This window comes from Lepidochelys kempii, chromosome 12 (assembly GCF_965140265.1).
Source record: "Lepidochelys kempii isolate rLepKem1 chromosome 12, rLepKem1.hap2, whole genome shotgun sequence".
Taxonomy (NCBI): Eukaryota; Metazoa; Chordata; order Testudines; family Cheloniidae; genus Lepidochelys; species Lepidochelys kempii.
This window is the reverse complement of record NC_133267.1, coordinates 962248-1530812: the sequence shown is the minus strand read 5'-3', so window position 1 is coordinate 1530812 and position 568565 is coordinate 962248. Positions and strand designations below refer to the sequence as shown.

Sequence of the window (568565 nt, the reverse complement as noted above, 5' to 3'; positions counted from 1 at the left end):
CTCTGAGGGTGAGATTTACCTGAATTTAGCTTCCTACTGTATTAGGCATAAACTTGTGTGTTTTATTTTATTTTGCTTGGTAATTCACTTTGTTCTGTCTGTTGTTACTTGGAACTACTTAAATCCTACTTTTTGTTTTTAATAAAATCACTTTTTACTTATCAATTAACCTAGAGTAAATATTAATACCTGGGCGGGGTGGGGGTGGCAAACAGCTGTGAATAGCTCTTTATCAGTGTTATAGAGGGCTAACAATTTATGGGTTTACCCTGTATAAGCTTTATACAGAGTAAAATGGATTTATTTGGGGTTTGGACCCCATTGGGAGCTGGGTACCTGAGTGCTGGAGACAGCAGCACTTCTTAAGCTGTTTTCAGTTAAGTCTACAGCTTGTGCGGGACATGGTTCAGACTTGGATCTGTTTGCATCAGGCAAGCATGTCTGGCTCAAACAAGGCAAGGTACTGAAGTCCCAAGCTGGCAGGGAAAACCGGCTCAGAGGTAGTCTAGACAACACAGGTGGCAGCCAAAAGGGGTTTCTGTAATCCAATCTGTCACACAAACAATGAGCAAACTACCTACTCCCAAGTAAGTTGGGCAGTGTCCTTTTCCCCCTCAGGATCTTAAGTCCAGCAACCCAAAAGTCCCTTTAACATGCTTGTCCCTTCTCCACACCCATTCAAAGTTGTTGTCCTTGGCCAGTACAGCCCCAGAGTTCAGAGATTCATCCACAGAGTTCACCTCCCATCGTGTGGAAGGCAGGGGGTGGGCAAGGAGGCACCTTACACGCTGCACTCCTCGAGCACTCGCTCGTCACCCCCAACGGCTGATTGCCACACCTCTGCGGAGTTCTGCTCTGGCCCTCTCCACCAGCCTCCCAGCTGGCTGCTTGCCACGCCTCTCCCCAACACGAACCCTAACCTCTCCACCAGCCACCCACTCATCAAGATGACTTCAGGCCCCACCCGCACACTTAACACAGCTCTCCGTGATTTTGGCTGTTAGTGGGGGAGCCTCGCTGCTGGTGCACACTGGGCAGTCTCTTGCAATAGAGAAAGTAGGTCTAATGCTTAGAAGTAGGTATTATTGATTTCAGCTCTGCAGTATGTAACAAGACTCTCAATTGAATCTAAATTAGCTCTTTTATTATACTATGGCAAGGGGGGGGACTCAAATGCTGTCTAGTACCCTTAAATAGGACCCCACCCTCTCTCAGTTCATTGGGCTTTGGAACCCATGTCCCCTGCCTAGAGAGTGCTGTTCAGTTGAGGGTGATTCACAAGTCATACCCTCCACTGGGGTATGCCAGGTACAGTTCTGCTGCCCTAAGTTCACAAAACAAAGATAGCAACTCTTTATTACTCCTGTCCCAATAACAAGGAGACTGGGCATCCAACACCAGGCACAAGTGATCATTCCGTCAAGCAGTCCTATCATGCTGAGCACCTAGGCAGGGTGGGTGTGTCCATGAAAATGAGATCTGCTTCTGAAGTCTTTTTCCACAGCTGGATGTCAGGGGAGAGCTCATACAGATTGCTTACACTTAGAATCTGAATGATAACACAAGAATCCCAGAACAGAGAGACAAAGCAGGCTTCTCCCTACAACAGGACTCCAATTACACACTTTCCCACAGAGCATCCTGCCTGCATGTAGGAGAAGGAAAACTCCATAGAATTTAAAACAATAGACCACTGGTTTTCAAACTGTGGGTCATGACCCGGCACTGGGTGGTGGTGGCTCTGGTCAGCACTGCTGACTGGGCTATTGAAAGTCCCATTGGCTGTGCTGCCGGGCTAAGTTAGGCTAGTCCCTAACTGTTTTGACACCGCGCTACACCCCGGAAGCGGCCAGCAGCAGGCCCAGCTCCTAGGCAGGGGGACCATGGGGCTCTGTGCACTGCCCTGACCCCAAGTACTGGCTCAGCACTCAGGAGCTGTAGGGGGTGGTGCCTGTGGGTGAGAGCCACACAGAGTCACTTGCGTGCCTCCGCCTAGGAGCCAGACTGCTGCTGTCCACGGTGCCAGGACAGGCAGGAAGCCTGCCTCTGCACCCTGGCTGTGCCACTGACTGGGAGTGGCCTGAGGTAAGCCCGTGCCCCAATCCCCTACCTGAGCTCCCCCCAAACCCACAGCCCTCTCATGCACCCCAAACACCTTATCCTCAGCCCCACCCCAGAGCCTGCAACCCCAGTTCAGAACCCTGACCCCATCCCATACCTTGAGCCCCTCATTCCTGGCCCCACCCCACAGCCTTCACACCCCATACCTCTGCCCCAGCCCTGAGCTCCTCCCACACCCCAAACCACTCATCCCCAGCTCTGTGGGGTCACGGGCATCAACAATTTTCTTCAACTGGGTTGCCAGAAATAGAAGTTTGAAAACCACTGTGATAAGACCACAGCTTTCAATACACCACATTAGAGAGAATCAGATCTTTTTTTGACATGAAAACAGATTCTGGAACATGACAGAAAGCATCAGGGGAAGCATCTGTTTGCTACACTGCCCTGAGCCAGCTCTATTATACCCTGCCTGAGCATCTAAGTTCCATATAGCCCCTGAAAGCTGCTGTCCCACCCCTTAAGGGAGAAAGTGCAGATTCCTTCTAAAGAGACTCCTTCACGAGCAGGGGCTGCAGGGAAGGAGCGATGATCTTTCCTAAAAGTCATGTCTATTGAGATAATACAGCAAGACAGGAAGGAGTCCATGGGAAGAACAGAGAGCTGGAGATGCTCCCCTCTCTATGGGTGGCAGGCATTATCTGTGGAACAGCTCCTCAGCCTGGGTGAGGAGCCCATTTCCCCAATCCCTGCAGAGAAGCCTGGGTGGGTGGGAGGTCATGATTCAGCCCATGTGGTTTTGTTAAGGAAATCTCCTCTGAAAGCATTTGTACTTCAGGTGCCAAAGAGGACACTGCTAAACCCCACAGTCTGGTAAGGCAGACTGTGACCTTATTAGTGTAATATATCTCATTGAAAGGTGACATAGAGCCAGAAAGAGTTAATTAACTCACAGACTGACCTGACCCATGGCTGAACTTTAAAGACTTGTTAGGAAGAGATGTAAATGAATAGAGCTTTGAAATGCAAGCATCCCCTACAGCCTCCTGAGAAAATGAGATCCTAGCTGCCTGGTTCTTGCCACACTCTTCAACCAGTGCAAGCAGGTCTGCTGGACTCCCAGCTCCTGGAAGAAGGCCATGACGGTGCTGGTATACAAGAAGGGCGAGTGGGACGACCCCAGCAACTGGAAGCCCATCTCCCTCTGCTCCACGGTGTACAAACTGTATGCCAGCTGTCTGGCGTCGAGGATCATGGAGTGGTCAGTGACCTGGGGAGCCATCAGCTCCATCCAGAAAGACTTCATGTCCTGCGAGGGCTGCTACAAACACAACTTCATCCTCCAAACCACCATCCAAACAGCCAGAAGGGCATGGAAGCAGTGTGTGGTAGCGTGGCTCAACCTGGCTAACACCTTTGGGTCCATGTCCCACCACCACATCTTTACCACGCTCCAGGAGTTTGAGATGCCATAGAACTTCCTTCGTGTGATCCAAGAGCTGTACAAGGGGTGCAGCACCACCATCCACTCAGTCGAAGGGGAGACTGCTGAGATCCCGATCCGAAGCGGAGTAAAGCAGGGCTGTCCTCCCAGCACCATCATCTTTAACCTCGCCATGGAGCCGTTGCTATGAGCGATCTCCAACAGCACAGATGGTTTAAACGTCCATGGTGAGAGGGTGAGCATCCTGGCTTACGCAGATGACCTGGTCCTGACCACAGACGACCCAGAGAGCCTCCAACATGTGCTAGATGCCACCAGTCAAGCTGCCAACTGGATGGGGCTCCACTTCAATGCAAAGAAGTGCGCAACTCTCCACATTGACGGTAGCAAAAGGGACCTGGTGCAGGCGACGGAGTTCCAGATCTAGAGGGGAAGGCATACCAGCACCTTGGCACGCCGATGGAATTCCGTGTCCTGCAGACACCCAAGGACACCATCCAAGAGATCTTGCAGGATGCTACCAAGATCGACACCTCCCTGCTGGCATCATGGCAGAAGATAAATGCCCTGAACACCTTCCTGATCCCCCACATCTCATTCGTCCTAAGAAGATCCGCCGTGGTGCAGGTGCCCCTCAACAAGGCAGACAAGATCGTCTGGCAGCTGATGAAGAAGTGGCTGTTGCTTTACCAGACAGCCAGCAATGAGCTGGTCTACATTGCTCACAGGCATGGCGGCACCAAAATCCCCCGCATGGGCGACCTGTGTGACATCGCGGTGATCACCCACGCCTTCCGCCTGCTGACGTGTCCCAACTCCATGGTAAGAACATGGCGGCAAATGCCCTCCATGACGCGACAAAGAAGCGGATCGGCAGAGCCCCCTCCAACCAAGACATTGCCACCTTCCTGAGCGGTTCCCTGGATGGCGAATTTGGATGGGACAGGCGTCACATTGCTTCACTGTGGTCCCGCCCTCGCAATGCCACACATCGCCTGGGGAAGCGCATCGGCTGTCACTGGGAGTTGTGCGAGGAGCACCAAGTGCTGGGAGTCCTGGTGCCACAGATCAGATCCGACAACACCATCATCACCCTGAGCCCCGGATCATGCTGGAGAGGACCCTGAAGGCAGCCAGCCATTCACTGTATGTGGAAACCCTGAAGCATAAACCGGACCAGGGTAAAGCCTTCGAGTTGACCAGCAAGTGGGACGTCAGCAACCACTTCCTCACTGGGAGCGGCTTCACCCATTTCACTGACTGACGGTTCATCCACCTTGCCCAGCTCAACTGCGTCCCGCTCAACGGAGCCGTCCGCCACAGGAACCGAGACAAGCATTGTAGGAAGTGCGGCTACTCCAACGAGACCCTGCCCTGTGTATCTGCAAGCCCCACTCCAGAGCCTGGCAGCTGCGTCACAATGCCATCCAGAACTGCCTGGTGAAAGCCATAGCACCATGCCTGGGGGAGGTCTCTGTGAACTGCGCCATCCCCGGTACTGACAGCCAGCTGCGACCTGACGTTGTCATCACCGACAAGGCTCAGAAAAAGATCATCCTCGTCAACGGCATGGTCTCCTTTGAGAACAGGACCCAGCCTTTCGCGAAGCCCGAGCTCGTAAGCTGGAAAAGTATGCCCCCCTGGCCTGAGAGCGAAGGACTATGGGGTGCAGATGGATGCTGTCATAAAAATAAAGGGAAGGGTAACCACCTTTCTGTATACAGTGCTATAAAATCCCTCCTGGCCAGAGGCAAAACCCTTTCACCTGTAAAGGGTTAAGAAGCTAAGATAACCTCACTGGCACCTGACCAAAATGACCAATGAGGAGACAAGATACTTTCAAATCGGGAGCGGGGGAAACAAAGGGTCTGTCTGTCTGTCTGATGCTTTTGCCGGAAACAGATCAGGAATGCAGTTTCAGAACTTCTGTTAGTTAGTAAGTAATCTAGCTAGATATGCGTTAGATTCTGTTTTCTTTAAATGGCTGAGTAAGCTGTGCTGAATGGAATGTATATTCCTGCTTTTGTGTCTTTTTGTAACTTAAGGTTTTGCCTAGAGGGATTCTCTATGTTTTGAATCTGATTACCCTGGAAGGTATTTACCATCCTGATTTTACAGAGGTGATTTTTTTACTTCTATTAAAATTCTTCTTTTAAGAACCTGATTGCTTTTTCATTGTTCTTAAGATCCAAGCGTTTGAGTTTGTGTTCATCTATGCAAATTGGTGAGGATTTTGATCAAGCCTTCGCCAGGACAGGGGGTGTGTAGGGTTTGGGGGGATATTTTGGGGGAAGACATCTCCAAGTGGGCTCTTTCCCTGTGCTTTGTTTAACATGCTTGGTGGTGGCAGCATACGGTTCAAGGACAAGGTAAAGTTTGTACCTTGAGGAAGTTTTTAACCTAAGCTGGTAAGAATAAGCTTAGGGGGTCTTTCATCTGTATCCTAGAGTTCAGAGTGGGGAAGGAACCTTGACAGATGCCCTGATCGTCGGAGCCCTGGGAGCCTGGGACCCCTGAAACAAGTGCGTGCAGGATCGGTGTGTGGTACCGCTCATGCGGCGCCTCATCCGATGGTCCAGGGACATCTAAACCGAACACATCACCGGCCACTGAGAGTACCAGGAGGTGTGAGCCAGAGCGACATCATGCTTTGACTTTGAGAAAGGGATCGAGAAGACTTTGTCCGTTGGACCATATGAACTGGAACCATAAACTCACTGAACGTTAAATCTCACCAAATGAGGGTCAATCCATCATAACAGTATCCACTCATACTCCACACCTGAATGTAGCCATTATATGAACAACATATCCTCATAGCTCAATGTCTGTACTTTGCCCCATCAACCTTTTACCCCCAATCAGGGATATTGCAGCTTATGTATTCCTTATGCCACCCGATCTTAAACTGAACTTTGCACCCCTTGATAATCTGTGCATTATTCCATGATAACCAGAAACTTCTATGCTTAAACTCTGTACTGTTCACTTTTTTTAAACATCATCTTAATAAAATGTTTATATCTCATTGAAAGGTGACATAGGGCCAGAAAGAGTTATTAACTCACAGACTGACCTGACCCATGGCCGAACTTTGAAGACCTGTTAGGAAGATATGTAAATGAATAGAGCTTTGAAATGCAAGCCTGCATTGTTAGAGATAGAAGGGTAGCTGTTTGCTCAGGTCTTGTGATGTAAGCAAGCAAGTCTTGTCTATTGCCATGGCTTTGATTCAAAGATCAAAAAAGGAGTATTAACATTTAGGAAGACACTTGAGTAAAATAGTATTATTGTCTATATGTCTTGTTGAAGGTTGTAATAACCGGTGTCTGAACTGTTTAATGGATAAATTACCCTGGGCTAATTGCCATGATGTTTGGGAGAAGGAAAGTGAAACCTATTGTTTTCTCAGGCCAAAAGGCTGCTGGAAATGTATAAAAACCCAGGGACATGATCCTTCTTCATCTCAGATCTGTCTGGGTTTCAAGAGGGAGAAACCTTAAACCACAAGGATTGAGATCCCCAGTCATCCCTGAATATGAACTTTGGACCATAACCTGTGGACTATTTCTAAAAGGACTTCTGGCAACTACAAACTCATCTCTGCTACGTATCTGAACCTCAAGAATTGAATTTGCCTGTATATTGATCTTTTAACCAACACTCTCTTTTCTTTTTTTAATAAATTTTAGTTTACTTAATAAGAATTGGCTATAAGCATGTATTTTGGGTAAGATCTAAGTTATCATTTGACCTGGATCTGGGGCTTGGTCCTTGCGATCAGGAGAACCTTTTTTCTTTTACTGGGGTATTGGTTTTCATAACCAGTCTTCTGTGTTTGGCTGTGTCGCAGGGCTTCCCCCTGCTTCCCTGTAAGGTGATTGGGGGCATGGCTGAAACCCTTTACAGGGAGCCCAGCTACAGGCCCTAACAAGGGTAGGCTCAGGGTGATCTGCTAAGCCAAGTGGAACCAGCTGGGTTGAGGACTGGGCAGGCATATAAACCCAGGGAGGAGCTCAGTGAGGAGAGGCTAGCCAGGCAGGAAGGTAGAAGGGTTGTGGCTCTATCCCTGCTGGCTGACACAAGCCTCAAAGGCCAGAGGACCCAGTGAGGTGTTGGGGGGGGGGGGGGAATTGGGACTGTACAATCACTGTAAATAAAGAAACATTTGTGAAGCACCTGCAAGAGGTGTCTAAGACCCTTTCTTTTGCCAGCTCAAGCGCAGGGTGCAGGGACAAACCATCCCGATGAGTCGAAAGAATAGTAAATATGGCAGGCGACCAACTTGGCTTAATGGTGAAATCCTAGCGGATCTTAAACATAAAAAAGAAGCTTACAAGAAGTGGAAGGTTGGACATATGACCAGGGAAGAGTATAAAAATATTGCTCGGGCATGTAGGAATGTTATCAGGAGGGCCAAATCGCACCTGGAGCTGCAGCTAGCCAGAGATGTCAAGAGTAACAAGAAGGGTTTCTTCAGGTATGTTGGCAACAAGAAGAAAGCCAAGGAATGTGTGGGCCCCTTACTGAATGAGGGAGGCAACCTAGTGACAGAGGATGTGGAAAAAGCTAATGTACTCAATGCTTTTTTTGCCTCTGTTTTCACTAACAAGGTCAGCTCCCAGACTGCTGCGCTGGGCATCACAAAATGCGGAAGAGATGGCCAGCCCTCTGTGGAGATAGAGGCGGTTAGGGACTATTTAGAAAAGCTGGACGTGCACAAGTCCATGGGGCCGGACGAGTTGCATCCGAGAGTGCTGAAGGAATTGGCGGCTGTGATTGCAGAGCCACTGGCCATTATCTTTGAAAACTCGTGGCGAACCGGGGAAGTCCCGGATGACTGGAAAAAGGCTAATGTAGTGCCAATCTTTAAAAAAGGGAAGAAGGAAGATCCTGGGAACTACAGGCCAGTCAGCCTCACCTCAGTCCCTGGAAAAATCATGGAGCAGGTCCTCAAAGAATCAATCCTGAAGCACTTGCATGAGAGGAAAGTGATCAGGAACAGCCAGCATGGATTCACCAAGGGAAGGTCATGCCTGACTAATCTAATCGCCTTTTATGATGAGATTACTGGTTCTGTGGATGAAGGGAAAGCAGTGGATGTATTGTTTCTTGACTTTAGCAAAGCTTTTGACACGGTCTCCCATAGTATTCTTGTCAGCAAGTTAAGGAAGTATGGGCTGGATGAATGCACCATAAGGTGGGTAGAAAGCTGGCTAAATTGTCGGGCTCAACGGGTAGTGATCAATGGCTCCATGTCTAGTTGGCAGCCGGTATCAAGTGGAGTGCCCCAGGGGTCGGTCCTGGGGCCGGTTTTATTCAATATCTTCATAAATGATCTGGAGGATGGTGTGGATTGCACTCTCAGCAAATTTGCGGATGATACTAAACTGGGAGGAGTGGTAGATACGCTGGAGGGGAGGGATAGGATACAGAAGGACCTAGACCAATTGGAAGATTGGGCCAAAAGGAATCTGATGAGGTTCAATAAGGATAAGTGCAGGGTCCTGCACTTAGGACGGAAGAACCCAATACACAGCTACAGACTAGGGACCGAATGGCTAGGCAGCAGTTCTGCGGAAAAGGACCTAGGGGTGACAGTGGACGAGAAGCTGGATATGAGTCAGCAGTGTGCCCTTGTTGCCAAGAAGGCCAATGGCATTTTGGGATGTATAAGTAGGGGCATAGTGAGCAGATCGAGGGACGTGATCGTTCCCCTCTATTCGACATTGGTGAGGCCTCATCTGGAGTACTGTGTCCAGTTTTGGGCCCCACACTTCAAGAAGGATGTGGATAAATTGGAGAGAGTCCAGCGAAGGGCAACAAAAATGATTAGGGGACTGGAACACATGAGTTATGAGGAGAGGCTGAGGGAGCTGGGATTGTTTAGCCTGCAGAAGAGAAGAATGAGGGGGGATTTGATAGCTGCTTTCAACTACCTGAAAGGGGGTTCCAAAGAGGATGGCTCTAGACTGTTCTCAATGGTAGCAGATGACAGAACGAGGAGTAATGGTCTCAAGTTGCAGTGGGGGAGGTTTAGATTGGATATTAGGAAAAACTTTTTCACTAAGAGGGTGGTGAAACACTGGAATGCGTTACCTAGGGAGGTGGTAGAATCTCCTTCCTTAGAGGTTTTTAAGGTCAGGCTTGACAAAGCCCTGGCTGGGATGATTTAACTGGGAATTGGTCCTGCTTTGAGCAGGGGGTTGGACTAGATGACCTTCTGGGGTCCCTTCCAACCCTGATATTCTATGATTCTATGATTCTATGACAAGGGGGAAGAACCCTGTGACACCTTGTGACAGGCTGGTTTGGTTTGCTTTGGTGTGCAAAGGAACCCCAGCCTGGGGCTGTGACTGCCCTGCTCTGAGCAGTTTGTCCTGAATTGGTACTCTCACTTGGCTCCCACCAAGGGCAGCATCGTTACACACACATCAAAAACATGTTCCCAGAACAGCTTGCTGCAAGAGGCATCTTTTGGAGATACCCAAGGAGCCGGGGGCAGGACAGGAACCCCTCTCCTGAAGTATTTAAGGAGCAGCTAGGCAGCTGCTAGGCAACTGCCCTGCAGTGCGAGTCCAAGTCAGCGGCCAGAGTTCTTCCTCCTGTTGCACGAGCCTTAGTATGACACACATGGTCATATACAATCACATAACACACTCCCAGCAAAAAGGAAGGTCACACGGCTCCGGAGATCTGCCAGCTCTGTTGCAGACGCCATGTGATTTAAACGAGTCAGTCTATCAAATGGGGATAATCCTTTCTTTTTCTCCTCCCCTCCGTCTGTCTCTCATCCAACTGGACTGCAGGATCTTCCAGGCAGGATCTGACTCAGTGTCTGTAAACAATGTGCAGCACCTGGCCCCATAGGGATTTAGGTGCCACTGGGACACACACACTGTAGAGTAGAGTTCAAAAACTCATCACAAGAACTATACAGTTGTGAGGTCAAGCTCTCAAGAGTCAGGAATTCAAGTTGTCTGTGCATCCATGGAAGGCCTCTCATTACATGATATCAAATAGGGAAAGAAGAAGTGAAAAATGACTTAGGGCCTGGCTACACCTGTAGATGTAGAGCGCTGTGAGCTAAACCCGCCTTTGTAGAGCGCAGAGGGAAAGCACTGCAGTCTGTCCACACTGACAGCTACAAGCTCAGTGGGGTGGCCACATTTGCTGCACTTGCACGGCATTGGGAGCAGTGCATTATGGGCAGCTATCCCACAGAGCACCTCTTCCCATTCTGGAGCTGTGGCTTGTGGGAAGGAGGCAGGGAGTGCGGGGCATTCTGGGTCATGTCCCAATGTCCCGTGATGCATCGCTTCGCATTCCAGCATTCCCTGTGCTTCTGGCCACATTTGGTGCCATCTTTCAATGTTTTTTTGTACTGCGTGCTCTGTCTTCCCTTTCGTTCTGTGGGAATGAATCCCGAAGTGCTGAGGAATATGCTGATGGGTCTTGCCAGCACGTCACGTCTGGCAGTTGAGTTACTCCTTAAGCTGCAAACTGACAGTGAGGAGTCCAATGATGATATCGACTAGAGTAACGCATATGACATGAGTTTGCTTGTGGCATTCACGGACATGCTCACCACCATGGAACACCGCTCTTGGGCTTGGGAAACAAGCACTGAGTGTTGGGATCACATCGTCATGCAAGTCTGGGATGACCAGCAGTGGCTGCAGAACTTTCGGATGAGAAAAGCCACTTTCATGGGACTGTCTGAGGAGCTCGCCCCCACCCTGCGGCGCAAGGACGCGAGATTGAGTGCTGCCCTGCCAGTGGAGAAGCGGGTGGCTATTGCGATCTGGAAGTTGGCAACTCCAGACAGCTACCGATTAGTTGCTAACCAGTTTGGAGTGGGAAAGTCAACCACTGGAATTGTGTTGATGCAAGTTTACAGGGTCGTTAATCGCATCCTGCTCAGAAGAACCATGACTCTGGGTAACATGTGTGACACTGCGGCTGGCTTTGCACAAATGGTTTTCCCTAACTGTGGGGGTGATAGATGGGATGCATATTCCAATTCTGGCACCAGCCCACCTAGTCTCCGAGTACATAAATCGGAAGGGATGGTTCTCCAGGTGCTTGTGGATCACCGTGGGCTTTTCATTGACATTAACGCAGGTTGGTTTGGAAAGGTGCATGACACATGCATCTTTCAGAATACTGGCCTGTTCAGGAAGCTGCAAACCTGGAATTTCTTCCCAGACCAGAAGATCACCATAGGGGAAGTTGAAATGCCCATTGTGATCCTTGGAGACCCCACTTACCTTTTAATGCCATGGCACATTAAACCCTACAGGGAGCCTTGACAGCAGCAAGGAGAAGTTCAACAACAGGCTGAGTCAGTGCAGAATGACTGTGGAGTGTGCTTTTGACTGTCTAAAGGCCGCTGGCGCTGTCTGTATGGGAAGCTGGACCTAACCGATGACAACATCCCCAAGGTTGTATCCATGTGCTGTACCCTCCATAACATTTGTGAAGGGAAGAGTGAAAGATTCACTCAGGCATGGACCTCGGAGGTTCAACACCTGGAGGCTGAATTTGAACAGCCAGAGAGCAGGGTTATCAGAGGGGCTGCAAGGGTTAGGGATGCCTTGAGGGAACAATTTGAGGCTGAAAGCCACCAGTAATGTTTGGTGCCCTGCACGGGAATGAAGTGCAGTGGTTCCAATGTTAGTAGGAATCTGTGTTTGCTACGTATGATACACTGACTTGCAGTGTCTGTTGCTTTCCTGGGCTAAGGTATCTTTTACATTATGCAATAATAAAGAATGTTTTCAAAGCCAAAAAATGCATTTATTGAAAAGAAACTGCTTTGGAAACACAAAGGGCAAGGGGGTGGGATGGGGAACAGTACAATCACACATTTGTGTATGTCCTGTTGTTATACTCAGCCTTCCTGTCTGGAGTGCTGTGCAATAAGTGCTGCACTTCTGGCTGGCTAAAATGCATGGTGATGAGGGTTGAGTGCAGTGAGTAACGGTCACAGTTTGCAGGGCTGGGTGGTGAAGCTACAGGTGTTGGAGGCAGCTGGTGGTGGTAAGAACCCGGATGTTGGGGAAAGTGGGTTGGAGGTGACATGGGGGCACAAGGGAAAGAGTTTTGGGACAAGGGCTGTGGGGGGTGGGGTGGAAGTGCTCCGCCTGCATTGCTATGAGCACCTGTATCGAGTCCACTTGGCGCTCCATGATGCTTAGCAGCTGCTCCGTGCTTTGGTGCTGGCAATCTGCATTCTGCTGGCGGACCCTCCTTTCACTCTTCCGCCACTCCTGCGCTTTTTGATTTTCATTAAGGGACTGCTGCATTACTTCATGCAGCATATCCTCTTTGCTTCTACGTGGCCGCTTCCTGATTCTTTGGAGTCTTTCAGCCATTGATAACAAGGACGACTGGGATCTCAAGGTTGCAGCTGTAAAGCCAAAATGCAACACTTAACACAGGCAGCATTGTTCACACTAGACAGAGCAATGATTCCCCCGTACTTAAGGGCAAGCACAGTCTACACACTAGCACATAACCCACAGGAGCACATAACCCACAGGAGCCCCAAAATGGTGAGTAAGCACAGGGTCAAGTGTGACTGATTGTTTCACGGCTGTACTGTCCTCTGGGGTTCTGTGCCTTGGGGAGAGCCAACAGCGGCAGAGGGCCCTTATGCTGAACACTGTCCCCACATTTTCCACAGGAGTCTGTCCTGGAAGATATTTTGCTGCTGAGGGTGACCAGGGAAGCAAGGGAGGGTCTTCTACTGCCATGTGGCTTCCACCCTGGCCCATATGCAGCTTGCCTGTGTGCAGCAATGGTCCCCCCGCCCCTCATGGCACAGTGGTGTGGACAAGTTAGCCTGACAGGGACAGGACCACAGTGGCTCTCCCGAGAAACCTGTGCAAGCGCATTGCCCAAGTGCTGGCTGAGACCTTTGAAGAGATCACTGAGGCTGATTACCGCGATGTGAGAGAGCACATCAATGCCCTATTCCGCATCTAGGCATGAATGCAGCCCTAACCCTCCTCACCCCAAAAGCCTGCACCAAACAACGTCCTTCCCAAAATAAAAGCTGCTTACTGGGCACCTCCTTTGGTGTTTGTTCTTCCCCAAGCACCGGGTGCTGTGACTGGTTCCCTTCCTCCTGGCTTGAGAACAGCTCCTGGCTGCATGCATCTAGGGATGCTGGGGTGTCTTCTTCCGCCTCAGCACCCTTGTGCCCACTTTCCTCCTCCTCCCACCTTGTTGCACTGGGCTGTGAAGTGTCCATGGTGGTCTTCGAAGTGGAGGTGGGGTCGCCCTCACGTATTGCGTCCAGCTCTTTGTAGAAACGGCAGGTCGTGGGGGCAGCACCGGAGTGGCAGTTCGTGGTAGGCATTCCGCAGCTCCTTCACTTTAACCCTGCACTGTAGTGCATCACATCATGGCCCCTTTCCAGCATGACTCTTGATATCTGCCCGAATGAATCGTAATTCCTACAGCTGGAGCCCAGCTGGGACTGGACAGCTTCTTCCCCTTAAACACTGATGAGGTCCAGCACCTCACCATCCATACTGGGGATCACCTGGTGCGTGGAGGCATAGTCACCTGGAAAGATTCACTGAGAGCACTCCACACCTTGCTGAGCAAATAGGAAGGGGATTTTCAAAATTCCCAGAGAATTTGAAGGGCGGGTCTGATGGCTGGTCACCTGAGGGCAGGGCAGTAGAGTTCAAAGTGATGACCAGAGTGACTAGAACAGGCATTGTGGGATACTTGTGGAGGCTGATCAGAGCGCATTAATAGACCAGGGCGTCCACACTGGTGCTGTGGTGCTCCAGCCGGGGTGCATCAAGCTTTATTCTTCTCATCGAGGTGGATCACCAGGAGCGCTCCAGCCGCAGATTCCGGGCACTCTACGTGCCTTGCTAGTGTGGATGCATCATGAGTTAGGGTGCCCAGGGCTGATTTAATGCACTCTAACTCGCAAGTGTAGCTAAGCCCTTAGACAAGTTAGATGTCTTCAAATCAGTAGGGCCTGATGAAATGCAGCCTAGAATACTCAAGGAGCTGACTGAGGAGATATCTGAGCCATTAGCAATTATCTTTGAAAAGTCATGGAAGACGGGAGACATTCCAGAAGATTGGGAAAGGGCAAATATAGTGCCCATCTATAAAAAGGGAAATAAGGACAACCCAGAGAATAACAGAACAGTCAGCTTAACTTCTGACCCTGGAAAGACAATGAAGCAAATAATTAAGCAATCAATTTGAAAACACCTAAAAGATAATAAGGTGATAAATAACAGTAGGCATAGATTTGTCAAGAACAAATTGGGCTCCTTACCTGTAAGGGGTTAAGAAGCTCAGATAAGCTGGTTGGCACCTGACCAAAAGGGCCAATGGGGAAAGAAGATACTTTCAAATCTGATTTTACAGAGGTGCTTCTTTTACTTTTTTTTCTTTATAATAAAGTTCTGTTTTTTAAGAATCTGGTTTCCCTATTTGGTTGGAGTATTATTCTCAAGCCTCCCCAGGAAAGGGTGTGAAGGGGCTTGGGGGGATATTTTAGGGAACAGAAACTCCAAGTGGTCCTTTTCCTAAATCTTTGTCTAACTCACTTGGCAGTGGCAGCAGTAGCCATCCAAGGACAGGGAAGGATTTGTGCCTAAGGGAAGTTTTTAACCTAAGCTGGTAGAAATAAGCTTAGGGGGTCTTTCATGTGGGTCCCCACATCTGTACCCTCGAGTTCAGAGTGGGGAGGGAACAGAGTCTGTATTGCTCTGATGGGGCTAAAACATTGTTGCGGGTGGTTCTGGGTACATATCGTCGGGCCCCCCTTTCCTCCCTCCCTCCCTTTGTGAAAGCAAGGGCAGACAATCGTTTCGCGCCTTTTTTCCTGAGATACCTGTGCAGATGCCATACCACGGCAAGCATGGAGCCCACTCAGGTAACCGTCACCCTATGTCTCCTGGGTGCTGGCAGATGTGATATGGCATTGCTACACAGTAGCAGCAACCCATTGCCTTCTGGCAGCAGATGGTGTAGTACGACTGGTAGCCGTCCTCGTCGTGTCTGAGGTGCTCCTGGCCACGTCGGCTGGGAGCGCCTGGACAGACATGGGCGCAGGGACTAAATTTGGAGTGATTTGACCAGGTCATTCTCTTTAGTCCTGCAGTCCTATTGAACCGTCTTATGGTGAGCAGGCAGGCGATACGGATTGCTAGCAGTCGTACTGTACCATCTTCTGCCGGGCAAACAAGAGATGTGGATGGCATGCAGTCCTTCTGCACCGTCTGCTGCCAGCCAAAGATGTAAAAGATAGATGGAGTGGATCAAAACAAGAAAAGACCAGATTTGTTTTGTACTCATTTGCCTCCTCCCCTGTCTAGGGGACTCATTCCTCTAGGTCACACTGCAGTCACTCACAGAGAAGGTGCAACGAAGTAAAATCTAGCCATGTATCAATCAGAGGCCAAGCTAACCTCCTTGTTCCAATAAGAACAATAACTTAGGTGCACCATTTCTTATTGGAACCCTCCATGAAGTCCTGCCTGAAATACTCCTTGATGTAAAGCCATCCCCTTTGTTGATTTTTAGCTCCCTGAAGCCAATCCTGTAAGCCGTGTCCTCAGTCACCCCTTCCTGTGTCAGAGCAATGGCAAACAATCGTGCATCTGAGAGTGCTGTCCAGAGCAGTCACAATGGAGCACTCTGATGGGACTAAAACATTGTCATGGGTGGTTCTGGGTAGATATTGTCAGGCCCCCATTCCCTCCCTCCCTCCGTGAAAGCAAGGGCATACAATCATTTCGCGCCTTTTTTCCTGAGTTACCTGTGCAGACGCCATACCATGGCAAGCATGGAGCCCACTCAGGTAACCGTCACCTTATGTCTCCTGGGTGCTGGCAGACGTGGTACAGCATTGCTACACAGTAGCAGCAACCCATTGCCTTCTGGCAGCAGATGGTGTAGTACGACTGGTAGCCGTCATCGTCATGTCCAAGGTGCTCCTGGCCATGTCGGCTGGGAGCGCCTGGACAGACATGGGCACAGGGACTAAATTTGGAGTGATTTGACCAGGTCATTCTCTTTAGTCCTGCAGTCAGTCCTATTGAACCGTCTTATGGTGAGCAGGCAGGCGATACGGATTGCTAGCAGTCGTACTGTACCATCTTCTGCCGGGCAGGCAAGAGATGAGGATGGCTAGCAGTCGTACTGTACTATCTTCTGCCGAGCAGCCATGAGATGTGGATGGCATGCAGTCCTTCTGCACTGTCTGCTGCCAGCCAAAGATGTAAAAGATAGATGGAGTGGATCAAAACAAGAAATAGACCAGATTTGTTTTGTACTCATTTGCCTCCTCCCCTGTCTAGGGGACTCATTCCTCTAGGTCACACTGTAGTCACTCACAGAGAAGGTGCAGCGAGGTAAATCTAGCCATGTATCAATCAGAGGCCAGGCTAACCTCCTTGTTCCAATAAGAACAATAACTTAGGGGCACCATTTCTTATTGGAACCCTCCGTGAAGTCCTGCCTGAAATACTCCTTGATGTAAAGACACCCCCTTTGTTGATTTTAGCTCCCTGAAGCCAACCCTGTAAGCCGTGTCGTCAGTTGCCCCTCCCTCCGTCAGAGCAATGGCAGACAATCGTTCCGCGCCTTTTTTCTGTGCGGACGCCATACCAAGGCAAGCATGGAGGCCGCTCAGCTCACTTTGGCAATTAGGAGCACATTAAACACCACACGCATTATCCAGCAGTATATGCAGCACCAGAACCTGGCAAAGCGATACCGGGCGAGGAGGCGACGTCAGCGCGGTCACGTGAGTGATCAGAACATGGACACAGATTTCTCTGAAAGCATGGGCCCTGCCAGTGCATGCATCATGGTGCTAATGGGGCAGGTTCATGCTGTGGAATGCCGATTCTGTGCTCGGGAAACAAGCACAGATTGGTGGGACCGCATAGTGTTGCAGGTCTGGGACGATTCCCAGTGGCTGCGAAACTTTCGCATGCGTAAGGGCACTTTCATGGAACTTTGTGACTTGCTTTCCCCTGCTCTGAGGCGCATGAATACCAAGATGAGAGCAGCCCTCACAGTTGAGAAGCGAGTGGCGATAGCCCTGTGGAAGCTTGCAACGCCAGACAGCTACCGGTCAGTTGGGAATCAATTTGGAGTGGGCAAATCTACTGTGGGTGCTGCTGGGATGCAAGTAGCCAACGCAATCAAAGATCTGCTGATATCAAGGGTAGTGACCCTGGGAAATGTGCAGGTCATAGTGGATGGCTTTGCTGCAATGGGATTCCCTAACTGTGGTGGGGCTATAGACGGAATCATATCCCTATCTTGGCACCGGAGCACCAAGCCGCCGAGTACATAAACCGCAAGGGGTACTTTTCGATAGTGCTGCAAGCACTGGTGGATCACAAGGGACGTTTCACCAACATCAACGTGGGATGGCCGGGAAAGGTACATGACGCTCGCATCTTCAGGAACTCTGGTCTGTTTCAAAAGCTGCAGGAAGGGACTTTATTCCCAGACCAGAAAATAACTGTTGGGGATGTTGAAATGCCTATATGTATCCTTGGGGACCCAGCCTACCCCTTAATGCCATGGCTCATGAAGCCGTACACAGGCAGCCTGGACAGTAGTCAGGAGCTGCTCAACTACAGGCTGAGCAAGTGCAGAATGGTGGTAGAATGTGCATTTGGACGTTTAAAGGCGCGCTGGCGCAGTTTACAGACTCGCTTAGACCTCAGCGAAACCAATATTCCCACTGTTATTACTGCTTGCTGTGCGCTCCACAATATCTGTAAGAGTAAGGGGGAGACGTTTATGGCGGGGTGGGAGGTTGAGGCAAATCGCCTGGCTGCTGGCTACGCGCAGCCAGACACCAGGGCGGTTAGAAGAGCACAGGAGGGTGCGGTACACAGCAGAGAAGCTTTGAAAACCAGTTTCATGACTGGCCAGGCTACGGTGTGAAAGTTCTGTTTGTTTCTCCTTGATGAAACCCCCCGCCCCTTGGTTCCCTCTACTTCCCTGTAAGCTAACCACCCGCCCCTCCTCCCTTCAATCAACGCTTGCAGAGGCAATAAAGTCATTGTTGCTTCACATTCATGCATTCTTTATTCATTCATCACACAAATAGGGGGATGACTACCAAGGTAGCCCAGGAGAGGTGGTGGAGGAGGGAAGGAAAATGCCACACAGCACTTTAAAAGTTTACAACTTTAAAATTTATTGAATGACAGCCTTCTTTTTTTTGGGCAATCCTCTGTGGCGGAGTGGCTGGTTGGCCGGAGGCCCCCCCCACCGCGTTCTTGGGCGTCTGGGTGTGGAGGCAATGGAACTTGGGGAGGAGGGTGGTTGGTTACACAGGGGCTGTAGCGGCGGTCTGTGCTCCAGCTGCCTTTGCTGCAGCTCAACCATACACTGGAGCATACTGGTTTGGTCCTGCAGCAGCCTCAGCATTGAATCCTGCCTCCTCTCATCACGCTGCCGCCACATTTGAGCTTCAGCCCTGTCTTCAGCCCGCCACCTCTCCTCCCGGTCATTTTGTGCTTTCCTGCACTCTGACATTATTTGCCTCCACGCATTCGTCTGTGCTCTGTCAGTGTGGGAGGACAGCATGAGCTCGGAGAACATTTCATCGCGAGTGCGTTTTTTTTTCTTTCTAAGCTTCACTAGCCTCTGGGAAGGAGAAGATCCTGTGATCATTGAAACACATGCAGCTGGTGGAGAAAAAAAAAGGGACAGCGGTATTTAAAAAGACACATTTTATAAAACAGTGGCTACACTCTTTCAGGGTAAACCTTGCTGTTAACATTACATACATAGCACATGTGCTTTCGTTACAAGGTCGCATTTTGCCTCCCCCCACCTCGTGGCTACCCCCTCAACCTTCCCCCCTCCCTGTGGCTAATAGCGGGGAACATTTCTGTTTAGCCACAGGCAAACAGCCCAGCAGGAATGGGCTCCTCTGAGTGTCCCCTGAAGAAAAGCACTCTATTTCAACCAGGTGACCATGAATTATATCTCACTCTCCTGAGGATAACACAGAGAGATAAAGAACGGATGTTGTTTGAACGCCAGCAAACATACACTGCAATGCTTTGTTGTACAATGATTCCCGAGTACGTGTTACTGGCCTGGAGTGGTAAAGTGTCCTACCATGAAGGACACAATAAGGCTGCCCTCCCCAGAAACCTTTTGCAAAGGCTTTGGGAGTACATCCAGGAGAACCGCGAATGCCAGGGCAAAGTAATCCTTTCACATGCTTGCTTTTAAACCATGTATAGTATTTTAAAAGGTACACTCACCAGAGGTCCCTTCTCCGCCTGCTGGGTCCAGGAGGCAGCCTTGGGTGCGTTTGGGGGGTACTGGCTCCAGGTCCAGGGTGAGGAACAGTTCCTGGCTGTCGGGAAAACCGGTTTCTCCGCTTGTTTGCTGTGAGCTATCTACAACCTCATCATCATCATCATCATCTTCTTTGTCCCCAAAACCTGCTTCTGTATTGCCTCCATCTCCATTGAAAGAGTCAAACAACACAGCTGGGGTAGTGGTGGCTGAACCCCCTAAAATGGCATGCAGCCATGCAGTCATCATAGAAGCGGCATGTTTGGGGCTCTGACCCAGAGCGGCCGTTCGCCTCTCTGGTTTTCTGGTAGGCTTGCCTCAGCTCCTTAAGTTTCACGCAGCACTGCTTCGGGTCCCTGTTATGGCCTCTGTCCTTCATGCCCTGGGAGATTTTGACAAAGGTTTTGGCATTTCAAAAACTGGAACGGAGTTCTGATAGCACGGATTCCTCTCCCCAAACAGCGATCAGATCCCATTCCTCCCGTTCGGTCCATGCTGGAGCTCTTTTGCGATTCTGGGACTCCATCATGGTCACCTCTGCTGATGAGCTCTGCATGGTCACCTGCAGCTTGCCACGCTGGCCAAACAGGAAATGAGATTCAAAAGTTCGCGGTTCTTTTCCTGTCTACCTGGCCAGTGCATCTGAGTTCAGAGTGCTGTCCAGAGCGGTCACAATGGAGCACTCAGGGACAGCTCCTGGAGGCCAATACCGTCGAATTGTGTCCACAGTACCCCAAATTCGAGCCGGCAAGGCCGATTTAAGCACTAATCCACTTGTCAGGGGTGGAGTAAGGAAATCGATTTTAAGAGCCCTTTAAGTCGAAATAAAGGACTTCATCGTGTGGATGGGTGCAGGTTTACATCGATTTAATGCTGCTAAATTCGACCTAAAGTCCTAGTGTAAACCAGGGCTGGATCTCTGAGCAATCAAAGCAATCTCTTACATACAATGCAACTCCTCCACCTTTCCTCCCATACCTGTCCTTCCTGAACAGTTTATACCCATCCATGACAGTGCTCCAGTCATGTGAACTGCCCCACCAAGTTTCTGTTATTCCAATCACATCATAGTTCCTTGATTGTACCAGGACTTCTGCTTGTTTCCCAGGCTTCTTGCATTCATGTACATGCACCTAAGAAAACCTTCACTATGAAAACCTTCAGGATGTTTAATGCCGTTTGTTTTTTAGTAAGAGTTTCCTTTCACTTCCTGCCCAAGTGCTGGCCAGTGGGTGGGGGACCCTGACCCCCACAGTGCCCCCAGCAGCAGGTGCCTCAAATAGGGTGACCGAGTGACTGACCGGGCCGTTGACTGTGTGGGCCTAGCAGGCTCCCTGCTGCTAGCTTCTGTGCTCCAATGGGAGCTGTGGGGTGGCACCTGAAGATGGGGCAGTGGGTAGAGCCACCTGGCTGTGCCTTCACGTAGGAGCCGTAGGGGGAAACATGCCGCTGTTTCTGGGAGCTGCCCGGAACCTGCACTCCCTGATCCCCTTCCATACCCCAACCCCCTGCCCCACACCTGATCCCCCTCCCACCCTCCAAATCCCTCAATCCCAGCCCAGAGCACCCTCCTGCACCCTAAGCCCCTCATCCCCAGCCTCATCCCAGAGCCAGCATCCCCAGCCCAGAGCCCCCTCCCACACTCCGGAAGACCCCTTCTTCTGACCTCCAGAAGAAGAAGGGGGAATGTCCGGGTTCCAGCAACGTGGACACAAGTAACTAACCGCTTTCATGTTCTCTCCACAGGTACCTTTGCGGAGAGTGGACCAGATGATATGTCTGGGGGGAGAAAGCAGAAGGAGACTCCGCTGGTTGGAAGGCATGCACTGTCCTGAGATGGGGGGGGGTTCCACGACCACCACTCTCAAGAGAAGGAGGCGGGTGGTGGTGGTCAGGGACTCTCTCCTTCGGGGGACTGAGTCATCTATCTGCCGCCCTGACCGGGAAAACCGAGAAGTCTGCTGCTTGCCAGGGGCTAAGATTCGCAATGTGACGGAGAGACTGCCGAGACTCATCAAGCCCTCGGATCGCTACCCCTTCCTGCTTCTCCACGTGGGCACCAATGATACTGCCAAGAATGACCTTGAGCGGATCACTGCAGACAACGTGGCTCTGGGAAGAAGGATAAAGGAGTTTGAGGCGCAAGTGGTGTTCTCGTCCATCCTCCCCGTGGAAGGAAAAGGCCGGGGCAGGGACCGTCGAATCGTGGAAGTCAATGAATGGCTACGCAGGTGGTGTCGAAGAGAAGGCTTTGGATTCTTTGACCATGGGATGGTGTTCCATGAAGGAGGAGTGCTGGGCAGAGACGGACTCCATCTTATGAAGAGAGGGAAGAGCATCTTTGCGAGCAGGCTGGCTAACCTAGTGAGGAGGGCTTTAAACTAGGTTCACCGGGGGAAGGAGACCAAAGCCCTGAGGTAAGTGGGAAAGCGGGATACCGGGTGGAAGCACAGGCAGGAACGTCTGGGAGGGGAGGGCTCCTGCCTCATACTGAGAATGAGGGGCAATCAGCAGGTTATCTCAAGTGCTTATATACGAATGCACAAAGCCTTGGAAACAAGTAGGGAGAACTGGAGGTCCTGGTGATGTCAAGGAATTTTGCTGTGATTGGAATAACAGAGACTTGGTGGGATAACCCATATGACTGGACTACTGTCATGGATGGTTATAAGCTGTTCAGGAACGACAGGCAGGGCAGAAAAGGTGGGGAGAGTAGCACTGTATGTAAGGGAGCAGTATGACTGCTCAGAGCTCCGGTACGAAACTGCAGAAAAACCTGAGTGTCTCTGGATTAAGTTTAGAAGAGTGAGCAACAAGGGTGATGTAGTGGTGGGAGTCTGCTATAGACCACTGGACCAGGGGGATGAGGTGGATGAGGCTTTCTTCCGGCAACTCGCAGAAGCTACTAGATCACACACCCTGGTTCTCATGGGTGACTTTAATCTTCCTGATATCTGCTGGGAGAGCAATACAGCGGTGCATAGACAATCCAGGAAGTTTTTGGAAAGTGTAGGGGACAATTTCCTGGTGCAAGTGCTAGACGAGCCAACTAGGGGGGGAGCTTTTCTTGACCTGCTTCTCATAAACAGGGAAGAATTAGTGAGGGAAGCAAAAGTGGATGGGAATCTGGGAGGCAGTGACCATGAGTTGGTTGAGTTCAGGATCCTGACACAGGGAAGAAAGGTAAGCAGCAGGATACGGACCCTGGACTTCAGGAAAGCAGACTTCGACTCCCTCAGGGAATGGATGGGGAGGATCCCCTGGGGGACTAACATGAAGGGGAAAGGAGTCTAGGAGAGCTGGCTGTATTTCAAGGAATCCCTGTTGAGGTTACAGGGACAAACCATCCCAATGAGTCCAAAGAATAGTAAATATGGCAGGCGACCAGCTTGGTTTAACAGTGAAATCCTAGCGGATCTTAAACATAAAAAAGAAGCTCACAAGAAGTGGAAGCTTGGACATATGACCAGGGAAGAGTATAAAAATATTGCTAGGGCATGTAGGAATGAAATCAGGAGGACCAAATCGCACCTGGAGCTGCAGCTAGCAAGAGATGTCAAGAGTAACAAGAAGGGTTTCTTCAGGTATGTTGGCAACAAGAAGAAAGCCAAGGAAAGTGTGGGCCCCTTACTGAATGAGGGAGGCAACCTAGTGACAGAGGATGTGGAAAAAGCTAATGTGCTCAATGCTTTTTTTGCCTCTGTCTTCATGAACAAGGACAGCTCCCAGACTGCTGCGCTGGGCATCACAACATGGGGAGTAGATGGCCAGCCCTCTGTGGAGAAAGAGGTGGTTAGGGACTATTTAGAAAAGCTGGACACGCACAAGTCCATGGGGCCGGACGAGTTGCATCCGAGAGTGCTGAAGGAATTGGTGGCTGTGATTGCAGAGCCACTGGCCATTATCTTTGAAAACTCGTGGCGAACCGGGGAAGTCCTGGATGACTGGAAAAAGGCTAATGTAGTGCCAATCTTTAAAAAAGGGAAGAAGGAGGATCCTGGGAACTACAGGCCAGTCAGCCTCACCTCAGCCCCCGGAAAAATCATGGAGCAGGTCCTCAAAGAATCAATCCTGAAGCACTTACATGAGAGGAAAGTGATCAGGAACAGTCAGCATGGATTCACCAAGGGAAGGTCATGCCTGACTAATCTAATCGCCTTCTATGATGAGATTACTGGTTCTGTGGATGAAGGGAAAGGAGTGGATGTATTGTTTCTTGACTTTAGCAAAGCTTTTGACATGGTCTCCCACAATATTCTTGTCAGCAAGTTAAAGAAGTATGGGCTGGATGAATGCACTATAAGGTGGGTAGAAAGTTGGCTAGATTGTCGGGCTCAACGGGTAGTGATCAATGGCTCCATGTCTAGTTGGCAGCTGGAATCAAGTGGAGTGCCCCAGGGGTCGGTCCTGGGGCCGGTATTTTTCAATATCTTCATAAATGATCTGGAGGATGGTGTGGATTGCACTCTCAGCAAATTTGCGGATGATACTAAACTGGGAGGAGTGGTTGATACGCTGGAGGGCAGGGATAGGATACAGAAGGACCTAGACAAATTGGAGGATTGGGCCAAAAGAAATCTGATGAGGTTCAATAAGGATAAGTGCAGGGTCCTGCACTTAGGACGGAAGAACCCAATGCACAGCTACAGACTAGGGACCGAATGGCTAGGCAGCAGTTCTGCGGAAAAGGACCTAGGGGTGACAGTGGACGAGAAGCTGGATATGAGTCAGCAGTGTGCCCTTGTTGCCAAGAAGGCCAATGGCATTTTGGGATGTATAAGTAGGGGCATAGCAAGCAGATCGAGGGACGTGATCGTCCCCCTCTATTTGACATTGGTGAGGCCTCATCTGGAGTACTGTGTCCAGTTTTGGGCCCCACACTACAAGAAGGATGAGGATAAATTGGAGAGAGTCCAGTGAAGGGCAACAAAAATTATTAGGGGTCTGGAACAGATGACTTATGAGGAGAGGCTGCGGGAACTGGGATTGTTTAGTCTGCAGAAGAGAAGAACGAGGGGGGATTTGATAGCTGCTTTCAACTATCTGAGAGGTGGTTCCAGAGAGGATGGTACTAGACTATTCTCAGTGGTAGAAGAGGACATGACAAGGAGTAATGGTCTCAAGTTGCAGTGGGGGAGGTTTAGGTTGGATATTAGGAAAAACTTCTTCACTAGGAGGGTGGTGAAACACTGGAATGCATTACCTAGGGAGGTGGTAGAATCTCCTTCCTTAGAAGTTTTTAAGGTCAGGTTTGACAAAGCCCTGGCTGGGATGATTTAATTGGGGATTGGTCCTGCTTTGAGCAGGGGGTTGGACTAGATGACCTCCTGAGGTCCCTTCCAACCCTGATATTCTATGATTCTATGATTCTGAACTCCTCAGCCCCAGTCTGGAGCCCCCTCCTGCACCCCAAATAACTCATCCCCTGCCCTACACCAGAGCCTGCACTCCCAGCCAGAGCCCTCACTCACTCTCACATCCCAACTCACTGCCTCAGCCTGGAGCCCCCACCCTCACCCTGAACTCCTCATTTCTGTGCCCACCCCAGAGCCCTCACCCCCAGCCAGAGCCCTCACCCCCCTCCTGCACCCCAGCCCCTGAGCCAGCCTGATGAAAATGAGCAAGTGGGGGTGAAGGTGAGGAGAGTGAGTGACAGAGGGAGGTGGGGTATGGAGTGAGCGGGGGCGGGGTCTCAGAGAAGGGGCATGGCATGGGTGGAGTCTCAGAGGAAGGCAGAGCAGGGCAAACGTGTTTGGTTTTGTGTGAGTAGAAAGTTGGCAACCCTAGCTTCAGAACAGGGCAGCCTTGTGCACCCCCCCCCGAGGGGTGAGGGCTTCTACTGGCCTGTTGGAACCTCAGCTACCCCTGGGGGGACCCACTCCTCATCTCCCCACCAGTGCCGACCCCCAGGCGGCTGGGATCATGTTCTCCATGGGTAGTCTCATGCCCTGGGACACACACCAGCAGAGTAACAAGCTCAGTGGTTAGACCAAGTGAAGATGCCCCAGGCCTGGTGCCTCAGGGAGGCAGAGCCCAGGGTAGATGGCACCATCAGGGGGAATCAGGGTTGGGGGCTGGCGGTGGAGCAGGCCCCTGCAGCATAGCCACACCAGGCAGCAAACCAAACACTTATGGGAGGCGAGTGGCAGCTGGCAGGATGGTGTGGGTGGAGATGTGTGCTCAGCCCTGGCCCCACTCATGCTGGGGAGCATCCTCTGAGGAGTAAGCTGCTCCCTGTGGGCTGGCCCTGGCTCTTTTCTCCATTCATAGAATCATAGAATATCAGGGTTGGAAGGGACCTCAGGAGGTATCTAGTCCAACCCCCTGCTCAAAGCAGGACCAATCCCCAACTAAATCATCCCAGCCAGGGCTTTGTCAAGCCTGACCTTAAAAACTTCTAAGGAAGGAGATTCCACCACCTCCCTAGGTAATGCATTCCAGTGTTTCATCACCCTCCTAGTGAAAAACGTTTTCCTAATATCCAACCTCAACCTCCCTGTCATAAATATAAAGGGAAAGGTAAACCCCTTTAAAATCCCTCCTGGCCAGAGGAAAAATCCTCTCACCTGTAAAGGGTTAAGAAGCTAAAGGTAACCTCACTGGCACCTGACCAAAATGACCAATGAGGAGACAAGATACTTTCAAAAGCTGGGAGGAGGGAGAGAAACAAAGGGTCTGTGTCTGTCTGCATGCTGCTTTTGCCGGGGATAGACCAGGAATGGAGTCTTAGAACTTTAGTAAGTAATCTAGCTAGGTAGGTGTTAGATTATGATTTCTTTAAATGGCTGAGAAAAGAACTGTGCTGAATAGAATGACTATTCCTGTCTGTGTGTCCTTTTTGTAACTTAAGGTTTTGCCTAGAGGGATTCTCTATGTTTTGAACCTAATTACCCTGTAAGGTATCTACCATCCTGACTTTACAGAGGTGATTTCTTTACTTCTATTTCTATTAAAAGTCTTCTTGTAAGAAAACTGAATGCTTTTTCATTGTTCTCAGATCCAAGGGTTTGGGTCTGTGGTCACCTATGCAAATTGGTGAGGATTTTTACCAAACCTTCCCCAGGAAGTGGGGTGCAAGGGTTGGGAGGATTTTGGGGGGAAAGATGTGTCCAAACTACTTTTCCCAGTAAACCCAGTCAGAGTTTGGTGGTGGCAGTGGAGATCCAGGGACAAAGGATAAAATTAATTTGTACCTTGGGGAAGTTTTAACCTTAGCTGGTGAAAGTAAGCTTAGGAGGTTTTCATGCAGGTCCTACATCTGTACCCTAGAGTTCAGAGTGGGGGAGGAACCTTGACACTCCCCCACTGCAACTTGAGACCATTACTCCTTGTTCTGTCATCAGCTACCACTGAGAACAGTCTAGATCCATCCCCTTTGGAACCCCCTTTCAGGTAGTTGAAAGCAGCTATCAAATCCCCCCTCATTCTTCTCTTCTGCAGACTAAACAATCCCAGTTCCCTCAGCCTCTCCTCATAAGTCATGTGTTCCAGTCCCCTAATCATTTTTGTTGACTGTAGCATTCATGCAAGGTTCATGCACTTGGCAACATTTAGGGCACACCCAGAGTGTTGTGTAGGAGCAGTGCACACACCGCTCCTCTCAAGGGCATGAACTTTGGAATCTCGCCCAGATGACATGAACCATGGGAAGCCTCCCAGGACTGGGCTCAAGGCCCGAGAGCAAGGAATGCGGTAGATAGATATTGGTAAATAAGAATATTAAACAAAGCCAGTGTATTCCTTTTATCTGTTGGAGTATGTATTGCGTGGGGGGAGAGAAAAAATAAAAGAGAGGGTGGAAAGCTGACAGGGGACCAGCCCGTCGGCAGACCAGCCTGCTTGCTTGCTTAAAGCCTTGTTCTGTCTTGTATTTGAACTGCAACAATTGGTGCCCAAACGTGGGGCCCTCAGCACTCACCTCGCCCGGCAAGGGTTTCAGACGCGTCACTCATCCGCTTCGCGGATCCCGGTGAGTATTTTTCGTCATGGTAAGTATGGGAAGCTCCCTCTCTGCTTTGCAAGTGCAACACCGCAATGAACTACAGTATTTGCTGTGTAAGGCTCAGCACGACTGCCCCACTCGAGAACTCGCTCTCCTGCTACAGGAGGTGAGTGCCCAATGCCCGTGGTACCCTGAAGCCGGAACCCTTAAGTTAGCGGACTGGGAGCGGTTGGGCCAGACATTGCACAAAGAGCCTTGGGCGCCTGTGCAGGCTTTACATGCCTGGCACCTCTGCCGCGACGCGATACAGCGTGTTGCCTCGGAAAGGCCCTCCCTCGCACCAATAGAGAGGCTGGTGATCTCACCACCCCCGTCCGCTCCTGCAGCCATCCCTCCTCCTGGTGATGCGACACAGCGTGTCACCTCGGAAAGACCCTCTCCCACGCCAACAGAGGGGATGCCGATCTCGCCACCCCCATCCGCTCCTGCAGCCATCCCTCCCCCTGCTTCGCCCCCAGTGCCTCAATTACCGCTGCCTCCTTTGTCTTCCCCTCTGGAACTGGTGAGTGGTCACCGTCCCGCTGTGGGGGCCCATGCTCCGGGGCCCCCTGGGGGGTCATCCGCATCTGCTCAGGGGCTTTCGATGGTGCAACAAATGGTTCACGCAGCGAAGACTCGCCCAGATCTTACAGCAGAGGAATTAGCTGATCTGGTCTCCGTTTTCCCGGTGACCTGGCAGGATGATGGCCGGGGCAACCAGCTTGCAAACTGGGTCAGTTTGCCTTACTCGGTGATCAGAGAGGTAAAGAAAGTGATTTGCGAGTTCGGCCTCACTAGCACATATGTACGTGGTCTCCTTGAAGGGCTAGGTACTGGGTACACCCTGGTCCCTGAAGATTGGAAGGCGCTGTTGCGCATGATGCTGACACCCAGTCAGTATGTTATTTGGCTTAGTGAGTGTCGGCAGATGGCGGAACGCCAAGCCCAGGTATATATAGCGCAAGGTGTCACTTATGAGCAGTTAGCAGGGGAGGGCCCGTTTGCTACCGTTCAGATGCAGTCTCAACTCCAGCAGGCCTTCTTCCCCATTATTTCTGCCTGCGCCCAGCATGCTTTCCGGAAGGTCCCGGATTCAGGCAAGCCTACCAAAAGCTTTGCCAGTATCCATCAGGGTGCATCAGAGTCCTTTATGGATTTTACCAACAGATTGCAGGAGGCTATCCTCCGACAGGTGGATAACCCTGCGGCAGCTCAGGAGATTCTGTTAAAAATGGCGGTTGAAAATGCGAACGAGGATTGCCGCCATGCTCTCCAGGCGGCACAAGCCGCTGGCATTCTAGAGTTGTCAGACATGTTGCGGGCGTGCCAAAACATCGGCACACAAGCACATAAAGCTGGGGTTCTGGCCGCTGCCCTGCGGAAAAGCGGGAAGGAGGGGAAGCGTTGTTATCGCTGTGGTAAGGAGGGTCACTTTCAGCGGGAGTGCTGCTCATCGACAGCGCCCGCCCACCCCTCAAAGAAGTGCCCCAAGTGTCGGAAGGGCTATCACTGGGCTAATCAGTGTCGTAGCGGGTCGGGAAACCGCACAACGGGTCCTCCCCGAACCCAGGGCCAAACGGGGGTGTTCCCCACTCAGACAACTGTTCCTCTGCCTTAAAATCCATAGACTCCTTGAGGGCGGTGACTGCCGGAAGTGCAGGGCTTGATTTGATTATGCAGGAGGACGCTGATTTTCAGTTACCGGGGGAGGTTTGCGTCATACCTACACAGGTGATGGGACCTCTCCCTGCCGGATTTGTGGGGCTGGTTCTCCCTCGCTCACACGCTGGGAAACAGGGTTTTTTTGTCATCCCAGGGGTCATTGACACCCATTACACCGGCGTTATTAAGGTTCAGGTGTGGACCCATCTTCCGCAGTCGCTCCCGCGTGGACGGTCAATTGCACAATTGATTTTAGTCCCCTATCAGGCGCCAGCCACAGAGAATCATAGAATCATAGAATATCAGGGTTGGAAGGGACCCCTGAAGGTCATCTAGTCCAACCCCCTGCTCGAAGCAGGACCAATTCCCAGTTAAATCATCCCAGCCAGGGCTTTGTCAAGCCTGACCTTAAAAACCTCTAAGGAAGGAGATTCTACCACCTCCCTAGGTAACGCATTCCAGTGTTTCACCACCCTCTTAGTGAAAAAGTTTTTCCTAATATCCAATCTAAACCTCCCCCACTGCAACTTGAGACCATTACTCCTCGTTCTGTCATCTGCTACCATTGAGAACAGTCTAGAGCCATCCTCTTTGGAACCCCCTTTCAGGTAGTTGAAAGCAGCTATCAAATCCCCCCTCATTCTTCTCTTCTGCAGGCTAAACAATCCCAGCTCCCTCAGCCTCTCCTCATAAGTCATGTGTTCTAGACCCCTAATCATTTTTGTTGCCCTTCGCTGGACTCTCTCCAATTTATCCACATCCTTCTTGTAGTGTGGGGCCCAAAACTGGACACAGTACTCCAGATGAGGCCTCACCAATGTCGAATAGAGGGGAACGATCACGTCCCTCGATCTGCTCGCTATGCCCCTACTTATACATCCCAAAATGCCATTGGCCTTCTTGGCAACAAGGGCACACTGCTGACTCATATCCAGCTTCTCGTCCACTGTCACCCCTAGGTCCTTTTCCGCAGAACTGCTGCCTAGCCATTCGGTCCCTAGTCTGTAGCGGTGCATTGGATTCTTCCATCCTAAGTGCAGGACTCTGCACTTATCCTTATTGAACCTCATCAGATTTCTTTTGGCCCAATCCTCCAATTTGTCTAGGTCCCTCTGTATCCTATCCCTCCCCTCCAGCGTATCTACCACTCCTCCCAGTTTAGTATCATCCGCAAATTTGCTGAGAGTGCAATCCACACCATCCTCCAGATCATTTATGAAGATATTGAACAAAACCGGCCCCAGGACCGACCCTTGGGGCACTCCACTTGACACCGGCTGCCAACTAGACATGGAGCCATTGATCACTACCCATTGAGCCCGACAATCTAGCCAGCTTTCTACCCACCTTATAGTGCATTCATCCAGCCCATACTTCCTTAACTTGCTGACAAGAATACTGTGGGAGACCGTGTAAAAAGCTTTGCTAAAGTCAAGAAACAACACGTCCACTGCTTTCCCCTCATCCACAGAGCCAGTTATTTCATCACAGCATGGATTCACCAAGGGCAAGTCATGCCTGACTAATCTAATTGCTTTCTGACTGTTCCTGATCACTTTCCTCTCCTCTAAGTACTTCAGAATTGATTTCTTGAGGACCTGCTCCATGATTTTTCCAGGGACTGAGGTGAGGCTGACTGGCCTGTAGTTCCCAGGATCCTTCTTCTTCCCTTTTTTAAAGATGGGTACTACATTAGCCTGTTTCCAGTCATCCGGGACCTCTCCCAATCACCATGAGTTTTCAAAGATAATGGCCAATGGCTCTGCAATCACATCCACCAACTCCTTTAGCACTCTCGGATGCAGCGCATCCAGCCCCATGGACTTGTGCACGTCCAGCTTTTCTAAATAGTCCCGAACTACTTCTTTCTCCACAGAGGGCTGGTCACCTCCTCCCCATGCTGTGCTGCCCAGTGCAGTAGTCTGGGAGCTGACCTTGTTCCTGAAGACAGAGGCAAAAAAAGCATTGAGTACATTAGTTTTTTCCACATCCTCTGTCATTAGGTTGCCTCCCTCATTCAGTAAGGAGCCCGCACTTTCCTTGACTTTCTTCTTGTTGCTAGCATACCTGAAGAAACCCTTCTTGTTACTCTTAACATCCCTTGCTAGCTGCAACTCCAGGTGTGATTTGGCCTTTCTGATTTCACTCCTGCATGCCTGAGCAATATTTTTATACTCCTCCCTGGTCATTAGTCCAATCTTCCACTTCTTGTAAGCTTCTTTTTTGTCTTTAAGATCAGCAAGGATTACACTGTTAAGCCAAGCTGGTCGCCTGCCATATTTACTGTTCTTTCTACACATTGGGATGGTTTGTCCCTGAAACCTCAATAAGGATTCTTTACAATACAGCCAGCTCTCCTGGACTCCTTTCCCACTCATGTTATTCTCACAGGGGATCCTGCCCATCAGTTCCATGAGGGAGTCAAAGTCTGCTTTTCTGAAGTCCAGGGTCCGTATTCTGCTGCTCTCCTTTCTTTCTTGTGTCAGGATCCTGAAGTCGACCATCTCATAGAATCATAGAATATCAGGGTTGGAAGGGACCCCTGAAGGTCATCTAGTCCAACCCCCTGCTCGAAGCAGGACCAATTCCCAGTTAAATCATCCCAGCCAGGTCACTGCCTCTCAGGTTCCCATCCACTGTTGCTTCCTGGTTTGTGAGCAGCAGGTCAAGAAGAGCTCTGCCCCTAGTTGGTTCCTCCAGCACTTGCAGCAGGAAACTGTCCCCTACACTTTCGAAAAACTTCCTGGATTGTCTGTGCACCGCTGTATTGCTCTCCCAGCAGATATCAGAGTGATTGAAGTCTCCCATGAGAACCAGGGCCTGCAATCTAGTAACTTCCGTTAGTTGCCGGAAGAAAGCCTCGTCCACCTCATCCCCCTGATCCGGTGACTCCGACTCCGACCACGACATCACCTTTGTTGCTCACACTTCTAAACTTAATCCAGAGAAGGCCAAGGCACAATTGGAGTTGCAGCAAGCAAGGGATGTGAAGGGTAACAAGAAGGGTTTCTACAGATATGTTAGCAACAAGAAGGTGGTCAGGGAAAGTGTGGGACTGTTACTGAATGGGGGAGGCAACATAGTGACAGATGATGTGGAAAAAGCTGAAGTACTCAATGCTTTTTTTGCCTCAGTCTTCACAGACAAGGGCAGCTCCCAGACTGCTGCCCTGGGCAACACAGCATGGGGAGTAGGTGAGCAGCCCTCAGTGGTGAAAGAACAGGTTAAGAACTATTTAGAAAAACTGGATGTGCACAAGTCCATGGGTCCAGATCTAATGCATCCAAGGGTGCTGAGGGAGTTGGCTGATGTGAGTGCAGAGCCATTGGCCATTATCTTTGAAAATTTGTGGTGATGCGGGGAGATTGGAAAAAGGCAAATATAGTGCCCATCTTTAAAAAAGGGAAAAATATAGAACCCGGGGAACTACAGACTGGTCAGCCTCATTTCAGTCCTGAGCAAAATCATGGAGCAGGTCCTCAAGGAATCCATTTTGAAGCACTTGGAGGAGAGGAAGGTGATCAGGGTCAGCATGGATTCACCAAGGGCAAGTCATGCCTGATCAACCTTATTGTCTTCTGTGATGAGATAACTGACTCTGTGGATATGGGGAAAGTGGTGGATGTGATCTATCTTGACTTTAGGAAAGCTTTTGATACGGCCTCCCACACTATTCTTTCCAGCAAGTTAAAAGAGTATGGATTGGATGAGTGGACTAAAAGGTGGATAGAAAGCTGGCTAGATCATCGGGCTCAACGGGTAGTGATCAATGGCTCCATGTCTAGCTGGCAGCCGGTATCAAGTGGAGTGCCCCAGGGCTTGGTCCTGGGGCTGGTTTTGTTCAACATCTTTATTAATGATCTGGAGGATGGTGTGGATTGCACCCTCAGCAAGTTTGCAGATGACACTAAAGTGGGAGGAGAGGTACATACGCTGGAGGGTAGGGATAGGATACAGAGGGCCCTAGACAAATTAGAGGATTGGGCCAAAAGAAATCTGATGAGGTTCAACAAGGACAAGTGCAGAGTCCTGCACTTAGGACGGAAGAATCCCATGCACTGCTACAGACTAGGGACCGAGTGGCTAGGCAGCAGTTCTGCAGAAAAGGACCAAGGGGTTACAGTGGACAAGAAGTTGGATATGAGTCAACAGTGTGCCCTTGTTGCCAAGAAGGCTCACAGCATTTTGGACTGTATAAATAGGAGTATTGCTAGCAGTTCGAGGGAGGTGATCGTTCCTCTCTATTCGGCATTGGTGAGGCCTCATCTGGAGTACTGTGTCCAGTTTTGGGCCGCACACTACAGAAGGGATGTGGGCAAATTGGACAACGAAAATGATTAGGGGGCTGGGGCACATGTCTTACGAGGAGAGGCTGAGGGAACTGGGAACTAGTCTGCAGAAGAGAAGAGTGAGAGAGGATTTGATAGCAGCCTTCAATTACCTGAAGGGAGGTTCCAAAGAGGATGGAGTTTGGCTGTTCTCAGTGGCGGCAGATGACCAAACAAGGAGTAATGGTCTCAAGTTGCAGTGGGGGAGGTTTAGGTTGGATAGTAGGAAAAACTTTTTCACAAGGAGGGTGATGAAGCACTGGAATGGGTTACCTTGTGAGGTGGTGGAATCTCCTTCCTTAGAGGTTTTTAAGGTCAAGCTTGACAAAGCCCTGGCTGGGATGATTTAGTTGGGGATCGGTCCTGCTTTGAGCAGGGGTTGGACTAGATGATCTCCCAAGGTCCCTTCCAGCCCTGATATTTTATGATTCTATGAAGGAAGACTCCCATGCACTGCTACAGGCTGGGGACAGACTGACTAAGCAGCAGTTCTGAAGAAAAGGACCTGGATTACAGTGGATCAGAAGCTGGATATGAGTCAACAGAGTGCCCTTGTTGCCAAGAAGGCCAAAGGTATAATGGGCTGTTTGAATAGGAGCATTGCCAGCAGATCGAGGGAAGTGATTATTCCCCTCTGTTCAGCACTGGTGAGGCCACACCTGGAGTGTTGCATCCAGTTTTGGTCCCCCCACTACAGAAGGGATGTGGACAAATTGGGGAGAGTCCAGCAGAGAGCAAAGAAAATTATTAGGGGGCTGGGACACATGACTTACGAGGAGAGGCTGAGGGAACTGGGGTTATTTAGTCTGCGGAAGAGAAGAGCGAGGCAGGATTTGATAGCAGCCTTCAACTACCTGAAGCGGGATTCCAAAGAGGATGGAGCTTGGCTGTTCTCAGTGGTGGCACTATTTCACTAGGAGGGTGGTGAAACACTGGAATGTGTTACTTAGGGAGGTGGTGGAATCTCCATCCTTAGAAGTTTTTAAGGTCAGGCTTGACAAAGCCCTGGCTGGGATGATTTAGTTGGGGATCGGTCCTGCTTTGAGCAGGGGTTGGACTAGATGACCTCCTGAGGTCCCTTCCAACCCTGATATTCTGTGATTTTATGGTGAGAGACTGAGCAGGGATGTAGTGGCACTGCTAACACCTGTACTGCATGGGGGCCCAGAGAGGGACCAGCCTTTGGGTCCCTCTGGCCCTGTGTGGCAGCAGGTCTGTCAGAGTGTGTATTGCCATTAACATGTGCTCTTGATGATGGTTTTTTCCCCTCCCCCAGCACCCTTCTGGTTTTCCATGTCAAAATAGGTCAGCCCTGTGGCCCCAGTACAGAATCAATGCTGCTTGCCTTGATTCTAGTGTAAGCAGTGTCAGGATGAGCTGCACCCTGACATCTGGTGGTGAGGTGTGGCAAGTTGTGGAAAAGAACTTCAGGGGCTGATCTCATTTGCATAGGCACACCCACCCCGCCTAGAATGAGGCCATAGCTGCCCAAATGGTCACTTTGGCTGCTGTGGGATCCCCAGTGTCTCTGTTATTGGGGCAGGAAGAATAAATTGTTATTACCCTGACTATGGGAACTGTGCTTGGAACTGTACGTGGCCTTTTGTTATGCTGGAGGGACTCACCATCAACTAAGTAGCACTCGCTAGGCAAGGGTCATGGGTTCCAAAACTCTGTGAATTGAGAGAGGCTGGGGACAAGTATTAATACTTGGTGGCATGGACCCCTTGGTGAGGGTGTTACATGCTAATTGCACTTCCTCCTCTCTCCACTGTAGAATAACAGAGCTGATTTTGATTCCATTAGAAGTCTAGTTACAGGCTGCTGAGCTGAATTCACTGTGGGCTAATGGTGCACCAGCACTGGGGCTCCCCTGCTACAAGCTGAATTCACCAAAGAGCTGAAATCACTGAGTGTTGTGTTAAGTAGTGGGGGAGCCTGAAGAGATATTGGGGAGCAGTTTGCAGGACGGCTGGAGCGCCTTGTGGACAGGCTGATGAAGCAGTTCGACGTGGAGTTTGTGGACGGCAGGAGCTGCTTGTGGGCCGCGGAGCTGAGTGAAGCTGAGTGAAGGAGTTCGTGGGGCGGCTGGCGGAGCGGAGCGAAGGCCTATGGAGCTGTGGGGCGGTCAGCTTCAGCTCATGTAAGGTGCCTCTTACCCCCGTCCCATTTCCACTCAGGTTGGCAGGTAAAGCTCTGCAGATAAACTTTTGAACTCTGGGGCTGCCCTGACCAGGGACAGAGACTTTTGGGGCATTGGACTTTTGGGACTTTGGGTGATTTGGGGTTGCTGGACTCAAGAACCAAAGGGAAAGGACATGCCCCAATTTGCTTGGGGTGGTTTTTTTTTGCTCATGGGCTGTGTTATGAATCCTGTTGGTGGTGTTTCCCCGACATAATGCCACATTGTTTCTCTCTGTTATGAAAAGGCTTTTGCTACACTCAGACTCTGTGCTTGCGAGAGGGGAAGTATCGCCTCTTGGAGGCACCCAGCGGGGGTGGTATATATTTGTCCCAGGTCACTGGGTGGGGGCTCGAGCCGGTTTGCATTGTGTTATTGGAATGGACCCCCTAGATATTGAACCTGGCCCTTGTTGCTGCCAACGCTGACGGGCAGAAGGGTTACACTAGGATTTATCCCTGTTAGCGTGTGGTGTAAATACCCCTCCTGTGAGTGTTCCTGTGGGTGGAAGCAGACTTGCCCCCTCAGGTATCACAGGGTGCTGATAGCGGCTGGAAAGGGCCTCTCTTGCGATCAGTGCTGGGCTGGATGCAGGGTGGAGTCTGTGTTCCAGGTGCCCAAAGGCACTTCGGACCTTAGCTTTGAATACACCCCTAAGATTGTAGTTACAGCAGGTGGGCACAGGGTGGCACTAACACACCATGTCTCCCAAGGGCACAGTCTGTTCTGGGGGCAACCTGCAGCCAGAGAGGGGGTGCTGCTGCCCTTCCCCCCGTCAGACCTGATACACTGACTCTGGCCTGTGTTTGAAGGCACACTCGTGTCTAAGTTAACACACAGCACCGACCCGGGAGAATGAGCTAGTGGTTGAGACTGGGACCTGGGGGTGCAATGCTGGCTATTGGCTAGAGCAAGAGAGATGGGCCAGCAGGACCTCTGGGTTCCAGCATTGGCTCCGGCCCCGACCTACTCACTCCACTGAGCAGCGGCAGAGTCTCTGTATGTCGAGCTGCCAACTCCCCTTTCTGTTAGATTCCGACTGCTCAGCGCTTGCCTGGCCCCTGGACGGTACCAAGTGTGAATAAAACAAAACAGAACCTTGCCATGGCTTTTCCTGCTCCTTCTCACTCTTGCCCGCTCACTAGTTTTGCAGACTCTTTAAATAATAGGACCCCCCCACACACACACACACTGTTGCACCGCTATCCCCACCTTCTGCCTGGGTTGGTAGATTTCCAGGTCAGAAAAGCGGGTCCCTCCTGCAGCATCTCTCCATCATTCACCCAGTAACCGCTGCGTCCAGTCCAGTTGCCTGGGGTCAAAATAGAGCATACCCTTTAGAAAGGCCTTGCTGCGAAGACCCCACAGGATGGAGAATCTGCAGCTACCCCCACGTCCAGCACACAAAAGCCCTGTGTCCAAGGTGAGAAATAAGCTGCAGCCAGCTTCTTTAGTTAAGGGGAGGCAACCACAGGGGTCAGCAGAGCTCATGGTGCACCTAGCTGCTGAGTCAGGAGCAGGCTTTCAGCCATGCCAGCTGCCTCGGCTCAGCCATGGCAGGGGCACGGGCCCACTGCACCTGGTGGGCAGGAAGGAGAAGGCTGGGCTGCGGGCAGGTCAGCTGCTGAACTCACTGCATGGGTGAGGGGCCATGGGCTGTTGCCCTGTACGCCTCACCATAGGATGGGTTTGCTTCCATTTCATCCCTCTGCCCTAGTTAGACAGCAGCACGCCCTTGCCCTAGGGCCATCCTGTTAACCAGCATGGGCTACCCCTGGCGGCTATTACAAGACATTATAGCCTGAACGCTAGAGGCCAAACCAGTAATTCTCCCTCCAACCCCAAATCCACCACCATGCTGAAGTGCAGGTAGCCCCTGCCAGCCAGTTTGCTGGGCTGTGGTCAGCAGTTACACGGGCGAGACCCCCCCACAGATGGACCCAGGGTTTCACACAGGATCGCACTTGGGGCGGTTCACCCTCCTGCTGCTCACGCCACCACCGCTACCCTTCATTCTTAGCGCTAGTGTGGGTATGTCTCTCCAGTGCCGATGCAGGCTGACTCATGGTTGCTCCCCATCTCCCCCAGTGATTGGCACAAGTCCAGGGAAAACCTATGTACTCCCACCCCATTCATGGCCAACGGGGATGCCTAGAAGTCTGAAGGACATTCAGTTCCCCCAGCTTTGCTAAGAGCTGCTGCTCTGCAGGTGCCACGGCTGAGCACTTTGCCTTGTCTCAGGGGACGGGGATGGAGGATGGTGAAGTGGGAAAAGATTCCAGGGAAATTCCTTCTAGAACTGCCTGCTTGGAGACATCTGAAACCACGCACCAGCACTGGTACCTAGGAACCACAGGTAGATGTGACATCATGGGGCTTCAGGCTTGGGTGTGGTCTCTTGTTAAGGTAAACCAGTCTAGTTGCCCTCCAAGAAGTCACACATCCACACACTTTTTAAACATTTTTTTCAAAATATACAGTTTATTTACAATTATGTCATGTCTACAGTTTTATGGATAACTATTTCAAACCTTTCAATGTCAGCAGTAGACATTAGGGAAAAGCAAGTCATAGGATCATCAAAAGTAAGAGGCCTCTTAGCAACTATATTCATTGGAGTTTAAGTTTCAAGTAGCCAATGTCTACAAAAAACATTAACAGGATAAATCTGGCAAAAAAGATATTGTACACTGGCTTAGAAGAAGGCAAGACACAAACCTGCAAAACCTTTACCGCTGGCTCAGCTGGGCTCCCTGAGCAACTCCCTCCCGCCCCAGCTGGGATCCCCCCAGATCCCAGCTGGTGGGGTGGGGGTGACTTGAAAAAAGCCCCCTCTGAAGTGATCTGGTCAGAGTCACAAGTGCTACATGCCTCAGATCTTGGAGTGGGGAAAGCAGTACCAGGGCACAGCCTAGTTTGCAATACAAGAGCAGTCATATGAAAATGAGAGAGGCTCCCACCAGGGGTTAGTCTATTGAAGGTTTGGCAAGCACATTAGCAGCAGCTTCCAGACTCTAGGAGCTTATTTAACATCAAGGTCATGAACACTGCATGATGCTTAACATTAACGTCCTGGATTCCTCCCACCAAGCTGGGGGGGAGGGGGGGTATTGGACGCCATATGAACACTGTCTAGCAGTCAGTGCGGTCTCCTGGGGGCGAGGACGCTTTGGAGGCAGCTAGCTGCACTTTGGATGCTCTGGCGGCTGGGTGCTCTTTCCCCGAGCTGTGGAGCAAGGTGCCGAATTTGGGAAGGAGACACATGGCAAGGGGACCCAGAGAGCAGCAGGAGACTGCTAGGCCAGCAAGGCAGAGGGAGAGCTAGAGAACACGGCCAGCCGAGGAGGAGCAAAAAGCAGAGTGGGAATGCCTGCAGCAGCCCCAGGAACAGGGAGGGCAGGAAGCCTGAGGCGGGCGCATGTTTGGCACTTCATCTATCAGGGCATGCTGTGCAGCAGATTCCACCCGTGTATCAGTGGCCCACCATGGGGGAGGGGAAGGAAAGCCTGGGGATCTAAGAATCCCCTATCTTGGCAAGTCAGCTGTGGACAGTCTGGCCCACTGTGAGAAAGGCAGAGTTCTCAGGGGCCCCCCAGCCCACTGGCCCCAGCACCAGACGTTAAGCTAGTTCTAAGGGGAGCAAGACTTCTCCTGGAACTCTGCACACTCGCCCGCTGTCATGTGTCTCCAGGACGGGACTGGGCAGAGGTGGCACTCACAGAGAACACAGACGGCACCTCTGCTCCTGTAACATCTGGCTCCCACAAAGAGCAGGGACTAAGCCAGATGCTTCTGAACCAGCCAGCAGCACAAGGGATCTGTGCTGAGCAGCAGATGCAGAGCAACCGTCTTGGGGTAGGACCCAGGGGCCAGGAGAGCCCAGGCAAAGGCTGCCGGCTCCATCACTTGCTTTTTGGCCAAATGACCGAGCCGTACAAGCCCCTTCTCATTTCCCTCACCCCTCTCTTCCCGCCTTACCGGAGGGGACAGGTAAAGGCGTGGAGCTGAGAGCCAAGGGGAAAGCGGAGAGGAAAGTTAAAGACAGCAGCACTGCTTTCCTCTTCTACGAGGGAGCCAACAGCCCAAAGGCATGCCACAGCACTGAGCGCCCATTGGGGAGTCCCAGCACCCCACCCAGGGGTCACTCGCTCTGTGTCTGTGCTCAGCTGCCAGTGCCAGCCACCGGGCAGAAAGGACAGGGCTAATGGAGGCAAGAGACAGCAGGCGCTGCCCAGCCCGGACGGAGCTGGAAGGGCAGTTCCGGCTCCACAGGCCGTGCGGTGGCCCAAGAGCTCAGCCGGGTTCAGAGGGGCCCCCAGCAGCTCCTGGTGTCACCGGCATCCATATTCCAAACACCCCATCCAGCCAGAAAGGACACCGCCATTCTGGAGCCCCAGAGGAAAGCACATGGCCCCCCAGTTGGGGAGGTCAGATGGGAAAGGAGGGGGTTCTGCTCCCAGCAGGCCCTAGGGCGGCCATTCACTGCAGCACCCTCCTCCTCCCCTGGGCTCAAGGACTCCTAGCTTCTAGCGGGGCTGGCCTGGACAGCTGTCACTTTGGCTGTTACAAGGATTTGAGTTGGGGCAGGGAGAAGGAACATCCTACCCTGCCCCAACAAACCCGACAGACAGAGGGAAGGGACCTGAGCTGGGGCAGAAGCCGGAGTATCATTACTGCAATTCCTCTCCCGCTGGCCACCATGTCCAGAGAGCCTCCAGCCATGGGCCCCTCTCCACTCGGACACCAATGCAGGAGATGTGTCAGACTGGCAGTGCAGCGAGCTGGGATACTCTGCCCTCCGGAGGGCAGGCAACCCCCCAGGAAGAGGCTGGATCTCCTGGTGCTTTGGCACACGGTGGAGAGCAGGGGGACGATGGACTGGCTGGTTCCAAGGTGGGAGGGTGTCGCAGGCACGATTTTGCCATGTGGCACCAAAGCCAAAAGCTTTGTACCCAATGCACGTGTGTGCTGGGCAGGCGGGATTTTGACTGCACGGCCAGTGCACTGGGGAACAAATGGCAGCACACCTCCCACCGGCCCCGATTGCAGAGCAGGCAGTGAAGCTGCAGCCCCACCCCCTCCTCAGTGTATTGTCATGCTTTACTTTGAATTAACAAGCCCTCAGCGGTGGGGCCAGCCCCTGGCATTTGGAGAGCTGAAGCGTCCATCCCCTCACTCCAGTGCCAACAGCTGGGCTGCGTGTGCCTGCCTGCCAAGTCTTCCCCTAAGGCCCAGACTCCACTTTCCCACCTGTAATGGGGAGATGCCGCCCATAGAGAATACAGGTCCCAGCATGCAATGCTTCCCCTTGACCAGAGCCAGGTCAGCACTGGGCCAGGACAGTCTGATGTTGAGTGCAGTGCATGATGGGATCCGAAGTCTCCCTGGCTGCAGCCTGCTCTGGTGTTTACAAGGCAGGTTGCTGGGATAGTTTAGATGCATCTCTTGGCTTGGCAGTTAGTTCTTGTCCCCACTCCTCCCTCCCTCCTTGCTGACGAGCTCAGAGCAAAAGAAACCCAGAGCGTTTACACAGCAGCCACTTGTCTCCTGGCAGACTCACTGCAAAAACACAAAGTTGCTCCTCCACACTGAGTGGTGTGACAACCTTTCAAGCATCATTAGAGAACGCTGTGCAGATCCCTCTTGGGACAAATACCTGCCTTTACCTCCCAGGAGCCAGGCAGAGTGCCGTGAGGTTGAAGCGACAAAAGCCAGCAACACAGGGCAGTCTTCTCCCTCTGCGGTCAAGGGGCTTTTACTCCCAGTCATTCAGTTCTACAAAGGTGGGCGCCCTCCCGACGTCCTGCGGCTGGTGGAAAGGGAGGTGGCAGCGTGATGCACCAGGGACATGGGAGCCAGATGCCAAGCGGGGGAGCCATGGATGTTAATCCTCTTCCTCAAAGGTTTCCTCCGGGATTAGTGTTTTAAATGGACGGTCCCAAAATTTACTAGTGATGCCAAAGCCTTGGGGGAAGAGGCGGGAGAGGAGAGAGAAGAGAGAGAGGCTGTGTGAACTGGCATTCAAAAAAGAGTCACCTGACCTGTCTTATATGGCCCTCGTCATTTCTTGTCTGAGCACCTCACTGTCATTAATGGAGCCCGAGTGGTGGGGAAGGGTCCCCATTGTAGAGCCAGGGAGGCACAGGATAGAGTTAGGAACTCGCCCAAGGTCCCGCTGGGGCTGAACTAGGAATTGTCGCATTAGGACCCCTGCCCACCCCGCCTCAGTCAGTGAGAGCGGAGACGCCCAGGGAGCACAGACACCTGGGTCAGTGTATGGTGACCCCAGGCCAGGTGCATTCTGGGTGGAATGCCGCGGCTCCTCAGAGGTGAATTTAGACTAACTGCAGCCACCAGCGGATTCTGAGGCAAGTAACAACCGAAGTGCTGGGCCGCCAAGGCGATGGGAGGGGAGTCAGGCCTGCGCGCCTCAGCCCCCAAGTGTGAGCTGCCTAGGAGCAGCTGTCAGTCTGAGCCTTCTCTGACACAGCATCTCGGGGACATTTCCCTCACACTGCCAACTCCCAGGAGCAAGGGTGAGCTGCCCACGCTGGTGCCAGGTCCCTGTGCATTCCCAGAGAACGGTTACCTGGCACAGGCACTGTATGTGGTGGCTCCTGTTTGGAAGGGGTTTTCCTGGCTCAGGCGGAGGGAGGGAAAACATTATGAAATCGGCTGCATCTCCCGCCCTCCCCCCAACTAGATATTCAGTATCGACAGTCAGGGAAGCTGTGGCAACAAGTGCTCTGCACCAGTCTGTCATGCTAAATTTCCATCCGTATCTTCAACTGGGTTTTGTAGTGTTCACTTCCTGCCTAAACTGCTGTGTGCATCAGCTGCTGCACTCTCCCTCAGAGGTGGTTGCATTTCAGTGGTGGGAGAAGGAGCATGGCTCAGAAAGCTGCATGAGCACTAGTCCCCCCACCAAATGCAGGCATGTCTGAGTGCTGTTGAGTGCTGCTCCAAGAATCATTGCTGCTTTGCTGAACACGGCAGAGCGCTGGGGCACCATCCAGAGTGTTTGCTCATTTTGCATTTGAAGATTAATATTAAATTTAGTTCAGATCCTCCCATGCTCCAGGCCCATGAGCCCACTGGGGATCCTGCGTATGTGTGTGGGTTGCTAGCCGGCGTCAGGGTTCATGCCACTGCATCTTCTGTGCCATGGTTACCCACAATACCCAATGAATATTCTGCACTGGACTAGTGTACAGGGCTGGGCCTCCACGCTCCCCACCGCTCCCAGTGGAGCGAGGGCTGTAAGGGGACTAAGGCCTTGCTAATGGGGAGGAATACCTTTGATTTATGGAATTCATTCCATTTGAAAGAGACACTGGTAAGATGCAAGGGAGTTTTTTTAAAACCCAGCACTGGCCTTTGGGGCTCTGCTTGGACAGCAGGAGAGGCAGAGCGTTTCCAGTGAATTGCAGGAGTTCCTGGGGAAAGCTGGAGGGTTTTTAAGCACATTGGTGACTAAAAGCAGCCATGGAATGAGAAGCAGAGGAGGGACCACCTCCCTCCCTCTGGGCCCCAAACAGGTCACCACTAACACAGCCAACCCTTGCCAACCTGAACAACCCAGGTCTCCTCTAGAAACAGCCCCCGACCGCGAGCGAGCGCTGCATGGATCAGAGAACCCACGGCCTCAGGAGAGGGGAGGAGCGCAGGGGCCAGCTGCCTGTGGGAGGGGAGCGTTTGCAGCCAATGTCCTGCCGTCAGGACGGCATCAGCTACCCTATGTACAGCACTTTTCTCCTGCCTGTCTGGAGACCTCGGCCCCGCCGCAGCGCACGGCATGAGCAGCATGGTTTTAGGGTGCCTGTACTGTGGGGACAGTGTAGCCTTGGGAAAATCATTTAATCCCAGTGTGCCTCAGTTTCCCCATCTGGAAAATGGAGATAACTGCTGCGCTCCTGGGCCAAGGATCACTGGAGAAGCAGAAAGGGGTACCCTGGACCCTGACCTTTCCCCCAGCATGAGGCAGTAGGGATGTGCCTCTCTATCTGCATATCCTGCAGGCAGCTCGGGTAGCGCATCCTCACTGGCTAATGGAAGAGGAAGATGCAGAGAGCCCAGGGCTGGTCAGATAATGCTGGCTAGGCAATGCCCGAGGATATAAGCCTCATACTCCATGCTGCAGGCTACATCTGAGCTTTAATTTCTATAAGAACCTTTCACCCTAATTGAAACAGTGGCAGGCTACATCTACAGTGCACACCACCAGCGGCCGCAGCACATGGGACATATGTAGCTTCACACCACAGCGTGGATGCATCTTGTTTGTCACTGCGGCGTGTAGCTACATGGGTCAGTGAAAGGCTTTGGCATGGGGGAGGCAGCGAGGAAAGGCTCCGGCTCCGGCACCGGCAGCATCTACATTGCTCTTTGTGCGTGGACGAGTGGGGCATGCAGTGTATGTACTCGACATCCCTATAAAGAGTGCTCAGAGGAGACGTAACCTCAGAGCTTTAACAAAAATTTGTTAGAGGATTGGGTCCTTCTCCCACCACTGAAATGCAGCCACCTCTGCGGAAGAGTGCAGCAGCTGATTCACACAGCAGTTTAGCAGGAAGTGAACTCTACAAAAACCCAAGCGAAGTTACAGGTGGAAATTTAGCATGACAGACTAGTCACCCAAAGGGCTATTTTAACCGGTCGTTGGGGCCAACACCCTGACCCCTGCCTAACATTTAAACAGGCGCTTTAATTACCAGAAGCAGTCAGGACTTGCATTATACCCCATCAGAAAGGCTACAAGCCCAGTGGGAGAGTGCCCTTAGCACTGCTGCATTTTAGTGCCAATTCAGAAAGCAGCACCTACTTCTTAAAACCTTTGGACACACTTCTCAGCACCTAGATTTTCCCATCCACATACCTGCCAAGCCCTTGCAGAGCTGCAGCTGACTAGATGGCTTAATTTCTAACAAAGAGGAACATTATTGAAATCCACCCAGCCTCTACATGACCATAGCTTCATTTACAGGCTTAAAATCCTCCCAAGTGCAGAAGTCACGGCTGAATGCACCACTTTAACTCCGCCCTCTTACACCAATAGAATCACACAAGCTCAACTTCACCTCGCATACTAGGGCTCTGGTAACAAGGAAACTTTCTACAACTTCAGGTACACGTGTGCATCTGTGCACAGGCCCTGTTACCTATGTCTGCACACACAAGGGAGTAGCTAAGGTTTGTTTCAAATGTAAAAAGCTCTGAAATAGGATTCTTGGTAGACTAGGAAGCATCTGTTTGCAACTGATTCAAATTCATTTTTTATATATGTTTGTATGTAATTGTAGAGTATTAAAACTGCACATTTAATAAATCAAAGTAAGTTTTACGACTCAAGTACACAACTTGTCTTAATTTTTAACCATGTGCTCATATACTGTGCAGTATTAAGACTATTTCAAGGCACATACACATGGGGCAGAGTTAAGGCTCAGTAGAGTCAGCCATATGTACTGGAATTTCCTGAGCTTGATTTCAGCCCTGATTAACGTGAATCAAGAGGGGGAAAAAGCATCCCACGTTTTCTTCACACATCAGATAGTAACTGGAGGAAAACGGACTGACAAGAGAACGTACCACCACCATTTGCAAACCCATGTTGGGGTGTGGTATATGTGTCTGTGCCATAACCACCAGTCTGGAACGCCTCCACTGAGTCCGATTCAACTTCTCCACTGCATGTGTAAATCTCCTGGAAACTCAAAACGGGGCCCATGCTTTTAATCAGATGTGCCTAACTTCAGGTACCCACGGCCACATTTAGGCACCACAATAAGTGGTTGCTGAGAACTTGCAGCTTTTCTTGACCCCAGTAGGGGCTGCCAGGGCTCAGAATCTGTGAGGATCAGGCCACGTTTTTCTTTGCCTAAATGTGGCTTTGGGTACTGAAAGTTAGGCCCCTGTGATTAAAAGCGTGGGGCCAGTTTTAAGTCTCCAGGAGGTTTACGCACACAGGCGTGGAGCTCCAGTTGACTCAAGGGAGAAGAGCAAAGACTGGGGGGGGTTAGGAGATGAACAATGGTTCAGAGACATGCCATCCCCAGCCCCAAGGCATGGATGATGCAGACCTAACGAGCACAGTCTGACCTTGGCTCAGCCACGTGGTCTCAGGCTCCCCGGGGGTCAGTGGTGTTCGCTGGCCGCGTGTCTGTTCCGAGGCACAGCGGGAAGGAGGGGAAAGGGGCAGGTACCTGATTTTTGGTGTTCGAAGTGGTGCTTCACATGATAAGCCTTCAGTCCATACAGGTAGGTGCCTTTCTTTGGCGAGCCATAGTGCAGGTAGTAATGAGTCATGTCGTAGACGACGTAACCAAACAGCCCGCCAACGAACACAGAAATGCCAACTGCTTCAGGTAGGAGCAGACGCAAGAGAGTGTAGAAAAACCCAATCACCAGCGATGCAGGCACGGGAGGGAAGACCAGACGGGAGCTGTCGAATGGAGACTGTAAGCAGAGGAGCACAATGGGCAGGGTGAGTTCCTAGCGCGTTTAAGGAATCCAGGTGGGATACTCTCCTGGTTCAAGTGACCCAGAGAGAGAGGGGGCAATATGAACAATTAGCATCAGATCAGAAGCTACAAACACATCTGCCTCTGCTCCTGTGGTCTACAACCAGCTACGGTGGAGCCCCTCACCGGTCAAAGGAGCTGTGTTTAAGGCATCATGAGGGAGCTTCCGAGCAGCGTCAGAAGCATCTACTAGCGCCTGTTGCAGGTGCAGGGGCGGTAGATTGGCTACGCTGGCCAGCTCCCAGGGGAAGCTGATTTGGATCTTGGCCCCTCCACCTTTCAGGGGGTTAGGGTTCTTCTAGCTGCAGCAGTGGCCTCTTCTAAAGCTACTCTGCCACCATTCCCACCACTAACAAAGCTAGAGGTTGCCAAGGCAGCTCAGGTGCCCACAGAAGGGTAAGTTTGTTAAAAGCTACTTTTAACCATCTAAGTCTCAACTTGGTCAGACCCCTACCTGGTGCAGACTGGCATGGCTCCTTGGAGTTCAATCGAGTGACGTTGATTTCCACCAGCCAAGGAGCTGGCACTGCATTCATGGATTTGGGATATTAAATCACAAATCAACTCGCCCAACTTCTAGTTATCCGACAAGACTCAAGGCTTCCGCATTTCCCCATCACTAGGGCTAAAGCATCTACTGTCTTAGAAGGGACATGGCGCCTCACCCTGCTTTGAGTCATTGAGAAACAACCCTGTGTCTGCAGGCTTCACAGGTGCTAAAGCGTTTCCAGTCACCATTGAGAAACTCCAGGCAAACGCCCCTACATCTGGAGTCCTGCTGCATATGGCTTGAAATGCCACGTGCCAAGAGACTGGCAGGTTGCCACTGGAGCTGGCCCTGTGCGTGTCTAAGCATGGCTCCGCAATGTCAGTCAGACCTTGAATTTTAGCTTTCGTGGCAAAACCGTTGCTCTGGGCAAGTGTAATAGCACTGGGCGGTGCTCCTTTTCTAAGCAGAGAGAGGACACGAGTCACTGACATGCATGACTAGGCTCCACAATTCCCATGCCCGAGCCTGTTATCTCCAGAGATCCGTTGTGCCACTCCCTACATTGCAAGCAGGGGTGAGCACTACTCACCTTGTGATGCTGGCCGTGCAACAAGAAATGCAGTGTGATGAGATAATAGTTACTAGCAGGAGGCTTCATGTGGAAGAGAAACCGATGGATGAGATACTCTACTAAGGACCACAGACACATTCCCAGCACGAAGATGAATGGGAAGAAGTACTTGTGCACAGGGATGGAATACTCTACATGACAAGGAGACATGCAGCTATCAGCAACCATGCATCACTACCACTGCTAGCAAGCAAGATAGGGGATCACGTCACATTTACTTTGTACTTCCCAGATGTATTGTATTTCCCCTTTAGCAGCTTCAGACATATCCATCCAGACCCTCTTGGAGAGCCAGGAGTCTCCTCTCCTCTCCTCTCCCCTGCCAGCCAGGCTCTGTTCCGGCAATAAGCTAGCCTTACTGCTAAAGCCTGCTTCATGGCCATGGGTCATTTCTTGACTTGGCCACTGCAAACACCTCTGGTTTCTCAGTTCTCCACCCTCCAAATGCTGTGGTCAAGATTCTCCTCCTCCCCTTGAGCAGCACTGACCATGTCCACCCGCCCTGTCCCTGGGGCTCAGATGCTTTCAGTGATCTCCATTCCTTCTGCATCTCCTCCTCTCTCCAGACTCTGCCAGCACACCCCATCTCTTCCCTCGTACCCCCTGCCCCCCCAATGTTCACTGGATTATAGTGAGAGTCCCTAGCACTCGGGCCTTGCGGTACCTACCCACTTCCCCACTAAATGCTGCTGTAGTTCGTACTTCTAGTGACACACGCAGCCCTCAGTCTCAGCCTGGAGTATGCCCCCACGGTGCCCCCCAGCCCCGTGCCCTAGGGGATGCTTCCTGCAGACAGCAGTTCTTACTGAAAAAGGAACAAGGTAACCCCCGCCCACCGACACAGACTGTTCAACTTGCTACCAGCTGAGGCCAGGAATCCGACTACTACTGGTCGGACACTTCAGATCTTTAAAATGGGCGTGAGACAAGCCCCTCCTCACGGACGGAGACAAGCCCCTCCTCACGGACAGGACGACCTGTCACAGATCAGGCCTCAGCCAACAGCACAGAAGACTCACAATTAGCTTTGGGGGCGAGGGGGGGAAGAAGGGGAGAAAGCCTCAACCCAGAACAAACCGGTTGCCCAGGTGACTCTGCGAATGCGTAGCGGTGCTCTCCCTAGCCCCGCTGAGAGCACAGCAGAGCTAACACTGCAGCGGGCGGGGGGCACCAACACACACACATGAGGAAGTCTGCGTCGCGTCACAAAGCCTTGGCAAGAGCTGCTGCTGCCCTCCTGGCTGGCTCCTAATGCAGGGCACTTGGATCCTCTCAACAGGCGGCGATCTAGCTACAGGTTTGACTGGACTTCCTGAGCCCTGCGTCACTGGCTGTTTGCGCCAAGCTGTTCCCTGCCTCATGGTCTTTTCACCACAGCTTCATTTCACATCTGCCCTTCTCAGGCTCTGGCTCTTGCCCTGTCCCTGCTCTTTCCATTTAGCTGATCCCCCAGCCCCTAAAATAATAACAATGATGGCATTACCCTGCTCTAGGCTGCCATCGCACTCTTCACGCTGCTCATGTGTTCTAGCCCTTCCCCCACCCGCATCCGCCTGGTCTATTTCGGCTGTAAGCGCAGCAGGGCAGAGACTGTCTGCTACTGTGTTTGTACAGCACCTGGCACAGCGAGGGCCTGTTCTTAGCTGGCCCTTGGGCACTGCTGCCATAAACGCGATTGTTCATAACAAAGGCGCAAAGGCCGGCTGGAGGTGGGGCACAGAGGCAGCACTTCAAGCTACTTTTGACTAGCTTTTAAAAAAAAACAAAAAACCCCCAAACCCCCCTCGATTCCAAGCTGAAGGGGTCCCTTTAAGACCCCAGCTAACAGCATTTGCCAATGATCTTCTCCAAATGCAGCGCCCCCTCCAGCTCACTGAGTTGTACCCGTGCCACCACGGCAGGCTCTGGTGGGGCATGGCCATATGACACCAGGTCAGCCTGCCAAGAGGAGGAGGAGGAGCGCCCCCTCCAGCCTCCCCCTGCTGTTCACCCGCCCCTGGCCACAGCCCACGCTGGTACCAAGTAGCATCTCCAAAGGAATGCAGCTCAGGGAGGAAAACAGCACATTGGAAACAAAGGCGGCAACATGGTCTAGCTGCAATTGTTGCTGGCAGGAGGGTGGCCAGTGGGGGATTTCACACAAACAAGCCACGCACTGTGCGAGGCTTGTCCAGCACCAGCAGCACTGCGGATGGGCTTGTCGAACAACCGAGCAGGGCTGCAGACTTACAGCGCTGGCTGTTTCTTTTGCTTCTATTCAGCTGCAGAAGTGGGCAGGGATGAGTTGCGAGCAGCATGCCCCACAGCAGGTTAAAGGCCACTGGAGATGGTCTCTGCAGCCCCCAAAGCGCCATAGTTGTGGGTCCCCTTGATTTGTGGGACCCCAAAAAAGTGGAATCTCAGCTTTTATGCAGCTGAATTTCTTGCCTTTTTCCTTGTAAAGATAACTAGACAGTGTCCACGCTGGAATTGTTGCAAACTCCTCCCAGGAGCTTGTCTCCAGTTCCTACTAGGAATAAGGCTACGATTTAATCATGGCGATCACGGCAGTCATGGATTCTGTGACTTAACCGGACCTCTGGGACTTCTAGGACTTCAGGAGGCGGAGGCGCACACCCATGCCCTGCAACTGGGGTTGGCTAGAACCAGGACCCTGCAGCCCCAGTCCCACGGCTTCCGCCAGGAGCTGCAGCCCCACACCATTCTGGGCTTGGTGGGGGCTGCAGCTGGAGCCGTGCACCCATCCTGCAGCTGCAGCCAGCTCCAGAGCGGTGGCTGTTCCCCCCCCCCCCCGGCTGCGTCCCCTGCTGGAACTGGGGCTGTACCCCTTGCTATGGCGTGGTGGGAGGGAGGCTTGGCCTGTCAGTCCCCCCCACGGGGCTCCATTCCTCCCCCCTACCTAGCCTTGTCCCCCAGTTATTTTTAGTAAAGTCATGGACAGTCATGGGCTCTGTGAACTTTTGCATATTACCCGTGATCTGTCTGTGACTTTTACTAAAAATAACCAAGACTTCAAGTTACAGAGACGCCACTATTTACAGGGTCAGACGGGACTCTACTTGGGTGCCTGCTGCTATTTTCAGCATGGTAGCTCCAGCAGAGTTAGCGCGTGAGTGTTTCCCCAACCTGGAATTACATCTCCCCCTACTGTGTAGAGGCACCCGGAAGGGCTAGACAAGGAGTTCTAGTAAAGTGGGCCAAAGAGGAAATGGCTTGCATCTTTGCTCAGGATCCGGCCATAGGGAGCTGGATAATGCAGGCCTGCCGGGTGTGTCTGGAGTGAAGCACCACAGGAGCCGAATCTGGCTCCAGTGCTGCAGCCCATGGGCTTGCGCTCGGTAGGAAGCTTTGGGGGCTGGACAGACGACAGAGAAGCGTTGCGCACTTGGCACAAGTCACTGGACTGGTACAATATTTTCTTCCTCTTATATGCCTTGCCCAAAAGCACCACCGTGATGGATGGATTACAGCTGCCCCAGACCACAGCCCCCAGCAACCGGACTTCTGCAGCAAGCCAGTGATCTGGTGCTGCTCACCAGCTGTAACACTTAGCCCAGAGCGTGGGATGGATGCAGGCAACCATGGCTGTGACTGGGTTTAAAGGAGACCGGATGTTATTTCAAAAGCTGTACTTGACAAAAAGGGTTAATTTGCTACTGTTCCATGCAACTAATTGTAGCTTCAAACATGCACCAGTGTGGTGGGATGGTGGAAAGCAAGCCAGCCAGCCCCCCATCCCCATGGCCCTGCACACGCACAGATTTGGCCCCTTCATGCTAGTGGGATAGCTTGTGCCAAAGTACATGCTAGCGACTCCCATCAGGAAAGCAGGGCTGCCAGGATGCAGGTGAGTGCAATCGGCTTAAGGGACCCGGATTAGACAGGGACAGGTGGAAACGCGCTGGAGTTGAGTACCTGTTGTGAATGACGAGAAGAGTCTGGTAGTTCCCTGCGCAAGAGATGTGTAGCAGAACCAGCTGAGATACAGCACCACGGGGATCCACACCATGATAACGATGTACCTAGGGGGTGGAAGAGAGGAATTCGTTTGAGCAAATTCACAAGCCTTCTCCATGCTCTATGGCAAACTTAGGGCTTGTGCACACTACCACTGGTATTGGTAGAACGTATGTCACTCAGGAATGGGAACAAGCCGCCCCCCTGAGTAACGTAATTTACACTGAACTAAGCGCCAGTGTGGATAGTGCTATGTCGGCAGGAGAGCTTCTCCTGCAGACGTAGCTACTGCCTCTCCTGGGAGTGGAGTTCTTGCGCCAGCAGGAGAGCTCTCTCCCATCAGCATCAAGCGTCCTCCCCAGACGCGCTGCATCAGAGCAGCTGGGCCACTGTGGTGTATCTAGTGCAGACTAGCCCTTAGCTATTCCAAACAGGGCACGTGCTTCGGGAGATATTTGGGCAGCTGTACCAGTGGCCCCAAAACCAGCCTTCTAGCTGCTCTACACTTCATAGGCCCTCACCTCCTGCTCAGGCTCAACAGAGAGAGGGAGGAGGAGACCCAATTCAAACTATTTGGGAGAAGAGCTTTAGGTGGCAGCCATCCTACATCCTAAAGGAGCAGGCCCTGGTACCAGAGGCTGCTTTGCAGGGGAGTCAGCCCAGTGGCTTGGGCTGTGCACAACTACAGCAGAGACTCAGGCTCAGTGTCCACGTCTCTTGCTTCCCATCCTAGGAATGCTGTCGAGGAAGCACTTCTCATTGCTTTGCAGCTGCTCCCCTTCGCTTCATCTCCTGAGGGGCACTGAGGGATGCGGGAGCAAATCTCACCATGGTCACTGGACACAATATTGACTGGAGGATAGTAGGTGACAGAGTAGAGAGCGCGAGGGCTCCAGCAACACCTGGATGCTCCAAGAAGCTCCCAGATGGGATGTGTCTTATTATCTGAGCTCGGCCCATTGTGGAGTCACCGCACTGAGCTGGCTTTCCCTGTCGGACCCCAGGAGCTCCCTGTGTATCCAACAGGCCCAGCTTCCCTCCCCTTTCCCTGGGGACATGGTCGCACAATGAACGTCTGTATTGAGATTCTGGTCTTGGAGGTGCCAAGAAGCACAAGCCCTGGGGGAGGGTCAGACAAGGCCAGACCTGCTGCAAGCCTCCCTCAGGCGACACTTACCATGCTGTTTTAGAGAGGGACTCTATGAAATCCGAGTGGAACAAGCGAATTGGCCGGTCCACAGGCTGATGCACCCACTCATCATATTTCTCCCCCAAATGGCCCACCTGCCAGAGCAATGGTTTGTACCAGTCCACGAGATCCTAGGGGAGCAGAGAACAGGGGGCAAGAACCTTTAGAACCAAGTCGCTAAGCCATTTTACATTCCTCACCTAGCACAATCCCTTACTGAGTATTACTGGGTGATGTCCATATCTCCCATGGAACATCAGGGTGAGCCAGACAGCTTATTCAACCTGCATCCAAGAACTTCTCCCCTATACAGAGCAACACCTAAGGGACTTTACCCAGGCTCAAGGTTAAGATTGCTACATTAATATGAGCTAGGACACTTCCCCAGGCCGGGGAGCTGACCGGCTATGCAAAAATTAAAAACGGTAACATTGTATGTCCATCATAGACTGAGCTGTTTGGTTCAAGGAGCTGAATCTATTAGAGTTAGGTGGGAAGAAAGGACCTCTCTCTTGCCCCTACTCCCCCTGCCCCACCAGCGACTCCTGCAGTGAAGCTCTCAATTGTTGGTAACCCAGGGGTCACTTTCATATTTGATTTTAAAAGCTGCCACCGAACTACCACAGAACTTTCATCCCTCTGCACAAACCCCCAGTGGCTGCAGAGGGAAAGACTAGGGGGTTCGTAAGCCCAGAGGGTGCAGGAGAGATATCGTACTGCTGGCTAAACGATGGCAGCACAGAATTACAATCAGCTCTCAGTATTGGAAATGGTGAGTGCTGCTCACTTTAATACTCATGTTATTATTTGAGCTCCTCTGTGGGCCAGAATTTTTTTCTCCCTAGCATTAGAAGTATGGAAGTGTCCAGAGAGTTTTTTGTAAGACACTGTGTTTACCTGCACTGAGATATATGAGAGACACATACACTCCCTCCCTCGCACTGTGATCAGACAGGCAGATCCCTGTGGCAAGCCGGCCCCCTAAATTATGCAGCAAAGCCCTCTGCAGCCCTTGGGGGTTTGTGCAGAAGGATGAAAGTTCTGTGGCAGTTGGTGCCAGCTTTTAAAATTGAATATGAAAGTGACAACTGAGAGCTTCACTGCAGGAGTCGCTGGTGGGACAGGGGGAGGAGGAGGTTTGGCAGCTGGGTGGGGGACAGGGAAGACAATTTAGGGTGGGGATGATCAGAAGTGCTCTGTGCTGGCCTGATGTTGCTTTCCCTGAAGTCAGTGGAGCCAGAGCTCACTGGAGGCTGAGCACTTACAAACGCCCTCACCCTTGCTTTATCACAGGCAGTGAGTACAGGAGACCAAGGTATCGTGGCTAGATCGCTGGGGCTGGGGCTGCTCAGGTTCCCTTGCTGATTCTCTGTGCCAGGAGGTGCTGCACACCATAATCCTCCGAACTGTTTGAATGCCCGGATCTCACAGGAATGATTACACCCTGGTTTACGCTCTCCTAAGCGAGCTGTGCTGTGCTTTCGCTCAGAGATGACACTGCAGCACCTGCCACCTCCTGCTGTCCATCATGCCATCCTAGTGCTGCACCGGAAGTGAGCAGGAGACATGTGGGAACGGGGTGGACCAGCCATTCCAGGCTGCCACACACGAGAGCAGCTTACTCTGCAATGTCTTCATTCCCCCTTTGCAAAGATATTTGGTGCTTACCAAGAGCAGGCGAGGGACACGTTCGGGAGGTATTGCACCAATTGGTGACTCCAGATGAACAATTACTGAAAGGACAGCTGGAGTGTGAGCTCCAGTGGGTGAGGAATGGAGCACAGCAGGGACAAGAGGCAGAAAGGGGAGTAGTGATATTTTACGTCCTGGGTGAAGAGACTGTAACAGCCATAGTGGAGTCACTCAGGCAGCCCTGGGTGTGCTCTACCACAGCACTGAGAGCCAGAGAAAGAAACACGTTAGTGCAGAAAAATCCGACTGTGTCTGAGAAACTCTCTCCGCATGGCATAGTCTGAGCAGCCTGAGACGGCAAGGAAACCCCTGGGCCCTTGAAGCCATCCATGCCCCCTGCAGAGGCATTTCTGTACCCTGGGCGCTAATATAGACCACAAATTGGAATTCCAGGAGATCTGACAAACAAGACTGCAGCTGCTTCACGATGGCAGGCGGCCCACTGGCTGCATATCCAGACCCTGCCTGCCTGGGCACAGTCGAGGAAGTACCCCTTCACATAGAATCATAGAATATCAGGGTTGGAAGGGACCTCAGGAGGTCATCTAGTCCAACCCCCTGCTCAAAGCAGGACCAATCCCCAACTAAATCATCCCAGCCAGGGCTTTGTCAAGCCTCACCTTAAAAACTTCGAAGGAAGGAGATTCCACCACCTCCCTAGGTAACGCATTCCAGTGTTTCACCACTCTCCTAGTGAAAAAGTTTTTCCTAATATCCAATCTAAACCTCCACCACTGTAACTTGAGACCATTACTCCTTGTTCTGTCATCTGCTACCACTGAGAACAGTCTAGATCCATCCTCTATGGAACCCCCTTTCAGGTAGTTGAAAGCAGCTATCAAATCCCCCCTCATTCTTCTCTTCTGCAGACTAAACAATCCCAGTTCCCTCAGCCTCTCCTCATAACTCATGTGTTCCAGTCCCCTCATCATTTTTGTTGACCTCCGCTGGACTCTTTCCAATTTTTCCACATCCTTCTTGTAGTGTGGGGCCCAAATCTGGACACTGTACTCCAGATGAGGCCTCACCAATGTCGAATAGAGGTGAACGATCACGTCCCTCGATCTGCTCGCTATGCCCCTACTTATACATCCCAAAATGCCATTGGCCTTCTTGGCAACAAGGGCACACTGTTGACTCATATCCAGCTTCTCGTGCACTGTAACCCCTAGGTCCTTTTCTGCAGAACTGCTGCCGAAGCATTCAGTCCCTAGTCTGTAGCAGTGCATGAGATTCTTCCATCTTAAGTGCAGGACTCTGCACTTGTCCTTGTTGAACCTCATCAGATTTCTTTTGGCCCAATCCTCCGATTTGTCTAGGGCCCTCTGTAGCCTATCCCTACCCTCCATCGTATCTACCTCTCCTCCCACTTTAGTGTCATTTGCAAACTTGCTGAGGGTGCAATCCACACCATCCTCCAGGTCATTTATGAAGATATTGAACAAAACCGGACTGAAGAGCTCTGCCTTGGTACACGCAGCGGGGTTGCAGAGATGCAATCTGTGCAGTCAAAGGGCATGTCTACGTGGCAAAAAACAAAACCAAACCCATCCCAGTTGCAGTGAGTCTTAGATCCCAGGTCATCTGCCTGGGGCTCATGCTATCGGGCTAAAAATAGCAGCAGAGCTGCTCCCGCTCGGGCTCTAAGTCCCACCCACCTCGCTGGGTTTCAGAGCCTGAGTGGGAACGGCTACGCTGCTCTTTTTAGACCTGTAGCAAGAGCCCGCAGCAGCTGACCTGGGCTCAGACTGGCTGCGGTGGGGTTTTGGGCAGTATAGATGCGCCCAGAGATGCTGCAAGTCAAGTTTGCAGGTTTGCTTCCAGAGCAGCAGCCTCAGAAGGGGCCAGTGGCTCTGACATTGGAGCCTCCTTTTCCGGCTCTAGGAGCTGGGAAGCCTGGCACACACCCGCTCCAGGCACACCTTAGCTCAGAGCTGCCAGGTGTGCTATACGCACAGGGTTCCAGGGCTGCCCAAATGAGTCCTTCCATCCAGTCCCTCCCACGGTTGCACAGTGGCCCCTCCACATCCTGCTCCACTGACACGGACAAGGTGCAGGCAGCATGCCCAGAGCAACGTCCTTGTGCACAGACACACTCCATATGTCTGGCTAGGCCGGAGGGCTCTGCCTGGGTCACCCTGAGATGCCCATATCTAGTTGGGGCAGCTTGATTAGGCAGTGCAAGCGTGCAGCGGTTTCTTCTGTGGGACTAATGCATCTCACAGCTGCAGGGTGTTTCTAGATGGCAGCCCAGTAGCACACGGTCCCACCCAAAGCCAGCAGCAGTTTCATGCGTTAGCCAATTCTGTTATCCTTTGTGGTATTTGGGTCAGGGCAAGGAAGCACAGGTGGCTTGATGGTGCCAGGTGGGAGGTGGTGGAGGCCCCCTGCACGTCAGCGAAGCCAACCACGATGCTAACCCTCTCTCCCACAAACAGCAGGGTGAGCCAGATAACCTGCGGTGCTCATGTGCAAACACAGCAATGCCTCAGGCGCTTTCCACAGGCTCAAGGTGAAAGCTGCTGGATCACTAGGGGCTGGAGCACATTTCCAGGCATCCAAACCCTGACAGGGCAAGGAAACAAACTGTCAGCAAAGGTGCCAAGAGCAGCCTGAGATGTTTCATTTTAGAGACACTTGAAGCAGTCAGCAGCCAGCACAACTTGAAAGAACCTCTTCTAGTGACCATTAGATTGGCCTTCCGGGACCCCAAGGAGAAGGAGCTTACAGCATTCCCTAGAGTTTGTAGTTTCTTGACTGCAAAGAGCTCCCAGCACATTTGCTGAAGGGACAGGGTTTGTTCCCCGAACTGTAGCTATAACTGTGTCGCCCAAACTGAAGGGCGCAAAAAAAGGTTACACATGCCAGAAGCAAGTGCCATGGGATTCGCTTCCCTCCGTGTGAGCGACAGGCTCCCTTTCTGAGACACACCAGTAGCCAGTAAAAGAGCATGTGGAGTAGAGGTAACTTTGGGACTCTCAGGAGAGGAAGAGTCGAGCTGCCAGCACCCGTTTCTGCCTGCTGAAGAGAGCTGGTTAATGAAGCCGCCTGGCTGCTGACCATGACTCATGGTACTGACTGTGTGAAAGGCGAGTCAATCTAGGGAGATAAATATCGCTTCCTCCTTTATCCCTCCCATGCCTCAGGACAGATTCTGCTCCGGCCCAGCTACTTGGCTAGGCATTGCTCAAGGAAGTCAGAGTGTCGCTATGACAACATGGCATCCAAGCCATGTTATGAGTCATTTGGCTTATCTGATGGACTGTAGTGTCACATACCAGCTCATTACAGTGCCTGCCTGTGCCACTCCCCAGGGCGCCCTGGGTTGTGAGCATAGGCGGCAGATATTGTAGGCTGGAGAAGTCTGTGCTCCCCCAAACAGCCTGGTGTGGCCCTGCTTACGCTCCATCCCCAGGCCTCCTCCTGCCTGCTGTTCCCTTCTGTTGGCAAGAGCTGCGGTGCACACAAGACCCCCAGGCTGGAGACATGCCGTGCCACCCGTCCTCCCAGTGCTGGAGCTGTGCTGCCTGGTGCTCTGGGGGCACACCACCTGGAGCTCTGGGGCTGGGGACAGGTGAGGGGGTGCTCCAGTGGTGGAGGGGGACAGATGGGGCGGGGCCTTGTGCAGACGGGGAGGGGCCCGGGGCTAGCCTCCCCCAAGGGCACGTTCACCCACCACCCATGGTTGGGAGGCATCTCGCCAGCACCTGCCCTCAGCATGAGACAGCTTTGTCCCCAGCCTCTGGTAGCACAAACCCTGCCTTCCAGAACTCCACAGGCCTCACTTTTTTTCTTTCCCTCAGAGACAGGGAAGTGTTATTGCCATTACACAAGCATCTGGAATATCGCGTGGTGTTCTGGTCTCCCAAGTTTAAGAAAGATGAATTCAGACTGGAACAGGTGCAGAGGATGGTGATCGAGGAATGATAAACCTACCTTGTAAGAGGCGAGTCAAAGAGCTTGGCTTGTTTAGCCTCACCAAATGAAGGCTGAGGGGAGATAGGATCACTCTCTATAAATACATCACATATACAAATACCAAGGAGGGAGGGGAGTTATCTAAGTTAAGCGTCAATGTGGACACAAGAACAAGTTCCATCAACAAGTTTAAGCTTGAAATTAGATGAAGGTTTTTAACCATCAGAGGAGTGAAGTTCTGAAGCAGCCTCCCAAGGGGAGCAGTGAGGGCAAAAAAACCCTAACTGGCTTCAAGACTGAGCTTGATAAGTTTATGGTGGGGATGGTGCGATGAGACCACCTACAATGGTATGTGGCCCATAGGTGACTGCCTGTAGCAAAAGTCCCCAACAGCTAGAGACAGGGCACTAGATAGGGCAGGCTCTGGGTTACTAAAGAATTCTTTCCCAGGTGTCTGGTTGGTGGGTCTTGCCCACATGCTCAGGGTCGAATGGATAGCCATATTTGGTGTTGATAAGGAATTTTCCCCTGGTCAGATTGGCAAAGACCCTGGGGTTTTTTTTGCCTTCCTCTGCAGTGTGGGGCACGTGTCACCTGCAGGTTTAAACTAGTGCAAATGGTGGATTCTCTGTAACTTGAAGTCTTGACTTAAAGATGTGAAGATTTCAGTAACTCAGGGCTTGTCTACACTGGCAAGTTTTGTTGCCAAAAACTGCCTTTTGGTGACAAAACAGCAAGAGGCTACACACTACACTGGCTCTGTGAATGAGGGGAAAGCAGTGGACATGTTATTCCTTGACTTTAGCAAAGCTTTTGATATGGTCTCCCACAATATTCTTTCCAGCAAATTAAAGAAGAATGGGCTAGACGAATGGACTATAAGGTAGATAGAAAGCTGGCTAGATCATCGGGCTTAACGAGTATTGATCAATGGCTCCATGTCTAGTTGACGGCTGGTATCAAGTGGAGTGCCCTAAGGGTCAGGCCTCGAGCCGGTTTTCTTCAATATCCTCATTAATGATCTGGAGGATGGTGTGGATTGCACCCTTAGCAAGTTTGAAGAGGATACTAAACTGGGAGGAGTGGTAGGAGGGTAGGGATAGGAATCAGAGGGACCTGAATAAATTGGAGGATTGGGCCAAAAGAAATCGGATGAGGTTCAACAAGGACAAGTGCAGAGTCCTGCACTTATGAAGGAAGAATCCCATGCACCGCTACAGGCTGGGGACCGACTGGCTAGGCAGCAGTTCTGCAGAAAAGGACCTAGGGATTACAGTGGATAAGAAGCTGGATATGAATCAGCAGTGTGCCCTCATTGCCAAGAAGGCCAATGGTATACTTGGCTGTATTAGTGGGAGCATTGTCAGCAGATAGAGGAAAGTGATTATTCCTCTCTATTCGGCACTGGTGAGGCCACACCTGGAGTATTGCATCCAGTTTTGGTTCCCCCACTACAGAAGGGATGTGGACAAATTGGAGAGAGTCCAGCAGAGAGCAATGAAAATTATTAGGGGGCTGGGACACATGACTTACGAGGAGAGACTGAGGGAACTGGGGTTATTTAGTCTGCAGAAGAGAAGAGTGAGAGAGGATTTGATAGCAGCCTTCAATTACCTGAAGGGAGGTTCCAAAGAGGATGGAGTTTGGCTGTTCTCAGTGGTGGCAGATGACCGAACAAGGAGTAATGGTCTCAAGTTGCAGTGGGGGAGGTCTAGGTTTGATATCAGGAAACACTATTTCACCAGGAGGGTGGTGAAACACTGGAATGCGTTACCTAGGGAGATGGTGGAATCTCCATCCTTGGAGGTTTTTAAGGTCAGGCTTGACAAAGCCCTGGCTGGGACGATGTAGTTGGGGTTGGTCCTGCTTTGAGCAGGGGGTTGGACTAGATGACCTCCTGAGGTCCCTTCCAACCCTGATATTCTAGGATTCTAACTTGCCAACACAGGAGGCTTCACTCATGCTACAGTGACAACAGCTTCATGTATTGTAGTTGTCAAAGGGCCTGGCCACAGAGGAAATCACTCTCTACCTCCCCCATCCCTCCCAGTCCCAGTAGGTGAAACCTACAAGAACAGGAGGATGGGAAAGGCCCATCTGCACAAGACCAGTCCACGGAGTTCATGTCCAGAACTCCTCTTCCTGGCCCCTAGACTCATTTGTACATAGTCACTTGGCAGCGCGGTGCAGCATGTGTTAGCTGCCAGATCTCGGAAGCAAGTCAGGGACACTTGTTAATCAAATAGGGACAATTTCCCTCCCATAACCCTGGCCACAGAGAGGTTCACACAGTCTCAGCATAACTGCCATTGTTGCCCCAGTCAAATTTGAGCACCAATTTGATTTCCTCCAGCCCCTGCCTCTGACAGCAGTGCTTGGGGAGCAGCCAGTGGGATGGTGTAGGCAAGAGATGTGGGGAGGCCCACACAAGAGCTCAGCGCAGAGGAGGCAGATGGTGGAGCAGCGTGACTGTGGATGGAGAAGGGTGCTGGCTGATGGGAGGTGAGGATTCCATGGGCCAGAGTGCAATGAAACAGGAAGGAGAAAGGAGATGCAAGGGGAGGCCAGAGCCATAGGACAGCTATATAATTCTCTTGGTAACTTCTGCCTCATGGTCCCCTCATCCACAGCTGCATGCCTAGGTAGTAGATCAGACACTAGCGGAAAAGTTTGATGTTCCCGACACCGTTCTTGCTCCAGAGTTCCTGCCACCCGGGACAAGTGTTTACAAGCAAGCATCAGCCCAGCAAATAAGGGAGAGAACATGCAATTTGCTTTAAAAAAAGCACTCAGTTCTAGACACCTGCAGACCCTAGCAGAGCAGTCTGCCAACACGATCTTGTCTCCTCAGTGCAAGCAGAGAGTGGAAATGCATGCAGCCCTCATGCTCTTGCAGAGAGTAAGGGAAGCTTGTAGGGGACTTCCTATGTCCACAAGCAGTCTCTGCTCGAGGCTGTCTGTCACGCGACTGCGACAGGCAATTCCAATCATGCACTCATATTCCCTTGCCTGCAGCGAGACAGAGGCTGGCCAGTCACTTGAGCCCAATATTTAGGGGGTTTCTGATCCTATCAGGCTGTGGAAGTTCACACCCCAGAGAGTGGTTTCCATGGAACCAGTCCCTTCTGGAGCGGTGACCAGAGGCAGCTAATGGGAGTTTTGGAGGGAAAAAGCTGCAGGCTCCGTGCTGGGAGGCAGCGGGACGTGGTGAGTGGCGCGTTTGGGCCAGCTCTGGGTTGCTCTCTGTGTACAAGCTGTGGAGCTGGGCTGTGAGGCTTAGCCCTTGGAGCTTTGATTCCCCCCTCTTCCCCCAAATCCAATGGCTGGGAGTTGAAGCTAGACAAATTCAGACTGGAAACAAGGTGTACATTTTTAAGGAAGAGCAATTAACCACTGGAACAATTTACTAGGGGTCATGGTGGATTCTCTATCACTGACAATTGTTAAATCAAGACGGGAGGTTTTTCTAGGAATGACTCTGCCTAGGAATGACTTTGGGGTGGGTCTCTGGCCCGTGCTATACAGGAGATCAGGGTACATGATCATAATAGTCCTTTCTGGACTTGGAATCTATCACCAGCAAAGCAACCAGCACACCAGTCTACACAGTCAGGGCCCTGGCACTCCAACCCAGGGGAGAATGGGCCAAACATTAGTGACAGAGGATGTGGAAAAAGCTAATGTACTCAATGCTTTTTTTGCCTCTGTCTTCACTAATAAGGTCAGCTCCCAGACTGCTGCGCTGGGCATCACAACATGGAGAATAGATGGCCAGCCCTCTGTGGAGAAAGAGGTGGTTAGGGACTATTTAGAAAAGCTGGACGTACACAAGTCCATGGGGCTGGACGAGTTGCATCTGAGAGTGCTAAAGGAATTGGCGGCTGTGATTGCAGAGCCATTGGCCATTATCTTTGAAAACTCGTGGCGAACGGGGGAAGTCCCGGGTGACTGGAAAAAGGCTAATGTAGTGCCAATCTTTAAAAAAGGGAAGGAGGAGGATCCTGGGAACTACAGGCCAGTCAGCCTCACCTCAGTCCCCAGAAAAATCATGGAGCAGGTCCTCAAAGAATCAATCCTGAAGCACTTACATGAGAGGAAAGTGATCAGGAACAGTCAGCATGGATTCACCAAGGGAAGGTCATGCCTGACTAATCTAATCGCCTTCTATGATGAGATTACTGGTTCTGTGGATGAAGGGAAAGCAGTGGATGTATTGTTTCTTGACATTAGCAAAGCTTTTGACATGGTCTCCCACTTGTCAGCAAGTTAAAGAAGTATGGGCTGGATGAATGCACTATAAGGTGGGTAGAAAGTTGGCTAGATTGTCGGGCTCAACGGGTAGTGATCAATGGCTCCATGTCTAGTTGGCAGCCGGTGTCAAGTGGAGTGCCCCAGGGGTCGGTCCTGGGGCCGGTTTTGTTCAATATCTTCATAAATGATCTGGAGGATGGTGTAGATTGCACTCTCAGCAAATTTGCGGATGATACTAAACTGGGAGGAGTGGTAGATATGCTGGAGGGGAGGGATAGGATACAGAGGGACCTAGACAAATTGGAGGATTGGGCCAAAAGAAATCTGATGAGGTTCAATAAGGATAAGTGCAGGGTCCTGCACTTAGGACGGAGGAATCCAATGCACAGCTACAGACTAGGGACCGAATGGCTAGGCAGCAGTTCTGTGGAAAAGGACCTCAGGGTGACAGTGGACGAGAAGCTGGATATGAGTCAGCAGTGTGCCCTTGTTGCCAAGAAGTCCAATGGCATTTTGGGATGTATAAGTAGGGGCATAGCGAGCAGATCAAGGGACGTGATCGTCCCCCTCTATTTGACATTGGTGAGGCCTCATCTGGAGTACTGTGTCCAGTTTTGGGCCCCACACTACAAGAAGGATGTGGATAAATTGGAGAGAGTCCAGCGAAGGGCAGCAAAAATGATGAGGGGTCTGGAACACATGACTTATGAGGAGAGGCTGAGGGAGCTGGGATTGTTTAGTCTGCAGAAGAGAAGAATGAGGGGGGATTTGATAGCTGCTTTCAACTACCTGAGAGGTGGTTCCAGAGAGGATGGTTCTAGACTATTCTCAGTGGTAGAAGAGGACATGACAAGGAGTAATGGTCTCAAATTGCAGTGGGGGAGGTTTAGATTGGATATTAGGAAAACCTTTTTCACTAGGAGGGTGGTGAAACACTGGAATGCGTTACCTAGGGAGGTGGTGGAATCTCCTTCCTTAGAAGTTTTTAAGGTCAGGCTTGACAAAGCCCTGGCTGGGATGATTTAATTGGGGATTGGTCCTGCTTTGAGCAGGGGGTTGGACTAGATGACCTCCTGAGGTCCCTTCCAACCCTGATATTCTATGATTCTATGAAACTGGGCAGAACATTAGAGCTCAGCTAATAAATGAAGTGATCACACCTGGCTGATACTGCCCTTATTTAGGTAAGGGAGGTTTCATCATTTATAATCTTTCACATTTAAAAGTTTTAAGAACAAAGTCATCAAACCCTTCCCCCTAACGTAGATGAGTTCATTCATGAAATACAAGAGCTGGGCCCGCTCCTTTCTGTCCCACCCTGGCTTCTCCCTGCAGTCCTCCCACTCCAGTAGGGGAGCCCGTTCCTCCCCAGAGCGACAGGCAGTGCTAAAATGCCCAGACATTGTGTCTTCCAGACCAGCAATATTTCCTTGGGGCTTAAGGCAGCGACTACACCAGGAAGCGTCTAGCTGTCTCATCTGCTCCTCCCCAGAATCACTTTGCAACCGCAATCTGGTTCAGCCACATTTCAAACACTGTCCAGGCTGCTTTGCTCCAGGCAGTGTGGGTGGGTTAAGTGCCTCCCCTCAGCCACACCCTTCTCTCCCCTGAAGGTCCCAGGGAAGGAGAAAGCTGGCCCACCCCGCAGCTGAAGTTCCCTAGGGAAAGGTGGGGATGAGTTGTCAGAAGCTGTACAGAGATATGCCAGGAATGACACAGAAGAGGAGAGGACGAATGGCTTCCCAGGTAGAGAATAGTGCCAGGATGGGGAGAGGGAAGGCTGCAAGCTCTGCCCGCAGGATGGGCCCTAGGAGCTCTCACGGACTAGATCCAATTTGCACCAGCTGCTTTAAGTCTGGCTGCTTCGGACAAATTGGAACCAGCTCTATGTCTGCAGCGTCACTCCCAGCCATGTTTGTGGCCCGAGCGTAAGTGGCCGAAGGGAACGTTCTGCATTTACCACCTTCCTTCCCTGGCGAAGGGAATTTCCTCTCCACAGCCATTCACTCCCAGATGGCTTTTAAAAGCAGCCAGACACCATGATTAGACTTTGCACTTCCAGCTCTTCCTATTCAAAGCACTTGCAGGCCTCTGGAGTCTCCCACCATGGTCAGGTATATCACCCTGCCTCATAGCACATCTGCTTCATCGCTGCAAAGGATCCATTCTGGGAAGCTGCGTGTTACTCACAGTTCAGAGCCCAAACAGCTAGTGAGGTCAAATTGTTTGTGTGGGGGTGGAGATGTAACCCTGCCTTCCCCCAGCTCCGTTAATAAGGACGTTTGAGAACCATATATCATGAGGGGACATCTGAAGCTGAGGGATGTAACCTGCATATTGAGCAAAATCTACTTGCCCAGCCCTGGTTATGGTAAGGGCGTGCGTCTAGCTGGAAACAGACTGTTGCACGTTGGCAGGCTGAGCAGGGGAGAGGGACTGGCCACATGACAGGGAACTGGAGTCTGGAACAGTGAGGGAGGCTCAAAGGAGGAGAGCAAGCATCTCCTTGTAAAGGGGGGAGACAAATGAGGCAGGTCTGGCAGGATTCTGGAGTTAGGGTTCTCACACTGGGGGTTGGTACCCTTCAGGGGGTCACAAGGTTATTACATGGGGGGTCGCAAGCTGTCAACCTCCACCCCAAACGTGGTTTGCCTCCAGCATTTATAATGGTGTTAAATATATAAAAAAGTGTTTTTAATTTATATGGGGGGTTGCATCCAGACTTGCTATGTGAAAGGAGTCACCAATACAAAAGTTTGAGAGCTACTACGCAAACAGTTCATACGCGAGTGTGTTCCAGACTGATTTTCCAGGCCTCAGGTGCCTCCTGGCTCTCTGCAGGGGCGCAAAGAGATATTGGTTTAGCCAGGACGCACTGGAATATGTGCAATTCTGGATACCCACAGACACATTAAAAAACACAGCCACCAGTCTACAGGGGAGTGTGGACAATGGGGTCTTATCCATTAAGGAGCTTGAACTGCCTCTCACTAGCTGTCTGGGGCAGCAGCATCTCACTCCAATAATGAACCATCCAGGGGTGTGAGGCTATGGGCTCCTACTCAGCCTTTCACCCCTTTTGGCTCCAGGCACACTGGGGGAGATCTACTTTGGAGAGATGTTTGTGTATCAGGATCCTGCCTAGGACAACCCTTGCGTCCTATGGGGGAGGACGCAGCCAAAGGTTTCTTAGGTGGGAGGGCTGGAAAGGAGCTTTTGGGTCATTCAGCCAGTCCTCTTCCAAACAACACCAAATATGAGCCCCAGGAGGATACAGGATGGATTGAAGAGAATTACAAGGGAGAACAGGAATGGAAAGAACTTGCAGCCAGAGGGAACAGTAGATAGACTGGAGAATAGCACCATCACCAGGAAAAGGCAGGTCTATGTGATTGGGGACTCTTTACTGAGAAGAATAGACAGGACTGTAACCAGAGCTGATCCGGAGAATAGGAGGGTGTGCTGTCTTCCAGGTGCTAAGATACGGGATGTAGACCTGAGGTTGAAAAGGATTCTAAAGGGAGCAGGAAAGAATCCCCTAATTATCCTTCATGTGGGAACAAATGATACGGCTAGATTCTCGCTGGAAAGTATTAAGGGAGACTATGCTAGGCTAGGGAAGACGTGTAAGGAAAATCGAGGCTCAGGTGATCTTTAGCGGGATTCTGCCTGTTCCTAGAGAAGCACAACAAAGGTGTGACAAGATTATGACTATCAACAGATGGCTCAGGCAGTGGTGCTCTAAGGAGGGCTTTGGGATGTATGGCCACTGGGAGGCATTCATGGAGAGAGGACAGTTCTCTCAGGATAGACTTCATCTGAGTAGGGAAGGAAATAGACTTCTCGGATGGAGGCTGGCACAACTGATTAAGAGAGCTTTAAACTAGGAATTTGGGGGAGATGGTTGGGAGATGTCCAGGTAATCTCCACGCCGGATTTTAGCATTGAGAGGAAAGAAAACGAAGTAAGAGAGGATACAGCCGTGGGTAGGAGGAAGGGCAGTGTAGATACCAGTCTAATAGGTTCTACTGGCTGTAGAATGACCGGGCCTAATCGGGTACAGAACGTGAGCGAGGCCAAACAGCAAAAATGAAGATGTTTGTACCCCAGTGCGCGGAGCCGGGTAACAAAATGGAGGAACTAGAGCTACTGGTGCTGGAAATGAAACCAGATATTCTAGGGAGAACGGAAACAGGGTGGAATAGTCGTCACGACTGGGCTGCAGGTATTGAGGGGTCTGTGCTGTTTAGGAAAGACAGAAATAAAGGCAAAGGTGGTGGAGTAGCATTGTAGATCAATGAGGAGGTTGAATGTAAAGAAATAAGAAGCGATGGAATGGATAAGACAGAGTCCGTCTGGGCAAAAATTACATTGGGGAAGAAAAATATTAGAGCCTCCCCTGGGATAGTGCTTGGGGCGTGCTATAGACCGCCGGGATCTAATCTGGATATGGATAGAGTCCTTTTTAATGTTTTTAATGAAGTAAATACAAATGGAAACTGCATGATCATGGGAGACTTTAACTTCGCAGATATAGACTGGAGGACGAGTGCTAGTAATAATAACAGGGCTCAGATTTGCCTAGATGCGATAGCTGATGGATTCCTTCAGCAATTAGTTGCTGAACCGACTAGAGGGGATGCCATTTTAGATTTGGTTTTGGTGAGTAGTGAGGACCTCCTAGAAGAAATGGTTGTGGGGGATAATCTTGGCCCAAGTGATCATGAGCTAATTCAGTTCAAACTGAACGGAAGGATTAACAAAAATAAATCTGCAACTAGGGTTTTCGATTTCAAAAGGGCTGACTTTCAAAAATTAAGGAAATTAGTTAGGGAAGTGGATTGGACTGAAGAATTTATGGATCTAAAGGTAGAGGAGGCCTGGGATTATTTTAAATCAAAGCTGCAGAAGTTATCAGAAGCCTGCATCCCAAGAAAGGGGAAAAAATTCATAGGCAGGAGTTGTAGACCAAGCTGGATGAGCAAGCATCTCAGAGAGGTGATTAAGAAGAAGCAGAAAGCATACAGGGAGTGGAAGAAGGGAGGGATCAGCAAGGAAAGCTACCTTATTGAGGTCAGAACATGTAGGGATAAAGTGAGACAGGCTAAAAGTCAAGTAGAGCTGGACCTTGCAAGGGGAATTAAAACCAATAGTAAAAGGTTCTATAGCCATATAAATAAGAAGAAAACAAAGAAAGAAGACATGGGCTGCTAAACACCGAGGATGGAGTGGAGGTCAAGGATAATCTAGGCATGGCCCAATATTTAAACAAATACTTTGCCTCAGTCTTTAATAAGACTAAAGAGGATATTAGGGATAATGGTAGCAGGACAAATGGGAATGAGGATATGGAGGTAAATATTACCATATCTGAGGTAGAAGAGAAACCTCAAACAGCTTAATGGGAATAAATCAGGGGGCCCAGATAATCTTCATCCAAGAATATTAAAGGAATTGGCACATGAAATTGCAAGCCCATTAGCAAGAATTTTAATGAATCTGTAAACTCAGGGGTTGTACCGTATGATTGGAGAATTGCTAACCTAGTTCCTATTTTTAAGAAAGGGAAAAAAAGTGATCTGGGTAACTATAGGCCTGTTAGTTTGACATCTATAGTATGCAAGGTCTTGGAAAAAATTTTGAAGGAGAAGGTAGTTAAGGACATTGAGGTCAATGGTAATTGGGACAAAATACAAAACATGGTTTTACAAAAGGTAGATCGTGCCAAACCAACCTGATCTCCTTCTTTGAGAAAGTAACAGATTTTTTAGACAAAGGAAACACAGTGGATCTAACTTACCTAGATTTCAGTAAGGCGTTTGATACCGTGCCACATGGGGAATTATTAGTTAAATTGGATACGATGGGGATCAGTAGGAAAATTGGAAGGTGGATAAGGAATTGGTTAAAGGGGAGACTACAACGGGTCCTACTGAAAGGTGAACTGTCAGGCTGGAGGGAGGTTACCAGTGGAGTTCCTCAAGGATCGGTTTTGGGACCAATCTTTTTATTACTGACCTCGGCACAAAAAGCGGGAATGTGCTCATAAAGTTTGAGGATGATACAAAGCTGGGAGGTATTGCCAATTTAGAGAAGGACAGGGATATCCTACAGGAAGATCTGGATGACCTTGTAAACTGGAGTAATAGTAATAGGATGAAATTTAATAGTGAGAAGTGTAAGGTCACGCATTTAGGGATTAACAACAAGAATTTTAGTTATAAGCTAGGGATGCATCAATTAGAAGTAATGGAGGAGGAGAAGGACCTTGGAGTATTGGTTGATCATAGGATGACTATGAGCCGCCAATGTGATACGGCCGTGAAAAAAGCTAATGCGGTCTTGGGATGCATCAGGAGAGGTATTTCCAGTAGAGATAAGGAGGTTTTAGTACTGTTATACAAGGCCCTGGTGAGACCTCACCTGGAATACTGTGTGCAGTTCTGGTCTCCCACGTTTAAGAAGGATGAATTCAAACTGGAACAGGTACAGAGAAGGGCTACTAGGATGATCCGAGGAATGGAAAACTTGTCTTATGAAAGGAGACTCAAGGAGCTTGGCTTGTTTAGCCTAACTAAAAGAAGGTTGAGGAGAGATATGATTGCTCTCTCTAAATATATCAGAGGGATAAATACTGGAGAGGGAGAGGAATTATTTAAGCTCAGTACCAATGTGGACACAAGAACAAATGGATATAAACCAGCCACCAGGAAATTTAGACTAGAAATTAGACGAAGGTTTCTAACTATCAGAGGAGTGAAGTTTTGGAACAACCTTCCAAGGGAAGCAGTGGGGGCAAAAGATCTATCTGGCTTTAAGATTAAACTTGATAAGTTTATGGAGGAGGTGGTATGATGGGATAACTTGGTTTTGGTAATTAAATATTCATGGCAAATAGGCCTGTGATGGGATATTAGATGGGGTGGGATCTGAGTTACCCAGGAAAGAATCTTCTGTAGTATCTGGCTGATGAATCTTGCCCATATGCTCAGGGTTTAGCTGATCACCATATTTGGGGTCGGGAAGGAATTTTCCTCCAGGGCAGATTGGAAGAGGCCCTGGAGGTTTTTTGCCTTCCTCTGTAGCATGGGTCACGGGTCACTTGCTGGAGGATTCTCTGCTCCTTGAAGTCTTTAAACCACGATTTGAGGACTTCAATAGCACAGACATAGGTGAGAGGTGTTTTGTAGGAGTGGTGGGTGAAATTCTGTGGCCTGCGTTGTGCAGGAGTTCAGACTAGATGATCATAATGGTCCCTTCTGACCTAAATATTTATGAATCTATAAGAGCAATATCAGCCTCTTGTTTACTGCCAACCTTTCTGTCAAGTTAGGAGCACTCAGACTTCCAGAGCCACTGGAGAAATCCATTTCCAGGGCTTACAGCTCAGGAAGGGCTATGGGCCAGTAACCTAGCTAACGATGCATTGCACTGCGGCACCACTCGTTATGAAGTGCCTACTGCCTGCTCCCAGAGAGTATCTGCACCGACTGCAGGAGTACATGGCTCCACACCCCAGGACAGCAACCCTGCATTGATATAGCGCAGCCCTGCAAGACTAGGCACACTTTCTCAAGCAAGTTATGCCATTTCTTTGTGGTCTGTTTTCAGTTCTCTTGGAGACGGGGAGAGAGAACACGTGTCCTTTCTTTCTCCGAAAGAACTAGAGGCTGAGCTTTAAACACCAAGCAGTTTGTATGAGTACACGTACACCCCCCGCCCCACACACACCTTTAGCCAACTGCCAAAAGGACTACACCCTACTCACGCCCTGTCCTCCCACTCCACCTGCTGCGGGCACCTTGCCCAAACACCTAAGTACGTCTGACAAGTTATTATGCAGCCAGTTTAACCCCACTCTGGTGAGACTCCTTGCATCTGCAAGGGTCTTAAATGCTGGACAGCCGTATTGATTTCTCTGGTTAGAAGTGTGCGCCTGCCCAAATCACGGCTGTACAGTATAAAATGGCACCTGTGTCCCCGCAGCTGGATTTGTGGCCAAACTGCCAAGCATAGCTGCCAACTTCTCCTGGCGCCGCTGGATGCTCACGTCCCCTTACCCCCGGCCCCGACTCCACCCCTGTCCCGCCCCCGCCTGCCCCATTGCAACTACTCCGCCAAAGTCCCCACTCCAACTCTGCCCTCTCCCTGCCCCTATTGGGCTCCTTCCCCAAATCCCCACCCTAGCCCCGCCTCCTCCCCTGAGCACGCCGCGTTTCCGCTACTCCCCACTCCCTCCCACAGCTTGTTTTGCGGCGGCAAGCACTGGGAGGAGAAATGGGGAAGGCGCGCTCAAGAGTGGAGGCAGAGTGGAGGTGAGCTAGGCCGGGGGGGCGGGGAGCTGCCCATGGGTGCAGAGCACCCACCAATTTTTCCTCCTTGGGTGCTCCAGACCCAAAGCACCCATGGAATTGGCGCCTATGCTGCCAAGGTAGATTACCCAGAATTTAACATATCTAGATGCTTCCCTCCACACTAGGTCACTCTCACTGGATGTGGACACAGCTTTGGGTATCAGGGGAACCTTTACTTTTCAAGTCCACACCATTTGGACAGCGGAGGGTAAAGCCCTAGCTTTGATCTCCTGGGCGTGGGCATGTTTTCTAGAAAAGCACTGCTCTATTCCACACCCTTACGCTAGTGACCCTCATTTTCAAACAGCCTCAGCTTTGCAGAGCAGAGCACCTAGGAATAAATTCAGCACCTTCATCTTGGAGCAAAGGAGCTGGTTTTAAATCACTTTTCGGGTTAGAGAAGTCAGATTGCACTTTGACTCCCTTTATGTACACACCGAAGGATGACAGTCGGAACAGCTGTGAAACACCGATAAGGCTGGGAGCAAGCTTGCAAGACCATGGAGGAGGGGACTGAAATCATCATTCACTTCCCCACTCTTCAGCCCTTCTTTTTTTTGTTATTGCATATCTGATAGTGCTGCAAGGAGTGGCCTCCACAGGGAGCAGGGTTTTGCCAAGGTGTGATGCTTAACGCCTGAGGGTGGAACTGATCTGGTAAGAGCCGTAATGACTATCGTGGGTGTTCAACTTGATGCAAATGCACCTCTGTTGCCTAACACATTGTATGACCTAGGGCTGGGGTTCTCAAACTGGGGGGTCAGGACCCCTGAGGGAGTCGAGAGGTTATTACATGGGGGGTCACGAGCTGTCAGCCTCCACCCCAAACCCCGCTTTGCCACCAACATTTATAATAGTGTTAAATATATTAAAAAGTGTTTTTAATTTATTAAGGGGAGGGGGGGTCACACTCAGAGGCTTGCTATGTGAAAGGGGTCACCAGTATAAAAGTTTGAGAACTACTGACCTAAGGCAATGGTTCTCAACCAGGGGTACGCATACCCTTGGGGGTACGCAGAGGTCTTCCAGCCGGGTACATTAACTCTGAGATATTTGCCTGGTTTTACAATAGGCTACATAAAAAGCACTAGTGAAGTCAGTACAAACTAAAATTTCATGTGGATGACTTGTTTATACTGCTTTTATATACAATTCACTGAAATGTAAGTACAATATTTATTTTATAATTATATGGTAAGAATGGGAAGAAGCAATTTGTCAGTACTAATGTGCTGTGACACTTTTGTAGGTTTAGGAGGGATAGCTCAGTGGTTTGAGCTTTGGCCTGCTAAACCTAGGGCTGCGAGTTCAATCCTTGAGGGGCCCATTTAGGGATATGGGGCAAAAATTGGGGATTGGTCCTGCTTTGAGCAGGGGGTTGGACTAGATGACCTCCTGAGGTCCCTTCCAACCCTGATATTCTATGAATCGGACTCCTGAAAGGAGTACAGTAGTCTGGAACAATTGAGAGCCACTGACCTAGGCAGTGGACAGTTCCATGCATCAGAGCGACTCTGGACAAACAAGACTGCACCTCCACTCCAAACGTGAAGTCTGCTCCCCTGTGGCTGCCCCTCTGCATGGGAGATGGCCAAGGGCAGATCGGAGTCTGAGCTCTGCTCCAGAGCGGGAGGCAGGGAGGGGAGGATTGGGGTTTTGGTGGAAGTGTTGCTTAGGCTGGGGTTCAAAGGAGCCAGAGGCTGAGCCATATTCTTAGTTAGAAGTGACACAGCCTGGCTCTGCAACACGGGTCTCATTGTGGATGCCCAGAGTTAGCGTGCAGGGAAACTGCACACAGGGAGATGCAAGGCTGCTGCCAAAGAAACCACCTCCTGCTAATCACTCCTGCTGCATTATTTAGCCACACCTAGGTGACAAAGCATAAGCAGCCCCATCGGCTGGGGGTGGGCAAGTTGACTCATTCATGTAAATTTCAGATAGTGCCTTCTCAAGATAAACAAGACACACAGCAGCTGCTGCCTGGCAAATCTCAAGCAGTCTGGAAACAGCAATGAACTGCAATCCTGCTTCTGCCACCAGAAAGTCACCTCCAGTTAAACCAGGGAAGAAAGTGCTTGGGAAAGGATCAAAGATGGGCAGGCCTCCTCCCACCTCCTGCCGAAAGTGCCTTATCAGAATTGTAGCATGCTGACTCTCTGGAGTGGATGGGTGTGGAGGAGGGAAAAGCCTCTTACACGCTAACTACATACATCACCGAGAGAACAACCATATCAGTGTATAACTTGCTTGCCTGAGTCCAGGCAGTCAGTCACGGGTTCACACCTTGTGCAATGACTTACGTTCATATCCAGCGGTGACGCTGGAGCATGGTACAGAAGGAGGGGCACACTGCATTTTAAGAGGCGTTTTCTATGCTTGAAGGGTAAAAGCTGAAGATCAAAAAAAGGTACACGTCAAAGGGGAATAGCATCCTGGCCAGCATTCCCCAGCAGTTCTACCCAGGCTCCAGCATCCAAGATGGACAGAGCTACTGGAGAGCACTACACAGGCCGGGCAAGCCTAGTGCCTAACATCTGTAGCAGTTTGTACACTGCAAAGGAAAGTAAATCTTGTCCCACGTGCAGGGCGGCCAGCTGTGGATCTACATGTGCATCTGCTAATCACAGAACTCCTGTCCTAGCAAGGTCATTGTATCCATTCAATCTCTTGCACACTAGCAGTTCTCTTACCGAACATCAGGACCAACCCACAATGTCCATCGTGGTGAGAGGCTTATTCTTAGCAAGTTCAAGTGTCAGTCCGAGATGAGGGCTGGCAACAGGGAATGCAGTACATAAGCAGTCAACTCAAACTCAGCTCAGACAGGAACAGGGCGATACTGGTGGACAGAGGACAAGCAGAAGATCCCGCAAACACTAGGACCTCAGTATGTCTGTAGAACATCAGGAAGGTGCAGTGTCATTCTTGGCTCTGCGCTGTGTCTAGAGGCACAAACTGCAGAAGTGTCCAGGAAGGCCTCTTTCCACCTCCAACTGATCCATTGTGTGCCCACTCCTCATGGGCAAAGCCCGACCTCAGTGGGGTAGGGGAAGTCACACAGACACTGCAGGCAGTTTCAAAACATGGCAGTACATCCAAGTAGGACAGGTAAATGAGAACAAGTCACACCAGAGCTCCCTCACACTACCCTGGACCTTCATTCATATTTGATCCAGTTCAAGGTCATCTTCAAAGCCCTCAATGGGCTAGTCTGCTGGATACCTAAATGGACCACCACTGCTTCAAGACCCTCTAGAATGCCGCAATGAACAAGGACGCTGCAGCCAGCAGCACCTGGGCCAAGCATTCTTGGCTCTGAACTCACCACTGCAGGAGCTCAGGATGAAACTTGGGCTAAGCCTCCCCAGCTGCCCTACACATAACTTACATAGTTATCTGCAGGTTATCTGGAGCTCATGAATTTGGGGGACCTGAATCATAATTTTTGAATGCCCGGGGGTTGGCAACACAGAGCCTATGGAAGCCAAAGCATTTTATGGAGTTCCAAGGTTCTTTTGAAAGGAAAAGGCCATTTCTGAAATGCAACAACTTAGAAATTTCCTTCTAAGAGGTAGTGGATCAGGAGACAATGGCTAATTCATGTGTACAACAAAAAACATGGAAATAGCATCAGTTGGGTATTGAGGATTGAACAAAACGAAGTACCAAGCCATGACTCTTGCTGTCTGGACACTAAAATATCACCTTGTATTATCAGTCCATCCTGCCCTTCACAGCTCTGTTTCTACGAGGAACCCTCACAGCCTCCTCTTCTCCCACCAGATGCAGTTTTTCCATAACCTTCTTATGGAAGTCAGTCTCTGTTGCACTCCAGCTGCCCTTGTAATAAGAGGACTAGAACAGTATCCTGGATTCCATTTGGGCCATCACTATATTCTCTTCTAGTCCTACAATAATTTTCTGTCGTTTACGTACAATGCCGCCACTGTTTACATATCCCAGAGTGGTGTTTGCTGCCCAGTCGGCTGCTCTATTATGGCACAACGGCATGGAGCTGCACAACAGTGAAGAAAGCTCTCCTTCACACAGTCACATGTGGACAATTCGTGAGCACGCAGAACATGCGAGGGTACACTAGGACCTCCAGGACTGCACTTGGGATACTGGAGCACTCTTCCAATTAATCTGGATTTACCACTGTGACAAAAGAAGCATATTTGGATGTTGAGGAGGGGAAGAAGAGGCAGAAGGGGGTACAGAGCCTTTTACCCTAGGTCAGCAGCTCAAATGCAGCCCAGGCAGCTAGTGATTATCATTCATTGCCTATTTGGTGGCCTACAGAAGCTAGTGTGTGGATCGCCAACGCGTAGCGCCCCTTTGCTAGTGTGCACTTCTCAGAGAGGCCTTGGTTTGAATGGGCTTGGAAAATGCATGCCCTCCTCACTCCAAGAGATGGTGGCATGGCACGTTGCTAGGGCAGCACAGGGGAAGCTTTTGTGGCTGGTCTGGAGGAAAAAGACGTCAGTCTTTAATACTTTTGATAAGCATGCTAATTACGTTCACAGAATGTCAGAACCAGCAATGGTACTGTGTGGTATCCCGCTATGGGCATAACCCTCACCCGTGCCCATGGTTCTCACGCTAGCCCTTCTAATGGAGATGCTGTGACTCCAATCCAGCTTCGTTCCTGCAGGATCTAGATGATCTGTGCAAAACTCCATTCTTGTCCTACCTTGTGTTTATTTGGAACATCTCTGCTCCTGATCTGGATTTGGACTGTGTTCCTTACAGGTTTGAAGGAAGATTTCCATTTTCAGACACAGAGAAGAGTGATCAAACATGTTAGCTTCTGGAGATCATTTGAACAAAGTAACAGTGTTCGAGAAGCCAACATGCTTCTGCAAATACTATACAACCGGCTCCTTACCTTATCTGGATCTACTGTTTTACATCTAGGATCCATCCTATGGTTCATTGTTCGAGCTGTGGAATTTACTGGTTTCTCTGTCTCGAGAAGGCTCTAGAGAAGAACAAGAAACAATTAAATCCATAAGACATCACTTGAATTTAGTCCGGCAGCAATAAAACCTGAGGCGTATAGCTAAGACCCACATATTAAGCAGCTAGTCAGGATTTTTACTAAGTTCCCGCAGCAGATTTCATATGCATCAGGGAAGCACTAGTTTTATGCTGTCAGAAGTCTAGAATCTTTGTTCTTTGGTACATGACAAATGGCAAAACACCACTAACCCCTCACAATCATGTCAGTTATATACATACATACAGGCTTTACACAGAAGTCATTGAGTTCTGATAATGTTTTTTCCTGCAACTGTATTCACGTGGGCCAAGATTTTGGGCACCTCCATATTTTTAGTGTCTAACTTGAGAAACCTTAAAGAGGCTGTCCCAAACTTCAGAGAGTGGGTGCTCTGTATTTTCTGAAAATAAGTCCCATTAAGGCTGCTCAAACGTTGGACCACCAAAAATCACTAGTGTCATTTTTGAAAAATCTTAGCCATGACCTGTGTGTGTGGAATTAGCGCTCACAGATTAAATCCTGATGCTTGGCGGCATGTGGTGTCCCAGGCACACCATTATCAGAGCACCAACGAGCATCACTTTCCATTTTTTAAAAATCTTGACGTGCAATCGTATTGTCCAGAGAAAAAACATTTCTACTAAACCTGCTTGGGAAACAGTTTTTTTGTCCTTCAAACATCCGATTCGAAAAAAAAAATTCCAGCCCAAAATTGGAATGAAGAGTCAAAAAACCCCTCAATTTTCACACCCCAAAAATCCAAACCATTTTTGGATCGGGTCAATCAAATTATGGGTTTCAATTTTGACTTTTGTCTTTACCATCAGTTTAGTTCAAAAAACACTTAATTTTGAAACCTAACTGAATTTGTCATTTAGAAAACAAAATGGGATGTTTCAACAATTTCAGAACTCTCCCTGCAATGAGCTTCTGAAATAGGAAATTTCTTGAAACTGACCCATTCCCACAAAATTTTTGGTTTCAACTAAAACAGTATTTTCCGATGAAACAGCATTTAATCAAAGAGTTCCCAGCCAGCTTTAATTTCTACTAACTAGGCCATCAGTTCACTCTCAGCATTGCAAGCTAGATACCAAGTGACCAAGGTGGCTACCCTGAGGACACCTTTCAAGCAGTAACTAGGGGCGTGCCCTGCAGGTATATTTGGACCTGCTAAGAAGGAGAAGGTGGGAATGGGGAGGTGGGACACGGCAAGGCTCTGCAGTGTCACAGCTGGGAAGGGGGACCCAGGGGAAATGCTCTGCGGCATCAGAGCTGGGAACAAAACACTAGGAAACAGACTCTGCGGCATGTAAATCTATGAAGATGCTTGCTTGAAGCTTACCCCAACAAACATCGCAGTGCCTGCACTTTGGACTTCTGCTTTGTCTGTGTGACAAGAACCGGGGGAGGGGGTGAGGGGAAAGCCCTCTAGCACTCCTCACACCCAAGAGTGGAAGCAATGCACCAATTGGGATTTTATCATGATTCAAGAGTGAGCTAGCCATCTTCCAATACAAATAGGAAGGCCATCCATAATCACTCTCAGACCCTGCCAGCTAGGCTTCCAGGGAGACCAAGGACGCTCTGTATATCCCCACACATAAACCGTTACATAAACCACTGTGTGATGGCCACAGACTAAGGCCTTTAATAACTGTCTACTTTGCAACGTGTACAAGATTCATGGCCAAGCCGCCCATCTGGAGACTGTTATAGGGGTACCAACTAACTGCTATGCTTGTCAAAGACTTAAAATCATACAGTCATAGGGTTAGAAGGGACCGCAAGGGTCATCTAGTCTAACCCCGTGCCAAAACGCAGGATTTGGCTTTACTCAATACAAAAGTTGCACAGACAGTAGTAAGACAGAGACTTTTGAGGTAGAACTCCTCCCCACTCCATAGTATTTGAAGCGTAATCTTAAACTTTATATTTATATTATACTCACACAGGAAATTCAGAGTTATTTTACATTATTCCACATACACCCCCAATCCCCCAGCACACACCATTTGTTTGCAACTAACTACATCTTAGCAGAAGAGCTTTAGCCTGTGAATTCTTCCTCCAGCCTTGGAGCAAGTTTTAGAGTCAGCAAACCCACCCAGATGTCTCCAAGGAAGAGTCCTCCTCACGTATACGGTCCTGGAGGTGGAGGGGGAAGGAAAGGGAATGCGGCAGTTAAATTATGTAGATGTAGGCCAGTAGAGTAGCCTTCACTCCCACAGAGATATGAGTTGAGTCCCAACTTGGGAAACAAGTCAGTTCCAAAAATAAATCAGGGCACTGGACATAGTTGTCAGAATCCTTGAGAAGCCCATAACAGCTATCTACATCAAAAGCTATTCTTAGTGCTTGCCTAGAGCCAGTGCTTTCATGAGCATGAGCTTCCTCCACCTATGCCAAATACAGAGAAAAATAACCTCTTTACTCCGACTCAACTTTCCCCTGGATATGTATCCCAGGATTGCATTAGTCCTTTTGGCCACAGTATCACACTGGAAGTTCATGTTCAGCTGATTATCCACCATGACCCCCAAATCTTTTTCAGAATCACTGCTTCCCAGGATAGAGTCCCCCACATCCTGTAAGCATGGCCTACATTCTTCATTCCTAGATGTATACATTTACATTTAGCTGTATTAACATGCATATTGTTTACTTGTACCCAGTTTACCAAGCAATCCAGATCACTCTCTCTCAGTGATTTGTCCTTTTCATTATTTACCACTCTCCCAATTTTGGGGTCATCTGCAAACTTTATCAGTGAAGATAAAGCCAATTAATAAAAGTTGTTAAGCAGAATAGGGCCGAGAACCAATCCCTGCAGGATCCCACTAGAAACACAACTGTTTGATGATGACTCCCTGTTTAAGGTTACATTTTGAGACCTCTCAGTTTTCCAGCTTTTAATCTATTTATGTTGACTGGCATTAATTATATTACCCTCCTTTAAGTCTTGATTAATCAAGTCCCATGTCAGTAGCTCCATTATGTTGTCTGGGATTGGGGTCAGACTGACAGGCCTATAATTACTTGGGTAATCCTGTTTATCCTTTTTAAATATTGGCACAACAATAGCTTTCTTCCACTCTTCTGGAAATTCCCAGTTTTCAAGAGTTATTCGGAGGGGGGGGGGGAATAATTAACATTAATGGCCCCATCAGTTCCTTAGCTAGCTCTTTCAAAACTCTTGGATGCAAGTTATCTGTGTCTGCTGATTTAAAAGTGTCTAGCCTTAGCAGCTGCTGTTTAACATCCTCGAGATACTAGTGGAATGGAAAGAGTATTAGCATACGTTATGACATATGTTTATTTCCCAAATACAGAATAGAAATATTTATTGAACATTTCTCCCTTCTCTGTATTATTGATCATTCTACCATTTCCATCTAGTGATGTACCAATTCCATTGTTAGGATTATTTTTGTTCTTAATATACTTTAAAAATCTCCTCATTATCCTTAACTCTGCAGGAAATAGATTTCTCCTTGTGTCCCTTTGCTTCCCCTATCAATAGTCTGCAGTTCCTAGCTTCTAATTTATATTCATTACTATCAACTTCCCCTTTCTTCCATTTGTTTATATAATAAATTTATGATTTTATTTTATTTTATATATATATATATATATATATATATATATATATATATATATATATATATATATATATATATATATATATATATATATATATCATTTTGACCAAAGAAGAAAGTCCAGCTCCTAGTATAGACCTAGTAGAGGCATGATTAGTTTAATAAACATTACCTTTGCCATGCTCTAGAATAGATCCATTCATAGGTGCTGACTCCATGGGTGGTCCAGGGCTGGAGCACCCATTTGGAACAATTTGTGGGTGCTCTGTACCCACCGGCAGCCAAGCTCCCCCTCAGCCCCTGCCCCACCTCCTCTCGAGTGCACTGCATCCCCGCTTCTCCACCCATCTCCCAGCATTTCCTGCCTGGCTGCCGCCAAACAGATGTTTGGCAGCATTAGCACACTCCGGGGTGGGGAAGGAGTGGGAATGTGACGTGCTCAGGGGAAGAGGTGGAGAAGAAGCGGGGCAGGGATTTGGGGAAGGAGTTGGAATATTGGCGGGGGGGGGAGAAGTTGGGGCAGGGACTTTGGGGAAGGGCTGGGAAGAGGAGGGGCGGAGTGGGGGCGAGGGGGTTCAAGCACCCACAGGAAAGAGGGGAAGTCAGTGCCTATGGATCCATTACAAGGTTCTCCACAAGGGAGAAGGCAGAGAGGCCTTGCACCTGATTAAAACTGAAGGATTTAATTCCTCCTGCATTCATTGTCCTTTCTCCTAAAGTTTCCCACCATTGCTACTGGCCCAATGGTGGGAGCACTAGTCCCAAGAAACTGACAGAGGGTGCCAGAGTGTTTCCCTGTTATCTAAACCCTGCCAGCTCAGTGATGACACGATGGTTACAGTAAACAGTGACAACCTACACGCTAGTGTTCCCACCCCACCCATTGAGCATTAATGCCAGAAAGGCCTATTTCTAGCCAAACATAGCTAGGAGCAAAATGCAGAAACATTTAATTGCAGAAGCCAATGCTTCCATGCGGAAGAAAGCCTCTAACTAAACTCTTGCTCAGCATTTAGGAAAGGGTTGGGAAGGGAAGAGTGTGCGAATCGTGCTTTTGTTCTGCTTGGCAATTCATGCAGCAGGATGCTGGACGCTCCCAATCCCCTCCCCACTCTGCTCCCAGCTGCAGTAAATCACCTTCCCCCAGGCTGGAAACCAGGCAGGCACCAGGCTGAACCAGCTCCACTGCCACTATTTAAGAGAAAGACACTCGTCAAACATTGCACACTACCCCACCCTAAGTTAGAGGGTCCACCACTCCTGAACGAGGGCTGTGACAACGTTACGGCCCTCCACAAGGCCAAGTATTATAAACGCAGATCATGGGAGGTGCATGAACTGCCAGCTCCTAGCTCCTGCCCCTTCTGCTCCCCCGCCCCCCACCGCAGCTGCCGGCCCCGCCGCCTCAACGCCTCCAGGCCCGGAGTGCTGGCCAGGCAGGCAGCGCAGCTCCTCGTGCCCCCAGCCCCAGAGCACCAGGAGGGTGGCGCAGTCCCCAGCGACACCCAGCCCCAAGTGGGAGATGCGAGCACTGGCCCCAGCCACCTGGAGTCCTGCACCGCAGGCTGGCCATGAGGGAAGAGCACCAGCGGGAAGCAGGAGAGGCTCTGGGGGTGGAGCATGGGCAGGGCCATGCAGGGCTGTTTGGGGAGGCTCAGCCTCCCCTGGCCTGTGATTCCTGCCGCCCATGATGCAGGTGCTCGCAAAGTGTTGTTCCCTGCTAGCTGGAAATGGAACATACAGGCTGCTGCTCTCAACAATGCTCAGAGAACAGGATGTTTGACGGTCACCTGCCTGCTCAGAAAGTTCGAGGGCAGAGTGGAGGGTGGCATGACACCCACATGCACCCGGGATTTGATGGGGGTGGTGGGAAAGGTGAGAATTTAATGACGCATCGGCTCTGGTTTAGAAACATTCAGTAAAACATCCCTTTTACGAGCAGAAACTTTAAACACAAGAGGTGCCATTAGAAAGCAAGTTAAAGGGTGCTAGAAGGGCACACGTGTGCCAAGGTTAGAGAGACGCGTTAGCAGCCTCTTTTATCGCACATACTGCACGGAGGGCATGTTTGCACCCTGGTACCATCTGGCAGCGTTATCACAGCGCAAGTTATCAAGAAGTCAAAGCAGAAACACCCAGCCCACTTCATGAATTCAGATTCCTCAGCCCAGCGAGAGAGAGGCGCTGCAGTTTGTCCTCCCACGCAGGGTGTCTACCCATCTATCAAAGCCCGACAGATGCTCCTCCACCAGCAATCCCTGCTCAATGCCCCATCCTGTACCTCCTCCCCGTCTCTTCTGCAAGGCCCTGTGCGCGCGCGTTATCTGAATATGAATCAAGTAAGATCCAAGATTCTCACCCTTCTGTCAGTCCCATGAGACCATGGCCCCACATGGCAAGTTTCCAGGCTCAGGCTAAGGTGGATGTTATGCCCTGGGAAGATCCCCAACCTGGACTTCACAGTCAGCTTCCTTGGCTAGGAAAAGTCTAAATGTTTTTCCTCCAGTGCCGCAGCTGCACCAGACTCAATGGCGCAAGCCATCGTGCAGTCTGGTGCAGAGGGATTGCTATCATCTCCTCTACCCCTGCTCTAAGTAGCTATGCACACACTTCGCAACAACTAAGACTCCATCCCCAGCTTCCCTCCAGGCCTGTGAACAGATCCGAAGTTCTAGAGGTTTGGGTTTTTTGAGGTATTCCAGTTGTTTTATGCCAATCTCTGCCCATGAGCTGCTTGTGAAGTCTTTGCTCTGTGCCTTTAACTTACGGGCACTGTTCCCTCTAAGCTGTGAGCGTGCACACAGATCCTAAACCCTGCACACATGGCAAAACACTGCGTGAACAAAAATTTGCACAGAAGAAATTTTTTGTGCACACAGCCTGTCAAAAATTAGAGGGAACATTGCTTATGGGCTGTTTTGATTTGTCTGTGGTATGTTTGTTTGACTGAAATACACTAACTGGTGAAAATTTGGCATTTCAGGCAGCATTCCCAGTGAACTTGTTCATTCCAATGTCTGTAGAAAGCAAACAGCTAAAGCAACTGTACTTGAAAATGTGAATGAGTGCTCAAGTAATACAGCTTGGACTGTAATAATGCATCATTCTTTGTTCCTGTGATTCTTCTCAGTGCAAGACAGTAACTCAATGGACTCTGGATTATCCCATGGGCATACATGGATCACAAGCCCTATAGTTATTGGGCTACTGCAAAGGATCCATCCAACAGAAGGAGAGCTCACCAGAGTGCTCACTAACATGGGACACTTCAGCAGGTTGGACATCCTTCTTTGCTAGCCAACACCCTTCTCGGTTGCAGGAACTCTGGAACAAGGCGAGGATCCTAGCTCTGATAGGTGGCTGGTCATGTCACCTCATCTCTGCATCATGGCAAGCAGCAAAGGTCTCTTTTGTGGGAAAGGGTTCAAACAGGAGTTTACAAAACCCTCCGCGGCTAAATGTCCAGGATCCAATGCACTCCCAAGTATGGAGGAACGTACTAGTGCTTCCCCGAGCGAGGGCAGACCAAGGAATGGCCCTGCCTGCACCATCATGGCTATGAGAAACAAGGTCACAGTCACTGTTCTGACACAGCTCGAGCCCCCACAATAGGTCTTCATCAGGGCTGGAGGAGTTTTCGGAATCAAGCATGGGGAGAGTATGGAGAACAGTGGTGAGCTGCATTTATGACACAGTGAGGCAGACACTTCCTACGCGAGCGTCTGAGAGCCTTTCTCGGATCTGCAGAGGACCGTCGATAGCTTCACTTCTTTTCATGTAAGGATCCAAACCCAGCTGCACGTTTAGGACCTTGATGTACAACAATCACCACCTCCTCCGTAGGCAGACCTCCGTCAGGACGTCTGCTATATCAGTACCTGCATATGCTCATTTGCCTCTAGGAACAGGATGGCTTGGGGCAGGCAATGGGATGTAGAGGCCATCACCTCTAGGCCACTTGCGCACCTCAGTCCAAAGGCATTGCCATCGAATGGTCAAGTCAACCCACTTCCCAGCAGATGTGGGTCTGCTTAAAAGTCCCCAGTGCGATTGCTGTCCCCCGCCAGCGGCATCAAGACAAAACATCACCTCTGCAGCTTACACTGCTGCTGCTCAAGCAGTGAACAGAGAACTTCCACCTCCGGGTGCAAACCCTGCTTCAGTAAGGGCGCTTTCCATTTAACTAAGGGCTCGTCTTCACTGCAACGTTCACTCGAGCTATAGCAAGCGTGGCCCCTACCCTGACTCCTGCCAACACACGGAGCCCCTCAGCGCGAGTTCAGCGGTGCTTTAGCCTGGCAGGCCAGCTGGCTCCAGGGCGCATGGGGCGACACTCCCGTGCTGACAACACCGGAGCTAGTGTCGCAGTGGAGACTCAGCTGTTCTGTGATGCTAACAGACTCTGCAGTGATTCAGCCGCTGCAACAAGGAGGCGGCCGGTGGTGGCACCTTAAAGGCTAACAGATTTATTTGGGCATAAGCTTTCGTGGGTTAAACCCCACTTCTTCAGATGCATGGAGTGGGTCCCCCCTCCCCCAGGGGCTGCAGGGACATGGTGCTGGCTGCTTCCCAGAGCAGAGTGGGGCCTGCAGCTCCACAAGGGTGGCAATCCCACGGGCTGGATCCGGCCCGTGGGGCATAGTTTGCTCACCCCTAGTCTAGTTATTCAGGTGACCTTGAGCCCTGGGCAGTGCAAGCATCTCCTTGCTTCCTCAGAGTCAGACACACTAGGAGGCTCCCTCCTGCTGCCTATTAATTTCATTTGGTAACCCCTAGTTCTTGTGTTCTGAAAAGTAGTAAAAAAAAAAAAAAGAGAGAGACACCACTTCCTTCTCTACACCAGTCATGATTTTATGGACCTCAATCATATGTCCCCTTAGCCCTCTCTTTTGCAAGCTGAAAAGTCCCAGTCTTATTAATCTCCCCCCATATGGCAGCTGTTCCATACCCCTAATCATTTTTCTTTCCCTTTTCTGAAACTTTTCCAAGTCCAATATATCTTTTTTGAGATGGGGCGACCACATCTGCATGCAGTATTCAAGATGTGGGCGTACCATGGATTTTTATAGAGGCAACATGATATTTTCTGTCATATTATCTATCCCTTTCTTAATTATTCCCAGCCTTCTGTTCGCTTTTTTGACTGCCGCTGCATATTGAGTGGATGTTTTCAGAGAACTATCCACAATGACTCCAAGATCTCTTTTTTGAGTGATAATAGCTAATTTAGACCCCATAATTTTATATGTATAGTTGGGATTATACTTTCCAATGTGCATTACTTTGCATTTATCAACATTAAGTTTCATCTGCCATTTTGTTGCCCAGTCACCCAGTTTTGAGAGATCCTTTTGTAGCTCTCTGCAGTCTGCCTGGGTCTTAACTATCTTTAGTAATTTTGGATCATCTGCAAATTTTGCCACCTCCCTGTTTACCCCTTTCTCCAGATCATTTATGAATATGTTGAATAGGACTGGTCCCAGAACAGATGCCTGGGGGACACCACTATTGACCTCTTTTCATTCTGAGAACTGACCATTTATTCCTACCCTTTGTTTCCTATCTTTTAACCAGCTACCAATGCATGAGAGCACCTTCCCTCTTATCCCATGGCAGCTTACTTTGCTTAAGAGCCTTTGGTGAGGGACCTTGTCAAAGGCTCTCTAAAAATTTAAGTACACTATATCCACAGGATCCCCTTGGTCCACATGCTTGTTGATCCCCTCAAAGAATTCTCGTAGATTGGTGAGGTATGATTTCCCTTTACTAAAACCATGTTGTAGCTCACGAAAGCTCATGCTCAAATAAATTGGTTAGTCTCTAAGGTGCCACAAGTACTCCTTTTCTTTTTGCGAATACAGACTAACATGGCTGTTACTCTGAAACCTGTCAACAAATTATGTTCATCTATATATATCTGACAATATTGTTCTTTATTATAGTTTCAACCAGTTTGCCCGGTACTGAAGTCAGGCTTACAGGCCTGTAATTGCTAGGATCACTTCTGGAACCCTTTTTAAAAATTGGCGTCACATTAGCTATTCTATGAATGAAATACTTCAGATACTGCTAGTTGCATGTTGGGAAACCAACCATTTCCAGAAGGAAACACTACACGGTGTCTGATTTTTGCAAGCCAGGCACGCATAAGAAGTATGCATGTACTCTCAAGCAGCGTTTTACTCCCTTGGGTATCACATTCCACTAGGCTGCTCTGGCCTATGAAGTGATTAACCTAAGTAGAACAAAAGAAATCCAAAGCAGCACACACCCAGAGATATCTGCTGTTGACATTTTCCCTGCCAAACTAGCTAGTTAGAGCTTTTTAGATTTAAAGGGAGGCAGCCTCTACTATGGTGCTGAATTTGGGCAGTTGCATTGATTACCATTACTACAAACAAGCGTCACAAAGATCATTAAACAGCAGCAAAGAACAATGCCTGCTAGATAAGGTTATTGAACAATTGCACATGTTTTCCCACTACTCCCTTCCCTCCTGAGGAGAGAGAAAACACAAAAGCAGAACATGTTAAAAAATGCGTGAAGCCTGGTTCTTCATGACAGAACGTTGCACCTTTCACAGCTTCTCATCTGGGGTAGATTTTCCTCAGAGGTATGCACTGCTCAGGGTGCAAGGCTCAGTCTATCATTATCACAGCTTTATTGCAAAGAGCCAGCACCTGATAAGGGCTAGTCCATGGTAACCTGTGAAGCTTCTACTGGCTTTTTCTGTTTCACTTTCCCAACTCAGTAACCGCTTCCAACAGACAAGCCAGAGATGGAAGGATGCAAGGGGGGGGAGGAAAAAAAAACCTAAGAGAAGTGATGAGGTGCTGACAATGGGATCAAGAGCTTCTCTTTGCTAGGTGACTCATTCAAATGCCGCACCGGCCTGCATTGACGAATAGTGGGACAATCTGTGTGTTCAGTGTTTGTGTGCCCAGCCCAGTGGGGTCCCACGCCATGACTAGGGCATACATGGGCCTGCATTAAAGAGATTTCATTGAGAAGACTGCTATAATCACAGCACAAAAGCCATCTTCACTAGCCTTGCTGACCGCCTGTCAGTAGAGTGACTGCGTCAAAACAACTGAATTCCCTTGGGACATCTAGATATGCCCCCTCCAGGTCAGATTTATGATGCACTAGCAGAGGTAGAGCGCCCGAGATGCTTGCCGGTCCACTATCCATGCAGTACCCATTCTAGGGCTAGCAGCCTCCAGCCTCCAAGGTTGTTCCAGCCTGATACCACGTGCATTGTCGAGCATTCTGAAGTTACTGGGTGCTTTGGTATAGGAAGGAAGGGCAGAGTATTTCCCCAGTACTACAAGCGGAGCCAGACTTCCTAGAGCCCCCTTCCCTTCGGGATTCAGATTAAAATCTTCCCTAATATTTTACTGGGCTCGGGAAATGGACATTAACTGAGGGCCCACGCAGCCGTCAAGGGTAGGTAGGTGTATTTGTGGTGCACCGACAGAGCATGTGTCACGCTGTGAACACCACGGAGCGGGACTAGGTCTCGTCCCCTACCCTGAGGGAGCAGAGATGACTAGACAATCATTCAGACAAAAAGGCACTACCGGGGCCAGCAGGCGGACGCAGCACAGAGCAGGACAGGAGCCCCTCACACAGATGAATCCACCACACACTGAAATGCTTGTAACACGGATGGGCTTCCAGAGGCCATGTGTTTTGAGGATTTCTCCATTTAATATGTGCAGAGGGTGTCTGGAAAGGCTTCTGCTAGTAGCAGATTGTGTTAAGACACAATCACATCCTCAGTAGCCTTCATGCTGTCCCTTCCGTGTTCACGGGAGCAACTAGCCCCGAGAGAGGATGGCCCACCAGGTAAGGGGGTCGAGTTGTACTGTCGCACACTCTAGAGTAGACAGGGACAGGACAGAACTGAACTGGCTGAGAAGAGTTAGCGCAGGGGTGGGCAAACTCTTTGGGCCGAGGGCCACATCTGTGTTGGGAAATTGTATGCAGGGAAGGGGCAGGTGGTTGGGGTACAGGAGGGAGTGTGGGGTGCAGGAGGGGTGCGGGAACGGGCTCAGAGCAATGGATTGGGGCAGAGAAGGGGTGCAGACGGTGGGAGGGAGCTCAAGGAAAGGGGTTGGGGTGCACAGGGTGCAGCGGGGGGCTCAGGATGGGGGGTTGGAGTGCAGGAGGGGGTCAGGCTCCAGCCTGGTGCCGCTTACCTAAAGTGGCTCCAGGGTGGCAGAGGCGTGCACCAGGGCCAGGGCAGGCTCCCTGCCTGCCTGCCCTGGCCCCGCACCACTCCGGGAAGCGGCTGGTATCACGTCCCTGCAAGGCCCCTGGGGGGGCCCCCCACAGGGCTCCACGTGCTGCCCTTGCCACACCTCCAGGTACCTCCCCCAAAACTCATTGGCCGCGGTTCCCCATTTCCGGCCAATGGGAGCTGCAGGGGGCAGTGCCTGGAGGCAAGGGCAACATACAGAGCCCTCTGCGGCACCCCCCCCCCCGGGGCCCCAGGGCCATGGTGCCGGCCGCTTCTGAGAGCGGTGCAGGGCCTGCCAGACCACAGGCGGCAATCCCGCAGGCCGGATGCAAAGCCCTGACAGGCTGGATATGGCCCATGGGCCATAGTTCGCCCACCCCTGAGTTAGAGACTCCTACTTCTCACACCAGAGGGGAGCCCTAGAGTTCTGACCCCCAGCCTGGCAAGAACTCCATGCTGCCCCCTCTCCATCCTGCAGTTTGTTTGCACCCAACCAAACTCATATGTGCAACACTGACATAGAGAAGCTGGAAAGTCACTTAGTTTCTCCTTCGGCATCCTCCCTGCGGATGCAGTCTCCATTCCTCCCTCCTCTGACACGCTTGCATGGCTGATATTTGTAAGCCCAGATGGATGCCCACACAGAGCTGCCAAACACTGCTTCAGATCAGATGCTCAGATTTAGTGGGCGTGGTCACACCAATTCCTCCCAGCCACAAACACGCCATCTTAAAAAACACAAAGGCAACTCCAGTCCCAAGACTGATTAGACTGTATTTCCAGAAGCCAGCCCCACGCCTTCAGTTGGAATGAGCAATAAAGTAGGAGGCAGCCTTCAGTTGGTCCATTGTCCAGCAGTCAACAAGCTAAACTCTAGTTACAAACAAGGGGCCTGAGGCTCCAGTACATTAATCCAGTTCTGCGCTGGTGTAATTCAATCAATTCAGTTACAGTGGCAAATCAAGCCCAGGAACTGCTGCAGTAGACTGCTCATCCAGCCACTACAGCATCTCTTGCTAGCTGCAACCCCACGTGTGATATCGCCTTCCTGATTTCACTCCTTTAAGCCCAAGCAATATTTTTATACTCATCCCTGGTCATTTGTCCAATCTTCCACTTCTTGTAAGCTTCTTTTTTGTATTTAAGATCAGCAAGGATTTCACTGTGAAGCCAAGCTGGTCGCCTGCTATATTTACTATTCTTTCTACACATCGGGATGGTTTGTCCCTGTAACCTCAATAAGGATTCTCTAAAATACAGCCAGCTCTCCTGGACTCCTTTCCCCCTCATGTTATTCTCCCAGGGGATCCTGCCCATCAGTTCCCTGAGGGAGTCAAAGTCTGCTTTCCTGAAGTCCAGGGTCTGTAGTCTGCTGCTCTCCTTTCTTCCCTGTGTCAGGATCCTGAACTCGACCATCTCATGGTCACTGCCTCTCAGGTTCCCATCCACTGTTGCTTCCCCTACTAATTCTTCCCGGTTTGTGAGCAGCAGGTCAAGATGAGCTCTGGCCCTAGTTGGTTCCTCCAGCACTTGCACCAGGAAATTGTCCCCTACATTTTCCAAAAACGTCCTGGATTGTCTGTGCACCGCTGTATTGCTCTCCCAGCAGATATCAGGGTGATTGAAGTCTCCCATGAGAACCAGGGCCTGCGATCTAGTAACTTCTGCGAGTTGCCGGAAGAAAGCCTCGTCCACCTCATCCCCCTGGTCTGGTGGTCTATAGTAGATTCCCACCACGACATCACCCTTTTTGCGCACTTTTTTAAACTTAATCCAGAGACTCTCAGGTTTTTCTGCAGTTTCATACTTGAGCTCTGAGCAATCATACTGCTGTCCTCTTTCTCTGCTCAGAATTTGGAATACAGAGTGGCCCCATGCGGAATTAAAGAAACTCCTCTGACTTTGAGTAGTTAGCACAAGCTGTATGGAGCGTGGGGAGCCAAGAAGCAGCTATTTAGAAGACAGAGGGTGGGGAAGAGGAACAGGAACATACAAAATATCTTCAGAATAAAACCCATTCACTCCACACATGAGCAATACTAGAATCAAGCATCAGAAGAATCTAGCCACTTGCTGACCAAGCATCCCTTTCTCCCCAACCCCTGTGCTTAAAGAATGAATGAAAATTTTTTGCATTAGATTTAAGTTTCCTCTTCCAGAAGTTTGAGGCCCCTATTTGGCCAATAATCCAGACCAGGGAACTAGGGCTGTCAATTAATCGCAGTTAACTCACGCGATTAACTCAGTTTGCACTGTTAAACAATAGAAATTGAAATTTATTTTGGATGTTTCTACATTTTCAAATATATCTGAAAGCGAGAACAGGTATTTGCATGGCACTGCTGTAGCTGGCATTGCACGATAATTACGTGCCAGATGTCTAAAGATTCACATGTCCCTTGGTGCTTCAACCACCATCCCAGGGGACATGCATCCAGGCTGATGATGGGTTCTGTTCGATAACAATCCAAGCCTTAGCTTTTGGAAGTCAGAAATTCAGGGACATCCAGAACACGGGGTTGTGTCCCTGACAGACCTATCCTCCACGAACTCACCTAGTTCTTCTTTGAACCCAGTTATACTTTTGGCCTTCACAACATCCCCAGGCAACAAATTTCACATGTTGACCATACATTGTGTGAAGAGGCACTTTCTTTTGTCTTAATCCTGCTGCCTACTAATTTTGTTAGGTGACCCCTAGTGTTACATGTTAGGTGTTACATGAAGGGCTAAACAACACCTCCCTACTCAGAGTCTCCACACAAGTCATGATTTTAGAGACCTCTATCAGCTCCCCACTTAGTTGTCTCATTTCTGAGCTGACCAGTCCCAGGCTTGTTGTATCAACCAGGTAAGGTACTAACAAGCTTCAACAGGACTTTATTTTCAAAGTGGAAACCTCTTTACCAAGAATGTTACCCACTTCATCCGATGTAGTGAGCTGTAGCTCACGAAAGCTTTTGCCCAAATAAATTTGTTAGTCTCTAAGGTGCCACAAGGACTCCTTTTCTTTTTGCAAACAAAGAAAGTTCGGGATGAACTCTAAAATAAGGCAGCAAAACTAGGTCAAGGTTTTTAGGGTGACTGGGCCACCTTTGTCAGAAATTCTCATAGTTTTTGTTGAACTGGACATGCTGAACAAGCAGCTTGAAATTGTTCCCTTGTAACTGCAGTGAGAGCGCTTGTAATAAGTGCACCACGACAACGTCATCCTCCGGTGGACCATCTGGTGAAGGCAAAGGCAGGCGGGAAAGGCAATCAGCAACCACATTTTGGTTTCCAGGCTTATATTCCAGTTCATAATTGAAAGAGAGTAGTCTTCCAGACCTTCTAGCAATACGGTATCCTGCTCTTCCCAGTCCTTTCATGGTGAGCAACGTTGTCAAAGGGCTGTGGTCTGTGCGCAACTTGAACGTGTGGCCCCCACAAGTTCTCCATTTTTCAGTAGCCCAGACACAAGCTCTTTTTTCGACTGTAGAATATTCTCTCAGCATTACTTAGCGTCCTTGAAGCAAATGCGACCATCCTCTCGGTGTTGTCCTCATGCAGTTGTGTGAGAACAGCCCCAAGTCCATAATCAGAAGCATCAGTAGTTACAATTGTGGGCAATGCAGGACTGAATAGTGCAAGTACTGGACTATGTACAATCAAGTCTTTCACCGTTTCGAAACTAGCTTATGTGGGGGAGGGATAGCTCAGTGGTTTGAACATTGGCCTGCTAAACTCAGGGTTGTGAGTTCAATCCTTGAGGGAGCCATTTAGGGATTTAAGAAAAAACTTGGGGATTGGTCCTGCTTTGAGCAGGGGGTTGGACTAGATGACCTCCTGAGGTCCCTTCCAACCCTGATATCCTATGATCCGTTGTCCACACTAAGGTTGAACTTCTCCGTAGTAATTCCCGTAACGGTTCAATGACAGAAGCATAAATGGGAATGAATTTTGCATACCAGGAGGTAAGACCCAAGAAGGAATGTAAGGTTTGCAAATCTGTTGGAGGAGGAGCATTTGAAATTGCCAGGATATGATCTGGATCAGGTTTTAGTCCAGCCTGTGAAATTGTATGCCCCAGAAATGAGAGATCAGTGTGTCTAAATTTGCATTTGGACCTATTGAGCTGGAGGCCTGTTGTGCTGATGCAGTTTAGTACAGACAGCAGGTTATTGTCATGCTCCTTAGAAGTATTTCAAAACATGATAATATCCAGATAGCACTGAACTCCGTGTTGATTCTTCAGAATCAATGACATTTTTTGAAAGGCACTTGGGGCAGATGCGAGACCCTATGGAACACATTTAAAATGAAATAGTCCCTCATGTGTAATAAATGCTGTGAGGTCTCTGCTATCTTCATGCAACATAACCTGGTGGTTGCGCTCTGCAAATCAAGAGTAGAAAAAAAACACCTTTGCTCCACGGAGTTCTGCAAATACTTCTTCTAGGTGAGGAAGAGGATGGCTGTCAATCACAAAAGCTTTATTTGGCTCCCTTAAAGTCCACACAAAGGCAAATGCCTCCACCCTTCTTCTGTGTCACTACTGTAGGTGAAACCCATTCCGAGGAGTCGATCTCTTCAATAATGACCTTTTGAAGAAGTTTTCTAAGTTCCTCTGAAACAGCTTCCCTGACTGAAAAGGGTAAGCGCCGTAACTTCTGTCGTACAGGCATCACATTATTCCGCATTTTAACTTTATGTGGAAACCCATAAGCACAGTGGAGTTTCTCTTCAACCTGGTGCTGGGTCCCAGCTGAAACTGGTGTGTGTACCGCAAGAGTGCTTTGCTGAGGAAGATCAATTCATCCACTAACTACTCTGAGATTTAAAGCAGCCAATAAATCTCTGCCAAGGATAGGAGTGCCTTTGTGGACAATGTAGAACTCTGCAGTTACACAGCAATCACCAAAAGTAACTATTACCGGCAGGCAGCCATGTACTGGAATATGGTTTTTCAAATAGCACATCAAGTGAAGTTTGGGTTCAGTAAGAGGCACATCTTTAAAGTAATGCAGATAGATGGAATCAGGTAGTATAGATACCACTGAGCCAGTGTCCAACATTAGCTGGATAGAGTGTGGTTTGCCTGAGGGTACGGCGGAAACGTTTACAGTGCACTTTATCTGTTCTGGAATATGTGCAGTAGTGATTTTGTCCATGCTCAGCACAGTAACATCTGGTATTGTAACTGCATGCACCTGTTAATTGAACTGGCTACATTGACTGAACTGTCGCATACTTTAGCAAAATGTCCAATCTTTTTGCAATGATTGCAGTGAGCTACTTTTGCTGGACATCCTGTGTAGCTTGCAAGGTGTTGTGGGGATCCACAGCGAAAACATGCTTTTACTGTATTTTGAATTTGCTGATTCAGTGGTTTTTCATTAGTTTTCCTCTTGCAATTGTATGTCTGCAGTGGTAGTGAACTTTTCTGCAAAGGAGTCACAGCCTGGACGATGCCTCCTGTATCCAGGCTCATTGTTTTGGCTTCCGCTGTAGCTGACTCACTCTGAGTAGCAATGGTTATTGCTTTTTCTAGTGTAAATTGTGGCTCTAGAAGTAAGTGTTCTCTTACATGAAGCATGGTTGTTTTCTCAATGAGCTGGTCTCTAATCATCTCATCTGCCATATTCCCAAAGTCACAAATTACAATCAGACTCCTCAAGGAAGCAATATATTTCATTATAGTTTCCCCTGGTTTCTGCTCATGCTGGCAAAATCTGCAGCGATTAGCTACTACATTCACTTTTGGCATAAAAAATTCCTTTAATGCAGTGAGTGCAGTCTCATTTATCATCTGCAAGGGGAAAAGTGTAAAATATACGCTGTCCTTCTGCTCCAAGGCAGTGGATTACCAGAGCACGCTTTCTTACTTCAGAAATCTCTGTAGCACTGATTGCAAGCAGATAAGTCTCAAACATATGGATCCAGGTAGTAAAAGCAATTGGAGGCTCACCTGGGCTTTGCAGAAAGGGCGTAGGTGGGTTCAGAGGCAGAAGATCCCACCCTCGTCGCCAAAATGTTGTAGCAACGAGGCAAGGTACTAACAAGCTTCAACAGGACTTTATTTTCAAAGTGGAAACCTCTGTACCAAGCTTCTGCTGCCTGCACCTGCTGTAGCTTTCTCCCAACCTCTCAACTCCTCCCCCTCCTTCCTGTTTTCTGTCCTTTCAGACTCTCAGCCAGTGATCCCAATTCTAATCATTACAAGCAACATCTAAACACCACATGGCTCTCCTCATGTGGAAGCTGTTCCAAACACCCCTCATCATTTTGTTGCCTTTCTCTGCCCTTTTCCAACTCTAATAAAAAGGGAACAGAAGTCTGAGGCTAAGATGGTCTGCCCATACCTCCCAAAGCTAGGGGAATACATTAGTCATGGAGATGCTCAATATGAGGCAAGAGCTAAAGTTTGTTCATTAATTCTCCAGCATTAATGTTAAACTAATTGGCATCATAGGGATGCACAGTCCCTCACAAAAGAGTCTAAAGTGCCTCAGGCCAGGGACCTGCCACAGCAAAGACAGAAAAATGCAATGCAGATAATTCAGAGGCTGAGGAAGGAGGGTGGTAGTAGCAGATCTCCTTGGTCTATTGGCCATGGGAGATTGGGCAAATATGGAATGATCCTGAATGCCAAGACAGCAGGTGCTTGGAGGCTGGGCAGAGGGAGGCTGTTCCAAGCATAGAAGGCAGGGCCGTAAATACAGCAGAATTAAGAAGGGGACAGATGACGAGGCTGTTGAAGGAAAGAACACAGATTGATGAGCAGGGGATCAAGGACTGAACTCTTAGGGACATCCAGAGAGACGGGGCTAGAAGAGGGCATGGGACCCCCAAAAGGAGGGACTGAGGAGACCCTTTGCTTTGGCCACGCATTGCTGGTCATTGCCCTTGGCAAGGTCACTGGTTTCAGCAGTGCCAAGATGGTGGAAGTCAGACTGAAGGAGAGAAGGAAGCGGAGTCAGAGAGAAAAGAGAGCACATGCAGGCCCTGTGGGGAAGTGGGGTCAGGGAAGTCTCCCTTCAGGAACAGTGAATGAGAGAAGGGGGTTCTTTTAGGAGAAAGGACCCAGAGGTTGCGAGAAGGAATGAGAGGAGAAGGGAAACAAGAGGGGCAAGGGCCTGGACCCTCAGATTGTAAATTCTTCAAAGCTCCTGATGGGTCTGTGTGGAGCTAGCACAGGGGGCTCCAGTGTTAACTGGGGCACTCATGCCCAGAGGCCCCAGCACCGGTCCAGCCCTCCAACACCACCTGAAACTGGACAGAGGCAGCAAGCTGTGGAGTGACATAAAGCCACTGAGGCAATATAACTGCTTCCCAGCACGGGGATCCATCACCCTGCTATGGTGCAGATGGAATCTGCACGTCTCAGACGCAATTGCATGATTATTTCCATGGCAGCCAGGAACAAGGCTCAGTGGAGGATTGTGGTTTTCAACAACTGCGTAGAGCAGCAGGAGTGGATGAGCTGTGAAATAATGGGTGATGCTCAGACCCCAGTGGTTCAGGAGCTGAATTACCAATCTACATTACCCAGAAGAGCTACAGGAGTGTGAATTCATGGTCTCATTTACTACAGTGCTATAGATTCATAGTGTCATAGTATGCCCAGGGAAATATTTTGTGTGTGTATGTATATATACACATACAAGGGGTGTGTGTGTGTGTGTGTATGTAACTATTCTCTCAGCAAAATGACTGACCAAGTATTATTTCATCAACTACAATTGGTTAATAACACAGTAAAAGCCTTCTGATTGGTTAATAAATTAAATCAGTGTTTTAATATCGTGTGCTGCAAAGAGCCACAGGAGACACATTAAAGAGCCACTTGTGGCGCACGAGTCTCAGTCGCAGCAGTATCACTGCCCTAATGAATGATGAAAAGAGAACTACAGAGTGAAAAAGCTACCTAATTTAAGAACTAGTTTTCCATGAGTCGCCAATACCCCCATGGAAGCTCCGATTTTGATTTCCTTAAACACATGCTTAGAAACAGACGCCCTCTATGTTACTTAAGACCACCGCCACAAGTCTTCCCAATAACCACAATCTTATCAGCCTCCAATAACCCTGTCCCATCTGGGTCACCGTCTCCTCTCCATTAATGTAAACTGAAAGCTCTTCGGGGCTGGTATTCCATTTCTATTCTGGTACTCCACAAACACAGGTGAAGCTTTACAAGAAGTGAACAGCAATTCAAGACAAAGACACAAAATAATCTGAGGCATGTTTGATTTATGAGCATCGTGCCCCGTGTCATCAATATCATAATCTGCTCCAAGAAGGGGTTTGGGAGGCATCCTGCTCTCCGAGTTTGCTTAGCCAGAGAGAGCTTGTTTGAACGATGTAGGAAGCTGGCTCTGATCAAATCAATAACAACTTCACCGAGGCCAAAGGTGCTAGTGCGCTGACTCAAAAATCAGACCTGCAGACGTTGTGACTTTCTCTCCCTATTCGAGGTTCGGTGGGCAGAGAACAGAAAAAAGATGACTGGAGAAGAGAGTGAAAACTCGGGAGTGCCGGCTGAGCCAGAGGATGGTGGGCCATGGACAGCAACACCCACTCGAGCAAAGGGTGCAAGGCAGCTTCCATCGCAGCTGTGATTTCACATGCTCATGCGTGTCCTAGAGCAGTGGTTCTCAGCCACTGGCGGTCCGCAGCTTATGACTAAGGGATCCACAAAAGACAGACTGAAAACTGAACAGAATTTGACTCTATATACAGACAATAGATGTCCAAAGAGGTCCACACCTCCAGTTGACTTTTTTTTTTTTTAAGGGTCCGCAAATGAAAAAAAGTTGAGAACCACTGGCCTAGAGCTCACTGCAGCCCTCCTGTAATTTGAGTCATTAAGGTAGATGGAAAGTTTTATGATTTGCCCCCAGACTTTCTATCATCTCTGACCCCCACAAGGGAGTATTAGATAATGAAAGTCAACATAAACATGCTCATGACGTGCATAGCCAGCATATTAGCTACATCCACGCACTACTTGCATGAGTGAAGGCAACATTGCTCCAGCCTCATCATGACAACACACATGGCCACCAAGTGAGGTCTCATGTTCCTGCGAAAAGAAAACCCCACAAAACTGAAACAAGGAAACACAGCCAATGTCGTCTTCATCCAGACCTTGCAAGGGGAGAGCCATTTCCTGTTGCACCTGGAACAGTCCTTTCTGAAGGATTATAAATTGCATTCACATGATGCCTATGGTTAGTCCCAATCAGACCAGGGCAGGACTACGCAGATAAAGTCCCACCCACTAGCAAATGTGATCGCTACGCACGATTTATCATTGTTTATTATGTTAACGCCAACCAAGATAAAGATCAGGGTAGGCACTGCACAAGCAGTGATAGACAGTCACTGGCCCAAAGAGCTTGTAATCTGAACAAACATCACACACAAGCAGAGTGAAGGTTCACACACATCATGTTAGTTTGGTTTGATTTATTTAAATTTTTGAGGGTAAGGTTTAGAGAAGAGATATCAGGAACTGGAATTAAAACAAAACAAAAAACATAACCCAAATCAAAATGTCTGACAAGCTTCTGCTACTTAAAAGCAAGAGGCGGGGGGGAGGGGGAGGAAAGGGGAGAAAAGACCACCCTCTGCCAGGAGCTTCCAGAGGCCAATTGTACAGACATAGCTTTGGTTTTCAAAGAAGTTGAGCTCCTGAAATCTATTTGTGGAGTTAGGACCCAAATACCATAGAATCTAGCTCATCTGCTCACTTATGCAAACTGAGGGCATCTCCCCACCACTCAGTTCTAAGAGTGCTGTAGTGAGGGCTCAAATTATTCTCAGCCTTGTCTAACTTCCCAGAATGAAGTATTAGTGCATGGTACGCTCGATGCCGTAAAATTTTACGGCATCAACGTCACGACTGAGGCTCTGATCTCAAACATCCTACAAACACACAGGCCAATTGAATTGCAGCTGTCAAAAAATAAACCAGCCTGATTCATTGTCCTTGCTTTATTTGGTTTATTTAATAACTGTTGGCTGGTTTGCCAGTTGTTAGTAAGGTCCTGCCATAGCTGTTTTGTAGTCAGCTCTTACGTAAGAAGAGAAGGATGGGCCAATGGTGGTGGGAAAACCCAGGTTCAGCTTCCTGCTCTGCCATGGACTTCCTACATAGAATCATAGAATATCAGGGTTGGAAGGGACCCCTGAAGGTCATCTAGTCCAACCCCCTGCTCGAAGCAGGACCAATTCCCAGTTAAATCATCCCAGCCAGGGCTTTGTCAAGCTTGACCTTAAAAACCTCTAAGGAAGGAGATTCTACCACCTCCCTAGGTAACGCATTCCAGTGTTTCACCACCCTCTTAGTGAAAAAGTTTTTCCTAATATCCAATCTAAACCTCCCCCACCGCAACTTGAGACCATTACTCCTCGTTCTGTCATCTGCTACCATTGAGAACAGTCTAGAGCCATCCTCTTTGGAACCCCCTTTCAGGTAGTTGAAAGCAGCTATCAAATCCCCCCTCATTCTTCTCTTCTGCAGGCTAAACAATCCCAGTTCCCTCAGCCTCTCCTCATAAGTCATGTGTTTCAGTCCCCTAATCATTTTTGTTGCCCTTCGCTGGACTCTTTCCAATTTATCCACATCCTTCTTGTAGTGTGGGGCCCAAAACTGGACATAGTACTCCAGATGAGGCCTCACCAAAGTCGAATAGAAGGGAATGATCACGTCCCTCAATACATCCCAAAATGCCATTGGCCTTCTTGGCAACAAGGGCACACTGCGGACTCATATCCAGCTTCTCGTCCACTGTCACCCCTAGGTCCTTTTCCGCAGAACTGCTGCCTAGCCATTCGGTCCCTAGTCTGTAGCAGTGCATTGGATTTTTCAGTCCTAAGTGCAGGACCCTGCACTTATCCTTATTGAACCTCATCAGATTTCTTTTGGCCCAATCCTCCAATTTGTCTAGGTCCTTCTGTATCCTATCCCTCCCCTCCAGCGTATCTACCACTCCTCCCAGTTTAGTATCATCCGCAAATTTGCTGAGAGTGCAATCCACACCATCCTCCAGATCATTTATGAAGATATTGAACAAAACCGGCCCCAGGACCGACCCTTGGGGCACACCACTTGATACCGGCTGCCAACTAGACATGGAGCCATTGATCACTACCTGTTGAGCCCGACAATCTAGCCAGCTTTCTACCCACCTTATAGAGCATTCATCCAGCCCATACTTCCTTAACTTGCTGACAAGAATACTGTGGGAGACTGTGTCAAAAGCTTTGCTAAAGTCAAGAAACAATACATCCACTGCTTTCCCTTCATCCACAGAACCAGTAATCTCATCATAAAAGGCAATTAGATTAGTCAGGCATGACCTTCCCTTGGTGAATCCATGCTGGCTGTTCCTGATCACTTTCCTCTCATGCAAGTGCTTCAGGATTGATTCTTTGAGGACCTGCTCCATGATTTTTCCGGGGACTGAGGTGAGGCTGACTGGCCTGTAGTTCCCTGGATTCTCCTTCTTCCCTTTTTTAAAGATTGGCACTACATTAGCCTTTTTCCAGTCATCCGGGACTTCCCCCGTTCGCCACGAGTTTTCAAAGATAATGGCCAATGGCTCTGCAATCACAGCCGCCAATTCCTTCAGCACTCTCGGATGCAACTCGTCCGGCCCCATGGACTTGTGCACGTCCAGCTTTTCTAAATAGTCCCTAACCACCTCTATCTCCACAGAGGGCTGGCCATCTCTTCCCCATTTTGTGATGCCCAGCGCAGCAGTCTGGGAGCTGACCTTGTTAGTGAGGACAGAGGCAAAAAAAAGCATTGAGTACATTAGCTTTTTCCACATCCTCTGTCACTAGGTTGCCTCCCTCATTCAGTAAGGGGCCCACACTTTCCTTGGCTTTCTTCTTGTTGCCAACATACCTGAAGAAACCCTTCTTGTTACTCTTGACATCTCTTGCTAGCTGCAGCTCCAGGTGCGATTTGGCCCTCCTGATATCATTCCTACATGCCCAAGCAATATTTTTATACTCTTCCCTGGTCATCTGTCCAACCTTCCACTTCTTGTAAACTTCTTTTTTATGTTTAAGATCCGCTAGGATTTCACCATTAAGCCAAGGTGGTCGCCTGCCATATTTACTATTCTTTCGACTCATCGGGATGGTTTGTCCCTGTAACCTCAACAGGGATTCCTTGAAATACAGCCAGCTCTCCTGGACTCCTTTCCCCTTCAAGTTAGTCCCCCAGGGGATCCTGGCCATCCGTTCCCTGAGGGAGTCGAAGTCTGCTTTTCTGAAGTCCAGGGTCCGTATCCTGCTGCTTACCTTTCTTCCCTGTGTCAGGATCCTGAACTCAACCAACTCATGGTCACTGCCTCCCAGATTCCCATCCACATGACCTTGGGCAAGTCACTTAGCCTCTCTGGGCTTCAGTTTCTCATCTCTAAGATGAGAATAACACTGCTTCCCTACCTCAAAGGATAAATGCATTGCAAGATTGTGACTCTACTGATGAAAAGCGCTACATAAGAAAGACAAGGTGGGTGAGGGAATCTCTTGTACTGGACCAACTTCTGTTGGTGAGAGACAAGCTTCAGATCTTACACAGAGCTCTTCAGGTCTGGGAAAATAACTCGGGGCTTGTCTACACTACCACTTACTTTGGTATAATTTACGTTGCTATGGGATGTGAATAATCCCCACCCGAGTGACATAAATTACACTGACCTAAGCACTGGTGTGGACAGTGCTATGCTGACCTGAGAGCTTCTCTTGCTGACATAGCTATTGCCTCTCGCAGAGGTGGAGTAATTAAGTCGACAGGAGAACCCTCCCCCCGGGGGGGGGGGGGGCTTAAAGCGTCTTCATCAGACACACTACCACAGCGCAGCTGCAATGGTGCAGGTATGTCACTGTGGCTGGCATAAGCACTCGTGTGCACAGCTATCACCTCTCATTTAGGTGGTTTTATTACGTCAGTGGGAGATCTCCCCTCAGTTGCATAGAGCAGCTACACGAACGATCTTACAGCATCAATACAGCTGTGCCCCTGGGAGTTCGCTAATGTAGATATGGCCTTAGTTTCCCAGACCTGAAGAAGAGCTTTGTAAACTCAGAAACTTGGCCATCTCTACACTATTACGTCGACATACAGCCAAGCACAGTTATTAAATTGCTTCTGCGCGCACGCTTGGCTCCTTGTGTCTGCATCATCACCAGGAGCACTTCTATTGATTGTATTGTCAATGTGGGGCATTGTGGGACAGCTCCCGAGAGCCAGTAACAGTCAACGTGAACCATTGTTCACGTTTAGGGTCTACACTGACAGGGCGTTGACCTAATTACATCGACCGTGACTAAGCCGTATGGGGAGGTGTGTTACTAAATTAGCGTAGAGAGGTATTTATGTTGGTGGGAGCCAAATTTAAGTGAAGAAATTTCCACATCTAGGTTGATGCAAGGCACTTATGGCAACCTGACTCTGTAACATAGGCCAGGCCTTCATCCCTCTCAACAACAGAAGTTGGTCCAATAAAAGTTATTACCTCACCCACCTTCTCTCATATCCTGGGACCAACACTACTACAATATAACTGTATATAAGAAATTATTGTTGTTATTAATGAGGAAGAGCTCTCTCTGCAGCTCAAACCTTTCCATTGTTTCAGTTTCCCTCTGGTGATATTAGGAGCCCTATAAGAGTAAATTCACACTCTTGGCTTCTACCACTTCACTTCACTTCCTACCCTGCCCTCGACCCCAGGAGCCGGTTCTGTAGGTAGCTGAGCTGTGGCTGGCTTGCGACACTCATGGTTTAAGATAACCAGTCTTGAGGGGTGGGATTCAAGAAGTAAAATACCAAACTCAAGATAAGGGGACGCTGCTACCCAATCCTCATCACAATGCACCCTTTATTAGTTACCTGTGCTTGCGAGAGATCATGGATTGGATAAACTAGAGCATAAGTGAGATTTGTACCCTGAGAATGTCAGGCCCCAGCCCTAACAGAACCTTGCTTCCCTGTCCCCAGATGGGTTCTTCCCCTGCACCACAAGATAGAAGGAAGACAGAAGACTAGTAGAGTCCTTAAAGCTCTTGTCCTCTTCAGCCGTCCAGGAGGCCACAGGACATTAAAGCAACATATGTTAATTAGAAGTGTCATTAAACATTTGGTGCCTTTGTGAGGAGATGAAGAAGAATAAGAATAAGTTCAATCAGCAACAAAAAGCATCATGATATTTACAGCACTTCTGAATTGAACATGAGATCTTCTTTTGTAAGGGAGGATGCAGGCAGTTCACCCCTACCCATGCCAAGCCAAGGAATGTGATGGTACAGGGGCTTTTTACTGACACAGCAGCATACCACCAGTGATGCCTTGATCAAAGTGTATTTTCCCTAAATCAGAGACTCAATTATATGATTTCTTCCCCCCAATCTAGCAAGGCTGTTACCCAGACTAGAGACTAGATTATAATTATCCCACTTAGCTTTGATTTCTTTCTGTTCTGATTGCAAAACTAGTGATGTTTTATTTCAGATAATTGGGTTTATTGATTCATCCCAGGATATGTGCCAGGGAGCGGCTGTCTGGAGGACACATACTCAGGACCCACAGAAGCATGAGCAGAAATGGACATGCCTGCCTGAGGCACTCAAATACCTGGAAGCCCAAGCCCCAGAAGTGCTCCCTGGAAGCTGGGACATGGGAAACGCTTTAACCCCAAAAGGGTGGCACACATGGGACACCAACTCTGAAAACAGCAACTAAAAATTAGGGAATCGGGAACCCTGATTAGAACATGCAGTAGCCAAACAACAACATTCACGCAGGCCGCTGCTCAGAGACCCTTGAGTCGCATACAAGGCAGAGAGAACTAGACCACTTAAGCCTACAAAAGTCAGTCACTTTAGACAGGGAGATTCCAAGACACCCAACTCCCAATGCATTTCGATGGTATATGAGCACCCACCTCCATTTGGAAAATCCCATTAGAACTGAGTGATGTAAGCTATGTTTCCAACATCATTCATGCCCAAGAAAGTTGAGTAAATACAGCACTATTTAACATCCCCATACTCAATTTCTGTGCAAAATTTTGGACTTGTTGGATGGGGGCCCAACTTTATGCCTTGTTTATAAATGCCCTATTTTATAGCTCTGGACTCCAGTTCTTGCATCAGCCAGGCGGTGGATTTTAGAGAATCTTCTATACAGTTCAGGCTCCTGGTTCAGGCTCTACCACTTCACCAAGAAGTGCCTGCAGTGCATCTGGTAATCAGAACTCAAAGACTCTCTAAGGACTTGCTAGTGAAAAAAAGCAGAATGCCTCTTAACCTCCAGTCAATGCGATATAGTGGCAATTGCAGAACTGGATAACATGACTATCTGGGATCGTTAGAATCAATCCCAGAGCTAGCCACTCTGCAAGTTCAAGTGAACAAATCAGCATACATTCTAGGGGGCTTCTGCCTGCATTTCAGAACTACTGTTAACTAATTCTGCCTGCAAGAGCTGTGAGAGGCAGCAAACCCCAGTTCCAAGTGCACACCCAGTCCTCCAGCCTCTTTGCTGTCAAAGACCTTATCTTTATAAGAAACACAGGGCCAGAATGTGGTCAAACAGGTTCAAGCCATTAACAGAGACTGGAGAAACCAGCATTAGATTCATCCAAGTTCTATGCAGCATTCCTCAAAATCCTCCCTCTCCAGGATGTGTCTCCTGCCTGTCCAGTCTTCAGCCATACACACCAACCCTCCTAGACGTCCAGTGAGCTGACCTAGAGCCTACATTCCAATGATCCAGGGGAGACTGAATCACCCAGAGACATGACAAATTTCTTTTAGCTGCATAGGGTGTCCTTAGCACAGGATTGTGGCAATAGGAGATAAGCCTAAATTGCAGGCTTGTTCTTCCACTGGAACCATTTGGAAGGTGCTTATTGGAAATCATGCAGGTCCCATTTCACAGAGCTGTGGGCTGCCTGAGCATCCTTTGAGTACACCAGGCATTCCCACCCTTGGGAAACAAGAGCAAAGCTCCCTCACAGAACAGAGCAGAGCAGTAACCCCCCCAGCATCACCGAGATCAGAACTGGTGTCTAAGTCTACGGTAGAATCCAGACTTATGCGAGAAGGATTTGCCTCTGCTTGGGGGCAAACTGAAGACACGCCATGAGGTCATGGGGGCCTTAAAAAGACAGACTTAGGCTGTGTCTGCACTGCCACCTTCACAGCTAAAACTTTTGTGAAAAACACCCCCCGAGCGACCAACGTTTTGGTGCTCAAAAGCGCCAGCAGAGAGACTGTCCCCAGGAGCTACACTCCCAGCAATGGGGCAACCGCCCCTCATTCGGGGTGGGGGTTTAAATTGCCAGGAGAGCACTCCCCCAGCGATAAAGCATCTCTACACGACCCGCTTCACAGCGCTGCCGCGGCCATCCCAGCATGGGCAGCGTGCACCCACCCCAAATGCTCAGAGTGCGACCCGCAGGCCACGTCGCAGGTGGAGATGAGCCTCCCCTAAAGCCCAAACAGCTGCGGTGTCTGCACAAGGACAGGGTCATTTACAGATGGAAAAAACGAGAGGAGGTGGATGAGGTAATCTCTTTTCAACTCCTGTCAGTGAGAGAATAAAAGCTATTACCTGGTCCAATCAAAGCTCTTACCTCATCCACCTTGTATTGCCAATATCCTGGGACTCACACGGCTACACCACCATCACACACACACAAGCAGTCAGTGAAGGCAAGTGGGACATGTCCTCTTAACAGGGACTCTGGGCGACAAGTGTTTGCTGTGCCATTAGAATGGGATTTAAATCCTTTCTGGCCCAGGCAAAGCAAATCCAAGTCTGAGGGCATGCGTGCAGCAAGCAAGTCACTTGTTACTTAAATCAGCAGATGCCAGATAGAGAGTTTGTCTAGTGCCAGGTTATGTCTGATCTCCCTCCACGGTCTGCTTTCCTCGGCTCTTGACTGGAACCATAAACTCACTGAACATTAAATGAAAAGGAGGACTTGTGGCACCTTAGAGACAACCAATTTATTTGAGCATAAGCTTCATAAGTTTCATCGATGCATCCGATGAAGTGAGCTGTAGCTCACGAAAGCTCATGCTCAAATAAATTGGTTAGTCTCTAAGGTGCCACAAGTCCTCCTTTTCTTTTTGCGAATACAGACTAACACGGCTGTTACTCTGAAACCTGAATATTAAATCTCACCAAAGGAGGGTAAATCCATCCTCATCATCATATCACTCATTCTACTCCACACCTGAACAGAGCCATTGTATGAACATACCCTCGTGTCTCCATGTCTGTACTTTGACCCATTAACCTTTTAGCCCCAATCGGGGCTATTACAGATTATGTTTTCCTTATGCCATCCGATCCTAAACCGAATTCTGCACCCCTTGATAATCTGTACCTTATTCCCTGATAAACAGAAGCTTCTACACTTAAACTTTGTACCTTTTTTATTTTAACATCATCTTAATAAAATTATTAAATCTGAACGGCATTCCCCTCCAGAACAGGCTGCAGAACAGGAACTTGCTTGTCTGGCTAGCTCGTTGGGAGCACGGGGGAGGGGGCTGGAAGGGGAGTGGCATGGGAGAAAGGAGAAGAGTCTCCGAACTGGGGACCATTTGCTCTTTCAAGGATTTGGAAGACTGAAGAATTTTGTTTCAAAAATGCTAACAGGAGCCCTATGATACCAAAATTCAGACGATTTACAAAGCCGTCCCTGAGAGACAGCTGGTGCACAGCCCTCGCTGCTCCATGCTGAAACACAAGGGCTAAACTAAGCCAAGAAAGCAAAAACAAAACAAAACAAATTAGCCAAACAGAAACCTTGCACCCCATGGCCTGCAGGTCACTAAACGTTGGCTCTGGCACCCTCCCCAAGGGAGAACAGTCCAAAGGAAAGGGAGGAAGCCTTGGTTATGAAAGACCTGCCACCAGTTCCGGCTAGATCACTTCCAGGGGTAGGCAGCAAGATTCCAGCTGATATTAGCTGCTGTGAAGGGGGTGCAGAGTGCTAAGGGGGTCTCTGGCAAGTGTCCCCAAACAGGGCAGCTTACAACAAGGGAGCCCCTCCACACTCCAGAGAGAAGACCCTTGGAATGACCTACTTGGATTAGAACCCCGGCCTCTGTTTATCTGAAAGCAGGAGACAGGAGATCAGAAATCAGCCAGCAAGCGGACAGAGCCCCAGGCCAGCAGTGAGTGGAACCACTACTGGGTGACCTGCAGGAGGAGCAGAAGAGAGAGCCCTCATCTTCCGCTCCCTTGGCCCGTTGTGTTGGCTCTTTTCTACACCTCCACATCCCTGGATGGCAGTGGCAAGCACCCTCTCTGCAGGGGAGTAGTTAAGGAGCCAGGGAGGGAGACGGATGGACATGACCAGCAGTGGGAAGTGAATTGGACTGCTACTTTCCCCACTGGGGTGAAGGCATTAGGGGAAGGAGCCAGCTCCCTAGTCTCAGGAATTGCAGAGGTTAAAGGCCCCCCCTCCCCACATCGGTCTTGTGATGACTGTGACAGGGTCAGGCCAGGTGGCTACAGGAGAGTGTTTTGTTTTAGTTTTTTCAGGAGAAAAGCTTTTGTCTAAGTATAAATGTGGAACGCTCTGGTGAAGGAGGCAGACTCAAACCGGAGAGGGCACAGAGTGATGGAAGCCATGGGTTGGCCCAGAGGCGGTCACAGAGGAAACAGGATGAGGAGTGCCACCATCAAACAGAAGAGTCCCATGGCCTCGGACAGGGCAGAGCCCAGGATGGCGTAGGAGAAGAGCTGCTGCTTGAGAGGGGATTCCTGGCATGGCCGATGATCAGCTGCCAAACACTGTTCCAAAACCTGCTCCTGAACCAGTCCACCCCCGTGGCAGCACCCGCACCAACGAACTTAGCATCAATATCCCTGGAGCTAGGGCTCGTTTGGAACGCCCGGTGAGCCGGCTGCAGATGGGAAACACCAGAGAGCCGCACAGTCCGAGTCTCAGGCCTGCTCAGTCAGATATGGAAACCAGCCTTGCCAGAGCCCTGGAACAGCAGCGGAAGCAAGGAGAGCCACTGGAGTCTGCATTTTGACTGATCTGTGGACGGCCACCCACACGCAAGCCCCCGAGCTGCTGCCCTTTGAGATAGATTAGTCCCAGATTAAGCAGGTCCATTTTCCCTGGGTAAGGTAACAGGCAGTTTTTGAAACAGAAGGAACTTGCTGGAACAAATTCAGGCAGGCAGGCTAATGAGGACACCTGGAGCCAATTAAGAAGCTGCTAGAATCAATTAGGGCAGACTGGGTAATCAGGGCACCTGGGTTTAAAAAGGAGCTCACTTGAGTTGGTGGTGTGTGTGAGAAGGCGGACTGCTGGAGGACTGAGGTGTACAAGCATTATCTGACACCAGGAGGAAGATCTGTGGTGAGGATAAAGAAGGGGTTGGGAGGAGGCCATGGGGAAGTAGCCCAGGGAGTTGTAACTGCCGTGCAGCTGTTCCAGGAGGCACTCTAGACAGCTGCAATCCACAGTGCCCTGGGCTGGAACCCAGAGTAGTGGGTGGGCCTGGGTTCCCCCCAAACCTCTCAACTCCTGATCAGACACAGGAGGAGTTGACCTGGACTGTGGGTTCCCCCAGAGGGGAAGGTCTCTGGGCTGTTCCCCAACCCACATGGTGGATCGGCAGGATTGTTGTTCTTCCTTTTTCCCCATGCTGGCCAGTGATGAGGGTAGCTGAATGAACGGCAGGTTTGAGCCACTAGCAAAAGTGGCCAAGCTGAGGGCTGCCATGAATCTCTGAGGCAAGCAAATCCACCAATAAGTGCAGGACCCACCAAGGCAGAGGAGGAACTTTGTCACATGACTTAGGAGCTCTTTGTACTGGATAAGAATACTGTACATGTCCGTTATATGGACACACTATTTATAGCCTCCTTAGGTAGCTGCTGCCTTGCTTCCAAGTGCTTGAGTTTGGTGAGAGATGCACTGGGTAACTACCCTCACATCTCACCCACAACTGGCTTCTGAGAGCATGTTGCTTGGGGTTTAAGTTTTAAACAAGCATTGGACGGGTCGCTGGCTCTTTAAATTGAAGATGTGAGCATTGCTGGCCAAGCTAATGAGGACTCCTTGGGAGCACTGCCTGATATGCCATTTCACTGTACAGCTACCATGCACGCACAGAACAGCCCGCCTTCACTCCAACATTGGCAAAGGCGCGTGGGGAGGGGGAGGAGAGACTAAAAGTAAGAGTCAAAGTAAGCAAGCATTAAGACCCTGGCTCTTGACTCGAGAGGCTTTGTGCCTTGTCTGAAAGGGGTGGCTAACAAAGCTGTGTGGTGACGTACGGCTTCTCCAGCTGTAACATTCAAGCACATTTACAAGGGAGAATAAGCATTTAAGCATTCTTGACCCTGCCGCAGCTGGGGTGGAGGGGTGGGTCGGACTAGATGAACTCTCACGGTCCCTTCCAGCCTTACGTTTCTCTGATTGGCTTGATTTACAACTAGCGCTGCTACCAGCTGCTGGCATTTACTGTACATTTGAGAAGTTTCTTTAGCTGGTTCAGAGGTGGATGGTGGAAAATCTTCTGTTGCCATAAGATCTCTCTCCAGCAGCTTCAGAGGGAGTGAACCAAGCCTAGTTTTCAAATAACGATAATTCCTTAACCATTTTTCTATCCCTGCCCTAGAAAGCTGGCCTGCATTTGAGTCAGCCTCCAAAGTTACCTACCGCACCAATGTTGTGGCACAATGTGGTTTCGTTGTGTAGACAGAGGGACACTAGTAGTATTAAACGCTTGAAATTTCAAGGAGCCATTTTTGGATCTTTTCATCTCAAGCCAAGTACTTCCTCCATTTAATCCTCATTTCAAGCACAGTCTAGTTGCCAGTGAGACTCAAACCTACAAATATGTAAGCACAAGGATCACTACCCCAAGTTACAAGGGGGAAATCAAAGTAAGTCTTCTAAAGGCACCACATCTACAGTCTTTGCAACCCCCCCAGACACTTTAACCTCAATGCCCTGTGGCTGCTTTCCCTCCCAATGCAACCATGCCCTGGCTACAACAGAACTCCTAACCTTCTCTCCCAAACCTCTTCCCCCCACCTTGAGCACCCCCTTCACTGTAACGGCAGGCAGCACGCAGGCCTTCCCAACAACCTGGTGCATATGGCGCAAGTGCGCTTTGACTCCTCCCTCTCCTTTGCCCTACCTGTCTGAACCCTGCTGCCTCTTCTGCCATACAGCTAAGATCCAGCTTTCTTTCTATTCCCACGGCAGGAACTCTGAGCCAGGACCCAAGTATCCAGCTGTGATTACTGCAGACTCTTCTCCGACTCCCTACTTTATGTTGCCTCCAACACTTGATACAAAACACTGCTAAAATTGCATTTCTTGGCCACGATCTTCCCTATTTAGCACCTCCATCCCTGCTGCGATCCCAATACTGCCAGTCTCAGTGTGACTCTGTTCTGCTGCTCCAGCCCAGGTCACCACGCCACGTCCCAGACATGTTTCCTGAGTCAGGTGGTACAGCTACTATCCCCTCCTGAACACCCATTTCTATCACGGCTCCTACAGGGATAACAGCAGGGCTCTAAGCTAGTCCAATATGTAGTTTAACATGATTACACATTCAAGCTGTATTTCATCAACATGTAGCCTGTCATCACCCGGCCAGCTTACCTGTCTCTGGTCCCCTGCTCTCCCCTACCCTCCATCTCTGCCTGTTGTCTTTTTGAAGTGTAAAGCTTTTGGGCAGTGACTCCCATGTTGGGAAGATGCCCATCACATCCCATGCCTGCTAATGGAAGTGAGCAACACATAGTACAGAGTTGGCATTAGCAGCAGGGTTGGGCCCGATCTATTGCCACTATTGTGAACAGTGAGGATTAAGCAAAACTTTTCTTTAAATCCAGCTGGCACATGAATTGAAGGGGATTTAACTTTAGGGAAAGTTTGCAGGGACAACAACAAACAGAGCTTGGTGAACAGCTGATGTTTTGGTCCAGTGCCAGTAGAGAATTTTTAAAAAAAAATCAATTCAGTCAAACCAAATAAAAATTCAGTGTGATTAAATCAGAAGATTTTGTTTTGGCTCTGTTCCAGAGCAAGGGTTTGAACCTGGTGTGTCATACCCCTGGTGAGCACCCCGTCATTGATCTTCGTGGTCAGCTGCAACTGTATTTTTTAGCAAATAAAGTACTTGTAAGAAAACCTGAATTTAGCTCTAGTAACCAGCCTTTTCCCTCTGGAGGGGATAAGAAACCAGGAAACAGACAGGAATCAAGATTTAAAAATCAGGGTAATTATTTGAGAGACTAGTTACTCAAAACCAGTTGAATGGATTTTCTTCAAAAATACTTTTACAAAAACATTGCTCTTCGCCTTCAGAGGAAGTCTGGTAATTTCTCAGACCTGACCAATTTTTACTGCTGAAGTTCTGGTGCGTCAGTACACAGCTTTATGACAGAGGCTGGGTGCGAGCTCACGAGACTAGCTCACTGTTCCTGTACAATCATTGACAGCGTAGCATTGAGCAGGGAGGGCAGTGCCATGCAGTGACGGGAGTGTAGCATTTGCTCTCGCATCAGCTGTTAACCACCCCTCCCGCCTCCGCCCCTTTAGCCCGTGCACAGAAATGAAGCCTTTCAAAGCCGCACACAGGCTATCTGAGAACGGAATTAATTAATTGAGAACCAGGATCTCTGCATGAAGAAATGAAGCATTTTTCCTCCCACTTCTGCGAACAATTTTGAAATTTTAAACCCTCAGTTTAGCCTAAAGGAAACAATTATTTCATTCTTAGTGGTGACATTCTCTGAAGTTTGGATGGGGGGAGGCTTGAGGGGGATGTATACAATGCAGCCCACCTCTAGGCACCTCCTGCTGGGATTTGTGCCCTGCCACTGATCTTCCTTCCCTGGCATCCAGGAACAACTGCTCTACCTCTGGGAGTATCCCCACCAACGCAACACTTCAGAACTGAGCAGAGATTGCAAAAGGGATTTGCTGTGAGCTAAGGTGGGGCTAGTGAACCACAAACCTTGTGTTGTTACTCTCTCCCCCACCCCATATTTCCACATCCCAGTAAGAACAGAGGGGAAGAGGATGGGGGTAGAGGGGTAGTGCTGAAGTTCAGAAGATGAGCAATAAGCCAGCATGGAAGTGAAAGGGGGGCACGTAGGTGACAGGTGAAGGGGGTCGGGTGTGCACTGCAGGAATAGGGGGCAAAGGAGAAGGGAGGGGGACTGAGGGAGCGGCCAGGTTGCAGAGGCAGGGGCCTAGGGATAGATGCAGGGGGTAGGGGTATGCACTGCAGGAATAGGAAAGGGAGGGGGGCCCAGGGAGGGGCCAGGTTGCAGACAGCAGAGACAGGGGTCTGGGGGACCGGGGTGCAGAGGTCAGGGATGGATGCAGAGTGTAGAGGGAAAAGGGGCAGGGAAGGGAGCCCAGGGAGAAGCCAGGGTGCAGAGGGCAGGGATAGGGATGGATGTAAGGGGTAGGGGGTGTGCACTGTAGGGGTAGGGCACAGAGGGGCAGGGAAGGGAGTGGAGCCCAGGGTACCAGGGAGTAGAGGACAGGGACAGGGTACAGGGATGGGTGCAGGCTGGGGGTGTACACAATGCTGGGATGGGGCACAGAGGACGGGGACAGGTGGAACTGGGGGCAGAGACAGGACACAGAGAAGCAGGGAAGGAAGCGGGGCCCATGGTGCGGAGATGGGACTGGGGTGTAGGAGGCAGGGACGGGGCACAGGGATGGGTGCAGGCTGGGGGTGTGCATGCAATGCAGGTATGGGACGGGGACAGGGGGACCAGGACAGGGCACGGGGGGGGGGAGGGAGCTGGACACAGGGTGCAGAGGGTGAGGATGGGGCCTGAGGGACCAGGGTGCAGAGGGTGAGAACGGGGCACAGGGATGGGTGCAAACTGGGGAGGTGTGTGCAATGCAGGGATGGGGCACAGAGGGGCAGGGAAGGGAGCAGGGCCCAGGGTGCAGAGGGCGAGGACAGGGGCCTGAGGGACCGGAGTGCAAAGGGCGAGGACAGGGACAGGGATAGGGACAGGTGCAAGCTGGGGGGTTGCAGAGGGCAGGGACAGGGTACAGGGACTGGCACAGGGATGGGAGCAGGCTCGGGGGGAGCACAGAGGGTGGGGACGGGGCGTGGGGAGGGGGTGCGGGGGGGAGGGGGGGCAAGCCGGGATGGGGCAGGCATGCTGGGACGGGGCGGGCAGGGGCTACGGGGGGACGCAGGGCATGCCGGATGGGGGGGAGCTGTGGGGACGGGTGCAGGCTGGGGGGAGGGCAGGCTGGGGGGGGTGTAGGGATGGGGGGGGTGCAGAGGGCAAGAACGGCCAGGGGGCGCAGGGGCGGGGCATGCCGGGCAGGGAGAGGGGGCAGGCTGGGGGGGGTGCAGGGACGGGGGGGCGCAGGGGGCAGGGCGTGCTGGGCAGGGATGGGCACAGAGGGCAAGGATGGCAGGGGGACACAGAGGGCAGGGACAGGTGCAGGCTGCGGGGGGGGGGGGGGGCGCAGAGAGCAGGCTGTGGGGGGGAGGGTGCCGGGCAGGGATAGGGGCAGGCTACGGGGGGGGGCGCAGGGGCAGGCTGTGGGGGGGGGGAGGGTGCCAGGCAGGGATAGGGGCAGGCTGCGGGGGAGGGGACGGGGGGGCGCGCCGGGCAAGAACAGCGGGGTGCGCCCGGCACAGACGACAAGGACGGCGGGGGGGGGCGCAGAGGGCAAGGACGGGTGCAGGCTGCGGAGGGGGGGCGCAGGGGGCAGGGATGGGGGGGCAGGGACAGGTGCAGGCGGGGGGGCGTACAGAGGGCAGGGACAGGTGCAGGCTGCGGGGGGGGGAGGGTGCCGGGCAGGGACAGGGGCAGGCTACGGGGGGGGGGCGCCGGGCGCAGACGACAAAGACGGCGCAGGGATGGGGGGGCAGGGACGGGCGCAGGCGGGGGGGGGGGCGCAGGGGGCAGGGACAGGGCGCGCCGGGCAGGGACAGGTGCAGGCGGGGGGGGGGCGCAGGGACGGGGAAGCGCGCCGGGGAAGAAGAGCGGGGCGCGCCGGGCGCAGAGGACAAGGACGGGCGCAGGCTGCGCGGGGGGGCGCGCCGGGCCGGGACGGGCGCAGGCTGCGGGGCCGGGACGGGCGCAGGCTGCGGGGCCGGGACGGGCGCAGGCTGCGGGGCCGGGACGGGCGCAGGCTGCGGGGCCGGTACCTGCGGGGCGGGCGCCGGGCGCAGCTCGCCCAGGTAGTACTGCTCCAGCCAGCGGCGCGCGTTGCGGGAGTGCCGGTGCGGCGGCCCGTCCAGCGCGGCGCTCACGTCCCCGCCCGCCCGCTCCCGCAGCAGCTGCTCGCCGCCCGGGTGCAGCCGCACGAAGCCGCTGAGGTCGTAGAGGCGGCGGCCCCGCAGCACCAGGCAGGCGCCCTGGGCGCAGCGCTGCCGCAGCTCGGCCGGGCTGTAGGCGCGGGGCGGCGGGGCCATGGCGGGTCGGGTCGGGTCGGGCCGCTCCAGCTCCGCTCCTCGGCCACCCGCAGTCGCCAGCCCGGCACCTGCTCATTTCCATCTCATGCATAGGCATGAGCGCCGCCACGCCCCCAAGCGGCGCCTCATGGATATTCAGCAGGCGCGCGGGGCTCTGATTGGTGGCTGGGGCGGCGGGCGGGGCCCAGAGCCAGACCCGCCTCTCCCGGGGGCGGCCGGAGGAAGGGGGGGACCCAGGTGCTGGGTGCAGCTGAGTGTTATTGACAACGCCCGGCCCCCTCTACCGGCAGAGCACGTCAGACAGGTGGGCAGGAACGGTAGCCCCATTTTACAGGGGGGAAACTGAGGCACGGAGTGGGGGCTGTGGCTTGCCCTAGGTCACCCGGCAGGGAACAGGGCACAAAGCCCAGCTCTCCTGCCTGCCAGTCCAGCGCGCTCCTCCCGAGACACACGCTGCTTCCCTCGCCTGGGTTATGGACAAGATGCCCCACCCACAGAGGACAGGAGAGCTGCCGCGAGGGGGGTTGGACACCCAGAAGAGGGTGTGAAGCCACTTTGCGGAGGTTTTGGAGACCTAGAAAGGGAACACGTGACTGTTATTAGTAACCCATTATAGTTAATAATTAGCCCTATTCACTAAATAGGGCTAATTATTAACTGTAATGGGTAATTATTACTAATAACCCATAACAATCCACAAAAAGCGGCTTGGTTTATAACTGTGTGTGTCACCTTCCAGGAAACCACATTGGCAAGGTACCCAGGGCCCGCCCCAAAGTGCAGGTTAGCTACAGCTAGGTTGAGAATACAATGGGCCTGATCCTTGGCCCCTTTGCACTGCTTTGGGGGCCCAAAGCAGCATGAAACCTTGCCTGAGAATCTGGCTGAGGATGCTCAGGGGACCCCAGTACAGGGGGTGTTTTGGGGATGAAGCATGGCCAGAAGAGGTTGCATTCAGACAATCCCCAGCTTCCATAATGGGGGCTGTTGCAGACAGCCATAAATTAGAGCAGCCCTGAGGCTGCTTATGATGGTAGCTGAACTGGACCTTGGTAAGCTTGGCCTGGGGTATCAGGGGAAAGCAATGATAGTGTAAATCCACCTTCTCCTCCCTTGGGTCCTGCACTGAGCCTGACACAAAGATCTGGGCCATTTTCATTATTATCAATTGTTTGTATTGTGGTAGTATGCAGGAGCCCAGTCAGGGACCATGACCCTGTTGTGCTAGGTGCTGTACAAACAAACACAGCCTGCACACCAGCTGCCTCACCCTTGTCAAGCTTTTTGTGAGCAGCATCCCAGCCAAGGGGAGTTTTAAGGAGGGATTTGAAGGAGCACAGTGTGGGAGCTTGGCAGATGATTGCAGAGAGCACCTCCCACACATAAGGGGCAGTATGGGACACAGCACAAGGGTGCTTGTTGGAAAATGTAACAAGTGGACAGTGAAGCCTGGTGTCATGGGCTGGTCAGAGGTAGGAGTCATTGTTCCCCTAGTGTATGAGAAATAATACATAGGGTGGGGGCAAGCCACAAAGAGCCATAGCATGGATAATAGATGATAATGGTGCGAGGAAGAGTTTGGAGCACAGAGGCACACAAAAAAGGGAAGGGGATACTGGGACACGGGTGAGGTGGGGTTGTGCTTTCCCCCAAAGAGAAGAACATGAAACTCTGTGTGACACAGATTTCCTATTAGTTACTTTACTGTGCTGATAAATATCTTTGTGACTGAAGTACCTTTCTCTGAAAAATTAGCATTGGAAAATTAGCATGTGCAGAATAAGGAAACACTGGCTGCTCAGTGAACAAGGAGAGGGGGACAGACCCAGGCCTATGGGACAGCACAGGAGAAGACCAGAGGAATGGAATGAGGAGAAGATGAGGAAAGGAGTGGTTAGGCAGGAAGGTTATGGGGAAGAGAGGGGGATAGGGGGCTATGGCTAGTTGTGCATGTCCTCATGTTTTTGTTCTCCACCAAAGGCTTTTAAGCAAAGTAAGCCACCATGGGATAAGAGGGGAAGTCCTTTCATGTTTTAAAAGATAGGAAATAAATGGTCAGTTTTCACAGGGGAGAAAGGTAAATAGCGGGGTCCCCCAGGGATCAGTATTGGGACCAATGAGGTTTAACATATTCATAAATGATCAGGAAAAAGGTGAGGTGGCACCCAAAAAAGCCAACAACAACAACCCAACAGTGCAGTGGCAAAGAGTTACAAAGGGATCTCACAAAACTGGGTCACTGAGCAACAAAATAGCAGATGAAATTCATTGTTGACAAATGCAAAGTAATGCACATTGGAAAACATCTCAACTGTTCGTACAAAATGATGGAGTCTAAATTAACTGTTACCACTCAGGAAAGAGATCTTGGAGTCATCATGTATAATTCTCTGAAAACATCTGCTTAAAGTGCAGTGGCAGTCTAAAAAGCTAACAGACTGTTAGGAACCATTAGACAGAAAATATCACGTCACTATATAAATCCCTGGTATGCCCATACGTTGAATACTGCGTACAGTTCTGGTCACTCTGTCTCAAAAAAGATATAATGGAAAAAAGTACAGAGAAGGGCAACAAAAATGATGAGGGGGATGGATCAGCTTCCATGTGAGAAGAGTTTAATAAGACTGGGACTGTTCAGGTTGGAAAAGAGATGACTAAGGGGGATATGATAGAGGTCTATAAAATCATGAATGGGGAAGAGAAAGTGAATAGGGAAGTGTTATTTACCCCTTCACTTCACACATGAACCAGGGGTCACCCAATGAAATTAACAGGCAGCAGGTTTAGAACAAACATAAGGAAGAACTTCTTCCCACATCGCAAAGTCAGGCTGTGGAACTCATTGCCAGGGGATGTTGTAAACGTTAAAAGTGTAACTAGCTTCAAAAGAATTAGCTAAGTTCATGGAGGATAGAGCCATCCATGGCTATTAGCTGAGATAGTCAGGGACATAACCCCATGCTCTAGGTGTTCCCAAACCTCTGATTGCTAGAAGCTGGGGCTGGATGAAACAGGTTGGATCACTCAATAAAGTGCTTTGTTTTGTTCATTCCCTCTAGGGCACCTGGCATCAGCCACTGTCAGAAGACAGAACACTGGGCTGGATGGACCAGTATGGCTGTGCTTATGTTCTTATGTTTATATTCTTATGTGTACTGCTAACAGATGTACCTCACACTTGCACAGAGAGTCCAAAATGCCATGCTGGGCATTGGTACATGCTGTGTACATACTTATGTCTGCCTCCACACTGCCCCTCCTTGGTACGTGATGTTAGTTCTAGCATTTCCACGGGGAGACACTCTAGGAATCGCCTTCCTGCGTGTTGCTGGTACTGCATGCTGCCTTCACACATTTGACAATGGCAGGTCCCACTCCTCTCTCCCATCTGCCAAACTGGGTGGAAGATGTGGAGCAAGTCCATGATGCTGTGGCTTTTCTCCTGCTTCTGAGACAAATGTCCATGTGCTGCAGTGCTGCGTACTGAACGGAATAAGTCATGCTCTCAGGCAGTCACTAGGGCAGCTGGTGGCTGAATGCTTTCAGGTCCAGCCTGGCGCCATAGCCCTGGCTCCTCTCGGGGAACACATACCTTCTCCTTCTTTTCCTCCTTCTGCTGCTCCTCCTCCTTCTCCTCCAGCACCAGCTGCTGCCCATGCTGCTGTTGAGCCAGTGGCTCAAACCCTGCTCTCTGTGCCAGGGAGGAGCCTGCTAGATGCCCAGTGCAGCATCCTTGACCAGCTCCTGAAAACCCTTGCAGGGGACCCCCCCAGAGCATGCAGGAGGGGAACAGTGAGCCCAAGCCAGTCCCTGTGCAACCCAGCCTGTGTCTGGCCCTCAAACTCCACGCAGCTGACAATTCCCACTTGTCCCCCTCCCCCACAATATTCCACAGCCATTCCCCCCGGCCAGGTCGAGGGGAAGGGGAAGGGCAAGGAGCTGGGTCCACAGACGTGAATGTTTGTACATTTCACAGGGTATTTGACTCATTTTTTGTTTATTTCCAGTTCCTGTTGAACTGTTCTAGTTCTGTCCCCCATGATTCCCTTTAAATAAAAGTTACTGGTCATTTAAATTGTGAGTGCGATCAATGGGATGTTTGCCACATGGTTTGAATGGGCTGGCAGGATTTACAGCTTATGACAGTGATTTCTGTAACTGTCCGATGCCATACAAATGCAATGAATTCTCTCTCTCTTCCACATCCTTTTTTCCTTCCCGCACCCCCCAGCCATTCCCAATCTTAAAAAAAAAAATCAACAACAAAACCGTGGTTCATGACGATGAGCTAAGTTTGTAAATATCTATTGCGGTCCACAGCAGCAGAATGCAGAGCAAAAGTGACATGTACATGTACGTCTTCATGCCTTTGTAAACAATGCAAGTGACAACATAGAGAAAGGAAACAAAAGTAAAAAAATGTATAGTGCAGAATGCAGATATCTGACCCTGAGCTGTGCTTTAACAACTCCTCATCGGGGCACTGGAACAGGGGGGCCAAGGGGCCATGCCCCTTCCACTTTCAAAAGTGGATGGGCCTCGTACCTCCACTTTTTGCCATGGGCCTGGCCCCCTGCTCCCCCTCTTCCCTCCGAGGCCCCACCCCTTAGCCAGGCCAGAAGCTGGAGCCTGGTCCAGGGAGCCTGGGCAGCTGTGGGGAGCCACAGACCCTCCTCCTGCCCGGGGTGGGAGGACCAAGAGCAATCCATGTCCTTGCCCCCCGGACCCCAGCCCAGAACAGGTGGAAGGTCTGCAGCTCCCCACAGCTGCCTGGGCGGCTCTTCCCATGGCCTGACTGTGGGTCTTCGGCCCCCACCCTCAGGTCAGGCCAGAAACCAGAGCCAGGTCAGGGTAAGAGCCATGAAGAATCTGTCACCCCTGCCTCTCTTCCTCCATCCTCAACAAGCATTCATTGTTTGCAATCTTGGAAGTGCTGTGGGCACTGGCGGTAGAAAGGGGTGGGAAGAAGGAATGTGCGAAGCCCTTCCCAAACCTTACTGACCTGTTTTCAGGTACTTTACCAAAGATTGGTGCTCACCAAAACGCACCCTTAAACAGAGCTGTTAACATGTAACAAAAACATTTCCACACCCCTATCTGTCATCTAGCACCCCACAATGGAAACCCCACAGGGTATCATCAAACTACAACTCATACTCAATCAGAACTCCATCTGGGAAGAAATCTTTCCGGAACCCCCTCTTCTCGCCTTCAGACAACCCCCCAGCCTCTCCAAGCTCCTCATCAGAAGCAAGATCCCCACAGACCAGGACACACCAACTCAAAGCTGCACCAGACCCTGCCAGAATAACAGATGCAAAACCTGCAAACATATCTCCACGGCTACAATGATCAACAGGTTACACCCTGAGCCCTAGGAACTGGGTTAGGGGGCATATTAAATTAACCAGCTTATGCCCTGAGTCCTAGGAACTGGGTAAGGTGGCATACTTAAATTAATCAGGTTATGTCCTGAGTCCTAGGAACTGGGTAAGGTTAGATTCTTTTTGCACAGAGCTGTAAGAACTGGGAAAGGGTGGGAGTGTGTAAATTAACCAGGATACACCCTGAGCCCACGGAAGGGAAAGGTGGGTGCCCTAGAGTGTGTGGGTAACACCAAGGACATACCTTTGCAATCCCAGCAGTATTCAACACATCTGTTCCATGCGAGCCCACTGGATCTTCATTCACCCTCTCGGTCAGCCGTCTTCAGTGTCTCAAATATTCCATCCAGTATCCGGTACTGCACCATGAACATTTGTCCTGTGAGCAGGAGCAGAACCACATTGTCAGGAACTTGCTCCAAGTCTTCCGCCTGTTAGTATATAGGCTTGTTTGTCAACCTGATACACAATTTTGTGTTTGACTTTTTAATACTCTTGTATCTTATACCAATATGTGTGAAGAACAATGAACAAAGACACCATGTGTTGCATTTCCCACAACCAGATGGGGCTTTTAGTAAAATGGGAAGAGATAAGGGATAGAGCAAAGTGTTAAAGTGTTACATGGCTGATGGGAGTGTAATATATGAGCATACACTGAAAGGCTGTCTGGCTTCTTTCTCAAGCCAAGGTCAAGCAACCAGTTAGGAGGGGCAAGGGGGAATGGGGGGAGGCATAAGAAACACTAAAAGCCAAAGAAAGGCCTGGCCTTGGCCAGAGCACAACCTCACTCCTTACGCCTCCCATGCGGTACAAAAAAGGTGGGACAAAGACCCCAACTCACAACCCTCCAAAATGGAACATGACCATAAGTTGTAAGGGGTGTGAGTAGGAGTGTGCTCTGCAGGTATATTTGCGCCTGCTAAGAAGGAGGAGGTGGGCATAGGGAAGGGGGAACAGAGACACAGGCAAGGCTCTGTGGCGTCAGAGCTGGGAAGGGGGACACGGGGTAATCGCTCTGCAGCATCAGAGCTGGGAATGGAACACTAGGAAATAGACTCTGCCGGTGTTTAGAGCTATGAATATGTTTGCTTGGAACTAACCCCAATAAACATCGCATTGCCTGCACTTCAGACTTCTGGTCTTCTGCTTTCTGTCTGTGTGACAAGAACCAGGGGAGAGGATCAACGGAAACCCTCTGACACCGCCCAGTTTGGCACATGGAAGAGAGGAGCAGGATCTGTCATCACTGTATGTGTGAGGGCGGCTTATGATACCAACACACACAGCAACACACAGCAAGGCAGAACCAAGAGTGTCTCCTGTGCTGCACTGAATTCTGGGATACTTCCCCGGAAATGGTAGCATTAGTATCGCATACCAAAAAGGGGCAGCATGTACACGGTGGGTGTACACAGTGGGTACACGGTGGGTGTACACGGTGGGTGTACACGGTGGGTGTACACGTGTACACGGTGGGTGTACACGGTGGGTGTACACAGTGGGTGTACGTGGGTACACGGTGGGTGTACACGGTGGGTATACGTGGGTGTACACGGTGGGTGTACGTGGTGGGTGTACACGGGTACACGGTGGGTGTACACGGTGGGTGTACACGGTGGGTACACGGTGGGTGTACGTGGGTACACGGTGGGTGTACACAGTGGGTACACGGTGGGTGTACACGGTGGGTGTACACGGTGGGTGTACGTGGGTACACGGTGGGTGTACACGGTGGGTGTACGTGGGTACACGGTGGGTGTACACGGTGGGTGTACACGGTGGGTGTACGTGGGTACACGGTGGGTGTACACGGTGGGTGTACGTGGGTACACGGTGGGTGTACGTGCACAGCACAGGTGGACGCGTTGGGTGTGGGGTGCCTGTGCTATCAGTACAGGACAAGTACCCAGGGCCACGTGCAAGCGTAGACATAGCCTTACAGCTACGAGCAGAGAACACAGACTGCATGCCCTCCCAAGCATGGATGTAAATACAGTGGTACATGGAGAGGCATGGCTTCAGTGAAGAAAGACACCCCAGAACCTTAGGGTAGATACCCTACACAGCTCTCTACATACCCAAGGGATGCCTCCCGTATTTACACTGCTATTTTTCACAGTGTTGTGTCCCGCTGCCTCCCTGCTGCCAGAGCCTTTCACTGCAGCGTGTGGCTACACACCAAAGTATGGCTGCAGTCAGTTTTTACTGCAGCGATGCATGAAGATACATATACCCTACACGCCTCCACCGGTGGTGACAAGGCCAGAGAGTCACAAATGGAGTTGTGTACAGTCTTGGCCATGAGGACCAGCAGTCTGAACTAGATGCAGAAGGCAATGAGTAGTCAGCAAAGTGATTCAAATAGGGGAGTGATGAGGTGGAAGCAGTGGGAAAGGAAACTGAGCTCAGCAGTTGCACCCTGGATGGGCTGAAGGAGGAAGAGGTCAGAATCAGGGAAGCCAAAGAGCAAAGGTGGGACATGGACAAGGGCCATTGCTATAGCAATGGAGACAAAAGCAGAGCTTAGAGAAAGAAGCAACAGGATTTGGTGACACCAGGAATACGTGGGGCGAAGAGAGAAAACGGGACTGGGACACCAGGGTGGCGTGCTTGGATGGCAGGAGGGAAAGGGGTGCCACTGGCAGTAATGAGCAGGAGAAATAGCTTTGGCAGAAGAGGGAGCTTAGCTTTCAGTGTGCCGAGACTGAGCAGCTGGTGAGCCACCAGAATGCTACCTCAGCTCGCATCTGCACTGCGACTGTGGGTGTCATTTCCAGCTTGCGCCGATGTACGTGTGCTAGCACTGATCGAGCTAGTGCACTACACATGAAGTGTCGCCGTGGAGCTGCAAGTGGTGGGAGGCCCTGGCTGCCCAAGGACGTACCCAGGGTTTCAGATGGGATTGTACTCAGGGCAGCAAGCCAGGGGAGAGGCAAAGAGGATGAGACAAAGAGAGAGGCCACTGGACGTTGCTAGGAGAAGGGGGATCTTAGCAAGGGCACATTTAGTTGAGTGGAAGGGGTGGTGTGACGTTTCACTCCATATTCTTTGTGAAAAATATGCTTATGATATGAATATGGTATAACTGAGGTGTACTTTATGCAAGATGGGTCTTGTAAGGTATCATTAGAAAGGTTATGATTTACTGAATGTGATTATCCAATTTGTATGCTGGTATCATTTCTGTATCTGAAGTTAGGACTATTGACTGTGTATCTGTATTTCAACTATGCTACTTTGGGTGACGCCCACTTCTACCACTTCAGGTGCCACAATGGAAAAGCCAGACAGGGCGGAAGGCCCATCAGTAAGGACAATGGACTGTGAAAAGCTCGGCCCTTCCTGCGGATGCTCCATACTGCCACTGGCTTATGGATGCTGTGATCCTACAGAGTTAAGTGGTCTTGTCACCTGATACTAAGGGCTTGGCTACACTTGCATTTTATAGCTCTCTAACTTGCTGGCTCAGGGGTGCAGCAGTCTGAGCGCTTTAAAGCACTAGTGTAGACAGGCTCCGAGTGCTGGGAGCTAATCCCCTCGCGGAGGTGGATTACCAGGAGCTCTGGGAGAGCTCTCTCCCGGCGTTTGTGCGCGACCACACTCGCACTTCAAAGCGCTGCCATGGGAGCGTTCCCGTGACAGCGCTTTGAAGTTTCCAGTGTAGCCATGCCCTAAAACATTATCTGGAACTTCTTGTAACTTTCCACTGTAAGGGCAGGGGGGTCAAGTTTGGGAAACAAAGGATTCCCGCTTTATGTAAATCCTATTTAAGGGCAGGGAGGAAGGCAATGGGTCTCCTCCTCCTCTCCATAGGCCTGTCTGCCCAAGAAGAAAGACTGCTAAAGCCACCTGAAGGGAAGGCAGCGGGTCAGGGAGGGGGAGTCCAAACTGAGACAGGAGTCCAGTCTGAAAAGAAATATAACTGGAACTCTGAACCACAGAAACTTTGCAAGCTGCCTAAAATAACATTTAGGGTAAGAAATTGCGTTTTGTATCCTGTTTCTTAAGTATATTGAGCTTAGCTTGCGTACTTTGTTTTATTTTCTCAGAAATCTGCTTTGTTCTGTCTGTTATCTCTGATATTCACTTAAAATTCACTTTTGTAGTTAATAAACTTATTTCTTTTTTATAATGAAACCCAGTTTATGCAAGTTCTAACTGGGGGTGGGGTGGAAGAAGTTGCGCATATCTCCCTCCATGCTGAGGTTAGGGGGAAAATTTCATAAAACTTTTGGGTTTGTACCCCTTAAAGGGAGTGGGAATCAGAATGTTGGGGCAAGCCCCTAAGGCTGAATCTTTCCAGAGTGGATCTCTGTCTCTCTGTGCAGCTGGGTGTGGCCCCACCTGTGTGTTTGGCTGGAAGAGGCTTAATAGCCTAGCTGAGCAAAACAGGTAAAGAGGGTGCCCAATCTGGCATAACAGGCTGGCTCAGTGGTATCTCAGCACGTCAGGTGATACCCAGTGGTGAGCTGGAGCCGGTTCGCGTGAACCAGTTGTTAAATTTTGAAGCAGTTTTAGAACCGGTTGTTCAAAATTGTTATGGCTCCCTGAGCTCCCGGCCGGGGAGGCAGTGACCATGAGTTGGTTGAGTTCAGGATCCTGACGCAGGGAAGAAAGGTAAGCAGCAGGATACAGACCCTGGACTTCAGGAAAGCAGACTTCGACTCCCTCAGGGAACGGATGGCCAGGATCCCCTGGGGGACTAACTTGAAGGGGAAAGGAGTCCAGGAGAGCTGGCTGTATTTCAAGGAATCCCTGTTGAGGTTACAGGGACAAACCATCCCGATGAGTCGAAAGAATAGTAAATATGGCAGGCGACCACCTTGGCTTAATGGTGAAATCCTAGCGGATCTTAAACATAAAAAAGAAGCTTACAAGAAGTGGAAGGTTGGACATATGACCAGGGAAGAGTATAAAAATATTGCTCGGGCATGTAGGAATGATATCAGGAGGGCCAAATCGCACCTGGAGCTGCAGCTAGCAAGAGATGTTAAGAGTAACAAGAAGGGTTTCTTCAGGTATGTTGGCAACAAGAAGAAAGCCAAGGAAAGTGTGGGCCCCTTACTGAATGAGGGAGGCAACCTAGTGACAGAGGATGTGGAAAAACCTAATGTACTCAATGCTTTTTTTGCCTCTGTTTTCACTAACAAGGTCAGCTCCCAGACTGCTGCGCTGGGCATCACAAAATGGGGAAGAGATGGCCAGCCCTCGGTGGAGATAGAGGTGGTTAGGGACTATTTAGAAAAGCTGGACGTACACAAGTCCATGGGGCCGGACGAGTTGCATCCGAGAGTGCTGAAGGAATTGGCGGCTGTGATTGCAGAGCCATTGGCCATTATCTTTGAAAACTCGTGGCGAACGGGGGAAGTCCCGGATGACTGGAAAAAGGCTAATGTAGTGCCAATCTTTAAAAAAGGGAAGAAGGAGGATCCTGGGAACTACAGGCCAGTCAGCCTCACCTCAGTCCCTGGAAAAATCATGGAGCAGGTCCTCAAAGAATCAATCCTGATGCACTTGCATGAGAGGAAAGTGATCAGGAACAGCCAGCATGGATTCACCAAGGGAAGGTCATGCCTGACTAATCTAATCGCCTTTTATGATGAGATTACTGGTTCTGTGGATGAAGGGAAAGCAGTGGATGTATTGTTTCTTGACTTTAGCAAAGCTTTTGACACGGTCTCCCACAGTATTCTTGTCAGCAAGTTAAGGAAGTATGGGCTGGATGAATGCACTATAAGGTGGGTAGAAAGCTGGCTAGATTGTCGGGCTCAACGGGTAGTGATCAATGGCTCCATGTCTAGTTGGCAGCCGGTGTCAAGTGGAGTGCCCCAGGGATCGGTCCTGGGGCCGGTTTTGTTCAATATCTTCATAAATGATCTGGAGGATGGTGTGGATTGCACCCTCAGCAAGTTTGCGGATGATACTAAACTGGGAGGAGTGGTAGATACGCTGGAGGGCAGGGATAGGATACAGAAGGACCTAGACAAATTGGAGGATTGGGCCAAAAGAAATCTGATGAGGTTCAATAAGGATAAGTGCAGGGTCCTGCACTTAGGATGGAAGAATCCAATGCACCGCTACAGACTAGGGACCGAATGGCTCGGCAGCAGTTCTGCAGAAAAGGACCTAGGGGTTACAGTGGACAAGAAGCTGGATATGAGTCAGCAGTGTGCCCTTGTTGCCAAGAAGGCCAATGGCATTTTGGGATGTATAAGTAGGGGCATAGCGAGCAGATCGAGGGACATGATCGTTCCCCTCTATTCGACATTGGTGAGGCCTCATCTGGAGTACTGTGTCCAGTTTTGGGCTCCACACTACAAGAAGGATGTGGATAAATTGGAGAGAGTCCAGCGAAGGGCAACAAAAATGATTAGGGGTCTAGAACACATGACTTATGAGGAGAGGCTGAGGGAACTGGGATTGTTTAGCCTGCAGAAGAGAAGAATGAGGGGGGATTTGATAGCTGCTTTCAACTACCTGAAAGGGGGTTCCAAAGAGGATGGCTCTAGACTGTTCTCAATGGTAGCAGATGACAGAACGAGAAGTAATGGTCTCAAGTTGCAGTGGGGGAGGTTTAGATTGGATATTAGGAAAAACTTTTTCACTAAGAGGGTGGTGAAACACTGGAATGCGTTACCTAGGGAGGTGGTAGAATCTCCTTCCTTAGAGGTTTTTAAGGTCAGGCTTGACAAAGCCCTGGCTGGGATGATTTAACTGGGAATTGGTCCTGCTTCGAGCAGGGGGTTGGACTAGATGACCTTCAGGGGTCCCTTCCAACCCTGATATTCTATGATTCTATGATTCCCCCCTCTCGCAGAGCCTCAGCGTGCCACACTGCCGGCACCAGCTCTCTGGGCCACTCAGCAGCTCCTGCCACGTTGAGCGACATGGTAAGGGGGTGGGGCTGTGAGCTCCAGCGGGCCGCACGACATCCAGACACACTGCCCTGAGCAGCATGGTAAGGGGGCTGGGAGGAGGGGTTGGATAAGGGGCAGGGAGCGGTAGGAGGGGGCTGAAGTTCTGGGGCGGCGGTCAGGGGATGGGGAACGGAGATGGGTTGGATAGGCGAGGGAGTTCCACGGGTCTGTCGGGGTAGTGGTGGATGGGGTCGGGGCAGTCAGGGGACAGGGAGTGGGGCAAGTTGGGTAGGGGGTGAGGTCCTGGGGGGCAGTTAGTGTGGGGGGTCTCAGGAGGTGATCAGGGGACAAGAAGCGGGGGGGGGGGGTTGATGGGTTGCAGGTTCTGAGGGGGGCAGTCATAGAATCATAGAATATCAGAGTTGGAAGGGATCTCAGGAGGTCATCTAGTCCAACCCCCTGCTCAAAGCAGGACCAACCCCAACTAAATCATCCCAGCCAGGGCTTTGTCAAGCCTGATCTTAAAAACTTCAAGAGAAGGAGATTCCACCACCTCCCTAGGTAACACATTCCAGTGTTTCACCACCCTCCTAGTGAAAAAGGTTTTCCTAATATCCAACCTAAACCTCCCCCACTGCAACTTGAGACCATTATTCATTTGCAAATTGGATACAATTAACTTAGGCTTGAATAGAGACTGGGAGTGGCTTAGTCATTATGCAAGGTAGCCTATTTCCCCTTGTTTCCTCCCCGCCCCCCCCCCACAAGACGTTCTTGTTAAACCCTGGATTTGTGCTGGAAATGGCCCAACTTGATTATCATACACATTGTAAGGAGAGTGATTACTTTAGATAAGCTATTACCAGCAGGAGCGTGGGGTGGGAGGAGGTATTTTTTCATGATTTGTGTGTATATAATAAGATCTGCTACACTTTCCACAGTATGCATCCGATGAAGTGAGCTGTAGCTCACGAAAGCTTATGCTCAAATAAATTGGTTAGTCTCTAAGGTGCCACAAGTACTCCTTTTCTTTTTGCGAATACAGACTAACACGGCTGTTACTCTGAAACCTTCCTTAGAAGTTTTTAAGGTCAGATTGGTCCTGCTTTGAGCAGGGGGTTGGACTAGATGACCTCCTGAGGTCCCTTCCAACCCTGATATTCTATGATTCTATGACCTGGAAGATCATCATCCAACATGGTCTAACCAGCGTAGTTTCTACCAAGTAAAATGCATCGCACTATTCTTGTAAATTTCTTTGAATGTGTCAGTAAATTAGCAGATAAAGGGGAACTGGTTGACAGAAACTGCTCAGACTCTCTTCTTTTAGTGTCCACTCCACAGAATTTAGTCATGGCCCCTCCACTAACACCTGCACAGTGTAACACAACAATTCTACTATCTATGACCCTATTTAGGGCATAAGCACAGCCATACTGGGTCAGACCAAAGTTCCATTTAGCCCAATATACTGTCTTCCAACTGTGGCCAATGCCAGGTGCCCCAGAGGGAATGAATAGAACAAGTAATCGTCAAGTGATCCTTTTTATTGTCTTCAGCCACTGTTCATCAAAGCCCTGAGAGGAAATCTCCCTTCCTTGGGAATCTCCTTCTGTCTGAGCCGAGCTAGCCTAGCCTAACCCTGCCTTGTCCTGTCCTCTTCCCCCTCCCCTCTAACACTTCCTTCCTGCCTTTTTTCAAGCTAATGGGCCTGTTTGTTCCTTACCTCACCCAGCTTCCCCATCTGATTAGCTAATTCCTCCCTAGTTCCTCAACCAACCATCTCTGGGGAAAACAAATGAGGCTACTGTCAAGGTTTCTTCCCCACTCTGAACTCTAGGGCACAGATGTGGGGACCTCCATGAAAAATCCCCTAAGCTTATCTTTACCAGCTTAAGTTAAAACTTCCCCAAGGTACAAACTATTTTACCTTTTGTCCCTGGACCTTATTGCTGCCACCACCAAGTGTCTAACAAAAATAACAGGGAAAGAGCCCACTTGGAAAAGTCTTTCCCCCCAAAATCCCTCCAAGCCCTACACCCCGTTTCCTGGGGAAGGCTTGATAAAAATCCTCACCAATTTGCATAGGTGAACACAGACCCAAACCCTTGGATCTTAAGAACAATGAAAAAGCATTCAGGTTCTTAAAAGAAGAATTTTAATTAAAGAAAAAGTAAAAGAATCACCTCTGTAAAATCAGGATGGTAAATACCTTACAGGGTAATCAGATTCAAAACATAGAGAATCCCTCTAGGCAAAACCTTAAGTTACAAAAAGACACAAAAACAGGAATATACATTCCATTCAGCACAGCTTATTTTATCAGCCATTTAAACAAAACAGAATCTAATGCATATCTAACTAGATTGCTTATTAGCCCTTTACAGGAGTTCTGACCTGCATGCCTGCTCTGGTCCCGGCAAAAACATCACACAGGCAGAGAGACCCTTTGTTTCCCCCACCCAGCTTTGAAAGTATCTTGTCTCCTCATTGGTCATTTTGGTCAGGTGCCAGTGAGGTTATCTTAGCTTCTTAACCCTTTACAGGTGAGAGGATTTTTCCTCTGGCCAGGAGGGATTTAAAGGTGTTTACCCTTCCCTTTATATTTATGACAGCTACAATGATCAGAGTACTAGGCCACAGCACTTTGTCCCAGGGTCTCATAACACAAGATATTCAATGAAATTTGGCCAAGTCACGAGCCTCTGAAAAGCTCATTTTGCACATGCTTCGTAGAGACTTGTCAGAGTCTGGCACCTAAATTCTCTGACGATTCCATCTACTCTGAGCATGCTCCAGCCCTGAGATGCAGGGGCTGAGCAGGACTTTTCCTGAAATTGCTTGTCCCCGCTGTTGGGCACAGGAACTAAGAGCTGACACTGTCTCTTCTGTGCTCACACTCCCCCTCGCCTCCTGCCGGTTCCAAGGCCATGTGGAGGAGAAAGAAGAAGCACTCTGACTGGAATGAGGAGCCAGGCCTGTGGGAATGGTGAGTAGGGAGACTGGGACAAGAGTCCCAGGGTGTGTGGGGAGACTGGGACAAAGAGCTATGTGGAGGTATGGGGTTGGGGGAGAAGACTTGCCAAGGACAGGTTAGAGGAGGCAGGGACAAAATGGGTCAGACTTCTGGGAGATAGGGGCAGAAGGGTTTGTAACTGATAGCGTACAGTCCCGTCAGAACCTGGAATAGAACCCAGGATTCCTGAGTCTCATCCTTCCCCTGCTGTCAGCAAACACCTGTGAAAACCACTGGCAAAATGTGTGCCCCATCCCCCTCTAGTGCTGGTCCACACAGAGGGTGACAACCTACTACTGCTAAAAGTTATTCCATCAGCTCAAGCATCAGAGATCTGGGTGGTGGATCTCATGGTACTAACCTGATGACAAATCAGGTCCCGGGCTCGCCCACACTCATCCTCTGTCAGACAAGGCCTACCAGCTTGCAACACTTAGACGGCGCCCCTCCCTGACTATGGCACCCTGGGGGGTCCAAATTACTGGTGGGCTTGCATTCCACCTTTGTCTTAGGTGGAGCTGTTTAGCGGTCTCCAACAGCTATCTTAAATGCGGGGTGGAAGTCACAACAGTTATTAAGACATTTAACCCAACTCACTTAACAATACAATACAATGCTGCACAAGTGACCTGTGCCCCATGCTGAAAAGGAGGGCAACCCCCTCCCTCAGGGTCTCAGCCAATCTGTCCCAGTGAAAAATTCTTTCCTGATCCCAAATATGGTGATCAGTTAGACCCTGAGCATGTGGGCAAGCCTCACCAGCCAGACAGCTGGGAAATAATTCCCTGTAGCGACTCAGAGCCCTCCCCTTCTGGTGTCCCAGCTCCTCACCTAAGTAGCCCAGGTTTGTTGCATCTCAGAGAGTGCTGCAAGGCCTCTCTGTTTGCTTTGGCTTGGGGAGGGGGCTGCTGTCTGTGAGACAGAAGAGTTTTGATGGAGGAGGCAGTTTTGTGGGGTTCCATGGGCTGCTGGGCTCTCTCTTGATTCACTGTGTCTATAGTTAGTTGTGTCAAGGACTCCTGGAGCAAAGGGTTGGAAATCAAATGGATCCAGGATGCTAAGAAATAAATTGTTGCCGAGGCATATAAAAGAGCAAAGACACCGAAGGGTGAAATCTGCTGACACAGTTCTCGTTGCGAAACCGTGTGTCGTACCCAGGTTTCAAGCCAGAATGGCTCCAGCCATGACTACACTATAGCAGCACAGCTATGGCACCGTCGCTAGGCCACCGTAACCCTGCAGTGTACTCACTATAGTGGTGGAAGGGTTCTTGCCATCACTGTAGGAAGACCATCTCCCCCAAGCAACAGCAGCTACAGCAACGGAAGCATTTGCCCATCAACTCAGCTGTGTCTACACTGGGTGTTAGGATGACAGAGCTCTGGGGTGTGAGTAGCTGCATTAACTTACTTTTTAAATGTAGTTCAGGCCAGACACTCCTGTTCACCTGGGACCCGGAGGTTGGCTTTAATCTCCCCTCTTCCTTTCACCCATTATAGAGGGGATGGAAGTGGCCAGCTATGGTGGAACGGTAGGATAAGCAACTGGTTATTTGTGTCTGTATCACGGGTGGGGTTTTCTGAAGAGTCTAAGGTACTTAGGAGCACAAGTCCCACTGTATGTCCGCAGAGCACTCACAAGATCCAGTCTTCAGTGGGAGCTGCAGGTGCTCACAACCCCAAAGATAAGGTCTCAGTAATTCTAGGGAGTGCAATCATTTTGGTGGAAGGCATCCGGGGAAAACCCGGTGCCATAGGCGCTGACTTCCTCTCTACCTGGGAGGTGCTCGAGCCCTCACTCCACCCCTTCCCCAAAGCCCTCCCCCTGCTCTTCTCACCCCTGCCCTGCCCCTGCCCTGCACCCCACTCCACCCCTGCCCTGCCTCTTCCTGCCCCCACCCCACCTCATTCCACCCTCTCCCCTGAGTGCGCCCCATCCCCACTCCTCCTCCTCCTCCCCCCTACCAGCGCCTCCTGCATGCCTTAGAACAGCTGATCCGTGGTGGGAGGAGGTGTTGGGAGGGAGGGGGAAGGGTTGATTAGCAGGGCCGGGGCGAACGGGAGGCACTGAGGGGGGAGCTTGGCTGCTGGTGGGTGCTAAGCATGCGCTAATGTTTTTCCATGGGTGCTCACGGAGTTGGCACCTATGCCTGGTGCACTGGGGGGGTTAACACAGAGGAACGGAGGGCTAAGGGCTTTGATCTACCCACAACCTGTTTCTTCCCCAGGGAGTTTTCCAGGGATGGGGCCTGGTGTCTTCCAGCCAAGCCTGAGGATTGTCACTGGGCCAGTTCCTGGCACAGCTCAATTGCATTTTTCTTCTCTCTTTTTTGAAAGGGCAATTGGCTGGTTAAAACCAGTTTCCCGTCTCAGGGAGGTTACAGTCACACCGATTGGACTCGTATTTCCAGCTTGTGGGTTACCACACCCATCTCATCTCTCCAAGGGCTGGTTTCTGCCTCAGGGAAAAAGTCTTCTGCAAGTTCTGAGCAAAAATAGTGCAGCTGGTTTGGACTGTGAGGGCAGAAATATGATTTAAAAATAGCTCTGAGCCTCAGCAGGGCAGGGCAGAGAGCCCCCAAATGTGGCCCAGAGAGAGGTTGCAGGGAAGGGATTCTCTCCACCTTAGACAGGGTCTGAAAGGGGGTGGGGAAGAGTCCCCCCAGGGCAGAAGCAGTGTAGGGCTGATATGATCAGCCCAGCATTGCAGCTCTTGCAAGCCCCAGCAGAGGGGGCAGGAAGAGGCACGCAGGAATGGGAGGGGACACCTCCATAGCACATGGCATGAGAGATTCCGGGTGATGGCTAGGCCCATATGTAATCTGGGTAAAGTGGCTGTAAATTAGAGCAACCCACTGGTCGGCTCTGGTGTATGCCAGGGGCATGAGCTCACAGCCATGGTGAAGGTTCACACTCACACTTGGCCAGTTCAGTCTGTACTTGAGGTGCCCTCTTCGTTTCCTTGCTAACAGTGAGTTCTCACACACCAGTGTCTGCAAGTAACCCCTTCCACCATCTCCAGTTGGCTAGGAGACGCCAATCCCATCCTGGCGGACAATGACCTGGCCTCAGTTCTTCACGCCTTTTTCACCTATGAGCTGGATGACAGCGATGCGATCTACCTGGCCATTAAACTTTCAGTGCTTAGGAAACTCCAAGTACTACAAAACACTGCAGTGCATCTCCTCAGCAACACAGGCACCATGAGCCCATTGCACCTCTCCTTCACTCTCTGCACTGGCATCCCACAGAATGTCTAATCAAGCTCAAGGTCTTGGTCCTTATCTTCAAAGTGCTCCGTGGCCTGGGCCCAGGACATCTAAAAGACCATCTTAAGCTCTGGGACAAAGATCCAGAAATTCAAAGGTACAGCGCCAAAAGTGAAATCCCTGCAAGCTGCATGGAAACTTGTTAAAGACACCATAATAGAGGCTGAACTTAAATGTACACCCCAAATTAAAAAACATAGTAAGAGAACCAAAAAAGTGCCACTGTGGCTAAACAACAAAGTAAGAAAAGCATTGAGTGGCAAAAAGGCATCCTTTAAAAAGTGGAAGTTAAATCCTAGTGAGGAAAACATAAAGGAGCATAAACTCTGGCAAAATGAAGAGTAAAAATATAATTAGGAAGGCCAAAAAAGAATTTCAAGAACAGCTAGCCAAAGACTCAAAAAGGAATACCAAAAAAATTTTGTAAGTATCTTAGAAGCTGGAAGCCTGCTAAACAACCAGTGGGATCACTGGATGATCAAAATGCTAAAGGAGTGCTCAAGGATGATAAGTTTCAGAGTAACAGCCGTGTTAGTCTGTATTCGCAAAAAGAAAAGGAGTACTTGTGGCACCTTAGAGACTAACCAATTTATTTGAGCATAAGCATATTTGAGCTGTCGCTCACGAAAGCTTATGCTCAAATAAATTGGTTAGTCTCTAAGGTGCCACAAGTACTCCTTTTCTTTTCAAGGATGATAAGGCCATTGTGGAGAAACTAAATGAATACTTTGCATCAGTTTTCATGGCTGAGGATGTGAGGGAAATTCCCAAACCTGAGCCATTCTTTTTAGGTGACAAATCTGAGGAACTGTCCCAGATTGAGCTGTCATTAGAGGAGATTCTGGAACAAATTGATAAACTAAACAGTAATAAGTCACCAGGACGAGATGGTATCACCCAAGGGTTGTGAAGGAACTCAGATGTGAAATTGCAGAACTACTAATTAGTTTGTAACCTATCATTTAAATCAGCTTCTGTACCAGATGACTGGAGGATAGCTAATGTGATGCCAATTTTTAAAAAGGGCTCCAGAGGTGACTCGGCAATTACAGGCTGGTAAGCCTGACTTCAGTACCAGGCAAACTGGTTGAAACTATAGTATAAGAACAAAATGGTCAGACACATAGATGAACATAATTTGTTGGTGAATAGTCAAGATGGTATTGGTAAAGGGAAATCATGCTTCACCAATCTACTAGAATTCTTTGAGGGGGTCAACAAGTATGTGGACAAGGGGGATCCAGTGGATACAGTGTATTTAGATTTTCAGAAAGCCTTTGACAAGGTCCCTCACCAAAGGTGCTTAAGCAAAGTAAGCAGTCATGGGATAAGAGGGAAGGTTCTCTTATGGATTGGTAACTGGTTTAAAGATAGGAAACAAAGGGTAGGAATAAATGGTCAGTTTTCAGAATGGAGAGAGGTAAATAGTGGTGCCCCCCAGGGCTCTGTACTGGGACCAGTCCTATTCAACATATTCAGAAATGATCTGGAGAAAGGGGTAAACAGTGAGGTGGCAAAATTTGCAGATCATACAAAACTACTCAAGATAGTTAAGTCCAAAGGAAACTGTGAAGAGTTACAAAGGGATCTCACAAAACTGGATGACTGGACAACAAAATGGCAGATGAAATTCAATGTGGATAAATGCAAAATAATGCACACTGGAAAACATAATCCCAAATTATATATATATAATGATGGGGCCTAAATTAGCTATTACCACTCAAGAAAGATCTTGGAATCATCAGGGCTGCCCGGGGGGGGGTGAGGGGGGGCCGCAAGCGGGGCAATTTGCCCCGGGCCCCGCAGACAGGGCGGGGGTAATTTCGGCTGCAATTCTGTGGCGGGTTTTTCAGTCCCTCTCTTCCTCATCAGCAGCACTTCGGTGGCAGCTCAATCGCTCTGCTTCAGTCTGCAGCAATTTGGTGGCGGGCCCTCCTGTCCTCTTCTTTCTTCAGCAGCATGACTTGGGTTTTTCTTTTTTTTTTTCTTCACCGCTTGGGGTGGCATAACTAACTTTTTTTATGGAAGGGCCCCCCCGAAATTGCTTTGCCCCAGGCCCCGCGAACTCTCTGGGCAGCCCTGCGAATCACTGTGGATTGTAGATGGACCTTTGGTCTGACCCAGCACTCCCATTCTTACGTTATGTTCTTAAGAAGGACACTGCATTTGAACGCCGGGCAAAGGCTCCACCCTCTGTCATTTCTTTTAAACTTCCAGACATGGTTCTAAATTTCAGGCAGAATTAATAGAGGCTGAGGGACACCGTATCAGGAGGCCTCTTTCACTACTGGTGCAGGCAGCTGCGGGCCACCTGTGCTTGCAGGGGGCATGCAGAGGTGAGAGGGCCAGGGGAAGACAGCAATACAAGCCAGAGACCCTGGGTGACCGAACAGCCCCTTAGGGGGTGTTATCTGGCAGTACAAGTCACAACAGCCCTGCGCCCCACTGGTCCCTTGACAACCTCCAGATTTGGGGAGGTGGAGAGGTGGCATGAAACCATCAGTGACCTGTTGTCCCCAGGTGCCAGGAACATGAGAATTCGTCCCTGCATGACCAAGGAATGCAGCTGGGAATACCAGTGTGCACAAACCAACAGCTATTGCCCAGCTGCCTTCACCACGCAACCATGTGGAAGTACAAGCACACAACACACACACACCTTGCAGGTTGCAGGGTAGGATTCTACATTTTGTTAGTTCTGCAGCAAGCCTCTCGGTAGCACTTGGCTACAGCTCTGTGTTGAATTGCACAGGACATGGAATTGGGTTGACTGTGTCACAGAGGAGAAGTGGTGTTGTGTGGAGGGTACAGACTGGGACTAACTACCAGCCAGCAATCCCTGACTCCGACACAAGCTTACTATATTGCCTTAGCCAAGGCATTTCACCTCTGCCTCAGTTTCACCAACCGCTAACTGGAGACACTGTTTGTTTACTCAGATGAGTGTTGGGAAGATCAGTTTTGCCATTGGTTACATGGCAACCATGTTCATTTACTCAGATGGGGAGGATACGTTCATTTATCTTTGTAACGCCGTTTGAAGACGTAAAGTCCTACTGTCCATAATCACTCAGCGTTATGGCATGTTTGCTGTCAGAGATTATGGCTGAGGGGTGCAGCGGTGAGAACGGATGAATTGTGAGGTTTTGTGGACTTTTGCTTTAAATCCGTAACAGGAGGGATCTGGGATGCCATAGGGAAGCAGAGAGAAACGGGTGGAGTAGCTTTAGGGAGGACTCTGCTTTCCTGGTCCCATTAAAGTTTCTTGTTCAGTGTTAGAAGAAAGTGATTTCAGAGTAGCAGCCGTGTTAGTCTGTATTTGCAAAAAAAAAAACAGGAGGACGTGTGGCACCATAGAGACGAACACATTTATTAGAGCATGAGCTTTCGTGGGCTACAGCTATCTTATTATACGTTCCATCCAATGCATCTGGTGAAGTGGGCTGTAGCCCACGAAAGCTTATACTCTAATAAATGTGTTAGTCCCTATGGTGCCACACGTCCTCCTTTCTTTTTAGAAGAAAGTGGCTTGCTCCTGGTTTCTGCACCATGGTCACATGACATGGGTTGGAAGTGGACTCCAGCAAGACACAAAGCGGCAAAGAACCTGCGGGAGGAAGTCAGCCTGGCCCAGCCCACAGAACAGCCCGCATGGAAGGAGCCCTTCGCCACAGCCAATCCCCAACAGAGCTGGGCACAGCGGAGAGCCCAATGAAGAGAATAACAGGGCCAGTTCTGCTGGCTCATGCAGCCATCTGCCCCACTGCCCTGTGACTGCACAGAGCTACTGCTTCGGAGCAGGACCATGTTGTACCCACACAAACGAGCACATTGTGCAGGGCAGGGCTGAACTGGGCCAAAGGCAGATCACACAAAACACGAGCTGAAGGCAGTTGAGGCTTCTGGACTAAAATGAAAGAAAGGAAATGAATTCTCACCCCTGGTCACATGACATCAGAGAAGCAGGTCAGGGAGCTTCATATTGGAAGCTGCAGCCAAAGAGCTGCTGGGAACCCAAGGATGGAAGTGCCAGTGTCCACATCACAAAATGTCTGAGTCCTGCCTGACCATATTTCCTGTATCTCTTCTGGTACTGCCCACCCCGAGCAGTCACAAATCAAGGCTCAGGCCCTTCCTCCCCATAAATCATAAAATGCATTACTTTTTTTTAAATGTTGGTTCTTTGCCTTTTAGTTTCTGAGCCTTGGGGTTGCACTAGCTCAGTGGTCCCCAAATTTTGAGGATCATGCCCCCCCTTACCCCATCCATGCCCCTGCCCCCGCACCCTCCCAGGGCTGGGGCTTTGGGGGAGAGGGCACGGATGGGGGTAAGGGGGCCAAGGCTGGGGCCACAGCTGGGGGTGGGGCTGGGGCTGGGAGCAGGACTGGAGCCACAACCAGAGGCCAAGACTGGGGGCAGGAGCGGAGCTGCAGCTGGGCTGCAGTGGGGGCCAGCAGCCAGGTCCACAGCCAGGTGCAGCTCTACTCCTGCTCCCAGCCCCAGCTGCAGGTGGAACTGGAGCAAAGCTTTTTGTGGGAAGGGGCTGGGTGGCACTCCTTCCCCACCCCACGTGGGGGCTGGCCTGGGCCCTGCTGTGCCCTCATAAGATTCCTCCTCTCCCTCCTCTAGGGGAGCGCACCCCACAGTTTGGGGACCTCTGCACTAGCTTCATGTTGTCAAGCTTTTCTCTGCAACCAGCCAGGCTAGAAATTCACTCTTTAAAAAGGAAAGCTGATGGTTTGAGAAAATAACTTGACTCCAGGATCTGGGGCTTTGAGAAAAAACCCCACCAAATATCTTGAGATGAGTGATAAAATTGCGAGAGATAGCACCACAGAGAATATTGTCCCATAGTGTTTCCTATATCTTTCCCCAGAAGTCACTGTGCTATGGGCCAGGCTCCAGCATACCAGTGTACGTAAAGGAGATTTCAGATACTCTGCTCTAAACTGTGTCATCGCTCTGGGATTAGGTACCATTGAAATAAAATCTGGTTCCCAAGTTCCATTCATTTGGAAAACAAATGAAAGCAAAACAAGAAAATATTTAGTTTTCATTTTGGGGATTAATTCATCCCCTTTTCCAGGGTTTCTATAGAAGGGTTTCTACAGGTATGTTAGCAACAAGAAAAAGGTCAGGGAAAGTGTGGGACCCTTAATGAATGGGGGAGGCAACCTAGTAACAGAGGATGTGGAAAAAGCTGAAGTACTCAATGCTTTTTTTGCCTCGGTCTTCACAGACAAGGTCAGCTCCCAGACTGCTGCACTGGGCAACACAGTATGGGGAGGAGGTGAGCAGCCCTCAGTGGTGAAAGAACAGGTTAAGGATATTTAGAAAAGTTGGAGGTGCACAAGTCCATGGTTCCAGATCTAATGCATCCAAGGGTGTTGAGGGAGTTGGCTGATGTGACTGCAGAGCCATTGGCCGTTATCTTTGAAAACTCGTGGCAATCAGCAGATGTCCCAGACGATTGGAAAGAGGCAAATATAGTGCCCATATTTTAAAAAGGGAAGAAAGAGAACCCGGGGAACTACAGACCGGTCACCTTCACTTCAGTCCCCGGCAAAATCATGGAGCAGGTCCTCAAGGAATCCATTTTGAAGCACTTGGAGGAGAGGAAGGTGATCCGGAACAGTCAACATGGATTCACCAAGGGCAAGTCATGCCTGACCAACCTGATTGCCTTCTATGATGAGATAACTGGCTCTGTGGTGAGGGGAAAGCGGTGGATGTGATCTATCTTGACTTTAGCAAAGCTTTTGATACGGTCTCGCACAGCATTCTTGCCAGCAAGTTAAAAAATTATGGTTTGGATGAATGGACTATAAAGTGGATAGAGAGCTGGCTAGATTGTCGGGCTCAAAGGGTAGTGATCAACGGCTTGATGTCTAGTTGGCAGCCAGTATCAAGCAGGGTGCCCCAGGGGTCGGTCCTAGAGCCGGTTTTGTTCAACATCTTTATTAATGATCTGGATGATGGAATTAATTGCACCCTCAGCAAGTTCACAGATGACACTAAAATGGGGGGAGAGGTAGATATGCTGGAGGGTAGGGATAGGGTCCAGAGTGACCTGGACAAATTGGAGGATTGGGCCAAAAAATTGGATGAGGTTCAACAAGGACAAGTGCAGAGTTCTGCACTTAGGACGGAAGAATCTCATGCACTGCTACAGACTGGGGACCAACTGGCTAAGCAGCAGTTCTGCAGAAAAGGGACCTGGGGATTACAGTGGACGAGAAGCTGGATATGAGTCAACAGTGTGCCCTTGTTGCCAAGAAGGCCAATGGCATTTTGGGCTGCATTAGTAGAAGCATTGTCAGCAGACAGAGGGAAGTAATTATTCCCCTCTATTCAGCACTGGTGAGGCCACATCTAGAGTATTGCGTCCAGTTTTGGGCCCCCCACTATAGAAAGGATGTGAACAAACTGGAGAGTCCAGCGGAGGGCAACGAAAATGATCAGGGAGCTGGAACACATGACTTACGAGGAGAGGCTGCGGGAACTGGGATTGTTTAGTCTGCGGAAGAGAAGAATGAGGTGGGATTTGATAGCTGCTTTCAACTTCCTGAAAGGGGGTTTCAAAGAGGATGGAGCTCAGCTCTTCTCAGTGGTGGCAGATGACAGAACAAGGAGCAATGGTCTCAAGTTGTAGTGGCGGAGGTTTAGGTTGGATATTAGGAAACACTATTTCACTAGGAGGGTGGTGAAGCACTGGAATGGGTTACCTAGGGAGGTGGTGGAATCTCCATCCTTAGAGGTTTTTAAGGCCTGGCTTGACAAAGCCTTGGCTGAGATGATTTAGTTGGGGATTGGTCCTGCTTTGAGCAGGGGGTTGGACTAGATGACCTCCTGAGGTCTCTTCCAACCCTAATATTTTATGATTCTATTATATGATTCTATGAAACATGGGTGAGAAAGCGAGGAAACTCCCCACTGCTTTATTTTTCAATTTCATCAGATTCTAAACAAAACTTTTCAATGGACATGAAAATCAAAAGTTTCTGCAAGACAAAAAAGGCTGCAGGAGACAGTACACGCCTTCACACCATGTGGAAATTATAGAATCATAGGACTGGAAGGAACCTCGAGAGGTCTCTAATCCAGTTCCCTGCACTCATGGCAGGACTAAGTATTATCTAGACCATCCCTGCTAGGTGTTTGTCTAACCTGGTCTTAAAAATCTCCAATGACAGAGATTCCACAACCTCCCTAGGCCATTTATTCCAGTGCTGAACCGCCCTGACAGTCGAGAAGTTCGCTCCAAAGCTGGTCTCTTTCATCAACAGAAGGTCCAATAAGAGATAGTGCCTCACCCAACGGGTCTTGCTGTTTCTGCTGGCGGTTATCACACGAGCAGCAGATGTCACACCCTGCTATCAAGGAAAGGAGTTGCATATTCCTTCCTGGCCAGTAAACACGCTCTCAACAGGGGTCATTGCTGAGACATGAGACTTATTTTTTGCACGACATCCTTATGTAATGTGGGACAAACAACTCTCAGTCCTGGAAATGAGATTCCATCCTGCACACGCAGCTCATCTTAAAATTTGAAAATATGTTTCTGCTCCTCCCAGTACTTGGCTAGTATCTTCTGGCCACACTGCCAGGATTGCTCTCTGGCCTGCCTGTAGTTGGATGGACTTTTCCAGAGCTTCTTTGATTTCCATCAGTTGCACTGCTGAAACTGGGAGATTGAATCCATTGACATGCTGCACTATTGCCTGACCCCTTTCCCCCAGCTCGCTGATGCTGGATCTATAGGCCTGCTTGAGGAATTGGCCAACACCAGCAATTGTCCTGGACAATGTCTGATCTCTACCTGGTAGCACCAAAGGTAGATCAACATGTGCTGCTGTCTCTTTGGACCATTAAGGAGGGGCTTGGCCATGATTGTCTGACTACACTATCACTGGGTGGCCATACGTACTGATGGGATCACCCCACTCCTAATATCACCACCAGAAGCTCTTCTTCTGTTTGGGCCTATCCCTGTTCAGTCTCTGCTGGCATCAGCGACCGCTCCTGCAAAAATGCGATACCCAATCCTATCTCTGCTGCATCACCCCGAGGAGTCAGCGCCTTTCCCATCTGGTAGTACTTCAGGCGAGGGTGTACCAGTCCTATTCAAATAGCCGCCAGTGAGGGTTCGGGATGTGAAACAGAAAACAAAGACATCGGCTCATGGAGAGCTACTTTGCAACATCTGCCAGAGAGCTCTCTCCCTTTCCTCTCACTGCTCCCCAAGACATGGTTACCTGTGGGCTCTTTAGCTCTATCAAATAAGACTGAAGAAGGGGTGACCCTTCCTCAGCGAGGACAGAACACACCTGTAAGCAAGTCCTTGGGAGGAATGCTGGGTTTGGGTTTGTATAGAGTTTCAATGTCCATTGCCTACACAGTCACCCAGCTCTCAACTCTCCGGTGAAAGATGGCTTGTCTACAGCCTGGTTTCCCCTTCCTCTTCCATTGTTATAAGGACTCTGTGTTATCTAATGGGAGGACCTCTCTCACTGTCCCTGTCATACACTTGGATTGGAGGTTGCCTAAGGGCCAGCTGTGGGGTGGTTCAATGGCCCTGAATTTCTGGACTCTTGCTCTAAAAACTTAGCTAGCGAATGCTTCAGGGCTCAAGGCTACACCCAACCTCTGAGTATTAAAAATGTTTTGAAGCCCTGTCCCAAGGCAAAGCCCACACCTTTCCCATGTACTGTGAAGACCAGGTCCAGTGACTCACTGTCTGAGATCTGAGTTCTTCCCTAACAGGTATGACATGTATAAGCAAGCTGATAAAGGCTTGGCGAGCCAAGACAAGGAGGGTCATCCTGGAATCATGGAAATGTCAGGCTGGAAGGGACCTTGAGAAGTCATCCAGTCCACTCTCTGTGCTGAGGCAGGACTGTTAAACCTAGACCAGCCCTGACAGGGGTTGGTCCAACCTGTTCTTAAAAATCTCCAGTGACAGGGATTCCACAGCCTCCATTGGAAGCCTGTTTCAGAGCTGAACTGTCCTGAGAGTTCGAAAGTTTTTCTATATCTAACCTACATCTCCCTGGCTGCAGAATAAGCACATCACTTTTTGTCCTAACTTCAGCGGACATGGAGAAAAATTGATCCTTGTCTTTTTTATAACAGCCCTCAAGGTGTTTGAAGACTGGTAGCAGATCCCCCCTCAGTCTCCTTTTCTCCAGACTAAACTTGCCCCGGGTTTTAACCTTTCCTCACAGGGCAGGTTTTCTAATCCTTTTCTCATTTTTGTTGTTCTCTTCTGGACTCTCCAATTTGTCCACATTGTTCCGGAAGTGCGGTGCCCGGAACTGGACACAGGACTCCAGCTGGGCCTCCCCAGCACCAGGTAGAGCAAGACAGTGACCTCTCATGTCTCACATACGACACTCCTGTTAATACTTCCCAGAATGATATTAGCCTTTTTTCACAACTGCATCACACTGCTTACTCCTTCAGTTTGTAATCCACTATGCTGGCCAGATCCTTTCCAGCAGCATTCCCATCTAGCTAGCTATTCCTTATTTTATAATTGTGCCTCTGACTTTTCCTTCCTGACAGAAGTTCTTTGCACTGATCTTTCATGCACACCTGAGGGACTAATTGAGGACGAAGTGCGCTCATAGGCCCATCTTACCATTTCCACGCACTGAGGTGTAGGGAAGAGGTTTGGACCTGCCAGTAATTGGGTCTAAAGAGGTAGAACAGTTGGATTCCAGCACAGCCCTCCTAGCTTCCCACCAACAGGAACTGCAGCCTGAGTCACACACCACTCCACAGGGCCCAGCCTGCCCCTTGGCCTCTCCGGACATTGATGGAACCAAGGGGAACTCTAACCTCTCGAATGTTCTCAGTGCTGACGGAATCTAGAGCACATGCATTCAAAATCAGGCCACATGAGTTCTCCCAGCCCCAAATGGAGTGACCCATGTCCCCACTGGGCCTTTAGAGAACACAGTCAAGACTGTTCAGTCAGGCAGGTGGCTCAACTGGTGTAGGATTTGTAGAGGTCTAAATTATAGCAGTCTCCTGCTTTCAAACAGGTCGCAAAACAGTTTCCATTCTAAGCCCCTACTTTCCATTGTCTCATAGCTTTTCCAAACTGCCCAAAGGGGCACATGTATGGGAGTGTGAGGAAAATTCCTACAGTGGTTTATGAGATGAGAGAGTCTGTGGAAGGGGGGGGCGGGAATCTTGCAACATTTTTGTGCAGTCAAGGATGACTGAACTTTTAAACTTCAAACACATTTTGTCAGCTAATCTTTCTCTTCTGCTTCCCCATTCCACCCAGCTGCCATGTCAAGTTCAAGCTAGTCCATCCATCAAGTTTGGATATGACTCTGCCTTGGTGTCTCTCTTGCCTCATCCCTTCCTGCTCTTTCTCACAAGCTTCTCTGCTGATGGCTTCCTTTGTCTCCTTTGCCCCCTTGTGACTTTGGGCCTTCCTTCATGCTGCCCCTTAAGCCCAGAATGTGGTCTTGACTGATGTTTCCTAGAGAGGGAGGACAATCCAGTGGTTAGGGGGGCTACTCTTGGACTTGAGAGACCATAATGCAGACCATACTTACAGGGCGGGGGACTCTACCCTGGGAAGCAGCGACTCTGAAAAGATTTAGGGGTCATGGTGAGTAATCAGCTGAACATGAGTCCCCAATGCAATGCTGTGGCCAAACAGACCTAATATGATCCTGGGATGGCTAAACAGGGGAGTCTCAAGGAGGAGCAGAGCGGTTATTTTACCTCTGTATTTGGCACTGATGCATCCACTGCCGGAATCCTGTGTCTAGTTGTGAGGTGCACAATTCAAGAAGGATGTTGATAAGTTGGAGAGGGGACAGAGAAGAGCCAAAAGAATGAATAAAGGATTAGAAAACCTGCCCTATAATGATAGCGTCAAGGAAGTCAATCTATTTAGCTTAACAAAGAGAAGGTTCAGTGGTGACTTGTTTACAGTCTGTAAGTGCCTACATATTTAACAATCAGCTCTTCAATCTACCAGAGACTGGCATAACATGAACCAATAGCTGGATGTTGAAGTTAGACAAATTCAGACTGGAAATAAGGGGCACATTTTTAATGATGAGAGTAAGTAACCATTGGAACAATTTACCAAGGGTTGTGGAAGATTCTCCAGCACTGGCAATGTTAAAATCAAGATGGGATATTGTCTATCTGCTCATGGAGCTATTGTGCGTCAGGTCTCTGGCCTGTGCGCTACAGGGGTCAGACTAGATGATCACAATGGTCTCTCCTGGCCTTGGAATCTCTGAATCTAAACCCAGGTTCAGTTCCGGTCAGAGAACGCAACCATGCGGGTGATAGCACCCACACTGGGTACCTGCCATTGAAAAGGAAAATCTAATGGGTGGGATTTTCTACAGTACCCAAGGGAGTTAGGAGCATAAGAACCTCTGGGATTTGTGCTCCTAAGCCACCTAGCCATTTTGAAAGTCCTACGCTAATTTATTAGTAGTAAGGCCCAATGGGACCTGCCACAAGTACCTAAGGGGGTAACGTGCCCAGCTACCACTGAACAGCCCTGGGCACACAGATCACTTGGGCATTTTTGAAAATCCAGCTCAATATTGTTCAGACGTGGTTAGATAAGTTTAACTGTGTCAGCAATTCTGTGGGTGATACATAAGAAAGAACAAATTCCAGCTTCCTCCCCCTGTGGCCAGGCTGGTCCTGCAGGGCCCTCGGGGACGGGATCTGGCTCCCTCCCCCGTGGCTCTGGCTCCCTCCCCCTGGGGCCAGGCTGATGAGTAAAGTCTATTACTCTGCCCTACAGCAATTACCTCTCATTGATGCATACCCTGGCTGTGGCTGAGCTCTGCTTTCCCCCCACCCCCACCCCCACCCTTTAGAATCATAGAATCATAGAATATCAGGGTTGGAAGGGATCTTAGGTCGTCATCTAGTCCAACCCCTGCTCAAAACAGGACCAATCCCCAAATAAATCATCCCAGCCAGGGCTTTGTCAAGCCTGACCTTAAAAACTTCTAAGGAAGGAGATTCCACCACCTCCCTAAGTAACGCATTCCAGTGTTTCACCACCCTCCTAGTAAAAAAGTTTTTCCTAATATCCAATCTAAACCTCCCCCACTGAAACTTGAGACCATTACTCCTTGTTCTGTCATCAGCTACCACTGAGAACAGTCTAGAACCATCCTCTTTGGAACCCCCTTTCAGGTAGTTGAAAGCAGCTATCAAATCCCCCCTCATTCTTCTCTTCCGCAGACTAAACAATCCCAGTTCCCTCAGCCTCTCCTCATAAGTCATGTGTTCCAGACCCCTCATCATTTTTGTTGACCTCCGCTGGACTCTTTCCAATTTTTCCACATCCTTCTTGTAGTGTGGGGCCCAAAACTGGACACAGTACTCCAGATGAGGCCCCACCAGTGTCAAATAGAGGGGGACGATCACGTCCCTCGATCTGTTGGCAATGCCCCTACTTATACATCCCAAAATGCCATTGGCCTTCTTGGCAACAAGGGCACACTGTTGACTCATATCCAGCTTCTCGTCCACTGTCACCCCTAGGTCCTTTTCTGCAGAACTGCTGGCTAGCCATTCGGTCCCTAGTCTGTAGCGGTGCATTGGATTCTTCCATCCTAAGTGCAGGACTCTGCACTTGTCCTTGTTGAACCTCATCAGATTTCTTTTGGCCCAATCCTCCAATTTGTCTAGGGCCCTCTGTATCCTATCCCTACCCTCCAGCGTATCTACCTCTCCTCCCACTTTAGTGTCATCTGCAAATTTGCTGAGGGTGCAATCCACACCATCCTCCAGATCATTTATGAAGATATTGAACAAAACTGGCCCTAGGACTGACCTTGGGGAACTCCACTTGATACCGGCTGCCATCTAGACATGGAGCCATTGATCACTACCCGTTGAGCCCGACAATCTAGCCAGCTTTCTATCCACCTTATAGTGCATTCATCCAGCCCATACTTCTTTAACTTGCTGACAAGAATACTATGGGAGACTGTATCAAAAGCTTTGCTGAAGTCAAGGAACAACACGTCCACCGCTTTCCCCTCATCCACAGAGCCAGTTATCTCATCATAGAAGGCAATTAGATTAGTCAGGCGTGACTTCCCTTGGTGAATCCATGCTGGCTGTTCCTGATCACTTTCCTCTCCTCTAAGTGCTTCAGAATTGATTCCTTGAGGACCTGCTCCATGATTTTTTCAGGGACTGAGGTGAGGCTGACTGGCCTGTAGTTCCCAGGATCCTCCTTCTTCCCTTTTTTAAAGATGGGCACTACATTAGCCTTTTTCCAGTCATCCGGGACTTCCCCCGTTCGCCACGAGTTTTCCAAGATAATGGCCAATGGCTCTGCAATCACATCCACCAACTCCTTTAGCACTCTCGGATGCAACTCGTCCGGCCCCATGGACTTGTGCACGTCCAGCTTTTCTAAATAGTCCCGAACCACTTCTTTCTCCACAGAGGGCTGGCCACCTTCTGCCCATGCTGTGCTGCCCAGTGCAGCAGTCTGGGAGCTGACTTTGGCTGATCAGATCCAAATTCAGACATGCTGGGTGCTTTTTCCACTTGCTTCTGGGGCTCTCAGCCATGGACAGAAGTTTGGTGACTGTAGCACCACTAAAAGGAGAAGGAGAAAAGCAGTTTGAAGGTTCACAAAAAGAATAGGAGGACTTGTGGCAACTTAGAAACTAACCAATTTATTTGAGCATAAGCTTCATAAGCTTCATCGATGCATCCGATGCAGTGAGCTGTAGCTCACGAAAGCTTATGCTCAAATAAATTGGTTAGTCTCTAAGGTGCCACAAGTCCTCCTTTTCTTTTTGCGAATACAGACTAACACGGCTGCTACTCTGAAACCTGTCAGTTTGAAGGTTAACTCCCAAGCCTTGAGGAGTTTCCCACCTGCCTGCTGTTTGCAGTCCAGAGGAGTGACTGCAGCTTGCAACGACACACTTGAGCTAGGTTCCCAAGCTGGCTCAGTAACCGCAGATGGGAAATCTTGGCAGCGGGGGGCCAGTCGTATATATATCCAGGGTCCTGGGTGTAGCTAGACCATGTGCCACCCTTGCTGCTGCAGCTTGACAGCTGTTGTTCCTGGAGATCCTAGCTGGCTTGGGCATGTCGACACAAGCTGCAGTCAGACCTCCTGTGTGCAGTGTAGAGATACCCACAAACCATAGGAAAAGGAGAGTCTCTGGGATCAATGTGAGGGCTCGAAATCTTGGCTCAATGTGTAGTTCAAGCAAGAGATTTGGGGAGGCATTTTCCTGCTTGTGTACAGTGCCCAGCGACCTCTACCCTCCCTGCCCTGCAGGCTCGGACTGCTCATAAGGAACAAGCTCTGTCTTACCATCTTCTCTGCCGCTGTAGAGGGGAACCCAAAGGAAGGGGCTGAGATGAAGCCTGCTGGGGGAGGGACAGCGCAATGGGGGGAGTAGAGGGGAATGGAAATGGTGTGAGGGGAAGGCAGGGACATGGAGACAGAGAGTATTGATGGTGGTGGGAAGCTGGAGTGTTGGGACACAGGTTGGAGGAGTGTTGGGTGTCAGGAGAATTGAATGAGAGGGATGGGTGAAGTGGAAAAGGAGAGGGGAAATAACGAAGAGGGGGGAGAAAATGAAATGCGGGAGAGAAGCAGTGGAGAAAGAGCCCAGCCCCTCGGAGTTTGGATAGGATGAAAGTGCGGGGGGAAAGCAGAGCTCAGCCACAGCCAGCATACGCAGCAACGAGGGGTAACCGCTGCGGGGCATAGCAATGGCACACTTAGACTTTACTCATTGGATGTCAATAGTAAAACAGCCACATGCAGAATGGCTCAAACCTTTACGTGGACACGGTGAGCAAGAGCCGAAACACCCGCCCCCTGCCGCAGAGCTCCCAGTGGCTCTCCTGCTCTCCAGCCCTCTGCAGAGCAGCAAGGACATCACTGCGCCCACATCGTGCCAATGCTGCTCCTTGCATCCCCCAGAGTGCCCCTGGAGAGCAATACCAGACATTCCTGGTCCCACAGGCTGAGCACGTCACTGCCTCTGTGCTCCCAGAATCCTGCCTGCCCAAGGACTGAGCTCGCCCTGACTACCCAAGCCCTGTGTTACGCTACCGAGCCTGCCCAGCTCTACGGAGAAAGCTGCTACGTTGGTAGCTCTGGTACCAGGAATCAAAATCAGCAGGTCACACTCATAGGCTCTTTGGCAAGGCCGAACTGCTAAGGGCTAGGGGGCTCTGTCCCTCCTGTGATGGCACAGGACTTCTCACGCCAATCAAGCGCATCCTCAGCTTAAACTGTGCCTCAGTTTCCATACCCGTAAAATGAGGTGTCCTACACACAGCCCTGGTGAAACTCCCTCTGCTGGACACTCCCCAGGCGGCCGTATGGGGTCCCAATCCCCTGGACTTGTGCGCTTTCAGCTTCCCTTGATTGGGGTAGGCTGCAGCACTGTCTGCCTGGTTTCTCTGGCACATTTTCAGGGCCCGGGCTGCCAGTCCTCCCATCTGCCCTAGGCCCCCAGAACCACTGCTGACCCCCCGCATTCTCCCCGGTCGTTTAAGCACAGCCTCTCCTCGTGATGTGGGCACTCTGGCTTTGCAGTTCACTTCTTTCACAACTTTTCAAGCCTCAGCTTCCATAGCAGCAGTCCATCTCCAGGGACAGCAAAGCTGGAATCCTGTCCCCGGTGCCTCCTCAGATGGTCCTTATGGATGACTGGGTTTACTCTTGTGACCCAGCTGTATCCTGTACACCACTTCATTTATTCAGGTCAGTACTGTAAAGGTTTATCAAGTTTAGGGCTCCTAGCCTTTCTCCTAGGATTGTGGAACCAGAGCAAGGGCCCCCTCTTTTAAAAGTTTCTCCACGTGACCTTAGGCCACAGAGTCTTTTCATTTCGTCAGAGGCTATCCTCAAAATTTTCACAAACAAATGTAGGAACTTTTTCAGTTTTGGATTGTTGGGTTTCCACATAGTCCAAATCTTTCTCTCTCCAGGAACTTCATACAAGAGGTTTGCTGGGGTCATTAGCTCATGTCCAGATATGAAGAGTGCTGGGATACACTTTGTACTCTCATGGACTGCTGCTGTCCTAATAACAGTCAAAAGGAATAGGAGCTGCTGGTCCCAGTCCCTTTGGTGCTGTTTTGCAAAGCTAGCTCGCCGATCTGCAGAGTCCCAAGGAACCTTGCCACCGTCCCATCAGACTGCGAACGTGCTGGGAGTTTTATGGATCCCTAGCATCTCACAAACCTGTTGAAACACTTTGAATCCAAAGTTTCTCCCTTGATCTGTGTATAACTCCCCTGGGACCCCAGATCTGGTGACGAATTCATTCACTGAGACCCCTGCTACTTTCTTACCCCCTTGATAGGCCTGAGACTATTTTGTGAAGTGGTCCACAGCTCCCAGCAAGGACGGACTGCCAGCCTCTGTCTCGGGCAAGGGCCCAAGAACACCAACTGCGGTGCACTCCCTCCGTGCCACCACAAGATGCTGCTGCAAGGGAGGCCTTTTCTGCAGCAGCTTTTCACATCCTGCCGGCATTGTAACCTGGCAGAAATTCTCCCTTCGCTTGGTTAAGGTTTTGGCAACCGCAAAATATCCCTCAGGTTTAAGATCACAACACAACCTCAGACACTCCTTTTCCCCAGTATCCAGTACAGGAAGGTAGTGCCCATCACCCACTGGTTTCCCACAGCTCCTATACATGATTTCATCTTGAAATTCCAAGCTTTCCCACTGGATCTGCTTTGGGAGGTCTTCATCCACTGGATGAAACAGGGCCATTCTGTGAATTAGAGGGAGAGATACACACCTTTTCTTTCCTGGAGCAATTAATTCCTTGCTCTCCTGCTTACGGCAGTGTTCGCAAATAGCTCCCCAACAAGGCCGTCTGACATCAGCATTGCCATGCGTAAGGCTGGGCCAGAGTGTGACTGAAATCATAACACTGTTGTTTCTCCAAACACCGGGTAAGCGGTCTCTCGGGATTCCTAAATCTAAAGGGCCATTACAGGGAAGCCTGGTCTTGTCTGTCCTGACCATAAACTTCCCCCCATACAAATAGTGATGAAAGTGTTCTACTGATTGCACCACTGCCTTTCGGGTGCTGCAATAGTTTCTCTCAGGAGAGCTTAGACTTTTGCTATTATAAGCCACCAGCCTCTCACGTCCCTTGTGTTCTTGTGTCAATACTGCCCCAGACCACAAGCATGAGCATCTGTGTCCAATATGAGAGGGGTTTTGAACCCTGGAGAGGCCAAGACAGGAGCGGGTACAAAAGCCTTTACAACTCTGAAAATGCTCCATTACTGAGCACTGAAATGGCTTCCCTTTCTCACCCAGCATATGCAGTGGTTTGGCAACAAAAAAGCCCGCAAATGAACCTTCTGTACTAGGGACAAAGTCCTGCAAAACTCTGGACGTATTTGAGTGTCTGGGGATTTGGCCAACTCAGGACAGCCTCCAATTTTCTTTTTTGTCAGTGGAAATTCCCTCCTAATGGACAGCAGTAAATTAATTCTTTTTGATACAGCTTACGTGTCTTTGGGTTCAGTTTCAGGCTGTGATTAGCTGACAGCAGCCAGACTATTTGTAAAGGTTTTAGTTCCCAATCAAAAGTTTTAGTATGCACCAGGATATCTATCACCTAGGTATAAACAGAGGTTGAAAGGAGCATGCCATGTAATACCCTCTCCATTAGTCTTTCAAATGTGGCTGGTGCACTGCACAAGCCGAAAGCCATCTCTTTAAATTCCCTCAGGCCTCGTCCTGCTGTGAAAGCAGTTCCCTCTCCCCCGCTGTCCTTTGGATCCACTTCCTCTTGCCAACACCCATTTTTAAGATCCAGTGGAAAACCAGACTGACCCTGCCACACAGCCAGGGTATCAGCCATTTATGGTAATGGATAAGAATCCTTTAAAGTGACTTCATTTAATTATCTATGTAAGCAGTGTCAGGATGAGCTCCACCCTGACATCTGGTGGTGAGGTGTGGCAAGTTGTGGAAAAGAATTTCAGGGGCCAATCTCATTTGCATTGGCACACCCACCCCACCTAGAATGAGGCCATAGCTGCCCAAATGGTCACTTTGGCTGCTGTGGGATCCCCAGTGTCTCTGTTATTTGGGATGGAAGAATAAATTGTGATTACCCTGATTATGGGAACTGTGCTTGGAACTGTACGTGGCCTTTTGTTATGCTGGAGGGACTCACCATCAACTAAGTAGCACTCGCTAGGCAAGGGTCATGGGTTCCAAAACTCTGTGATTTGAGAGAGACTGGGGATAACTATTAATACTTGGTGGCCTGGGCCCCTTGGTGAGGGCCTTACATGCTAATTGCACGTCCTCCTCTCTCCACTGGGGAATATCAGAGCTGATTTTGATTTCATTAGAAGTCTAGTCACAGGCTGCTGAGCTCACTTTGGGCTAATGGTGCACCAGCACTGAGGCTCCCCTACTACAAGCTGAAATCACCAAAGAGCTGAACTGACCAAGAGCTGAAATCACTGAGCGCTGTGTTAAGTAGTGGGGGAGCCTGATGGATATATTGTGGAGCAGTTTGCGGGACTGCTGGAGCGCCTTGTGGACAGGCTGGTGGAGCCGTTCATAGGACGGTGGGAGCTGCTGGTGGGTCGCGGAGCAGTTTGTGGACTGGCTGGTGGAGCCGTTCATGGGACGGTGGGAGCTGCTGGTGGGTCGCGGAGCTGAGCGAAGCAGTTCGCGGGGCGGCGAGTGGAGTGAAGGCCTATGGAGCTGTGGGGCGGTCAGCTTCAGCTCATGTAAGGTGCCTCTCACCTCCGCCCCCATCTCCACCCAGGTTGGGAGGTAAAGCTCTGTAGATAAACTTTTGAACTCTGGGGCTGCCCTGGCCAGGGACAGAGACTTTTGGGTCATTGGACTTTTGGGACTTTGGGTGATTTGGGGTTGCTGGACTCAAGAACCAAAGGGAAAGGGGCATGCCCCAATTTGCTTGGGGTGGTTTTTTTTTGCTCATGGGCTGTGTTATGAATCCGGTTGGTGGTGTTTCCCCAACATAATGCCACATTGTTTCTCTCTGTTATTAAGAGGCTTTTTGCTACACTCAGACTAGGTGCTTGCGAGAGGGGAAGTATCGCCTCTTGGAGGCACCCAGCGGGGGTGGTATATATTTGTCCCAGGTCACTGGGTGGGGGCTCGAGCCAGTTTGCATTGTGTTATTGGAATGGATCCCCTAGATATTGAACCTGGCCCTTGTTGCTGCCAACTCTGACGGGCAGAAAGGTTACATCTATAGTCCATACAGCATCTGGTGCTGCCATTCTTTTTCTTTTAGCCAGGACTATGGGTGAGGCCCAAGGAATGGTTGCAGGATCAGTAATGCCTTCCAGGTATGTTTCCTGGATGGCATGTAATGCCTCTTCCCTCTTTGCTACTGGAAAAGGTGAGGTGGTGGTTTAAAGGGTCAGTTCTTGTGCTGGACCAGTGCAATAAAATCTACATCTGTATAGGATCAGGAGAACAATTCCTGATTCCTAACCAGAAAGTCTTAGACTGTCCTGTAGGACCGAGATCTGATCAGTGTCCCTGTCCCCGCCATTCCTCATTTAAGAGTACTGCATTACTCTGGAACAGCTCCAGTAGAAAAGGTTTCAACCATTCCTCATCATTCCCTTGCTGGAAAGCCACCATAGCATGTAGCTGTTATAAAGGCTTATGCCTCTGGTAGCAGGACCATTTGTTTACTGCACAGCAACTGCCTACAAACCATTTTGGGCTACACCTTTAAAGGGAAGTTCCAGCCTGAATTTGGAAGACACCTTTCCTAGCACTGATTGCACAGTTAGTAGCAATAGTGAAATCCAAGCTAATTAGCTAATCCACTCAGACTTCTAGCTCAAATTCCAGAGGCCCAATCTTTGAAGCTAATATTTCCAATTTTCAGGCAAATGCACTTGCCCTAGTGACTGTCTCCTTTTGAGACCAATGAGGTGGTTCAGTTTTGGTTCCCCTATTCCCTAGCCTTTTTAGCATGTCAATTATTCCTATTCATATCACAGATCCTATTATGCACTCAGTAGACAAATTCCCATCATTGTTGTTGAACTGTCCAGAGCTAACAAAATAGTGGAGCTGATCCTTGTATCTTGTACCTCCAAACTGCCTCTTTACCTTTACATTTCCTTAATGGGGAGAGAGACTTTCACAAGGCACGTGTAACAATCTGGCTTGGCCTGCCGTAAATTGATAACCTTTCTTGGTGTGGCCAGTTTTGTCACATTGAACTGAACTGTTTCCTTTCGTTTTTACATTGTCAGTTTGCCTTATTTTACAAGCCAAATATAGCATTTGTTCTCACCGTTCAATAAGGTCATGAACTAGATTAGAATCCCCTCTTTCATCATGCAAATTGGACAGAGTTGGAGTTACATGACTTGTGACAATTGGCTTCCATCTTCATCACTAGCAGTTGCTTTCTCTTCTGGTGCACTGCTGCAGGAAAAGATTCAAGTTCTGGGGGCAAATTCCACAGCCTTTGAGGGCCTCTGGTGTCCTGTCATTGATCTTGACCTGCAAATCCAAGTCCCAGCTGATCATGTACAAACTGCTTCATCCCCAGTTTATCCTGGAAAGCCGAAGTGGTGTCTGGATATGCCAGGAACTCAAGTCTTCACCAGTCTTCTGCCGCTGGTTCAGGTGGGTTTGTGACATTACATTCCATATTCCTCATGGAAATATGCTTATGACATGAATATGACATAACTGAGGTGTACTTTATGCCAGATGGCTCATGTGAGGTATCACTGGGAAGGTCATGATTTACCGGATATGATTATCCTATTTGTATGCATGCGTCATTTCTGTATCTGAAGTTAGGAATATTCACTATGTATCTGTATTTCAACTATGCCACTTTAGGTGACGCCCACTGCTAACACTTCAGGTGCCACAATGGAAAAGCCAGAGAGGCTGGAAGGCGGACACTCCATTCTGCCACTGTCTCATGGATGCTGTGATCCTACAGAGTCAGGTGGTCTTGTCACCTGATACTAAAACATAACCTGGGACTTCTTGTAATTTTCCACTGCAAGGGCAGGGGGGGGTCAAGTTTGGGAAACAAAGGATTCCCATCTTATGTAAATCCCATTTAAGGGTGGGGAGGAAGGCAAACGGGTCTCCTCCTCCTCTCCATGGCCTGTCTGCCCAAGAAGAAAAACCGAAGGCAAGGGGGGAGTTCAGTCTGAGACAGGGGTCTAGTCTGAAAAGGAATATAACAGGAACTCTGAACCATAGAAGCTTTGCTAACTGCCTGCAACAATATCTAGGGTGAGAAATACTATCTGTAAAAAATTTCTTTAGTGAAACCAGCTTAGTTTGCATGTTTGATTTCATTTGCTTAGTAGTCTGCTTTGTTCTGTTTGTTACCCCTTTTACCACTTAAAATCTGCCTTTTATAGTTAATAAAATTTGTTTTGTTTATTATTAAACCCAGTTTCTGTCATTTCTAACTGGGTGGGGAGGGGAAGGAGGATAAGAAGTGTGCACACCTCACTCCACAGTGAGGGAGGGAGCAAATTTCATATCTTTGGATCTGCACTCCAAATGAGGTGGACATCTGAGTGCTGGAGCAAGTCTATTAAAATGAGTCTTCCCAGAGCTGATCTGCAGCTGGGTGTGGCCCTGTCCGTGTGTGTGTTAGAGGAGGTTTTAAGAGCCTGGCTCAGCAAAACAGGTTAAAGGGGGCCCATGATGGCAGAACAGGTAGACTCAATGGTATCTCAGCACATCAGGTGCCTCCCCAAGGGGTCCAACCCATCACAAGGTTTCTTCCTTTCCTCTACTTTTAGCTCTTGGTGGTGCCCCAGCCAGCTCAGACTGAGGGGCTAGTTCCAATCCAGATATACCAGGTCTGGATATACTTGGGGATTACAGTAGACAAGAAGCTGGATATGAGTCAGCCATGTGCCCTTGTTGCCAAGAAAGCTAACGGCATATTGGGCTGCATTAGTAGGAGGAGCATTGCCAGCAGAACAAGGGAAGTGATTATTCCCCTCTATTCAGCACTTGTGAGGCCACATCTGGAGTATTGTGTCAGTTTTTGGCCCCCCACTACAAAAAGGACGTGGACAAATTGGAGAGAGTCCAGCAGAGGTCAACAAAAATGATTAGGGGGCTGTGGCACATGACGTAGAATCATAGAATATTAGGGTTGGAAGGGACTCGAGGAGGTCATCTAGTCCAACCCCTGCTCAAAGCAGGACTGACCCCAATTAAATCATCCCAGCCAGGGCTTTGTCAAGCCTGACCTTAAAAACTTCTAAGGAAGGAGATTCCACCACCTCCCTAGGTAACGCATTCCAGCGTTTCACCACCCTCGTAGTGAAAAAGATTTTCCTAATATCCAACCTAAACCTCCTCCACTGCAACTTGAGACCATTACTCCTTGTTCTGTCATCTGCTACCACTGAGAACAGTCTAGAGCCATCCTCTTTGGAACCCCCTTTCAGGTAGTTGAAAGCAGCTATCAAATCCTCCCTCACTCTTCTCTTCCGTAGACTAAATATCCCCAGTTCCCTCAGCCTCTCCTCATAAGTCATGTGTTCCAGTCCCCTCATCATTTTTGTTGCCCTCCGCTGGACTCTTTCCAATTTTTCCACATCCTTCTTGTAGTGTGGGGCCCAAAACTGGACACAGTACGCCAGATGAGGCCTCATCAGTGTCAAATAGAGGGGAACGATCACGTCCCTCGATCTGCTGGCAATGCCCCTACTTATACATCCCAAAATGCCATTGGCCTCCTTGGCAACAAGGGCACACTGTTGACTCATATCCAGCTTCTCGTCCACTGTCACCCCTAGGTCCTTTTCTGCAGAACTGCTGCCTGGCCACTCGGCCCTTAGTCTGTAGCGGTGCATGGGATTCTTCCATCCTAAGTGCAGGACTCTGCACTTGTCCTTGTTGAACCTCATCAGATTTCTTTTGGCCCAATCCTCCAATTTGTCTAGGGCCCTCTGTATCCTATCCCTACCCTCCAGCGTATCTACCTCTCCTCCCACTTTAGTGTCACCTGCAAACTTGCTGAGGGTGCAATCCACACCATCCTCCAGATCATTTATGAAGATATTGAACAAAACTGGTCCTAGGACTGACCTTGGGGAACTCCACTTGATACCGGCTGCCATCTAGACATGGAGCCATTGATCACTACCCGTTGAGCCCGACAATCTAGCCAGCTTTCTACCCACCAAATAGTGCATTCATCCAGCCCATACTTCTTGAATTTGCTGGCAAGAATACTGTGGGAGACCGTGTCAAAAGCTTTGCTAAAGTCAAGGAACAACACGTCCACCGCTTTCCCCTCATCCACAGAGCCAGTTATCTCGTCATAGAAGGCAATTAGATTAGTCAGGCATGACTTGCCCTTGGTGAATCCATGCTGACTGTTCCTGATCACTTTCCTCTCCTCTAAGTGCTTCAGAATTGATTCCTTGAGGACCTGCTCCATGATTTTTCCAGGGACTGAGGTGAGGCTGACTGGCCTGTAGTTCCCAGGATCCTCCTCCTTCCCTTTTTTTAAACATGGGCACTACATTAGCCTTTTTCCAGTCGTCCGGGACTTCCCCCAGTCGCCATGAGTTTTCCAAGATAATGGGCAATGGCTCTGCAATCACATCCGCCAACTCCTTTAGCACTCTCGGATGCAACGCATCCAGCCCCATGGACTTGTGCACATCCAGCTTTTCTAAATAGTCCCGAACCACTTCTTTCTCCACAGAGGGCTGGTCACCTCCTCCCCATGCTGTGCTGCCCAGTGCAGTAGTCTGGGAGCTGACCTTGTTTGTGAAGACAGAGGCAAAAAAAGCATTGAGCACATTAGCTTTTTCCTCTGTCACTAGGTTGCCTCCCTCATTCAGTAAGGGGCCCACACTTTCCTTGGCTTTCTTCTTGTTGCCAACATACCTGAAGAAACCCTTCTTGTTACTCTTAACATCTCTCGCTAGCTGCAACTCCAGGTGTGATTTGGCCTTCCTGATTTCACTCCTGCATGCCCGAGCAATATTTTTATACTCTTCCCTGGTCATTTGTCCAATCTTCCACTTCTTTTTTGTGTTTAAGATCAGCAAAGATTTCACTGTTAAGCCAAGCTGGTCACCTGCCATATTTACTATTCTTTCTACACATTGGGATGGTTTGTCCCTGTAACCTCAATAAGAATTCTCTAAAATACAGGCAGCTTTCCTGGACTCCTTTCCCCCTCATGTTATTCTCCCAGGGGATCCTGCCCATCAGTTCCCTGAGGGAGTCAAAGTCTCCTTTTCTGAAGTCCAGGGTCCGTATTCTGCTGCTCTCCTTTCTTCCCTGTGTCAGGATCCTGAACTTGACCATCTCATGGTCACTGCCTCCCAGGTTCCCATCCACCTTTGCTTCCCCTACTAATTCTTCCCGGTTTGTGAGCAGCAGGTCAAGAAGAGCTCTGCCCCTCGTTGGTTCCTCCAGCACTTGCACCAGGAAATTGTTTCCAAAATCTTCCTGGATTGTCTGTGCACTGCTGTATTGCTTTCCCAGCAGATATCAGGGTGATTGATGTCTAGATTCTTAAAAGGAATCCTTCGTCTCCACCTGCCAGTGCAGGATCTCGTTCCCTTATAGGATCTTAGCACAATCTTAGCGGCTCTGATGGGACCTTCTTTCAATCCTCTGGCATTCTGCCTCTTTCCTCTCTATGACAAAAACCAGGGCCTGCGATCTAGTAACTTTGGTTAGGTGCCGGAAGAAAGCCTCGTCCGCCTCATCCCCCTGGTCCGGTGGTCTATAGCAGACTCCCACCACCACATCACCCTTGTTGCTCACACTTCTAAACTTAATCCAGAGACTCTCAGGTTTTTCTGCAGTTTCATACTTGAGCTCTGAGCAGTCATACTACTCTCCTAGATACAATGCAACTCCCCCACCTTTTCTGCCCTGCCTGTCCTTCCTGAACAGTTTATATCCATCCATGACAGTACTCCAGTCATGTGAGTTATCCCACCAAGTCTCTGTTATTCAAATGACATCATAATTCCTTGACTGTGCCAGGACTTCCAGTTCTCCCTGCTTGTTTCCCAGGCTTTTTGCATTTGTGTATAAGCACTTGGGATAACTCGCTGATCGTCCCTCTTTCTCAGTATGAGGCAGGAGCTCTCCCCTTTCATGCACTCCTGCTCGTGCTTCCTCCCAGTATCCCACTTCCCCACTTACCTGAGGGCTTTGGTCTCCTTCCCCCGGTGAACCTAGTTTAACGCCCTCCTCATTAGGTTAGCCAGCCTACTTGTGAAGATGCTCTTCCCTCTCTTCGTTAGGTGGAGCCCGTCTCTGCTGAGCACTCCTCCTTCTTGGAACACCATCCCATGGTCAAAGAATCCAAAGCCTTCTCTCCGACACCACCTGCGTAGCCATTCGTTAACTTCCACAATTCGACGTTCCCTACCCAGGCCTTTTTCTTCTGCAGGGAGGATGGACGAGAACACCACTTGCGCCTCAAACTCCTGGTGGCTGAGCTTTGTGACTTTGTCCTCACCCACAACCAATGTTCCCTCTCATTTTTAACAGGCCGTGCATGCAACAAATTTCTTCTGTGCTGCCACTGATGCAACAACAACAAAAAAAGTGGCCGCCGAAGCCAGAGTGCATGCGGTGCCCCGCCCTGTGTGCGGGGTTTAAGATCTATGTGCGCGTGCACACGCCCACAGCCTAGCAGGCATCGTGCACACAACCATCTCAGAGCTGGGGACAGCTTATACCTGCAAGTCAGCAGCACTGATGCCATGGGTATCCGCGTGGCCCACAGTATGCCAACATTTTTATGGCTGACTTAGAACAACGCTTCCTCAGCTCTCGTCCCCTAATGCCCCTACTCTACTTGCGCTACATTGATGACATCTTCATCATCTGGACCCATGGAAAAGAAGCCCTTGAGGAATTCCACCAGGATTTCAACAATTTCCATCCCACCATCAACCTCAGCCTGGACCAGACCACCCAAGAGATCCATTTCTTGGACACTACGGTGCTAGTAAGTGAGGGTCACATAAACACCACCCTATATGGGAAACCTACTGACCGCTATTCCTACCTACATGCCTCCAGCTTTCATCCAGACCACACCACACGATCCATTGTCTACAGCCAAGCTCTACAATACAATCGCATTTGCTCCAACCCCTCAGACAGAGACAAACACCTACAGGATCTTTATCAAGCATTCTTAAAACTACAATGCCCACCTGGGGAAGTGAGGAAACAGATTGACAGAGCGAGACGGGTACCCAGAAGTCACCTACTACAGGACAGGCCCAACAAGGAAAATAACAGAAAGCTACTGGCCACCACCTACAGCCCCCAGTTAAACCTCTCCAGCACATCATCAACAATCTACAACCTATCCTGGAAAATGATCCCTCACTCTCACAGACCTTGGGAGGCAGGCCAGTTCTCACTTAGGGTATGTCTACACTACGGAATAAGGTCGAATTTATAGAAGTTGGTTTTTTAGAAATCGGTTTTATATATTCGAGTGTGTGTGTCCCCACAGAAAATGCTCTAAGTGCATTAAGTGCATTAACTCGGCGGAGTGCTTCCACAGTACCAAGGCTACCGTCGACTTCCGGAGCGTTGCACTGTGGGTAGCTATCCCACAGTTCCTGCAGTCTCCGCTGCCCATTGGAATTCTGGGTTGAGATCCCAATGCCTGATGGGACTAAAACATTGTCGCGGATGGTTCTGGGTACATATCGTCAGGCCCCCGTTCCCTCCCCCCCCCCCCGTGAAAGCAAGGGCAGACAATCATTTCGCGCCTTTTTTCCTGAGTTACCTGTGCAGACACCATACCACGGCAAGCATGGAGCCTGCTCAGGTAACCGTCACCCTATGTCTCCTGGGTGCTGGCAGACGCGGTACGGCATTGCTACACAGTAGCAGCAACCCATTGCCTTCTGGCAGCAGACGGTGCAATATGACTGGTAGCCGTCCTCGTCGTGTCCGAAGTGCTCCTGGCCACGTCGGCTGGGAGCGCCTGGGCAGACATGGGCACAGGGACTAAATCTGGAGTGACTTGACCAGGTCATTCTCTTTAGTCCTGCAGTCAGTCCTATTGAACCGTCTTATGGTGAGCAGGCAGGCGATACGGATTGCTAGCAGTCGTACTGTACCATCTTCTGCCGGGCAGGCAAGAGATGAGGATGGCTAGTAGTCGTACTGTACCATCTTCTGCCGAGCAGCCATGAGATGTGGATGGCATGCAGTCCTTCTGCACCGTCTGCTGCCAGCCAAAGATGTAAAAGATAGATGGAGTAGATCAAAACAAGAAATAGACCAGACTTGTTTTGTACTCATTTGCTTCCCCCCCTCCCCTGTCTAGGGGACTCATTCCTCTAGGTCACACTGCAGTCACTCACAGAGAAGGTGCAGCGAGGTAAATCTAGCCATGTATCAATCAGAGGCCAGGCTAACCTCCTTGTTCCAATAAGAACAATAACTTAGGGGCACCATTTCTTATTGGAACCCTCCGTGAAGTCCTGCCTGAAATACTCCTTGATGTAAAGCCACCCCCTTTGTTGATTTTAGCTCCCTGAAGCCAACCCTGTAAGCCGTGTCCTCAGTCGCCCCTTCCTGCGTCAGAGCAACAGCAAACAATTGTGCATCTGAGTTGAGAGTGCTGTCCAGAGCGGTCACAATGGAGCACTCTGGGATATCTCCTGGAGGCCAATACCATCAAATTGTGTCCACAGTACCCCAAATTCGAGCCAGCAAGGGCCGATTTAAGCGCTAATCCACTTGTCAGGGGTGGAGTAAGGAAATCAATTTTAAGAGCCCTTTAAGTTGAAATAAAGGGCTTCATCGTGTGGACGGGTGCAGGTTTACATCGATTTAATGCTGCTAAATTTGACCTAAAGTCCTAGTGTAGACCAGGGCTTACAGACAGTACAGAAGGGACAGCATTCACTGCCCCAGTTCTTCCTCAGCCCTCTGCTGAGGAGACAGGGACAAGATCTCTCCACCCAGAGATCCTTCTCACTCTGCTAGCCTGCCTCTTCACCCAGCATGTCCTTCCTGTGCTGCCTTCTACCCTCTGCATTAGTGAGCTAATGAGTCTGATCCCATGAGTCATGGGTCATGAGTCTGATCCCATCTGGCAACCCCAATGTTGCTATGTTCCAGCTTGCGTGAGGCCCTCCCCGCCCCTGGCTATGCACTGGAATTATTAAGGGAATGTAGTAACATTGGGAGTATGACTAAAGGGAAGTAAAATGTGCCTCAAGCTGAGAAACAGCATACCCCTAGCTTGAATAGAACAGTAACGAATGCGTGCAGAAGCTGCGGTAGATAGATCAAACAGCTGGGTAAATGAGAAGACGCTGAATGACACCTGCATGTTGCTTAATTTTACTGTGTAGCCACCCAAACTCTTACAAGTTAGCAACTGGGGAGGGAAAATTCCACAGGCTGGGATGGTGGACAATGGATGAACTGGTCAATACAGTGGGTCTGTTGGCAGCATGGTATTTCTGTGCTAGACACTGCTTGTGGCCCAGGGTGGCTTGGTCTGAAAGCAGGTGATGGGGAGGGCTCAAACAGGTCCCAAAGAAACAGGGCAACACAAGAAGGGAGGCGGCTGCTCAGAGAAAGGGCAGCAGGATCCCTTCCCTGGCGCAGGTGGGTCAGACACCCAGATATGGTGTGACTGTGGATCCTGGGGTCCCAGCAGATGTTGGGAGTGGCAGCTATGATGGTAAAGCTCACTTCTTCCAGCCCACCTGCCCTCCAGCCTGGCATGGTGATCCCTCCAAGGGTCTGCTTAAGGACCCCACGAAGGGATGACGGGCACAATAGCCCATTGCCTCATTACACTGTCAACCAGTTAGGTGTAATTCATGCCATTAATTTCCAGTTCCCCCTCTCCTCTTGTTCACCAGTCATAACCTTAATGCAGTCCATGGGTAGTATCAGGAGACCTTTTTGTGTGGACTAGTTCAGTTTGTCTCTTGTTCATACCCCTGTGGACACCTTTCACTGTTCATAGGTTATTGTGACATTTTATGAACCATCACAATTGGGACAGGCCTGCTAGACCCCACGTATTGCAGCAGACTCTCCGATAGGCCTGGATTGGGAAAGCCTGGCTCATGTAAGTAAGTCAGTTGAAATCAAATAGACCTTTCACATGCAAGGGGTTCATCAAAGCGAGTAAGGGGTCCTCCATAGGGTCTACCAGGAGCTCAAGGTTGGCCTGTGTAACTGGCCTGTCCCCAGCATTAGTTACTATGCCAACCATTTTTGTATTATTGTAAATTATAACACTTAGTTTATATTTTCTTCCAGATCACTGATTAACATATTGAATAGCATTAGGCCATGAACAGATCCCTGTGGGATCCCACTAGAAACAGCCCATCGAATGATAATTCCCCATTTACAATTATTTTTTACAGTCCATCTACTAACTCATTTTTAATCCATTTAAATGCCTTACAGAAGTCCAAGTATGTTATATCAACCACAGGTGCCGACTTTCCAAAGTGCCATGGGGTGCTCAACCCCTGGTTCTGCCCCAGACCCTGTCCCCACTCCACCCTTTCCCCTTTGACCACCGTTCCGGCTCTGGCTCTGGCTGGGATGATTTAGTTGGGGATCGGTCCTGTTTTGAGCAGGGGGTTGGACTAGATGACCTCCTGAGGTCCCTTCCAACCCTGATATTCTATGATACCTCTCCTCCCACTTTAGCATCATCTGCAAAATCATCACTTTAGTGTCATCCATTGCGGAGGGTGCAATCCACACCATCCTCCAGATCATTTATGAAGATATTGAACAAAACTGGCCCGAGGACTGACCCTTGGGGCACTCCACTTGATACTGATGCCAACTAGACATGGAGCCATTGATCACTACCCGTTGAGCCCAACAATCTAGCCAACTTTCTATCCACCTTATAGTCCATTCATCCAGCCCATACTACAGTTGCAATACTATAGTATTCTGTGGGGCCCAGGGGCCTGGGGCAAATTGCCCCACTTGCCCCCCCACTCTGGGTGGCCCTGCTGGTGGGAGCTGTCTAGTAACTGGGGGGCTCTCTTATCACATCAACTTACCCAGCTCAGAGCAAGGTTAGGCGAATGCCTGAGCAGCTTCCACCCGGCTGTGAATAAAGGGGTCCCAGAATTAACAAGGCCCCTCTCTGTGACCCTGGGCAAGTCAGGTGGTCCCATGCTGGGGCCTCCATGAACCCAGACCATGAAGCAAGAGCCTCATTCGCAAACAGGAGGCTGCCGCTGTGCAGTGTCAGTCTGGGGGACATGTACAATCACTGGTAAAACATCCTTGGGGGGGTTCTAAAAATAACAGCCACTTTCTAATGCACAAAGTCTTGCAACTAGCTCAGGACAGGTCTTTTTCAGACCTAATGCTGAAGGATAAAGGCTAATCACAGAAAACAAACAATGCTTGCTAATGTGCAAGTGATCAGGACCTAATTTAATTTGTTATGGGGAACCAGAATATGGTCCTGACCAGTCAGGCCTGCCTGTGTATCTGTGTGTGTGAACCTGGGGCTTTGAAAAGCCCGGTCTCCTGAAGCGGAAAACAATTATGAGTGGGAGGAAAACTTTAGCGCAGGAATGTGGCTGATAATTGAAACTTGTTGAAGAATGCTTTAGTAGATGTCCCCAAACCCCCACTCTGCTGCAGTCCCAAAAGAAGCCTTCTGTGGGTAAAAACTAGGGCTGTCAAGCGATTCAAAAATTAATCATAATTAATTGGGCGATTAAAAAAAATTGTGATTAATCGCACAATTAATCACACTGTTAAACAATAATATAATATCATTTAAGTATTTTTGGATATTTTCTACATTCTCAAATATATTGATTTCAATTGCAACCCAGAATACAAAGTGTACAGTGCTCACTTTGTATTTATTTTTTATTATAAGTATTTGCACTGTAAAAAAACAGAAGAAATAGTATTTTTCAGTTCACCTCATACAAGGACTGTTGTGCAATCTCTTTACCATGAAAGTTGAACGTACAAGTGTAGAATTAAGTAAAAAAAACTGCATTCAAAAATAAAACAATGTAAAATTTTAGAGCCTACAAGTCCGATCAATCCTACTTCTTGGTCATCCAATTGCTCAGACAAAGTTGATTGCAGTTTGCAGGACATAATGCTGCCTGTTTCTTGTTTACGATGTCACCTGAAAATGAGAACAGGTGTTCACATGGCACTATCGTAGCTTGCGTTGCAAGATATTTACGTGCCAGATGCACTAAAGATTCATATGTCCCTTCATGCTTCAACCATCATTCCAGGGGACATGTGTCCATGCTGATGATGGGTTCTGTTTGATAACGATCCAAAGCAGAGTGGACCAACGCACGTTCATTTTCATCACCTGAGTCAGATGTAACCAGCAGAAGATTGATATTCTTTTTTGGTGGTTCAGGTTCTATAGTTTCCACTCTTTTAAGACTTTTGAAAGCATGCTCTGCACCACGTCCCTCTCAGATTTTGGAAGGCACTTCAGATTCTTAAATCTTTGGTTGAGGGCTGTAGCTATCTTTAGAAATCTCACATTGGTACCTTCTTTGCATTTTGTCCAATCTGCTGTGAAGTTGTTCTTAAAATGAACAACTTGTGCTGGGTCATCATCCGGGACGGCTAGAACATGAAACATATGGCAGAATGCGGGTAAAACCAAGCCAGAGACACACAATTCTCCCCCAAGGAGTTCCATCACAAATTTAATTAACGCATTAGTTTTTTAATGTACATCATCAGCATGGAAGTGCAGGACTCTGCACTTGTCCTTGTTGAACCTCATCAGATTTCTTTTGGCCCTATCCTCCAATTTGTCTAGCTCCCTCTGTATCCTATCCCTGCCCTCCAGCGTATCTACCACTCCTCCCACTTTAGTGTCATCTGCAAACTTGCTGAGGGTGCAACCCACGCCATCCTCCAGATCATTTATGAAGATATTGAACAAAACTGGCCCCAGGACCAACCCTTGGGGCACTCCGCTTGATACCGGCTGCCAACTAGACATGGAGCCATTGAACACTACCCGTTGAGCCCGACAATCTAGCCAACTTTCTACCCACCAAATAGTGCATTCATCCAGCCCATACGTCTTTAACTTGCTGACAAGAATACTGTGGGAGACAGTGTCAAAAGCTTTGCCAAAGTCACGGAACAATGCATCCACTGCTTTCCCTTCATCCACAGAACCAGTTATCTCGTCATAGAAGGCAATTAGATTAGTCAGGCATGACTTGCCCTTGGTGAATCCATGCTGACTGTTCCTGATCACTTTCCTCTCCTCTAAGTGCTTCAGAATTGATTCCTTGAGGAACTGCTCCATGATTTTTCCGGGGACTGAGGTGAGGCTGACTGGCCTGTAGTTCCCAGGATCCTCCTTCTTCCCTTTTTTAAAGATGGGCACTATATTAGCCTTTTTCCAGTCGTCTGGGACTTCCCCCGATCGCCATGAGTTTTCCAAGATAATGGACAATGCCTCTGCAATCACATCTGCCAACTCTTTTAGCACTCTCGGATGCAACGCATCCGGCCCCATGTACTGGTGCATGTCCAGCTTTTCTAAATAGTCCCGAACCACTTCTTTCTCCACAGAGGGCTGGTCACCTCCTCCCCATGCTGTGCTGCCCAGTGCAGTAGTCTGGGAGCTGACCTTGTTCATGAAGACAGAGGCAAAAAAAGCATTGAGTACATTAGCTGTTTCCACATCCTCTGTCACTAGGTTGCCTCCCTCATTCAGTAAGGGGCCCACACTTTCCTTGACTTTCTTCTTGTTGCCAACATACCTGAAGAAACCCTTCTTGTTACTCTTAACATCTCTTGCTAGCTGCAACTCCAGGTGTGATTTGGCCTTCCTGATTTCACTCCTGCATGCCCGAGCAATATTTTTATACTCTTCCCTGGTCATTTGTCCAATCTTCCACTTCTTGTAAGCTTCTTTTTTGTGTTTAAGATCAGCAAGGATTTCACTGGATCCTCCAGGTAGATACGCTGGAGGGTAGGGATGTGATACAGAGGGCCCTAGACAAATTAGAGGATTGGGTCAAAAGAAATCTGATGAGGTTCAACAAGGACAAGTGCAGAGTCCTGTATTCAGGACGGAAGAATCCCATGCACCGCTACAGACTAGGGACCGAATGGCTCGGCAGCAGTTCTGCAGAAAAGGACCTAGGGGTTACAGTGGATGAGAAGCTGGATTTGAGTCAACAGTGTGCCCTTGTTGCCAAGAAGACCAATGGCATTTTGGGATGTATAAGTAGGGGCATTGCCAGCAGATCAAGGGACGTGATCGTTCCCCTCTATTCGATATTGGTGAGGCCTCATCTGGAGTACTGTGTCCAGTTTTGGGCCCCACACTTCAAGAAGGATGTGGATAAATTGGAGAGAGTCCAGCGAAGGGCAACAAAAATGATGAGGGGACTGGAACACATGACTTATGAGGAGAGGCTGAGGGAAATGGGATTGTTTAGTCTGCAGAAGGGAAGAATGAGGGGGGATTTGATAGCTGCTTTCAACTACCTGAAAGGGGGTTCCAAAGAGGATGTATCTAGACTATTCTCAGTGGTAACGGATGACAGAACAAGGAGTAATGGTCTCAAGTTGCAGTGGGGGAGATTTAGGTTGGATATTAGGAAAACCTTTTTCACTAGGAGGGTGGTGAAACACTGGAATGCGTTACCTAGGGAGGTGGTAGAATCTCCTTCCTTAGAGGTTTTTAAGGTCAGGCTTGACAAAGCCCTTGACAAAGCCTGGGATGATTTAATTGGGGATTGGTCCTGCTTTGAGCAGGGGTTGGACTAGATGACCTCCTGAGGTCCCTTCCAACCCTGATATTCTAGGATTCTATGAACTTTTTTTATGGAAGGGGCCCCCGAAATTGCTTTGCCCCAGGCCCCCTGAATCCTCTGGGCAGCACTGCCCACCAGTGGAGAGCTATGGGCTCCAGGGGCTTCCTGGCTTCCAGTTATTTGCCTCTGTTGGTCCCTGGCTAGCTATGCGGAGAGAGGCACAGAGTGGGTGCACTGTGTTCAAACAAGCAGGGAGAAAGGCCTCATTGTTGCTGGAGCACAATGGGACCCACCCTGCCCAGCACAGCTGTGCCTGGGGAGTTGGGAATAAAACCTGGCTTCAAAGCCATTCAAAGACTGTCCTTGAACAGGGCAATAAAGGCCCAACAGCTCCCTGAGCAGGGGGTGAGGGGCCACGGATGGGACCCTCCTGGCTGTCCATTCCCACTGGCTCGGCAGCTGAGTTCACAGGACAGAGTCTGGAAGCCTGGAGCTGCTCCTTCCAGGGAGGGGAGGGACCGAAGTCCTTTCGCAAGCCAGGGACCAGTCCCAGCCCCAGAGTAGGTGCGGCTCCATAAGGGAGTGTGCGTCCACCTCCACCTGACGGGAGCAGATGAGCCAGCTGCCCACAGCCACAGTGATTTTCAGCTCTCCCTTCGTAACACTGAAGAGCTAAGCAAGAGAGTCACTTCAGCCGGCACCTGGAGCCGTCCCTGGGGAGCTGGGCTCACAGAGCAGAATGGATCGCTGTGCTCTGCCGTGCCTGGGGCATTGCCAGTGGCAGAAGTTGGCATGCCACCTGATGGTCCAGTGCCCTGGGCGGCAGGTATCATAGGCCAGGGGAGGCTAAGCCTCTCTTACCCCAACCTGTAGCGCTGCCCACAGCCTGGCCCAAGGCCTCACCCTGGATCCTCCTCTCTTCCGACGCTCAGCTTTACCCGGCAGCCTGGAGCCGGGGCTCGGCCGGCCAACCAGAGACAGCCCGGGTTGACTTGGGCCAGGGGGCAGCTTAGGGCTGGCCAGGGGTTGGGCCGGTGCTTGGAGCCAGAAGGCAGCCTGGGGATCAGGGTGATTTGGCTGGGGCTCCTCCGGCTGCAGTGGGTGGGGTAGGGGCTCAGGGCTCTGGCAGGTGAGGTGGGGATAGAAGGGGTGGGGTAGGGGCGGGGCCTCAGGTGGAAGGGGCGGGACCAGGGAGCTAGCCTCCCCAACGGGGACCTTCACACGCCACCTATGCCAGTGTCACTGTCCTGTGCTGGCCTCTAGGCTACTGTTCCGAGTCCTTGGGTGGCCAGCCCGGAGTGCCATGGGGGTCCTGGGCCCCATTACACTGACCCACGCCAGGACAGCCTATTTCTGGCCTCATTGCCTGGGAGAATGGTAGCTGAGGCTGAAGCTGTTATGGGGGAGGGGAGGAACAGAGAGTGAGACCAGGAGTAGCTGGGAAGGTCTGTAAGGCCCCCGGGGCACCGGGGAGCCTTGGCTAAGACGCAGCAGCAGAAGGGCTGCAATCTGACTTCCATTGCTTCTCACTCCCCAGGCCAGGCCCGGTTAAGTGCGGCCACAGCGTGAGCGTCCGTCGCCTGCGTCTTGGGGGCCCGCCCAGCTAAGCAGGGAGGGGCGTGTCTGTAGAGAAGAGGTCGCCGCGTAGCCGGCACAGTCGCAGATGGGCGCAGGCAGCTCGGTGGCAGCAGGGATATGTAGCAGCGTAACCGGTGCAGTCGCTGATGGGTGTAGTCAGCCCAGCAGTGGCAGATAGCGGGGTTAGGTAGCAGCGTGACCGGTACAGTCGCTGACAGGTGTAGTCAGCCCAGCAGTGGCAGATAGCGGGGTTAGGTAGCAGCGTGACCGGTACAGTCGCTGACAGGTGTAGTCAGCCCAGCAGTGGCAGATAGCGGGGTTGGGTAGCAGCGTGACCGGTACAGTCGCTGACAGGTGTAGTCAGCCCAGCAGTGGCAGATAGCGGGGTTGGGTAGCAGCGTGACCGGTACAGTCGCTGATGGGTGTAGTCAGCCCAGCAGTGGCAGATAGCGGGGTTAGGTAGCAGCGTGACCGGTACAGTCGCTGATGGGTGTAGTCAGCCCAGCAGTGGCAGATAGCGGGGTTAGGTAGCAGCGTGACCGGTACAGTCGCTGACAGGTGTAGTCAGCCCAGCAGTGGCAGATAGCGGGGTTGGGTAGCAGCGTGACCGGTACAGTCGCTGACAGGTGTAGTCAGCCCAGCAGTGGCAGATAGCGGGGTTGGGTAGCAGCGTGACCGGTACAGTCGCTGATGGGTGTAGTCAGCCCAGCAGTGGCAGATAGCGGGGTTGGGTAGCAGCGTGACCGGTACAGTCGCTGACAGGTGTAGTCAGCCCAGCAGTGGCAGATAGCGGGGTTAGGTAGCAACGTGACCGGTACAGTCGCTGACGGGTGTAGTCAGCCCAGCAGTGGCAGATAGCGGGGTTAGGTAGCAGCGTGACCGGTACAGTCACTGACGGGTGTAGTCAGCCCAGCAGTGGCAGATAGCGGGGTTAGGTAGCAGCGTGACCGGTACAGTCGCTGACGGGTGTAGTCAGCCCAGCAGTGGCAGATAGCGGGGTTAGGTAGCAGCGTGACCGGTACAGTCGCTGACGGGTGTAGTCAGCCCAGCAGTGGCAGATAGCGGGGTTGGGTAGCAGCGTGACCGGTACAGTCGCTGATGGGTGTAGTCAGCCCAGCAGTGGCAGATAGCGGGGTTAGGTAGCAGCGTGACCGGTACAGTCGCTGACGGGTGTAGTCAGCCCAGCAGTGGCAGATAGCGGGGTTAGGTAGCAGCGTGACTGGTACAGTCGCTGACGGGTGTAGTCAGCCCAGCAGTGGCAGATAGCGGGGTTAGGTAGCAGCGTGACCGGTACAGTCGCTGACGGGTGTAGTCAGGCTAATGAAGGAAACGCTCTAGCTGAGGGATTGGCTCCTAGGCTACATGCCTGTTCAGCACCTAGTGCAATGGAGGCCCTAACCCTCGTGGGGGCTCCTAGGTGCAGCTGTAATAAACAATAATGATCAATGAAAGCCGGGGTGCTGCAGGAGGAGCTGAATGTCAAACCAAGCCCTACTTTGAGCACTAGAGGGCGCCAGCACCTTTACTTCTTCTGAAATCATGCGTGAGGTTAAGGTGTAAAGGCGAGTGACTGCAGAGACCGCTGATACTCTGATAGGAAACAACCTTACTGATGTTTACGAGCGGAAGCTTCTCTTTAAATTACGGGGCCAACTCTGTTGCAGAGCAAAGCATCTCCTTTTCCAGCTTCTTTTGGATCCTCCTGGTCCCAACTGGCCTCGCTGGCAGGGCAGTTTTGCCAGTGGCATGTTAACTCCTTCTGTCCTGCTCCCAAGCTCCAAACCCTAACTAGCTGTGTAAACACCCTGACATCTGATTAGTGACACTTAAGATCTAGGGCTGATGCTTTTTTCGCTCCTTGCACTTCTCACAGTTTGCACGGTGAACCCAGGCTGGTTTCTTTCCCCTGCTGCCCTAGCATAACGTGCTGCGTCTGCTCCCCAGTCGCCAGGAGAAGGCACCATAAGTAGTGTGGCCAAGACTCATGCTAGTTGATGTTTTCCTTCAAGCCCCAGCTCTTGGAATCAGGTGAAAATGAGAATCTCAGCTTGCAGGTTTTTTAGAAGTACATCCCCTGTGGCTGTGGAGAAAGGCTTTGCAAACATGCAGCCTAGAGGATCAAAAACAAGCAATAAATAAAAAGAATGGTGGTGAAAGAAACCCAACATGATTTTTAAGCCATTCTGATGATTTTGGGGGATCTGACACATGATTTCCGAATGCCAGGGGTCGCTTGCAGACCATACATGTTAAACTTGTCATTCACCTGCCACATAATGGCATTCCCCACCCTCCGGCCTGAGCATGGATGTATCCACTGTGATTTTTAGCTCCGTAGCGTGAACCAGGGTCAGCTGACCTGAGCTCTGCAACTTTTTGCAGTGGGGTGGGTTTTTTTTGCAGTACCCTCATGGAGCTGGGACAGCCGTCCCACGCAGCCATACAGGATGAGCAGGAAGGGGCTATGACCCCTTAACCTGGATTTTCAACACCCTCCCAAACACCATGAGCTGTGATATTGAGGCAGATTCATACCCACTGCCCCAAAATTCTTCCCTGGTGAAGCTCTGACAGTCCAGCAGGGAGAGCGCCTCATGATCCACCTCTAAGGATGTCGTGCACAAAAAGGCTCACACCTGGGCATTGCCAGGTTGAACAGCATGTTTCCTGGCCAGGAACAAACACACAACTCCTCTCCTTGACAGAAGGACGTGACACCTGCCGCTCATGTGATAACCACCCCTGGACAGAGACCCTGTTACCGCATGAGCTGCCCACCTATCCATGGGGAAAGGCAGGAGCTGACTTATTTCCCTTCAAGGAAAAGCAGTCCTTTATTTCAGTGGATACAACTCAAACTTTTGGGAGGCTAAGGCCCTGCCTGACACAAAAAGCAAGTCAATGACTGGCAAACCGAAGGCCCACTTTGGCAGATCCAGCATTCTGGACACAGCATTCTCCGACAACAGACCCCATTTGCCAGGGGAAGCATGCAAGGAATCTGCACACAAATGGGAGTGTGACCAGCACACCTCCTCCCCGGTGTACACACAGCATAATGGGAAGGTGGAAGGAGCTGTGAAAACAGCTCAGAGACCTTTACACAAAGCTGGTCTAGCGATTTTGTCCCACACTAACACCCCGTCACAGGGTGCCAAAACAGTTCAATGCAGGCGCTGCTGGGACAAAGGACCAAAACCTGCTTCCAAGGAGGGGAGCAGGATGGAGACTCCACTGAGGGGCAATGGTGACCTATCAGAGAGAGTAAGCACTTGAGTACAACAGGTCTGCCCAGGACCTACTCGTTCCAGAGATCCTCAGTCCTGTGAGGACCCAGCCATTAGAGAGATGGCAGGAAGGCATTAAGGAGCTGTGAGGGGTGCAGAGGCACCCAGCTCACATGGATCAGGAGACTCCTATGAGCCACCAGACATGGCACCCAGAGAGAGCCCATGGAGATATAGCGATCACCACAGAACACAGAGACAGAGCCATACGGAGGCCACCCCTCAGGGAGGGATGAGACCCCACCGAGATAGTGTGCCTGACCCAGAGACAGGGAGACAGAGATGGGTCACTCCTGGGGTGGTCACCTGTTGAGAAGACCAAACTATCTCAAAGCCGATGTAACCATCTGAGTCTGTGGGGAAGATGAGAGTCCCACTCAGCTATGTGGCCGATGGGACCAGGGGTGGGATTTGGGCATCTATTATGTGTTTTTAATGTTTATATGAAACTGTTTGTAAGAGAGGGAAGATGTATCCTGCTCAGTGGAACTGGAGTGAGAGGGCCCATGTTCCCTGGAGGGATTTTATTGACAGCACTGTTGGGAACCAGGGAATGGATAGGGTTAGGCGAGGAATCATAGAATCATAGAATATCAGGGTTGGAAGGGACCTCAGGAGGTCATCTAGTCCAACCCCCTGCTCAAAGCAGGACCAATCCCCAACTAAATCATCCCAGCCAGGGCTTTGTCAAGCCTGACCTTAAAAACTCCAAGAGAAGGAGATTCCACCACCTCCCTAGGTAACGCATTCCAGTGTTTCACCACCCTCCTAGTGAAAAAGGTTTTCCTAATATCCAACCTAAATCTCCCCCACTGCAACTTGAGACCATTACTCCTTGTTCTGTCATCTGCTACCATTGAGAACAGTCTAGAGCCATCCTCTTTGGAACCCCCTTTCAGGTAGTTGAAAGCAGCTATCAAATCCCCCCTCATTCTTCTCTTCTGAAGACTAAACATCCCCAGTCTCTCCTCATAAGTCATGTGTTCCAGTCCCCTCATCATTTTTGTTGCCCTCCACTGGACTCTTTCCAATTTTTCCACATCCTTCTTGTAGTGTGGGGTCCAAAATTGGACACAGTACTCCAGATGAGGCCTCACCAATGTCCAATAGAGGGGAACGATCACGTCCCTCGATCTGCTGGCAATGCCCCTACTTATACATCCCAAAATGCCATTGGTCTTCTTGGCAACAAGGGCACACTGTTGACTCATATCCAACTTCTCGTTCACTGTAACCCCTAGGTCCTTTTCTGCAGAACTGCTGCCGAGCCATTCGGTCGCTAGTCTGTAGCGGTGCATGGGATTCTTCCATCCTAAGTGCAGGACTCTGCACTTGTCCTTGTTGAACCTCATCAGATTTCTTTTGGCCCAATCCTCCAATTTGTCTAGGGCCTTCTGTATCCTATCGCTACCCTCCAGCATATCTACCTCTCCTCCCAGTTTAGTGTCATCTGCAAACTTGCTGAGGGTGCAATCCACACCATCCTCCAGATCATTTATGAAGATATTGAACAAAACCAGCCCCAGGACCAACCCTTGGGGCACTCCGCTTGATACCGGCTGCCAACTAGACATGGAGCCATTGATCACTACCCGTTGAGCCTGACAATCTAGCCAGCTTTCTATCCACCTTAGAGTCCATTCATCCAGCCCATACTTCTTTAACTAGCAATGCAGCTACCTGGACAGAGCAGTGCAGAGGGTTTAATGAAGTGCCAGTTAGCTTGTTCCGTGTCAACCATGTGCAGTTCTACTCTCTGCAAATGAAACAGTCAGGTGGGAGCTAAGGATGGGTCATTTCCCCTTTAGCTTCTCAGTCAGAGTCCTAAGAAATGGCTTCTGGTCTGTCCTTCTCAGCCCCGGCATCTTTCTTGTGAAGTCCAGGGGCCCCAAGGCCAGTCCCAGCAATTTTCACCTGTGGCATTTCCCTGCCATTCGTCATTCTGGATGGACTCAGGTGTCAGTGAAAGCTGAGTCCCATCCACCAGGACAACATGCCATTGAATATTGGCAAACTGGAGATTTTCATTTTAAAAAAAATCACCTCCGTCCAACTTTCCACTTTTTTGATGACCCCAGAACAGAACATTTTTCAGTTTTTATTTTCACTTATGTTTGCCTTCCTGCTCCCGCCCCCACCCCCTTTTCAGTGGCAAAATGGAAAGAGAGAAAGGAAATAGGGATGAAACTCCACCCCCGCCCCGCACACACATTTTTGAAACTGAATGTTGATAAACTGTCTAGAGAAACACCCGAGAAGGATGGTGATACATTGGAGAGGGGTCAGAGAAAAGCCACGAGAATTCATTGCCATTATTTGACCAGTTCTCCCACCCACCGTGTGAATGAAGAGACGACCCAGTGTCAGCAGCAGATGAGGGGTGGGGCTCGCTCTGGCTAAGAGGAGGTAACCTCATTAGAATGGGAATTAGACCTGCATCACTGAGGGCACTTACTATCTGGGATGCGGGTTGCTTGATCCTCATCTCCTGCTGCGCGGCTGGAGAGCAAAGACATCTGTGTTTTTTCACGTGTGGGCGCCTGTTTCTGTTGGATGTGGACCTTGCTACAGTCATTCACACTCGTCACCACGAGATTAGGCTGCAGTGGTGCATGCTACAAGTAGGGGTGTTGGTTCAGAAAAATTGTAGCAAAGTGGTGTCAGCATGTAGACCATTCTGTGTGATTCTATTATATCCTGAAATGTCTCAGCTGGCTCCCCTTTCCCATAGCAGATAATGCCCCTGGGTACATGGGATCTTGCTTGCTATTTCCTGCAGCCCTGCTTGTTTGGTGCCTTGCACACCGAGAGCAAGGACCATTGCGCTGCTGATGGCACTGGCTGCTTCTTGGCTTCCAGATGAAGAGTGAGATGCGGCTTTTGACCTCTAGAGCCCTAAGTGGTTTGGGTCCTTGCTGCCCCAGAGCCATCTCTTCCACACGCAACAGGGCAGTGGAGACGCAGTCTGAAGAGGGAGCTGCCGGAAACATGGCCTTGCCCCTTTTTGACCAGACTGCTTAGTCAAAGTTCAGGACCCTGGGGACAGTCCAGCTGGTAGGAGAAATTGGGGATAGTCAAGGATTTCTTTGATGCAACCTTGTTAATTGTCAACACCCATCTTTACCTGTAGGGCGCCCCCTCCTGCCCAGATGTAGCATTGCGGGGGACTTTGGCTCACACATCTGCTCTGGTGACTATGCCCGGCCAGTATCTTCTCTCTGTCTCTGGGCTATGTCACATAACAGTTCACTGCCCTCTGGGGGTAGAGGGCCAAATCAATGCCCAAACTAATGTCCTTCTGCCCCTCTTGGGCTCCACCCAAGTCCTGTGGCCCCATCTTCTGGCCCCTGCAGCACATCTCTTTTTCAAGCTTCTCCCCGAGCAGGCTGCCCCCGGCCTTTGCTGACACCCCGGCTTTTCCCTGATGGGAGGCCAAATACCACAGAAACCAGAACCCCTCCAGGGCTTCTCTTCCAGCCCTTTTAGGGCCCAGGGCTACCCCATAGGAGCCCACTGTGCTCCCCGGGGATCTCCCAGCCTTTCTCAAGCTAGAGGGAACGCCTCCCTCCAGCTTCTCCTTCCCCTGCAGAGCTCCCAGCACTATTGAAGTTGCACTCTCCCTGCTGCACCCCTACGGCAGGGGTCAGCCTTCCGCATTAGGGGTATGTCTACACTATGAAATTAGGTCGATTTTATAGACATTGATTTTTAGAAATCGATTTTATACAGTCGATTGTATATGTCCCCACTAAGCGCATTAAGTCGGCGGAGTGTGTCCTCAATACCATGGCTAGCATCAACTTACAGAGTGGTGCACTATGGGTAGCTATCCCACAGTTCCCGCAGTCTCTGCTGCCCATTGGAATTCTGGGTTAAGCTCCCAATGCCTGATGGGGCAAAAACATTGTCGCAGGTGGTTTTGGGTACATGTTTTCAGTCGCCCCTCCCTCCCTCCCTCCGTGAAAGCAACGGCAGACAATTGTTTTGCGCCTTTTTTCCTGGGTTACCCGTGTGGACGCCGTACCACAGCAAGCATGGAGCCCGCTCAGCTCACCACTACTGTTGTGAGCACTGTAAACACCTCGCTCATTATCCTGGAGGATGTGCAGAACCGGGCTAAGAGGCGCCAGCACGAGGACGACTGATCGGTTCATGGACACAGACGTTCCTGAAAGCATGGGCTGTGGCAATTGGGACATCATGGCGGCAGTGGGGCTGGTTGATACAGTGGAACGCCGATTCTGGGCCTGGCAAACAAGCACAGACTGGTGGGATCGCATAGTGTTGCAGGTATGGGATGATTCACGGTGGCTGCGAAACGTTCGCATGCGTACGGCCACTTTCCTTGAACTTTGTGAGTTGCTTTCCCCTGCCCTGAAGCGCAGGAATACCAAGATGAGAGCTGCCCTGACCGTTGAGAAGCAAGTGGCGATAGCCCTGTGGAAGCTTGCAATTCCTGACTGCTACCAGTCAGTCAGGAATCAATTTGGAGTGGGCAAGTCTACTGTGGGGGCTTCTGTGATTCAAGTAGCCAGGGCAGTCACTGACGTTCTGCTATCAAGGGTAGTGACTCTGGGAAATGTGCAGGTCATACTGGATGGCTTTGCTGCAATGGGGTTACTTAACTGTGGTGGGGCGATAGACGGAACGCATATCCCTATCTTGGGACCGGACCACCTTGCCAACCAGAACATAAACCGCAAGGGGTGCTTCTCAATGGTGCTGCAAGCACTGGTGGATCACAAGGGACGTTTCACCAACATCAACGTGAGATGGCCGGGAAAGGTGCATGACGCTCGCATCTTCAGGAACTCCGGGCTGTTCGAGCAGTTGCAAGAAGGGACTTATTTCCCAGACCAGAAAATTACCATTGGGGATGTTGAAATGCCAATAGTTATCCTTGGGGGTCCATTCACCAAGCAGCCACATTGCACAGTTCAGCTTTGTGGAGTGGGGATGCAGCTGCCGGCCTACTGAGGGAAATGGGGATTATAAACTGGGTAGGCGGGTAGGGGCTCTGTCAGGGGTCGTGGAAAGCTTCGCTGGCACAGCCTAGTCATGGCTGTGATCTCCCTCCAGCGGGTTCAGTGAGATCCCACCTACTCATTCGTAGTGGGGAGCCTGGAGCGTGCAGCTGGGGCTTGAGATGCGGCTGCCTCACTGGGGTTACTTGACTCTGCTCTTACATTCTGCTCTGGTGTCCCCCTGTCCCATCGGCTCTGAATCTCCCCCTCCTAATGGCCATCAATAATTGATAGCCCAATTCTGTCAGCTTCCTCCCCAGCTGTAACGTGAGCTGGTGTTCGCTGTTGCTAGGACACCTGAGCTGGGGTGAAGTCATTGGGATGGGGGGCGGGGGAAGTTGGACCAGGCGGGGGTCTGATCAAAGGAAGATGTGCTGCTTGCCAATGCAATCCCACAGACCGCATATAAAGAGACGGCGAGGGCCGAGCGTGGCATCTCGACCAGGGGAGCGCTACCCGCAGAGACTGCGCAGGGCTCTGTGGGCACAGAGCCATTGCAGGAGACGAATGGCCACCTTTGTTCCGGTAAGAAACCCAGCTGCAGCCTAGGGAGGATCAGCTCCATGGCTCAGCCCCTAGCAGTGGGACGGGTCCCAGCTGCCAGCCACAGGAGTGCTTGGGAGGGTGGCTACAGCACTGCGGGTATAGGGCTAGTCTCTATTCGCCTGGCTCTCTACCATCTCCAGAGGGCACCTGAGAACAGGGGTGGGGGTGGTTCTGGTTGCTATGGCCTAGCTGGCATGCGTTACGCCAGGAGACTTAAAAGGGAGTGACTGGGACGTGCCTTCACCACACCCCGATGAGCAGGATCTTTCCAGAGAATGGCAGCATTTTGCCTTTGTGTCAATGCAACACAAGCTGCAGGGTGCCTATGACTCAGGCCCAATACGGCGTGGGTAAAGCAGGCAAGTAGGAGCCAGGACACCTGGGTCCACTCCCCAACTTATGGTGCAACTTGCGCTGCTCTCGGCCTAAGGCCTGGCTGGAAAATGGAGCTAATGCAATGGATAGAGGTGTGGCATTGAGGCTGGGGGTTCCAAAGGGAATTAGGTACCAACTTCCCTTGAATTCCACTGGCCTTTGGGTACCTCCCTCACTCCAGCCACTTAGGAAGCCCTAGCTGTCACTTGTGAATGGTTGAGAAGCCCTTGGCCAGAAGGTGCCATATGAGGGCACTGGGTTATTCCAGACTAAAAGGTGATGGTGAGTGCTTGAGTCACTGGTTAGAGCCAGATCTGAGGGTCAGTGATGCTGGCTGTGAGCATACAGTCACCTCGGGGGAATGGGGCACACCATTCCAGTTGACGTTAATGAGAACTAGACATCAAAAGCCCCTCGGTGGTTTGGGAATCGCAGCCTTTCTTCCTTCGCTCACTGGAACGGAGGCCACACTCTTTGAACACCTGATTCATCTACAATGAGTGCTGTTATTGAAGTAACCCGCATTTCTGCATCTCAACACTGAGATGGTCATGCCCAGCCCCATGCGTCTTGGGTTACCTGCGCCCACCTGCCTTCCAGACTCCACTGCCCAGTGCTGAATATACTTCCGAACATAAGTCAGGCCTGTAGAGGTAAAGGACTAGCCCCTGGTCTGGGCAGCTTCTGCACAATTGGAGCAGGGGTGTGGGGCTGGCTGAAAGGTTTTGTGACTGGAGAAAAGAGAGGGTGAGCTGAGCAGATCGGCAGCTAGGAAAGTCCCTTCATGTGGGCTATAGGCTCCCTTCCCTCTGTCAGCCTGTGCACCATTTGCTTTTCCTTTCATGCCTTCAATAAGATTCAGGTGCAGATCAGGCTAGGAGAGAAAGGGGCATACTGCAGAAGAGGGAACTGCCACTAAGTAGCCCTGTCTCATCTTCCCACACTGTCCAGGAGGAGAGCTTTCTGTATCCTTACTTGGGGCTCAAGCAGTCAGTCTGAGACTAGTAACGCTTCCCAGGAGCAGGGACCTGGGACCTCTCACTCTAAGAATCATAGAATAGCAGGACTGGAAAGAACCTCGAGAGGTCTCTAGTCCAGTCCCCTGCACTCATGGCAGGACTAAATATTATCTAGACCATCCCTGGCAGGTGTTTGTCTAACCTGCTCTTAAAAATCTCCAATGATGGAGATTCCACAACCTCCCTAGGCAATTTATTCCAGTGCTTAACCACCCTGACAGTTAGGAAGTTTTTCCTAATGTCCAACCTAAACCTCCCTTGCTGCAATTTAAGCCCATTGCTTCTTGTCCTGTCCTCAGAGGTTAAGAACAAATTTTCTCCCTCCTCCTTGCAACAACCTTTTAGGTACTTGAAAACTGTTATCATCTCCCCTCTCAGTCTTCTCTTCTCCAGACTAAGCAAACCCACTTTTTTCAGTCTTCTCTCATAGGTCTTGTTTTCTAGACTTTTAATAATTTTTGTTGCTCTTCTCTGGACATCCTCCAATTTGTCCAGATCTTTTCTGAAATGTGGTGCCCAGAACTGGACACAATACTCCAGTTGAGGCCTAATCAGCGTGGAGCAGAATGGAAGAATTACTTCTAGTGTCTTAATTACAACACTCCTGCTAATTCATCCCAGAATGACGTTCGCTTGTTTTGCAACAGCATTACACTGTTGACTCATATTGAGTTGTGGTCCACTATGACCCCCAGATCCCTTTCCACAGTACTCCTTCCTAGGCAGTCATTTCCCATTTTGTATGTGTGCAATTGATTGTTCCTTCCTAAGTGGAGTACTTTGCCTTTGTCCTTATTGGATTTCATCCTATTTACTTCAGGCCATTTTTCCAGTTTGTCCAGATCATTCTGAATTTTAATCCTGTCCTACAAAGCACTTGCAACCCGGCCCAGCTTGGGATTATCCATAAACTTTATACGTGTACTCGCTATGCCATTATCTAAATCACTGATGAAGATATTGAACAGAACTGGACCCTGTAGCATTCATGCAAGGTCCATGCACTTGGCAACATTCAGGGCACACCCGGAGTGTTGTGTAGGAGCAGTGCACACACGGCTCCTCTCAAGGGCATGAACCTTGGAATCTCGCCCAGATTACATGAACTGTGGGAAGCCTCCCAGGACTGGGCTCAAGGCCTGAGAGCAAGGAATGCGGTAGATAGAAATTGGTAAATAAGAATGTTAAACAAAGCCAGTGTATTCTTTTTATGTGTTGGAGAATGTAATGCGCGGGGGGAGAGAAAGAATAAAGGAGAGGGTGGAAAGCTGACAGGACAGCCCGTTGGCAAACCAGCCTGCTTGCTTGCTTAAAGCTTTGTGCTGTCTTGTATCTGGACCGCAACAGGACCCAGAACTGATCCCTGTAGGACCCCACTCGTTAGGCCTTTCCAGCATGACTGTGAACCACTCTCTGGGAATTATTTTCCAACCAGTTATGTACCTACCTTATAGTAGCTCCATCTAGGTTTCATTTCCCTAGTTTGTTTATGAGAAGGTCATGCGGGACAGTATCAAAAGCTTTACTTAAGTCAAGATATTCCACATCTACCACTTCCCCCCATCCACAAGGTTGGTTTGACAAGATTTGTTCTTATTACCTTATTATCTTCTAGTTGTTTGCAAATTGATTGCTTAGTTATTTGCTCCATTATCTTTCCGGGTACAGAAGTTAAGCTGACTGGTCTGTAATTCACTAGGTTATCCTTATTTCCCTTTTTATAGTTGGCACTATAATTGCCCTTTTCCAGTGTTCTGGAATCTCTCCCGTCTTCCATGACTTTTCAAAGATAATCGCTATTGGCTCAGATATCTCCTCAGTCAGCTCCTTCAATATTCTAGGATGCATTTCATCAGGTCCTGGTGACTTGAAGACATCTAACTTGTCTAAGTAATTTTTAACTTGTTCTTTCCCTATTTTAGCCTCTGATTCTACCACATTTTCACTGGCATTCACTATATTAGACGTCCCATCACCACCAACCTTCCTGGTGAAAACCAAAACAAAGAAGTCATTAAGTACCTCTGCCATTGCCACATTTTCTGCTATTGTTTTCCCCTCATCATTGAGTAATGGGCCTACTTTGTCCTGGGGTCTTCCTCTTGCTTCTAATGTATTTGTAGAATGTTTTCTGGTTATCCAAACTATGTCTCTCGCTAGTTTGATCTCGTTTTGTGCCTTGGCCTTTCTAATTTTGTCCCTACATACTTGTGTTATTTGTTTATATTCTTCCTTTGTAATTTAACCTAGTTTCCACTTTTTGTAGGACTCTTTTTTTATTTTTAGATCATTGAAGATCTCCTGGTTAAGCCAGGATGGTCTCTTGTCAGACTTCCTATCTTTCCTACGCAGTGGGATAGTTTGCTGTTGTGTCCTTAATAATGTCTCTTTGAAAAACTGCCAATTGTCATCAATTGTTTTTCCCCTTAGACTTGCTTCTCATGGGAACTTACCTACCAACTCCATGAGCTTGCTAAAGTCTGCCTTCTTGAAATCCATTGTCTTTATTTTGCTGTTCTCCCTCCTACCGTTTCTTAGAACGATGAACTCCACCATTTCATGATCACTTTCACCCAAGTTACCTTCTATGTTCAAATTCACAACCAGTTCCTCCCTCTTTGTCAAAATCAAATCTAGAACAGCCTCTCCCCTAGTAGCTTTCTCCACCTCCTGAAATAGAAAATTGTCTCTAATACATTCCCAGGACTTGTTGGATAATCTATGCCCTGCTGTTCTATTTTCCCAACAGATGTCTGGGTAGCTGAAGTCCCCCATCACTGCCAAATCCTGACCTTTGGATGATTTTGTCAGTTGTTTAGAAAAAGAAAAGGAGTACTTGTGGCATCTTAGAGACTAACCAATTTATTTGAGCATAAGCTTTCGTGAGCTACAGCTCACTTCATCGGATGCATACTGTGGAAAATACAGAAGATGTTCTTATACAGACAAACCATGAAAAAATGGGTGTTTACCACTACAAAAGGTTTTCTCTCCCCCCACCCCACTCTCCTGCTGGTAATAGCTTATCTAAAGTGATCACTCTCCTTACAATGTGTATGATAATCAAGGTGGGCCATTTCCAGCACAAATCCAGGGTTTAACAAGAACGTCTGAGGAAGGGGGGGGTAGGAAAAACCAAGGGGAAATAGGTTACCTTGCATAGACTCCCAGTCTATTTGTTAATCTCTAAGGTGCCACAAGTACTCCTTTTCTTTTTGCGAATACAGACTAACACGGCTGTTACTCTGAAACCTGTTTAGAAAAAGCTTCATCCCTACCATGACATCACTTTTATTTTTTACCCCTTTTATCCTTACCCAGAGACTTTCAACAAGTCTGTCACCTATTTCCATCTCAACCTCTGTCCAAGTGTATACATTTTTAATATATAAGGCAACACCTCCTCCCCTTTTTCCCTGCCTGTCCTTCCTGAGCAAGCTGTACCCTTCTATATCAATATTCCAGTCATGCGTATTATCCCACCAACTCTCTGTGATGCCAACTATGTCATAGTTGTGTTTCTAGATTTCGAGTTCTTCCTGCTTATTCCCCATACTTCTTGCATTAGTATACTGGCATCTAAGATACTGATTTGATTCCCCCTGCAGTTTTGTCTTGTCTCTCCCTTATCCCTGCTATAACAGCCCATGCGCCTCCCAAATGATGAGCCTCCCGCACCAGAGCTAGACCACCACAGTCATGGATTCTGAAACCGAGCGGAGCCGCCCCTTCCAAGGTCAAGGGCCCTTCATGTTTTTATGAACAAGTTGAGAAAAGTTGTTCTGGGTGAAGTTGGTACCTATGCTCAACACACATTAGCTCCCTCGAGCCTGCACAATCCTTTTCAGCCATGGTAACATTCTGTGACAGAGGCATGGCTGCCCCCTGCTGGGCCTGTCTGTCAATTACAGCTTACTCCTTGGCCTGGGGGAAAAGAGCCATGGGCAACCTGGGGTATGTCTACACTACAAAATTAGGTTGATTTTACAGAAGTCGATTTTTAGAATTCGATTTTATACAGTCGATTGCGCATGTCCATACTAAGTGCATTAAGTCAGCGGAGTGCGTCCTCACTACTGTGGCTAGCATCGACTTACAGAGCGGTGCACTGTGGGTAGCTATCCCACAGTTCCCGCAGTCTCCACCGCCCATTGGAGTTCTGGGTTAAGTTCCCAATGCCTGATGGGGCAAAAACATTGTTGCAGGTGGTTTTGGGTACATGTCGTCAGTCGTCCCTCCCTCCGTGAAAGCAATGGCAGACAATTGTTTCGTGCCTTTTTTCCTGGGTTACCCCTGCAGACGTCATACCACGGCAAGCCTGGCACCCACTCAGCTCACCATCACTGCTGCTGTTGTGGGCAAGTCTTCTGTGGGGGCTGCTGTGATCCAAGTAGCCAATGCAATCCTTGATGTTCTGTTATCAAGGGTAGTGACTCTGGGAAATATGCGGGCCTTTTTAGATTTTAGGTACATCATATTCCTGTCCTTTGTCGCTGGTGAAGAAGTCTTGCAGCCATACATTCCAGTCTGGTCGGCGCTGTAACACCGCATAGCACTTCTGTGGTTGACACTTGTAACAGCTTCAGGGCTCTTGCTCTTTTGCCTTGGCCGAGGTACCTTGCCCTACCAGGACCTCCAAGCATTTGGCACAGAAGCACCTGCAGCAGCTGGCATTGCTACACAGCAGCTGCTCCTGGGTGCCTTTACAGCAGACGGTGCAGTAGGACTGCTAGCCATACTCGTCCATGGTGTACAGCTCCACCGCTTCTGCTGCAACTCTGCTCTCCTGGTCTCCTGCAACTCTGCAGCAGACGGTGCAGTAGGACCAGTAGCCATCCTCGTCTGACAAGTAGCTTGGCTGGGGGTTCTAGGAACGTCTTCCCTGCCCGGCTCCTAGCAACCTCCAGAGCATGGTATACAGCTCCACTGCTTCTGCTGCAACTCTGCTCTCCTGCGAGCTGGAGGCTCCTGCCTCAGGCTGCTCTCCCAGCCAGCAGCACCACGCAGTCGCACCTACCCCAGCCTACCCCTTGCTCCCATGGCTCATGAAGCCTAGACAGTAGTAAGGAGCAGTTCAACTACAGGCTGAGCAAGTGCAGAATGGTGGTAGAATGTGCCTTTGGATGTTTAAAAGCGAGATGGCACTGTTGGTCAGACCTCAGCGCAACCAACATTCCCATTGTTATTGCTGCTTGCTATGTGCTCCACAATAGCTGTGAAAGTAAGGGGGAGACGTTTATGGCAGGGTGGGAGGTTGAGGCAAATTGCCTGGTGGCCAATTTTGAGCAGCCAGACACCAGGGCGATTAGAAGAGCACAGCAAGGCGTGCTGCGCATCAGAGAGGCTTTGAAAACCAGTTTCTCTGACCAAAACACGTTTCACATTTATAGCTAAATGATTTATTAAACAGAGAGTTTAACTGTAGTCAGTGACTTAAACTGATTATTTCAGGTCAGCCTGGGAACATTTTTAGATATGCCGAAGTGAAAGTGACTGGAGCTTAAATTCTTACGTGCCTAAGTCTCTTGAAAATGAGACAACAGTTTCTCACATTACTCAGGTTGTTCTTCAAACTTTTAAAACTAGTAGATCTCATCCCGTCCCTCCTTGTTTTCATTCCACGACTGGAAGAGAAAAACAAGATCCCCAACTTTTTCAACTGCCAACCAATTTCTCAGCTTTGATTGAATTAGTCCAAATGAAGAAACTATTCTTTCTGTGCCTGCAGAAGAGGCTACTGCTGTCAAAAGCTGGTTTAGCCCTTCAACAAGCTCTGGCTCCAGCTAGTGTCTTCCACCACTGACTTTCTTTAGAACATCACCAGCCTGCCAGAAGCTGGGAGTGGATGACAGCAGATGGCTCACTCAATAATTGCCATGTTTTATACATTCCCTCTGATGCATCTGGTGCCGGCCACTGTCGCAAGACACGATACTTGACTAGATGGACCCCTGGTCTGACTCAGTATTGCCCTGCCTATGTTCTTATCAGGAAACATGTACTACTTGACTGATCCACCCCCACCCTGAAATTTATTGATGACCTGATTGATGGGTAATTATTAAATGTCCATTTCATAGCAGCATCTTCTTCAGCAGTTAGCCATTTAGAATATGGGTATGTCTACACTATGAAATTAGGTGGAATTTATAGAAGTCAATTTTTTAAAAAGCGATTTTATACAGTCAATTGTGTGTCTCCCCACTTAAGACCATTAAGTCGGCGGAGTGCGTCCACAGTACTGAGGCTAGCGTGGACTTCCGGAGCGTTGCACTGTGAGTAGCTATCCCACAGTTCCCACAGTCTCCGCTGCCCATTGGAATTCTGGGTTGAGATCCCATTGCCTGATGGGGCAAAAAACATTGTTGCAGGTGGTTCTGGGTACATGTTGTCAGGCCCTTCATCCCTTCCTCCCTCCGTGAAAGCAAAGGCAGACAATCGTTTGGTGCCTTTTTTCATGGGTTACCCGTGCAGACGCCATACCACGGCAAGCATGGAGCCCACTCAGCTCACCGTCACCGTACGTCTCCTGGGTGCTGGCAGACATGGGACTGCATTGCTACACAGCAGCAGCTCATTGCCTTGTGGTAGTAGATGGTGCAGTATGACTGGTATCTGTCCTCATCGTCTCCTGGGTGCTCTTGGCCAGCCTTGGTGAGGTTGGTCAGGGTGCCTGGGCAGACATGAATGCTCCTGGCAGACCTTGGTAAGGTCTGTCAGGGACACCTGGACATAAATGAGAGTGACTCAGGTCATTCTCTTCTTTTTGTCTAATGGAGATTCAGTGCTGCCTGGAATATTGGCAGAGGGATAGCTCAGTGGTTTGAGCATTGGCCTGCTAAATCCAGGGCTGTGAGTTCAATCCTTGAGGGGGCCATTCTGCCTCAGGCTGCTCTCCCAGCCAGCAGCACTGCGAGCAGCCAGGAGACAATGACAGCTAGCAACTGTATTGCACTGTCTGCTGGCAAGCACCCAGGACATGACAATGGCTAGCAGTTGTACTGCACTGTCTGTTGCCAGCCTACTCCTTGCTCCCCCCTCCATGAAAGCAACGGTCGACAATTGTTTCGCACCTTTTTCCGTGCAGGTGCCATATTGCTGTGAGCATCGTAATCCACCCACCGCTTCCACTGCCACTCTGCTCTCCTGCTCACGCCATACCATGGCAAGCATGGAGCCCGCTCAGATCACCATGGCAGTTGTGACTGCTCTAAACATCACGCGCGTTATCCAGCAGTACATGCAGAACCGGAACCTGCAAAAGCAGGCGAGGAGGCGACGGCAGCGTGGTGACGAGTGATGAGGACATGGACACAGACTTCTCTCAAAGTACGGGCCCCGGCAATTTGGCCTGGTGGCAGTGGGGCAGGCTCATGCCGTGGAATGCTGATTCTGGGCCCAGGAAACAACCACAGACTGGTGGGACTGCATAGTGTTACAGGTCTGGGACAATTCCCAATGGCTGTGAAACTTTCGCATGCATAAGGGCACTTTCATGGAACTTTGTGACTTGCTTTCCCTGCCCTGAAGCACCAGAATACCAAGATGAGAGCAGCTCTCACAGTTCACAAGAGAGTGGCGATAGTCCTCTTGAAGCTTGCAGCGCCAGACAGCTACCGGTCAGTCGGGAATCAATTTGGAGTGGGCAAATCTACTGTGCGGGCTGCTGTGATCCAAGTAGCCAACATGATCACTGAGCTGCTGCTATCAAGGGTAGTGACTCTGGGGAATGTGCAGGTCATAGTGGATGGCTTTGCTGCAATGGGATTCCCGAACTGTGGCGGGGCGATAGACGGAACCCATATCCCTATCTTGGGACCAGAACACCAAGGCAGCCAGTACATAAACTAAAAGGGGTACTTTTCAATGGTGCTGCAAGCACTGGTGGATCACAAGGGACGTTTTACCAACATCAATGTGGGATGGCCGGGAAAGGTTCATGATGCTTGCATCTTCAGGAATTCTGGTCTGTGGGAACGGCTGCAGCAAGGGACTTACTTTCCAGACCAGAAAATAACCGTTGGGGATGTTGAAATGCCTATAGTTATCCTTGAGTACCCAGCCTACCCCTTAATGCCATGGCTCATGAAGCCATACACAGGCACCCTGGACAGTAGCAAGGAGCAGTTCAAATATAGGCTGAGCAAGTGCAGAATGGTGGTAGAAGGTGCATTTTGACGTTTAAAAGCGCGCTGGCGCAGTTTACTGACTCGGTTTGACCTCAGTGAAACCAATATTCCCATTGTTATTGCTGCTTGCTGTGTGCTCCACAATATCTGTGAGAGTAAGGTGTAGACATTTATGGTGGGGTGGGAGGTTGAGGCAAATCATCTGGCTGCTGATTATGCGCAGCCAGACACTAGGGCGATTAGAAGAGTACAGCAGGGTGCGCTGCGCATCAGAGAAGCTTTAAAAACCAGTTTCATGACTGGCCAGGCTACGGTGTGAAAGTTCTGTTTGTTTCTCCTTGATGAAAACCCACCCCCTTGGTTCACTCTACTTCCCTGTAAGCCAACCACCCTCCCCTCCCCTCCCCTCTTTGATCACCGCTTGCAGAGGCAATAAAGTCATTGTTGTTTCAAATTCATGCATTCTTTATTAATTCGTCACACAAATGGGAGGATAACTGCAGAAAAACCTGAGTGTCTCTGGATTAAGTTTAGAAGTGTGAGCAACAAGAGTGATGTAGTGGTGGGAGTCTGCTATAGACCACCGGACCAGGGGGATGAGGTGGATGAGGCTTTCTTCCGGCAACTCGCAGAAGCTACTAGATCGCACGTCCTGGTTCTCATGGGCGACTTTAATCATCCTGATATCTGCTGGGAGAGCACTACAGCGGTGCACAGACAATCCAGGAAGTTTTTGGAAAATGTAGGGGACAATTTCCTGGTGCAAGTGCTGGAGGAGCCAACTAGGTGGAGAGCTTTTCTTGACCTGCTGCTCACAAACCGGAAATAATTAGTAGCGGAAGCAAAAGTAGATGGGAATCTGGGAGGCAGTGACCATGAGTTGGTCGAGTTCAGGATCCTGACCCAGGAAAGAAAGGTAAGCAGCAGAATACGGATCCTGGACTTCAGGAAAGCAGACTTTGACTCCCTCAGGGAACTGATGGGTAGGATCCCCTGCGGGAATAACATGAGGGGGAAAGGAGTCCAGGAGAGCTGGCTGTATTTCAAAGAATCCCTATTGAGGTTACAGGGACAAACCATCCCAATGTGTCGAAAGAATAGTAAATATGGCAGGCGACCAGCTTGGCTTAACAGTGAAATCCTTGTGGATCTTAAACATAAAAAAGAAGCTTACAAGAAGCGGAAGATTGGACAAATGACCAGGGAAGAGTATAAAAACGTTGCTCGGGCATGTAGGAATGAAATCAGGAGGGCCAAATCGCACCTGGAGTTGCAGCTAGCAAGAGATGTTAAGAGTAACAAGAAGGGTTTCTTCAGGTATGTTGGTAACAAGAAGAAAGTCAAGGAAAGTGTGGGCCCCTTACTGAATGAGGGAGGCAACCTAGTGACAGAGGATGTGGAAAAAGCTAATGTACTCAATGCTTTTTTTGCCTCTGTCTTCGCAAACAAGGTCAGCTCCCAGACTGCTGCGCTGGGCAACACAGCATGGGGAGGAGGTGGCCAGCCCTCTGTGGAGAAAGAAGTGGTTAGGGACTATTTAGAAAAGCTGAACGTGCACCAGTCCATGGGGCGGGATGCGTTGCATCCGAGAGTGCTAAAGGAGTTGGCGGCTGTGATTGCAGAGCCATTGGCCATTATCTTGGAAAACTCATGGCTATCGGGGGAAGTCCCGGACGACTGGAAAAAGGCTAATGTAGTGCCCATCTTTAAAAAAGGGAAGAAGGAGGATCCTGGGAACTACAGGCCAGTCAGCCTCACCTCAGTCCCTGGAAAAATCATGGAGCAGGTCCTCAAGGAATCAATCCTGAAGCACTTACACTAGACGAAAGTGATCAGGAACAGTCAGCATGGATTCACCAAGGGAAGGTCATGCCTGACTAATCTAATCACCTTCTATGATGAGATTACTGGTTCTGTGGATGAAAGGAAAGCAGTGGATGTATTGTTTCTTGACTTTAGCAAAGCTTTTGACACAGTCTCCCACAGTATTCTTGTCAGCAAGTTAAAGAAGTATGGGTTGGATGAATGCACTATTTGGTGGGTAGAAAGTTGGCTAGATTGTCGGGCTCAACGGGTAGTGATAAATGGCTCCATGTCTAGATGGCAGCCGGTATCAAGTAGAGTGCCCCAAGGGTCGGTCCTGGGGCCAGTTTTGTTCAATATCTTCATAAATGATCTGGAGAATGGTGTGGATTGCACTCTCATTAAATTTGCGGATGATACTAAACCAGGAGGAGTGGTAGATACGGTGGCAGGTAGGGATAGGATACAGAGGGACTTAGACAAATTGGAGGATTGGGCCAAAAGAAATCTGATGAGGTTCAACAAGGATAAGTGCAGGGTCCTGCACTTAGGACGGAAGAATCCAATGCACCGCTACAGACTAGGGACCGAATGGCTAGCCAGCAGTTCTGCGGAAAAGGACCTAGGGGTGACAGTGGACGAGAAGCTGGATATGAGTCAACAGTGTGCCCTTCTTACCAAGAAGGCCAATGGCATTTTGGGATGTATAAGTAGGGGCATTGCCAGCAGATGGAGAGACGTGATCGTTCCCCTCTATTCGACATTGGTGAGGCCTCATCTGGAGTACTGTGTCCAGTTTTGGGCCCCACACTACAAGAAGGATGTGGAAAAATTGGAGAGAGTCCAGCAAAGGGCAACAAAAAGAATGAAGGGACTGTAACACATGACTTATGAGGAGAGGCTGAGGGAACTGGGATTGTTTAGTCTGCAGAAGAGAAGAATGAGGGGGGATTTGATAGCTGCTTTCGACTACCTGAGAGGTGGTTCCAAAGAGGATGGTTCTAGACTATTCTCAGTGGTAGAAGACGACAGGACAAGGAGTAATGGTCTTAAGTTGCAGTGGGGGAGGTTTAGGTTGGATATTAGGAAAACCTTTTTCACTAGGAGGGTGGTGAAACAGTGGAATGCGTTACCTAGGGAGGTGGTGGAATCTCCTTCCTTAGAAGTTTTTAAGGTCAGGCTTGACAAAGCCCTGGCTGGGATGATTTAATTGGGGATTGGTCCTGCTTTGAGCAGGGGGTTGGACTAGATGACCTCCTGAGGTCCCTTCCAACCCTGATATTCTATGATAACTGCCAAGGTAGCCCGGGAGGGGTAGGGGAGGAGGGAAGCACCAGATGGGGTGGTGGAGGAGGGAAGGTTGGAAGGACAAGGCTACACTGCACTTCAAAACTTGTTGAATGCAGCTTTCTGTTGCTTGGGCAGTCCTCTGGGGTGGAGTGGTTGGGTGCCTGGAGGCTCCCCCACCGCTTTCTTGGGCGTCTGGGTGAGGAGGCTATGGAACTTGGGGAGGAGGGCAGGTTGGTTACACAGGGGCTGCAGCGGCGGTCTGTGCTCCTGCTGCCTTTCCTGCAGCTCCACCAGACACTGGAGCATATCAGTTTGATCCTCCAGTAGCCTCCACCTTGCCTCCTGCCTCCTCTCATCATGCTGACATACCTTCCTCTCACTCGTCCTTCCTGTCCTCACATTTTTTTTGTGCTTTTCTGGACTCTAACATTGTCTCCCTCCACGAATTGTGCTGGGCTCTTTCAGCGTGGGAGGACTTCATGAGTTCAGAGAATATTTCATCGCGAGTGCATTTTTTTCGGCTTCTAATCTTTGATAGCCTCTGGGACGGAGATGATACGTGGGGCAATGAAACATTTGCAGCTGCAGGAGGGAAAAAAGGGAGATTAGTCTTTAAAAAGAGACATTTTAGAGAACTATTTAAAACCTTGTCGCTAGCAATATACCAAACAGCTTGACATTTTTTAAAAATGTTAAAATTCATAAATGCCTAATAAAACTTTTAAACTGGAAATCTACACGTAGGAGATTTGATTATATTGAGCAATAAAAAATCATTTCAGAAGTCCAGCAAGAAGAGTAAAAACGTAATGGATAAATACTCCCATAGCAAACTAGCCTGCCAATTATATTTTGAACACAAACAGTTCAAAATTCATGAGCAATCCTCCCAAACCACAAATTGATGCCAATCAGCAAAATGAGCATTTACTTGCATGGAAAGCCATGGTGGGCCGTCTGTAAGAATAGTGCCAAAATAAGATTACTAACTAGCGGAGCCAGATTATTCAGACATGCCCACACCACCATCTGCAAAGTCACTGCTTTCAGAGGAGCATTGTTCAGAATGACAGGTTTCAGAGTAACAGCTGTGTTAGTCTGTATTCGCAAAAAGAAAAGGAGTACTTGTGGCACCTTAGAGACTAACCAATTTATCTGAGCATGAGCTTTCGTGAGCTACAGCTCACTTCATCGGATGCATACCGATATTCCACGGTATGCATCCGATGAAGTGAGCTGTAGCTCACGAAAGCTCATGCTCAAATAAATTGGTTAGTCTCTAAGGTGCCACAAGTACTCCTTTTCTTATTGTTCAGAATGTTGTTTCATTCTGTTGGGGGGGAGGGATAGCTCAGTGGTTTGAGCATCAGCCTGCTAAACCCAGGGCTGTGAGTTCAATCCTTGAGGGGGCCATTTAGGGAGCTGGGGCAAAAATTGGGGATTGGTCCTGCTTTGAGCAGGGGGTTGGACTAGATGACCTCCTGGGGTCCCTTCCAACCCTGATATTCTATGAATCTATGAACCAGGCCTTGGAGCTCTTGGATGCCCTGTTTGCATTGGCCATACATTCCTTTTTGACTCAGGCATACTGGGATTTCTTGAAAATATTCCTAACAAGGGTCTTTTTTTACAACCTGCAGCCATGGCAGAGTTTTTCCACCCAGTCCCAGGTGCTGAAATCAACACTAGAGGCTGTGCTCTGAAGAATGTTGCTCCTTCTTCCCAGTCTCCTGCTTTGACTTGTGTTGTGCCTTTCGCCCTGCACACGATGCTCCTTCTCCCTCGTTATGTAACTCCCCCCCACAAAAAAACAAAAGAACTAACTTTTACCCCTCCTCCAATGCAGGGCATCGCAAAGGCTGTGGGTTGCACTACAGAGCCTGCACAGCAACCCTGACCAGGGGGTGGAGAGGGAATGGTAGCACCAGGTGCCAACAGCAGGGCCAGCCATCCCAAGCAGGAGACCCCTGGGAACAATTCACTTGGGGCTGGTAATGGTCCAGGATGCAGGCACTGGGCTGCTTGGTGTTAGTACTTTTCATTCAACTTTCTTGAGCCTGAACCACTGTTCCAGCAGCCAGAAGGGCTGTTCATAAAGCTCCTCGCCTGGCAAGCCACGCCCCGGCTGATTGGCCTAGGTATAACCCAAGGTCCGAATGCTGGGCTGTATCCCACCTGGTGCTCCCACTGGCCAACTCCTGCCACTAGCTCAGCTCACCTGCACTGGCACAAGCTTGGCCTCCGAAGGAGCGTTCACTGGGGCCCACGACCTCCCTTGCAACCTGGGGAGCCTGGCTGCTGCAGTGGGCGATTTCCCTGGATTTCCCAAACAATGGCACGTTCCCTCCCCCGTGTGCCTTGCACCACAGGATGGCAAACCACAGCCCAGACACCCATGAGCTAAATCAACCTCCCACCCCCGGCATCATCCCAACTTCACGGCTGGAAGAACCAAAGCACAGAGCAGGAATATACCCTGAGGTCCCCAGGGGGAAATACAACCCCAGGAGCCTGATCCCAGTGTTCGGGGCATCCTCCACAGAGCGCTGGGGGGATGGAGCTGGGAGTGCCTGGGCCTGGCCACGCTGCACCATGGCACAGTGCTGCTGCTTGCCCCAGTGACCACAGGTGGCATAGCAGGCAGCAGCCTGGCATCGACCCAGGTAGCATAGCTGGCAGCAGGTTGGCGCTGACCCCAGGTAGCATTCCCATTAGGAGCATGGTGCTGATCCCAGCTCTCCTCCTCTTGCCTGCAGTATGCCTCCTGTTCTGGGAACAAGCAAGCAGTGCAGCTGCTGGGAAGGAACAGCTACTTCTCCCTCTTTGCCAGCCCCCCGTGTTTGATCAGCCAGCGCCAGCGGCTGGCGTGCCCGGCCCCGGAGATGACCCTGCGCCAGATCAGCCAGCTTATTCGGGTCTTGAGGCAGCTGAGACTGCGAGATGCTAATGAGGCCCAGCTCCCCCACACTCCGAGGTGAGCAGGGAGGGTGATTGTGGGATGCTGTGGGTCCTGGCAGCAGCAAATTCCCCACCCCTGCACAGCAGGCGAAGGGGCCAATTAATGGCCCCCACTCTGCACCAGCCCAGCCAGGACAGCAGGGAGAGATGTGGTGCCAAGACCTCTGGGGCACAGCATGGGGTGCCATGGACTATGCAGTCGGGCTGGATTCTGCTCTGACCCACAGACCCCAGAGGGACAGCTGTGAGCAGGCTTTCCCCGACTGGAGCCAAACCCCACCCAGGCAGGGGCCTGCAGCAGAACAGATGGGTGCCCACAAGAGTGGGGCTCTCCCAGCTGCCCCAGACACTGACCTTGCCCTGGAGCCAGCCCCGCCTGGCAGGATCCTGAGGGAGCTGTGTGCCCTCCTCACCCTGCCTCCTTCCGGTGCGTTTTTGGGCACCTCTTCTAGCCCAGCAAGCGGGCAAAGGGGATTGTGAGAGTGCAGGAGAGAGACCATGGGGGGCAAGCGCGGAGGGGCTGGGTGACTGCAGGCAAACCTCGGGCTCCCCATATTATCGGGGCCAGGAACTGGGGGACAGGCCCAGTAGCAGCAGGCTGGCAGCACAGCGGTCTGCCCCAGAGAGCATGGTGTACATCTGACCCTGCTGTCCTCTCTCCCTCCCAGCAGAAGCCGCTCCGCCAGTGTCTCCACGGGGTCCCAGCAGTCCCAGGGCTGGGCTAACCCCTGCCTGCATTGCTTCCAGAGACGGCACGGCTGCAGCCCACCCTGCGTTAGCTGAGGGGAAGGAGCCAGTTGACAGGACAGCCTGAGCGTCTCTGCACTGGCCTGGAGGAGAGGAACCGCTGCCCCACAGAACCCCTGGCACCCCTATAGCCCCATTTCTCGGGCTGCAGCCTTGCAGTGTTGCCAATCCAGATCAGGGATGGGGGGGATCCATCCTCTAGCTGGCTGCAGTGACCCTCCCCGGGGGCTGGATCAGTTCCACATGGAGGTGACCCAGCCTCCCAGACACAGAGGTTGGCGGAGCTGTGTCCCCCTCAGGAGCCTGGCAGCAGCAGAGTTGTACATGCCCAGCAGGGGCCCCACTTAGCTATGCACATGGGGCTCTCCAGCTGGCCCAGCCACAGGGTGTGTCCTTCCTTGGGCCAGTCACCTTACTCCCTGGCCGCTCTCTGGCAGAATGGGGTCCCCACAGGCATCCCCCGCCCCCGCTGCTGTGTTGGCTATGGGGGCGGGGCTGAGGCACAGGGAAATCCCTCTGAAAATGGAATTCCCCCGCGATCCCCAAGCTGGGATCCTCCCCCAGGCCGGGGAATGTCCTTGATTTGGCATCACTGGCTGGGCAGACATTGCTTGGTCACCCCCATCACCTGCAGCCTGGGAGCCCCATGCCAGTAGCTTTGTCACCAGAGCACGATTCCCCCAGCGTGGCTGGATTCTAGCCTTGGGTCAGCAGGAGTCCTCCCCCTGGAAGCCATCTCAGCCTCCCTGCGCTGACCCACCACCCTGCCCTGCCTGTGGCTGCTCCACTCAAGGGCTGGGCTCCACTAGTGATTTATAAAACAAGACCTCGAATTCCTGCCATGAGGCAGGGTCCCTTCTCCGAGAGCCTAAGGGCAGCCAGCGCAGAAGGAACGCCGGGCTCCGAGCCTGGGACTCAAAGGGCAAACTGATGCTACTGCTCCCTCCCACCGATTACCCCGCCAAATAAAGAGGACACTGCTATGCTGTGGGCCTGGCCTGTGCTTAGCGCGGAGCAGATGTTTGCCTTGTGGGGGCAGGGGCAGCAATTAAACTGCATGGATGGGACAGGTGGGAGGCAGAGGAGCTGGTGACCCTGCCTAACCAGTGGTCTAATTACACTGACCTAGCACAGGGAGAGGGGCCAGTTTCCGCCCCTCCCACAGCTCCGCCAGTGCTCCCCTAATGCTGTCCTGCAATCTTGGGCAAGCCACCCAGGCAGAGATTTAAAAAAAAAAAGCCTAAGGGAATTAGGTGCCCTACTCCCTTGGGCTCCTTTGAAAATCTCAGCCTTACTCATACTGTGCCTCAGTTTCCCCACATGTAAATATGGAACAACATTGAGAGACTTGTGAGGTGGGTGCAAAGGCAAATTCACGAAGGTCATAGAGAGCTCTGAGATCACCAGCCCGATGGGACAGAGCCAGGCCACAGGCGGCGTGACATAGGAACAGCTGGCAGTTGGATGTGAACAAGCGACCGAGGCAGCTGGGTGGGGAATTCCCTGGTACCCAGCCAACACGTGGGGGCAGGAGCGGGAAGGCCAACAGGCTGCAAGAAGAGTCTTGTAAATACCACCGACACAGTGAGAGCCCGGTGGTACTAACCCAGTGTCCCTCTCCCCCGCCAGCTGTCCGCCTCTGGCATTGGGACCCTGACCTCACAGAGAAGAGCTGCTATCTAAGCCAAGCTCTGGCAGAGCACGGAGTGAAGCCTGCAGGGAGGCAGGTCCTGCCGGGTGGATGTGGCTCTGGGCACTGGAGCTATTTGAACAGGTGCCAGGGTGCTCACCCCAGCTGTTAATCAAACACTGACCTCCCACATGTGGCACAGGTCCCGCTGCCCCCCACAGGCAGGCACATACCCATTGAGATTCCCCGCAGGAGGAGATGCCAGCACAAGCCACGCTATGAGATGGCAGGAGAAAAGGACAAGGCCCAAAGGATCAGGAGCCAAATGAAAGTGGACACAGCACCCTGGAGATTCATGTGCGCGGGGCTGAAGTGACTGCCAGATGTAGGGTCAGGAAGGGAATTCCTACACCCCCCAACTCCCTGCCACCTTCCTTTGGGGGTTTCTGGGACCACCCCCCAGGCTCAGGCAGGTGTAGGATCCCACCCAGACAAGTATAGCTATCCTGGGCTGCTGGCAGGTCACTAGAACGGTGCTATATGGGAGATCACAGTGCTGGGTGACCCCTGAAACTCCAAAGGACTCCAACCCAAGCGGGGGGAAGACTGGCTTTGGCCAGGGCTCCAGCTGGATGCTGGCCATGTTGTTCCTTGACCAGGTAGAGGGGTCACTGCCACATCGCTCTTTGGGGGTGGGGGCGCTCGGAACATTGAAAGCTGCTGCAGGCCCAGCCGCACAGAATAGGAGCCCAATCAAAGAGCACAGCAGGATTCAAAGGGGCTGAGCAGTGATGGGGAGCTGCCCTGGATCCCCTCAGTCACTGCTACACCCCAGGGTCCCTTGGAGGGTCCCCTGCAGTGTGCCACACCCCACAGGAGCCCCTCTTCCTCCGCCTCCTAGCCTGAGCCTCTGGACTCCAGCCCTCCTGCTTCACACCCCAAGCTCTGCCCTGCGAGTCAGGCCCTGGGCAGAGATGCATTTGCTCTTCAGCCTGGAAAGTATTTGCAATGACCCCAAATAGCCTGTTCCACACAGAGCAGGGTTTATTAGTCAGCTGGGACACAGTCCGGGAAGGCCTTGGGCTAGCACAGAGAAGTGAAGATTAAAGCACAGTCTGTTGGGGCCAAGTCAGCACAACACACCAGCCAAGCTGCAGTGGGACTGCAGCTTCAGCTATGTCCCTCTGACCTGGAGGGAGTCCCAGGAGAGAGAGCCAGCTTCCTCCAGAAGTCCTTCGTTCTTGAGCTGGTCTCTGCTCAACCTCCCTGCTGCGGGGGTGGGGGTGGGGGGCGGTCTCTTCAGGAATCTGCATAAATACAGCAGGTTCCTGACAGTTCCTTACTGGTCCTATTGGCTGCATCCTAGACAGCAAGGGGTCACCCACCCCTCATATCCTGCGCTGCCCCAAGAGCAGACTCAATACCTTTCCCTCCACTAGGCAGCCATGGGAAACTGAAGCACACACCAGCATCATAAAAATATTACAGCAGATTCCCACTTGATTCCGGGACATATCCAGGTCCAGGGAGAAGGACTGAGTATCTGCTAGGGACTGGACTGGGCCCAAAACTCACCTGCACTCATGGTCCAAGATACACCGAGATCAGAGACCGCGGCTCATGTATTAACCCCCTGGGCCACTCTATGCCCTTCAGAGGGAATGCAATAGTCGTCACCTCCAACAGAAACTAACAAGGTTTATTAGCATTACTGGATGCTGCCGGCCACAGTCCCAGATGACTTTTAACGGGACAGTAATTCCCATGAGTCAGCTTCCCTTCAGTACAGACCCCGCATAGCATGGACCAGCTTACCTGGAAAGAGTCTCCATTTGTCAACCCTGCTTCTGCACCCAGTCCCCGTGAGCAACAGTTACTTGGTGCCTCATGCCCAGGCCAGGGAAAACTGTCCTCTCAAGCCAACACTGCAGCTAACGTTGCAGGAGGATCTTTTATTTCGGAGGCTCGCAGCCTGCTCTTCTGAGTGGGTGTGCGCTAGGCTCTGTTCCCGAGTCTCCCTGCTGTGTGCGCCTGCAGACAGAGACAGCCCAAATGAGAAACAGCCTGTCTGCACAGCACTCTTCAGGAATCTCAGAGCACAGGCAGCTGGCAAGTGTGCCTAGGAAGCATGGGATCTTAACTAGCCAAAGTGAGGAGGGCATTACAAAGTGAAGGGGCAAGTGACAAAACCCCACAGGTAGATATAAAAAAGTGACCTTAACAGAGGACTAGTTGTTGGGGAGGAAGGAGAATGGAAAATTGCAAGGGGGCTCAGGCAATTTCACCAGCATTTGTTTAATCCCGGGCACTGTCTAGGCTGCAGCTTCCATTGTTGCCCAGCAATTCCCCTGGTGGAGCTGTAATGGTACAGAAAAGGGCCCACAAACTGTCTTAATGTAGACAAAACCTAAGTAAGAGCTGTGTGCAGCCTGTATGGACCGCTGACTTCAGACCCTGTACCCTGTACAGAATACGGACCCTGGACTTCAGAAAAGCAGACTTTGACTCCCTCAGGGAACTGATGGGCAGGATCCCCTGGGAGAATAACATGAGGGGGAAAGGAGTCCAGGAGAGCTGGCTGTATTTTAAAGAATCCTTATTGAGGTTACAGGGACAAACCATCCTGATGTGTCGAAAGAATAGTAAATATGGCAGGCGACCAGATTGGCTTCACAGTGAAATCCTTGCTGATCTTAAACACAAAAAAGAAACTTACAAGAAGTAGAAGATTGGACAAATGACCAGGGATGAGTATAAAAATATTGCTCGGGCATGCAGTAGTGAAATCAGGAAGGCCAAATCACACCTGGAGTTGCAGCTAGCAAGAGATGTTAAGAGTAACAAGAAGGGTTTCTTCAGGTATGCTAGCAACAAGAAGAAAGTCAAGGAAAGTGTGGGCCCCTTACTGAATGAGGGAGGCAACCTAGTGACAGAGGATGTGGAAAAAGCTAATGTACTCAGTGCTTTTTTTGCCTCTGTCTTCAAGAGCAAGGTCAGCTCCCAGACTACTGCACTGGGCAGCACAGCATGGGGAGGAGGTGACCAGCCCTCTGTGAAGAAAGAAGTGGTTCGGGACTATTTAGAAAAGCTGGATGAGCACAAGTCCCTGGGGCCGGATGTGTTGCATCCGAGAGAGCTAAAGGAGTTGGCGGATGTGATTGCAGAGCCATTGGCCATTATCTTGGAAAACTTATGGCGATCGGGGGAAGTCCCGGACGACTAGAAAAAGGCTAATGTAGTGCCCATCTTTAAAAAAGGGAAGAAGGAGAATCCTGGGAACTACAGACCAGTCAGCCTCACCTCAGTCCCTGGAAAAAACATGGAGCAGGTCCTCAAGGAATCAATTTTGAAGCACTTAGAGGAGAGGAAAGTGATCAGGAACAGTCAGCATGGATTCACCAAGGGCAAGTCATGTCTGACTAATCTAATTGCCTTCTATGATGAGATAACTGGCTCTGTGGATGAGGGGAAAGCGGTGGATGTGTTGTTCCTTGACTTTAGCACAGCTTTTGACATGGTCTCCCACACTATTCTTGCCAACAAGTTCAAGAAGTATGGGCTGGACGAATTTACAATAAGGTGGATAGAAAGTTGGCTAGATTGTCGGGCTCAACGGGTAGCGATCAATGGCTCCATGTCTTGTTGGCAACTGGTATCAAGAGGAGTGCACCAAGGGTCAGTCCTTGGGCCAATTTTGTTCAATATCTTCATAAATGATCTGGAGGATGGTGTGGCTTGCACCCTCAGCAAGTTTGCAGATGACACTAAAGTGGGAGGAGAGGTAGATATGCTGGAGGGTAGGGATAGGATACAGAGGGCCCTAGACAAATTAGGCTCATATCCAGTGTGCCCTTGTTGCCAAGAAGGCCAAAGGCATTTTGGGATGTATATGTAGGGACATTGCCAGCAGATCGACGGACGTGATCGTTCCCCTGTATTCAACATTGGTGAGGCCTCATCTGGAGTACTGTGTCCAGTTTTGGGCCCTACACTACAAGAAGGATGTGGAAAAATTGGAAAGAGTCCAGCGGAGGGAAACAAAAATGATTAGGGGACTGGAACACATGACTTATGAGGAGAGGTTGAGGGAACTGGGATTGTTTAGTCTATGGAAGAGAAGAACGAGAGGGGATTTGATAGCTGCTTTCAATTACTTGAAAGGGGGTTCCAAAGAGGATGGCTCTAGACTGTTCTCAGTGGTAGCTGACGACAGAACAAGGAGTAATGGTCTCAAGTTGCAGTGGGGGAGGTTTAGGTTGGATATTAGGAAAACCTTTTTCACTAGGAGGGCGGTGAAACACTGGAATGCGTTACCTAGGGAGGTGGTGGAATCTCCTTCCTTAGATATTTTTAAGGTCAGGCTTGACAAAGCCCTGGCTGGGATGATTTAGTTGGGGATTGGTCCTGCTTTGAGCAGGGGGTTGGACTACATGACCTTCTGAGGTCCCTTCTAACCCTGATAGTCTAGGATTCTATGTACGTTTGAGCCCCACAATCCAGATAGCTCTATTCCAATCACCTAATCTAGGGGCTCCCATGCTAGGTCCCTTGTACCCAGTTTCTTCTCTGTGCTAACGCAAATAGTCTCGCTTCCCCATAGACACCAACGGAAAAAACTCTGAGCAGCTGGGACTAGCCTCTCAAGGACATAGGAACCCCAAAGACCCGTAGTAACCAGTCCCCCTGGTGCCCACAGGATCTTTCTGCCTTCACCGTCAGCCTCCTAGCCCCCCCGCATCATCACCACTTGCTGCTCCTGTCGTATCTCAGACAGCTCTGCAGGTCAGGGATCTACTCCAGTCAGGGCCATTTATGGCACGAGATTAGGAACAAGCAGTGCAGTCTTCCCCCATAGCTGCCTCGAGCACCTTGAGTGCTGAATATGCTGTACAACACTGAGCTCTTCCCAGCTCCACAGGGGGAGAAAGCTCCTCAGAGCCAACTCCCCAAGCCAAATCAAGAGCATCCAATTGAAGGCCAGAAGGGCGGCCAGCATCCCACACATGGCCTGCTAGGAACAGTCCTTTGGCACAACAAGCCAGGTGGATATAGACTGATGATTTTCTGATTTATGAGGGTTTTTTTATGTTATTTAAGTAAGAGTTTTTCTTTTTAAAAATAAACCTGTTTCAAATGAAACCAGAATTTAAGACAAAACATGTTAAAGCCTAAACTTATTACAACCCCGGAAAATATTTAAATAAAAAATAAATATGCTGAATCCACGAGCCTCTCTCAAAAATGCAGGAGTTAAAGGTTGCTTTTTTGAATAAAGAACAAACCAGGGGTGGAGGGAGGAGAGATATGATAGAACTATTGAGGCCTAGTTTTATAAATATGGCACAACAGTCAGAAAGTCACGACACCGTCTCCTTTACAAGAGACTTGACGAGACTAGGAATTTAAGCTCCAGTCACACTTAAGCATATTTGAAAGTTATCTCAGGCTGACCTGAAATAATCCAAGAGCCAAGGTAGGTGAGGTATCATCTTTTATTAGACCAACCTGAGCTCCATGTAGCTTGAAAGCATGTACCTTCTACCAAGACAAATTGGACCAATAAAAGATACGGTCTCACTTAACTTCTCTCTCTGATATCCTGTGACCAACATGGCTACAACACTGAAAACAACTGAATCATAGAATCATAGAATATCAGGGTTGGAAGGGACCCCAGAAGGTGTCATCTAGTCCAACCCCCTGCTCAAAGCAGGACCAATTCCCAGTTAAATCATCCCAGCCAGGGCTTTGTCAAGCCTGACCTTAAAAACCTCTAAGGAAGGAGATTCTACCACCTCCCTAGGTAACGCATTCCAGTGTTTCACCACCCTCTTAGTGAAAAAGTTTTTCCTAATATCCAACCTAAACCTCCCCCACTGCAACTTGAGACCATTACTCCTCGTTCTGTCATCTGCTACAATTGAGAACAGTCTAGAGCCATCCTCTTTGGAACCCCCTTTCAGGTAGTTGAAAGCAGCTATCAAATCCCCCCTCATTCTTCTCTTCTGCAGGCTAAACAATCCCAGCTCCCTCAGCCTCTCCTCATAACTCATGTGTTCCAGTCCCCTAATCATTTTTGTTGCCCTTCGCTGGACTCTCTCCAATTTATCCACATCCTTCTTGAAGTGTGGGGCCCAAAACTGGACACAGTACTCCAGATGAGGCCTCACCAATGTCGAATAGAGGGGAACGATCACGTCCCTCGATCTGCTCGCTATGCCCCTACTTATACATCCCAAAATGCCATTGGCCTTCTTGGCAACAAGGGCACACTGCTGACTCATATCCAGCTTCTCGTCCACTGTCACCCCTAGGTCCTTTTCCGCAGAACTGCTGCCTAGCCATTCGGTCCCTAGTCTGTAGCTGTGCATTGGGTTCTTCCGTCCTAAGTGCAGGACCCTGCACTTATCCTTATTGAACCTCATCAGATTTCTTTTGGCCCAATCCTCCAATTTGTCTAGGTCCTTCTGTATCCTATCCCTCCCCTCCAGCGTATCTACCACTCCTCCCAGTTTAGTATCATCCGCAAATTTGCTGAGAGTGCAATCCACACCATCCTCCAGATCATTTATGAAGATATTGAACAAAACCGGCCCCAGGACCGACCCTTGGGGTACTCCACTTGATACCGGCTGCCAACTAGATATGGAGCCATTGATCACTACCTGTTGAGCCCGACAATCTAGCCAGCTTTCTACCCACCTTGTAGTGCATTCATCCAGCCCATACTTCCTTAACTTGCTGACAAGAATACTGTGGGAGACCGTGTCAAAAGCTTTGCTAAAGTCAAGAAACAATACATCCACTGCTTTCCCTTCATCCATCCAGTTTAATTCACTGACTTCAGTTAATCCGTCTGTTTCATCAATAGTTTAAGAGTAAACGTGAACCAAGTTTTAAGAAGAGAGCTTTATGTACCCAAGACATGTAAAGGCTGTTTTGGTTAATAAATGCTGTATCCTGGTTTGTGGGTTTCATTAAATTCCAGTTGCCATCCTACTTCACCGTGACACAAACTGTGACCAAACAGCTGATTATCTAGTAAATAAGCAATATCTCATTCACCATTTTCTAATGTGCTAAAGATGTGTAAGGATCAGGCCTTTGTCTGCAGCCATACTGTAAGGCCTAAAGCCTTCGTCTGCAGCCAGATTAAAAGAGCCGCCGAGCAGCAGCCATTAGCTGAGAAGCAGGAAGTCACATCCTCACATTCCATCTACATTACATTAAAGCAATGTCAGATCCGCTGTAAAGAAGGAGACCCTATCCTAACGGCCCCCACTATCACCAGATAAAGAAACAGATCTTAAGAGGGTTAAAGAAAACTTAGTTTGACAGCATCTTGTCTGTCAGGAAATCATTTATCAATAGTTGTAGTTGTGAAATCCTCATTTCTTTATTGGTTTGTCATTATGGTCCTCACTTCCCTATTGTTTATCTGTATGGTCTCTGTCTGGTTAGTTAATTGTTTCTGTGTGTTACATAATTAATTTTGCTACGTGTAAATTAAGGTGGTGGGACAGGATTGGTTAGAGAATTTTGTTACACTATATTAGGATTGGTTAGTAAAATTTTAGTATAATGATTGGTTAAGGTACAGCTAAAAAGGACTCAAATGTCACTATATAAACTGGAGTCCAAAAGGAAGTTCTTTGGGAACCAACTCTAGGACACAGCCCCGAAGATCTCAACACGGCTCCAATGCAGAAACTGGAGTCCCCCAGATGAACCTGATCCTGACTGGCCATCAAGAAAAGTTCATCTGTCTTACTGGGAGTGGTGAGCACTATATGCGTAGAGTGTGCAGTCTATGTTTGGTGATTGTTAATAAACAGAGATTATGTAGTATATTACTGTGTAAGGCTCTTTCACTGGTAAAAGACCCCATAAACCCGCAAAAGATTAAGCCCTGAGTCCACAGGGAAAGCGTGTTTGCTCTGAGTCCATGGAGGAGTAGAGCCCAAAGCCCACAGAGGGGTAAAGTTAGATGCCTAAATTAAGAGGTTTATGCCTTGAGCCCTAGGAACTGGGTAAAGGTGGGTGCCCTTGAGCGTGTGAGTAACAGAATTTTGTGTGGGTAACAGATGTACAATAAGAATGTGAAAATATTAATCTAGATCATTGCTTAAATAAACGTGAGCCCTCCAAGGTAGCAAAGATGTACCAAAGCCGTTGCAAAGCTCTATTTAATTGTAAAATCCAGACATAATGATTATGTCAACCAATGAGAAAGCACCACTCTTCAGAAAATAACTGAAGTACAAATGGAAAAACTGATTAACATCAGTGATTTAAATGGCCTTGATTTCAAATCAATCCACCAGGCAACACAAGCTATAGGCCCAGATCCAATTCAGCTGCTCTTCTCTAGAGTACAAGGGGCTCCATGGCACAGGCAAGGCTCAGGCTCCAGTCACGAGAGTTCATGAAAGATGCAGGAGGTGGGTACGTAGCTGCATGCTCCTGTGAGATAGTTACAGGGCAGGCCAGTAACCGGAGAGTGCCAGCATAGCTCCAGTTACAGATCTTTGCGAAGATATCACAGAACAGCCTGAGCCATGGCCGCGTGGCTCAGCCCTGAGCCGCTGTGATGGGGCTTAATTTTGGTCACATCTATTGTGGGGTGAAACTTCATCAAGTGCCCCAATCACTGAGGTGCTGACAGCTGCCGGAATTGACGACACATGCCTGTTGCTTGGGTGACGATCAGCCACCTCTCCAATGAAGGGGAAATGTATCCTCCATCTACCACACCCAGGGAGGGAACTAAGAGAAGGGGAGTGCGATCTAGTGGGCATAGACTTCTGCCCATTTGCCCCAAACTTGACCCCTTCTGTCCCATCCCCTCCAACCCGTCCATGTCCTTGTCCTGTATTCTGCTGGAGGCAGACACACAGCATGGAAAATTCCAGCCCAAATTATAGTTTGGCAAAGTTATAAGCACCTGAGATGGGTCTTCTCCTGGAAAGTGTCACACCACCGTAATAGGTAAGGCTACCAGTTTTGCCTGTAACAAACAGTCTGGAGAAGGTAGTTCAGGAACATCTGTTCTCCCGGTCTCATACGACAAGGCTCAGGGGACAGTGGATGAAATTAAAAGGCAGCAAAATTTAGAATGGAGAAAAGGAAATATTATTTCATGCAAGCACATGTAGTTGGATGGTGAAACTGAATTGTAAGCATGAAATTAGCAAGATTCCAAAAGGGAGTGGCTATGTATAGGGATAACAAGACAAGTCAGAGTGATCATAAAAAGAAAAGGAGTACTTGTGGCACCTTAGAGACTAACCAATTTATTTGAGCATAAGCTTTCATGATGCATCCGATGAAGTGAGCTGTAGCTCACAAAAGCTTATGCTCAAATAAATTGATTAGTGTCTAAAGTGCCACAAGTCCTCCTTTTCTTTTTGCGAATACAGACTAACACGGCTGCTACTCTGAAACCTGAGAGTGATCATACTTAATGCTAACAAACGTGGGAAGGGATGTTAAGCTTCATGCTTCAGGGCTTAATCCAACCTCCCTAGATAGAGCAGGATGAGACCTAATGCAGGGGCAGATTATCCCACATCTGATACTGCCAGGTTCTTACACCTTCCCCTGAAGCACCAGCCTCTCTTGGAGACAGGACATTGCACTAGATGTCTGGCCCTTAGGAACTGCCAGACTGGATCAGAGCCATGTTCCGCCTAGAGCTGCACTAGCTCCGCAGGGCTAAAACAGACGGGGCTAGTGAAGTGATGAGACCTCAAACCAGGACATGCCCCATGGGGCCAGGTGTGTGGACCCTCTGTATTGGGAATGCACAAGGAGGAACAGAGTACCTCTCCCCACACAGGCTCAGCGAGGCTAGCCGGAGTCAGCACCGCCAGCCTGGGTGAAGACACTGGCAGGGCAGTAAAAGTGGGACAATACCAGAATTACTTTTTGGCACGCAGCCTGAAGACAGACACACACAGCGGGCTGAGTCTGCCTTTGCCTGAGTGGAAGGGCTCTGTCAACGCCCCTTCCCTCTCCACAGATATGGCAGGGATCTCTTTTGGTCCCCAAGCTCCTCTAAGATTTCACTGCAGCCTCCAAAACAATTGGAGGGGCACAGCCAGTGGCCTCTCTCTGAGCTGTGGCTATCTGAGCCGCCATTCTCAATTACAGCAGCATGTTGATGACGACCACAGACAGATGACAGCAGCATTTGATGGCTGGGGATGAACTGGGCTGGCTCTCCCTTCTATCTGGGTATACAGCCCCCGTGCTCTCAGCTGGCTAGGCAGCAGTGGTCCCAAAGAACCAGCACTGTCACATTGCTGGAACATTTCCCGAGAGATCCCAAGCATGCCCTACAAGGGGAGGTTAGAAGCACCTCACTGATCCCGTCACACCAAGACTGGGTGGCTCAGCACGAGGCCAGGGGATGGCCTGGTTGCAGACATCAGTGAATCACAGAATATCAGGGTTGGTAGGGACCTCAGGAGGTCATCTAGTCCAACCCCCTCCTCAAAGCAGGACCAATCCCCAATTAAATCATCCCAGCCAGGGCTTTGTCAAGCCTGACCTTAAAAACTTCTAAGGAAGGAGATTCCACCACCTCCCTAGGTAACGCATTCCAGTGTTTCACCACCCTCCTAGTGAAAAACTTTTTCCTAATATCCAACCTAAACCTCCCCCACTGCAACTTGAGACCATTACTCCTTGTCCTGTCGCCAGCTACCACTGAGAACAGTCTAGAGCCATCCTCTTTGGAACCCCCTTTCAGGTAGTTGAAAGCAGCTATCAAATCCCTCCTCATTCTTCTCTTCCGCAGACTAAACAATCCCAGTTCCCTCAGTCTCTCCTCATAAGTCATGTGTTCCAGTCCCCTTATCATTTTTGTTGCCCTCCGCTGGACTCTTTCCAATTTTTCCACATCCCTCTTGTAGTGTGGGGCCCAAAACTGGACACGGTACTCCAGATGAGGCCTCACCAATGTCGAATAGAGGGGGATGATCACGTCCCTCGATCTGCTGGCAATGCCCCTACTTATACATCCCAAAATGCCATTGGCCTTCTTGGCAACAAGGGCACACTGTTGAGTCATATCCAGCTTCTTGTCCACTGTAACCCCTAGGTCCTTTTCTGTAGAACTGCTGCCGAGCCATTCGGTCCCTAGTCTGTAGCGGTGCATTGGATTCTTCCGTCCTAAGTGCAGGACTCTGCACTTGTCCTTGTTGAACCTCATCAGATTTCTTTTGGCCCAATCCTCTAATTTGTCTAGGGCCCTCTGTATCCTATCCCTACCCTCCAGCGTATCTACCTCTCCTCCCACTTCAGTGTCCTCTGCAAACTTGTTGAGGGTGCAATCCATAAATGATCTGGAGGAGAGTGTGAAGATATTGAACAAAACCTGCCCCAGGACCGACCCTTGGGGCACTCCACTTGATACCGGCTGCCAACTAGACATGGAGCCATTGATCAATACCTGTTGAGCCCGACAATCTAGCCAGCTGGACAGTGGCCAGGCCAGGGAGCCGCAGGTGCTGAGACAGCCAGCTCTCCTCTGGGAGCCTTAATGCCACAATCTGAGTGCCCTGGTGATGTCACGAAGCAGAAGTGGCAAACCCCAGCCAGGGTACAATCCTGCCCTGGGCTCCCTGGGTGCAAAGTGCTGCCTTCTCAGAGTGTTGTTCCCACCAGCTACCACACAGCTGCTGTTAGCAAGCTTCCTGCATTTCCTTAGCAGACCTCTGGTCCCTCGCCCTGCCTTGATACATGCCTGAGTGAGAGTTAAGCAGGAAATTATCTCCTGCCTCCAGAACTCCCTGACAAGCTGGTCTCCCGCAGGGATGGACGTGCTCCAGCTGAGCCCAAGGAAAGGCTAGCCAGCAAGTCACTGACCCATACTGTGACTGGCATGAAAGAACTTGCTGCATGGCCACCAGCTGGTGCGTCCTGTGCTCTGCATGGACGGAGCTATGTTTGAAAACACAGACAAACCTGAACAGACCAGCCTTGACCCCCTGTAGACAAGCCTGAACTGGGTGGTCAATGTATGGTGACGTGTTTGAAGCAACCTTTACTGGAGGGCAGGGAGAGCCTGGCCTTAGGCATGGCGCCAGACCCCCGAGCCTGCCAATTGGGGTCACAGTTTAGTAGGGCACCATTTGGGAGCGGGGAGTGTCTCAAACACAGCTCCATCTACAGCATCTTCAGGTAGCTGGGCCTGCTCAAAGGACACCTCTAAGTGAAGAAGAGGGGCGGAGTGCTCACCAATAGCCACCAGGCAGATGGGCCCGAGTGGATGGTCTCCATGAGGAAGCCCTGCTGAGGAGCAGTTTGCCCTCTGAATAGCAGCAGGAGGCTTCTAAACCATCATCCACCAGACTGTAAGATGTTGTTCCAGGGCCCCGCAAGCGGGCGTTCTTCCCCCTTTTCCACACACACACTTAACCCTGAAGGAGTCACAAGCCCTGGTATCACAAGATCAATGACATGCAAAGGGTTTGCTTCCGACACCAGCAGTAGCTTCAACAGTCCTTTAGATATGGCCGAGCCCTAGTGGGCCCAGGTGTTCCGCTACAGATAGAATCTCGCTGTGGCAGCAGCAGAATTCCAGCCACTGCTGCAAAGCTGTTTATTGAGGGGCTAATGCGAAGGCAGGTGCCTGGAGCTGGCAGCCCAGAGAATGGCTGGGAAGTAGCATAGAGGACAAGGCAGCATGCACAGAGCACTGAACCCAAGTGGAGAAGGCTCTAGGCCTGAGCTGCAGCCTTTGTTCTGGGTAAAGGTGGGAGGGGAGTGCTGCGATGTCCCATGCTCTGGGATCAAAGCCATTGGCTGTTCACTGTCTGTGCAATGCGGTTAGCTCCGCATTACTGTGTGAGCGAGGATGGCACAGCCTTCCCTGGGGAGGGAGAAGGAGCATGCTTAGCTTTCTAGGGAAGCTGCTTCTGTAGCATGGAAATTACACTGATGGGCCATCAGACCCAAGGCTCAGTCCTTTCAAGGCAGACAGCATCTCACCTGAGCTGTTCCACTGGGGGGCTGTCTGGTTTCTTCACGCTGCTGGAGAGAACACCATGCATTCTGGCTTGGTGGCGCTGCAAGTGATGCTTGTGGCGGAAGGCATAGCCACAGGAATGGCATTCAAACTGCCCTGGAGTGACGTGGGCTTGAAGATGCGCTCTCAGCAGCACCTCGCTCTGCAGGCAAAAGGCAGATGTGATGCGCTAGGACAAAAGCAGCTGCAGCAGCCATCGCTTCTCAGCTCCCGAGTAAAGAGGAGCCATATCCTCACTCCGAATGACAGGGGCAGGGTGCCAGCACCTGGGCTGATCAATAGGGGATGGACATTCCCTTCAAACTGAAGAGACCCAGGGGTCTCCTTGTGCAGGAAAAGGTGATGGATTTGGAGCCTTTCACCTCTAGGTGGCTAGTGTGAATCCAGCCTAGATAAGCCACCACGGTCCTCTGTTAGCAGCTGGTGGCTCTTGTGAATCGAGTGCTGGGCCCACACCACCCAAACCAGCACCCAACAGGCCACTTTGTGGGCAGCCCAGATAAAGAGGCCTAGGACCGAAGGAGCTGAACTTCCATCTGTCCACGAAAGGCAGTAACTCTACATCAGAGCTGGAGCACGGTGGCAGGGGGCAGAGCAATCCTGGGGAGGCTGGCACTGCTATGGGCCATGCCATCCCTGCTCTGTAGGCAGAGGGCTTCAGTCTCCAGAGATGCTAGGAGGTGAGACCCCAAATATCCCATCCAGTGAAGTGAGCTGTAGCTCACGAAAGCTTATGCTCAAATAAATTGGTTAGTCTCTAAGGTGCCACAAGTACTCCTTTTCTTTTTGCAAATATCCCAAGGTAATTCACGAGAAAGGGGCTCTTTCCTTGCCACTAGCTGAACTGGGAGCTGCTGGCCGTGTCAGGCTGCATTTGTCTAGTTACTAGCCTGCACTGCCAAAGACCCGGAATTTGGCTTGCACTTCCCAGGTTGTCCGAGGCTCTGAATGTGAGACAGCTGGGATGCAGCCAGCACTCAGTCTGCCAGGGAGTCCCTTACCTCTGCTGCCCTCTCTCTTCACCAGAGAAGGAGGGGGATTAGTATGGTCCCAGCTAGAGTGAAAACCACCCTAACTACAAAATACCCTCAAACTCATTCAACAACTGCTCCTTCCAGGGATACAAGCGTTTACCCAACACATACTAGCTGGAGGTGGGCAGAGAGGAGGGCTGGGTTATGTGCTGGGGAGAAGCCCAGGCCCCCCACCCCCAAACCCATAGTTGCAGGAAAGGCAGCAGGAGCTAGAATTTCTAGCAGGGTGCTGGACCCTCTAACATCCATATCCACCAAACCAGAATCTCTCCCTCCGTCATCAGCTGCTGGGAAAAGGATGGAGCTTCCTGCTTCTTCTACCCCAGTCCTGAGCCTCCTGGCTGCCACTGGGGGTGGGGGGGGGAGGAGGAGGAGGAGTTCTAAGCCCTGCCTGTTTGAGCTGCAGCGTGCCTGTCTCTCTCTCAGAAGCCATGTCATTGGGATCAGGAGAAGTGAATGTGTTGGATCATACTAAAGAAGTTCTGTATTAAAATCACAAATGAGTTTGATTCCCCATAGTTTAAATTCCAGGGTATTACTAATTAAGAGGTCTCTTGGTTTTTGGTCTCTTGTTTTTACTGTTTCTCTCTCTCTTTCTGTGTGTGAAACTTGCAAGCTGCTAATTGTGTTAGTACATCCTAAGACAGAGTCTGTTCTCAAAGCAATACTTTGTAACAACAGAAACAGCACACAGAGACTCCCCGCCCTTTTGTTGTATTCATCTCGCTGTATTCACAATTGTGATTAAAACAGAGATAGAGGATGTATGTGACAGATGCTTGGTAAGAATGATCAGGGAGGTGCCAGCCTAAGAATCCAGTGTTGATCGGCTGAAGAAGGCGTCAAGTGGAAACAACCAGAGGACCCCTGGAGGGAGACTGGAATCCACCCAACAGCCTCAAGGACGGGAGAACCGAAGAACAAGATAACATAGAACCGAAGAACAAGATAACATCTGTCAGCACGGAGCTGTCAGGAATGTGCCATCTGCTGATTGATTCAGCAACAGCATGATGAAGCAATTCCCATAGCCTGGCATAGGAACAGAGCTTCCCTGCTGTTCCCCAAATGGCTGCAGGGGCTCCAGGGGAGCAGCATAACGCCCCCCACCGGCACCAGGTGGGGATCTGCGCCCTTACCTTAAACCTCCAGCCACAGTGTGGGAAGCTGCAGCCATCGGGCCGCTCTGCATCATGCACCCTCATGTGTTTGTGGAGCGTGGAGCGGTGCCGGTAGGCAGAGTGGCAGACCCCGCAGGTCACTGTCCCCTGGCGGTGCTCCTGCCGGTGCAGCCATGCCACCACGCTGACCGCCGACTGGAAGCTGCGCTGATGGCACTGGTGCAGTCGCCATGGGGAGGCTGTCCGCTGTGTGCCACAGAAAGGGCGGCAGCCGGCTTGGTGGGTGCTGGAGTGAAGCTGGAGTATGCGCTTTCTAGTAAAGCCCTTCTTGCAAACTGGGCAAACAAACTTCTTCCCATGGGGTCTTTCCAGAGGTCTCCCAGCTTTGTGCTTCTGGGAGCCACTTCTGCACTTCACGTATGCCTCGTGGTCAGCCACACTCATGACTCTCCATCCCCTGCAATGCCAGCTGGGGTAGCGGCAGGCATTTGGTGCCAGGGTGCACAGCACGGACGTGGCCAACGAGGCCCTCCTTGGAGTAATACTTCCGGGCACAGTGCAAGCACTTTAAGACCATCCGGCCATAATCAAACGCTCTCCCCTTGACAGTCTCTGAGGTCAGGATGAAATGCACGTCTGTGCCCGGCTCAGTGTCTGGGATCTCTGGGCCTAGTGCCATCTCGGGGCCAGCAGGTGAGGCTGGGCTGGCAGCGGTGCCGTCCCAGGTGCTGGGGTCCCACTTCTGCAGCTGGTGAAGGGTTCGATAGTGGTAGAGCAGGACGGTGTGGGAGGAGAAGGCTCTCGCACACAGCTTGCAGCTGTATACACTGCCACCCTGCACATCTGGGGGAGAGGAGAGAGTCAGACACGCTAAAGGGGAAGTGCTAACCAGGCTCATGGGGGTGTCTGAATGGAGGGTTTCACAGTCCCAGGGCAGCCAACACTTCAGCAGGGGTTCTCCAACCTATGGCTAACCTACACGTGCAGGAAAGGCCATTCTGGCTCCAGGGGATCGATCATGCAGAGGTTCCCAGGCCGGGCTGGTTATGAAGCGGCTACTTGGATGATGCAGCAGAGGCGGCAGCCCAGCAAGGACTCAACTGGTGTCACGAGAACACACAGCCCAAGGAGAGTCCAGGAAAGGTTGGAAAATGGAGGGTTATGGGCAATGTTCCTTCTGTGCTTCCCCTGCTTGAGCCAGGCACTGCACCAGCTGTTCATAGCAGCCAAGTGCTGCCATCTAACCTGCCCTCGTTAGCCTTTGCAGTCAAGGTAATGAACTATTTCCCTCTGGACCAACTTAAGAGTCAGGCACTTTCCAGGGGAGCGGGGTGTGCAGGAACCCAGGGGGTTTGGTTCTCTAGTCTCCTGAACTAATGCCCCCTGACTGTGCAGCAGGCCCCCCTTAGCAGCAGAGCCCAGTGTTCATTACTAGCAATGAAGCATGAAAAGGAAAAAGCCTAGCATGACTCTCAGCTCTGGGACTGAGCATGCAGGGCTGGTACAGTGCAGGTGCTCTGGAGTCAGTGAACAAGGCCTGCCCTACGCTAGAGTTAGGATGATGCAAGGCAGCTTATGTCGACACAACTCTGTAAGCATCTACACTGAAATTTTATTCCCAGTGATGTAACTCACCCACTACGCTGACTTAACAACTCCACCTCCACTAGGGGTGTAGAGTCAGTGTTGATGTGCTAGGCCAATACAGTACCAGTGCAGACATTGCGTTGCTCACATTGACTGTTGCTGGCTTTCAGAAGCTGTCCCACATACCTCACACTGGCAGTACAATTGGTACAAGTGCACCTGGTGGGGACGCGCACCGCTGACACCAGCAGCAAAGCAGAGACACGCACAAGCCATGTAATTACTGTGGCGGCTCTATGTCAATGTAAGTTAGGTCAACTCAATTCATAGTGTAGATGTTGCCTGACTTACGGTGGGTCTTGTGTAGAGTGAAGGGCTTTATCTCGGAGAACTGGCGCAGACATGTCCCGCATACCAAGATATCATGCTCCAAGTTCCTACCGAGGCCCAGGCCTGCACATGAGAGGAGGCAAAGCTGAAGGACTCTTACATCTGGGCAGGGAAAGGGCTAGAGAGAGCCTGCTCTGGCAATAGCCATGTTACTTGGAGGAGACTACCAGACACGGATGGGTAACAGAGGCTTCCCTGACTCCACCCCATGGCTGGGAGGAGCCGCTAGTGGGTGCCTAAGCCGTACTGCCCTCCACTGTCCCAAGAGCCAACAGGACTGGAAAATAAAAGTCCCAGGCTTTTCCCCCTGTTCTGCAACTGACTTCTTTATGCAGGAAAAGTTACCAATACCAGTTACAGGTCCCCTCAGCCAGAAAATGTATTCTCGCTGGCTCCTTGGTCTCGCCTGTGCTCTCCAATGCTCTACCTGCAGCAAGAAGGAAGAAGCCACCTGACTGGAACACAGAGTCAGGATCCGAGCCCTGAGGTGGGGGAGGAACTGGGACAAGAAGCCCATGGGGAGTCCGGGATGACAAGGACAAGCTAGAGGAGCCAGGGCAGACAGGGTCAGGGCTTTTTGCGGATCAGCACAGAAGGGTCTGTGGCCCCCAGAATGTGGATTAAAACCCAGAACTCCTGAGTCTCAGCATTGCTGTACTGTCAGCTGAACGAAGCAGGGTTCCTAGGGAAAAGCTAACACATGATCATGTAATTAAAGACTGTGTAATAACCCACGTTACTCCTCACACAAGGAGGCTGAACTGAGTTTGCACAGGCAACCTGAATTCTGGCACATCCAAATTTTTAAGTGTTTGACTCTGCAACCTTAACGTTCTCTTAACATAGGGTTGTTTTCCCGGGGGGGGGGGGGGGGGGGGGATTAAATGTATTCTGTTTACAGTAACAGTGCTCTTTCAGCAACAGAATATCACTGCATGGAAGAGAGGACCTCACGGATGAATATTACTCGGGGTGCTAGCTCATTGCAATACTGGCATTCCATACCTCAAGTGTACAGAACTCAGCCAGGCAACTGCCTCTGCTGCTGGGCTGGGTATTGGGATGTGCCGCAACTTACCACCCTGCTGAGCCTGCTTGGACATCACCAATTACCCTTCTTCAGCCAAACCATGGTGCTGCTGCTCACCAAAGCCTACAGTGTAAAAAGCACAAAATGAGGCCCAACTTTAAAGGCATATATCAGCATAGGAGACAGTTTGATAAACAGGACTCATGGAGGTAAACAACAGCACCAGCAAAGTACAGGGTAGACACTGTGCATGTGTCCCCCACATAGCTGGACTAATACACTGCAATTCTCTTCCTGGGTCCCCACCCACAGCTATACTAAGTGCACCTCAGGTCTGATCTACAGCAAACCTCCATCAAAAAAATGGATCCCCCCCTTCCACTGCCATTCAAGTCTGTAGAAAAATAAATAATTCACATTTCCTTTTTAAAAAGTCAACTTTGCATCAAGTAAGGCTAAGACCACAATAAAGAAAGTCACACTCATGCTTCAGGGGGGCAGACGGTTGCCCACAGGTGCTGGGAAGCAATTCCACCCAACGTACACAATTGCACAGCTAGCCAGTATGGGTTCCTTTCATCCTTCCCTTGAAGTTTACAAGAAGTGGAAGATTGGACAAATGACCAGGGAAAAGTATAAAAATATTGCTTGGGCATGCAGGAGTGAAATCTGGAAGGCCAAATCACACCTGGAGTTGCAGCTAGCAAGAGATGTTAAGAGTAACAAGAAGGGTTTCTTCAGGTATGTTAGCAACAAGAAGAAAGTCATGGAAAGCGTGGGCCCCTTACTTAATGAGGGAGGCAACCTAGTGACAGAGGATGTGGAAAAAGCTAATGTACTCAATGCTTTTTTTGCCTCAGTCTTCACGAAGAAGGTCAGCTCCCAGACTACTGCACTGGGCAGCACAGCATGGGGAGGAAGTGACCAGCCCTCTGTGGAGAAAGAAGTGGTTCGGGACTATTTAGAAAAGCTGGACGAGCACAAGTCCATGGGGCCGGATGTGCTGCATCCAAGAGTGCTAAAGGAGTTCGCTGATGTGATTGGCCATTATCTTTGAAAACTCATGGTGATTGGGTGAAGTCCCGGACTGACTGGAAAAAGGCTAATGTAGTGCCCATCTTTAAAAAAGGGAAGAAGGAGGATCCTGGGAACTACAGGCCAGTCAGCCTCACCTCAGTCCCTGGAAAAATCATGGAGCAGGTCCTCAAGGAATCAATTCTGAAGCACTTAGAGGAGAGGAAAGTGATCAGGAACAGTTAGCAGGGATTCACCAAGGGCAAGTCATGCCCGACTAACCTAATTGCCTTCTATGATGAGATAACTGGCTCTGTGGATGAGGGGAAAGTGGTGGACATGTTGTTCCTTGACTTTAGCAAAGCTTTTGACATGGTCTCCCACAGTATTCTTGCCAGCAAGTTCAAAAAGTATGGGCTGGATGAATGGACTATAAGGCGGATAGAAAATTGGCTAGATTGTCGGGCTCAACGGGTAGTGATCAATGGCTCCATGTCTAGTTGGCAGCCGGTATCAAGTGGAGTGCCCCAAGGGTCGGTCCGGGGCCGGTTTTGTTCAATATCTTCATAAATGATTTGGAGGAGGGTGTGGACTGCACTTTCCTCAAGTTTGCAGATGACACTAAACTGGGAGGAGAGGTAGATACGCTGGAGGATAGGGATAAGATACAGAGGGCCCTAGACAAATTAGAGGATTGGGCCAAAAGAAATCTGATGAGGTTCAACAAGGACAAGTGTAGAGTCCTGCACTTAGGATGGAAGAATCCCATGCACCGCTACAGACTAGGGACCGAATGGCTCGGCAGCAGTTCTGCAGAAAAGGACCTACGGGTTACAGTGGACAAGAAGCTGGATATGAGTCAACAGTGTGCCCTTGTTGCCAAGAAGGCCAATGGCATTTTGGGATGTATAAGTAGGGGCATTGCCAGCAGATCGAGGGACGTGATCGTCCCCCTCTATTCGACATTGGTGAGGCCTCATCTGGAGTACCGTGTCCAGTTTTGGGCCCCACACTACAAGAGGGATGTGGAAAAATTGGGAAGAGCGCAGCGGAGGGCAACAAAAATGATGAGGGGACTGGAACACATGACTTATGAGGAGAGACTGAGGGAACTGGGATTGTTTAGTCTGCGGAAGAGAAGAATGAGGGGGGATTTGATAGCTGCTTTCAACTACCTGAAAGGGGGTTCCAAAGAGGATGGTTCTAGACTGTTCTCAGTGGTAGCTGATGACAGGACAAGGACTAATGGTCTCAAGTTGCAGTGGGGGTGGTTTAGGTTGGATATTAGGAAAAAGTTTTTCACTAGGAGGGTGGTGAAACACTGGAATGCGTTACCTAGGGAGGTGGTGGAATCTCCTTCCTTAGAAGTTTTTAAGGTCAGGCTTGACAAAGCCCTGGCTGGAATGATTTAGTTGGGGATTGGTCCTGCTTTGAGCAGGGGGTTGGACTAGATGACCTCCTGAGGTCCCTACCAACCCTGATATTCTATGATTCTAAGCATCATGCAACAGCCAATGCTGGAGGCAGAGGTCTGATCCAGTACAGCAACAACTTTGGATCTGTACAGTACTCATGTTCATAGCCCCCAGAGCACCTTGATAAAAGTCAAACTAAACTGCTGGAAAGGCAAGCTGGGCCATTACTCAGTGGATCCAGGAACTGCTGCAAAGTATGTACCGATGGATCTTTCGTTTTGTACAGTGCTAAGATACTTTGGTGATGGGTATTTTAGTACACCCTGACCCAACAGGCTTCTTCTCCTGCCCACACACAAACACACACAGAAATAAAAGCAGCTTCAACCTGGCCTGGAGAACTGTCAAAACTAGGGGAGAGCACTCGGGTTTATAACAGCAAAGGCCCTGTCTTGTTGAGATTATAGTCCGGGATGGACAGAAGTTCCACCCACACTGATCTCAAGTGCTGACTGGAGATACGACTAGACTTCCTAAGAGACTGGCAGCTGTCCTAACCTATCAACAGTAAAACCCTGCAGATTGCTAGTGCAGGTATCTCCATCTGCAGCCAATGCAGACTGTGGGATTTGCATTTTTAGAGTTATCATGGCAATGTCCACACACAGAAAGAAGGGTCACAGCCACAGAGTTTTTCAAGAATGAAAAAAACCTCTTCTGACCACCACTGGGACACATCTACATTCAGCTCCTGGAGAAAAGTGATCACCCATGTCCACTCCCAGCTATGATCGCATTCAACTAAATTGCTCAGAGCAAATCCAACAAGGGAAAAGGCAGTCACCAACCAGGTAGATCCTCCAGGCATGAGACAAATGCTGTGTAGAAATGTGACAAGCTCAGTAGTTTTCATACTCACTAGCTGTTTACCGGAAGCCTCTTTTCCAAGAGCACCAGCCTGGGCTGTCTCTGAACAGGATTCTCTGCTGACACCTTGTGGTACTAGGCTTTGTACTGTGCTTGGGAGTCTAGCCTGGAACGCCCAATTCTCCTAAACTTTCTTTTTATGTTGTAGGACTAGGGATCAGCCTCTTTGGGTTAAAGAAAGGGACTCGACTTTTCAGCTGGAGAGCTCAAAACAATTGACAAAGGTGGAGTCACATCTCCATTTTTACACAGGGAAACTGAGGCACGAAGAGGCAAAATTACTTGCCTAATATCACATGGAAAGTCAGTAACAGAGACAGGAAGAAATCCCAGACACCTGACTCTCTACTGTCCTGCATCTTTAAAAACTGCGGAGAAAAATCAGGCCCCAGCGATATTAGTAGTCATATAGTACAGATATGTGGTTTTCAGAGCAGGTAATTCTGGTAGCATCCCGACAAAGTGTGGCCCAGATTCAAGAAGCACTGAAATGAACAACCTACTTAAGTGCCACTGAAGTCAGGGAGACTTTTCGGGGGGGGCACAGTGAAGCAGAACAGCCTCCCCCCCGCACAGTACAGCACAAGCCAGGATGTGTAACAAGGCTGAGTTACCAGGACCGGGGACCCATCAACTCTGCAGTGGCTAATGTTTGGTTACACACAGACAGGGCGGCAGATCTCAGCAGCCCCCAAATGCAGGCAAGGGCCGTACCGGGCTCATAACGCCCTGCTTTGAGATAACAGTTCCCACTACCCCAGCGCTTGCCGCTTGGCTGGGGGTGGAGGGGCGCCCGTCAAGCCCTGACTCGCTGCCCAGGCTCTCCGCTGTTTTCCTAGAGCCCCAGCAGCTCCTGGAGTCCTGCGGCTGGGGGAGCCGCTCAGGCTGTGCTGAAAAAAGAGAAAGGGATGTCTCCAGTCAGTCTGGTGATTGGGGGTGAAAGGGGGGCAAGGGAGAGTGGAGACGAAAGGGAAGGTGACCGGGCCCGGGGCGGGGCGGGAGGCGAGAAAAGGGGGGGCGGGCCCGGGGGCGAGAAAAGGGGGCGGGCCCGGGAGGCGAGAGAAGGGGGGGCGGGCCCGGGGGCGAGAAAAGGGGGCGGGCCCGGGGCGGGGCGGGAGGCGAGAGAAGGGGGGGCGGGCCCGGGGCGGGAGGCGAGAAAAGGGGGGGCGGGCCCGGGTCGGGGCGGGAGGCGAGAAAAGGGGGGGCGGGCCCGGGGCGGGGCGGGAGGCGAGAAAAGGGGGGGCGGGCCCGGGGCGGGAGGCGAGAAAAGGGGGGGCGGGCCCGGGGCAGGGCTGGGGGCGAGTAAAGGGGGGGCGGGCCCGGGGGCGAGAAAAGGGGGCGAGCCCGGGGCGGGAGGCGAGAAAAGGGGGGGCGGGCCCCCCATGTTGTCTCGTCGGTGGCCCAGGCCCCGCCGCTCCCCCAGGGCAGCCCGCAGCCCCCTACCCCCTGCGCGCCGGCCCCCGGGCTCGAGCACGTCCGGCGCACCCAGAGCTACTTCCGGGTGATGGCCGAGCCAGGACAGGAAGACGCCACGCAGCGCATGCGCTGTGGCCTGCGCTGGAGAGCGCCCGTCGCGAGCCGGGCCGCGCGCGAAAGGCGCACGTGGCCGGGCAGGCGCCCCCTGCTGCGGCGGGGTCCGCAGCGCCGAGCTGCGGGTGTCGCCTCTGCCCCCTGCCGGGCGCAGGGGGCCGCGAGCCCAAGGAAGCGTCGCTTCGCTGCCTGCCCGGCGCCTCTGAAGCTGGTCCCCGGGGGCAGCCCCTGGCCCGGCAGCCAGGGCCCGCGGCAGAGGAGCCGAGCCGAGCCGGGGGGTGCGCTGCCTCGTAATGTAATCTGTCCTGGAGGGAGACGATCAGTTCCCCAATGCCAAGACTTCAGGCACAGGGAATTTCAGCGGGAGAAAGGTGCCTGGCCGCCCTGGGGGGCAGGAGGAGCCCTGTGCCCCCCAGGCTGGGCCTCGGCTTGTGGCACCTTAGAGACGAACCGGTTTAGTGCAGCGCAGGCTTTCGTGCCTGCAGCCGCGGGAGGGAGCTGGAGCTCGCGGAAGCTCCCGCTCCCATCAAGTGGTTCCTCTCGAAGATGCCACAAGGCCCCCCTGTTCTTTTTGCGGACACGGACGAACGCGGCCGCTCCTCTGAAACCTGACTGAAGGCTAAGCACCAGACGTTCGTTCGTGGGCCCCCATGTGGTCGTGGTGTGCCCCTTCCACGTGTGGTCCCAGCATGACAGCACGCTTGATGCCACGGTAAACGTATTGCCGGGATGAGACTGAAAACATTTATTCAAAAACAAAATAAGATATTTGAAGCCACACTGATGTTGGGGACACTGGGGCATGGCCACTAGGTAACTCGAGGGGATGGAAGACCACGAGTGTCGAAGCCCCCTCGCACTAGGCCCAAGTGTCCCTGCCCCCCCGCCTGGAGGCACTTGCAGCAGTTATGCTGAGAATCTGCAGCAATATGTTGCAGAGTCAGACTGCCTGAAACTAAACAAGGCCAAACAGGGCAGATATGGAAGAAAAATGCTGAATAAAGCAGCTTTATGTGTAGGTTAACAAATGATACAAAAAACAAGGGAACTAGCTGGGAACTGGATTGGCTGGCAAGATGGATACTTAGGGCAGCTTGCTATTGGATAAGTATGCTGAAGAAAGGATGTATAAAAGCCTGTGTAACTTCCTGCTCTGTGTGCAGGATTTGAGATCTTATTCTCCCTGTACCTTTTTGCAGCTGCAAATAAACTTTTCTGCTTCTCCACCCCGTTGTGATTATTGGGTGAAACACACCGGGTAGCGAACCAACCCCTGCTGTTGTTTGGCCTCTCAGCACTGGGTGCTGGCAACACTGAGACCTTCACTCAGCCCATAGAGAACAAACTAGGCTAACATCAAAGTACCCAGAACACCACTGAATTTGGTTTGTGTGGAAGGGGGCTTGTTTGTTAGTTTTGTCTTTTTTCTTTAAACACTCGGTCTGCTTGGGGTCCTGAACACAAGTGCTTAATTAACACACTTATGAGCCATATTAAGCCTGGATGTAGCAGGCAGTGATGTCACACCTGCATCTCCCCACCACCACCTCCTCCCCCACAAACAATCTTCACATCTGGGCTCTTCCCCCACCCCCACCTATTGTCCCCATCCCACACAACTAAGCCCCTTACAAAGGCTCTCCTCAATCTCCCTGCTACTGCCTACCCTCCCACACACTTTCATAGAATCATAGAATATCAGGGTTGGAAGGGACCTCAGGAGGTCATCTAGTCCAAGCCCCTGCTCAAAAGCAGGACCCATCCCCAATTAAATCATCCCAGCCGGGGCTTTGTCAAGCCTGACCTTAAAAACCTCTAAGGAAGGAGATTCCACCACCTCCCTAGGTAACGCATTCCAGTGTTTCACCACCCGCCTAGTGAAAAAGTTTTTCCTAATATCCAACCTAAACCTCCCCCACTGCAACTTGAGACCATTACTCCTTGTCCTGTTCTCTTCTACCACTGAGAACAGTCTAGAACCATCCTCTCTGGAACCACCTCTCAGGTAGTTGAAAGCAGCTATCAAATCCCCCCTCATTCTTCTCTTCCACAGACTAAACAATCCCAGTTCCCTCAGCCTCTCCTCATAACTCATGTGTTCCAGACCCCTAATCATTTTTGTTGCCCTCCGCTGGACTCTTTCCAATTTATCCACATCCTTCTTGTAGTGTGGGGCCCAAAACTGGACACAGTACTCCAGATGAGGCCTCACCAAAGTCGAATAGAAGGGAATGATCACGTCCCTCAATACATCCCAAAATGCCATTGGCCTTCTTGGCAACAAGGGCACACTGCGGACTCATATCCAGCTTCTCGTCCACTGTCACCCCTAGGTCCTTTTCCGCAGAACTGCTGCCTAGCCATTCGGTCCCTAGTCTGTAGCAGTGCATTGGATTTTTCAGTCCTAAGTGCAGGACCCTGCACTTATCCTTATTGAACCTCATCAGATTTCTTTTGGCCCAATCCTCCAATTTGTCTAGGTCCTTCTGTATCCTATCCCTCCCCTCCCCTCATCCCCCTGGTCCGGTGGTCTATAGCAGATTCCCACCACTACATCACTCTTGTTGCACACACTTCTAAACTTAATCCAGAGACACTCAGGTTTTTCTACAGTTTCGTACCGGAGCTCTGAGCAGTCATACTGCTCCCTTACATACAGGGCTACTCCCCCACCTTTTCTGCCCTGCCTGTCCTTCCTGAACAGCTTATATCCATCCATGACAGTACTCCAGTCATGTGAGTTATCCCACCAAGTCTCTGTTATTCCAATCACGTCATAATTCCTTGACATCACCAGGACCTCCAGTTCTCCCTGCTTGTTTCCAAGGCTTTGTGCATTCGTATATAAGCACTTGAGATAACCTGCTGATCGCCCCTCATTGCCAGTATGAGGCAGGAGCCCTCCCCTCACAGACATTCCTGCCTGTGCTTCCTCCCGGTATCCCGCTTTCCCACTTACCTCAGGGCTTTGGTTTCCTTCCCCCGGTGAACCTAGTTTAAAGCCCTCCTCACTAGGTTAGCCAGCCTGCTTGCAAAGATGCTCTTCCCTCTCTTCGTAAGGTGGAGCCCGTCTCTGCCTAGCACTCCTCCTTCATGGAACACCATCCCATGGTCAAAGAATCCAAAGCCTTCTCTCCGACACCACCTGCGTAGCCATTCGTTGACTTCCACAATTCGACAGTCCCTACCCAGGCCTTTTCCTTCCCCGGGGAGGATGGACGAGAACACCACTTGCGCCTCAAACTCCTTTATCCTTCTTCCCAGAGCCACGTAGTCCACAGTGATCCACTCAAGGTCATTTTTGGCAGTATCATGGGTGCCCACGTGGAGAAGCAGGAAGGGGTAGCGATCCGAGGGCTTGATGAGTCTTGGCAGTCTCTCCGTCACATCGCGAGTCTTAGCCCCCGGCAAGCAGCAGACTTCTTGGTTTTCCCGGTCAGGGCGGCAGATAGATGACTCAGTCCCCCGGAGTAGAGAGTCCCCGACCACCACCACCCGCCTCCTTCTCTTGGGAGGGTGGTCGTGGAACCCCCCATCTCAGGACAGCACATCTCATGCCTTCCAACCAGCGGAGTCTCCTTCTGCTTTCTCCCCCCAGACATATCATCTGGTCCACTCTCCGCAATGGTACCTGTGGAGAGAACATGAAAGCAGTTAGTTACCTGTGTCCGCGTTGCTGGAACCCGGACATTCCCCCTTCTTCTTCTGGAGGTCACATGTTGCCAAGCTTCTTCACTGGCCTCTTGGCTCCATTGTGCAACCTGCTCTAAATCTTTAGAGCTTTGTGCCCGTAGAAGCATATCCTGAGTTTTGTCCAGAAAATCCTCCGTTTCTCGTATGCAACGCAGGGTCGTTATCTGTTGCTCCAGATCTTCAATCTTCTCTTCCAACATGGAGACCAGCTTGCACTTTGTACAGACAAAGTCGCTTCTGTCCTGTGGAAGAAAGACAAACATGGCACATCCAGTGCAGGTCACAACAGCTGAACCCCCCCTTCCATATCACCTTCCTACTATGAGCTTCCTCAGAGAAGTTGGCAAGATGTAAGCCTCACTGGGCTCACTCTCGGCGAACTCCCAGACAAACTCCTGCTGTGTGCTGCTCTGCTGTCCCCCGCTGCTCAGCTGGTTCGCTGACGCTCAGCTGGTTTGCGAAGCTCTGGCTATTTTTAAACAGGGCTGTCACCCCTGGGCTTTCACCCCAGGGCTGTCACCTCCCTCTCCTCTGCTAGCTGCCCCCCAACACACACACACTGAGCCAACCCCCATCTTCAACCCAGACTCTCCCTCCCCACCCTCCCTCTGCCCCTGTCATACCAACCCCCACCTTAAACACCCTTCTTCTCCTACACCCCCCACACGGAGTCACTGCCAGCTCCCCCATCGCACCCTGACTTGCCCCACAACTGCCCCTTTCCTGCAAAACTGGGCTGTGCCCCCTCCCCTCCCCAGAGTGCAAGGGGGCAGTTCCTGGGCATTCCCACTGGCAGGGGGCACGGAAGCCAGCACTGACAAGTCCCACTGTCACCACCCCGCCCTGCTCCCAGGGACCACAGACCACCACCCCCACCTGAAGTGCAGGGTTGAGACAATGCCCAGGAGCCCCCAGGCATCACATTTGCTGGGGGGCTGCCCCCAGCTCCCCACCGCCCAGAGCTGCCCAGAGGGGGGGCAAGTGGGGCGATTTGCCCTGGGCCCCACAGGGGCCCCCACGAGTGTTTTCAGTGGCACTTCGGCAGCAGGGGGTCCTTCCGCTCCATGTTTTCGGCGAAGTGCCCCGAAGACCCTGAGCGGAAGGACCCCCTCTGCCAAAGACCCCAGGCCCCCTGAATCCTCTGGGCGGTCCTGCCACCGCCCCAGGAGAGTAGGGGAGACTCAGGGGTGGTGGGAGCCAGGAGCTCCAAGGGGGAAGTGAGCGCAGCAGGATTAGCACCAGGAACCCTCTCACTGCACCAGGCCATTTCCTTGGTTGGGGTTTCTTTTTGGTCTGCTCTGACAATTTAAGCTGGGGTGGCTGGTAGCATGGCGCGGGGCATTCTGGGACTAGTAGTGCAGCTGGCAGCCCAGGGCCCCAGTGAAACACAGCGGCGTGCAAACTACAACTCCCAGCACACCCTGCAACACCCAGTTCCTTTTGCACCTGCGTACTGCACTCCCCAGGCTGCTGAGTGTTTCAGCTGGGGCTGGGAAGTTGCTGACTTCACATTGCTGGGCTGTGGCCCACGCCGGATTAACCCTTTGTGGACCCCTTCGAAGTGTGGGCCTGGCGCCCCCGGAGCCATTGTAAACCCTGTACTGACTGCACTGAGCTGGGGCGGGGGGGATTATACCGTCTACAATTATTAACCAACTGAATAGGAAACTAGGAAACTATCATTTAAAAGGTAGATTGATCCTTTTGTTTCATGTGATTAACAGAATTTTATTAGGCCAAGAAATCACAGTTCAGAAAAAACATTGAAAAAATCTCCCCTGACTCCTTGGTATTGAAATGTCTTCGCTCAGAGTCTCATTGTCCATTTGCTCTTTGAAGACTGAGTTAAGATTGGAACTTCACTCCTGTCTGGAAACGAGTTTCACCTTAACTTAGTTAAGAGGATTGTCTTTGTCAGGGGACTTGATCTTGTCCAACTTCCTCCCCCCAGGAGGCCCTTGGAAAGACCCTCCAGAGGGGGTGTTTCACACACTCCCTCCGGCCCCAGGGAGACGAACCGCCCGCCATGTACCCATTCTAGCCGAGCCTGATTTTCCCAGAATGGCATTACGAGCAACGGCACAGGGAGTTTGGCCACTTCTAGCTAGAGACACCTGGGAAGATGTTGGAAGACGGGAAGCATTTGGTAATACCAGTACAATGCACAGCAAGGAAACCCTGCTTCAGCCCCCATAGGCATCCTCTGTAGATACTGTGGAGAGAAGCTGACTGACCATGGTTTAGGAATAAGTGTTAGATCAGTTCTGGGACGCTCTCTGCTCTCACTGACTGTGCTCAGAACGTGCTCTCAAGCAGACAGTGGCACCCGCAGCCGGTGGGGCACACTTCCTGGGTGCGAAACCACTCCATCATGTGACTGGTGTGTCCTCCATGCCCACAAGTCAGACAGAAATTGGAGGAGCCTCGCACTGCCACGTGGCAGATGGCACACTGGAAAGTGAAGCCCTTGCAGATGGCGCATTGGGTGCCCCGCACCTCGCTGCGGCAGTGAGTGCAGTACACCCCGAACTCTGGCAGTGGAGGAGAGGGAAAAGAAACAGAGAGAAAAACAGTTACTGCTGGCCCCTGTAGTCCTAGAGACTGCAGTTCTTTACTGGTCCCCGAGCAGGTGCAGCAGAGTCTCCCTCATCTTCCACCAGCCCTGCTGATCTGCCTCAGACCTCACCTGGGGAGCCTGCCTCCCTGAGTAAGAGCAGAGTTCTTCTCACAAGCCTGTTACATTCTTTTGCTGCTCTGCTGAGGCTACCCAGTTAGGCGGAGACACCACAGCATGAGACCCATTAAAACAAGCCATCTGAACAGCGTCAGGAGAAGGGAACTGCTTTTAGCCATGACTAACCTGGGCTGGACTGAGGTGCTGTGGAGGTGAAATCCTCAGCTGCCCTCTTCTCTCTCTACATTTCTGAAGAATTTTGTCTTTAGCATCCATCTCCTCCGTGAGAAACAAACAGGCACAAGCCAATCCCAGCATGTCAGGGGGAGCAAAGACGACCTCTGGTGTGAGGCTGCCATTTTCCTGGAGAAGAGCAGCCATGATCCAGGCTGCTCGGCTCTTCCAGCCCAATGACAAGGTGACGGGGCAAAGCGAGCTTCCTCACAGCTGCTGCTAATGCTGCTTTCCTGTCTGACATTACGCCCACCCAGAAGTGCAGTGTGCCTTCCTCTTGCTAAGCCTGCTGGAGAACTGCAATGGGCAGCCACAGGGTTTGGGGGAGTGTCTTGCCCACCCGTTTTTAGGCTGGGTTTCCTAAAGCCAGAAAACAGGCTTTTGTGATTCTACCCACTAGACCGGGGTGGGCAAACTTTTTGGCCTGAGGACCACATCAGGGTTCCAAAACTGTATGGAGGGCTGGGTAGGGAAGGCTGTGCCTCCCCAAACAGCCTGGCCCCTGCCCCCTATCCACTCCCTCCCACTTCCTGCCCCCCTCAGAACCCCCCACCCATCCAACCTCCCCTGCTCCTTGTCCCCTGACTGCCCCCTCCTTGTCCCCTGACCCCCCACCCTACCCAACCCCCGCCCCTCGCTCCCTGTCCCCTGACTGCACTGACCCCTACCCACACCCCTGCCCCTGACAGGCCCCCTAGGACTCCCACACCTATCCAACCCCTCCTGTTCCTTATCCCCTGATTGCCCCCCCCAACCTCCACCCCATCCAACAACCCCCTGTCCCCTGACTGCCCCCCAGGACCTCCTGCCCCTTATCCAATTACCCCGCCCCCTCCGCCTTACCATGCCGCTCAGAGCAGCATGTCTGGTAGCCACGCCACCTTGCTGCCTCGCAGGAGCTAGCAGGCCCGCTGCACAGAGCGCTGGCAGCATGGCGAGCTGAGGCTGCGGAGGAGTGGGGACAGCAGGGGAGGGGCCGTGGGCAAGCCTCCCTGGCCAGGAGCTCAAGGGCCGGGCCGGGCGTGGCCCATAGTTTGCCCACCTCTGCACTAGACATTGTGAGAACCTCTTAATCCATAGTCAGCGATTGGGTTGGCTCCCCATACTACCCCAGATGAGGAACAGCCTCTAGCACTGTCAAGAGACCATCACTACACAGGGGTAAACACACTTCCAGCTAGTAACATCCCTCCGTCCCACATACAAAGCCACTTAGCCAAGATCTAAAGATCCCATCTCCACTGTGAACTGCCAACGGGGGGGGGCTGAGTACTTACCAAGCAATTTTCTGCCACAGCCAGTCTCTTGATGGACTTAATGGATACATCTTAGGTCATCATGTCTGCTGAATATTTATCCCCAAACCTTTGAGGCAGGACAAGGACAGTACAGGGTAACTGGAAGAGGCAGAATTACACACTCACCAATTCCCTTGTGCGGGTCGGGCGGACAGGAGACGAACTTCAGAACCTCAGCCCGTTTCTCTCGTAGACCCCAGCGATAAAGGATTTCCCCGTAGCATTTCTTGAAGTCATCAAACTGCTGAGTGTTGGCAGGGTCCAGGAGCCTAGAGGAAGGACCCACACAGTCAGTCACTTGATCTGTTCACTCACCACAGTTCTAGCTGCGATTCTCAACCCAGCCACCAGCAATGGCTATGAAGTCACTTCACAGGTAGCTACGGGAGCAACATATTATTTTCCTAGTCTCTCAGACAGTGTTATAATTTTTTGAATGACAATGTCACAGTGAGCCTGAGTGGACCACATCTGTCATCGGAACTAGGATGTGTGGGGGAGGATCAGGTTCTCTTCTGAAGCCCGCGCTGCAGCTGATTCAGGAAAAGATTTCACAGGCAGTCAGCCAAACACTTGAGCAGAATTGGTTTGGCGCATTAAGCTTTCAAGGCCACTAACTGAGTGAAAGTCTGGACTAAGGGCTTGCCAACTCCCCCTTGATTAGCTGTAATGCCACCACGGAACAGCTAGCTATACAGCCTTCCAGCTGACTCTGAGAACTACAGAACCCTCTGTGGAGAAAGAAGTGGTTCGGTCCTGGGGCCGGTTTTGTTCAATATCTTCATAAATGATCTGGAGGATGGTGTGGATTGCACTCTCAGCAAATTTGCGGATGATACTAAACTGGGAGGAGTGGTAGATATGCTGGAGGGGAGGGATAGGATACAGAAGGACCTAGACAAATTGGAGGATTGGGCCAAAAGAAATCTGATAAGGCTCAATAAGGATAAGTGCAGGGTCCTACACTTAGGATGGAAGAATCCAATGCACCGCTACAGACTAGGGACCGAATGGCTAGGCAGCAGTTCTGCGGAAAAGGACCTAGGGGTGACAGTGGACGAGAAGCTGGATATGAGTCAGCAGTGTGCCCTTGTTGCCAAGAAGGCCAATGGCATTTTGGGATGTATATGTAGGGGCATAGCGAGCAGATCGAGGGATGTGATCGTTCCCCTCTATTCGACATTGGTGAGGCCTCATCTGGAGTACTGTGTCCAGTTTTGGGCTCCACACTACAAGAAGGATGTGGATAAATTGGAGAGAGTCCAGCGAAGGGCAACAAAAATGATTAGGGGTCTAGAACACATGACTTATGAGGAGAGGCTGAGGGAGCTGGGATTGTTTAGCCTGCAGAAGAGAAGAATGAGGGGGGATTTGATAGCTGCTTTCAACTACCTGAAAGGGGGTTCCAAAGAGGATGGCTCTAGACTGTTCTCAATGGTAGCAGATGACAGAACGAGGAGTAGTGGTCTCAAGTTGCAGTGGGGGAGGTTTAGATTGGATATTAGGAAAAACTTTTTCACTAAGAGGGTGGTGAAACACTGGAATGCGTTACCTAGGGAGGTGGTAGAATCTCCTTCCTTAGAGGTTTTTAAGGTCAGGCTTGACAAAGCCGTGGCTGGGATGATTTAACTGGGAATTGGTCCTGCTTCGAGCAGGGGGTTGGACTAGATGACCTTCTGGGGTCCCTTCCAACCCTGATATTCTATGATTCTATTTAGAAAAGCTGGACGAGCACAAGTCCATGGGGCCGGATGCGTTGCATCCGAGAGTGCTAAAGGAGTTGGCGGATGTGATTGCAGAGCCATTGTCCATTATCTTGGAAAACTCATGGTTATCAGAGGAGGTCCCAGATGACTGGAAAAAGACTAATGTAGTGCCCATCTTTAAAAAAGGGAAGAAGGAGGATCCTGGGAACTACAGGCCAGTCAGCCTCACCTCAGTCCCTGGAAAAAATCATGGAGCAGGTCCTCAAGGAATCAATTCTGAAGCACTTAGAGGAGAGGAAAGTGATCAGGAACAGTCAGCATGGATTCACCAAGGGAAAGTCATGCCTGACTAATCTAATTGCCTTCTATGACAAAATAAATGGCTCTGTGGATGAAGGAAAAGCAGTGGACGTGTTGTTCCTTGACTTTAGCAAAGCTTTTGACACGGTCTCCCACAGTATTCTTGTCAGCAAGTTAAAGAAGTATGGGCTGGATGAATGGACTCTAAGGTGGATAGAAAGCTGGCTAGATTGTCGGGCTCAACGGGTAGTGATCAATGGTTCCATGTCTAGTTGGCAGCTGGTATCAAGTGGAGTGCCCCAGGGGTCGGTCCTGGGGCCGGTTTTGTTCAATATCTTCATAAATGATCTGGAGGAGGGGGTGTATTGCACCCTCCTCAAGTTTGCAGATGACACTAAAGTGGGAGGAGAGGTAGATACGCTGGAGGGGAGGGATAGGATACAGAGGGACTTAGACAAATTGGAGGATTAGGCCAAAAGAAATCTGATGAGGTTCAACAAGGATAAGTGCAGAGTCCTGCACTTAGGACAGAAGAATCCAATGCACCGCTACAGACTAGGAACCGAATGGCTCGGCAGCAGTTCTGCAGAAAAGGACCTAGGGGTTACAGTGGACGAGAAGTTGGATATGAGTCAACAGTGTGCCCTTGTTGCCAAGAAGGCCAATGGCATTTTGGGATGTATAAGTAGGGGCATTGCCACAGACTGAGGGACGTGATCGTTCCCCTCTATTCAACATTGGTGAGGCCTCATCTGGAGTACTGTGTCCAGTTTTGGGCCCCATAGTACAAGGAGGATGTGGAAAAATTGGAGAGAGTCCAGTGGAGGGCAACAAAAATGATTAGGGGACTGGAACACATGACTTATGAGGAGAGGCTGAGGGAACTGGGGATGTTTAGTCTGTGGAAGAGAAGAATGAGGGGGGATTTGATAGCTGCTTTCAACTACCTGAGAGGGGGTTCCAAAGAGGATGGCTCTAGGCTGTTCTCAATGGTAGCAGATGACAGAACAAGGAGTAATGGTCTCAAGTTGCAGTGGGGGAGATTTAGGTTAGGAAAAACTTTTTCACTAGGAGTGTGGTGAAACACTGGAATACGTTACCTAGGTAGGTAGTGGAATCTCCTTCCCTAGAAGTTTTTAAGGTCAGACTTGACAAAGCCCTGGCTGGGATGATTTAGTCAGGGATCGGTCCTGCTTTGAGCAGGGGGTTGGACTAGATGACCTCCTGAGGTCCCTTCCAACCCTGATATTCTATGATTCTATGAACTGCCCAGAAGCTGCACAAACGGGAGTTGCTGTGTGCTACCTTTTGTTCTTGTCGTGTTGATCTCTCTCGCGCTCCCGGTGGTCAGCGTACGTCAGGTTTCCGTAGCGGAGGTCGTCAGGCGAAGACTCGCACCAGGCGGTGAATGTGTGCTCTGTCTCTTTGCTTGCTGCATAAGTGAAAAGATTGTTAATGTGCCCCAGAAAGGCAGTGATGAGTGGGGTATGAATGAGGCCCTGTGATGTGGGGAGGAGATGTGAAAGTTAGATGGAAGCACGTGCAGCTATGTGCTCTCCCACCCTAGGAAGTGTTAATATTGTCTTCTACACCAGTACGTCTCAACCAGGGGTCCGGGGCGCCCCCGGGGGCTGTGAACAAGTTTCGGGGTTCTGCCAAGCAGGACCAGTGTTAGACTCGCTGGGGCCCAGGGCAGAAAGTCGAAGCTCCGCTGCATGGCCCTGAGCCCCGCCACCTGGGGCTGAAGCAGAAGCCTGAGTAACTTAGCTCCACGGTACCCCCTGTGATGTGGGGCCCTGGGCAATTGCCCTGCTTGCTACCCCTTAATACCAGTCCTGGTTTTTATATGCAGAAAACCAGTTGTTTGGCACAGGTGGGCTGTGGAGTTTTAGAGCACGTTGTGGGGGCCTCAGAAAGCAAAAGGCTGAGAACCCCTGGTCTACACCATTACAAACACTCCTACATCGCAGGGAGCCAGAGCCAACCCTTTCATTTGCAATCAGCCTCTTGCGAGCATCCCTCCAGCTCCCCAGCAAAGGGGCCATGCAATGACTGTATGGGGAGAAGGCTCCCAGGACACAGGAAATCTGGATTCAGAAGGCTGCACCTGTCTTCCACCCCATATGAAAACACGCAGATTGCTTCACAGGAGACTTGCACCGCTGGGTGCTGGTAGGAAAGTTAGCACCAGTACAGTTCCATTCCCAGTGGCTAGGAGCACACTGGTGTCAGGTGTTCCACACCTTGGGCTGGGGGAGGGGAGGATTCTTGTTCCTCTAGGGCCATGTGAGGAGGCTGGTATCAAAAGGGGCCTCATGGAGGAAATCTTTCAGAGAAGCGCATGACCCCTGGGTGTAGGGAGAAGAGTGGCACACCAACATCAGTGGGATTGTCCTTGCTTCTGCTCCCTTCCCTATTCCACAGATAGCTGCAAACTGCACGGAGCGATTAAAGGTTTGCTGCTGCTTGGGCCCAATGTAGGCCATTGAGAGTCAAATATCATGTAAATGGCATTACGCTGGATCCTGGGGAAACAAAAGTGTTAACTTGGTGGGAAATGCCTGTAGGATCCAAAGTATTTGTGTCACTTTTAAGGGCTGCCACCGACACTCGAGCCTTCCCGACTGCCACTATTCTAGCTAAGCCATCGCAAAGTCAAGAAGCAAGCGCCTCTCCCACAACTCTGGAGTAGAGAGAAAACGCGAAGGCCCTGGTCATAGCCCTTCCAGCAAATATCTGAATTGTCCCAACTGGTAATGGCTATGGGCTGCGGTGTACAGAATGACTGGCTTCAAAGTGGACAAGTGCTCTGGCAGCAATGATCCCATATCACCTTGTGTGACCAGCACAGCAACAAGGCAGTGTCACCTGGAGCATCTGCCAAGCCAGGAGAGGAGCAAAATATCACCAGCCACAGCCACCTACTTATCTTTGGTCACAAATACCCGGGAAAATAGAAGGGATGGGACGGATATTTGGAATCAAGTCCTCGAAAGCTGAATGGGGCTTGGGGAAGGTTTGCTCTATTAGACAAAGCAAGCTGCCTCAGTTCCTTGTAGTCCAATATCAGAGAGACAGGTTGTCTAGTAATAGGGTCATTCTGAGTGGTTTGTCCCACCACCCATCTGCCATGGGGAGAGACACTGCCATAGAGAGAGCTGGTTTTGGCTCCAGTGTGATCTCCCATCCAGCGCACTGACAGTGACCTGGAGTCCTCGTGCACATCAGGTGAATTTTGCAGGGAGACTCGTTCCACCAGTGCACAGTTTGACAGAACACACTATGGAAGGACGGAAGAGTCAGAAGAAACATCAACATTAAACCATTAACAAGGGCAGATGGCACTTGGAGTCATGCTCATTTCCAGCCATGGTACCTGACCCACCAAAAAAACCATGGAATTTTGCTCTTTGCTTCTCAGATCCACAATCACTTGCAATTCTTTACCACCATCACCACCACAGATAGCCATTTATTGCCTAGGGTGCTCATGCGAATAAAGTCATTTCCTCTACCTGTCCACTCCCCTGCCTCTCCATACCTATGTTCCAGCCTCCAGTGTTGAGTCCAGGATCTGACATGCTGGAACAGGAGCCCGAAGACGTAAAGCTGGGCTGTTGAGTGGAAACAAGAGGAAGTTGTGTCACATACGAACCAAAGCTATTTCACATTTTCAAGAAAAGCAGTTGGAAAGAAATGGCTGTGCATACATATCGGCTGTGGGAGAGCCCGTTGGAGGAACGCTGAAGGAAGGGTCCAGAGGAACTCACGCATCCCTGCAGCCTGGACTGGGCCTCAAACACACTGCAGAGCATGGCCAGGGTCTGCACGTCATGGAGCTGACAGTAGTGAGCCAGCCTGAGAGAGGAGGAAAAGGGAGAGAGCAGGAGCTGAGGCAGAATTCACCAGCCAAAGGGAACACTGACAGCAGGCCAGGGGTTGGGGGACCTTATGGAACTAACTATGCCCTGCTGCTCAGAGGGTGTATGGGGTCTGGGGGAAATAGACTCTCCTTTTCATTACTTTACAAATAAATAGATAAAAGAGCTTCCAGTTGGATAGACAATCAAGACCTAATTCCCAAGAGATGATGCCTCTCCGCATGGGGGTACCTAATCCCTTACTGTGGGGTGTTTCTTAAGGACCCCATCTGCACTGGGCATGCCCTAGGATCCTGGGGTCTGCACAGTTCCAAAGAGCAGTTCTGCAGGAGCAAGGTTAATTTGAGCCATGAGACTCACCGTCTGATCATTTTGGTGAAGATACTCAGACTTCTCAGGCTCCTGGGGCCACTCCCTGCCCAGACCCCAACCCCAGCTTATAGGCCAGAGCAACGGGGATGAGACCAAAGTTTCATTCCTAAAGAGAGTTAGTTGATAGGGAGGGTTGGGGATGGATTTAATATAGAGCAGCCTGCAACACTGGCAGGAGATGGGATCCAAATGAGAGATCCAAAGTGTGCACTCTGCTCTCTACAAGCAGGATAATTAATAGGAGATGAATGGGGATTTGGGGTGAATTTCATCTATTTTGACATGTGGAGATTGTGCCATGTCCTACGAATCAGGGCTTTGGCCCGGAGCTTGGAGCAGTTTCGGAGCACCGGAGCTGCAGGTTTTTGCCTGGAGCTAGAGCAGAGCCGGCGCACAGCTCCAAAGCCCTGCTACGAATACACTGGTACCTGAGACAGAGACAGCAGATTTGGCCACTGTCAAGAGGTCAAACTAGGTGAATTAGTGGAGATAACTGTTCATGGCAAGGAAGATAGTGAACTAAGATCTCTACTTATTATCATTTGACTAACGTAGTTATCTCCCACTTCCCTTCTCCCTCCTCCCCTTTGCCTCATTCACCATCATCGTCAGGCGATAATGTAGCCTGCAAGCTCTTTTGGGGCAGGGACTATCTTTTAACTGTGTCTGTATAGTACCTAGCACAGCAGGGCCCTGTTTTCTGATTGGCATCCACAGGCTTTACTGCAATACAAACCACAGATGCTTCCTCCCAACCAAACATAAGAGCAGCACCAACAAAGGGAGTTCTCTTCACCGTCTTGGTGAAGGACAGAGATTGGCACTGGTTGGAGGATGGTTATAAGAATGGACTGTTCCTCTTTCCCATACCAGGGCAGAACTAGGGCAGAGCCCATATAGCAGGTTTGGCAGAGCTGTCAGCAAAGCAACTCAAAGCAGATTCTAAGCTTCAGAACAGATTAGCATCGGCTATCAACACTTCCTGTCCAAACAGATTCAGATCAATGTCATGAGGTAGGTAATGTGCTGTGCAAGAGGTCTAAGTGTCAATCAGGCCTTAATGGAGGTAGCTACCAGAAAGCTCTCTGGATGACAAGAGATAGTTTGTACTTGGAGCAACAACAGGGAATTTGATTGTTAAACTGGCAGCCAAATCAAGACATTCAGTTGGAAGGTGGCGAGGGAAAGAATCATAGAATATCAGGGTCGGAAGGGACCCCCGAAGGCCATCCAGTCCAACCCCCTGCTCGAAGCAGGACCAATTCCCAGTTAAATCATCCCAGCCACGGCTTTGTCAAGCCTGACCTTAAAAACCTCGAAGGAAGGAGATTCTACCACCTCCCTAGGTAACGCATTCCAGTGTTTCACCACCCTCTTAGTGAAAAAGTTTTTCCTAATATCCAATCTAAACCTCCCCCACTGCAACTTGAGACCATTACTCCTCCTTCTGTCATCTGCTACCATTGAGAACAGTCTAGAGCCATCCTCTAGATCACTGCGGACTATGTGGCTCTAGGAAGAAGGATAAAGGAGTTGGAGGCGCAAGTGGTGTTCTCGTCCATCCTCCCCGTGGAAGGAAAAGGCCTAGGTAGGGAGCGTCGAATCGTGGAAGTCAATGAATGGCTACGCAGGTGGTGTCGGAGAGAAGGCTTTGGTTTCTTTGACCATGGGATGGTGTTCCATGAAGGAGGAGTGCTGGGCAGAGACGGGCTCCATCTTACGAAGAGAGGGAAGAGCATCTTTGCCAGCAGGCTGGCTAACCTAGTGAGGAGGGCTTTAAACTAGGTTCACCGGGGGAAGGAGACCAAAGCCCTGAGGTAAGTGGGAAAGCGGGATACCAGGAGGAAGCACAGGCAGGAATGTTTGTGAGGGGAGGGCTCCTGCCTCATACTGGGAATGAGGGGTGATCAACAGGTTATCTCAAGTGCTTATATACAAATGCACAAAGCCTTGGAAACAAGCAGGGAGAACTGGAGGTCCTGGTGATGTCAAGGAACTATGATGTGATCGGAATAACAGAGACTTGGTGGGATAACTCACATGACTGGAGTACTGTCATGGATGGTTATAAACTGTTCAGGAAGGACAGGCAGGGCAGAAAAGGTGGGGGAGTAGCCCTGTATGTAAGGGAGCAGTATGACTGCTCAGAGCTCCGGTACGAAACTGCAGAAAAACCTGAGTGTCTCTGGATTAAGTTTAGAAGTGTGTGCAACAAGAGTGATGTAGTGGTGGGAGTCTGCTACAGACCACCGGACCAGGGGGATGAGGTAGATGAGGCTTTCTTCCGGCAGCTCACGGAAGCTACTAGATCGCATGCCCTGATTCTCATGGGTGACTTTAATTTTCCTGATATCTGCTGGGAGAGCAATACAGCGGCGCATAGACAATCCAGGAAGTTTTTGGAAAGTGTAGGGGACAATTTTCTGGCGCAAGTGCTAGAGGAGCCAACTAGGGGGGGCGCTTTTCTTGACCTGCTGCTCACAAACCGGGTAGAATTAGTGGGGGAAGCAAAAGTGGATGGGAATCTGGGAGGCAGTGACCATGAGTTGGTTGAGTTCAGGATCCTGACGCAGGGAAGAAAGGTAAGCAGCAGGATACGGACCCTGGACTTCAGGAAAGCAGACTTCGACTCCCTCAGGGAATGGATGGCCAGGATCCTCTGGGGGACTAACTTGAAGGGGAAAGGAGTCCAGGAGAGCTGGCTGTATTTCAAGGAATCCCTGTTGAGGTTACAGAGACAATTTGATAGCTGCTTTCAACTACCTGAAAGGGGGTTCCAAAGAGGATGGCTCTAGACTGTTCTCAATGGTAGCAGATGACAGAACGAGGAGTAATGGTCTCAAGTTGCAGTGGGGAAGGTTTAGATTGGATATTAGGAAAAACTTTTTCACTAAGAGGGTGGTGAAAAACTGGAATGCGTTACCTAGGGAGGTGGTAGAATCTCCTTCCTTCGAGGTTTTTAAGGTCAGGCTTGACAAAGCCCTGGCTGGGATGATTTAACTGGGAATTGGTCCTGCTTTGAGCAGGGGGTTGGACTAGATGACCTTCTGGGGTCCCTTCCAACCCTGATATTCTATGATTCTATGATTCTTTGGAACCCCCTTTCAGGTAGTTGAAAGCAGCTATCAAATCCCCCCTCATTCTTCTCTTCTGCAGGCTAAACAATCCCAGCTCCCTCAGCCTCTCCTCATAAGTCATGTGTTCTAGACCCCTAATCATTTTTGTTGCCCTTCGCTGGACTCTCTCCAATTTATCCACATCCTTCTTGTAGTGTGGGGCCCAAAACTGGACACAGTACTCCAGATGAGGCCTCACCAATGTCGAATAGAGGGGAACGATCACGTCCCTCGATCTGCTCGCTATGCCCCTACTTATACATCCCAAAATGCCATTGGCCTTCTTGGCAACAAGGGCACACTGCTGACTCATATCCAGCTTCTCGTCCACTGTCACCCCTAGGTCCTTTTCCGCAGAACTGCTGCCTAGCCATTCGGTCCCTAGTCTGTAGCGGTGCATTGGATTCTTCCGTCCTAAGTGCAGGACCCTGCACTTATCCTTATTGAACCTCATCAGATTTCTTTTGGCCCAATCCTCCAATCCTGGATAAAAGCAGCAGTTCCCTCTTACATCAGGCCTCCTCCGTGCTAGTCAATCCAGATGTCTTGGAGCACCACATAGTGTACCATACACATTACATCAGAGCAGAAGCTAATCTTAGCTCAGCCGAAGGGCAGGTAGTCACTTGACGAGAGTGCCAGGGCTGCCTTCTATTTGCAATAAACAGATTTGTGGCTTCCCTCCTTTGTCCCATGAACGTGCACCTCACGATGGAGATGGAGCAGTCTCCCCATGTCCTATAACCCCATACTAAAGGTGTGGGCAGTCACAAGAAGTGCTAGAGAACTCCACAACTAGAGGTTATGCACTGGTTATCCCTGCATCAGCCTTTAGGCAGGATCTCTTAGCTCAAAGTCATTGGGATTAGCAAGCAGCTCCTCTCATCTGAGTCTGAAACAAGACCCTACAACTTTCAGCTCTGAACAGCTCTGCTCCAGAGACTACCGCTGCCCCTGCTTTGAGCCTTCAGAGACCTACAAGGACTCCAGGAGCTGACGTCCAAATGGATGTTGAGCCCAGGGCGTCTCCAAATCCGGGTCAGACTTTGGTCCAAGACAGAGATCTGTGGCTACCGTAGCCAGTGACCAGACCTGGACAGATACAAGAGAAACAGCGTCAAAGACAACTAGAAACAGAAATATACCTGCACTGAGGGCTCTGACCTCGCGCTGCAGTCAGGCATGCAAGGTTCAATAATGGCAGAATTCTTTCTTAACAGGTACAGCTGATTTGCTAGAGGCCCCAGAATCAGCCAAACCCTGATGGTTTTGGAGTTGGGCTCCATAATCATGGAGGATCAGTCAGTCATGTGAACCAACTAGCTACCTCTTAGCTGCAGGAAAGCAGTGTTAGCTGTTGGGGAGGGACCCCATTGACAGACCAGACCAGGGGTCCATCTAGTCTATTAGCCTGTCTGTGACAGCGGACAGCACCAAATACTTCAGTGCAATGTGCAAGAAGTTCCCTAGGGAACAATTATGGAATAAATCGTTGATAGGAGGAGTTTCTTCTTAACCCCCACCCATTTTGAGGTTGGTTTATGCCAGGCAGTGGGAGGTTATCATCATCAATAAGTGTCTAATCTGATTTTTAAAATCTGATGGTGCTCTTGACCTCTGTGACACTGTGTCAATGAGTTCCACAGGTGAACTACAACATATTAAAACACTTGACCTTTGATCAGTTTTAAATTTGCTGCCTTTCAGTTTTATTGAACGCTTCTTGTTCTTTTATTATGCATGAGGAGCACCTCATTTGCCATCTGTATACCTAACCCATTCATTATTTTATATACTCTATCACATCCCCTCTGATTTGTCTCCCTTCTAAACTAAACCGTCCCAGACTTTTCAATCTCTCTCCACTGAGACATCTCTCTAGGACTCATTCACTCTTCTCACCAGTCTTTAACCCCTTGCTAAGTTTTCTGCTATATCCTTGTGAGATGGGGTGACCAAAACTGCACACAGTATTCTAGCTGAGGGTGAACCACTGATTCCGTCACAGAAAAGGAAGAGGGCAGGGAGGGAGGTGTTAGAAGGGCAATGGCAGGTAAGAGACAAGACAAGAGAGCTGAGAACATGGGAGAGAATAGGAAGGTGGAGAGAACGTAGAATGCAAAGAAACAGAGCCAGGGAATTTCAGGAGTGTGGCAGCACTGTGGTACCTGGGGAGATTGGAAAGGATTGAAGTACAGAAGCAAAGCAGGCCCTGAGTGAAGCAGCAGGCCACAGGGGCCAGAAGAAAGCAGGGTAATTCATACAAAGCAGGCTCATAAGGGGACATTGGGAAATTGTCATGCTGCAGCTCGGGGCTCCAGGTCTCAGCTGAGGAGCAGGACATTTCTGTAATGCTGCAGTGCAGGTGGGGGAATGAAATGCAAAAGTGGTGTAAGCACTGCAGCAATCAGCCAGTAAATCCTTCTAGGAATTAGCCTTTCCTATGATGTGCTATTGGATCCTTTTAATCCTTACATCACGTGAATCAGAAAATGTTTGTGGTTTATATTTAAGTAACACAAATATTTTTAAGGCTCGACATTTAGGTTTTTAAAACTTTTTTTTAAAAAAGCTTAAAATGAATTGAAACATTTGTATGAACTTAAGCAAATCAAATGAAATAGTGATTTAAAGGTATAACGTTTTGCTGGAGGGTTTGCAACACAAACATCAGACTATCCTGCTAAGGTAGGAGAATCAGAAAGTAACAGAGTACAAACAAAATGAAACTGAAACTAGTCTGTTTTCACCGGCCCAGTGGAATCCAATGCAAAGTAAGCAGCATGATGGAGAAAAGGAAGGTCTCAATACACGAAACACTATTAGATTGTAAGGTCTTTGGGGCACAGGCTGTCCGCCTTTTGTATTCGTCCCTATGGGTATGAGCCCCACAAGGAGAAGAGAGAGAGAGTTCCTCTTGCCAAAATGCTTACAGCAGCTGCAGTGATTTTGATGCATGGCCATTCCAGTCACTGACACAGTAGCACGCCCTGTATCTAGGTTGGCCTATGAGAAATTCTCAGAGCACCTAGTCATCTCAGCTGGTTTGGCAAAGGGTCTGAAACGAACCATTTGCTGGCCTGGCCAGGGATTTCTCAATGAGATGTTACAAAAGTGTCAGTGCTTCTGCCCCAGTTACCAGGGACGACTCGTCTTAACCCTTCCAGGTGGTCTCTGCAGCGACTGCTGTGCCCCAACGACCCAGCCATGCCCTTGAAATCCAGGATGATGGCATGAGAATGACAAGGCGAGAGTAACGTATTCACTAAGGCGTCCCATTCAGCTGCTGTGCTCTAGATAAAGGGCAAGCCCAATACCTGGACGAGATCCCTACGTCCAACTGCCAGGGCTGAGGAGGCATTCTTCTGGCAGGTCTCCTGAATGTTACTGACGTTCAGTCTGAAAAAGAAAGAGGGCTCATTTCTTACTGACACACTACTTGCCAAGGGAGGGTTGGCTATGGATCACGACTACTGGACAGAACTCCCTAATCACACTGCAGGGTCAGATCGATCAGCATTTCCTCCACAGTCATTAAGAGACACCCGACCGCATGCCATCCAGCCGCCCTAACAGAGTGTCCACTGCACAATGTCCTGTTTCAATCCAACAGTGAATAGCAGGATCTGCTCTGACAGTCATCCGGAGATGGTCCACCACCAAAGAGTTATTACCATGGTGACATACTGGTGCAATGTGGAGCTGAGATTTGTTCTTGTACCCAGAAGCTGATAGCCATCTGGGCTGCCCCATTTACAAATTATTGTTACCATTCAATCCACCAGTCAGTTCATTTTATAGCCAGCTCTAGACTTTGAGGGGGAGCCAGGTATGACCCTGGGTGGGATGACATGCCACCACTGACAAGCCTCCAGCAGCACTGAGGGATTAGTGAGGCAGTACATGGACTTCACAGCTACTTGGCGGATTTCACGCTCACTGGCGGCAACACAGCTCCCCTAAACACCCCCATGATTTTCTCTTTCATCTGCTTCCATTCCTATCAGGGAGTACTGGGGAAAAGACTGCGTAAGACCTTACAAGCAAATGGACCAGAAAGAGACCCTCCCCCTTTAAAGACAACCTGCAAATGTGAAACAATTGGCCAGTGGCTGGGTTATTTTTGCTTCTTTATGATAGAAAAGGTAGGGAAGGGATTTTGTGTTTTTTTTCCTTTTTAAAAACACATGACATTTAGGGACCATCTCGCCTCAAAGGTCCTCTGCTGACGAGGGAGAATGACAAGATCACTAGAATGGAAATGAAAGTGTAGCAATTGAAAGAAGAGTTTTCCCATCTGTTTTTCTGTTTGCTTTAGAACTTCAATGACTAATTAGCACATTGGAGAAAGGATGTCTTTAATAAAGATTCAGCACCTCCATACTTTTGATTTAGAGGAAAGCACTCACAATACAGATGCACAGCCCTGAAATTAATATGCTGTGATACAGGAAGGCCAGAGAACAGTGGTAGAGTGTTAGAGGGGAAATATATAAGCCCTAGGCTAATTAAGGCATAGTTCCCTGTAGACTAGGGAGGGTTGCTACAGGTTAATTGGAGCACCTGTTGTCAATTAAGGCCCTGTCAGGAACCTAATAAAATCTTCAGGCAGTCTGTCATAAATATAAAGGGAAGGGTAAACCCCTTTGAAATCCCTCCTGGCCAGGGGAAAGCTCCTCTCACCTGTAAAGGGTTAAGAAGCTAAAGGTAACCTCGCTGGCACCTGACCAAAATGACCAATGAGGAGACAAGATACTTTCAAAAGCTGGGAGGAGGGAGAGAAACAAAGGGTCTGTGTGTCTGTCTATATGCTGGTTTCTGCCAGGGATAGACCAGGAATGGAGTCTTAGAACTTTTAGTAAGTAATCTAGCTAGGTACGTGTTAGATTATGATTTCTTTAAATGGCTGAGAAAAAGAACTGTGCTGAACAGAATAACTATTTCTGTCTGTGTATCTTTTTTGTAACTTAAGGTTTTGCCTAGAAGGGTTCTCTATGTTTTGAATCTAATTACCCTGTAAGGTATCTACCATCCTGATTTTATAGGGGGATTTCTTTATTTCTATTTACTTCTATTTTTATTAAAAGTCTTCTTGTAAGAAAACTGAATGCTTTTTCATTGTTCTCAGATCCAAGGGTTTGGGTCTGTGGTCACCTATGCAAATTGGTGAGGCTTTTTATCCAACATTTCCCAGGAAAGGGGGGGTGCAAGTGTTGGGAGGATTGTTCATTGTTCTTAAGATCCAAGGGTCTGGGTCTGTAGTCACCCAGGCAAATTGGTGAGGCTTTTTACCAAACCTTGTCCAGGAAGTGGGTGCCAGGTTTTGGGAAGTATTTTGGGGGGAAAGACGTGTCCAAACAGCTCTTCCCCAGTAACCAGTATTAGTTTGGTGGTGGTAGCGGCCAATCCAAGGACAAAGGGTGGAATATTTTGTACCTTGGGGAAGTTTTGACCTAAGCTGGTAAAGATAAGCTTAGGAGGTTTTTCATGCAGGTCCCCACATCTGTACCCTAGAGTTCAGAGTGGGGGAGGAACCTTGACACAGTCAGAGGGGGAGGAGGAAGGAGAGAGGACTGGAGCGTGGAGGGTTGTTGTGAGATTTGGAAGACCAGAGAACTGAGGTAAGGGAGACCCTGCTGCAGCAGGACAGGGAGACTCCCTCCCCACAGCGTTGAAGGACTGAGGGTAAGAAACCTGCAGGGGCTGGGATTCAGAGCAAGGAGCAAACCCAGACCCCTCCCGTTTCCCTCCTCTATTGCCTTCCTGGGCCACTAGCAGGGCCCTCAGCACCCAAGAGCAGGGGCAAGGGGTGGCGTCTTAATGCCTCCGAGGGCTCCCCTCCCCCCCAAGAAAAGGGCACGTCCCACCATATGAACATTGGCCATCTTGTCACAACGCGCGCGCACACAAAGTTGAAAACACCTTTTTGAGAGCAAGAGAGAGGAAGCGTGTTTGAGTGTATGTGCACGCATAGGTAGGTAGATAGAGAGATAAACAGATAGCTATGGATTTCCAGGCCTCCTCATCCATTGTAAAGAAGCAAAAAAGGGCGAAAGCCCATTCCAAAACCAACCCTTTAGAGTTCTCCTTTAACATGCACCCCTATGAAAAGGGGCCCACGCTCACAATGTTTGTTTCAAATGATGAAGTCCTGCAACAGCCAGATATACAATTTTCAGCTGCTAGGGCTGGCGCTGGTTCCCACATTTCCTTCACCATGCATCCCTTCCAGAAGTTTTTGGGAAAGAAGCCATCTCTCCTAGGTAGACAGGGACACCATGGGAATGATGCAAGAGGTGAAGGATGGTGCTCAGTGGAACAAGATGTTGATTGATTTTGACACTGCAGAGCACAGCGGTGGCATTGAGGGCCACCTTAGTTCGGGGCTAGAGATAGGGCTCTGTGGGCTGGTACTCACATGTACTGCTCCCCTAGCGATTTGTGCACGGGAAGCAGGCAAGAGATATCCTGTATGATGACTTTGCCAGCAGCTTTAATAGGTCGGTTATTCGCATCTGTCCCCTCACGCTTGCTTTTCCATCTCCTTGATTTCTGCAGAATAGATGGCAACAAGTAACTGAGGGAGGAAGACAGCAGCTGTTATCAGGGCAGGAACAATGCATGAGCATCAGGAGTAATGCAAGCAGCACCCACCCCTGCCTTCCGAAAGCTGTGTGTTACCCCCCGAAGAACAATAATAATTACATTAATTAACAAGTGTCTCCATCTCTAGGAAGTGAAAGCCAGGCAAGTGGCAAGCCCAAGGGCAAACACACACGCTTGAGAGGGATTTTACAAATTCCAGGGGGGTAGGCAGTAAAAACAAATCAATACCTAGCAAGCCAATAATATGCAGAAAGGGTGGCAGAAGGACCAATAAAATATCTTCAATGGTTCCGGGTCTGGTCCCAAGAGCCCACTATACACAGGACGACCACTGAGTTCAGCAAGAGCTCTGAGCAGAGATGTGTGGGAGGAGGTCCTTTATTTGCTGCTAGCTTCAGACCAGAGTTACAAAGAGAAGTTGACATGCCCATGTTGTCTCTTCTACCTAGTTCTAATGGGTCCTTTGTGTGTCATTGTCTAGGACCAGGGTGGGACTGACTTGGATTCCAGTGCCTCCTTGTCTACAGCATTCACCAATGCTTCTGTCTGAGAATAAAAGCTGGCTGCCTGGTGGCAACACTCAATCAGAGGAGCCCACGACCTTCCTACAGCAGTCGCCACTCAGAACCGGCTAATTTCAGGAGACAGAGCAAGGAAGCCAAGCATTTCCCCAAATGGCCACAGAGTTTTCACCTTTATGCCAGGATGTATAAAACTACTTTGGCCACCCACATCAATTATTTTAGATGGCCAGTTTCCTGGCCTCTTCCAACTCCTCAGCTTGTCGGCCCACCACTGGAGGGAGAGGAGTGGGTGCATGCAGTGGCCTGACCACACAAAGGGCCTGGAGCAATGTCTTGCAGGAGACACTGGCTGCTACGTGATGCTCTCGGATTGTGCCTTTGATTCCTGGAAAATCCAAGATGGGCAATGGATCTCTTGGTGAGCAGAGTGAAATAGCAAGGGTCTGCTGAACGCGCCCTGACTGCACAGGAACAGACTGGGCAGGCTTAAAAATTACACACACAGGCACTTGATTTTTAAAGGTCATTTAAAATTAATTCCTCCCTTACTGACTCTGGGTTTTGCCATGCAGCAGCTGAGGTCATCACTAGAACCTGCCACACAGAACCAAGAAGGAATGCACGCTCCTTACCTCGTTGAGATGGCACAGGTGAGACAGAGCCCGGAGGGTCTGGACCTGGGCTCTGGCAGGTAAGTGAAGGACAGATTTTTTTAAAGAGAGTCTAGGATGGGATTTAAGGTCAGGGTGACATAGGAGCACATATCCCATTGACTTTCAATGAGGCAGATGTGGGTGCTTTTCAAAGCCCCACCCATACTTCTGTAGCCTGCACAGGTATGATCTGATATTCAGAGGCATTGAGCATTTACATCAAAAGGGGTGCTGTGGATGCTGCTCAGAACCTCTGAAAATCCAGCTACCAGGGCTCTGCCCTCACGTCCAGCTGTGCAAACCCCAGAGAATCAGGGCAGAAATTTTGACATTCAACAGCATTGTGTATTTGTTCCTAAAAGCATCAGAATTCATCTCTGAGTGGGATCACTCTGTAGGGTGTGGGCCAGTGTCCTCTCTGATATGCAGGGCTTGCCTTTAGTCCAGTAGTTCCTTGAACTGCTCCCTGAAACTGATCAATATGTTGCGTGCCAGACGTTGCTCTCATTGGAGTCAATGGAAAATGCCGATAGACTTCCCAGAGCAGGCTGGATCTATTTGGAGGATACCCACAGAAGTATCAATGTTTTACAGCAGGTAGCCATTAGTGCATGGGGGGAAGGGAGGAAATAGAGAATGTGCTTTGCGCTATAGCATGCATGCTTCCCCACTCTGTGCCCCACACAGCATTGACCAGGAACCTCCTTGGGTCAGAAGGGAGCAGACGTTTGAACCCAAGTTTGCAGGCGCAGGGCCTGTTCTCTGCAGGTCTAATGCCACCGACTCTGGCAGAGGTATGCCAGCAGAGTACTCTGGAGAGCAGTGTACCACACAGTGGCCACCCGTTAATTAGCGGGCCCCAGCAGGGGAGAGGATTCCATCTGCTCTGCAGCACTCACAGATGGACAATTCTCCCAGACTGAAGTAGGTTCCTCTGAAACACACACACACTGCCCTTCTGTCACTGAAAGCAGATTCAAACCCCGCCTGCCTTTAGGGAGGCATTTTGGAGACTCAGAACATGGACAAAACACAGCATTTTCCACAAGTAAACTAGTCACTTTGGGGGGGGGGGGCGGTGAGGATGGAAGAATGGGATATTCCACGAATGGATCATTTACACTGCTAGATGTCAACAGGGCAGGCAAAACAATGAAGACATTAACTGATTACTGGGCCTGTCAATCAAATCTTCCCCCTTCCCTTGGATAAGGGCTGTCTACATACTTGCAAAATTTGGACCCAGGATTGTTCACTGGCCTAGCTCCACCAGTAGAGCTAGATGACATGGTGGTTACAAAACCCACACCCCCTGCCTACCCTACAGCTTCTGTCCCCGCCCCCCCGCCCCCAGAGCTGTGCCTGTGGAGATAGCTCCAATTAAAAGTCCTGCTTGCTTCAACCAACCAGTGGCAGTAGGACAGAAAGCCAAGGAAGCAGCAGGAGATGTCAGCCTTGGTGTGGGCAGCCAAACGTGAGCCATATCAACCTTCACGTGTAATAGTGAGGTGAAGCCCATGGAGACTGCAGGTCCCAAGTGACGTTCCACCTTGGTCCAAATGATTGGCAAACCACAAGAGTAGCCCTCAGTTGGGCAATATTTGGGCACTTTTAAGGCAGGATTACCCAAGGTCAGAAGTGTCCCGTGTTTGGGTCTGTCATTGCACGGGGCTTGGGAAAAGATCACACAAGGTTCCATCTCCCTTTTTGCTCAACTTGTTTCCCAGGGAGCATTCTCCTCGATGGTTTAAAGACACCCCTCTGTCCACAGCATTCAAGAGGCACAGGAAATGCGCTTCTCCCTGGGGGCTCTGCCACAGGCTGATGGTGCCCCACTGCCTTCATGACACACTAGCCTGCAATTGGCTGCTCAGGTTTAAAGAGGCTGGGAACATAATGGGTGGTGCTCAACTGTCAATTAATGAGTCTGCCCCCATTGTACTTGAAGCTGCAGGTGGAAAATTTGGGTCATTTGTCCCCAACCTTTCTACCTCTATCTTCGTGCAATCTAGAATCCAAGCCAGTGGGAACTGCATCTCCTCAGCTGCTTCAGAGAGCCCAAGAGGAGAGGCAGGAGAGAAAGGAAATAGCTAGTGACAGTGAATTGAGATTCTTGAGCTCCTCTGAGCATCAAGAGGAAGGAACCGAGAGTGTTCAGACAGTCATGGGGAAGGGGATGGTTGTGGGGAACAGCCCTGAGTAATGACTGCACAGCTAGCCCAAGGGTGCCATTTGCTGCAATCTGAGGTGATAATGATGGCAGTAAACGGGTTAAATGTGGAAACAGACAGCCCAAGAATAAGCCACCGACTGCTTGTAGCAACCACAATTATCCCTGCATAATCAGCAGAGCGGGTTACAAAATCCTGCATGCTCCTCTTGGAATGGGGCTACTGAACATTCGTGTCTCCCCTCAGGATCTTGCTGACACAGGCAGTGTCTTAGGTAGCCCCATGAAATGTAGGGGCACATCAGAGATAGAGAGGTTCAAGGGTTAAATTTCTTTTAATGGGGTGGAGGGATAGAAGGAGGGGAGAATGCAGACAATGCCAAGGATTAAGTTCACCAAGCTCCAGATCAGGTTCAAGCTGCTTCTCATGAAATCTCCAGTGGGGCGCAGTGTGTTTGTCAAGTCTTTCTTGCTCAAAAAGTTCTCCTCCTTGTATTTTGAACAACAAACCCCAGTAAACTCCAATTACAGGTGTCCGAAACCTGCCTGGCCACCAAACTGCCAGGGTTTTTAGAACAAGCTTCTCTGCAACATTAAGATTTGCTATTTGCAATATCTGCCCTGGTAGCCAGTCCCAGCAGCTTCCAAGGAAGGGGCAAAAAATCCCAAGTGGGCAATTATGGAAAAACTTGTCCATTTGGGGACTATTTCTTCCTGACCCTCATCATCATTAGTGGCTGGTTCCTGCCCTGAAGCAGGATGGTTTGGTGCCTCTCTCATGTAATTGGTGGATAGTCTCATTATCCTGATCAGTGTCTAATTGTTCTCTGACTCCCCCTAAGTTCTCAGTCTCAGTGATCTCTGGTGGCAAGAAAGGTCACATGATAGTTATGTAGGGCATAAAAATATTTTTTTTTAATCAGTTTTACATTTGCTTATGGGGTTTCACTGACTGTCCCCAGCTCTTGGTTATGAAACAAAGTAATTCACTTTTTCCATATGAGGCATTGTTTTGTATCCCTCCATCATGTCTCCTCCTCTCTAAAATTAAACAGTTCCATCTTTTGAGTCTCTCTTTATATGGAATTCCCCTCGTGGCTCTAACTATTTTAGCTGCCTGTCTTCAAAAACCCCTTCGATTTCTTCTGTATCTCTTTTGAGGCAGGGTGACTGGCACTGAACACTGTTTTCCAGGTGAGGGCGTGCTATTGGTTTATACAATCATTACATGGCATCCTTCCTGTGCCAATACTGGGGCACAGAGTGGAATCTAGACTCTGCTATTCCGCTCTGTCATTGTCTGCTGTACAGTGGTAAGACTGACTGGTCTGCTCTCCCTAGGATGCCCGAGTTTCCTCACACCAGCTGCTTTCCACTTGACAGCTTCCCAGGGGAGTTTGTCTCTTGGCATCCAAAGTACATGCCCCAAATTCAACCAGGGCTTTCTTCTAATTCTAGTGGAAATGAGACGTTGGTGAGTAATTTCTCAGATCTCTACATTGGTGGTGAAGTCTTTCCTTCCAACGCTTAGAATTTTTCAGACACTTATTTTCGACAGTGTCTACTTTTCTGTTTAACATTTTGGTAGACTGATTTCTAGAATGCCTTAATACTATGGATAGCACTAGTCTTTACACATCCTGACATTGTGACTGCTGCATATTGAGCAGAGGTTTCTATTGCACTGTCCTCAGTGATGCCCAGGTCTGCTTCCTGAGCAATTATATTTCACTCCACACTCCTCAATTCAGAGGATTCCTTTCAGTGAGCATTACTTTGCTTCTCTCATTGTGGAATTCCTTCCACCTGTTGTGCTGAACAGTCACCTAGCTTGGTTAGGTCCTTCTGTAGTTCCTCACTCAAATTAGGTTCCTCTTCTCCTGTCTTGACTCATCTAAGCAATGATGGGTTATCCACACATTTTGACACCTCACTACTCACTCCCTTTTCCAGATAATTGATAAATAAATTGAACACTGGCCTGAGGATAGAACTTTGGAGCATCTCACTTAAACTTTTGCCATGTTGGAAAACTGGCCATTTTCCTCTAGCTCTGTTTTCTGTCTTAGTTGCTGATCCACGGTAAAACTTTATTTCTCACCCTATCAGAACATTGGTTTCCTTAATAGCCTTTTGCAACGGATTCTGTCAAAGGATTTTTGAAAGTCCAAATGAATTATGTCTTTCTATTCTCTTTCAGCCACTATTTTGGTGACACATTCATAGAGTTGTAGTAGATTACGGAGGTACAATTTTCTTTTACAAAAGCCATGCTGGTCTGTCGCTATCGTATCATGTTCCTCTAGGTGTACCATAATTCTATTTTTAATTAGAGCTCAACCATGTACCTGGTACTGAACTACAGATTACTGCTCTGTCATTCCCAAAATAATCCCTACTGCTTTTTTAGAGGTAGGACCGAAGGGTAGCAAATCTATTGAATTAAAAACCAGCAGCTGATTTTCATGATAGCAGGTTTTTGTCAGCAGCTCAACCACTTCCTTTAAGTGAATTTTTCTTCTAAAATGGTTGGATGATGCTGCGAAGTCCAGGAGACTTGCTGCTCTTTAGCAGTTTGTTCCAGGACCTCTTTGAAATCTCCATCTCTGACCCCTTGTCCTTATCTGAAAAGAGAAGGCCTGGGACAGGCGTGACCCCTCCTCCTCGGTTGTTTTGACTGATTGTCAGGGTCTATGGAAGACTGGTACCAATGACTGGGATGTGGGCGGTCTGGCCTGGTGATCACCGCAGTGTTCAGGAACCAAAAGCCAACAGGTATGTCCAGAGTCAGGTGTTGGAGCTGAAAGCTGGAGGCAGGGTCAGACAGGAAACAGGTGCACCAGTGCTGATTCAGAAACCAAAGAGCCATAGCCTCGTCAGAGCCAGAGCAGTCAGTCACCAGGGTGATAGGATTCAGGGACTGGAGCAAGTAGCGGAAATAGGACAGGGTCAAAGTCAGGAACTGGGGACAAGGCTGGAGTCAGGGTCTGTAGCAGCAAGCCAGGATCCAACCTGTTGCACAGACAACTTCCTGTGTCTCTTTCTAGCTTAAATAGCATACTCAAGAGCTCCTCCCATCAGGTACCTCTGGGCAGTAACTTTAGTGGACAGCTCCCAATTCTCCAGTCAGTAGTAGAGCTGTTAGGTGGTACTGTGGATCCAGCAGTGGCCTGAGCGCCTGTGGGCATGGGTTCAGGACTCACGGATCCTCACACTGGTGCAAAGAAATCATTTTGCTTTTCTGCAATGTCCTTAGCCTCCTTAATTGCTCCCTTTACTCCTTGAAAGTAAAGTACATCCTTTTCTACTATGTTATTAGCCTCTCTGATCTCCCTCAGCAGCCTTTTCGTGATCAGAAGGCTGGGTTGGACAAGCCCACTAGTATACTCTTACAGTTTGGGATCTGTCTCTCTACAGATGCTACCGCCCATTCAGAAGTGTTATCATATTTGATTCTCTGGACTCTTTTAGGTTCAGTGTATAGTGCAACTCCCCTACTCCATGACCCCATCTACCCCTTCTTGGCACTGGGTCTAATAATGGAACAGCCTGTTGTTCAGGTTAGCCTAGGTCAGGCAGGGAGTGCTTTATTCTTGGGCAGAAGACAGGGTAAGGGAAGGAGAGCATTAGCACAGCACACAGTACCGGGAAGTCGTTAATTGCTTGTATGGACCAGCGCCGCCGAGCAGAGCGAAGAGACATCTGCGCATGAAAACACTACACCCCAGATGAGAAAGGAAGAAAGGCACCAAGAAAAAGAAAAGAATAAATAACTAAAATCCAAAAAAGCCTGGACCGAGGGAGCAAGGGGCATTGTGGCCTGTAGTTTGTTACTCCACAGTGTTCCACAAAGGGCCATTTCAAATCAAGGTCCAATCGGAAGCATCACCCCTTCCTTCTGCAGTGTGACATTAGCCATAGGTTCTGCAGGGAGGGGGCTGCTGTCTCTCGGCCCATCACTGGCTCCTTTGGAGGACCTCAGTTCTCTACAGGCATTAATGAGCTAAGCCTCCCACCTGAGGTGGAGGAATATTATTGTAACTGGCACAAAGGGGTGAAGAGACTTGCTCTAGGTCACACAGCGAGGCAGTGATGCAGTCGAGGACAGAACCAAGATCTCTTGAGTCCCGGCCCTCTAAGCACTAGAAAATGCTTCCTCACTAAGGTGCTGGAAGCATAGAACTAAGCACCAGCCTGAACACATTACATTTAACATAGCTGGTGCCTGCCATGGCCCCAGAACCCACAACTGTGGCAGACTGTTGGTGTGCTACCTGGAGAGCAGTCAGGGGTGGTGAAAGGGAGATTTTCCTGTGTGTTCACAGGACTACAAAGGCAGACCAAGAATGCTATGGAGAAGGGAGGGATAGCTCAGTGGTTTGAGCATTGGCCTGCTAAACCCAGGGCTGTGAGTTCAATCCTTGAGGGGGCCATTTAGGGATCGGGGCAAAAATTGAGGATTGGCCCTGCTTTGAGCAGGGGGTTGGACTAGACGACCTCTTGAGGTCCCTTCCAACCCTGATATTCTATGATTCTAAGCAGCCCACGTGAGGAACTCACAAAGGGTTTCCAGCATGAGAGGGCTGACAGGCCTTGACACTAAAGACGATGCCATTGCTAACAGAGCTCATGAATTCATGGCTCAGCTGACTCCATAGCAGGGCCGTGCCCAAGCTGAGCAGCGAGCCAGGCTCTTTGCCTTTGGCTGGAGATACTGGGCCAGGTAAGGTAAGGAGCTCTCTCGCAGGCTCCTTAGCCACCCAGCTGCTCACATTGCTCCTCCCTTGGGACCTGCAGGAACATCGGCCATTGGAACCTGGCACAGTGTTTATGGTAAAATCCCCAAAATGGGAATCTTACAATGGGCCTAAAGATTCCTCTTTTACTTTCAGTCGAATGGCTGGGCCAATGACAGGAGCTACAATTAGAGATGCTGAGAAAAAAAATGGCAGACCCAGAAGCTCTGCACTGATTTGATTTCACTGACACCTGATTTACTACAATGCCCTTGTGGGAGCTGCCAAATGGTCCGGTTTCTTTGTGTCTGTGTTCTCTCTCCTTTGAGCCAGCAAGACTGGGGCAGGGGGTAACTAGGAGTAATGGTGAAAGACAAATTTAGTCTATCAGGAAAAGCTCCCTGGCTGTGAGATGTTATAGGCTGTACACTAACCCAGCAAAGGGACGCCCCATTTAATAGTGAAGTGGACCAAAGGACAGGTGAACACATGGTAAGGAGCAGTCCGGCACCAGACCCAGGGACTATGGGGGCAGAGGGGACAGATCGGATCCAGTAAGTTTTTCCCTTCCTTCCTTTTTGCATTCAAGTTGGATCAGCATAATCTTGGTCACGTTCACTGACTCGTGTTACACAGTCAAAGTATGCCTTTATAAAAAAAAATTCTAAACACAGACTGTTTCCAGTAGCCTTAAGGATGAACCGTATGCTTCCCGAATAAATACAAAACCTTGATCTGGATTCAAAACCACTTCGAGTACAAATGGGTTGGAGTCAAAAGGAGAAAGGTGACATCTTGCTCATCTCTGCTGTCTGCAATAGCATGCCAAGCCATTTTCAGCCAATAAAGGACACTCAGAGCTGTCAACCATGGTCTGAGCCTCTGATACAACCTGACCCTGTGTCTCATTGCTGGAACATTTCTTCCATCACCACCATCCTCACACAAAAAGCTTTAACAGCCACAAGGCAGTAAACTACACCACCATGAGAGAGTTGTTCATATTCAGCTTGTTGCATGGCTCAGCAAGACAGAGTCACGCTGGGAGGATTCAGAGAAAGGCTTACCAGGAGAACTACCCCTCCTTCGGTTGCAGGCACCTGCAACAACCTTCACAAGAGGAGGAGGAAGGGCCCAGCAGTAAGAAATTAAATATAGTTGAGACAAGCAGAGAAAGAGAATTAAGATTCCCCCACTCTGCTTCACTCAAATAACTTCTACTGAAGGCACCATTGGACGGTCTCATTTATAGTGCCTCAAAGTAGTACTGAGTCTGGCACCTGCCCTTGTTGTACAGATCTCATGCCAGTGAACGGGCAGCGGCTCTATTCTGGATGATTCCCCTTGGACTGAGATCTCAGTCTTTGGGCTTGTAATGTTCAGATCTGCCAGCCGGGTAGTGTGGATTCTGAAGCTTTGATACCAGCACGTGAGTGCAAAGTAACAAGACCACGGACGTCAGAGAAATCAGGCAAATCCATCCACTGTCCTATTACCATGGAGGGGATGCCATGTTTCTCTCATGGAATGGATTTGGGCAAGAAGCTGATGGTGCTAGTTCCTGAGCCAGGAAAGGAGGCTGTGCTCTGCACATGAGCCTGGAGAGAACTCCCAAACACTTTCTTTTCTTGAAATTACTTAAGTTCCAACCTCGTAGAGAAAACCATGAGGATGGAGCCCATCCAAGTCAATGGCGCTGTGCAGTTCTTTGCAGGATCAGGACCTTGATTTGTAAACTCCTCAGGGTAGCCCCTGCCTTTTACTACATGTTTACACAGTGCTGGGTGCTCTGAGTCCCAGAGGCCTTTGGGTACTAGCATTATACAAACGAAACAATAGAAAATTACAACTCTCCATTGACACTAATCGTATTGCTGTTGGCTGGTGAAACTTCTACTAGAAACCCAACTTTTCTCCTTCTTCCTGGCTAATAATTGTGAGTCACTTTTTTAGGGGTTGAGGGTGGTGGGGAGGGGCGGCACATTAATTCTCAGAGACCCATTTTCAGTTTTCATTTAGAGATCTCAGTAGCTTAGCTGCCTCTCCAGGAACACTAGAGTATATTCTGTGTTCAGCAATGTTGATCAATGTTTGTTGATTCCAGCCATCCCTTTGGTAGTGACTGCTATGGATATGGCCGCAGAGGTATTTGCAGTTTAAATACCTAGTTATCTTTCTGGAGTATTCATTTTTTTGACTGAAATTTAACTTGGCTGGTCTCTGCTAGAAGGGGATTTTGTTTTACATCCAGGGGAGATAAAATTGATTTTTTTAAACAAAAGCAGTTTTTATTTAAATTGGATTTTTTTTATTTTGTTGTTTAAATACATTCAGAATTCATTCCATTCAGATTTTATTAACTCAAAATATGTTAAGGCCTAAATTTAGTCATAATCTCTTAAAACACTTAAATAAAAAATAAATAGGCTGAATCCATAAGCCTCTATAAAAAAAAAAATCAAAAGGCTGCTTTTCTATATGAAAGAAAGAACCAGGAGAAAAACATTTAACTTTTGAGGTCAAACTTTATAAATATGGCACAAATCAGCCTAAGTAATTTAGGAGACACTCTCATTTTCAAGAGAATAGGGGAAGACTAGGAATGTAGGACAAGGACTAGGTCACTTTCACTGAGGCATATCTAAAAATGTTCCCAGGCTGACCTGAAATAATCAGTTTAATTCACTGACTACAGTCAAATCCTCTGTTTAATCATTTAGTTGTAAATGTGAAACATGTTTTGGTCAGAGAAGTTTATTTGTCCAAAACATTTAAGTTTGCTTTGCTAAATAAAAAGAAATTGTATTTGCTGTTTCGTGTTTAATTCTAGTTACCATCCTAATGCACCTTGATATAGTTCATGAGCAAAATGTTCATTATCTAGTAAATAAGCAATATCTCATTCACCATTTTCTAATATACTAAAAATCTACAATTAATAAGCATCTGAAAATATTAAGCTATCATTGCTTAAATAAGTCTATATAGTTATAGTGAACCCTTCCAGGAAGTAAACAGATGTACCAAACCTAGTGAAAAGTCTCTATTTAGTTGTAAATGAACATGTTTTAATGGTTATATCAACCAAAGAGAAAGCACCTTTCTTCAGAAAATAACCAAAGTACAAATGGAAAAGTTGATAAAAATCAATTATTTAAATTCAGGCTTTCCACTTGGTGATTTAAATTGATGGTTTAAATGGCCCATTTACATTTGTATTAAAACCAATCGATCCTCCAGAGCAAGGAGTTGACAAGATCCAGATTTTTTTTTCCTAACCCTAAAATTTAATGATTCAAAAAACCCAAACCATTAATATAACAGGAAGGCTGCGAGATCAAACTCTGAGAAGTCAGAAAATCTCATTCCATGACTCCTCTGCCTACAGACAAATATCTGTGACTTTTTCACCTGCAGCAACATTGTGTGCGGTTCTTACTTTCTTGCCCTGCTCTTAGAGTAGCCTGGACAAAGGAAAGCCTGCAGGGCTGGGAGAGGAGGACATATGAGTCTATCTGTATTTCACCCAACACAACAACACACATGTGCTTGGTTGTGTAGGTTTTTCCTGGACATATTAAGGTCGTGTCACCATCAGTTCATGGGCTGGAGAGGCAGGTCCCATAAAAATAACACCCACGTGCTTATGTGCACATTTTTACACTAGCCTGGCATGTTAGCAAGGTGTGTGTCAGGGACAAGCATACTACAGAGGGAGCAGCTCTTCAAATAGACTCTCATGTGAAGGCGGGGATAGGCTGGAATGCTAATGATCAGGCAGCAACACAGCAGTGCCCACTGAAAGGAAGTTTGAGTAGAATATGGGCAGAACAATAAGGGTGTGTCTTCACTACCTGCTGAATCGGCAGGCAGTGATCGATCCAGCAGGGATCGATTTATGGCATCTAGTCTAGACACGATAAATCAATCCCCGTGCGCTCTCCTGTCAACTCTCGTACTCCAGCGCCGCGAGAGGCGCAGGCAGAGTCGATGGGGGAGCGGCAGCTGCCAACTCACCATGGTGAAGACACCACGGTGAGTTGATCTAAGTACGTTGACTTCAGCTACGTTATTCACGTAACTGAAGTTGCGTAACTTAGAGTGATCCCCCCCCAGTGTAGACCAGGGCTAAGAGAGCCTACTGGGGTCTATATGGAGGCAGGGCTTTTGATGAGGAGAGGTCCCCCCAGAGGCTCCGCCCATGGCTGAACGTTCTATTGCCTATCAGTTGAGCATAATACAGACCCAAAGTGGTGACTGCTGGACATTCTGTCCATGAGGAAATACAATTAAAGCAGGCTGCTGGAAAATCAGTTCCTGTTTTGCTGCCCTGCCAGGACAAGAGGCCAGGACTAACTCCCCAGGGCAACAGTGAGGAAAACTCAGGCTCTTAAGCATCTCTTTGTCCTGCTTTAGGCATCTGGGAAGCCATCCACTGCTGCAGGAGAAACTCCATACCTGAGCACAGGCCTTGGGCCATTTACTTTGGAAGTCTGGAATGTTAAGGCATTCTGTGAATAAGTTTATACGGTTCTTTGAATTCTTTGTTTCAAGCATGTCAGTTCACCCTGGAACAGGCTGCAAGGCTGGTTACTCACACAACACCTGCACAATAGGCCCCTCTGGACCCGCCACCAAATTGCTCTTTTAGAACTTCTTGCAGCCTCACTTATTCAGCCCTTCTTCCCCCAGTGTAACAGGACACAATGGTGAGAAAACATGCCACTACTCCCAAAGGGTTTCCTGAGTCAGGACTAGCCCACTCTGCAATGGTAACAGGTGCACTTAACCTATCCAGCTGGGCCAGGGACGTCTTGTCACAGTCTGTGTACAGCAGTTAGCAAGATGGGCCACCATCGCCAACTGGGGCATCTAGGTGTGACCACTGACAACCCCATCTAGAAATGGAGGCAGCTCCCCCTGGAGTTCCTCAGTGAGCCAGTACCAGAGGCCTGGTTCTTTACCCTGGAGCATGTCAGGGAAAGCAGACACAGGCCAACTGGTTATGGAGATCCTCACTCCGGAGGCTCTAGAGCAGTCCCCATTTGTTCTGCAACCTCCACAGACATTGCTCGTAGGAGCTCTGCGTTCAGCTGCACAGGGAGCACCTTGGTTATGTTAGGCCTACCTCTGCAAGGGAATCAGTCCAACTAACAGCAAGTTCAGAGGGAAGCTGAAATAAATGGGCCAGTCAAAACAGAGGAGTGATCAATGGACAGAGAAACAACACAAAGGAGCCAAGCCACGGTGACTTTTCACCAGAGTGGCTCATAAGGGAACGCGTCCCTAGTAGAATGAAGAAGCTCCTTGGGCACTAATGTATGTGGTTAAGGGCAGTGATGCTAACGGGCTAGAGAGAAGGAAAGCAGGTTGTTACAGGCATTGGGAAAGGTTTCCTGGCCAGGCCCTTACCCTCTCCTTGTAGTAGAAGGAGCTGATGGAGACCTGCTCCTTCTCACTGCGGGTGGGACTCCCACTGTACAAGCGCAGATTGCCTGGGGTTTCCGTACGGATCTTCATCGGCGTGATCAGGCCACTATGATAGGCCGATAAAGCCGACAGAGATCTGCCAAAGAAGAGAACAAGTTTTCAGTAACTTACCCTTGGCAAACCACCATGGGAGTTCCAGCTACAGCATGTCACTAGCCTGGCACCACTGTTATTTCTGGCATGTATTAACATGGGAAAGCTCAGCTGAAGCAAGCAGCCAGCATCTCTGACTTCTTATACTTCCTGAGACCAAGGCACTAGCGACTGGACTTACTGAAAACCAGTGGCTCAGCAGCTGCTGTCCTCCCAGCCTCTAGCCCCTAGCTCCAGTCACTGGCAAATCCATTCATAGAATCATAGAATATCAGGGTTGGAAGGAACCTCAGGAGGTCATCCAGTCCAATCCTCTGCTCAAAGCAGGACCAACCCCAGCTAAATCATCCCAGCCACTGCTTTGTCCAGCCTGACCTTAAAAACCTATAAAGGAAGGAGATTCCACCACCTCCCTAAGTAACCCATTCCATTCACCAGTGTAATATAGGGGGATTTTGCAGGCTTTGCTGAAATGCGTGACTTTGTGTTCACCTGGGAGTAGGTTCTGTAGGAGAGACTGCACGGTGCATTGTCATGGGTCTTGTAAAATATACCAGGTAACCTGTGGAGACAGGACATAAAACCACATTCTGCACAGATAGGATTTGAACTTTCGCAGCCCTTTCCCCTGCCCAAAGGGGTAGCTTTCACAGTGATGCCTGTGAATTTAAGGCACACAAACCCCACCAACAGTAATGAGGCATGTGGCGGGATGCCCACAAACCAGCCCAGCCCCTCTCCCCTCAGCTCATCCTGGTCTGTAAATGCCATCTAGACAATCTGATTTTTCTCAAGCCAAATCTACTTCCCTGAACCCATCAAAATAAAGAGCCCAGCTATGTCAGAGCTTTTCAATTCATCAGCTCCTCACAGCTGGCTCCGAGGAGAGGAGGAGAAGGAGAAGCCCTGTCCTTGAGCTGTAACTCTGCACTGTCATTTGTCAAGCACTCGGATACTCCAGTGATGATAAATAACTAGACAGAGAGGAGCTGCTCTCACTGTTCAGACTCGCAGTGTAGCCCAGCACAAGATGAAGAGAGAGGTGGTACATATGAAGTACCTGTAAGTCTACACCCATTTGGTAGTGCCCCAACAACCTTCTTCAGCCCAGTATGCCCTGCCCGCCGGCATGGCACAGCAGGCTTAGCAGATCCAAGCTGCCTTGACTAACCTGCTTCACTTTGTCAGGTGAAACGAGTGTGGCTGTGTTACATTGTACTACCCCGGCACACGAGACTTTCAAACCGGAATGCAGGGAGAGTCACTCCTGCATCTAAAGCAACTTTCCACAATTCAAGAGCTTTTAAACAGACCCTAATCTGCCCCTTGAGAAGGTCACTACCTGGCACATGCCCTCCTGGGAAGATAGTTATTAATGACTGTGCCCTCACTTCCCACGAGGGCTGGGCAACAGGAGTTACTAATGGACAGGCTTCCAGCTGGCATGCTGGGAGCTTACTGCTGGGAACGAAGGTACCAGTGTGCAAGGGTTCAACCTGGAGGAAGGGAAGGGCAGCTCTCCCACCAGCCCCAGTCACAGGAGGTAGGTAACAAGAGGGTCAAGGAGCCATGTGCAGCAGTTTGCCGTGGGGAGGAGCCAGCATGCTGTGCCACAGACGGGAAGGCATGCAGATGCCAACCTGCTCCTGGAGAGGGGGTTATGTTCATGCCCAAGACACTACCAGAACCCCCCTATCTCTGACAGGCAGCAGCACCTCCAGCCCAGCAGGTGGTTCTAGATATTTTCAGCTCTTCTTTGTCTCCCAGTTTCACACACCAAACACCGCTCACAAGGTGGCCTGAGAGCAGCTGCGAACTAGTGCGATTCCTACAGAACGGACAGCCCTGGCTGTCTAACCTCACCCCCTATCAGCTGGGGGGCCAGCGACCAAAGCCTGCCTTTGCTCCAGGGTGAGTGCCCACTGTCCGAGGGATCTCCAGCAGGCAGATCAGCTGACTGATCCCTTGGTGGATGGCTCTAAACCAGCCGTCAGACCAACCTGCGCCACAGAACCTGGCTCCAGAGGTCCGTGGAAATGGGATGTTGGAATCCTGGTAGGAGCCGTAGGCATTAGAGACCCGGGCGAAGGTGGGCAATGGCGGTGTTACGGTGTTCGTCAGAGCATAGGGGTTGCTGGAGGTGCCGTCGTCCTGGTTCTGAAACAGAAGTTACCCAAGATCACGCTGCGAGTCTTGGAGGAAAGCTCTCCTCACAGACAGGACGCCCAGCTGGCCTGACGACTCGGCAGCAGCCCAGTGCACTGCAACAAAGGCTGGCTCCAGGGCAACCTCTTGTCCTGCGACCCCGAAGAGGTCAAGCACATGGAGTGGTTTCTGCTCTGTGGTGGGTGTGTTCACTGCATGAGCTCCTTCTCCTCCCCAGCTCACAGAGCCTTTGAGGAGTTGCTGACCCACCTTCCTTTGGTTTCATGGCTACCTTGAGCAAGGAAGTGGAGGTTAAGAGCTCAAAAACCCAACGGTCTCTGAGACAAGAAGGCACAGAGGGTTTGGCCTTCAGACTCTGGACTCCTCTGTTATAGCAAAATGTAACATAGCAGGGAGCTGGCTTAGCTAAGTGTCCCAGGCACCACACTGCCACACAACTCAACACAACCAACGTCTCTTTATGGGGGACCACCACCGGAACAGCAGGCGTGTCACAGCTCAGGCCTGAGGGGCACTGGCAGAGCTGGGGGTGGGGTGGGGCAGGAGTGGAACGGCGGGGGGCTGCAAGTCAGGCCAGGGGGGCACCGGCAGAGCTGGGGATGGGGTGAGGGCAGGAGTGGAACGGTGGGGGGCTGCAGGTCAGGCCAGAGGGGCACCGGCAGAGCTGGGGAAGGGGTGAGGGCAGGAGTGGAACGGTGGGGGGCTGCAGGTCAGGCCAGAGGGGCACCGGCAGAGCTGGAGAAGGGGTGAGGGCAGGAGTGGAACGGCGGGGGGCTGCAGGTCAGGCCAGAGGGGCACCGGCAGAGTGGGGGTGGGGTGAGGGGAGGGCAGGAATTGAATGGCAGGGGGCTGCAGGTCAGAGCTCTGTGTGTATGGGGTGGAGGTTGGTGCAGGAATGGGATAGGGGGCTGCTGCAGATGAGGACTGATATAATTTGTTCTAGATGGTGGTGTCCAGCCCAAGCCACATAGGACAAAAAACAAGTAAATAAAACCCAAATTTGATTAAACCCAAGAAGGAACCCCCAAGCTTCCCTGGGGACTAAAACTTGCTCCCAGCATTGCAATGTAGACAAACCAGGGGTCTCAGACAAACGTGCCTTGGCCAAGACAAGGGGGGCAGCACCTGGCACGAGGCCAGCCTGCCTGTAATGATGTCCCTAGGAAACGGGAGGGCATGGGCTCAGGACAGACCATGCTTAGCTCAAATCCACCTCACTAGCTTTGTTTAAAGAAAAAAACGTAGGTCCCTTGAAGAAGGGTGGAAGGCTCTTTCGGTCAAAGCCCAGCCTGCACTTCTCCTCCCATGTCCTGATGTCGGGAAGCCACCAGCCCAAGCAAGAGTTAATATTTCAACTCTCTATAGCTTCTCCTGCGTGGCAATTTCCCAGAGCCAGCTCTCCCTCCACAACCAGCACCCCCCACGCCAGGCCCCCCAGTGACACCTACTGTAGGAAGGAGAGTAGCTGTAAGTTCCCCCACAGCCAGTGATGAGCAGCCAAAATCTTAACAACCGGTTCCCTCCTTACCCCACAAGGGGGTCATGGCCCACCCCCACCCCCCGGGACTCCTGCCCCATCCAACCCCCTCCCCTGACTTCCCCCAGAACCGGGCAGGAGGGTCTCGTGGGCCACTGTAGCGGGTGCCCACCCCGTCCCTAAGAGCCAGAGGGACCTGCTTGCGGGGGAGGTGGGGAGTCCCGGAGGTCCTTACTTGGGACAGCTCCCAGGAAGCATCCAGCAGGTCCCTCTGGCTCCTAGGGATGGGGTAGCGTAGCTGCGGGGGGAGCAAGGGGAGCGGCCGCTCCCGCCACTGATCACATCAAAAGTGGTGCCTTAGGCACCAACTCCATGGGTGCTCTGGGGCTGGAGAAGCAGAACGGGGAGGAGGCGGAGCAGAGGTGAGCTGGGGTGCTCCCCGCCCCATGCCCAGCCCCAGCTCACCTCTGCTCTGCCTCCTACCCCCTCTGCTTCTCCACCCCCGGCTTCCCGCGAATCAGCTGTTCACGTGTGAAGCCTGGGAGGGCTGAGAAGCAAGCGGCGGTTTCGCGCTCAGGCCCAGGGAGGCAGAGGCGGAGGCGAACTGGGGCGGGGAGCAGTTCCCCTGCATCTATGCCCCCCGGGTTACCTGCTGCGGTGCGGGCAGACCTCCTTGCGCCCCCGCCCCCAGCTCACCTCCACTCCGCCTCCGCTGGCCTGAGTATGAAGCCCTTTTAGAACCAGTTGTCCTGAAGCCCTTTTAGAACCAGTTATCTGACAACCGGTTCTAAAAGGGCTTCTAAATGTAACAACCAGTTCCAGCAAACTGGTGCAAACCAGCTCCAGCTCACCACTGCCCACGGCTAGACCTCCTCCACACTTTCCTGCAGCGACCCCTGCTGGCACAGGCTGGGAGTACAAAGCCAAGGAGACACTTGAAACTTCTGAACTCAGGGAGCAACAAACCCTCAAGGGTCTGATTTTGAGAACTGCGTGCATTCAATCACATGCTCAGTTTTCCCTCCCCCCACCCCATTTACCAGACATCTACACAGGCAGAGTCTCAGAGCTCACCAATGGCAAGCGGGGTTTCTGACAAGGCTGGGAGCTCTGCAAAGGCAGAAGGTGTAGGGAGAGGAGAAAAGCAGGAAAAGTGTGCAATCCTTCCTACCACAACAGACTCCAGGTAGGAGACCAGCTGACGCAGGCAAGGCTCCAGGCAGCTCTGGTTCCGCTTCACCTTCTGCAGGGAAGTGTCATTCAAAATCTGGAACAGGCACAAGATGCAACTTGGGTCATCTTACCCATAACCACACCTCCCCACCAGCTCTTCATCTGCAAAGCAGCTGAGCTGCTAGAGTCCATACTGAGAGTCTGGAGGCCCAGGGAAGACCTCCCGGAGCCCTCAGTACAGGCAAACTGACCTGTGCTCTGCTTTGAGAAGGACTGTCATGTTAAGGCACAACACCGGCTGTCAGATCACTGGAGTCGGTTACTGGCTCTGCCACAGATGCGCTGTGTATCCTTGGCTAAGTCACAGCTATTCTGTGCTTATTTTCCTAACCATAAAGCAAGGGGGGATATTGACCGACCACCTAGTGGTGACAAAGATTACATCAGCTCATGCTGCAGACCCCTGCAATAAAGGTGCTACAGAAACACACCGTGCTATTCATTGGGGCAGAGACCATCAGAGCAGAGACCATCTTTTTGCTCTGGGTTTGTACAGTGCCTAGTGCAGTGCGGTCCAGCTCCAGGAGAGGCGCTCCTACGTGCTAATGCAATTCTAATAATAAAAACATGGCTGGGAGGCTCAGGTTCAACTCCTGGTTCTGCTGCAGATCTACTGCCTCCCAGGGGGGTGCAAGGATAAGTCCAGTAAGGCACTGAGGTGGTCAGATACTACACTGATTGGGAACAGAGAAGTACTTAAGACAGACAGACAGACGTTAACAAGCCCGGGAATCCTTTAAATCTTACTGCTCTAAGCCTCCCCCTTGACAATAACTGCTTGTCCCTAGTTTGCCCCCTCCACTCTGCAAACACGGATTATTCCCCTAGTGGGGCTTTAAACACTGGCTGCAGACCACACTGCCATGGGCCGACAGCATCCCTGGTGTAAGCCCAATGAAGTCAATGATGCACTTGCACCAGGGATGCATCTAGATCACGGTTTTTCTCTAGGTCCTACGTAAAGGGGTATTTTTATCTAGGACCTTGCCCTCCTCACTTTGTCACAAAGGTCTGGGAGATCTAGGCCAAAGTTGGCATGTTTAAGATCTGCTCTTAGTACTGGGTCCCCCCGTGACGGTGCCCCCCATAAGACTTTATGGAAATATACTTATGAATGTATATATGACATAACTGGAATATGTTTTATGCTACATATGCCATGTAACCTATCTCTGAGCTTTGAGCAGGGCATTCGACTAGATGACCTCTTGAGGTCCCTTCCAACCCTGATATTCTATGATTCTGTAAAGGCTATGATCTACTGAATCTATTCATCCTATTTGTATGCATGTGTCATCATTGTATTCTAAGTTATGAATACTGGCTGTAACCTTAGTAAGGCATTTGGTCAGCTTCTTTAGAAAGGAATTTGCAAGTTAAGTGCCCAATCAGGAAAAACTTAACGCACAACCGATCTTGTAAGGCTCCAATCCACATAAGAAGTCTACACGAGGACGTTCAAGGTAGCATGTGGACAATGGCTGCTGCCTGTAAAAACTGAGTCATGCATGGACATGTGACTTGCCCATGTGACTCCAAAACTCTGTCTTGGAGCTGGACTTTGCATAGGAGAGAGGAGGGGGTCTCCACCCACAAGAGAAAATCTATTTAACCCCCTAGGAGTTAAATCTATTTAAACCCCTCCATTTGGTCTTCAGCTGGCTAAAGAGATAGCCTCTCTACCTCCAAAGATACTGAAAGCTTTATACAGGGTAAAATGGATTTATTTGGGGTTTGGACCCCATTGGGAGTTGAGCATCTGAGTGTTAAAGACAGGAACACTTCCCAAGCTGCTTTCAATTAAGCCTACAGCTGTTAGGGACGTGGTTCAGACCCGGGTCTGGGTTTGCAACAGGCTAGCAGGTCTGGCTCAAACCAGGCAGGGCGCACACATATATCCCCACCTTCAGCAGCTTTGCCTTCATTGTGGAGCTGATAGTGGTAGTGGGGGCAAACTGGAAGGAGGGTGCAGCATTATTGGGGTACTGCACCGGGAACATCACCCGCATCTTGACTCTCTGGTTCCCACAGTGCACAGACACTGTGCAGCTGCGATTCACTGCGTCCATCTGAGAAAGGAAAAGAAACCACTTCTGACTCAGACCTCCCAGGGCCTTTAGCCATATTGTGGCTGAAATCCGCCACAAAGGGCTGGTCCCTCTGCAGAGGCCCCACCAGGCTGCAATGCACACTGTGCACAGGGGCTGCAAACACAGAGATAGCAGAAACTCCAGACACAAATGGGGGACTGGCTCAGCACTTCCCAGCTTTGCACCGAGACTGCAGGGAGATAGCCCACTCTGCAGTGGAAGCTGCAGGCAAGAATTGGGAGAATCCATTCTTAATATGGCCTTCTCAGTCCATCCCATGTCACTGGGCAGCTCCTCGTTTAGTGGGTTAACCCTATGCACCCCCTCTGGAGAGCCTGGCCCTTTGGCTCCAAGAGGGCAACAGCAGCACCTGCCAGACAAACCCTGTAACCACCACCTACCAAGTCAGCTGCTCCAGAGCTCTCCCCTAAGCCACACAGTTCTGCCTCCTCCTGGCAGGCACCATACACAAACAGGAGCTTGCTGTGTAAGGGAGAGTCCAATTCCCAAGAGGCAGTGTGGCCTAATGGCTAGGACATGGAGCTGGACTCGGGACACCTGGGCTCTACTCCTGATTCTGCCACTGACCTGATATGAGACACTCTGCACCTCAGTTTCCCTTCTGGCCCTTTGTCTTGTCTATTAAGATGATAAGCTCTTTGGGATAAGGGCTGTCTTTCATTAGATGCACACATACAGCACCTTGCACAATGGGGCCCTGATCTCTGTTGGAGCCTCCAGGCTCCACTATAATGCAAGTAATGATGATGCTGCGCTCTGGGGCTCACCCAGCACAGTGCACCTGGCCTGCTAGGTAGGAGAAAGGGACCCCAAGGCTCTCCCTGGCTGCTTCCAGAACCACCAGCTGGGGAATGGGAGAGGTGGGGCAGAAGGAGCTCCAGGGCTCCCCACCTTCCTCCTCATTAGGAGCCCCCAATCATAGGTTTTAAACTTGAGTTCAGGCCAGCGCTCACGCCACACGCTTACAAAACATCACAAGGGGCAACACTGACTCCTAGCAAAAGAATGAGCTCCCAGAGCACTTTCAGGGCTTCAGCCCCTGGCCACCCCCAGGGGCATAAGCCATTCGGAATCACCCCATCACCCCACCTGAGATCCAGCCACTGCCCCGCCAGAGAACGTCAGCACTGGGGAACTTTTTACAGTGGCTTCCTTCCAGGAGAGATTTCCCCAGTCTGCCACTTAACAGCTACAGCAAGACTGTAGCTGTGGCCTGGGAAATACCTCCCCACCCCTCCGCCACCCTGTGCATCTGTGGCCTAGAAATACCTGCACCTCCCACTCCCTGTACCCGTGACTTGGGATTATCCTACCACTGGCCTGGGGAACGTCCTGCATCCATAGTCCAACTTAAAGCAATCAGCCTTATAGTACTTGGAGAGGGTCCCCAGCACAAGATACTAGGTGATCCAGTCCTGCCCGCGTCCCCTGCTGTCAGCGGGAGGAAATTCTCCCTCTACCTCCACATTGACATTACGGATCTGCACGTTGATAAGGGAAAACTCCTGCTGCAGTGTCTGCGGCAGCCCCAGCTGGTCCGATTTTCTTCCCACCAGGAGGTCGTTCTGGAAATCTTCCTTTAAAGCTGGCAGGAGAAAAGGAAACCAAACAGGCTGAGGCAGGCTGTGAAAGAGAAGCTTCAGGGGAATCGCCAATCTCCCAGTGCGCAAGGTGCCCACAGCAACAGGCACACACCATCAAAGAGCATGTGACCATGGGTACCACTCAGCTGTCTGGGAGTGGGCCCAGCCCTTGGGCCAGACAGACAACAGTCTCTGAAGCCAGCAGGAAGAACCGCAGGCTGGATGGGGCCCTGGAGAACCCATCCTTTGCAAATCATGGCCAGCTGCCTGCTTCTTTCCAGGTGGCGTTTAAGGCTTGGTTTTAATCTACAAAGGCCTAACTGGCTTGAGCCCTGCCTACTCAAGAGAGACCCTCCCATGCGATATTACCAGAGCAGAGGACAGAAGAACTGTAGCTCCTGGCTCCCAGCAAGGGCTCTGCGCTTTGGAATTCACCCCCGCACCTGGTCCAAGTGACCCCAAGTCTGATGGCTTTAGGACATCCTGTAAAGCCATCAAATGAGTCAGGCTCTCAAGCAGGGAGGGGTGCAGTGAAAGCCAGGGTTCATTTGCTTCCCTGGCTTTGGGAGGCTACTGGGTTTACTATTACTTGTGCTAATCATTTGCACTTTTAATGTGGCAAAGGGGTCTAGAATTCTGGCAAGGCGAATTCCAAGCCAAGATGCAGTGTGCACATCTAAATGCATACATCTAGCTGCCAGGTCTACTGCTCTCGTGGCCTGTCTGACAGCTAAAGCATGCAAACAGAAGGAAGATTCCCTTCTCCTGAGCTGGGGCCTCCTGCCTCTCCCCATTTACAAAAGGATGGCGCTAGCTTGGCCACCATTCTGAGACAGCCAATCCCCACAGCAGGCAGCCACAGAGAGCAGGCTTTTAGAAAGGAGATGGGCTCTTACACCTCACCCATTCTCCCAGGAGGAGTGTGGGCTACACACCTGTAAGCAGTTTCTCTTTGAAGTTTGTTTCTGAAGTTTTTTTGTTTAAGTATGGCTACTTTTAAATCTGTTATAGAATGTCCAGGAAGACTGAAGTGTTTTCCTACTGGCTTTTGTATGTTACCATTCCTGATGTCCCATTTGTGTCCATTTATTCTTTTATGTAGAGACTGTCCGGTTTGGCCAATGTATACAGCAGAGGGTAATTGCTGGCACATGATGGCATATACAACATTAATAGATGTGCAGGTAAATGAGTCCCTGATGGTGTGGCTGATGTGGTTGGGTCCTCTGATGGTGTCGCTAGAGTAGATATGGAGACAGAGTAGGCGAGGAACCAATCTGTTACAAACCCTGTTGCCTACTCTGTCCCCATATCTACTCTAAAAGAAAAGGAGTACTTGTGGCACCTTAGAGACTAACAAATTTATTTGAGCATAAGCTTTCGTGAGCTACAGCTCAAATATGCTTAGGCTCAAATAAACTAGTTAGTCTCTAAGGTGCCACAAGTACTCCTTTTCTTTTTGCAAATACAGACTAACACGGCTGCTACTCTGAAACATATCTACTCTAGCGACACAAAAAAATCCAGCCCTCATGGCTGCAAAGGAAAGCTTAAAAACTTGAATCAAATGGATGCAATGGAGCAATTTTGACAGGGTGAACGTATCCTATGCCCAGGTGGGCAGCAAAAGGGTTAACTCTTAGTTGTGGGGAGAGACAAGAGAGCACATTCTGCCCCATAAGAGCACATGAGCTGCCAGGTCAGAAGGAGAGAGCCATGGCCATGGCTCATTAAGGGTACTCTAGACTAGGATAAGAGGTGCTGTATTTCATAGAATCATAGAACCAGAAGGGACCTCGAGAGGTTATCTAGTTCAGTCCCCAGCACTCATGGCAGGACTAAGTATTATCTAGACCATCCCTGACAGGTGTTTGTCCAACCTGCTCTTAAAAATCCCCAATGACGGAGATTCTACAACCTCCCTAGGAAATTTATTTCAGTGCTTAACCACCCTGACAGTTAGGAAGTTTTTCCTAATGTCCAACCTAAAACAGCCTTGCTGCAATTTAAGCCCACTGCTTCTTGTCCTGTCCTCAGAGGTGAAGAACAACAATTTTTCTCCCTCCTCCTTTTAACAACCTAAGAAAACACTGACAATGGCTCGGTAGTTGGTGTGCCAAGCCACTGCCCATCACGCTGACCAACTTCCTTGGACTCCCCATCTGTCTGCATCCACCTGCTGTCTCCGGTCTTACACTTCAATTGTAAGCTCTATGGGGCAGGAACCATCTTTCTAGGTCTGCCTTTGCCCAGGGCCTGGCATGATGGGGCCATGATCCATGCCCAAGACTCTGAGGCAATACTGTCATGCAAATCAATGCTACTAACAATAGAGACAAGGAACCAGTTTGCTTTTCGGGTGTTTTTTCCTTCCACAGGTGGATGACCATTTCTTGGCAGGGTCACGTTGAACCCTTCCACAAGGGACAGTTAAGCAGGCATGCGTCAGTCTCTTACTCAGAGCACAAACGACCACTGGCTTAGAGATGACCTCCAAAAGGTTTCCATTTCAAACAGCAAAAGAACTTCTCTCACCTTCTTCATCTGCATGCCCGGAGCTATGCTGGGGTTCAGAGTCCTGGGTGTGGAGGGTCTTATCCGGCTCAGGCAGGAGGGCAATCCCATCAATGAGTTCGTCAACCCCTTCCAAGATATCGTTAGCACACAGCTGAAAAGAACAAGCACACCCATGTGCTGTGTCACAGGGATCAAACAAAGGCAGCCCAAAATACATGAGGAACGATAGAGCAGCTCATCTCTCCAAGGAGCTTAAATTAGCCAGGTGGGCGTATGCGCAGCCGCCACATCTCAAAGACCATGGCACTGCTTTCCTGACGGCACCCTGTGACAAAAGGCATGGCTTTTCATCAGAGAAGAGGCCTGGCCTTTGTCACCCAGCCTGCTCGACCACATCTCCCCTCATCACTTGCAAACGTGGCTCTGTGTGCATGTCCCGGTAGCAAGCAGGGGGATACATTAACCAATGGTTAGCCAAGTTTTATTCTAAAATAAAGGAGATTTGACTTTTCTAATACCATCCCATGACAAACTGATCAGTACAAGAATATCACGTGCCATGACTTGCTTTGCTTTTTAAAGCCAGTACTAGGATTTTTGCCATTGTTATTTACACTATGGTCAGGACTAGCACCCCAAATTAAGGGCCACAACCCAACTGGGCTGGGCAACGCCCAGACAAATAGACAACAGGCCCAGAGAACTCACGGTCTGCATTTACAAGACACAGGAGAGGGTGAACAGTCAAATGTGGGGAGGCAGAAGGACACAGTAACGACCAAAACAAGCGCGCTGACACAGCAAACTACCAGCCTTACTCATGGGCATCTCCCTGGGATACAAACGATGAATCTGGACATAGGAGAAAACTAATACAAATCATGCAAAACTGCTTGACAAGAGACCAAACCAGGACTACTGCTAACGAGTGACGGGACACAGTGTGATCTGGCTGGAGGCGATGGGTCGAAGAGCAGCTACTCTCGCAAGTCAGAAAGCAAGGGAGGCCAGCTGGGACCAAGGTCTCCATCAGAGCTTTGCACGCCAGAAGAGAGTGCACGTATTCTCAGACTTGACTCCCTAGGAGAGTTGGGTTCCTGCAGCACTGAGTCATCTGTACCCAAGTATGCGGAGGTCTGCAGAGGCAATGCCTGCTGGAGAGTTTTAGATTCTGCAGTTATCTTGGGGCAGCTGGTAACCCTTCCCACTGATACTGGACAACACCACTTCATAGTGCACCTGCTCTTACAGCAGGGCTCAGGTGTTGGGAATAATCATTTGAGTGACAAAACAGCCTTGCTGTTCCTGTGAAGCCTTCGAGGTTCTGTATGTCCAGTGGAAAACCTCCTGCCTAGCAGACATTTGTCCAGAGCACAGTGCAGCCTGCTGTACATTACAGGTCAGACCATCATAGGGCCTAATCACATCAACCACACTATCACCTGTACATCTACCAATGTGCTATATGCCATCATGTGCCAGCCATGCCCCTCTGCCATGTACATTGGCCAAACTGGACAGTCTCTACGTAAAAGAATAAATGGACACAAATCAGATGTCAAGAATTAACAACATTCAAAAACCAGTTGGAGAACACTTCAATCTTTCTGGTCACTCGATTACAGACCTAAAAGTGTCAATTCTTCAACAAAAAACCTTCAAAAACAGACTCCAACGAGAGACTGCTGAATTGGAATTAATTTGCAAACTGGATACAATTAACTTAGGCTTGAATAAAGACTGGGAGTGGATGTGTCATTACACAAAGTAAAGCTATTTCCCCATGTTTATTTTCTCTCTCCCTCCGCACTATTCCTCACATGTTCTTGTCAACTGCTGGAAATGGCCCACCTTAATTATCACTACAAAAGGTCCCCCCCAATCGCTCTCCTGCTGGTAATCGCTCACTTTACCTGATCACTCTTCTTACGGTGTGTATGGTAACACCCATTGTTTCATGTTCTCTGTGTATATAAAATCTCCCCACTGTATTTTCCACTGCATGCATCTAATGAAGTGAGCTGTAGCTCACGAAAGCTCATGCTCAAATAAATGTGTTAGTCTCGAAGGTGCCACAAGTCCTCCTTTTCTTTTAAGGTCAGAGTTAGGCTCTGTCTACACGACACACCCTGGTGGCACCGTGTAGCATACGGCTAGCCAGACACTGCAGTGAGAAAGCACACCGCATCCACACTGGTGTGCAGCTCCATATGTGAGCGAAAGGCTCCAGCAGCGGGGAAAGGTTTCCCCGCTGCTGGAGGAGTCTTTCCCTGCAGGAGGGAGAGGGCTCCAGCACTGGGGAGCTATCGGAGCCTTTCCCCCATGCCAGCATCTTTCCCCACGGTGGGGAAGGGCCCCCAGAGAGGCATGCAGCATTCAGACATGCATAGGCCTCCTCTCATGGGTATAAATAGCAGTGTAGACGGTGAGTAGAGAACCATGTGCGGTATGTACTCAGAGCGGTATGTCTGTACTGGTCAAAACTGTGCCTCACTGTCTCCTCTGCTATCTGTACCTGTGGTAGGGGAGCTGTGTGTGTACACTCCATGCCGCTGAAAGAAGGGTGCAGTGTAGACACACCCTTGGGGGGCTGAGCTGTGAGTGAGAAGGCTGGATGGCACCTAGAGACTTTGTGCCTGAGCTCTCCATGATGCCATTAGTCGCACTTCATACAAGTAAATGATGGTAAATTTGGCACTTCAGAATGCTGTCCCCAGTCCAATGCCAAAAGTGCTTTGCATACCCTCTGCAGCTGGGAGTCAACCCGCCACATCCGCAGCGTCTGGTCACGAGACCACGTGACCAGCTGGTAGTCCTTGGAGCCTAAAAGAAGAGAAAATAATTTCTAGAAGTAACAGAAAACAGACTTGACTCTATTTATGATATAAGTGGACTGAACCAAGTAGCTAGGTCCAGTAGATGGGACACTGGAGTGGGAGTCAGGACTCCTGGGTTCTATTCCTGCCTTTGATATTGTCCAAGGTCACATAGCAAGTCAAGTCACTGTTCCACTCTGTGCCTCAGTTTCCCCATCTGTAAAATGGGGATGGGGCTGCTGCTGGAGTTACAGAGGAGAAAACTGCAATGCAAATAAAAATACATTTTGCAGTGAAAGTTATCACATGGGAAATGAATCGGATCTACTAGGAGGCACTTATTTTTAAAGCGTCACATTGTTGTGTAGCTGAAAATCCAAGTAATAGCTCAGTAGTTTGAGCATCGGCCTGCTAAACCCAGGGTTGTGAGTTCAATCCTTGAGGGGGCCATTTAAGGATCTGGGGCAAAAATTGGGGATTGGTCCTGCTTTGAGTAGCGGGTTGGACTAGATGACCTCCTGAGGTCCCTTCTAATCCTGATATTCTATGATTCTAAGTAACAATGTAAAAGTGAATTGCAAAGCAGAAAAAAAAAAAAGGGTTTCTCCTGTAACATCTCCTTTAGGATGCAGAGAGCACAACAGGTTTTCTACATTTGGAATATCAAATTCTGGCTCCCCGCCGCCTTCCCCCCTCCCCCCAAGGATTTTAGGAATCTCTGGAGGACCTGAGGCTGTAATGCTGCAGAGATCCCAGCCCTCAATTGGCTGACACAAACATACGAGCAGCTGCCCTACACACAGCATGGATTTCACTTAAACTGGTGTAACTTTGTGTGTGGATGTGCTTCAATAGGTTTAAAACTGGCTTGCGCTGGTTTAGCTTGTTCCTGTAAATTTACCAATGCAATTAAACGGAGACAGACCAGGTTTAAACCTACATAAGAGTGTCCACACACTAAGATCCTCCAGTTTAACTAAATCAGTTTAAACAACACCTTTAGTTAAGCCAGGACAACTTTGTCTGGAGCACCAGCCTCTGTGAAGGTATGAGGGCATACAGACGCAGTAAGAGGTTATAATAATCAAACGTATAACACCCCCCCCCCCTTGCATAGCTCTTTTCAGTAGATCTCCAAGTGTGTTACCAAGGAGGTCAGCGTCATTATCCAAATTGTACAGAAAGGGAAACCGAGGCACAGAGAGGGAGGTGACTTGCCCAGCAGGCCAGTGGCAGAGCTAGGAATAAGAACCCAGATTTCCTGAGTCCCAGCCCAGTATTCTAGTCACTAGGCTACACTGCTTACTGGTTAGCACATATGTTCAACGGGAAGAGAACAGCCAAACACCCATCGCTCTGAGCAAAACCAAAGGAAGAAATTTCCTAAGTGCCATTACAAAAATTCCATTAAATGATTGGGAGGGGGGCCTGGGGACCTGTTCTGGAGAAGAAATTGGTCCTGGTTAAAGCTGTGTAGATAGGTGTTTGCACCAGTGCTGCCAGTCTCACTACCAAGCAGCGCAGATGAAATGGTGGTGACAGATATAAAGTCCATGCCCTGTACCCAAAGAGGGCAGAGGTACCATAGGACCCTTGTGTAAACCAAGGACCAGGGGCCTATGGTTACAGCAAGAGAGGAGGTCCCAGCACTGGAGCTGTGCAGGTTAAAGCCCTGTGTGTGCCCTCATTGATCTGTTTGGTTATCTGACCTTTTTGTGGGGTTTTCTTTTATATTTGAAAATGACTGACTAGGGCAGGGGTGGGCAAACTTTATGGCCCAAGGGCCACATCGCGGTTGCGAAACGGTATGGAGGGCTGGGTAGGGAAGGCTGTGCCTCCCCAAACAGCCTGGCCCCCGCCCCTTATCTACCCGCTCCCACTTCTCGCTCCCTGACGGCCTCCCTCAGAGCCCCCAACCCATCCAACCCCCCCTGCTCCTTGTCCCTTGACTGCCCCCTCCTGGGACCCCACCTGCACCTGACCGTCCCCAGGGACCTCACCCCATATCCAACCCCCCCTGCCCCCTTCCCCTGACTGCCCTGATCCCTATCCACACCCCCAGCCCCTGACAGGCCCCCCCCAGACTACCATGCCTATCAACCCCCCTGTTCCCCATCCCCAACCGCCCCCACCCCCAAACCTCCACCCCATCCAACCACGCCCTGTCCCCTGCCCGCCCCCCCAACCTCTTTCCCATCCAACCACCCCCTGCTCTCTGTCCCCTGACTGCCTCCCAGGACCCCCTGCCCTTTATCCAACCCTCCGCTCCACGCCCCCTTACCATGCCGCTCAGAGTGGCAGGACTGGCTTATTGGAAAGCCTGGGAGGTGGGTGGGCGCAAGCCACGTTGCCCACTTGGCGGCGCAAAAGGGGGGACAGCAGGGGAGAGACCTGGGGCTAGCTTCCTCGGCTGGGAGCTCAGAGGCCGGGCAGGAAGGTCCCATGGGCCATAGTTTGCCCAACTCTGGACTAGGGTCTGAAAACTGGCAGGAGGGTTCCTTTCCCCAGGCTCCACCTCCTTTGGCTGGTGTATTGAGTACATGGATGCTACTGAAAATGCAGCTTTTATTGCATGGGATGCTCCTGATATTTGTGGCTTGCTTTTTCCTTGCAATAAACGGTGAAGCTCAGAGGGGTTCACTCAGTTTTGAATTTTTTCCTTCGCTTTATGCAAGAATCTTATTGTTGTACAATTTATTCTGAAAAATCCATTTAAAAACAGACTGACGGGATAGTAGGAAATGAAAGAGTCACTGTTGATACTCGTATTGATTGGCTCTGTTAGCCTGGGAATAGTTTGCGTGGCCTCGTGCAATGGGACACGTTCCAATAAACTATGGTCTGTGGGGATTGGAAAGCAGATAGAGGCTAGTTCAAGTCGTGGCAAGAGCAGAAAGGCAATTGTTTGAGTATGGTAGCCGCAAGGCAGACTCCAGCTGCTGCCGTGCACCAACGGTAGTTGCATGAGAACAGCAGTCACAGTCCTGTGCCCACCTTCTTTCTGCTTTCTCCACTGGAACTCCAGCACCACATCGTCGTGTCCCACGAAGGTGTGAACTGGCGTGTTCAGGTCAAAAGTGTTCCAAAGGAGGAGGCTGTTCTCTCGCCGCAGCTGGGGAACCATCACGGTCACCAGCCCGTTGCTGAAAGGCTGGGGGAGAGAAGCACACCCAGAGAGGGGCTGCTCAGCTGCACAACGGTTAGCCTGGCAGCTCTCACTCCCCCATATTGCCTCGATCGTACTTTCCAACACCTTCCCATTCACACTGGCACCAGGGCACATCCTGGCACTGCCACCAGCTGACTTCAGGGAGGATTGTAGGGGCTCAGGAGCCAACCCTACAAGGAGGAGCTTTCAAAGGGGATTACCATGCAAGAGGACTCAACATGCCCTGAAAGGAGAGGGGTGCACTGCGCTCGAAAGAGGCATTCACCACAGCTCATTTAAAACCAGCCATTTCCTTCTGCTTATTACTAACCCCACGTAGCAACAGCAATTTTAACACTCCCTCTTCACCCACCATTCCTGCTGCTCTTTGCACAGGCCGAGCCAAACAGCAATCATTCTTTGGGTCTCACGCACTAGCAATTGTTTGGGGTCCTGACCCTGAAATGGAACACTAAACTTCAAGTATGTATTGTGCATACACACCAGGCATGGTACAGGGCCGGAGGGAGGGAGAGGTGAGGAAAGGCTCATTCTGGTGTCTGGGGAAGATGGTGAGTACAACCTAATGCTGAACGGCTATGTGCAAAAACCCCTCTGTGGCAACGAGTCTCAGAGCGCGGGTCAACTGACGTGGGTTTGCGCTACTGGGCTAACAGTGGCAGCGTAAACATTCCTGCTCAGGCTGGAGTCCAGACTCCAAGACCTCCTCCCTCGCTGGGTCTGAGCCTGGGCTCCAGCCCAAGTGGGAACTTCTATACAGCTATGTTTAGCCCCCCACCGTGAGCCCGAGTCAGTTGACCTGGGCTCTGTGACTCACTACCGTGATTTTTATGTTTTGAATGTAGATATAGCCAAAGCTGAGGAACAACTTGTGCTTTAAATGCCTTGGACCTCACACCACAAAGACAGCAAGTTAGTGCATTCTTAGCTACACAAAAACCGTGGCAGCCCATTAAAATACATGGGCATGGTTAAAAAGCCCTCACAGAAGAGATTCAAGAGATAAAATCTCTGAGCAGAAACTGTGAAAGAGGCATGGCTAGGCTGCTACAGTGCCGCTCTTAGTGCGTTGGCTCCACCAGTGAATGTAAGTCAGTGACAGAGCGGACAGAGGGTATAAGGAACGGCTGAGCCAAAGCTGCAGTCCTTCTTTAGGACTTAGACACCAGCTGCAAGCCCCATGTATGCGAGTCTCTGTTACAGTCCTCTGGGAAAGATCCAAGTTTCACATTATTAGGCACCCCCTCCCATGAGCCTGGTTCTCACGGAAGATGCTCTCACACTCGTACTGATCAGTGCTGTAACTGAGGTTTTTAACTCAGATTAATAAAAGCCAGTGGCAAAAACAGTGCTAATGATTCCCAGGGAGGAATGCCTCATTAGGTAATTTCCCTTGGCCATCCCAGGCTCTAGCAAGGCTATGGGGCAGAGGGACCGGTGTTCACACTCACCGTGTATCTTGCCTTCCAGACTGGAACCTGGCAGGGGAGGATATTGAGATATTTCCGAGGCTGACGGTAATCCCAGAACTTCAACAGAACAGAAAACAAGCCAGTGAGCTTCGCTCTCAGGGGCGGGGGGGGGATATTTCTGTGTAAGACATGTGCCAGACATGCGACAGGTGCTCCACAGTGTCGTTAGAGACATCCTTGCACTAATGGAGCTGAATTGGCCCCAAGGGGGGGCTATCAGCCTCAGACACAGTGACTCGGGGTGACAGGTGTGCACTGACCAACACAAGACTTGCTGTAGAGGGTGATGTCTAATACCAGATCTAGTTCCCACTGAAGTCAATGGACAGATGCCCAGTGATTTCAGTGGGAGCTGGGTCAGGCCCTTAGGATGGCACTGGTACATTCCCTCTGAGAGACCTGGGCACTTACCCTGACAGAGTTGTCCTGGCTGGAAGTGGCCAGGATGTACTCGTTGTCCGGATGCCAGTCCAGGCCATGGATTTTAGAGAGATGCGCTGCCAAGTACTCCACTGCAGTGCTGGGTTTCTGCAATCAGAGGCATTTTAGTTCTCACCATGCTGGTTCTTAGGAGCAAGAAATCTGGCCCGATCCCGCCAGGTAAAGAAGGCGCTTCTCCACCCTCACACTCAGTAGACGTCACCAGCCAGAGAGAAAGATAAACAATGGCTTGTAGGCTAGAGAAAAGTTACTGTGAAGTACAGTGGTAAAGTTCCATAGGAGTTAAATACAACAGTGCACTGGGTAAGGGGACGCTTTATATTTGATGCAACTAGTATCCATCAAGAAGCCAAAAGCAAGGTGCTAAGGGGTATGTTTTCAGAGAGAAGGAGGCCAATGATACAGCTCTCCTTCAATCTCAGACTCCACTGGCACCGCGCTTACCTCAAACTGATCGTTCAGAGGGGTGGGAAACGAAGGAAGGAAGGAAGGAAGGAAGAAGCAGTGTAGGACTGGCATGGTGCCTTGATCCCACATGTGGGAACATGCAGAGGCTACTCAAAGACTAACAGGAGCTCACCCGCTTGTCCCAGATACGGACATCCCCATCGTGGCTGGTTGCTAAACAGTTGGCGTTTTTCTTGTTCCATTTGACCTGGGAGGCTCCAGCTGCAGAAGGAGCAGAGCAGAAAAAGGTCAGCGAACAGCATCTACAAATAGCTTAAAAGTGAGGTGAGCCAATGAGACATGAAGCAGATGCAAAATGTAGGGCGGCCCCACAGCATTTCAGACCACTTGTGTTCTGCACAGGACATACAACTAAGAGGAGATACATCCCAGGAGCGAGTGTGAAAGACCGTGGCAAAACATTTCATGGGAATGCAGCAGCAAAGTTAAAGAGCAGCTGTCCTTCAGAAAGAGGCTAACCCCAGTTTTGGGGGGCTTCATGCATGTCTCTCAAGGAGCTCAGATCCAATGTGGTCCATTTACAAGTCAAAAGATGTTTTTCTGAACCTCCAGCCACTTTCAGCTCATCACAGGGAGCAACTGCCTCTGTGGGGGAGCTACAAGCTCTGCATCTCTCACCACTTTAGCACCAACCCTCTCCCTCTGTCTGCTCCCTGGTGCCCTGTGATTAACTCAGCCCCCTTACTCTCACATGCACCAGTAATGCACTATAGAGATTTTAACACTACTCACCTATCACTAACATCCAGGACTTTAATCTTGCTGAGGTTGGAGTGAAGGCTGAGCATAGGCATGTGACTGAGGCGCTAGATGTGTGCGCTGCAAGTGGTTCATTGTTGGAAGTGAAGGGGAGTTCATCATGGAGGTGGGGAATCCAAGGGTATTTGGGTGTCAGGAGACGAGCTAAGGTTGTGGTGGATGTTCGTGTTGGCCTATCTAGAGAACTCTTGGATTGTTAGAGACTGACAGGAAATGCACTTCAGAAGCCTTGACTCTAAAATTTGTCGGATCCTCAGAGACGCCAAGGTTCAAGATAAGTTTTGGGACTCTACCGTCTCCAAGGTAATGGCAGGTCAGAGACAATGCATTTTGCTAAGGGATAGGAACAACCGATGCAGTGTACGGATCTATGTTTCTCAGCTCCATCAGTACTTAGGAACTCAGTCAGCTGCAAAGCCTGCTGCTCAGCAAATGTTCAGACACAGAGGATGTGTCGGATCTAGGAAGAAAGCTATTGCAGCAGACACACACAGCTCTGCTGTGTCAGGGCTCTGGCATACAAAGCCTATGCTTGATGGATGAAAATGGTTTGCTCGCCTCAAATCATAAGAGACATCAAAAATAACGGTCAAACAAGATGGTAACTATACTAAGGGGCAGATCTTTCCTTCTGTAGCCGACCTCCCTGTCTCCACATATAAATATATGGCTCTCTTGAGATCTGGCCAAAAATAGGGGACCACCACTTAAGCAGACTTTTTTTTAGAACATAAGAACGGCCATACTGGGTCAGACCAATGGTCCGTCTAGCCCAGTACCCTGTCTTCTGACAGTGGCCAGTGCCAGATACTTCAGAGGGAATGAGCAGAAGGACAATTATCAAGTGATGCATTCCCTGTTGTCCAGTCCCAGCACCTGGCAGTCAGAGGCTTATCCAGAGCCTGTCTAACAGCCATTGATAGACCTATCCTCCACAAACTCATCTACTTCTTTTTAGAATTTACTTATACTTTTGACCTTCACAACATCCCCTGGCAACAAGTTCCACAGATTGTTGTCTGGAGAAGTACTTCTTGTTTGTTTTAAACCTGCTGCTTATTCATTTCATTAGGTGACCCCTGGCTCTTGTGTGATGAGAAGGGGTAAATGACATCCCTGCTCATGCTCTCCCCACCCGTCATGGTTTGATAGACCTCGATCCTCTCCCCCCGTAGTCACCTCTTCTCCAAGCTGAACGGTCCCAGGCTTTCTAACTTCGCCTCATGTGGAAGCTGTTCCATCCGCCCCATCACGTGTGTTGCCCTTTTCTGTATCTTTTCCAATTCTAATCTACCTTTTTTCAGATGGGGCAACCAGAACTGTACACATATACAAGGTGTGGGTGAACTACGGCTTTATATAGTGGCATTTTTTAAAGATGTAGTGCCCATCTTTACAGAAGAGAAGGAGGAGGATCCTGGGAACTACGGGCCAGTCAGCCTCACCTCAGTCCCTGGAAAAATCATGGAGCAGGTCCTCAAGGAATCAATTCTGAAGCACTTAGAGGAGAGGAAAGTGATCAGGAACAGTCAGCATGGATTCACCAAGGGAAAGTCATGCCTGACTAATCTAATTGCCTTCTATGACGAGATAACTGGCTCTGTGGATGAGGGGAAAGCGGTGGACGTGTTGTTCCTTGACTTTAGCAAAGCTTTTGACACGGTCTCCCACAGTATTCTTGTCAGCAAGTTCAAGAAGTATGGGCTGGATGAATGGACTATAAGGTGGATAGAAAGCTGGCTAGATTGTCGGGCTCAACGGGTAGTGATCAATGGCTCCATGTCTAGTTGGCAGCCGGTATCAAGTGGAGTGCCCCAAGGGTCGATCCTCAGGCCGGTTTTGTTCAATATCTTCATAAATGATCTGGAGGAGGGTGTGGATTGCACCCTCAGCAAATTTGCAGATGACACTAAAGTGGGAGGAGAGGTAGATACACTGGAGGGTAGGGATAGGATACAGAGGGACCTAGACAAATTAGAGGATTGAGCCAAAAGAAATCTGATGAGGTTCAACAAGGACAAGTGCAGAGTCCTGCACTTAGGACGGAAGAATGCCATGCACCGCTACAGACTAGGGATCGAATGGCTTGGCAGCAGTTCTGCAGAAAAGGACCTAGGGGTTACAGTGGACGAGAAGCTGGATATGAGTCAACTGTGTGCCCTTGTTGCCAAGAAGGCCAATGGCATTTTGGGATGTATAAGTAGGGGCACTGCCAGCAGATCGAGGGACGTGATCACTTCCCTCTATTCGATATTGGTGAGGCCTCATCTGGAGTACTGTGTCCAGTTTTGGGCTCCACACTACAAGAAGGATGTGGAAAAATTGAAGAGAGTCCAGCGGAGGGCAACAAAAATGATGAGGGGACTGGAACACATGACTTATGAGAACAGGCTGAGGGAACTGGGATTGTTTAGTCTGCGGAAGAGAAGAATGAGGGGGGATTTGATAGCTGCTTTCAACTATCTGAAAGGGGGTTCCAAAGAGGATGGATCTAGACTGTTCTCAGTGATATCGGATGACAGAACAAGGAGTAATGGTCTCAAGTTGCAGTGGGGGAGGTTGAGGTTGGATATTAGGAAAAAGTTTTTCACTAGGAGGGTAGTGAAACACTGGAATGCGTTACCTAGGGAGGTGGTGGAATCTCCTTCCTTAGATATTTTTAAGGTCAGGCTTGACAAAGCCCTGGCTGGGATGATTTAGTTGGGGATTGATCCTGCTTTGAGCAGGGGGTTGGACTAGATGACCTCCTGAGGTCCCTTCCAACCCTGATATTCTATGATTATGATATTTTCCATCTTATTATTTATCCCTTTCCTAATGGTTCCTAACATTCCGTTCGCTTTTTTGGCTGCCGCTGCACAGTGAGTGGCTGTTTCAGAGAACTATCCATAATGACGCCAAGATCTCTTTCCTCAGTGGGAACAGCTCATTCAGACCCTATCATTTTGTACGTATAGCTGGGATTATGTTTTCCAACGTGCCTCACTTTGCACAATCTCCCTTCTGCTTCCCAGTTTCTAATAGAAAAATGAGCTTACGTTGACATGGAAGGTTCAGATATTACGGGAGTTATATAAAGCTACCTGAGGTTCTCTTCTCCCTGCTTTAGTTTGAAACTCCTTTCAAAAGGATTCAAAAACATCCCGGCAAACTTCTGCCGTCCAGCTCCCAAACAGAGACATAAAACAAGAGGCTGCTGCGGGTCAAGAGGTCCTCTGCATTTCTGTAGCATTGCGAATTCATGGCCTGTGAGTAAGGCTGCTGCTGGTACAGACCCTAAAGGGTTGTTAACAAGGCAGATTCTCTCTCTCTCTCATACACAAGGAGATTAGTGAGGCAGAAGAAACAGCAACCCATAAGGACACTTTCACGTTGGCTCATCTGTGCTCTATCTTCCTCTGTCTCCATTCTAATGTTCTCCATGTGCAGTAACTCATTCACAGAACCTATTAGGTCTTCCTTTAAGGATGACGGGTGGAGATTAACACTGTTGGGGTCTCTGACAAGAGCCTGTCCAGCCAAGGGAGTGTTAGCCGATCGCCTTGACGAGAGCGTGACGTGTAACCCAAAGGAGGACACCTGTGGCATCCTTTCAGATCCCCAGCTGGTTTAAGGTGCTGCAGGGAAGCAGGATATTGCATGTTAATGTACCCAGCCCAGAACCCCTCTCTCAGTAACTGGACGGAGGGTGGGAAGTCAGCAGCACTCCAGTGACACCTAAACCAGAGTGGATCCAGACTGCTGGCATTTCACCTTAAAAAGGTTGCTCAGCAGTTTTTAAACTAAGAGATTGTGGGGAGGCGGGGGGAAGCCGATTGCTGCAGAGGCGCACATGGATCGGACAGAGACGTCTCTTAGAGGAGAGTCTATTGAGAGAGATTCTCTAGGTTTTAGTCAGGAGGAGAGGATGGAAGAGGATAAAGTATGGGCTAGATCAGATGAGAAACATTCACAAAGAATCTGACACATCAGAGAACGGCAGACAAATAAACAGTGACAAGTTTTTAAAGTTCTTGTACACAAATGCTAGAAGTCTAAGTAATAAGATAGGTGAACTAGAGTACCTCGTGTTAAAGGAGGATATTGATATAATAAGAAAAGGAGGACTTGTGGCTCCTTAGAGACTAACAAATTTATTTGAGCATAAGCTTTCATGAGCTACAGCTCACTTCATCGGATGCAGCTCATGAAAGCGTATGCTCAAATAAATTTGTTAGTCTCTGAGGTGCCACAAGTACTCCTGTTCTTTTTGCGGATACAGACTAACATGGCTGCTACTCTGAAAATTGATATAATAGGCATCACAGAAACCTGGTGGAGTGAGAACAAGCAATGGGACACAATCATTCCAGGGTAAAAAATATATCGGAAGGATAGAACAGGTTGTGCAGGGGAGTGGGGGTGGGGGTGCACTCTATGTGAAAGAAAATGTAGAATCAAATGAAATAAAAATCTTTAATGAATCCACATGTTCCACAGAATCTCTATGGATAGTAATTCCAGACTCTAATAAGAATTTAACAGTAGGGATCTTTTATCTACCACCTGACCAGGATAGTGATAGTGATGATGAAATGCTAAGGGAGATTAGAGAGGCTATCAAAATAAAAAACTCAATAATAGTGGGGGATCTCAATTATTCCCATAATGACTGGGTACATGTCACCTCAGGACGAAATGCAGAGACAAAATTTCTCGACTCTTTAAATGACTGCTTCTTGGAGCACCTGGTACAGGAACCCACAAGGGGAGAGGCAACTCTCGATCTAGTCCTGAGTGGAGCGCAGGATCTGATCCAAGAGGTAACTATAAGAGGACTGCTTGGAAATAGTGACCATAATATAATAACATTTAACATTCCTGTGGTGGGAAGAACACCTCAAAAGCCCAACACAGTGGCACTTAATTTCAGAAAGGGGAACTGTGCAAAAATGAGGAGGTTAGTTAAACAGAAATTAAAAGGTACAGTGACTAGAGTAAAAAGAAAAAGGAGTACTTGTGGCACCTTAGAGACTAACAAATTTATTTGAGCATAAGCTTTCATGGGCTACAGCCCACTTCATCGGATGCGTAGAATGGAACATATAGTAAGATATATATATATATCTCATACACAAATACAGATAAGTTGGAAGTTACCATACAAACTGTGAGAGGCTAATTAGTTAAGATGAGCTATTATGAGCAGGAGAAAAAAACTTCTGTAGTGATAATCAAGATGGCCCATTTAGACAGATGACAAGAAGGTGTGAGGATACTTAACTTAAGGAAATAGATTCAGTGTGTGTAATGACCCAGCCACTCCCAGTCTCTATTCAAAGCCAAGTTAATGGTATCTAGTTTGCATATTAGTTCAAGCTCAGCGGTTTCTTGTTGGAGTCTGTTTTTGAAGCTTTTCTGTTGCAAAATTGCCACCCTTAAATATTTTACTGAGTGGCCAGAGAAGTTGAAGTGTTCTCCTACCGATTTTTGAATGTTATGATTCCTGATATCAGATTTGTGTCCATTTATTCTTTTGCGTAGAGACTGCCCAGTTTGGCCAATGTTCATGGCAGAGGGGCATTGCTGGCACATGATGGCATATATCACATTAGTAGATGTGCAGGTGAATGAGCCCCGATGGCGTGGCTAATGTGATTAGGTGCTATGATGGTGTCACTTGAATAAATGTGGACAGAGTTGGCATCGGGCTTTGTTGCAAGGATAGGTTCTTGGGTTAGTGTTTTTGTTGTGTGGTTGCTGGTGAGTATTTGCTTCAGGTTGTGGGGCTGTCTGTAAGCGAGGACTGGTCTGTTTCCCAAGATCTGTGAGAGTGAGGGATCATTTTTCAGGATAGGTTGTAAATCTTTGATGATGCGCTGGAGAAGTTTTAATTGGGGGCTGAAGGTGACGGCTAGTGGCATTCTGTTATTTTCTTTGTTGGGCCTGTCCTGTAGTAGGTGACTTCTGGGAACTCTTCTGGCTTTGTCAATCTGTTTTTTCACTTCAGCAGCTGGATATTGTAGTTTTAAGAATGCTTGATAGAGCATAATAAGAATAGATAGATAAGAATGTTTGTCTCTGTCTGAGGGATTGGAGCAAATGCAGTTGTATCTTAGAGTTTGGCTGTAGACAATGAATCATGTGGTGTGTCCTGGATGGAAGCTGGAGGCATGTAGGTAAGTATAGCCGTCAGTAGGTTTCCCATATAGGGTGGTGTTTATGTGACCATCGCTTATTAGCACAGTAGTGTCCAGGAAATGGACTGCTTGTGTGGATTGGTCGAGGCTGAGGTTGATGGTTGAGGCTGAGGGGATGGAAATTGTTGAAATCATGGTGGAATTCCTCAAGGGCTTCTTTTCCGTGGGTCCAGATGATGAAGATGTCATCAATGTAGCGCAAGTAGAGTAGGGGCATTAGGGGACGAGAACCGAGGAAGTGGTGTTTTAAGTAAGCCATAAAAATGTTGGCATACTGTGGGGCCATGCGGGTACCCACAGCAGTGCCGCTGATTTGAAGGTATACATTGTCCCCAAATATGAAATAGTTGTGGGTGAGGACAAAGTCACAACGTTCAGCCACAAGGTTTGCCGGGACATTATCGGGGATACTGTTCCTGATAGCTTGTAGTCCATCTTTGTGTGTAACGTTCGTGTAGAGGGCTTCTACATCCATAGTGGGCAGGATAGAGTTTTCAGGAAGACCACCGATGGATTGTAGTTTCCTCAGGAAGTCAGTGGTGTCTTGAAGATAGCTGGGAGCGCAGGGCCTGAGGAGAGAGTCCACATAGCCAGACAATCCTGCTGTCAGGGTGCCAATGCCTGAGATGATGGGGCGTCCAGGATTTCCAGGTTTATGGATCTTGGGTAGCAGACAGAATACCCCTGGTCGGGGCTCTAGGCATTTGTCTGCACAGATCTGTTCCTGTGCTTTTTCAGGGAGTTTCTTGAGCAGATGGTATAGTTTCTTTTGGTAATCCTCAGTGGGATCAGAGGATAATGGCCTGTAGAATATGCAGTTAGAGAGCTGCCTAGCAGCCTCTTGTTCATATTCCAACTTATTCCTGATGACGACAGCACTAGAGTGAAATCCCTGCAAGCTGCATGGACACTTTTCAAAGACACCATAATAGAGGCCCAACTTAAATGTATACCCCAAATTAAAAAACACAGTAGAAGAACTAAAAAAGAGCCACCGTGGCTTAACAACCATGTAAAAGAAGCAGTGAGAGATAAAAAGGCATCTTTTAAAAAGTGGAAGTCAAATCCTCATGAAGTAAATAGAAAGAAGCATAAACACTGCCAAATTAAATGTAAAAATGTAATAAGAAAAGCCAAAAAGGAGTCTGAAGAACAGCTAGCCAAAAACTCAAAAGGTAATAACAAAATGAAGCATCAGAAGCAGGAAACCTGCTAAACAACCAGTGGGACCCCTGGACGATCGAGATACAGAAGGAGCACTTAAAGATGATAAAGTCATCGCAGAGAAACTAAATGAATTCTTTGATTCAGTCTTCACGGCTGAGGATGTTAGGGAGATTCCCAAACCTGAGCCGTCTTTTGTAGGTGACAAATCTGAGGAATTGTCACAGATTGAAGTGTCACTAGTGGAGTTTTTGGAATTAATTGAGAAACTTAACAGTAACAAGTCACCTGGACCAGATGGCATTTGAAAGAACTCAAATGTGAAATTGCGGAACTATTAACTATAGTTTGTAACCTGTCCTTTACATCAGGGATAGTGCTTGGGGTGTGCTATACACCGCCGGGATCTAAGTTGGATATGGATAGAGCCCTTTTTAATGTTTTTAATAAAGTAAATACTAATGGAAACTGTGTGATCATGGGAGACTAACTTCCCAGATATAGACTGGAGGACGAGTGCTTGTAATAACAATAGGGCTTAGATTTTCCTAGATGCGATAGCTGATGGATTCCTTCATCAAGTAGTTGCTGAACCGACTAGAGGGATGCCATTTTAGATTTGGTTTTGGTGAGTAGTGAGGACCTCCTAGAAGAAATGGTTGTAGGGGATGATCTTGGCTCAAGTGATCATGAGCTAATTCAGTTCAAACTGAACGGAAGGATTAACAAAAATAAATCTGCAACTAGGGTTTTTGATTTCAAAAGGGCTGACTTTCAAAAATTAAGGAAATTAGTTAGGGAAGTGGCTTGGACTGAAGAATTTATGGATCTAAAGGTAGAGGAGGCCTGGGATTATTTTAAATCAAAGCTGCAGAAGCTATCGGAAAGCCTGCATCCCAAGAAAGGGGAAAAAATTCATAGGCAGGAGTTGTAGACCAAGCTGGATGAGCAAGCAACTCAGAGAGGTGATTAAGAAAAAGCAGAAAGCATACAGGGAGTGGAAGAAGCGAGGGATCAGCAAGGAAAGCTACCTTATTGAGGTCAGAACATGTAGGGATAAAGTGAGACAGGCTAAAAGTCAAGTAGAGTTGGACCTTGCAAAGGGAATTAAAACCAATAGCAAAAGGTTCTATAGCCATATAAATAAGAAGAAAACAAAGAAAGACGACATGGGACCGCTAAACACTGAGGATGGAGTGGAGGTCAAGGATAATCTAGGCATGGCGCAATATCTAAGCAAATACTTTGCCTCAGTCTTTAATGAGGAGCTTAGGGATAATGGTAGGGCGACAAATGGGAATGAGGATATGGAGGTACATATTACCATATCTGAGGTAGAAGAGAAACTCAAACAGCTTAATGGGACTAAATCAGGGGGCCCAGATAATCTTCATCCAAGAATATTAAAGGATTTGGCACATGAAATTGCAAGCCCATTAGCAAGAATTTTTAATGAATCTGTAAACTCAGGGGTTGTACCGTATGATTGGAGAATTGCTAACATAGTTCCTATTTTTAAGAAAGGGGAAAAAAGTGATCCGGGTAACTATTGGCCTGTTAGTGTGACATTTGTAGTATGCAAGGTCTTGGAAAAAACTTTGAAGGAGAAGGTAGTTAAGGACATTGAAGTCAATGGTAAATGGGACAAAATACAAAACATGGTTTTACAAAAGGTAGATCGTGCCAAACCAACCTGATCTCCTTCTTTGAGAAAGTAACAGATTTTTTAGACAAAGGAAACGCAGTGGATCTAATTTACCTAGATTTCAGTAAGGCGTTTGATACCGTGCCACATGGGGAATTATTAGTTAAATTGGATAAGATGGGGATCAATAGGAAAATTGAAAGGTGGATAAGGAATTGGTTAAAGGGGAGACTACAACGGGTCCTACTGAAAGGTGAACTGTCAGGCTGGAGGGAGGTTACCAGTCAAGTTCCTCAAGGATCGGTTTTGGGACCAATCTTTTTATTATTGACCTCAGCACAAAAAGCGGGAATGTGCTCATAAAGTCTGAGGATGATACAAAGCTGGGAGGTACTGCCAATTTAGAGAAGGACAGGGATATCCTACAGGAGGATCTGGATGACCTTGTAAACTGGAGTAATAGTAATAGGATGAAATTTAATAGTGAGAAGTGTAAGGTCATGCATTTAGGGATTAATAACAAGAATTTTAGTTATAAGCTAGGGATGCACCAATTAGAAGTAACGGAGGAGGAGAAGGACCTTGGAGTATTGGTTGATCATAGGATGACTATGAGCCGCTAATGTGATATGGCAATGAAAAAAGCTAATGTGGCCTTGGAAATACCTCTCCTGATGCATCCCAGTAGGGATAAGGAGGTTTTAGTACTGTTATACAAGGCACCGGTGAGACCTCACCTGGAATACTGTGTGCAGCTCTGGTCTCCCATGTTTAAGAAGGATGAATTCAAACTGGAACAGGTACAGAGAAGGGCTACTAGGATGATCCGAGGAATGGAAAACTTGTCTTATGAAAGGAGACTCAAGGAGCTTGGCTTGTTTAGCCTAACTAAAAGAAGGTTGAGGGGAGATATGATTGCTCTCTCTAAATATATCAGAGGAATAAATACTGGAGAGGGAGAGGAATTATTTAAGCTCAGTACCAATGTGGACACAAGAACAAATGGATATAAAGTGGCCACCAGGAAATTTAGACTAGAAATTAGATGAAGGTTTCTAACCATCAGAGAAGTGAAGTTTTGGAATAGCCTTCCAAGGGAAGCGGTGGGGGCAAAAGATCTATCTGGCTTTAAGATTAAACTCGATAAGTTTATGGAGGAGATGGTATGATGGGATAACATGGTTCTGGTAATTAAATATTCATGGTGAATAGGCCCAATGGCCTGTGATGGTCTATTAGATGGGGTGGGATCTGAGTTACCCAGGAAAGAATTTTTCTGTGGTATCTGGCTGATGAATCTTGCCCATATGCTCAGGGTTTAGCTGATTGCCATATTTGGGGTCGGGAAGGAATTTTTCCTCCAGGGCAGATTGGAAGAGGCCCTGGAGGTTTTTCGCCTTTCTCTGTAGCATGGGGTACGGGTCACTTGCTGGAGGATTCTCTGCTCCTTGAAGTCTTTAAACTACGATTTGAGGACTTCAATAGCACAGACATAGGTGAGAGGTTTTTTGCAGGAGTGGTGGGTGAAATTCTGTGGCTTGCGTTGTGCAGGAGTTCGGACTAGATGATCATAATGGTCCCTTCTGACCTAAATATCTATGAATCAGCTACCGTACCGAATGACTTGAAGATAGTGAATGTAACGCCAATATTTAAGAAGGGCTCTAGAGGTGATCCTGGCAATTACAGACCGGTAAGTCTAATGTCAGTACTGAGCAAATTAGTTGAAACAATAGTAAAGAATAAAATAGTCAGACACACAGAAGAACATAAATTGCTGCGCAAAAGTCAACATGGTTTCTGTAAAGGGAGATCATGTCTTACTAATCTATTAGAGTTCTTTGAGGGGGTCAACAAACATGTGGACAAGGGGGATTCAGTGAACACAGTGTACTTCGATTTCCAGAAAGCCTTTGACAAGGTCCCTCACCAAAGGCTCTTAAGTAAATTAAGTTCTCATGGGATAAGAGGGAAGATCCTTTCATGGATTGAGAACTGGTTAAAAGACAGGGAACAAAGGGTAGGAATAAATGGTAAATTTTCAGAATAGAGAGGGGTAATGAGTAGTGTTCCCCAAGGGTCAGTCCTAGGACCAATCCTATTCAACTTATTCCATAAATGATCTGGAGAAAAGGGTAAACAGTGAGGTGGCAAAGTTTGCAGATGATACTAAACTACTCAAGATAGTCAAGACCAAAGCAGACTGTGAAGAACTTCAAAAAAATCTCACCAAACTAAGTGATCAGGCAACAAAATGGCAAATGAAATTTACTGTGGATAAATATAAAGTAATGCACATTGGAAAAAATAACCCCAATTATACATACAATATGTTGAGGGCTAATTTAGCTACAACTAATCAGGAGAAAGATCTTGGAGTCATCGTGGATAGTTCTCTGAAGACGTCCACGCAGTGTGCAGCGGCAGTCAAAAAAGCAAACGGGATGTTAGGAATCATTAAAAAAGGGATAGAGAATAAGAAAAAGAATATCTTATTGCTCTTATATAAACCCATGGTATGCCCACATCTTGAATACTGCATACAGATGTGGTCCCCTCATCTCAAAAAAGATATACTGGCATCAGAAAAGGTTCAGAAAAGGGCAACTAAAAGGATTAGGGGTTTGGAACAGGTCCCATATGAGGAGAGATTAAAGAGGCTAGGACTTTTCAGCTTCGAAAAGAGGAGACTAAGAGGGGCTATGATAAAATCATGAGTGGTGTGGAGAAAGTGAATATGGAAAAGTTATTTACTTCTTCCCATAACATAAGAACTAGGGTCCACCAAATGAAATTGCAAGTTTAAAACAAATAAAAGGAAGTTCTTCTTCACTCAGTGCATAGTCAACCTGTGGAACTCCTTGCCTGAGGAGGTTGTGAAGGCTAAGACTATAACAGGGTTTAAAAGAGAACTGGATAAATTCATGGAGGTTAAGTCCATTAATGGCTATTAGCCAGAATGGGTAAGGAATGGTGTCCCTAACCTGTTTGTCAGAGGGTGGAGATGGATGGCAGGAGCGAGATCACTAGATCATTACCTGTTAGGTTCCCTCCCTCTGGGGCACCTGGCATTGGCCACTGTCGGTAGACAGGATACTGGGCTGGATGGACCTTTGGTCTGACCCAGTATGGCCGTTCTTATAACACCCCTAGGACACATTTTAGTTTCTCAACTGGTTCAGTCAAGTATAAAAGGACATAGAAAAACTGTGTTAGGGAAGAGAGCCATGGTTTAGAGAGAACAGACACGTGCAGCAGGGTGATGAGGAAAGAACAAGGCTCCGTACATCTGAGTCACAGAGACACCACACAGCTTAGCACCTCACTTTCGAGCAGCTGCCCTAGCACCACCACAGGGTCCTGTACCCAAGAGCTTTCCAACCATTCATTCAGCCTCCCACGCCTACCTGGAGGGGAGTAGGTATTATGGGGAGGAAGTGACTGGGATAAAGTCAGTGGCAGAGGTGGGACTAGAACTCAGCTCTTGTGCTTTAGCTCCTCCCCTTTTGTCATAGTCAGTCATTGTTACGAGACACAGAGTCCCTAGCAAGCCTGTCAGCATGAGACATACATGTATACGGAGCTCTCAGCACAGGAACAAATGAGCACAGCACCATAGCGCCTCTTGCATATGGAGTAGGTATGTGCTTGAGGCATAATCAGAGCCAAGGTGAGAGGGGGCCCAGACCCCTCCATCTTATCACCCTCACCCTCTTTGTGCTTTCAACCACTCTGCATAGCTCATTTACCTGCTAAAGCCAGTCTTCCTTCGTTCCAGCCAGCCAGCTCTGCAACGCCCTCCCCTGCCCCCAGCTGGCTGGCACGCCACTTCCCCACTGCACCCCAGGCACTCCTTCAGGCTGACTCACAGCTGCCCAATGCATGCAGGCCATCCAGCCAGCCTCCTGCCCACTCACTCAACACCTCTCCACTCACTCAACACCTCTCCAGTCGCTGTGACTCTTGGCCCTAGCAATTATTTTGGCACTGGAAAATGGCAGCATGCAACCAAGGAGGCCTCTCCTCTTCATACACCTCAATTCTGCTCTAAACAGCGTCTCTGAAAAGAGCCTTTGGACCTCCAAGGAACAGCCACTGCCCAGGCTGCTGCTGTGTGGGACAGTCACCTATGCTAGTGTTTTCATGCCTGGGTCTGAATGCAGAAGAAAACCAGAGAGAGCAGGGAGGGTGGAATAGCAGAGGCATATGACAATGCAGGCAGAGGTTATGCCTATAACAGGAACTAGTACTTACCAACTGCAGAGAGCGAGACTGTAGGTTTCCTGGTGTCCCTGAAACACAACATTACCAATATAAGTCCCTCATCTCTCCTCAGCTGGGACAACCCTTCTCCCCTGGGAGGTCCTTTCTAATGGAAAATTGAACTTATTACTGGCTCCTGGATCTTATTTATCTCTGGGGGGTTGTTTTTTTTTTAAGCCAGGAGGCAGATATGACACAAACTTGTCTGTGCTCACAAACAAGTCTAATGGAAGGGGGAACCAGCCAGAGAAGAATCACGATTTTAGCCTGTGCTTTAACATGTAAAGCATTAAGATTAAATATAATACTTAGTCCTGCCTTGAATGCAAGAGACTGGACTAGATGACCTCTCAAGGTCCCTTCCAGTTCTATGATTCTAAGACTGTAGGCAGAACTGGGGGCTTTTTAGCAGAGTCTTTGTGATAGGGTAGGGGGGAGAGAAACTATGCTCCCTCTGGCGTGTGGCTATTGTGGGAGACAAAGGGACAGCTACTGCCATTCTTGTGGTGGACGTTACAACACAACATTTCCAAAGAAGATTCAGCAGTATATGAAGAAGCTACAGTAAAATTAGACAACCTGCCAATCAGTTTATCAAAGCCTTTGATGATCCCAATTCACAGCAGATGGAATCACAGCCCCAGAGTAAAGACAGTAAAAGACAGTAAAAATGTCTCCAGGCTATAATAAAATTAGGAGGAATTAATAAAGTTGAGCGGTCCCGATGGGCCTGATGCTGAGCTGGTGTAAGTAAATGCAGCACTGTGACAACTCACAGCAGCAGACACTCCGACCTTAGGACTTTAACATAAGAACATAAGAACGGCCATACTGGGTCAGACCAAAGGTCCATCCAGCCCAGTATCCTGTCTACCGACAGTGGCCAATGCCAGGTGCCCCAGAGGGAGGGAACCTAACATGTAATGATCTAGTGATCTCTCTCCTGCCATCCACCTCCACCTTCTGACAAACACAGGCTACGGACACCATTCCTTACCCATCCTGGCTAATAGCCATTAATGGACTTAACCTCCATGAATTTATCCAGTTCTCTTTTAAACCCTGTTATAGTCCTAGCCTTCACATCCCCCTTAGGCAAGAAGTTCCACAGGTTGACTGTGTGTTGAGTGAAGAAGAACTTCCTTTTATTTGTTTTAAACCTGTTACCCATTAATTTCATTTGGTGGCCCCTAGTTTTTATATTATGGGAACAAGTATAACTCACTTTAACTCACTCTTAGGTGGAACTGGTCAAGAAATTCTTCACTCTAATGAAATACTTCAAATAAAAACAAATAAAAAAAATTTAAGAAGTTTTCTTTGCAATTATTCAAGCTGTTGAAAAACTGAAGGTTTTTGACAAAAATGGAATTTTTTCTTCCTCCCCCCAAAAGGAAAAAAAAGGCAGTTTTCTATTAAAAAAAGTTTTGATAGAAAGATTTTTGGGGCAAAAATCCATCAGTGCCTCTTCCTGTTCAGTGTGGGACCATGACATAACTTTATAGAACAGCACAACTGTGCAGATTCTGAACCTACTTGAAGGACTGAGAGCTGTTGAGACTAAGGAAAATTGATTCTGGCTTCTGCAAGCACAGCTGAAAGAGAACGAGAGCACTTTTTCCTCCAAGCTGCCAGTCACCAAAAAAGAGAAGCCCCATAATCTTCCCATAGCGTAAGAGTGGAGGCTCTTGCTCTTACTTGATATCCCAAACGTAGATGTACGTATCAACAGAACTGGTAACCAGCAGATCTGGCTCAAACACCGCCCAGTCTAAATCACTGCAAATGCAAAACCAAAGGAGAACACAATTGTCAGTTACACACATAACACACTGTTGGCATTCTCTTCTCGGCAGTTCATAAAGCAACTCTCCACAACTTTCCGTAACAAACCTATGGCATTTACATTGAGATTTCCTAAAGACTTCATGAATAAAAGCAGGACCTACCTTATTTCTTTAAGTAAATGATCCTCGCCACACTCTGCCTTATAGCTACTACTTCTGCCCACCGCCCCACAAAAAGAGGGTTTCAGAGTGGTAGCCGTGTTAGTCTGAATCAGCAAAAACAATGAGGAGTACTTGTGGCACTTTAGAGACTAACAAATTTATCAGGGCATAAACTTCTGTGGGCTAAAACCCACTTCATCAGATGCATGGAGTTGAAAAGGTGTTACTCACACCTTCTTGTCAACGGTTTGAAATGAGCCATCCTGATTACCACTATAAAAGGGATGTTTCCTCCTGTTGATAATAACCCACTTTAATTGAATTGTCTCGTTAGAACTGACCCCCCCCGCTTGGTAAGGCAACTCCCATCTTTTAATGTACTGTTATATAGATCTTCCTACTGTATTTTCCACTCCATGCATCTGATGAAGTGGGTTTTAGCCCACGAAAGCTTATACCCAAATAAATTTGTTAGTCTCTAAGGTGCCACAAGTCCTCCTCATTGTTTTTACAAAGAGAGGGGATATTTTTAGCAGCAAACCCCAGATTGCCAGGCATTTCTTAGCCCCAGCCCTCCATTCTGCGAGGCACATCACAGCTGGACGTGCAACACAAACACAGCCCTCAACCAGAGAGGGTTGGCAACTGTCCGAAGGGCTGCAATTAGTCTTCACAATCCACATGCAAGGGAGAAATGCTTTCTTTACCCCATCCCCAACACAGAATGAAAGCATTAGTCCTGTGACAATCCCAGGCCCACCCGCTGGCATGCATCAGACTCCAGAGCTTCCCCGTGAACTAGTGCAATGTGCGACAACTTAGCCATTAAGGACAGCCTGTGCCCTACTTCCCTGTATCTGGCGTCAGTCTGAGTCGCAGGTGGAATTCAGTTTAATAGCCCCCGGCTGTCTGTTTCCCTGATGGCGGCTGCTGTTCTTTAGGAGAACTGCCATGGGAAAATGTAACGACACCGAAGTCACCAGACACTAACTTGAACCAGATGTGTATGCTGCAGCCATGGAATGGTGCTCTCTTTAAATCAGAGATCTTCTCCAAGTGGCAGCAGGGGCTAAGAAAGTGGGTAAAAATAGTCTGAATTTCTCCAAGCAAAAGGGTTGTGATGACTATGCTTCAGTGTACACCAGCTATGAAGCCAGCCCTGTGATTTTCCTCACAGTACCTCAAAGCAGTGCTGGGTTCCTCATTCTCATACCTGATCACACGCGTGTGCCCTTGCAGTGACGTGCCAACTTCCCCATTACCATCTTTCCATTTATACAGGTCAACTCGCTGGTTGCTCTGAAATTAAATGGATGAAATGAGGTGGTGGAAGGCCCACAGAGCAGTACAGGGCTCCGGATCTGTCAAGTTCGAGGTCCCTGCGATTGGAACAGTATCAGTTACTGGTGAGTCAAACCCTTTATGGCAGAGGCTTCACTCAGACTGGGAGGGGAACGAAGATGAACCCATGCCTGATTGGCAGATAAAGCTTTTGAAACTCTCTTCAAAGCCTAAATCTTGCTTCAATTCACTCAAAATTAGAGGTGAATAGGAATGTAGACAAAATCCCAAGGTCAAATGTTTCCCTAAGTGTCCTACTCTGGACCCAGTGTGTGGTGTTCAAACTACCGGCAGCCATGAGTCAGCCTGCAGGAATTCCTTTGCATTCTATACAGATTTATCCTGGAGTTTTAAATGACAGGTGGGAAGAGGTCCCCCAAAACCCATCTATGCCACTGCCAAACTGGAAGGAGTGACTGCTACAGTGGGAGATTTCAGGGTGCTCCCCACTCCTTCTGGCTAAGGGAATGAGGCACTAGCTCACATTGCTATTTGGAGATCACAAGGATGACCCAGGTGTATCTATGGTAAGTATCTCCCTGGAACTGTTACTTAGATTGGAAGCTCTTTGGGGAAGGGACTGTCTTTTTGTTTTGTGTTTGTACAGTTCCTAGCACAACAGGGTCTTGGTCCATGGCTAGGGCTCTGAGGCACTACTGTAATACACCTAATAAATAATAGTGTGGTTCCAAGACTCATTCTTGTTACAGCAGAGTGACCGCTTCGCTAGAGTTAAGACCAGTTTTCTGTTTAAAGCTTGATTCTAAGTTCTCTAGAATCAGATTGCCTTGAAATTCAGTGTGCCTCATAGGGCTGTGGGGTTTTGTTAGTGAGCCAAATTTGGCCCCATTTGGCCAAGGGGTTCCCAAGATAAAGCTCCTGGAAAAAAACAGCTTTTCTTAAAGCTGACAGATTCTGGCAACCTCCCTTTTACTCGCAGACAGAGATAAAACCAGGGCTCAGCTCATCACACCACAGCAGAGCTCTTTTGGGGGAAATCAAATTAAATGCTATTTCAAAAAGGGCTCATTGCAAGCCTCCCGCGCTTATTCTTGCACCTAACCAATTACACTGAGCATGTACAGACAAAGAAGTTAACAGGATTATTAGCTTCAATGTTTCCCACCAGCTGGATAGTGCAAGTGGATAAGCAGCAGTCCACTGAACATGACCTAAGCTCAACTCTGCCCAATTTTCAGAAGTTTGAGCTTCGCTGAACCTGACATTCTGGAAGGGAACGAGGTATCACCGAGAACATTAACTCTGCATTAACAAAGCTTTTGCCATTTAATTATCTGCATTATCCCCTTGTTTTAACAGTACAGACATCTGATGGAAACCATAATAGTTCAGAGTACAGGTAGTTTACATTTATGCAGCACTATTCATTCCAAAGCTTGGTATTTACAGATGGATAACACACTTCCTCATCACTGAAACGCAACCCTCCGGCTCTGTGATGGAATGTGGCACCTGTTTAACAGTGACAGCAATTCTATACGTGGGCTTAGAACAGGGAGACTCCCACAGCCTTTTGAAAGCGTCGGGGAATTTGGGGGAGGTGGAATACCAGTCCGCAGTGGAATTTGGCCAGGGCACCCCGGATACCACCTCACCTCTTTGTAGGATGTCTCAGGACCTCAGTGGCACATGTCAGCCGGAAGGTGGCATCTTTGGCAGCACAGCTCCTGGTTCCAGAGAGCGACAGCTGCACACTGCGATTGCTTCCCAACAACCACTCCTCAGGGCACGTATGAGCAGTGGCTTCAGAGGGGTCTGTTCACCCCTCTTGAAGAAATGTTTATGACTATCCTGAAGGCGGGGGAATAACAGGGTCCCAGGAACAGAAGGGCATGAACTTTCCCAGGCCAGACTCTAGTCAGAGCCAGGCACAAGGAGAGAACGTGTGTGTGGATTCCTTTGGGAAGAAGCCAAAAAATAAGAACTCCTCCTCCAGCAACCCTGGGATGGACTTCCTCTCTGCCTGCATTGACTGCAGTCATGTACAGCACACAAAAGAAACGTGAATGACTCCCAAGTCAGAGTGATGGTGTTTCACACCCCCTGCGCACAGCCATAAAGGGCCACCCAAGGTGCAGTTCACTCGAGAGGGCTATCTCTAAAGAGTCCTGAAAACCAATGAAAACTTCAGAAGTGTCATGAGAACACTGCACAGACTTCAAGGAGAAGGATTCTAGCATTCCTGCCTCCAAATTAGATAGGGTAAGTTTTAGCCCGTGGAAAGCCCTCTTCCAGACTGCCACCGGAACATCAGCCAACAACAACAAGGGAGAAAAGGAAAGTCCTCTGGCCTGGAGATGGGGATGCCGCCACTTGAGCCCTAATGCGAACTCCTTCCCTGACCTGCTTCAGCAATGAGGATACCTATAAACCTATTACCAAGACACTGAAACGCAATGGAATTCGTTTGTAGGCAGGCTTGGTGCAAACTACAGCTTATTATGGGGGAGCAAAAGGATGCTCTTTGCATCTCAAGGACGCTGGGTTAGAACTTTAGCACCGCTCTTCTGAAGGCAAGGCTGCCTGGAGGGACCCCCTGGTTCACTGGGAGTTAGCAAAGCTCACACCGCTTAGCTACAGCATTCCCAGGAAGTTGGCTTGCTGCTGGAACCAGCATTGCAAGGACAATGCATTCCTTTTTCAGCCTGCATTTGAAGAGAAGCCTCTTACTTGGCTTGCAACTAACATTGCTTTTGGGCTGCCAGGTATTATTGCTTGTGATCATCACAGGCTGTAAATATCAAAAAGCAGTAGTGAAGGGCACCTTTTTGTAAGCTATTTAGGAAGAGCCAGCTGCCTGAAGGCATGGATAAGATGCCTGTCATTTGTCTCATGGGGCAGAGCAACCAACGTAGGATGATTCCTCAGTGTCTCTGTTTTTTCATTTTAAAACCACCTTAACTTTCAGCGTGATAGTCACTTCAGGACAAACTCAGTCCTTTGCCCATTTGCAAACCCCAACTCTTTTTTTTGCCCTCCTGTGTTTGTTATGGAGATAAGCCAATATTGATCGGCTTTATTTACAGACTGGGTCAAGAACCACATCCCATCAGCAATGCCAAGAACAAAATAGTACAGAGCAAGAAATTTAACACACTTGTAAGTCATATAACAAAATGGAGGGGTTAAAAAAATGCAGAGCCCACCATTCCCTATTGGATAATGATAATTTGTGGGCCTTATCTATTTGAGAAGATTCTTTAGAAAAGACAAATAAGAGACATCTAGAATCATCATCCACTGACCAGTAACTAAGAACTACCACCTTGCCAGCAATAAACCAAACATAAGACCTGATCTTGCAATATGATTTGCACACATGTGCTACTCTTGTGCCTGCACAGAGCCCTGTCAGGGGTGCTGGAACAGAGAGGGTCTGGGGGCATGGCCCCATCACTTTTAAGAGTGGAAGGGCTCTGCCCTCCCATTTTTTACTGGCATAAAGGTGAGTCATGAGGGTGGGGCCTAAGCAGAAGGGGCCTCAGGGGCTGGGCCACAGTTCAGGAGCCGATGACCTCTCCACTTCTGCTGCTCCCGAGCCCCACTAGCCTTGTAGAAGCAGAAGTTCCACCTGTGTGGATCCAACTGCAGGACTAGGGCATTCATGGAGATGTAAGTGTTTAAAAAGTGAGCTCACCGAAGCTGCAAAGTAGTGTGCATAGCTGTCATGTGGATTCCATTGCACTGCCCCAATGTCCCATTTGCTCTGACGGGAGATCTTGCGGTGACCTTCGGTTGGCACATCCAGGTTAACTAGGTAGAGGAAACGGCGGCTGCAAGGTACATACACACAAAGAGCCTGCATTATCACGGCTAGCCTGAAACCAAGCTGAACTAACAATTTGCCTATCATGCCAAAAAAAAAAAAAGAGAAGCATTTGATAAGGCACAAATAAAAATTACTCCTGCAAACGCTGAATTCCCTCAATCCCCTTTTGGTAAGTGTGTGAAGTCAAAAGTGTAGAAAGGATCAGACTCGAGACACTGATAAGTTAGAGAGGATCCAAAGAGAGACAGAAAAGATAAGAGGATATCAGGACTGTTAAAGTTACTTCTACAAAAGGCTGGCACTGGAATGTCCTGAATTACTTATTACTGATCACACAAAGGTCAGATGTACGGTAAGCAGGCAGCTGTTCTGGGCCCTCTGACAGCACTGCCAAGAGGAGGAACAGGAAGACAGCTCGGTTTCCTTTGCAAACCAAGCCTTTTAAAATCATCAGAGGCTACATTCTCAGAAGTAAAAAGAAAAGGAGGACTTGTGGCACCTTAGAGACTAACCAATTTATTAGAGCATAAGCTCACGAAAGCTTATGCTCTAATAAATTGGTTAGTCTCTAAGGTGCCACAAGTCCTCCTTTTCTTTTTGCGAATACAGACTAACACGGCTGTTACTCTGAAACCTGTCATTCTCAGAAGTGTAAGGCGTGTGGGAGACAGGCATATGCATGGTTTTCACAGGGTGCTGAGCATGCTGGTGGACAGAGGCATGGGAATGGGCTCAGGTGTGGGTGTGGCACACACAGCAGATTTTCAAAAATGCAGGGCTGCCCCCTAAGCCATTATAAATGCAGGCAAGCTAGCTGTGTTACTGGCATGAGCAAATCAAAATGTGCAAGTGGGAGTGGTATCCAGCTAGACCGGGGTGGGCAAACTTTTTGGCCCGAGGGCCACATCGGGGTGAGAAACGGTATGGAGGACCGGGAAGGGAAGGCTGTGCCACGCAAACAGCCTGGCCCCCGCCCCCATCCGCCCCCTGACTGCCCTCCTCAGAACCCCCGACCCATCCAACCCCACCTGCTCCTCGTCCCCTGACTGCCCCCTCCCAGGACCCCCAGCCCTAACCACTCCCCGGAACCCCCCCATCCAACCCCCCCACTCCCTTTCCCCGACTGCCCCCCCGACCCCTATCCACACCCCCACCCCCTGACAGGCCCCCCAGGACCCCACCCCCTATCTAATCCCCCTTCTCCCTGCCCCCAGACTGCCCTGACCCCTATCCATAACCCCGACCCCTGACAGCCCCCCCTGAGACTCCCACGCCCTATCCAGCCCCCCCCGTTCCCCATTCCCTGACCGCCCCCCTGAGAATCTCCACCCCATCCAACTGCCCCCCGGAACCCCCTGCCCCTTATCCAACCCCCGCCCCCTCCTTATCATGCCGCTCAGAGCGGCAGCAGTTCGCAGCCCCACCGTGCTCAGAGAGGGAACAGCAGGGGAGGAGCCAGGGGCTAGCCTCCAGACCAAGAGTGCAAGGGCGGGGCAGGACGGTCCTGCGGGCCACATAGTTTGCCCACCTCTGAGTTAGACCTACACTGACTGCGGGGCCTGCTGTTCCTGTTCAAATCAGACACTGCTGGGGACAAAGCGGCACTGAGGGATGTGACTACAAGGAGGAGACAGGCAGGCTTGGGGGTGGGGTGATGGGTATCCACAGACTTTGTTTTTTTGCTTTAAAGACAGAGAGACAGGAGCAGTAGAGGGAGGAACAACCATTGAGCACAACTGTGGAGTCAGCCAGATAGCTGCAGCCACATCTTTCATTTTGAAAAGAACATGCTAATGGCAGGTAATGTGCCATTAGCATATGGCAATGAGTTACTAGCTCACAGTAATGTGGCAGGTGGGAGCAAAACACATGCAGCCCAAGCAGTTTAAACACCAGCCACTCAGGAGGCTTCCGAGTCACAGTGCCAAAGGGAGCAGGTGCCTTGAAAGCCAAATATCTATGGCACCTGCTACCATGCCAATCTAGAGGATTTCAACCAGAACTGCAGGACCATACATGCATTCTGCAGGGTTATGCCCTCACATATCACTGGAGGACCATGATGGTAGCTGCTCCCCATCCTTGTCCTGACCTCCTCTGGGCCTGGTATAACCTGACTAGTCCCTCCATATCTTGGCGATGGTGCTCCAGTGTGTAAGCACAGGGTTTTGCACTTTTCAAATAGGTAATTCATTTGTTGGAGGCCTGACTTTGCGGTGCACACTCAGGGGAAAGTCAAAGCCCAAGGGGTGTGCTCAGCCTAGGTCCTAATTTATAAGAGAGCCACTTCTACTCTTCTCTCATGTTTCCTTGCAGGATCCAGAGGCAGAGAAGGCAAGGGCCAATGTACAGAGGGGCCAGGTGCTCTCAGACCACTGCCTCCAGTTCCTAACACATACCTTGCCACACAAGGAAGTGATACACCAGGGTCCTATACAAAAGGAAATGAGGGGTAAGGAGTAGGGTGGGGGAGCTGGACTTTGGAAAACCACAGTAAGATAAACTGGGGCATTAATTTAGCTGACCATACTGCATGGATTCACCTGGCAGGGATATTGACAGCAAAATACAGGATCTCCCACCCACTTGCATAATTTAAGAGCTTATTAATTCATTTATGATTCTAAAGAAAACCATCAGTGATCTGTACTTCAAGCAGAATTCCAGATAGCCATACTAGTTAAGTGACACTCCAAAGACTCTACTGGTGTCATCAGGAAAGCATCCGCTGCAGAAACAGTAACAGTGTTTGAGTTAGTGTTTCTGTCTTTTGCCTCTCTGTCGCGTTGGAAACGTGACCCAGTAAGCTCTGAATAGAAGTCAGTTTCACCCCCCTCCAACAGTGCATCAGCTTTTCAATCAAGATCAGCCTGAAGGTCACTGATTTGACTTCTGAAAGAGACTGCCACAAATTTCTATTGGAGAGTGTCACACTCACCCTGAGAGCACCGCATGCTGTCCAAGACAATCCACTGACATAGCAGTTGCCTGTCAAAGAGAAAAAACTAAATTACACCCATCAGTTTACGTTTCCAGTCAAACAAAGCTATGTGCAAGATTGAAATCCTGAAGGAACGCCTGCCTGCTTATCTTTAAGAAGGCCCAAGCTGGTAGGGTGGAAGCAATGCTTGCTTGACATCAGGGATAGAAGAATTATCTTCCTCCCACAAATCACAATCTGGGATGGGGAGCTGATCTGAAGGATGAAGGTAGTGTGAAGATGTTGTCTCTTTAGTGTAGGTTGAAGAACAGATATGACAGACACAGCTGCAAGCACTGAAAGCTTACTTCATTTCCCTTAACTCTGCAACCACAGATGAAACCTTTTAATCACTGTTCTCTAATGATTATTATTAATGAGGTTCTGTTCCTGTTGTGAAGTAGCTTTTAAAAAATGTTAACCCTGCTTTTATTCCGGGAACATCTTTTACAATCCTGCACGTATGTAAAGTGTGACCACTTCTGTAGGCCAGACATGCACAAATGGAAGATAGCTAAGATATATCAGAGTCTTCTTTATGTTTAACTTTCGTATTGATGGAAACTAAGAGACCCCTAAGTCCCTCCAAGAGATTGAGACAGAACAGACTGGCAGATAAGTTTCTGCAGGAAGAGAAAATGAAGCAGGTTTTGAAAAATTGACATCTACGTGCTAACGGTGCGTAGGAAGCTTTATCTGAATAGCCAAGGGCCTAAACCATCAATTTACATATAATTTAAATGTAATTAAAAAAACTTCTAGCTCTCATGGTTTCAAAGATAAGCTTCTAAATATGACCCAACTGTAAAGCAACACAGTACCATCTTCCTAAGCCTGCAGCCAGCTAGCTAGCTCCTGTCCTTTTACTGCTGCTAAGAGCTTTGCCAAGCAGTGTCAGTGTGAAATTAACAAGCCTCTGGTCAGCTTCACAGCTACCAACTGGGCAGCAGAAAAAAGAATAAATATATATGTTGGTTTTACTCTACTGCCGGGCTGGCAAACCTATGAGCAGGGTAGTGCTGGCTGCCCTCCCTGCATTTTTTAGGGTTCAGATTGTTTTGTTCTGGTTGGTAAGTTGAGTCTTCCGGCTAGTAGTGGGTCTCATTCATTTCTCCAAACACTGAAGCTGAGAATTTAAAACGACTCCGTCATTTAGGACCCTAAATAGCAAGGGCTAAAGCTATCCCCCTGGACTCCAGTTAAGAACTGCAAACAGAATTACTAGTATAAAGTGTGTTATGACATTTACAGCAACGTAACATAGGGGAGGAGGATTTGCAACAATATTTCTGTCACAGTTCAGGGCAACTGTACCTGTATTCCCCCGAGAGGTCCCTCAAGGGCCCCCACTCTAAGTTCCCAGCTCCTCAGCCGCCACCTCTCTTGGGTAGAGAGCTGCATTCTTTTCCTTTTTTCTTTAAAGGCTGCACAGTTTTCTACCCACCCTCTGATACTCCCAGCAAGACAGTCTGCCTAAAAGGCCAGCATCTGTGCTTTGCTTTCTCTCCAGAGGCTGTGCCCTGTGGATAGCCCACAGTTATAAGTTACCACACAGCTCTTTGTAAGCAAGCACCTTTACTCTTCAGGTGAAAGATTTACAGAGAAAACATATTAAAAGACTAAAAGAACCTACTTGCAAGCTAAAAAGTTTATCAGAGGTCAACAAGGGCTCTGGTAGGTGTCAGTCCTTCAAAACTCACAACTGGGTTTTCCCCATGGTTACAGGTTCATAACTGGCACAGATTCAGAATCAAGAACCACCATGAATAGCTTAATCTTGGCCTCATGTAACAGGTGATCAGCAGACAGTGGCCTGCTCCTCAGGGCCTAGCTTTGAAAGGCTGGGTTTTTGCATAATCAGAGGTGAGGAATTTGCATTCACCTCCCCCTAGATCAGGGGTGCGCAAACTACAGCCCACGAGCCGTTTTAAGCCGGACTGTGAGCCACACCACGCGACTCGGCCCCACTCCGGCTGGGGAATTGGGTCAGGGGCCGCACCACGCTGCTCCCAGAAGCCGTGGATGGGGATGCATGGGGCGGATGGGGCTGCGGATGTGGCAGCGTGCAGAGCCGCCTGGCCACGCCTCTGAGTAGGAGCCGGAGAAGGGTAATGCTACTGCTTCCAGGAGCCACTTGAGATAAGCGCCGCTTGGAGCCTACACCCCCTGAGCCTCTCCCCATGCCCCAACCCCCTGCCCCAGCCCTGATCCCCCTCCTGCTCTCCAAACACCTTGATCCCAGCCCAGAGCACCCTCCTGCACCCCAAATTCCTCATTCCCAGCCCCACCCCAGAGTCTGCACCCCCTCCTGTACCCCAACCCCAATTCTGTGAGCATTCATGGCCCACCATACAATTTCTATCCCCGTCGGGCCAAAAAGTTTGACCACCGCTGCTCTAGATATTCCCCAGGAAATCCACTTGACACTTTGTGTTACAAAAGCCCATTCTTGTCTGACACATTGTTCAAGATAGTCCTTTGAAACGCTAGGTCTCACATCTGTCACATCTCCCCCCTCGAGCGGTTACATGCAATCACGACCCACAATAATATATGAACTATTCATTTAATACAATGGACTCCAAAGATACTTAAACTTAATTAGTAAGGTCTCCCTAAGATATAACAGGAAATTGCCATCTCTATCACAATAGCTAGAATAGCTCCTTTTATGAAAAATGAAGAGGAAAATAGCTGAAGCCATTATTGACATAAGCGCTTTTGGTCTGATGAAGAACTAGTCAACTGGCAGGTATTTAATGCAGCTAGAGTGGAGCAACCTTATGCTCTTGGTACTTTGTCCATCTTTCCCAGGAGATAGGAGAACACCAATAATTCAAAGCTCAAGTCATCTTGTACAAAGGTTTTTAAAATAGGTTTAATCAGCTGTTCCTGTTTTAAAAAGTTCTTTGCAATTTAGTAACTGTTCATATATGGTTGTAATTAACACTTTATGTATCGGTATACTGCATTTGTAGACAGTGAGTAAGTGTTGTTAGGACAAATTTCAATGCCATAAAACTTAATTACTGACGAGAACAGGACAAAGTGCCAGTATACAGTCTCACATCCTGGACGACCATTCTGTCAGCATCACAAATGAGGTCACTTGATAGGAAGATGGCTGGTCCAGTATTACAGGTTCGAATCTGGGTGTAAAACTTCACTGTCAAATTCATTGCAGAGGTTTTGCATGCCAAGAACATGACCTTTCAGAATGCAGCTCTGAGCAAAACTAAGACAGATTTCCTCTAGACTAAATTCTCAGGTTACCTGCAATTAGCTTATTTAGATAGGTATGTTCAAACTATTGCATGTTTGAAAGGAATGCTTAGTCAACAGCACAGGCAGCATCCCCCACCCCCCAAACATCTTTACTGCTCTTCTATCTTCAGAAAGCACCTTCTCATACCCCCGAATGCTATCTGCTTTTGGATGTACTGTAACTATTGCTTTCCACTTTGCAGGAAGCAGACAGACTTGATTTTCCATGGTTGCACTATCTTTAGATTCAGTAGAGTGTCCTGTGGCACCTTATAGACTAACAGATGTATTGGAGCATAAACTATCTTTAAATTGTAAGCTCTTGGAGGGTAGAGACCAGTTACTTATTTAGCTTAGCTCACTGTCTTGCATGCTGAAAGCTAATCAGAAAAAAATTATTTTAACCCACCTTTGGGCTGCACTGACAGCTTGCCAAGAACCTATGGGCCACATCCATTTGGATCAAAGAGCACAGATTACAAACTCCTTCAATTTCAGCGAGGAGATGTAGCCTGTAGACACTCCAGGTTTTAATCTGCTATACGGCCTTCTGCTAAGAGATACAGTATTGTAGGCTGTGGCCTGGAGTTTCCACAAGTAATGCTTTGTTATTAAACATCAGGTTGGCTGCAGTGAGGAGCTCTATGGGCTGTAAGTGCTGAGTGTTATTTGTCTGTAGATTGCTCTTTAGCATCTGTGTAATATTCATGTCACAGAGGCAGTGTGGATAGAACATGGATGAGATGCAGGCTGTCACTGGTCTGTAGGGTGACTCCAGAAAATCACTTCACCTCTGTGAACCTCAGCTTCCCCAGCTGTAAAATGGGGATAATGATACTGAGGATTGACTTTGTAAAACATTCGGAGATATACTGCCAAGAAGTGCTCTGTAAGAGCTAGGGAGTTATAGTGTTTTACCACATGCTGTGAGCAGAGCTCTCACACAGCCCTACCCATACAGATCCAAACCCAAACCATATGAGTATGTTCAGCGTTAGTGAAAGGTGCCAGCCTACCAGCCCTGGGGACTGAAGTCCTCTACTCCTAGAACTGGCAGTGCCAGTTCCTAAATCCACCAGTGGGCCTTGCTGCTGACCTGCAAGAAACAGCTCCAGGAGAAAGGAAGTAGGTTCAGCCTCCATAGTCTTTTTAATCCTCAGCTTCTCTATTAAGATAGATTTCAACATGACAGTTGTCAATCTGCAAGGAAGAGGACTGAGACCCCCAACTCATTTCATATAAACTGTCAAGTGGTAAGATTTGCTTTCTCCTGATCTGGACCAGATCTGAACAAGTGAACTAGAGGTGAATGTCTTCATCTCATTATCAATTCTCTGGAAGCAATTCTTCACCACGGCACCATGTTCATTTCTCAAAACTTGATCTCTTTAATACTTTGACTAGAGGAAGAGATGGAGGAATGCAAGATGTAAAACAAAGAAGGCTGTAGGCTGGATTCATTACACTGAAAACGTATTAACTCAACACCTTTGTTCCTAAAGAAGTAGTGTGACAAGAGATGGTAATTTCCTGCAATATCCTGCACAAACCTGACTGAATTAAGTTGGTCTGTCATTGTGGCCAGGGACTGCATGTAATTCCATGGGGAAGAGGGACCACAGCGCTAACAGGAGCTAAGAGGGGGGCTGGTTAGGTAAATTCCCTCCAGCTGTAACACCACCAGAGCAGCATCACCACTTGGGGAGGCTTGCATAGACAGGTTCAAACTGGATTCTCCATGGACCAACAGACAAAAAAAGGACTTCTGGTTAAACACCCTGAGTTAAAACAGACTCAGGGCCTTCTTTCTGATCCTACAGATGAGCAGGACCATCTGTCTCAGTGGAGAAGGGGCAGTCCTTTCTTGGAAGGGTTGGAAGGACGTGGCCCAGTTTGTCGCCTTGTTCTGAGCAAAAGGGGTTATGAATTTGTACCCACAGAAATAATCCCTGGTGGGGTTTAAAGGACTGTTTACTGGCCAGACCACTTGTTGGAGTTGGGGTGCTCTCTGGTACGCTTATTGGCATGTGCAATATAGGCTCTTTTATTGTGTTAATATGTTTTCTCTGTAATGTTTTTACCTTAAGAGTAAATGTGCTTGCTTAGAAAGAGCTGTGTGGTAACTTAACTGTGATAATTACACCGTTTTCTGTCTCCAAGACGAAGAGTAAAGCAGGCCCTGCTTAGGCATCCTGGCTTTACTTGGAAATTCACAGTGAGGGCTGCCTGGAAATACCCAGCTCAGGAGGGACAGAGGCACTAGTCTGCACCCAAAAGAGGTGACTGCTGGGGAGCTAGAAGCTAAAAGTGGGAACTCTTGCTGGACCACAGAGAGAGAATACAGGTGCAGTTGGGGATCGGTCCTGCTTTGAGCAGGGAGTTGGACTAGATGATCTCCTGAGGTCCCTTCCAACCCTGATATTCTATGAACTGTAACAGACAGAGCTACTGTGTTCAACTGTTGTTGCAATTGCTAGTGCTTCTTTTAAGCATGTTTCCTTATGTGGTATATTTTAAAACATCTGCATTTGGATGCACTTGTAAGGGTTTCACTATAAGTAGTAGCTTCCAAAATATAAGTTTGCCTTCTTGTTTTCTTGAAAAGAGGGCCCCCAATTTTCTTCCACTCAAACCCAATTGAACAATGTAGACTAGAGATAAACTGCCATAGAAAATAATTTAAATGTTGCTTTCACCAGCAACCCCAGTAACAGAAACAGTAAATCAGCACGTCAGACATGGGTCTGTTCCCCAAATGTTTTAAATGAGTTATGGCTAAATGAACAAGATATAATTTGCCCATCAGATTTTAGATGATTAAGCTGGACAAAAATACTAGAACTCTGGGTATAGTCATTTTAATAAGAGGAATAAATATATGATCAGCAATTGAGCAAAAACAATAAAAAAGTTATTCTCAATTGATTAAGTGTATGCATTGTATGCATTCAGCAAAACATGGGATGCTTAGCAACAAACTTCAATTTAAAATGCTCATTTTCTTGGCAACAGAGGTTATGAGTTTTTAAAAATATGTTGCTTAGCAGGCACAGAGCTATCTTGGCTGTTCAGATATTTGATAGTCACTACACTTTCACACAAGGATTTCAAGGAAATGAAGCCAAGAGGATTTCCTACCACGATTATTGCCAGAGATCTTTCTGCTATTTTATTAAAAGAACCTTAAATGCAATAGACGTGCAGGACAGGAAAGCAGCCCGGTTTCTACGTATCAACTTGGTCATCCATTTCCATTCACCATGAATCTCTTTTGCAGATTGAAGCCATGCTTAGATCCCCATCACCTTGCAAGGGTTGTAGCTGTGACGGTCACTAACACTGAAACCAGCAGCAACTGTCCAGATTACCAAAATCCATTTCAGGAGAAAGAAACTAGAAATACTTTGACGGAGTCAGTCACTCACCCGGCAGTTAAGTAAAGGGGCGAGGCAGGCGAGCCAAGAGTTAAAAAATAAACCTAGGGTAAGCATGTTGAAAGAAGGGGAAAATGATACAAGTATGTCTTATCTGGTAGTTTGGAAGAAAACATAAAACCAAGGCCTTGAACACTTATGGTCATAAATGATTCCAAGGCATTTCTCAAAAAAAATAGGCCTAACTCTGGGATCTTGCCCAAATCCTGGATTAAAGAGACACCAACACATTTAAAAATATATGCTGTAAACAAAATAATATTGCTAAAAGTACCAGGGGAACCCAATTTACTGCTCACATTTTTATTCAACTTTACTTTAATAAGAACTTGTTTTGAAAAAGTTAAAGGGATAGTCAACTTTAAAAAGTTTCTACAACTGAATTAAAAGTAGTTTCAGCTAATACACCCGCTACTGAGTATCCCTGCCAAACTTTGTGGTTTAGCAATTACATTTTATTTTTTAAACAAGAGAAGAACGAGGGGGGATTTGATAGCTGCTTTCAACTACCTGAAAGGGGGTTCCAAAGAGGATGGATCTAGATTGTTCTCAGTGGTGGCAGATGACAGAACAAGGCGTAATGGTCTCTAGTTGCAGTGGGGATACAGAAGGACCTAGACCAATTGGAAGATTGGGCCAAAAGGAATCTGATGAGGTTCAATAAGGATAAGTGCAGGGTCCTGCACTTAGGACGGAAGAACCCAATGCACAGCTACAGACTAGGGACCGAATGGCTAGGCAGCAGTTCTGCAGAAAAGGACCTAGGGGTGACAGTGGACGAGAAGCTGGATATGAGTCAGCAGTGTGCCCTTGTTGCCAAGAAGGCCAATGGCATTTTGGGATGTATAAGTAGGGGCATAGCGAGCAGATCGAGGGACGTGATCGTTCCCCTCTATTCGACATTGGTGAGGCCTCATCTGGAGTACTGTGTCCAGTTTTGGGCCCCACACTTCAAGAAGGATGTGGATAAATTGGAGAGAGTCCAGCGAAGGGCAACAAAAATGATTAGGGGACTGGAACACATGAGTTATGAGGAGAGGCTGAGGGAGCTGGGATTGTTTAGCCTGCAGAAGAGAAGAATGAGGGGGGATTTGATAGCTGCTTTCAACTACCTGAAAGGGGGTTCCAAAGAGGATGGCTCTAGACTGTTCTCAATGGTAGCAGATGACAGAACGAGGAGTAATGGTCTCAAGTTGCAGTGGGGGAGGTTTAGATTGGATATTAGGAAAAACTTTTTCACTAAGAGGGTGGTGAAACACTGGAATGCGTTACCTAGGGAGGTGGTAGAATCTCCTTCCTTAGAGGTTTTTAAGGTCAGGCTTGACAAAGCCCTGGCTGGGATGATTTAACTGGGAATTGGTCCTGCTTTGAGCAGGGGGTTGGACTAGATGACCTTCTGGGGTCCCTTCCAACCCTGATATTCTATGATTCTATGATTCTATGGGGGAGGTTTAGGTTGGATATTAGGAAAAACGTTTTCACTAGGAGGGTGGTGAAACACTGGAATGCGTTATCTAGGGAGGTGGTGGAATCTCCTTCTTTTGAGGGTTTTAAGGCCCGGCTTGACAATGCCCTGGCTTGGATGATTTAGTTGGGGATTGGTCCTGCTTTGAGCAGGGATTGGACTAGATGACCTCCTGAGGTCCCTTCCAACCCTGATATTCTAGGATTCTCTCTCTCTCTACTGCTGCTTTAAGGCCTCACACAAACAACGGGGGAAAATGACTGTAATTTCAAAGGAAACTCTGAAAGTGACTATATAGCAAGTACCACCAAAAGAGAGAGAATTTTCTCTCTAATATTTTAATTACAGGCATCTCAGTTGTTAACTGTAACAACAACAGGTAAAAAAAATTCTTGATAGAAGTATGATTTTATACTTCAGTAAGGCTTTTGTTACTGTCTCATATGACTTCTCTTAAACAAACTAGAGAAATATAGCCTAGATGAACCTACTACAAGATGGGTGCACATTATCAATGGTTCACAATCAAGCTAAAAGGATATAGCATGTGGGGTCCCACAGGGATCTGTCCTGAGTCCATTTTATTCAATATCTTCAAATATAATTTGGACAATGACATAGAAAGTACACTTATAAAGTTTGTGTATGATAAGCTGGGAGGGGTTGCAAGCACCTTGGAGGGCAGGATTAGAATTCAAAATGATCTTGACAAACTGCAGAAATGGTCTGAAATAAATAGGATGAAATTCAATAAGGACACAGATAAAGTACTTCACTTAGGAAGAAATAATCAATTCCACAAATACAAAATGGGAAATGACGGCCTAGGAAGGAGTATGCAGTGTTGTAGCCATGTCAGCCCAGGAGATTAGAGACAAGCTGGATTAAGTAATAGCTTTTATTGGACCAACTTTTGATGGCGAGAGAGAGCTCTTGAAAAGCCCTGTGTACTTTGAAAGTTTGCCCCACTTACCAACAGAGTTGGTCCAATAAAAAAAAAATATTACCTCACCCACCTTGTTTCTCTAGGAAGGAATATTGCAGAAAAAGATCTGAAGATTATAGTGGATCATAGATTAAATGAGAGTCAACAATGTAACACGCTGCAAACAAAGTGATCGTTCTGGGATGTATTAGCAGAAGTGTTTTACACAAGACACAAGTAGCAATTACTCCATTCTAGGGAGCCCTGATAAGGCCTCAACTGGGAGTATTGTGTTCAGTTGTGGACACCACACTTTGAGAAAGATGTGGACAAATCAGAGAAGGTCCAGAGGAGAGCTAGAAAAATGACCTGTGAGGAAAGATTGAAAAAATTGGGTTTGTTAGTTTGGAATAGAGGTGACTGAGTGGGGACATGATAACAGCCTTCAACTATATAAAAAGGTTGATATAAAGAGGAGGGTGAGAAATTGTTCTCTTTAGCCACGGAGGATGGGACAAGAAGTAACAGGCTTGAATTGCAGCAAGGGAGATTTAGTTAAACATTAGGGAAAAGTTCTTAACTGTCACAGAAGTTAAATGCTGGACCAAATTAACTAGAGAGGCTGTGGAATCTCTGTCGTTGGAGGTTTTTAGGAACAGATTGGACAAACAACTGTCAGCGATGGTCTAGATTTGTTTCAGAGTAGCAGCCACGTTAGTCTGTATTTGCAAAAAGAAGAGGAGTACTTGTGGCACCTTAGAGACTAACCAATTTATTGGAGCATGAGCTGTTGTGAGCTACAGCTCACTTCATTGGATGCATCGATCTAGATTTGGTCCTGCCTCAGTGCAGGGGGCTGGACTTGATGACCTCATGTGGTCCCTTCCACTCCTGCATTTCTATGAGCTAGTCTACACTAGAAGTGCTACAACGGCACGGATGGAGCTGTGCCACTGTAGAACGTCTGGTGAAGATGTCCAAGCCGATGGGAGAGAGCTCTCCTGTCCACTTAATTACTCTACCTTTGCCAGAGGAGGTAGCTCTGGTTTTGTCTACACTGGCACTTTTGGCAATAAAACTTTTGTTGCTCAGGGGTGTAAAAAAACACACCCCTAAACAACAAAAGTTTTAACCACAAAAAGCACCAGTGTGGACAGTGCTTTGCTGGGGGGAGCCGCTCTCCCACCAGTGAAGCGATCGCCCCTGGTTGGGGGTGGTTTTATTTTGTCGCCAGGAGAGCTCCCTCCCCGCGACAAAGAGGGGCTACCCGGCACCTTCCCAGGGCAGGGCTGCAGCAGCATAGCCATGCCGTTGTAAGGAGCCTGTCTCCAGCCGACGAAGCGCTGCCTACGCCCGGGGGGCTGCGGGGTGGCGTATTCACACCCCGAGCGACATCAGCGACGCCCAGGACGAGGCGGCGCAGACAAGGCAATGGCAGCATGCCTCCAAGCGGACAGTGTCCCTGCAGCTCCGACTGGGCATGGACTCTTCACCACCCGCCCCACATTTCTGCGCAGTGCTGTGGCTGTTAAATAGCTGCCCAGTGCCCCGCTCGCCCCTGCTGAGCCGAGCCCTGTCCCTGCGGGGCTGCAGTGCCCGGCGCTGGCAGGAGCAACGCCGCCACCGCGCTGCTGCGTGGCTCCCCAGAAGCGGCTGCATCGCGGCGCTGGGCGCAGGGCCCTGCCCAGGCAGCAGCCCGCAGGGGCTGGGAGAGGCGCCCCCCGGCGCGAGGGCTGGGCGGGAGGATCCGAGCCCTGGCGGGGCCCGTGCGCCGGGGAGCGCCGCAGGCGGGCTCCCCCTCGGCCCCAGTGCCATGGGAGGGGGGAAAGCAGGGCGCTCCCCACACGGACCAGGCGGGGGGGGTGGGACGCGGAGGCTGCGGGAGCTTGTTACCTGCGAGTCCCGGAACTCCACCACCACATTCTCGCTGCTCCAGCGTGCCGCCATCTTCAGCCGCCCCGCGCGACGCCGCCGAGGCGAACGGCATTGGAGACGCGACTGCGCACGCCCCCGGCCGGAAGAGCAAGGGCTGCTGGGAGATGTAGTCCCGGTGTCCCAAGGCAGGACTCAGAGAAGCGTTCGCGCAGCCGGGCTCCTCCCCCACAGTCTGTGCGCTCAAGGCGCGTGGCCGCTCCTAGCAGGGAGCGCTCCGGCCGTGAGCGTCACGGGATCCCATGACTCCTGGAGCTGGGGCTTTAAGAAAAAACACCAACTATTGGGAGACTCGCACTCAGAGCACAAGTTGTCACCCCTCTCTAGCTCTCTCTGTGTGTAATCATCTTCCCCAGGGCCCTGTACTGCATTGCTGAGCTCATGAAAGGAGCAGCGAGGCAGTTTTCTTCAGTTACCTAAATATTTTCTTCTTTAGGTATTTTTTTGCCATTGGTTAAGAGGCTATTGGTCAGTAGGTTAGGCCCTGAATTTAGGTACTGTAAAAATTATTAAAATAAAAAATGTTGACAAAAGCTGGTATTTACAAAATTGCTTTAATGGGATTAAAAATAAAAATAGTTTTGTGTTTGGGTTTCAACATTACCTTACAATGGTCCCAAACCTGCTAACACTTGGATGCATGCTTCATTTTGCTTAAATTAGTAGTCCCACTAAAATTAATAAAACTGCTCACAGCCCTGATCTTGTAAAAATGTCTATGTGCGTGTACTTATCTTTACTACCATGAGTAGGTCCATTGAAGTTAATGGGATTACTCATACAGTAGAACCTCAGAGTTACAAACACCAGAGTTATGAACTGAGCAGTCAACTACACACCTCATTTGGAACCGGAAGTACACAATCAGGTAGCAGCACAGAAAACAACTACAAAAAAGCAAATACAGTACAGTACCGTGTTAAACTTAAGTTAAAAAATGTTTTGAAAAGGGAAGGAAACTGTTTCTGTGCTTGTTTCATTTAAATTAATATGGCTAAAAGCAGCATTTTCTTCTGCAAATAAAATTTCAAAGCTGTTTCAATGTTCAGTTGTAAACTGTTGAAAAGTTTCAGAGTAACAGCCGTGTTAGTCTGTATTCGCAAAAAGAAAAGGAGTACTTGTGGCACCTTAGAGACTAACCAATTTATTTGAGCATAAGCTTTCGTGAGCTACAAGTCACTTCATCGGATGCATACTGTGGAAAGTATAGAAGATCTTTTTATACACACAAAGCATGAAAAAATGGGTGTTTACCACTACAAAAAGTTTTATCTCCCCCCACCCCACTCTCCTGCTGGTAATAGCTTATCTAAAGTGATTACTCTCCTTACAATGTGTATGATAATCAAGTTGAAACTGTTGAAAGAACAACCATAATGTTTTGTTCAGAGTTACGAACAGCTTCCATTCCCGAGGTATTCGTAACTCTGATATTTTACTGTAATAGTAAAGTTAAGCATGTGTTTAAATGTTTGCAGGACTGGGGCCAACGTTTGCAACTGCAATGCTGAAGATTTATTCTATATGAGAACCTGAAAGTGAAACTAACTAGGAAATAACTTCAAATAAAATTGAGTAGTCTATTTTCATAGTGGAAGCCAAGTAAAATGCAAAAAACTAACCAAAAAATAAAAATACTGAAAAGTAAATAAGGTTGTAACAATTATTTGGTGTTAATATTCTAAAATGGTCCTACTAGTGCTAATTTGGGATTTTTTCAATCTAGCCGTGTTGCACATAAGGAATCTGAGAAAGGTAAAATTATTTCACTCAATCATACCATATCAAATCACCAAGTCACTGCTTTTTTTTTTTTCCTGGTTGTGTGTCACAATCTGATGCCCCAAATTCTGCAATGAGATGTATAGTAAGACCTCTACATCCACATGGCACCCTACTGACAATTGCACAATCAGTGACAAAGGGAGGACATGACAAAAATCTACAAATACTTGAATGGTGTAGGTGACAGGAAGGGAGAGGAATTATTTCAAGTACTACAAAGAACATAAGACCTAAGAGTAATAATGGGATGAATTCAAATAGAAACTTTCTGGCTGACTATCAAGAAAAACTTCCTTACAATAAAATCTATTAGAATCTCCAGCAGAGTGGTGGAAGTGCACAAGGACAGGACATTTTTACAATGGTCTGGATGCATTATTATTTTAATTAAGACCTGACACAGTGTGCTTTGTGGGTGCATGACACAAAATACAGACAAACAGCAAATACAGACAAATACAGCAAACAGGAAAACATCAAAAAAGAGCTCTCCGACCTGGAGACTCTCATAAATAACCAACCTTCCATACAAATGGACTTTGCTAAAATAAGACAGGAGATCTACATTACACAAAAAGGAGTACTTGTGGCACCTTAGAGACTAACCAATTTATTTGAGCATGAGCTTTCGTGAGCTACAGCTCACTTCATCAGATGATGAAGCTGTAGCTCACGAAAGCTCATGCTCAAATAAATTGGTTAGTCTCTAAGGTGCCACAAGTACTCCTTTTCTTTTTGCGAATACAGACTAACACGGCTGTTACTCTGAAACCTACATTACACACTTCACCTCCCTACAAAGGAAAAAGGACTGTAAGCTGTTTAAAATCCTACCTGCCACATGTGGCCACAACAGTGGTACCCAAACTCACCCAGCAATATCGTCAATCTATCCAGATACACACTCAGCCCAGCAGAAGAGTCTGTCCTATCTCGGGGACTCTCTTTTTGCCCCACCACCCCCACAAACATGATACAGTTCTGGGGTGATTTGGAAGCCTACTTTCGCCATCTCTGACTCAAAGAATACTTTCAAGATAACACTGAACAGCGCACTGATACACAGATACCCTCCCACCAACAGCACAAGAAGAAGAACTCCACATGGACTCCTCCTGAGGGTCGAACTGACAGTCTGGACCTATACATACAATGCTTCCGCTGACGTGCACAGGCAGAAATAGTGGAAAAACAACAATGCTTGCCTCATAACCTAAGTCATGCAGAACGCAATGCCATCCACAGCCTCAGAAACAACCCTGACATTATAATCAAAGAGGCTGATAAAGGAGGTGCTGTTGTCATTATGAATGGGTCTGACTACCAAAAGGAGGCTGCCAGATAACTCTCCAGTACCAAAGTCTACAGGCCACTTTCCTCAGATCCCACTGAGGAATACGCAAGAAACTGCACCATCTACTCAGGACACTCCCTACACTAACACAGGAACAAATCAACATACCCTTAGAGCCCCAACAGGGGTTATTCTATCTACTACCCAAGATCCACAAACCCGGAAATCCTGGACGCCCCATCATCTCAGGCATTGGCACTCTCACTGAAGGATTGTCCAGATATGTGGACTCTCTACTCAGACCCTACACCACCAGCACTCCCAGCTATCTCCGTGACACCACTGATTTCCTGAGAAAACTACAATGCATTGGTGATCTTCCAGAAAATACTATCCTAGCCACCATGGATGTAGAGGCTCTCTACACAAACATCCCACACGCAGATGGAATACAAGCTGTCAGGAACAGTATCCCTGATGATGCCACAGCACAAATGGTTGCTGAGCTCTGTGACTTTATCCTCACGCACAATTATTTCAAATTTGGTGACAATATATACCTCCAGACCAGTGGCACCACTATGGTCACCCGCATGGCCCCACAATATGCCAACATTTTTATGGCTGACCTGGAACAACGCTTCCTCAGTTCTTGTCCACTCACGCCCCTTCTCTACCTACGCTACACTGATGACATCTTCATCATCTGGACCCATGGGAAGGAAACCCTGGAAGAATTCCACCACAATTTCAACAGTTTCCACCCCACCATCAACCTCAGCCTAGACCAACTTACATGGGAGGTCCACTTCCTAGACACCACGGTGCAAATAAGTGATAGTCACATTAACACCACCCTATACCAAAAACCCACCGACCGCTATGCCTACCTTCATACCTCCAGCTTCCATCCCAGACACACCACATGATCCATTGTCTATAGCCAAGCGCTGAGGTACAACCGCATTTGCTCCAACCCCTCAGACAGAGACCAAAACCTACAAGATCTTCACCAAGCATTCTCAAAACTACGATACCCGCACGAGGAAATAAGGAAACAGATCAACAGAGCCAGATGTGTACCAGAAGCCTCCTGCTTCGAGACAAGCCCAAGAAAGAAACCAACAGAACTCCACTGGCCATCACATACAGTCCTCAGCTAAAACCTCTTGAACCCATCATCAGTGATCTACAACCCATCCTGGACAACAATGCCTCACTTTCACAGGCCTTAGGAGGCAGGCCAGTCCTCGCCCACAGACAACCCGCCAACCTGAAGCATATTCTCACCAGCAATGACACACCGCACCATAGTAACTCTAACTCAGGAACCAATCCATGCAACAAACCTCGATGCCAACTCTGCCCACATATCTACACCAGCGACACCATCACAGGACCTAACCAGATCAGCCACACCGTCACCGGTTCATTCACCTGCACGTCCACCAATGTAATCTACGCCATCATGTGCCAGCAATGCCCTTCTGCTATGCACATTGGCCAAACCGGACAGTCCCTACATAAAAGGATAAATGGACACAAATCAGATATTAGGAATGGCAATATACAAAAACCTGTAGGAGAACACTTCAACCTCCCTGGACACACACTAGCAGATTTAAAGGCAGCCATCCTGCAGCAAAAAATCTTCAGGACCAGACTTCAAAGAGAAACTGCTGAGCTTCAGTTCATTTGCAAATTTGTCACCATCAGCTTGGGATTAAACAAAGACTGTGACTGGCTCGCCAACTACAAAAGCAGTTTCTCCTGCCTTGGTGTTCACAGCTCAACTGCTAGAAGAGGGCCTCATCCTCCCTGATTGAACTAACCTCCTTATCCCTCGCCTGATTCTTGCTTGCATATTTATACCTGCCTCTGGAAATTTCCACTACATGCATCTGAAGAAGCAGGTATTCACCCACAAAAGCTTATGCTCCAATACGTCTGTTAGTCTATAAGGTGCCTCAGGACTCTTTGCCGCAAAATACAGTCAGTCTCTGCTCCAAAAATCTGCAAAGTTATGCATGTGTATTTGCATAAATGTAATCACACTAGCAGTTCCACTGAAGTCAACGAACCAGGTCACTCACATGAGTAAAGCCACTCATTTGTCTGTGCTTCAGCTTCCCAACTTTAAAATGGAGATATTAATCTTTCCTTTGTCTGTCTTGCCTGTTTGAATGCTGTAAGCATTTTGGGACAGGAACTGCCTCGTATTATGTGTCTGTACCATGCCTAGCACAATGGATCCCTATCTCTGCCATGGGCTCTAGGCAATAGTGTGAAATTAATAATAAACTGAAATCTATGGTGCAACCTTAACTATGGACCCCGGACTGTTCCACCATGAGAGCACACCGCCAGCGCTTCACACACCATTATAACCGGCAGCAGAGGCTTGCGGCTGCCCCAGAGCCCAGCTCCGCGCACCCCCAGCGCCCAGCCCTGTCCGCGCACCACCAGAGCCTAGCCCCGTCCCTCCCCAGCGCCCAGCCCCGCGCACCCCCAGCGCCCAGCCCCATCCCTCTCGAGCGCCCAGCCCTGCGCACCCCCAGCGCCCAGCCCCGTCCGCCCATCCCCAGCGCCCAGCCCCGTCCATCCCCAGCGCCCAGCCCTGCCCGCCCCCAACCCCGTCTGCTCATCCCCAGCCACCAGCCCTGAGCACCCCCAGCACCCAGCCCCGTCCCTCCACAGCGCCCAGCCCTGCGCATCCCCAGCGCCCATCCCCGTGCACCCCCAGCGCCCAGCCCTGTCCGCCCATCCCCAGCGCCCATCCCCGCCCATCCCCAGCCCCGTCCGCCCCCAGCGCCCAGACCCGTCCGCCCCCAGCGCCCAGCCCTGTCCGCGCACCCCCAGCGCCCAGCCCCATCCATTCCCAGCGCCCGGCCCTGTCCGCCCATTCCCAGCGCCCAGCCCCGTCCACCCAGCATCCAGCGCCCAGCCCTGCGCATCCCCAGCGCCCATCCCCGTGCACCCCCAGCGTCCAGCCCTGTCCACCCAGCCCCAGCGCCCAGCCCCGCCCATCCCCAGCGCCCATCCCCGCCCATCCCCAGCGCCCGGCCCCATCCATTCCCAGCGCCCGGCCCCATCCATTCCCAGTGCCCGGCCCCATCCATTCCCAGCGCCCGGCCCTGTCCGCCCAGCATCCAGCGCCCGGCCCCGACCGCCCCCAGTGCCCAGCCCCGTGCACCCACAGCGTCCAGCCCTGTCCGCCCATCCCCAGCACCCAGCCCTGTCCATCCCCAGTGGCCAGCCCCGTCCGCCCAGCACCCAGCGCCCAGCCCCGTCTGCCCAGCACCCAGCGTCCAGCCCCACGCACCCCCAGCGCCCAGCCCCGTCCATCCCCAGCGCCCAGCCCTGCGCACCCACAGCGTCCAGCCCTGTCCGCCCATCCCCAGCGCCCAGCCCTGTCCATCCCCAGTGCCCAGCCCCATCTGCCCAGCACCCAGCGTCCAGCCCCACGCACCCCCAGCGCCCAGCCCTGTCCGCCCATCCCCAGCGCCCGGCCCCGCCCATCCCCAGCGTCCAGCCCCACGCACCCCCAGCGCCCAGCCCTGTCCGCTCATCCCCAGCGCCCGGCCCCGCCCATCCCCAGCGCCCGGCCCCGCCCATCCCCAGCGCCCAGCCCTGTCCGCCCATCCCCAGCGCCCGGCCCCATCCATCCCCAGCGCCCAGCCCTGTCCATCCCCAGTGCCCAGCCCCATCTGCCCAGCACCCAGCGTCCAGCCCCACGCACCCCCAGCGCCCAGCCCTGTCCGCCCATCCCCAGCGCCCATCCCCGCCCATCCCCAGCGCCCGGCCCCGCCCATCCCCAGCGCCCGGCCCTGTCCGCCCATCCCCAGCGCCCGGCCCCGACCGCCCCCAGCCCCGTCCATCCCCAGCGCCCGGCCCCGCCCATCCCCAGCGCCCGGCCCCATCCATCCCCAGCGTCCAGCCCCACGCACCCCCAGCGCCCAGCCCTGTCCGCCCATCCCCAGCGCCCGGCCCCGCCCATCCCCAGCGCCCAGCGCCCGGCCCCGACCGCCCCCAGCCCCGTCCATCCCCAGCGCCCGGCCCCGAGCCTGGGCGCCGCTTTGATGGTGACTCGAAGCGTGCGCCCGAGGCGGGCTTTCGGGCAGGGTCTGGAAGCAGGGGCAGGTCCCCGCTGCCGGGGAAGGTGGGGCCGCGCCCCCCGACAGCGCATCTCTAACCCCCCTCGCTCCCCGGCCCGCCCCGCCCCGCCCCCCGCGCCGAGCCGGCGATGGGGGCTGGCAGTGAGGGGGTTAATGCGGGCTGCGGGGGCGGAGGGAGGCGGGCGCATGCGTCCTGGCAGCCTCTATTGTCTCGCTGCCCCAGCCGCGAGGCGCCGCTGGAGAGAGCGGCCCGGGGCGGAGGCGAGAGAGCGGGCGGCCGGGCGAGGGGCCGGGCCGGGCTGGGCGGCGGGAGGCCCCGCTCCACGGGCAAGGCCCCCTGCGGGGCTGAGCGGGCCGGAGGCTGAGCCAGCCTCGCTGCGGGAGTGCGCGCAGATCGTCCCGGCGGCGGCTAGCCGCCAGGCGGGCGGGCGGGCCTTGCCTGCTGTCTCCCCTTCCTCCCGCCGCGGCTGTGGGCGAGCGGCCGGGGCCTCTCGGCACTTGGCGGGGACATGCCGCAGGCGCGGATGAATTTTAATTCCTAGTTTGCCGTCGCCGCCTCCTCCCTTTTCGTCAGCCTCCCCTCCCCCGCCGAGGGGTGTCCGCAGGGGCTCGGGGCCGAGCGCCCTCCTTCGGGCGGCGCGGAGCGGCAGCAGGCCGGGCCGGGCCCGCCCATGGGCGGCAAGCAGAGCACCGCGGCCCGCTCGCGGGGGCCCTTCCCGGGGGTCTCCACCGACGACAGCGCCGTGCCCCCGCCCGGGGGGCCGCCCCACTTCGGGCACTACCGGGCCGGCGGCGGCGCCATGGGGCTGCGCAGCCGTTCCGTCAGCTCGGTGGCGGGCATGGGCATGGACCCGAGCGCGGCCGGCGGGGTCCCCTTCGGCCTGTACGCCGCGGCGGCCCGGGCGGCGGGCGACCCCGAGCGGGCGCCGGGCGGCGGCGCGGGCGCAGACTCCGCCTACGCCCCTGGTGACGGTTACCAGGAGACCGGAGGCGGTCGCCATGGAGACGGGATGCTGTACCTGGGCCCGCGAGCCTCGCTCGCCGACGCGCTGCCCCTGCACATCGCGCCCCGCTGGTTCAGCGCGCCCAGCGGTGAGTCCCGGGGGCGCGGCCGGGCTGGGTTCGGGATCGGGCTTCGCAGGGGGCAGGCCGCCGGTCTCCTGCCTCGGCGCGGGAAGCCGGAAGGGGGCTTGGGCAGTTGACTGTCGGGCTTGTGTAAGGAAACGCGGGATCCGCTGGAGCTCACTGGGGGCCCGAGGGGCACACTGGCCTGAGCTGGAAAGGAGCAGGTTGCAGCCATGTTCTTTAATTCGGAGAGATTGGGCCCTAGGGGCTCTCCCCAAAGGGGATGATCTGGTTGCCTAGGTTATAGAACTGCACGTGGGCCACACCTGACTCAAGGCAATGCCTGCCCTTTACCTTCCTAGAGTGCCTGGTGTAAGAGTTGAGGCTGGCATTAACTCTTGTGGTCTGTCTCATGGCAGGAGAAAGGGGGAGGCTTCCTAGAGAGAGGATATTGATCTGCCTTCTAGATGTGTCAAATGTGGGTCTAGCAACTTTGACAAAAGTGGTTTGAGGCAGGTGTAAAGTCACTACAGTTTAAGCCATTGGCTTGGAAGGACTGAGCCGGGTTTTGGTATCGTAATGTGAAAGGGGGTTGATTACAGTTCTTATTGTCCAGATGTCCTCAGATAAGAGGAAGGAGAAGAGGGGATCAGGGGAACCTTGGGAAAACGAGAAGTAGGAATTTCTCATTTCCTCTGAGAAGAGGCCAAAGGGGGTTTCCTATCCAATCATCTGGTATGGTTATGATGCCCTGGAGCAACTGGAATGAGAGAGGCAATGGCTTGTCTGGCTTACTTGACTAGACTGGGAAGCCAGTTTGGCACCACTATGGGAAATTTGCTAGGCTGAGGGAAGGGAGGAAGCTCCCTCCCCCATGCCTGACCTCCACTCTTGAACCATTCCATTGGCTGGGCTGGATGGAAAGAACCTGGCTCTTCCAGTGGGACTGTTACTGGCCTGGGACAGGGGAAGAGGTGGGAGCCCTCCCTGCTATGAAGTCATTTCAGGGATGTTGTCGTTTCCTGGAACAATCTGGGACTTCTCTCCCCCTCCGCCCCCTTCCTGAATATTGTAAATGTTCTTGTTATGTGACATGGTTCTGGGAATCTCAGTACATCTTGTGGGAAATGCCTCATTTCAAGAGGGGCTTGAGACTAGGGAGCAAAACCTAGTAGAGGGGAATTGAGTACAAAGCAAGACTCACAGGACTTGCTTCCCACACCTCCCAATCCATAGGGGTTGCTGCAGCCACTTAGATGGATGCTGTCTGGTGTCCTGAGTTAAATCCTAGATTGCGGAGTGCCACAAGCACAGTTACTGCTGTTTACTGCCTGCCTGATTATCTGGGTTAAGTCTAGTGGCTGGAGCACAGGATTGGAAGTTAAGACTCCTGGGGTCTATTCCTAGCTGTCTTGATGTATGACCTTGTGCAAGACACGTTATCTGTGTCTACCTCAGTTTCCATCTCTCTTCTTAAAAAGAAGATACTTCTGTAAGGCATTTTGTGAAAATGCCTGAAAGCTGCTATAGAAATGCAAAGTATCATTCTTGCAGTAGAATCTCACTGATTTGCACCTCCCAGCAAAGGTTTTATTAGATGGCAATGTAGGCCTTTTATTCCTAAGGCTTCATTATGCAGAATATACAGAGAATGCTATCAAGAATACTGTAGTATGTGATGGTACTAGTTCAATTAGAGCCAAGCTACCATTCTCAGCCTCTCTCTGCGAGGCAGAATCTGAATTTTTGAAATGTTTTCTCGCTTCCTAGCTAATTTGCAAAATGAATTTAAAAAAACCTCCTGGGTCTCCCAGTCGTTAGTGTGAATTAGTGAAGGTTTGTGCTTTTACTCGGACCTTAATCCATCCCGTGCTCTGCTGCACACTGGGCTACCCACATTTGCTATCCTTGCCTGTCAACTGTCCTTCTCTCCAAAACTTCCCATTTCATGTTGAGGTGCTTGATGTCATTCAGAACTGTTAGTTTCCATGTTATTTGCTGTCTTCCTCTCCTTCTTATGTTTTCTGGCTTCCATTCAAGGGCGGTTTTTGGTAAGCGTTCTTTTTCCATTCTCAGCACATGTCCCAGCCACTGATGTCTTCTTTTGTAGATTATTTGTGAGAGGGTAATTTTTCAGATTTCTTCATTCGTCTTCCTATCTCTGTTATTCCCAATATTCTTCTCAGACATTTGTTATGAAATGCATCCAGCTTTTGTGTATCTTTCTTGGTAAGTTGCCATGTCTCACTGCTATATGTTGTGATGGTGATAACAATTGCTTTGTACACATTCAATTTTGTCTTGAGGGAGATGTTTTTGAGTTGCCAGATGTTTTTGACAGGTTTCAGAGTAACAGCTGTGTTAGTCTGTATTCACAAAAAGAAAAGGAGGACTTGAGGCACCTTAGAGACTAACCAATTTATTTGAGCATAAACTTTCGTGAGCTACAGCTCACTTCATCGGATGCATACTGTGGAAAGTTTAGAAGATCTTATTATATACACACAAAGCATGAAAAAATACCTCCTCCCACCCCACTCTCCTGCTGGTAATAGCTTATCTAAAGTGATCGCTCTCCTTACAATGTGTATGATAATCAAGGTGGGCCATTTCCAACACAAATCCAGGGTTTAACAAGAACGTCTGGGAGGTGGGGTAGGAAAAAACAAGGGGAAATAGGCTACCTTGCATAATGACTAAGCCACTCCCAGTCTCTATTTAAGCCTAAGTTAATTGTATCCAATTTGCAAATGAATTCCAATTCAGCAGTTTCTCGCTGGAGTCTGGATTTGAAGTTTTTTTGTTGTAAAATAGCGACTTTCATGTCTGTAATCGCGTGACCAGAGAGGTTGAAGTGTTCTCCGACTGGTTTACGAATGTTATAATTCTTGACGTCTGATTTGTGTCCATTTATTCTTTTACTTAGAGACTGTCCAGTTTGACCAATGTACATGGCAGAGGGGCATTGATGTTTTTGAGTCGTTTTTTGAGTCTTTCAAATGCAGCATTTGCCTTCCCGATTCTTCTTCTTCTTCATCTTTTTCCTCAGAACTAGTACCACCTTGGCTGATCATCCCCAGCACCCAGCCCCGCGCACCCACAGTTTCCAAGATACATAAAATTGTCCGCCTTCTCCAGTTTCACCTTCAGTTTTGATTTCTGTCCCTCTAGTCCCCATTAACATGACTTTACATTGCAAAGAAATGTAATCTCAAACCTATCTTCTTCATTACTACTTTTACTTGATATGTGCATTTTTGTAGTCCCTTGGCATCCTCACTGATAAGAGAGATGTTGTCAACAAAGTCTAGATCAAATAGCCTTGAATTGTTCAATTTTAGGCCACGTGTATCACTGTCGCATTGTTTTTACTATTATGCTTTTACTACTGCCCTCTAAAAATTGCATATGAAATGCTTTGCTGTCTGTGTGAAACTCTAGGTATTTGGTCTCTCTGGTGTCTGCTTCAGGGTCCTGTAGGATGTTGTGGGTTTACTCTAAGACATTGATTCCCAAATATTAACAACCTGTGGACCCCTTTCACTAAAATGTCAAATCTCGTGATCCCCCTCCTAAAAATGAATATTTCCAGGGATTTTTCTTCTTCACCTGAGTATAAATTTATAAAAAGCAGTGATCTTGGAAATATAAAATTTGTTTTTATGACATGCTTATTACACTCTTATTAATTATCATTAATGTAATAAAAATACTGTATGAAAAGTGCAACACTCTTCCAAGATCTCACTTTCGTAGCTTGTATCACTTTGAATAAGCCTGTTATAAGACAAGGCTCCTATGTTTCATCAAGGAGTGTCAGTTCCTCCTACACAAGCATTCAGGTCTTGAGCAGTCCAGGCAAACAACACATGTTACAACAAGGCTTAAACTTGTTCTTCATAATAATTTTAAAAACAATACTAGCTGCCTATTTCATTTTAAAAACAGCAAAAAATATCCACCTCCCTTTCCATTTCTTATAAGGAATCTTGAAGTTTAAATCTCCTCAGTGTGATAAATATGCTTGCTTTGATCTGCTTAGCTCTTGGAAGTCCAGGGGCTCTGGGCTGCTGGCCCTGTGCTGCCTGGGGTTCTTAGGGACAGCTCTGTCCACCATTAGGGAATTTTTTCCCGAGAACCCCCTGTAACATTTTGCAAACCCTCAGGGGTTCATGAACCCGTTAGGGAACCATTGATCTAAGAATCGGGGGGTAGCCGTGTTAGTCTGTATCCACAAAAACAACAAGTAGTCCGGTGAAAATTAGATGCAGACAAATATACTGGCACATGAAGAGAAGGGTGTCCCCTCTCTTCATGTGCCAGTATATTTATGTCTACATCTGTAACTTTCACTCCATGCATCTGAAGAAGTGGGGTTTTTACCCACAAAAGCTTATGCTCAAATAAATCTTTTAGCCTTTAAGGTGCCACCGGACTCCTTGTTTTTACTGTTCTAAGAAGTACATTACACTGTTTGGCCTAAGCCAATAACCCTCAATGTGGTGGGTACCCCCTTTGCCACTGAGAAGAGGAGAAAACGGGAGCACAAAAAAAACTAATAATGGAAACTTGTCTGATTTTTGTTTCGGTATTCACCTCCCATGTCTTCTGTGTGCGGACAGGTCTGTGGGGAATTTTGTAAGGGGCAGGTTGAGGGGGGGGGGGAAGCAAGCTATGTGGCTACTGTAGCCTTTTGTTGCCCATGGTTAGAATAGAGTGGGGGAGGGAAATTCAATACACCACAATAGATTGTCCTCTGCAATCCCTCTTCCTCTATGGTCTCATTGCTGCCTGGAACAAAACCATTCCCCTATTAGCCACAGTGAAAATGCTGAAACAACAAAGCTTTGGTAAATGGAGAGAAGCCTTGATATTGGCTTGGGTGACTTTACCATTCATTTGTTAAGGGGACTTGAGAATGAGAACAGCGGGAGTTGCTGATGCATCGAACCACATTCAGAATCCATGCGTTTCAGTCCTAAATACACTTGGTCCTTTGTTAGAAAATATTTTAATCTGCTTCTACAAGGAGGAACCTTCAGAGGATGTTCCCTCCTTGCAGAACACAACTTATTGTCTGAGGATCTTATTTATATTACAGCAGTGTCAAGAGGCCTCAAATGACATCAGAGCCTCCTTGTTGTGCTAGGCACTCTGCATGCTCCTCAGAAGAGACAGGCTATTTTTACTGAACAGCTGCCTCTGTTGTACTGTTATTTCTCGGGTACAGTGACACCGGGACAATACTACCTCTTAACAGCCTCTAGAGCAGGGGTGGGCAAACTTTTTGGCCCGTGGGCCACATCAGGGTTACAAAACTATATGGAGAGATGGGTAGGGAAGGTTGTGCCTCCCCAAACAGCCTGGCCACCGCCTCCTGACTGCCCCCCTCAGAATTCCCAACCCATCCAACCCCGCCTCTCCTTGTCCTCTGACTGCCCTGACCCCTATCCACACTCCAGCCCCCTGCTCCGTTCCCTGCCCACCCCGAACCTCTGCCCCATCCAACCTTCCTCTGCTCTCTCTGCCCCCGGGATCCTCCACCCCCTTACCATGCCAGAGCCAGCCACGTTGCCGGCGCCGCCTGGCAGGAGCAGTGAGTCAGCGTGCTGGCATCGCTTTGCGCTGAGGCTGTGGGGGAGGGGAGACAGTGGGGGAGGGGCTGGGGGCTAGCCTCCCTGGCCGGGAGCGCAGGGGCCGGGTAGGATGGTCCCGTGGGCGAGATGTGGCCTGCTGGCCGTAGTTCACCCACCTCTGCTTTAGATCTTCCTAGGAGGAGATGTGAAGAGACTGCAGACAGAATGATTCTGTAAAACAACCCTGAGAATGGGTTGGTTAGAGTTTCTTGTCAGACTGGATGCCCTCTCCTTAGGGAAGGAGCCTCCATTATTTACTAAAATGAATTCCCCTTACTGAGAGGGTTTCCTTAGGGGGGCTTAGCTCCCCAGTTAACCATGGTTGTCCTTTTAACTGGAGCTGTGATTGGCAAGTCATGGTCTTATTTGGTGGTTATGGCCTTTCTTATGCTTCATTTGATTAGGAGGCCACAAAGTCTCCTATAACATGTGGATTTGTTTTTAGGATGTTGGCTTTTCATAAGATAGAGAGTAGAGGATGATTTGTTTGGAGTTTTTTTGTGGGGGAGAACAAATGGTAGGAACTAACTCCTCTAGGCTTTGTCACAGAAGCCGGTGCTAATACACAATTATGAAGGGCCACAGTAAAATGAAGAACGTATGGCTGGCTGACATATCCCCAGCCTTGTATGGGCATGTGTACCTCAATCCATGTCATGCTGATGCCCCCCCCCCCCCAGCTTCATCACAGGAAGTTGTGAGACTTATACAAGATGTAAATGCCCTAAATGCATCTGGAAAATCCACCAGCAGCAGCCCCAGAATTCCCGGTCCTTGAAAGTCTGAAGCTCCTTGAAAAGCCAGATCACTTTATATGATACCCCTCTGCTGATCTCAGGAGATGCCCAGCCATTTGTGTTTTGGTTTGCTGTGTCTTGTTAGGAGTATCATAAACTTTCTGTGCATCAGCTCTGATGGGACACACCTTATATGTGACAGGTTTCAGAGTAACAGCCGTGTTAGTCTGTATTTGCAAAAAGAAAAGGAGTACTTGTGGCACCTTAGAGACTAACCAATTGATTTGAGCATGAGCTTTCGTGAGCTACAGCTCACTTCATCGGATGCAAGTGAACTGTAGCTCACGAAAGCTCATGCTCAAATCAATTGGTTAGTCTCTAAGGTGCCACAAGTACTCCTTTTCTTTTTACATTATATGTGACAGGTTTTAGAGTGGCTAAACTGTTGTCTTGGGCATTGTAAGCAGTTGAGCCATTTAAACACATTCTTGCTGTGAAAGTCTCCAACCTGTATTTGCACAGTGAACCAATGGGTTCTCTGCAGCTTCTCCCACCACAGCACAGAGGGGCTACAGATGTGCACTATACGCATCCTGAGTGTGGGTTTCTGGAGGAGACAGACCAGAAAGCCCAACATACAGGAAGCTGCTGATTCTAGATCTCTTGCAAAGCAAAGGAACATGTATGTGTTTTTTGGTTGGCTCTTTAGAAGGCAAGTGGAGAGTCCCAGCATGTGCATGTCTGTATCGGAAGAGCATATTCTACCTCTAGCCCTGCTCCGTACAGCTAGATAGCAGGCATAGGATGATGAGCTGTAGTGGTAGAACTTGGATGTGGTGGGGCCTGAGGTCCCAGAGCTTTCTCACAGCTGCTGAGTGACTTATTCCAAGATCCTGGCCTGCATTTGAACCCTCTGACTCAAGACCCGAAACCAGCCCAGTCACAAAAAGAGAGCTTTGTTCTGACTTGCCGGTCAGCAAGTTGCTGATGAGCCTTGAGTGCAGCTGTTTTGGTTGGCTTGTACAGATCTCCAGTACATAAATATAACCAATCATCCTCTCCCTCTGCTGGCCCCCACAGCCAGAGTTAGAGAAGAGTGTCTCAAAGTCAGAAGACAGTCACCACCAGGAATTCCACTTTATTAGTGGAAATGTCTGGGGGGCTGTACCTGGGCCACCGTACATTGGCATGGTGCCTGTCACTCTTGCTAGCTGTCTGTTGGGGCTTACAGGTCTGAAGGAGGATCAGAGGTCTGATCTTGACCCACTTCCAACAACTCTGCCCACTGGAGTCCATGGAAGAGAGTGCCTTTTCCCACAGGTCTCGTCTCGTCTCTTCTGTGCCAAACTAGACAGGCCGCAGAGAGCTCATTTAATGAATATCTCTGAGATGGGGAACAAATCTCTTGGTACCATAGTAGCTAAGTGGGCTACCACAAGATAGGGCTAATTAACCTGCCATTAACTTGTGGTAGCCTCCAGATGTGTCCAATAAACAATTTGTGTTTTTCCCTTTGCTAGAACAAATATGCACCAGCTTTTTCTCACTGGATTTGAGCCAACATCTCTGATCATGGAGGCTCATGAGTAATGTACAAGAGACTACAAGCTTAACTCACCTGCTGAAAACCACATTAAAGGAAGGCTAGAGGAACACTGTAAAACAGACAGCCCAAGGTCTGGCTTTCCTTAAAATACGGCTGTGAAGATGTCTGGTTCTCATCGCTTAGCATCCCTGTCACTCCACGGAGGTCCATGGGTTTACTCTTGAGTTACCCGGATATAAGTGTGATCAGAATTAGGCCCCAACTCCCATTTTGTATTCCTCAGTGCCCTTGTGAGGTAGGTTAGCAGGATTTAACCCTGTCTAAAAGACTGGGGAACTGCCGATGGAGAGGTGAAATAGGTTGCCCATGATAGCCCAGGTAATGGCTGAACTGGTAGGAGAACCCAGGAGCCGTGACGCAAGTTCCCTGCTCTAAGTGCTAGTATACTCCTCCTCTTTGAAAGTGACTGTTTAAAAGAGATGAATGCCATTAAGTGTTGGTGGCAGTAGAAGTTGCCCATTTGCTGAGGGGAGACATGTGCTGCACCCTTCCAGATCCAAACAGAAGCAGTGGGTCTCTTCTCCATTGTCAGATGTGAGTGTGATGGGGCACACCAAAGCAATACTTTCTTGTACCTTTGCTGTCTTCCCAGGCTGCTGATGTGGCTGTATCATCAAAGAGAAGTGCCTGAGTGGATTGCTGCCGAGTGCTTTTGGGGCTTGCAGTAACTCTAGTGCTGGGGGGCCAAAGTAACTCCGGAAGCTTGTTCACTCCCTGGCATGCTGCTGTTGTGCCTGTGAGCCAGTTGGAGTGGCTTGTTTGTCATACCTTGTGCCAGAGTGTGAGTGAACAGGCCCAGCCTCTGGAATGTGCCTGGAGGAGTTTCAGGGGCTGTCTGCTCCTTCCTCCTCTGGAGTCTTTGCTTGGGCTGCCTGGGGTGTGCAGTGCTGTGAACCCCACCCCTTCCCTTGCCTGCGGCTAGTCTGAGTGCTCGCACCATCCCCCTCCAAACTCTTCTGATCAACTGCTTCTCTGCAAAGATGAATGTCTTAAGGGAAACGTTTCAGAGGAACAGCCGTGTTAGTCTGTATTCGCAAAAAGAAAAGGAGTGCCAAGCAGGAGTATGGGGAACAGCTGCAGGAAGTCAGTGATCATGGTGGCCTGGACTCTGTAAAAACACCACCTGATCCTTGTGCAGTTGCGCACCACTTCCTTTGGGCAAAGCAAGAGAGCCTGCAGGCTTCCTGTGCTACTCTGCTGATGTGTGCTGGGTTAGGGGGCCTAGCAGGCTTCCTGTGGGGATGGGGGACGGGACACTAAAGAGGAAAAACCAGTCCTTCCCCCTCTCAGAACTGGACAGCTTCCCAGTGCTGGTTCCTGCAGTGCAGCGGGCTGGTCCTGTGAGGTGCTAAGCACCCAGATCCCAGCCAAGAGAGAGGAAGTTGAAGATGCTCAGTATTGCCTGAGCCCATAGCGTGTATCTAAGGCACCCCTGGCAGTTGATGTTTTCAAGAGGAGACTGCTGGGACCTTTGCTTATCCTGCACTATTCTGAGATAGCGTAATCCAAGAGCTTGGGTGACACCTGTGTAGCCAGCATCTACTGGGCACAGACTGCAAGATACAGGAGTTTGGGTGGCAGCAACCAGGATCTCTGGAGGATCCTGGTTGGGAGCCACTTACTATCTGCTTGTGTTAGTGGCTGTGTAAAGTGCTGCTCACTTTCTCTGGGTACAGAAGCCTCCCAGCCCAGGTGCACAGAATCACATGACAGGGCTCAAGCAAGCACACTAAAAATAGCTGTGTGGATGTTGTGGCACCAGTGGCATCTTGGGCTAGTTACCCAAGCATGAACCTACCCGCCCAGCTGAGTCTGAGCTCTAGTACATATGGCCAGCTATAGTGTGAGGCTGTCTGCTTGAGCTGAACAGCTCGCTCGCAGCTGCAGTGTCTAAGTATCCTGTGTGACTTGGCAATGCAGACAGTCCAGTGTGATGTGCTTCTGAGGAAGTAGCATATGGGGCTACTCTGAGCATAGTGCGGTGACTTGTAGGGGATCTGAAGGGAGCTGCGATAAAAGGCAGGGATTTCCACGTTCATTAATGAATCCAAAAGCAACTCCAAAGCCTGTTGCAGCTTGCTTAAAAACTCTCTTGTCTCACATAGCAGCTGACCCTTTAAATGCTTGCAGAGATGCCAAAGCTCACCGGTGTGCTGGCAAGAGAGCTTGCAGTGACCCGTCGCCAGGCCAACTGCTAGATGCTGCCTTGGTTCCTTCCAATCGAGCTGAGGCATGCATTGCTGAGTGAGTTGTGTTGTCCCACCCCCCAACACACTCTTGCGTCCTGTGTGCAGAGGAGACGTTTCTTCAGAAGACCAGGGTTGTGAGCACTGAGCTCAGTATGTAACTTGGTGGCACGGTACAGAGGCTGATGTGGAGCTCTGAACTGGAGGAGACTGAGTGTCCCCTTCTTTCTGCACTTACCTACTCCCAAGGTGTCTCCTGGGTCACCTCGTGTGTCTGGGTGCAGAAGGGGAGCTGGGCCGGGGCTGGCATAGCAGGGTGGTGTCAGGTGAGGACTCCGGGATGTTGGTAGAGCTGTGAGGTCTCCACAATCTGGGGTGCAATAGCAGAGCTATGTGCTGGGAGCTCTCCCTGCCCCAGAGCTCTGAGGCTGTTACTTCGTCAAAGGCAGCTGCAGCTCCCATTTTCTGCAGAACTAAAATACACCAAATATCCAAGCAGACAAATGCACTGGCCACACTGAATTGGGACAGGGCAGTGACTCCAGTGGAATCTCTTCTGGCTTGTGGACAGTCCAGATGATGAACCAATGTCCAGGTTGGATAGCTGTTTGTTGTCACCTGCTGTGTTTTGCAGGCTTGTGCTCTTCAATCTGCCCCCTGTTTCTGGCTACAGTCTCACTGATTCCTGTACACTGTGAATAAAGGAGCTAATAATTGAATTTCCAGTTTGCCTTTATGTGTGCAAGAGCCATGATCAGGGTCAGGGAGGGCTTAGTTTGTGCTAGAAGCTTAGGAGGAGAATTTCAGAGACCGATGTAGATGCCTAACTCCCATGGATGGTCAGTGGGAATTAGGCACCTCGTGACCACTTGTGCCTTTGAAATTCTCCCCACTTTCCATCAGGGTGGGGTGGGAATCTGTCCAGTTGTGAATGGACAGAAACATCAGCCACATCCCCCGTCTCTTGCGTATGGGATGTGTGTACTGGGCTAACTGTCACTGCCAACTGGACATTGTTACAGCTTGATGCCAAGACACTTGGCCTCGTGAGGTGTTGCTGATCTGTCTTTGGCTAGTGGCTCCTCGTGCTGTAGCTGCCCTTCTCACTCCAGTGGCCCTCTGCTGGAGTCGCGTGGACTCGGTAATGAGGTCACTTCTGCTTTATGGGAGGCTGTGCTGTCTGGAGCGCGCTGCCCGTCGGTGTTGAGATTTCAGAGTGTTTTAGTTCCTGGTTTATTCTTGTGGCTCTTGGTATCGAAGATGTTTCCATGTCTCCTCCTGCACCATAAATAGCACTAAAGACCTACAGTGAATTCCACCCTTGGCGTTAGCGATGTCTGGGTGTTTCTCTGTTCGTTGTGTGTGTTACTTGCCACCCCCCAAGCGAGACTGCTTTCAAATCTCTGCCCTTCAAATTCAGGACCTGTTAGTGTCAGCAAAGACCATGGAAAAAAGAACAGGACGACGTGTGGCACCTTGGAGACTAACCCATTTATTTGAGCATGAGCTTTCGTGAGCTACAGCTCACTTCATCATCGGATGCATGCCATGGAAACTGCAGCAGACTTTAAATATACACAGAGAATATGAAACAATACCTCCTCCCACCCCACTGTCCTGCTGGTAATAGCTTATCTAAAGTGATCATCAAGTTGGGCCATTTCCAGCACAAATCCAGGTTTTCTCACCCTCCACCCCCCCACACAAATTCACTCTCCTGCTGGTGATAGCCCATCCAAAGTGACAACTCTCTACACAATGTGCATGATAATCAAGTTGGGCCATTTCCTGCACAAATCCAGGTTCTCTCACCCCCTCACCCCCCTCCCAAAAACCACACACACAAACTCACTCTCCTGCTGGTAATAGCTCATCCAAAGTGACCACTCTCCCAACAATTTGCCTGATAATCAAGGTGGGCCATTTCCAGCACAAATCCAGGCTTTCTCACCCCCCCCCTTTTTTTTTTCCAGAGAGAGAGAGACACACACACACAAACTCGCTCTCCTGCTGGCAATAGCTCATCCAAACTGACCATGGGTCATTCCTGATACAGCACAACCTCTTGGGTATGCCTCTGCCACTGGGGAGAGAACAAAGGCCCTTCCTTAAAGGCTGGAGGAGGGGCTGTCTGTGATTCATGCGGGAGTCTCTCTGTGGGAAGTGATGGAGCTGCATTTCCTCAGAAGTATGCTGCAGAGGAGCTAGCCCAACCTCTCAAACCATTCATCAAAGGGCCTGCACATCCCTTAACCAAGGATGGGAAAGCGGCACGAACACCAAATACACACAGGTGATCTGGATGCAGAGCCCTTAAATAAATGATGGCTGGTGGGGAGGGGAGACCAAGTCAGTGCAGATCAGGACTGGCTTTTGGCCACTCTTTAATATTAAAGTTGGCACTTGTGTGGGATCAGGTCAGGCTGAGCATTCTGCCCTGCTCTGTAGCTCTTGCTGGTTGCCGGAGGCACTGTCCCCACTAGGAAAAACTGAGTTCCCTTCCCACTCCATTTTTCATTTGACTGCTGTCCAGTGGCATAATCCCCTCATTCCTTCGATGAGCATCAGTTCAGCCATGTGTGGCGCATCCTCCCATCCATATTGCTGTGCTATCTGGGCCCGGTTTATGATTTTTCTGCCTGTAATCTCTCTGCCTCTAAGCTATTGTCCTTTGGTCCCTGTTAGGAATTTGCCATGAGTTACAGCTTTTGTCTGTCTCATTGGGAATAGTTACTGTTCACCACTTTCTTTGTACATCAGTTTTTTTGTTTAAATTGTACACTTCCTTATGGGTGATTTTTTAAAATATTTTCATGCACATTGATATTTGCTAACCTGCACACCCAAAAAAAGAGGGGTACGGGTTACCAATAGTACAGTACAATGGTATCCTAAGCCCAGTGAAATAAGCTTGGCAGGGGGAATCTCTAATCCCTGCTCAGCTCCAGCTGCTTCTGCTTGTGATTCGTGGCCCTTTGGTTTGGGCTCAGGTAGCACAGAGAAGACGGCCTAAGAGGAAGCCATGATTGCTGTAGAGGGCAAGATAGGAACAGCAGGGCAGGGCTGTATCTGGAGCCAAAGGTGGCACGCAAGCCAATTTTTACTGGCACGCTGCTGCCAGCTGGGGTCCTGGCTGCTGGCCCTGCTCAGCCTGCTGCCGGCCTGAGTGAGTGGAACCCCAGGCCAGCAGCAGCTGATTGGGGCCGGCAGCCAGGACCCCGGCTGGCAGGGGCCGGCAGATGGAACCTTAGACTGGCAGCGGGCTGAGCTGCTCAGCCCGCTGCCAGTCTGGGGTTCTGGCTGCCAGCCGGGGTCCCGGCCATCGGCTCAGCTCAGCCTGCTGCTGGCCTGGGGTTCCAGCCGCCTGGCCCTGATCAGCTCTCCTGCCAGCTTGGGGTACCGGCAGACAGCCCAGGGCTCTGCTCCTGGCCTGGGCCCAGCGCTCTGCAGCCCTTATCAAAAATTACACTACAATTAGCTTAAAAACTTACTGTTATACACAGTTTTTTAAAGTAATTGTTTCATCAAACCTATATTTATTAACATACATTTTTTAACAAAGTAGTTGTACATATGTGTCTGTACTTAATTTTGTGTTTTCAATGATTTACCTTCTAAAAAAATCTCACGTCTTGCACCCCCAGAAAAGGCGTCTTGCACCCCACATTAAGAACCACTGTACTAAGCTGATAAGATCTGCATTTTAATTTAATGTTAAATGAAGCTTCTTAAACATTTTTAAAACCTTTTGTTTACTTTGCATACAACAATAGTTTAGTTACATACAGTAATATAGAGAGAGACTTTCTAAAACGTTAACATGCATTACTGGCACGCAGAACCTTAAATTAGAGTGAATAAATGAAGACTCGGCACCCCCCTTCTGAAAGACTCGGCACACCATGTCTGTAATAAGCCATCAGACCCAAGCAAGGCTCCTTGCTATCAGGTACTGTTTTGTGGTGAGATCTCTGCACTCTGGAATAGCAGCATCTGTGACTGTTTATTTGTGGCATAGGCTGGTGCTCTGGGTAGAGGTATTGCAGTGCACTGAGTTTTGGGGGAGAGACTGCAAGGGGCTTCCATTACAGAGAAGGGCAAAGCAATCCGGGTGACTGGTTTAGCTCAGGGGCAGGCAAACTTTTTGGCCTGAGGGCTGCACTGGGTTTCTGAAACTGTATGGAGGGCTGGTTAGGGGAGGCTCCCCAAACAGCCAGGCATGCAGCCCCTCCCCTGCTTCTTGCCCCATCCACCCCTCGCCCCTAACCGCCCCATGACAGCTCTCCTTGAGACTCCTGCCCCATCCACCTCCCCTCCTTCCTGACTGCCCCCTGGGATCCCTGTCCCCATTCAACCCCCATTCCCTGCCCTCTGACCCCTGTCCATGCCCCTGCCCACCCCCTGAACTCCCCTGCCCCCTTACCGCACTTCCTGGAGCACCGGTGGCTGGCAGCACGGCTGCACCAGGTCATGTAGCCACGCTGCACAACACAGAGCACCGGGTCAGTCCAGGCTCTGCAGCCTTGCCGCCCAGAGCATTGCACCTCATGGCTGCGGGGGAGAGGGGCTAGCCTCCTGGGCCAGGAGCTCAGGGGCTGGGTAGGATGGTCCTGCAGGCTATAGTTTGCCCACCTCTGACCTAGCTGCTGCGAGTGTTGCTTGAACAATAACAGTAACTGTACCCTACAAGTAAGTGTTGCGTTGGCTGTGTAGCCAGCCGGCTGCTGCTGCTTTACCAAGGGAGCATCTCCCTGCCTTCAGACTGGCGGATCTGTCGTAGGCAGGACCCTGAACAGCTTCTCTGTGCTTGTCTGGGAGAGGGAGAAGTGCTTCAAGGCTTCAGTTGCAGTACTGTGTCTCTTGAAAACGAGGCTTACGTAAGCCACCTCCAGCAGCCTTACCCATGCTGAGAGAGTCAGCAGGAAATCAGCTGGCAGTCCTGCTCCAAAGCCAGAGTGTGAATCTGTCTGGTTTGACTCCATTGGACTGCAGAGGTGCAACCACAGCACAAATGGTGGAGTGTAGTGGGGAGACTGGGGATTGGCAACCCAGGAGAACAGCCATATGAATGGGGCACCAGCAAGGTGACACATCTGTGCGGAGTATGCATGTCCCTCTATCCTGCCCCTCCATCAGGTGCTATTGTATTGCATTTCTGTTGCCCGGCCTGTGTGGAACTTGTGCTTTCCCTGCATCTGCCAGAAGCAGGCTTGTGTCTATGCTACTGTGGAAGCGCTGGCTGTAGATTGGCACCTCACTGTTATGTCCAACATCATGTTCCTCGCTGACGGCCAGGGGACAGGATTTCCTACAAAACACCTGTGCTGCTCTTTGGGTGGCCAAGAGGCTCTATCTCCCATATATGTAAAATCTGCCTCTTTTCTGAAAGTGAGGCGGAAGGAGCTGGAGCCAGACCTGGCATGCAGGCTGGCTCTGTGCATGCTTCCTCCACTTAAGGGCATAAGATTTAGCACTGCGCCCCCAATCCTGACCTGCAGCACTCCTTGCTTCTCCAGTCCTGGGTCCAGCCTGCACCTCTGCCAGTGCACAGCACTCCCTGCTCGTCCAGCGCTGGGGTCCTTGCAAGGGCCTGCCAGTGCACCTCAACCCTGACATGCTGCACTGCCTGCTACCCCAGTGCTGGGGCTCTGAACTGGCTAAAACATCATTGCAGCTGCATGATGTGGATGCACTTCTTGTTTGAACCCTGTTCCCTAGAGATGAAAAGGCACTGTAGAAGAGCATGGTGCTACTTCAACCCCTGTGACATCCCCCGTGTGGTGGGGGTGGAGGGGGCTTTCCTGGCTTGTGCTCACTCTTGCAAGGCTACTTTTACAACAGTCTGGACTGTGCAGCCAGTGTATCACTATGTAACGCGCGTGGTGTACACACTTAGCTTCCCTGGGTACTTCCTTTGCCCTGGCAGCTGTAATGGGGAACCAGCTGAAATGGTGTCCACCTTCGGGGAGGAGCCCTCTGCTGCTTGTTGTGCAGCTGTGTAGCATTGTTGTGCTGTATTCCTCCCCGGGTGGGGTAGATGAAGACGCTGATGTACGCTGGTTGGTACAGTGCTCTGGGGTGAAAGGTGCCATGGAAGCTGTCCCTCTCCCTGCTGGAAACGTAATGGGGGGGAAATGCAATCTGAAAGCAACTGGCTGCTGGCCAATACTTTAGCCAAACTGCCTCAAAGTGATCCCAGTTCTGTAGTGTTCTTGAACCCCCTGAGAGGGTAGAACTAAGCAACAGATTTTGTTTTGCTATGTAGGAGGAGGATGTCCCACTGCGAGGGATGGATAGAAGGATGTGTACTTGGCATGGGATTGGGGGAAGACAAGACTGGAAACGAACACTGCAGTTTCTTCCTGCCTAAAGCTTTTTTTAAGGTACCTTTCTGGGGAGACCTGCAGTGTCTGTCAGTTTGGACTCAGACACCCCAATGATCCCTAGAGACCATCCAGATTAAACCCAGCACGGTTTACATTCTGCTCTGTGAAATCTGGCTCTTTGTGATGCCCCTTGTCATAGGGTGGTGGCCCCGTCAGGGCAGATGGTCTCCTCACAGGTTGACTGGGTCCCAGGTGTGGAAGACAGGTTATGTGACCCAGTCAGGCCTTCAGGTAAGTAAGAGGGAGGCCTGAGCAGAGCGGGTTTGCCCGCTGACCTCTTGGATTGGCTGCGGCTCGTGGCAGCACCCCAGGTAGGAGAGGCCTCAGAGTGGCTGCTTGAGTTACTGCAGGACTTTGAGAGGGGGTTGAATTGTTTTGAGCTATGTTAGACTAGATCCCAAGAAGGGCTGTTGGATTTGTGTAGATCTCTTGTGAGCTGGTGGGAGACTGAGGTAGGACTCCACAGAGCCACCCCAGACCACAAGGAGGTGCTCAGGGGAGGCAGTCACCAACCTATGCCCTGCATCCTGAAGGGTCCCAAGGGCAATGCGTGCTTACAACATGCAGAAACTAGTTCATCCACCATTGCAGTGGGACTGCCTCTGTAAGGCAGCAGGGTGGCTCTTTGCACCATTGCAGCTCAGACTTTTCCATGCTTTCTGTCTCCCCTGCACCATGGCTGTCAGTATACCATTAGGACAATACTGATGTGGGGAGAGCTTTCAGGGCTTTTCTCAATAGCCACGAATGGCGTCAGTCTGTGTAGGATCTGTATTGCATTGGGTGGCAGCTCACAGGCCGGGAGGGACCAAGGCACAACAATTACAGAGAGACTTGTAAATAACTTGGCCGCAGAGAGCGCCTTTTGGGGGGGTCTGTGGCACTAAAGCTCTGCTTTGTGCTTCCCCTGTTTTTGTGAATGCCAGCGTGGCTGGTTGGCTAGCTCTGAGTCTTCACTGCTCTTTCTGCCCAGGGTTGGATTTTTAAAGGAGCACAAAACTGCCAGAGCCTCAAATTTGAATCTACTCTAAAAGTGCCCCAACTTTCCTCCTGATCCTGAAACACCCACACAACCCCACTTCCTCCCCCACCTGAAATGCACACATGGCATGCCTTCCCTCTGCTCTGTCTGTGGAAGTTCCCCCCGCCTAGTGTGCCTGGCTGAGCCAGTTTGATTGTGGGCCCGGTCACCTTGCTGTGTCTCCTTGAGCGTTCCAGGCAGTTAGCTGCTTCTCTCAAATGGTTGCACGTTTTAAATGCTCAGGCCTGGAGGGATGCAGGACTCATGGGCGCAGGCTGTAAGTTACAGTGGTGATCTGAGTCTGTAAAAAACACAACTGCTCAAGGCTGCTAAGAGGGGGAAGGACTGCAGGGGAGGTGCATCTGATTTTGGGCCTGACAGATGTGGCTGCACCCCTCTGGTTTACTGTCAGTCTCTCTCTCTCTCTCTCTCTGGAACTGTTCCGCAAATCCTGGGGCCCCTGAGCATGCTCACATGCTGTCTCATTGCTCTGGAGAAGCTTGGCATTGGCTGACCCTTGAGACAGTGGGGTGGTGGGGGCCATTACCTTGCAGTTGGGAGCTGTTGATTCCTTGCCATTCCCACACCTGGCAGTAGCTGTGCCCACAGGATGTGCACTCTGATCACCACTAGTTGGTATTAAAACAAGGAATGTCTGGTTTGGGACTGGTCAGGTGGGAGCCAGCCCAGGGGATGTCCAGCTTTCTGCTCTGTAGCTGCCATCGAATTGGCCTGGGAATAGTGTTTCCTCCCTCGGGCACTTGTTTTGCATGTTGCAGGTTTGATGCTGGAGTGGTTCACAGCTGTCAGGAGTTGCCATGGCAACTCTAGTCATAGGCCTTTCGCTGTCCACCTGCATACAGCATGTGTACAAGGAGCAGCAGAAGCACCTGCCCCAGCCAGCAGTGCCCTGTCTGGGGGCAGTAATGCCCATCAATACACCTCCAGAGCAGGCGGGGAGGAGGGCTGGCTCATGTCTGTACAGCATTTAGTTACTAGTCGTGTGTCAGGTAAAGTGTGATGTGGCTGGGTAGCTTGCCTAGTGCTGGGACCAAAGAGCATCATCCAGGAGACTGACCCAGGTGGCCATAGGGGTAGCAGGAGCCTGTGATTAGGGTCTAGGAACCTGGGGGCATGGTTCCCTGGAATGGCCCAGGGTTGATACCCAGTGGAGTGATGCTGGGACTGCAAAATGGGCTTATTCCCTGCTCAAAGTGGAGTATTGGTGTAATCTGGAATGGCACTTGGCCACTGGACTGAACGGGTCGGGAGCCTGAGCCTAGTGTGCAAGGGGCTGCTTAGCACATGTCTTAGGTGCAGATGGGATGGCTGTGGCTCACGTTTGGTTTGAGACTATGCAGTTGCTGCTGCTGCTTTGAATTCTTCCAAGCAACCTCCCCTCTCCTGGCCTCTGGAGCAGGCTTGCCAGACTGCTGCAGGGAGAGGGCACCTGTGTCCAGCCATTGCTGGCTAGTATCCTGAGCTTTGCTCCCTGTGGCCTGTCATGTGTCTGGTGAACTGTCCCCTTCATCCTGAGGCATGTCAGCCAGATGTCCAGGGACTAAGGAACTGACCATGCTCCCATTGAAATCAGTGGCAGACCTCCGTGGCTGAATCAACAGCAGCATTGGGCCATGAAGAGCAGCGAGTGCCAGCAAAGCAGCAGTATCCCATGTCACTGTGCAGAGTTCTAATAAATGCACAGCCTGAGACTTAGCTGAGTGTGGAGGCAAAAGTGCCCACTGGACCAGGGCAGGGGAATCATAGAATCATAGAATATCAGGGTTGGAAGGGACCCCAGAAGGTCATCTAGTCCAACCCCCTGCTCAAAGCAGGACCAATTCCCAGTTAAATCATCCCAGCCAGGGCTTTGTCAAGCCTGACCTTAAAAACCTCTAAGGAAGGAGATTCTACCACCTCCCTAGGTAACGCATTCCAGTGTTTCACCACCCTCTTAGTGAAAAAGTTTTTCCTAATATCCAATCTAAACCTCCCCCACTGCAACTTGAGACCATTACTCCTCGTTCTGTCATCTGCTACCATTGAGAACAGTCTAGAGCCATCCTCTTTGGAACCCCCTTTCAGGTAGTTGAAAGCAGCTATCAAATCCCCCCTCATTCTTCTCTTCTGCAGGCTAAACAATCCCAGCTCCCTCAGCCTCTCCTCATAACTCACGTATTCCAGTCCCCTAATCATTTTTGTTGCCCTTCGCTGGACTCTCTCCAATTTATCCACATCCTTCTTGAAGTGTGGGGCCCAAAACTGGACACAGTACTCCAGATGAGGCCTTACCAATGTCGAATAGAAGGGAACGATCACATCCCTCGATCTGCTCGCTATGCCCCTACTTATACATCCCAAAATGCCATTGGCCTTCTTGGCAACAAGGGCACACTGCTGACTCATATCCAGCTTCTCGTCCACTGTCACCCCTAGGTCCTTTTCCGCAGAACTGCTGCCTAGCCATTCGGTCCCTAGTCTGTAGCTGTGCATTGGGTTCTTCCGTCCTAAGTGCAGGACCCTGCACTTGTCCTTATTGAACCTCATCAGATTCCTTTTGGCCCAATCTTCCAATTGGTCTAGGTCCTTCTGTATCCTATCCCTCCCCTCCAGCGTATCTACCACTCCTCCCAGTTTAGTATCATCCGCAAATTTGCTGAGAGTGCAATCCACACCATCCTCCAGATCATTTATGAAGATATTGAATAAAACCGGCCCCAGGACCGACCCTTGGGGCACTCCACTTGATACCGGCTGCCAACTAGACATGGAGCCATTGATCACTACCCGTTGAGCCCGACAATCTAGCCAGCTTTCTACCCACCTTATAGTGCATTCATCCAGCCCATACTTCCTTAACTTGGTGACAAGAATACTATGGGAGACCGTGTCAAAAGCTTTGCTAAAGTCAAGAAACAATACATCCACTGCTTTCCCTTCATCCACAGAACCAGTAATCTCATCATAGAAGGCGATTAGATTAGTCAGGCATGACCTTCCCTTGGTGAATCCATGCTGGCTGTTCCTGATCACTTTCCTCTCATGCAAGTGCTTCAGGATTGATTCTTTGAGGACCTGCTCCATGACTTCTGCATCGGAGGATTGATGGGGCACCTTCATTCAGAATGGGCTTGGTCTCAGCCAGCAGAGTTGCCCATGTGTCCTGGTGGTGGTGGGTTCCTGACCCTGATCAAATCTCACCCACTGGAACATTCACACTGTCTGTCTCCTGGTCAGGGGTTAACTGTTCATGCTGGGTTACTGTAACAGGCTGTGAAATGGCTTGGCCTCTGAAACAGGAAGTACGCAGGTTAGTCTTTAAAGGAGGGCATAGTGAGAAAAGTGACTCATCTTGTGGTTCCCTGTGCCAAGGTCTCATCTCAATCTCCTCCAGTCCCCTTCTGCCAAGTTTTCAAAGCCAAAATCTCTGTGGGTTGGTAGAGCAGAGCCCTCCAGTACCTGCAAGCCCAGTGTATTGTTCAGCCCTCCAACAAGAATCCCGTCTTCTGAGCTGAGCTGGCGATTCTGTTGCCTGAGCTAGAATAGGGCTCATTTTGCTCTCCCTTAGCCATGTTGAACTCTATTGTAGCTGTTGAACGAGTCAAGATTGAGTATGTCACACCTCCTGCTGAGCCCTGGCCGGCTTCTCCCCTAAGGGCCGGTAGTAAAAACTGAACCCTTTACCCCCCTCCCCGAAATCTGCCTAAGGTACTAACGGTGAATCTGGCAAATGAGCAAAAGTAGCAGTCCTGGTGTCTGTGAAAATGCATTGGGTGCTGAGCCAAGGGGCTTGCAGGGAGGAGAGGGTACAACAAAGCCAGTTCAGATACACCTGCTCTGTGGGAAATCTCCCATCCGTGGTGTGTGGTAAGCAAGGCTCTCCTGCCGGCACTGCAAAGTAAGCAGAGATGACCAGCAAGATGAGAAGGTGCCAGGCTCACTGCGACTGCCCTACAATATAAATACAAATGTAACCACCTGGCAGGCAGCTGGTTGCCCTGCTGCCATTCAGCACACCTCTCCCTGTGAGCACTCTGTGCCGCTTGCCTGCTGGCGGCTTTGATAGCCCTGCAGGGAGAGGGGGAGGAAGTCAGGCCAGCATCTCTGTGTGCTGAGGGCCCAGGAAAGAGACATTAGCACTGCCCCTATATGCCCTCATCCTCGTGCTCAACAGGTGTGACTAAAAAAAAAAAAAAGGTGCTGCTCAGCCTCCCTCTGGCGCCTCTCCACACTGACATGTTCACACTGCGCATCATGCCAAGGTTTCATGGCTCCAGCAAGTCCTGAAACTCACCTGTGACTCAGAATAAACTTGAACTCAGCCATCCTGTGGTGAGAATCTCTGGTGTCAATCCAGTCCCTTTCCCATCACCAGCTACCCCCCCGCTTAGCCTTGCTGCTCAGCGGGATGGTCATGTTAGCAGTTGGCTGCTGTGTGCTCCCAGTAACCTTTTGTTTTAGAATGCCTGTTTCCCAGCAGCCTCTGGGGGCATTCACTTGATTAAAGGAGAATCCTAAATGGGACTGACTGAAAAACTGACACCACCCTCCCTACAGGGAAGCGTGCCCTGTTCCCTCAATTCAAGGTGCTGTAATGTGCCCTGGAGCTTCTGAGCTGGGGCTGCATGGGACATGAATTCCAAGGTTAAATCCCACCCACCCGCCTGCCTGCCAGCTGCTCCCCAGAGTTCCTGTCTGGGAACTGCTAGCTGTAGCTTCCTGACTGCTCTGTCACCTCTGTGGTGCATATGGATTAAAATCCACAGGACCCAGGCTATGTGGGAACTCGTAGATGGCAGATTGCACCCATAAACAGGGGGAGATGCTCAAAGGCAGAGAGGGCAGGTGGACACCCAGCCATCCTTTGAACGAAGCAGCGCGCCCATGAGAACGGAGTCCGCAGGCAGAAAAATACCGGTGCTGGTGTCTGAGGTCTTTCTGATCTGGGGATTAAAGCCCACTCTGCTTAAAGGTGCAGGCTGCCTGTCTCTCCAGCAAGGCTCAGGTGGTTCTTGTGTGTCTCGGTGGCCGGCGTGTCTCTGCTGAGCAGTGTGGCAGGGAGACAGGCTGAGCTCCTTGGGCTTTGGAAGATCTGAATTTTCCATTTCTGACAGCTTAACCTGCTGCCGTTTGCACTAGCCTTTGGTTGAGAGAAGTGGCAGAACTTCGTGTCCATCTCTGGCTGGGGAAGCTGGGAGGATGTATTGCAGATCTGCAATAAGGCAGCTGCTGCAACATATCTAAAGTCTATCCAGGCTGTCCTATAAAGCTCTCTTCTGTGACCAGAGGAAGCATCACCTTGTGGTTAAGGCACAGGACTAGGAGGGGTTTGATTCTTGGCTCTGCTACAGACTCTCAGTAACCTTGGGGAAGTCACTTAATCCCTCTATGCCTCAACTTCCCTGCCTGTAGCACATGAATAGCCCTTCCCTTTTTTGTTGGAGGAGTCCATCGTTGTCCCATGGGCCCCACTGCCATGGGGCTCAGAAAAGCCTCTGAATAGAAGTTATTAAAGAGGAGTGACTGCACAAAGAGCCTTGACATTCTGTCCTGTTAGAGAACTAGCATGCCCATGTATGCGCATGCGCATACATGTCGTGAGTCTCCCATCCCCCAGCCCTCTTGATGAGTCTATTTTTCACCCCTTAAGAGCAAGTGGAAAAAAATCCTAAAATAAACTGCAAGCAATAGCGGAGGCCCTTGTGCCTGTGGCCCATGTGATGTCCTGGGGAGGCTGGTTCCCTCTTCTGTCACTTGCGTGTCACGTGTTCAGTTTGAATGTTAAAGCTTTAAGGGTGGGGTCCTTTTTGGGGAAGAGGGTTGGCCTGGAAATTGGTGTCAGGGACAGAACTGTCCCAGCCAAGCTCAGTGGAGAGGAGGGCATCCTGGCTGAGGGAGTCTTCTCTCTGCAATCCACAGGTGGTGGGGTGGTGTCATGGAATTAATTTAAAGCAAATGACTGTAAAGCTGAGACTTCCCATCCCTCTTTTCACATGTTTGTGTATCCCCATGCCGCTGAAAGAGTCCTCTCGTTATCATCATAAACCTCATCACTTTCCACTCCAACTGCAGGCCGCCTTTCCTTTTAATGGGCTTTCTTGAATGTAAATACAGAGCAATGTATTGTTAACCCCCGAAACCCTACCAAACAAGACACTCCACTGCACATGCCTCTTCCCCAGGGGGAGAGGAGGAGAGAACAAACATGGGACAGATGTTGGTCACGTCACTTGATTCACTTCTGGCTGCTGGTACTATGGTGATGAGTGGGGGGTAAGAATCGGTGTGGGGTAGCAGCAGGGGCTGGTCCCTGGGGCAGTGAGCAGTGCTCATCTGGTGGAGTTTTTGGCACTCCACTAACTCTTGCCTGGTAACTCTAGTTCTTTGAGCAGGATGCTAACAATGCAATGCAAGATCTTTCCTGCTGTGTACGCTGAGCCAAGATGGCACTGGTGTAAGTGGATGCAGCTCATTGAGGTCAGTGGAGTTGCAGCTGTCGTGGTCCAGGGCTAGCTCCACTTTTGACCCCTCAATTTCTTTTGAGCCCACCCTTCCAGGTGTTGGGCCTCTTGCCTTTCCCTGGCCTGGAGTGGAATCCCTTGATTCTCCCAGTTTCAGACCAGGTCCCTATGATGCAGTGTCTGGGCACAAACTGTTGGCTTAGCAGACCCGGCTGGGTTTGGCAACCTGCGTGTCTTCCCTACGAGAGCTCTGAGCAGTGCTGACTTAGTGACCCAAACCAGCCTTCTCCAATCGAGTAACACCCAGCTCGTATTAACCCTTCTCATCCTCTGATATCCTAATGCTGCGCAAAGGGGTCAGGACCATGGGAACACAACTCCATCAGCACCGCTTCATGTCTGCGGCTTGCTTGGTACGGTCATGTTAGGGTGGAAGATCAGCAAATGAAGTGCATTTACCAAGGGATGTCGCTACCTGGCTGGTGATCACGTGGATACCAGAAGCCTCACTGGTGCAGTAATATCGCCAATGATTTCTAGGCTGAGCAGACTGTCATAAGGACCTAGCGAGAGACTGGTCCATGTGACGCTTGATCTGCAAGTGGGCAACCACTCCTGGGGTTTGCCTTGCTGAGCAGGAACACAGCAGAACCAGAGAAAAGGACTCTTCTCTTCCCAATCTCCCTGAAGGCATAGATAGGCCCAGCTTATCCCAGGCATCTCACCTCTTAGGGGTGGGATTCAGCCTGCTCCCCAGCAGTCTGCCTCTCGCTCCCCTGTGTTTCAGGGGCTGTGGTTTTTTCCACCCCAAAGTTCTTAGTTTCTGTCCTGGATTTCCCTTCTGGTGCTAGGGCAGCATGGTCAGAGACGAATGTCAAAGGGAATGAGCTCTGTATTACCCTGCATTACCCTTTAGCTATTGAGTAAATGAGGTGTGGGCTGCTTTCTTGTTTGTGCTGGACTTAACCCCTGTGTAATCGTGTGGCCAGCTATACACAAACAATCACCAAGCAGATAATAGTCACAAAATGTTAGATTGCTTCTCCATCCTTCATGGTGACCTCTTACAGGAGTGCTGGATATGTGCTCATGCCTCTAGAATGACTGCTCCTTCTGCTCCCTGGGCATTCCCCCATAGCTTCTTCTGCTCTCCCATGTGAAGATGGGATAAGCTGCAGGGCAAGGCTGGATCCTGCAAGGCACTGAGCCCTCTGGCCCCAAACCAGCAAAGTGCTTAGGCACATACTTTGCCAGATTGGGACCAGAGTGCTGAGCACCTTCCAGGATAAACCTTTGTGCAGCTGCCTGCATCCTCCTTACTGCCGCGGCTACAGATGTCTCATGCAAAGCAGATCTGGCCTCAGTAGCACGTTTCTAAAAGAACATCACTTCTCCTTTAGCTAAACCCTTTCTCCCAAGTGCTCTGGGGCTGGCAGATGATTTGCCTGCAGGGCAGAGCACCTCTAATCACCTGTCTCGAGGATCCTGCCCACCTCTTGGCCAATGCTAGAGAGTGACAGTCCCTCCGCTTTGAAAGGTGAGATGCAATTTCTATGGGACCATCAGCGTGGCTACTGAAATAGACAAAGGTGTGGGCTACTTTCCTGTTTGTCACCTCAGTCCCTGGAAAAATCATGGAGCAGGTCCTCAGGGAATCAATTCTGAAGCACTTAAAGGAGAAGAAAGTGATCAGGAACAGTCAGCATGGATTCACCAAGGGCAAGTCATGTCTAAGTAATCTAATTGCTTTCTATGATGAGATAACTGTCTCTGTGGATGAGGGGAAAGCAGAGGACATATTGTTCCTTGACTTTAGCAAAGCTTTTGACATGATCTCCTACAGTATTCTTGCCAGCAAGTTAAAGAAGTCTGGGCTGGATGAATGGACTCTAAGGTGGATAGAAAGCTGGCTAGATTGTCGGGCTCAACGGGTAGTGATCAATGGCTCCATGTCTAGTTGGCAGCCGGTATCAAGCGGAGTGCCCCAAGGCTTGGTCCTGGGGCCGGTTCTGTTCAATATCTTCATAAATGATCTGGAGGATGGTGTGGATTGCACCCTCAGCAAGTTTGTAGATGACACTAAAGTGGGAGGAGAGGTAGATACACTGGAGGGTAGGGATAGGATACAGAGGGCCCTAGACAAATTGGAGGATTGGGCCAAAAGAAATCTGATGAGATTCAACAAGGACAAGTGCAGAGTCCTGCACTTAGGATGGAAGAATCCAATGCACCGCTACAGACTAGGGACCGAATGGCTAGGCAGCAGTTCTGCAGAAAAGGACCTAGGGGTGACAGTGGACGAGAAGCTGGATATGAGTCAACAGTGTGCCCTTGTTGCCAAGAAGGCCAATGGCATTTTGGGATGTATAAGTAGGGGCATTGCCAGCAGATCGAGGGACGTGATCGTTCCCCTCTATTCGACATTGGTGAGGCCTCATCTGGAGTTCTGTGTCCAGTTTTGGGCCCCACACTGCAAGAAGGATGTGGAAAAATTGGAAAGAGTCCAGCGGAGGGCAACAAAAATGATTAGGGGTCTGGAACACAGGACTTATGAGGAGAGGCTGAGGGAACTGGGATTGTTTAGTCTGCAGAAGAGAAGAATGAGGGGGAATTTGATAGCCGCTTTCAACTATCTGAAAGGTGTTTCCAAAAGGATGGATCTAGACTGTTCTCAGTGGTAGCAGATGACAGAACGAGGAGTAATGGTCCCAAGTTGCAGTGGGGGAGACTTAGGTTGGATATTAGGCAAAACTTTTTCACTATGAGGGTGGTGAAACACTGGAATGGGTTACCTAGGGAGGTGGTGGAATCTCCTTCCTTAGAAGTTTTTAAGGTCAGGCTTGACAAAGCCCTGGCTGGGATGATTTAATTGGGGATTGGCCCTGCTTTTGAGCAGGGAGTTGGACTAGATGACCTCCTGAGGTCCCTTCCAGCCCTGATATTCTATGATTCTAGAAAGGGTTGGCAAGAAAGGCGCTTTCCGCTCTTGCCCTCACTTCTTTCAAGGGCTGCTCACCCCGCTTCTCTAGCGCTCAGACTCAGCCTGTGTCTGGGTGAATGGCTTGAGTCTAATTTGATGCCACCACTTCCCCGGTCAGACCCCCAACTACCTGAGTCTGCTTTTGCACATGGGCTTCCATTGGGAGGTGAACTGGGGCCCAAGTGATGGTATTTATGGATGTGGGCTCCAGCCAGGATGGGAGTCCCCTTGTGCCTAGTGCAGTACAGCTCCTGCCCCAAAGAGCTCCGTCTGGACAAGCCAAGTGTGGAAGGGGAGCAGAAGTGTGGTGAGAGGAAGCGACCCTCCCAGCTCGGAGCAGTTTGGAGGTAGAGCCAGGAGCGGTGTCCCAGGCACTAGACCCCACACCAGCGTCGGTTGTGGGTAGCACAGCTCTGGAGCCAGTTGCTGGGGCTGCAGTGCTGGAAGCCACCTGTGTGTTTCTGCTAGTGTCTTTCTCTGTAACTCTCCCTCCTCCTGGCCTGCTCCCTATGCAAACGCTCCAGCTTGGTTGTGGTGCTGTGAATGAACTGTCTCTCACTGGGAGCCTGCTCTTGGAGAGACTGGCACCTACTGGAGCAGCTCCTGGAGGAGTTAATGACGGAGGAGTGGTGGGCAGAATGCTCCCTTTCCTTGCTGAATGTCCATGGATTCCTTGCACAGTCAAGGAGGCTGACACAGAGAGCACTCGCTAGGTACATGGCTGCTGGCCGTTCAGGTACAACTGACGATACAGCAGAGGGAGGAGATGCAAAGCTAGGTTAGACTATAATTAAACGTAATTGGCTGAGCTCTCCCCTCCCCCTTGTGGAATTAGGACTCTAGTGTGACCCACTTCCCTGTTGGCCAGAGACAGCTGTTCATTGCTTTCTGCAGTCTGGCTGCGAAGGAGAGATGGGCTGCGGTAATGTGTACCTTGCTGCGTATGGGCAAACAGATACACCACCGCACCCATTACGTGAGCAGTGGATACACAGCGCAGTGCTGAGAAGGTTGGTCGGGGTGGGGTGTACGTGTGCAGCGTGGCACCCTCAGGAGTTGCTCTCTGCTCTGACATCCCCGTATTGTGTAGGTGACGGGGTACCAGAGAGGTTTTTCTGCTGCTTTTCCCCCTTTCATTTGTGGCTTCATGACTTTTTTTTTTTTTTCCCCCTGCCCCTCACCTCCCCAGTACGCTTGGTGCTTATTAAAATAAATCTCACTGTTGAGATAGACCAGAAGTTTGTCCACTAAACATTCAGACTTTGGAAGTGGGGGTTGAGCATCCAGAATGTAGCTGTAAGTGTGAACTGGTGTGGCTTCTGCTTCACTGGTATCTCTTAATCCTGTTGAGATACTGTGCATTCAGGCTGGCCGGCCTCGCTCGGCTCATCTGTGGACGCTCGGCTCATCTGAGAAAACAAGCATGTTTGTCTGGCTCTGTCAGTGTAAATACACCTGAGCTTCCCATCTGTGGTGGGACTGACTCTTGGGACTTGTTACACTACCAAGTTTTGTTGACAAAACTTGTGTCGACACCCAAAAGTAAACAAAAATCGCCAGAGGGTGTTCACACTTGCTCCCTCTGTCGACAGATCATGTCCGCATTGGGGACACCATCATTGACAAGGTGAGCAATGCACCGTGGGTATGTATCCCACAGTGCAGTGTTGTGGGAAGGAAGAGCTGATTCCTGCGCATCTTGGGATTCTCTGAGTTCTCCCACAGCCCCCTCAGCTGCCGTGAGCTCTCCGTGCTGAGGAATGGCAAAGCAGCACAGCAGGCTGTCCCGCAGACTGCTGCTGTGTTCCTAGTGCAGGGCAGAACAGGAGCATTCCAATGATTTGCTCTTCATTTGTTCCCCAAATGGAGCAGCAGCACACAGATACTTCCCAGAGCTTTGAAAGAGGAGGGGCACATGCCTGCCATACAGCAGAGATCAAAACACTGAGCAGAGCATCAGGGCAGGCCATTGTGGGAGACTGTTTTGTCCACAGAACTGGCTTCCGACAATCAGCAGTGTCTACACTGGCTCTTTGTTGACAATAAAGGGAGGGGAAAAGACAAGTCTCTCGTAGGGTGGAAGTTTTTTGTCTCCAAAACTGGGTGTTTTTCGTGACAAAAGTCCCATTGTAGTGTGTACCTCTTGCTGTTTTGTAGACCAGGCCTTAGATCGCATATTCATCATCTCTGGGCACTTGTGCAACACTAGCCTGGCAACATGTTGTGTAGGCATGCCTTGGGGTGAGGATGTGAAGGTGAGTTTCAGGTCTCTCTTTCATTCCAGGAGATGAGGTAGCAGCTGAGTGTGCCTATGGCAGGAGCGAAGACAGATCCTGGCCCAAACAGCATTGCATTTGTGGTTCCCATTGCTGCCCAACAGACCCTCACCGGTTTGGAACTACTGTGCCAGCTCCCCAATAGCCGGCTCCTACAGAGTGTAGTTCGCAAAGAGAACAGGAGGACGTGTGGCACCTTAGAGACTCACCCATTTATTAGAGCGTGAGCTTTTGTGAGCTACAGCTCACTTCATCGGATGCATACCGTGGAAACTGCAGCAGACTTTATATACACACAGAGATCATGAAACAATACCTCCTCCCACCCTACTGTCCTGCTGGTAATAGCTTATCTAAAGTGATCATCAAGTTGGGCCATTTCCAGCACAAATCCAGGTTTTCTCACCCCCCCCCCCCCTCCACACACACACAAACTCCCTCTCCTGCTGGTAATAGCCCATCCAAAGTGACCACTCGCTTTAAAATGTGTATGATAATCAACGTGGGCCATTTCCAGCACAAATCCAGGTTTTCTCACCCTCCCCCCCCCCCTCCCCACACACACAAACTCACTCTCCTGCTGGTAATAGCTCATCCAAAGTGACCACTCTCCTTACAATGTGCATGATAATCAGGGTGTCACCTTCAGCCCCCAACTAAAACCCCTCCAACGCATTATTAAGGATCTACAACCTATCCTGAAGGATGACCCAACACTCTCACAAATCTTGGGAGACAGGCCAGTCCTTGCCTACAAACAGCCCTCCAACCTGAAGCAAATACTCACCAACAACCACACACCAGAACCACTAACCCAGGAACCTATCCTGGCAACAAAGCCCGTTGCCAACTGTGCCCACATATATATTCAGGCAACACCATCCCAGGGCCCAATAACATCAGCCACACTATCAGAGGCTCGTTCACCTGCACATTCACCAATGTGATATATGCCATCATGTGCCAGCAATGCCCCTCTGCCATGTACATTGGTCAAACTGGACAATCTCTACGTAAAAGAATAAATGGACACAAATCAGATGTCAAGAATTATAACATTCATAAACCAGTCGGAGAACACTTCAATCTCTCTGGTCATGCAATCACAGACATGAAAGTCGCTATCTTACAACAAAAAAACTTCAAATACAGACTCTAGCGAGAAACTGCTGAATTGGAATTCATTTGCAAATTGGATACTATTAATTTAAGCTTAAATAGAGACTGGGAGTGGCTAAGTCATTATGCAAGGTAGCCTATTTCCCCTTGTTTTTTTCTACACCCCCCCCCCCCGACGTTCTGGTTAAACTTGGATTTATGCTGGAAATGGCCCACCCTGATTATCATGCACATTTTAAGGAGAGTGGTCAGTTTGGATGAGCTATTGCCAGCAGGAGAGTGAGTTGGGGGGGGGGGGTGAGAAAACCTGGATTTGTGCTGGAAATGATCCACCTTGATTATCATGCACATTGTAGGGAGAAAAGAAAAGGAGTACTTGTGGCACCTTAGAGACTAACCAATTTATTTGAGCATGAGCTTTCGTGAGCTACAGCTCACTTCATGGTATGCATCCGATGAAGTGAGCTGTAGCTCACGAAAGCTCATGCTCAAATAAATTGGTTAGTCTCTAAGGTGCCACAAGTACTCCTTTTCTTTTTGCGAATACAGACTGACACGGCTGTTACTCTGAAACTTGTCAGAGTGTAGTTTGGTATTTTTAGACCTAACAATATGTTAGCTACTGGAAAACAAACCCCAGAAAGGAGGCTTACAAGGACACTGAGTACGTATTTTTGAAAATGTTTTTAATAAACCCCTCTTTCTTTTTCTTCCTCTGTCCACTCCCCAGACTCGAAACTGCCATCTTCCCCTACTGAATTCCCCTCTTCATTAGCAAGCATATGCTGGTATTTATTATTATAGGGCTGCCACATGACTGTTGGATGTGCATGTGATGTCTTGGTTTTATTTAGAGCCCTGAACCATTTAATTCTTGTGGAAATGCTGCCCACACACAGAGTTGGCAGGGCCTCTTCAAACCAATATGTGAACAAAAGAGGGCCATGCTGAGGCCTAAACAGAAACTGACCGTAGGAACGGGGCCCTGAAACAGGGAGTGAAAATGATTGATTGGAAGTGTTGTTGAAAGACTTTCCACATAAGGCAAGATTTGGACTCTTGTTTAGAGAGGAGATGGGTAAGAGGGAACACGATAGTGTGCACAATAGCAAGTGATATAGAGGTGGCAAATCCCCTCTCATAATACAGAATGAGGGGGTGTTGAAAGGAAACCATTTTAAAAACTAATAAAAGGAAATACTTTTTTTATTTTGACACAGCGTACAGCTAGCTTCTGGAACTCATTGCCACAGGATATCCTGTGGTAATGAGTGCTTTAGGCTTTGAACAAGTGCAAAATCCACAGTTGTTAGCTAGGATAGATTGCTGTAAGGGATGGAAACCCAGCTGCTGCTGAGCGTTACAGCAGACCTGTTACTGGCAGGGGTCCCCAATAGACTGCTTCTGCAGGCAGGCCACTCCAGCACTGTTTTGGCAGGGGGTTTCTTGAACCTCCCAGTGAGATCTGCTGTCTGACAGTGGCCAGTACTAAATATCATCCTGGATGGGGTGCTGATTTGATCCCATCAGGCAGTTCCTATGTTCTGCAGTCTCCTGTTCTGGCTTTCTATCATTAAATACCGAAAGGCATCTTGCCATAGGCCCTCAGCTGTGGCCTCCTCAGTGTTTTAATCCTGCCTTGCCAAACAGTCCCCCAAACGGACCAACTCAGGCACAGTGTGATTGCCTTCCTTCTCCCATGCCCCGAGTGAGGACCACTGCCCTAACGGGCTGCCTTCAGGCAGTAATGGACTGTTCATTTTCCATGCGCTACCAGGTTGGGATAAAAGATCTCTGCTCTGCAGGCTCCCTTCTCCCAGCCATAGGCAGTGACCGCACCCTGCTTCTCCCTACTAGCCCCGCATAGACTCGCTGAGCCTTTGGCCTTGTCAGCCAGCTCCCTGCTGCTGTGAACGCAGGTTCCATGTGTGTGGTGTAAATCTGCCGTTTTCCTCCCCTCTCTCACCTGTACCCTGAGCTGCAGAAGTATCCGAATAAACCTCCATGCTGGGAGGTTCCCCAGAGGAGGGAAACACGCTTCCTCTTTGGGACATGTTTCAGAGTAACAGCCGTGTTAGCCTGTATTCGCAAAAAGAAAAGGAGTACTTGTGGCACCTTAGAGACTAACCAATTTATTCGAGCGTAAGCTTTCGAGAGCTACAGCTCACTTCATCGGATGCATACTGTGGAAAATGTTGAAGATCTTTTTATATACACACAAAGCATGAAAAAATACCTCCTCCCACCCCACTCTCCTGCTGGTAATAGCTTATCTAAAGTGATCACTCTCCTTACAATGTGTATGATAATCAAGGTGGGCCATTTCCAGCACAAATCCAGATTCTCTCACCCCTCCCCCCCCACAAACTGCAGGAGAGTTTGTGTGTGGGGGGGGGAGGGTGAGAAAACCTGGATTTGTGCTGGAAATGGCCCACCTTGATTATCATACACATTGTAAGGAGAGTGATCACTTTAGATAAGCTATTACCAGCAGGAGAGTGGGGTGGGAGGAGGTATTTTTTCATGCTTTATGTGTGTATAAAAAGATCTTCAACATTTTCCACAGTATGCATCCGATGAAGTGAGCTGTAGCTCACGAAAGCTTATGCTCTAATAAATTGGTTAGTCTCTAAGGTGCCACAAGTACTCCTTTTCTTTGGGACATGTTTCCTACCTTAATCTTTAGAGGCAGGGAACTCTGAGTCTGGGATTAGAATCTCCCGGCTGAGTGTGCCCAGGGATAGGCTGCTGGCCATGTGGGGCAGGGAATGGGAGAAGAGGCATGTTCCCTGGAAATGTCTGGAGAGATGGCAGTGGGGAGGTGGGGTTTCGCTCTCTTGGAGCTTTGCCTCTCTAATGCATACGGTCTGGGGAATATGGAGAGCCACCCCTGCGTGCAGAGCATGAGCAGTGTTGTGGGTCAACGCTGTAGGACCCTGAGGAGTTTGTGCTGAGGGGGGGGATGTGTGGCACATGGCTTACAGTTGCAAGTGGCTATGAGAAAAGGAGTACATCCGATGAAAAGTGATGCATCCGATGAAGTGAGCTATAGCTCATGAAAGCTTGTGCTCCGATAAATTGGTTAGTCTCTAAGGTGCCACAAGTACTCCTTTTCTTTTTGCGAATGCAGACTAACACGGCTGCTACTCTGAAAAGTGGCTATGAGAATCCTAGAAATGTGGGGCTGGGAGGGACTGCCAGCCAGAACCAAAGCGCATAAGACTGCGGAAATCCCCTCCCTTTTTCTAGTCTGACCCTCGTCAGTTCCTGCGGGGGTAAATGTGCTGTGCTTCTCGGCCTTTTGGCTAAGATCAAGTGCAACTCTCAGTATAACTTATGAGTGATGTACCTGGGTAATCAGATTCTAATATCTAAACTGTATTGTTAAATTTATTCACCTAAATTTGTTGTTGCTGATTATTCTAAAAAAATTCATAAGATACATATAGTGCATAAACTTTGTATTGTGAATAATCTAAGCACTATACCCATATGTACAGACACTCTCTTTTCTTAACCTGTGTAATATTTAATTTTTTTACATTAGCTTTAATAAAATTTTTAAATCTATTCCCTGGAGCGAGGAAGAGCTTGCTCCACAACCCATCCCCAGCCCATCCGACTTCTCCCCAGCAACAGCAGGATGTCTGAAAGGCAGCAGAGTCCAGACCAGGCTTTTAATTAAATTAACATGTCTCCCTCCAAGACTGATGGACTGGAGCCTGAATTAAAGATTGTCTTTCCCCCTCCCCCCCATACCAATTATTGGCTTTGATTTTTTTAAAGTGCTCTGTCTCTTTCAGCATCCATCCTGCAGCCCCTATTCGTGTGGCAACAGTATAAGAGCTTAGGGAGCAAGATGAGTCTCAGGAAAGGAGGGGTGGGAATTGTTAAATTTTGACAATGAATGTGGTTTGGTTTGCCAGAGACCTGCAGCTGGCTGTCTCCTGCAGGGGGCAGGAGATCTTGTGTCAGGGAAGGGTGAGGGGCAAAGGCCACATGGGCTGAAATGCCTGCAGGTGTGGCTCCTCTTTGAAACCATGTCTTTCCTCAGGTAGCTCTGGCCTTGTCCTCCGCTGGTGTCAGTTGGCCTGGTTCAAGTGAAGTCAGGGAGCCTGCTGCTGAGGATCTGGCTCGCTGCTCACAGCTGCTTTGGGTGAACATGAGTTAGCTTGCTAGCAGGGGCAAGGCTAGACTAGGTGGTCTTGCATTTAAAGCTCTAGGCTGGGATAGAGGTGGACTCTGGTTCCTGGCTCTGCCACAAGACTCCCACTGTGCCTTAGCTTCCCCATCTGGACAACGGGGATAATTGGCCTTTGTTTTCAGACTGTGAGCTCTTTGGGGCAGTCGGACTCTGCGTGCAGCACCAGACCTGCTGGGGCCCAGTCTTCACTGGGACACCCACGTGCTTCTGGAACCCAAGTGGTCAGTAGTAACAACTAGCTAGTGATCAGGTGTAAAACCACTCCAGGAAGGGCAGGTCCACTACCCATGTAATAGGCTCTTGGTCCCCATTCCTCTTGGGGCTGCCAAGGAGCTCGGGGATGGGTTAGGTGTTGTGGAGAAGGTTGGGTGAGAAGTTGGTACATTGTTCCTATGGGCAAATACCTTCCTTTATTTACATTGAATTTGTCTAGCTGCAACTTCCAGCCATTGGATTGTGTTAAACCTTTGTCTGCTATATTGGTCAGCCTGTTGTATATTTGTTTCCCATATAGGTATTTATAGATCAAGTCACCCCTTAGAATCATAGAATATCAGGGTTGGAAGGGACCTCAGGAGGTCATCTAGTCCAACACCTGCTCAAAGCAGGATCAATCCCCAATTTTTTCCCCAGATCCCTAAATGGCCCCCTCAAGGATTGAACTCACAATCCTGGCTTTAGCAGGCCAATACTCACACCTCTGAGCTAGCCCTCCCCCCTCACTGAGCTAGCCCTCCCCCCTTAAACTTCTTCATTCAGCTAAATAGTCTTTTGCTATACGGCAGGTTTTCAAATCCTTTAATCATTCTCATGGCTCTTCTCTGGCCCCTCTCCAGTTTAACAACATCCTTCTTGAACTGTGCACAAGTTTCCAGCAAGGGTGGCACAAGTGCCAAATAGCCTCTCTGCTCCTACTCGAGATTCCCATCCCAACTTCACATTAGCCCTTTGGCCACAGTGTCACACTGGGAGCTCATGTTCAGCTGATTATCCACCATGGCCCCCAGATCTTCCCAGGATAGAGTCCCCTGTCATGTAACTCTAACTCTGCCTGCTTTCTTAAAGTACATGTCCTGTCTTGAGAAGAAGATCTTGCTGACGCACTCCCGCTAACTCTTTTCTTCTCAGTCATTTCACCAGCGTACATAGTGCCTCATATTGTGTGTCCCTTTCTCTGCCCTGCTTGCAGCATGAGGCGCGAGTAGAGACGTAATATCTCTGACGTGATGGGCAGTGGAATATAAGCTCCATCCTCCACAGTTGAGAGGAAGAAGCCATTCAAAGAGCCACTCTCTGCTCCGCAGGGAGGGTGTGAAATAGTGCTCTGTTCATACAGCCTCCCCCGTTACATATACAGACACAACAGGGGCTTCTAAGCACTTGTGGCAAACATGTCAGCCTTCTGTCTTTGGCTCTGATCCTGTTGTCACTGCTGTCTGGTGCCTCTTGCCACTGCCGCATTGGTGTCATGTAGGTGACAGGCTGTCAGCTTTCTCCTGTTCGTTCTTTTCTGGGCCTCTCGCTCCATAGGAGCAGATGAGATTTTGCATGTCTTCGTTATGCAGACTTGGTTTTGTCAGGCTGGAAATGTGTTGCTAAGACTCGGAGCTGCTGGGGAAGGTGGGCTTCAAGAGCATAAATAAGGTGGTGGGTTGGGACAATTGCTCAGCTGAGGTGCTGGCCAGGTTTCTGAACCAGTTGGGCTGCTGGGTGTCTGCACTGCAGCTGGTGGAGGGAGTGGAGATTGCAAGCAACTACTTTGGCTGTGGTTTGTGGGCGTTTTTAAACGAACAAAAAAAACTCCCTACGCTTACAGTTCCAGTGCAGCCAAGGTATTAACAAGGTCCAAGTTAGGAGGCGAGCTCTTGGGCCAAGTACTAGGAAGTAAATAACTATACACCAGCAGTATTTGCAGAACCTTATTAAGAGGCACACCGAGTGGCACCGAGTTGGGGTGTCAGATGCCGAACTCCCTTTTGCACTGTGATGAATGCATGTCAGAACTTGGCATAGGCATAGGAAAAATCATGGAGCAGGTCCTCAAGGAATCAATTCTGAAGCACTTAGAGGAGAGGAAAGTGATCAGGAACAGTCAGCATGGATTCACCAAGGGCAAGTCATGCCTGACTAATCTAATTGCCTTCTATGACGAGGTAACTGTCTCTGTGGATGAGAGGAAAGCGGTGGACGTGTTGTTTCTTCAAGGACCAGTGTGAAGAGCCATCACAAAGCTATGCAGCAAGTTGGATTGTGTCTCATTGGCTGGTCCACCTCTATGGACCGGTGGGGCACCCATGACTGGGGTTTGAGGGAGGGGCTGTTGGAGCATCACAATGAAGCAGGTGGCAAGAAGAGATGCTCTTTAAGAGCAGCGTGCAGGCAGCCAACAGCCATCACCACACATAAGGAGGCTGGGTAGGAGGGACTCTGCCCAGCCTGAAGTGCTGACACCCCTTGGACTCGTAAAAGGGGGTGAGATCAGAATTCCAGGTGACAAATATCTGGAACTCTTGAGTGCTTTTAAGAGTGAAGTCAGTATGGTTAAGAAATCCCTTTGCAAAGCCTGTGGTCCTTGCTTTTCTGTTACGTTGTCCCTGAATGGGTTAAACTAGCAGCCCGGAGTACCCACAGCTAGTGTTCTCCTGCAGGTAACATAACTACTCATTTAAATTGGGCATTTGTACTTGCTAGCAGGCAGCTAGATGTATAACTGGCTACTAATGTGGGTTTGTGCATGCAGCCATTTTAATGGAGTGTGCAGTGATGTGTGGTACACTATTCATTTATCCTCCTTTTCCCTTCCTTGCTGCTCCTGTAGCTCTGCCTAGAGATCACCAGGTCCTTGAGTCTGTCTTCAGTCTTGCATTGTCTAAAAGAGCCAATGTATTGCAGAGGCAGAAATCTGGAGTTATGGTCATGCTGGCCATGTGCTAGAACTTACCATGCAGAGAGGGTAGGATGCATGCCTTGCTCCTCCCCATGGGACGAGAGCCCAACGGCCAGGGAGAACTGCATTGTCACTGGTGTGGGTGACCCTCCTTGAGCCACTGCAGAGGGGAATGGATTGTGGGGCAGATGGGAGAATGAGTCCTGTTGCCAGGCTCCCTATTCCTGACACCAGAACAATGGTGATGCTGCTTTTGCTGCACTTCGTCATGAAAACTCAAGGGGCTGTGAGGCCAGGAGCCAAGAGTCACTTCAGGTTGTATGATGCTTGGCCCCTGTGACATCTTAATGGAGAGCTCCAAGTGGTGGTGATTCTGGCCAAGGTTTCCCCATTCCAGCTCCCGCTCTCCAGCCCTCCTGGTAGGAGCTTTAGGGGTGGGAAGATGCTGGGGACTAAGAGCTGTGCAGCTAGTGGCTGGCTTGAACCATCACTGTGCCACATACCCACATATGGTTCAAGTGTGGATGCTCGCACCCCAACCTCGACTAGCCAGCCCTGGGTTAACTCTGCACTGCAAAGAGCTCAGGCTAGCCCTGGCACTGGAAGGTTAACCATCAAGGGTTCAGCTCTGCCAGGACCTGATGGAGGCTTCCAAGGTCCGAAGCTCAACAGCAGGCAGCTCTCTAAAATTAATCCTCCAACCTTCTAGACCAGGCCGCGGGGGAGATGACATTGTAGCAGAGTCGAACCTTTCTGAGAGCAGCAAGTCCTTGGATTTTCAAAGCCTCTTCCACAAGAGGCCTCCTCCTCAAATTCTGCTTAACCATGAGGAGAGCTCTCTGGCTAGAGGAACTGTACGAGAACCTTATTGGCTGGGTGGGAAAGTCAGAATGGAGGGTGTTGTGGGAAACCTGTTAGAGGAACTGAGGAGTTGAATCTGTGGGCTCAAGGTGATCTCTGTAGTTTGACAGTTCCAGCCTGGGCAGGATTTGGCCTTTTGAAGCCTGACTTCTATTGGAGGTGTTAATGGAGGGGCAAGTCATGCCTGCTGTCCTCACCTCGATCACCTCCAGGAGGAGGTTTGGCACTTTTACAGTAGCTAGCAATATGGTGCCAGACCGGAACCAGGGCAGGCAGTGTGCACTGGAGGGAGCACTATAGAGAGGCTGCATGAGCCAGCAGAGATCCCTGCCTGCAGCATAGCTGAATAGTGTCCCCAGCCACTGACCAGCTTGGCTCTCCAGCCCAGGTAAAGGGATGGCAGTACCTTGGGTAAAATACTGGTAAGCATGGACTAGGTGAAGGTGTGTGGGGCATAGCGTAGGTGCTGTCGGGCACCATGACAGTACTTGGCCTTTTGTTCCAGTCACTTACCATTTGTATCTCTCTCTTGGCTTGCACCCCATGCTGGGGCTGCCTGGGGTCCTTGGGGGAGGGGGAGGGTGTTGCAGCAGCAGTTGGAGGGGGAATAACTCCAGGAATGTCCCTGCAAGCCCTGTGGGCAGGGACAGTCTCCGTATGGCGCCCTGGCTTGGAATGAGCCTCTAGGTACCGCCTACCACCACCATGGCCCTGAACACTCTGAGGCTCGGGCGGTGTTAGCAGGTTGGGGGTGGGGTGTGGGAGGTTTCCCTGCAGCCTTTCCCAGGCAGTTCCGGTGTTGAGTGGGCTGGAGTTGGTGGGGCCAGAGGCTTATTTCCCCTGCTTGCTGAGGCTGCTCATAGAACCAGTTGTGACTAGCATCTTGTGTGTGTGTGGGTGGGTGGGGTTTCTTGAGGGCCCAGTGTTGTTTGGGGAACCTCTCCCGTGGCTGTCAGTAGTGCTCAAGCTGTTCCTGTATGAAAGGGGAGCTCGGTCTAGTTCCCAAGCTGGCCACTGCCATTGGAGTGGGTGCTGGATCCGCAGGCTCAGCAGAGCCACCTGGGTGAGTGAGGCTCAGCTGTCTCCCGTCTCTAGAAATGTGCCCTGCCCGATCAGGGCTGGGGAGCAGGGCGGTGGACACTTATACTGCTGCATCTCTTCTGTGGACAGAGGGCATCAGTCTCCAGGGTGGTCAAGCCAGCAACTTTCGCCAGCAATAACAGACCGTCACTGTCCCCTATCAATGGGCAGCGTGATGCAGAGGCGTGGGTCACACCTGCTCCCTCTGTCCTGGCTGCAGATCACAGCTGTTGCCTGGACACCACCTGCCGTGAGTCAGACGCGAGCGAGTTAGTGGGACGGTGCTATGACTGGGTCAAAGCAGGGACCCTCCTCACCAAACAACACGGTATGCAGGCTTCTGGGGGGGTCTCATGCAGAATGCCCCGGAGTCCAACCTGGCTATCGCTTAGGCTTGTTGAGTTTCTCCAGGGGGTAGTGAGGCTGCTGAGCTGGCTCATAGTGGGGGCTGTGGGATTCTGGGCCTGTTCTCAGTCCAGGCCCTGCTGCATGGCAGGGGTGGCTAACTTTTATAACACAGGTAATTGCTCTGTCTTAGGGGCTTGGTGTCTCTGCTAATGGAAACAGTGTAAATATCCCTATTCTAACAGAACTGGCTTTGCCTGCTTGGAAAGGGTTAATGGGTATGGAGGTAGGGGGTAGGAGGTAGGCAGTCCAGGCCATCCATATGCCAGCTGGTACAGAAGCCTTTGCTGGCAGAGGTTGGCTTCCCTGCTGCATCCCTGGTTATCGATTGTCCTGCTGCTTCATTCTCTCTCCCTGCTCTGGCTGCACTCTGCAAGTCCTTCAGAGCCTTTCCTCAAGGGAGCATGAAGCACCTGGCAAGTATGAATTCAATCAAGCCACATCACTGCCCCATGGGAAGCAGTCAGTGCTGTCAGCACCCTCTTACACCTGAGGCACCGAGAAGTGAAGAGACTTGTCTGAGCTTACACCACAGGCTGGTAGTGCAGCCAGGACTGGAACCCAGGACTCCTGACTCCCAGGTCTGTGTTCAAACAATAAGGTGACATTTCTTTTCTGATCCATGGCTCACTGGAGCCCTGCTGTGGCAGCAGCCTGCTTCCCAAAACCATTGCAATTCCCAAAGTATTCTGGGTGCTGCAGCACGTAGAAGGGTTAAGTTGTGCAAGAAGGATGCAGAGTGGGAGACTGGGGGTGGAGAGCAGGCGCCCTGGGTTTTCCTGGGCAGCTGATGAATGGGGTGTGTGAGGCCATAGGAGAGCTAGAGGCCTGGTGGGTGAGATGGGTGGGGAGGCCAAGACCTGGGTGAGGGAGGGGCATGGGAAAGGAGGAAACTCTTTCAGGGGAGGCAGACATGAGGGTGGTTGAAGTGGAGCAGGAAGTGATTTGATTTGCCAGGTGGTAGCTGGAGAAGTAGGTAACCAGTCAGCAGGGCCGAGGGCCCCTGTAGGGAAGAGATTTAACCCCCACTTGCTGTGGGTCCAGTTACTCAGTAGCTGGCATGGTCTGTCTAGTCCCTGTGCTCTGCAGGATGGCTGCAGCCCTTGGGCAGGGGGAGACGCTACCAATGCCCAGAGGAGGGGAGGAAAGCCTAGACCCAGCAGCCTGCCATTCCTGTGGGTTCCCTCTGGTCCCCCTCCTGCAAAGACTACACATGTACACGGACTGGACTCCTCCACCCATCCTGGGGCAGTGAGCTCCTGCCAATTTTCCCTGTGCGCTATTGTCCACCTCTGGGTGAAGGCAGCCCTGGGACTGGGGCTGGGGTAGGTCCTGTGATAAAATCAAGGAGGAGCATGCAAGGTAACGTTTGAAGCCTAGCAGGAGGATTATGGGTGGCCGATTATCGAGCTGATCTATAAGTACAACAGTGAGATATGTTGGAGCTGCCAGTGAGAATTGGGAGCCATCCAACTGTGGGGCTCATTAGACGCCTCTGGTGCTACTTCTCTTCTGGGTGTGGAAGCCAATCCTCCTGTCCCAGGTGCCTGGGGGAGAGCAAAGAGTGCATGCTGGCCGGAGGCATGGTTCAGCCCTAGCAGGAGACACAGTGAGGTGGGGGGGATCTCAGGTCTGCATGACCCGCTCCCAATGGGCAGAGGGTACTGCTTGTCTTGCGCCTCTGGCTGTGGAGCAAAGGAGGCTGGCAGCGGTCTCTAGCACGCTGAAGGTCACCTGTAAGGTGGAAGGTGCCTGGAGGCCCCAGCTAATCCCTGTTGGGCAGAGCAAGGAAGAATCAATAGTGTGCTGAGCTCCAAGGACAGGGCAGCGGCGGCTAGAGCAGCCAGAAGTGACGCTGGGGAGCTGGATGTCCCTTCTCCACCAGCCCAAGGGCCGGGTGGGGGCGACAGCGAAGAGCAGCAGCTCCAGCCCCTGCCATCAAGGAGGGGCCATCTGCCTTGGGGTGTTCTAAGCCAGGCCCTTGCAGCTGCCACGTTTGAGCTGGAGGAGACTAGGCAGCAGGTGGCCCAGGGTGATGGAGCCTGTGGCCCCGGCTCACTAGTCTGACTGTGAACCCAGTTACCCTCCAGCGATGAGCTGTGGCCAGTGGGAAAGAGTGGCTTTCTAGTCTAGTTGGGAGTACAACAGGTGCACACAGTGTTCATCTGGCAGCAACTGATCCCTTGGTGACAGGCTGAGCAGAGGTCCGAGGACTGAATGTGCCATGGAAACCGAACTCCCCAGAGCTGGTTCCACTAGGATGGGGGCACAGAACGCTCCTTTTTGGGGGATGGAAGTGTGCATGCTATTGCCCCTTGGTGCCTGCTCTGAATAAAGAGTGCCTCCCTCTCCTGGGCTGTCAGGTGGCACCTGTCCTCACTTAAAGCTCCTTGCTCCAGATCTCTCAGTCAGTGTAGTAGTGTCCCTCTCCAGGAGCAGCCAGGTGGAGAATGGCAGGTGGTTCTTAGAACCAGCTGGCTCTTCCTGGTGCCTCTCTAAAGGAAGCTGGTAGTGACAGTTGAGGTTACATGAGCGTTTCTGTTCTAAGCCCCTATCTCCAATTGCTCACCTCTGCTCTCTTTTGGACAGGACAACATCCTGCCTTCGTCTCTGCCCAAAGGTGACCTGTTTTGGAAAGTTGAAACAAAATTGGTGCAGCCATATGGGAGGAGGCGACAAAGGATGGTCCAGTGGTTAGGATACCAGCATGGGACTTGGGAGACCTGCGTTTGTTTCCCTGCTGGCTCACAGATTGCCTCGGTGGACTTGGGCAAATCACTTAGCCTCTCTGTGCCTTGATTTTCCCACCCTGTCAGATGGAGCTGACAGCACTGCTGTGCCCCCCAGGGGTGTGTTGAGGATAGAGGTTGAGACGCGCTTAGATACTGTGATGAGGGGGACTAGATAAGTACCTTCCATGGATGATGCTTTCCATGCTGCAGAAGCATAGCCAGACAAGTTTTACACAGGGCGAGACCTCAGCTGGGCGCGCGCTGCGACTCGGAAGGGAAATGGCCCATGCTGAGTGTGTCCCAACAGCAGCCTTCAAGGTGGGCGCTCTGCTGGGTGCAGGTCGCGCTGCACGCCTGCCTTCCCTGAACTGTGTGTGTGTGGCTTAGGAAGGTCACCCACACACGCAGGGCTAAGCCACTTGTGCAGTCAGGCTGACGTTCGGGCACCTCCCCCCCACTCTGGCAGCCCCCTCAGGGCACAGCATTCTGCTGTGCCCAGACCAGCTGGGCAGTGGCCGTGGGGCTCCTGGCTTATGGGCTGTGTCTTATGGGCTGGGAAGGAGTGTATGGTCTTCAGCCAGTGCCACTGGCTCAGTTTTACTGTGCGTTGTGCACTCACTTGCCAGGTGAAGCAGTGAGCCTGGCTGTCCACCCTGCCATCCTTCCCTGGACTGAGAGCACCGGGCTAGCAATCTGCCTCCCACCCGATGGCCCAAAGTCATCCCATAACCCAAGTGCCCCCAAAGGATTGTGGGATGTGGTGGGTCACAGGTGGGTGGGCGAAACGTCCTGTGAAGCCTGTCATCTCAGCCCATAATTGGGGTACAGGTCTGTCGTTCTAAACCCATCTCTTCAGTCTCGTGCATGTCTCAGCCAGGCACACTCGAATCTGCTCTTCATCTCCACCCAGCATCCTGTGCTCCTCTGCTGCTGTAACCTCAGAGGCTCACAGGATGTCTGCATGTGGCTTTGCCTGTTGTTGTGTATCCTGCACGCCTGTGTCTGTCGGCCCAGGTGTGTAATGGTGAGCAGACAGCCAGGAGCATTTTGCATCCCCTCTAGCTCTGGTGACCTTCCCACCTGGCGACTGGGGTTTGGTTGGATGTTCAGGTCCCCTTCTCACTGGCCATTTGCAGTCTGGTACCAGGGCACCCGCACGCCCTGGGCCCCTTGTGCTTCTGTGACCAGCTCCTCGGCCTGGGGAGCAGGAGTATAAATCTCTCCGGCTCCTATGGCTGATTGCCTCCTGGTACTGCAGGGTTTCTCCTCCCAGTGCACAAGGGAGACAAGTCAGTGTTCCTAGCCCTGTTTTACAGATGGGGAAACAGAGGCACTGAGGGATGTGACTCTCCTGAGATCACCCAACAGGCAGTGACCGAGTGGGAATAGATCCCCGATCTTGTGGTTACTATCCCATGGGCCATGTGCTAAGCCAAAATACGTTCCTCACCCCGTCCCCTGCTGCCTGCCATGGATTTGGCTGTGCAGTGGGCAGGCTGGGATTCAGGGTGGTATTCCAGGGCTTGGTACTGTGTGGAAAGGAGGTATGTGGGGGGTAGGGAAGGGACTGAGGTGTCCCGCTAAATGATCTTTTGCTCGCTTGTACTGTTCATTCCCTGGAGAGCTTTAGTGATGGTTTTGCCCTGTGATCCAAGGCCCTGCGCTCAGACCCTTCCTTGCAGAGCTCTGCGGTGAGAGGTGCAGGTCACACACGCTGACCTGTCGAAGCAAACAGACCTGTCCAGGTGCCCAGAGCTCAGGAGATGGTTCTTCCAGCCAAAGCCCTCGACTCACTGCAGAGGGGCTCTGGTGGTTACCTAACTGCTACCACACATCCAACCCTGCCAGTACCCCAGTCTGCTGCAGAGGCTGTGTGACAGCAGAGGGTGCTCTGCTGGGCAGCTTGGGAGCCCCCCCAAGCAGAACAGCATTTGTAGCCAATCCCCCCCGAGCCCTGCAGAAGCCGGGACCTCACTGGGTTCTGAACAGATACCCTGTTCTAATAGCGCGCTGTCTCATAGCCTTGGTTCAACCCTCTCCTGTCCTGCAGAGGCAGCAGTGTTGCAAAAGGGAGGGAAAACTTATCTTTATTCTCAAACCTTTCCCCTTTCCTCCAGTTCTAAAGCCCATTGTCTCCAGCCCTGAATACAGCCCATTCTCCTCATTGTAATCTTGTTAACTCCCTTCCATTCCTGGTTGGGGCAGACACTCAGCTGCTTTTGCAATGCCAAATATTTGTGGAAACAGCTGAGGTGCAGAGCTCCTTATACTTGTTGGAAGGCTTGTCCATTGCTTGTGTCCATGGTGGCTGCCTGTCTGCTCCATGCCCTGGGCTCACTGACTCCCACTGAGGCTGGGGAATTTTCAATATTGCACTTTCACAAGGTTTTCTCTCTCCTTGTGAAATTGGAAGCCAGGAAAGCCTCAAATTGCATGGTTTGCCCGGCCACTTTCCAGGGCCAGCTCTGAACTGATTTGGTGTTTAATACCCTGAAGCTGAGGTTCACTTCCTCTCTCTTAAGCTCTGCTTTTTGTGAGTAATCTAAGCACATTATTGGTAATCGAACATTGTAAATTGTTCTGAACTGTCCCATGGGCTGCTCGCCCCAGAAGTTCAGAGCCCTCAAATTTTTGCCCTGATTGGTATCCTCCATGGCCACCCTGCTAAATGTACCCTGAAGCTTTTTTGATTGAGATTATCAAAATGATTACAAATTGATATCAGTGGAGGGGGGGAAACCCACTTCCCCAGCTGCTGTTTTCATGGGAGCATCCTCTGTCAGATGTTATTTCCCCACCATGTGTTCCTTGAATGGCTATAATGTATGTCCGTACACATATAGAGCCAAGCTATTTGCAGCCTGCACTGCTGAAATGTGGCTGCGTCTGGGGTGGAAGGCTGCAGGCAGGCAGCATTGCAATGTAGAACAGAATGAGAAGAACCTTTGGCGAAGGACACTAGAGCCATCAAACTGCGTGGAGCTCCACTGATCTACCTCAGGAGGCTGAACTGACAAGCTGGCTGTGGAATCTTTGGTATCAAGTAGCCTTTTGTGCATAGCCTCACAAAGCCATCCCCAAGCCTGTCTGCTGTAATCAGCGAGCCCCTGAATGCTCCACCCACCCCTGGGAGATCCCTCCCCACAGAAGGCACCACCTTTCCTACTGCCCAGGGAGGGAGCAGGCAAGCCCCATGTCAGTCTGAGACTGGGATAATGGCAGGCACCTGTCAGCTCTCCAGTCAGGACAGCCTGGCAGAGGATGACCACTGGTGTCTCTGTGTTTGCATTGTGACTAGCCAGAGCAGCTGGCCATACTGGGAGAGTTAGAATAGACCCACTGCAATTGCCAGCCGACAAGCCAGGTTTCTACCTGCAGAACTTCTGCCCGCCAAGTCCCCTGCCGTCCAAAGAGCTGTCCTGGATTCTGTTCTGGGGGAAAGTGATGGACAGAGAAGGGTTTGTGACCCCTCCATTCTGGGTGCTGGCTGCTGCTGCCAGTGTTCTTCAGCAAGTCTAGGGAACTGCTTAGCCCTGGCATGAGCAGCCATGTGGAGTTTCAGGGCCATAAATGACAAGTAACCTACTCAGCTGTAGCCTCTGTGGGTGTTGAGGCTGGTAGATTGGAGCTGGGATTTCCCCTGGACACCAAGGTTAATGTAATGCCCTGGGCTCACTAGCCAGGGCATCCTATGGTTGTCTCCCAAAGCACAGCACTACTACTGTCTCAGCTGCCTCCAGGATATGGTTCAGCACTGACTGGAAGGGAAGGGTGCCCCCTGCTGGGTCACCAGTACCGTGGGGAGCAGTTCCATTGCTGTCCCCATAGGCTAGTTTGAGATCTGGCAGCCAAGCCGGAAGGGCTGGGGTTTGCTGTGGTGGTGGTGGGGAATGTGTTTGCAGAAGCAGGTTTCAGAGTAGCAGCCGCGTTAGTCTGTATCTGCAAAAAGAAAAGGAGGACTTGTGGCTCCTGAGAGACTAACCAAAGGTGCCACAAGTACTCCTTTTCTTTTTGCAGAAGCAGGCTGTGTTTGGGAGGAAATCTTCATGGATTCTAGGAGCTGCATCCACCTAGCGCAACCCCAGCAACGCACTGTGCGACCAGGCCAGCAGCACTCTCCCCTCTCTGAGATTCCCTCTTGCCTTCGGTACCCGGAGACTGCATGCGGGGAGGTACAGCCGGGCATGCGAGCTGCTCACAGCTGGGCAGGGAGCCAGCCAGCTTGCGGTGTCCAGCAGAGCACGGCCAGTGCCAGAACAGGGCCAAATGTTCATTGATTTTTATAAAGCAGGGAGGGAGCCAGGTAATGAGCCCTGCTTCAAACGAAGCAGGAGGCCAGCTGGTTGTGTGTCCAAGCCGAGCGCCTACACAAGAGTCCTGTGTCCTCGTCCCACATCCTGCTGCTCACTATCTGGGGGTGGCAAACTTCACACCTCAAACCACTTAATGGCACCACCACATCCCGGCTCCAGGCGGCAGAGTGGTCTTGGCTAAGTGGGGCCAGATCATTGAAAACTGGGCTGCATGGGACAACTTTCTGGGGTGGGGGGACTGGAAAGCAAGCCTCAAGCGGGGGTGCTGTTGGGGAGCTTCCTCCATACCAAACAGCCGCTTGCCAACTTTTGTTAGGGCCGCCTCACAGCCTGTCCCAGCCAGCACCCCCAGGCCAGTTGCCATGGTGCAGGGTCTTGTAGGAGCCTGAGAAAGGGGAACGGTCTGGGGTGTCCTGGGGCTCTGCCAGTGCCAAGGGTTTTATTACCTGAGGAAGTGCCAACCTGGTTTGCACCAGAACAACATGGAATAGGTCAGGCACCACATCAGTGAGGGGGCTGGGCATGCAGCAGCCGTCTAGCTGCCTAGGACTCCATGGACATAGCCCCAGAGGACAGCTGGGCTTTTGCTACCTTGGGGTTGACTTTCCTGCTGCTAGGGAGGTATTGCTGTGGGAATGCTGGTGGATTCCATGCAAGCAGCTGGAGATTGAAGTACTGAACCTTGGGTTAGCCCAGGTGAGTTGTTTGAATTAACCCACCCAAGTGCAGTGATTGGGCTGGCCTGCCTGGAATGGAGGGGTGGGGCAAGACGAAGACAGGTGGAGCTGTTCAGAGCAGGAGGAACCAGCAGCTTGTGCTGACATGTCTCTGGCCGCTCGCAGCTGGTTGTCTAGAACGCGTGAGTGGCTGAAAGTCCCAGCAGGCCTCGCTGAACTCAGCAGCAATCCGAACCTGAGCCCCAGCTGAACAGTGGATCCCTATAAAGAGCCAGCGAGCAGTTGGCACGTCAGGTTTCTTGATCTTCCTCTCTGCTGGCTCCACCGTGTGAAATAGCCTGTATCTGGGAACTGGCTTCAGGGTGAAATCACAGAGCTGGGATAACCCAGGAAATCCGCCTGCAGTACTCTGCTCCCCCAGTCTGATCCATCTGTTCCTACAGTCCCATGCCATGCATGGTCTTGTGGCTGAGTTGGGTTATTGGGTTCTAGTCCCAGCTCTGCCTCTTAACCTTGGGTAGTCTGTGCCTCAGTTTCCACATCTGCAAAAGGCGGCTGATGCTTGCAGGAGGCTGGTAAGTCTCAGCTCCTGAGCTAGAAAGCCCTACATAAACACTGGTCATTTAAATACCACATCAGTCTCTTCCCCCATGTGGCCACCATGGTGGGTATTTCAGCTTACAAGCTGCATCTGGCTAAGTTCCTAGTTGTAGCTCACCCTTTGGGCCCTGGAAGGGTCAGTACAGCTGAAGGAAGCATGGGATGCTGACGTGCCTTGGCCTAGTTTTATACAAATCTAAAGAATCGCTTGGGCGTGCCAAGACTGTGCTGACAGCTGAGGACGTAGGTCAGAACAGCCCCCAGCCCTGCCCTTTCCGGGACTGGAGCTGTTAGCGCACAGAGCTCTCTGAGAGGGTGTGGCACCGAGACGGGCATGCCTTGTGGGGGCTGGCATGTCTCATTCTCTCCCCCACGGCCCCTCAGGGCTGTCTCCCACACGTCCTTCACTAACCCTTTGTGTGTGGGGGTTCAGGGTAAAAACTCTGTGCCTCTCTGGCCTCTAGTGCCTCTGCCTGTGTAGTGTTTGGGGACGTATTTCTTCTCCTGTTACTTGGTATGTTGTCTTAGCTGCTCCCTGCTGGGAGGCCAGCCCTTTGCCGAGGGGCCCTGTGATAGCGCAGGGCTGTGTGAGTGGCTGTTATGGAAAATATAACATGCAGGCAAGCCGCCTGTTGGAGTCTGTGGGTTCTGTACAACATGCGTGCGTGTGGAGCATGTTGCTGGAGCGGGGTGTATCCCATGTGATTTACTAGAGTAAATCTCTGAAATAAACTTGCTGGGGTCATGCCCTGGCTTTGAACCTGTGTTATCTGCTCTCTTTAGCTCTGTGTCTCACCAGCGTTGCTTTATTCTGCCCCCTCCCCTCCGAAATCTTTTTTTCCTGCCCCTGGAAATAGCAGCTGTTACAGAACAGGCCAGGTGGCTGGCTGCTCCTACTAGGCACCCTCGGCATGTTCCAGACAGTGGCATGGTGCAGAGAGAGGGACTAGTGACCTGGCAGGGCAAAGGAGAAGGCGCCTGGGATCTGTTGCTTGCTTAGAAACACCTGTTGTTTGCTACAGGCCTGAGTAGCCAAGTACCCTTGAGACTTTCCCTACAATCTGACAACTTGAAAATTTCCAAGAATAAGCCTTTCCTGGTGTCCCTGGCGCATCCGGCCAGTGCCGCAGGGGGCTCTCCTCAGACTTAATGTGGCCTAAACAAAACAAGAACTGCCCATAAGGCTGCTGTGTCCCCTCCGCTTTCCTGTTTGGTGCTGGCTGCAAGAGGAATCGCCCCTGGTGCGATCAGAAGGCTGCTCGGTGACCTGGAGCTGAAGGGAGTTTGATAGTTGCAATCCTGTTCCCAGTGAGCTTCCAAAGCTGGTGCTTCCTTCCTGGCACTATTTGCGAGGTGCACTTTGACCTCTACCCCCTCTCATGCTCCATGTATGTTTAGCAGGGTGTTAGAGGGCTTTTCCTTCACCCCCTCCCCTGGTTCTTGTCATGCAGACAGAAAGCAGAAGTCCAAAGTGCAGACAATGCGATGTTTGTTGGAATTGGTTCCAAGTCAACCTATCCAAAGCTCTACATGCCAGCAGAGTTTGTTTCCCAGGGTTCTGATCCCAGCGCTGACACTACAGAGCCTTGCCTGTGTCCCTGTTCCCCATTCTCCCCTTCCCTCCCTATTCCTTATTTCCCTCTCTCCCTTCTGAGGCCCAAATATCCCTGCAATGCACTCCCACAGTCCCTTTCAGACCTCACTCCCTTTCAGACCTCATGGGATGGGGTAAGGAGTGAGGCTGTGTTGCCCTCACGGACAGGTAGTTCTTTGGTCTTTTAGTGTTTTATACCTTCCCAAATGGTGGCTTGACTATGCTTTAAGATTTCCCGCCCTCAACCCCTATGCAAAGTGTGCTCTGAGTAACACTTTAACTGCTCTCATCTGTTCCTATTGTACTAACAAACAGCCTGGGGACTGCAGCCTCCCCTGCCTTCTCACTGCGGTGTCACTGTGTTCGCCAGGCTGCGATCGATAACGCTTCGAGAACAAGGCACAGGATTGTTGGCAGGGGGGAGGGTGTTGGAAATTACTTTGCTGCTGTAACCAGCCCAATAGGAGCATGCCTTATGTGAGTTCCACTCCCACCTCACCCTGGCTGTGTCTGAGACATCAGCATGGACAAGTCCTGATTATCAGGCGGTGCAGAGCAGCGGCAGAGTACCAATTAGGGGCCAGCCCATGTTAGAGCAGAGCACTATCCTAGGGATTGCCATGCTAGAGGGTCTTGGCACTAGGCTAGGGTCGGTAAGACTGAAGAGGGCTCACAGAAATGCAAGGGACTGTTGCAAAGGGATACGAGCAGGCAAGCTGAAAACCAAAGGGAACATTGGACCTGACCCAGAACCTGTGGAAATCCATAGGACTTCAATGGGCTCTGGCCCTGGCCCTCAGATCCCAAAGGTCTGACTGGCTGTAGGATCTGCCTCAGGCAGGGCGAACATGGTGGGATCTCCTAGCCTTTTGGCTTCTCATGTAGCAGTGGTTTCTTTTAACAAGGGAGCTGTGCAGTTCCACTCCTTGGGCACCGGTCTGACTTCAGCCTGCTGTTCTGGAGCACTAGAAACCAGGGGGCTGGAGGCCAGCTTGTTGGAAAGGAACTGTTGGGTCCCATTTGTGCTCCTGTGTCCCCCATCACACACTCCTCCAGCATGAAGGGTGCAGCTGGATCGAGAGTTCGGGGTTGGCTGGGCTGTCCCCTAGATGCAGTCTTTGCTATCTGGGAGGAGGCATGTTGGCATGTCCGTTTAGGGAAAAGTTGCCCTGCAGCTGCTAGGGCCACCCAATGACTTCGGCCCCCACATCTTCACCCAAACCTGCAAAACTGCCCTAGCGCCACAGCAGTTCCTGCCGGGGTCCTTCTGTGCCATGTTAGAGTTAAATTCCCTCCCCATAGCCCGTGGCACTCGCTGTCCTCGTTACCCTGCTATTTTAGCTGTAATGAATCCCCCAGAGAAGGGGCTGCTCTCCCCGTAGTGTGTGGTTGGGACACTAAGAGCCAAGGAGTTGGAATCACTTTATAGGGAGCGGGTTCCTCTTTTCCCTGCCCTTAACGCAGAGGCTGGAGGGCAGCAAGCCAACCTCCTGCTGCTGTAGTCGCTGACCGGTAGGGACACAAGGACTGTGGCTTTGGCAGATCGTAAGCAGAAGATCTCATCTGAGCTCTTCCTCTCACTGTGCCCCTGTTGCTGCTCTTGAATGATCCCTTCAGGTGATCCCAGAGAGGGGCAGAATTGGGGCAGCTGTTAAAATAGCATGTCGGGTGGGACCTGGGGCTGTGAAACGCTGTTTAGCAACTGTCAAGTTCAGCGAGAAATCAGGTCTTTAAAGGGACACATACCTGTTCTGGGCTTGGTACGCTAAAAGCCTGTGAGTAGTGGACACACATAGCAGTTGTCAGAGAATACCCATCTGTCAGCCAATTGTTGTTAGCATCTGCATGGAGCTGCCTTGTTCTGATGCTGCTTTTAACGATGCACAGGGTCACTTTGTAGGGCACTGACCGGAACAGGCTCAAGGGAGTGTTCCTGGGATCTGGCACTCATGCAGCAAACAGGGGATCTCTGCAGAGTTTGAGGGTGCCAGTCGGTCTGGCATGCAGACACCAGTGTGGGCCCACAGTGGAGGCTGGGACCGGACAGCACCAACTGCATGCACTGTGATGTACAGGCAGACTAGATGCGTAACATCTTCTCTTCCTCTCCCTCCATGTGACCCTGAGGCCCCAGAGCAACTCCCATGGGTTGCAGAGAGGGTGATCTGCAGTCCCAGCCCTTAGCTGGGAATCTTGCCCTGAACTGGATATGGAAGAGTCATCCCTGGGCTGCTTCACTTTAAAATGGGAGAAAGGGCTAAAAGGCTCAATGTGTGCAAGGCTGCTTGCTGGAACCAGGCTCCAGCTGCTGCCATTAGTCTGTCAATCGCCTTAAGGTTCAGGTGGGCCCCAACCTCAGTGGGTGGCCAGCCCAGCTAAGCTGCCCCCTTCCAGCTCGCTCTGCCTGGGACATTCCAAAGCACTTATCAGTCAATGGGAGACCTTCACTCTGCTTTAGTGGGAGCAGTTAGACCTAGGTGGAGCCACCTTCCTGTATCAGAGCTGGGTCTGATGCTGACCCCAACAGCTGCTCACCTCACATGGGGAGGGAGGCTGGGCCAGCCTGCATCTGTCTCCTGCACCCAAAAGGATGCTGCAGCCTCTCCTGGGGCTGCCATTCTTGCAGATGACTGTGTGGCTGTGCGGAATCAGGATTGAGATGGCCAGGAGTTTGGGGCTCCTAGAATCCCACCTCATGGGCGGGGGGGCACGGACTGGGACCTGATGGGCTGAAGTCACTGCAGGTGCTTACCGGGGAGTGGGGTGCGTGTAAACAAGGGACATGGAGAGCATGGGTAGAAGGAGAGTCCATGCAGAGGACAGAGACGGAGCGGTGGGGATGCAGCCTGCCCCAGCCTGCCGGAGAGCCCTGATGCACACTGGAGCTCTTTGTGTTGCTAGAAAAGCTCGCCCAGCTTCTGCAGAGAGCCCTGTGCTCCAAGTGGCTTTTCCTTGTTTGTCCCCAGGAGAAAGCAAGAGACTTTGGCGTGTGATAAAGGGCAAGGTGTGCCTGGTTGCTAGGTAACTGGGAAGACACACCCCTTGGTTGCTTGGCAGACAGGCTGTGTCTATGGTCCAGGTTGCTCTTTTTTTGGTCTGGTATTTTCACCTCTCTGAACGCTGGGCTGCTGATTCCTGTTAATGCCTCTTCCAACCAAAGCTTAAACTGCCCTTCCAGGGAAGGGGTGCCTCAAACTTTGACACTTCCATTCAGCCTTTCCTCCTTTTGTGCTTCGTGGCGCCCCCGAGTTTGTACCTGAATGGAACAGCATGCATAGAATCATAGAATATCAGGGTTGGAAGGGACCCCAGAAGGTCATCTAGTCCAACCCCCTGCTCAAAGCAGGACCAATTCCCAGTTAAATCATCCCAGCCAGGGCTTTGTCAAGCCTGACCTTAAAAACCTCTAAGGAAGGAGATTCTACCACCTCCCTAGGTAACGCATTCCAGTGTTTCACCACCCTCTTAGTGAAAAAGTTTTTCCTAATATCCAATCTAAACCTCCCCCACTGCAACTTGAGACCATTACTCCTCGTTCTGTCATCTGCTACCATTGAGAACAGTCTAGAGCCATCCTCTTTGGAACCCCCTTTCAGGTAGTTGAAAGCAGCTATCAAATCCCCCCTCATTCTTCTCTTCTGCAGGCTAAACAATCCCAGCTCCCTCAGCCTCTCCTCATAACTCATGTGTTCCAGTCCCCTAATCATTTTTGTTGCCCTTCGCTGGACTCTCTCCAATTTATCCACATCCTTCTTGAAGTGTGGGGCCCAAAACTGGACACAGTACTCCAGATGAGGCCTCACCAATGTCGAATAGAGGGGAACGATCACGTCCCTCGATCTGCTCGCTATGCCCCTACTTATACATCCCAAAATGCCATTGGCCTTCTTGGCAACAAGGGCACACTGCTGACTCATATCCAGCTTCTCGTCCACTGTCACCCCTAGGTCCTTTTCCGCAGAAACATGCAGATGCTGTTTGGAACTGGGTCGCTCTCCCTTGCCCCCAGTCTGCTGTGTAATGTGTCCCCACACTTGGATCAGTACTCCTGGCCGCGGAATGGCAAGGAACACCCATCGCTTACAGCCTGTTATGTTATGGGAAGTAACCATAACAGTGCCGTTGTGGACTTGATATCTGTCCTCTCTCTGCCCTGGTCTACACTAAGAGTTTAGGTCTTATTTAGCAGCGTTAGATCGATTTAACGCTGCACCTGTCCACACAACTAAGCCATTTTTATTGACTTAAAGGGCTCGTAAAATCGATTTCTGTACTCCCCGATGAGGGGATTAGCGCTGAAATCGACATCTCCAGGTCAAATTTTGGGTAGTGTGGACACAATTCGACAGTATTGGCCTCTGGGAGCTATCCCAGAGTGCTCCATTGTTACCGCTCTGGACAGCACTTTAACTCAGATGCACTAGCCAGGTACACAGGAAAAGCACCAGAAACTTTTGAATTTCATTTCCTGTTTGGCCAGCATGGCGAGTTCATCAGCAGAGGTGACCATGCAGTCCCAGAATCGCAAAAGAGCTCCAGCATGGACCAAATGGGAGGTACTGGATCTGATTGCTGTATGGGGAGACGAATCCGTGGGATCAGAACTCCGTTCCAAAAGACGAAATGCCAATATATTTGAAAAAAATCTCCAAGGGCATGATGGACAGAGGCTATAACAGGGATCCGCAGCAGTGCCACATGAAAATTAAGGAGCTCAGGCAAACCTACCAAAGAGGCAAGTGGCTGCTCCGGGTCGGAGCCCCAGACATGCCACTTCTGTGATGAGTTGCATGCAATTCTAGGGGGTGCCCTACCACTACCCCACCCCTGTCCATGGACACCTGAAAGGGGGAGTCTCACGCATCAGGGATGAGGATTTTAGGGACGAGAAAGATGAAGAGGAGGAGGATAGCACAAAACAGGCAAGCGGAGAAACAGTTCTCCCCGACAGCCAGGAACTGTTTATCACCTGGAGCCAATACCCTCCCAAGGCGGGCTCCTGGACTATGAAGCCAGAGAAGGCACCTTTGGTGAGTGTACCTTTGTAAATATAATACATGGTTTAAAAGCAAGCATGTTTAATTATTGATTTGCTCTGAATACTTGGGATGCATTCGCGGCCAGTAAAGCTACTGGAAAAGTCTGTTAATGTGTCTGGGGATGGAGTGGAAATCCTCCGGGGACATTCAGAGGGGGCCGTTCCTGCTGGTCTGTTTGCCTGTGGCTGAAAAGAAATCATCCCTGCTTTTAGCCACGCGGTGGGGGGTTGTTCACGCTGAGCTGTTCGCGTTCAGCTGACAGGGATCTTCCCTGATACTAGTCACACAGGGGAGGAGGGGTGAAGCTATCATCCCAGAGAATTGGGTGGGAGGGGGGTTTAGTTGGGTTTGTGCTGCACGTTAACCCGAAAACCGCAGCCCCTCCTTTTAAATGGCCAACCCAACGGGTGCTTGGTATGGGAAAGGAGGGCGCTGCTCTTTGAAACCATTCCCACGTGTTATGAAGGTTGAAGAAGCTGAAAGACTGTGGCTTACCATGGCTGCCTGCAAGCCAAATTCTGTTGCCTGGCCCGCGTGTGTGATCTCTCACACCAAACCAGCAGGCCCTCACTATAAGAAGCAAAATGCGACCTTGTACCAAAAGCACCGGTGCTATGTAATGTTAACAGCTTGGTTCACTGTGAAAGAGTCTACCCATTATTCTCTAAAATGTCTTTTTAAATACTACTCTGCCTTTTTTTCCTGCCGCAGCTGCAAATATTTCAATGCTCCTCCTATCGTCTCCATCCCAGAGGATAGCACGGATAAGAAGGCAAAAAAACCGCACTTGCGATTAAATGTTCTCTGACCTCATACAGTCCTCCCGCACTGAAAGAGCCCAGCAGAATGTATGGAGGCAGACAATGGCAGATTCCAGGAAAGCAGAAAATGAATGCAAGGACAGGAGGGATGAGCAAGATGAGTGGTGGTGGGAGCAAGAGGAGAGGTGGCGTCAGCGTGAGGAGAGGAGGCAGGATGCAATGCTGAGGCTACTGGGGGATCAAACTGATATGCTCCAGCATCTGGTGGAGCTTCAGGAAAGGCAGCAGGAGCACAGACCGCTGCTACAGTCCCTGTGTAACCACCTGCCCTCCTCCCCAAGTTCCATAGCCTTCTCACCCAGATGCCCAAAAACATTGGGGGGGGCCCCCCTCCGGGCACCCAACCATTCCACCCCAGAGGACTGCCCAAGCAACAGAAGGCTGGCATTCAATAAGTTTTGAAGTGCAGTGTGGCCTTGTCCTTCCCTCCTCCCCTCATTCACCACCCCACCCGGTGTTTCCCTCCTCTCCCACCCCTTCTGGGCTACCCTATTTGTGTAATGAATTAATGAAGAATGCATGATTTTGAAACAACAATGACTTTATTGCCTCTGCAAGCGGTGATTGAAGTTGGGAGGGTGGTTGGTTTACAGGGAAGTAGAGTGAACCAAGGGGGCAGGTTTTCATCAAGAAGAAACTAACAGAACTGTCACACTGTAGCCTGGCCAGTCATGAAACTGGTTTTGAAAGCTCCTCTGATGCACAGCATGCCCTGCTGTGATCTTCTAATTGCTCTAGTGTCTGGCTGCGCGTAATCAGAAGCCAGGCAATTTGCCTCAACCTCCCACACCACCATAAATGTCTTCCCCCTTACTCTCACAGTTATTGTGGAGCACACAACAAGCAGCAATAACAATGGGAATATTGGTTTCGCTGAGGTCTAACCGTGTCAGTAAACTGCGCCAGCGTGCTTTTAAACATCCAAATGCACCTTTTACCACCATTCTGCACTTGCTCAGCCTGTAGTTGAACAGCTCCTGACTACTGTACAGGGTGCCTGTGTATGGCTTCATGAGCCATGGCATTAAGGGGGTAAGCTGGGTCCCCAAGGATAGGCATTTCAACATCCCCAACGGTTATTTTCTGGTCTGGGAAGTAAGTCCCTTGCTGCAGCTGTTGAAACAGACCAGAGTTCCTGAAGATGCCAGCATCATGAACCTTTCCCGGCAGTCCCACATTGATGTCGGTGAAACGTCCCTTGTGATCCACCAGTGCTTGCAGCACCATTGAAAAGTACCCCTTGCAGTTTACGTACTGGCTGCCAAGCTGGTCTGGTCCCAAGATAGGGATATGCGTTCCGTCTGTCGCTCCACTACAGTTCGGGAATCCCATTGCAGCAAAGCCATCCACTATGACCTGCACGTTTCCAAGAGTCACTACCCTTGATAGCAGCAAGTCAGTGATCGCGTTGGCTTCTTGGATCACTGCAGCCCCCACAGTAGATTTGCCCACTCCAAATTGATTCCCAACTGACCGGTAGATGTCTGGCATTGCAAGCTTCCAGAGGGCTATCGCCACTCGCTTGTGAACTGTGAGAGCTGCTCTCATCTTGGTATTCTGGCACTTCAGGGCAGGGGAATGCAACTCACAAAGTTCCATGAAAGTGCCCTTATGCATGTGAAAGTTTCGCAGTCACTGGGAATCATCCCAGGCCTGCAACACTATGCGGTCCCACTAGTCTGTGCTTGTTTCCCAGGCCAAGCATCGGCTTTCCACAGTATGAGCCTACCCCATTACCACCAGGATGGCCAAATTGCCGGGGCCCGTACTTTGAGAGAAGTGTGTCCATGTCCTCATCACTCTCGTCACTGTGCTGCCATCGCCTCCTCACCGGCTTTTGCAGGTTCTGGTTCTGCACATACCACAGGATAATGCGCGAGGTGTTTACAATGCTTAAAACTGCCGTGGTGAGCTGAGCGGGCTCCGTGGTATGGCGTCTGCAGAAGAGCAGAGTTGCCACGGAAGCAGTGGCTGACGACGGATGCCATGAGAATAGATATTTATAGAGAACGACAAGAGGACTCGCGAGGTGGATTAGTGAGAGCAGAGTTGCAGCAGAAGCGGTGGAGGACGACGGTTAGCACCGCGCACGTTTTCTGAGGAAGAACACACGTACCCGGGACCCCAGGACAGACAACATGGAGAAATTTGCTATTGAGTCAATAGCAGCAGAGCAGAGTGGCAGCGGAAGCGGTGGATGACGACGGTTAGCAGTCCTACTGCACCATCTGCTGAAAGCAGTATGGCATCCACACGGAAAAAAGGCACGAAACGATTGTCTGCTGTTACTTTCACGGAGGGAGGGACAACTGACGACGTACCCAAAACCACCCACAACAATGTTTTTGCCCCATCAGGCATTGGGAGCGTAACCCAGAATTCCAATGGGTGGCGGAAACTGCAGGAACTGTGGGATAGCTACCCATAGTGCACCACTCTGTAAGTCAATGCTAGCCACGGTAGTGAGGACGCGCTCCACTGACTTAATGTGCTTAGTGTGGACATACACAATCGACTGTATAAAATCAATTTCTAAAAATCGACTTCTGTAATATCGATCTAATTTCGTAGTGTAGATCTACCCTCTATGAATTCCAGTTGGAAATCTGCCCAGTTTACAACTCATGCTGTTTGTTCTACATGGTGGCTCCTGCCAATCCTCCTTGGGATCTGAGAATCAAGCTGGGTTCTTTCTGGCTCATCAACAGTGAAGAATCATAGAATATCAGGGTTGGAAGGGACCTCAGGAGGTCATCTAGTCCAACCCCCTGCTCAAAAGCAGGACCAATCCCCAATTAAATCATCCCAGCCAGGGCTTTGTCAAGCCTGACCTTAAAAACTTCTAAGGAAGGAGATTCCACCACCTCCCTAGGTAACGCATTCCAGTGTTTCACCACCCTCCTAGTGAAAAACTTTTTCCTAATATCCAACCTAAACCTCCCCCACTGCAACTTGAGACCATTACTCCTTGTCCTGTCCTCTTCTACCACTGAGAATAGTCTAGAACCATCTTCTGGAACCACCTCTCAGGTAGTTGAAAGCAGCTATCAAATCCCCCCTCATTCTTTTCTTCTGCAGACTAAACAATCCTAGTTCCCTCAGCCTCTCCTCATAAGTCATGTGTTCCAGATCCCTAATCATTTTTGTTGCCCTTCGCTGGACTCTCTCCAATTTATCCACATCCTTCTTATAGTGTGGGGCCCAAAACTGGACACAGTACTCCAGATGAGGCCTCACCAATGTCGAATAGAGGGGGACGATCACGTCCCTCGATCTGCTGGCAATGCCCCTACTTATACATCCCAAAATGCCATTGGCCTTCTTGGCAACAAGGGCACACTGCAGACTCATATCCAGCTTCTCGTCCACTGTCACCCCTAGGTCCCTTTCCGCAGAACTGCTGCCTAGCCATTCGGTCCCTAGTCTGTAGCTGTGCATTGGGTTCTTCCATCCTAAGTACAGGACCCTGCACTTATCCTTATTGACCCTCATCAGATTTCTTTTGGCCCAATCCTCCAATTTGTCTAGGTCCCTCTGTATCCTATCCCTGCCCTCCAGCGTATCTACTACTCCTCCCAGTTTAGTATCGTCCGCAAATTTGCTGAGAGTGCAATCCACACCATCCTCCAGATCATTTATGAAGATATTGAACAAAACCGGCCCCAGGACCGACCCCTGGGGCACTCCACTTGACACCGGCTGCCAACTAGACATGGAGCCATTGATCACTACCCTTTGAGCCCGACAATCTAGCCAACTTTCTACCCACCCTTTCTACCCAGAAGAGTCTGCAATCAGAGCTTGGCTGGCTAGTCTGTTGACAAAGCATGAGCCTGCAGATTCCAGCTCCCTCTCCTGGGGCTCTGCTGTCTGGGCAGTGCTAACAGAAGTGGGAAGGAATAAAAACTTATTTTAGTCACTGAAGTAAGCTGCTCTGACTCTGTCCTGAGTGTCTGAGTAAGAAGGTGCCTTTATTTCTGGTCACTTTCCAGGGGATAACCATAGTTGTAAGGTGTAAGGCAGTCAGTTCCTGCAGGAGGCACTGTGTATGTTCATCTGCTGTGGGACCACTAGCATCTCCGCTTCCAGAAGTAAGAAGGAGGCTGCTCTGTGGAGGAGCTGCAGGGTGCCCTGTTCCTCTTTTCTGCCTGCTGTCATTTCCTGGAGGAAACCCCCCCTACCCCCCTTTGGCAAGACATTCCCCCCCAGGGCAGTGGCAGCTCGACCAAGGAAAATGCAGGCAGAGCAAGCCAATGGGTAGATCCACGCTGGTGTCCTCTGGATCAGGGAGTGCTTAGCCAGGCTCCTCAGGAAAGGCCTCTGGAGAGATCTATTGCTACCTTTTGTGAAGCCCAGCTTGACAGTGCTCTGTACTATATAGTAAGCACAGGCTGTCGCAGCCAGGGACACGCTGTCCCTGCAGGGGTGGGCAGGAGAGGTTCACATACACCTTCCCTAGGTAAGTCTGGCCCCCCAGCCTCCTTACCAGAAGCTCTGGAAAGACACCAGTCCCATGATCTACATGTTCTGTACTGGTGTGAGTCAGACCATGTGGAGCAATCTGAACCAGGATATGTCTCTGTCCCAATCCAGGACCCCTTCCCGGGCAGCATGCCCTCCTCACAGCTTGTAAGGAGCCTAACTGAATGGGAAATCTTTGGGGCCTGGTGCAGAAGGCCCAGGTGGGTGCTAGCATGTGCCCCACATCCGACTGCCCAATGTACTCCTTCAAGCTGGTGGAGTTTGATTATGGATGTTATCAAAGGATAGGTGAAAAGAGAAAAGGAGTACTTGTGGCACCTTAGAGACTAACCAATTTATTTGAGCACAAGCTTTCGTGAGCTACAGCTCACTTCATCGGATGCATTCCGATAGGATAGGTGGTGATTGCTTCAGCGTCCCTGATCATAGAGGAGACAGACCTGTTTCTCTTGCCCTTAGCTGGTCTGTTTGTGGTTTCAGTATGTTCTTGACACAACCCTTGGAAAGGCTTGGTCAGGGGTGCTAGGATGCCGTACAAAGGTGCTGGGGCTTCTCTCCTCCACACTAAGATTTCTTACCCAGCAGGTCACTTCCTGCTGGCAGTGGTGCAGTTCAGCAAGCCAGTGTCAGACCCTTGTGTGGACAGTGTGTTGGGGAGACTGACCTTCCTCCCCAAGACACTGGTGGATTTCTCCCTTCTTATGCTGCCATTATTGCAAGGCCCTTCTCCACCAACTCCCCGGGCTTCCGACTGCAGGGGTCCGCAGCCTTTAAAGCTCACCTAGGATATGAACTCTCGGCACCCTAGATCAGCAAGCCTTTCATTGTCCAGGAGAGCCCTGTCTACAGGACTGGTGCTGTGTATCAGTCTTTGCTCCGTAGCAGCCTTGCAACTTCCTGGTCGTGTCTAAAGCACATTGGGGGGAATATTGACACTGCAGTTAAAAAACCTGCAGCTGCCCCGTGTCAGCTGCCTCGGGCTGCGGGGCTGTTTAATTTGCAGGGTAGGGATCCAGGCTTGGCAGGAGCCCAGGCTCTAGGACCCTGCAAGGTGGCAGGGTCCCAGAGCTCAGGCTGTAGCTGGAAGGGCAACAGTAAACAGCCCCTTTGCCCAAACCACACAACCCATGGGGGTCTAATTGCAGCGTAGATGTACCCTGGTGCCAGGGGAGGAGGTTAGTTTCTGCAGCCAACCTTCAATCCATTCCTAGGCAGAAGATTTGCAAGGCAGCCATTGGGTGGTGGTTTGTTGCTAAGACTCACCCTCACAGAAAACATGGCTCATGGATTGTTACAGATCTCTTCCTGGGCTAGGAGTGCTCCAGTTCATCTTTCCTCCTCCTCCTCCCCCCCCACCCCTGTGTAGGTGGGTTTTAGCCTGTACGTTTCATGTACCTTAGCCCTTGCCATTGTTCCTTTAAAACGGTCTGTTTGTGGTTTCGGTATGCTTGCGAGTGTTGCTCCGCATCCTGTTTTCAGGTTTCAGAGTAGCAGCCGTGTTAGTCTGTATTCACAAAAAGAAAAGGAGGACTAGTGGCACCTTAGAGACTAACCAATTTATTTGAGCATGAGCTTTCGTGAGCTACAGCTCACTTCATCGGATGCATTTGTCAGTTGCAGCAGCTTTCAATCTTTTCCTACAAAGCTACAAGCTCCTGCTCTATTTAAAAGGCAGCCCTGGGGCGTTCGGCCCCAGAAGTGGGGGTGTGTATTAGGGTCCTCTGTGAAGAAGAGTGGATTACTGCAGGCCATGCTTACACAGGAAGGCCTAACCAGTCATGCAGGAATAAGTGTCCCGCAGGGGTAGGGTTATTTTGGTGTGAGCTGCTTTTCTGGGTTCTCTTTAAGCTGCTTCCTAAGCAGCTTACTTAGGTAAATGGGAAAATGCCTCACTTATACCAAAACAAGTGTCCATGTGGGGGCTATGCTGGTAGGACTCCGTTTAAATTCCCACCTTGCTCATTCCAGGAGAACTGCCCTGTGCAGACTGGCGTTCCCTGTGACTGTTGACCTGGAAAGACTACCTCGCCCTCAGGTCACCAGCCTGCCTTCTCCTCTCATTGTGAGGGGGTCCCCAATAACTTTCATGGCACATTTCAGAGTGTCAAGCTGCTTTGCTTAGAGAAGCTGAGAACAGGGAGTGGTTGTGGCTTCTGCTGTGGGGCTTGGTGTACTGGCCTAAGCACAGGGCTGGTAACTAGGACTCCTATGGTTCTAATCCAGGTTGGCCCTGATTTTTCACTGCCTCTCAGCAAGCCAGTTCATCTCTTTCCCTTTCTGTAAATACATACCTAGCTCTCGGGGAGGCTTGATGAGTTACAGGGGTGAAGAACAGTATGTTGATCGCATCCTTGGTAATACCGATAACCACCACAAAGCCCTCCTCTGTGGGTCCGTCTGGCTGAGGTCTTGCTGCCCTGTTCTGGGATTCATCTTTGATTTTATGTTGTTGGCAATTTCCTGACAGCCTCATGGAAAGCTGCACTAATGGCCTATGCACATCCATCATGCGGCAGCTGTGGAAACCCCACAGTGCTGCAGGGAGTGCCAGGTCTCCCTTTGCGTTACCTACAGTGCCAGGATGATACCTAACACACGGGGCCCTCACCTATTTTATGGCCACTGAAGGTGCCATGACTCTCTCTGCAGATTTCCAGGCCTAATGCCAGATCGGGCAAGTACCTTATGCCTCCTGCAGTGTCCCCCAGAGACAAGATTTTTAACTTCCTGTCCTGACCAGTGCGGTGTTGTGCGCTGTTCAGGAACGTTGCGTGGCATTCTAGAGATGGCTGCCTTTCGGTGGTGGATGAGTGACTTGTTTGTTGTAATTCTTTTGGCCTCCTTTTTGCTGTAAAGTACTAAATAACGTATATTTCGCATTCCTGTTGAGGCCATTTTAAGTGTACAATCATTATTCTGGCTCTGTGCACAGGAAGGGCCTGAACTCTCTCACTCTCGTTAAACCAGGGGGAATTTGTGTATCGAGACCTGCTTTCAAGAGCAAAAATGACCCAGCTAAAACCATTTGGTAGCAGAGAAAAATCTGATTAATCCTTAACCAATTTGTATACGTTCCTTCTCTCACCTCTACGGGCTATGCATATATATGAAGAAGGCTCTTAGTACTGCAGTCAGACCTAATCAAAGGACCTGTCTTCTTAAAGCTATTTATCCTCTCCCTCTCTGCAGGCAGGGAATTTCCTGAAGTGCACGAATATTCTAATACCGATCTGCATCAGGAGCTTATGAGCGCTGGCTGCGTCAGAGAGCGCTCTGCTCTGCTGAGCTCAGGGCGGGCAAACTGGTAACCATGGCGTAGCTTGGCTCTGCCCACGCTAGTTCAGCACACTGCCTTCTGGAGCTCTGTGCTGGAAGAGGTGGCTGGCTGGTAAAGGGTTGGACGGGGCAGTACTGAGCGTGACTGCACGGGGGTGGGGGAGAGACAGAGACAGCCCACCCAGCTTAGGGTTAGCACTTGGTCTTTCAGTGCCAGAGGGCTAGGGCTCTGGGGGCGTTGTGAAGGCAAAGTTCTCAATTGTCATGAGTCCCTTGTGCTGCTCAACAGCTGTTCACCAGCCCTGGGGGAGCAAAGGTTCTGCCACCCCCTTGCCTTCTAGATAGGTGGGGGTGTGAGATTGAGACGATTTGAGACTAAAAGGCTGGGGGATGGGCCCCATGGGCAGGTAGGGGAGGAAATCTTTTGGAGCAAGAATAGGTGTTGGGATGTGACTTTTGCTCCTGGAGGCTTGCACGGGAGGGGGCCTTGGCCCTCAATCAGCCTCGACCTTTGATGCAGCCTGGGTGCCTGGTAGTACAGCCTCTGCACACAGTGCTGTTGCTCACTGTGGGCTTGTCTACACACAGACTTGTTCCCCATTAGCTGCAGTGTGGAGACTTTGCTCTGGAATAAGTGTGTCCACATATGGAGTTAATCGGGAAGAACTTTGTGTAGATGAGCCCCTAGAGCCAAACATAACACCCTCCCTCTCTCCTTTTCTGTCCCTTTCCCTCTCTCTCATGGTTACATTTTAAGGGCATGGCTACGCTTGCAGATGTAGAGCACTGTGAGTTAAACTCACCTTTGTAGAGCACAGAGGGAAGGTGATGCCGTGTGTCCACACTGACAGCTGCAAGCGCACTGGAGTGGCCACATTTGCTGTACTTGCACGGCATTGGGAGCAGTGCATTATGGGCAGCTATCCCACAGAGCACCTCTTCCCATTCTGCTGCTGTGGCTTGTGAGAAGGAGGCAGGGAGTGCGGGGCATTCTGGGTCATGTCCCAACGCCCCGTGATGCATTGGTTCGCATCCCAGCAATCCCTGAGCTTCCGTCCACATTTGGCACCATCTTTCAATGTTTTTTTGTACTGCGTGCTCTGTCTTCCCTTTCGTTCTGCGGGAATGAATCCCGAAGTGCTGAGGAATATGCTGATGGGTCTTGCCAGCACGTCACGTCTGGCAGTCGAGTTACTCCTTAAGCTGCAAACTGACAGTGAGGAGTCCGATGATGATATTGACTCGAGTAATGCACATGACATGAGTTTGCTTGTGGCATTCACGGACTTGCTCACCACAGTGGAACACCGCTCTTGGGCTTGGGAAACAAGCACCAAGTGGTGGGATCATATCGTCATGCAAGTCTGGGATGACCAGCAGTGGCTGCAGAACTTTCGGATGAGAAAAGCCACTTTCATGGGACTGTGTGAGGAGCTCGCCCCCACCCTGCGGCGCAAGGACATGAGATTGAGTGCTGCCCTGTTAGTGGAGAAGCGGGTGGCTATTGCGATCTGGAAGCTGGCAACTTCAGACAGCTACTGATTGGTCGCTAACCAGTTTGGAGTGGGGAAGTTGACCGTTGGAATCGTGTTGATGCAAGTTTGCAGGCCCATTAATCTCATCCTGCTCAGAAGAACCGTAACTCTTGGTAAGGTGCATGATATTGTGGCTGGCTTTGCACAAATGGGTTTCCCTAACTGCGGAGGGGCGATAGATGGGACACATATTCCAATTCTGGCACCAGCCCACGTAGCCTCTGAGTATGTTAATCAGAAGGGGTATTTCTCGATGGTTCTCCAGGCGCTTGTGGATCACTGTGGACGTTTCATTGACATTAACACAGGCTGGCCTGGAAAGGTCCGTGACGCACGCATCTTTCAGAACACTGACCTGTTCAGGAACTTGCAAGCTGGGACTATTTTCCCCCAGATCAGAAGATCACCATAGGAGAAGTCGAAATGCCCATTGTGTTCCTTGGAGACTCCACTTACCCTTTAATGCCATGGCTCATGAAACCCTACACAGGGAGCCTTGACAGCAGCAAGGAGCGGTTCAACGACAGGCTGAGTCGGCACAGAATGACTGTGGAGTGTGCTTTTGGCTGTTTAAAGAGCCTCTGGTGCTCTCTGTATGGGAAGTTGGACCTGGCTGATGAGAACATCCCCGTGGTTCTATCCGCAGGGATGTACCCTCCATAACATTTGTGAAGGAAAGGGTGAAAGATTCACTCAGGCATGGAACTCGGAGGTTCTACACCTGGAGGCTGAATTTGAACGGTCAGAGAGCAGGGCTGCCAGGATTAGGGATGCCTTGAGGGAGCAATTTGAGGCTTAAAGGAACGGGTAATTTCTGGTGCCCTGCACGGGAGGGAATTGCTGTGGTTCCAATGTTAGTAGGAATCTGTGTTGCTACGCTGACTTGCAGTGCCTGTTTCTTTCCTGGGCTAAAGTATCTTTTACTTAGAGCAATAATAAAGAATGTTTTCAAAGCCAAAAAAGCCATTTACTGAAGAAGGAAAAAAAAAATGCATTTGTTGAAAAGAAATACAACTGCTTGGGAAACACAAAGGGCAAGGGGGTGGGATGGGGAATGGTACAATCACAGATTTGTGTATGCCCTGTTATCATACTCAGCCTTCCTGTCTGGAGTGCTGTGCAATGAGTGCTGCACTTCTGGCTGGCTAAAATGCATGGTGATGAGGGTTGAGTGCAGTGAGTAACGGTCACAGTTTGCAGGGCTGGGTGGTGAAGCGACAGGTGCAGGCAGCTGGTGGCGGTAAGAACCCGGATGTTGGGGAAAGTGGGTTGGAGGTGACATGGGGGCACAAGGGAAAGAGTTTTGGGACAAGGGCTGGGGGGGGGGGGCAGGCATGGTAGTGCTCTGCCTACATGGCTACAAGTGCCTGGATCAAGTCCACCTGGCGCTCCATTATGCCTATCAGCTGATCCGTGCTTTGCTGCCGGAGCACCGTGCTTTTGTGCCGGCACACCTCATTCTGCTGGTGGATCTTACTTTCACTGTTCCGCCACTCCTGCACTTTTCAATTTTCATTTCTCGAATGCTGCATTACTTCATGCAACAGGTCTTCCTTGCTTCTATGTGGCCTCTTTCTGATTCTTTGGAGTCTTTCAGCCGGTGATAACACAGACAGCTGAGATCTCACGGTTGCATCTGTAAAGGCAAAATGCAACACTTAACAGAGGCAGCATTGTTTACAACAGACAGAGCAATGATTCCCCTGTACTTAAGGGCAAGCACAGTCTACACAATAGCATAATTTGTCTGTGCCAAAGTGCGTGCACGTAACCCACTGGAGCCCCAAAATGGTGAGTAAGCACAGGGTCAAGTGTGACTGATTGTTTCACGGCTGTACTGTCCTCTGGGGTTCTGTGCCTTGGGGAGAGCCAACAGCGGCAGAGGGCCCTTATGCTGAACACTGTCCCCACATTTTCCACAGGAGTCTGTCCTGGAAGATATTTTGCTGCTGAGGGTGACCAGGGAAGCAAGGGAGGGTCTTCTACTGCCATGTGGCTTCCACCCTGGCCCATATGCAGCTTGCCTGTGTGCAGCAATGGTCCCCCCGCCCCTCATGGCACAGTGGCACTGACAGGTTAGCCTGACTGGGTCAGGACCACAGTGGCTCTCCCGAGAAACCCGTGCAAGCGCATTGCCCACGTTCTGGATGAGACCTTTGAAGAGATCACTGAGGCCGATTACCGCGATGTGAGAGAGCACATCAACGCCCTATTCCATATCGAGGTATGCATGCAGCCCTAACCCTCCTCACCCCAAGAGCCCACACCGAATAACTTCCTTCCCAAAATAAAAGCCACATACCAGGAACATGTGGTGTTTGTCCTTCCCCAAGCACTGGCTGTCGCGACTGGCTCCCTTCCTCCTGGCTTGAGAACAGCTCCTGGCTGCATGCATCTAGGGATTCTGGGGTGTCTTCCTCTGCCGGAGCACCCTCACTCCTGCTTTGCTGCTCCTCCTCCTCCTCCTGCCTTGTTAAACTGGGCTCTGAAGTGTCTATGGTGGTACTCGGAGTGGAGGTGGGGTCACCCCCAAGTATTGCGTCCAGCTCTTTGTAGAAACGGCAGGTTGCGGGGGCAGCACCGGAGCAGCTGTTAGCCTCCTGGGCTTTGTGGTAGGTATTCTGCAGCTCCTTCACTTTAACCCTGCACTGTGGTGCATCCCAGTCGTGGCCCCTTTCCATCATGTCCCTTGATATCTGCCCAAAGATATTGTAATTCCTGTGGCTGGAGCGCAGCTGGGACTGGACAGCTTCCTCCCCCCAAACACTGATGAGGTCCAGCACCTCGCCATTGTTCCATACTTGGGATCGCCTGGCGCGCGGAGGCATGGTCACCTGGAAAGATGTGCTGAGAGCACTTCACGCCTGGCTGAGCAAACAGGAAGGGGATTTTCCAGATTCCCTGAGAATTTAAAGGAATTCTCAAAGGAAGTCTGACAGTCGGTCACCTGAGGGCAGGGCAATAGAGTTCAAAGTGATGACGAGAGTGGCTAGCACAGGTATTGTGGGACACTTCCGGAGGCCGATCAGAGCGCACTATAGGACCAGGGCGTCCACACTGGTGCTGCGGCGCTCCAGCGGGGGTGCACAAAACATTATTCCACTTGCCGAGGTGCAGTATCAACAGCATTGTAGCCGCAGAGTCAGAGCTCTCTACTTGCCTTGCCAGTGTGGACGGGTAGTGAACTAGTTTGCCCGGGGCTCCTTTATTGCGCTCTAACTTGCAAGTGTATCCAAGCCCTTAGAGTTAGTGCGTGGCAAGCCAGGGTGTGAACATACAGTGCACTGGCTTGCCACAGGCTAACTGGCTGCGTGGACCCTGGGGCTGTGTGCTAAAAGTGTACTTTGATGTCTGGCTCTTTGAACGGGAGTACATTGAAGTACAGTAGGGAGCTTTCGGGGTGCGGCAGCAGGGTCTGCACGGGGCTTTCAGGGCGTGCAGGCTGGGTAGGGCACTGTATGTTCACACACTGGTTTGCAGCATACTAACTTTCCATGTAGATTGTGAGGTAATATCTTTTATTGAATCATAGAATCCTAGAATATCAGGGTTGGAAGGGACCTCAGGAGGACATCTAGTCCAACCCCCTGCTCAAAGCAGCACCAATCCCCAACTCAATCATCCCAGCCAGGGCTTTGTCAAGCCTCACCTTAAAAACTCCTAGGGAAGGAGATTCCACCACCTCCCTAGGTAATGCATTCCACTATTTCACCACACTCATAGTGAAAAAGTTTTTCCTAATATCCAACCTAAATCTCCCCCACTGCAACTTGAGACCATTACTCCTTGTTCTGTCATCTGCTACCACTGAGAACAGTCTAGAGCCATCCTCTTTGGAACCCCCTTTCAGGTAGTTGAAAGCAGCTATCAAATCCCCCCCTCATTCTTCTCTTCTGCAGACTAAACAATCCCAGTTCCCTCAGCCTCTCCTCATAAGTCATGTGCTCCAGCCCCCTAATTATTTTTGTTGCCCTCCACTGGACTCTTTCCAATTTTTCCACATCCTTCTTGTGGCCCAAAACTGGACACTACTCCAGATGAGGTCTCACCAATGCCGAAGTATAAGGAATTAACACATGTTGCAAGAAACACCTTAAAGGAGAGTTATGGGTTACCAGTTGTGCTACTGAGACATAAAGCCAGTATCTCTGCAGGGTATCATGAAACAATTACAGCCCATGCTTGACGGTGACCACATCCTGGAAGAAACCTTTCCCAAACAACCTCGCTAAGCTCATCAGAAGCAAGCTTCCCACAGACCACGACACACCAGCTGAACAGATGCAAAGCCTGCAGTGTCCTCTCCACTGCTATGATGATCAACACTCCCCACAACATGCCTTTCAGGGGTCCTACGCATGCCTATCACAACACATGGTGTACCTCACCCAGTGTATCAACTAGGTGGGTGAAATCAGAATGATGTGCGTTCGAACAAAGCTGTGCAGAAATGTGCGCTGTGCACGCGAATGAAGTCTCGCAGAAAAATAAGACCCAAACACCACAAAACAATTGCTCCATATCTGACCTCTCAGTCTTCCTCCTCAAAGGAACCTTCCCAGCACCTTCAGAAGGTGAACCTGAGAACTGAAATTCATAACTCTGGTGGATACCAAAAATCATGGACTCACAGAGAGGGTGGTTTTATCTCTCATTGCAAGGGCCTGTAACCCAGTAACTCTCCTTTATCCTGCAGAGGTGTTAATAGCTCACTTCAGTTGGAATGGTCTCTTGCAACACGTTAACTCCTTATGCTTAACAATCTGTTCCGCCTTGTATTTAGCTGTGACACTGAGTACCTTCCTCAGACCAGAAGGAGAGGTCTGTGGCACTCAAGTTTGTCTCTTTTACTGGGACAGCTTCTGTTGGTAAAGATCCTCATCCGCCTTGTCTCTCTTATCCTGGGACCAATGCAGCAACACTGCAAGCAGGTAGATTGTGACAGAGATGGCAATTTCCTGGACAAACCTTAAAATAATTAAGTTTAAGTATTTTAGGAGTTCAGTGTATTCAAAATGCAAATGGTTATGTATTATTGTGGGACTGTGTAATGTCCCTAGGGGGCAGCCATGTCTAATGTAAACTCTGGGAAGTATTCTGAGCCTCAAAAGACTGTTTGAAACAATGGGCCAGACAGGAGTGAACTTTCAAAATTCTAGGAGTACTTGTGGCACCTTAGAGACTAACAGATTTATTTGGGCATAAGCTTTCATGAGCTAAAACCCACTTTGTGGTTTCCCAGGAAAGCTCTAGGGGAATTGTTAAGCCGATGTCTGCAAGAACTCAGCCCCCAGAAGCTTTGCACCAGGGAGTCTGCTGATCACCTGTTACATGAGGAGAAGCTCAGAGCCCTAACTGTGAAGTGGTAACTCACAGCATGACACAGGGGCGTGCTTGTTCTGAGCAAAAGGTGTCAGGAACTTGCAAAGCCTTGCAAGTGGCTGGAAGCCCCCGATTTCACTTGATGTGGGGCTTGATAGACTCTCTAGTGCTGGGCTGCTTGACAAGGCTACAGCCTTGGGCTGATGGGACCGATTGGTTGATGGAGGAGGGAGTTACTGTCCCCACACCTCCTGCTGAGCCCCCCGCCCCCGAAGCAAAGTGGCCTTTGGACTCCTGTTGTGCTAAGAACTGGCCCTGAACCCCACAGGCCCTGAACAACCCTCCAAAAACTCCTCCATCGCTGCTGACCTAATCTGGACAGGCAGGGCAGCCTAGATGTTGAAGACTGTACAGCATCATATCAACTCCTTGACCCAGCCAGTTCCACAGCCCTTCAGATTTGTGCTGTGCTGGGGCCTACCCAGCAATGGGACCCTCATCAGCATCTCAGGCCAGCTGCAGAGCCGCTACCACTGAAGGAGAGATGGCCCCTAGGGGCTGGTATTGGACAGGCTTTCCCATCAAAGTGGGGTCACTGTCTGTCCTGCCCTTCCTGCAGAGACTTGTTGTTTCCATTTGCCAGAGTTAGCTCTCACTGCAGACCTTGTTCATTGCCTGCTCTCTTTCTCTGTTTCTGCTGGGACCAGTCCCATTGCTGGGAGCTCTGTGATTAACAGGCCAGCTAGCACAGTGTTCAAAGCCTGGGCCATGGCTGGCTGTGACCTTTGTGCTGAGGTGTTTGTAAACAGGCAGGCTGTCTCTAGAATTGTGTTGAGTTGCTTCCCCCCCACCCCCAACATCCCCTCGCAGACCCATGGGGATTGTTCAGGGCTCCAGCAATCAGAACCAGATCAAGCAGGCTGAGAGCTCTGTTACATCGGGTGCTATCAGAGATGGGGTCTGTGAGAGCTAGGAGGTGTCCTTTGCAGGGCTGGATCATTTTGAGCAGAGTTCACTTGCCTGTTGGCCCCCTTTGCCTGCCACCTGGGGCTTGGGTTGACTCTTTCATCTTAGGCTGCTACTCCTCCCAGTGCTCTCTCAGATTCCTAAAAGGACACACACATGCCTACGTCACACTGTGTGTCTGGGGGACATGTTAGAAGCATGTCTCTATGTGGCCACCATATAATTCCAGTGCTGAATTGAGGCAGATTTAGGTGGCAGTTGGAACCGAGGACCCCTATCCTGTGGCAGACTGGTTGACTTTAGGCAAGTCACTTTCTCTCTGTCTGTCTGAGATTACCTCCATGTACAGATGGGATAAAACCACCGAGGTGTCTGCTGAGGTTTGTGAAACACTGTGGGTTTGCCCAGTGGTATCAGGGTACAAACCATGTCTTTGTGGGAAGCAGCTCCCCTCTCCACTGAGTAAGAGGGAACAGGAATGCCAGCAAAAAAGGGACTTGGGATCCCAGGCGGCTAGGCGCTGAGAGCACGAAGTGCAGCATAGTGAATGTCAGGGTTCCTTCCCCACTCTGAACTCTAGGGTACAGATGTGGGGACCTGCATGAAAGACCCCCTAAGCTTACTCTTACCAGCTTAGGTTAAAAACTTCCCCAAGGTACAAACTTTGCCTTGTCCTTGAATCGTATGCTGCCACCACCAAGCGTGTTAAACAAGCACCAGGGAAAGAGCCCACTTGGAGACGTCTACCCCAAAATATCCGCCCCCCCACCCCTATCTCCCCTTTCCTGGGGAAGGCTTGATCAAAATCCTCAGCAATTTGTACAGGTGAACACAGACCCAAACCCTTGTATCTTAAGAACAATGAAAAATCAATCAGGTTCTTAAAAGAAGAATTTTAATTAAAGAAAAGGTAAAAGAATCACCTCTGTAAAATCAGGATGGTAAATACCTTACAGGGGTAATTGCATTCAAAACATAGAGAATCCCTTAAGTTACAAAAAGACACAAAAGCAGGAATATACATTCCATCCAGCACAGCTTATTTTACCAGCCATTAATCAGACGGAAATCTAACGCATTTCTAGCTAGGTTATTTACTTACTAACAGAAGTTCTAAGACTGCATTCCTGATCTGTTCCCAGCAAAAGCATCAGACAGACCTTTTGTTCCTCTTCCTCCCTCCCTCCCCTTCCCCCCGCCCAGATTTGAAAGTATCTTGTCTTCTCATTGGTCATTTTGGTCAGGTGCCAGCGAGGTTACCTTAGCTTCTTAACCCTTTACAGGTGAGAGGGTTTTGCCTCTGGCCAGGAGGGATTTTCTGGCACTGTATACAGAAAAGTGGTTACCCTTCCCTTAATTTTTATGACCTCCTGAAAAAGGGCAAGAGCCGCAGCTGTGGCCAAGCTGAGCAGCCATGTCGTGCTGCTGGTGTCCCTCACCCCCATCTCCCTCTCCCTTCCTCCTCCCTCCTGTGGCTCTGCGCCCGTTCATTACGTGAGCTGGGTTAGCTCCTCATTGTGGATCCTCTGTGTGTCCAGCACAGACCTGCTCCATGTGCTAGCAACATCAATACAAATGCTCCCAACGGGAGGGGAACTATTAGTGTGGCTAGCAGGAGTGGGGTGAAATTCAGAGGGGGGAATCTGAGCTTCCGGCACGGGCTCTTTCTGACCGAGCCCTACTGGGAAAGGTGGGAGCTCCATTACTCTAAACCTAGTCTGGAGAAAGCTGTGGGCAGTGCTCGCTAGGGAAGTGAACTGGCCGATAGCCGTGTTCGTTGGGTGGTCGGGCTCTAGGTGGCGTGGGACCCCGGTGTGGGGTCTCTGCCTCTGTCCTGCCTGCGTTAGCCGTAGCGCAAATGCATTCTGTGCACATTCTGTATTTCCCGTGGCTGGCAGGCGTGTTCTGGCCTGTGCGTCATGCGGGGAGCAGCAGTGGACTGGGCACAGAGTGCTAGCAGAGTTCTAGGTACTGAGCAAGGAGTGTCTTCGCTCCTGGTAAGAGCCTCTGTTAACACCTGGGCAGTGTTGGCTGTCTGCTTGGAGCAGGCTGGTTACTTCATGCCAGGGCCTGCCGTCTGGCAGCAGCGAGCCTGCGGCCCGGCTCCCTTGTGGGGTTGGGGTGCATGTTGTCTAATCGTGGTTCCCTCTGCTTCTTTCCAGGTTTCAAGTGCCCCATTTGCTCCAAATCTGTGGCTTCCGACGAGATGGAAATGCACTTTATCATGTGTCTGAGCAAGCCCCGCCTCTCCTACAACGGTAAGGGCTCCCTTTGTGTGCAGCAGCTGGCTCGTGAGCCCTAGGGAGGGCCAGTAAACATCACAGGGTTTGCTAGGCAGCTCAGCCCAGGACACGGAGAAAAGCCTCATCGCAGGTAGACGTGCTGCGTCCCTCCAGGAGAGGGCCCAACTGTCAGGCTTGGAGGGGTCAGCTTTAGCTGGCTTGCTACGGGGAAGCATGTCCAGATAAATGCTCTCCTGGGCTATGAGTTAGCCCCACCCCCAGCTTATTCAGGGCTCTTGCTTCTTTCCACCCTTTGGATACAGGAGCTGCCCTGTCTCGGCCATGCCCTTCCTCCCTGCTTTGCTTCCAGCTCAGGGACTTCCCATCACACTTGTGTTCTTCAGCTGGGAGTGGCCAACCAGCTATTGGTCCTGTGTGCCCAGGCCTCTGCTCTCCACCCCCTTGTTAGGTGTAACACCCTTCTCCACACAGCCCCCATCCAGCCCTACTTGGCTCTTCCCAAAACTACCCCAGTGGGGGGGAAAGGGGCAGCTAGCTGGGTCACACGTGTGGGGCTGGGGGCTGAGGATCAACCCTGTTGGCTTGCACTGTGCAGAGCTTTGTCTTGCGAGGTGGGAGTGGGGTGGAGGAGTGTGTGGGGAGAAGATGGGGCAGCCCTAGACATAGGCTGTGCTGGGAGCAGAAACCCTGAAGTGTAGTGTCTGGGGAGGGTGGGCTATGTGCATTTCCTCCAGAGCATTTGTGGGGCGGGAGTGCCCCCAGGGCACTCTGGGGTCACTTCATTTCTCCCAGTGACTTGATCAGTGAAGAATTGAACACTGGGGATGGGAACTGATTGGCCTAACTTGGTTATGCAGCCAAGACACTGTGTGGCTGGTGGTAGGATCTAGTGGTCCAGGTAACCCACTTCCTGGGAAATAGTCAAGATGGGTTTTGTAAAGGGAAATCATGCCTCACCAGTCTACTAGAATTCTTTGATGGGGTCAACAAGCATGTGGACAAGAGGGATCCAGTAGATATAGTGTATTTAGATTTTCAGAAAACCTTTGACAAGGTCCCTCACCAAAGGCTCTTAAGCAAAATAAGCAGTCATGGGATAAGAGGAAGGGTGTTCTCATGGATTGGTAACTGGTTAAAAGATAGGGAACAAAGGGTAGGGAATAAATAGTCATTTTTCAGAATGGAGAGAGGTAAATAGTGGTGTCCCCCATGGGTCTGTACTGGGCCCAGTCCAATTGAACATATTCAGAAATGATCTGGAGAAAGCAGTAAACAGTGAGGTGGCAAAATTTGCAGACACAAAACTACTCAAGATAGTTAAGTCCCAGGCAGACTGCGAAGAGCTACAAAGAGATCTCACAAAACTAGGGGTATGTCTACACTACAAAATTAGGTTGATTTTGTAGAAGTTGATTTTTAGAAATCGATTTTATACAGTCAATTGTGTATGTCCCCACTAAGCGCATTAAGTCGGCGGAGTGTGTCCTCAATACCATGGCTAGCATCAACTTACAGAGTGGTGCACTGTGGGGTAGCTATCCCACAGTTCCCGCAGTCTCTGCTGCCCATTGGAATTCTGGGTTAAGCTCCCAATGCCTGATGGGGCAAAAACATTGTCGCAGGTGGTTTTGGGTACATGTCTTCAGTCGCCCCTCCCTCCGTGAAAGCAACGGCAGACAATCGTTTTGCGCCTTTTTTCCTGGGTTACCCGTATGGACGCCGTACCACAGCAAGCGTGGAGCCCGCTCAGCTCACCACTACTGTTGTGAGCACTGTAAACACCTCGCTCATTATCCTGGAGGATGTGCAGAACCGGGCTAAGAGGCGCCAGCACGAGGACGACTGATCGGTTCATGGACACAGACGTTCCTGAAAGCATGGGCTGTGGCAATTGGGACATCATGGCGGCAGTGGGGCTGGTTGATACAGTGGAACGCCGATTCTGGGCCCGGCAAACAAGCACAGACTGGTGGGATCGCATAGTGTTGCAGGATTGGGATGATTCACAGTGGCTGCGAAACTTTCGCATGCGTAAGGCCACTTTCCTTGAACTTTGTGAGTTGCTTTCCCCTGCCCTGAAGCGCAGGAATACCAAGATGAGAGCTGCCCTGACAGTTGAGAAGTGAGTGGCGATAGCCCTGTGGAAGCTTGCAATTTCTGACTGCTACCAGTCAGTCAGGAATCAATTTGGAGTGGGCAAGTCTACTGTGGGGGCTGCTGTGATTCAAGTAGTCAAGGCAGTCACTGACGTTCTGCTATCAAGGGTAGTGACTCTAGGAAATGTGCAGGTCATACTGGATGGCTTTGCTGCAATGGGGTTACTTAACTGTGGTGGGGCGATAGACGGAACGCATATCCCTATCTTGGGACCGGACCACCTTGCCAACCAGAACATAAACCACAAGGGGTGCTTCTCAATGGTGCTGCAAGCACTGGTGGATCACAAGGGACGTTTCACCAACATCAACGTGAGATGGCTGGGAAAGGTGCATGACGCTCGCATCTTTAGGAACTCCAGGCAGTTTGAGCAGTTGCAAGAAGGGACTTACTTCCCAGACCAGAAAATTACCATTGGGGATGTTGAAATGCCAATAGTTATCCTTGGGGACCCAGCCTACCCCTTGCTTCCATGGCTCATGAAGCCGTACACAGGCAGCTTGGACAGTAGTAAAGAGCAGTTCAACTATAGGCTGATCTAGTGCAAAATAGTGGTAGAATGTGCCTTTGGACGTTTAAAAGCTCGCTGGCACTGTTTGCTGACTAGGTGAGAGCTCAGCGCAACCAACATTCCCATTGTTATTGCTGCTTGCTGTGTGCTCCATAATATCTGTGAGAGTAAGGGGGAGACGTTTATGGCCAGGTGGGAGGCTGAGGCAAATTGTCTGGTGGCTGATTTTGAGCAGCCAGACACCAGGGCGATTAGAAGAGCACAGCTAGGCGCGCTGCGCATCAGAGAGGCTTTGAAAACCAGTTTCGTGACAGTTGTGTGTGTTTCTCCTTGCTGCAAACCCGCCCCCTTTGTTGATTTTAATTTCTTGTAAGCCAACCACTCTCCCCCCCCTTCGATCACAGCTGGCAAAGGAAATAAAGTAACTATTGTTTTGAAACCACGCATTCTTTCTTTATTAAAAAAAAAAAAGTGAGATAACTGACAAGGTAGGCCGGGTGGGGTAGGGTGCGGGAGGAGGGAAGGACAAGGCCACATTGCTTATTGTAGCCACACTACAAATCATAGAATCATAGAATATCAGGGTTGGAAGGGACCTCAGGAGGTCATCTAGTCCAACCCCCTGCTCAAAGCAGGACCAATCCGCAACTAAATCATCCCAGCCAGGGTTTTGTCAAGCCTGACCTTAAAAATATCTAAGGAAGGAGATTCCACCACCTCCCTAGGTAACACATTCCAGTATTTCAGCACCCTCCTAGTGAAAAAGTTTTTCCTAATATCTAACCTAAACCTCCCTCACTGCAGCTTGAGACCATTACTCCTTGTTCTGTCATCAGCTACCACTGAGAACAGTCTAGAGCCATCCCCTAACTCAGGGGTTGTACCGTATGATTGGAGAATTGCTGACATAGTTCCTATTTTTAAGAAAGGGAAAAAAAGTGATCCGGGTAATTATAGGCCTGTTAGTTTGACATCTGTAGTATGCAAGGTCTTGGAAAAAATTTTGAAGGAGAAGGTAGTTAAGGACATTGAAGTCAATGGTAAATGGGACAAAATACAAAACATGGTTTTACAAAAGGTAGATCGTGCCAAACTAACCTGATCTCCTTCTTTGAGAAAGTAACAGATTTTTTAGACAAAGGAAACACAGTGGATCTAATTTACCTAGATTTCAGTAAGGCGTTTGATACCGTGCCACATGGGGAATTATTAGTTAAATTGGATAAGATGGGGATCAGTAGGAAAATTGAAAGGTGGATAAGGAATTGGTTAAAGGGGAGACTACAACGGGTCCTACTGAAAGGTGAACTGTCAGGCTGGAGGGAGGTTACCAGTCAAGTTCCTCAAGGATTGGTTCTGGGACCAATCTTATTTAATCTTTTTATTACTGACCTCGGCACAAAAAGCGGGAATGTGCTAATAAAGTTTGCAGATGATACAAACCTGGGAGGTATTGCTAATTTAGAGAAGGACAGGGATATCCTGCAGGAGGATCTGGATGACCTTGTAAACTGGAGTAATAGTAATAGGATGAAATTTAATAGTGAGAAGTGTAAGGTCATGCATTTAGGGATTAATAACAAGAATTTTAGTTATAAGCTAGGGACGCACCAATTAGAAGTAACGGAGGAGGAGAAGGACCTTGGAGTATTGGTTGATCATAGGATGACTATGAGCCGCCAATGTGATATGGCCGTGAAAAAAGCTAATGCGGTCTTGGGATGCATCAGGAGAGGTATTTCCAGTAGGGATAAGGAGGTTTTAGTACCATTATACAAGGCCCTGGTGAGACTTCACCTGGAATACTGTGTGCAATTCTGGTCTCCCATGTTTAAGAAGGATGAATTGGAACAGGTACAGAGAAGGGCTACTAGGATGATCCGAGGAATGGAAAACTTGTCTTATGAAAGGAGACTCAGGGAGCTTGGCTTGTTTAGCCTAACTAAAAGAAGGTTGAGGGGAGATATGATTGCTCTCTCTAAATATATCAGAGGGATAAATACTGGAGAGGGAGAGGAATTATTTAAGCTCAGTACCAATGTGGACACAAGAACAAATGGATATAAAGTGGCCACCAGGAAATTTAGACTAGAAATTAGATGAAGGTTTCTAACCATCAGAGAAGTGAAGTTTTGGAATAGCCTTCCAAGGGAAGCGGTGGGGGCAAAAGATCTATCTGGCTTTAAGATTAAACTCGATAAGTTTATGGAGGAGATGGTATGATGGGATAACATGGTTTTGGTAATTAAATATTCATGGTAAATAGGCCCAATGGCCTGTGATGGTCTATTTGATGGGGTGGGATCTGAGTTACCCAGGAAAGAATTTTTCTGTGGTATCTGGCTGATGAATCTTGCCCATATGCTCAGGGTTTAGCTGATTGCCATATTTGGGGTCAGGAAGGAATTTTCCTCCAGGGCAGATTGGAAGAGGCCCTGGAGGTTTTTCACCTTTCTCTGTAGCATGGGGCACGGGTCACTTGCTGGAGGATTCTCTGCTCCTTGAAGTCTTTAAACTACGATTTGAGGACTTCAATAGCACAGACATAGGTGTGAGGTTTTTTGCAGGAGTGGTGGGTGAAATTCTGTGGCTTGCGTTGTGCAGGAGTTCGGACTAGATGATCATAATGGTCCCTTCTGACCTAAATATCTATGAATCTTTGGAACCCCCTTTCAGGTAGTTGAAAGCAGCTATCAAATCCCCCCTCATACTTCTCTTCCACAGACTAAACAATCCCAGTTCCCTCAGCCTCTCCTCATAAGTCATGTGTTCCAGTCCCCTAATCATTTTTGTTGCCCTCCACTAGACTCTTTCCAATTTTTCCGCATCTTTCTTGTAGTGTGGGGCCCAAAACTGGACACAGTACTCCAGATGAGGCCTCACCAGTGTCAAATAGAGAGGGAGGATCATGTCCCTCGATCTGCTGGCAGTGCCCCTACATATACATCCCAAAATGCCATTGGCCTTCTTGGCAACAAGGGCACACTGTTGACTCATATCCAGCTTCTCGTCCACTGTAACCCTAGGTCCTTTTCTGCAGAACTGCTGCCGAGCCATTCGGTCCCTAGTCTGTAGTGGTGCATTGGATTCTTCCATCCTAAGTGCAGGACCCTGCACTTATCCTTATTGAACCTCATCAGATTTCTTTTGGCCCAATCCTCCAATTTGTCTAGGTCCCTCTGTATCCTATCCCTCCCCTCCAGCGTATCTACCACTCCTCCCAGTTTAGTATCATCCGCAAATTTGCTGAGAGTGCAATCCACACCATCCTCCAGATCATTTATGAAGATATTGAACAAAACCGGCCCCGGACCGACCCTTGGGGCACTCCACTTGATACCGGCTGCCAACTAGACATGGAGCCATTGATCACTACCCGTTGAGCCCGACAATCTAGCCAGCTTTCTACCCACCTTATGGTGCATTCATCCAGCCCATACTTCCTTAACTTGCTGACAAGAATACTGTGGGAGACCGTGTCAAAAGCTTTGCTAAAGTCAATAAACAATACATCCACTGCTTTCCCTTCATCCACAGAACCAGTAATCTCATCATAAAAGGCGATTAGATTAGTCAGGCGTGACCTTCCCTTGGTGAATCCATGCTGGCTGTTCCTGATCACTTTCCTCTCATGCAAGTGCTTCAGGATTGATTCTTTGAGGACCTGCTCCATGATTTTTCCAGGGACTGAGGTGAGGCTGACTGGCCTGTAGTTCCCAGGATCCTCCTTCTTCCCTTTTTTAAAGATTGGCACTACATTAGCCTTTTTCCAGTCATCCGGGACTTCTCCGGTTCACCACGAGTTTTCAAAGATAATGGCCAATGGCTCTGCAATCAGAGCCACCAATTCCTTCAGCACTCTCGGATGCAACTCGTCCGGCCCCATGGACTTGTGCACGTCCAGCTTTCCTAAATAGTCCCTAACTACCTCTATCTCCACAGAGGGCTGGCCATCTCTTCCCCATTTTGTGCTGCCCAGCGCAGCAGTCTGGGAGCTGACCTTGTTCGTGAAGACAGAGGCAAAAAAAGCATTGAGCACATTAGCTTTTTCCACATCCTCTGTCACTAGGTTGCCTCCCTCATTCAGTAAGGGGCCCACACTTTCCTTGGCTTTCTTCTTGTTGCCAACATACCTGAAGAAACCCTTCTTGTTACTCTTGACATCTCTCGCTAGCTGCAGCTCCAGGTGCGATTTGGCCCTCCTGATATCATTCCTACATGCCCGAGCAATATTTTTATACTCTTCCCTGGTCATATGTCCAACCTTACACTTCTTGTAAGCTTCTTTTTTATGTTTAAGATCCGCTAGGATTTCACCATTAAGCCAAGCTGGTCGCCTGCCATATTTACTATTCTTTCGACTCATTGGGATGGTTTGTCCCTGTAACCTCAACAGGGATTCCTTGAAATACAGCCAGCTCTCCTGGACTCCTTTCCCCTTCAAGTTAGTCCCCCAGGGGATCCTGGCCATCCATATTCTCCATAACACCAAGGGAATTTCCAGAAAACCGGAAGAAAGCTAATGTTGTACCAAGATTTTAAAAGGCAAATGAGATGACCCTAGTCTGACACTGATCACAGATAATGGAGCAGCTTATATGGGACTGATGGGTGAAATTCTGTGGCCTGCGTTGTGCAGGAGGTCAGACTAGATGATCATAATGGTCCCTTCTGACCTAAATATCTATGATCCCTTTTAGCCCAGCGCAAGCAATCCAGCATGAGCAGGGTCCTTTTACTGTTCCCTTACAAAAATTCCCCTATTTCAACCAGGTGACCATGAATGATATCACTCTCCTGAGGCTAACACAGAAAGATAAAGACCGAATGTTGCTTGAATTCGACCAAAACCCAGGACCATTCGCTGCCATGCTTTGTGCTGCAATGATTCCAGACTCCTTGCTACTGACTTGGCATGGTAAAGTGTCCTACTGTGGAGGACGAAATAAGGTAGCCCTCCCCAGAAACCTTCTGCAAAGGTTTTCAGAGCACCTCCAGGAGAGAATCATAGAATCATAGAATATCAGGGTTGGAAGGGACCTCAGGAGGTCATCTAGTCCAACCCCCTGCTCAAAAGCAGGACCCATACCCAGTTAAATCATCCCAGCCAGGGCTTTGTCAAGCCTGACCTTAAAAACTTCTAAGGAAGGAGATTCCACCACCTCCCTAGGCAACGCATTCCAGTGTTTCACCACCCTCCTAGTGAAAAAGGTTTTCCTAATATCCAACCTAAACCTCCCCCACTGCAACTTGAGAGCTTCATGGAGAAGTCCCTGGAGGATTCCCGCTCCATCCCCAGACACGTTAAGACTTTTCCAATAGCTGTACTGGCCACGAATGCATCCCAATTCTTCAGGGCAAATCAAACATTAACCACTATTGCTTTTAAACCCTGTACTGTAGTTACAAATGTGCACTCCCCAGAGCTGCCTTCTCCAGCTTCAGGGTCGGGGATCCTGCCTTGGAAGGGTATTGGCTCCAGGGTGATGAAAAGGTCCTGGCTGCCAGGGAGAATGGATTCACCGCTTGCCTGCTGCGCATTCTCCTCCTCCTTCTCATCTACAAAATCCTCCTTCCTGTTGAATGAGACTCTCCCCCCCTTGCAGGTGTCCACAGACAGTGGTGGGGTAGTGGTAGGGTCCCCGCCTAGAATGCCATGCAGCTGATCATAGAAGCTGCATGTCTGGGGCTCTGACCCAGAGTGACTGTTTGCCTCCTTTGTCTTTTGGTAGGCTTGCCTGAGCTTCTTGACTTTCATGTGGCACTGCTGTGTTTCCCTGTTGCAGCCTTTCTCCACCATGCCCTGTGCGATTTTGGCATATATATCAGCATTTCTTCTTTTTGATTGGAGTTCAGCCTGCACAGATTCTTCTCCCCATATAGCAATCAGATCCAGTGTCACCCATTTGCTCCATGCTGGAGCTCGTTTGCAATTCTGGGGGGACTGCATGGTCACCTGTGCTGCTGAGCTCACCACGCTGACCAAAGAGGAAATGAAATTCAAAATTTCCTAGGGCTTTTCCTGTGTGCCTGGCTGGTGCATCGGAGTTGAAAGTGCTGTCCAGAGGGGTCACATTGGAGCACTCTGGGATGGCTCCTGGAGGCCAATACCGTCTAATTGCGTCTGCACTACCCCAAATTCGACCCAGCAAGGTCGATTTTAGCGCTACTCCCCTCGCCAGGGAGGAGTACAGAAGTCGATTTTAAGAGCCCTTTAGGTCAACGGAATGGGCTTGGTTGTGTAGACGCAGTCATCTTAAAATTGACCTAACGTGGCTAAATTCGACCTAACCCCATAGTATAGACCAGGGCTCTGTGACTGGGCAACAAAATGGCAGATGAAATTTCATGTTGATAAATGCAAAGTAATGCACATTGGAAAGCATAATCCTAACTATACATATACAATGATGGGATCTAAATTAGCTGTTACCACTCAAGAAAGAGATCTTGGAGTTGTGGATAGTTCTCTAAAATCATCCACTCAACGTGCAGCGGCAGTCAGAAAAGTGAACAGAATGTTGGGAATCATCAAGAAAGAGAAAGATAATAAGACAGAAAATATCATATTGCCTCTGTATAAATCCATGGTACGCCCACACCGTGAATACTGCATGCAGATGTGGTCGCCTCATCTCAAAAAGGATATATTGGAATTTGAAAAGGTTCAGAAAAGGGCAACAAAAATGAGTAGGGGTATAGAACGGCTTCCGTATGAGGAGAGATTAATAAGACTTTTCAGCTTGGAAAAGAGGCGACTAAGACAAGATATGATAGAGGTCTATAAAATCATGAGTGGTATAGAGAAAGTAAATAAGGAAGTGTTATTTACTCCTTCTCATAATACAAGAAAAAGGGGCCACCAAATGAAATTAATAGGTAGCAGGTTTAAAATGAGTGAAAAAATACTTTGTGTTTAACACACTGTCAACCTCTGGAACTCCTTGCCAGAGAATGTTGTGGAGGCCAATACCATAAGAGGGTTCAAAAGGAAGCTAGATAGATTCATAGAATATCAGGGTTGGAAGGGACCTCAGGATCTAGTCCAACCCCCTGCTCAAAGCAGGACCAATCCCCAACTCAATCATCCCTCCCAGGGCTTTGTCAAGCCTGACCTTAAAAACTTCTAAGGAAGGAGATTCCACCACCTCCCTAGGTAACGCATTCTAGTGTGTTTCACCACCCTCCTAGTGAAAAAGGTTTTTTCCTAATATCCAAACTTAAACCTCCCCCACTGCAACTTGGGACCGTTACTCCTTTTCTGTCATCTGCTACCACTGAGAACAGTCTAGATCCATCCTCTTTGGAACCCCCTTTCAGGTAGTTGAAAGCAGCTATCAAATCCCCCCTCATTCTTCTCTTCTGCAGACTAAACAATCCCAGTTCCCTCAGCCTCTCCTCATAAGTCATGTGTTCCAGTTCCCTTATCATTTTTGTTCCCTCCACTGGACGTTCTCCAATTTTTCCACCTCCTTCTTGTAGTGTGGGGCCCAAAACTGGACACAGTACTCCAGATGAGGCCTCACCGATGTCGAATAGAGGGGACCGATCACGTCCCTAGATCTGCTGGCAATGCCCCTACTTATACATCCCAAAATGCCATTGGCCTTCTTGGCAACAAGGGCACACTGTTGACTCATATCCAGCTTCTCATCATTGTAACCCCTAGGTCCTTTTCTGCAGAACTGCTGCGTAGCCATTCAGTCCCTAGTCTGTAGCAGTGCATTGGATTCTTCCATCCTAAGTACAGGACTCTGCACTTGTCCTTGTTAAACCTCATCAGATTTCTTTTGGCCCAGTCCTCCAATTTGTCTAGGGCCCTCTGTATCCTATCCCTACTCTCCAGCGTATCTACCTCTCCTCCCTTAGTGTTATCTGCAAACTTGCTGAGGTGCAATCCACACCATCTTCCCCATCATTTATGAAGATATTGAACAAAACCGGCCTGAGGACCAACCCTTGGGGCACTCCACTTGATACCGGCTGCCAACTAGACATGGAGCCATTGATCACTACCCGTTGAGCCCGACAATCTAGCCAACTTGCTATCCACCTTATAGTCCATTCATCCAGCCCATACTTCTTTAACTTGCTCGCAAGAATACTGTGGGAGAATACTGTTGTTCCTTGCTAAAGTCAAGGAACAACACGTCCACTGCTTTCCCCTCATCCACAGAGCCAGTTATCTCGTCATAAAAGGCAATTAGATTAATCAGGCATGACTTGCCCTTGGTGAATCCATGCTGACTGTTCCTGATCACTTTCCTCTCATCTAAGTGCTTCAGAATTGATTCCTTGAGGACCTGCTCCATGATTTTTTCCAGGGACTGAGGTGAGGCCGACTGGCCTGTAGTTCCCAGGATCCTCCTCCTTCCCTTTTTTAAAGAGGGGCACTACATTAGCCTTTTTCCAGTTGTCCGGGACTTCCCCCGATCACCATGAGTTTTCCAAGATAATGGACAATGGCTCTGCAATCACATCCACCAACTCCTTTAGCACTCTCATATGCAGCGCATCCGGCCCCATGGACTTGTGCTTGTCCAGCTTTTCTGAATAGTCCCGAACCACTTCTTTCTCCACAGAGGGCTGGTCACCTCCTCCCCATGCTGTGCTGCCCAGTGCAGTAGTCTGGGAGCTGACCTTGTTCCTGAAGACAGAGGCAAAAAAAGCATTGAGTACATTAGCTTTTTCCACATCCTCTGTCACTAGGTTGCCTCCCTCATTCAGTAAGGGGCCACACTTTCCTTGACTTTCTTTTTGTTGCTAGCATACCTGAAGAAACCCTTCTTGTTACTCTTAACATCTCTTTCTAGCTGCAACTCCAGGTGTGATTTGGCCTTCCTGATTTCACTCCTGCATGCCCAAGCAATATTTTTATACTCTTTCCTGGTCATTTGTCCAATCTTCCACTTCTTGTAACTTCTTTTTTGTGTTTAAGATCAGCAAGGATTTCACTGTGAAGCCAAGCTGGTCGCCGGCCATATTTACTATTCTTTTTACACATCAGGATAGTTTGTCCCTGTAACCTCAATAAGGATTCTTTAAAATACAGCCAGCTCTCCTGGACTCCTTTGCCCCCTCATGTTATTCTCCCAGGGGATCCTGCCCATCAGTTCCCTGAGGGAGTCGAAGTCTGCTTTTCTGAAGTCCAGGGTCCATATTCTGCTGCTCTCCTTTCTTCCCTGTGTCAGGATCCTGAACTCGACCATCTCATGGTCACTGCCTCCCAGGTTCCCATCCATTTTTGCTTCCCCTACTAATTCTTCCCGGTTTGTGAGCAGCAGGTCAAGAAGAGCTCTGTCCCTCGTTGGTTCCTCCAGCACTTGCACCAGGAAATTGTCCCCTACCCTTCCCAAAAACTTCCTGGATTGTCTATGCTGTGTTGCTCTCCCAGCAGATATCAGGGTGATTGAAGTCTCCCATGAGAACCAGGGCCTGTGATCTAGTAACTTCCGTGAGATGCCAGAAGAAAGCCTCGTCCACCTCATCCCCCTGCTCCAGTGGTCTATAGCAGACTCCCACCACGCCATAACCCTTGTTGCTCATGCTTCTAAACTTAATCCAGAGACACTCAGGTTTTTCTGTAGTTTCATACTTGAGCTCTGCGCAGTCATACTGCTCCCTTACATACAGTGCAACTCCCCCACCTTTTCTGCCCTGCCTGTCCTTCCTGAACAGCTTATATCCATCCATGACAGTACTCCAGTCATGTGAATTATCCCACCAAGTCTCTGTTATTCCAATCACATCATAATTCCTTGACTGTGCCAGGACTTCCAGTTCTCCCTGCTTCTTTCTCAGGCTTCTTGCATTTGTGTATAGGCACTTGAGATAACTCGCTGATCGTCCCTCTTTCTCAGTGTGAGGCAGGAGCCCTCCCCTTTCGCACACTCCTGCTCGTGCTTCCTCCTGGTATCCCACTTTCCCACTTACTTCAGGGCTTTGGTCTCCTTCCCCCGGTGAACCTAGTTTAAAGCCCTCCTCACTAGGTTAGCCAGCCTGCTGGTGAAGATGCTCTTCCCTCTCTTTGTTAGGTGGAGCCCGTCTCTGCCTAGCACTCCTCCTTCTTGGAACACCATCCCATGGTCAAAGAATTCAAAGCCTTCTCTCCGACACCACCTACGTAGCCATTGGTCGACTTCCACGATTCGACGGTCTCTACCCAGGCCTTTTCCTTCCACGGGGAGGATGGACAAGAACACCACTTGCACCTCAAACTCCTTTATCCTTCTTCCCAGAGCCACGTAGTCTGCAGTGATCCACTCAAGGTCATTCTTGGCAGTATCATGGGTGCCCACTTGGAGAAGCAGGAAGGGGTAGTGATCTGAGGGCTTGATGAGTCTCGGCAATCTCTCTGTCACATTGGGAATCCTAGGTCCTGGCAAGCAGCAGACTTCTCGGTTTTCCCAGTCGGGGCGGCAGATAGATGACTCAGTCCCCCTGAGGAGAGAGTCCCCGACCACCACCACCCGCCTCCTTCTCTTGGGAGCGGTGGTTGTGGAACCCCCAACCCTAGGACAGTGCATCTCATGCCTTCCAATCGGCGGAGTCTCCTTCTGTTCCCTTCCCTCAGATGTATCATCTGGTCCACTCTCCGCATTAGTACCTGTGGAGAGAACATGAAAACAGTTACTTACCTGTATCTGCGTTGCTGGTACATGGACCCTCCCCTTTTTCTCTGGAGGTCACATGCTGCCAAATTTCTTCACCGTCCTCCTGTCCGCGCTGCGCAGCCTGCTCTGAATCTTCAGAACCTTGTGCCCGTAGAAGCATATCCTGACGTCTGTCCAGGAAATCTTCAGTTTCTCTTATGCAACGCAGGGTCGATACCTGTTGCTCCAGACCTTGAACCTTCTCTTCCAATATGGAGACCAGCTTGCACTTTGTACAGACAAAGTCACTTCTGTCCTGTGGAAGAAAGACAAACATGGCACATCCAGTGCAGGTCACAACAGCTGAACACTCCCCATCCATATTACCTTCCTTCTACGAGCTTCCTCAGGAGTTGTAGAAACTACTCAGAGAAGCTGGCAAGATGTAAGCCTCAGTGGGCTCTCCCCAGGCAAACTCCCTCTGTTAGGTTCTCTGCTGTTTGCTGCTCAGCTGGTTCACAGCTGACTGGCTTTTTGTAACAGTCAGGCCCACTCAAGGCTCACCTGGAAGAAAGCACTCCCAATTCACACTTTTCAAACAACCAATCAAGCACATGGTCAAACTGTCCCCACAACAGACACTCGGATACTCACCAACACAGCCTCCCTAATGCAGCCCTTATTCATGGAAGATAGGTCCATCAATGGTTATTAGTCAGGATGAGCAGGGATGGTGTCCCTAGCCTCTGTTTGCCAGAAGCTGGGATTGGGTGACAGGGCATCACTTGATGATAACCTGTCTGTTCATTCCCTTCGGGCACCTACCATTGGCCACTGTCCTAGAACAGGATACTGGGCTTGATGGACCTTTGGTCTGACCCAATATGGCCATTCTTATGTTCCCACCTGCAAGAGGGCCTAGTGCTGCACCGCGTGGGCGACATGTGGGTTTCATCTGTCCAGTGCCATTGAGGGCAGCCTGGACCTGGCCTGCTCCTGGGCTGTGAGCGCTAGGGACTTGCCCTGAGCCCCTAATCCTGTCCCAAGAGCCAGAGCAATTCCTGCCTGTCTGGTATTGGGAAGGGCCCATTCTCCTCAGTCCCTGAGTGGGAGCTGTGCCTCCTGGGTGGCAGCCCCCCTGTCTCATTCCATAGTCCTGTATGTTGTACTCAAGGGGCTTGTTTCCCACCCCAGCCCCCTTCTCCAGGTGCCTCATTCAGACGCCCTTGGCCTGGCAGCTCTGAGAACCCCTGGGTGGGGACCTCTTTGCCTTCGTGCTGCTGGTTCTTCAGTCCACATGGAACCCCTATCTCCCCTCTTGCATCCCCTCACCGTGTGTCATCCCAGGTGTAGGGAGCACGCTGGCTGTGTCTGTGGAGGGTTAGTCATGTGCTCCTGGCTTCTGCACGAATGGCAGGCACAAAAAGACTGATGGGCCTGGGGCCAAAGGACAGACCTGCTCCTGGATCGGGGTAGGCAGAGTGCACGGAATGTAGATTGTCTGGTCCCACCAATCCCATTGCGCAGAGGGGTTAGCAGTGGAGAGCTGCCTGCACAGATTCTCTAGTGCAGCGAGTGAACAGGGGCATTGAGCGGCTGTGGCAGGTGGAGCGAAGTCTGGAGAGGGGAGCTGGGTGTGGTGTGACGGAGGGGAGAGCCCTGCGAACGGGGCAGTGCTGCAGACCACACAGCGCAGCATTTGTGCTGCAGGCTCTGGTGCAATCAGCCTCTGAGCTGTCTCTCTCCGGAGAGTAGGCAGTGGGGGAACGATGCTAAGACGTGTTCAAGGCGAGCTGAGAAGCTTATGCTTTTTCAGTGCAAAACCCATTTCAGCTCCTAGCTCAGTCATGCAGACTTCACGGCTTCAGGCCATTATCCTGCAGCCCCAGTAACCTCTTTTGCTCCCCGGCCGGGACCATGTTCATGGGGATACATTTGCCCTGTGACTTCAGAGCCCCTGGGCTGATCTGTGCTCCCCACACTGAGCTAGGTGTTTGCGATGTCAGGTAGCCAGGGAGCCGCATGGTGCTGAGCTTGGGACTCAGCGGATTGGTCGAGGGACCGATCAAAATGTGTTCACATCCGTGCGATTGTCTGATGCGCTGCTTCCTGCAGCCCACCTAAGACACAAGGCCTAGAGGAAGGCCCTGTATGAATGGGAGGCTGGGAGCAGCTCTGTCAGCGCTCCTTCGTCCTGAACACAGGGCTTCCTGCAGCCCTGCACTTCCTTCCAGCCTCCCCTTTGGCCTCTCACCCGGGGTGGGGGTGCTAGGAGCTGGTGTGTCAGTCCATGGGTGCCTTGCTTTAAAGCTGGGGTGGGGAGGGGGTGAGGCTGTGATCTGGTAGCGTTCCCCTGAGGTTGGCAAGTGTCCTGGCTGTTGTGCTGCCCTTTGCTACTCTTCTGGATCCCACACAGCTCCTGCGTTCCACGTGGCTCCCGGCTTGAGACAGGTGCTCTGGTTTCAGCACGTCCCTACCCTCCTCGCCCTTGAGCCTGCTGGCAGTCTGCTTAGGGCGCTGGGGTTTTGACACCTCCAGAGCAGCTGTCTGGCTGGGTGCCCACTCCCTCATGCTGGCCTCCGTCACTTCCTTTCTTTATCCCAACTGCTGACGTCCTGGGCTCTGCTAGCAAGAGCTGGCAAGCTCCCGGCTGTGGCCTTATCCTGTGTGCTGCCTCCTTGCCTGCCCAGCCCTTCCAGGTCTGCTACCAGGCTGGGGGCCAGGCAGAGCAGGCCTTGGAGCTTCCCCCTTCTTCATGGTGCCTTCATGGACATTCTGTCCAGCTGAGCAGCAGGTTCTCCGGTGCGTGCCCCTTTGCAGGAGGCACGGGTACTACTCTGCTGCTTGGCTCATGCTGCTCCCTCACGGCCCAGTGAGTAGAGAGTCAGACCTGGTTCTGTTCCAGTGTCCGCGTACCACTGTGGGCACGAGTGGGGAAGCTCCAAGGTGTGTATATGTTCACGTCCGCTCCTGCCCTGTTCTGCCATGGTCTGCGTGCTCATGTACTGGGCACTCTCCCTCGCTGTGCAATGGCAATAGCGGGGCTCCTCTCCCTTGGCGAAGGTATGCTGCTGGTGAGGGCGTGAGGCAGGTGGTGCTGGGCAGGGACACCCTCCCCCATGGCTGGCACTTAGAAGGGTCCTGAGTCTGGGTATAGGCTCGGCTCTGGCAGGGCTGGGAGCTGGCAGGGCAGTTGATGACCTTCTCCCTTGTGAAGAAGATGCTGAATGATCCCTGTGCTGGGAACAGGCTGGAGAGAGAGGGCTGGAGAAGCAGAATTGGCATCAGAGACTGGAGCATGGAGGGCCAGGGTGGCGGACTCTGCAAGAAAGCAGGGCCCTGTCAGGTGTGCATAGAGGCAGGTGACCCAGCAGTGCAGCCTGCACACTTCCAGAGGCCGGTGTGAGAGCACCCTCACCTGCCAGTGTGGCATGTATACATGCAAAATCAGGGCCTGCTGCAAAGGCAGGGAATCTTAACAGCAGCTCCCGCTCAGCACGGCCTCTCTCCAGTGTGACAGGCTCCCCCAGTCCGTGTCCTCATGGCAGCAGGCAGGGATTCAGCCCCACCATATCCTGTGATGAGCCGGGCCGACTCCATGGCAACAGGTTTCTTGAGGGAGGCTGCCCCCTGTGTGCTAGCTGGCTCAGCTGGAGCAGGCATGGTTCTAAGCCAGAGAATGGGCACCGAGAGGGGAGCCAGTGATGAGGCCGTAGAGCAGAGCTCCTACACTGGGAGCTTGGGTGTGAGCAAGGGCCCGGGCACTTTAACCACCACCGTGGTGTGTGGAGAGCTGCTCCGGGCAGGAGTGTGTAAACTTCTAGCCACCACCTGGAGCTGTCTGCCCTGGCCCATCCCACTGTTGCCAGCCCGGGGGGATAAAAATCCCATTGTTTCATCAAAATTGAATTTTTAAATTTAAACCTATTTCAAATTAAATTTGAAATTGACAACCTACATCAAGGCCTAAATGTGTTATATCTATTAAAATTTGTTTAAATTAAATAAAATAAATAATAAGCGTTAAGTGGTTGCTGCTAAGTTTTAAAGCAAGTCATACCCCTGCCCTGCTGGAAATCATCAGCAAAGCACCTGGAACCAGAGTTTGCTGAAGTGCCAAACCATCTTTTGACAGCAATAGCCTCTTCTGCAAGTGCAGCAAGAATGTTCCTCATTTCACTTTATTCGACCTGGTCAGTTTAATGGCCAGCTCATTCAAAATGAAGAAACCAATTGAGAGTTGAAAAAGCAGGAAGGCTTGTTTTCCTCTTCCAATCTAGGAATAAAAACTAAGTATGACAGGATGAGCTCTGGTAGTTCTAAACTCTTGAAGGACCTGGTGACCAGAAACAATCAGTATAATTCCTTAACTACAGATTATCCTGCCTTTGTAAATCAGTCAGTTTTAAATGCAAGACATGTTTTGATAAACTTTGTGATAAATCTTTCTTATGTAGCCAGCATTTTTAAGGTAGCCGTAGTTAGTTAATAAAACAACACCAGAACCGTAAAATGCTGGATTTGTGCATTTTTAACTTTGAATTTCCATCCAAATCACAAATTAAAAAATTAATCTAGTGAATAAGAAACGCATCATTCAGCATTTTCTAACATAATAAATGTAAAAATTTTAAGATAAGTTGTGTAAGTTGCTTAAATAAATGTCATTATGCCTGGGGGAATTCTGCGCCTAAAAATTCTGCAACAAAAAATTTAAAATTCTTCACACACCATTTTAAATTTCTACAAAATTCTGCATATTTTGTCAAAATAGCACAACATAATCACACCAGTTTCAATTATTTTTGGTCATTTATTTCAAAATACCTGTCAGGAAGTATGTCTGTAACAATCCAGACAACAAAAAAGATTCAGGAAATGTTTTTTTGACAAATATATTCCTTACTAGGTATATTTATACAGAACTCTGAGTAATAATTCATTTAAACTACAATACAGAACCGTATTTCCTGCACCCCTCAGAAGCAGTGCAAAGGCTTGGGGGAGTTAGGGGTAACAGAGGAGCTGAGGGAGAGGGAAGTAATTTCTGGGAAGGAACCTGGTTGTGAACTTGTAGGGGGGTTGTGTATGGGTGGGAAAAGTATGGAACAAGGTTTTTTTGGGGGAGGGAGGGCAGGGAGGGCTTGATAAGGAACTTCCCTGATGCAGACCCTGGCTGACCCCTAGCCTCACCCTTTCAGTCAGGCACATCTGCCTCGTCCACATGTGCCCCTCCAGCTCCACTCAGACACCCACTCCCCCTATCCCCATGTGGTCTTCATAGAATCATAGAATATCAGGGTTGGAAGGGACCCCAGAAGGTCATCTAGTCCAACCCCCTGCTCAAAGCAGGACCAATTCCCAGTTAAATCATCCCAGCCAGGGCTTTGTCAAGCCTGACCTTTAAAACCTCTAAGGAAGGAGATTCTACCACCTCCCTAGGTAACGCATTCCAGTGTTTCACCACCCTCTTAGTGAAAAAGTTTTTCCTAATATCCAATCTAAACCTCCCCCACTGCAACTTGAGACCATTACTCCTCGTTCTGTCATCTGCTACCATTGAGAACAGTCTAGAGCCATCCTCTTTGGAACCCCCTTTCAGGTAGTTGAAAGCAGCTATCAAATCCCCCCTCATTCTTCTCTTCTGCAGGCTAAACAATCCCAGCTCCCTCAGCCTCTCCTCATAAGTCATCTGTTCCAGTCCCCTAATAATTTTTGTTGCCCTTCGCTGGACTCTCTCCAATTTATCCACATCCTTCTTGAAGTGTGGGGCCCAAAACTGGACACAGTACTCCAGATGAGGCCTCACCAATGTCGAATAGAGGGGAACGATCACGTCCCTCGATCTGCTCGCTATGCCCCTACTTATACTATACTTATACTTGCACCCCTCCCCATCATTATGTGGCCCTGTACCTCCCTTCCCCCTTGTGGCCCTGTGCCTCCACTCCCATTCAGCCCCGCCCATCCTCCCCCACTAGCTCTTATGAGCCCCTGTCTGATCCCCCAGCACCCTCATGCTGTCTTCCCATAGCCCAGGAGTTCTCAAACTGGGGGTCGGGAACCCTTGGGGTCATGAGGTCATTGAAGGTGGGTCGCAAGCTGTCAACCTCCATCCCAAACCCTGCTTGCCCTCAGCATTTATAATGGTGTTAAATATATTAAACAGTGTGTTTAATTTATTAGGAGGGTCGCACTCAGTATGAAAGGGGTCATCAGTGAAAAAGTTTGAGATCCACTGCCATAGCTCCTGTCTCCTGTCCTGGCCTGACAGGCTCTGTGAAGAAGGCAGGCTCTTTCTCTTCCCTAGCTGGCTGGGTGATGCTGCTGGGGTCTATTGCCACAGTGCCCTCTGATGGGCAAAAGGCAGAACTGCAGCAACATTTTGGCATTTCTGTACATGGTTTTCTGCACAAAAAATTAAAAATCTGTGAGGCTCATTAATTATGCATGTGCGCAATAGTACAGAATTTCCCCAGGAGTAATTAAATGTGTACAGTTCTAGTGCTACCCTCCGGGTTAGCAAAAAATAACCCTCAAAATCAGTGTAAAGCATATATCTGGCTGCAGATCCACATTTCAGTGATCACGAATGAATGAGACTCAGGCTTTCCTTAGAAAAATAATTTAAAAGTACAAATGCAAAACACAATTAAAATTAATTATTTAAGCCCAGGTTTCCTGTTTGCTGCTTTAAATCATGATTAAAATTGGTGATTTAAATTGCTTTGATTTAAATCTCTCCACCCTGCTGACAGCCATGGTGAGGAACTCAAGGCAAAATAATGTTGTGCAGAGATTGCTGGAGTGAGCAGAATGGTGTGGAATGAGCTGCCTGGAAACTAAGGTGGTAAGGGGACTGAGGGAGTGGATCTGGCCGTATGTCTGTCCAAGTAATTTGCCTGCTTCTCAGCTAATCTCATCAGCATGGTGCTGCCCACACACAGTTAATGTGTATTTGAAGTCCTCTCCTTGGGGGGGAGGGGGGGTTCTCACTGCAGTGCCTTTGGGTTTGTTCAGCTGCCACCTTAATGGTGCTGAAGCAGTTTACAGTGTGGTTGGTGCTGGAGGAGTGGCTGCAGCCCTGGACTGGGATTTTGGGGGCTCCCACAGGTGTCAGTCCTGTTCTGTAGTCGCAAGGAGAAGTGGGGCTGGTAAATGAGCAAGGAGGGGGTGTCAAGAGTGACCCAGCACCAGAGCATGTTTTTAGGGGCTCGGCGAGGCAGGAGGTACCACCTTTCCAGTGGGCATTGCCCAGTTACTCCAGCTGGAAACCCCCTGCAGTTTCAGTTAAACTTGGTAGTCCTCACTTCCTGTCCAGGAATGGACTGGTATGCTTGTGCACTGCTAGGCTGTGCTACACCCGAAAGGTGGCCACAGAGCCATGCTGGGTGAGGTGGTGTGGCACGCTAGGAGTTGGAGGGCATTCTTTGGGCGTTGTTTCTAAGAGGAGCCATTGCAATCAACTTGCCAATTTACCTGCGCATCAATATTCTAACTCTTCAGCCGGGTCCTCTTCCACTTGAATGTGCCCGTGTATCCCCACCCCCACATGGCACGGTGCCCACCAGACGACCTGCTTCAGTATGGGAAACCTTCCTCTGGGCACACCACACAGCTGTGAAATCCTAGCAGAAATCCCAGCTGCCACCAGACCTGGAGCAAGCAGCCAGCTTGCATAAAGCTCACAGGGCAGCCAGCGTGTGGAGGGAGCCCAGCTGCGCTTCACGCTTCCCGAGGCTCATTCAGGAATTTCACAGAAGCCTGCAGTGCCTGATGGGATGCGCCCAGGTCTTGGGCTGGGCGGAGCCTTGTCCAGACTGCTAACAGCTGTGAGCATACTCGGCTGGCTGAGCAGGACGGGGGAGAATGGCAGCAGAGCATCTGCGCCAGAACACACCCATTTCCAGCCAGGACGAGGCTGCAGCCAGCCCCTGCTCTGCTATAGAAGCAGACTAGCCAGGCTGTCTTCCTGCTGCCCGGAGACCCCGAAACGCACTGCTGCAGGTCCTAGTAGAGGGCTGGTAGGGCCCCTCTGCACTGGACTCAGCGTGGCTCCTAAAGCCCTGGAGGCCAAGTGGGGTTGTTGGCTTGCACCCATGCTGCAGTACAGGTGGTCCTGGTGCTTTCCAGGCCCTGCCCCCAGGACCCAATCTACTAGGCATAGGTAAGGGGGACTGGCCAGGAGAGCAGAGCCTACCTTTAATGACCCTTGGCCAACCCTCCCTCCCTGTGGCATTTACATAAAGACACCCACTGAGCTGTCTCCCTGTGGTTTGGTCTCTCACAGCCCCACGCCCCACCCAAGTTCTGTGAACCTGTTCAGAGCCTGACTGGGACCTGGGTCTGCAGCCGAGCAGGGCAATGGCCTTGCAATTTATAACTATTCCCTTTAAAACAGAGGCCCGCAGAGCCCAGCGCAGGGATCCCACTGGGGACTTGTCACAGCCTGAGTCTCTCGCGTAAACTGTCTAGAGTGCAGCCCTGTTGGCTTCCATGGCTGGCACTGCTGCTGTGCGAACAAGGAGGTAAACCCCCCCGAAGCCAGGCCTCCCTCCCACCTCACCCCCAATGCCAGGGACTTGCCAAGTGGCAGCAGCCCAACCAGTAAGGGCAGGAGGTGATGCAAAGTGCAGTTACACCGGCATTTGGTGCACAGAATCTGAGTTAAACACAGGTTATTTTGCTTCGCTACCCTGCTAAACCGGCACTGCCAAGGTGGGCAGCCTGGGGCATTGAGCTGGCTCCAGGCATTGGGCCTGCACATCCGTTTTGTTTTCAGGCCAGTGAACCCTGCCAGTTTGACCGCCCTGCGGCTGTAGTCCTCAACACAGAGGCCAGGTGGAGCCCGGGGCAGTGGTGCCAGCCCACGCTGCCCTCCCTGGCAGCAATCGCCTACGCTCTGGTGCAGTGGGAGCAGGGCCCCGTTGCATTGGACTCTGTACAGCCTATTCCTGAGCTCAGGGGCAGCAAGAACAGCCTATCCAGGGAAATGGGGGGTTGGCACAGCTGGGCGAGCTACGGAGGCCTGCTTGACTGTCATCCGTACTTGGAGTAGAGGAAGGGAGTAGGGCAGGGGGCAGTTGCAGCTCCTCACCTGCCCAGCTGTGGTCAGCGCCCAGGAGTAGTTGCTGCGAGAAGGGGGCGGCTGTGAGGGTTAGACTGTGGTGAAAGCGGGAAGGGGTGTACGCAGGTTCTGGCATGGCTGTCCAGGTTGGAAGAACAGTGGGAGGCGATAGGCCGGCTAGCTATGGTGGGCTGGCCTGGGAGCTGTGGGAGGGTCAGGGCAAGCCGTCACTGGGGCAGGAGGGGGCTGAACAGTGTGTGGGGCAGGGAACCAGCCTGGGCTGCAGCCAGCCCACAGTCACTGAGCAAACAGTGCTGCGGCCGCAGAGGCCAGCATGATCTCCTCTGGGGTCACTCCCATGGTGCTCGTGGCCTGGCTTGGCAGCGGCTCTGGCCTGTGCACTGATGCTGGCAGGCCTGGGGGGCGGCGTGGGAGCTCTCTGTGCTGGGGGGTGGCACTCACCCATCAGCTGGGGTGGGGAAGCTTGGACCCGGTGCCGGCTGCCAGTGCTTTGAGCAGAGCAGCGCAGTGCTGGGAGCGGTCCTGACCGTAGCGGTGTGGTGGTGCCAGGGATCTCCGGAGCAGCAGCGCAGCCGGCTGTGTCTCAGGGTGGCTGGTAAGTACGAGCATGGGGCTGGCTGCAGGGAGGCTGCTCTGGGGCCAGCCCTGCGCTCTCCTTGCTGGTGCTGCCTCCCAGCTCTGGGGTGGGAACCTGCCATGGGAAATGGTGTCAGCCCTGCCCCCTCTCTGTCATTGACTGGGCCGCAGCTGGGCAGGCTGTGCTCTGGTTAGCCCCCTGCTAGGACTGGGGTGAAATGCCAGGGGAGCGCGAGGCTGCTGTCAGGCGCCACCCGCCCCTCTGCGCCCTCCCACCAGCCCCGTGCAATCTGGGCCAGCTGTCCGTGCCAGGATTGTGCTGGGACCACACCTTCCCCGTCACGTGGGAGTCCCTGGTGCGCCGTGAGCGGGACTGGGTCCCTGGGAACTGGAAATCAGGTCAGGGGGAGGAGACTGTCTGCATCACATGCTGGGTCCCCCTCGTCCTAGGGGGACGGATTAGAAAGCGCAGTTTCATTGTTGCTGGGCAGCTTCCTGCCAGTGCTGCTGCCTCTATTCCTGGCAGCGTTCCTGCTCTGAGAGCCGGGGGCTGGAGCGGCGTTCGTCTGCCCTGCTCTCTGCAGTGTCTCCTGCTGGAGTGGCGCAACTCCGAGCTCCCTCCGCAGCCTGGCCAGCATCCCCCTCGTCTTCCTCCTCCCCTGTCCCTCCAGCTCCCAAGCAGAGGTAGTGTTTTCATGTGCTTCCTGCTGGGGTGGCTGGGAAGGGAGGCACTGGGAGCCCCCCGCAGCCTTTGCTCCGGCACCAGTCCCTGCAGCAGCTGGGAGCTGCTGGCCAGACACCCTGAATGCTCTGGCAGATGGATGCTTAAATTATATCCTTCCCTGCAGTGCCTACTGGGCAGGCGTGGCCTGGAATCCCTCCTGCTTGGGCTAATGCCGGCACCGTGCTGTCCGAGGGAAGCAAACCTCTCTGCAGCCTTGGAGTGGGGGTCATGGGATTTCTCCGCCTACAGTGAGCGGGATGGGGACAAAGTCTGCACAGGGTGAGAGGCCAGTGCTGGAAAGCAGGGCTGTGCATGGCTCCCGAAGGCGGCAGCAGGCAGGTAGGACTCTTGGGGCTGGCGTGCACCCAAAATCCTCCTCAAGTGCTGCACGGAGCTGCTGGCCCCCACCATAATCCGAGCGGGGCTGTCCACCCTGGCACTGAGTCCACAGACGCCCTGGCATGAGTGTCTCCTCTGCTTCCCACCACTGTGTCACTGGAAACCCCTGTGCAGGGGCGTGGTGTGCTGTGGGGTGGGGCTGGCTCTGGCTTCCTGAAGCCAGGGCTGGCTTGGCTCTGCAAAGCCCCAACCCAGGCCGGCAGGTCTGTGCCCTGCACTTGTAGCTGGCGCCCTCTGTCCATGCTGAGGGCTCCTTGTGTCAGAGCCATGAAACCCCATGGCCACGGGGCTCGGCAGGCTGTCTGTCCAGATGCTGGGAGGCAGGACATGGGGACAGCAAGGAGATTATAGTCCCAGGAGAGGGGGCAGCTGGCTTGCTCCCGGCGTGCTAACAACTCAATCTGCATGGCCTCCGCCAACCCCGGCCACTCCCCAGCAAGGGCACGGGGATGCCTTTGCTGGTTCATGGGGGCATGTGAATTCAGAGGCTGGTTTTGGCCCTTGTGAAGATGAGGAGCTGATAGCACTGGCATAAAGCAGTGCACTGGTTGAGCAGCCTTTGCCATGCCGTGGCTCCCCACACAGCTCTGCCAGACCCCTTGGGGCCAGCCAGCAGCCCCCTGCCGTTCCAGTCCAGACCACACCTCCCCCATGGGAAAAACTGGCCCTTTGCATGGGACTGAGCCATGGCCCGAGTTGCCAATTAGTCTGAGATTCCCAGGCTTATCTCGTGACTGACGCGAGACCCAGTTCCAATGGGCAGAGCCCGCCCAGCTGATGTGCTCTGGGCATGGAAAAGCAGCACAGGTTTGGAAGTGGTCCTGAAGCGGGCGGTGTCTGGGCTCTCCCTGGGGGTGATTCTGCCTCGCTCGCTGGCATTTGCCCGGCCGGCGGTTGGAGTCCTACCCCATGGCTAGATGGGCTGGGGAAATGAGCGCATAGCAGCTGGCGTGCCGTCGCTTTTGTCTGTGCGGGGGGCAGAGCGCAGAAAGCCTGTGTTCTTCCTGCCAGGTCCTGGGAGCTGCCAGCACAGTCTCAGGGCCAACTGCTTTGCCCTCGTGCCTCCAAACGCTGGGGGCCTCCTCACCCACCAGCATGTGCTCTTGCTGCTGTGCCTGGCCCCTGGAGAAAGTAGCCCTTCGGGGGCAAGGGTGTTTATTTCTCCTTCGCCAGTGTGGCCCAGAGCTAACCCACTTCCCTGCCTGGCGTGTGTCCAGGTGATGCAAGACAAGGCTCCAAGCAGCATCCCTGCTCACAGCCTGACTCACTTCAGGGTCCAGGTGCAGCCTTATCCCCCCGGATCAGCCGCTGGCCTGCCAGAGAGATGGGCCCTTGGGCAGCAGGACGGCAGTTGGGGGTGAAGGGGCTGCTGGTGATCTGCGTTTCCTGCTGGGCCCGGCTCTGGCATGGCTGCTAAAGCTGGCTGAGGAGCCTTAGTGTTGCAAGTCGCTGTGTCTAATCCTCCGTGCGGGTAGGAAGGATGAGCTGGGGAGTCTGTTTATCTACCTTTGTCCTGTGTGGCCTCAGCCAGGGCACTCTGTGCCTCAGTTTCCCCTCTGGTGACCATGGGACAGTGGTTCATTAGCTCGCAGTGGTGCTTTGAGGTTTCCTTTGTGTCTGCACAGGGCAGTAGAAAGACAGTTACTCAGTAAGCATCCCCAGGGGTACAGGACTCTCGGGGATCAGGGCCACATTGCATTCTGTGGGGATGTGGATCACCACCTGTTTGTGCAAGGGGCCCAGGTGCCACGTGGCCAGTCCAGAGGGGAATAGGACGGGTTGTGGGGAAAGGGAGATGCTCCTTGCCCTGCAGCCAGCCTGGCCATAGGGCCAGCTCCTGTTTGGGGGGCCCTGTTACTTTACTGGAGCATGAGGGCTGCTCCCGTCCATCCTGGGGTCAGAGCTGCATGGAGATGTGACCGATGCAAGCTGTGTGCATCCTGCATCTGGTCTCCCACCTGCCCCATGCAGCAGCCTTCGCAGGGCCCTAGTGCCCACAGCCCCCCATGTCCGCAGTGATCAGTGTCGGGGGTGAGCGGACAGCGTAGCAGGGTGGAGCTGGGGCCTGGTGTTTGGCCTGTGGGAACTGCTCGCTGGGGACAGCAGTTGCCCGGCATGCTGTTTGCCTCTCTTCTCATTTCTCCTCTTTTGGCCCCTTTTAGATGACGTGCTGACTAAAGACGCAGGCGAGTGCGTGATCTGCCTGGAGGAACTTCTGCAGGGGGACACGATAGCCAGGCTGCCCTGCCTGTGCATTTATCACAAAAGGTACCGAGCCAGGCATGTGCCACTCCCTGTGGAGCGGAGGGAAAGGTGCGGGGCTGGCTCAGCTTTGCCTCTGCAGGACGGCTGCTACTGGGCAAGCCCCAGGCAAACCCTTCCACGTCCCACTCGCCCAGGGCACGCACCCACAACCCCCTTTTCCCCTCCACTGCCACTAACTAACTGCGTGGCCTCAGGTCCTTCCCCTCCCCGTGCCACTGTGGCCCTCACTGCCAGTGGTGATGTTCCCCACGCCATGTGTTCATTGCCAGGCTTCAATGGCTATGAAGCGCTGGGGAGCCCTGGCTGCACCCCCAGGAGCTGGGCAGGGTCCCATGCTGGCTGCGGGAAGCGGCTGCTGCCCCATGCTCTTGGGGAAGGGAGAGAAGCTGGAGACAGGTATTTGTACCTGGTGGTATGGGCCCCAAACACCAATTTCACCCTCCTCCGTATAATATCAGAGCTAATTTTGATTCCATTAGGCGTCTGGTTACAGGCTCTTGAGCTGATTTCACTTTGGCCCAATGGTGCACCAGCACTGAGGCTCCCCCACTATGAGCTGAAATCACTGAGTGCTGTTAAGGGGGGGGGGGGGGGCTATAGATATTTTTAAAAAAAGGGGGTGGGGGGAGGGATAGCTCAGTGTTTTGAGCATTGGCCTGCTAAACCCAGGGTTGTGAGTTCAATCCTTCAGGGAGCCATTTAGGGATCTAGGGCAAAAATTCGGGATTGGTCCTGCTTTGAGCAGGGAGTTGGACTAGGTGACTTCCTGAGGTCCCTTCCAACCCTAATATTCTATGATTCTGTGACCTGGGGGGAATAGATGGGACAGGCGAGTGGGGTCTGTTGCATTCCCAGGGGGAACTGATTTCCTTTCCCATACCCCTTTGCTCAATGCTGAGCTCCTGGCTACCAAGCAAATGTTCCCGGACCCATCTGCGTAGTGCCCAGCAGTGCCCTGTCTGCTCCTGGGCGTAGCAGTACAGTTAAAGCCTCTCAAAGGGCTTCCTGGTTCACTGGCTGCCACAAGAGGTATCCCAGGGGGATCAGACCACAAGAGTTCAGCCCCTTAGCCGCACCTCCTTCCAGTGGCACGGCAGCCCCTAGCACCATGCTGGGCTATTGGCTGAGCCCTGGGCTAGGGGGAAGCATACCCCCAGAAGTGACAGCACCCTGATTTTCTCGTAAAGCCCCCAGCCCAGGCAGGCCCTGACCCTGACCCTTAGCTCGTGACCTCTCTGGCATTGTGGCATAAGGCAGTGTGCCTGGAAGAGAGCATTTCCTCAGAGAGGAAGAGGGCAGAACTAATGCAGGGGAGGCTGTGAGCCAGGTCCGGTGGCACCTGTCCTGAGCCTGCTCCAAGGACCTGCCTTCATGGCAATAGCGGGCGCTGTGCTGAGGCCAAGCTGCGCGTGTGGTGTACACGTAGATCCCCGTCTGTCCTCACAATGATGAGACAAAGCAGCAGTGTGAACGAATCCGCCAGCATCGAGTGAAGGATTGTGGAACATGGCTGCTTTGGCACCCTTCTGTCTGTCTGAGCCCCGTCACTGGGTTATCTGAGCACGAAAGCTTATGCTCAAATAAATTTGTTAGTCTCTAAGGTGCCACTAGTACTCCTTTTCTTTTTCCCAGTCTTCAGTGGATCTATCCTCCTGGGGGGGCAGAGCAGGCCCCCATTGGACAGATAGTGAAACTGAGGCACAGATTGACTGGGGGACTTGTCCAGACACCCAGGGAGTGTGTGGAAGAGCAGGAAATTGAACCTGCTCTACCGAGTGCCTGGCTAGTGCTCTGACCACAGCCCCACCCTTCCTCTCCTAACAGTGGCTACCCTGGGTGCTGAACCAGGACTCCTGGCATGGCCAGCACGAGCCACTCCCCTGAGCCACCTCAGAAGCCTATAGCAGAGTCTCCTTTACCCCAGCTTTCCACCTCAGGCGCAATGATACAGGGTGCCCCTCCCACCTGTTCAGCAAGTCCTTCCCTCCTGGCACTCGGCTAGCAGCGCCGGGGTGAGAATTCTGGGCATCTCGACTAGAAAAGCTGCCTTATGAAGCAGTTTGAGCCGAAGGAGGCACCTGGCAGAGCAAGTCCGCTGCCTGCTCCATGGGTACTAAATGACGGTCATCTCTCTCTCCCCAGCTGTATAGATTCGTGGTTTGAAGTGAACAGATCTTGCCCAGAGCATCCTTCTGATTGACCTGCTGGGCATGCCTGCTGACTTCTTTCTAAGGTGAGGCTCTTTCTAACATAGGATACCCTGACCTGCCTCTGGGTGTGGAGCCAAAGGGATTTGTAGCTCCTGGATTTCTGCTCTGTTGTGCAGCTCTGTGATGTATAAAGAAGGCTTTGGAGCAATGTATATGTCCTATAGGTTTCTTTTACCTTAGTGGTGTCAAGTCTGGATGTTGGAGGATCTATAGGAAGTCTTGGAGGTGGTTAGTGGAAGTTCATACACCTTCACTAGAGAGGCAGGAGTGAATGAATTTTTTAAAATTACATTTCTTCCAAGTGTGTGTGAGTCACTGGAATTGAATAGTAAACCAACCCCAAAGCAAGTATTCACCTGTCTCAGGATCTCTCCTCCCTGGGGCCAGGTGAGAGCAGCATTAAATCTCTCCCCCGGCGAGGGAGGCTGATCTCTGGTTGAGCTGTAAAGAAAATGCTTTGTTTTGCAGTGACAGTGTCAGAGCGCTGAGGTCAGAGTGCTGGGCCGGTGTGATCTGAAATAACCGGGGCTTAGTCTGAAAAGCAAATTGGGGTCATTTGTTTTTATCAACGTTCAAAAGCAAAGTATCGTTTTAAGTGTGGTTCTGCTGCTCAAAATGACACTAAAAATAGCTGCCTCTTTCTTATCTCATCGTGGGCATCTGTCTGAGCTGCTGGCTTCTGTGGCTAAGAGATGGGTCTGCTGGCTCTGTGGGGGCCAACCCTGTCCCGGGGGAGGGAATGGTGGCTGTTCCTTCCTGCGCATCAGCACCAGAACTGAGCCCTCTGTTTTAATCAGCTGCACCTGTGCAGAGCTCACTCCTAGTGCATGCGCGGGGTCCCGGGGCACAGCACATGGCCTGCGGAGCCTGCCTTCCTGGTGGCCGTGTCCGAGAGGGGCAGGGGCTGACGGGGAGAAAGTTGTTGCTTCAGCTTGTCCAGTGAGCCACTTTGCTAGGGAATGGCCGAGTGAGGACAGCCGGAGCTCCCCGCCCCGTGCCAGGGTTATCACTTGCACCATCTCCTGTGTCACTTGGGATCCAAGTAGCACTGCCAGCAGGCAGGGCAGGGTCCACCTGGCTTCACGCTGGGAGAAGGGCAAAGGGCTGACCCTTGAAATTGGTCGACTGTGTAAATGAGACCGGACATGTTCAGCGGGAGGTTCCAAAGCTTTGACTAATGCAAGTGAGAGAATGTCCCTCCTGGCTGAGGTGATCCGAGCCAGCTAAGAAATCGGGACTCAGTTTCCCTAGGCAGATTGGAGAATCCCACCTTGTGTTCAAGGGCTTGTCCACACAGCCCAGCAGCAGGGACTACGGGGGCGAATTGCAGCACTTGCTGAAGTGGTGCGCTGTAACCGCTGTATGGTGACTCCGCTAGGGTGAACTAAAAGGCACCAAGGTCACGTTCACTAGTCCTGTTTGAAACGGGGCTAGCTGAGCATCAGCTCGGTACCTTTTAGTTCACCTGAGTAGGATCTACACGGGGCAGTTACACTTCGGGGGACACTGCAGCTGGCTGCCACGATGTGCACTGCGGGGCCATGTAGATGTAGCTTCAAGTCCAGCGTTGTCCCTTAATAACTCCTTGTCCTCCAGGGATCGGAACGCTCAGCAAGCACGAGTTTAACCCTTTCCTGGAGACTGCACAGCTCCCTGCTTGTGTCCCTTCTGCAGCATGGGGTGGTGGAAGCTAGACGTGCACACGCTGCCACGCACTGGGGCGGCGGGTCTGTCTGAAGGCCCATCTGCATGCACACTGAGCACGCAGCCATGGGGTGCTAGAGTGCACTCCACCATGGAGCTGGCCTGGCTGGGCGAGGCAGGTGTGGTGACATTGGGTTGTCGCTCTCTCTACAGGGCACCTTGCTGTACCTGCCACTCATCCTCTCCCCTTCCCACCCGCCGCAGCCGGGAGTTTCGGGATGACTCTTCAACTCCTCAAAAACCAGAAACTTGAAGGCACTTGAATGCTGCAGGTTTTTTTTTTAAATTTAAAGGGAAAATCAATACAGGCGAGCCTGTCCCTGCAAGCAGAGCTGCCTGCTCTCCATACTTTCACCTCCGCAGCACCTGACATGGGGGGAGAAGAACCTGCCAACCAAGGGAGAGGAAGCAGGAGCAGTGAATTGCGACCCTGAAATGAAATTCCATCATGATGTTTGGCTCAAGGGCCTTTTCTTCCAGCCGCAAAAGGAAAGCTGACCTGGGACAGAGGTGTCACGGGCCGACTGGCCAAACGGAGCACGCATTATTTATTCCTATTGAAACCCCGGTGAATTCCTGTATCCCTAGCGAGCACCTCTGCTCTGGGCTGGGCCTGGCACCGTGAGCCCTGCTCACTTTTGCACTGACTACGGATTTTTTTTTTTTCCCTTTGAGGACACCAAACTGTAATCAGCCGAGCATGACAGGAGACGAATGGCCCCCAGCAATGGGGGCAGTTTCTGTTCACCTGCAGGAGGCATTGTAGGTCTGTCTTTAAAGTGTTTACAAAAAAACAAAACAGTTCAGTGTCGACTGGTGTGTTTGCCTGCTGATGTTTACGGACTGACTGCTCTTGAACTGGGCTATCAATGCTCAGTGACTGAAATAGCCAGATGCCACCCAAAAAGCTTTCATCCCCTCTCCTACCGCCTTCCACTCAGCCTCATGATACCTAGTGGCCAAAAAAAGGATTCCTTATTTCTTTTGATGAGTCTCCACTGAACTTTCCCCTCCTTTTTTGTGTGTGTGTAAGGGGGGGAAGGTTTCATTACAGTTAAAGGTTCAAAGTCATGCACATCCTACAGAGACGCTGGATCCTTTTTATTAGGAATTTTTTTGTTCCAGACAGAAAAAGGAAAGAGGGGGGATTTTATTAAAGCAACCCCTCCCCCCCCCACACCTGCTGTTGAGGAGAGCAGCACATGGGAGGAGCATTTTAGCCGTGGCAAAAAGTTTCCCAGCGGTGGGCTTGGGCCTTGCCGGAAAGGTTTCTGTATTTATATATTAAAAAAAAAAAATTAAAAATTAAAAAAATTGTTTGGAGCTTGGGGGGAGGGGAGCTTTCTTCATTAGTCCAGGTGTTTTGATATGGTATTAAAATACTGTTCAATAACCTCCTCGCTGCTTTATTTCAATGGTATTGGTGAAGCAGTGTGGCATGGGAACAGGATGCTGCCAGGGCCCTGGCACCAGGTGAGTGGGGCTGGAGCGGCAGGATGCCCTTCAGTTGCTGCAGCTTACATGTGGGGGTTGCTGGGTATGGGGTGGGGTGTCCTTGTTCGGGGCATTGAACAAGGATGAATGGACAATAAGGTGGATAGAAAGTTGACTAGATCGTCAGGCTCAATGGGTGGTGATCAATGGCTCCGTGTCTAGTTGGGAGCCAGTATCAAGCAGAGTAGACCCAGGGGTCAGTCCTGGGGTGGTTTTGTTCAATATCTTTATTAATGATCTGGAGGATGGTGCGGATTGCATCCTCAGCAAGTTTGCAGATGACACTAAAGTGGGAGGAGTGGTAGATACGCTGGGGGATAGGGATAGGATACAGAAGGCCCTAGACAAATTGGAGGACTGGGCCAAAAGAAATCTGATGAGGTTCAACAAGGACAAGTGCAGAGTCCTGCACTTAGGAAGGAAGAATCCCATGCACCGCTACAGGCTGGGGACCGACTGGCTAAGCAGCAGTTCTGCAGAAAAGGACCTGGGGATTACAGTGGACGAGAAGCTGGATATGAGTCAGCAGTGTGCCCTCGTTGACAAGAAGGCCAATGGCATACTGGGCTGGATTAGCAGGAGCATTGCCAGCAGATCGTGGGAAGTGATTATTCCCCTCTATTCGGAACTGGTGAGGCCAGTCCTGGAGTATTGCATCCAGTTTTGGTTCCCCCACTACAGAAGGGTTGTGGACAAATTGAAGAGAGTCCAGCGGAGGGCAACAAAAGTTATTAGGGGGCTGGGGCACATGACTTACGAGGAGAGGCTGACGGAACTGGGGTTATTTGGTCTGCAGAAGAGAAGAATGAGGGGGGATTTGATAGCAGGCTTCAACTACCTGAAGGGAGGTTCCAAAGAGGATGGATCTAGACTGTTCTCAGTGGTGGCAGATGACAGAACAAGAAGCAGTGGTCTCAAGTTGCAGTGGGGGAGGTCTAGGTTTGATATCAGGAAACACTATTTCACTAGGAGGGTGGTGAAGCACTGGAATGGGTTACCTAGGGAGGTGGTGGAATCTCCATCCTTAGAGGTTTTTAAGGCCTGGTTTGACAAAGCCCTGGCTGAGATGATTTAGTTGGGGTTGGTCCTGCTTTGAGCAGGGGGTTGGACTAGATGACCTCCTGAGGTCTCTTCCAACTCTGATATTCTATGATTCTATGATTGGATTGGACAGTGCTGGTGAGGGGGTGGGGCTAAGGGCACTAGATCCCCCCCACTACTGCTCATAGACACATAGCCAAAGGCCACAACAGGCCTTCGTGATCATCTAGTCTGACCTGCACACTGCAGGCCACAGATCTTCACATCCTGTGATAAACCTCTAGCCTCTGGCTGAATAACTGCAGTCCTCAGTCATGGTTTAAAGACATCAAGTTACAGGGAATCCACAGTTGACTCTAGTTCAAACCAGCAAGTGACCCATGATCTGTGGGTCTCAGCCAATCTGACCCAGTGGAAAATTCTTTTCCAACCCCAAATACAGTGATCAGTTAGATACTGAGCATGTGGGCGAGACCCACCAGCCAGACACCTGGGAAGGAATTCTCTGTAGTAACTCAGAGCCTGCCCCATCTAATGTCCTGTCTGTAGACATTGGGGATATTTGCTGCTAGCAATCACAGATTGGCTACAATGGCATGCAGCCCAACTCATCATTCCATCCCCTTGTCAAGGTTCCTTCCCCACTCTGAACGCTAGGGTACAGATGTGGGGACCTGCATGAAAAACCTCCTAAGCTTATCTTTACCAGCTTAGGTCAAAACTTCCCCAAGGTACAAAATATTCCACCCGTTGTCCTTGGATTGGCTGCTACCACCACCAAACAAATACTGGTTACTGGGGAAGAGCTGTTTGGAAACGTCTTTCCCCCCAAAATACTTCCCAAAACCTTGCACCCCGCTTCCTGGACAAGGTTTAGTAAAAAGCCTCACCAATTTGCCTAGGTGACCACAGACCCAGACCCTTGGATCTTAAGAACAATGAACAATCCTCCCAACACTTGCACCCCCCCCTTTCTTGGGAAATGTTGGATAAAAAGCCTCACCAATTTGCATAGGTGACCACAGACCCAAACCCTTGGATCTGAGAACAATGAAAAAGCATTCAGTTTTCTTACAAGAAGACTTTTAATAGAAATAGAAGTAAATAGAAATCACCTCTGTAAAATCAGGATGGTAGATACCTTACAGGGTAATTAGATTCAAAACATAGAGAATCCCTCTAGGTAAAACCTTAAGTTACAAAAAAGATACACAGACAGAAATAGTTATTCTGTTCAGCACAGTTCTTTTTCTCAGCCATTTAAAGAAATCATAATCTAACACGTACCTAGCTAGATTACTTACTAAAAGTTCTAAGACTCCATTCCTGGTCTATCCCCGGCAGAAACAGCATATAGACAGACACACAGACCCTTTGTTTCTCTCCCTCCTCCCAGCTTTTTGAAAGTATCTTGTCTCCTCATTGGTCATTTTGGTCAGGTGCCAGTGAGGTTACCTTTAGCTTTTTAACCCTTTACAGGTGAGAGGATTTTTTTTCCTCTGGCCAGGAGGGATTTTAAAGGGGTTTACCCTTCCCTTTATATTTATGACACCCCTCCATAAACTTATCAAGCTCAGTCTTGAAGCCAGTTGGGTTTTTTGCCCCCACTGCTCCCCTTGGGAGGCTACGCCAGAAGTTCACTCCTCTGATGGTTAGAACCTTCATCTAATTTCAAGCCTAAACTTATTGATGGTTAGTTTCTATCCATTTGTTTTTGTACAACGTTGGCTCTTAACTTAAATAACTCCTCTCCCTCCCCGGTGTTTATCCCTCTGATGTATTTATAGAGAGTGATCCTATCTTCCCTCAGCCTTCATTTGGTGAGGCTGAACAAGCCAAGCTCTTTGACTCTCCTCTCGCAAGGTAGGTTTTCCATTACTCAGATCATCCTAGTAGCTCTTCACTGCTCCTCTTCCAGTTTGAATTCATCTTTCTTATCATGGGAGACCGTAGTATCCCACGCACAGTGTTCCAGGTGAGGTCTCACCAGTGCTTGGTATAATGGCAATAACACTTCCCTGTCTCTACTGGAAATACCTCGCCAGATGCATCCTAGGATTGACTTTAGCCTTTTTCACAGCGAATCACACTGATCACAGGATGACTGAGCCATACACCCAGGTCTTTCTCCTCTCACTTCCAACTGATTTGTCCTCAGTTTATAGCAAAAATTCTTGTTGTTAGTCCCAAAGTGCATGACTTTGCACTATTAAATTTCATCCCATTTCTATTATTCCAGTTTTCAAGGTCCTCTAGCTCTTCTTGTATTATATTCCAGTCCTCCTCTATATTGGCAATGCCTCCCAAATCTGTGTCCTCTGCAAATTTTATTAGCGAAGTCCCACTTTTTGTGCCAAGGTCAATGCAAATGTTGAATGAGACGGATCCCAAGGCCGATCCCTGAGGAACTCCACTAGCCTTTCAATAGTCCCCCTTTAACCTGTTCTTTACCCACCTTTTCCATTTTCATGTTAATCCCCATTTTCTTAAATTTAACTAATCGTTTCCTGTGTAGACTCATATGAAATGCCTTAAGGCAATCCAAGTAGATTTGATCTACTGCATTTCCTTTGTCTAGAAAGGAGATCAGGTTGATCTGGCATGATCTACCTTTTGTAAAACCGTGTATTTTATCTTGATTCCCATTCACCTCTGTCCTTAATGGCTGTTACAGAATGTGTTATAAAACCTTGCATACAACTGAGGTCAAACTAATGGGCCTGTAATTTCCCAGATCACTTTTGTTTCCCCTTAACTATGGGTATATTAGCAATCCTCATTCCCACGAGCCACCCTGCCACTGCCCCCAAGTCCTCCTGACCCTGGGGAAAACTGAGGCCAAGTTTGTGTAGGCGTTGGGCCATGCCTAGATTATCTTTATCATAGAAGATCAGGGTTGGAAGGGACCTCAGGAGGTCATCTAGTCCAACCCCCTGCTCAAAACAGGACCAATCCCCAACTAAATCATCCCAGCCAGGGCTTTGTCAAGCCTGACCTTAAAAATATCTCCAGCCCCTTCTCAGCGCTCAGCCCTCCTCCTTCTTTCCTTGGTTTTTTTGTAGTTAGGGCTGTCACACCTGCCACTGTTGGTTTTAATGCCCTTTGCACAGTGCAGCTCTGCTCGGCTTGTGGCAGCTGTCCCTTTCCCCTACACTTTCTGGCTCGCACGAGGCAGCTTTCCTTGCTGATCCCTCCCTCCCTTCCTTCCCTCCCATCCTCTTGGAAGCAAAGTTTGCCTGTCTTAGAAGCTAGATGGGAACAGTGCAGAGCCTCCCCTACCCAATCCCCCCCATGCCCCAATATCACTGCACCGATGCTGTTAGGGAAAGGGCCTAGGGAACCTTGACTGCAGAAGCGGCCACGGCACCCTCCTGGTTTATGTCCCCTGTGCCCCTTCAGCACAATGAGATGTTAACTGCCCCCTTGCCCCATGGCCGCTTCTGCAGTCAAGGTTCCCTAGGCCCTTTCCCTGACAGCACTGGTGCAGTGATATTAGGGCGTGGGGGGAATTCCTGGCTGCTAGAGAAGATCAGAGTGGTGGTATGAAGATGACAGGCCCTTCCCTGCCCCCACTCTGCCCTAAATCAGCTTGACCAGGAGTCCATCTCTCCGCTCCCCCAAGCAGCAGTGCAAAGGGTGCCTCATTATTCTATGACAGTAGCAGCTAGAAGCTGCCAGCGGAAGTGGGGCAGTGTAGTGCGGGGAGCTGCGCACCGGATCAAAGCTAGACCTTGCCCCAGATGCGGCCCCGATCTTGTTGGCAGCCCTGCAGAGACCCATCAACCTACTCCAGGGATGGCGAGCATGCCTAGCCAGGTCTGGCCATTTCAGAGACAGGGCTGTAATCGCTACTAAGGTTGATCAGACAGCCCTGCCCTGCATTGAGCTCAGCTTCCCATGTACCCGCAGGGCTCAGCTGAGGACAGACTGGGGCAATGGTGCCATTCTCATGGGCAGGCCGGGTGGGAACCAATTCCCAACACGAGTTGATCTTATCTCCTATTTGTATTGGCACCCTGGCAAATCTCTAGGTCACCCTCTGTCCCATGGCAGCAGCCAGCACTGCCAGAGAGATTACTGCCCTGGGAAGTTGCCCCCTTCCTTGGCGGGAGCCCTAGAAAACAGGCATGCTCTGAACAGTGACTCTGCTACAAAAGGCCCCTCTGTAAGAGATCTGTCCCCGCCTGCCGTGGAGTCAGAGCTCCTGGGGTGCTGGGAATGGGGGTTACTGCTGTGGTGCTCTGAGCTTGGCCAGCCCATCCACGGGGCGGGAGCTGGATTCTGGTCACCGTGGGCTCTGTGGGGCCAGCCCGGCCATGGGGGAGGGAGCTGGACTCTGGTCACCGTGGGCTCTGTGGGGCCAGCCCGTCCACGGGGGAGGGAGCTGGAGCCTGTCCCTGTGGGGCCGGCCTGGCCATGGGGTGGGAGCCAGAAGCTGGTCTAACGTCATCACCAGAGTTCTCAGGTATGGATCAGTTGGTGGCTTGTTACTGTTGCTGATCCATGGGCTCGCCTACACCCCCGGCTGCAAGTACAGCTGCTGGGGGCGCTGATTTAGGGCCCGAATGGGCACTGGTCCCTGTGGTTACCCAAATGGGGTGGGGGTGGGGGGGGGCTGGATGCAATTAAAGGCTCTGCAGTCACCAACCAGCACCATGGTGCCATGTGGCTTCCAGCATGGGGGCCCAGCTGAGAGCAGAGGCCCAGGTGTGGAGGTGAGGAAGATCCTGCTGCATGACGTTGGTGCCATGGCCCTGTGTGGTGCTGGAGCCAAGCCCGAGTGCCAGCAGGGTTTACGCTCCCTGGCTGTGGAAAGGCCAGGCTGTGTGAATTCCCACGGTGCTGGAGCAGCCAAGCCCTGCCCTGGGGTGCCCCATGGCTGCCCCAGGTCCGTACTGCTGTGCCTGCTGGAGAGAGGGTGTTCTGGGCACTGCCCACATGACCACTCTCGTGTGAAGTGCTTACGCAGGCAGGCAGATGCAGGATGTGCACATGTACAAAGCCACGTGTGTACACACCCACAGCTCACAGGCACCACACACGGCTGCACACATGCACCTTTGCTTACCACAGCTGGGAGCACTGATGAGCCCCACATCCCGCCCCTTTGCGAAGCCCATGTCCTATCTCAGATGCACTGGGGGGGCTTTGCTTTGCCTCCTTGCCCCCAGCCATGTGAAGGACTGTCTTGGAGGTGAAGGGCCCCAGCCTTTGGCCTTGGGGAGGAGTTGGGGCCACAGGAGCTCCCCGGCAGGTGCAGGCAGGGGCCACAAGGACAGAGGACGCAGGGGCTCCACCAGGCTGGTCCAGAGACTCCCTCCTGCAGGTGGGCGCTGAGGCCAGACTGGCCCTTTGTTGGGCCAGGCCATTGCTCACAGCTGGAGCTCCAGCACCGGGAACCTGCCCTGCAGGGTCGGGGGCTCCAGCTTCCCACTAGGGGGAACCGTGGCAGGGCCCCTCGCCTTGCAGCACAGGTCTCCACCAGGCTTTGCTGTGCAGGCCTAGGCTCTGGGGCCAGACCCCAGGCTCACAAGCCTTGGGGAGCAGGGTAGGGGCCCTGCTGAGCCATCCTATGCTAGTGCCCCAGTAGGCCAGGCGCAGGCGATGCTGGGGAAGGCCACGTGGCGCCTGCAGCCTCTACCAGGCCCATGCAGCGGGTGCAGCTGCCAAGGGTGACAGTGCCCTCTCTCTGTTGGGCAGTGCTGGAGGCTGAGGCAGAAGGGATGGGCACAGGGGGCTGCAGAGCTGGGCTCCTGGGGGGTGAAGGAGGCACATGTAGCTATTAGGCAGGGGGAGGGATGGGCTCCCAGCCAGCCCCTAGGGAGGTGCTGGCTGGCAGGGGAGCCCCATGCTGTGCCTGTGGGGAGCAGTTCCCCTGCCCCATTGCCCCCTCACTGGGAAGTTGGGAGCTTGTGCATGCTCCTTCTGGGGCAGGCAGTCCCCTGGAGGTGCGAGGAGAGTCAGGAGCTTGCTGGCAGGGAAGGGTGCTGGGGGCCCCAGCATGCTCCTGGGGGTGGGTCACCTCTTCCTGCAGGGAAACCCCTTGGGCCGTGCTGTCAGCTGTTCCAGCTGGGGGTCTGCCATTGTCTCTGGCCCCCTGGGGGAGCTGGGGCAGGTTCACCAGCCAGCATAGGCCAGGTGCAACATTAACCCTTTTGTACCCACTGGGTATCCAGGCAACTGAAACTGAGGCAGACGGGGGCTTCACAGCTGTATTACAAACAATTCCCATGTTTGCTGCAGGCTGAACACAGGGCTCACCCCTACGCTGTGCTCCACGCAGAGCTCGGGGACGGCCAGACTGCAGGGGCAGAGGGGAGCCACCTGGGGCCCCACTGGCCCCCCTCCACTCTATCTCCATGCCCAGCAGGCCCCATGAACAGCATGGCACAGGTGCCCCCTAGCATGCCCTACTCCCTGCCCTTACCTGTCTGGAGCTTTGCCCTGGTGGGTGCTGGGCCACACAGGACTGAGGTGCTTCTGCCCCTGCCATGGGAAGCTGGCACAGTGGCTGCCATGCTGGGCCAGGCTCTCAGCACCCAGTCTGGATGCCCGGAGCCATAGATGGGCATAAAGCCATGCTAGGCTCCAGGTGCCGTCTGTGGCCCTTGGCACCACCCGGCTGGGCAGCAGGGAGGATGGGGGTGGGCCCTGGGCACTGCCGGATTTGGGGACCTGCTTTGCAGAAGGTGGGTTTATTGACTGAGCACTGCAGGGAATACCCTCCCCCCGCCAACCCTCTGCCCCTGTCCCAGGGCAGGAGGTCACTCTGCTCACAGCCAGCTTTAGTACTGGCTTTGTGGGGGCTGGATTTGCGTTAGCCAGCGCCATGGCTCTGCTGTGCAGGGTGCTGGCAGAATGGGGTTGGGGGAAGGACCTAGGCCAAGGCTGGGCCAGCAGGGGCCTGCAGGCTGGGGTTGAGGAGTGTCACACAAGCACAGCCCTGGTGCTCTCTCACGCCTCCATCCGGTCCCTGAGAAGGCCCCTTTGCAATGTTACCCTCCGTAAGGTCACGCGTTCTCACGAGGGGGAGCCCTTTGCCTCCACCGCCAGCCCGCGGCCTCACCCCGTGAGCCCGTCAGCGCCCCCACGGCCTGCCCACCCTGAGGGAGCAATACGGCCCCCGCCTGTTTAGCCTGTAGTGACTCAGCCAGCATGTAAAGCAGCGGTTATGGGAAGTGGGGAACACAGAGTAGGAAGTTACCGCACAGTACAACTGGGTCTGGCCAAGTCCCAGCGGGCCCAGCCCCCTCTTTGTCCATCCAGCCGACCCCCTCTACCACCTCCTCAAAGGCCCCTCCTCCGTCCTTTGTCTTTGTTCCGGGCACACACATCCCCTGGGCCCTCTGCAGCCCTTTGCTCTCCCGCTGGCCAGACCCAGTGGGTTCCAAGCTGGGCAGGGCCACCTAGTCATCAGTAGCTAAGTGACACAGCGTCCAGGCCAGGCTGCTAGGCAGGGTCACACCTGGGCCTCTGCAACACCAAACCCCCTCACCCACCCCCTGGGTGAACAGCAGCACACAGGGGAAACTGAGGCCCACACAGTATTCATACAAACTGCTAAGAAAATTCCCCACATTGTCACAAGGCCACTAGCAAAACTGGGGTGGGGGTCCTAGGGCTGGAAGAGGCAGGAGGGCTGAGGCAGAGCTGAGAGTGGGGAGCCTAGGGCCAGAAAAGGTGACGGGGGAGAGGAGGGTGATAGGAGAGCTAGGGGGAGTCACAGGGCTGGGAGAGGCAGTGGGGGGAGCTGGGACAGAGCTGGGAGGTCCTAGGGCAGAGAGAGGTGGGGTGGGGGGCTGGGACAGAGGTGAGGGGGGAGCCCAGGGCTGGGAAAGGTGAAGCGGGGTAGTATTAGAGCTGTGGGGGAGCCCAGGGCCAGGAGAGGCAGGGAGGACAGGAAGGGGTTTGCTGGCATTAAGCCTGCTGCCTTCTACCGCTTCCAGTCCCTCCCTCCCGTGGCACATATGATCCAGTGGCCTCAACTCGGCTCAAGGGTCCAGACTTGAGTCACTGTCTGCATGGGGAGGGGGAGGGAACCTGCCATGCCAGCGCTGGGTGCTCTGGGCTGGCTGGGCAAGGGTGGGCGGTGCCCCTCACAGCACCTTCCCAGGGTTCATGAGATTCTTGGGGTCCAGCGTGGCCTTGATCTGCCTCATGACGGTCAGTCCCAGCTCCCCGATCTCCTCCCGCATCAGATGGCGCTTGCCCAGGCCGATGCCATGCTCACCCGTGCAGGTGCCGTCCAGGGCTAGGGCCCGTCTGGGAGGAGAGGGGGCAGGATATGCATCAGCAGGAGGGCAGGGCAGCTGGGGGGAGGGTGGCCGGGGCGGCTGCACCAGGTGGGGGCAGCACAGTCAAGGGGAGGGTGTCACCGGGGGACCCTTGGACCTAGTGGCAGGGGGTCCACAGGGGTACAGGAACCCCAGGGTCAGATCCCTTCATGTGAATTCACCCTAGGGGCAGGGGAGGGCTCAGCTGTGTGCCAGCTGCCCATAGCGGATGCTGAAGGTGTAGCATGCCAAAGGGAGCGGGTGAGGGGGACACAGCCCAGGGGGAGGGTACAAAAGAGCAGGGTGTGGCCCTGGGGTGCGCCCCATGTGTGTGCAGTCCCCCCCGCCCTTTGCCTCTGGGACAACTACTGACCCCGTCCAGACCCTGCCCAGCCTGGCTGTGCTCCAGGGCCCCATGTGAGGAGCAAGTGCCCGACTGTCCCCCATGTGCAGAGCAGCTCCAGTCTCCCATGTGTCCTGGGAGGGCTGCCTGAGCTCTCAGCGAGGAGTCCAGGACAGGTAGCTCCTGGAAACTCTTCTGGTTGCTTCTTCTGCCACCCTGGTCCTGAGCTCTGGGCCCCTCCCTGGTGTGCCCCCCCATGTCCCTAGGTCTGTGCTCAAAGGCCAGTTAGGGCGGGCCCCATCTGCCCCCCGCAGGATCCCATGAGTTGCTTCTGCCCTTCAACACCAGAGATGGGCCATGCAGGGCTGAGCTGCACTGAGCAGGGCGGGGTAGCACTGGGCAGAGCAGAGCTGGGTCGGGCCGGGCAGATAGGGCTGGGCAGGACAGAGCCGGGCTGGGCAGGGCTGGTTAGCACTGGGCAGAGCTGGGCCAGCAGGGCAAGACAACGTGGGTAATACTGAGGAGAGCAGAGCTGGGCAGAGGCAGGCTTGGCAAGGCAGATCAGGGCTGGGAAGAGCTGGCTTCCTACCTGGCCAGTCGGGTTGCAAACTCCTTGACGTGCTGGCTCTCGGCCAGGTTGGCCGGGTCGAACACCAGTATGCAGTGAAAGTTCCCGTCACCCACGTGCCCGACTATCGGGCCTGAGGGGACACAGACCAGCTGCTCATATGTAGACCCTCTCCCAGCCCAGACACCTACTGCCTGGCTCCCTTCCACCCCTCCTCCAGTGGGGCCCCTTGCCCTACAGAGCCCACGCTGGAGTCATTACCCACCCCTGAAATGCAGCCCCCTCTGGGCAGAAAGGGGCCATGCCCAGGGTTTGGGGAAGGAGCCCCCCGCTCCACTGAGATGGGGGTGGGGGTAGCTCATCACGGATATCCCCCCCATCGGGATCTGGCCAGTGCATGAGGGGCCGCACGTCCCAATGGCTCGGGAGGACGGGATCTCCAGCAGCGCCGCTCCCCGGTGCGGGCTGGCTCAGCCATTGGCTTGTCCTGTCCAGCCTGCCCCAGCACGGGGTGAGACTGGATGAGGTCACAGTGTAGGGGCACAGGAATGTCGCCCAGGGAGCATGTTCCCTGACAGGTGGGGGTCATGGCAGGCCCAGGGCTTATTAGTTCCAGCTCTGGGGAGCCAGGCTGGCTTAGTCCCCTTGCAGCCCCACTAAAACACAGGTCCTGCTCAGCACAGCCCCCGGGCTCAGACCCCTGGGATCGAGGGGCACTAGCCAGAGCTGTGGGTGGAGTATGTCAAGTGCGTTAGAAGCATCTGATGCATGTCTGATGTGTGTGAAGTGTCTGATGTGTGTGAAGCGTCTGATGTGTGTGATGTATGTGAAGCGTGCCCAGCTGCCCTGTTCTCTGCGTTGGTGGGCATTGTCAGGCACTCGTGCCAGTGAGGCATTCACCCCAGACAGGTGCACTGTGGGTGGTTGGCGTTTAGGGGCCGCATTTGGGTTTATTCCCAACTCCTGCGGCAATGTGGGGCAGGGCCTCTGCCCCCTGTCTGCAGCCCTCAGTCCCATGGCTCCCACACCCAGACAGGATAATGGCAGGCAGGCCTGACCGCAGGGGGATGGGAGCAGCACCAACCCCGTCATGTCATCCCTTCTCCTGCTGCCTCGCCCAACCCCAGTGAAGTGACCCCCAGCTGCACAGGCCCTGACCCCAGGCTCAGTGGAGACCTACCTGTGAGCCCCGACTCCTGCAGGTCTCTGTGGGTCTCTCCCACGATGTGGGGCAGCCGGGAGATGGGGACGCACACGTCCGTGGAGTAGCCCTGGGGGGACACCGGAGAAGGTTCACTGACCCCCTCCACAGGATTGACTGGACACATTTGGGCACCCTGATCCAGCCTCATGCAGGGGGTGCACACTGGCCTCTCTTGGGCCCCCAGAGGATCCCAGCTCCCCCTGCGCCCCACTGATGGGACCCAGGCTCAGCTTGGGAAAACCCTTGCTAAGCCCTCCCAGGCATGGGGCTCGGGACGTGCTGTTCAGTGGAGTCCCCTGAAGGTCTGGGGACCACTGACTTTGGGACGCCCATTGAGGAGCGGCTGTCAGCAGTCACGCTAGGGCAGAACAGTTCTGTGGGTGGGCACTGGCCCCCCCAGACTGGGGAAAGCCCAGAGAGTCTCATGTCCCTGGCCAACCAAAAGCCCCCATATCACTCCCCAGTCCCCTCCCCTGATGCCCCCCAGTCATAAGAACATAAGAATGGCCATACTGGGTCACACCAAAGGTCCATCTAGCCCAGTATCCTGTCTACCGACAGTGGTCAATGCCAGGTGCCCCAGAGGGAATGAACAGAACAGGGAATCATCAAGTGATCCATCCCCTGTCACCCATTCCCAGCGTCTGGCAAACAGAGGCTAGGGACACCATCCTTGCCCATCCTGGCTAATAGTAATTGAAGGACCTATCCTCCATGAATCTATCTAGCTCCCTTTTGAACCCCCTTATAGTCTTGGCCTTCACAACATCCTCTGGCAAGGAGTTCCACAGGTTGACTGTGCGTTGAGTGAAAAAATACTTTCTTGTGTTTGTTTTAAACCTGCTGCCTATTAATTTCATTTGGTGGCCCCTTGTTCTTGTGTTATGAGAAGGAGTAAATAACACTTCCTTATTTACTTTCTCCACACCAGTCATGATTTTATAATCATGTCCCTTCCCTTGGTACCCCTTACCCTCTCCCCAGACACCCCTTGTCCCTCAGGCACTCCCTCACCCTCTCCCCAAGTGACCCCCTCTTCCCCCAGCCTCCCCCACCCCCTCTCCTCGGGCACTCCCCCACCCCCCTCCACGTGACCCCCCCTTCCCCCTGGCATTCCCCTCCCTCCAGCGCTAGCCCACCTTGCTTCCAGGGCGCAGGGCCAAGGCTGCATACCAGGCGTTGTGCCGAGCGGCCCACAGCTTGTTCCTTGCCTCTGGTTCCCGGGCCCAGGCAAAGTCTGAGCCGCCATTCAGCTGCACGATCTCCTCTGCAAAGGGAGAGAACCCCTCACGGTCAGACCCCTGCCCCCAGAGCGGGGCCTGGCTGCCAGCCGACTCTGCCAGGCAGGCCGGGGCAGGGTAGAGGCCTGGCTTCCCCCGTTGCTGGAGACCTACACCAGCAGGTCTGTGGGACGGGAGGTGAGAGATCCACTCCCTGGCATGGCGACAGACTTGGCCAGGGCAGGACAGAGCAACTCTGTCCCCTACAGAAAAGGGGAAGGGCAGCAACAGCCCACCTCAGCCACAGGCCAGGCAGCCAGCCACCCCGCAGCTCCACCCAACCCCATGGCACCATCCGAATATGCCTCTGGTGTCCTAGCAGTGCCCACTGCCCCAGGGCTGCTGCTCCCCTGCTGCACCAGGAGGAGGGAGGGCCCCCAACCTGTGCCCCCCTGGGCAGCACCCCCCTGGCATCATGGGCATACCTGCCTGCCGGACCTGCTCCTCCACACTGCTGGGCGAGCCGTGAAACTCCAGGAAGAGCGTGGGGGACACAGTGTAGCTCAGGCCACTGAACCGGTTACAGGCAGCCATCATGACATCATCCAGGAACTCTGGGGGAGCAGAGAGGCTGGGGGTCAGAGCCCTGGACGGCTCTGTAGCCCACTGGGGAGCGATACCCCCTGCTCCCCAGGGCATGCTCTGCAGGGCACGGGGCAGCCAACTCACCGATCCGGGCCACGGGGATGCAGGCCTGCAGCGCCTGCACCGTGCAGCCCACCGCCGCCTGCACACTGGGGAAGGCACACACGGCTGCCACTGTGGCCTCAGGGCTGCCATGGAGCCGCAGCGTAGCCTGGGTGATGAGCCCCAGTGTCCCCTCAGAGCCCACAAACAGCCCTGTCAGGTTGTAGCCGGCAGCGCTCTTCCTGCAGCAGGGCGAGAAGGGGCTGGGGTGAGATTTGGGGCAGGAGCCCTGTCATAACCATACAGCTAAGGGTAGCCTAGAATTCCTCCTTACCGTAAGGGGTTAAGAAGCCCAGATAACCTGGTTGGCACCTGACTAAAAGGACCCATGGGGAAAGAAGATACTTTCAAAGCTTGGGGGGCGGGGGGAGGAAGGCTTTGTTTTGTGTGTTCTCTTGGGAAGCAGAGAAGTATCAGGTCAGAAAACTCCTTCTCCTATAAACCATCCTAACAGTCTCTCATATTACAAAAATTGTAAGTAAAGCCAGGCAAGGCGTGTTAGATTATCTTTTGTTTATCTTGTGAATTTTTCCTTTGCTGGAGGGATGTTTATTCCTGTTTTTTTGTAACTTTGAAACTAAGCCTAGAAGAAGTTCTGCTGTGTTTTTGAATCTTTTGTTACCCTGTAAAGTTATTTTCCGTCCTGATTTTACCGAGGTGATTTTTACCTTTTTTTAAAAATAAAATCCTTCTTTTAAGAACCTGACTGATTTCTCTATTGTCCTAAAACCCAGGGGTTTGGGTCTGTGATCACTTTGTAACCAATTGGTGAGGATATTATTCTCAAGCCTCCCCAGGAGAGGGGGTGTAAGGGCTTGGGGAGATATTTTGGGGGAATAGGAACTCCCAGTGGTCCTTTCCCTGACTCTTTGTTAAATCACTTGATGGTGGCAGCGTACCCTCCAAGGACAAAGAGTTTGTGCCTTGGGGAAGTTTTGACCTAAGCTGGTAGAAATAAGCTTAGGGGGTCTTTCATGCGGGCCCCCACACCTGTACCCTAGAGTTCAGAGTGGGGAGGGAACCCTGACAAGCCCCCTGGTGCCCCCCTTCCCCACAGCCCCCAGTACCTGAAGTGGCGGCCCTGGCCGGCCGTGTGCAGCACCCTGCCATCAGCCAGCACCACCTGCAGGTTGAGCACGTTGTGACGCATGGTGCCGTAGCGCACAGCATTGGTGCCCGAGGCGCTGGTGGCTGCCATGCCGCACAGGGAGGCATCAGCGCCGGGGTCTGCGGAGGGAAAGGGCACAGCCGGCGGTCAGTGGCGGACGGGGCCAATGGTCACAGGGCACTGCAGAGCCAGCATCCCGGGGAACCGTCCCCTCCGCACCCAGGGTAGAGCTCGGCCCAAGACAGAAGCCGCCCGCCCCCAGTTGCTGTGCCGTGGGTGCTCCGAAAGCTGGTCCAGGCCGAGCCCCTGGCAGCTGCCAGCACCGAGCCCAGCACGCCGCGGCCGCGGAGACGTAGAGGGAGTGGCCAGGTCAGAGTCAGGCCCTTCACCCTGGGCGGCTGCAGCACAGACTGTGCCCCCATTGCCCTGCCTGGCGCTGCCCACCCCGTGGCCCAGGCGGGCTGTGGCCTGCGGCATGCTGAGCGGGCCAACGAGGGTCCTGTGGCGGGGTTGATTTTCATGGCACGTCCACTGGAGTGCGACCCAGCTGTTCTGTTCCCGGCAGCCAGCCCCACTGCGCTGGGCTGGATTGGGGCGGAGGATCTGGGGGTGAAGATAACCGGCCCACTGATAGCCTTCCGCCCAGGTATGTCGCCCAGTGCAGCTGCCAGCTTCCTGCTCTGACACCATTAAACCCAGCAGCAGGCCTGGGCATCAGCCATGTGCTGGAATGGGGCTGGGACCGCTCGTCCCCCACCACTGGAGGGCGCCCCTCACCCCGTGCCCAGCATCATACCGACAGGGAACCAGAGGCCGGTGTCCCGCAGGTAGTTGTTGAGCGCTTTGTGGGTCACCCCCGGCTCCACGGCCACAGTAAAGTCCTCAGTGCTGAGCGCTGTGATGCGATCCATTCGGGTCAGGTTAAAGCACACGCCGCCCTGGCCCAGAGAGATGGGAGCGGGCATGAGAGACAGCCCCACCGGCGCTCCCTGGAAAGGGTCTGAGACCTGCTGGGTCACCACCTGAACACACATAGGCAGGTGGGGCAGGGGCAGGACACTGCCAGGCTGGGGTTCCCCTGCTCTGTGCCCCAGTAGTATCTCGCCATGGCTGCCCTGGCATCACTGCCCGGCCAGGGAGTCGCCAGAGCTCCAGGCGAAGATGAACCACCATGGCCCCCCCAGCACTGATCCCCCAAGACTCGCGGGCACCACAGAGCTGCCCTCCTGGCACAAGAAGAAGCGGAGCCTGCCTGGGAGGAACCTCCCCAGAACAGCCATGCTGGGCCATGCACCTACTGGCCTCTGCAAGGACTTCCCTGCTCGGGACAGCGGGGCAGCAGCCAAGGCCTGGGCCGGCTGGCTCTTGTCGAGAGCGGAAGACTCGCTGTGCCAGCCTCACCTGCAAAAGGACCAGTGCGTGGGGTGGCAAGGGTCTGGGTTGGCACCTCAGCTGGATGAGTGGGCAGAGTGCCAGCTGCACGGGAGCCCCACTGGATTATGCCAGCTGGGGATGGGATCTGTCACACCCTATGGCCAGGAAATGCTCACTGCGCTGCCCCCCGCTGCGTATCCTCATTGCACTGCCCCCCGCTCCATACCCTCACTGCGCTGCCCCCCTGCTGCGTATCCTCCATGCACTGCCCCCCCGCTGCGTATCCTCATTGCACTGCCCCCCCGCTGCGTATCCTCACTGCGCTGCCCCCCCGCTGCGTATCCTCACTGCGCTGCCCCCCCGCTGCGTATCCTCACTGCACTGCCCCCCCGCTCCATACCCTCACTGCACTGCCCCCACGCTGCGTATCCTCACTGCACTGCCCCCCCGCTCCATACCCTCACTGCACTGCCCCCCTGCTGCGTATCCGCACTGCGCTGCCCCCCTGCTGCGTATCCTCACTGCGCTGCCCCCCTGCTGCGTATCCTCACTGCACTGCCCCCACTGCGTACCCTCACTGCACTGCCCCCCCGCTGCGTACCCTCATTGCACTGCCCCCCCGCTGCGTACCCTCACTGCACTGCCCCCCCGCTGCGTACCCTCATTGCACTGCCCCCCGCTCCATACCCTCACTGCGCTGCCCCCCTGCTGTGTATCCTCCCTGCACTGCCCCCCCGCTGCGTATCCTCATTGCACTGCCCCCACGCTGCGTATCCTCACTGCGCTGCCCCCCGCTCCATACCCTCACTGCGCTGCCCCCCTGCTGCGTATCCTCACTGCGCTGCCCCCCTGCTGCGTATCCTCACTGCGCTGCCTCCCCGCTCCATACCCTCACTGCGCTGCCCCCCCTGCTGCGTATCCTCACTGCGCTGCCCCCCATTCTGTACCCTCACTCCGCTGCCCACCGCTACGTACCCTCACTGCGCTGCCCCCCCGTTCTGTACACTCACTGCACTGCCCCCCATTCTGTACCCTCTCTGCACTGCCCTCGTTCTCCGTACACTCACCGCGCTGCCCCCCCAGCTCCGTACTCTCACCATTGGGCCCCCGCTCCGTACCCTCACTGCGGTGACGCCGCCCTCCAGGCCCGTGCCAGTGCTGAAGGGGATGATGGGGACACCATGACTGTAGCAGATTCCCGCCAGCTTGCTGACCTGTTCCACGTCCTGGGGCCAGACCACAGCATCCGGCGGGCTGCACCTGCAGGCAGGGGAGAGCCCCATGTAATGCCAGCTCCCAGGGGCAGGGTGAGCCAGCTGCCTCTGCGCACAGCGTGTGCAGCTCCACCTGGGCTGAGAACACAGCAGGGAGCCAGCCGTGAGCCAGGCTGGGTGGGGCAGACAAGGCCTGGATGAGCCAGGGGAAGAGGGGCTTTGAGGGCTGAGCAGGGCACTGGCCTCTGGCCCCACAGGTTGGCTCCCCAACACTGATCCAGAGGACGCTAGAGGGCTCAGCACCAGGGCCCATCTGCCCCAGCTGGCAGGGCATGGTGAGAGAAACTGGGATTTCAGCGGCGCCTTGGAGGCAACAGTTTGGCGCAGCCCTGGGCACCGGGTGGGGCTGCACCCGCTGTGGCCGTGCTGGGCACGGGGGGCACTCCTGCAGCAGCAATGGGACAGCTATGCCTATGCACCCCAACAGCTGCTGGGGTCCGGAGCCCGTCCCTGGAGCGCTGTCCTTCCCGTGGCCATGTCACTGCGTCTCCCTGGATCGCGATGGGTGCTGCACACACGTCACAGTCCCTCCAGGGGGATGGGCTCCTCCCAGGGCATGAGGGAGCCAAGCCAGCAGAGGCCCTTCACAGCCCCTCAGAGAGCCCCCAGGCCTGGGTCAGCGAGGCTCTAGCAGGCTCCCCGGTCTGCACTGGCTGTATGAGCCAGCCTCTGGTGAGTGTGTGGCGTGTGCTGGGAGCTCCGCAGGTACCTGTGCATGGATTCATCCCTCCCATGCTGCTCCCGGGCAGCCAGGGCTGTGGACACATTCGGGGTCCCCACCACGGCTCGCAGGGCCTCCACCAGCTTCCCCGGCAGCTGGCCCTAGAGAGAGTTAAAGGGCCAGCGTGTTACAAGCACCTGCCGAAACACTCCCTTTCTCCAGGCGGCGGCAGAGCTCCCAGGCACGAGCTCGAAGCGTGTGGGCAAACCCCAAAGCTGTGCAGGGAGATGGGCACCTAACCACAGCCACCCGTCTCTCCCCAGGGATGAAGGGCACAGGACATGGGGCTCGTGCTGGAATGGGGGCTTGGCTGCTCCAGGATGGGGGAGGGATAGCTCAGTGGTCTGAGCATTGGCCTGCTAAACCCAGGGTCGTGAGTTCAATCCTTGAGGGGGCCATTTAGGGAACTGGGGCAAAAATTGGGGATTGGTCCTGCTTTGAGCAGGGGATTGGACTAGATGACCTCCTGAAGTCCCTTCCAACCCAGATATTCTATGATTCTAAGACATGATGGGCAGCGGGGTGGAGCTACGCGGGAAAGTCCCTCCCATCATCTATCATTGCCTTAAGAGGTCTGTCACAGACACAGATATGTACTGTGTCTTCAGTGTCAAAAGGGCTGGAGATTTCCTTTCAATCCCCTCCCCCTCCCAGTGCCGCCCTTCAGCAAGGATGGCCCCAGCCAAGCTGATCCAGCGCTGCGCAGGGATGCCAGGCTCCGGCATGCACAGGGACCTGGAGCACAGGAGCCAAATGCAGAGACCTGCCTTCCCTGAGCTCCTCCAGAGGTGTTTGCCACCACTACAGATTTGTCTGGGTGTGTGAAAGAGAAGGGCCCCTGGCAAGAGATGGGTTGGCTAAGGGGTGCAGTTCAGCTGTTTACAACATTATTGGCCCTGGAGATCACAGGTGCCTGGTTTCGCCTCATTGGCCCTGCAGGGCCTCTGGTCAGCTCTTTCTGACCCAAATCCAGGGGCGTGGAAAGGAATTCTGAAGGAAGGAAATCTTAGTGCAACACTTCCAAACAATCCGAGGAGATTATGGTTGGGGGGGTTGCAACTGGGTCTGAAACGACTCCTCCCTGTGGAGCCAAGGCCTGGCCTTCAGGGAGCTGGGGAAATGCTGGACCTCTAGAAACCACAAGGCCCCGAAGGAAGGCTGCGTTAGGGCAGAATAGGACTCAGGTGGAGAGAGGCTCATACGCCCCTGGCCTGAGGTGCAGGCTGGCTGTGAGCATCACCAGAGACTCTCGGAAGACACATAAGATCCTGGTCTTAGCAGCCAAGTTCATAGAATATCAGGGTTGGAAGGGACCTCAGGAGGTCATCTAGTCCAACCCCCTGCTCAAAGCAGGGCCAATCCCCAATTTTTGTCCCAGATCCCTAAATGGCCCCCTCAAGGATTGAACTCACAACCCTGGCTTTAGCAGGCCAATGCTCCAACCACTGAGGTATCCCTCCCCCCACAACTCCTTAATTTCTGGCCACCTCTCGCCCTGCAGTAATGTGATGCTGCTCCGTGCAAATGAGCGCTTTCTAAATGAGCATGAATTAAAGTCAGGTGAAGAGCTGCCCAATATTCGGTCAGGGGGTCTCCACTCGGCAAAGCGTCGATGGGACAATGGCTCCTCCTGACGCAGCAGAGTTCACAGAGTTGGAGCCAGAGCTGCGGAGTGTAACGGCTCAGGTGTTTGCTGTGTTTTACCTGCGGGGCCAGCCCAACCTCAGGGGAGTGAGGGAGCGTTCCTTCCGCACCAGCTTCTGAGCCCGACGTTCTAATCAGCGGCTCCCGTGCAGGATCCACTGCCGCTTCTCGGAGCAGAGCCCCACTTTGCTGAGTCTGCCCCCTGGCCCAAACACCCCCTTGCCCCTTGGCACGCACGTTCCTGGCCTAGGGAGGCGGGTTTTGGAGCCCCCCAATGCTCCCTGGGTTTCTCCCCTCCTGGGGGCTGCCTTTGTCAGTGGTTTGACATTGCTCCCCTGCTGACCACAGCTGGGGGTTCACTCACTTGGGGTGTGAGTCCTTCCCTTTCCTCTGAAACTCACCAGAGGTTCATCACTAAAGTCCCCAAATCCCCCCCTTCTGCCCAGTGCTGGGGGCGTGGCGGGAGGGCAGGGTCTGGGTGTGGGTAGGTCGCAGCCCGTTGCAGTGAGGGTTCCTGGGCCCAGAAGCCACCCTCACAGGGCTGGCTTGGTGTCCTTCCTGCCCTCCCCATCCTGGGCCAGGTGAGCTCCAGGGCTGATAACAGCCTGTGCGGGTCAAATCCAGCCTTGCGGGCGGCGACAGACTCTGTGAGATGGGATCAGGTGGCATCATGTCAGGGGTCCTGGTAGCGGGCCCCATAGAGAGCAAACTTCCACCCTTAGATGTGGCCCTTGTGGGTCAGGCGGGAGGTGCCCTAGGGAGGTGGTGGGGCGAGCAGGACTGGCCAGGGGGTGATGGGGGCTCAGTGAGCAGCTCTCAAGCCAGTGCTGGAATTGGCTATTCAAACAAAAGTGCTGGATGCAGCTGCCCTGGCCAGAACGTGGCTGGCGGAGACTCCAGACCCCCGGCATGGGTGGAGATGCCCAACACCCCCCATGCCACCCCAAATTGTATATGTCAATGGGGGACACAATTTAAAGGGGGCAGAGGAAAGTTCGGTGTCCACCCCTCCCCAATATAGAAGTCAAACTACATCTATGGCCGCCGGCCAGGGTCCAAGCAGACACGTGGATCCTCCCCACCCTGCATCAGCCAGGCCCGGGCCAGGCACGGTACCAGCCCAGCGGGGTTGGGAGGGCACAGAGGGGCCTGTCTGACTCCCGCCGCTGGCTCGGAGCTCAGCCCTGCCCTGCGGGGAGCTGGGTCGGAGCCGCCCCCGGCAAGGTCACACCAGGCCCGAAACGCTGGCGATGGGCAGGGCCCAGCTGGCCCCCTGCCAGTACCTGCAGGCCGGAGCTCCTCCTGCAGCCGAGCGCCCCGCTGCCGCGACACAGCCTCTGCAGAGCCATGGGGCGCGCAGGGGCAGGGGCGCAGCCTCCCAGCTGAGCTCCCCAAAGCGAAACCAGCCTCCCCACTGGCCCCGCCCCGTCCATGTTAAGGCGGAACCGACTATTAAGGTGGCGCCGATCGGCAGAGCCGGGGCAGCGAGGGCTGGGCAGGGGCAGTCTCCTGCCCACTAGGGAGGCGGTGGGGTTGGCTCGGGGGAAGGCCGCTGGTGCCGCCTGGCATGACAGCCCTCCCCTGGCCCGCCTCGGGGCGCCCAACCCACAGCGTCCCGCAGAACTTGTAGGGCCTTCGGAGAGCCCCAGGGACAGTGGGCTACAAGGACAAACTCCCCCAGGCCGGGGGCGAGAGCAGGCGAGGCCGGGGGTCCCCACTGCCCCAGCTTTCTCCCCTCCCATGGGCCCTGTCGCGGCCCAGGAGCCAAGGACTGCAGGGCATGGGCACAGCTGGTCTCTAATGTGTCTTTATTGACCCGTCACGCTGGGAACGTGCTGCTGCGTTAATTGGCCGCGATGGTCTGGTCGATCCAGGCCCTGAGCTTGGTGACGCGGGCGTAAACGCCGGGCGTGGAGGGGGAGCAGGTCCTGCTTCCCCAGGAGACGATCCCCACCAGGGTCCAGGCGCCGTCCTGCTGGCACACCAGGGGGCCGCCGGAGTCGCCCTGCAAGGAGAAGCAGCAGGTTGGGGGGCGTCTCCTTCTAGGGGGTCGCAAAGCGAGGGGGACCTGCTCATCCACCGGCTGATCCCCAAATGCAAACGAGTCTGCGCTTGTCTGGATGGGGCCCTGTGTATCCACTGCGGGTCCCAGGGCTGGGGAGAGCTATGGGGAGCGGGGATCGCGGGCAGAGAAACAAGGGGTGTCGTAGAGAGACTGGCCCTTTAAGAGAGAAGAGGCCCATGCCCCTGTGACTGGTCAGCTGCCTCCCGGGTGGGCTTAAGAAAGGGGCCGGGGGAGGACAAGGAGAGAGGTAGGGGGCAGAGGTAGATCACATCACAGAGAGGGTGGGACTAGCTAAAGGTGCAAGCCATTGTTGGGGAGAACGGCCCAGAGCTGGGGAGCCCAGTGGAGTTTTGGGAGCTGTTGTGCTGAGACCCCTAGGAACAAGGGGAAGACCCGGGCTGGTTAGGGGGCACTGAGCCTGAACCAAGAGGATTGGTGCTGGATGGGGGATCTGGGGTAGGACTGCAAGCGAAGAGACCCGTGCAGTGGGATACCGCGGGGAGCCCTCTCCCAGGAGACCAGACTGGGGGCTCCAGGGGAAGAGTGAATCTGGGGGCCCTCAGGGGCATGGCTGAAGAGTAGAGCCTGGAGCAGGGGCAAAGAGCTGGGAACAGGCTGGATATACTCCTTGGAAAACAGTTGTGACTGTCCTTCGGGGGTTTGGGCAGACCAGTTTTACCATGAGGGTTCTGCATGTTCCTGAACGTGTACACGAATACACCATGCCCGGAGGTAGGTCTTGAACTGCACACTGAGACACTGTATTCCTGTCTAGGGGCGATGGAAGGGGAAACTGAGGCAGATGTCCCAATTGTGCAGAAGCCTGGGGCCACCCTGCTCCAGGTGCATGGAGGAAGGGAAGGCTGGCTGCATGGAGCCAGGGGTGGACAAAGGAGGGCTATGTAGACAGCTGTAGGGATGGGGTGACAGGCAGGCAGGGATAGCTGAAGGGGGATGTGGCCAGAAGGACAGTCGTCTCGGTGGTGGCTGTGGTGAAGTGGGAATTTTCTAGGCTATTTTTAGGAAGCTGGTGTGTGCCTCAGTTTCCCCACTTTGCTGCATTGTTACCCAGTGGGGTGGAAAAGAACTGTTTGTTCTCAAGGCAGGTGAAGAGACAAGTGGTACTAGCTATCTGGGCCTGAGTCCCCATATCAATGGGGTGTCTGAGAAGACAACAGGAAACTCAATCACAGGGCTCTGACAGCCAGTGAATAAGGGATTGCCCGTCTCTGGCAGGGAAGCTGGGCAAGGATACCCAGCTGCCAAACCCCGGCCTGGAAGGCATAAGAGAAGAACTGGCTGCTAGAAGGAGTCAGGCCTCTCGTCTGGAGGTGAGGTGCCACCCGAACAGTGGGGGTCCCTGCATCTGGGCAGGGTGCTGGCACAGTGGGCCTCGCAGTGTGAGGCAGGGGAGCTGAAGGCTTCTCAATGCTTTTTTTGCCTCTGTTTTCACTAACAAGGTCAGCTCCCAGACTGCTGCGCTGGGCATCACAAAATGCGGAAGAGATGGCCAGCCCTCTGTGGAGATAGAGGCGGTTAGGGACTATTTAGAAAAGCTGGACGTGCACAAGTCCATGGGGCCGGACGAGTTGCATCCGAGAGTGCTGAAGGAATTGGCGGCTGTGATTGCAGAGCCACTGGCCATTATCTTTGAAAACTCGTGGCGAACCGGGGAAGTCCCGGATGACTGGAAAAAGTAGTGCCAATCTTTAAAAAAGGGAAGAAGGAGGATCCTGGGAACTACAGGCCAGTCAGCCTCACCTCAGTCCCTGGAAAAATCATGGAGCAGGTCCTCAAAGAATCAATCCTGAAGCACTTGCATGAGAGGAAAGTGATCAGGAACAGCCAGCATGGATTCACCACGGGAAGGTCATGCCTGACTAATCTAATCGCCTTTTATGATGAGATTACTGGTTCTGTGGATGAAGGGAAAGCAGTGGATGTATTGTTTCTTGACTTTAGCAAAGCTTTTGACACGGTCTCCCACAGTATTCTTGTCAGCAAGTTAAGGAAGTATGGGCTGGATGAATGCACTATAAGGTGGGTAGAAAGCTGGCTAGATTGTCGGGCTCAATGGGTAGTGATCAATGGCTCCATGTCTAGTTGGCAGCTGGTATCAAGTGGAGTGCCCCAAGGGTCGGTCCTGGGACCGGTTTTGTTCAATATCTTCATAAATGATCTGGAGGATGGTGTGGATTGCACTCTCAGCAAATTTGCGGATGATACTAAACTGGGAGGAGTGGTAGATACGCTGGAGGGGAGGGATAGGATACAGAAGGACCTAGACCAATTGGAAGATTGGGCCAAAAGGAATCTGATGAGGTTCAATAAGGACAAGTGCAGGGTCCTGCACTTAGGACGGAAGAACCCAATGCACAGCTACAGACTAGGGACCGAATGGCTCGGCAGCAGTTCTGCGGAAAAGGACCTAGGGGTGACAGTGGACGAGAAGCTGGATATGAGTCAGCAGTGTGCCCTTGTTGCCAAGAAGGCCAATGGCATTTTGGGATGTATAAGTAGGGGCATAGCGAGCAGATCGAGGGACGTGATCGTTCCCCTCTATTCGACATTGGTGAGGCCTCATCTGGAGTACTGTGTCCAGTTTTGGGCCCCATACTTCAAGAAGGATGTGGATAAATTGGAGAGAGTCCAGCGAAGGGCAACAAAAATGATTAGGGGACTGGAACACATGAGTTATGAGGAGAGGCTGAGGGAGCTGGGATTGTTTAGCCTGCAGAAGAGAAGAATGAGGGGGGATTTGATAGCTGCTTTCAACTACCTGAAAGGGGGTTCCAAAGAGGATGGTTCTAGACTGTTCTCAATGGTAGCAGATGACAGAACGAGGAGTAATGGTCTCAAGTTGCAGTGGGGGAGGTTTAGATTGGATATTAGGAAAAACTTTTTCACTAAGAGGGTGGTGAAACACTGGAATGCGTTACCTAGGGAGGTGGTAGAATCTCCTTCCTTAGAGGTTTTTAAGGTCAGGCTTGACAAAGCCCTGGCTGGGATTATTTAACTGGGAATTGGTCCTGCTTTGAGCAGGGGGTTGGAGTAGATGACCTTCTGGGGTCCCTTCCAACCCTGATATTCTATGATTCTATGAAGGCCAGCCTAAGGAGGCAGTGAGGCCGTGCTCTAACCCGGAGGGAGAGTGAGACCCCCGGAGGTCTGGCACATTGCAGGGGTTCTCTCTAGAGACTGGTGTAAAGTGGGGGCCACAGCATGGCCCCTGGGGATCTGTGCCAGCACTAGGAGCGATGTGTGGCCAGACAGGTGGGCACAGGGGGCCGCGGCGCTGCAGAGCTGGGTACCATGCAGGAGGAGGCTCCAGCAGCGCCCGCGCAGATCATGACGTCCGCGATCCTGAAGCCCCAGTAGGTCTTGCACTGCGTGTTGGTCAGCAGGGGCAGGGCCACCTGCTGCAGCTTGTCTGGGGTGTTCTGAGCTGGAAAACAAAGGCAGGCAGGAGACGGCGTCAGCTGGGCAGCATGGGGCAGCTCCCGATCCCTGGCACTACAGCCCCATGGCCTCGCCTGGCACTGGGACCCCAACAGAGAGGGAGGGGCCTGGAGAGCTCCCCCGGGGCCCCTCTGCAGAGGAAAGGCCCCAGCTGCCCCTGCCCTCCTGGGGCACGCACAGGGTAGCTGTGCCCAGTCAGGTGGGGACCCCTGGGGGGGCCTTCCAGCTGAATTTTCTGGGTTTGGCCTGGGACAGGGAGAGAGACAGGACCTGGAACTCTAGCCGGAAGGGGCAGAAGGCTGCCCAGAGCTGGGGGTCCTGAGTAGGGCCCCCTTTCCTAGTCCAGTATGTGCCCGGGAAGGTCAGGGGGCGGGGGACTGAGGTGAGGGGATGGCCGTCAGATCAGTTGGCTAAGTTGAGTTCCCCTTGGCACTCCAGGAGTCTGTCCTCCAAGCGGCCAGAGCGGTGCAGAGACCCGGAGACTTTACCCTTGGGATCAGTCAGGCCCCAGCCCGTGGTCACGCAGGTCAGGCCTCCGGGGAAGTCATCGGTAGCCTTGGGCAGACACACGGGGGACACGCGGGCTGTCAGCTTGGCTGGGGAGGCCAGCTTCAGCAGGGTGATGTCATTCTTCACGGTTAACATGCTGAAACTGGGGTTCTTGAAAACCTGCCACAGAAGACAGTGGAGTCTAGACCACATCCAGCACCTGTCGGAGACCCCACCGAAATCTCATCCACCCCACAGCAGGACCCATGTAGGCTGCATCCACCCCACTCCAGCCGGACTCCCCAGAGACCGTGACCACCCCCTGCAGGACCCTGAGGAGCTCTGCGCGTGAGACATGGCACAGGCTGACCTGTGAGTGTGCCGGGGGTTGAGGTGGGCACGAAGGCTCACTGGGGGCCCGGTGTTCCAGGCCCATGGAGGGAGGATGTGTGCAGCCCCCGAGGGGACCCTGTGCCGGCCAGCCCCCTACCTGGGCGATCTGCAGGACTTGCACATCCTCGGCCGGAGAGCCTTGGTCAAATTCCCCCAGAACCACACGGTCACTGGTGCTGCAGGGGGAAGAAAAGGAAGCCCCGAGTATAGGGAATGGTGGGGCAGGCCTGGCTCCCTGCAGCACCTTCTGTCCCCTCCCCCAGGCACTGCCCAGGCCTGGTGCGGGGGGATCTATGCCCAGGAAGCGTGGCAGGGGTATGGCAGGGCAGTGGGAGCCCCTGGAGCTGGCTTAGGCTCTGGGGATTGCAGGGCTGAAACAAGCAGCTGGGGACGTGTGCCCTGAGCGGAGCTCCCTTCATCAGGACACTGATGCCTGGGCCCCATCCCCAGCAGTATCTGCCAGGACAGCTCAGTGCAGATGGCACATCCATCCCCTCTGCGTCCCCTCACCCGCCTGTCCAACGCTAGTGCCTGGTTCTTGCAGGGTTGCCAGACGTCCGTTTTTTTACTGGAACGCCCGGTTGAAAAGGGACCCTGGTGACTCTGGTCTGCACCGCTGACTGACCTGTTAAAAGTCTGGTCGGTGGCGCAGCAGCGCTAAGGCAGGCTCCCTGCCTGACCTGGTACCATATGGCTCCCAGATGCGGCAACATGTCCCGCGGCCCCTAGGCGCAGGGGCAATCAGGGAAGCTCTGGGATCCACAGCCAATAGGAGCTGCGGGGGCGGTGCCTGCAGGCTTGGGCAACGCGCCTCAGTCTAGTCTGACTGCTTCTGGGAGCAGCATGGAGCCACTGCCAGGGCAAGCGGGAACCCTGCCTTGGCCCCGCTGCACCACCGACTGGAGCCGCCTTAGGTAAGCGCTGCTGAACCCGACCCCTGAACCCCCTCCTGCACCGCGAACCCCTTGCCCCAGGTTAGAACCCCCTCCTGCATCCTAACTGCCTCCAAGACCCTACACCCCTCACCTGCACCCCAACCCTCTGCCCCAGCCCTGAGCCCCTTCCAGGAGCCCACAGCCCCACCTGCATCACAACCCCCTCCCCCAGCCTGGAGCCCCTCGTGCACCGCAAACCCCTCTTACCAAGCCCCACCCCAGAGCTCGCACCCTCAGCCGGAGCCCTCCCATACCCCAGCCCCCTACCCCAGCTCGGTGAAAGTGAGTTAGGGTGGGAGAGAGCGAGCGACTGAGGGAGGGGGGCTGGAGTGAGAAGGCTCAGGGCCTCAGGGAAGGGGCAAGGAAGTTTGGTTTTGTGCAATTAGAAAGTTGGTAAACCTAGGGCCTTGGCACCCCATGGCTCCCACCTAGGTTCCTACCTGACTCTGCAGTGGGCAGCCGTGACCACCCAGTTCTCGCTAATCAGGGAGCCGCCGCAGAAATGGAAGCCGGTATTGTCCTGTGGGGAGGGGGAGAGCAGGCAGTGTTTGAGCTGGCCTACCATGGCCACGTGCCAGGGACCCCCGCTGCTGTCTGGAGGGGGCTGCCAGGAACTAAGGGAGGGGAATCGGGGCCAGAGCATCAAAATAAGGGGGAGCAGCTGGCTGAGACCCATCCCTGGGAAGCAGGCGCCCCTTCCTAGCAGCCAGTGCCCTCTGCCCCATTTGCCAGGCTCTGCCAGACACAGATTGCAGCAGGGGCAGGCCTGCCCCACCCCGCAGGGATCTCTGCCGAGCCTGTGTGCTTGGAAGGGAGCCAGGGTGTGCGATGCCCGGCAGGGGCTGGGAGCGGCAGGAGAGAAGGGAACTCGGGGCAGGGGACGGGTTCCCACCAGATCCTGGGTGCTGGAGCTGAGGGGCTCTGGGAGCAGGGCTGGGGGAAGGGTCCTGGCAGGTGCCCTTGGAGTGGCAGAGAGGCCAGGTCAGTTCATCCCACTATCTTGGGCAGCGCTGCCTCTGTCGGGTAACAGGCCCTTGTTCCACAGTAGAGCAGGCACCGACTGGGGGCAGGGAGGCTGGGAATCCATCTACACACTGGAGCCAATCTAAGCAGCTAGGGACAGCCAGTGCTGCTGGGAAACACACACAGAACGTGGAGGCGGGTGCTGCAGGGAGCAGCTGGGGGCCCAGATGCCAAGGTGATGGGCATGTGCAGGCCCTGCCAGATGAATCCCCAGTAGCACTGAGACACTGCCTAGCTGCCCTGGGACACCATGAAATCACATCCCCACCTCCCCGGGTTCTCTAAGGGCCAGGCCCCTCCTGCCTTTCCCCACAGCTTTGCTCCCCACGGGGGTCCCTGCCTGGCCGAAGGGGTTGCTGGGCTCTCACCTGCAGGGAGACCTGCCAGGGCCAGGATCCAGGAACCGCCGTCTCGCCGTTCACGATTCGTGCATAACCGCTGATGACAGGTTGGATGGCAGGGAGGCCGCAGCCTGCAGGAGGGAAGGAGAGGAGTTGACCACAGCTCCTGGTGTCCAGCGGGGAGGGAGCACAGCGCTAGGGCCCAGGCTGCTCCGTGGGGCACCCCAGCAGTGGGGCAGTAGCTGGGGGATCGGTCAGTGGCTGGGGGACCTTGCTACAGCCATGGGCATGCACTGCCCACTCCAGTTCACCTGGGGGCGTCCCCCAGAGCCAGGGCTGTACTGCCACCATGGGGGGAGGATGGACTGGGGGGGCCCTGAGCGCTGTCAAGCACAGCATGGCGTTGGCCGCATCCATCTGCGCCATCAGCAGTGTCTCTCCAGCCGCGGGATTAGCGACAGGGCTGGGGCCACCGTCACCTGCATCTTCTCGGGAGCTCCCTGTGGCAGAGAGACCCTTCCCCGGCTCTGGGCCTTCCAGCCCCTGCTGGCAGTCGAAGGAGGCCGGGTGGCACTTACCATGGGCAGCGCCCAAGAAGGCGAGGCAGGGCAGGAGCCAGAGGAAAGCCATTCTGCTTCTTACATGGGTGGCAGAGACCAAGCAGGGTCAGCAGCCCTTTATATACTCTTGCCAGGAGGCAGCTCAGAAAGGGACAGGAGCCAATTTTCCACCCTGCTGTCCTTGGGGAGATAAGCTGGCAGCCCCAAAGGAGCCATGGGCAGAGCACCAGGGGTCAGGCTGGCTGGGGGCAGGGCTTGGGACCGCAGCAGCTGCTGTCTGGAGGAGTGTGGGGAGCCAGAGAGCCAATGGACATAGGCCTGGGAGCAGGGAGCCCGTGGGAGTCAGTGACCCTCTACCCTCAAGGGAGTGACAACCCCGGGAGATCCGGGTGCCAGGCAGCCAGGGCCTTGCCTCGCAGTGTGGGGTGCACACTGGCCCTCCCCACTGAGGTGTTAGTGATGAGCAAATTGTTCTGGCGTACAGTTGGCACCGCCTAATCCTCCCAGCACCATGCATTTTGAGCCAGCACCCTCCAGTGGCCCCCACCCCAGCCAGATGGGCCACTGCAGAGCAGGGACTAGCCCCAGGGTCCTTTAGTGTGTCCGGGATGTAGCTGCATGGAGAACCCAGGAGTCCTGAGCCCTGGTCCCTGCAGTTGCCCCGCCCGCTTCAGTGCATATTGTCATGATGTTGTGGGAATAACAGCCCCATTTATACCTGTTATTCCCTCTCTCCTTGCGCTTCTTGTGGTGCGGTTTCCTTCAGAGCACCTTTGCTTTGACAGCCCTGCCCCGGACCTCGCACTGGCTGGTTGTGCTGTCCCAGGGCAGGGGCTGGGGTGCAGCCCAAGACCTCCATCTGCCAGCCCATCTCAGGGTTTCTTTGTTCTGGGTCCCCCAGAGAACTGGTTTTCGGGCCGAGCTGCTGACCCTGGAGGGGGATTGCCCAGCCCAGTCCTGCAGGAATGGACACTCGGGGCCAGAGGGTGGGCGTTGGGGTCATGGGGGTGCTGGTGCTGCATGCGAGGAAGTGGAAAGCGGCTGCTTGTGCCCGAGGCTAAACTGAGCTGGTATCAGCAGGGCGTATGATTAGCCAGACGCCAGCCCAGGCCTGGCTTTAACCCCTTGACAGTCTCTAGCGTCCGTCCCCAGGAGGTGTAGGGCTGAGCCCTTGGTGTGGCAGATGCCAACCTAGCAAGTGCTGAGACAGGCTGATTCCCCCACCAGGGACAGCTCTGGTTTCCACAACATGGGAGATTGCCAAGGGGCAGAGGAGAGGCTGCCCCCGTGTGAGGAGAGGGCCCCAACAAGGTTGTGTCACCTCCAGAGAAGAGCTGGAGGGGATTTGGCTAAGTGGCTCAGAGTTGAGGAAAAACAATGAGGAGTCTGCTGGCACCTTAAAGATTTATTTGGGCATAAGCTTTCATGGGTAAAAAACCCACTTCTTCAGATGCATGGAGTGAAAATGACAGATCCAGGCATAGATAGATACTGGCACATGAAGAGAAGGGAGGTACCTCACCAGTGGAGAACCCATGCGGACAGGGCCAATTCAGTCCACTCCCAATAATTGATGAGGAAGGTGTCAATTCCAAGAGAGGGGAAATTGCTTAGGCCCAAATAAATTTGTTAGTCTTTAAGGTGCCACTGTAATCCTCATTGTTTTTATGGATACAGACAAACGCGACTACCCCTATGATACTTGACATCATGCAGAGTTGAGGGAATCAAGAAGGCTCGTAGGTGCCCAACTCCCATGGGAAGAGGCGCCTAATTCCCATTGTGAATGCCACCTTTGATCTTTTCTTAGGTCCGGAGATGGTGGCAGCGGCTGCTGCCCCTTTTAGCCAGGAAGTGAGGCCTGGCCGGTCGCTGCAGGAGGAAGAGGAAGGGAGGATGCACATCACGAGTTTCTTTGGCTAGTAAACACAAAGAATGGCCTTGGCCCAGGGTGGCTGGCCTGGATCCTACTGGGATCTGGGAAGTGGGTGGGCGAAAGCCCGCCCGCTGCTAAAGGACCCCCCCCCCCCTCAGCCTAAGGGGAGGATCCACAGGACCCGAAAATCAAATGATTCCGGGGGACAACTAATGAAATAACAGGGACAGGAGTGTGGTCAAAGGGTCAAACGAAGGGAACCGGAAGGGGACACCGAGCAGAGAACCCTGGACAGCGCCCACTGCTCCTCAAAGGCATCAAGGGAGTCAGTGGATGCCGCCCAGAGGAACTTTGCCCGGAGGCGTGAACAGACGGAGGATCGGAAATAGGCCCCGCAGTCACAGGAGACCCTGGCTGGGTTTGTCTGGAACAATCCAGACATCATGAGACTAACATGACTGCTACTCTGAAATATTATGTATAGTGCCAATAAAAATAAATAATACTTTATGCCATTTATAATCGACCTGTGGAACTCATTGCTACAGGACATCATGGCGTTAAGGGCTGAGTCTGGATTTCCAAAGTGCTGATTAATCTCCTTACTGGGATCAAGGTGTTTAGCTGGGATGCATGGGCAGGGTCACCCTGTTTATGACTTGAGAACATACTCTGATTATCAGAGGGAGTCAGGGGGTAATAGCTTCACAACTGGCCAGGTGCATTGTGGACGGTGCTCAGCTTTTTCCGAAGCATTGGGGTTGGGCCCAGCTGGAGTCAGGCCACTGAGCTGGAAGGACCCCCATCAGAGTGGGGGTGGCCCATCTGAACCTTCACCTGCTCCCAGGTGGGTTATTTTCCTTCAGATAATCACCCCAGTTTCAATTATTTTAGTGATTTATTTCAAAATACGTGTCACCAAGTATGCCTGGAACAATCCAGACAACGAAAATTATTCAGGAAATGTTTTTTGTCAAATAGATTCCTCACTAGGCATATGTGACGAAGTGGGACTCTTCTTAATGTTTCCTCTGAATAGTGTGGGGGTGCCTCAGTTTCCCCTAGGCAGTTCTTAAGTATCTAGGTGGTGGGGTAAGGGTGTATGATCATTGCAGAGCCCTAGAGGGCCGGTGTGTGCAGGAGTCTGGACACAGAGAATGGCCGACACCCTGTTTCCTGGCAACTGATGGCCTGGGCCCTCCCCCCCTACGAGGTGAGAGCTAAAGGGTTGGAGAACAAAGGAATCAGGTGACCACCTGGCCCGGGAAAGGAACAAAGCCCAGAGGAGGAGGGGCTGGAGGGAGTTTCAGTTTGGGGCTGGCTGGGACATGGAGTGAAGTGCAGACGTGGTTGTCTGGCTCACTACCCCCCAAAATGGACCCAGCTGAGGGGTCCCGTTCTCTGCACCTGCAAGCTCTGTTTTAGACCATGTTCCTGTCGTCTAATAAACCTTCTGTTTTACTGGCTGGCTGAGAGTCCCGTCTGACTGCGAAGTTGGGGTGCAGGACCCTCTGGCTTCCCCAGGAGCCCCACCTGAGTGGACTCACTGGGGGGAAGCGCACGGAGGGGCAGAGGATGCTGAATGCTCTGAGGTCAGACCCAGGAAGGTGTGAGCTGTGTGTCCTGAAGACAGGCTGCTCCCAGAAAGGCGACTACCCCAGAGTCCTGACTGGCTTCATGGGGAGCAGTTCCAGAGCATCGCCCAGGGACTCCGTGACAGCATATTAATATGTAACTTTGAGTAATTCATTTAAACTACAGAACAGGAACGTATTTCCTGCCCCTTCAGAAGCAGTGCAAAGGCTTGGGGGAGCCAGGGGTAATGGAGGAGCAGGAAGGAGCCTGGGAGTGAACCTGGAGGGTTGTTGGATGTGGGTGGGAGAAATATGAAACAGATTTGGGTGGGGGGGGGCAGGGAGGGATTGTTAGGGAGCCTCCCCCATGCAGACCCTGGCTGACCCCTAGCCTCTCCCATTCAGTCAGGCACATCTGCCCCTTTCCCCATATGTTCCTGCACCCCTTCCCCATCTGTCCCTGCATCCCCTCCTACCATCCCCATGTGTACCTGCACCCCCTTTCCCCGTTCCCATGTGTTTCTGTGCCCCCACTCAGTCACCTGCCTTCCCCCATGTGTCCCTGCACTCCCTCCCCCATCTCCATGTGTCCCTGCCCGCTCCCCCCTGTACCCACGTCTCCACTGCCATTCAGCCCCTGCTGCAAGTCTGGGACCTGGGAGCGCCTACTCAGTTCTAGCACCACAGTGGTCCCTGGTGGGCAAAAGGCGGAACTGCAGCAACTTTCCAGCAGAATTTATTTTCTGTAAAGAAACAGGCTGCGTGGGACATTAATTACGTGTGTGCGCAGTGGCGCAGAATTCCCCCAGAAGTAACACTTGCCGCCAGCAAGGCACGGTGCGCGAGGAGAGGCCGGGTCACAGGGTGACTGGTAAAACACCATTTGGATGGTAAACCAAAGAAGCAGCCCACTGAGCATTAGGACAGCTTTCGCAGAGCCCTGGGCATTGTGTTCTCCCCTCTGCACAGCCTGCAGGATGCTGAGTGGGGAAGGGAAGCATGCATCATGCACTGCAGGACATGGTGCCTGGCTCCCTGGGGTTGTCACTCCCCTGAGGGCAGAGGGTCGCAGACTCCCATGGGCTCTCTGCTCCCAGGTCTTGGCCCTCTGGCTCCCACGCAGCTCCCTGGCTCCCCACACTCCTCCAGGGAGCAGCTGCTGTGGTCCCAGCTCCTGGCCCAAGCCCTGCCCCCAGGCCAGCCTGCCCCTTGGAACTCTGCCCATGGCCCCTCAGGGATGCCCAGCTTATCTCCCCAATGGCCCCAGACAGCAGGGTGAAAAACTGGCTCCTGTCTCTTTCTTAGCTGCCACCTCCCCAGAGCTGCCCCTGGCAGGAGTATAAAAAGGGCTGCTGACCCTGCTTGGTCTCCACGACCCATGTAAGAAGCAGAATGGCTTTCCTCTGGCTCCTGCCCTGCCTCGCCTTCCTGGGCACTGCCCATGGTAAGTGCCACCCGGCCTCCTTCGACTGCCAGCAGGGGCTGGAAGGCCCAGAGCCGGAGAAGGGTCTCTCTGCCACAGGGAGCTCCCGAGAAGACGCAGGTGACGGTGGCCCCAGCCCTGTCGCTAATCCCGCGGCTGGAGAGACACTGCTGATGGCGCAGATGGATGCGGCCAATGCCATGCTGTGCTTGACAGCGCTCGGGGCCCCCCCAGTCCATCCTTCCCCCATGGTGGCAGTACAGCCCTGGCTCTGGGGGACACCCCCAGGTGAACTGGAGTGGGCAGTGCATGCCCATGGCTGTAGCAAGGTCCCCCAGCCACTGACCGATCCCCCAGCTACTGCCCCACTGCTGGGGTGCCCCACGGAGCAGCCTGGGCCCTAGCGCTGTGCTCCCTCCCCGCTGGACACCAGGAGCTGTGGTCAACTCCTCTCCTTCCCTCCTGCAGGCTGCGGCCTCCCTGCCATCCAACCTGTCATCAGCGGTTATGCACGAATCATGAACGGCGAGACGGCGGTTCCTGGATCCTGGCCCTGGCAGGTCTCCCTGCAGGTGAGAGCCCAGCAACCCCTTCGGCCAGGCAGGGACCCCCGTGGGGAGCAAAGCTGAGGGGAAAGGCAGGAGGGGCCTGGCCCTTAGAGAACCCGGGGAGGTGGGGATGTGATTTCATGGTGTCCCAGGGCAGCTAGGCAGTGTCTCAGTGCTACTGGGGATTCATCTGGCAGGGCCTGCACATGCCCATCACCTTGGTATCTGGGCCCCCAGCTGCTCCCTGCAGCACCCGCCTCCACGTTCTGTGTGTGTTTCCCAGCAGCACTGGCTGTCCCTAGCTGCTTAGATTGGCTCCAGTGTGTAGATGGATTCCCAGCCTCCCTGCCCCCAGTCGGTGCCTGCTCTACTGTGGAACAAGGGCCTGTTACCCGACAGAGGCAGCGCTGCCCAAGATAGTGGGATGAACTGACCTGGCCTCTCTGCCACTCCAAGGGCACCTGCCAGGACCCTTCCCCCAGCCCTGCTCCCAGAGCCCCTCAGCTCCAGCACCCAGGATCTGGTGGGAACCCGTCCCCTGCCCCGAGTTCCCTTCTCTCCTGCCGCTCCCAGCCCCTGCCGGGCATCGCACACCCTGGCTCCCTTCCAAGCACACAGGCTCGGCAGAGATCCCTGCGGGGTGGGGCAGGCCTGCCCCTGCTGCAATCTGTGTCTGGCAGAGCCTGGCAAATGGGGCAGAGAGCACTGGCTGCTAGGAAGGGGCGCCTGCTTCCCAGGGATGGGTCTCAGCCAGCTGCTCCCCCTTATTTTGATGCTCTGGCCCCAGTTCCCCTCCCCTGGTTCCCAGTAGCTCCCGCCAGGCAGACTTGGGGGGTACCCAGCACACAGCTGTTGTGGGCTGGCTCAGTCACCACCCGCTCTCCCTCTCCCCGCAGGACAACACCAGCTTCCATTTCTGCGGCGGCTCCCTGATCAGCGAGAACTGGGTGGTCACCACTGCCCACTGCAGCGTCAGGTAGGAACCGGGGCAGGAACTGCGGAGCACCATGGTCCTAGCACTAGCGTTGGACAGGCGGGCGAGGGGACGCAGAGGGGATGGATGTGCCATCTGCACTGAGCTGTCCTGGCAGATACTGCTGGGGATGGGGCCCAGGCATCAGTGTCCTGACACAGGGAACTCCTCTCGGGTAGCATGTCCCTGGCTGCTTCCTTCAGCCCTGCAATCCCCTGCCCGGCTGCCCAGGCCCTGAACCTACCTCTAGCCATCCCTCCCTCCCTGCCTGCCTGTCACCCCATCCCTGCATCTGTCCATGCAGCCCCCCTTGATCTAACCAGGGATCTATGCATCCCTCCCTCCCTCCCTTCCTTTAGGCTCCCCTTTCCCTGCCCGCAATCCCCGCTCCCCATAGCTCTCCCGAGCCCTGGGACCCGCAGTGGATACACAGGGCTCCATCCAGACAAGCGCAGACTCGTTTGCATTTGGGGATCAGCCAGGTGCCCCTCGCTTTGCGACCCCCTAGAAGGAGACGCCCCCCAACCTGCTGCTTCTCCTTGCAGGGCGACTCCGGCGGCCCCCTGGTGTGCCAGCAGGACGGCGCCTGGACCCTGGTGGGGATCGTCTCCTGGGGAAGCAGCACCTGCTCCCCCTCCACGCCCGGCGTTTACGCCCGCGTCACCAAGCTCAGGGCCTGGATCGACCAGACCATCGCGGCCAATTAACGCAGCAGCACGTTCCCAGTGTGATGGGTCAATAAAGACACATTAGAGACCAGCTGTGCCCATGCCCTGCAGTCCTTGGCTCCTGGGCCGCGACAGGGCTCATGTGGTGGATGGGGTACAATCGAAACCAAAGGCACAGGGTGTCTGGTCTATCTGCATCCCCTGGTGGGATCATGCACATGGCTACGTACTGCAGCGCATGGTACCATCCCGTAGCATCGACAGATCATCTAGTCCAGCCCCCTGCGCAGAGGCAGGCCCAAGCAAACCTAGATCAGCCCTGACAGGGGTTTGTCCCACCTGTTCTTAAACCTCTCCTGACAGATTCCATAGCTTCCCTTGGAACTTACCTACCCTGAGAGTTAGAAAGTTTTTCCTCACATCAAACCTACATCTCCCTTGCTGCAGATAAAGCCCATTAGGTCTTGTCCTGCCCTCAGCAGACACAGCAAATAATTGATCTTTCTAACAGCCCTGAACATGTTTGAAGACTTACCAGGTACCTCCTCAGCCATCTTTTCTCCAGACTAAACATGCCCATGGCTGACCAGGTTTAACCTTTCCTCACAGGGCAGGTTTTCTAAACTTTTGATCCATTTTGTTGCTGTTCTCTGGACTCTCAATTTGTCCACATCTTCCCTAAGGTGCGGTGCCCAGAACTGGACATTGGGGGCCTCCCCAGTGCTGAGCAGAATGGGACAATGACCTCCTATGCCTTACACACAACACTCCTTTTAATACACCCCAGAGCCATATTAGCCTTTTTCACAGATATGTCACGTTGCTGACCCCTGCTCAGTTTGTGGCGCATTGTAACCTCCAGCCCCTCTCAGCAGTGCTGCTGCCAGCCAGTTATCCCCAGGTTGTAGCTGGACACGGGCTGCAGTTTGACATTAACTCGTCCACTTTGCAGGAGTGGTGGCACAAATCACACAGGTGCTGCCCACCCTCCAGTGCCTCCCCATCATTCCTTTTGAAGGAGAAACTGGGAAGAAATCCGTGTACATCTCAGCCCAGCGTACCACGGGCCATGCTCCAGCCACACCCACGTGAGGGCAGAAGCATGGAAGGCACAGTAACGAGAGGTGTGCTTGGCCATGGGGATGCTCACACCTGAGCTAGGCTATGCCGGGTGCAGATAACCTGGGAGAACTGTGCAGTGAAGACACAGTCTGGCAGTGCCAGTCTGCTAGCAGGCTGGACAGGTCCTAGTAGTTCAAAGTCCCCACCCAATAGAATTCAGCAGCCAAGCCGTCCCTCTGGGCTTGCCTGGCTGGGGAGCAAAGAACCCCTCCAGCCATGGCTCCTCGATACCCTTCTTCTTTGAGCCGGCAGCCGGGGCTGCAACCCAGCGTGACAGTGCAAAGCTGTCCTCTCGGTGTTTGCTGGCAAGGCCGGGCCCAGGTTTGTTCCAGCAGCAGCGTGGCACTTTCCATAGACCCTCTCTCGGAAACTTGATTAATTATGCGAGTGGAGCCCCAGGGGGCCCAGACCTGGTCCCACACGTGGCTGGACCGGACTCCCAACCACGTTGCTGAGCACAGCCCCAGCTTCTCACTGAAGTGCCAGGCCGCGCCGGGGGTGTGGCAGCCAGTACGCCCTGTGCCAGCTCCTTGGGTGCCCCGGCTGGTACACGCCGTGTCAGCCGTTCAGCGTGCGCTGATCACTGGGGAAGGGTCTCACACATTTACACAACCTGCACTTCCGCCTGCACTGATCCCCCCGGACCCCTACAGTTGCCAGCCAAGATCGGCCCAAGAGGTTGGACACTGTGACTGCAGAGGATCTTCTGCTCTCACTGCAGGAGTTGCCCCATTCTGTGGCCTCGGGGCTGTGAGGCCCCACAGGTTAGAGCGTGGGGCTGCTGGTCCCTGGGGGCTGGTACACTCAGCAGCGCCGGCAGAGTCACCAGACACAGGCTGCTGGCGTTCTGGGGCCAAGCACCACGGGCTGCGTGAGGGGCAGTGTGCTGGGGGCCCTGCCAGCGAGGGGCATTACTGAAGCCTGGTGTCGATGCAGCTAGGCGACCCTAGATGGCTGCCATGGCAGACCCTGCTTCTTCGCCTGGCTCTGGTCCCTGGCTTCTGACCCTGCCTCTGTTCCCACCGGCTAGGCTGGACCCCCACGCCCTGGCTGGGACAGTGGGAATTCCATCCCACAGGCGAGATCCCAGCCGACAGAAGTGAGCCATGCCTCTCCCACCACAGCAGTGGGTTGCTGGGGCCTGCAGCCCATGGCTCGCCTGCTTCAGTCCCTTCAGATCTCCCTGGTGCCAGACAGCCCACCCCAGGGCCCAGCCCATGAACACTGCCAGCAGGGGACACAGCCCTGGGCATGGTGACAGCCCACGCGAGGTGGGGTATTTGATGGGCATGGGGGGCTCCAAACACCACATGGCCCCTTGCTGAGGCTCTGCCCCGAGGCTGCATTTGCAGGACAGCAGCCAGGCACAAGAGCCTCAAATGCCCTTCTTGGTGTGACAGTCCTTGTGTGTGGGGTGGGTCACTCTGAGCCTGGCACTGGGGGCAGACACTGACTGTGGTTCTTTTTCAGGGGCTGACTATGTGATGTCCCCCCAGCTGTGGGTCAAAAGTGCAACTGAAGCAGCCTCTGGCTGTTTAGAATATTTTTTTTAAGGGGACACCTGGGGCTGGGGACCTCCACGGGTTCCAGGGGAGTCGAAGCAGGATCAGCTTGAGCCCAGGGTGGTTTTGGGAAAAAGAAAAAAGAGCAGGTGGCAGCTCTCCCCGGAGCACTGCTGTGAGTAGACCAATCAGGCAGTGGTGGAAACGGCTGGTGGAGTCTGGAGCAGGCTGCCCAGCGCTGCGGGAGAGAGAACAAAGCAGCAACTGCCACCAGAAAAGAAGGGCCGCAGCGAGTGAGGAGCCAGTGACTAGGGCCCCCCGACGTCAGAGGGCCGCCAGGGACAGAGCTCAAAGGGAGAAAGCCAGAGAGAGCAGGAGCAGTAGGGCTAGCCACAAACAGGCAGTACCTAGAAAGAGGAAAGATAATGGTGTAAGGGGAAAAGAGGGAAAGTTAAAGGAAGAACAATGCTGTTAAATGAGAGGAAAAATAGCCGAAGAGTCTCTAAGAAACTATTAGAAAACATTGTTAGAAAACTGGGAGAAAAGTACAGCCCCAATGAAATGTGAAGGAAATAAACTGTAACTAAAGTGAAACTGACTTAAGAAATAAAGCGGAAGTGAGTTGTAGTGAAAGAAAGAAAATAGTAAGGACTGTAAAACAAACCATCCAAACAGCATCCTAAGGCAGACAAGGTGAAAAGATAGGAATAAAGAAATTGTGAGAGCAAAGGGACTGTAAGCCAGAAAGGAGCAGAGGGATAACAGTTCAGCCAAGAAGCCAACATATTGCATCAAGGAATTTAGGCTGCAACTCAAACCAGTAAACCAAGGTTGCACAAGAGGATTGCCCAAAATAACTAAACAGCCTAAGAACTTTTTCTCCAACCTCTGGGCTTATGGAGGCTGAAAACCAGGAAACTGACAAGGGGGTATGGAACTGTGGGGTTTGTGTTCTAGTACACTGGTTTTCAAACTGTGGATCATGACCCAGCAGCGCTGGGTTGCAGAATGTAAGGCAGTGGGTCGTGGCAGCTCTGGTCAGCACTACCGACCGGGCCATTAAAAGTCCCATTGGCGGTGCTGCCCGGCAAAGGCAGGCTAGTCCCTACCTGTCCTGGGGCACCGCGCTGTGCCCCGGAAGCGGTGAGCAGCAGGTCTGGATCCTTTACGTGGGGGAGGAGGGGGCTCTGCGTGCTGCCCCTGCCCCGAGCACCAGCTCTGCACTGCCAATGGGAGCTGGGGTGGGGGAACGTTCCTGTGAGTGAGTGTAGCCAGACAGACAGCCCCCCCCTCTCAGACCAGCATTGCTGGAAACACAGGAGGAAGCAGGAACAGGGCACTTAACATATATTCCAGCACAGCCTTTGAAGCTGTGAAAGCACAGGTGTGCTGCTACAATGTGCCTCTGGGAACAGATACAACGATTAAGCTCACAGCAGGCAGAGGCCCTGTGACAGACATGGCTCTTAGCCCCTACTAAATAGCGTGATGCACACACACCAACATCCTAGGTGGGAAAATATTTACCCTGATAAAAGAAATGTCCAGTAGTCAAAACTTATTGTTTCTCTCCCTTGCAAGTGTAAACTACTCTTGCGAAAGCTGGCGTCACCCAGACAGACCAGCCTCAATTTGGCATAAGAAAGGAGAAAGAGAATAAAGGAGTACAGAGGTATAAGTAGGGGACCTACAGCACCATGATTTTTGAGTGCTTTTCACTATCTATCTGCTGGTCAGATAAGTGACAGCCTCCCAAGGCTTCTGCAGCTAAGAGGGTCCCTACGCCTTGTCCCTTATTCGTCTTTCCGCGGAATTGAGTGACCGATCCTGGCTTGGCACCGCTGGAATCGAGAGATGCAAGGAGGGTAAGAAGCACCCACACCTGATCTCCTATCTTTAGTGTACACATATTTTGAAATAGAGCTCTATACTTTGTTTTCTTTCTTTGGGATTGTGGCTTCAGTTTTGTAACTTGTTTGTGTGTGTAACATCTCTACATTTAAATAAGTAGGCACTAGCAATTTTGTAACCACATGATTAGAATCTAGCTTAATAAATTTTGGTAACCATTTATGCATAAGCCTGACTTGTTTTCTCTGGTTTACTGTAAAGCAGCCAACACAATTAAAGAACCTCAGCCGTTTTGGCTCTAAAGCCTGGCCATTAGGTGAGAGTACTAAGAGCCTAGCGTTGAGTTGTGCCGCCTCCACGGGGCAAACTCTTGGGGCACCTGTCAGTCAATCCTGGCTGCCCGCTGCGAAGGAGCTCTGAGCTCTAGCAGTTAAAGTCACGGGTGTGGAGAGGCTCTTAGTGCTGCCATTGGGGCACCTGTCAGTCAGTATTGACTGCCCGCTGCGAAGGAGCTCTGAGCTCTAGCAGTTAAAGTCACGGGTGGTTAGGACCTTGGGGCATCCGTCAGCCTAGCCCGGGCTGCCCGCCGCGAAGGGACAGTGCGTCCTAGCGGTTAAAGTCACGGATGGTATAAACGGGCATAGCTGGCACCTCACCAAACATCCTTGGCCGTCGGCTAACAGTGAGAGCCATGCGGAGCCGCTTGCGCACCTCCGCCTAGGAGCCAGACCTCCTGCTGGCCGCTTCCAGGGTGCAGGACAGGCAGGAAGCCTGCCTGAGCACCTCTGCTGCGCCGCTGACCAGCAGCCGCCCGAGGTAACCCGTGCCCCAGCCCCGTGCCCCAATCCCCTGCCCCAGCCCCAAACCCGGAGCCCCTTCCTGCACCCCCAACCCCTTATCCCTGACCCCACACCAGAGCTTGCACCGCCAGCCCAGAGCCCTGACCCCCTCCAACACCTCAACCCCCTGCCCCAGCCATGAACCCCCCCCACACCCAGAACCCCTCATCCCCAGCTCTGTTGGGTTGCAGGCATCAACAATTTTCTTCAACTGGGTCTCCAGAAAAAAAAGTTTGAAAACTACTCCTCTAGTGCATTGTGTTCACTAATTCAAAATGCTGTTGTTTTATACATGAAAACTGTTACCTGTCAAGGCTGATTCCCCACTCTGGCAAGAAATAAGCATCAAGAATTGCTCCCTTGAGGTCCAGCTTAAAAGTTACAAGCAAAACGAAAACACCTGGGGTTAGCTCAGAGGAGTCCACAAGCCATAAAGAAATAAAAGAGACACACCTCATCACGTCTTCCCCTGATCTACTCACATATCCAGGGTTTTAAATGAGTAGTTTCTAGGTGTGATCTGATGATTTTTTTCAGACCTGGGCCAAGCTTCTCAGAGAGAACAACCACAGACAGACAAAAGGGGAGTCTTTGTTTCAATTTTAAAAGGTTCTAGCCTTCCCATTGGCTCTTTTGGCCAGGTGCCCACTCCCTTCCTTCTACCCATGCAGGGAGACTTTTTAACCCTTTACAGGTTTCAGAGTAACAGCCGTGTTAGTCTGTATTCGCAAAAAGAAAAGGAGGACTTGTGGCACCTTAGAGACTAACCAATTTATTTGAGCATGAGCTTTCGTGAGCTACAGCTCACTTCATTGGATGCATACCACGGTATGCATCTGATGAAGTGAGCTGTAGCTCACGAAAGCTCTTGCTCAAATAAATTGGTTAGTCTCTAAGGTGCCACAAGTACTCCTTTTCTTTTAACCCTTTACAGGTAAAGCAATTAGAGAACAGATACTAAGAGGGATTTTATAGTTACTGGCTGGCTGCGTGTCCATAAAAGGGAGCTACCCTCCCCGCCCCCTTCATTTATCACGTTACCTATGAAGTGAGTTTAATGAAGACAATCACTGCTAATACACAGTCGATAACAGGAATAGTTTATGGTGTAAGCTTAAGGAGTAGTTCCTGCTAAAACAGCTAACTCTGATTTCCTTGTGATTTGTCCCTATTTAATTGATTTCTACTTTACCCCCCCTGATTGAGAGAACATACTACAGTCTCTAGATTGCCTCTGCCTCTCCTCATTGCTCTGACTCAGAATGCCCCTCCTTTCCCTGCCACGCTGGGCAGAGGCTAGGCACCTCCCAGGCCCATCTTAGCATCAGGTGTTAAGTCCTAGAGCCCCAGTGCAGCTGTTATCCGATGATGCACGCAGGGTCATCCCATTGTCTCTTAGCATCTCTGGGGCAGGGTTCAGGACCCTTGGCCCAGTTTGTGGGGTTTGTTTTTTGGACAGTCAACAGCACTCTCAGCTCCTCTGAAATACACTGCTTCTCAGGCCAGCTGGGCTGGGCAGAGGGACCCTCCCATTTTAGTCCTGCTTGCTGCCCCCATCAGAGCCTTGGAAAGAAGCTTTTTTTTTAAACCAAACATCTCGGTAGGGACAAGTTCTCCCCCAAAGGTGCAGCAAGGAAGACTCTGGGAGTTCCTTTTTTTGGAGATTAAGTGCCTGAAAAATTGTTTCTTTGCAACTGTTTTGCCAAATATCCAGTGAAGTCCCCTGGCACGAATGTCTATTACAAACAAATAGAGTCTTTTTATGCCAGTGCCAAAAGGCTTGAGCCAGTTGTCCAGGGAGGAGGGAAAAATCTTGGGGATGGACTAGTTATTATTGTTCTTTATTATCCAGCCTTTGGTAAAATGCCTCCTCCTGCATCCCTTTGACCTGGGGAAAGCACACAGGGCCATTGTCCAGGAACTGAGAGCCAAGTGATGTACCCATGGTTACTATTAGCATTGTTAATTTAGAATCCAGCTACCCTGACCAAGGCCAGGGGCACTGCACTAGGGGCTGAACACAGAGCTCAAGAGGGGTAAGAGAGATAGGGTCTCTGCCCTGAAGAGTTAACAACCTAAATAGAAAACACAAAGGGTGAGTGGGGAAACTGAGGCCCAGAGAGGGACCGTGACTGCCCTGGGTCATACATTCATAGAAATGTAGGGCTGTGAGGAACCTTGAGAGAACATTAGTGCCTCTGTGCCAAGGCAGAACCAACCTAGACCAGCCCGGATGGGTGTTTGTCCCACCTGATCTTAAAAACCTCCAGTGGCGGGGATTCCACAGCCCCCCTGGGAAGCCTGGTCCAGAGCTGAACTACCCTGAGAGTTGGAAAGGTTTCCCTAACATCTGACCTACATCGCCCTTGCTGCAGATTAAGCCCATTACGTCTTCGCCTGCCTTCAGTGGCCATGGAGAATCATTGATCACAGTCCTCTTTGTTACAGCCCATAACAGATCTGAAGTCTGTTATCCGGTCCCCATCTTCCGTCATCTTTTCTCAAGACTAAACATGCCCAGGTGGTTTTATCCTTTCCTCACAGGGCAGGTTTGGATCATTTTTGTTGCTCTCTTCTGGACTCGCTCCAATTTGTTCACATCTTTGCCAAAGTGTGGTGCCCGGAACGGCACCCAATATCCCGCTGAGGCCTCCCCACAGTGCCAAGTGAGACAATGACCTCCCGTGCCATACATACGATACTCCTGGTAAGACACCCCAGAACCAGATTTGGCTGTTTTGCAACTGCATCACACTGCTGCCTCCTATTCAATTTGTGATCCGCTAGAACCCCAGAGCCTTTTCAGCAGCACTGCCATATAGCCAGTTATTCCCCACTGTGTAGTGATGCATTGGATTCTTTTTTGTCCTAAGTGTAGTACTTTGCATTTGTTTTTATTGAGTTTCATCTTGGTGATTTCAGACCAATTCTCTGACTTGTTGAGGTCGTTTTGAATTCTAATCCTGTCCTCTAGCGTGCTTGTGACCCCTCTCCACGTGATGTCACCTGCAAATTTTATAAACATACTCTCCATTCCATTGTCCGAGTTATTAATGAAAAGACTGACTAGTACCGGACCCAGGACTGACTCCTGCAGGACTATAAGATACACCGGCCCAGTTTGGCAGCAAACCATTGATAACTACTCTTTGAATACAGCCTTTCAGCCAGCAATTGGTCCTTGTTCCCACTTTCTGTAGAATTCCTTTTCTCCTCAGGTCATTAAAGAGAATCATAGAATAATAGAATCATAGAATATCAGGGTTGGAAGGGACCTCAGGAGGTCATCTAGTCCAACCCCCTGCTCAAAGCAGGACCAATCCCCAACTAAATCATCCCAGCCAGGGCTTTGTCAAGCCTGACCTTAAAAACTTCTAAGGAAGGAGATTCCACCACCTCCCTAGGTAACGCATTCCAGTGTTTCACCACCCTCCTAGTGAAAAAGTTTTTCCTAATATCCAACCTAAACCTCCCCCACTGCAACTTGAGACCATTACTCCTTGTTCTGTCATCAGCTACCATTGAGAACAATCTAGATCCATCCTCTTTGGAACCCCCTTTCAGGTAGTTGAAAGCAGCTATCAAATCCCCCCTCACTCTTCTCTTCCGTAGACTAAACATCCCCAGCTCCCTCAGCCTCTCCTCATAAATCATGTGTTCCAGTCCCCTAATCATTTTTGTTGCCCTTTGCTGGACTCTCTCCAATTTATCCACATCCTTCTTGTAGTGTGGGGCCCAAAACTGGACACAGTACTCCAGATGAGGCCTCACCAATGTCGAATAGAGGGGAATGATCACGTCCCTTGATCTGCTGGCAATGCCCCTACGTATACATCCCAAAATGCCATTGACCTTCTTGGCAACAAGGGCAACAAGAGCTCCATGGCATTTTACTAGTCTTCCTATCTGTCCTTTGCAGCGGGATAGTTTGCAAGAAGGGAAAATACTTTAGGATGGACCATTTATTATTGCTAATATTATTTATTACCTGTATTACGGTAGCGCCTAGGAGCTCAGCCATGAGCCAGGCACCCGCTGTGCTGGGTGCTGTACATTATTTATTAGGTGTATTTCCTAGGAGCCCAGCCATGGCCCAGGACCCCATCACGCTATGTGCTGTACATTAATTACCTGTATTACGGTAGCACCTAGGAGCCCAGCCCATGGCCCTGTTGTGCTAGGTTCTGTACAGACACAGAAAAAAAACCAGTCTCTGTCCCAGAAAGCTGCCATAGCGTCACCCTCTGAGATCACCCAGCTATTTCAGGATAGGAAAACCCCCTGCAGCCTTTGGTAAAATGACTCCTCCCGCATGCCCCCAGCCTACGGGCCTGCATGCAGGGTGCGGATGAGCCAGGAACAGAGTGTGTAAGTGGCGTGGTCTGGTACCTGCTAGCATAGTCAGTTTAGCCTACAGTAGAATCTTGCCCGGATCAAGGTGAGGCCCCATTGTGCTGAGTGCAGGCCAGACGCACTGAGAGCTGAAAGCGTTAAGGGTCTCACTAGACAAAGCGAAGGGTGGGAGGGAAATGGGAGACCCAGCAAAGGGAAGGGACTGCCCTGGGCCATGCAGCAGGTGTGTGGCTGAGCAGGGACAGAGCCCGAGTCTGCAAAGTCTGGGCGGTGCCCATGGCTGCTTGGCCATGCTGCCCCATCGAAGGCTGGGAGGGAGCATGTCTGGATAGCCCCTCTTTTCCAGGCTGGGCCTGAGGGCTGCCGGCTCCGTCCCGCTGGCAGGGAGCTGTTGCGTCAGGCCCGCTGAGAAGCCCGCTGGGCATGAGAAGCACCGTGCAGGGAGGCAGGTGTTGGTGTGAAGGCCAGGAGCGGTATCTCATCCCTGCTGCCTGTGGACCGCAGGTGTGCACTGCACACTCGATAAGGCTGGGAAAGGCAGCTGCTTCCGAGAGCAGTGGGGTCAGCCCTGGTAAACTGGTGACCCAGGGACAGGGAGCAGGGAGGGCCTGGGGTGACAGAGGTGCCACCAGCTATGGAAGGGTGTTGCTGGAGATGGCGACCTTTGGCGTGGAAAGAAGGAGAGCTCCCCTCCTCCAAATGCCCCTCATCAGGGACGGGCCTGAGCCACAGTCCTGGGGCATCGGCATCCTGGCCTAGACCCGCAGAACTGACCTTGCTGGCCGGGGCTGTGATACCAACTGGCACCATTTCCCCTCCTGGGCGCTATGAAGGCTGGGCAGAGCTCCCCAAAAGGTCCCTGAGGCTGGCCCAGGCCTGCCCCTGTCAGAGGGTGTTGGGGGGGTACACTGCCCACTGGCACCCCTGTGCAATGCAGCCCACTAGAGCGGCAGTTCTGTAAACAGAATGCAAGAGGGTTCCTTGGCCCGACCCCCCTTCTCTCCAGGCGCAGGTTGGGGTGTCTAGCTTCCTGCAGTGAGAGCCCTGCTCACCCAGATGAGTCCGGGCCCTGCCTGGGCCCCAGAAGCGGCTGATCGTGATGCTCGATGGAATGGCAGCGGGGGAGCAGAATGTGGGGAGGATGTACTAACCCCTGGCTCTGGTTCCCCTTTTGCACTGAGCTGCCAGCAGGGCACATGCAGAGTGTCTCATACCAATGCAGAGGAAAAGCCCATTTTCCTCCTGGAAATGGGCCAGGTCCATCACCCTCCCTGACTGCGACTAACCCCTCCATTTGCCACAGGAGCCAGCCTGGAAAGCAAACAAGTTGCCCTGCTTCTAAAAATACATCCGCCTCACAAAAAACGTGCTCCCAACTCCTGCCAATACAGTAATCAATCGCGGTATCACAGAGGTGGTGGTGGGGCGGCGTGTTTGCCCTGCAGCAGGTGTTCCCATGGCCGCTAACCCCCTCGTTGGCCCTACTCCAACCACCACTGGTGCTGGAGATAAAAGACCTGCAGCTTTGTCTGCCCCATCCACATGCCTCAGCCTTGTCGCTAGCATGGCTGCTCTGTGGCTGCTCTCCTGCCTGGCACTCCTCGGCGCGGCTCACGGTAAGCCAGGCGGGCCCTTCTCTGCTTGGGCTGCATAATCCATTAGGTGACAGCCTCATCTGGGTTCTGGAGACCCTGTGTGAGGACACAGCAGTGCAGATTGTGGGGGTCAGGCTGGGAGCTAGAGAGACACCCAGGGGTTGGCTGTGTCCAGGAATCCCCTTTAGCTGCATCAGCTGGGAGGCAGTGTGGCCTGGTGGACAGGGCACTGGATTAGGACCAAGGAGATCTGTGTTCTATTCTCCACTGTGTTGCTGGGTGACTTTGGACATATCACTTCCCTGCTCTGTGCCTCAGTTTCCCCTCTGTAAAATGGGGCAGCCACAGAGCAACCATGATCTTGATCTTCTTTGTAAAGGACTTTGATCTCATTTGAGTAAGAGCCCTTGAGTCCTGAATCTGCACATGAGGGGCTCTCAGGGTGCCGCTATTGCACTTGCCAGCAGCCAAAATGCTGTACCAGTTGCCAGACCAGGTTTGTTTGTCTAGTTACTTTGTGCCTCCTTCAGTGCCCCTCTGTGTGATTAAGAGAGACAGTAGTCTTCAGTGCTGTCTCTAAAATGTTGTGTGTGTGAGGGGGGTGTTGCTGTGGGCTGTTAAGCAACTGCTACATTCCACACCAGAGCTGGCTGCATTTCAGCAGCAGGACAAGCGATGTGCAGTGCCAGCTGTAACAGCGGCAATGAGTGCTGTAGATAAGGTTGCCGCTCTCACCGCCTGCCTGCAGTTGTGTGCAGTAACTCTCTGAAGCTCACGCTGGGCAGCTGGAATAGCCTAGGTTTGGCCTCTGCCTGGTGGGAAAGTGGCTCAGCTGCTTTCAGGCGTGCAAAGCAGGGTATAAATACAAGGTTCTTGCTGTAAACGGCCTTTATGTGCCTAGCTGCACCCGTCCGGCCTAGGGCATTGACCAGCAGCTCTCACCCTCCCTGGCCTTGGCCCCCGTGTCGTCACTGACACCTGAGCCTGGTAGGGTCGGGGAATGCTGCCATTCTGATCGGGTGAGATTTGCCACAGAAGAATGGCCATACTAAGTCAGACGGCCGTTCTTATGTCCAGCTAGCCCAGTATCCTGTCTTCCGACAGTGGCCGGGCCAGGCACTTTACAGGGAATCATAGAATCATAGAATATCAGGGTTGGAAGGGACCCCAGAAGGTCATCTAGTCCAACCCCCTGCTCAAAGCAGGACCAATTCCCAGTTAAATCATCCCAGCCACGGCTTTGTCAAGCCTGACCTTAAAAACTTCTAAGGAAGGAGATTCTACCACCTCCCTAGGTAACGCATTCCAGTGTTTCACCACCCTCTTAGTGAAAAAGTTTTTCCTAATATCCAACCTAAACCTCCCCCACTGCAACTTGAGACCATTACTCCTCGTTCTGTCATCTGCTACCATTGAGAACAGTCTAGAGCCATCCTCTTTGGAACCCCCTTTCAGGTAGTTGAAAGCAGCTATCAAATCCCCCCTCATTCTTCTCTTCTGCAGGCTAAACAATCCCAGCTCCCTCAGCCTCTCCTCATAAGTCATCTGTTCCAGTCCCCTAATAATTTTTGTTGCCCTTCGCTGGACTCTCTCCAATTTATCCACATCCTTCTTGAAGTGTGGGGCCCAAAACTGGACACAGTACTCCAGATGAGGCCTCACCAATGTCGAATAGAGGGGAACGATCACGTCCCTCGATCTGCTTGCTATGCCCCTACTTATACATCCCAAAATGCCATTGGCCTTCTTGGCAACAAGGGCACACTGCTGACTCATATCCAGCTTCTCGTCCACTGTCACCCCTAGGTCCTTTTCCGCAGAACTGCTGCCTAGCCATTCGGTCCCTAGTCTGTAGCTGTGCATTGGGTTCTTCCGTCCTAAGTGCAGGACCCTGCACTTATCCTTATTGAACCTCATCAGATTTCTTTTGGCCCAATCCTCCAATTTGTCTAGGTCCTTCTGTATCCTATCCCTCCCCTCCAGCATATCTACCACTCCTCCCAGTTTAGTATCATCCGCAAATTTGCTGAGAGTGCAATCCACACCATCCTCCAGATCATTTATGAAGATATTGAACAAAACCGGCCCCAGGACCGACCCTTGGGGTACTCCACTTGATACCGGCTGCCAACTAGATATGGAGCCATTGATCACTACCCGTTGAGCCCGACAATCTAGCCAGCTTTCTACCCACCTTGTAGTGCATTCATCCAGCCCATACTTCCTTAACTTGCTGACAAGAATACTGTGGGAGACCGTGTCAAAAGCTTTGCTAAAGTCAAGAAACAATACATCCACTGCTTTCCCTTCATCCACAGAACCAGTAATCTCATCATAAAAGGCGATTAGATTAGTCAGGCATGACCTTCCCTTGGTGAATCCATGCTGGCTGTTCCTGATCACTTTCCTCTCATGTAAGTGCTTCAGGATTGATTCTTTGAGGACCTGCTCCATGATTTTTCCAGGGACTGAAGTGAGGCTGACTGGCCTGTAGTTCCCAGGATACTCCTTCTTCCCTTTTTTAAAGATGGGCACTACATTAGCCTTTTTCCAGTCATCTGGGACTTCACCCCGTTCGCCACGAGTTTTCAAAGATAACGGCCAATGGCTCTGCAATCACAGCCGCCAATTCCTTCAGCTCTCTCGGATGCAACTCATCCGGCCCCATGGACTTGTGCACGTCCAGCTTTTCTAAATAGTCCCTAACCACCTCTATCTCCACAGAGGGCTGGCCATCTCTTCCCCATTTTGTGATGCCCAGCGCAGCAGTCTGGGAGCTGACCTTGTTAGTGAAAACAGAGGCAAAAAAAGCATTGAGTACATTAGCTTTTTCCACATCCTCTGTCACTAGGTTGCCTCCCTCATTCAGTAAGGGGCCCACACATTCCTTGGCTTTCTTCTTGTTGCCAACATACCTGAAGAAACCCTTCTTGTTACTCTTAACATCTCTCGCTAGCTGCAACTCCAGGTGCGATTTGGCCCTCCTGATATCATTCCTACATGCCCGAGCAATATTTTTATACTCTTCCCTGGTTATATGTCCAACCTTCCACTTCTTGTAAGCTTCTTTTTTATGTTTAAGATCCGCTAGGATTTCACCATTAAGCCAAGCTGGTCGCCTGCCATATTTACTATTCTTTCGACTCATTGGGATGGAATGAACAGGACTGGGCAATTATCAAATGATCCACGCCCTGTTGGCCCGCCCCCAGCTTCTAGCCAGCAGAGCATGGGGTTGCATCCCTGCCTATCCAGGCTAATAGCCATCGATGGACCTGTCCTCCATGAACTCATCTAGTTCTTTTTGGGACCCTGTTATAGTTTTGGCCTTCACAGCACCCCCTGGCAAGGAGTTCCTCAGGTTGACTGTGTGTTGTGTGAAGAAATACTTCCTTTCATTGTTTTAAACCTGCTGCCTCTTAATTTCACTGTGTGACCCCTGGTTCGTGTGTGAAGTGAAGGGGTAAATAACCCTTCCCTGTTCACTTTCTTCCCCCCAGTCATGATTTTATAGACCTCTCGCATCTCCCCCCGTCCCAGCCATCTGGTTTCCCAAGCTGGAAAGGCCCAGACGTTTTAACCTTGCCTCATACGGAAGCTGTTCCAGACCCCACACCATTTTTGTTGCCCTTCTCTGCACCTCTTCCACCTCTACTATATTTCTTTTGAGATGGGGCGACCGGAACTGTGCGCAGTATCCAAGGTGTGGGTGCCCCACGGCTTTATACAGAGGCAACGGGGTATTTTCTGTCTCATGATCTCTCCCTTTCTTAATGATTCCCGACATTCCATTCGCTTTTTTGGCGGCCGCTGCACAGTGAGTGACTGTTTTCAGAGAACTCTCCACCGTGACTCCAAGATCTCCTCCATGAGTGGACCAGCTAAATTAGACCCCATCGCTGTGTGTATATAAACTAAATGCCCGGGTGCCACGGGGGTCGGTGACGCTGCAGGGTGCCAGGCAGGCTGCCCCAGGGCCATGACTCCCAGACAGGGTCTCTGGGTTTTCATTGTGAATCAGAAAGTTCCCCAGGCTCAGACTCCTCCATGTAACGGATGTCCCCTTTTGGGCCTGGCTCTGGCAGTCATTTTGCCAGTCACTGCCCATGCTCTCGCCAGGCTGCGGGAGGGAGACGGGCTGGAGCTGTCTCTGGTTAGCTGGTGCTGCAGCCTCAGGGTGCCAGTGGGAAGCGGGTGGAGACCCAGGCTGACCCACTTTCCCTTCCAGGCTGTGGTGTGCAGGAAATCCAGCCCATCATCAGTGGCTACGCTCGCATTGTGAATGGCGAGGAGGCGGTTCCCGGATCCTGGCCCTGGCAGGTCTCCCTGCAAGTAAGGAGGGTGGGGAAGTCTCCCTATCGGTGCCGGGACCCTGGCGACTCCCTTTATGCCCCTCCCCCCTCTCCCCAGCAGTGACCCAAACGCTTTCCTCGCTTGGCTCTGCCCCCATGGATCTGCCCCATCGCCAAGCCCCGCCCCCATTTCACAAGCCCATCTTCCCCATTTCAGCTCCCAGAGGCCGGACTCCTGCAGCCCAGACACAGGGGATGGGCTCGTGGGAAGGGTGGCTCTTGGGCTGTCCCACGCCCACCCAATGGGGCGCTCCAGGGGGGTTGTGAGCCTGTGGCTGCCCAGGGCAAGCACATGCCCATGTAGCGCTGGCAGTAGTGGCTCCTGCTAATAGAAGCAGAAGTGCCAGGTTCAGTCCCTGGGAGGCTGTAGGGAGCTCGTGGCTGAGGCCAAGGAAAGGTGCCCTCCTAGCTGCCCAGGGCCATGCCTGAGCTGGGCACTGCAATTGTTTTCAGTGTGATTTGGCCCTTCCTGGTGATACCTTGGGACAGGCATCTCTAGGGCCTTACAGTCTCCCCCGGTTGGCAATTGCAGCAGTCGAAGACGAACAGCTGGCACTTCTGTGGCGGCTCCCTGGTCAGCGAGCGTTGGGTGGTGACAGCTGCACACTGCAGAGTGACGTGAGTGGGGACCACCCTGGGGATGGGCTGCAGGGCGGGGGACAGATCAGGGATATGGCTTAGTGGCCTGTCTGGTGTCGCCTGAAGGGGGCGGTGGGGCAGCAGGCTGCTGCTAGCCCAGGGCCAGGCTCCAGTCCCAGCTGTGGAGATGTCACCTCCCCTTGCCCTTCGAGATCACACCTAGCGCCCAGATGGTTGTTTCAGCCCCCCACCCTGTGATGCTGGGCTGCCCCCAACATGCCAGGCTGCATGGGCTACCCCATCAACTACGCCAAGGGGAAAACCGTGCCTGGTCCAGCCAGGTCGCTGCCCCGCTGTGCACAGGGGAAGGCTGCCTCTGCACTGGTGAACAGCCCCGGGTGCACCTGGGCGCTAGCCTTATTGGGATCCAGGAAGTGGGCGGGCGAAGCTCGCCCACTGCTAAAGGATCCCCCCTCAGCCTAAGGGGGAGATCCACAGGACCTGGGAAACCAAATAATTACGGGGGACAACTAATGAACAACAGAGACGGGAGTGCAGTCAAAGGGTCAAACGAAGGGAACCGGACGGGGACACCAAGCAGAGAACCCCGGACAGCGCCCACCGCTCCTCAAAGGCATCAAGGGAGTCAATGGATGCCGCCCAGAGGAACTCTGCCCGGAGGTGTGAACAGACAGAGGATCGGAAATAGGTCCCGCAGTCGCAGGAGACTCTATCGGCCAACCTCCTCACCCTGGTTTTATAGATGGCCACTTTAGCCAGGAGGAGGTTGACCAGGAGGTGAGGGGAAAAGTGCAACCAAAACCTTAACAAAATATTCGTGAGGAGCCAGAATAGGGGCTGCAACCTGGCGCACTCCAGATAGATGTGCGCCAGGGTTTCCCTCACACCGCAAAAGAGGCAGGTGTCCGGGATTGGGGTGAACGCCAAGTATACGCCCGAGCTTACGGCCCCGTGAAGGAGCCGCCAACTGATATCCCTGGCACACCTCGGGACTAAGGTGGAATAGAGGTTGGCCCACCGGGGCTCCTCACCCTCTAGCCACAGGCAGGCAGGAACCCCCGCTGCATGGCCAAATGCACCAGCTGCAGCTCATGGGCCCAATGGCTGCTAGTTCCCCGTCCCACAGTGCCCCACACATCGCCCTTCGCTGGGGGTGATCTCAGCTCTCCCTGGACACTAACTGCCCTCTCTTCCGGCCCCAGGAAATCCAACGTGGTGGTGCTCGGGGAACACGACCGCAGCTCCTCCCAAGAGAAAGTGCAGAAACTGGCCATCCAGCAGGTGGGTGAGCGCTCGCCCAGTGCTGACCCACGGCAGGAGGGGGAGCCAGGCACAGACACTGAGTCTCTGGGCACAACCCTGTGGCGGGGTGCCATGAGCGCCCAGGGTTGCTGTCTGCTCGCTGCCTCTGTGCAGCCCCGCTCTGTGGGCTGAGCTCTCCAGGGGTGAGATGGGGCACAGCTGGGAACTCCTGTGTGAGCATATCTGCTCCAGGCCTGGGGGCATTGTGCCAGCAGAACAACCAGCTGAGGGAGCCCAGCTGGGGCAACTTCCCCTGCAGGGGTGCAGTGGGGGGTCCCCTCCACAGCCAGCCAATTCTGCCGGCCACAGCTCTGTCTCCCCTGCTCTCTGCTGGGCACAGCCTGGCCCCCGAGGGATCTGCTGCCCTGCTCCAGCCATACAGGAAGTGTGTGCTGACGCAGCCTGCGCCCAGGGGACCTGGAGCCCTCCTGAGACTGCAGCTCCCAGCAGCCCACTCTGGGTGCCTCGGGCACTGGGAGCGGTGGGAGGTTCCCTCCACATGCTGCCTGCTGGCTCTAAGGAGCTGACGCAGAGGCTGCCCCAGGCCTGGTGGTGCCGGCTGGTCTCAGTGCTCACTGAATGTACCGGGCCAGGCAACATGGCAAGGGGGCCCACGTGAGTACCCCCACCATGGAGGAGGGGTAGCTGCAGGGACCTGTCCCCATGGGCCCATGTCTCTGCCACAGGTTTTCACCCACCCGCAGTATAACTCCTACACCACCAACAATGACATCGCGCTCATCAAGCTGGCCACGGCCGTGAAGCTGGGCAGCACTGTGGCCCCAGTGTGCCTGGCAGCCGCCGGGGAGCAGTACCAGAGTGGCCAGCGCTGCGTCACCACTGGCTGGGGCAAGACCCGCTACAATGGTACGTCCTCCTGGCACTGCGGTGAGAGGAGCCTGCATGGCCTTGGGGATGACTTCAATGGCCAGTTTGGCTGGAACAGCCCCTGGAGCTGGGTCACTCACACATGTTGCGGGGTAGGGCCCAGGACTGGGAATCGCGAGATCAAGGGTGGTTAGTTACCCACCCTATGCCTCAGTTTCCCCACCTGTGGGTGGGGGACAGTAATGCTGACGTACCTTGCTGCGACGCTGTGCACACTGGTGTTTGCAAAGCACATTCAGCGTGGGGAGCGACGGATTTCCCACCCATGGGTGGAGTGGGATGTGAGTTTTCCCACAACCATGTCCCCTGTCACGGCAGCACTGAGCTGTCGGCCCCCCGGGGTTCACACCCTCATTGGCATTGGGGTATGTTGCCCCCCTGCTGTGTGCAGAGCACTCCTTGGAGCTGGGCGGGAGGCATGAGAAATAGTTCAGCTCTGTTCCTGTCACCAGTCTGGGCTGGACCGAGCCCCTTCTATGCAGGCGGTAAGGCCCCGGGCTGTGGCCCTTTTCTAGCGATGCATCTGGTCGAGACCCAATGTGCCTGGTGCTCACTTAGAGCCACCCGTGGGCATCGGCCCAAATGCTGGGCTCATGGCCTGGCCTGGGGGAGCCACAGGTCAGAGCTTGAGGCAGCCGTGCATTGGGGCATTGGCAGAGCAGGGCTGGAGCTAACCCTGGGGGAGGGGTCCTAGGACATGGACCAGAGCCCCAAAGAGCAGGCAAAGCACTGTCTGGCCAGCTGGCAGGCCAACCCCTGTGAGCCCAGTGCTGCCAGGCTGTGCTGGGATGCTGCTTGGGCACACCTGGCCAGCTCACCGTGCGCACACAGGGGAATGCGAGCCAGGGCAAGTGGGGGATTGTTGGTGAAAGGGCCTTTTCCTCCACCTGGGCCAGGGCCCTTGGGCATCTCCAGGTTCTGCAATGACTGGGACCTGGAAATCCTGTGCCTGCTTTTGGGCTGCCTGCCCCAGCTTTCAGCAGGGAGCATGGGATGCCCAGCCCCACTGGGGAGCCAGAGGGCCGTGCCTCGGTAGCAGGACGGGCTGGTCGTGGGAGGCTCCTGTGCAGTTCACTCATTCCATAGGGTGTGTTCAGCAGTGCACCCAGCTCCCACGTGTGGCACATGCCAGCCACACAAGCCGTGCACCATGTCATGTGGAATGTGTGTGGCGGCTCCTTGGGGCGCAGCCCTGACCCTGCCCTCTCTCCGCTCCCTTTCCAGCCTTAAGCACCCCAAGCAAACTGCAGCAGACGGCGCTGCCCCTGCTGACCAATGAGGAGTGTAAAAAGTACTGGAACGGTAACATCCTGGACTCCATGATCTGTGCTGGAGCAGCAGGCTCCTCCTCCTGCATGGTACGGCCCCAGGGCTGGGGCTGCCCCGCTGGCCAGCCTTCTTCCGCCCCCTGCATGAGCTCATGCCCTCTGCTGGCCACTCTGCGCCTCTACTAGCCCAGTGGCCTTGCCACACACGGCTACCTGGCTTGAGCCCTGCCATGGTCTTCTGCTCCCCAGGCCGGGGGGAGAGCGTAGTGATCCCTGGTGGGGTGCGAGACCCTCATGCCTGTTTCACGGGCCCATAGAGGCATTGCCCAGGGCACTGACTGGCCCAGCCATTGCTGCTTGGCTAGGAGGGGGCCTGTGGCCCAGACGCCAGCTGCAGAGGGGTGGGAAGCTGGGGAGCGTGTGCACTTGGCTGTGGTCCCCCATGTCCTGGGGGTACCAGGCCAGGGAGAATGTGCCAATCCAGGGACAGCGGGCATTCTGCTATAGGCAGGGGAGGGCACCTGTCAGTCCTCCTGGGCTGGTCTCTCCAGCATGGCACAGGAGGGTGAGATCCAGGCTAGCAGGGGCCCCTCTTCGGGAGGATACCCGGCAGGGTGCCTGGGCAGGGGGCTGGCCCTGGAGGGCGTGGTGCCCAGCTCTCTACAGCCCTGGTGGCTGAACCTGCCTCTCCATCTGCTTTGCAGGGTGACTCCGGCGGCCCCCTTGTCTGCCAGGAGAATGGAGTCTGGCATCTAGTGGGCATCGTGTCCTGGGGCAGCAGCCGCTGTGCCACCACCATGCCAGGCGTCTACGCCCACGTAAGCCTGCTCCGTGCATGGGCCGACAGCATCATGGCCCGCAACTGAGCCTGCTTGGGGTCTCAGCACCTAGGCCCCAGATCGGCGGCTGCAGCTCTCCACCCTTCTCTCCCCACGGGTGACGTCGTCCCACCTGGGTCAAAGCCAGCCCTGTGGCCTTCCAATAAAACCTTTCTGCAGCATAGCGCCTCTTTGGGTTCCTGCCATCTTCGGGGCACCAGCCCACTGTGGCCACCAGACTTGGCACAGCCTGGGCACCGCGTGCCAGCTGACCCAGCAGGGGTTGCTGACACCCACTGTGCATAGGCAGGGCCCACACCAGCTCCCCCAACTGAGCTTTGTACCCAAGGCAAGGTGGTCAGCCAGGCTGTGGCCACTGGTGTGGAGCCGGGGAAGATGATCCATACAATCACAGAATATCAGGGTTGGAAGGGACCTCAGGAGGTCATCTCGTCCAACCCCCTGCTCATGGCAGGACCGACACCAACAATCCAACTAAATCCATGACTGAAGGGCTCCCAGAGCTAGGGTGGGGGCCAGGATGGCTCCAGCCACAGCCCCATGTGGGGGCTGAACTCAGAGCTGCGCCAGCAGGTGGCCTAGACAGGACTGGGTCTGCACACCAGAAGGCAGCCCCCACAGCTTGTGCAAGGGGGTGGCAGCTTACGGGCTCGGGATTGTGGCGCTCAGACCCAGCTCGCCCAGCTGCTTGGAGGGGTTCCCCTAGCTCTCCGGGCGCTAGCATAGTGGAAGCTGTGTGGCTCGCCCAGCTCTGCAAGCAGCCCAGAGCCCTCTGTAGAAAACAGTGCTCCGCCCTCCTTGCCTGCCCCAGTGCTTAGTGTTCCCATCTGCTGTTACCCAGCTGCCACGCTCCATGCCTAAGGTGGCTGCAATTCAGTGCTGGATGAACGATCCAGGTGGCTAGCGGCCGGTGCTCGGGGTTGGACAGCCCTCTAGAAACGCAAGTCCTTGGCTGGCTGCTTGTTTCCTCCCTTCCCCAGTGCTGCACCATGTATACCCAATCCAGCTTCTGGTTACCCCTGGAGTCACCGCCTCTACCCTCTCCACAGCCCCTTCTCCACCTCTGGTTTGCTGAGCCCACCTGCTCTTCCCAGTGACCCAACCCCACCACTCACTCCCAGACCCCAAAAAGTTTGTTTCATTTTCATAGAATTTTTTTGGGGGGGGGATGTTGCAAACAGCTCTGACCTTGCCCCCGCTCCCCCCCCCCCCCCGTGAGACCCTGGTGGGCCAACACAGACGATCGACTCTGCTGCCTCCTTGGTGTTTGCACCATACACAAACTGAGCGGGGCCGGCCAAGCTACTGGGGAAGGGAGTAGGGCTGACTAGCCCCAAAGATTGTTAGTATTAAGGCTTTGCATAGGGTTAGCGGCCAGAGACCTGGTCAGGATCAAGGCTCCATTGTGCAACATGACAACGGTAGCCCTACAAAACCCCCTGAATTGTCTGTGTCACTTTAGGAAAGAGGCCAGTTCTTCCACAGCGCTTACCGGCACCGGAGCTCTCAGCACCCTACATCCTCCTCATTTTACAGCTGGGGACACTGAGGCAGAGACAGGGGGAGTGAATTGCTCACAATCATCCTGCAGGCTGGGGTCAGAGGCAGGAATGAAGCCCAGCTCTCCTGTGTCCCAGGCGCGTGTGGAATACACTAGGCTGCTTGGTTGATTGAAAATGACCCCACAAAAATGGCCGCTTGAGGTAGTTTCACACATTGCTCCCTGTGGGGGGCGAAATCCTGGGGCCATGGACGTCATTAGTAAAATGCCCCTGACTGCCCTCACGGGGCTCGGACTTCATCAGAAAAATCACGGAGCAGGTCCTCAAGGAATCAATCCTGAAGCACTTACATGAGAGGAAAGTGATCAGGAACAGTCAGCATGGATTCACCAAGGGAAGGTCATGCCTGACTAATCTAATCGCCTTTTATGATGAGATTACTGGTTCTGTGGATGAAGGGAAAGCAGTGGATGTATTGTTTCTTGACTTTAGCAAAACTTTTGACAGGGTCTCCCACAGTATTCTTGTCTGCAAGTTAAGGAAGTATGGGCTGGATGAATGCACTATAAGGTGGGTAGAAAGCTGGCTAGATTGTCGGGCTCAACGGGTAGTGATCAATGGCTCCATGTCTAGTTGGCAGCCGGTGTCAAGTGGAGTGCCCCAAGGGTCGGTCCTGGGGCCGGTTTTGTTCAATATCTTCATAAATGATCTGGAGGATGGTGTGGATTGCACTCTCAGCAAATTTGCGGATGACACTAAACTGGGAGGAGTGGTAGATACACTGGAGGGCAGGGATAGGATACAGAGGGGACCTAGACAAATTGGAGGATTGGGCCAAAAGAAATCTGATGAGGTTCAATAAGGATAAGTGCAGGGTCCTGCACTTAGGACAGAAGAATCCCATGCACTGCTACAGACTAGGGACCGAATGGCTAGGCAGCAGTTCTGCGGAAAAGGACCTAGGGGTGACAGTGGACGAGAAGCTGGATATGAGTCAGCAGTGTGCCCTTGTTGCCAAGAAGGCCAATGGCATTTTTGGATGTATAAGTAGGGGCATAGCGAGCAGATCGAGGGACGTGATCGTTCCCCTCTATTCGACATTGGTGAGGCCTCATCTAGAGTACTGTGTCCAGTTTTGGGCCCCACACTACAAGAAGGATGTGGATAAATTGGAGAGAGTCCAGCAAAGGGCAACAAAAATGATTAGGGGACTGGAACACATGACTTATGAGGAGAGGCTGAGGGAGCTGGGATTGTTTAGTCTGCAGAAGAGAAGAATGAGGGGGGATTTGATAGCTGCTTTCAACTACCTGAGAGGTGGTTCCAGAGAGCATGGCTCTAGACTATTCTCAGTGGTAGAAGAGGACAGGACAAGGAGTAATGGTCTCAAGTTGCAGTGGGGGAGGTTTAGGTTGGATATTAGGAAAAACTTTTTCACTAGGAGGGTGGTGAAACGCTGGAATGCGTTACCTAGGGAGGTGGTAGAGTCTCCTTCCTTAGAAGTTTTTAAGGTCAGGCTTGACAAAGCCCTGGCTGGGATGATTTAATTGGGCATTGGTCCTGCTGTGAGCAGGGGGTTGGACTAGATGACCTCCTGAGGTCTCTTCCAACCCTGATATTCTATGATTCTATGATCCCTAGAACCAAGGGCAGAAGGGACCAGTGTGATCATCTAGTCTGACCCCCTGCACAGCCCAAGCCAGAGCCCTGTCCAGCTAGTGCTCCTAGAGCAGATCTCTTAGAAAAGCCGCAAATCTCCATTTAAAAATGGTTGGTGATGGAGAACCCCCCCGGACCTCTGGTAAATTGTTCCAGTGGTTAATTATTCTCATCGTTAAAAACTGACACCTTATTTCCAGTCTCAGTTTGTCTAATGTCAACTTCCAGCCATTGGCTTGTGTGAGACCTTTCTCTGCGAGATCGAAGAGCCCATTGTTAAGTATTTGTTCCTCACGCGGCTACTTACAGATTCTGTCAAGTCACCCCTGAACCTTCTCTTTGTTAAGATAAGCAGACTGAGGTCCTAGGGTCTATCACTCTCAAGGTTTTCTGATCCTTTAATCATTCTCATGGCTCTTCTCTGACCCTCTCCAATTTATCAACATCCTTCTTGAACTGTGCACACCACAACTGGACACAGGATTCCAGCAACGGCTGCACCAGGGCCACATGCAGAGATCAAAGAACCTCTCTGCTCCGACTCGAGATTCCCCCACTTCTGCACCCCAGGATGGCAGGAGCCCTTCTGGCCACAGCGCTGCATGCAGAGCTCATTTCAGCAGATTATGCACCATGACCCCCAAATCTTTACCCAGGGTGCCCTGGTCTTTTCCGCTGAGTTTCCTGCTCACCCCCATTTCCCTCAGCTGAGAGCCATGAACAAGCAGGCTGCACTCAGTTCCCGTCAGGCAGCAGCAGCATATGCCAATCCTGTGCCCACAGAGTGCCCCTTGCAGGCCAGAGCAACTCTGCATGGGCTAAGGGGATCAGGGCCTACATCCTGATTAACCCTGGGCAGGAAAGAACCCAGCTGAGGAGAGTGCTGGGAGCTGGGCAAACCTCAATGAGATGTTCTAGTCAAGTGCTGTGGCCACAGGAGTTAGGGACGGAGAAGAATAACAACACCCGACATTTACACAGTGTCTTTCACCCTCATAGGATCACAAAACCCTTGGCAAGCTCTATGCAGCAATCTGCTTCCTTGCTAGCAACATGCAGCCACCTCTGGGGTGGAAACTGGCAGCTGTTTATCAGCACACAGGAATGCCACACCCCCGGGGGCTAATCCTAGAGGCGAGTGGAATGCACGCATCTCTTGCGGAGTGCAACAGGAGCTCCAGTGGCCCCTTAGCCAGAGCCTCTGTGTTGCATCTCACGAGAGCTGACACAGCAGCACAGCACCCGTTGGCACCAGGGCTGGGGGATGGGCTTGGTACGGACTCCACGAGATGGGCAACCCCCAGGCACCCACCACCGCCAGTGGGGCTCCTGTTCATAGTGACCCAGCCCCACACTGCTTAGCTGGTGAGCACCGAGGGACCACAGAGGGCACTGAGATCATGGCCTCGTCAGACAGGCACTTGGGGGGCTTCCTGACTCCAGCCTGCGCCTTAGGAGCTCCCAGGGGAAAAAGAGGTGTTCGCCCGTCTCCATCTGCCGTGAGAATGTGGGATCCCATCTCCTCCGCAGTCCAGGCAACGCTCACACACCAGCCCCCCCAACACAACCAAGGCAGAGGGGCTCTAGGCAAACCTTTATGCTGCCATGCCAGCAGGCTCCATGGCAACGAGTATCCCAACAGGCCAGGAGAGAACCCGCACATTTCAAGGCACCAATTTCGTTTAGCATTTCTGCTACAGCCGATCTTAGCAAACCCCAGCTGTGATATGCCACGGTGAGGCGCACCTCCCTGCGTCCATCCTGTCACCCCCAGGGGCCGTCTGTCAGGCCCAGCATGGACACACAGACACTCCTCCGGCTTACAGTTTGACCAGTTTCCTTTTCATCTCCACCCAGATACCATTGGATTGATTCGTTCTGCACAATTAAATGTCTGTCAATTAGCAGAGAGAGATCTCGATAATTAGATCAGGCCCCAAAGTCAATGGAAATCACACTCGCCCCTAACTGTTGGCAGACGCTACTGGACTTCCCTTCGATTGCTTGTGCCCGCTCTAATTGCATTGCTCCCATTCAAGTTCTAGTTCTTTAAATATCGCCCATTGGTCCAACGTGCCCCGAATCCATCACGGACAATGATGATTTGCCTCCGTGGCTTCGTTACGGGGGGCCCCCTCTTCTTTCCGAGGGTACAGCCTCTGTCCTGGCTCTCCAGCCTTTCACCTCGAAGCACCCTTAATGAATCGCTGGCGCAGCCTAAAAACTATCTTGCTCTTTGGGGAAAAGGGGAGGAGCGAACAGGAGCCCAGCGTCGTCGCTTGTTTTGTGTGTCCCCCCTTTATCCCCCCCGTGGGAGTCTCTTTAAATATTTACAAGCCCATTTACACGCCTCTCGTGCTCCGCTGCGCATCCACAGAGGCAGTCATTAATAGTAGACTGATCCCTCCGAGGAGTTCCCAGTGTGGTGTGTACCGGTGAGGCTGTCACATGGCCGCCAGCTGCCCCAGCACCATCCTGAACTGCTGCGTGCTGTTGGCCAGGTCTTTGACCCGCTCCACCATGTCTTTGGCGGCAGAGGGGGACGGGTAGTGGAGGGCAGCGGCCTTGGTGGTCACCACAATCTCCTTGAGCATGTTGCACAGTAGGTTGCTATAGTGGGTGACCTTGTGGCGCACGTCCTGTGCCCGGGCCTGGCGCGACAGGGTGTCGCCGATGAACACCAGCTTGTGGGCGCTGAGGATGACGAACTTGCTGTGGGCCACGAAGATCTTGGGCGGCTGGTTGGTGCCCACGGCGGTGAAGAAGGCATCCACGGCGTTGGTGAGTGTGGTGAGGTTGGCCTCGCACTGCTCCAGGTAGAAGAGGAGCAACTGGCGGTCGGAGGGGCACAGGGCACTGCTGCCCTGCACCTGGGCATAGTGCTGCGGCGGTGTCCAGCTGGAGAGGTCGCTGTCGATGGGGCGTGTGACCTCCTGCTCCAGCCGCTCAAACTGCTTCAACTACAGGGGAGACAGACAGCACGTTAGGGGCAGGGTGCGGCCAGGCCTGGCTGGGTGCGACAAAGGGCCCCTCCCCCAGTGGCTGGCTCCCACAACAGCTACTGACACAGCCAGAGGAGTCACTGCCACGCACCTGCGCTGCAGCCTGGCACTGTCAATGCTGCCCAAGGGGATTAGTAGCCAACCCCCATCGTTCTTGAAAATCTCTGTCTTAGTGTCAAAGGCCCCAAGTCCATCCTGGCTGACAGCAGGGGGTTGGCACGCCCAGGCTTGGCGCTACTCACCGACTGTGGCATGGACAGACACCCCGCTGCAAGCGTGTTCAGAGCCCCAGTCCTAGGCACCCAGGGAAAGGGGAGCAGCGAGGCTCAGATCAAAGCGCAGCCACGGGGGAGGAAGCCAGAGTCTGTCCCCATGGGCCCTGCAGGGCCGACCTGGCCACGGGGGAGGGAACGGAGCCTGCCCCTGTGGGCCCGGCAGGGCAGGCCTGGCCATGGGGGAGGGAGCCGGAGTCTGACCTGCCTCACACGTTGTCCACAGCATTAATTCCAATTGCAGAATGGCTAAACCTACCTCCTGAATGTCCGCACTGCCCCCAGCGAGTCAAAGGGGCGGAGTAGGGAACTGCTGTGTGCGCTGGAGTCTGGACTTGGCTTGATAGCATCCTTCGGCCCAGAGTTCCCCAGGGGCTGGATCCCGTTATTGTTTATTATTTGTATTACCCAGCCCCTAGGATTGGGAACAGGGCAGCCTCAGGCCCCTTTTGCCTTCAGGAGAATTCCCCCCAAAGACAGAGGATCTCCTTCAGGAGACAGGACGAGCTGGGGCACACACGAGTGCGTGGATCTGCCTGACACGGGGGCTGCGCCGTCAATGTCGGGTCAGGAGGGGCCTGGGCAAAGAGCTGGGCCCTGCTCGGGGAGAGCCATCTACAGCAGAGAGCGCTTCCCATTGCTAGCCAAGCCCCTGCCTGTGCTCCCCAGGCTCCTGTCAGGGGGCCAAGGGGGTGGGAGCCCCCCCGAGAGGGCTGGGCCCTGGTACCTGCTGCTGCTCCAGCTGCCCCTTGCCCTGCCGCATGATGTTGCCTTTTTCCAGCAGCTCCTTCTGGGTTTTCTCAAACTCCTCCTTGCCCTGGAAGAAGGGAGGCCAGGGGGTGAGTAATGGCCATGAGTGGGGAGGCTCCCTTCATCACAGCACACTGCGGGGTTCCCCTGGAGGGAGCCCGTCCCACACCAGGGCAGAGATCCAGGATGCCCTCTCTCTGGTACGGAGCACGCGATGAATGCGGCTGCCTGGCACAGTCACCCTCTCCCGCCTGGGGAGCCCTCACCCTGGGTGACAGCTCTATGTCCTGGTTCCTAGCCCCTCCCCATGCCCCTCTCCTCCAGAACGGGCAGGGTCTGGCTCTCCAGCTACCAGCCCTGGGGGGCTGCCTATGCCCTGGACGCCGTGGTGACAAGGGGACTGGGAGCCCAGCCTGCCTGCCATGAGCCCCAGGTGGGTAATGAGGGCTCCCGCGAGGGGGTGGATTGCAGCCACCCCGTGAGGAACTCGAGAGGCAGCTGCCCCTCTGCAGCTCCAGCATGCAGTGCCCCACCCCTCAGAGCAGGGCATGGGGCAGGTGGGACCAGCATGCCCAGCCCTCCCGCTACACACACAGCTGGCTTTAGTGCTGCAGCCCGGGTGCAGTCCTGCAGGAGGCCATGCAGTGGCGCTGCAGGCTCACAGCTGGAGAAGGGTGGCTGGCCAAACTCCCACCCAGGCTGGCTGAGACCCATGGGTCCCAGATGGCACACGCCAAGCTCGTCAAACCACACTGGCTGGCTGGGTGCCCAGCCCTGTGGCCTACCAAGGGGAGATGCCCAACAGGACTTGGGCTGGAGGACCCGGCCAGCCGGAAGGGAGGGAGGGATGGAGGCTCACCCCCCCCCCGCCCCCGTAACTGGTGCTAGGAGCGGCTTGGCTAGCCCCAGGCAGGGGCTGCGTCCACACGGCCCCCCGGGAGCAGCTGCTGTGGAGGAAGTGTAGCCAGCGCGTGGGCACCTGGGAGGCAGTTACGGGGCACATGGAGAGGGATCCTCAAGGACCCAGCAGACTGAAGGCCCCCTTCAGCCCCCCAAATAGGGGGAGAGAGCCCAACAAGCATGGGCCTATGGACTGTCAAAGGGGCAAGGAACCCTATTTTCGCCACGGTGCCCAGCATCTGGGCCTTAAGGAACCTGCCCAGCCCAGGATCACCCTGCGACCCCCTTACCCGGCTTGGGACATAGGAACCCCCTGGCCAGGCCAGTTTGCCAGGGAAGGAAGCAACGGTGCTGGGTGGTGGCAAGCAGCAGGCACCAGTCCCTGCTCCCACGGCCTTCCCAGGAGTCAGTCCCAGCTGGACCCACGGCTCCCCCGCCGGGGCTGGGCACAGGGGCTCCGAGTGGGTGAGGCCCAGGTACATTTCAAGACATCCCGCCCAGGGGCACCAGCTCTGTGCCCGGGGCAGAGGCGGCAGTGCTGGAGAGAGAGGCAGGAGAAAGAGAGGCCTCGTGGGAGGGGGAGGAGCAATGGGGGAGGACTGTCTCAGTCAGGGGGGACTGGGGTGCCCCCAGTGAGATGGGCCTCCCTCCAGAGCAAGCCCAGCCCCACACTCTGCTCTGGGGTGCCCCCCTGCTGCCCACCTGCAGGTGCACGTAGTCATAGTCCTCCATCCAGCCGCTCTCGCTGTTCTCGTATGGCCCGTCGGGTGAGTCCTGCGCCAGGAACTTGGGCGGGGAGGGCAGGGGCCGCGACTGGATGCTGCTGGCCTTGTCGACGGGCGCCAGCGGGGGGTGGCTGGTGAGGAGCAGGCTGGCGTCTGGGCTGTCCGCCGGCAGCTTACCCCGTCTGAAGAGCAGGGAGGCGTTGCCATGAAGGAAGGATGCCAGCTGCTTGGTGTCATCAGGGATGCCCCGCGAGTACATCACCAGGCGGTCCAGGTCATCGGTGCCGCCTGGCTTGCTGGACACTAGGGCACTGGGGGCCCAGCCACAGCCATCCAGCGCCTGGCTGTGCCGCAGCAGGGCCTGGTACACGTCCTCCATCTTCTGCAGCTGCTTGCTGAGCTTGGCGTGCAGGGCACGGTCGGAGGCCTGGGCCGCATTGCCCACGGCCCCGCGGGCAAACTCCAGCAGGTCCCGCAGTGCCCCCTTGATGCCCTCGGCTGCTGCCCGGAGGCTGGGTGCATGGAGCTCCAGCTGCTCTGGGCTACGCCAGCCGGTGCTGATGAAGGACATGAGGTAGGAGACGGAACCGCTGATGTGGTGCTGGAGCCGGGTCAATAGCTCCATGGCCACGTCCAGGTCCAGGCCCAGCTCCTTGGGCGCCTCCTTGCCCGGCCCCACGTCCAGCGAGGAGCTGGAGACATTGCTGCGGGTGCTCCCTGTGCTGGAGGCCGAGAGGCGTTTGGTATCGCCCGCCCTGGCCTCCCGGTCCACCTGTGGTGGCACGTCGTAGATGTACTCGCCCTCGGCATCCAGGCTGCTAGCGTGCAGCTCCCGGGGCACATCGTACACGTCCTGCGCAGGCCCCACCGGCTTCCGCAGGCCGGGCGGTACGTCGTAGATCTCCTGCGGGAAGGGGGCCTCGGGGGCGCCCTTCCCTGCCACTGGCGGCACGTCGTACACGTCCTCGGGCAGGGCCGGCGGAGGTAGGTCCAGCGCCTTTGGCTTGGCAAAGGCGGGGGGCACGTCGTAGGTCTCCTCTCGGGATGGGCCGTCCGGGACGTCCTTGCTCACGGATGGGGGGATGTCATACACCTGCATGGGGGACAGCAGCTGTGAGCGCCAGGCCCTGCCTGCGCCCCTTCCTACAGCCTGCGCCCAGCCCTGCCCGCGCCCCTTCCCGCTGTGAGTGTCCCTTCCTACTGCCCACACCCAGCCTTGCCCGTGCCCCTTCCTGCATGTAAAATCCGGTCGTTCCCACGCCCTGTTCTGCATACATTGCCTGGCCCTGCCCGTGCCCCTTCCTACCTGCCCGTGCCCCTTCACACTGTCAGTGCCCAGCCCTGCCCGTGCCCCTTCCTACCTGCCCGTGCCCCTTCTCACTGTCAGTGCCCAGCCCTGCCCGTGCCCCTTCCTACCTGCCCGTGCCCCTTCTCACTGTCAGTGCCCAGCCCTGCCCGTGCCCCTTCCTACCTGCCCGTGCCCCTTCACACTGTCAGTGCCCAGCCCTGCCCGTGCCCCTTCCTACCTTCCCGTGCCCCTTCCTGCTGTCAGTGCCCAGGCCTGCCCGTGCCCCTTCTTGGTGTCGGAACAGACGCTGTGGTGAAGCCCTGAGGGGTCAGAAAACTGCCCGATATTTATTATTTTTCAGAAATCTGGTGGCTTTGAAGCCACTCTGGTTTTGGGGCCTGCCTGGCACTTCTTGGAGGCTGGGACCTGCCCCCCAGTCCCTGCTGCCAGTTCCCACTGAGCCCCCTGCTCTAGCAACCCCAGGCACCCACCCCTGCTTGCCTGCGGCACCGTCTGAGCTAGCCAACGCTGTGCTGACCCCACCTTGGAGCTCGGCTGGAGGAAATCCTGTGCTGTGCCCTGCCTCCTCCCATGTGGGGGCCGGCATGGTGCCACCACGCTGCAGAGCCAGGCAAGGCTTAGTGCTGGGGCATGCCAGGGACCACAAACTGCCTGCCCCAGGGCTGGGCTCCCAAAGGAATTCCTATGCTCTCCTGCCCGCATTCAGACCCCCTCGGCACCACTCACAGTTTGGGGGGCCTGGTGCAGGGCCTTCTCCACGCTGGGCGGCACGTCGTAGATCTCCTGGCAGAGCTCCCGGCTCGTGGGGCCCTTCACTGCCATTGGGGGGGTGTCGTAGACCTGCAAGTGCAGCAAGCAATGGCATTGGTTCCTGCGGCTTGTGCACGCCCGGGCACCTGCACGTAGCCATGCGTATCCCTAGGGATACCAGGACAGTCGGATGGCTCAGCCCCACTGCCCCAAGCCCAGGAGCCTGGCTGACAACGGCCAGGAAGGAAGGTTCATGGGCCCCACAATAGAGAGACGGGGGAAGGGTCATCTGTCCCCCATAACACTCTCATCCTATAGATGGCCTCCAGTTGAGCCTGATCGGTTAGTATCCCTTCTGCCTTTGCTAGCACTAACCACAAATCTCTTTGAAGCTTGCTACAGTCTAGGTCCTGGACACTTCATGTGGTAGGGAGTTCACATGCTGATCACACTGGAATCTGCCCTCTTTTCAGCATCATTAATGGCTTAACGGTGAAATCCTAGCGGATCTTAAACATAAAAAAGAAGCTTACAAGAAGTGGAAGGTTGGACATATGACCAAGGAAGAGTATAAAAATATTGCTCGGGCATGTAGGAATGAAATCAGGAGGGCCAAATCGCACCTGGAGCTGCAGCTAGCCAGACATGTCAAGAGTAACAAGAAGGGTTTCTTCAGGTATGTTGGCAACAAGAAGAAAGCCAAGGAATGTGTGGGCCCCTTACTGAATGAGGGAGGCAACCTAGTGACAGAGGATGTGGAAAAAGCTAATGTACTCAATGCTTTTTTTGCCTCTGTCTTCACTAACAAGGTCAGCTCCCAGACTGCTGCGCTGGGCATCACAAAATGAGGAAGAGATGGCCAGCCCTCTGTGGAGATAGAGGTGGTTAGGGACTATTTAGAAAAGCTGGACGTGCACAAGTCCATGGGGCCGGACGAGTTGCATCCGAGAGTGCTGAAGGAATTGGCGGCTGTGATTGCAGAGCCATTGGCCATTATCTTTGAAAACTCGTGGCGAACCGGGGAAGTCCCGGATGACTGGAAAAAGGCTAATGTAGTGCCAATCTTTAAAAAAGGGAAGAAGGAAGATCCTGGGAACTACAGGCCAGTCAGCCTCACCTCAGTCCCTGGAAAAATCATGGAGCAGGTCCTCAAAGAATCAATCCTGAAGCACTTGCATGAGAGGAAAGTGATCAGGAACAGCCAGCATGGATTCACCAAGGGAAGGTCATGCCTGACTAATCTAATCACCTTTTATGATGAGATTACTGGTTCTGTGGATGAAGGGAAAGCAGTGGATGTATTGTTTCTTGACTTTAGCAAAGCTTTTGACACGGTCTCCCACAGTATTCTTGTCAGCAAGTTAAGGAAGTATGGGCTGGATGAATGCACTATAAGGTAGGTAGAAAGCTGGCTAGATTGTCGGGCTCAACGGGTAGTGATCAATGGCTCCGTGTCTAGTTGGCAGCCGGTATCAAGTGGAGTGCCCCAGGGGTCGGTCCTGGGGCCGGTTTTGTTCAATATCTTCATAAATGATCTGGAGGATGGTGTGGATTGCACTCTCAGTAAATTTGCAGATGATACTAAACTGGGAGGAGAGGTAGATACGCTGGAGGGGAGGGATAGGACACAGAAGGACCTAGACAAATTGGAGGATTGGGCCAAAAGAAATCTGATGAGGTTCAATAAGGACAAGTGCAGGGTCCTGCACTTAGGACGGAAGAACCCAATGCACCGCTACAGACTAGGGACCGAATGGCTAGGCAGCAGTTCTGCGGAAAAGGACCTAGGGGTGACAGTGGACGAGAAGCTGGATATGAGTCAGCAGTGTGCCCTTGTTGCCAAGAAGGCCAATGGCATTTTGGGATGTATAAGTAGGGGCATAGCGAGCAGATTGAGGGACGTGATCGTTCCCCTCTATTCGACATTGGTGAGGCCTCATCTGGAGTACTGTGTCCAGTTTTGGGCCCCACACTACAAGAAGGATGTGGATAAATTGGAGAGAGTCCAGCAAAGGGCAACAAAACTGATTAGGGGACTTGAACACATGACTTATGAGGAGAGGCTGAGGGAGCTGGGATTGTTCAGTCTGCAGAAGAGAAGAATGAGGGGGGATTTGATAGCTGCTTTCAACTACCTGAAAGGGGGTTCCAAAGAGGATGGCTCTAGACTGTTCTCAATGGTAGCAGATGACAGAACTAGGAGTAATGGTCTCAAGTTGCAGTGGGGGAGGTTTAGATTGGATATTAGGAAAAACTTTTTCACTATGAGGGTGGTGAAACACTGGAATGAGTTACCTAGGGAGGTGGTAGAATCTCCTTCCTTAGAGGTTTTTAAGGTCAGGCTTGACAAAGCCCTGGCTGGGATGATTTAACTGGGAATTGGTCCTGCTTTGAGCAGGGGGTTGGACTAGATGACCTTCTGGGGTCCCTTCCAACCCTGATATTCTATGATTCTATGATTCTATGATTGGAGAGCCTTGGACCAGTCTGAGAAGAGAGAGCTCCTGCCCTGCTTGTCAAACCCCTGGTGGATGAGTAAGGAGACAAGAGCCAGAGTACCCCTGAAGAAGCTCTGCCCCCAGGCCCAGGTGGACAAAGTCAGGGGCATGGGGAGAGCACCTATGGGATGAGGGAGGGGGAGGGGCAGCTAGCTAGCCACGCCAGGCCACACACACACACACAGGCCTCCCAGCCTGCCCACCTGCCGGCACAGGGCCTCACCTCCTGGCTGTACTGGCTGGCGAGCACCCCCCGGACAGGGGGCACGTCGTAGATCTCCTGGGGCCCGGAGGCGAGGAGGTGCCGTGGGATGTCGTACTCGTCCTGCTCGCCTTTGGGTGAGTCATAGATGTAGACCTGCCCCACCCGAGTGGGCACCACCACCTGGAAGGGAGCACAGGGGGTGAGCAGGTCGCTGCCACGCAGCACAGGTGCCCCCAGCCCGGGGGGAGTAGAGTCTCCCCCGGTACGGGTGGGCGGCGGCTCTGGGTAGCAAAGAAGAGAAACTGTGGGGGTTCTGCACCCAGGAGCTCCTGCCTAGGGACTGAACAAGGGGCAGTGCCCACAGTAAGTGCCCCCATCCCAGCTCCAGGCTGACGGGCAACCCCCCCACACGCCTGGTGTCCCCTGTTCACATTGGTGCAGGGGACGGATGTTCTGCAGCCAGCTCTGCCTCCTGAACTGCTCCTCATCCCCATCCTGCTCACCTGGGAGTGGCAATGCCAGAGCCCGCAGCCGCTGCCAGCTGGCCCGGCACAGCCAGCCAGAGGGAGCCGGTCACAGCTGTGGGATGCCTCCGGAGGAACAAAACAAGCCAGCTGCCGAGCTCCCTGGATGTGCTGACAGCGGGTGGGAGCTGGGGCCGGGGGGGCAGCTACAATGCGGGCAGGGCTCCTCCAATGCAGTTGGGCACATGGCAAGGAGCAGCTGGCACCACTGGCCTCACACGAATGGCCAGGGCCCCAGTTGGCAGCCCGGGGCTGGTGGGAGAGCCCCTCCCCAAGAGCTCACATGCTAGGCTGGCGAAGGGAGGAGTGCCGCCCTGTTTTGGGGGGACTGAGGCTCAGAGAGACCACGGGGCACGTTCTGGGTGTTACAGAGAGACCGCGATGAAGCCAGGAACCCAGGTGGCCCAAGAGCCACAGCCGCAAGTCTAGCCTCCCTGGAGGCGATGGGAGATGGGTGGGACTCACTATCAGCCCAAGGCAGAGCCAGCCCGGCTTCTCCCACTATTTACCCCAGCCCTGTGAGCCAGTGGGCGGCAGAGAAGGGCGTGAGGGCAAAGCGCTCTGTGCCCGTCTCTGTTGCTCTCCATGGCTGGGCAAGGACAGGGTCATGTAGCCCTCTGGAGTCTGCCTGTGGCATGGCGAGGAATGCACTGGCTGCGGGGCTGGATGAAGGCGAGAGTGAGGCAGGGGGCCCAGGTGCACCCAGCCGTGCCACATGGCTTGGGCCAGCTGGCACCGTGGCGGGGTCCGCACCCAGCCCACATTTACATGCCAGTGGGGTCCGATCATTGAGCTGCTGATCAGAGCCAGCTGGAGCTGGGGTGGGGGTGGGACTGCAACACTCCCCATGGAATGGGACAACAGATGGCAGATGGGAGCCAGCTCCGCAGGGAGCTTCCCTGGGCGGGTGGGAGGCGGAGAAGGGGGCTGCACAGGGGAGGAGGAGACAGGACTGTTTGTGGGAGGCGGTACGTGTGGGGGAGGGGAGAGAGGGCTGTGCGGTTGGGAGCATGCTGTTGCCATGCCCAGGCCCAGCCCAGCGTGTGAGGAGAGGGCTGCAGGAGAAGGAACGACAGTCTGGTGGTTAGGCTGAAAACAGGTACTTAGCAGACCCAGGTTCCAACCCCAAATTGACCACAGACATGCCCAGATAATTCTGGAGATGTGCCTCAGTTTCCCCTACTGCTGAGTGGGAACACGAGCCCTGCCTGGGCTCCCGGGGGCTGTGAGGTGCTCCCATGCCACAGGGAGTGCGGCTCAGTGGGCGTAGCCATGCCCCAGGCAGGAGCAGCCAGCTGTGGGAGAAAAGGCAGTGGCTGAAAGGCGAAGGATCAGCCAGGGCTGCCGTCCTCTGCACACACCACTGCCAGGGTTCTACCAGCCGCACAGGGCCTAAAGCTGGCCTGGGCCCCACTCTGGCCTACAGCCGACCCATGGGAGTTGGGCATATCAGGACCCAAGTGACAAGAACATTCACCTGTGGGTAGACGGGCAGCGGCAGCGCTGGGGAGAGCCCAGGGCTGGGATAGGACAGTGTGTGTGTCTGTGTCGTTTTGTGAAACCACAGTGGTTTGGGGCTGATAAAACCCCAGGCACCCCCCGGTCCCTCCACTGCAATGTGCTCCCTGCACGTCGGTCAGCCCCTGATGCGAGCAGTGGGGGGCTGGGGCTTAGGCCTGCAGGAGGCAGCTCGCTTGGCATAGCTCCCCCCAGATGGTGTTTGCACAGCTGAGCGCATGGGCCCGTGCTGGGCAGGCAGCGCCCTGGTGTGGCTCCTCCCGCCTGGGGCACTGGGCCTGGAGCTGCCTGCTGTCTGTACACATTGCTGCGTGCTGGCCGTGGCCAGTTTGGACAGAGGGATTGCACCCGTTTCTAGGGCCTGGGCTGTGGGGAGGGAGCCCTGCAGCACCCCGGGGCTGGCTTGCAGGTCAAAGGGTGCCCAGTGCAATCCCGGCTCCGGCAGCCTGCTTTGCTCCTCACCGATCTTAAAGCCAGAACGGGCCATCTGGTCTGACCTCCTGCACATTGCAGGCCACAGAAACTCATCCACTCCTGTAACAGACCCCTAACCTCTGGTTGACTCACTGATGTCCTCAAAACTTCATTTAAAGATGTCAAGTTACAGAGAATCCACCATTTACTCTAGTTCAACCCAGCAAGTGACCCTGCCCCACACTGCAGCCTCTGTCAATCTGACCCAGGGAAAATTCCTTCCCCACCCAAATACAGCCATCAGTTAGACCCTGAGCATGTGGGCGAGACCCAGCAGCCAGACAGCTGGGAAAGAATCCTCGGTAGTGACTTGGAGCCTGCCCCGGCCGTTGGGGATACTCGCTCCTTACCACCGACCCTTCAGTTCCCCAGGTAATCCCCAGCTCCTCCCATGTGACTAACAGCCCCCCAGGGTGCTATCTGATGCCTCACTGGCATCCCATTACAGCTGCAGAGTGATTGCCCTGCTGTAAAACTGGGCTGTATTTTATCCCGATTGCCCTTTGCCTTTATGGCCTTACCAGGGCGGCAGGACTGCCCTGCTCTCAGTGCGCCTGGCTGGAGGGCCAGGCAGAGCCAGGACTCCCCATGAGCCATGCCCAGAGACAGGTTGTCTCCCCCTCCCAGTGCCTGTGCCAAGGGTGCTGCCAGGGCCATCCCTGGCGTGGGCTGTTAGCCTGGCGCTGGAGCCAGCCTCTGCCCCAGAGCTGCCAGGGCTGTCCCCAAACCGGGGAGTTTGCCAAGGACGATCAGCCCACGCTGGCACCTGGCAGAGTAGCTGCTGCCTGGGTGCACCTGCTCTGGGAAGCACGGGCCAGGCTGGCTCCCTGGCCAGCACCAGGGAGGAGTCTGCCCCAGGCTTGCGGGAGGAGGGTTATGCCTGGTGTCCCCCTGCACTTGAGCCTTCGGTCCTGGGGGCACGATCCCTGTAGCAGCAGGCATTCCCAGCCTACCACCCATGCCTATGTGTGCTTCAGGGCATGGGCATGTCTGCGGGCAGCCGTCTGTCTGCGTGTGTCTGGCTGTGCGCATGTGTCTTCATGTCTGCGTGCACGTGTGTCTGCGTGCACGTGTGTGCATGTCTGCATGTCTGCATGCATGTGTGTCTGCACGTCTGTGTGCACGTGTGTCTGCGTGCACGTCTGCGTGCACGTCTGCGTGCATATGTGTGTGTCGGACTGTGTGCATGTGTGTCTGTGTGCACGTGTATGCATGTCTGCGTGTATATGTGTGTGTGTGCATGTCTGTGTCCACGTGTGTCTCTGTGCATGTGTGTCTGTGTGCATGTGTCTGTGTGCACGTGTGTCTGTGTCGGACTGTGCGCACGTCTGCATGTCTGTGCGCACGTGTGTCTGTCTGCAGGTCTGTGCGCACCTGCCTGCTTCTGGGCATGGGCACATCTGCGGGCGGCCGTCTGTCTGCGTGTGGCTTATGGGTGCACCAGTGCAGCTAGTGAAATGGGCGTCTGGCACCATCGCAGCTCTGGGTGTGGGGGATACCACTAGCTGTCTCGCAGAAGAGACAGTTTGTAGCATTGTAAACATACTGAATGGCACAGAGAACTCCAGAGCTGGCTGGCGGGGGTGCCCTCCCCAGGGAGGCATGGACCTAGCAGGCTCCACCCCCCTTCCTCTTGACTCCTGCTTCCCCTGGGGGGACCTAAGGGATCCATTAGTGCCTGGGGCTCAGAGCAACCCCTGGGGCAGGAGGTAGCTGGGGTTCCCTTGAGCAGCGGGGGCTCATGGGGGTACCCGAGTCCCAGGGTGCATGTCTGTGCACATACCCTGCACACTGAGGAGGGGGGCAGGTATCTAGGCAAGTTCCACCCACAGCCCTCAACTATCCCAGCTCTGCCAAAGCCCCTCAATCCCGACCTGCAGCCTGCTGCCATCCTAGCCCAGGACTTCCCACCCCCATCTGCCCCTCGATCCCGACCAGCAGATGTAACATTCGCTCTCAAGTGACAGCGGACACCAGAAATTCAAAGCTTAACAGATCTGGGGAGCAGCAGCCTCTGGCCCCAGATTGTACTGGGGAATTCCCCCCACCCTTCTCCAGCAGCTGCTTCCCCTGCAAGACAAACCCTTGGAGGCAGGGACGGCCTCTTCCTGAGATTGCGGAGGGCACCAGGCCAGCTGCCAGCCTGTGATTTTGCTCCCCAGCCCCTGTAAAGGCTCAGCCAGGCTGCTCTGATTGGCATGGATTAGCCGCCCTGGCACTAAGGGGCTGGTGGGTTTCACTTCTCTGGGGTGTAGTTTACAGCCTTACTGGGCGGTGCTACCACACGTGGGCTGCCCTGTGGGGCAGGGGTGGGGATCGGCTAGCCACTCCAGCTAAGGGCCCCGTCCCCTCGCTGCAGGGGGAGGGACTGGGGCTTTCGGAGCTCAGGGTTCCAGCCCCCTCTCCCACGGGGGACCCCGGAGCAGGGTTTGGCAGCAGCGAATCACACCTGTGCAAGGGGCGTGTCCTGCAGCCTGCCCAGCCCGGGGCTGCACATGGAGGGGCTGAGCACCAGGGCGATGGGGTCAGCCACGAGGCAACACCCACAGAACTGCCCCCCACCCCAGCTGCCAGGCCTGCTGGGAGCAGGGGCTTCGTATCCCAGCTCTGCCAGGGGTTTCGGATCCCGGTTGCTCTGGGGGTGGCATGAGAAGCCACCCAGCCGCTCCGGCTGGCTCATGCCCTAGCACCCCATACACACCCCTCTATCCCCCTCCACCGCTGCCCCCCCAGCCCCCGTCCACACTCCTCTAGCTACCCAGACACATCACACTTTCCCTGCATCCACCCCCGACCTTTCTCTAACCATTCACACCTCTGTACACACCCCTCCAGCCACCCCCACCCATCCCCAGCCCTCTATCCCCCCATCTATCCATTCTGGGCTCCCCAGGAAGCAGAGCACAAGCTGGAGCAGCCCTGAGGCTGCTCTAACATGCCTGGGGGCTGGGCAGTGCAGAGAGGCGTGTCCCCCACAGGGCAGGGATCGGGGGACTGAGAATCTCCAACGGGATGGGATGACAGTGCCCCTCACTCCCACAGCCCCCCACCTTTCCACCCAGTGCCAGTCATGGTACAGCCAGGTGGAGCCACTGGGCACAGCCAGGCCTTACGTCAGCTCCCCGCCACGCCCCCCCCCCACTGTGGTGTGAGCTGGGGGAAGAGGCAGCCCCCCCAGCTCCTGCCACAGCTGGCACCCGCCTGCTGAGCCAGCTGCTGGGAGCAGGACAGGAAGGTAACAGGCTCCAGGCTCGGCTGGTCACAGGCCAAGCTTCAATACCACGTACTCGGCCTTGGCAGCTGCGGTGTCAGGCCCAGCCTCAAGGTCAGGCTGCCGGGCAAGGGCAGGTGGGGGATGGCCTAGCTCCTGCCACAGCTAGGGACCAGGATCCAGGCCCTGATCCTGCCCACAGCTGAGCCCTCCCCCGGCACAGCCATGTGGACCCCAGAGCAGTGCAGGATTGGGGTCCCAGGCACGACGGCGCTGACCCCAGCCAACCCCACCGAGACACCCTCTGCCAGGTGCTGGAGAGCCCTGGTGGGGGCACTGGGTACAGGGCACACGGCCTTGGCACGGGGCCCCCGGGCAAGCGAGCCAGCAGGACAGCCAGCAGAACCCAGCCATGGGCATGGCCAGCGTGGCCGTCTCCTCGGGAGAAGGGGGAGGAGGTGGCATCAGCTCAGCCCAGCCAAGAGACCACCCCCCCAGGTAAGCTGCACCCCAGCTAGCCCCCGGACACAAGGCCGGATTTGCACAATGCCTGACTTCCAGAAGAGCCAGCTGCAATGGGTGAGGATGGCGTGAACTCAGCACCCAGGGTGCTATGCCAGGGCACCCACCGGGAACAGGCTAATGGGCAGAGTAGAACCACACCACTTTGTCTCACTGAGATCCAGCCCCCTCACATGGACAGTTCCTGTCCCACCAGAGCCCCTCCAGCGCCCAGAACCCTCTGCCTGAGGACACAGAGGTAGGAGGGGGTCCCAGGATGTTCGCCAGCCCTGAGGGGTTTAAACTTGTCTGTCCCCGGCAGAGCCTCTCAGGGATCAGCCCAGACCTTGCCATGGCCGAGCTGGGAGTGGCTGGGACTTGAGACGAGGTTCAGCCCAGCCCAGGGCAGGGGCCTGCAGCAGAGGAAGGTGCTAGACCCTGCCCAAAGCAGCCATGGCACAAGCTGAACCAGGCTCCTGCCCACTCCCAGCAGAGGCTGGCTTCACCCAGAAGTGCAAGCCTTTCCAACACCTCTCAGGCATGGACACAGCCTCCCCGCCACTCCCCGAACCCCCTCATGGCCCCCCACGTGTCCAGAACTTGCTGGGAGGCTGCAGCCCCCACTTGTCGGCTACCCAGCCATCCCGGGGCAGCCTCGGCACAGGGCTCTTGACAATTCACCAACAGCAGAACTCACTGGGGACGGGAGTAAGAGACGCTTTAAGGGTAGGCAGTGAGGCGCAGTGGCCAGAGCCCCAGCCTATGACTCAGGAGACCCGAGCTCTATTCCCAGCCCTGCCACGAGCTGGCTGGAGGACCTTGGGCAAGTGACGTCCCCCCTCTGTGCCTTAGTTTCCCCATCTTACAGATGACAACATTGACCCTGCACTGGAAAGCGCTTTGAGATCCCCAGCTAGGGATTTGCATTAATGGGGCCCTGCAAAAAGCTTGCTAACTTACAGGCCCTTCCTGCCTGCCCAGCCCTGGGGAGCGCTCGCTTGTACAGAAACGACCAGAGATTTTATGACATCTACATCCGGCAAGTAAACCCAGACCAGGAGGCTGGCGTGGCCACTCCCCATCACAGAGCTTGATAAGGCCTCCACTTCACAGGTAGAGAAACTGAGGCAGGGTGGCAGCTGAAGTCATCAGCAGAGCCTCGAACAGAACCTGGGGCTCCCCACCCACAGGGCTGTGTGTTCACTGCACTGGCTCAGACCCGGGGCGCAGTAGGCCAGACCTCAGCTGCCAGCAACCCCAAGATAACCGTTGCTTATCACTGCTGGGATGCTGGCAGAGGGCTTCGTCCTGAGCCAAGATGTGAGCTGTCCTGCACCCCAACATGGCCAGTGTACGGCAGAAAGGCGCCTAGTTCCCTGATCCACACATGCTCTCCTGCCTTCTTCCCTCCCCCAGGCCACCAGGGTTGCTTGGTGGCAGCTGTGCTTGGCTTGGCCCTGGGGCACCAGCTGGTTTCCCCGGCACTGTGGTCGGACCACAGAGCCTGCTTGCCCCCTTGCCCCGTCCAGGAGGATGTTCCAGGTCTGTAACACCCCAACTTAAATCTGGCCCCTCTTCAGGGCTTCCCACAAAGCTCTCAACAGACAGGGCTCTGCCCTGCCCAGGGCCTGGCGACTTGGAGCCTGTGGGGCTGAATTTCCCAAGAAGTAAAGCACTCACTGAGCTGTGCTCCTCAACCTCTGGCTGGGGCATGGCAGGCCCTGTGCCTGGCCACCAGCACTCTGTCCGCGGGGTTCAGGAGCCGTGACTCTCACCCTGCGACCTTGTGAGCAAAGGGCATGCTGGGTACCTGGCAGCAGCATCTACCAGACCACCGCTGGGAGCAGAGATGCAAGCTGGGGCCCCTGGTTTTACCCTCACTCCCTCTGTAGCATAGTGCCCGTGAATCCTTCCCTGCGGCTGGCACAACCACCAGAGACAGGCAGGAGGGATGGGCCCAGCCCAGCCAGCGCCTCTTGCCCCCTACAGCTACATCCATGGGCTGGGTGCCACAAACATGGGTGGGACTCAAACCCACCTCCAGGACCAGCTGGCACCCAAACACAGACCCTCCTGCTGCCCCAGCAGCTAGGTCTGGGGACACTGTTTCCCGGAGCCTCCCAGTGCCTGCCCTGTCCCCCCAGCCTCGTAGCACGGCCCACAGGAGACCCACTTCTTAGGCTGGCAGCTGGGGAGAGTGCTGCATGCCCAGGTGGTGATCTCTCTCCCCAGAGCTGCCATGCTGCCCACCCCCCTGCCAAGGAGACCCTGGAGCCAGCCCCCTGGCTGCACCCCCAGGGGGTGCTGGGCAGGATGACAGCCTGGAAAACAGCCCAAGGAAAAGCCGTGTCTGGGCTCTGGTGCCCAGGTGTGCCAGCCCCTGCCAGCAGCATCTGAGCCCTGCCCAGCTGCTGGGCCCCCTGTGGCAAACGACCCTGCTAGATAACGCTGGGCAAAGAGGTGCCCCCTGGCGGGTGCTGGCATCACTATGGGCAGGGGGGCGGGCACATGTCCCTGCCCAGCTCGTTAGTGGGTCTAACGAAGTCAGGCAGCGTCAGAGCATGGCCCCGCATCCATCGTGGCCCGGAGCTGGCCACATCACGCAGCGCTCCTTGTCCCCAGCTCTAACCGCCACACGGCGCTGCCAGGCCCCTGCACCACGTGGTGTCCATCCAGGGACAATGCCCCATGGGGTGGAGATGGCCCCCCGAGACCCCCAGTGTCAGGGAGCAGGCACACTGCCCCTACAACTGGCACAGGAGGCATGCAGGGGTGTGTCCAGAGCACGCTGCGGCTATTCTCTGCCCTCGGGGACCATGGAATAAGCCCAAGGGCGGGCAGCCCACAGGCTGCTGCAACGTGCATGGAGACCAGGAGGTGTCACGGGGTTAATGCCCGCTCTGGCCCCCTCCCCGGACTCCAGGCACAGAGGAACAGAGACTCGCAGCATCCCATGCTGGGAGCCCAGACGCCCTGGTGAGGGCAACAGCGCGCAAACCCAGCCTGAAAGGGGCGGGGGCCTGGCTGTGGGGATATTACCCTGAGTGCCCCACAGCACCCCCAGAAGGGAAGGATTGCCCCCAAACTCTCCGGAAAGCAAAGGCCGGGGGAGCTCCCACCTATCCTGGGGGTATCCGGAATAGAAACATCCCCTGCCCGTCGTGCCCACCTCCAGCTCCTGCCTCCGCACTGGAAGAGCTGCCTGGATCCCCCCATGGGGCCCCTGGGCAATCTGCAGAGCAGAGCTGGGCCCTGAACCGTGTGGGTTTGCGTCCTACCTTTCCCTGGGGCTTCGGCCCTTCCCAGCTCCTCACGTCCAAGGACGGCGGCACCTGGTAGATGTCCTGGCCCAGCCCCGCAGCCGGGGGCACCTGGTAGATCTCCTGTGGGGGGCTGGCGGAGACGTCCGGGGCGTGGCTCTGCGACGGGGGCACCTGGTAGATGTCCTGGCAGGCGTGGGGCAGTGGCTGCTTTGGATACGCCAGTGGCTGCTTGGCTGGAGGTGAGGGGAAGGGCGCCCCTGGCGCAGAGCCCGGGTAGAGGCCCGGCTGCCCCTTGCTCAAGGCTGGGATCAGGTAGATGCTGTCCCCTGGCGGCCGGGCGGCGGGGTGCAGCACGTGCTGGTGGGAAGGTGCTTGCCCTTGGCTAGACCCCGCCTGCTGCTTCTTGTCATACATGCCCACCAGGATCTTCAGGCGGTTGCCGGGCACAATGCCCTGGCGCCCGTGCAGTGAGCAGAGCCACCAGCCATCCAGGCCCTGCGTGTTGCGCTCCAGCACTGTCATGATGTCGCCCTTCCGGAAGGAAAGCTCATCTGGGGACTCGGACACGTTGTCGTACAGCGCCTTGGCCAGCACATTCTGGGGGGGAGAGACGAGGGAGGGTGAGCTGGCCGCACAGGGACCCTGCCCTCCTGCCCCTCGGCAGCCCATGCCATTCGCACCGCTCAACGCCGTTGCTGGGGAATCTGGGTGCGGGGCACTGAGAGACCTTGGCCTCCTCTCCCCCAGCGCCGTACGGGCTGGGCCGGACCCTCCCAAAGCAGCGAGACTGGGAATGAGGGATCCGCAGCCACAGCTCCCCGCCCCGGCACCTGCAAAGCGGCCACAGTTGCCCACTGCTGCCAGGCTCCCCGGACAGCTGGAAGGTCCGCGGGGTGACCCCCGCCCTGAACGATATCCACGGAGCCCATGCAGCCGGCAAAAGGCCTTTGTGGCAGCCCTTAGCAAGAGGACCCTGTGTGGTGACACTGAGTGGCCCGAGAGAACTGCAGGGTCAGCCCACAGCCAGCAGCCCCGGTCCAGCCATGCCCCAGCAGGACACAGACGTGACAGTGTCCGGCTGCAGGGCTGCCCCCATGAACAAGCGACCCTGGTCAGAAACCCACTAACTGGGCTCCACCAGCATCTCCCAGCACCTGCCTGCGTCCCTCCATCCTGCCCTGCGCTCTGCTGAACCCCCCCCCCCCCCGCCAGGCACAATGCAGCGGGTGCCCAAGATCTGCTGGGAGACAAGAAAGGCCTCTGTTGCGCCTACCCCTTAATGGGGTACTGCCAGCTTACAAACCACTGTAGATGGACACCCAGGGCCTACTGAAGGGAACCGGAGCTGGGCTCCCAGATCCTGTGTCCTCCCCCATCCCAGTCCCACCAATTTAGACCCCCCTCCCACAGGGGAATCTGACATTAAGGGTCAGATCGGAGCCTTGCTAACCACCATGGAGCTGAGCACATTCACACCACTGCAGAATCTAGCCTATTGGCTACACAGGAGCTGCAGTGATTTGCACCTGGTGGGAATCTCACCCTGGAGTGCAAACCCTTTGGGGCACAGCCCATCCCCTGTGGGGGCTGACCCATGGTGGGTGATGCCCACACCCACAGAACAAACCCGAATCATTAGCCTGGCTGCTGTTGGGTTTTTCATCCTCAGCCAACGCACAGACACTGCCTAGACACCAGAGGTGGAGTCCCTGCGCCAGGGAGCCTAGAATAAGGACCCAAAACAGGCAGAATGGAGGAACATTTTGCTAACGGGGAAACTGAGGCATGAGAGGCTAGGGCCAGCTTTTGCAGCCAGCCAGACATGGCAGGAGCTTCTGGCAATCTGGGTTGTGCATAGGGGTGGGGGATTGGAGCCGAGTGGGTTTCGAACCCCAGCACAACATGACTTGTCCAGGGTCCCGCATAGAGTCCATGGCAGAGCTGGGCCTGGAAGCCAGGGCCCCACTGCAGTGCTTTATCCCCACTCCCATCCTTCCCCAAGGGCCATGCTAGCTCAGGGGATGTCCTTGTATCGAAGGGTACCTGGGGAAAGGGTCCAAAGAGGGAAAACAATTGTGGTAGCACACAGAGTGTGGCCAGCTCACATGGTTTTACAGCGAGGCTCCTGGTCTTTGGTGATTTCCTTAAAGCCCCAGCTCCTGGAGTCAGGTGAGAATGTGACAACTGCAGCTTGCACTGGAGAGAACAGGCTTCGTGAGAGGCACAGAGGCACCTGGCGGTGGGGATGGGGACGCCCAGCTGCTCCGGGGCAGGGCTCCTGCAGGGCTGGCAGTGCCCCGGATCAGGCCCTGGCACAGAGAGCAGCCTGCTCCTGGTGAGCCATTTCCTGCTCCCTCCCCCGTCCGGGGGCGCTGATAGCCAATACTCGCCAGCGTTCCTCAGGCCCATGACACATTGGTCATGCTTCCAAATATGACCCAGCCTGGTCCAGGGGCTGAGTGATGGAAAGAACCCTCAGCACACAGCCCCGCACAGTCACTCTGCTCCCGGCCGTTCGCAGGCAGAGACGCCGACTGGGGATTAGTCACCCCCACGCCACACTGCAGGCAAGCGCGCTGCTTCCTGGCCAGCCCCAGCTTGCTGCTGCTCCTGGCCCGGGGCTGGGATCCAGGCGGGAAGAGGAACACAAGGCACTGAGCCCATACGCAGGTTCCTCCACACAGCCTCCCAAGGGGCACAGCTATATCCGTCACACGGCCCCTCCACTGTCCCAAGATGCAAGGGACTCCCCCCCAAAACCCAGCTGCCTTCAGACCTCATTGGGTAAAGCCAGAACGACCTGACTGGCTCAAATGGGGGCACGTCCCATCTGCCCATCTCACCAAGGGCTGCACCTCCATCTGTGTGATTCTGCAAAACAAACTGTTCCAAGTGGGCCTGGGGGGCACTGGCAGATCTGGGGGGCAGGAGCAGGGAGGAATCCAGGGCTGGGATAGCTGGGGCTGTGGGGCAGTATTGAGGGCCTACTGGCAGAGCTGTGTAAGGGGAGCCCAGGTCTGGGACTGCACGCAGCTGTGGGTCAGAAGTGAGGGGCACTGGCAGAGCGGGGGGGAGCCTAGGGATGAGATAGCGGGGGGCTCTGGGTTGGGATCAAGGGGCACTGGCAGAGCCTTCTGGGGGGAGCCCAGGGCTGAGACAGGTCAGGAGTGAGGGACACCAGCAGAGCTGTCTGGGGGGAGCAGGCCCAGCTCCTGTCTGCCCTGTCCAGGCTGGAAGCACATGGTTTCCCTGCACTCTCCTGAGAGCCCAACTGCTCAGCACTGGACTCTCCAGCTCTATTTCCCACTTGCCCCCTGCAGAGGGGGGTTCCCAGCAGCCGGGGGCTCCCCCCGAAAACAGGAGGGCGCAGGGCTCCACCATGCAGGGAACCAGGGACCAGTGGGCGGCTCCAGCCAGTCCCAGAGGAAGACAGATGCTGGAGGTCAGCCATTCCTCCAGCAGCAGCCACTGCAAAGGCCCCTTGAGAAGGGCAGGGAGGGGCCCAGGCGCGCAGTGGGGGAAGCAGCAGGGACAGTGCCCAGTGACCTCCTATAGCATGGCTAATTCACAGCATTGAAGTGAGCCAGGAAAAGGACCCTTCGCTCCAGGGCTGCCCAGAGAGGGGCCCGATCCTGCTCTCACTCCCTGCAAGGCGCTGAGTGGGGCTGCAGGCCCCATCCCCATATGGGAGCGGCTAGCGCCAGATCAGAAACGACACCGGACTGAGGGTCCTACCCCGCTGAGGGCCTCCCCCAGTGGCTGAGTACTTAGCAGGATGGGCCCATTAGGTGTGACCCCACTGGAATGACACTGGTGTAAAGCCAAGCGGAAGTGATGACCGATGCAAAGCCAGCAGCTGGGACATCCCATCCCCACTGATTTCAAACCCACCTCCAGAGCTAGGCCCAGCAGACCCTGAAGAGGAAGAGCAAAGGCAGGTAGGCCCAGCTCTCACGCATTTAGCGCCAGTTCAGGATACGAGCAGGAAGGCGGTCCCCAAGCCACGGGAGTCCTGTGACAATGACAGGATCCCAGCTCTGGTTTATTTCCAGCCGGTCTCTAGCCCGCGTCACGGCAGAGAAAAGCTCAGAAACGCGACTCATACACCAAAGCCAGATGCTCAATCACAAAAAGCCCCAAACAACAAGCCAACCGAAACTCCCCATTGGAAAGCCCATCTTGTGATCCCCAGGAGGCTCCGAGCACCGGGGCTGCCAATGCTGCCTTGGGTTGGGGGGGCCACATGGAGACAGAGCAGAGCCTGGTGGAAAGCCAGAGTTGCTTGTTTGCCCCGGGCAAAGGTGAAAACCCCAATCGCAGCCTGCTGGGGAGAGCCGGGTCGTTACAGCGCTGCTGAGCCCCCGCAGTGGCTACAGTGGGAGTCGGGGGCCTGGCTCAGGGGAGTAGGCCAGGACGGAGCTTTCCCTAATATGGCCTTTTGCCTGCTTTTCCTGCCAGGAAGAGCTTGCATCCTTCCAGAGTCGCCTGCGGGAAAGGGAGCTGGGGAGGGGAAGGGAGCTGGGCAGCCCGGCGGCAGGCGAGGCCCCTCGCGTCACGCTCCCATCCGGCTTGTGCTTCCATTTCAGGTGCCCGGCTCCCCCTCCCCCTGCCCCTGCCCGCTGGACAGGAAGTGCCAGGGCAGTGAGTCAGCGTGGGGAGAATTCCCCGGCTCCAGCCCAGCCACTGAGCCGACCCCAGAGAACACAGCCTGCTCACACCGAGCCTCGCAGGGCCAGACTCTGGTCGGGAATGGGGCCCGCGGCTCACCCCGCCCGGCGCCCGCCATCTGCCTGCGGTGCCAGGAGGGGTGTGTGTGTGGGGGGGCAATGCCTCAGCCTCCTGGGGGTAGATCAAATGTGGTCGAACGCCGGGACTCGCAGCATGTGCACTGGGCCTGGCCCTTTGAGAATTGGGGCCCGATTTCCACTACCTTGCCCCTTGGGTTCGCAGCCTAGGCACGGCCCGTGGGGTGGGGGAGCAGGAGGCTCGGAGCCCATTTGATGCCCCAGACCCAAGGCTGGCTGCGCCAGCCCCCTGTGCCAGGCTGTACATCGCCCGAGCTGTTTGAGAGGGGGGCAGACACCATCTGGGACTGGTGGCAGCTTTGGGGAGGCTGCAGACTCACGGAACCATGAAGCAGTGCCCAGCAGCACCAGAAAGCAGCCCCTTGCCATGGGAATGGGGCACAGACAGGAGGAGCGGGGGAGGGGTGGTTCATGGACGGCAACACTGACCTCTCGATCCCCCCAAACAGGAGACACTTCAGAAAGTCAGGCCAGGATCATTCTCCCTCTGCTACAGATGGGGAAACTGAGGCACTGGGGCGGGGGCTGAGCCCCAGAATCAGAGAGCCCCAGAATCCCGACTCCCAGTCCCAATGACTTTCTGTTGGAAGGGCCCAATTCTGGTGTTGGTCTCACTGATTGTCCAGGGCATTGTGCCTATGTGATTGAGAGCAGAACAGGGACCCTAGCTGGCCCCTGTCCCGGACACTTTTGGGGGGGGGTCTCCAATATGTTCCCCAGTAACTCTCTAAAGCTGACTGCAGTGTATTCACTAGCACTAAGCACCAGTGTCTAATGATTAGACCAGAGAACAAGGGGCTGGGACTCCTGGGTTCTGCTGCCAACTGCTGCCTTAGTTTCCCCACCTATAGATTGCACAGACACAGGGGCTTCACTCATGCTGGCAAAGCACCTTGGGAACCTCCTGGGCAGGTGGCCTGTACAAGTGCCAAGTGCTTCCCCCACGGACAGCATGGTATGGTGGGAGGGGCAGCTGGAAAGCTGGTCAGCAGGGATGGCAGCGTAGCAGGCGAGGGAGGTAGGGCGGGTAGCCGAGCAGGAGCAGCGCTTGGGGCACTGGAATATTCCAGACCTGGTCCAGCGTGGGCGTGAGGCCCTGGCTTGTGATAGCAGCCCAGGATCCTGTAGCCAGCGTTCATCCCAAATGAAAACACCTTTCACCCCTGGGGTCACTGCATCACCAACCAAAATCCACGAATTGGCCCCCCCAACCAGGCGTACAAATTGTTCCATTTTAGATAAGAAAAGCCAGGTTCTTTTCATTTGTCTTGTCTCAGAGCCTTCACGGCTCCCGCTCTCTCTGCCACCACGAAGACGGGACAGTTAATTATCTTTCTGAATGAAAGCTGACTCTCTTGGAATCACATGCTCCCAGGAGCTGGGGCTTTAAGACACCCCCAAAGACTGGCAGCACAGTATGGCTCAATACCCGCTCTGATTGCTGGAAAACCAGCAACAGCTGGGCTAGAACCCCTCTGGAGAATGGCAGGTGAGAGACAGAAAACTGGAAAGAGACAGCTGCAAAGGAACCTGCCAGAAGCCCCGTCTGTCCCCACCCGGATTTTCATGTGAGCGGCACTTACAACCAAGGCCAGGTTTTCGCCCCCAGCCCTCCACAGGCATTTAGCAATGAAGCATGCCACTCACCAGGAAGAGCACCCCATGCTCACCAGCTCACCCCTCCCCCAGCCTGACTTTCCTGCAGCTCGCCCATCGGAGCCACAGAAGGCTCCATGCCAGGCGGTGGTCACCAGCAGCTTGCCCTGGGTGCATCCTTGTATGAAAACAGATGGAAACAGAAATCCACGTCTAACTGGATGACCCGATGCTCTGCCAAGGAGATGGGGGGCGGGGGGTGTTGTTGTCTAAAGGGATGACCCCCAGTTATCTCAAAAGCACCACCCAGCCATCACTGAGTCCAGCCTCACATTCACTGCTGGGCCCTAGGGAAGAGTCATTACCTCTATGTAACAGACGGAGAAACTGAGGCACAGCAAGGGAAAGTGACTTGGCCGAGGTCACAGAGAACAACGGCTTCCCAGTGGAATAGGACTTCCCGTGGCTGCCCAGAGGGGTCTCCAGGTCCCGCCTGGGGGAAATTTCCTCCTCTCCCCCCCAGATGTCGGAAGTATGTCCCCCTCCCTTCCCCACAACCACCGCACCCCTGCCTGATCCTGCTGGCATCCCACACAGCAAAGCAACTGCTCCTAAAGGCCTCTGGAATTCAGTCCACTAGCCGAACCCCTGGATTTACGCCAGGGCTACCGGACTGGGAAGACTCAAACGCACCCTGTGCTGCCCTCCTTGGTGGAAGCTGCTGGCGCGACACCAGCCTTGGCAATGGTACCCCCAACCTGCCAGTCCTTCAGTTGCCCCGTGACCATTCACAGGTCCCTTGGAAAGGAAAAAATCCAGCCCAGGATTAACTGAGGGCATTTCGCTGGCACAAGGCCCAAGCACGGGTGGGGAGACCCTCCTGCTTGCAGCCCCGTGGAACAATGCATGTTTGTGCCAGGGATCAGCTCTGAGGCTGTTCCCTGGAGCCGGCAGCACGGTTGCTACGAGGAGCGGCACTGCTGGAATTAGAGCCCTGCGGAAACTGACACCACTGGTAGCCCCCAATGCCAGCCCTGGCACTGCTAACGCCAGAGTCACGCTGGAGCTCTCCCCCTGCTAATCGCTCCCCCTGACCATTGGGTCCCCCAGACGCCTTTGCTGGGGGCCTCCAGGCATATGACCCAAGTGTGTGTTATTAATGCTCCTGCCTCACAGCTTCTCTGGGGAACCACCGGCCAGCAGCAAGCCAGCCGCCCCCATGCCCCAAGCATGGCAGGGCACAAGCCTGGGCTCGTTGCCACCCTGCTGCGTCAGCCCCAGGGAAGGGAGCACGCATCTGCCCCTCAACAACAATCAGACTGGGTGAGGCCTGACCCATGGGGGCACCTCCTGCTGTTCAAAGGAAGGGGGAGAGAATGCAGGGAGTTCAACACCTTCCTGCACTCCAGCCCAGCCGGCAACTCTTTACTGCCCTGTTGGCAGACCCAGCAAAGGCAGCAGGGCAGGCTGGGCTCTGACTAGCAGCCTGGGCACAGCAGGGAAGGGCACAAGAGCAGTTCACACAGGCGAGAGGGGATGGCTGATCAACTCGCTGCCATGGGGCGGGCAGGCTGAGGACACGTAGCCCTGGCAGCATCTGTTCCGGCCTTGCAGTCTGCGATGAATGGGGACCCTCTCCCACCCTCTGGGCAGCAAAGGCTGCAGGTCACGTCTCCTGCACTCCTGTGTGGAGAGGCTTGGAGCGTGCCAGGCAGGGCCATGCCACGTGCCACAGTTTGAGAGCGGAGCAGTTATGCCTGTGGGTGAGTAGGCCTTTTGGGTGGGAGCAGGCTGGTAGGCGCCTGGCCAGAAACACAGAGAGAAAAGCCCCAAGGACATTTCACGTAGAACAACAAAACGGCTGTTTGTAGAGCAACCTCCTGGATCCGGGAGCCAGACGCGGCCCAGTCACACACTGAAGAACTGCTCCCTGCCCATCCCCAGCTTGCGATTGGTGGAGAATTGGACATTAGCCACCGGATCACTGCTCATTCGCTGTAACGGCCTCTTCCCTACCCTCTCACTGGCCAGCCAGGAGGGCTCCCGGCCTGGATCTGCGGTGGGCCATGCTCTACATGTTAGGAGGGTGATTTATTACGACAACATGGGAAACCGCCATGCCATGACAGCGTGACTGCTGAGCCCCCGGGAATGGGCAGCACAACCCAGGTGCACCTGCTCTGTGCAGCCCGAACTCCCACTGGCTGGCCCTGGGCTTGCCGGCAAGCCAAGGACGGGGATTCTGGGCATTCGGTCTCTTCCTGGGTGGCTGCGCTGTCCTGAGGGGCATCACGGGGCAGCCAGTGAATGAGCAATAGGGAGGAATGGATGTTGCTGAGGATCCTGTGTCCGTATCAACTCGATGGAGGAGAAAACTGGAAATCCCAGCAGGACTTGGCCTGAGCTGCCTTTGCTAGCAGAGGGTGGCAAATCAGAGTCTGATGCCCTCTCTCGCCACTACCTTTGGCGAGGCGGAAACGGCCATGTTCCATTCTGCACAGGCCCCCTCTGCTTTGGCTGCCACAAGGGACCAGTTTGATGCCAACTGTGGCGGTGAAGGTCTCAGTGACAGGGATCTGCTCCGAGACCCTCCCCACTCGTGACACACAGCCTGGAAGCCCAGCTGCCCTGGGCTGGATCTCAGTCCTGACCTGGCTTGGAGGAGCTCTGGAATTCATCACCAACCCTGCAAGTCAGCCAGTCCCAGAGGTAGGGACAGTTCTTACCAGGATGATCCTACCTGACCCAGAGACAGCACCCAGCAAAGCTGGGCACAGAGCTCCACCTGGGGCAGCGCCAGACGTTCACGACGCAGCTCAACTCCCCAGCCCTTGGCTGGCCCCATAGCAGCCCCTCCCCATGGTGAGCTGGACCAGCAACTAACCTGCTTCAACCAGCTGGTCTGTTTGTGCCACAGGGCTTGTCCAGTAGCTCTCAAAAGAGGAGCATCTGCAGCCCTGCAGGGAAATCCTTCACCTCTTCCTCCTTGCTCGGGTGCATTCATTCTCTGGCCCAGGACAAGCCTGGGGCACAGAACACTGCTGGGCAGAAGCTCCAAGCTCTGCTGGATGGCTGCATCAGGCGAGGCCTGAGGCACGCCTGAGCCCCACAGGGCTGTTTGCTAAGCAGTTTTGAGGATTCCCCCTGTGCTGCCGACCCAAAGCCAACTGGTGTCACTCCCAGACACAGCCGGGCGAAGGCAGCCAGACGCTGGGGCGCGGAATCCACTTGGGAGTCACTGCAGGGAGTCGGGGCCAGGTGCAAGGCTGGATTAACTTTTTTTGGGCCCAGCGCCCAACATATTTGTGGGCCCCCTTGGGAGCAATATGGCATGGGGTGGGGTGGGGGGGTCGGTCCCCAGAGCGAGGGGCCGGCCGGGGACAATGAGGCAGGCCACGGCATGGCAGGAGCAGCCGCGCTCCGTGCAGCCCAGCAAGAGGGCACCATTTACATACTTACAGCCACAGACGCACACTGCCACGCCCAGCCCTGTGCTGCCAGCCTGCCCAGTGCCCTGCCCTTATGCCCAGCACCCTCTCGCCCAGAGACCTCCAGCCACAGATCCCTATGCCCAGCACCCCCTCACTGAGACCTGACCCTATGCCCAGCATCCCCCACCCAGAGAGGTTCCCTGCTGGCCTCTGACCAAAACTGCACAGTGCCCTGCACACCACACTGCCCGCCCAGCGCCCCCCGCACTGCCCAGCGCCCCCCTCATTCCGCACACAATATTTTAAAATTCCGCAATTTTTTTTTGCCAATAAATCTGGAAGCTCCAGCCTGGCAGTGAGGAGCAGAGGCCACCGGTTGCATGGAGGTGGGAGATCACCCTGCAGCCTCCCCCAGCCCTGGGACAGGGACTGGGCAGTGAGGCTGCACCCGACCCTGACACAGCGAAAGGGCCAGGCCTGCCCCAGAAACACCCTGGAGCCCTGCCCCTCTGCGCCAGGCGCACCAGGGTGGGTGAGCAGGCTCAGCCCAGCAGCAGGATCCGAGTGCAGAGGGACTTAGTGGGGGGGGATCCAGGTGGGGGTGAGAGGTTTCTGTGTGGGGCAATCTGGGTGCGGGCAGCTCAGTGGGGGATCTGGATGCACAGGGAATGTCCCAGGTGCAGGGGCCGTGGGACTCTGCAGGGGCTTCCAAGTGAAGGTGGTTGGGGCTCAGCGGGGGGTATCTAGGTGTGGGGAGCTCAGCTGGGGGGTCTGGGTGCAGGGGAGGTGGGGTTCATTTGGGTGGGGGTCCTAGTGCAGCTGGTGGGACTCAGTGGGAGTGTGTGGGGGGCTCATCCCAGTGGTCCAGGTGCAGGGGAGATGGGGCTTGTCAGGGTGGGGGTGTGATGGGCCTGCTTAATGGGGGAGTCCCAGTTGCTGCTGATGGGATGTTGCATGCCGGGCTCCCGCTTCCCATACCACCTGTCCCTTCCCCACCACTCCGTCCCCCTCCCACCCACTTCCTTCCCCCTCCCCCCTGCTTCCATCCCCACCGCTCCATCCCCTCCCCAGCCTGCTCCCTGCCACGCCCCACAGGGGTCACTCTCTGTCACACCGAAAACAGGGGGCTCCCAACGCGCGGGGGGAGGAGGCTCACCCAGCAGGAGGCCGAGACGCTGGGGTCCAGCTGCAAAGTCAGTGGAGCAACACCCTCTTTTTTCAGCTGGGCAACTCGGCACTCACAGAAGGGGGGGCAGTGGCATGTGACCCTGTGTGCCCCCCACACCTTCCTCTGTTTGGGGGCAATGCCCACAGGCATTCCCAGTCCCCCCGCTCCTCCCAAGGGCTGCTTCCCTTTTCTTCTCCCTCACTTTCTAAAAGGAAGCAAAGAAATCTGCAGGGGGACCTGTTTTCATTTCTCCAGGAGTACCCGACACAGACCCCCGCAGTGCCCAAAGCGCCCACACACACAGACCCCTGCCCCAGATCCCCCTGAGACCCACTCCCCCACACCCTGCCTGTCCCCCAGCCACACTCACCTCCTGCTGGGAAGCGACTATGTCCATGTGTGGGCTGAGACAGCAGCACAGCTGGGGCTGGTCGGGGATCGCTCTGGCCCCTCAGGAGCAGTGCAATCAGCCAGGACAAAGCAGGAGTGGGGCCTGCCTGGGCCGGGCTCCCTCAGGACCCACTTGCCTGGAGGGGCCAACCAAGACCCATGCATTGCCCAAGACAGCCCTGCCCATGCCCTGGTCCCAAGCAGATTGGCCTGGGGAGGTGGGCAAGGCCCCACAGATGGCAGGCAGCAGAGACTGCCTAAGCCAGAGCCATGCTGGAGAGTGGATCAGATCACTGGGACGTGAGCCCCAGAAGCCCGCCCAACCCAGCTGCACTACTGGCCCCACACTCAGGGGCCAGAAGTGGGGAGGCAGGTGAAGAGGAGTCAGCATTGGGTGGGGCCTCGGGGCAGAGTGGGGAGGGGAGTTGGGGCCACGGTCCTGACACCAGGGCCCCTTCTGAGTGTGGGCCCGGCACCATGGAGCCACTGATGCCATGGTAAAGCCAACACTGGCCAAATGTACCCCTTTCCTGAGACACCAACAACGGGGAAACACAAGAAGGGTGAAGGCAGCCTGGCCTAGTGGACAGAGCAGTCGGCTGGGACTTGAAAAGCCTGGGTTCTATTCCCAACTCTGCTGGGTGAGCACAGGCAAGTCACTTCCCCGCTGTGTCTCAGTTTCCCCAGCTGTAAAATGGAGATGACACTGACCCCCAGCAAAGTGCACTGAGATTAATGCAGAGCAATAGTCAAGGATGATTATTTTCCCCAGGATGGCTAAGGAACCGTTTTCAGCTCCCCAGATGCATGGTGCTGGGATCCACCCCAATTCTCAGAGATCCCAGCACTAACAGACACAGACACCCTCACAGCCAATGCTCATCGGGCACAACACCACGCCCCTCCCTGGGATGGAGCTACATGGGACGCCAGCGTTGGCAAGCCCGGTTCACACGCTCAGAGACTTGCCCAAGGTCACAGGTGAGTCAATGGCAGAGCTGGGACCAGAGGCCAGGTTGGCTCCTAGCTGGCTGGGCCACATGGCCACCCAAACACTGCTGGCTGTCTCAGAGCAGGGACAAACTCACAGGCTGTAAATCCTCCACCTGCTAAGCCAGCCAGCCAGTCCCTCTGCTAGGGGAGTCCCCCTCACCTCCGAGTTCAGGCGAGGGGCCTCAATATGCCACACCGCTGGGCTGGTCCCAACCCAATGAGGGTAACCCAGGGCCTCTGCCATCCCCTTCCCCGCATAAGATGGGGCTGCAGGCCCTGAACACAGCAGCCATATGACAGGACTGGAAGCTTCCCAGGAGGAGAACACTACTGCACTCGTGGTAACGGGGCAGAAGGAACCCATGGGAAAGACCTGAGCCTCCACTGGGTTTGGTATCATAACAATTCCCCCACTGTCAAGACTTGAAGGTTGTCATGGCGCTGCCCGCCCTAGCCACTCAGGACATGCTGGGCGCAGTGGTGAGAGAAGCCAGAATCTCCTGCACAGGACTCTGCCACTTGAGCTACAGGAAACTCTCCACTAGCCATTAGCAGTATAGGGCCTATGGCATATTGCCAAACAGGCCCAATTCTGGACACTAGAGGGCAGTAGCGCACACAATCCAGTAGCAGCTTGGGGCTCAGCCCAGTGCTATGACCCTCGGGGAGGTCTGTTACCTTCATAATGGCATTTCCTTTCCCCACTCTACCACTCCCATGACTGGTTTCTAGCCCTTCCCTTGGGCACCGAGCTGCAGAGAACCCCTTTGCTGACCACGCCCAGGTGATGCCCCTGCCCCTTCAGGGTGCTCATAGTGGCTGCCAGGTGGGGACGAAGGACTGAAGAGCCTATTGTGCCGTGCTAGGGGCGGCAGCAGAGGGTCTGGGCCTATCTCAGAGGCAGGCTTGAGCAGAGGGAAACTCAGAGCAACGGTGTCTTGGGCTGCCCTTAGCTTGCCCAGCCCCACCAGGGCGATTCAGCCCCCAACGAAGGACTCCAGTTGGGTGCATGTGTGGGGCGCCTGCGGGTGGGTGGGTTCATGTGCGTCTTGCTTTGCAATGATGACAAGTGAGGCCCAAATCATTCCAAACCCTGGCAACTGATCTGCCCCCTTCCGGAGCTGGTGTCTGGGGGGTACCCACTGCAAGGGGCCAGGCCTCACTATCCCTATGAGCACCCACTGGTGCCCTGGCCTGCTCCCAGTGGGATCACACATGGACCGAACCACATGCCGGTGACCAGGTTGGCCTAGTGCTGGCAGCGTGGCCAGGTCCCCTCTACACAAGTGTTTCCCTGTGTTGTAAGTGGCTCCCCGGACTCAGCTCTAGAGATGGGATCTAACAACGCTCTGGGTCTGATCAGGGGTTTCTCCGAGCCCTTGATTGTCTCCCCGGGGGCAGGTGAGGGCAGGTACCCCCCGGACACCAGGCTGGCTCCAGCTGCCAGGCCACTGGGAGATCCGCAGTCACGATACAACCTCCTGCTGCAAGGCCACCTCCGGACATGACTGCCTTTCACCCAGCGGGATCCAGGAGCAGCCTGCGAGCCAGGTTCATTGGCTAACGCAGCCCACCCTGGGTAGATGGGACCCAGCAGCACCCCACGGTGCTGATCACAGCAGCCAAGCCACGTGCTCTTCCCATGGCAGCTGGGGAACCGTCCCAGCCCCTTGCAGGGCCCCTCTCCTCTGCCGCAGCAGGGCTGAGGCCAAAGTTCGGATGCTCCCAGAACAGTCTGGGCCCTGCTCTCTGTGTAGACACAGCACTGTATTCACCCTCCCCACTCCCCCCTGCATCTGACTGGCAGGAGGAGCCCAGCAGAGCAGCTGCTGCTGCTGCAGATTTATTGTCCTCCCCCATCGGCTGCTCCCTCCTCGTCCCCCACATACAAACACCTGCCACCAGAGCCACCCGCAAAGGCCCCCGCCCAGAGCACTAGCACAGCTGGGACTCCTGTGGGAGAGCGCCATCCGGTGGGCACTGCAGGCTGAGCTCACCCAGCCCCAGGTGCGCCCAGCTGATGTGAGCGAGGAGGCAGCCGGATGGGAGTGCCACCCCCCCACCGGCTCGTCCTGCCCAGACATGACCCTGGAGCTCAGCACGCCAGCTGCAGCAGGAGCTGTTCCTGCAGACAGGCCCTGCCCTGCGCCTGCAGGCTAGGAGCACGTGGAGCCTGGGTGCTGGGTCCCAGTGCCCACCGTGGGCAAGGCGTAGTCCAGCGCCAGGCAGGGAAGGGCCTCGGCAACTCCTGCTCAGGGATCCCCCTGGATTCTCTGCTCCCTCCCGGCTGCAGTTTGGCCGTGGGGGGTCTGCCAGGGGCGTCTTGCCCAGGTACCATTTGCCCCCACCCCAGCAGCACCCAGTCCCAGCTGCCGCACACAGAGATGGGGGAGCCAAGTCTCTGATCACCCATGCCTGGGGATGCCCTGGCACGAGTGGGCTCACACCCACAGCCACATTCACTGCCTGGAGTTGAGCCCTCCAGGAGCCCTGGGCTTCGTTCAGACACTGCTGCCCAGGGGTGGGACCCTTGTGTAGGAAAGGCTGCTCCCCCCATTACCCCTCCGGGACTGGGGCAACCCTGGCCTGCAGTCTGCTCACCATCACGCCATCAGAGTATGTCCCTCTCAGGGATAGGAGCGGGCAGCCGCCAGGTGTCTGGGCAGCCACTGTGTGCAAGGGGCAGAGCACTCCCCCCGAACTAGGCCCGTCACACGAGCTGCGGCCCGTCACTGCAGCAGCAGCACCTGCAAGGAGGCTCTAGTGGAGATCTTCGCAAAGAGGCTTGTGAGCTGTGTGGGCTGCCTCCCCTCCCCTCCCCGCCCCTGAGGACAGAGCAGTCCCAGGAGCTGCTCTGCCCTTTGCTCCTTGGCCTCCGTACCTGGTCTCTTCACCCTCTGCCCCCAGCGCTGGGTCCACCAGGGCCTATCTTGCACTGTCCCACACCAGGTGTGTCCTGTCCCACACCACAGCAGACGCTGAGCTCCGCCTCCCCACGCCTGCCCTCTGGCCATTGCCCCCCTAGACCACAGCAGAGCCTGCCCTGACCAGGTGACCTCCTGCCTTATGAGACTGGCCCAAAGTACCTCCCAGTGGCCTCAGCTCAGCTCCACCACCTCTGGCAAGTGACCAGGTGAGGGTCCAACACAGCGCATAAACCCTCAAGTGCTCACTTATCTATGGTATTTATCTGGCCCCTACTACCACAGCACCTGAGCCCATATGTAACCTCCCAAACCCCTAGGAGGCAGGCCCATGCTATTACCCTCTGTCATAACCATACAGCTAAGGGTAGCATAAAATCCCTCCTTTACCTGTAAGGTGTTAAGAAGCTCAGATAACCTGGTTGGCACCTGACCAAAAGGACCAATAAGGGGAGAATATACTTTCAAATCTGTGGGGGAAGATTTTTGTTCTGTGTTTCTGTGTGTTCTCTCTGAGTCAGCGAGGAACCAGGGCAGGGAAAATACATCTCTTAAAGCCATACCTGAACTAAGCATCTAAGACTACAAATTGTAAGTAATAGGAAGGAAATACATTAGATTATCTTTTGTTTTAGCTTGTGAATTTTCCCTGTGCTAAGAGGGAGGTTTATCCCTGTTTTTTGTAACTTTGAAGTTTTGCCTAGAGAGGAATCCTCTATGTTTTAAATCTTATTACCCTGTAAAGTTACCTTCCACCCTGATTTTACAGAGGTGTTTCTTTTACTTTTTCTTTATAATAAAGTTCTGTTTTTTAAGAATCTGATGGGTTTTTAGCGTCCTAAAAACCCAAGGGTCTGGTCTGTGCTCACCTTGTTTACCTATCTGGTTGGTAGATTATTCTCAAGCCTCCCCAGGAAAGGGAGTGAAGGGGCTTGGGGGGATATTTTAGGGAAACAGGAACTCCAAGTGGTCCTTTTCCTGAATCTTTGTCTAACTCACTTGGTGGTGGCAGCAGTACTCATCCAAGGACAGGGAAGCATTTGTGCCTTGGGGAAGTTTTTAACCTAAGCTGGTAGAAATAAGCTTAGGGGGTCTTTCATGAGGGTCCCCACATCTGTACCCCACAGTTCAGCGGGGGGAGGGAACCCTGACACCATCTGTAGCAAAGGGACAACTCACCGGTGCAGCGCCTCCTGCTGATCATCTAGGAATTAGCTCTTTTCCAGCTTACAGCACGCCCTCTGCAGGTTGGTGTCTCGCCTGCCGCTGGCCCTGTGTCCCTCCCAGACCCCTGTGCCCTTTACCCTGGTGTTCTGCCCCAGCAGTACCCCTATACTCTAGGTCTCCCCTCCCAGGCAAACCCCCAACCCTCTAAATCCACCTTGCCTCAGTGGCTACTGCCAGTCATCATCTAGCCCCCCGCTCACTGGGGCAGACTGCAGTCTGTAATGGCCACTCATCATTGGCAAGGGGGTAGGACCTGCTGCCTTTGCCTATCCCAGGCTACACCTCTGCAGCCCCAGTACCTCCATAGGCCTTCAACAAGGCCTGCAGTCAGGGGAGTTGCCAGGCTGGAGCTCCTCTTGCCCTTTTCCCCAGCACTCCCCTTCTTCAGGTACCTTGCTCCCAGGCAGCTAGCCCTTCCCACTCCAGGGCTACAGTGAGACTCCTCCAACTTCTGACCCACATCCCTTTTATCAGGCCAGCTGGGACCTAATTGAGCTGGCCACAGCTGTGGCTGCTTCCCCAATCAGCCTAGCTTTTCCCTGCCACAGCCCTCTCCAGGCCAGCTTTTAACCCGTTTTACTGGAGTGGGGCAGCTGCCCCCCCGCTACACCCTGATTGTTCAGATGGGGAAACTGAGGCACAGAGCAGCTAAGTGACTTGACCAGGGTCACCCAGGTAGTTGGTGGCAGAACAGGGATTTGAACCCAGGTCTCCCAAGTCCCAGTCTGGGACACTAAGCCACTGTGCCATCCTTCCTCACCAAGACTGGCTCTCCCTGGCTGTCTGGTGAAGACTAGCCACACTGGTTGCCTTCTCTGAGGGGTCTGCCATGAGCCCTACCCAGAGATTGGAAGCAAGCCCCACTGGGAGCTGCGCAGGGTAACCAATGAGACGAAGCGGGTGCTGCTCAGCCTCCAGTCAGGACCTGCCCAGGGCCCCACGCCAGCAATTTTAGGCTCTTGTGCAGCAGCTGCACCCTTGGGGCATACAAATGGCAGGTCCCTCCCCAGCCTGCACTGTGGTTCAGCCTCACACCCAGCACTCACCTCACCCTCCCTTGGGGCAGCCAGGAGAGCCAGGTCCTGGGAGCGACACTTTCCCAGCAAAGCGAAAGGCAGAGACACAGATAAGCTCAGCACTTGCCACGCCCTGTTCCTGGAACAACCCCACGCCACCTGGTTTTACAGCCACACACCACACACGGCAGCTGCTGGCAGCTGGCGAGGGCTAGTACAGCATGGAGGATGGGTCCAGCAATGGCTATTAGCCAAGATGGTCATCTGACATGAAAGGAGTCGCTCCCCTCCCCTGTACCCCATGCTCTGGGTGTCCCTAAATCTCCGACTGCCAAATGGTGGGACTGGACAACAGATCACTCAATGGCCCTGTTCTGTTCATGACCTCTGAAGCACCTGGCACTGGCCACTGTCAGAAGACAGGACACTGGGCTAGGTGGGCCATTGGTCTTCCCCAGTCTGGCCGCTCTCATGTTCTTAGCAGCCAACACGTGCCCTCTGACAGGCGTCTATCGTCTCTGCCCAGGCAGAAGAATGGATTCCATTTGGGGGACCATCAACTCAACAGGCCCCAAACTCCCCCTTCATTATTGGTGTGTATTATGGTAACAAGCGCATTCAGGGCTCCGTTGCGCTGGGCACTGTATGTACCCCCAGTGACAGACAGTCCTGGCCCCACAGAGCCTGCAATCTGAACAAGGCAAAACATGGGAGAAGAAATGGACCCAACTGGCAGAGCCAGGAGCAAACCCAGGCTCCCACCCCCTCCACCAGCCCACCCCACCTTTCCACTCACTAGGTGCTACTCGTTTGATCCTTCTTGCTCAAGCAAACCTTGGGCAAATCTGGGTGTGAAGGGGTTAAACAGAGAACTGCTAAACAGAGCAAGGGGACCAGTCAGTATATTAGCCACAAACTCCCAGACCGCAGAACTCCGCTCTGTGATGAGAGCCCATAGCGTGCCGTGTCACAGGAGCGCTGATCGGCAAGGGAGTGTACAGACCACTGCCCTGGGGGAAGATCCCGCTCACTAGGCCTGGCCCATGTGGGTTTGCATGGCTCAGCACCAGCCCAAGGTGCAGGCGCTGCCCCGAGGGGCATGCCACCTGCATGCCAGGGGAGCCGCTGCGGAAGGCAGGTGAGACAAGGGCAACTCTTCTCACAGTTTGCTAGCGCCGCATGGCTCCCTGCTCCGGCCGCCCCACTCAGCACTGCCTTGTAATCTGACATGAAAGGAGCTCACTCCGCTCTCCCAGCCCTGCACTGCACTCACACAGCCGGATCAGCTAGGCCTGGAGATCGCTGATTATCGGCTGGGTGAATCATTAACGACGTGCTCTGGGGCCGGCTGACGTGCACAGGCACAGCACTTACGCTCTCACACGAACCACCAGCCATGCCAGTTATTCACCCCCAGTTGGCCTCTTCCCAGGAACGGCTCCCTCCTTCCTCCTTCAGTTACCAATGGTAAACCTCGCCTTGGGAGGGCGAAATCTAGCACCCGTCCTTGATGGGCCTTGGGGCCCCACTGCCCCAAGTCTGCACAGTCCCAGGCTCCTGCTAGGCCCAGCTGTTCAGTTTTGGATGGTAAAATGCTTCTAGACCCCAGACTCCCAGCTCAGCTTGCCTGGTTCCAGGCCCGCCTCCTTGGCCCCTGTGGCCCAGTGAGGTCTGGGTGCTGCTGGGCCTGGGCCCTTGCTCCTGGGGCCAGCAACAGAGGGGCTGGGAGTGCCTTGTGGCACCCACTCCTGGCTGATTATGGGGTGGTGCTGAGCACCAGAGGGCACTCGCAGCCCAATGACAGGGAGCTGACGGTGGTGGGAAGGGCTCCCTGGGGGGCAGAGAGAAAAGGGGGGGGCAGGGTTTGAAGGGTAACCCAGGAACACACCAGCAGGGTGGGAGCGGGGAGCAATGCCCCCTGTTTAGAGTCTTGTGCTATCCCAGACGAGGCCGAGTCAGGGAGGGAGCACAGGCCAGTGGTGAGAGCAGGGCCTGGAAGTAAGGCACTTGGCCGGATGTGCTGCACAACCTCCGGGCAGGTCACTTCCTCTCCGAGCCGCAGGTCCCAATCTGTAAACCAGGGATACCGACCCTGACCCTCCCTATGGGGGAGATGAAGGTACTGAGTGTCATGGGAGAACATGACACACACAGTTAGCCCTGGAGGTGATCAGTTTGAGTCCTGGCCTCTCAGCCAAGATGGTGGCCATCACCTCGTTAAGAACTTTGAGATCCTGGGCTGGCAGGTGCTAGGTGCCAATGTTAGCCTGGGGCAGGGCAATGGTCCATACTGCTGCTGGGAGAGGGTATCCTATGGGGGAAATATGCCCCCTGGCCTCCCAGGTTAGCCCAGCTAATTGCCCATGTCACAGCCAGGTCACCTTCACCTGGGTCGGTCACCCAGGCTGTAAACCCACATCCACGGAGCGGACTGCAATGTTGGGCAGACAGCGCTGGGGCTTCCCATCCCAGACACACCCCTAGGGCAGGGGCAGCACCAAGCAAACCTGCACCCGCTGCTGCCACGGTAGCCAGCAGTCAGGACCCTAGCGCACTGCTGGCATGAGGCAGATACATGCAAGGGGCAAGTACAGCAGGTGCCTGCCCTGACACTGGGGGAGAGGAGCTCACGGGGGCAAAGGGGGCACCAAAGGGAGCAAATGGAGGGCTCTAGAGCAGGCCATGCCAGGTCCTCCAGGAACTGGCCTGAGACCCCAACAAACTCGTTACAGGGAGGTCCCTGAGCAGCCACAGGCCGGCAACAGCCTTGCCCAGGGGATTTAGCCACTGGTTTCTGTTTCAGATCTCCTTCAAAGGACAAAGGCGCAGCTCCACACCTCGGAAACACCGTCCCCCACCCCCTCCGGGCTGCTGGGCCAGATCCTGACCCCCGGCCCAGAAACCAGCCCCTGCCCGTAGCTGTGACAACTTCTCCGCAGCCCTGCCACTCGGAGCCCCCCACCGCGAGAAAAACCCAGCCCCCCGCACGCCCTCTGGCATGGCCGCACTAGAGCCAGCTGTGGATGGCTGACACCCAGGCGCCCGCGCTGGCCCCTGGCTTCGCCAGGGAGGCGGCCCGGGGCCAGCTCAGGATCCGCAGGAGCCACGCGGGGCGGCTCGTGCCACGTCGAGAGGGGCATGATCCGGGGCCGGCAGAGCCGATCCCGGGAATGTCCCGGACCGCAGCGGACAGGGCACAGCCCGGCCGGCCCCGCGGGCGCCGGCAACCGCAGGCAGCCTGGGGCCCCGGCCAGCGGGCGAGCCGGGAGCAGGAAACTCGCCGCGGCCTCGGGCTTCCCAGCGCCGGGGGGCTCCGCATTGTCCCCGCGGGGGGCGCAGGGGGCGGCGCCCGGCAGCTCCCTGCAGCTGGGTCCGGCTCCCCGGGGCGGGCGGGCGGGGCTGGGAATCCGCCTCCGCGCGGCGGCGTCCGCGGGCCGAGCTCCAGCCGCCCCAGCGCGACACCCCCGGGCCGCCGCGGGCGCTCTGGGGGCGCCGGGAGGCAGCGGGGATGGGCCCGGCGGGCGGGCAGAGAGGCCCCGTTCCGGGCACCCCCAGCCACCGACCCCAGCGCCAGCTCCAGCCGGGCTCCGGTCCGCTCCCCCGGCTGCGCAGCGGGCGGCTCCGGCCGGCCCCGGCCCCGGCCCCGGCGGGGCGGGGCGCAGGCCGGGCACTCACCAGGTAGTTCATCTTCCCCGGGCGGCCCCGGCAGGGCCCCGCCGGCCGCACAGCCGCGATCCCGGCGCTCGGCGCAGGCTGCCCGCCCCAGGCCCGTCAGCGCATCGTCCCGCGGGCCCAGGCGGCGCGGCCCGCCCGGCTCGGCTCGGCTCGGCAGCTCCGCACCGCAGCGCTCCCCCGGCCGACTGGCCGCCCGCGCCGGGCTGGCCAGGGAACTGCCCGCCTCCAGCGCCGCCCACCGCCGGCCGCGGCCGGGAGAGCGGGGGGCGGCGCCGAGCCCAGCGGGGGAGCCGAGCCGGGGAGCGCGCGCGCGTGTGTAAGAGAGAGACGGGCTGGGCGGGTGCGAGTGTGTGAGGGGGGCGGGGTTTGGGTGTGTATATGATTGACATGGGCTGGGCGTGTGAGTGATGGGTGGTGTGTGCGTGAGAGCGAGCGAGCGAGCGAGAGAGAGAGAGAGGGGCTGTGTGTGATAGGTGGGGTGTGCGCGTGTGTGAGAGAGATGGGATGTGTGAGTGTGACAGAGCCTGGGTGGTCAGAGCACTGGACCCGGACCCAGGAGATCGGGCTTTGATTCTTGGCTTTGACACACTGCCTGTGTAACCCTGGGCAAGTCATTCTGGCCGGGCTGGCTTACAAGTTTTACTGCTAGAATGATGCCAGAGGCGGCTGTGAGTTGTTACCACAATAATAATACTGGTAAAAGCCTCAGGGTGGACCCAGTTTTACCCATATAACGGACCTTATACCAGTGTGGTTCATACAGAAATTGCTCACTTGAATACCAGTCTAATTGTGTCCACATTAGTTGGAGTTTGTTGTAGCAATAAAACTTTCTGGTGCATACAAGTCCTTTGGGCCAGATTGGCACGTGTGGCTGGATTTTCCACAGCTCAGCTCTGAAATCAGAGCTGGATTTCCCAAAGTGCTTAGTGGCCAGCAGTTTCTACTGGGACACCTAGGGACAGATTTGATACCCCTTAGGAAAAACTGGCCTCTTATTGTGGTGCTCACTGGGAACTGAGGGAGGCTGAATATCCAGCTTCAGTTCAGCAAACCACTTACATATGGGCATCACTCGTAAAACATGAGAGTAATCTCCTTGGCTTCAATGCGTGCTTACAGCTACTCCCAGCATCCCTGCCCCATCCATAAAATGGGGATAATCCATTCTTTCTCCTGGCCTGTGACTACACCGTCTCGTAAGGGTAGACATTTTGTGCCCAGCATGATGAGATCAAGACCTAAGTTAGGGCCCTGAGACCATACTGAAAGATGTATACGAGTGATGATGACCACGGGGAAGCACGGCCCAGAAGAGAGAGGAACCAGTAGACGGGATAAGTGGGCTGTACGCCCAGCTCTTATTAATTGTATTACGATCGTGTCCAGAGCATGTGTGGTGCTGTACAAACATGCAGGAATGGATGGCCCGTGCTGTGAAGAGCTTGAAAGGGTCAGGGGAAAGGTACAACGTAGGAGGGAAGGTTGCATGGCAGACAGAATAGTGCTCTGGACCGGCGTTAGGAGACCTGGCTTCTCTTCCTGCTGTGCGACCCTGGGCAAGTTCTTTTCCCTCCTATGCTGTGTCTCTCCGGGCTCTTTGGAGCAGGGACTGTCTTATTGCTTGTTCCTACAGCACCCGGCACACCAGGGCCCTGACCCTAGGTGCTACCAGAATGTACACATGCAGCCCCCTGGGAATCTCTTTTCTCCATGAAAATTGGTGATGTAAATGAAACTGTTGTCACACTTGTAACAAGGATTTGGGTTTTGTCTCCCCGCCACCCCCCACAGCTGACGGGGGTGGGGTGGGGGGGGTTGGCAACAAACCAGAAGAAAAAATGGCTGCTGCTGCTGCTTTAAAAAAAAAAAAATCTGATGGCGGGGGGGGGGGGGAATGAAACCAGATTTTTTGTCCTCGAAGGTTGTCAGGGGAGAAGGAGGGAAATGCTCTCAGGGAAAGTGACCCACTGTCAGAAATGTCACTGGGCAAGACCACGCAATGCTTGGCAGCGCTGCTGGCCTTTAATTTATATGAGAATTATACGCAGTCCTCCAGCACTGCCTCCACCGCCCCAGGCCTGGATGGCGAGCTCCTGGCAGGCATCCCCGGGGCTCTGGTACCTGGGCCTGGGCGCACCCAGGGTGATGGCTGTGCGGGCGCTGCAGGAAGGCCGTGCCAAGCCACGGAGAGGAAAGGGGGCAGAGGAGCAAGTGTCACTGGCAGAGTGGAGGGGATGCTGTGGAAAGAAATGAGGACACGTAAGGAGGGACGACACAGCTATGAAGGGCTTGTAAGACAAAGACAGGAAGCTGGAACGGGGTGCCGCACAAGAGGAGGAGCCAGCATAGAGGGGTTGGCGCAGGCAGTAGGAAAGGCAAGGACAATTATCTTAGCAGCTGCACGTTGCACCAGCTGGCCTGGGGCTTTGTGGGCATCAAGGAGGCCAGAATGGCTCTGTGACTCACTGTGTGACCCTGAGGCAAAACTGTGACTCAGTTTCTCCATCTGTAAAATGGGGTGATGATCCTCCTGCAGTGCTGCAAGATCTCTGGATAAAAAAAACCGTGGAGCTGATTTCTCTGTGGACAGGAGGATGTGTTCAGCCTGGGTGGGGGTGGGGGAGAATGAGTGGGTTTTCCTTGAATCAAACCACTTCCTAAAGAATCGGGGGGCCATGTTCACAGCTCCCCTTCCCCTTGTGCGGTCATTCACAGCTGTGCAATTTGGGCGTGAAATGCCACTGGGTCTGTGGTAATTCTACAGCCACTTTGCATGGCTGTAAACAATTGCACAAGAGGGGGGAGGGATAGCTCAGTGGTATGAGCATGGGCTTGCTAAACCCAGGGTTGTGAGCTCAATCCTTGAGGGGGCCATTTAGGGGTCTGGGGCAAAAAATTGGGTATGGGTCCTGCTTCGAGCTGGGGGTGGGACTAAATGACCTCCTGAGGTCCCTTCTAACCCTGATATTCTATGATTCTATGAAGAGAATCCAGCTTCTGGGAATGGGAGCGAACACTGTGGTATTGTCTAGTGCTGAAAGAAAGGCGCCTGGGAGTCAGGACTTCTGGGCTCTTTCTATTCACAACTCTGCCACTGGGGGACCTTGGCAAATCTCTGTGTGGCTCAGTTTTGACCCATCTGTCCCATGGCTCGAGGAACACTGCGGGGGTGGTGGGAGCTTTTGACTCGGTCTCCCACAGTATTCTTGTCAGCAAGTTAAGGAAGTATGGGCTGGATGAATGCACCATAAGGTGGGTAAAAAGTTGGCTAGATTGTCGGGCTCAACGGGTAGTGATCAATGTCTCAATGTCTAGTTGGCAGCCGGTGTCAAGTGGAGTGCCCCAGGGGTCGGTCCTGGGGCCGGTTTTGTTCAATATCTTCATAAATGATCTGGAGGATGGTGTGGATTGCACTCTCAGCAAATTTGCAGATGATACTAAACTGGGAGGAGTGGTAGATACGCTGGAGGGCAGGGATAGGATACAGAGGGACCTAGACAAATTGGAGGATTGGGCCAAAAGAAATCTGATGAGGTTCAATAAGGATAAGTGCAGGGTCCTGCACTTAGGACGGAAGAACCCAATGCACCGCTACAGACTAGGGACCGAATGGCTAGGCAGCAGTTCTGTGGAAAAGGACCTGGGGTGACAGTGGACGAGAAGCTGGATATGAGTCAGCAGTGTGCCCTTGTTGCCAAGAAGGCCAATGGCATTTTTGGATGTATAAGTAGGGGCATAGCGAGCAGATCGAGGGACGTGATCGTCCCCCTCTATTCGACATTGGTGAGGCCTCATCTGGAGTACTGTGTCCAGTTTTGGGCCCCACACTACAAGAAGGATGTGGATAAATTGGAGAGAGTCCAGCGAAGGGCAACAAAAATGATTAGGGGTCTGGAACACATGACTTATGAGGAGAGGCTGAGGGAACTGGGATTGTTTAGTCTGCAGAAGTGAAGAATGAGGGGGGATTTGATAGCTGCTTTCAACTACCTGAGAGGTGGTTCCAGAGAGGATGGTTCTAGACTATTCTCAGTGGTGGAAGAGGACAGGACAAGGACTAATGGTCTCAAGTTGCAGTGGGGGAGGTTTAGGTTGGATATTAGGAAAAACTTTTTCACTAGGAGGGTGGTGAAACACTGGAATGCGTTGCCTAGGGAGGTGGTAGAATCTCCTTCCTTAGAAGTTTTTAAGGTCAGGCTTGATAAAGCCCTGGCTGGGATGATTTAATTGGGTATGGGTCCTGCTTTTGAGCAGGGGGTTGGACTAGATGACCTCCTGAGGTCCCTTCCAACCCTGATATTCTATGATTCTATGAGGCATAACACCAGCACTGCATGTCTGTAAAGAATACCGAGATCCTTCGATGAAAGATGTATACGCTGGTGCCCAGAAAGCAAGACGATGGATTGTGAACAGAGACAGTCCCAGCAGAGGAGAATGATCACACCCGGCGACATGGCCCGGGTTCCCTGTGCTTGGCCACGACACCCCCCCCCCCCCCGGATGTAGTCAACAGGCCACATGCAATAGCTAGTGATGATCTGCCTGCAATCTCCCTGGGGCGTGCCTGGGAGGGGCTTTTCTTCGTCTGGTCCTGCAGCAGCCCCCTGCGAATGAGCAGGCCTGGTTTGGGCATCTTGCTCCAGCCCTGCTAGGTGGAAGCTCCTGGATTCACCCTTGAGCAGGGCTCTGACTACAGCCACAGCACCATGCTCATGCCACCTCCTGCTTGCAGCAGCACTGGAGCACAGAAAGGGGGAGATCTCAGGAGCCTCTTGAGGGTCTGTGGCCCCCGGAGAGGAAATCTCCGAAGCCCCATGTGCCTCAGCAGTGAGGGAGAGGCTCCCCCAGTCTGTTCCTCCTTGGGGGTGGGGGAGTGCAGCCACAGGGCTGCTGTACTGATCATGAGGTCTGCAGCCTGGGGTAGGACAGACCACCCCCCTCCATCCAGCATTGCTGGGCTGAGCACCTGGGGAGGGGCTGTTCATTTCTCTCTCTCTTCCTCTCTGCAACTCCCTTGTTTGCTAAATGGAGCCAAATCAACCCCCTTGTTTGATCCTCCCAGAGGTGAAATGCCCATGGCAACCTGTCCCCGCTAACGCCCTGGGAGAGCAGTTTGCTCAAGATTCTTTCCTTCCTGTTGTTAAGACCGACTTGGTGTGTCTGTGTCCTACAGCTCATCTGTATGTCATAGGCTCTCTACTGCTGGCTGTTACTGGAGATTCTTCTACTAATTGCTGAAGTGACAGAGGCCTCAGCTTTCAGATCAGGAGGAGCTGTGCACCTAGCCTCCACTAGGATGTCCCCACAGCCCTGGACCTATAAAGTCCTTGGAAACCGCCAGTCTCCTGTCACTGACACTACTGGGTATCTCCAGTGAGTGAGAGGAGATTCAGGCCCGGCCTGTTTAAATGTCGGTTACAGTTACAGTCATGTTTTGGGCTGAGAATGTTGGTGGGACATTTAAAAAGAAGGCCTCAGCACTGCTAGGGGACCAGGTGAGGCTGAGTGGTGTCTGCGATACCGAGCAGGAAGCTAGCCTGTCCCAGTGCAGAACCTCCACTCTCTATTCTTCAGATCCCCAGGGACTTGATCAGTGGGAGATGCCCCCCCACCCCCCGCAAGAGTGGGAATGAAATCCCAGAGCTGGCTGCAGAAAGCCATGCCAACAGCCCCGAGACACAGCAGTCCTGGCCTCTGCCGAGAGGTCTGGCTTCCAGCAAAATCCCCCTAAACCTGGCTTTACGAGTCTCCCAAACCCCTCTCCATACAACAAATGGATCCTGCGAGGACTGGGTGAGAAGGGGGTGCTCGGCTGGGAGAGTGCACAGGCCGCCTGTAAAAAAGGGTTCTTATCTCTGGAGCTGAGATGTGTTCTAACAAAGCTGCACGCTGTTAAGAAACAGCTGGCAAAGGGTTTCAAAAGGGGATGCTGCCGAGATTGGAATCGCAGGGTTTATAAAGAGCTGGCCTTATCTCACAGACAAGGAACATTTTTTTTTTTTTTTTAAGGTCACTTAGCCAGCGGCTCAAAGATGCACATCCAGCCCAAGAGAACAGGGTCACACGCTGTTCTGCCCTAGCCTTACACTTTATTATTACAGCGCTCAGAGGCTGCAACCAAAATCAGGGCCCTATTGGGCTAGCTGATGCATAGACACAGAGGCTATGTCTGGGAGCTCTTTACCAAGCTAGCGATACTAGTATACTACACCAGCAAAGCCGTGTTGAGCCCTGGGATAGTCAAACCAGCCTCTCTGTTGGTAGAAGTGCAGCCAGTAGAGCTATCTCGGTCTTAGAGGCGTTTGCCGGTGCAGCTGGCATCGCAGCAAAGCCCTGACCAACAGAGCGCCAGCAGAAATTCGCAGTATGGATCTGGCCAGAGTACGGAGTGTGGATGCTGGGTCCTCACCACAGACCACCCAGCCTCACAACTTCAGCCTTTACCAAGGTGGCTAAATGCAGAGGAGGAAACGCATGCCAGAGCAGGCTGAGTGGGTAAATCAGCACTGGCTGGTGCTGCGCAGGGGTGTTTACAATGGCACCCAAGTGGAAGAAAATTTTCTTGCTTCAGAACAGATCCCGGCAGGATTGCTAAGTGCGGGCCAGCAAGGGAACACCTGTGATTAGTAAAGGGGACAGAGTTTTATAGAACACAGCGGGCTCATCCCTCATCCTGGTTTCTGCAGCTCCTTTCCTTGCTGGCTGCTCTCTGCAGGGACAGTCATGCCTGGCGGTCAGTTTCACTCTTCTGTGTCTAGTTGGTTTCACTTTGTGCTTCTCAGGTGCCAGCACAATTTGGGTTTGCAGAGCTCTGAATGCAAAACTTTTCCTCTCTCCTGCTGGTCTAGCTCCCCGCCAGCCGCTGCACTTGCTGCATAATCACACGGATTCCGGGTCCCCAAGGAAGTGCAGCACATGAGCATGGCTCTGCAGGGCCACGGTTTGGGTAATTCACACCTGCATAGAAAATCCCCCTGTTCGAGAGAAACAGGATGAACTTCCCACTGCATTTCACCAGCACACAGCAGTAGATCCTGAAGAAATAGGCAAAGGCAGGCAGCAGCATTGGCTGTGTGTGAGATCAAGGCATGTGAGAGAGCGGTCTTTCACAGACAAGAGAACTGAGGCACATGGAAGCTGAGTGACTTGCCTAAGGTCAGGCAGCAAATCAATGGCAGAGCCCAGAAGACAGTGCAAGGGTCACAGGCTGTGTCCTACCCACCAGGCCAAGCCAGCCACCCCCTGCCTGCATGACTGAGCTCAGCACTTGTCTGGTGAAAGGCGTTTGACTTTCCCAGCAAACACACAAGGTCTGTGTGCATCACAAAGCCCTTACTGCTCCGGGGGAGGTCAGGGGTGCATGCCAGAGACATTCCCTTCCTTGGTGCTTAACTCCATCAGCCAGTTCCACAGGGTGAAAGCAGGACAGAAACCCTCCGGCCCATACAAGGGAGCAGCAGTTGCTCTTAAAGGCTGTGACACCGTATACTGGTTGGCCCCTCACCTCCTGTGTGCACAGGAAGGCTTGGATCAGAGGTTGCGCAGTGCTTGCTCCTCTCTAGACAGGGCCTGCCTCAGTCCTGCCAGAACCCACCACCCATCTGCCCCTGCGGCTTGGTGCCAGGTCATTCCCCCAATTGTACATGCTGTTCCCTTAAAGAAAAACTACAGTCCCATGGCAATATTTGGACAGTAGGGCATGGCACCCTAAGGGAGTGCTGGGCAGCCACAGGCAGCCCCTGCCATAGGGTTTAGGATGTCAGGTTCACAGCTGCCACCTTGGTATTTTTCACACCAGCCAAGCAAACCTGCTCCCTAGCCGAAGGCCGATGTGGCTTGTCAGGGGATGAAAGGAGATGGTGACTTGCCTCTCTTACAAACAGCACTTGGCTCTGGCATGTGACTGTCTGGGGCAGGTCACTTTACCTTAGCAGCCCCTGGCGGCAGGTTTAAGCTCAGAGGATGCAGGTACTTGCAGGGGAGAAGGGGTCTGATGCTTCCAAGGACTCTTTCATCTGGCAGGCCAAAGTAGAAGAGGAGCCAGTGCCTGGGAGCTGAAGCTAGGAGAACTCAGAGTGAGGAAGAGGCATCTAAGCACAACAGAGCCCTGCCTCAGGCCCAGTGCCTGGAGTCCCAGATCACACAGAACCTTCGCTTTCACTGAAAAACAATATGGCTCTAGCCCTCATGGCTGTGAACAAAGCCATGAAAACATTGGGGCGGGGTGGGGCGAAGGAGAAAGGGGGCGCTGATGCAGGGACATCTGCTTGAGTCTGCAGAGAGCCTCAGCAACAGCTCTTATGGGGCACTGCCCCATGCATCTCACCGGGCGGTAAACTCTGAAACCTAACAACAGTTGCTCAGACAAGGGATCTGTATGCAGGGAGTCCTTGCTGGCAAGCCCTGCAGACAGCTTTTGGGTGGGTGGGCAGCTCCTGCCAACGCTAGCCCATGGAGGGGCAGGGTTAGGGTCATATGAGTGCACGCCGAGGGCCCTGGATTGGCCTGCCCCAGTCCTTTGTCTCTGGGTGCACAGTCAAGAACCATTTGTGCGAGAACTTGTGCATGAACCAGGGATCCAAACCACCCGTGTGAGCCATGTGGGAGAGAGACCTGAGTGTAGATGCACACACTGTGTGTGTCGTGAGCTCTGAGTGCATGTGGGAGATCTGTGTGTGTGATGAGCACCGGGAGTCAGTGTAAGATCTGGGGGTGTGAGAGGTGGGTGTATGGCGAGTGCTGTGTACGTGTGACACCCAGGTATGTGCCTGAGGGGTGCTGGGTAAGTGTGAGAGATCAGGGCGTGTGAGAGAGCTGTCTGTATTTGGTTAGCAATGGGTGTGTGAGTTGTGTGGGCGATGAGAGCTCTCTGTGTATGTGTAAGATCCACATGTGACAGTTGTCATGGGGGGACAGTGAGCACCGAGTGTGTAAGATCCACGTGTGAGAGCTATGTGTGATGAATGCTGTAAGTATCCTAGACCTGTGTGTGTGGTAGGCTCTGTGGTGTGTAAGCTGTGTGTGTGCATGCACAAGAGAAAGCAGGCATGTGTGTGTGGGGAGTACTGAGTGTGAGATTGGCGTGTTGTGTGGTTAATGCTGTGTGTGTAAGAGTCACGTGGTGAGTGCAGTGAGTGTGAGATCTGCATGTGAGCCTGAGATCCAAGGATGTAAGATCCATGTGTGAGATCTGTGCTCATAAGAGCTGCGTGTGAGCGTGTGTGTAAGAGCCATGTGAGAGCTCTGTGAGAGATGTGTGTGCATGAGAACTACATGTGTTAAAGAGCCGTGTGTGAGATCCATGTGTGCAAGCACTGTGAGTGTGTGACAGCAGAAGCGCTTGTGCAGGCATCTCAGGAATGTGCCCCTTTCCCCTCATCCTGCAGCCCTGCGCATCCCTGCAATGGCATTTCCTCTCTGGAAATCTCCCCCTTGGGGGTTACCTTTGCTATGTGCCAGCCAGCTGCTTGCAAGAGGCAAAATTGCTAACACATGGTTTCCCCTCCCGTTCCCCCACAGCCAGGCTGACATCACCACCTTACGCAGGGCCCGACCCCTCCTTCTGCGCTCAGCTGCCTGGTGGCACAGCTCCAGCCCAATGCAGCCATGGGAGCACTTTGCTGGCTGCCCTGCCGAAACCCAGGCACATGGGCCCAGAGGAAGCCCTTGGCACTGCTGTGATTCCCTATGCTGCACCAACACCCCATTCCTCCTGCCCGCCTTCCCCTTGGCTTGGAGGATTCTTACACTGTCAGAATGCTGCTCCACTGGGAGCGCCCTCCCGCAGCGTGCCGCAGCGTGATAGGCCCAGCTGCCTCAGTTTCCCCTCTCAGGAGACCCCAATTACTTCACTTCAGGCTTTCCTGTCTCCACACTCCCCCTCCTTGGGGCTGATGTATTACAACGACCCAGTCCAGAGAGCACCTAATGAAAGTCACTGTCCATTGCTCAGCCCAGCAGACATGGACATTACAACTCAAGACACCTCGTCCCGGCTGCCCCACATACCTAATGCCTTTGCCTACACCTGGACTCTTGTCAGTCCTCTCCTGTCCTCGTGCCGGGACAGCTGCCCCAGCCCTTCCAACCAGGGCACAGCCCTTCCCCTGCTCCACCCCCAGCCTGGCTCCTGGGAGATCATTTGTACCAGGGGCGTGGCCCTCACATGGGTCCTCCTGGCCAGCTCCCATCAGCAGGGGAGCTTCTCTGCCACTCCTCTGCCTTCAGCACTCTCCAGCCCAGAGCCAGCTGGCATCTCCCTGTGTTGCTCCTCCGGCCTTCAGCTCTCTGCGGGCCTGGCTCCGGCTCAGGGACACCAGCCAGCAAACCCCTTGTGCTGCTCTCCTGCCGTCTCTCAAGAGCCACCTTCTGTTCCCTTCCTGGAGTCCTCCAGTCTCCCTGGCATAGGGCAACTCTCCCCTGACCCTGACTGACCCAGTCTGCTCTGACTCACTAGTCTTGCCTGGCAGGTTCCTGCCCCTGGCCTCTGGCAGTCGCTCCCAGGGGATGTCTTGCTCCTGGCCAGATCTGCCCTCTCTGCCCTGTCCCTGGCTCACTTTCAGGCCCCAGTCATCTGGGCTCCCTCTCACTGGCTCTCCTGTCCTTTTCTTTATGGCCTCCAGGTGCTGCCCCACCCTGTTAACTGGTCACGCTGGGGTGTGCTGAGCAGCTTCTCCCTCATAAAGGAGCAGTGTCCCCCAGGGGGAGGGAGACCCCCAGAGGGAACCAAGGATCAATCAGCAGGCGGGGTGGCCAAAATAACCTCACCCCACTGGCTTCCAAATGCCCCTGCTTGGCCTCCGCAGAGCTCCCTGTGCTGTAAGCGTGCAAACGGAGGCACAAGGCCTTGGTTGAGGTGGCCCGGCGAGTTCCTGTCCCAGAATAGACCCCACATCCCCTGCTGTGCAGGCCTGCGGTCACGCTGGTAAACCACAGCTGCCCCAGAGAAGCCAGGCCAAGCGAGCCACAACTTCCTCCCGGGGCCGAGAGCGTTCGCTGACGAGTTCAAGCGCTTATCAAAACAAACCTGCGTGGGTCAAGTCCGAGATCCCCAGGCCGGAAGGGACCGGTGTGATCCTCTGGTCTCCCCTGGCTCGCGCAGGCCAGCCAACCTGGCGCAGTAATTCCTGCACTGAGCCTGGAGCCTCACTTTGCATAGAGCAGTGAAAGAGACGCCAATCTTGCTTTGAATGAGAACACACCTGGCTCCAATAGAGCCTGAGGGGCTCTCAAAGCGTTTTACAGAAGAGGTTGGTGTCATTAGTCCCATTACAGGCAGGGAAACTGAGGTACCAGGGACAGAAGTGACCCACCCGAGGTAACCTAGAGCTGCAGATAGAACCTAAGTTTCCTGAGCCTGAGGCCAGTGTGCTGGCCACTAGGCAAGACTGCCTCACTTTAAAGTAGCAGGGAATCATGATCCTAGGTGCATTGTTCCAAGTGAGCACCTGATTTCTAGTCTGAATTTGTCCAGTGCCGGCTTCCAGCGCTGCATCCAGGGGGGCAGCCTGGCCCCACTGCGCATTAGTTAGGAACCAGGAAGGGGTGCAGCCAAGCACACTTTAGTGAGCGTTCCTGCAGGACCAGCGTCATCAGCGGATGTGGCTGGATCCCCCTCAGGCCGTCACAGGGAGGCCTCTGGGAAGGGAACATCCTTGCCTAGAACTGGCCCAATTTGGGAAGGTCGATGGAGATGGGCAATGAGGGGCAGGCCGGAGCAGAAAGGGAGGCGGGGTGACTGGACAAGGCTCCCTTTTGGCCTCCCAGCCGCTCCATTCCTGGGCAGACGTAGATGCCCTGCCTGCCCAGGACAGCACCCCCCCGTCTCTGGCTCTCATCTGCCATTGCACCCAATGTGAATAGCGGGGCACCTCCTCCAAGGTGCAAACCTGGCTGACTGGTGTTAGAAATCTGGGCTGGCCCCCTTTCCCAGAGCTGTCTGTCCGACAGCCTTAGACTACGAGCACCTCAGGCAGGGGCCGGCCCTTTCCACATGGCCGGGACCCCCAGCATGCTGCAGGTACAAAGAAACCAGCCCATTATTCGTGCTCATGGAAGATCTTGGCGTCATTGTGGGGAGTTCTCTGAAACAGCCACTCCATGTGCAGCGGCAGCCAAAAAAGCGAACAGAATGTTGGGAATCATTAAGAAAGGGAGAGATAAGATGACAGAAAATATCCTATTGCCTCTATATAAAGCCATGGTACGCCCACATCTTGGATACTGTGTGCAGATGTGGTTGCCCCATCTCAAAAAAGATAGATTGGAATTGGAAAAGGTTCAGAAAAGGGCAACAGCAATGATTAGGGCTGTGCAACAGTTGCTGTATGAGGAGAGATTAATAAGACTGGGACTTCTTACCTTGGAAAAGAGACGACTAAGGGGGATATGATAGAGGTCTATAAAATCATGACTGGTGTGGAGAAAGTAAGTATTATTTACCCCTTCTCATAACACAAGAGCTAGGGGTCACCAAATGAAATTAATAGGCAGAAGGTTTGAAACAAACAAAAGGAAGTATTTTTTCACACAACGCACAGTCAACCTGTGGAACTCCTTGCCAGAGGATGTTGTGAAGGCCAAGACTATAATAGGGTTCAGAAAAGAACAAGATAAGTTCATGGAGGACATGGTCTCTGTATTGTGCCTGACTGGGGAGGCGTCTGCAGCAATCTGCTCCGCTCCATACAAAGCGGGCAGCCAGCCTCGTACCCCTCGTTCCTTGGAGTTAGTCAGGCTGGTCCCATGAATAGTGGGGCAGGAGCAGAGCTTGGGCAGGGTTGAGCTGACCCTCTAAGCAGGAGACCAATGTGTTCCTCTGTGCCTTGCCGCACTGAGTTCCCTAGAGGTTTCCCTCTGGATGGGATTTGGCCACATGATGTAATTTCCCAGGGCCCTGCCCTTCTTCTTTTCAGGAGCCCGGTGGCCAGAGCTCCTCCTGTCATTGGATCCTGCCCATCCCAACCAGAGTCCTGTAGGCTGCCCGGCCCTCGGAGCTCTCCTGGAGGGGCAGGCTGTGCTTCTCCCAGGTCATAGCTGGGACCTAAGACGTGAGTCTGAAGGTTCTTACCCACGCACCAATGACGCGTGTCTTAAATAGACGGCCTCGAGGAGGCTGCGATCCCAGGCTTGCTCTCTGGTAGGGAACACGTGGCAGGGTTTGCAGCTGGAACCTCAGGGCCAGATTTTCACACACCCGCGCCTGCAGATAGGGCTGCCAGCTCTCCAGGTTTTGTCGTGTGTCGTGCAATATTTGAAGAGTTCCTGGAGTCCTCTGAGGATATGAGAATCTCTGCTTGCCTTTGAAACAAAAATAAAACTCCCGCCCCTGCGGTTTCAGATAAACACTTGGCAACGTGGCCCATTAAGGCTCCAAAAGCAGAACACGAAGGGAACGACCCCGAGGCACAATATTTGTGAAATAAAATCTCATGTTTTTTAAGCCAAGCTCCTGATTTTTAAGCGCTGACTCGTGATGTTTAGATGCTGGGCGCGGGAGGGAGGGTAGAGAAGAGGGCTGGTCCCACTGCCCGAGAACAAAGTGGGCTGCTGGGGGCTTTGGGAAATCTGGACCTACGGTGCTTTCACACCTGTATTTGCAGTGGAGAACAGTAGCAGGAAGCCGGCTGGCAGGAGAGTGGACACCAGCCGTTGTGCCGGGAACGCACAGGGACGCCCCAGAGAGAGACTCAAAGTGCCTCGCTGGTTTCTGCGCCCGGGGCAACATGCCAAGTGGAAAAGGAGCCACGCTCCTCCTGGGCCCGGCTGCCAAGGGGGCAGGGATTTTACACATGAGCAGGCCATGTGGAGTAAATAAATACAGCCAGGATCAAGGCTCCGCCAACTTGGCAGCAGCCCCTCCAGTAACCCAGCAAAACGCACGCAGACAGGCTGCCAGAAATGGTGGAAAGGTTAGTCCTGCCACTTGGTGGGAAAGCGACCAGCCCTGCACGGCCTCGCTGAGAACAGGGGCTGGGGCATGGGTGTGTATGAACCCCTCCCTGCTCTGCCCCAGCTCACCCCACAATGCCCTCTGTGCCAGGGGCCCCTATCAGGGCCTTGACGAGCCGGCTTGGCACCTGGTGTAAAGGACCCCTGTACCAGGGTATCTATGGTGCACAGGGGTCCTCTCGCCTGCCTGTCGGCTCCTCCGTGCCAGTGGAAAGTGTGTTCTGTGGGTGGGCGTGGGGAGCTCCCTCGGCCCAGCTGCCATCACTTCTGTGCCAGGCGCCTTACCCAGTGGTACATTCTTGCTACCCCATATGTCACCCTGGTGACTGCTGGGAGAATAAACAGATGGGTGGAAAAGGCCAGAAGGTCATGCAGCCCTAGGGTTGCCAATTTTCTAACTGCAGAAAGCCAAACACCCTGTCTTGCCCCCCCTGCCCGCCCCCTTCTCCAAGGCCCTGCCTCTGCTCACTCCATCCTCCCTCCCTCTGTTGCTTGCTCTCTCCCACCCTCACTCACTCATTTTCACCAGGCTGGCGCAGGGGCTTGGGGTGGGGGAGGGGGTTAGGGCTCCGGCTGGGGGTGCAGGCTCTGGAGTGGGGCCAGGAAAGAGGGGTTTGGGATGCAGGATGGGGATCTGGGCTGGGGTCAAGGGTTTGGGGTGCAGGACGGGGCTCTGGGTGGAGGCCGAGGGGTTTGGGGTGTGGGAGGGGGGTGCGGGCTCTGGAAGGGAGTTTGGGTGCAGGAGGGGGTTCAGGGCTGGGGCATGGGAGGGGGTGAGGGTGCGGGCTCCAGGCGGCGCTTACTCAGGAGGCTCCTGGGAAGCAGCGTGACATCCCTCCAGCTCCTAGGTGTAGGGGTGGCCAGGGGGTTCTTGCAGCTCCAATGGGCTGCACGGTCCCCAGCTAATGGGAGCTGCGGAGCTGTCGCTCAAGGCGGGGCCCGTGCGCAGAGCCCCTGTGGCTGCCCCTATGCCTAGGAGCTGGAGGGTCATGATGGCTGCTTCCTGGGAGCCACACTGAGTTGGGCAGGGAGCCTGCCAGCCCCGCTGTGCCGGCAGCACCGCCAACTGGACGTTTAACGGCCCGGTCAGTAGTGCTGACTGGAGCCACCAGGATCCCTTTTCCATAGGGTGTTCTGGTCGAAAACTGGACACCTGGCAACCCCATGCGACCCTACAAAGGCACCTGGGCCTGCGGTTATATGGCATACAATGGCCATGCACCTTTTCTGTGCAATGGCCCCACCGGCCACTCCAAGCACTGTGGAGAAGCTGTTGTGTGAGGAGTTCAAGCTGGGATCAGACCTTGCTTTGAGAGGATAGGCTGGGACACCCAGTGCTGCTTCCCTCCTCTGGGTGGAAAGGTAATTTCTACAGGGGAAGGCAGGTGAAGGGTGTCAAGGTTCCTCCCCCACTCTGAACTCTAGGGTACAGATGTGGGGACCTGCATGAAAAACCTCCTAAGCTTATCTTTACCAGCTTAGGTCAAAACTTCCCCAAGGTACAAAATATTACACCCGTTGTCCTTGGACTGGCCGCTACCACCACCAAACTAATACTGGTTACTGGGGAAGAGCTGTTTGGACGCGTCCTTCCCCCCAAAATACTTCCCAAAACCTTGCACCCCACTTCCTGGACAAGGTTTGGTAAAAAGCCTCACCAATTTGCCTAGGTGACTACAGACCCAGACCCTTGGATCTTAAGAACAATGAACAATCCTCCCAACACTTGCACCCCCCCTTTCCTGGGAAATGTTGGATAAAAAGCCTCACCAATTTGCATAGGTGACCACAGACCCAAACCCTTGGATCTGAGAACAATGAAAAAGCATTCAGTGTTTTACAAGAAGACTTTTAATAAAAAATAGAAGTAAATAGAAATAAAGAAATCCCCCCTGTAAAATCAGGATGGTAGATATCTTACAGGGTAATTAGATTCAAAAACATAGAGAACCCCTCTAGGCAAAACCTTAAGTTACAAAAAAGATACACAGACAGAAATAGTTATTCTATTCAGCACAATTCTTTTCTCAGCCATTTAAAGAAATCATAATCTAACACATACCTAGCTAGATTACTTACTAAAAGTTCTAAGACTCCATTCCTGTTCTGTCCCTGGCAAGAGCAGCATACAGACAGACCCAGACCCTTTGTTTCTCTCCCTCCTCCCAGCTTTTGAAAGTATCTTGTCTCCTCATTGGTCATTTTGGTCAGGTGCCAGCGAGGTTACCTTTAGCTTCTTAACCCTTTACAGGTGAGAGGAGCTTTCCCCTGGCCAGGAGGGATTTCAAAGGGGTTTACCCTTCCCTTTATATTTATGACAAAGGGTGAATGTGGGATGGGGGCGCACTGAATGGAATTAAGCTACTGACTCAGGATTCCACACTAAGCGGTGCAAAGATCTGGGCATGAGGGAGGGGCACCTCCAGCTGCATAACCCAGTGTCACAGAGTTTCCGGGCGATGCTCTGGAACTGCTCCTTACGAAGCCAGGCAGGACTCTGGGGAAGTCTCCTTTCTGGGAGCAGCCTGTCTCCAGGGCACACAGCTCACACAGCTTCCACCTTCCTGGGTCTGACCTCGGAGCATTCAGCATCCTCTGCCCCTCCGTGCACTTCCTACAGTGAGTCCGCTCGGGTGTGGTCCTGGGGGGAGCCAGAGGGTCCTGACCCCCAACTCCGCAATCAGACGGAACTCACAGCCAGCCAGTAAAACAGAGGTTTATTAGATGACAGGAACACGGTCTAAAACAGAGCTTGTAGATACAGAGAACAGAACCCCTCAGCCCGGTCCATTTTGGGGGGGCAGTGAACCAGAGAACCCCGTCTGCACTTCACTCTATGTCCCCAGCCAGCCCCAAACTGACTCACCCTCCAGCCCCTCCTCTTCTGGGCTTTGTCCCTTTCCTGGGCCAGGAGGTCATTGGATGTTTAGTCTGCGGAAGAGAAGAATGAGGGGGGGATTTAATAGCTGCTTTCAACTACCTGAAAGGGGGTTCCAAAGAGGATGGCTCTAGACTGTTCTCAGTGGTAGCAGATGACAGAACAAGGAGTAAAGGTCTCAAGTTGCAGTGGGGGAGATTTAGGTTGGATATTAGGAAAAAATTTTCACTAGGAGGGTGGTGAAACACTGGAATGCGTTACCTAGGGAGGTGGTGGAATCTCCTTCCTTAGAAGTTTTTAAGGTGAGGCTTGTCAAAGCCCTGGCTGGGATGATTTAGTTCGTGTTGATCCTGCTTTGAGCAGGGGGTTGGACTAGATGACCTCCCGAGGTCCCTTCCAACCCTGATATTCTATGATTTTATGATTCCTTTATTCTCCAACTCTTTAGCTCTCACCTTGCGGGGGGGGGGGGGGGGGAAGAGCCCAGGCCATCAGTTGCCAGCAAACAGGGTGTTGGCCATTCTCCGTATCCAGACCCCTGCACACACCTGCCCTCTAGGGCTCTGCAACGATCATACACCCTTATCCCACCACCTAGATACTTAAGAACTGACTAGGGGAAACTGAGGCACCCCCACACTATTCAGAGGAAACATTAAGAACAGTCCCACTTTGTCACATCAGGCCAGAGAGGGGTCACAGGGAGAGCAGGTGTGAAGAGCACAGGTTCAGTCCAATTCAAAACATGGCCCTTGCACCGGGCCATTGCCAGGAGCCAAAGATGTCCCTGCAGGATCGACTCCAGCAGACTGTATCAGCGTCAGCCCAGAGAGGGACTGGGTCAGCTTGGCAATCGTGCTGTAACTTAAACTGGCAGCTCTTTGGGGCAGACATCGTCCCTTTGATATGTTTGTGGCATCCGGTGGCCCAGTAATGACAAGAATAAAGGAACACACATCCCTCTGGAGAAGAGAAGACTAGGGATTTCTAGACCTGGCTCCACTTCCCTTTTCAAAAGCCAGTTGAAGGGCTGTCCCACCCTTGAAATCCCAGGCCGCAAGGCAGAGATCTCCAAACTAAGCTCAAGCCAGTGCAAACCCCCAGAATGCACATAATAATGCAGCGATGGACTTCATGAGAACGGCCACACTGGGGAAGACCAAAGGTTCATCTCTCCCAGCGTTCTGTCTTCCGACAGCGGCCGGGGCCAGGTGCCTCAGAGGCAATTAGGAGAGCAGGCAATCACTGAGTGATCCAGCCCCTGTCATCCAGTCCCAGTTTCTGGCACTCAGAGGTTTAGGGATACCTGGAGCACGGGTTTGTGTCCCTGCCCATCCTGGCTAATAGCCATTGGTGGACCTATCCTCCATGAACTTAGCTAATTCTTTTTTTGAACGTTGTTATACTTTTGGCCTTCACAGCATGCCGTGGCAACGAGTTTCACAGGTTGACTATGTGCTGTGGGAAGAAATATTTCCTTATGTTTGTGTTAAACCTGGTGCCTGTTAATTTCATTGGGTGACCCCTAGTTCTGGTGTCAAAGAACATCAAAATCTAGCATCCCTCCAGGGACCAATATACACCTATGGCTTGGTCAATAGCAACCTTTCAGCACAATCAAACTTGATGTTAATCTCCACTGATGTCAATATCAAGTCAAGTCTCTATGGAAGTCCAGCCCTGAGATGAGGCCTCTTGCTCTCTGGACTGAACTGGGACTTGTTTAAATATGTGGGGAGTCTAGCTGAACTGGCAGCCTTCTGGGGTTGCTCCTTGGTAGTCTGTGGAGCTCTGCTGATCTCCTTATTTCATGGCACCCCAAAGCGTGTGGGGTGCTCCACAGGAGATACAGAGGAGTGCCATCTGCGAGCTGGGGAGACAGGCTAATACAGACACACCCCTCTATATCCCCAGATGATCTGGTGGCATGGTTTGATACAGACCTCCCTCCCCTAGCTGATCTGAGGGCTATCCATGATACATACGAGACACACCCATGCACAGCTATGCCTCTAACTGTGTGACCAGGAACTTCCTGATGCCAACTGGCAAGGGAGGCGGTGTTACAGGACTGTCCTGATTCTGGAAAGTACACTCTGGTTCACCAAAGAATGTCAGGTAAGGCCTCCAATGTGTCACACTGGCCATTAATATTGTTGTGAAACGCACAAGCAGACACTTTGTCTGTACCTATACCTGTACTGGGAATACGTTCCTAGTGTCTTAACCACCATCAGAGGTTTTCTGTCAAACCAGAGAGATTGATCTACCTCTCTGGTGGGAGGTAAGGTAAGCATTGTATGTTAACACAGTGGGTGCCCCTTTGCATACAAAGTCAGACATTAATGAAGAGATAGAAAGTCAACTGGGAAGCAGCACACAGAAAAGGAAAAAGAACAAGCAAGCAAGCCAGCCACATGTGGTTATCCTGTCTGTGAGCAAAGACAATGAACTTTGGGGATATATATGGAAGGCAAAGGAGACACCCTCTCATTCTGCACTTGGGAAGTAAACAGTCAGTGTGTTTACATTCATGAAAACAGGATCTCAGCCAACCTTGCTTGAAAACATTGGCAAGAACTTTGGGTAAGATAAGCTTCTTTAGATAGCAGGTTAACCTCTACGTTAAAGAATACGTAACCTCTACGTAAAAGAATAAATGGACACAAATCAGATGTCAAGAATTATAACATTCATAAACCAGTCAGAGAACACTTCAATCTCTTTGGTCACGCGATTACAGACATGAAAGTTGTGATATTACAACAAAAAAACTTCAAACCCAGACTCCAGCGAGAAACTGTTGAATTGGAATTCATTTGCAAATTTGATACAATTAACTTAGGCTTGAATAGAGACTGGGAGTGGCTAAGTCATTATGCAAGGTAACCTATTTCCCCTTGTTTTTTCCTACCCCCACCCCCCCCGACGTTCTTGTTAAACCCTGGATTTATGCTGGAAATGGCCCACGTTGATTATCATACACATTGTAAGGAGAGTGGTCACTTTAGATAAGCTATTACCAGCAGGAGAGTGGGTTTGTGTGTGTGTGGGGGTGTGTGTGTGTGTGAGAAAACCTGGATTTGTGCTGGAAATGGCCCAACTTGATTATCATACACATTGTAAGGAGAGTGATCACTTTAAATAAGCTATTAGCAGCAGGAGAGTGGGATGGGAGGAGGTATTTTTTCATGCTTTGTGTGTATATAAAAAGATCTTCTACACTTTCCACAATATGCATCCGATGAAGTGAGCTGTAGCTCACAAAAGCTTATGCTCAAATAAATTGGTTAGTCTCTAAGGTGCCACAAGTACTCCTTTTCCATTAGCGTTCTTGGCACACTGTTGACTCATATCCCAGCTTCTCAGTGGTCCTTTTTGGCCTTGGAGTCTATGAATCATCTAAAGATTCAGAAAGTTGAGGAAACAACTAGGGGGTTGTGCATTTTGGATCTGGTTTGACCAACAAGGACGAATTAGTTGCGAACAAACATGAAGGTGGTCAGGAACTTGGGAGGAAGTGATCAATGCTTTGAGAGAATTCATGATCCTACATGTAAGCAGAGTCAGGATGAGTTCCACCCTGACATCTGGTGGTGAGTTGTGGCAAGTTGTGGAAAAGAACTTCAGGGGCTGATCTCATTTGCATAGGCACACCCACCCCGCCTAGCATGAGCCCATAGCTGCCCAAATGGTCACTTTGGCTGCTGTGGGATCCCCAGTTTCTCTGTTATTTGGGCAGGAAGAATAAATTGTTATTATTCTGATTTTGTGAATCAAGGACAGTGGAACTGTACTTGGCCTTTTGTTATGATGGAGGGACTCGCCATCACCTAAGTAGCACTTTCTAGGCAAGGGACATGGGTTCCAAAAGTAAGTGAATAGAGAGAGGATGGGGACAGATATTAATATCTGGTGGTATGGGTATCTGGTAAGGGTCCTGCATGCTAATTGCACCTTTTTCTTTCTTTCTTTCTTTCTTTCTTTCTTTCTTTCTTTCTTTCTTTCTTTCTTTCTTTCTTGTAGAATGTCAGAGCTAATTTTGACAGGTTTCAGAGTAGCAGCCGTGTTAGTCTGTATTTGCAAAAAGAAAAGGAGTGCTTATAGTACCTTAGAGACTAACAAATTTATTTGAGCTGTAAGTTTTTGTGAGCTATAGCTCACTTCATTGGAATGCATCCAGTGAAGTGAGCTGTAGCTCATGAAAGCTTATGCTCAAATAAATTTGTTAGTCTCTAAGGTGCCACAAGTACTCCTTTTCTTAGAGCTAACTTTTATTCTATTAGGAGTCTAGTTGTCATCTGCTGAGTTGAGTTCACAGTGGCCTAATAGTGCACCAGCATCGAGGCTCCCCTACTATGAGCTGAAATCAATGAGTGTTGTGTTAAGTAGTGGGGGCCGGAAGATATAATGCGGAGCAGTTTGTGGGATGGCTGAAGTGGCTCATGGGACGGCTGGCAGAGCAGAGTGGCTGGTGGAGGGGAGCAGTTTGCTGGATGGCTGGAGCAGCTCGGGGGGCTGGCAGAGCAGAGTGGCTGGTAGAGCGGAGCCCCATGGAGAGGTGGGGCAATCGGCTTTGGACCACGTAAGGTTCCCCCTTAACCCTCCAATTTCCACCCAGGTTGGGAGGTAAAACTCTGCAGATAAACTTTTGAACTCTGGGGCTGAACTGACCAGGGACAGAGACTTTTGGGTCGTTGGACTTTTGGGACTTCGGGTGACTTTTGGGTTGCTGGACTCAAGAACCAAAGGGAAAGTACATGGCCCAATTTGCTTGGGATGGGTTTTGCTCATGGGTTGTGTTATGAGTCCTGTTGGTGGTGTTTCCCCAACATAATGCCACATTGTTTCTCTCTGTTATGAAAAGGCTTTTGCTACACTCAGACTCTGTGCTTGCGAGAGGGGAAGTATCGCCTCTTGGAGGCACCCTGCCGGGGTGGTATGTATTTGTCCCAGGTCACTGGGTGGGGGCTTGAGCCGGTTTTCCATTGTGTTATCGGAATGGAACCCCTAGATATTGAACCCGGCCCTTGTTGCTGCTAACTCTGACGGGCAGAAGGGTTACATATGGAAAGGAGGACATGAGAACAGCAAAACAAGGACACTGGGCTTCAGAGAGGGGGATTACAGGTGACTCAGAGACATAGCAGGCAAGGCCCCATGGAAAGACCAACGAGGAAGAAAAGGAGCCAAAGGGGGCAGGCAGTTCCTACAAGACATAATACTAGAGGCTCAACATCCAGCTATTCCGACACAGAGAAAAGATAAGAGGAGCCAGAGGCCAATGGGGCTGCACAAGGAGCTTTTTAGCTACCTAAAGCCCCAAAGGGATCCGTACGGGAAGTGGGTAGAATTAGTGGGGGAAGCAAAAGTGGATGGGAATCTGGGAGGCAGTGACCATGAGTTGGTTGAGTTCAGGATCCTGACACAGGGAAGAAAGGTAAGCAGCAGGATATGGACCCTGGACTTCAGGAAAGCAGACTTCGACTCCCTCAGGGAACAGATGGCCAGGATCCCCTGGGGGACTAACTTGAAGGGGAAAGGAGTCCAGGAGAGCTGGCTGTATTTCAAGGAATCCCTGTTGAGGTTACAGGGACAAACCATCCCGATGAGTCGAAAGAATAGTAAATATGGCAGGCGACCAGCTTGGCTTAATGGTGAAATCCTAGCGGATCTTAAACATAAAAAAGAAGCTTACAAGAAGTGGAAGGTTGGACATATGACCAGGGAAGAGTATAAAAATATTGCTCGGGCATGTAGGAATGTTATCAGGAGGGCCAAATCGCACCTGGAGCTGCAGCTAGCCAGAGATGTCAAGAGTAACAAGAAGGGTTTCTTCAGGTATGTTGGCAACAAGAAGAAAGCCAAGGAATGTGTGGGCCCCTTACTGAATGAGGGAGGCAACCTAGTGACAGAGGATGTGGAAAAAGCTAATGTACTCAATGCTTTTTTTGCCTCTGTTTTCACTAACAAGGTCAGCTCCCAGACTGCTGCGCTGGGCATCACAAAATGGGGAAGAGATGGCCAGCCCTCTGTGGAGATAGAGGTGGTTAGGGACTATTTAGAAAAGCTGGACGTGCACAAGTCCATGGGGCCGGACGAGTTGCATCCAAGAGTGCTGAAGGAATTGGCGGCTGTGATTGCAGAGCCATTGGCCATTATCTTTGAAAACTCGTGGCAAACCGGGGAAGTCCCGGATGACTGGAAAAAGGCTAATGTAGTGCCAATCTTTAAAAAAGGGAAGAAGGAGGATCCTGGGAACTACAGGCCAGTCAGCCTCACTTCAGTCCCTGGAAAAATCATGGAGCAGGTCCTCAAAGAATCAATCCTGAAGCACTTGCATGAGAGGAAAGTGATCAGGAACAGCCAGCATGGATTCACCAAGGGAAGGTCATGCCTGACTAATCTAATCGCCTTTTATGATGAGATTACTGGTTCTGTGGATGAAGGGAAAGCAGTGGATGTATTGTTTCTTGACTTTAGCAAAGCTTTTGACACGGTCTCCCACAGTATTCTTGTCAGCAAGTTAAGGAAGTATGGGCTGGATGAATGCACTACAAGGTGGGTAGAAAGCTGGCTAGATTGTCGGGCTCAACGGGTAGTGATCAATGGCTCCATATCTAGTTGGCAGCCGGTATCAAGTGGAGTACCCCAAGGGTCGGTCCTGGGGCCGGTTTTGTTCAATATCTTCATAAATGATCTGGAGGATGGTGTGGATTGCACTCTCAGCAAATTTGCGGATGATACTAAACTGGGAGGAGTGGTAGATACGCTGGAGGGCAGGGATAGGATACAGAAAGACCTAGACAAATTGGAGGATTGGGCCAAAAGAAATCTGATGAGGTTCAATAAGGATAAGTGCAGGGTCCTGCACTTAGGACGGAAGAACCCAATGCACAGCTACAGACTAGGGACCGAATGGCTAGGCAGCAGTTCTGTGGAAAAGGACCTAGGGGTGACAGTGGACGAGAAGCTGGATATGAGTCAGCAGTGTGCCCTTGTTGCCAAGAAGGCCAATGGCATTTTGGGATGTATAAGTAGGGGCATAGCAAGCAGATCGAGGGACGTGATCGTTCCCCTCTATTCGACATTGGTGAGGCCTCATCTGGAGTACTGTGTCCAGTTTTGGGCCCCACACTTCAAGAAGGATGTGGATAAATTGGAGAGAGTCCAGCGAAGGGCAACAAAAATGATTAGGGGACTGGAACACATGAGTTATGAGGAGAGGCTGAGGGAGCTGGGATTGTTTAGCCTGCAGAAGAGAAGAATGAGGGGGGATTTGATAGCTGCTTTCAACTACCTGAAAGGGGGTTCCAAAGAGGATGGCTCTAGACTGTTCTCAATGGTAGCAGATGACAAAACGAGGAGTAATGGTCTCAAGTTGCAGTGGGGAAGGTTTAGATTGGATATTAGGAAAAACTTTTTCACTAAGAGGGTGGTGAAACACTGGACTGCGTTACCTAGGGAGGTGGTAGAATCTCCTTCCTTACAGGTTTTTAAGGTCAGGCTTGACAAAGCCCTGGCTGGGATGATTTAACTGGGAATTGGTCCTGCTTTGAGCAGGGGGTTGGACTAGATGACCTTCTGGGGTCCCTTCCAACCCTGATATTCTATGATTCTATGATTCTATGGAAGGAGGGGCATGTCACCAAGGAAGTAGACATGGGAATAGTGCGAGTGTGTAGAGATAAAACCAGGAAAGCCAAGGCCGTGGTTGTCTGGGGAGCTCCTGCCTTTGGTCAGCCCTTTCCTCAGGAGTTGGGGCTGAAGGTCTGGTCTCATCCCTGCTCTGCCCACCTGTGCAGGTGTGGGGGGCTGGCCCCCGCTCCTTGGCCAGTGTGGGGCTTGTGTACCCCTACATGCCCCCAGGAGGGTGAGCTACAGCTCAGTCAAGGCTGGCTGCCCACAGTGGGTGGGCCAGGCTCAGCTGCTGAGGAACCCTGGCAGTGGTGGTGGTGTCTAGAGAGTTGGGCTGCAGAGGAAGAGGCAGGACGTGGCAGGCACGCTGGGACCAGCCAGTGGGACGACCTGATGAGGGCAAAAGGGGGATTCCATTCATACTCGGAGTTGGGGATTTTGGTCGGTGGGTCCTAGGGGAGGGCCTGGAGAGTCTTGGCCCTGAACTGGGTGGGAGTGTAGATGGGTGGTCGGTGGGGAGAAGGTTTGAGAACCACAGTAGGAAGGAGCCCAGGAAAGCAGCAATGAGCAGGCTGAAGGAGTGGCCCTTGGCTACAGATTATCAAGCTCCTGGGCTGGAACTTGCTGTAGTGGACAGGCCCAGGTTCTCCTACCAGCCACTAAACAGGGAACCAGGACAATGGGGAGCCCTGATACAAGGGGGTGAAGCCCACTGTATCCAGAGTCAGGGCCAAAAATCCTGGTACAAGCCCTTGGACTTCGTTGGATTTTTCTGGTACCCCAGAAGGGGTGTACTAAATCAGGATCCAGCAGGAGGGCCGGGATACAGGAATGGGAAGACCACCACTGTGCTCCAGATGGGGAGAGAGCTGCTATACCCCATCCAGCATGAGGAGGCACTGGTGTGATGAGTTCAACCTTTCTCCACTGATGGAGAACGTGGCCTGATGATGACCCTGTTACACGGGGAGAGGGAGGCCAGCCGTTGGTTGGACAAAGGAGAAAAGCAATGGAGGGAGTTGTACGTTTGCTGCCAGCTACCCAGCACCACCAGACGACAGCTCTGCAACATCAGCAAAAACAGCAACAATGAGCTCAGACCCCATGAACGCAACTACTGGGAATGGTGATGAGAAGCCTGCTTGCAGGAAAGGCCCAGGAACCAGTGGGGGCCCAGTGGCTGCAGGGGGGCCACCTGCGCTGGAGGACAGCACAGGACAACTGGTCCCTCGGCTAGTAAAACAGGGCCCTGGCTGGAGAGGACACAGAGGCCTTTTTACATACGTTTGAGAGGGTGGCCAAGGCAGCCAGGTGGGAAGACTTGCTACAAGCTCTCGGCCTTTGTTGGGCTCTTCTTATGCCTCAGAAAGAGTGGGCTAAATCATGACACGGCCAGGGGGACGAGTTATGGGAAGAGGCGGCCCACCAGAGGCCCAGCAGGCTGTCGGGAGGGAGCGCCAGACAGGAAGAGAGCTGCCCTACCGTTCCTGGCCACAAGGAGGTGCTCCAGTGAGGAGCTGAGCCTTTTACATTCCCATGAGCCACCACAGTCTCCCTCTATTGACCTGGTTTTTCAGTTTGTTTGCCAGAAACGTGACCCCAGTGTTCCCTGCGGGCAGCAGACCTTTCGGGGAATATCTATGCCTAATGGAAAATGCTCCTTTCCATCCAACAAGGAAATCGGCCACCAGTTCGAGCTAAGAGGGGGAGAGGGAGGTGCCGCCCCTGACAACTACAGTTCCCACAATGCTGCACTCCTTCTTGAGCCGAACATGCAGGCCACTTGGCTGAAGATGGAGCTCTGAATGGGAGATCCGTGCTGCCCCAGGGCTGCACCCCCACAGCCAGGGATCAGGGCGTAGATCTCCAGGGGCTTGCAGGTTGCATTTTAGGCCTCTCTGCAAAGCCAGTGAGTCCTGTAGTTATGCCCCATAGGGACATTGTGCACCCCCCCTAAAGATTGGATCTCATTGTCACACTGAAACCTGTCTGGGATTCACACCGCTAGCAAGTTACAGCTCTCTGGAGAGATATTTACGGCACTGGGTTTTAAAGCAGCAGGGAACCCTGGGCATGGTGAGGCTAGGGAAGCAACTGCACAGATCTGCTGTGACAGCTGCAGTCATCACAGCCGGTGCAGGACTAAAATCTCCACCGTCATGAGAGAATATCACCTGCTTGCAACATTGCCAGAAATCTGAGTGTGTGCTGCATGGAGCTGCAGCTCTGTGTGTGTGTTGGGGAGGTGTGCAAGGTGGGACCTGTGCAGGACTGTCTTTGCTTCTCATTATTTCATTTTCCTTTCAGTGCATCATGATTCTCCACATCTTTTGAAGCTGCAATGAATATAATGACTAACATAACCAGTGTGAAGGGTATTAATCTCCCTACTGGATATATTCTTGGGGTAGAGGAATAATATTTTCTTTAAGGGAGAAACAAGGCCAGGTCCTCAGCTGGGGTCAATCAGCATTGCTCCACTGAGTATTTTCTTGCAGATTTCTAATAGCTGGAGCAAATGGCACTCCTACCCCTCGAGAGTATATATTGTATGAGGGATTTATTGTGTGCCTTGGGAAATGAAGGTTTGATGCTGCTGGCTACAGCTAGATAGAGAGCCATGTCCTGAGAGAGCTCATTGGAGTCACTGAAAAGAATCTGGACTGCACAGGTGTGTGTCATTGGTCCTATATGGCTAGTAGCTGATGGAGAGTATAGCTCTACAAATAGGTAATTTGTTTGCTTCACTGACAGTTCCAAAAATTAGGGGGGAAAAAATCTCATTTTGGGTTGATCTGAAATGAGGTTTTTTTGAAATTTTCAGCAAATCAAAAGTAAAAAGAAAAAAAATTGGGCCAAATGGTCAAATGAAATGTGTCATTTCAATTTTGAGCAGGTTTTTACATTAAAAATGTAAATAAATTGTCGGGCATTTGATTGAATTGAAGAGTCGAAATGTGTTGAAACCAAACGCTCTCACTTTTTCAAAACAAAAAGAATGTTTGGCACTTTTTTCTCGACACAAATGATTTGGCGAACCCCCCATGAATTCAGGAACCATGTCTGTGTCGCTGAACCTGCCTTCTTGTTGTTTTTGTTCTGAAAAAAAAAAAACTGGCTGAAAAATTTCTCCCTGGAGCTCACGGAGCAAGGCATCTGGATTCTCTCCTTGCTGTTGCAGTGATGTTCACGTGGCCATGCTGTGCCGCACAGGGACAGCCGGGGGTTTAACTGCAATGTGCAATTGTCTGATCGTACCCCAGTCTCCTAGGCCCATGGGGTGGCAGACTGCATATGGCACACATTAAGCCTTGCTGGAATTACAAACTTCCTTTCACTCGGAGCAGGGATGGCCGTTCCCAGGCCCTGCGACAGCTGCCTGATTCCTCAAATTCTTACTGCCAGCAGGGTCAGAGAGTTTGCACAAAGCGTTTTCAAAGCAGCAGGCAGCTCTATTTGATCTCCCCCACACGCCCCCAGCTGGGGCCCCTCTGAGCCCTAGGTTTCAGCGCTGATTAAAAGGAAGCTACGGGGAAAGGACAGGTCATTTGCACTGCTCAGGGAAGGAAACCACAATCACTAGTTTGGTTGGCCCCTGGGTGCTGGGACACAGGCTCTATTGGGAGGGAAGAGGGGTGAGACTCAAAGGGGATGCTGTGCTCCATTGTGGATACAGAGCACAGCCTCTGGAGGGGTCCCGATGCGGTAGATCCAGTGGGGTCAAAATTTTCAGGGGACAAAAAATGCAGCTTCAGCCCCACTGCAATATTCCATGAGTTTGTGTGTGTTTCGCTGAGTTGAATTGTTTTTGGGGAAGTTGAAACGTTCAGATTCTTCTATTCAAAGTGACTTTTTTTGCTTCATAATTTCTTTCCATTTGAGTTTTCAAACAAATGTTTTAAAAAAAAATCCCTCAAACTCAAAAAGAAGCATGGAAGTGAAATGGTTCAGCCAACTGGAAATGAAATTGGGCTGGATGTTTTGCTTTGCTGGCCGCTTTGAACAATTTCACCTTTGGCTCAACACGGAACAAATCTTTGTTTCCATTTTTCGGACTTGCCAAGCTGTAGCAGCATGTCCTATCTCCCTAGCCATGCCCATACTGCCCGCTCGGTAATTCAGTCCTGTGCTGCAGAGGAGAAGGAGGGGGAAACCCAGGATGTAAACTGAGAGGGCCTTTTCAGTCCAGATCTTCAGAGATGCCAAGGTCCTGCAACTGCTCAGCAGGGCCTGAAAAGAAAAATTAGAACCCAGCGTCTCTGGCTTGTCACAGCCCCCTCATGATGCTGTGTCCATTGTTGTGCTGTGGTCAGGTTCCATGCTGGCTGGTCTGCTCTGGTGGATCAGCCTCTGGAGACTGTTTGGAGATGCGAGCTCTGCCCTGGCTCCACTACGGCCTCACTGTGTCACCTTGGGTGAGGCACTTGGCCCCTCGGCCCCCAGCCGTGCAAGGGGGATAATGACCCTACAGCACCGGGGGATGAGGGGGCTCCCTGCAGCAGCACTGAGCATCACTGTTCGCACCCTGTGCTCCCTAAAGACGGTGGAGTCCTGATGGAACTTGCTGCTAAGCAGATGAGAGGCGACAGGCTTGATCCAGCTACCCCCCAGCAGCAGGAAACACAGGGAGCAGGGTCTGACACCAAGCAGAGGCATGGAAGGCAATTCAGGTGGGCTGATTTTGGGTGGGGCATCTATGGGGTCAGCATTTTGCCTCCCTTGGCATGTTCTGACAGCAGGATCACAAAGAGCCGGGTGCAGACGCATTGTTTCAGGCGCCTAAGCTAACCATAGCCCAGAGTCCTCAACAGCCAGGAGAAAGTTGAGTCCAGAGCAGAGCACTTAGGGACCCTGGAGTCTGGGATCAGACAAAAGAGCCACATGGTCAATACCAAGGAGGGTCTCATTCAGAGGATGGGGTGAGTTGCTGCTCTACAAATCCGTGACCCAAGGCTCAGGGCTATAACACATGGTAACCATGGAGAAGACAAGGCCTCAGAAGGACAGAGGCTCTGCACAGAGTCGGTGTGAGGCATGTTCTGAACCTGGTAAGCAGTCCCTGGTAAGGACCGGCAACTCCTAAGGGCCCATCCAATCCACAAAGGGGCTAACCAGGCAACTCCAAAGCAGGTCTATTGGCTCCTCATGAAAGCAGCCACTCCAGTCGGCTCAACATCACGGCCTTGCTGGAGATCCTCCCAGCTGCCTGGTGCTTTTGGCAGGTTGTCCCTGCTCCAGCGCCTCCCCTGTCCTGAAAAATGGCCTCCCCATCTCTCCAGCCCCTGCTCAGGTGTGCGCAAGTTGCCCCAAACTGAGCTCCTGTCCCCACTCTGATTCTCTCCCTGCTCTAAGCTCAGGTGGGCCACGCTGGGCGGACGTGTGTCTCATGGAATCCATGGTGTGGGGGCGTGGGGCCATTGCTGAGAGGGCAGCTGTGGGCTGGCAGCTTTGCAGCTCTCCTCAGGTGCTCTGGGCTGCAGAACCCCATGCTGAGAAGGCTCCGTCTGCAGCTCCATGGTGAGTGCTCTGGTGTCCCAAGAGCTGGGTGAGGGCGGGGGCTCTCTGTGGTAGCCGTGTTGCAGCCTGGTTGTGCAGCATAGCCCAACTCTGTTAGGCACAGGGTAAATTGAAGCTTCATTGTTACCCAGCACAACAGGTCTGCACCTGGCCCCACACACCTGGGGTCCTTGTACCCCATGCAGGACACCAGGATCCGGGGGTGTACAGCTGCCTCCCCTGGCCTGTGATCCAGCCTTGAGCAAAGGAGCTGCCAGGCTGGAGAAAGAAAAGGAGGACTAGTGGCACCTTAGAGACTAACCAATTTATTTGAGCATGAGCTTTCGTGAGCTACAGCTCACTTCATCGGATGAAGGTGCTACTAGTCCTCCTTTTCTTTTTGCAAATACAGACTAACACGGCTGCTACTCTGAAACCAGGCTGGAGATGGCTCTGAGGGAGTGGTGCTGCGACCAGGTGCACATGGCCACAACATCACTCAGCTTTGGCCTGACCACCCCTCCATCATGATGGAGAGGCAGCCAGGCCGAGGAAAGGGGTTCTGCTGTTTTGTCACCCCGCTCTGGAGGGTGGGAAGTCCTGCACCTCCATTACTCAGAAGTGGGGCCCCCATCTCCAGTGGCCATGGAGTGGAGCTGGGAGCAGAATCCAAATCACCCAGCTCCCGTCCTGTGCTCTAATTGCTAGATGACGCTGCTCCGGTCCACGACCAAGGGAGATTCCAGAACCGGGGTGCCCAAGGGTTGGAGGCTGCTTTCTGAGCCGCAAAGCTGGGCTCCTGGCTGCACTTTTCCCTGTGGAGCAGTCAGAGGATTCCCTGGGAGTAGCAAAGGTGAGCAGTGTGATGGGGCTGGGGTCACCCACCGCCTCATTCTCCTCTTCCTTCCCAGCAGTGGGAGAGCCTGATCATGAGGCCCCAGCCAAACCCCAACCTCTCCTTGCAACCTTGGGCAAGTGGCTTTGACTTCCACATCCCTCTGTCTGCATGGCCAAGAGCAGGGGCTCCCCAGGGCTGGAAGCTGCCTCTGAGCCCAGCTTGTCCAGGCGGAACAGACAGACTTGTATGTGCCTCCCCCTCCATGAGCCGAGAGTTTCTGACGGACTTGGGGCTAAGGCCTGGGCCATGTGAATGGTATCAGACTTGGCTGTGGGACGAGGTCAAAGGGGTGCGGCCGACAGTCGCACCATTCAATCGGCTTGGCAGTGAAGCAGCCAACATCTGGCCGCAAAGTCCTGAAGAACTGGAAATAGCACCCTGGACACAGGGCCAGGGAGCCCAACAGGCCTTTGTACTTCCAAGGGCTAGACCATATCCAGTTAGGGCAGGGCTCAATGCGGAGTGAAGGGGCTGGGTCATGACTGTGTGAATAGTGCAGCTGCTGCCCCCCAGCCTCCCACTATTTCAGCCCTGGGCTCTCCCTGTCCCCAGCTCTGCCTATACCCCTGACTCCTATCCTGCAGCCCCTCCCCCTGCTGTCCCAAACCTAGGCTCCCCCAAGCCTCACGGCTTTGCTGACGCCCCTCAGTCGTGACCTGCAGCAAATGAACCCCCACCCCCACCCAGTGCTTGGGGCATAGTCCCCTTGACACCCTCAAGCCCGACCCATTGTCCTGTGCCCAATACCCTAGACTTGGGCTCCCCAACCCATGCTGGACACACCGAGGCCTCCACAGCCCCTGAGCTGGGGAGGGGCAAACTGCCTCCCCTTGGTCCCTGCGCCTGAGCCGGGCAGAATCTGTCCCTCACTGTGCAGCTGTGGCCTGAAAACATTACCTGTCCCAGCATGCAGTGCTCCATGCCGCTGGCAGAGGCGATGGTTCCCAGCATGCACTGCTCCATCCTGACAAGAGCGGGCCACGTCCAGCATATAAAGGGAGACTTTGTCAGCCATGGCTTCATTTTAAAGTTTTCGGGTTTGAATCCTTGAGTGGGGAGCTGAGAAGCATAACGAGGTCAGTATCTCTGCCTCCCCCACCCCCGACAAGCCTCAGCGCCAGCCAGCTAGCAGGGTGAGCCGTCTCTACCAATCACAATACCACGTCGCCGGCTCCAGTGGATCTCAAAGCCCTTTCCAACGGGAGCCAGTGTCATTTCCCCATTTAGATGGAGAAACTGAGGCACAGAGTGGGGAAGTGACTTGCCTGAGGTCACCCATGCCTCAGTCTAGTGCTCTATCCACTATGCCACACTACTAGTGTGCTTCCTCCTATTGGAGCAGTTCATCTGGCCTGAATCCTGTGAATGGAAATTTAGAAGTGTGGGAGCTGTAATTAATGCGTTAATTATTATTAACCAGAGCTGGCTGAAAAATGGCATTTCTGCCCTGCTGAGAAATGCTTTGACCTTAACAAGGGCACTAGCCCTGGTGCACAGAGGGGCTTGCTCACGGTCACCCAGGTTCCACTGCCGCAGCCTGCCTGGGTGCCCTTGGGCACCACACATGCCCGGCGGGCTGTTAACCGTGGAACACCTGAGCTTGTGAAGCTGGCTCCCATGGTGGCATGGGACCCCAAAGCCAGGCAGCCGTTCCTCCAGCCTGGTGGTGATTTATGTTCCTGATAGTGGCTCATGTTGTTAGCCACTGGACAGAGAGTGTGCAGCGCTGTCCAGATACGGTTTCTGCCACTCAGTTGGTGACAGGGTGCTGTACTGTGGGGATCAGCTGGTTGGCTGATGTTAGGTGTAGGGATATTGGGTAGGACTGGTAACCTGTGATGGGGTGAGCTCCCCCCCTGCCCTGCAAGAGCTGAATTAGGTCAGGTAGGCCCAATCTACGAATTAGGCTGCAAACAGAAGAGCTTTAGACTGGAGAGAGGCTCACCTGTGCAGGAACTGGCAGGCCTATATAACCAAGAAAGGGCTGTTGCTGGGACAGGGCTGTCACTCACAGTGTGGTGGGAGCTTGGGCCGGTACACCCAGCAAAAGGGGGGGAACTAGGGGTGGTAGGAAGCAGTCCAGGGAAGGAGCCATGCGGGGTGGGAGAGGAAAGCCCAGAATTGCTGGGCTGAGCATCCCTGGGCTAGAACCCAGAGTAGAGGGCATGTGTGCCCAGGTTCCCCTACCTGCCACTGGGGAAGGGGCACTGGTGAGAGACTGCGTAGCAGACAGGGACCTTGATGCACTGCCCCCCGCCCCCGGAAGGGGAACCACACGAGTAACCTGGCCAGAGCGGTATGTCACGGAGAGGGTGCTGTGAAAAGTGAGGGAAGGGCTGCAGAGGAGAAACGGAGGTAACTGCTGGAAGGGGCATCGGCTCATCCCCAGAAGCACCAGAAGACAGCACCATCCAGTGGTGAGTAGAGCACCCCCCATCACATAACCACATAAGTTTTGTAGGCTTCAGTGTGCTTGGGATAATTCTTGTGGTTAATGATTAACAGCATTGCCAACCCCCAATGTATTGTTTCTTGACTTTAGCAAAGCTTTTGACACGGTCTCCCACAGTATTCTTGTCAGCAAGTTAAGGAAGTATGGGCTGGATGAATGCACTATAAGGTGGGTAGAAAGCTGGCTAGATTGTCGGGCTCAACGGGTAGTGATCAATGGCTCCATGTCTAGTTGGCAGCCGGTATCAAGTGGAGTGCCCCAAGGGTCGGTCCTGGGGCCGGTTTTGTTCAATATCTTCATAAATGATCTGGAGGATGGTGTGGATTGCACTCTCAGCAAATTTGCGGATGATACTAAACTGGGAGGAGTGGTAGATACGCTGGAGGGCAGGGATAGGATACAGAAGGACCTAGACAAATTGGAGGATTGGGCCAAAAGAAATCTGATGAGGTTCAATAAGGATAAGTGCAGGGTCCTGCACTTAGGACGGAAGAACCCAATGCACAGCTACAGACTAGGGACCGAATGGCTAGGCAGCAGTTCTGCGGAAAAGGACCTAGGGGTGACAGTGGACGAGAAGCTGGATATGAGTCAGCAGTGTGCCCTTGTTGCCAAGAAGGCCAATGGCATTTTGGGATGTATAAGTAGGGGCATAGCGAGCAGATCGAGGGATGTGATCGTTCCCCTTTATTCGACATTGGTGAGGCCTCATCTGGAGTACTGTGTCCAGTTTTGGGCCCCACACTTCAAGAAGGATGTGGATAAATTGGAGAGAGTCCAGCGAAGGGCAACAAAAATGATTAGGGGACTGGAACACATGAGTTATGAGGAGAGGCTGAGGGAGCTGGGATTGTTTAGCCTGCAGAAGAGAAGAATGAGGGGGGATTTGATAGCTGCTTTCAACTACCTGAAAGGGGGTTCCAAAGAGGATGGCTCTAGACTGTTCTCAATGGTAGCAGATGACAGAACGAGGAGTAATGGTCTCAAGTTGCAGTGGGGGAGGTTTAGATTGGATATTAGGAAAAACTTTTTCACTAAGAGGGTGGTGAAACACTGGAATGCGTTACCTAGGGAGGTGGTAGAATCTCCTTCCTTACAGGTTTTTAAGGTCAGGCTTGACAAAGCCCTGGCTGGGATGATTTAACTGGGAATTGGTCCTGCTTCGAGCAGGGGGTTGGACTAGATGACCTTCTGGGGTCCCTTCCAACCCTGATATTCTATGATTCTATGATTCTGTGTTCACAGGTCATGTGTCAGACTCACCCAAAATCACGAGATTGGCTTTAAAATCATGAGATTATATACAAATAAAAGATTTGGGGTTGTTTTTATTTGCCTTCTGTTTTTTTAGCCTTTTGGGTGCACTGGGGTTGCATTTTGAAGCTTTCTCCACAGCCATGAGGACTAGAAACTTACTTTTTCTTTAAGAATGAAGGCTGAACTCATCACATATCCACTTGACTCCAGGAGCTGGGGCTTTAAGGAAAACAATAATTATCATGACAAAATCAGGAGAGTAGGCAGCACTGGATTAAGCTGTGTGTCTACTGCTCTAGTGTGAGCAGAGTTTAACCAAACTGGGGCATGGTATTTGTATTATTTTATATTACATTAAAGCTAAAAGTTGAAATGATAAAAAACATTGTTAAGTTCCCGCAAAAATTACAACACAGTTGACCCATTGGTGTGAAAAGTTTCCAGTGGTGAGCTGGAGCCGGTTCGCACCGGTTCGCTAGAACCGGTTGTTAGATTTAGAAGCCCTTTTAGAACCAGTTGTTCCACGAGGGAGAACCGGTTCTAAAAGGGCTTCTAAATTTAACTGGCCAAAAGTGGCGCCTTAGGCGCCGACTCCACGGGTGCTCCAGCCCTGGAGCACCCAAGGGGAAAATTTGGTGGGTGCAGAGCACCCACTGGCAGCTCCCCGCCCCATCCCCGGCCCCAGCTCACCTCCGCTCCGCCTCCGCCTCCTCTCCTGTATGGGCTGCTCCGCCCTGCTTCTCTGCCCCCCGCCCCAGCTTCCCGCGAGTCAGCTGTTCGCGCGGGAAGCCGGGGTGGGCTGAGAAGCAGGCGGGGGCTTCGCACTCAGGCCCAGGGAGGTGGAGGTGAGCTCGGGAGGGGGAGGGGGGCGAGAGGAGGGCCGCCCGCGCTGCAGCAGGTAACCCGGAGGGGGGGGCCTGCAGGGGAACCGTTCCCCGCCCCAGCTCACCTCTGCCACCCTCGGCCTGAGCGGGAAGCCGCGGCCTGCTTCTCAGCCCTCCCCGGCTTCCCGCCAAACAGTTGATTCACGGGAAGCCGGGTCGGGGAGGGGGCGGAGAAGCAGAGCGGGGCAGCGTGTTCAGGGGAGGAGGCGGAGCGGAGGTGAGCTGGGGCTGGGCGCAGAGCGGGGAGCTGCCGGTGAGGGCTCTGCACCCACCAATTTTCCCCATGGGTGCTCCAGCCCCGGAGCACCCATGGAGTTGGTGCCTAAGGCACCACTTTTGATGTGATCAGTGGGGGAGCGGCCGCTCCCCCTGCTCCCCCCCAGCTACTCTCCCCTGCCCCTAGGAGCCAGAGGGACCTGCCGGATGCTTCCTGGGAGCTGCCCCAGGTAAGCACCGCTGGGACTCCCCACCTCGCTCCCCGGCAGGTGCCTCTGGTTCTTAGGGTGGGGTAGGCACCCACTACGGTGGCCCACAAGACCCTCCTGCCCGGTTCTGGGGGCAGTCAGGGGACGGGGAGGGGGGTGGATGGGGCAGGGGTTCTGGGGGGGGCATGAAGGAACGTGGGGGGGTTGGATGGGACAGGAGTCCCTGGGGGCGGGGGTGGGCAACGACCCCCTCGTGGGGTGAGGAGGGAACCCATTGTTAAGATTTTGGCAGCTCATCACTGAAAGTTTCAATGTTGTCAAATCAGCGTTTTCCGATGGAGAACTGCTCTGTTGGAACATATCCAACCAGCTCTCCTCTTAATGCCGTTTAACCTCTCTGATGAAGATTCACAGGGCTTTAGAAAGAAGAAGAAAAAAGGGGGGAGGGTCTCCTAACCAAGCAGACTATCAAAAGAAAAACTGATAAGCAAACAAAATCAGATGTGGGAAGCTTCTAGTGAACTGGGAGCTGCAAGTCTTTTAAATGTCCTTGTGACACTTTGCACATCTCCGGCTCAAACCACTTGACTAGCGTTCATCCAGGCTTCCGTTGCTGCTGGTAGACCCATTTTACAGGTGTGAGAACTAAGGCATGGAGCTAGGAAGTGACTTTCCACGGGTCACCCAGCAGCTGAGAGGCAAAGCTGGGTCTAGAACACAGATCGCCAGAGACCCAATTTGGAGTGTTACCAGGAGCGTCTGGTTCTGGTTAGGTGTGGGGGTCTCTGTGAGGGATGATCATGGCAATGCTTACTACTGTGCTAACATCTGGAAATCATTCCCACGTCATGACTACACACTGTGGAAATGGCCTTTGCCCCTGGCAGGGGCAGAGCGAAACAATTCCTGGCCTCTGGCCGGCTGGGTCCCACCCTCTGTGTGTGGGAACCACAAACAATGCATAGGCAGTGCCCAGGCCTGGGGCTCAGAGATCGTGCTCCACCGGCATGTGGGAGCTGGCCTGGGATGGAGGCAGCCCGGGATTGTCCCCTGGTACCAGGGAGCAGCTGCAGGCTTGGCTTCCAGGGCTGAGCATGTGGCATGGCTGTGCCAACTCTGCCAGGGGCAATGTGGTCTCAGCTGCGTGGGCAGACGCTGAATGTCACTGCCTAATGCATACAGTGCCCATGCAGGGCTGGCCCACAACATTTTGGCACCTGAGGTGGGGAGCTCAACTGATGCCCCCATGCCCCCTCGCTTATAATGAGTTCCAGACAGCCCGTTTGCTGGGCCCCATTTGCTCCAGAGCGTCTCAGCAGGAGGGGCAGTGCTGGAGGAGGGGCAGCGCCAGGGGGATGCAGAGGGGGTGGGGGGAATCAAACAGTCACAGACTAAGGTAGTTGGGGTAATGCGAGCTGCTGGCAACCAGGGACGGAAGATTCCCAAGTGGGGTTCTCCATCCACAGCGGGCGCTGCCCACTCCGCTGCTGGCCCTTCTCATTACATGCCTCACACCATGGCCCGGGGCAGGGGCTCGCTCCCCACGCGAAACAATCCACGGCAAGTGAAAAGGTCAGTGGCCCCGGGGAGGGAGAGCAGCACTGGTGCCCAGTGCTGTTTCACAGTGCCCCTCGGGAGGGCAGGCACAGGGGACCAGAGGAGGTGCCGTGAGGGGGTGGCAGCCTGGCTCTGGCTGAGGTGCAGCGGTGGTGCTGACGTAGTTCCCTGGTGAGCCTGTGCTACAGACATACACAGACCGGGCCACTCTGTGGAGGGTCTGCGCCGTTCCAGCCTGATATGCCTGCGGCTTGGCGCTTTAGCCGCAGCTGCCTGATGCTGTTAGCTGTGGAGGTCCCTGTGCGATCCCCGGCGTCGGCCAAGAGGGTGACTGGCACTACGGCAACAGCTGGCTTGCCCTCCTGTGGCACAGCTTGGCGCCCCACACCCTGGACCCGGGGGAGCTGGGACATCACCCCAAAGAGGCAGCTCTCTGGCTCCTGTTTTCTCCTGCCCCCGGCATGGCCTGGATAGGCGGAATAGTGTGCAGGGACCATTGCCCCCCACCCCCAAAGCTGGGTTCCTAAGGAAACTCCTGCTGGCCTGGAGAGCAATGGGCCCAGCCCCAGGGGCAATGCACCATGACAGCCGCCACGCCAGAGGGCTCTGCACTTCCCTACACTGGGGAAATGAGCAGGGGGGGTTGGGAAAAAGGGGTCCCAGGCAAATCCCAACCCTGCAGTCCTGGCGGCTGGGCGGTGGGAAATGGGCCAGAGCAGCTGGGGCTGCTGGCTCAGTGGTTGTTGCATGGTGCCGTGCTCCATGGAGCAGAGAAACTCCATGGCAAGGGGCTGAATGGTCTCTGCTCTCGCTGGTCTCAGTGCAAGGGGGCAGGAGACCCCTTGTAGGAGGACCCCTTTGTGCCACACACCTGCTGGCGAGCCGAGTGCATCTGTGGAGCACTGGAGCTCTGCTGGAGTTGCTGTGCAGGCCCGAGGGATAAGCCAGGCCCTGGCCCGTTCCCACAAGCTGTTGTCCCCTTCCCTACCTCCTACCCTGGGACACAGTAGCCATCATAGGGAGCTGGCCGGTAGGAAGCCGCGACCCAAGTACAAACCCATCTGGGTCTACATCTCAGAGCAGCTAGTGGCTGGATTAGGAGTGGTTAACGCCAAAGCCACAGCTCGGGTGACCCAGAGAAGCCAGCATTAACTGATGAGTTCTCCCATCCCCACTGGGAAGACGTTTCCGTGTACAGGTGGGAAACTGAGGCATGGATCGTGCCCAGTGACTTGGGCTCCCACCCATTAATTACTGGGCACCATTTTGCTCCCAAAGCCAGGACGAGAACCTAGGAGTCCTGACTCCCTGCTCTATCCACTAGACCCTCCACCTCCTGGTTTCACATGGGCCCTGTGGCCACGTGGTTGGGTCTGTGGTGCTGAGGAAGGGGGAAGCTCTTGTTTGTGGCCAGGCGGGTGTGAGTGGAGCTGCTCCCAGCAGGGCCCAGCGGTGGCTGGGTGCTGTTGGCTGGGCGTGTGTGCCTGCTAGGGTGCCAGAGGAGCAGGCTGGGGCTGGGGGGGAGGGTGTGTGGCATGACAGCGCTGGGAGAGGGCTGGTGTCAATCACCCCCCTGCAGAGCTGGCAGTTGGCGAGGCAGATCTCAGCAGGCTCTCCTTCACCTGGGCAGTGGGGGCTGTCTGGGCCGTTCCCAGCCCCAGGGTGGTAATTTACAGAGTGGTGCAGTGGGCTCGGGGGCCCGTTGCTCTGGAAACATTCCTCTCTGGGCCCAGGCCTTGCTGCTAATGACCATGCCAGATTCCAGACCTCTGGCTCAGCGATGAGCCAGAGAGCCACAATGGAGAGGGGAGAGGGACAGAGTGGGCAGGGCTTCCCCACACTGCCAGGCCGCTGTCCTGCTGGGGAGGAGAAGACAGCCCTAAAAGGATGTGTGGGGGATTGGGGGAGCTGTGGCTGCCTCCCCTTGGTGCAGCTGGGGGGTCTCTGAGCCCCCTGACTATTCCCTTCTCACGCAGGCTCCGGGAGACCCAAGCTAATCCATCCTCTGGCCAGGGCAGGCCCCAGTCATGCACCTGGATACCACTGAGCACCCGACTTGCTCCATTGGTTCCAGGAGGCTCCTGCTGAAGCGGGGCCCCTGCGAGTCTGGCCAAAGCCCACAGGAGCCCAGTACCAGCCTCGGTAACAGCTGGACTTCCCTGCCTTGTCCCAGGGCATCATAGAATCATAGAATATCAGGGTTGGAAGAGACCTCAGGAGGTCATCTAGTCCAACCCCCTGCTCAAAGCAGGACCAACCCCAACTAAGTCATCCCAGCCAGGGCTTTGTCAAGTCTGACCTTAAAAACTTCAAGGGAAGGAGATTCCACCACCTCCCTAGGTAACCCATTCCAGTGCTTCACCACCCTCCTAGTGAAAAAGTTTTTCCTAATATCCAACCTAGACCCCCCCCCCACTGCAACTTGAGACCATTACTCCCTGTTCTGTCATCTGCTACCACTGAGAACAGCCGAGCTCCATCCTCTTTGGAACCCCCCTTCAGGTAGTTGATCATCCAGATCTTTATTAATGATCTGGATGATGGAATTAATTGCACCCTCAGCAAGTTCGCAGATGACACTAAGCTGGGGGAAAGGTAGATATGCTGGAGGGTAGGAATAGGGTCCAGAGTGACCTAGACAAATTGGAGGATTGGGCCAAAAGAAATCTGATGAGGTTCAACAAGGACAAGTGCAGAGTCCTGCCCTTAGGACAGAAGAATCCCATGCACCGCTACAGGCTGGGGACTGACTGGCTAAGCAGCAGTTCTGCAGAAAAGGACCTGGGGATTACAGTGGACGAGAAGCTGGATATGAGTCAGCAGTGTGCCCTTGTGGCCAAGAAGGCTAATGGCATATTGGGCTACATTAGTAGGAGCATTGCCAGCAGATAGAGGGAAGTGTTTATTTGGCACTGGTGAGGCCATGCCTGGAGTATTGCATCCAGTTTGCCCCCCACCCCACTATAGAAAGGATGTGAACAAACTGAAGAGAGTCCAGCAGAGGGCAACGAAAATGATCAGGGGACTGGGGCATGTGACTTACAAGGAGAGGCTGAGGGAACTGGGCTTGTTTAGTCTACAGGAGAGAAGAGTGTGGGGGAGATTTGGTAGCAGCTTTCACCTACTTGAAGTGGGGTTCCAAAGAGGAGCTCAGGGGCCGGGCAGGACGGTCCCATGGGCCAGATGTGGCCCACAGGCCGTAGTTTGCCCACCTCTGATCTAGCCAGCTTTCTATCCACCTTATAGTCCATTCATCCAATCAATACTTTTTTAACTTGCTGGCAAGAATACTGTGGGAGACCGTATCAAAAGCTTTGCTAAAGTCGAGATAGATCACATCCACCACTTCCCCATATCCACAGAGCCAGTTATCTCATCAGAGAAGGCAATCAGGTTGGTCGGGCATGACTTGCCCTTGGTGAATCCATGCTGACTGTTCCTGATCACCTTCCTCTCCTCCAAGTTCTTCAAAATGGTTTCCTTGAGGACCTGCTCCATGGTTTTTCCAGGGACTGAGGTGAGTCATGCCAGTGGTGTCAGCCTCACTTGCCCTGCCCCGGGAGCTGCACTGACATGGGGTACTCCCGGCAGGCCTCCCTGCACAGTGAGCCGGGACGCTGGTTCCAGACACCCGCACGCGATGCTGTGCCGTGGCGCTGGCTGCGTGGCATGCGCCAACCTCCTAGCGGTGCTCTTTGGGCAGTGAGCTGCCCGGCCGCGGTGCTGAAGAGCTTCAGCACTTCCCCTGAAGCATGGCAACTGTTTGCGGAGCCATTCCACCAGGCACAGAGCCCTCCATGCCAAGTCCGGGATCTGTTCACTCGCAGCCTGAGATCTGCTTGGCCTAAGGCAGGTGTATCTCCCGGAGCCGCGCTATGGGACCCTCGCTGGAGTGGACTGTGTGTTGCTTCCGCTGTGGCGGTCTGCGTGCCCCTGATGTCCCTTGTGTCAGCTGCCACATTGCCTCTGGACTCAAGGCGCTGCTGTGCACCGGGAGCTGGGCCCTGCCACTGCTGGTGGGGTAACCTGGCTTGTGATCAGCCACCTGACAGAGCCACCCGAGCCTTTGACCATGGCCAAGTGGGATCCCAAGTGAGTTTCCTGGCCTCAACCCAGTCCCTGGTGCATGGCCCACAGTGCCAGTCTGTTGGTATGAGTGAGTGGCACAGGGAGGCTGGAGGCTGGCCCAATGGGTCAGCCTGAGGAGCATTGGCAGATGGGGCAAAGGCTCACCCAGTACCATCCTACCCATCCCTCGCTCCAGCGCCATCTGCCCCGGTGCTGATCTGAGCCAGGAAGGAAAAGGAGCCACTGCCTGGGGAAAGAAAAGGAGGACTTGTGGCACCTTAGAGACTAACCAATTTATTTGAGCATAAGCTTTCATGAGCCACAGCTCACTTCATCGGATGCATACTGCCTGGGGAGAAACCAGCCAGAGAAAATGCCTGCCACCATGTATGGGTTGCCAGGTCCCCACCCACAGACCCAGCCGTGCTCCCACATCCTCCATGCCTGGGACAGGTCAGCCCATGCCCTGCGCGGGCCTCTCACCTCTGGCTCAGCAATTCCCCTGCTTCTGGGAGTTTTTCTGCAGGGAAGGGTGAGCCCCGGGGGGTCAGAAACAGGTCTGTTCTGCACTTTCCTTGGTCATTGTCTGAAGGGGGTGCCAGGGATGGAATAGCAAAGTGTGTGGTGGGGTGGGATTGAGGAGCATCAGGAGGGCTGTGTGCATGTGAGGAGTCCAGGGTGAGCATAGTGGAGTGGGCTGTGGGCAATGTTCCCTCTAATTTTTGACAGGCCGCGTGTGCAAAAAATTTCTTCTGTGCAAATTTTTGAAGCAGAGTTCAAATTTGTGTGCCATGAGGCAAATGCGCCCAAGCAAGTAAAATGCTTATATATTTAAAAATGTATTGCAATTTGTGTCAATTTATATAGGTTTTCAGGTAGAGACATCAGAAGTAAAAAAAGAAAAACAAGAGTTTGTGTTTTAAATTTAAAATTTTCCTAAAAAATATCAATAAATGATTATCAGCCAAGAATAAGATATGTAATTACAAATGCATTTTAATTTCCTTATTGGTCAAAATGTCAAAGACTGCTAAACTAACCTTACTGTTTTTCCCTGCAATCTTTTTCACTTGCCCATTCAATATAAACTCTGTCCAGATCTGTCAGTCCTCCATCCAGCTGGTAACTCTTAATACACATGAGCATGTCCAAATGATCTACTTGTAAATGATTCCATAGTTTGTTTTTTAGACTGTTCATTAAGCTAAAGCCACGCTCACAGTCTGTACTTGATGCTAGGAATGTTCCTCCAATATCGATCAACTTTGCAAGATCCTGAAACCGTTTGTTCTGTTGAGCAATTATCACCATATCTGGGAAACTTAAAACCAATTGGCTTTTAATTCTTTAGGCTACTGAAAACTTGAAGTCATTGTACTGACTGACTATAACAATCTCTTCAGCAAGAAAGTCTTTGTATTTTGAACATAGGGATTTGACCTGATGAATTCCAAAATTGAAGTCACACTTAACTATTGCTGAACAATCAAAAGCGGACCACTCCTGGACTTCATCCTCTTGAAATCTGTCTTGCCAAATGTGCACACAAGATGTTTATAAAAGTTATTATGGAACTGGTATCAATTTCATTATTTTCTTGAGAGCTCATATCTAAGAGAGCCTTAACTTTGTCACTCCATAAGACTGAATCTTCAAGGTACTGTCTTCTGATCTTGTTCAGTTTACCTCGGGCAAGGAGAAATGCTTCAAGAGGTGTGTCATAAAAATAAAGGGAAGGGTAACCACTTTTCTATAATATAGTGCTATAAAATCCCTCTTGGCCAAAGGCAAAACCCTTTCACCTGGAAAAGGTTAAAAAGCTAAGATAACCTCGCTGGCACCTGACCAAAATGACCAGTGAGGAGACAAGATATTTTCAAAGCTGGGGGGGGGAAACAAAGGGTCTGTCTGTCTGTGTGATGCTTTTGCCGGGAACAGATCAGGAATGCAGTCTCAGAACTTCTGTTAGTAAGTAATCTAGCTAGAAATGCGTTAGATTTCCTTTTGTTTAATGGCTGGCAAAATAAGCTGTACTGGATGGAATGTGTATTCCTGCTTCTGTGTCTTTTTGTAACTTAAGGTTTTTCCGAGAGGGATTTTCTATGTTTTGAATCTGATTACCCTGTAAGGTATTTACCATCCTGATTTTACGGAGGTGATGCTTTTACCTTTTCTTTAATTAAAATTCTTCTTTTAAGAACCTGATTGATTTTTCATGCCTCTTAAGATCCAAGGGTTTGGGTCTGTGTTCACCTGTACAAATTGCTGAGGATTTTGATCAAGCCTTCCCCAGGAAAGGGGGTGTAGGGCTTGGGGGGATATTTTGGGGGAAGACGTCTCCAAGTGCGCTCGTTCCTTGGTCTTTGTTTAACACGCTTGGTGGTGGCAGCATACGGTTCAAGGACAAGGCAAAGTTTGTACCTTGGGGTAGTTTTTAACCTAAGTTGGTAAGAATAAGCTTCGGGGGTCTTTCATGCAGGTCTCCACATCTGTACCCTAGAGTTCAGAGTGGGGAAGGAACCGTGCAAGGTGTAAGGCCCCATTTCTGGAGCAGTGTGGATAGTGAAGCCAGCTCCGACAAAACATCATTAAAAACTTCTAATGTTATTCGGTATTCCATGGTATTCAGCTTTTTGTGGCAGTGTTTAGAAACTGGATCAGTATCTTTGTCTTGCTCAAAATATTCCAGAAGAGGATTATAGTTGCGAATAATTGCTCGAAGTGCAAAGTGCCTAGATCACCAGTGCACTTCACTGAGTGGCCTGAAAGCCACTGACTCACATTCAGAAACATCCACTATTTCCTGAAATTTGCATTTCTCCTGGTTGACCGACAGAACACTGTGTAGACAATTCTCATTAAGGTTTTGATGTCTCTTATCAGCTTGACCTCTTTCCATGCATTGGAAATCCCCAAGTCTTCCTGGTGTGCAACGCAATGTTAGAATCATAGAATCATAGACTTTAAGGTCAGAAGGGACCATTATGATCGTCTAGTCTGACCTCCTGCATGACGCAGGCCACGGAATCTCACGCACCAACTCCTGTAACAAACCCCTAACTTATTTCTGAGCTACTGAAGTCCTCAAATCGTGGTTTAAAGACTTTGAGGTGCAGAGAATCCTGCAGCAAGTGACCCATGCCCCATGCTTCAGAGGAAGGCGAAAACCCCCCAAGGCCTCTGCCAATCTGCCCTGGGGAAAATTTCTTCCCGCACCAAATATGGTGACCAGCTAAACCCTGAGCATGTGGGCAAGACTCACCAGCCAGACACCCAGGAAAGAATTCTCTGTAGTAACTCAGCTCCCACCCCATCTAACATCCCATCACAGGCCATTGGGCATATCTACCGCTAATAGTCGAAGATGAATTAATTGCCAAAATTAGACTATCCCATCATATCATCTCCTTCATAAACTTACCAAGGTTTGTCTTGAAGCCAGATATGTCTTTCGTCCCCACTGTTTCCCTTGGAAGGCTGTTCTAAGTTGCTGGACTAAGTGTGGAATATCACATTTCAGTTGAGCCACCACACCATTGAGTTTGGCCAACATCACAGAGGCACCATCAGATGTGAACATCACCATTTTCTTTAGATCAAGTTGGTGATTTTTATAAAACTCTTTGATTGCAGACACTATTGAAACAGCATTACATTCTTGGAATGGTAATAGTCCACCAAACGAAGTTTGCAACTAGGGTTTTTGATTTCAAAAGGGCTGACTTTCAAAAATTAAGGAAATTAGTTAGGGAAGTGGATTGGACTGAAGAATTTATGGGTT

At 51.9% G+C, this 568565-nt stretch overlaps 9 protein-coding genes across 36 annotated transcripts; 3 read left to right on the top strand and 6 right to left on the bottom strand.

Annotated features, from left to right (window-relative positions):
* Nucleotides 1-38467: 38467 nt before the first annotated feature.
* FA2H (fatty acid 2-hydroxylase) lies at nucleotides 38468-113348 on the bottom strand. 2 transcript variants are annotated; one of them, XM_073307080.1, is made up of 8 exons: nucleotides 113030-113348; nucleotides 75875-75967; nucleotides 73287-73376; nucleotides 52760-52902; nucleotides 51541-51647; nucleotides 47584-47756; nucleotides 46187-46439; nucleotides 38468-41948 (listed from the first exon to the last, which is right to left on the bottom strand). In XM_073307080.1, exons 1-8 carry the CDS (start codon nucleotides 113294-113296, stop codon nucleotides 41869-41871), a joined length of 1206 nt encoding a protein of 401 aa, XP_073163181.1. In that variant the 5' UTR covers nucleotides 113297-113348; the 3' UTR covers nucleotides 38468-41868. The 2 variants fall into 2 exon arrangements, with proteins under 2 accessions (XP_073163181.1, XP_073163182.1); XM_073307081.1 differs by lacking the exon at nucleotides 73287-73376.
* Nucleotides 113349-186051: 72703 nt separating this feature from the next.
* Nucleotides 186052-220856, bottom strand: LOC140896059 (zinc finger X-chromosomal protein-like). Of its 10 annotated transcripts, XR_012154440.1 has the most exons (8): nucleotides 220782-220856; nucleotides 216304-216479; nucleotides 212282-212356; nucleotides 211165-211266; nucleotides 209245-210069; nucleotides 207035-207213; nucleotides 195854-196069; nucleotides 186052-189285 (listed from the first exon to the last, which is right to left on the bottom strand). XR_012154440.1 is itself a non-coding variant. In XM_073307075.1 (5 exons), the coding sequence occupies exons 3-5, from the start codon at nucleotides 209668-209670 to the stop codon at nucleotides 189228-189230; spliced, it is 663 nt and encodes a 220-aa protein (XP_073163176.1). In that variant the 5' UTR covers nucleotides 209671-210069; nucleotides 211165-212356; nucleotides 220079-220166; the 3' UTR covers nucleotides 186052-189227. The 10 variants fall into 10 exon arrangements, 1 of the variants encoding a protein (XP_073163176.1); XR_012154438.1 differs by having other exon boundaries at nucleotides 212282-216479; XR_012154439.1 differs by lacking the exon at nucleotides 216304-216479 and having other exon boundaries at nucleotides 220782-220847.
* Nucleotides 220857-220983: 127 nt separating this feature from the next.
* On the bottom strand, nucleotides 220984-317271 carry WDR59 (WD repeat domain 59). Of its 12 annotated transcripts, XM_073307074.1 has the most exons (28): nucleotides 316842-316935; nucleotides 309170-309469; nucleotides 298147-298196; nucleotides 295077-295212; nucleotides 291291-291376; nucleotides 289827-289907; nucleotides 288120-288157; nucleotides 274231-274319; nucleotides 273621-273737; nucleotides 273189-273266; nucleotides 271563-271719; nucleotides 268496-268575; nucleotides 265771-265903; nucleotides 263113-263237; nucleotides 261446-261610; nucleotides 259480-259575; nucleotides 256666-256822; nucleotides 255158-255227; nucleotides 254495-254648; nucleotides 247992-248048; nucleotides 240812-240945; nucleotides 237711-237792; nucleotides 235373-235485; nucleotides 230735-230882; nucleotides 230566-230638; nucleotides 228330-228456; nucleotides 225145-225287; nucleotides 221490-223343 (listed from the first exon to the last, which is right to left on the bottom strand). In XM_073307074.1, the coding sequence occupies exons 2-28, from the start codon at nucleotides 309221-309223 to the stop codon at nucleotides 223108-223110; spliced, it is 2979 nt and encodes a 992-aa protein (XP_073163175.1). In that variant the 5' UTR covers nucleotides 309224-309469; nucleotides 316842-316935; the 3' UTR covers nucleotides 221490-223107. The 12 variants fall into 12 exon arrangements, with proteins under 12 accessions (XP_073163167.1, XP_073163175.1, XP_073163165.1 ...); XM_073307066.1 differs by lacking the exons at nucleotides 221490-223343; nucleotides 247992-248048 and adding an exon at nucleotides 220984-221054; XM_073307064.1 differs by lacking the exon at nucleotides 247992-248048 and having other exon boundaries at nucleotides 259480-259551; nucleotides 316842-316934.
* ZNRF1 (zinc and ring finger 1) lies at nucleotides 316610-422532 on the top strand. Of its 3 annotated transcripts, XM_073307077.1 has the most exons (5): nucleotides 316615-317494; nucleotides 390832-390927; nucleotides 417122-417227; nucleotides 419367-419457; nucleotides 421292-422532. In XM_073307077.1, exons 1-4 carry the CDS (start codon nucleotides 317074-317076, stop codon nucleotides 419422-419424), a joined length of 681 nt encoding a protein of 226 aa, XP_073163178.1. In that variant the 5' UTR covers nucleotides 316615-317073; the 3' UTR covers nucleotides 419425-419457; nucleotides 421292-422532. The 3 variants fall into 3 exon arrangements, with proteins under 3 accessions (XP_073163180.1, XP_073163178.1, XP_073163179.1); XM_073307079.1 differs by lacking the exon at nucleotides 390832-390927 and having other exon boundaries at nucleotides 316610-317494; XM_073307078.1 differs by lacking the exons at nucleotides 316615-317494; nucleotides 390832-390927 and adding an exon at nucleotides 413722-414520.
* Nucleotides 422533-424739: 2207 nt separating this feature from the next.
* Nucleotides 424740-443568, bottom strand: LDHD (lactate dehydrogenase D). 3 transcript variants are annotated; one of them, XM_073307059.1, is made up of 11 exons: nucleotides 443433-443568; nucleotides 440494-440606; nucleotides 439608-439770; nucleotides 437933-438074; nucleotides 437096-437255; nucleotides 436011-436210; nucleotides 435767-435895; nucleotides 435201-435328; nucleotides 434038-434128; nucleotides 432879-432990; nucleotides 424740-431935 (listed from the first exon to the last, which is right to left on the bottom strand). In XM_073307059.1, the coding sequence occupies exons 1-11, from the start codon at nucleotides 443496-443498 to the stop codon at nucleotides 431770-431772; spliced, it is 1470 nt and encodes a 489-aa protein (XP_073163160.1). In that variant the 5' UTR covers nucleotides 443499-443568; the 3' UTR covers nucleotides 424740-431769. The 3 variants fall into 3 exon arrangements, with proteins under 3 accessions (XP_073163160.1, XP_073163161.1, XP_073163162.1); XM_073307060.1 differs by having other exon boundaries at nucleotides 439629-439770; XM_073307061.1 differs by having other exon boundaries at nucleotides 439725-439770.
* Nucleotides 443569-443948: 380 nt separating this feature from the next.
* On the bottom strand, nucleotides 443949-451485 carry LOC140896054 (chymotrypsinogen 2-like). Its single transcript, XM_073307057.1, has 7 exons — nucleotides 451433-451485; nucleotides 450882-450985; nucleotides 449931-450010; nucleotides 448653-448731; nucleotides 448162-448342; nucleotides 447526-447659; nucleotides 443949-444154 (listed from the first exon to the last, which is right to left on the bottom strand). Exons 1-7 carry the CDS (start codon nucleotides 451482-451484, stop codon nucleotides 443993-443995), a joined length of 792 nt encoding a protein of 263 aa, XP_073163158.1. The 5' UTR covers nucleotide 451485; the 3' UTR covers nucleotides 443949-443992.
* On the top strand, nucleotides 449296-458558 carry LOC140896495 (chymotrypsinogen 2-like). The gene is made up of 5 exons (XM_073308420.1): nucleotides 449296-449469; nucleotides 456170-456308; nucleotides 456756-456859; nucleotides 457732-457811; nucleotides 458317-458558. The coding sequence occupies exons 2-5, from the start codon at nucleotides 456257-456259 to the stop codon at nucleotides 458513-458515; spliced, it is 435 nt and encodes a 144-aa protein (XP_073164521.1). The 5' UTR covers nucleotides 449296-449469; nucleotides 456170-456256; the 3' UTR covers nucleotides 458516-458558.
* Nucleotides 458559-469700: 11142 nt separating this feature from the next.
* Nucleotides 469701-479216, top strand: LOC140896055 (chymotrypsinogen A-like). Its single transcript, XM_073307058.1, has 7 exons — nucleotides 469701-469759; nucleotides 473967-474070; nucleotides 474590-474708; nucleotides 475893-475971; nucleotides 476679-476859; nucleotides 478105-478238; nucleotides 478853-479216. Exons 1-7 carry the CDS (start codon nucleotides 469708-469710, stop codon nucleotides 479012-479014), a joined length of 831 nt encoding a protein of 276 aa, XP_073163159.1. The 5' UTR covers nucleotides 469701-469707; the 3' UTR covers nucleotides 479015-479216.
* A 4514-nt stretch (nucleotides 479217-483730) lies between these two features.
* BCAR1 (BCAR1 scaffold protein, Cas family member) lies at nucleotides 483731-523442 on the bottom strand. Of its 3 annotated transcripts, XM_073307053.1 has the most exons (7): nucleotides 523276-523438; nucleotides 502066-502647; nucleotides 492578-492739; nucleotides 489833-489946; nucleotides 487775-488890; nucleotides 486150-486239; nucleotides 483731-485108 (listed from the first exon to the last, which is right to left on the bottom strand). In XM_073307053.1, exons 1-7 carry the CDS (start codon nucleotides 523285-523287, stop codon nucleotides 484593-484595), a joined length of 2592 nt encoding a protein of 863 aa, XP_073163154.1. In that variant the 5' UTR covers nucleotides 523288-523438; the 3' UTR covers nucleotides 483731-484592. The 3 variants fall into 3 exon arrangements, with proteins under 3 accessions (XP_073163154.1, XP_073163155.1, XP_073163156.1); XM_073307054.1 differs by lacking the exon at nucleotides 486150-486239 and having other exon boundaries at nucleotides 523276-523442; XM_073307055.1 differs by lacking the exon at nucleotides 502066-502647 and having other exon boundaries at nucleotides 523276-523436.
* Nucleotides 523443-568565: the final 45123 nt, after the last annotated feature.

Bases quoted from the DNA above. Each gene is read 5' to 3' on its own strand.
- FA2H (XM_073307080.1), bottom strand. From the start codon at position 113,296: ATGGCCCCGCCGCCCCGCGCCTACAGCCCGGCCGAGCTGCGGCAGCGC. The intron at 75,968-113,029 runs GTACCGGCCCCG...GTTCTTCTCTAG, and splicing joins GCCCGGCGCCCGCCCCGCAG to AGCCTTCTCGAGACAGAGAA. The intron at 52,903-73,286 runs GTAAGTCATTGC...CTGCTCCCCTAG, and splicing joins CGTCACCGCTGGATATGAAC to GATCTCGTGGACTGGTACAA.
- LOC140896059 (XM_073307075.1), bottom strand. From the start codon at position 209,670: ATGAGTGTGGCTGACCACGAGGCATACGTGAAGTGCAGAAGTGGCTCC. The intron at 207,214-209,244 runs GTAAGGGCGCAG...TTTTGCCTGCAG, and splicing joins ACTGTGGCTGGAGGTTTAAG to AGCGAGGTGCTGCTGAGAGC. The intron at 189,286-207,034 runs GTGAGATGCTGT...TCCCTCCTGCAG, and splicing joins CCCCCAGTGGAACAGCTCAG to CTGCAAATGTTTCATTGCCC.
- WDR59 (XM_073307074.1), bottom strand. From the start codon at position 309,223: ATGGCGGCACGCTGGAGCAGCGAGAATGTGGTGGTGGAGTTCCGGGAC. The intron at 298,197-309,169 runs GTAACAAGCTCC...TCTCTTTGACAG, and splicing joins TGGAGTTCCGGGACTCGCAG to GCAACTGCTATGTCAGTGGA. The intron at 230,639-230,734 runs GTATGCACAGCC...TCCACTCAACAG, and splicing joins GGCTCTCCCACAGCCGATAT to CCCAGCTTTACGTCTTCGGG.
- ZNRF1 (XM_073307077.1), top strand. From the start codon at position 317,074: ATGGGCGGCAAGCAGAGCACCGCGGCCCGCTCGCGGGGGCCCTTCCCG. The intron at 390,928-417,121 runs GTAAGGGCTCCC...GGCCCCTTTTAG, and splicing joins GCCCCGCCTCTCCTACAACG to ATGACGTGCTGACTAAAGAC. The intron at 417,228-419,366 runs GTACCGAGCCAG...CTCTCTCCCCAG, and splicing joins CTGTGCATTTATCACAAAAG to CTGTATAGATTCGTGGTTTG.
- LDHD (XM_073307059.1), bottom strand. From the start codon at position 443,498: ATGGCTCTGCAGAGGCTGTGTCGCGGCAGCGGGGCGCTCGGCTGCAGG. The intron at 435,896-436,010 runs GTGAGTTGGCTG...CTGCTCCCCCAG, and splicing joins CATCCCCGTGGCCCGGATCG to AGTTCCTGGATGATGTCATG. The intron at 432,991-434,037 runs GTAGGTCTCCAC...GTGTCCCCTCAG, and splicing joins GCAGGAGTCGGGGCTCACAG to GCCCGATAGTCGGGCACGTG.
- LOC140896054 (XM_073307057.1), bottom strand. From the start codon at position 451,484: ATGGCTTTCCTCTGGCTCCTGCCCTGCCTCGCCTTCTTGGGCGCTGCC. The intron at 450,986-451,432 runs GTAAGTGCCACC...TCCCTCCTGCAG, and splicing joins CTTCTTGGGCGCTGCCCATG to GCTGCGGCCTCCCTGCCATC. The intron at 450,011-450,881 runs GTGAGAGCCCAG...CCCTCCCCACAG, and splicing joins CCTGGCAGGTCTCCCTGCAG to GACAATACCGGCTTCCATTT.
- LOC140896495 (XM_073308420.1), top strand. From the start codon at position 456,257: ATGGCTTTCCTCTGGCTCCTGCCCTGCCTCGCCTTCCTGGGCACTGCC. The intron at 456,860-457,731 runs GTGAGAGCCCAG...CTCTCCCCGCAG, and splicing joins CCTGGCAGGTCTCCCTGCAG to GACAACACCAGCTTCCATTT. The intron at 457,812-458,316 runs GTAGGAACCGGG...GCGACCCCCTAG, and splicing joins ACTGCCCACTGCAGCGTCAG to AAGGAGACGCCCCCCAACCT.
- LOC140896055 (XM_073307058.1), top strand. From the start codon at position 469,708: ATGGCTGCTCTGTGGCTGCTCTCCTGCCTGGCACTCCTCGGCGCGGCT. The intron at 469,760-473,966 runs GTAAGCCAGGCG...TTTCCCTTCCAG, and splicing joins ACTCCTCGGCGCGGCTCACG to GCTGTGGTGTGCAGGAAATC. The intron at 478,239-478,852 runs GTACGGCCCCAG...TCTGCTTTGCAG, and splicing joins CAGGCTCCTCCTCCTGCATG to GGTGACTCCGGCGGCCCCCT.
- BCAR1 (XM_073307053.1), bottom strand. The intron at 492,740-502,065 runs GTAGGACGCAAA...GCTCCCTTCCAG, and splicing joins GGCCGAAGCCCCAGGGAAAG to GTGGTGGTGCCCACTCGGGT. The intron at 485,109-486,149 runs GTACCAGGGCCC...TCTCCCCTGTAG, and splicing joins GGCAGCTGGAGCAGCAGCAG to TTGAAGCAGTTTGAGCGGCT.